Source organism: Mesocricetus auratus, unplaced genomic scaffold (assembly GCF_017639785.1).
Source record: "Mesocricetus auratus isolate SY011 unplaced genomic scaffold, BCM_Maur_2.0 Super-Scaffold_100025, whole genome shotgun sequence".
Lineage (NCBI taxonomy): Eukaryota > Metazoa > Chordata > Mammalia > Rodentia > Cricetidae > Mesocricetus > Mesocricetus auratus.
Window position 1 is genome coordinate 26,004,365 of NW_024429206.1, and position 572,736 is coordinate 26,577,100.

Below are 572,736 nucleotides of genomic sequence, written 5' to 3' on the forward strand. Positions count from 1 at the left end.
TCCAGCGCCTAGGAGGTAGAGGCAAGAGGATGAGGAGTCCAAGTCACATAGGGGGAGTTGAAGGCCAGCCTGGGATGGATGAGGCGCTGTCTGTAAAAACAAAAAGAATATCTTCATCCCTGCCAGTACAGTTACTCACAAAGGGATAGAGAGAGCCAGATGTGGTGTCACAGGCCACTAGTCCCAGCACTTGACAGTCAGTGTCAGAGAGATCTCTGAGTTCAAGGCCGGCCAGGTCTACATAGCAAGTTCCAGGACAGTCAGGGCTACATAGCAAGACCTTGTCTCAGGAAACAAAATAAACAAACACAGATGGGCAGAAAGAGAGAGGGAGGAGCCAGCTGTAAAGTTGTTTCTGTGTTACACTTGACTTATTTATGTTGAGTGTGGCACGTGTGCACCACAGCACACACTGGGGGGGGGGAGTCAGGTGACAACCTTCGGAGTCTGTTCTCTCCTTCAACCACGTGGGACCCAGAGGTCGAACTCAGGTCCTCAGGCTTGGTAGCAAGGTCTTCCGCCCACAGAGCCATCTCGCTGGCCCACAGGTGCTCTTTGACACACCCCCCTCAACTAGTAATAACTTTAGCTCTTGTAGAGCAAGCTGGTCTCAAACTCACAGAGATCCGCCTGCCTCTGCCTCCCGAGTGCTGGGATTAAAGGCATGCGCCACCACCTCCCAGCAATAATAACTTTAAAGGGTGTTATCTAAACCCCACTGTGGTTTTTAGAGCTTCAAGCCATTGCACAGGGAGCTGGGAACTGTCATCTTCTCAATGCCCCATGTCAGTTTGGTCCCTGGGGCCCACATGAAAGTGGTCCCCAGAGTTAGGGCCCCCACCGACCCTTCTCTCCCATTTCCTCTCTCCCGATCTCCCAAAGCTGCTGGAGGATGCCTATGTCCCGCCCACAGGAGCAAGTTCCCATGAGACGATATCACACCCACCACATGGACAGCCCTCGAGCAGAGCGGAGTTCCTGAGAGGTTCCAAGGGTTTTCTGCAGGGGCCAAGTGGCTGAGCCTGAGCTGGGGCCTGCCTGGAACCTTCTGGAACCGTAGCGGGAAAATGCTTTCAGCCCAAAACTTGGACTAGCCAGTCCCTGTCGGAAATAAATTTCCCTGATATCTTTGAATTTATCTCACGTATACCTGGGTTCATCTCCTCACCCCTGCCATTCTATTCTTTGTGCGTGTGTGTGCGTGCACACACGTGTGCACGTGTATGTGTGTATGCAGAAGCCTATCTCTCTCTCTCCACTTTTTGAACCAGGATCTGGGATTACAGGCATGTGCCACGACCGGCCCACTCCCTTTGACGCAGGGTCTCACTATATAACCCAGGCTGGCCTAGAACTCACGACCTCCTGCCTTGATGTCCTGAGTGCCAGCATTATGTGTTGTGCTGCCACACCTGTGGTAGTTTGAATGAAAATGGCCCCCACAGACTCACAGGGAGTGACATTGTTGGAGTGGGTGTGGCCTTGTAGGGGGAAGTGTCACCAGGGGGCGGGCTTTAAGGTTTCTGAAGCTCAAGCCAGGCCTAGTGGCCCCGGCTCTTCCTGCTGCCTGCCAGTCTGCATGTAGAACTCAGAGCTACCTCTCTGTCATGCACCATGTCTGCCTGCAACTTGCCATGATGACAATGGACTGAACCTCTGAACTGTAAGCCAGCCCCAATTAAATGTCTTCCTCTATAAGAGCGGCCATGCTCATTGTGTCTATTTGCAGCAATGAAACGTTAACTAAGACATCACCTGAGCAGTCTTTCTGTCCCTTTGTCCTAGCTCCTCTGGGAGAAGTTCTCAAAGTAAGATGTTAAGACTCAGGTTTTGCCAGGAGGTGGTGACTCACGTCTCTATTCCCAGCCGGCAGAGCTCAAGGCCGCCTTGGTCTACATGTAAGCTCTGGGCATCAGGGGTACATGTTGGCTGGAGAGGTGATTCAGCAGTTAAGAGCACCTGCTGCTCTTGCAGAGGACCTGGATGTCCCAAAGGTACCCGCACACATAATGCCCACAGAGACAAGAAGGTGTGCACACCTGTACCCACATACACACAAAATAAAATAAATGCAGCCGGGCATTGGTGGCACACGCCTTTAATCCCAGCACTTGGGAGGCAGAGGCAGGCGGATCTCTGTGAGTTCGGGGCCAGCCTGGTCTACAGATGGAGTCCCAGGACAGTCAGGTCTGTGTAGAGAGACCCTGTTTCAAAACAAAAGCCCAACAAAGTGAAAATCTAGAAAAAGAAGTAGTGGTGTTGCTCAGAACTGCACTTGGTGCAACCCCCACTTCTAGCTAGAGAAGCCCAGACAGGGCTGGGGGCTGGGGGCTGGGGGCTGGGGGCTGGGGGCTGGAGGCTGGGGGCTGGGGGCTGGGGGCTGGGGGCTGGGGGCTGGGGGCTGGGGGCTGGGGGCTGGGGGCTGGGGGCTGGGTACACACAAACCTGTGGTTCCCCAAACCAGTATCAACTCCAGACCCCAGCCTCCAGCCTACTCCAGGCCACACAGGACGCATCATCAAAGTGCTACACCTCGGTACCCAGGCAAGGCTCTGCCCTCACGATCTCCCTGGCTGCCAAGGGTGGGGGCGCCAAGGGTGGGGGCGCCAAGGGTGGGGGCGCCAAGGGTGGGGGCGCCAAGGGTGGGGGCGCCGGGAGCCATGCACTCAGCTGTTGGACAGACCCACAGCGGGGGCTTCCTGAATCGATGTGGCCTTGGTGGTGGAGCAGGACACCTGTGCCAGGTGGACAAGGGCAGGTGCCCAGCAACAACATGTTTCTGGGCAGGCAGTTTGGGGACAACATGACCTGAGGTGATAGCTGGTATCATATGTAGGGCCTCACCCTGGGAGGCAGGAAGTCAGGCAAGATACCGCTGGCTGGGTTCCCCCTGCCTGCAAACAGCCCTAAGTAGTTTATGATCCTGAGCAGATAGATAAGGCTACTGAATGGAGGAAACTCTAAAGACAGAGTAGTCATTTGGCTGGGAGAAGCAGGAAGGCTTAGAACAAACAGGATCCCACCCTGGGGCTCTTGAGAGCTTTTTTTTTTTTTTTTTTTTGAGACAAAATCTTCATGTAGCCCAGGCTTGTCTCCAAGTCATTATGTAGCTAAAGATAACCTGAACTAATTCTCCTGTGTCCACCTCCCAAGATGTAGAATTACAGCCATGCCCTATGGTGCCCACCTAGCATTCTGTCTGTCTGTCTGTCTGTCTGTCTGTCTGTCTTTTTATTATTTAAAGATTTATTATGTGTACAATGTTCTGTCTGTATGTGTACATGCAGGCCAGAAGAGGGCACCAGATCTCATTACAGATGGTTGTGAGCCACCATGTGGTTGCTGGATTTGAACTCAGGACCTCAGGACCTCAGTGCTCTTAACCTCTGAGCCGTCTCTCCAGCCCTATGTATTTATTTTATGTGTATACTTATTTTGTCTGCATGCATGTGTGTGTATGTCTAATGCCTTCAGAGACCAGAAGAGGGCATGGGATCCGCTGGAACTGGAGTTACAGGCGGTTGTGAGCCACCATGTGGGTGCTGGGAACCAAGCCCGGGCCCTGTGCGGGAGCAGTCAGCACTCTTCTCTGAGCCAGTCTCTCCAGTCGGGCTCATCCCCGACAGTCCACTTCCTCAGTGTAGACCCAGGTCAAAAGCTAGGGTTGACGCTGCTTGTGGCAACACACACCTGCAATCCTAGGAATGGGAGGTAATGGGGGGGGTCAGACGCTCAAGGTCAGCTTCAGCTGCGTGGGGAGTTCAAGGCCAGCTTCAGCTGCGTGGGGAGTTCAAGGCCAGCTTCAGCTGCGTGGGGAGTTCAAGGCCAGCTGGGGCCCCAGGAGACCCTGTCTCTAAAAGTGCTCGGGGAGGGGCACAGGACGGGCCTCTGCTGGCAGAACGCTGTGAGTCACACCTGCATCCTGGGCTCCGTTGCCAGCACCGTGTAATCTTGATGTAACGGTCGGGGCATGCCTGTGATTTGAGGCCAGCCTGGGCTACATGAAACCCAGCCTGGGCTACATGAGACCCTGTCTTGGAAACAAACAGAGGCAAAGCAGCAACAACAAAAATCAGAAGGGAAGAAAAGGCCAAGGTTGAATGAACCAAGTGACCTTAGAGCCCTCTGTTTGGAAGGGCTTAGTCTGCGCCCGGAATGGGCTGGGCCACGGCAGGAAGCAGATGGTAGCTTGTCCTGGAGAGCAATTGAGAGTGTTTACAGAGAGGAGGGGTGTGGGCGGCCTAGGGCTAGCAGGAACCCCTGAGCCCCAAGAATGATGGGTATACGTAGCAGTCACGGGAAGGGCCAGGACCTGTCTGGAAGGTGGAGGGACAAAACCCCAGAAAGAGCCAAAGGGATACAATGTCCACTCTGTCATCCTGCCCTGGGCTATGCCTAACCAGAAGCCAAGCTCCTGGACACACAGAGGACAAGGGTGGGACTTTAATTTTTTTGAGTTTTTGAGGCAGGAAGGGCCTCATGTAGCCCAGGCTGTCCTCAAACTCCTTATGTAGCTGAGATGACCTTGAACTTCTGATCTCCTGCCTCTACCTCTTAAGTGCTAAGATCACAGGGTGTGTCATCGTGCAGTTTGTGGGATGTTGGGGATGGGACCGGGGGTGTTGGGGATGGGACCCACGGCTCCCTGCATGCTAGGCGGGCGCTCTATCCTTGCTTTTCATTTTAAATTACATTTAGTTATTTATTTTTCCTGAGTGCTGGCTTGCAGGCACAAACCTTCAGGACAGACTTTCAGAACTGTGTTTCTGGAGACAGTCCCCGGCCTCTGCTGTGTCTTTTTGCTGTTAATGGTCCCCATCTTCTCCCTAGCTGCCCTGTGAGTTCTTGGCTCCCTCTCCACTCTGCTACACAGCCCCAAGGTCCCGCGAGTCCACCCATTGAACCGAGATCTGTGGCATCATGTTCCTTCCCCATTCTGAGGTCCTCTGGTCCTTACATCAAACCCTGGACAGGTCCAGGCCAACTCAGGTCCTTCCACAGACACAGCCCTGCCGTAGAGACGCAATCCTCTTCCTTTCGTCCTAGCCAGGAGCTGAGGCCAGAGTCTACCTCAGCCACACGGGGAGAGCCCAGCACAGTGTGGCTGCCAGCGTGTGCGTGCGTGTAGCACATGTGCATACACGCCATGGCATGCCTGTGGAGGTCAGAGGGAATGACTCTCTCCTTCACTGTGTAGGTCTCAGGATTGGACTCGTGCTCAGTCTCGACAGGAAAAGCCTTCACCCACTGAGCTATCTTACTGACCCAGTGCCCATGTTGTCTGCTTTTCTGTTTCTCTCCCACACCGGGCGAAGTGAGACAGAAAACAGCTTGTTTATGGGAAGTCGAGTGTATTGGGACAGCCAGGTCTGAGGCAGCTCGGAGAGCGTCCTCCTGGGAAGTGGCTTCAGCTTCCACGTCAGGGTTAAAAATAGACGTGACACTGAGATGGGGGGGCGCCCCACAGACGGGAGGGAAGGAGGCCACAAGGCAGGCTCTTCCCTCCATCCGCTGTTGGGAACACACGGTTCCTTGGTCATCGTTTCTCCATTTAAAGCCATCATGTCCAGGTGGGGCAGGAGGCACCGGTCTATCATCCTGCTAGATACTCAGGAGGGTGAAGCAGAAGGCCTGGGTGGCCTGTAGCATGAGTTCAAAGCGGAGTCAGGAAACGTAGTGAGAGCCCTGTCTCAGAAAGTAGAAAACAGGGCTGGGGCATGGCTCTGCGGTGGGGGTTTGCCTAGAATCCCCCAGTGAGGGGCTGGGGGTGTGGCTCAAACACAACTCATTTGCCTGGCATGCATGATGCCCTGGGTTCCAATCACACACACACACACACACACACACACACACACACACACACACACACACACACCACTGTTCCCAAATCTATGTTGCCAAGTATGTATCTTTGAAATTGGGGAAAACAAAGACGCATGCTGTTGTAGTCTCAGCTTGTGGTGGGCGGGAGGAAGCCACTGCCCCTCACCAACCCTGCACATCCTGTAGAGATGCCCAGATGAGTAGCAGAGGCACCGTGTCTTCCCTGGGAAGCCGGGTCTCAGGCTCCAAAGCCAAGGCCGTGCTCTGGCAGCGGCCCCCAGCCTGCAGGGCGTGTCCCTCCCTCTTTGCAGGTCCCCTTGTCATCTCTGTGTATGCTCAGTTGCCCCGGAGGCAGGCTGGGCTTCATGGGCCAGGAGTGCTTGTCTAGCGGATGGGGGGGGGACAGGACAACACACCATCACCACAGTGACACACGGCTAAAGTCTCTGACAGCCTGCTGAATGTCGGAGGGCAGGAGGAAAGGGATGCTGAGATGGAGAAGGACACACCACATACATGCACACACATGCACACCACACGTGTACATGCACACACACTATACATACATACACACCACACACTATACATACACATACACACTACACATGCACATATACACACATACACATACACACCTCATACATGCACACCACACATGTACATGCACACTATACACACATACACACCACACACACTATACATACACATACACACTACACATGCACATATACGCACATACACACCTCATACATGCACACATATGCACACCACACATGTACATGTACACACATACACACTATACATGTACATACACACACACATACACCACACACACTACACATATACTACACACACATATACATACACCTATGCACACACATATACACCCCCTTTTTGGCACAGGACCTGAGGCTAAGAACCCTGGCTTATCCAAGGAGTCTGTGGGTCCTAGGACACAGAGAGTGGAAGTCAGGCGGAGAAATGAAGACAGAGTCCGAGAAGGAGGGGTCAGTGGACCCAGTGTTGGGGGTCAGGATGCTTCCTGCTCTGACCCCACAGAGTAAAGTCGAGGGGGCTGTTTTCACCTTGGCCACACAAAGTGACAGGGCAGACATTCTGAGGGTGAGATCTGTCTAGCTCTCCGCCACCCTACTGTGGGTACCTCCCAGGAAGCATGGCGCCGGCTGGGGGTGGCAGGGGGTTCTCCTTGGGAATCCTAGCGATGTGTAGGGATTCGGGTACTCAGGGCGTCAGAGATCATGCTTTTCTCGAGAGGAAAAGTCTGCTCGAGGGAAAGTCTGCGCTGCCCAGAGTCACATCTGAGCTTCACGGGTCACCAGGATGGCGGCTCCTGGCTCACACACACTCTTGCCCAGTTCATCTTCTGGTTCCGGCACCCACCTGCCGCCCCTGCCGTCGGAACCCCAACCCCTCTCAGCTCATAAATTGCCTTCTGTTGGCTGTCCACGATCTGTCCACCCCCAGCCGTTTGTCCTCTGAATACAAGCTCCACGTGCTGGAACCCAGAGGCTCCTCGGGCATCCGTGGAGTGAAAGGATGGAGGGAGGCAGCAGAAAACAGAGTGGATGCTTGGAAAACCCTTGTCAGCCATTGTCCAGCATTTCAGCCTGACCCAGAGGTCCCGCTGAACAGCGACAAGGGCAGTCAAACTGGATATTCGGGCCCTGGTGCTTGCTTCTGGCTTGGGACAGGATGGGATAGTTCACAGGGGAACCCGGAGTCACTGGGGCAATCCTATGGCTGGTATTATTCTACGAATGAGGAAGAGGTGTGGTCTACACCAGGGAAAGGGAAGCATGTGACAGAATGGGGACCGAGCAGAGGTGTGGCGGTAAGGGACCCACACTGAGCTACGTAGTTTGAGACCCTGTCTTGGAACAAGAATAGAGGTCCGCCGGGCGTTGGTGGCGCATGCCTTTAATCCCAGCACTCGGGAGGCAGAGGCAGGCGGATCTCTGTGAGTTCGAGACCAGCCTGGTCTACAGAGAGAGTTCCAGGACAGCCTCCAAAGCCACAGAGAAACCCTGTCTCGAAAAACAAAACAAAAAAAAAAAAAAAAAAAAAAAAAAAAAGAATAGAGGTCCAGATCAGTGTTTAAGATCACTTACTGCTCTTGCAGACGACCAGGTTCCGTCCCCACCACACCCTGGGTGACTCACAGCCACCTGTAACTCTAGTTTAAGGAGACCTGGCGCCCTCTCCTGGCCTTTGCAGGCACCTGCATGGGTATGGCTCACACATAGGTACACACTGTGATGGTCTGAATGAGAACGGTCCCCGTAGGCTCATGAATTTGAATGCTCAGTGCCCCCTCTTCCCTCCATCGTTGAGGATTAAGAGGTGTGGCCTTGTTGGAGTGGGTGTGGCCTGGAGTAGGAGTGGGTGGGCTTTGAGGTTTCAAACGCCCAAGACAGGTCCAGAGTGTCAGATCTCTCTCTCTCTCTCTCTCTCTCTCTCTCTCTCTCTCTCTCTCTCTCTCTTTCTTTTTTTCTTTCCCTCCCTCCCTCCCTCCCTCCCTCTCTCTCTCTCTCTGTCTCTGTGTGTGTCTCTCTCTATTTGTCTTTCTCTCTCTGTCTCTCTCTCTCTCCCTCTCTCTCTCTCTCTGCCTACTGCCTGTGGATTGGGCTCTCAACCACAGTCCCTATACCATACCATCCCAGCCTGCTTCTCACCAGGATGGTAAAGGACTAACCCCTAAGACCGTACGTGAGCTTCCAATTACATTCTTTCTTTAGTAGGAGTTGCCTTGACGGTGGTGGTGGCGCACGCCTTTAATCCCAGCACTCGGGAGCCAGAGGCAGACGGACCTCTGTGTGTTCAAGGCCAGTCTGGTTTACACAGAGTTCCAGGCCAGTCAGGGCTACACAGAGAAACTCTATCTCAAATATAAAAAGGTGAAGATAATGGGGAGGAAGGAGGAAGAAGGAGATGGGGGCCTAGAGAGATGGCTCAGAGGTTAAGAGCTCTGACTGCTCTTCCAGAGGTCCTGAGTTCAGTTCCCAGCAACCACAGGTGGCTCACAACCATCCATAATGAGATCTGGCGCCCTCTCCTGGCTTGGAGTTGTACATGCAGACAGGACACTATAATAAATGAATCTTTAAAAAAACAGAGAGAGAAAGGAAGAGACAGGAAGGAGGAGGGAGAGGAGGATGGAGTCACAACCGAGGTGCTGGGTCTGTACTGGTGTCCAGTGCATGGCAATGGATGGGAGCCTGGAGGAATCTTCGTGGCAGGCCTGTTGTTTTGAAACAGGGTTTCTCTGTATAACCCTGGCTCTCCTGGAACTCATGCTGTAGACCAGGATGGCCTTGAACTCACAGAGATCTGCCTGTCTCTGCTTCCTGAGTGCTGGGTTTAAAGGTGTGCGTCATCACTGTCCAACTGAGAAACCCTTTGGGTTTCTGAATCAGACTGGCAGAGCCGCAGGGGCACGAGGGGCGTAGGGGCACAGGGGCGTAGGGGCACAGGGGCATAGGGGCCAGCTGCTGGTGGAGTGTGGGACTGACGGGCCCTTGGTGGGAGGCAGGGACAGTGGCTTTCCCACCCTCCTAGGAAAGCCCTCTGCTGGACAGTTGGCCCCCAGCCCCGGGTGCCTCCTTACTCTCCCCCTCCACTCCCACCTTCCACAGAAGAAGAATGAGCGGGCCGGGCGTCGCCATCCCCTTCCTGTAAGGTTCAGGAGGTTAAGGAGGACCCAGCACGCAAGGCCACTCAGGGGATGCAGTTCTGGGAAGAGAGGAACCTGAGTCTGGGCTGAAGGCCAAGGGTGGGGGGGGAGGACAGCACCCTGTGTCACTCAGCCTGTCCGCTGGGGCCTCAGGGCTACCTCTCAGCCCCGTTGGCCAGCCACTGGGTCCCGGGAGAGTTCCTGAGAAAGTTAGATGGCTCTCTCTGCCTCCTGTTGGCCGATGTAAGCCCTCACATCAGCAGCCTGCTTGCCCTCACTCTGGCGAGCTCATCTCTCCTGTTGCTGAGGTGTTCATTGTCTGTGTTAGAACCTGCTTCTTAGGATTCCAGCACAGACTGAGGACCAGCAGCTCTCCAGGAGTCCTTCAGGCTTCCGCACCAGATTGGGAATTTCTGAGACATCCCACTTTCTGGACTGAAAAACTACTGGATTTTTGACATTTCTGTGGTGGGGCAGTCATTGTTGGCTGCCCAGGCCTATAAATGCCATATATGGATCTATCTATCTATATTTATTTATTTATTCATTCATTCTATCCTTTAGAGAATGCTCACTAATACACTCAACCTAAGAGAGAGCTTGTCTGTTGTACTTGAGGCCCTGGTTTCAATCCCAGTGCTCACCAGTGATCCCAGCAGCCAGGAGGATCTAGAATTCAAGGTTGTCCTTGGCTATATAGCAAGTTTTAGGCCAGCCTGGGTTCCATGAGACCTTACCTCAAATTAAAAAAAAAAAAGGAAGCTAAGCAAGCTGGGCCTTGGTGGGCCACGAACACCTTTAATCCCAGCACTGGAGAGGCAGAGGTAGGAGGGTCTCTGTGAGTTCGAGACCAGCCTGGTCTACAGAGAGAGTTCCAGGACAGCCTCCAAAACAATACAGAGAAACCCTGTCTCGAAAAAACAAAAAAGAAAAAAAAGCAAGCTAAGCAGGCTGATCTCTGTGAGTTCAAGACCAACTTGGTCTACATCGGGAACTCCAGACCAGCCAGCCCTACACAGTAGGACCCTGTCTCAAAAGCAAAACTACAACAAAATAAACAAAACTCAAGGCAGCAGAACCAACTCTGAGGGCTGAAAAGTGAAAACTCATTGTCTCCAACTAAAAAAAAAAAAAAAGCATTGGAATGTTTCCGGAGTGTAACACCCTGTCAGGGTTATCCATTGTTAAATTTAGCATTTCAAAATGCCTCGCAGAACAAGAAAACAACTTGTAAGCCACATTTTCTCCCTTTGGAATAAACTCCAAGCTTCCCAGGAACGCATGATGCGTGTGAAGAAACCCAGTCCAGCCACAAGCCAAGGCAGGAAGCTTCAAAAACTGAGTGGGAAACCTGCACCCCCAGCACCCCAGAGGCAGCATCAGGAAGATTGGCCCATATAGCTGGAGGGCTATCCTGGTCTACATTAAGAGTTCAAGGCCAGTGATAGCAACAGAGAAACCCTGCCTCAAAATAATTTTTTTAACATTTTTTTTGGTGTGTACCTGTCTTTCTGTCTGTCAGTGTCTGTATGTCACAAGGTTAGAGGACAGCTTTCGGGTGTCAGCTCTCTCCCCTCACCACTATCTGTGTCCTGAGGACAGAACTCAGGTCATCAGGCTGGTGACAGTCGTCTCTACCCATTGAGCCACCTTGCCAGCCCAATAATAGTGTTTTCATAGCCTCAAATGAGTGTGCAAAGTTGGATGCACTACTTTACCGTGGTTGAAGACAAACATTCGACGGTCCAGCTCCCTGGGTGAGTGTGCTTACCGCCACACGTGGATCTATACGCAAACCCGGAGACTAACAAGATAGAAGGAGAGAACTACTCCCTAAGGCCCGTGTGGCAAGCATGCTACCCTACTTAATAAACAGATAGTAGGATCGCGGAGTGTAAAACTCACTGTCTTAGCCACTCATGGGGGCACACACACTGCTGCCCAAGAGATCTCCAGAACTTTGTCACCCTGATAAGCTGAAACCCTAAACTCATTAAACAAACCCTTTCCCCTAGCTCCAGCCTCTGCTAACCAAGTTCCGCTTCCTGTTTTCTGTAAATTTAACCTTGATGTGAAATTATGGGAGTGTGTGGCCCATGTATGCCTGTAATTCCAGTTCTCGGGAGGCTGAGGCAGGAGGATCAAGGGGCCAGGGAAAGTATAAGGAAAGAAAAAAAGGGGGTGGGGGAGGGGCAACGGAGATAGGAGGGGGAGGGAGACTCTGGGGTGTAGGAGCAATGTGTGTGGGAGAGGCCGCCCCAGCAGGGGAAGCTTCTTATCCTAGGATGAGGCAGAGGGTACAAGGACAGCTGCCTTTCACAGTGTAGCCGTGAATCTATGAACGGGCTGGACGGCTCCTGGGCACTCATCAGCCACCACAAGTCACTGTAGGGATATCTTTCTTGCACCAATAAAGCCTGTCTGGGGGTCAGAGAATGGAGCTACCCACTAGCTAAACTTAGAGGTCTGGAGGTCTGTACAGACGGACAGGAAGTGGCGTAGCTGTGCAGAAGCAGGATATAGGCAGGGAGAAACGGGAAATCGCTCTCCTCTCTGCTGAGATGCTTAGGAGGTAAGGTGTGCTGTGGCCTGCTCCTTCTCTCTGATTCCCCAGACAGGCTTTATTTATGCAAGAAAGATATCACCACAGGCACTAACTCTCAGACACCGTTAGTCTAGGGCTTTAAAAAATGCTTTTATTTATCTATGTGGTGCTGGAGATTAGGCCTAGGGCCTGGTGCTTCCTAGGAAAGTGCTATACTTCTGTCTTAGTCAGGGTTTCTACTGCTGTGAAGAGACACATTTAATTGGGGCTGGCTGAGAGTTCAGAGGTTTAGTTATTACCACCATGGCCATACATGGCGACCTGCAGGCAGACGCGGTGCTGGAGGAGCTGCTACATTTGATCCCCAGGGCAACGGGAAATGAACTGAGACAACATATGAGATCTGGAAGCCCACCTCCGCAGTGACACACTTCCTCCAACCAGGCCACACCTCCTAATAACGCATTCCCTATGAGCTTTTGGGAGCCAATCACATTCAAATACCACACTCCACCCCCTGGCCTTCGTAAACTTGTAACAGTATCTTAACACAAAATTGGTTTAGAACAACTTCAAGAGTCCCCATAGTCTATCACAGTCTCAATAGTGTTTAAAAGTCCAAAGTTCAAAGTCTCTTCTGAAATTCAGGCCATCTCTTAACTATAATCCCCCCTACAATGAAAAAAATAAAAAAGCAACCACATACTTCTAATTTAATGGCACAGGATATACATTACCCTTCCAAAAGGTAGGGAAGGGAGCATAGTGAGGACCAAAATAAGACCGAAGGCCAGCTGGGCAAACACCAAACTCTGTGTCTCCATGTCTAACATCAAAATGCTCTTCAGATCTCCAACTCCTTTCAGCTGTTGGCTGCAACATGCTTCTCTCTTGGGCTGGGTCCTCTCCCTGCAGCTCTCCTCAGCAAGTATCCCATGACTCCGGCATCTGAAACATCTCAGGGTCCTCAAGGCAATCCGGCTTCTGTCACAGCTTCACACAGTGGCCTCTCTGGGCCTCCATTCAGGACCACCCCTGACATGCCTGACCTCATCAGCTTCCCTTAGTTGTGGAGGAATAACTCCTGTCTTCTGGCCTTGACTCTAAAGCCAGAACCATGTGGCTGAAGCTACTGGGGCTGAAACACGGCCCCCTCACTCAATTACATCTTCACCAGCTCTGTTTTGATTTCCGTCACTGCCTAAACTTGGCTGTCCTGGAACTCACTTTATAGACCAGGCTGGCCTTGAACTCACAGAGATCCGCCTGCCTCTGCTTCCCGAGTGCTGGGATTAAAGGCATGAGCCATCATGCCCAGCTAGAATGTAATAAAATTTTAAAAAGAGAAATAAAATAGTCAAAAGTATGCCCTAGGGAATCATTGTCTTGTATATGTCACTTAAAGATTGTAAGATCAGTGAGAGGCGATCTGTCGGGGTCATGGGGCAGTTGGCAACCTTCCTGTCTGCTGGTGGCTTTGTCCCTGGGAGAGGGTCTCATGTAGCCTGGGCTGTCCTGGAGCTCATTACAGGCAGACTCGGCCTTGAACTCCTGATTGTCCTGATTTTGCTTTCCAAGTGCTGGAATTACAGGTATGTACCACCATGCATGGCTTTAAATATGGCAAAGAGGGTGTGGTTCATGTATGAATAGGAAAAGAGGAATTTCAGGTCAGCATCCCACACAGAAACTCACACATCTGTTTGAAACAGTCAAAATGTGAAAGTGGCCTAGCTGTCCCGTCAACAGGGCAATTAATAAAAAATGCATGAACAGCCGGGCGTTGGTGGCGCACGCCTTTAATCCCAGCACTCGGGAGGCAGAGGCAGGCGGATCTCTGTGAGTTCGAGGCCGGGCTGGACCGACAGCCTCCAAAACAATACAGAGAAACCCTGTCTCGTAAAACCAAAAAAAAGAAAAAAGAAAAAAATTTGAAACAGGGCCTTGTGTAGCCCATAGCTGGCCCTGGACTTACTAGGTAGCCAAGAATGACTTTGAACTCTTGATCGGCCCACCATGGGCTGGGATCGTAGACATCTGAGACCATGCTCCGCTTTTGTGGAGTAATTTTAAAAGGGGGGGTGGGTAGGACTGTGAAGTAATTCATCATGCCAACGCTCCTGCTTCAGAACCTCCTTACCAGAGTTCAGTCCCCAGAACCCACCGAGAAAGGAGCAAACGGACTCCTCAGAGCTGTCATCCACTCCCAGCGAGAGCTCAATGCGGCATGTATGCACACAAATGATAAGTATTTAGCTTAAATTAGGAAGCTAGAGTCTTACAGAAATGAGAATCTGTGCTCTACGCCCCTTCCTACGATCTTCTCCTCATCCGTGACAGGTCAGCTCTTTGCGAGGGGGCTCAAGCCTGCAGCTAGACTTGGAGGGATGCTGCTTGGCATGGAGGAGACCCATCCTGTGGACTCGGAGCTCTGGCCATTGGATTGGGGAAGGAGTCACAGAAACGGGCCATCCCAGGAAGGTGGCTCTGAGTGTCGGTGGGGGAAGGACCATGGTAGGTGAGAACACTCCTAGGGTCACCTGGTGCCAGGGGACACCAAGTGTGGCCCCGCCTGGGGCAGCCTGCGTGAGCTCCTGAGGTGTCCTTCTCAGGAGCAGAGCTCTCGCCTAGTAAACTCAAGGACCTGTATGGGTGGGATGAAGGGCGGGAGTCCAGATCTTGGGCTAGGGAGATGGTTCAATTGGTAAATGGCTTTGAAAGCAAAAGGATTTAAGTTCAGTTTCCAGAACCGAAGGACAGCTGGCCATGGTGTCACACACACTCTTGTGTCCTGTATCCACGCAGGTGGATACTTGGATCTCAACGGCCGGCCAGCCTAGACTACAGGGTAAATTTCAAGCCAGTGAGAGACCTTGTCTCACGAGGTGGGGCAGGGGAGATGACTCAGTGGGTAGAGGCCACTGCGCCAAGCCTGACGACCCGAGTTTGATCCCTGAGACCCACGAAGTGGAAGGCAAAAAGAGATTCCTGCGGGTAGGTTGCTCTGTGATCTCCACTTGGGACCACGGTACTCAATCCACACCCCCACAGCCAACCAACCAATGCAAAACAGTCTTTTTAAAGGTGGACATATCTTGAGGAATATCAGAGGCTGACCTCTGGCCTCTACAAACACACACGCGTGTGCACCTGTATGCACGAAAGCACACCACAAAACACCCCCACACCACCACCCAAACAGCCCTGTTTTCCAGACTCGGTGTCGCCAAACTTCTCAGCTGCCCAGGTCTTCGCCACATCTTTCCTGGCCTGTCACAAACACTGCCTTGGCAGAGCGCATTCATTCATGGATTTGCAGCTAACTCTGCACATCCCCACGCAGACTCCGGTGCCCAGGGCGACCCCGATCTCCATTTTGCACGGCTGCACAAATTGCGCGTTACCTGAACACACGCTCAGGTCCCTCCGCTCGCTTGGGCCCTCGCTCTGGGATCGCGCGCCCCCCAGGGGACTCAGGTGGCGGAGGAGTCCCCGGTGCCAGGGTGCTACGCCTCCCCTCAGGCCCCGCCCCTCCTCGCTCCGGGCGGCCGACGACGGGAGGGGGCGTGCCGCGTAGGCCACGCCCGCTGCGTGCAGCCAGCCCGCTGATTGGTCCTCCCCCGCGGCCCGCTCCCGCCCTCCGCACGAGGCACGGGGAGGGGTGAATGGCGGGGAGGAGCGCTCTGCGCCCCGGCGCTCCCCTCCCTGTCCTGGCACCGGCTTGCCAGCCGCGCCGCCGCTCGCGCTGCCCCCGGGAGGGGACCCGAGGCGCGCGGATCCCTCCCCGCCAGGCCTCCCACGTCGCCGACCCGCGATGGCCAAGCGCAGCTCGTTGTCCATCCGAATCGTAGAAGGGAAAAACCTGCCTGCCAAGGACCTGTGAGTAGCGGGGCAGGGGTGCTACCCCAACTTGGCCGGGCTTCTCTTTCATGCACCTGCCTGACCTTCGCGGGGGTCCCCACGGGGAGAGCGGCGGAGAGGGTGTGGCGCGTGCAGACACGGAGCGGGACTGGCTAGGGAGCTGGGGAAACCGGCCGTGGGTGCCCGACTGGGATGGAGGGGAGGCTGGAGACGGCAGGGAGTTGTCTGGATTCGGGAGAGGCGGTAAGCCGAGGTGCATACGGGCCCAGGGGTGGCTGGAAGGGGCGGGATGCCCCCCTTGAAAACCAGGGCCGTTTCCCGGTAGTTCGGGGGCCCGTAATAACCCCGAGTTGTCCGCCGGGCTTGCTTGCAGGGGAAGCAGGGAAGTGGGGGAGTCAGTCGGGGGGCCAGAGAGACAGGGTTTAGAATCGCCCTGGACTTTGCGGGAACCCATCCCTTCAGTTGCTCCCTGCAAGGCATTTCTCTTCGGTCCATTTTACAGAATAGAAAAAGCGAGGCCCGCAGACACGAAACGGTAGCTGAAGGTGTGGCAAAACAAGGTCTTGAATCTGGGGCTCCTAACCTGCCTTGCCGTGATTTATAAAGCGTCCTCTAGTCGCTGGCCAGATTTGGGGGGCTGCAGACACCCCTCTATCACACTGTTTCTCATGGGTTCCCGAGATCAACTGCAGGGCGCCTAGAATGTGCTTCGTGGCTTTCTTACGGGCAGCCTTAGACGATTCCTTGTTTGTTTGCAAAGCCTCAGTTTCCCTTTCTGAAATCCTAGTATCGGGGAGAAGTGGAAATCATAAAACTAAAGAGAGGGACGCGGCGGCAGAGGCCTAGGGTTCAAAGTCGGCCCCGGGTCCCCAGTGGGTTCCCGGCTGCAGAAAACAGAAGCCAGGAGCGGCGGAGGCGGGAGGGCATCCCTCCCGGGCGGGCAGACTCTCCCAGCACTCTCAGCGCCAGGAGCGGTTCCAGTTCAAGGCCCCCCTGGGCCTGAAGAGGCCAGCTCAGCAGTTGCCATGGCAATGGGGAGGGAGGCGGTGGCCGTCTCCAGGTGGGTTTCTGTGCGCGGAGGGAGGAGGGGCGCCAGTGGGAATTGGGTTTCTAGGATGGGGGATAGATGTTCTTCTGCAAAGGGCTCCACCCCCGGCCCCCCCGGTCCCCCGCCCCCCCCATGCCCTCCCCGCCCCCAGGCCCCCTCCCTTCCTTGGGCCCTGGTAAACCAGGTCATCTTGGCTTCCTCCGGCTGCTGGCGGCTGGGAGGGGCAGCCCCTTCCGTCTGTCACCTCCTCCCCATCCCTGCCAGCCGCTGGCTCTGGGGCCTGGCTCCAGCAGCTCTTGGGCTGTGCCTACCTGGGCCTCACCTCTCTGGGACTCTGGGGCAGGGTCTCCACCCCCAGGAGAGGGGCTACCCAGGCCTAGGGGTCCTAACTCTGGGATCTCTTTCCAGACCCGGCTTCCCAGCCTGCCCCACTCACCTCCCTAACACCCCTGGTCACCATTCCCCTGCTTGCTCCTGGTGGCTGGCTGAGTGCGCAGCTGTGACCTGAAAATCACCTCTGAGCTATCGCATAAATGCCAGCCCCACGTTTGTTCTCTTGATCAATTCTGCTTTTAAATGTTAGGGACACTCCGACATTCCTTTCCGGAAGACCCTCCCTTCCCAGAAAACTCCTATTCATCCTACAGTGCCTTTCTCAAACTTCCTATCTGAGGCTTTCCCTAGTGCCTTTGGGAAGGGTTCTTAGATCCTGCTCTTGCCCTTGGACATTTTGGTCACTGAGTAGAGGAGTCCAGAGGTTGCCAGTCCCTGACAGGTGTGAGGGCAGAGACTCTGTCTGTCTCTCTGTCTCTGCATTCCCTGTACCATGGGGACATGCATACCTCAGCACGTATCTCAGGCTGGTCTCAAACTCACCATCCTGCCTCTGCTTCCCAAGGCACGTGACAGCCTATGAGTGCCACCACACCTGCCACCCCTCTGTGAGTGGGTCTAGAGTGGGTCTAGTCTTCAGCTGCCATGGTGAGGAGGGCTCTGATCCTCTCTCTCTCTCTCTCTCTCTCTCTCTCTCTCTCTCTCTCTCTCTCTCTGCCTGCCCGTCCCCTACTACCTTCCATTCCTGGGCACCTGGGTCAGGGGGCAAAAAGCTGAGTCCTGTGTGGAACAGTGCCTACACCCTGTGGCCCTGGGGACAAGCCTCCGGCTATTTCAGGGTTTGCCCCCTCCTTCCTCTTCCACGGTCTCGAAACTGCCAAGGCCCTAAATATAGAGGCCTACAGGTCGCCAGGCTGGGCCAGTGGCCACTGGCCTGGGGAAGGAATGGTGGAAGAAGACGGCCCTTCCACAGGCTCACGAGGATGGGGAGTACTGTCAGGCCACAGGTGCCTGCTCCTCAAAGACGGCTTCACGTTGGATGTCCATTCACTCTTGACACTGCCTCCTTCTGGTCCATTCTCCAGTGGTCACCGCTGTAGGTTTGCCTGCCGTTGTTCCAGCCTATAAACATCCATCCATCCATCCATCCATTCATTCATTCATTCATTCATTCAGGTATTCACCCATTCATTCAGCTAAGCAGCACTGGGGTTGCAGCAAAACACTAAGCAACTCGTGAACTAGGAAGCACCAGCAGGGCAGAGGGAACCCTCCGGTGGGCCCAGAAAGAAGCTGGGCTCTCTCTGTGGCTGGTGCCTGTTACCCAGGTGCTCAGGAGGCTGAGGCAGGAGGATCAAGAGCCTGAGACCAGGCCGGGTTACAGAGCCAGAAGCAGTCTCAAAAAATAAAACAATAAAAAGACAGCCCCAGGGTTTAGAATGCTACTCTCTTACAGAGGACCTGAGTTCGGCGCCCAGCACCCATCTGGGGCGTGTAACTCCAGCTCCAGGGACCCAGCATCCTCTTCTGGATTCCACTGGCACTTGTACTCATGTGTGCACAGACACCCCCCACACACACATTAAAAAAACACCATGTCACCTTCGTGGGCACTGATCTTCATGCACTTAGGACCTGATTGCTTGAGACCTGGAATCCTACAGCTTTGGGAATCAGGGTGCTGGAGGGTAGACTCACTGGAGGAGAGAGTACTTGTGTGATCTCAGGGACCACCAGTGAAGTGCCACCAATATCTATGGCCTTGTGTGCACCAGCCTTATGATGTCTCAGACTCAGGGAAGCTAACCCGTGAGAGTTGATGCCACACTTCCCATTTTCCAGAAGCCAAACAGTCTGAGCAGATGCTTCCTGTTTTGTTTTGGGGTTTTGGTTTCTTTGGGGGGCTTTCGGCCCCAGTGGCATTCCCTGCCTGAAGGGCACCTGTAGACAGCTGGGAAGTTGTGATTGGGAATATAGCTTAGAGCTCGAAGGCAGGCCTAGAATGCCCCAGTGAGGGTCTCTGAGGAGGTGGCTCATCAGTAAGGCCCTGGCCTAGAATGCCCCAGCGAGGGGCTGAGGGCGTGGCTGAGCAGCAAGATTAGAATCTCCAATGACAGACAGCCATAGAGTCCTCGCCTCACATTCAGGAGAGCCTGGCTTCATCCCCAGTATCTGAAAATAAACAAATAAAATAAATTGGGAAGTAGAATTGCATTTCCCCCAGCTTCTACTAGGGGAATGCACTTCCACTAAGTGCATGTAAGTGTACTTCCTTTTTATGAACGACAAACCCCAGGGGTGCGCTGCACACACCGCCTGTCTGCCCACCACCCTCATAGTCTCATGAGCTCCACAGTATAGATACGCACAACCCTGGGTTAGCCTTCTCCAGCCCCCTCGCTGAGGGCCACTCACTCCTCACTCACTGCTCACTGCTCATTCACGCACTCCTTATACACACTCCTCACTCACACATTCACACACTCACTCACACACTCACTCACTCCTCACTCACTGCTCACTGCTCATTCACGCACTCCTTACACACACTCCTCACTCACACATTCACACACTCACTCACACACTCACTCCTCACTCACTCACTCACTCAGTGAATAAACACTTGGCCCCTGTCTTGTCCTGTGCTGAGCAACATCGCGATGCTCGCCCACACTAGCTCGCAGCCCTGTAGGGAGGCAGGTGACGGAAAGGTGCACTCTTGCCCGGCTGGGGTGGGGAAGATGGAAGTGTAGTAGGAGCCAGATCCCGGAGGACCCCCTATTGCGTCTCCGGGGCGGGAGAGGGTTTTACCGGAGGAGGCTGCCTCGTGCAGCAGGGTCAGCCCTTGGTGTGGCGGTGGGAGGTGCTGAGAGATGCCTTTGTTGCTAAGACTGTGTTGGCGCTTAGCCGAGGCGTGGGGAAGGAGCAGTGCGTGGCCGCCCCATCGTGGACCGGGAAGCCCTTGGGTCCCTCCTCATCCCCTTCCCAGGTCTCCAGTGCCTTCTCGGGATGCAGAAGGAGGGGCGCTGCCTGGGAGAAGCCCTTGCCCATCTTCCCCACCCCCGCCGCCCACTCCCCTCCCCGAAATAAGCTTCCAGAGCCAAAGCTGCCTAAGCCCCGCCCCTAGAAAGTTTCCCACAGGCCCCGCCCCCAGCAGGCCTCCCACCAGCCCCACCCGCGGAAAGCTTCCCTCTTTGGGTCCTGCTTAGAAGCTCTCCCTAAGTCCCACCGCCTACGTCCTCACAAGCCCCGCCCAGGTCCTAGATTTTCACAAAGCCCCGCCCCTATCCCCGCCCCCGCGGTGGTTCCTCATTCACCGGGCTCGTCCCCCTCAGCCCCTCCTCCAGGCCTCTCGTCAGCCCCGCCCTCCAGCCCTCCAGCCCTCCCTCCAGCCAGGGTTCCATCCCAGTGCTCTGTCCCCAGCACCTTCTCTGCCCCCACCCCAGGCCCCTCCCGAACTTGTTCCAGCCCCGCCCATAAGCCCCGCCTCCGGCAACTTTTCCGCCCTAGGCCCCACCCCGTCAGTGTCCCTAGCCCCGCCCCCAGGCAAGGGTCCCGCCCTAGTCCTCCCCCACCCCCAGGCCTCCCAGCCAACCCGGCCCCTTGCCCTTCTGTCTTGCAGCTCAGGCAGCAGCGACCCCTACTGCATCGTGAAGGTGGACAATGAGCCCATCATCAGGTACTCCTTGAACCCAGGGTGGCTGACCGCCCTCCGCCAGCCACCTGCTCCTCCCGGAGGACAGGGGTGAAGGTTGGGAGGCCCTAATCCCTCTGGGACTCCTTCCTGTACTGCCTCTGAGCGGAGAAAGGCCCGCCTGTGACTCAAAGGCTGTCCGTATCGGCTGCCCCGTGGGCAAGCAACTGCCGTCTGCCCGGCTCCATCTTTGCAAACCCATAGTGATGACAGCCCTGTCTCCGCTGTCTCCTCGCTAACCCTTCATCAGCCCTGGGAAATCGTTACGATGGATAGTGTGTCGTTGCTCCCCACAAGGCTCGGGCTAGGCAGCTTGCCCGGGGCCTCACACCCGAGGATCTGGGAAGTCAAGTCTGGCTTACCCCAGAACTTTGTTGTACTCTCCTCGAGAGACTCTCTCACAAGATCATTCCTAATAAATCCGTTCTTCAGCCCAGAAGGGTCCCTTCTTCTGGGTGCCCTCCCCACCCTGATTTGTTTTTAAACGTTGACATTCACTCATTTATTGTTTCTTTTTTTGTTTTTTCGAGACAGGGTTTCTCTGTATTGTTTTGGAGGCTGTCCTGGAACTCGCTTTGTAGACCAGGCTGGCCTCGAACTCACAGAGATCCACCTGCCTCTGCCTCCCAAGTGCTGGGATTAAAGGCGTGCGCCACCAACGCCCGGCTCCATTTATTGTTTCTTTATTTATCGATGAGGGGAGAATGCACCACGGCTTGTCGTTGGAGGTCACAGAGCAATTTGCGGCTCTCTTTCCACCATGTGTGTCCCAGGCTGTCAGGCTGGGCAGCAGGCTCTGTCACCCAATGAGCTAGCTCTCTGACTGCAACACCATGGACTGGTGTTTGCTGTCCTGTCCTGTCCCCCACCCAGACGCCAGCCTCTAGCGTCCGTGACCAGAGCTACGGGGTTGCAAGGCACACCTGGACAGGTGCAGCCATTGCTGACGCCTTGTCCCAGTTGGCAAGCTAAGCCTAAACTCTGGCTTCCTTTAAACCGTGGGCAGCACACAGGGGAAGGGACTTGGCGGTTCTAATTGTCCCCTACAGACAGAGAAGCAAACAGCATGGTGTCCCCATGACCTACCTGAGAAGCAGTTGGGAAGGGGCTTCCCCTTGAGCATCTACCTGGGCCACTGGTGACCTCAGCTCCATGTGCCCTATTGAACCCCAAGGGTTGACTGACGGGGATGGCTGCGCCACCCCTGCCCTACTACTCAGGACCAGCTGCGGTCAACTGCGGGGTCAGTCTCCCACATTACAGCAATAGCTCACACCCCATCCAGGGTGGACCGGAAGCCACAACCAGACAGGCAGGAAACATCCCACGCCCAGCCAGTGTGATTACCGGGTACCAGATGCCATGAAGGTGGGGGGGGGGGGCGGGTCGGATGTTGAGCGGTTTTCTCCTGTAGGACGGCCACTGTGTGGAAGACCCTGTGCCCCTTCTGGGGTGAGGAGTACCAGGTGCATTTACCCCCCACGTTCCATGCGGTGGCCTTCTATGTCATGGATGAGGACGCTCTCAGGTGAGTCCGCCCTGCTCTGCAGCTGGACCAGGGTCTTTGAATCCTCTTTGCACCGGGGTGTCCAGAGGGCAGGGTTGAGCGTGCATGGACTCGCCGCACACGTATGCACGTGCACTGTGACGTGAGCCATGATGTGAGCTCCCAGATGGCGTGAGCTTGTTGTGTTTTAGGTCTCATGTGCAGAAACACCATGTACCACGGGGTTACCCACAGAGAGCCTGCACAGGGGTCCTGTGTCCTGCAGTGGCCTCCTGGAGGGTGGGAGCTGAGCTTGGAGGGCTGGGTTTGCTGGGCTCCAGGCAAGCTGGTTCCCTAGCTCAACCCTGACTCTCTGTCCACTCCCAGTCGGGACGATGTTATTGGGAAGGTCTGCCTCACGAGGGACACGCTAGCCTCTCACCCGAAAGGTAAGATGCCCCACATGTCCAGTGGTCTACTTAACACCTGGTTCCTGCCATGCAGGGTAACTCCTGTTCTCCACTGAGTCCCAAACCGCAAGGGGATTGGCCTGACGCCGGTCCAGACTCAGGGCCCCTTGGATTATTTCTGGAGTGCACACCGTTTTTGGAGGTTTCGACCCTGCCCTGGTCTCGCTGTGTAACCTCAGACACATCTTGGCCTCTCTGGGCTTTTCAGAGGGCTGAGCCCAGGAGCTCTCGGTGTTCGAATTCTGCCAGCTGAGCCTCTGACTTGTCTCATGGCTTCCTGGGGCACACACCTGTTCCTGTCTGTGAGGCTGGGGGTGGGGATGCGGGGGCGGCAGGCTCTGCTGACTCACGGAGCCTCCTGGCGCGGCTAGCCCAGGCCAGAGGCCTCTCTCCAGGCAGCCTCGGCTGGCCAGGTGCTCCTGGGGCGTTTCCTTGCTATTGGGTCCCTTGTAGCTCCCGCAGGTTATCACTCCAGCAGCCTGGAGGGAGCCACTGTTCCCGTGTTTTAAGGTGGGGAAGCTGAGGATAGGGTGGACAGTTCCACAACCAGTGGGGGGTCGGGAGCCTCTAACCAAAGCCCAGACTGATAGGGGCCGCTGACTTAAATTCCCATCTCAAAAATGAGTGTGGCGGGTGTGTGCCTGTAACCCTGGCGTTGGGGAGGCGGAGGCAGGAGCATCAGGAGTGTGAGGTCACCCTCAGATACAAAGTGTGAGTGAGACCAGCCTAGGCTGCATGGGACCCTGCTTCATAATGAAAACGTGGAGGACCAGGAGTTGGCTTAGTGAGGAAGAGCATTTGCTGGGAAAGCAGGAGGACCTGAGTTCAAATCCTCAGGAACCAAGTAAAAACCAGGCATGGCTGCTTGCGCCTGAAACCCCAGCGTTGTCAGGGGAAGACCCAAGAGTACACAGGCCGGCCAGCCCAGCGGAAATGGGGGGCTTCAGGCTGAGTAGGGGGCTCTGTCTCCGAGCATGAGATAGAGGGAGATACCCAACATTCACCCCTGGCCCCTCGTGCTCAGAAAAGCACAGCCCCACACAACACCTATAAGTAAACATTGCCCTACTTCCGACCACCGCTCAGCTCCTGGGCCTCAGTTTCTCCATCTGCCGGGAATATTCAGAGGACTTAGAGGGGTAATGGAGGAGCTTGGGGTGTCAGGTGGGGTGGAGGGGTGGACCCCGTCCTTGGCTGACATGCAACCCTGCAGGATTCAGCGGCTGGGCCCCCCTGACTGAAGTGGACCCCAATGAGGAGGTGCAGGGCGAGATCCACCTGCGCCTGGAGGTGGCGCCAGGGACCCATGGCAAGCGGTTGCGCTGCTCCGTGCTTGAGGCCAGGTGAGACGGGCTGAGGGCGGGGTGTGGGCGGAGATTGTGGTTGTAGAAGCCCAGCCTCCTCTGCCTCCTCCCACCGAAGCCTGCGCTCAGGGGAGAGATGGCCTGATTGTCCAGCAGGGGTCACAGGTTGTCCGCACCCTTGTGTGCTCAGACACGAGTGTCCCAGTGCTAGGCCTGGGCTTCTGTATCCAACCCAGGTGTAAACGGTGTGTGTTCATATGTGTGTGTGCGTGCGTGGTGTGTGTGGCGTGTCTCTGTGTGTGTGGTATGTGTGTGTGTGGTGGTGTGTGTGTGTGTGGTGTGTGTGTTCATATGTGTGTGTGCAGTGTGTGTGGCGTGTCTCTGTGTGCGTGGTATGTGTGTGTGTGTGGTGGTGTGTGTGTGTGTGGTGTGTGTGTTCATATGTGTGTGTGTGGTGTGTGTGGTGTGTGTGTGTGGCGTGTCTGTGTGTGTGTGTGTGTTCATGGTCTGTCATGGGGCACAAGGGAAAAACTTGGTATGTCCAGACAGGGTGTGGCGATGGGACAATGGCTTGAATGGCTGTGTGAGCCTGAGTCACCTGTGACAGGGCTAACCCCCAGCCCTAGGGTATTTTTAACTTCTGTCCCCACTCCTGTCTGGGCCTGGCTGTGACTCACCTCACGGACACTCCAGGAGAAGTGCCTTCCCTACTGTCCCTTCTGGCTCCAGCTTCCTCCTTGTTGCTCGTGTGTGTGAGTGTGTGTGTGTGAGAGAGAGAGAGTGTGTGTGTGAAAGAGTGTGTGTGAGAGAGTGTGTGTGAGAGTGTGTGTGTGAGAGTGTGTGTGTGAGAGAGAGTGTGTGTGTGTGAGAGTGTGTGTGAGAGAGAGGGTGTGTGTGTGAAAGAGAGAGTGTGTGGGTGAAAGTGTGTGTGAGAGTGTGTGTGAGAGAGTGTGTGTGAGAGAGTGTGTGTGAGAGTGTGTGAGAGAGTGTGTGTGAGAGAGTGTGTGTGAGAGAGTGTGTGTGAGAGTGTGTGTGAGAGAGTGTGTGTGAGAGAGTGTGTGTGTGTGAGAGAGTGTGTGTGTGAAAGAGAGTGTGTGTGAGAGAGTGTGTGTGAGAGAGTGTGTGTGAGAGAGAGAGTGTGTGTGTGAGAGTGTGTGTGAGAGAGAGGGTGTGTGTGTGAAAGAGAGAGTGTGTGGGTGAAAGTGTGTGTGAGAGTGTGTGTGAGAGAGTGTGTGTGTGAGAGAGTGTGTGTGAGAGTGTGTGTGAGAGAGTGTGTGTGAGAGAGTGTGTGAGAGAGTGTGTGTGAGAGAGTGTGTGTGAGAGAGTGTGTGTGAGAGAGTGTGTGTGAGAGAGTGTGTGTGTGTGTGAGAGAGTGTGTGTGAGAGAGTGTGTGTGTGTGAGTGTGTGTGTGTGTGAGAGAGTGTGTGTGAGAGAATGTGTGTGTGTGTGAGAGAGTGTGTGTGAGAGAGAGCAGTAATCCCGTGTCCCCATCTCACCCCCAGGGACCTAGCCCCAAAGGATCGGAATGGTGCATCTGACCCTTTTGTCCGAGTGCACTACAATGGCCGGACACGGGAGACCTCGGTGAGGACACTAGGGGTGGGCGGTGACTGAAGGGGAGGAGTGGGGCACGTGGAAACTCTGGAACAGCTTCCCGGTCTAGATTTCCGGAGTTCTGTGAGCATCATCATGGAGGTGGCAGCCTAAGGGATCCTGCCCAGAGCTGGGCTCTCCGCGAAGTCTCTGATTTGTCATGTGACTTTAGACAGTCCACGTCCACTCTGGACCTCAGTTTCCCCCTTGGTGGAGTGTGTGGTGTCTTATGAAGTAGTTCTTCAATCCAGGGGACTGAATCCTAGACTCACATACTAGGCAGATGCTCTTCTACTGAGCCACACCCCAGCCCTTTCTTCATAAGGTGGGGCACCTTAGCGGGGACTCAAACATTGGTCTCACATTAGCAGTGAGGACGGGGATGTCACCTGCAATTGCTATTTTCCTTATTCATAAATTTAAGGCATTCATTTTTTTTTTTTTTTTGGTTTTTCGAGACAGGGTTTCTCTGTGGCTTTGGAGGCTGTCCTGGAACTAGCTCTTGTAGACCAGGCTGGCCTTGAACTCACAGAGATCCGCCTGCCTCTGCCTCCCAAGTGCTGGGATTAAAGGCCTGCGCCACCAATGCCCAGCTCATTTTTATTTTTATTTTATTTATTTATTTTTTTATTTTTTATTTTTTTGGTTTTTCGAGACAGGGTTTCTCTGTGGCTTTGGAGGCTGTCCTGGAACTCGCTTGGTAGTCCAGGCTGGTCTCGAACTCACAGAGATCCGCCTGCGTCTGCCTCCCGAGTGCTGGGATTAAAGGCGTGCGCCACCAACGCCCGGCTATTTTTATTTTATATTTTGTTTTTTTTTTTCCGAAACAGGGTTTCCCTGTGTAGCTTTCGAGTCTACCCTGGAACTCACTGGTCTCAAACTCACAGAGATCCTTCTGCCTCTGCCTCCCAAGTGCTGGGATTAAAGGTGTGTGCCACCACTGCCTGGCATCATTTTTGTTTTTGAAGCAAGAGCCTCACTAAGTTGCCCAGGCTGGCCTTGGACTTTCTGTCTTCTTGCCTCCTGAGTAGCTGGAGTGCCTGACAGGATTGCTCCGCCACTCCTGGTTGGGCCTGGAAGCATTTACCAGCCCAGAGCCAGGGGAGGTGTGTAGGGCAGGGCTACCTGCTCTGGGGAGCCCTGTGAACCGAGTCCACTGTCCCTTTCGGAGCAGGTGGTGAAGAAATCCTGCTACCCACGCTGGAACGAGACATTTGAATTTGATCTGGAGGAGGAAGCTGCAGAAGCGCTGTCCGTGGAGGCCTGGGACTGGGACCTTGTTAGCAGGAATGACTTTCTAGGCAAAGTAAGCACCACCCCACTCCCCCCTGCCCAGGTCACGCCCCTACCTGTCCAGGCCACACCCACTACCTGCCCAGGCCACACCCCACCTGCCCAGGCTACACTCTCCCACCTGCCCAGAATATACTCCCCCACCTGCCTAGGCCACACCCACTACCTGCCCAGGCCACACCCCACCTGCCCAGGCTACACTCTCCTACCTGCCCAGAATATACTCCCCCACCTGCCTAGGCCACACCCCTACCTGTCCAGGCCACACCCCTACCTGTCCAGGCCACACCCCACCTGCCCTGGCCGCACACACCCACCTTCCCCAGGTTACTCCCCCAACCTGCAACATTGGGTGTCCATTCCTGCCATGCCACCTGCTGTCGTAGGCTATAAACTTGGGATCCTCCAAGCCGGCAGCTCTGGTGCTCTGGGACCCTTTCAAGGTGCCCCTCTGCCCTAGAAGAACGGTGCTTGAAGCCAGGTCTAGCGATGCAAGCCTGCCATCCCAGGGATTTGAGAGGCTGGGACAAGACCTTCATTTCAAGGCCCCCCTGATCTCCAGAGTGAACTCAAGGCCAGCCTGGGCTACTTAGCCAGACCTGTCTCAAAATGAAAAGTAATTCCGGCATAGCAGCACTCCCAGCACTTGGGATTCTGAGGCAGGAGGAGTGCTGCAAATGGAAGCTACCCTGAGCTACATAGCAGGATGCAGTATGGAAAAAAATGAAATAACAAGCCAAGCTTGGTGGCCCATATCTGCAGTTCTACACTTGGGTGGTGTGGACAGGAGAATCAGCTAGTCGTTTTTTATTTTGTTTTGTTTTGTTTTGACCCTATCTAAAAAAAAAAAAAGAAAAGAAAAAAATGAGCCAGGTGTGGTAGCACACTCCTTTAATCCCAGCACGCAGGCGGCAGAGGTGGGCAGATCTCTGAGTTCGAGACCAGCCTGGTCTACAGAGTGAGTTCTAGGACAGCCAGGGCTACACAGAGAAACCTCTTTTTTTTTTTTTCTTCAAGATTTTTTTTTATTATAGACACAGCGTTCTGTCTGCTTGTATGCCTGAAGGTCAGAAGAAGGCACAGGTCTCATTACGGATGGTTGTGAGCCACCATGTGGTTGCTGGGAATTGAACTCAGGACCTCTGGAAGAGCAGTCAGTGCTCTTAACCTCTGAGCCATCTCTCCAGCCCGAGAAACCTCTCTTGAAAAATAAAAAACTAACCAAAAACAAAAGTAGATCTTCCCACTTCAAATTAAGCAGAAATCCCTTACAGATGTCACCTCTATTTTTGGGTTTTACTTAATTCCAGATGTAGTCAGGTTTACAACCAAGAATAGTCATGACAACAGTTATTGTTGGCTGATGGCATCGCCCAGTGGTAGAGCACCTGCCTAGAATCCTCTAGTGAGGGGGGTGTGGCTCAGGGGGAGAGCACGTCCCTGAGGCCTTGGGTTCTATCCCCAACTCCCTAAAAAGAAAAGAACAAAGATCCGTACGTGGCCAGGAGGTGACCTGAGCGTCCCAGCCCCGATCTGCCCTTTCCCCAGGTGGTGGTCAATGTCCAGAGACTGTGTTCAGCCCAGCAGGAAGAAGGCTGGTTCCGACTGCAGCCTGACCAGTCCAGAAGCCGGCGAGGCGAGTGAGTGCCACTCTGGGGCCTGGGGGGTGCGCTGAGACAGAGTGCCTGCAGGTGGTTGGCAGCTCGGGGTCCAAGAGGGCAGAGCTCAAGTGTGCTTCAGCGTCACCCATGACAGCCCCTTCCTCAGCCTCCTTGACTTCTGAGCGAGCGGTTAGGCACGGATCCCCTGTTTAGTATGTCCTGGCGCTTGCTATAAAAAGTCCTCAGACCCGTCTCCTTTAAAGGGCTCTCTTTCAGATCTCCAGTCCCTAGAGAGCCGTGGCTCTGAGCCCTCATCCCCCAAGAGTCTCTAAAAATACTTGTCACATGAAATGCAAGGCAGGGTTGGGGACGTACCAGTTGTGGAGTGCCTGCCCTGTAGGCACAAGGCTGTAGGTTTAACTTCCAGTACCACAAAGATAGAAAACAAACACCAGATCACCCTGTGCTGTCATGATGGCGAGCAGCGATCCCCTGACCCCCAAACATGCGTTGGGGCACGTGCAAGTGTGCAGACAAACGAGGTGCCTCGAGACAAGCAGAGCGACACACACTTGTAACCCCAGTGTTAGAGCTGGAGGACAGTTGGGTTCATAGAGCAAGGGCCCTATCTCAAAACTAAGTTTTTCTGAGAGAGGGTCTCATGTGGCCGGCCCTCTCTCTGTGAGTTCGAGGCCAGCCTGGTCTACAGAGCGAGTTCCAGGACAGCCAGAGCTACATAGTGAGACCCTGTGGAAAGAAAGGAAGGGAGGGAGAGAGGGAGGAGGGAGAGAGAGAAAAGAACAATGCAAACAAGGTATTCGCACTTAGGAAGCTGAGGCAGGAGGATGCAGAGTTCCAGGCTAGCCCGTATATACAAGGTCTGACCTTGTCTCAAAGGAGAAAGAAGATCAGGCAGTATTCAAGCCATACTGATACTAAAAATTCACTACTTTCACTTGGTGTCTTGTGTTTTTAATCTGTTCCGTCCTGTGGCCCATCTAGAAAATTCTTTGGCTTGTTTTTGTCTTGCTCACACCGATTTGGCTTGCCCAGCTTTGGATCCCTGAAGGAGGTCCCATATCCCTCATCTGTACCCATCTCAGGGCATGGGCAGATGGCCAGGGGTTGTCCAACAGAGGCATTTGCCTAGAAGCAGTCTAAGACAGTCTTGACGGCTGCACAGTGTGGCCTCCTCGGTGTCTAAGACAGTCTTGACAGCTGCACAGTGTGGCCTCCTCGGTGTCTAAGACAGTCTTGACGGCTGCACAGTGTGGCCTCCTCGGTGTACCTTACGGGGAGGGAGCGGGAGCCATGAAGAACATCAAGCCTTAGTCGGTGCCCTCTGCACGAAGAAGAGTCACAGAGTGAAATCTTGGTGGCTAGATTTACAGCGATGTGTTGCCTGAGTCTGAGTCTGTCTGGTAGGCTAAGCACTCGCGTCCTGGGTAAAGCGTACAGGTGACGTTGGTGGTGTTTAGGAGTTGATAGATTTGGAATATGAGCTTGGTCTACCCAAGTGGACTCCCATGGTCCACCGGAGTCAGGAGGCATGAAAGGACTAGGCTTTGAAGATGGATGGGTAATCAGACAAAAAAGTGTCTTCCAGACAGGGACAGAGAAAGGCAAAGCTGGAGGGGGGGCTTGCAGAGCAGCTGATGGGCATGGGCAAAGAGAATGCAAAGCTAATCTCAAAGGGAAAAAGCCTGAGCCTCCGCGAGTGGGTGTGGCCCAGGGAAACTGGGTCCCTGGTGGAGAGATCACAGACTGCCCATTCCAGGGGCAACCTGGGCTCCTTGCAGTTGGAGGTGCGGCTGCGGGATGAGACCGTGTTGCCTTCTGTCTGCTACCAGCCTCTCGTCCAACTGCTGTGCCAGGAGGTGAAGCCGGACAACCAGGTGAGGAGGCCCCAAGGGAAATGGAGCTTTAGTTGAACCCATTCTGCAGAACAACAATCTTTCCATGATTCTCTGGGGATCCCTGGTGGATTTGAACACTGCCTTTCTCCTGCTTTCTGCAGGGCCCAGGGCACCTGATTCCTGTCATCGAGGAGACAACTAGTGCCGAGTGTCGCCAGGAAGTGGCCACCACCCTGCTCAAGCTCTTCCTGGGGCAGGGGCTCGCCAAGGACTTTCTGGACCTGCTCTTCCGGCTGGAGCTGGGCCGAACCAGTGAGGCCTGAGAGGGTTTGCCCCAGGCAGGGTGGAGGAGGACTTGCCCCCTCCCTAAAAGGAACAGATAGTCCAGGTGGTGCAGGGGGGATTGCTGAGCAGTCCATTCACTGCGGGACCACTTAGAGACCCCGCCCCAGGGCTCACCCTCCCGCCCCCAAGGCCTTGTCCCAGCTCCATGCCCATGAGAACGTGTGCTTGCAGGTGAGGCCAACACCCTCTTCCGGAGCAATTCCCTGGCCTCCAAATCCATGGAGTCTTTTCTGAAGGTGAGGATGCACGGTCATTTTAGAGAATGAAGACCCTCAGGTCCACAGAGGGCAGTTCTGTCTGTGGCTAGGGCCCTTGAAGGCCAGAAATTCCCATCATCCATCTATCCATTCATCTTTACATGCGCTTGTTCATGCCTGCGTGAGGTACACGAGTCACTCTAAGTGCAAGGCTGAATCGGTACTGCTGTCAGACAGTACACAGGATGGTTAACTAGCGTGGCTTATGGTTGCCCCCAGGTGGCAGGGATGCGCTATCTGCATGGCATCCTGGGCCCCGTCATTGACAGGGTGTTCGAGGAGAAGAAGTACGTGGAGCTGGACCCCAGCAAAGTGGAAGTTAAGGATGTAGGGTGAGGCGGGGCAACCGCTGGGTGCATAATTGTGTGCAAGTGTTTATTGCCCCTTCTGTCTGGGTGCACCTGTCCTTTCTCTGTCCGACGTCCGAGGGAGCCCCTGCTACCACGTTTTCACAAGTGCTGACCAAGATCCCTCTATTGGTCAATTCCTGCCCATACAGGTGCTCTGGGCTGCACCGCCCACAGACGGAGGCTGAGGTGTTGGAGCAGAGCGCGCAGACGCTGCGTGCCCACGTGGTGGCGCTGCTGAGCGCCATATGCCGCTCAGTTCGAGCCTGTCCAGTAGTGGTTCGCGCCACTTTCCGGCAATTGTTCCGGCGTGTGCAGGAGCGCTTCCCGAGCGCCCAGTACCAGGTGCGACCCCTGTCTGCAGAGCCGAAGGCCGAGAGAGAAAGGGACTCCTGCACGATGTAGGCCTTGGAAGACAGACCAGTCTTCTAGACCAGTCTCTACTCTCTGCGCCCTTCCAGAATGTGCCATTCATCGCTGTCACTAGCTTCCTGTGCCTGCGCTTCTTCTCTCCTGCCATCATGTCGCCCAAGCTCTTCCATCTGCGAGAGCGGCATGCAGATGCCCGCACCAGCCGCACGCTGCTTCTACTGGCCAAGGTGTGGACGGGCACACTGGGGCGGGAAGGCCAGTTCGGTTGCAAAGCCCGTGCCGCACCAGTTGGCCGGTACCCGGTGGCACTGGAGTTCACAGTTGACAAAGCTTTCCCATGACCACCTCTTGAGAGCCCCATCCATACGTAAGGAGAGCCTACCTAGAGGAGCGGTATCTTCCAACGCAGGTTTTATCCCCGGGCGGGCCTGCATGTCTGCCCGCACCACAGCGTTCTGAAATTAGTATGGAACTTGCAGGGCCAGCATGATGGCTCAGTAGGTAAGGAGCTCGCTGCAGGCCTGATGTCCTGAGTTCCGTCCTTGGAGCTCACATGATGGAGGCAGAGAAGCAACTTCCACGAGTCATCAGCTGACTCCCCACATGCCCAGGCACTCCCAACAAACGCACAATGATAATAAAGCTAAGCAGATTTCCAGACGAAAGCAGAAAGGTTGGTTCCAAGGTACCAGGTGCCCAAGGTCTCAAAATGCCGTGGCCCATGCACCCATCATTCCCCCACAGGACCGTGGTAAGGCCCCTGCCTCCTCGGCTTCCACTTCCGCCGCTGGGTTGGACGAGCCGTTGTGTCTGTCTCCCCAAAGCTCTGTCGTTCTTGCCGTCACCCCTAGGTGGTGCAGAATGTAAGCAATATGGACGCGCCGATCTCCAGGGCCAAAGAGGCGTGGATGGAACCACTGCAGCCCACTGTGCGCCGGGGTGTCGTGCAGCTGAAGGACTTCATCACCAAGCTCGTGGACGTAGAAGAGAAGGAAGGCAAGGACTTACCCCAGTACTGCGCGCCCGGCCTGTGTGCAAGCTTCTCACTCGACCCCGCCCACTGCCCTGCCCTCCGGAACTGAGCCGTTCTCTCTTCCCACCCCGCCTTTTTGTTGGCCTCAAATCCACTGCCAACGGTAACCTTAAACCTATGATCCTCTTGCCTCTACCTCCCAAGCCGGGTGGTGCTGGGCATAGAACCCAGGGCCTTGACCAAGCCACGCCAACCCTCCCTGAATGGAGTTTTATCCCCAGCCCTTTTACCCATGGCCCCGCCCACTGCTAGTCACAGCCTCCGGTTTGCCTTTGCTCCTCCCCCAGTCCAGTCGGCCTTAACTCCTCCTCTAGCCCGCTCCTCGCCCCTCCCACTGTTTTGCCTGCTTTCAGAGCTGGATCTGCAGCGAGCGTGCAACTCGCAGGCGCCGCCTGTGAAGGAGGGGCCGCTGTTCATCCACAGGACCAAAGGCAAAGGTCCCCTTGCGTCCTCCTCGTTCAAGAAACTCTACTTCTCCCTCACCACTGAAGCCCTCAGTTTCGCCAAGACATCCAGCTCCAAGGTGGGAGAGGAGGGAGGCTGTCTAGGATGGTGCATGGTCGGAATCCCAGCAAGTGGGGGTGGATGCAGGGAGATCGGGAGTTCAAGATAAGCAAGCCCGGGCTACAGGACCCTGTCTTAAAGCAAGCAAGCAGGCCTGTAGTTCATTGGACAGAGTGCTTACAGGTAGGGTATTTTAGCATACCGCCCACTCTGCAGTCTTCGTGGATGCAAACCCTAAAAGCGGGTTTAACCTCCACACATGGGCCTTTGTCACCCAGAGAAGGGGGTGTCTCCACCCTTCTCGCAGCACCCCTTCCACTCCCGGTGCCCTCCTCCCAGGGCCTTGGCTCTAGCTGGGATCCTGGGGACGGGAGCCATCCAGAGTTGTTCAGATCCCTCCCTGTAAGCCCTAATGTCTCCTGCTGAAGGGGGTGTGGAGGGCAGAGAAGAAAGTAGAATACCCTTGCCTCGTCGGGTCCCCCCAGCCTCCTTTTTCTGGCTGCCCCAGAAAAGCGCCTTCATCAAGCTCGCCAGCATCCGGGCCGCGGAGAAGGTGGAGGAGAAGAGCTTTGGCAGCTCCCACGTCATGCAGGTCATCTATGCAGATGATGTCGGCCGGGCGCAGACTGTCTACCTGCAGTGCAAGGTGCAGCCTGTGGAGGGCGCTCTGGGGAGGGGATGGGTATGGGATGCGGACTAAGTCCCCGGCTCCCCCTGACGGCCACGTTAGGTACTACAGGCTGTGTGTATGTTGTCCTGGGGTCTCATGCCCATATGCACAGTCCATGTTTGCCTAAGGGCCTCCATATGTATGTGTGCGGCTACATGGATAGATAGCCAGGTCCCTGTGGCTCAGAGCTTGCTTTTTCCTTTTCTGGCCTGGATTTTTTTTTCTTTAATTTAAGACTTTCACTGTAGCTGGGCGTTGGTGGCGCATGCCTTTAATCCCAGCACTCGGGAGGCGGAGGCAGGCAGATCTCTGTGAGTTCGAGGCCAGCCTGGTCTACAAGAGCTAGTTCCAGGACAGCCTCCAAAGCCACAGAGGAACCCTGTCTCGAAAAACCAAAAAAAAAAAAAAAAAAAAAAAAAAAAAAAAGACTTTCACTGTAGGTCAGGCAAACCTGGAACTCCACGCCTTGGTTCCCAAGAGTTAATATTAATGTCAAGTGATATTCTGGGGGAATGGTTTGAGCAATAGATCACCCGCCTAGAGTCCCACATCAGCCATCAGTTGCAGGCTCCCCCCAGGCTCCCCGCAGGTTAATCTGTCGAGGCAGGCCCTCTGTGGCTTCCTAGTCCCAGACTGCTCTAGTTTGTATGCACCCAGTAGGGTGCCTGTAAGGGGCTAGGGAGGCGGCTGCCTGTGGGGAAGACGGCAGACTGCCCAGCCTGTCCCTGCAGTGTGTGAATGAGCTGAACCAGTGGCTGTCTGCGCTGCGTAAAGTGAGCACCAACAACCCTGGCCTCCTGGGATCGTACCACCCTGGCATCTTCCGCGGGGACAGATGGAGCTGCTGCCACCAGAAGGACAAGACAGGTGGGAGGGCTGGTCCCACGCAGGTCGTGGGCTGGGAGAGGGTTTCTCGAGACTCTCTGTGCCAGCCTGGCTGGAAAGTCACATGCCTTCCTAAGGCAAAGCTGCCCAGGGGAGGGAAGCCAGCCCTGAAGATGCTTTGGACACAGAAAGATCTGTGGCCGGGTAGTCTGGTAAGTGTTATGCAAAAGGTGTGGTGCATGGGAGTGAGTTTACTGGCTATTCTGACAAGGCCTGAAGAGATTCATAGTTTTTAATTAAGAATGTGTGTGTGTGTGTGTGTGTGTGTGTGTGTGTGTGTGTGTGTGAGTGCCACCTGTGTGAGAACGTCCCTGTAAGAGATCTGGAGAGTTTGTTGGGTCTCCTAGAACTGGAGTTATAGATGGTTGTGAGCCACCATGTGGTGTTGGGAATCAAACCCTGATTTCTCTGGAAGAGCAGCTCTTAACTGTGGAGCCATTGTCTCTCCAGCCCTCCTGAGTTGTGGTATAGTCATGTGACATGATGTCCATCAACTCTGGAAATTTCAAGACCTTCCCCACTCACAGAGTTAGTGGAAAACTTGGACCTTCTGTCCTCCAGGCCTCAGGCCCCAGACCTGGCATAGGAAAAGCCGTCCACACGAACACACTGGCTACACCCTGGCTTTGGATTGATGGCTCTTGTGGCCATCGAAGCCGTTCCCTCATTAAAGCTGATGTGGGGCTCCCTGTGGTTCCTGGGACAGCCAGAGACCCCACTTTACAGGGAAGGACCTGTGACTTAGAGTGTGTGGCAGGCATATGGGGTGTGTGTGTGTGTGCGTGTGTGTGTGCGTGTGTACACGGAACTCAGGCCCACATACGTGCTAGGTAAGCATTCTACCACCGAGCCACACCCCAGTCCTTCACTTGGGGGTTCTAGGCAACAGCTAAGTCCCGCCCACCGTCTACAAGTGAGGCTTACAGTCGCAGGTGAGCGGGCAAAGGTGGCGGCCGGCAAGGAGCAGGGTCAGTTCATCCGAATGCAGGAAGCAGCTCAGCCCCACCCTACCATGACCATGGAGTCCAGGGCAGCCTCCAGACAGACCTTCCAGAAAGCCACCAGCTCGCCTGACCTGAATGCCACAAAACACTCACATCCCGTAGTATATACCCCGTGGCCCAGCTGTTGAAGCCAGGATGGTCTGCCACAACCTTAAAAGTGGCTAGTGACAGGCAGGACAAGAGCCATTTTACCACCCCTAGGGACCCCTTCATCAATCCTTCTCTCCCTTCCAGCCTCAACGTTCCCCTTTCTGTGCTATCAGGAAGATGGGTATAGAATTTCCATTGTAACTCTGCCCTGTCTGTGCCCCCAGATCTGGGCTGTGACAAGACCCACTCTCGAGTGACCCTGCAGGAATGGAGTGACCCACTGGACCATGACCTCGAAGCTCAGCTCATCTACAGGCACCTGCTAGGTGTGGAGGCTGCACTTCGGTGAGGAGGCTCGTGGAGGGGAAGCTGCTTAGTCCAGGGAGTGTGGGGGCTGGAGGGCTGCAACCGGAGGAGCGCTAAGTAACTGCCTGTGCTTTGTTTCTCTTTTGCTTTGCTTGCCTTTGAGTCTGTGTTTCTTGTTCTGTGTGGGTGGGCGGGCACATGTGTGCAGGGGTCAAATGACAACCTTGGGCGTCATTCCTCAAGTGCTGTTCACTTTCTCATGTTCTTTTCTTTTAATTTTAATTTCTTTTGTTGTGTGTGCATTCTTTTTTTTGTTTTTTGTTTTTTGTTTTTTTTGGTTTTACGAGACAGGATATCTCTGTATTGTTTTGGAGGCTGTCAGTCCAGCCTGGCCTCGAACTCACAGAGATCCGCCTGCCTCTGCCTCCCGAGTGCTGGGATTAAAGGCGTGCGCCACCACCACCCGGCTTAATTTCTTTTAAGATATACTTTTATCCAAGTATGGCATGCATGCCTTTAATCCCAGCACTCGGGAGGCAGAGGCAGGAGGATTTCTATGAGTTGGAGGTCAACTTGGTCTTCATATCAAATTCTAGGCCAGCCAAGGCTTCACAGTGAGAACTTGTCTCAAACAAACAAAAAATATTTACTTTCATTTTCATGTGTGTATATCTCTGTATGTGCACATGTGTGCAGATTCCTGTGGAGGCCAGAAGAGGGCACCAGATCCCCTGGAGCTGGAGTTTCAGGTGATTCACCTGATAAGGGTGCTGGGAATACAACTCCGGCCCTCTGTAAGAGAAGTTCATGCTTATAACCACCGAGACTTCTCCCCTCCTGTGTTTGTAATGTTGTGAAGCTTCTCTGAATAGTCTTGAGCTCGCTGCTTAGACAAAATTGCCTCCCCAGCTCTGGAATTACAAGCATGCACTACCATGCCTGACTCTTTTACATGGATCAGACTAGGGTCCTTATGCTTGCAAGGCAAACATTTACAGAGCTATCTCCCTGGTCCTCAGGATCGATTTGAACTTGTGATCCTCTGTCTGGGTCTCTCAAGTAGCTGAAGTGACAGGCCTGTGTGATAACGTGTCCAGCTTCTGCATCATACACAGGGAGTTAGGACAGCTTTGTGGAGTCAGTTCTCACCTTCACTTTTTTTTGTTTGTTTGTTTTTTGTTTCTCGAGACAGGGTTTCTCTGTGGCTTTGGAGGCTGTCCTGGAACTCACTCTGTAGACCAGGCTGGCCTCGAACTCACAGAGATCCGCCTGCCTCTGCCTCCCGAGTGCTGGGTCGCCTTCCACTTTTATGTGGGTCTCGGATTGAACTTGGGTCCTTGGGCTTGTGCAGCAAGCTCCTTTTGTACCAGACTTTTCTTCTGGGCCACCTTTAGTTTTGAATGCTCTGCCTAGCTCAGGCATGTTTCTGGTTAGCTCTTTTGACTTAAGTTAATGTTTCTCTTTATGCCCCTTTTGCCCTGGGGCTTGTTACTCTCTTACTTCTGTATATCTTACTTTTACTGCTTCTCTTTGTCTGGCCGGCATCTTGTCCTGGGCATGTCCCTTGTTCTCTCCTCTTTCTCTCATTCTTCCCTTTTCTTTCCCAGCCTAGATTTCTCTTCCTACTCATCCTTTCTCTGCCTAGCTATTGGCTATTCAGCTCTTTATTAGACCAATCAGGTGCCTTAGGCAGACAAGGTGAAACAGATGCAACACATCTTTACATAGTCAAACACACATCCTTACATAAACAAATGCAGCATTGACAAATGTAACACACCTTTACACAGTTAAAGTAATGTTCCACATCATAAACATTGTAACACACCTTTACATGGTTAAAGTAATGTTCCACAGCGTAAACAAGGTAACACACGTTTACACAGTTAAAGTAATGTTCGGCAGCATAAATAATGTAACACACCTTTACACAGTTAAAGTAATGTTCCACAGCGTAAACAAGGTAACACACGTTTACACAGTTAAAGTAATGTTCGGCAGCATCCTCTACTTGCTGAGCTGTCTTGCTGGCCCTGCATTACTTTCTTGATGAGGCCAGGCATCCACCGCTGCCCCTCTGCATCATGAGTCATCTCCTATTAGGGTGCTAGGGGTCATGGCCACAACTGCTTCCTGTGCTAATTTGACCCCATCTCCCCATTTGCCTAGCCTTCTGGAGATGGCATCAGAACATTGGCCTTGCCTTCAGCTAGTCTGTGAGTTCCTGGGGTAGCTTGCTAACTAAGGTTTTTAGACTTGACTCTGAACCTTAGAAAATGCCAGGCTGCATGCTATGTAGGCTTTTGTTTTTGTTTTCCAAGACAGGCTTTCTCTGTGTAGCCCTGGCTGTCCTGGCACTTGCTCTATAGACCAGGATGGCCTCGAACTCAGAGATCCACCTGCTTCTGGGTGTGTGCCACCATGGCCAGGCTCCATGATGCTTTCTAAAACAACTTAGCAAAACAGGAAGTGTGGGCCCCCTCAGCTCTGAACCCCTGGGTGGGACAGTGAGGCCATCTTGGCTTCCTAGAGCCTTTTCCTGGGCCACACAAAAGGGGCTGCTTGTCTACAGCATACAGCATTCTGGACTCCAGGCAGGGAATTAAAAGATCCTTCTTGGTACTCCCTCAGAAACCTGGGCAGGGGCCGGGCGTTGGTGGCGCACACCTTTAATCCCAGCACTCGGGAGGCAGAGACGGCGGATCTTTGTGAGTTCGAGACCAGCCTGGTCTATAAGAGCTAGTTCCAGGACAGCCTCCAAAGCCACAGAGAAACCCTGTCTCGAAAAACCAAAAAAAAAAAAAAAAAAAAAAAAAAAAAAGAAACCTGGGCAGGGGAGAAGGCTCACCAGTTAAGTGTAGCGACCCGATGACTCTCAGCTGTCTGTGACTCCAGTCCCAGGAGGATATGACACTCTCTCCTGGCCTCTGAGGGTTCCCAGCATGCGTGTGGCACACAAACATGCACGTGCACGCAGACACTATACGCATATTTTATTTTTCTTTTAAGTTTTTGAGATTTTTTTTGTTGTTTTTTTTTTCGAGACAGGGTTTCTCTGTGGCTTTGGAAGCTGTCCTGGAACTAACTCTTGTAGACCAGGCTGGTCTTGAACTCACAAAGATCCGCCTGCCTCTGCCTCCCGAGTGCTGGGATTAAAGGCATGTGCCACCAACGCCCAGCTAAGTTTTTGAGATTTTATAAAAAACTGGGCATGGGCCGGGCAGAGCACACTTTTAATCCCAGCACTCTGTGACTTCAAGGCCAGCCTGGTCTACAGAGCGAGTGCCAGGACAGGCTCCAAAGCTACACGGAGAAACCCTATCTCGAAAAAACAAAAAAACAAAACAAAAAACTGGGCATGACGATGCTCGCCTCTAATCCCAGCATTTGGGAGGCAAAGACGTGTGGATCTTCAAGTTTAAGGTCAGCCTGGTTCTACAGAGCCAGTTCCAAGACAGCCAGAGCTACACAGAGAAACCTGTCTCAAAAACAAAACGAAACAAACAAAAAAGTCCTGAGCTGGGTACGGTGCTCATGCCTGTAATCCCAGAGGTGGAGGCAGGAGGGTGAGAAGTTCAGGGTTTTTCTCTGTTTATAGTGAGTTTAAGACCAGCCTGGGCCTCATAAGACTCTGTTTCAGAAACCAGAACAGCTACATGTGGTGGGTGGCACACGCTTTTCATCCCAGAACTCGACAGGTAGAGGGCATTCAAGTATGGTCTGCATAGTGAGACGCCGTATCAAAAGCGAAACCCACAAGAAACAAGGACAATGCAAAAACAGAAACATCAAAAAGACAAGGGAGTGTGGCGCCGAATGACAAGACTGGGCTCTGCCTTTGCAGCCCCACCCCTAGATTCCTCCCGCCACCTGCTGGCCCTGCAACGCCAGAGGGACATAGTTTGGCTTGGTTTGCCACTGGCCTTCTGGCCAGGCATGGTTCTCACACCTGGAGGCTGAGGCAGGAGGATGGCAATTTCAAGGTCAGGCTTGGCGGTATGGTGAGAGCAGCGTTGAAAGTGGGGGGAGTGGGGACTCTGGTGTTTGAGCGGTGGGATGACGGCTGGAAGGGGAAGCGTGGACCGAAAGCATCTGTCTGGATCCCGAGCGCCACCTCCAGGTCAGGGAGCACACGTGTCGTCTCTAGCCTTCCCAGCAGGTAAGTGTGGCTGCTGGCCCTCACTCCGCCTTCCTCTGCAGGGAGAAGCACCGGCTACTGAGTGGGGAAAGAGCAGCCGACGTCTCACCCACAGGCAGTGGTGGAGGTAGGTCCCTCCTATCTGCGACTCGAGTTTGGTGGCCTCAGCTGCCTCCAGGGGACACATGGGCGGAGGCTATCAGCCGTTGAAGCCCCTCCCTGGATGTCCCTGCATCTAGCTCCAGAGGACTCCCTGGCCCAGTTGCTTCTTGTGCTGCAAGACCTCCAAGAAGCCCACAGCTCCAGCCTGGCTGGCCCACCGCCCAGAGAGCCCCATCACCTGCTGGAGCTCCAGACGTGAGGTGTACACCGGACCCCTGACAGGCGTTTGGAGATCCCTGACACGGCGTCACAGTCACCTCTTCTGGGGAGGGCCATGGTCTTCTCCGTGTCTGAGGGACAATGGCAGCACCTGCTTCTCTGGGAGACCCAAGTGCTCATGTCGTCCCGCAGCCCAGGTTCTTCACCCAGGACAGACCCAACCCTAGGAAGCTTGCACCTGGAGACCCAGGTTGTCCACCATGCACTGCCTCCCTCCTGGCCCTCACGTCAGCCCTGCCGCTGCCTTACCCTCCGTGCCGGGTGTCATGGTGCTCTGCTGTCATTAATAAACCTGTGGTGAATCCAGGCGACCCTCGATGGGGCTGGGGGTTTGACCATGGACTGGGGCCACCAGCATGGCCTCTCTGCAGTCCGTCCTTCCCTTGTTTTGTGTTCCCTATTACATTTAGTCCCAGAACTGCTCTCCACACTCCTGCATTCTGTAAGCTCGGAGCAGCCACCGCACAGAGCCCCTGTGCTGGGACGTCCTTCCAGACTGCACAGCAGGGCGGGGCTACCATGTCCCTTTCCATCTTTATGGTGGGGGGAGCAAATTACCCATGACCCTGCTCAGCGTTGGAGAGGGGTGTGGGGCTGTGATTATGGGGCGTCAGATTGGGAATGGGGCTACTGGGATGTGAGTGGGTGGCCCTCCTGTCACTTCCTCTCCTCGTGACACCCAGGTCTTTCCATGGCTGGATCTCAGGTGTCGCATGGGCAGGGCCTTCACGCTTTTGAAGAAAGAAGCCTAGGAGGTATTCACCTAGACTAGCAGTTCTCAAACTATGGGTGGAGACCCTTTTAGGGGTTGAATGACACCTTCACAGGGATCCCTAAGACCATCAGAAATATCAGATATTTACTGTGGTACCTGGGAAATGAAAGACAGGGCGTCCAGCCGTTTGTGCTAAGAGAATGTGTCTGCCGCCTTTATTGCAAGTTCAGAGAGAGAGGGGAGGAGGGAGGAGAGAGCAGGCTTATATGCAGACTTACAGCACAGTGGAGAAACCCCAGGTGTAAGAGCTTGTGATCTCCTCGTGCTAGATGTTGATGTCAGGTGGGCAAGGCAGCGGCTGTAGGCCAGGACTAGAGAGCAGGATGCATCTGTGACTATCAGCTGACAAACAATGCACAGAAATCAGAGGGGGCTGGGATCCAACACATTAGGAGTCATAATAGAAAATTACAGTTATGAAATAGCAATGAAAATAATTTGATGGTTGGGGGTCACGGCAGCATGAGGGACTGTGTTAAAGGGTCACAGCACCTGGGAAGGTGGTTTAGAACCACTGGTCTGGACAGACTCAACCAATGTCTTCCCCCTAGGATGTCCCTAAATGAAACTCCTCTCCACATCAGCGTCCCCTGGCTGCATTCTGCTCTTGCCACCTAGGGAAGAATAGAGGGTATTCAGCTCCCAATTCAAGCTGTGTGCTATTCATACTTTTTTTCGGAAGAGTTAATACAGGATTTGTCATATGGCCAGGATAGCCTCAAACTGGTTATATAGCCAAGGATGACCTTGAACTCCTGATCTTCCTGCGTCCACCTCCAAGTGCTGGGATTACGATTACGGGTGTGAGTTTGTGAAGACCTGGGCATTAAACCTAGGGCTCAGCGAGCACTCTTGCAATAGAGCCCCATCTCTAGCCCCTTTATTTCTGAGACAGGTCTCATGTGGTCCAGGCTGGCCTCAAACTCGACGTCCACCTGAGGGTGGTCGTGAACCTCTGGTCCTCCTGACTCCATCCCCACAGTGCGGACTTTACAGGTCTGAGCCGCCACACTTAAATTCAAAGCATATGCTCAGAGTCGCACCCGGGCTGGCGGTGCGGTAGGACACTTGCCTGGCAAACATACGACCCTGCATCATAAACGGTTCAACCAACACAAACAATAATTAGGTGATACCTACCGGTCAAGACGTGGTCTGATTTCTCATTGTCTCAGGTCTGGTTTGAAGAGTCAGTCTCCTTCCCATGAGATAACTACTCCTCCTCATGGGGCAATCTGTTCTAGCACTGAAGGTGACGACAAGCTTTGGACTCTGACTGGAGAACCTTGGATGACTTCCTGCTTCTCTCTCCTCCTCCTCCTCCTCACAGGAGTGAGCCTTTGGAGTAACGGCTCACACCTGTTACTCCAAAGACTGGGAGACTGAGCCTGTGTTAGTTACTGTTCTGTTGCTGTGTCTTCAGACCCGACAGAAAGCACCCTTAGGAAGGGTACCTACCGTTCGTGGTGGTGGGATGTCATAGCAACAGGAGCGCCACCTGCATCCAGGAAGATGATTTTCTTTCTTTCTTTATTCAGTCTGAGGGCTTAGCCTCTAAGATGGCGCCATGCACGTTAATGGTGAGTCCTTCTTTCTTCAGTTAAGCCTGTCTAGAATCTCGAGGACACACTCAGAAGGTTTTTTGTTTTTGAATTATACACTGTGTACACAGGGAGTCAGAGAAGTTGGTTCTCAACTTCTACCACATGGTCCTGGGGACTGAACTCAGGGAGTCAGGCTTGGTGATGTTCCCTTCACCCTAGCCCTGTCTTGCTGGCCCCACGAGAGGTCTGTTTCCACAGTGACACTAAGTCTCATCAGGTTGACAAAATGAACCGTCGTGGAGGCTGGAGAAACAGCTCAGCAGTTAAAGCCTGACTACTCTTCCAGAGGACTAGAGTTCGGTTCCCAGCACCTGCTTTGGGTGCTTCACGCCCACCTGTAACTGCAGCTCCAAGGGATCCAACCCTCTTCCGGTCTCCGAAGGCACCTGCATATATGTGCCGCACAGACACACATATGGAGAGGTGCCAGGCTGTCATTGTTTTTGGTTACCTGTGTGCCCAAGAGAGGATCCGCAGGCACCCACTGCTTTTATACACCTCCCCGTTCCCCGTCCATCTGGGGTCCTGCAGCAGCGGACCGTACAGGCGACTTTACACACACAGCTCGGATTGCAGCTCAGTGCAGGTGGTCCAGCCCCCCCCCCCGCTGGAACCGGCGCTGGTCAAAGCCACTTTTTTTTTCTTTTTGTTTTTTTTTTGGGTTTTTTCTTTTTGCTTGTTTTCAAGACAGGGATTCTCTGTGTAGCTTTGGAGGCTGCCCTGGCACTCGCTCTGTAGACCAGGCTGGCCTCGCTCCGGAAGGCTGGGTTAGAGTGCTCCCACCCGGCTGGGACAGGATTTCTAACCTCACTCCGCCTCGCCTGCGTGTGCCTGCGGAAGTCCTCCCGTCCACCAGGGGGCGCGGGGCCAGGGGCTTACTTTGATTGGCTGCGTCTGCGTGACCCGGAAGTGGTCGCTATTCGGAGCTCAGTATTGTACCGGCTGCTGCGGGTTGCAGTCTAGGAGCCTGAAGGCGTCTCTAGGATGAACGCTCCTCCGGCCTTCGAGTCGTTCTTGCTCTTCGAGGGCGAGAAGAAGTGAGTGGAGGCCGGCAGAGACGGGGACGTGGGTCGCGGAGGCTGGCCGTCAGCCGTTAGCGCCGGCGGGCGCGCTGCTCCTGCCCAGGCTCGGTGCGCGTCTGCGCGTCTGCCGAGCCTCAGGCTGCGGTGCGCGGCCCGGGCGAGTACACCCATGTCTCAGTGGGAAAACCGAGGCTCGGGCACGTGGGGTCCGCCCGGGACTGTGCTGGAACCCAGAATGTCAGGCTCCAGAGCCCTTTCCCTTTACGCTGGTCTGCAACACCATCCTCCGTGCACGCGGTGTTGGCTTTGGAGCTCACACCCCACTGCATACGGTGGCGAACGCCTGCGATCCAGCACTTGGCGACTGAGGCAGGAGGATAACGATGGCAGCGGTGAAGGGACGGAGACACAGCTACCCCCCCCCCCCCCCGCAGCCTGAGGATTTCCTCTAGATTTTCAGGGGTCTCGGCCAAACTCGGGTTCGTGGCTTCCACACTAAAAAGAATTTCAGGACTCGACGGTTTAATGAAGCATTCAGGAGGCAGAGGCAGGTGGATCTCTGAGTTCAAGGCCACCCTGGTCTACAGAGAGAGTTCCGGGACAGCCAGGGCTACACAGAGAAACCCTGTTCTGAAAAAGAAAAAAGGAGCAATCCTGTGTGGGTTAGGGTCCTTGGTGTATAGACAAGGTGCCATCATGGAGTAGAGAAGGTTCCTTGTTTTTGTTTTTTCTTTTGTCTGTCTTTTTTTTGGTCATACTGTTGACTGGACCCAGACCCTGGCCCATGCTAGGTCACTGCTCTATCTATCGCTAAGCTATACTCTGGCTTTTTTTGTTTGTTTTTTTGTATTTTTCTTTTGCGCTCGATCTCTCTCCCTCTCGCCCCTCCTCTCTCCGAGATAGGGTTTCTCTGTGTGGCCCTGGCTGTCCTGGAACTTGCTCTGTAGATGAGGTTAGCCATAGATCCATCTGCCTCTGCTCCCCAAGTGCTGGAGTTAAAGGTGTGTGCCACCATTGCCAGCTGTTTGTCTTTTAGGAAAGAATTTAGTCAAGAGTTAGTTGAAGACAACCAATTTGTATGAGGGGAAGAGCTGCGTGTTTGTTTCTGGGGTAGTGGGAACAGCCCAACTGTAGTTTCAAGGGTGTTGGGTCACAAAGGGGGCGCTGACTCCCAGGGATAGTGATTTGAGAGTCACACAGGCTGGATGTGGGCTAGGTGATCACCCACAGCGTTTCCTGTCTCTGCAGAATCACCATTAACAAGGACACAAAGGTGCCCAATGCTTGCCTGTTCACCATCAACAAAGAAGACCACACGCTGGGGAACATCATCAAATCGTAAGTCCCAGGCCAGAGGCCCCGGGTGTCGCCAGAGCTCTGTAGGCTGAGCACATGCCCTGGGACGGTTCCTTCTGTCTCCGCAGCTTGCTGTGATGCGGGTGATCTAACCTGGCACTGACAGGTCTGTTCACACGTGGCTTATTTTGTTGGCTTTTTGACATAGGGTTTCACATAGTGTAGGCGGTTCTCAGACTGACTCACTACATAATGACGGGGACTCCTGATCCTCACCTATGCCACAATTGCCAAGATCCTGACTGTATAACACATCAGCTTCCTGTTGGCGTATTCATGTAGTATAAGAGTCTGCAGTTGCCGGGCGTTGGTGGCGCACGCCTTTAATCCCAGCACTTGGGAGGCAGAGGCAGGCGGATCTCTGTGAGTTCGAGGCCAGCCTGGTTTACAGAGCTAGTTCCATGACAGTCTCCAAAACAATACAGAGAAACCCTGTCTCAAAAAAACCAAAAAAAAAGAGTCTGCAGTTGCCTCTTGGTCTTTTGGGGGGGACTCCAGCAAAGCAGGTTTTCATTTTAGTGGGCATCAAGATGCTAAGACACGATGGTGTAGTGGTACACACCTATAATCCCAGCACTTGGGAGGCTGAGGCAGTTAGTCAGCATCTCAAAAAGACAAAGCAAAAAGGGTCAGCAGATTACCAAGTTTTTGTTGCTGGGTGATTGCCAGTGCCTTCAGAGCTGGTATGACGGATGCTTCCCACCTGACATGGGTGTTGGGAACCTCTCAACACACCCAGTTCTCCAGCCCAAGCTGCAGTGTGTGCTGGGTGAGGGTGGTGCCCGCCTGTAGCCCAGCGGGCAGATCTCTAAGTTCCAGGCCAGCTTGGCCTATATTGAGTTTCAGGACAGCAAGGACTGTTGCAGAAACCCTATCTGGGAAAACCACAAAATATATCGTGAGTGTAGTAGGCTAGAAGAGGGTGTCGGATCCCTGGAACTGGAGTTGTGAAGTGCCTGATGGAGGCTCTGGGAACCAAACACAGAACCTCCTCGAGAGCTCCGCCACTGTGCTGTTTCTCCTGTATGGGCGTGTCTTTCTGCAAATGTGGGGCCTTTGCATGCCATCAGGGGGTGTTGGAGACTCCCAGGACTGGAGTTGTGAGCCACCAAGTGGGTGCTGGGAATTGAATCAAGGTCCTCTGGAAAAGCAGCCATCCCTCCAATCACCCATCCTGCAACTCTTCAGTTACGTAAAGCAGGGGCCAGTTAGAGCCCACGACCTTAGGCTTTGTGGGTAGGGGCTGTGTGCATGAGCAGCCACCTGGGGGCTGTCAGAGCCTGGCCCTGCTGCTCCTCCCTCCCACTGCCATAGCTTTTCAACTATGATGAAAGATGCCACCCCAGCCAGGGTCCTTGGTCTTGTAGTCAGTAGGGTTCCTTCCCATATGGTCTTCGGCCCTTAACTTGGTTTCCCCCCCCTAGTGCTGGGAGGGAGCCTCTAGCCTCATGCATGCAGGCAGACACTCTAAGCTTTCTTTTAAGAGAGCCTCACTAAGTTGGGTGGGCTGACTTTGAACTTAGTCCTCCTGAGCAGTCGGGCTGCCAGGCCTGGCCTCCCTCACAGTGCACCTGTTTCTCAGCCAGCTGTTGAAGGACCCACAGGTACTGTTTGCGGGCTACAAAGTCCCTCACCCGTTGGAGCACAAGATCATCATTCGTGTGCAGACCACCCCAGACTACAGTCCTCAGGAGGCCTTCACCAATGCCATCACAGACCTCATCAGTGAGCTCTCCCTGCTGGAGGAACGATTCCGGGTAAGCAGCTGGGTAACCCTGTGAGTTGTGTTGATTGAGTGGCAGAGCTGGCCCCTGGCACAACTAGCATCCCCCACTGAGAGTCTGGGGATAACTTAGTGCTACAGTGTTTGCCTAGCACAATCAAACCTTAGGGTACCATCCACAGCATCAAAACCTCCCCTTTGCCGCTGGCTCTTCTAGCACAATCAAGCCTTAGGGTACCATCCACAGCATCAAAACCTCCCCTTTGCCGCTGGCTCTTCTAGCACAATCAAGCCTTAGGGTACCATCCACAGCATCAAAACCTCCCCTTTGCCGCTGGCTCTTCTAGCACAATCAAGCCTTAGGGTACCATCCACAGCCTCAAAACCTCCCCTTTGCCGCTGGCTCTTCTAGCACAATCAAGCCTTAGGGTACCATCCACAGCACCAAAACCTCCCCTTTGCCGCTGGCTCTTCTGGCTCATGAGGCCTCTGAGACTCCTGAGGGAGTCTTCATCTCAGAGTGGGAGTCATTGATTAGTCAGGGGTCCTCAGCGTAAGATAAGCCACACCTTTTCATGTCCCACTTGGCTCCAACCCCAGCCCTCAGCAAGCAGGTGCCTTGGAGCAGGGTAGGTGGAGCCTGCGGGGCACCCTGGAGCCTTTGGGGACTGCTCTGCCTTTGTGATATTCTCTGGAGTACTATATCTGGAAGGACCCAAGTGCCAGGTGCTTGGTGCCACACAAGCTGGGGATACTGGGGTCATTCCGTTGTCCTTCCTCTTCAGGTGGCCATCAAGGACAAGCAAGAAGGAATCGAGTAGCAGCTAAAAGGAGCATTGCTTAATGGGCAAAATGCTGGTGCATACAGCTTTGGGGCCCTTTGAGCATCCTCGATGACCACAGCGCCCTCCACTCTCTGTAGCTCAATGTTGCCCTGCTCTGTACATAGACTGATATTTTCCTAATAAAGTATAGCAGGAAAAGACCCATATGCAGCAGGACATCAGCGTGTGGGTCACTTGTGCACGGCAGGTGACCTGTCACATAAGACGCCCTAACCACAGACTAAGGCAGAACCTGGGGCTGCTGGGGAGGCAGGTCCTCTGCTCTGTTAACAAGCCTCAGCTTCCGCTGGCCTTAGTCCACAAGAGAGAATTTAATAAAAACACTCGCTGGTACAGATCTCTACCACTAGCCCCAAGCTACTGAGCCGAGTCCTCGGTACCCTGCCTGTGCACACTAGCAACTCCTCCAGATGGACACGATGTTGGAGTCCGTCAGAGCAGACAGGTAGGTGAAAGCTGCATTGGCCACAACTGTGTTCACCATGGTCTTGGTCACTGGTTGGCCCTGTGCTACTGGCTGAGGCCACTTCAGGATCTGAGGGGGGAAAAAGATTGTGGTAGGCTACTGCCTACCAAAGAAAGAGCCCAAGGACCTCAGGACGGAGCCACAGGGGCCCATGCGGCAGCAGTACCTGTGTCGGGGCCTGCGGAGCCTTTGCCAGTGCAGGTGGCCGCTTTAGTAGGTGCTCAACATCATAGATCCACACGCTGCCTTCTTCATCCCCACACAGCACGAGGTTTTTGTCTGCCAGGACAGATGGGGTCTAAGACAGGGCCAGGGTGGGGGTGGGAAGGGGCCGCGATGGGGTGGGCGGGCTCACCAGGACAGGTGCTGAGTGAGAAGTAAGCCAGGTTGGTGGGTGACCACTGCAGCCGGGCCAGGATGACCACGGGCAACACTGACCGGCTGTCCCGGCCTGCCCACGTCTGGCTCCAGCTCCACAGGTAGATAATGCCTTGTCCACTCCCTTTGGAGGCTGCAGGGAGAGAGATGAGCCCAGGCTGGCTGTCGCCGCAACCTCCCTGATCCACAATAGTTGCCTCAGTACCCTTAGAGCTAAGTCCAGCCCAGGCTGTCCCAGCTGGGCTTACTCACCCACAACGTCGTCACTCACAAATGCCAGCCCGTCCACTCTCTGTCCTGATGTCTCGGAATCCTCAGAGAAGATTAATTCCACTTCACACACCCTGCAGAAGACATTATCCTTGGTCATGCACAGACTGCCATGCCCACTGAGGGCAGGAACCCCATGCTGAGCAGTCTCGGGGCTTTCTACATGGGCAGAAGAGCCACAAAAGGTCATCAAAGCTGCTTCCCTGGGTACACCCTACCTCCACCTGCCACGAGCTCTGGGCTACACCTCATTGCCCCTTCCTCACAGATGTGGACACATGCTAGCGCAGGGGTGTCCCACTGCTAGGAGACAGGACGAGGGCTCAGGCAGTAGTTTGCAGTGTGGTGATAAAAAGTGAAGACTCGGTCCCTGGACAGGGCTCCCGAGCCAGCCCCGCATCCTTACCTTTGCTTCTGGGGCTGGTCTAGCCGCACATCCCAGCAGCAGCAGCCTCCCTCACAGCCAGCTAGCAGGAAGTCATCAGGGCAGGAGGCGACAGGACAGAGGCGCAGGGGGACGGAGCTGCAGCTGAGTATGAGTAGCTGGCTGCCAACACGGGTGTGGGAGACCATGAGCTGTGGGCCACGAACATCACCCTTAGCAGTCCGCCCCTCTCCAGTCTGGCCCACAGCCTCACCTAGCCTGGAACTGGTATTCATGGTTGGGCACCCCAATGTCCCAGAGGATGATCCGTTTGTCGTAAGAGGCAGCTGTGGGGTGTTGGGGCGGGGGATGGAGGAAAGAGGTAGCCCTGAGAAGATCCCGCCCCTCTTGCAGGTTGAGTGTGTGAGTTGGGTCCCTCAACCAGCTTATCAGAGGCAGGAAGGGCAGGCAGACTGTGGCTAGGACAAGAACTCGGGGCACAACCCCCAGTCGTGTCTGAACCCAGTGTGCACAGCACCTAGCCATCTTTGTGGCACCTCTGCTGAGCTTACCACACCCAAGGGACAGGGTTATCTCCCCTGGCCCCAGGCAGAGAAGCAGAGGAGCACAAGTTGCTAGGAAACTTCAAGGCTGCATAGCATGCTGGAATGGAGATCCTGATTGGTCAAGAAGCTACCTCACTTCTGACCAAAGCCATCTGGGCTCAGCATCCTGGGAGCCTTGTTACCCCAGAAGAGCCCAGGCCATAGGGCAGAAAGACTACGGCACTAAGAAAGCTCAGAGGCGAGGGTCTTACTCAAGAGGTGGGTCTCGTGGATGGGACTGAAGCAGAGGGTGGCGATGGCCTTCTTATGGGCTCGGATGGCACTGCAGCAGAACCCTGCACGCACATGGAGCAGCCGGACCATGCCCCGCAGGCCCGCAGCCGCCAGCATGTTCCAGCGCTTCTTGTGGCCGGCCTGGGTGACCACCGTCAGGGTTGTCCAGGCCACTGAGAAGAACTCCTGACCAGGGTGGGAAGGAGGGAATGGCCATGAGCAGGGAACAAGTGGCAGTCTGCTTGGAGGGCTAGCCTGGGACAGTGAGGCACAACGAAGAAAAGCTCCCAGGAGGGCCCCGGGTGGCTGAGGCCGGAGGAAGGGCTCGGAGGCAGAGCACTCTTAGTGGGGGTTCCATCCCCACCAAAATAAAAGTCGCAGGAAACAGAGAGCTTAGCTTGGACCTCCAACCTCAGGGCTCTTGTCCCAGGACCAAGCAGTGTTCAGGAGGAGGGCCCTGGCACTCACCTCGCCTGGTACCTTGTATTTATGGAGAACGATGCCTGTCTGGCAGTCTATCACGCAAACAGCCTCTCCACCACATGTGGCCACAGTCTGTGACGTGGCCCCCGCGTGTCCTGTTTTATGGTATCAGCCACATCAACATCTCTGTAAAGCTCTTCCCAAAGCCCCTCTTCCTAGCTCCACAACATTTATTAATAGCAACATTATTATTTGTACAGGGGATAGAACCTAGGGCCTCACACACTGTAGTACTTTACCCTTAAAAAAAAATAATGCACTGTGTATTGGTGGCTCACGCCTTTAATCCCAGCACTCGGGAGGCAGAGGCAGGCGGATCTCTGTGAGTTCCGAGACCAGCCTGGTCTACACAGCGAGTTCCATGACAGCCTCCAAAGCCACAGAGAAACCCTGGCTCAAAACCCCCCTCCCCAAAAAGCATGGTTATGTGCCGTGTCACGTGAGGGTATGTGCACATAACTGCAAGTACCCATAGAGACCGGAAGAGGGCATTAAATTCCCGGGAGCTGGCGTTACTGGCAATTGTGAGCTGCCCACGGTAGATGCTAATAACCAAACTTCAGTCCTCTACAAAACCAGCAAGTACTCTTAGTCAACTGTCTCTCCAGCCCTTGTTTTTTTTGTTTTCTCTTTTTGAGACAAGGATTCTCTGTGGAGCCTTTGGGTGTCCTGGAACTTGCTCTGTAGCCCAGGTTGGCCTTGAACTCACAGAGATCCTCCTGCCTCTGCCTCCCGAGTGCTGGGATTAAAGGCGTGTGCCACCAGTGCCCGGCTCCATCCCTTTCCTTCTGCCCTAAAACCACCCTTTCTGAATTTCTCAGCTCTCAATCTGGCGGCCACTGAGCACCACTGTGACCCAGGCCTCCCACTGCCCGAGGCCCAGCATGTACCCTCCTCCCTGGCAGGCTCAAAGGCACAGGCCCACAGCTGGGTCTCCAGGTCCTTAGGGCTGTTGTTTCTGCTATGACACTGCAGGAAGTGCAGGGGCTCCAAGTGTAGGGCAGCCTGTGGGGGCACAGGTGGTTATAATTGCCCCTTGGCCTGCCCCCTCTCCGGCACTCTCCCCCTGCCATCTGGGAAACTTACCTGTCCTCCATTGGAGTCCATAGGCCTGTCCTCTTTCTGGGCTGCTGGGAAGGGACACAGCCGCTTGATGGAAGGGAGATCGGGTGGGACATTCTCAGGCCGTTTTGAGGCCGCCATTCTGGGCTGTGGAAGGAGGGGACTTGTGTCCATGCCCTAGAGGTTTCATCCCCTGGCTACAGACTTAACTATATGGAAAGCAAGAACTGAGCTACTGTCACAGAGGGAACTTGGTCTGTGTTAGGGCTGGACACTTAAAATGTTCTCCAAGGGCCCAAAGTTTGAAGGGCTGGGTCACCAGTCCATGGGGCTGCTCAGAAGTACAGTGTAGGTGAAGGGGCTTAGGTCACTGGGAGGCTTCCCTTTGAAGGGGACCCTGGGATACAAGCTACCACGAGATTCACAGACATCCTTGCTGTGTGAGCTCACAACACGTGATAGCCTCGGTCCAAGCAACTATGGACTGAAACCACAAACCCAAACTAACCTTTCCTTCCTGTAGGCCAGTTAGTTATTCTGAGTATTTTGTCACAGCAAGGGCAGGTTGACTACCAAACTTGGGCATCACCTAAGTTCATGTGGAAGCCCCCTCTCTGGTCTAGCTCAGAAAGCCCGTGACCCTCACAGCCACGTGGAAACACACTCACCCTGAGCTTGGAGTCAGATGCAGTCTGGGGAGGCCCCTTTGGTATGTCAGCTTCCTGGGCCTGGGCCCCACCTGAGGCCACCAGTTTCTCGGCGATCATCCGCACCTGGATGGGGTCAGGCCTTCAGCAGGCTGAGCACAGTCTCAGGTGCCCTTAGCCTCTCCCCAGACACCTTGTCACCAGGAGCTTGTGCCTCTCAAAAAGGGATTCCCTAGGCACAAGCAAGGGTCACCATTCCCTGACCCATCCCACTCACCATTGTCCCCAATCCATCAGAGCCAGGGAAGCCAACTCCCAGCACAAGTGTCCCTCAGTGACATACCCGCCACTGGGTGAACTCGATGAGAGACTCAGGGCCATAACGCACATTCCTGACCGCAGACGTCACAAAGTCAGCCCGGAATTTGTCAGCTTTCTCTTCAGGGCTCTTGGTGGCCATGAACTTCTCCCAGTGAGCTGTGACCTGGCAAAAAGGGACCAGATCCAGGCCCAGCCCAGCCCGGGTCTCCTGGCCATACACGGTACTTCCACCCTGTGTCCTTGAGCACAAGGTATATTAACTCTATGAGCTTCTGGAAGCTTCTGCAAACACAGCCTCCTATTCTCTACTAGCATAACCTAAGTCACATGAATTGAAACCAGCCTGATTCACCTAGGCAGAATGGTAATCCCAACACTTGGGAGGCTGACGCAAAGTTTCCCAGGCCATCTGGGTTATATAAGACCCTGTCTCAAAACACCAGTTCATGGGCTGCAGAGATGGCTCAGCGGTTTAAGAGCACTGTCTGCTCTTCTAGAGGACCCGGGTTTAAATCCCAGCACCCACATGGCAGCTCACCAACTGTCTAACTTCAAGATCTGACATCCTCACATAGACACTCATGCAGGAAAAACACTGATGCACATAAGATATTAAAAATAAGTAAATTGGCCGGGCGTTGGTGGCGCACGCCTTTAATCCCAGCACTCGGGAGGCAGAGGCAGGCGGATGTCTGTGAGTTCCAGGGCAGCCTCCAAAACAATACAAAGAAACCCTGCCTCGAAAAACAAAAAACAAACAAAAATAAGTAAATTATCAAAACAAAAACCATAAACAGCTCACTGCAGAGTTGTAGCCTCCCTGCTGTACACCTCGGAGACACGCCCTCCAAACAGGGGAAGCAACAAAAAAAAAAAAACCCACTCAAGAACACAGACTCAAGACTGTCAGAGCAACACTTCCCCCGAAAATCCACTTCTTCCCCCCTCCATACCTTGCTGACGTGACCAAGGACCCCCTCCATCAACTCCCATCATCCTTACCCTGTTGGTCAGCTCCCGATCGAGGTTCCCCACCTGTGAGCAGGCGGAGGCCGTGTCCTTGCCATTGACCCTACGTAGCTTGGGCAGGAGAAAGGAGACTTTCAGGTTGTCATTGACCTAAAGGATGGAGAAATAACGAAAGCCAGGAATAGTGGTGAATGCCTGTAATCCCAGTATTTGGGGAGAGTATGGTGGGGATGTCAAGTTTGATGTCAGTCTGGGATTCACAGTGAGGTGGAGGCCAGTCTGAGTTACAAAGCAAGACTTGGCCTCAACTAGCAACACAACAAAAACCCAGTCGAGAGATTGCTTTCTTAGCGCTCGTAAAGCCCCTAGTCTGATCCCCAGTACCGCACAAACCAGGCTTGGTGCAGCATGACTCAGGTCAGAGGCAGGAGGATCAGAAAGAAGCTCAAGGCCATCCTTGGCTACACAGCTAATCTGAAACCAGCCTGGGCTACTCGAGACCCCATCTCAAAGAAAGCAAAACCGGAAAGAAATAGTGAACCCGGAGTCTGCCCAGAGCATCGAGCTGGAGGGACCTCCTCCCTCTCACCGTCAGGAAGGGGTTCCCTTCCAGGCTGAGCTCCTCCAGGTTGGGAAATTGGCGCAAAGCAGTGACATCGCACAGCTGGTTGTTGGCGCAGCGAAGGATGAGCAGATGGGACAGGCCCAGGTTGGCAGGCAGCGTCTCCAGCAGGTTGTCAGAGAGGTCAAGTTCCTTCAGCTGCTTCAGACGCCCCAGGAGATTGGGGTCCAAGTGCTCTGACCGCAGCTCTAGCCCCGAGAGACTGGGGTGAGGGCAGAGATCAAGAAAGCTCAGGAGACTGGACAGACCCTTTCACTCACCAAGTCCCCTCCCCGCCCCCATCTGCCCCAGAGGAATTTGCACCAAGCAATTTCTCGTGGTGAAGAACAAGGACTTGTTTATTTTTTTAGACTGGCTAGCCTGGAACTCGCTACACAGACTAGGCTGGCCTCAGAACTCAAAGATCCAATACACACCTCGCTGTGTAGTCTAGGATAGCTCTGTGTTCTCCTGCCTCTACCTTTGTTGGGATGACAGGCATGTGCCACCACTAGGGAGCAGTTCCGATGGCCACGGTGATGGAACCCTATGTAAACTCCGGCTGTGTGCACGACATACAGGCACTCTACCCACTTTTAAAATTAATTTTCATTTATGACAGTGTCTGTGCATGTGTGGTGTGTGTGGCTAAGGCGTGTGGCTTAGAGAGCTGGCTCTCTCCTTCAACAGTGGGGCCAATGGAATGAGCTCAGGCCTGGTGACAGTCACCTTTACCCGAGGGGCCATTCCTCTGGTCGCACTTCCCTCCTTTAAAGAACTTTTGTTATCGGCCATGATGGCGCACGCCTTTAATCCCAGCACTTAGCACTTGGGAGGCAGAGGCAGGCGGATGGCTGTGCATTCGGGGCCAGTTTGATCTACAAAGCGAGTTCCTGAACAGGAGAACCTGTTTCGAATGTTAAAAAGTTTTCTTTTTTGAGACAGGGTCTCAAACCGAAGCTCAGACTGGCTTCCGAGGCAAAACATTCGCCTTGCACCGGGCCCTCGAGTGCTAGATCTCTTAACAACTTGGGAACCTAAGGCCTGCAAGTTCCCGCTTGAATGCTTTCCCTCGTTCCTGCAGCCGCGCGACCTCCGGCTTCCTCAGTACCCCAGTTGGTGCTCAACAGCCCGTCCACCCTCCGGCAATGCTTGTCTACCTGACTCCGGGCTGGGGCTGCCAATTAACTCCCGCCATCTCCGAGAGGCGGGAGATGCGGGCTCGACGGGGCCCGAGCCCCCGCTAACAGAGTAGCTTGGGCGCGCGGGGGACGGGCAGGGGTCTGGGACTTGCACCCCTGCCCACCGGGAGGGGAAAGGACCCCGCCAGCTCTTACTCCAGACTCCGGATCTTTCCCAGGCTGTTGGTCTTGGGTCGCCCGCGTTGAAAGAGCAGCCGCTGCGTGAGGGGAGCCATGGGTGTCCGAGGGCTCAGCCAAACCCGCGCCTCCACCAACTCCGGGCACTAGCGCAATCAGGCGCGGAGCCCAGGAGATGGCGCACAGCAAAACCCTCCAAGGATCCGTGTGACCGGAAGGAAACAGAACGCCGGCCCGCGCCCCGCCTCCCGCCTCCGCGAGCGAGGACCACAACTCCCAGCGGCCCCTGCGCCTTGCGCCTGCGCTGTGACTGCTTGGAGGGCGCTATGGCGGCTGCGACGGCCGTTGCCGGGGCGGCTGAAGCTGCTCATCTGCAGGCTTGCGGCTGCAAGGGCATCCGGTCCTGTCTTATTTGCGAGAGACTGCGCCAAGGGCCTCCTCCCTGGCAGATCTCCACTCAGGTACGGGCTGGGAAGAGAGTCAAACCCAGAAAAACCTATCCCCTCTTAACGGGAAGCGGAGGCCCAAGCTTGCCTGTGAAACGGGAGCTGCTTGGAGCGCTCGTAGCTTTGTTATTCACGGTGACCCAAAAGTGGACGCTCCCTAAGTGCCGTCATCTGAAAATGAATGGGAGAGCGGGAAGCGCTGGTGTGGCCAGATTCCTGCATTAGAAAGGCAGAGAGGCAGGGGACCAACCTCGGCCGCCTCAAGTCCGCAAGTCCGAGAAGTAGGGAAGCGGCTGTGGCTTTAAGTGGCACCAAACTCGGGTTTTTTTCGAGACAGGGTTTCTCTGTATGGTTTTGAAGTCTGTCCTGGAACTCGCTGTGTAGACCAAGGTGATCTTGAACTCACAGAGATCCGCCTGCCTCTGCCTTCCGAGTGCTGGGATTAAATGCGTGTGCCACCAACGTCCGGCTTAATATCGTTTTTTTTTTTTTTTGGTTTTGTTTTGTTTTGTTTTGTTTTTTTTTTTTTGGTTTTTCGAGACAGGGTTTCTCTGTATTGTTTTGGAGGCTGTCCTGGAACTCGCTCTGTAGACCAGGCTGGCCTCGAACTCGCAGAGATCCACCTGTCACTGCCTCCGGAGTGCTGGGATTAAAGGCGTGCGCCACCAACGCCGGGCTAATATCGGGTTTTAAAAGAACTTTAAATTCAAGTTTTAGAAGGATCCTTGGGTGAGGAGGCTGGAAAGCCAGTGAGCAGTCTCTGTTGGTGCTAAAATGCCCAGCACTTTGTTGGTGGGCAGCGCCTCATTAATAGACTGATCATGTGATCCACCATGTTCCTGGGTCAACATGCAAAAGAAAGTTTGTTTTGTTTTGTTTAGTTCCTTACTCCCCTTCCAAACGCTAAGATTACAGGCATGGGTCACCGTGTTTGGCTCACGGCAGTCTTCACAGTAATCACAGGGTGGATGCTACCCAAGTGTTTAGTGACTTGAAGAGTGGGCGGTGGTGGGGCTGGCCTGTGATCTCAGAGCTGGGAGCTGGAAGCAGGAGGTTTGGGAGTTCATACATAGCTGCAGCCACATAGCAAGCTTAAAACCAGACCAAGCTAAATGAGACTGTGTCTCCAAAGAGCAAAGGGAAGACAGAAACACAATAAACTGATCAATGGACAAGTAAATCTGGGATATATATACAGTAGGTTGTTTCATAACCTTGGAAAGGAAGGAAATTCTGACATAGTTACACATGGATTAACCTTGAGGACACAATACTCAATGAAAGAAGCTAATCACTTGCTGGGGGTGTGGCTCAGTGGTAGAGTCCCTGCCTAGAATCCCCCAGTGAGGGGGTGGTGTGTGGCTCAGTGATAGAATGCTTGCCTAATGTGCTAGGCCCTGGGTTCTATCTCCAGTGCACACACATGTTCATCATAGCTGGACAGATATTGTGTGATCTCTCTTATAAGGTATATAAAGTAGTTAGAATCCTAGACACAGAAAGTAGAATCATGGGAGAAGAAAATGGGGACTTAATGTTTAATAGCTGTCTGGTTTCAGTTTTGCAAAAAAAAAAAAAAGAGAGAGAGAGAGTTCTAGAAGTGGATATATACCAGTGTCCATGTACTGAACTCCCTGAACTGGACAGGGAGCATGGTTGAGACACTGAATGTGGTGTGTATCCTGTAAGTTAGGCGGTGGGTACTGGGGACCCTCTAGCCCTCGTTTACCATATAGTGAAGGATGGCCATGAACTCCTGATCACCCTAACCTGTACACAGAATTACATGTACTCGCAGTGCTGGGCTTTCACGAATGCTAGGCAGGGACTCTACTATCTGAGCTATAGCCTCTAATATCAGCTACCCCCCTTTTTAAATAATTTATTTTATTTTAGAGGCATTGATGTTATGATAAAGCTTGTGGGGGACCTTGGCGGATTCCATTGGGGGGGCACGGGACAGGACAGGACGGGACACACAAATGCGCCAGGCAGACAGAGCTTAAGTGAGAAGTTTTATTGGAAAGGGAGGGGGAGGGGAAGGAAAGAGAAAAGAGGTAAAGAGACACAGAGACAGAGAGGATGGAAGAGAAGAGGGAGACAGGAAAGTCCTGTCTGCCCCAGGGAACATCGGGAAGGAGAGTGTAAGGGGGAGGGTCTTTCTTTTAAAGGGGTCCTTTGTACCTGGTGCAGACTATGCAACCATGGAACCCTGGGCTGACCAGGGCACTGCCTGAGTGCATTCTGCCGGGTGACAGGCAGGCCAGTGTAATGCCGGAATCCCTTGTTTGTCTTCATGAGGGTCTCGGATCCCTTGGAACTGGAGTTACAGACAGGTGTGAGCTGCCATGTGGGTGCTGGGAATTGAACTCAGGTTCTCTGGAAGAGCATCCAGTGCTCTTAACCCCTGCGCCATCCCCCTAGCCCCTAAGCTGGCCCTTTTTGAATGAGTTTCTACCGTTATACCTCTGAGTCTCAGAGGAGGCAGGAGCTGGGCTGAGGAAATGTGAATCTGTGGCTCCCAACAAGCATTGCCCAACCCCTGGCCACCCAGACCACAGGTTCAGGGTCAGCCTTCTCAGACCCCTGTACAGCCTTCTACCCTTTGCCCCGGTGACCCTAAGGGGTCAGGTGACAGCCACAATGCCAAAGGAGAATGCCCACATCCCAGCCTAGGGCCAGTTCCTTAGAGAGCAAAGAATGAATTCGAGGTGAGAGTTCACGTTTGCTTCAGAGGGCCATAGGGCTGGGCTCCATTCTGTCTGCGTCACCCCAGGGCCTCCAGACACCTCTCCACACGGCTTCATCCCAAGAAGAGCATCGGAACCTAGAGGCCAGAAGCTCCTGGGGGCCTAGGGCACATGTGGGTCTTTGGGTTCTGGGGTGCTTCTGTTTTGGGGTGTGCAGGTACATATGTACACATGGAGGCCAGACAACCTCAGACACCCAGCGTGCTTTCTGAACCAGGGTCTCACTGGCCTAGAGCGTGCCCGCGAGGCCAGGCTAGCTTGTCCTTGATCTCTCCGCCTCTGCCTCCCAGCTCTGCATGCATGACCACACCTGGCTTTTTGTTGTTGTTGTTGTTGTTGGTTTTGTTTTGTTTTGTTTTATGAGACAGGGTTTCTCTGTATTGTTTTTGAGGCTGTCGGACCAGCCTGGCCTCGAACTCACGCAGCTGGCTTTTTTCATGTGGGTTTTGGGGGATTGAACTCAGGTCCTTGTGCTTGCAAGGTAAGCACTTCACCAACTGAGTCATCACACCATCCCATCTCTGTCCTTTACAGAAAAAATACCATTTCCTTTACTGCCCAGACTCAGGCTGCGCCGTGGGGCCTGAGGACTCTGACTTTAAGGGTTGGGCCTTCCCCTTCCCGGGAGTGACACTGATAAAAGACTTTGTGACCCCAGAGGAAGAGGCTGAGATGGTGCATCTGATGGACAGTGACCCCTGGAAGCTCTCTCAGTCTGGGCGGAGGAAACAGGTATGGTCCCTTTGCCAGAGGCCCCTGGCTGTCTCCTGTGGCCACACCCTAGGGACCTTTGGTAGTCACAGGGGTGGGTGTGGGCTTCCTCACCAAGCAGGGCTGCCACAGTCTCTGTGCTGCTGTCTCATTGTTTGGGAAATGACTGCGTTCTAGATAAGGATCTCCATCCTGCACGGCTGATAAGGATCTCCATCCTGCACGGCTGCAGGCGGCTTACCTCTCCCCCTCCCTCGTCCTGTGTCAGGGCTCCTGCTATGCTCCTAGGGACCATGGTACCTTCCTCACCAGCCCCCTCCCCCAACTTCACGATTTAAGCAGTTCCTATAGCAGCTTCACCCTTGGTTCCTGGCACCTCAGTGTTTGGTTAAATCGGCAGTAGGAGCTCCCTTCAAGTTTCTCCCTGTGCTGGGACCACCCCCGCCACCCACTCTGCCCTGACCCTCAGGACAGGCTGTGGCCCCCGTGGGCTCCCTGTCTCATCCACTCCCACCTTGGACCCCTGTCCCTTCCCCCTCCAGGAAGCCCCCCCCACAACATGCTCTCACTGGACCACTCTGTTCTTAGACTTGCTGTGTAGGTGAGCTTCCTGTCCTCCTGCCTCCCCTTCACAAATGCTGGGACTGTAGGCAGTACGACGCTGGCATTTTCCCCCTTCTCCATCAAGATAAGTCCTGTACTCCAGCTGGCCTTGGACTTTAGCCAGTTACCCTCCCTGAGCTTCCCGGGTGCTGGGGTCCCATGCGCACACCAGCCGAACCCAGTTCGTAGTTGGCATTTCTTAAGCTGAGCCCCTTCTCCATTCCTTCCTATCTCCACTCCAGGACTATGGCCCAAAAGTCAATTTTCGGAAGCAGAAACTGAAGATGGCTGGCTTCCAGGGTCTCCCCAGCTTCAGCCAGAAGGTGGTCCAGAGAATGGGCCTCTACCCGGGGCTGGAGGACTTCCAGCCTGTGGAACAGTGTAATCTGGACTACAGTCCAGAGCGGGGCTCAGCCATCGACCCCCACCTGGATGACGCCTGGCTGTGGGGCGAGCGGCTGGTGAGCCTCAACCTCCTATCGGCCACCGTGGTGTCCATGTCCTGCGAGGCCCCCGGCAGCCTGCTGCTCAGCGAGGCCCCCTCCGTGGGACCTGACGCTTCTGATGGCAGCGTCGTGGCCCCTAGCAGGTCTGTCCCTTGCCAGGAGGTGGAGGTAGCCATCTCTGTACCCTGCCGCTCCCTGCTGGTGCTCACAGGGGCTGCACGGCACCAGTGGGCACATGCCATCCACCGCAGACACATCAATGCCCGGCGTGTGTGCGCCACCTTCAGAGAGCTGTCCAGTGAGTTCCTGCCTGGGGGGAAGCAACAGACATTGGGGCGGGAGCTGCTGCAGGCTGCCCTCTCCTTCCGAGGGAGGCCCGTATGAGCACAGCCCTGGGCATGAGAGCTGTCACTGGCCTGGAACACGGAGGTCTCCACAAATCACTGCATTCATCTGATTTCTCTTTCTTTTTCTTAAGACAAGGTCTCATGGTAGCCTAGGCTGCCTTCAAGTGTATTCTGTAGTTGACGATGACTTTGAACTCTTGATTCTTCAGCCTCCATTTCCCAGGGCTGGAATTACAGGTGTACACATCAGGCCTGGCTTTATCAAGGTTGTTTTGTTTCTCTTCTGGCCTAGACTGGCTTTCAGCTGGCTATACAGCCAAGGATGACTTTGAACTCCTGATCCTCCTGCCTCTACCTCCTGAATGCTGGATAGCCAGTGTGTAGCACAACGGTCTTTTTTTTTTTTTTCTTTTTTCGTACTGGGATGGAACCCAGGGCTTCCTGCTTGCTAAGCAAGTGCTCTTCCAACTAAGCTATTACTTTACCATGTTGGGATTTTTGAGACAAGGTCTCGTATGGACCATACTGGCCTGGAACTCACCATGTAGCCTGGCTTTGAACTCGCGTTCCTCCTTCCTCAGCCTCCCAAGTGCTGGGATGACAGCACACTGGTTAGGTTTCCCGAGGAGCGTGTGACCCTGATGTCGTAGACATCACATATCCTGCCTGGAGCTGGTTCTGATGGGCCTGGCTCTCGGCTGCTCCCTGGGTTATTTAATTTGTCACAGTTTGGAGGAATTCAGTCTTTAGAAACCTTATTATTTGGGAGGAGCAAGATGGCTCAGTGGGTAAAGGTGCTTGCCATCGAGTCTGACTACATGAGCTGAGTCTTTGGAACCAACTCTTGTCCTCCACACATGCAGTGCCTCTGATAAAATTTATAATAAAAGAAAAACCTTGTTCCCACGTGAAACCGTTTTCTCTTTTCCCCATCTCTGTGTGAAGGAGTTGTAATTTTGTTTTTAAGGCAGGGTCTCGCCAGGCGGTGGTGGCGCTCGCCTTTAATCCCAGCACTTGGGAAGCAGAGGCAGGCGGATCTCTGTGAGTTTGAGGCCAGCCTGGTTTTCAAAGAGAGTTCCAGGACAGCCTCCAACCCTACAGAGAAACCCTGTCTCGAAAAACAAACAACAACAAAAAAGACAGGGTCTCACTGTGTAGCCTTAGCTGGCTTGGGACTTTGTAGGCCAGGCTGGCCATAAACTCACAAGGATTCTTCTGCCTCTGCTTCTGAGTGAGTGGCGGAGGTGTGGCTCAGTGGTAGAGCACCTGCCTAGAATCCCCCAGTGAGGGGCTGGGGAGTGGCTCAGTGGTAGAGCACCTGCCTAGAATCCCCCAGTGAGGGGCTGGGGTATAGCTGAGCTCTAAAAGATTGCTTGTCTTGTAAGTGGTTGGGCCCTGAGGTGAGAGGCTTGAATGAGTTATCATCTGTGTGGTCCCTCCCTGCAAATGTAATTAAACAGTCCTTGCCAGCCCAGCCTGATGCTTACCAGCACTGGGTAGGTCCCCTTCTGGCAACGACACAACTTACCTTAAGAACACTGCTACAGACAGTGACACAGAGACGTTCCAGAGGCGGGAGGATCACACGTCGTGGGCTAATCTGGGCTAAGCATTGCTGACTTCCACCTCACAGCTCCAGCATGGCTGCTCACCTCAGCATTAGGCTGCAGAGCACAGATGGCCCAGGGTCCTATCTGGTCTCCGCCAGCCACCACAGAAGTGTGACAGCATGCTTGTGCTTCCTGGTGCCTAAAACCATGTCCACGAGTCAGTCCCTTCAAGATTTCTCAAGCTGTCCTGTGGCCTGTCACCTGTTCTCGCCCTCTGCATCAGCCTTGAAAAGGAGAGTCTGAGTGTGCAGGCTGCACTCACTGGGAAGCTCTGCTCCACGGCGGCTCCCTGTTCAGAGGAAGAGGGACTGGCTGTCTGGGTGGAGACACGCATGTGATCCCGGCACTTGGGAGGCAGAAGCAGGGAGACTGACCTCAAGTCAGCCTGGGCTACATGTCAAATTCAAGGCCAGTCTAAGTGACAGTGAGACTGTCTCAAGAAAAGAAAAAGAAAAGAAAAAGAAACCGGGCTTCCATTTTAGGCACTGACCACTGACCTGCTCAGGGCTGGCAAACCGTGTCTTGGCTGGCTGTGTGCTGAGCCCAGTTCCTGTTGGCTGCCCCTTGGCCTGTGGAGCTATCCCCATATGTCAGTGCTCTGTACACCAGACTCCCAGGATCCTCTGGGCTGAGGGTCTAAAGGGCGGAAACCATCCCTAGGACTCAGGACACATATTGTGTTCCCACATTGGTGGTACACATGCTTGTTGTAGCACTGAGGAGGCAGGCACAGGGAGATACCTGGGCTTCCCTGGACACACAAGCTAGCCCAACTGGCGAGTTCCCAGTCAAGTGAGATACTGTGTCTCAACTAAAGATGATGTCTGAGGAATGGTACCTGAAACTGACCTCTGCCTTCCACCACAGGTTTGTGTGTGTGTGTGTGTGTGTGCACGCACGCGCGTGCGCCTACACACACACACACACACACACACACACACACACGCATGCACACACTCCAAGAAAAAATCTCTCCTGGGAGGGACCCCCACGTCTGGGCAGCTTCTCCAAACAGTGTCCTGGGTGTCTTGTTTGTTGGTGGCCCCAGTGGGTGACCTGGGTAGTGGTTCCAGAGCGCAGGGATCAGAGGGATCAACACCTCAGGGCTCCTCTTGTGGAAGCCTGAGAAATCTAGCTGGCCTTGTCCCGATGGTTTCTGGGTCACCCACATCGGGCCTGCCTTTTCCCTTCCCTGTCTTCAGAAAGGTTGTGGGGAGCTGCCTGCTGCCGAGTGCAAGGCTCTCTCTGGTCCAGTCACAGGGACCTCACCCAACGCATGCCTGGTCCCAGCTGCCTGCCTGCCTGTCCTAGGAGGAGCAGTGACCAGCAATACGGGCGAAGCATAGACTCCAGGTAAAGAGCTCTCATGCCAGGACTGAGGGTCAGCAGTGTAGCAGGCCCTGGGGTGGAGCCCTGAGCCATGGCTTACACTTCCCAAAAGCAAGAGTCTCCAAAGCTTTATCAGTGTATTCAGTTCAATCCAGGGTCCTGGAGAAATAGTGGCACAGACGGTCTTGAGCCCTCTGGGCTCTTGTAGTTTGTTCTCGTAGACCTCCCTGGAAGACGCTAATCACGCTCTGCCTCTAGTTTCTTTAGTAGAGATGCTTGCATCTGGAGCCTTTGTGGTCAAGGGTACAGGGAGGCTGTATACCATGTTGGGAAGGGCCCTGCTGTATCGGAGGACACTGGTCCCTTGAGCACTAGGAACGGCTGCATCTTGGATAGATGAAATTAGGGCAAGCCTGTTCAGGCCCCGGGGGTAGGGGCACTGTGGTTTGAGCCACGTGGCTGTGGTTAGGACGAGACGTAAAATCAGGTTATGTCTCCAGAAAGCAAACTTGCAGCCTTCAGCCTGCTCTGCTGGCGCCTGCCACTGTTCACAGTGAAGGCTTCTCCTCCAGCTCCTGGCAAAGCTCTGGGAGGGCCCCGGGACTTCTGCCCGCCAGGGGTCTCGTGGGCAAGCCCGTTTACACACGATGGCTGTCCCATGGAAGACTAGAAGGGAGAGCGTGGAGAATGACAGGAGTTACACACCATTAAGTGCCAGGCACGCCAAGAGCTGGAGCACCAAATGGTCTCAGAAAATGGGCGGAAGCAATGGGTTCAATGTCCAACAGGAGCTCCCTCTCTCCTGTATGTGTATATATGTACAAGTGTAGGTGCCTGCAGGGGCCAGGAGAGGGCACTGGATCCTCTGAGCTAGAGTTGTGAGCTGCCCCGTGTGGGTGCTGGGAACTGAACTCCGGCTTCAGTTAGGTGCTCCTAACCGCTGAACCATCTGCAGGCTGGCCCTGAATTCACTATGACCTTGAACTCCTGATCCTCCAGCCTCCACCACCTGGATGCTGGGATTGCAGATGCATCCCACCCTGTTTGGTTTACGCGGTGCAGACGTCACACCCAGGGCTTCATGCGTGCTGGGCAAACACGCTGCCCACTGAGCTACATCCTCGCCCTTCAACATGGTGTTTCAGGAGGTGAGCAGCAGGGGGAGCTGCCCACTCCAGAAGGTCATCATCCTGTCTGTTCCCTGCTAGGACACAGGTGCCATCTTACAATGTAACAACATTCAATCAGCTTTCTTACTGTATTTATTTTCATGTAGGTCAGAGGATGGGGATTGAACTCAGGTCTCCAGGCTTGGTGGCAAATGCCCTTACCCACTGAGCCATCTTGCCCATCCATGATTCTAGCATCCGTCAGCAAAACAAATCAAACTAAGCTGACTTCCCAAAGACCCCAGGAAAGCACAGAGGTCTAAGACCTCAAGGGGTCTCAAGACAGATGTCTTCAGGGGTGAAGGGGTGTTGAAGGACACACCTTCGAAAAACAGGGCAATTTCCTGGGTTCACAGGACACCATGTCCTAGTTCCCCAAGATGTCACAGTTTACAAGGAAGATTATTCACAAGGTTCCCCGGGGCCCTCTGTGGTAAGAAACAGAAGTGGCACTTGCAGGAGCCCAGTGACCAATTATATAGAGTAAGAGGTCAAAGTCCTGTCTGGTGGGGCTGCAGAAATGGGTGAACACAGTGTCCCATGCAACACCAGCTGGGTGGCCAGATGCCCGCAGCACGAAGCTGAACTCATGCACAGCTGTGCAAACATGGGGGCGGGGCCTGCACTGAGTCCTGGCAGGGCCGGCACAGGGCAGAGGTCCCCTCTTCTCTGCAGCTGACTGGGCTTGTCTTGACGAGTACCTGCCTATGGGCCAGACCAGGCTGATGGCTGTGCTAAAACAGGAAGTTCCTCCAGCTTACCCTCAACATCTGGGGGCCACAGGCATCAGGGAGCTGAGCTGGCTGGTCTGAGATGGTGCCCCTGCCTGTGCTGGCACAGTCCACAGGGGTGGCCGCCTCAGGCTCATTTAATGGCTAAGAGGTGAACACCTCTGCACGGGAGTCTGCTGTGTGTGGTGTGTGTGTCCGTCTCTGACCTCAGTGAGCCCATGGTGGAGGGCTCTGGGGCATTTCTCCTTAACCCTGCCAAGCCTCCCACACAGGGTCATCTCTTTAGGACCAGGCAACTCTGATTCCAACAATGGTATCGGTTACCCATGTTGAACTGCTGTGTGCCCCTGGATCCTCCAGAGTAGGAGGGAGCACCAGGCTGAACGACTGATCAGTCACCACGTCTCTGTGTGTCATTGTTAGCCATGTCACCTTGTGCAGGCGCTGGGCTCATCTCTGCCCTCTCCAGCACCCTAGTCTAGTCTTCATGTGTGTGTGTGTGTGCTCACATGCATGCGTGCGCATGTCTTTGACAGTGTCTCATGTAGCCTCAAACTCACCATGTAGCAGAGGGCGACTTCGAACTCCTGATCCTTCCTCCACCTCCCTAGAACTGCGATGACCACACCTGGTTTTAGTGCTGAGGTTCAAACCCAGGGCTTCCTGCACACTAGGCAAGCTACTGAGCCCCAGCCCTTCAGCCGGCCTTGGGAATTCAGCCCTGCCCTGCCAGTCACAAGGCCCAGATGTCTGAGATCTACCGTGGCCTCTGGTGTGCTGGGACCCCTTCCCAGGGCAAGGTGTTTTCAGCTTGTCCCTGATCCAGGAAGTCCCCAGGGCCATGTGAACACGTTTCCTCCTCTGGCCTCTGATAAAGTGGTGTTCTCACTCCTTTAGACCCGTGTTCATCCGAGGAGTACGGACACATGGGCAGCATCAGTGCAGTCTGCTTAGCAATCCCCACTGCACCTCTTGTGACGCAGTCGTGGCTCCCATGAGGCTAGGGTTGGTCCGACAGCCCCTTAGCTACTCCTGCCAGCGGCGTGGTGGCGAGCACCGCCTGAGGGTCGCTCTCCTGCCGGCTGTCCCAAACCGCACAGGCCTCACACCACCTGCAGGCTTCTCTCGTGCCCGTCCAGCTGCACCTTGAGCTTATGCAGCTCCTCGATCTCGCGGTTGTGGCGCTCGGTCTTATGCCGCACCAGGGAGCGGTAGAAGTGGACAGTGAAGACCACGAAGATGAGGCCCACGGGCACCATGATGATGGTGGACACCAGCGCGGCCTGCCAGCCCGTGTGCCTGTGGGAGCCCGGCTGGCCCCTGGCGTCCACTGGGAGGAACTTGATCCAGCAGAGCAGCACCACCTCGGCCAGGAAGAGCAGGATGCCCAGCACGGTTGAGAAGCCCCAGGCAAGCTCGATGTAGGGGTGCATGCGCTCGTGCGGGGACTCGCTGATGGAGTTGAGGTTGTGGATGTTGCTCACGGCTTCCACGTTGGGCAGGATGCACGTGCTGATGAGCAGGGCAAACAGGTGCACCGCCACCAGCACCGTGGTGCAGGCGCTGAAGGCGATGAGCAGGGGCTGTGGGTACTGGTACTGTGTCTCCAGCTGCACCTCTACCATGGCTACCTGTGGGCACAGCAGGGCGGGGTCAGCTGGGCAGGGGTGCGGCCGCCATGACCGTCAGTGGGCGTGGTGGGGTGGGCTGTACTGCAGAGACACGCCTCCAGCCTTAGTCATCAGTTTCCCCCAGCTGCCCCAAAGGTAAGTCTGAGTTACAGCCTGACTTACTGGTGGTAGACTAAGGAAATCCACTAAGCCCACAGCCCACTTTGGGTTGTCTTTCTCCTTTTAAAAAGTTTTTGTTTTAATTGTGTGTGTGCATGTGTGCACATATGCACGTTCCCGTGCTTAAGCACACGTGTGCCACACCAGGCATGCAGAGGTCAGAGGAAACCTTGCACAGGTTGCTTCTCTTCCTTCTACAATGTGAGTTCCAAGGACCAAACTCAGGCCATCGAGCTTGGCAGCAAACAGCTTTGCCTAGTGACCCTGACTCTGCTCTGTAACAGTGCACTAGAGGAAACTTCCAGAAGAGATGCAAAGGGCACCAGGAAACTTCTTAAATGTATCTCCAAATTGCTTCTACAAGTATCTACAAACAAATAAATAAATAAATAAATAAAACAGCTGAGAGTTGGTGGTACACGCCTTTAATCCCAGCACTTAAGGGGCAGGGGCAAGCGGATCTCTGTGAGTTCAATGCCAGCCTGGTCTACAGAGTGAGTTCCAGGACAGCCAGGGCTACACAGAGAAACCCTGTGTTGAAAAACAAACAAACAAACAAACAAATGTATCTACCAGGACTGGAGGATTGCACAAACACGGCAGAAATGAGTTACTACTTTAAGCATGGCCGCCATAGCCAAGCTGAGGTCACATGGTATCTGGGCCATCAGGATGACCTCCTCTCCAGGCCTGTCAGTGTACTCAAGACTGCCATGGGGCTGGAGAGATGGCTCAGAGCTTAAGAGCACTGACTGCCCTTCCAGAGGTCCTGAGTTCAATTCCCAGCAACCACATGGTGGCTCACAACCATCTACAATTCAGTCTGGTGCCCTCTTCTGGCATGTACGCAGAACACTGTATATGTAATAAATAATTTTTTTTTTTTGGTTTTTTGAGACAGGGTTTCTCTGTGGCTTTGGAGGCTGTCCTGGGACTCACAGAGATCCGCCTGCCTCTGCCTCCCGAGTGCTGGGATTAAAGGTGTGCGCCACCAACGCCCGGCTGTAATAAATAAATTAATTTAAAAAAAAAGACTGCCATGAAGTCTAGAGTACCCTCCTGTCTCCAGAATGCATACTGCATGTCTGATCACTCTCAGAACCTGTCTGGAAATCTCACAAGTGGCTTAAGCTTTCCTTTGGGTGAGTGTATTGTTGGGTGAGATGCTATAAATTCTTCCAAAGTTTGGGAAGCCAAATGGTCTTAAGGCCTGGGTCCAAAACTGACAGCTGCTGATGGAGTGAGTTCCAAGCCTGTACTGCACAGAGAAAGGGAGCCATCTGTCTGGGGGGCGGCGTGGCTTGGGATGCAGACAAGGCTCTGAGCTCCATCCTCAGCAACACACACACACACATACACACACACACTCTCATACACATATATACACACACATGCACTCATACACACATGCACACACACGTACTCATACACATATACACACACATGCACACACACACAGGTGCACACACACACACACTAGGGAGGAAGAGGATCTGAGCAGCTGGAGGTCAGCATGGTCTACACAGTGAGTTCAAGGACAGCGTGTCTACACAGTGAGTTCAAGGACAGCCTGTCTACACAGTGAGTTCAAGGACAGCCTGTCTACACAGTGAGGCTCTGTCTGAAAATAAAAAAGGAAAGGAAATAAGTGCATTATATTAAAGTCCTGTAAATGTCTCAACTTTCCATCCACAACTAAAACAGACAAAAGGCAGGGTAGAAAATGAGTTCTGCACAACTCTGGCCGTGAGAATAAGTCCCAGCTGTAACGGCAAAATCTGATTGTCACACACTTCTTTCAAGTGAGCTTGAAAGTCAAGTCTGGCCTGGCGGTGGTGGCGCACGTCTTTAATCCCAGCACTGGGGAGGCAGAGGCAGGCGGATCTCTGTGGGTTCGAGTCAGTCTGGTCTACACACAGTTCCAAGATAGTCAGGGCCTTGAACTCTCAGCCCTGCTGCTCCTGCCTGGCTAGTGCTGCGATGACAGGTGTGTGACAGCATACCTGTGCATGCTGGGCAGCACTCTACCACAGGGCCCCTCCCCGCACTGCCAACCCCTGGCCCTTTCTGACTGTGACAGTTCGAGGGGTCAGTGGGCGGGCGCTGTCTGTCAAACTCTGACTGCTAGTCACACAAATTTTGATTCATCCTGAGTATCAGGAGAGAGGTGGATCCAACTTACAGCTTGGCCATGGCAGTGCCTAACGTCGCATGCCTGTCCCTCCTCTTTTGCGGAGGGTCCCTCGTTCTGTCAGAGACCAAAGCCTCCTCTGGATCCCACGTCTCTACATGAACTGCACCCAGTAGGCCCTGGGGAAGACTAAATGATCTTTGAAGCCGGGCATGGTGGTGTAGACGTTTTAACTGCAGCAATCAGGAGGCTGAGGCAGGAGGATCATGAATTTGAGGCTACACGTTGACACCACACTTGACAGTAGCTGCCTCCCCCCAGGCACGGTCTGATGGCAGGTCAAACTAGCCCTGAACTTACTATGTGACTGAGGGTGACTCCGAACTCCGGATCCTCCAAGTGATGGAGACACTCCGATGCCCTTTTCTGGCCTCCTGGTGCATGCATTCACACACACAGACACATACACACAAATAAATATTCTTAAAAGGTCCTAAGGCCTTTTAATGATTGCCCAGGAAGCTTGAGAGTTAGAGTTCGGATTCCCAGAACCCATGTAAACGCTGGGTGGTGTGTGACTCACCTGTAATGCCCGGGAAGGGGAGACAGGATCTGCAGCGGGGTAGAAAGACTAACTGCATCGGTGGGCCCTGGGGTTGATTGGAAGACCCTGCCCTGCCTGGGCACTGGAGTGATAACTCAGAGGTTAGAGCAGCGTCTGATCTTCCAAAGGATCCAGGTTCAACTGCCAGCAACCACATGGTGGCTCACGACCACCTGTCACTCTGCTTTCAGGGATCGGAAGTCCTCTCAGCCTCCTGGAGCACCAGGCACACGTGTGTGCACAGACACATACAAGCAAAACACTCACACAAAAAGAGACGGAGAGAGACTCTGCCTCATAAGATGGTAGAGAACATGGGGTAATTCTCAGTTCCTGTCTTGGACCTCTGTGTGCACATGCTCATACATACATGTGCATCCACACACAAGCAAAACATGTGCACGAGTGCACATGCGCGCACACACATGCACATACACACACGCGCGCATGTGCAATCATAGACACAAAAAGGGAAAAATCAAAATGAAAAAGGCCCTAGAGAACAACAAAACGAAGGAAATTGAAAATAAAACGGTCTCGATCCAATCTCCAGTAACAAACAACACAGAAAAAGAGAAAAGAAGAAAAAGGCCCAAGTATTGCTAAGAGGTGGGTGGCGTCTGCCCACCCTGTGTGGTCTAGTCGTCTGTGTAGGAGGGTGTAACTCTCCAACTGTGGCCACTCACAGTCCAGAATGTTCCCCTGCCACAGTGCTTCCCATGCAGGATGTTTACTTTATATGGCTCTGCCAGTTTGATAGCAGAGGCTGTGGGAACAAACTATTACTTGACTTAAAGGAATAAGTCACTTCCTCCCCAGTGGTACCCAGCACAGAGCAGCGAGGGAGTGCTGAACCCTGACAGCCTGTCCTCTGGCCAGTTCCCTGCGGGGTGTGGGGCAGACTTAACTGACTCTTGTCCTGGGGTGACTCAGAGTGATGGCAGCAGCCAGGAGCCAGGCTAGAAGCATCGGCCACATTGTCACCAAGGGAAAGCCACATTTGGACAGCATCTACCGCTCCAGCTGGGCTGGCCATCTGCCATAGTTCCCCGAGTCCCTGCTCAAGTTCCTCAGATTCCCAAACTCGTGGGTGATGGTTGAGACGAGGCAAACAAGACACAAAGTTTTCCAGTAAACCCTACTCACTGAAGCTGTTTTGTTTACTTATTTTTTCAGGCTGAGTTTCTCAGGGTAGCTCTGGCTGTCAGGGAACTCACTCTGTAGACCAGGCTGGCCTCAAACTCACAGAGATCCTCCTGCCTCCGCCTCCCGAGAGCTGGGGTTAAAGGCGTGCGCCACCACCGGACTGTGTTTGCCTCTTGAGTGTTGGTTATTTTATTTGCTTGTTCATTTTGTGTGTGTTCCTGTGTGAGTATGCACAAGTGTGCTCATGTGTGTGTTCCTGTGTGAGTATGCACAAGTGTGCTCATGTGTGTGTTCCTGTGTGAGTATGCACAAGTGTGCTCATGTGTGTGTTCCTGTGTGAGTATGCACAAGTGTGCTCATGTGTGTGTTCCTGTGTGAGTATGCACAAGTGTGCTCATGTGTGTGTTCCTGTGTGAGTATGCACAAGTGTGCTCATGTGTGTGCTCATGTGTGAGTATGCACAAGTGTGCTCATGTGTGTGTTCCTGTGTGAGTATGCACAAGTGTGCTCATGTGTGTGCTCATGTGGAGGTCTCAGGTGTGTGTAAGAGTGCACATGTGTGTGGTGTATGTGAGTTATGCATGTTTATGTTTTCACACATGAATGTGTGTGCATGCATGTTTGTGTTTGCACACATGTATATTCAAGTTTGCACACAGCTGTGAGTGTATGCATGTTTGTGTTTGCACACATGTGAGTATATGTATGTTCATGTTTGCACACATGCATGTGTGTGCACGCATGTTTATATTTGCACACAAGTATGTGTGTGCATGTTTGTGTTTGCACACATGTATGTGAGTTATGCATGTTCATGTTTGCACACATGTATGTGTGTGCATGCATGAAGAGGCATGAGGTTGATGTCAGGGATCATCCTCAACCACTCTTCCAAATTGTTCATTGAGGCCAGGGCTCCCAGTCAAACCCAGAGCTCACCAACATGGCTAGTCCTGCTAGCCAGTTTGCTCAGAGGATCTCCTCTGTCTCGGCCTCCTAAGACTGGAATTACAGACAGCCACCATGCTTGCACACATTTACATAGGTTTCTGAGATCTGAATCCCAGTCCTCAAGCTTGTTCTACAAATGCTGTAGCTATTGAGGCACCTCCCGGCTCTCTGCTTTTTAATTTAGTGTGTGTGTGTGTGTGTGTGTGTGTGTGTGTGTAAGTGCAGGCACACACTTTCAACTCTGACCTCTCCTTCTTCTGTGAATTCTAGGGACTGAACTCAGGCCCTCATGTTGGTGGGGTTAGTACCACTAAGCTGTCTATAGTCAGGGTTTGGAGAAGTGCTCCCTGGAGCACTGCAGGCCTCAGTAGACTCATTTGCTGGGACCACGCTTGCCCAGTCCCCCACCCTCGCACTCACCATGGCGAAGCCGGAGAGCAGGGCAGAGGTCCGGCTGGAGGCTTTCAGCTTGGCCCTGCTCAGGTACAGCTTTCTCCAGGACAGTGCCTGCACTGAATGGTGGTTGGAGGTGACCAGTTCCAGGTAGCTGCGTCGGACCCAGTCTCGGTAATCCATGCCCTTGTGTCCAGGCTCAGGGCAGGCAGGGGTGGAGGGGTCCATGGGCACATTGAGCTCTGCACTCATGGTGGGAACCAGGCTGGGGGAGGGAGAGACACGACATGTTGGAGCATCTTAAATGGTTCTTGTGCAAAAACCAGAGTCTGAGGCCTTTTGTGGTCTTTTTGAATATACATTACCATGCTTTATCTATGTGTGTGCCTGTGGAGTGCACGTGCATGTGTGTGGGTACATGTGTCTGTACACGTGTGGGGGCCAGAAGAGGGCATGGGGTGTCTTTATCACTCTGCCTAGTCTTTGGAGGGTCTCTTTTTGAACTCAGGGTTCACCTTCTGCTAAGCTGGAGTCCAGCAAGTGCCAGTGTTCCTTCTGCTTCTGCCCTCCTCAGAGCTGCAGTCACAGACAGACACAGGGTCCCAGCTTGTTAGGTCGGTAATGGGATCTGAACTCCATTCCTCATGATTGAGCAGCAAGCATTCTTAATGGCTGGGACCTCGCCCCAGCCCCATGCTCTGTTTTTAATCTACCTTTTTAAGGGGAAAATATTTCTTTGTTAGCTGGGTGTTAGTGGCACACACCTTTACTCCCAGCACTCAGGAGGCAGAGGCAGGAGGATCACAGAGTTCGAGGCCAGCCTGGTCTACAGAGCGAGTTCCAGAATAGCCAGGGCTACACAGAGAAATCTGTCTCAAAAAACCAAACAAAACCTAAAACAGCAAACCTATAAGCGTGTGCATATGTGCTTGTGTATTTGTTAGTGTGTGTACCAGTGAATGAGTGTGGTACATGCATACAAAAGCCAGCATTGACACTGGGTGTCTTCAATCACTCTTAATTTTTTTTGGGGGGGGGAGGCCACTTACTGTCTCTAGAGTTCACCAATGTGGCTAACGTGGCTGTCCCCTGCCTCCGCCTCCCCAGCACAGGGATTACAGTGCATGCTGCCTTACACAGCTTTACGTGGGTGAACTGGACTCAGGCACCCGTGCTTACACGGCAAGCGCTTCATGACTGAGCCGTGTCCCAGCCCTGCGCTCTACTTTGAGATAAGGACTCACTCTCATGGTCCTGTCTCAGCGCCTTGAGTGCTGGAATCCTAGGCCTAAACCACCATGCTTGGCTTTCAAGTCCAAATGTGGAGGCACGGGGTCTAAAGGTAGCTTGGGTGTGAGGTCCTGGTCTCTAAGGCAGTTTGCAAGACAGAACAGAGGGCTCTCTGCAGGAGACCAGGGTCAGCATGCAATGGCCACACTGTTGCTCTGGAAAGTGGGTCCACCTCCCTCCTGATACTCAGGACAGTGCCTATTTGTGTGACTTGAGTTCAGAGTCTGACAGAGACTCCCCCTGACTGGCACTGTCTTCAAGGAACTGGGAATTGTCACAGTCAGAAAGAGCTAGGGGTGGTGGTGGAAAAGGGGCTCTGCAGTAGAGTGCAGCCTAGAATCCACATTGACTATTGGCAGACCCTAAACAAGTGCTCTACCCCTAAGCTATGCCTCAGCCCTCATTGGGGGATTCTAGGCAAGCATGAGTTATATTGTCTACTCAAACTCCCCTCTCTTTCTTTCTTTCTTTTTTTTAAAGATTTATTTATGGGGCTGGAGAGATGGTTCAGCGGTTAAGAGCACTGACTGTTCTTCCAGAGGTCCTGAGTTCAATTCCCAGCAACCACATGGTGGCTCACAACCACCTTGAATGAAATCTGGTACCCTCTGCTGGCCTGTAGGCAGAAGGCTGTATATACAATAAATAAATAAAATATTAAAAAAAGATTTATTTATTACATATACACCAGATTGAATTGTAGATGGTTGTGAGCCACCATGTGGTTGCTGGGAATTGAACTCAGGACCTCTGGAAGAGCAGTCAGTGCTCTTAACCGGTGAGCCATCTCTCCAGCCCCCCTTAAATCTAATATTAAACACTGTAAGTCACCTCCAAACCTATACTTTCTAAATTGAGCCACACCCAGGCTGCAATGGGAACCTTTAGCAAAAGGAAAACTCAGAGTGGGATGAGGCAGGAGGACATAGCGTTGACAGCTATGCTATGCTGAGATGTGGTTGTGTGTGTATGTGTATGCACGTGTGTGTGTGTGTGTGTGTGTGTGTGTGTGCGCGCGCATGTGTATATGCACATGTGTATGTGTGATACAAGGTGTCTTCCTCTATTGTTTTCACCTTAAATTCTGAGATAGATAGGCTCTCGAGTTCCTAGGGTTCTCCTGTCTCTGCTCCACATAGCTGCGGTTACTGGCAGGTGCTCATGTTCGACTTTTAAAAGGCCCTGGGGATTTGAACACAGGTCCTCTTGCTTTTGCCGCAAGTGCTCTTATTAACTGAACCATCTCTTAGCTCCTGAACTGGGCTGTATGGGAAACCCTGTATCAAAGTGACAGAGTGAGGGCCAAATCGTCTGCTCTGCAGCCTTGCCACCAAGCCCGATGACCGGAGTTTGATCCCTGGAATCTACACTGTGGAAGCTGAGAACAGACTCCCACAAGTTGTCCTCTGACCTCCGCATATGCACTATGGAATGTGCATTTTTGCACCTCCACAAAGAAAGAAGTGTAAAAGAACTGTGTTTTAAGAGGAGCCCGGCCAGGGTTATATAGAGAGACCCTGTCTCAGAATAAAAAGTGGAGGGGAAGGGGTGGGCAGAAGAAGGGGGTGGAAGAAAGAGAGGGAGAATCCATCAGCTAACGTGAGCACGCTTTATTTTGAGACAGGGTCTCTTACAATCCCAGCTGTCCTGGAACTCACTATGTAGCCCAGGCTAGCAAGCTCCAAACCCACAGGGAAAGCTGCCTGCCTGTCTCCTGAATGCTGGGATTAAAGGTGTGCACCACCACACCCTGCATTTATAGAGAGACACACAGATCAAAGATCTCCGGGCTCCCTCCTAGACGACTCTGGGTCTGGCGATGGCGTGGAATGAAGCCCAGGTGTGATCTCTTAAGACGTATGACAGGCCGGAGAGATGGCGCAGTGGTTAAGAGCACACACCGCTCTTCCGGAGGACCTGCGTTTGGCCCCTAGCATCCACACCAGGCATCCCATGACTACTTGTAAGCCCAGGGGGATCTGGCCTCTGTGGGCACCTGCATCCATGTGCATACCCCCCAACAGATACATAACTAAACTAATAAATCCTTTTAAAAAGATGCATGATTCTAACCTCAGATCCCCACTAATTCTAAGTTGAGTGTTGGCAGTCTAGTCTCTCTCACTCAGGGTAGCCTATGGCAGCACGCTCCAGGTGGTTAATCTCTTCAGGACAAACTTGAAGGGCAAAGGCACCACCAGGCCCACAAAAAGCCTACCTAAGGCTGTAGAGCACAGTCAGGCAGGTTGTGGTACAGGCTTGTCATCCCAGCACTGTGGAGACTGAGTCAGGAACAGTGAGAGTTTCAGGTCAGTGTGGACTGCAGAGTGAGACTGTGTGTGTGTGAGTGTGAGTGAGTGTGAGTGAGTGTGTGTGAGTGTGTGCGTGTGTGTGAGTGTGTGTGTGGTGTATGGTATGTGTGTGTGTGGTGTGTGTGTGTGGTGTGTGTGTATGTGTGTGTGTATGTGTGTGTGTATGTGTGTGTGGAGAGAGAGAGACAGAGGGGAGGAAAGAGAGAGAGATGAGGGGGAGGGAAAGAGAAAGAATACACACGGGTGATAAGGCTCAGTGGGGAGAGGTGCTTGCCACCAACCCAGGCACCAGAGTTGGATCCCTGGGGCCCACACAGTGGAAGGAGAGAACTGACTCCTGTAATTGTCCTTGGAGTCTGACAGGGATGCTATGGCATAAACCAAAATAAATAAAATATGTTTTAAAAGAGAGAAGACAGTGAAAGAGAGGCCAAGAGACAGAGAGTAAGAAACAACACATCAGGACAGGAGCCTGTGGTCCCATGAGATAGATGCTGGGTGTCTGTGAGGATTGGCAGAGAAGGAAGTGCCCCCCACCATGTCAGCACCTAAGGGGGCCAAAAGGGAAGAGAGTAGTTGGTAAGGGTCCCTTTGTCTTGCCTTCCTGCTTGTTCTTAGGCAAGCCGTAGAGCCTCAGTTATCATTGGTCAACCAATAATGACAGGCTGGTGCCACCACGCCTGGCTTCTGGGCCTGTTTATAGGAATGACAACTTGAGGACTAGGATCACATGTCACCTACACCTGCAGCTAGCAGAATTGTGGCCAATTTCCTCCTCAAGGGATGTCTCCTCTTTTGGAGGAAATTCAGATAAATACTTCTGACCACTCACTCCATGGGTTAGCTCCAAATGACCGAACATGTCACAATTTGGAAATGAGCTCCCCTCCCCCACCCCAATACAACACAGAATGAAGCCTGAAGTCTGGGGGAAATAATACAGACAGTTGTGGGAAGCAACCCTTTCTTCCAGTACCCATAGATGCTCACACAACTGTTCTTATGCATCAGAGATGAAGGAAGGCCTGGTATGTGGCTTGGTAGTAGAGCAGCTGTCTAGAATCTCCTAGTGAGGGGCTGGGGTATGGTTCAGTGGTAGAGCACCTGCCTAGAATCCCCCAGTGAGGGGCTGGGGTGTGACTCAGTGGTAGAGCTCTTGCCTAGAATCCCCCAGTGAGGGGCTGGTGTGTAGCTCAGTGGTAGAGCCCCTGCCTAGCATCCTCCAGTGTGGCCCAGAGGTAAAAGGTTTACCTCCCCTTAGGTTGGATTCCCAGCATGGTGTAAAACTGGGTGGAATGATGCACACCTGAAATCCCAGCACTGGGAAGATGGAGGCAGGGAGATTAGGAGTTGAAGACCATCTTCTGCTATAACTTCAAGCTCAGCCTGGGCTGTAGGAGGTTCTGTCTCAAAATTAAAACAAAAGCAAAACAAAACTCAAACAAACAAAAAATTATAGGGATCCAAGGAAGCCTTGAGTGAAGAGGTAAGAAGTTGATGAAGTCCTGGGTGAACACATTTTATTGACAGGGGCCAAGGCCTTAGAGCCGTGGGAATTGGCAAAGCCTTCCTCCAGGTGAAGCTCGGAGGTGTGGCAACGCCTTTCTCTGGTCCAGTAGAGTGTTTATAAATGGTTGACTAGTGTGCAAAAAACTGGCAACGACAGCTTCCTCCTCCAGGGTGATTGGGAGGTGGCCAAGTGACCCCAACCCCTTACACCCTTGGTAGGACGCAGTGTCAGAGGACTCAGAGGCTGGGGCTGCCAGTCACTTCCCAGGTCCTGCAGCTTCAGGAACTTCCTAAGGTAGGGGACAGAGATACATGTGGTTGCAGCCCTACAGAGACTCTCTACTGAGACTAACCCTCTCCTTGTACTGCACACAATAAACTCACTGAGGTTTCAGGTTGTTGAGTAGCTGGCACTGCCTTGTCAGAGTGAGCACGGCCCGCCTGATCCCAGATTTTCTGTACCTGTATCTGTGTGGCTGTTCTTTATTCCCATGGTGCGCTAGTCAGGGTTCCAGGACCAACCCGTGTAGGATGAGGTGAAAACCAAGCCAAACAGAAACCCCACAAAAGAATGAATCTCTACCTTCAAAGATTCAAAGAACTCACTGCCCAGTAGGGGAGCCAGACAAACAGGAAACACTCTTACAGAGTTAGCTACCTGTTTCAGTGGCTGGGGGGGGGGGAGGCAGAAGGACGGGCTGCCTGTCACATGCAGACCACATTAGAGCATGCAGACATGGGTAGAAAAGGCAATGTGGTGTAGACAGAACCTCTGGGCACTGGAGAGATGGCTTAGGGCATAAAAGCATACACTGCTCTTGCAGAGGACCAGAGATAGCTTTCCAGCCCTCTGAATTAGACAGCTTACAACTACCTATAAATCTAGCCTCAGGAGATTTGATGCCCTCTAGTGGCCTCCACAAAACCTGCACTCATGTGCACATGCCCCTACACAGACATATAAGCAAACATAAAATAAAATCTCAAGCAAACAAACAAAACCAAAACCAAACCCTGTGCTCAAGACAAGGTGCTGCCCACATGGAGGGCTCTGAGAGGCAGGAAGATGAAGCCATGGCTAGGAAGAGTACCACACTCCAGAGAGTGGAACAGGAAGGCTGGTTGCTTGAAGGACAAGGAGACTGAAGACTCTTGAGGTCTGGGGCACCACAGGGCTAGTTGCAGACACACAGTAGGACTATAGTGGACTTTCTCCAGCAATGTGAGGGCATGGGGGTGTGGTGGGAGACGGGGATGGGAATAGTCACTGTCTACAGTCACTGCTAAGTGTCTCCAGGACAGACTACCTTTCATCCAGCAAAACGGCTTGTGGAGGGGCTGGAGAGACGGCTCAGCTGTTGAGAGCACCAGCTGCTCTTCCAGAGGACCAGGGTTCCATTCCCAGCTCCTACGTGGTAGCTCATAACCGTCTGAGACTCCAGTCTCAGGGAATCCAAGGATGGGAAGGATTCACAAGGGAGGACAGCTGCCTGGGGACTGCAAATGAGGAAGGCCCCTGGGCACCAGTCTGGGTGTGGCTGACCAGGGTATGACACAGCCCCAGAGTGGTTAGGGGCCTGAAGAGCTGCCTGCCTCCGGCTGAGTCTTGAGACACACCTGCAGGTCCTAGGAGGAGACAGGCCATCCCCACTGTAATTAGCCCAGGAGGTTCAAATCCATTTTCTTTTTCTTTCTTTTTTTTTTTTTTTTGAGATAGGGTCTTATGTAGCCCAGGTTGGTCTCCAACCCAAAATGTAACCAAGGATAGCCTTGAACTCTGGATGCTCCTGTCTCTGCCTCCACATGCTACAATTACATGCTCGGCTTACATGGTGCTGGGGATTGAACCAGGGCTTCCTGCATGCTAGGCAAATGTTCGCTAACTGAGCTACATCTGCAGCCCCCAGCGGCCGCTTTCTGCTGTGGGTTTTCTTTTGAGGCAAGGTCTTGCTGTGTAGTCCAGGCTGTCTTGGAACTCGGGACTGTCCTGCCTCATCTCCTAAGTACTGGGGTCACAGGCATGTACCATCGCCCCCACCTCAAACACATTCCTCATACTCCTAGGGCCTATCTTGGTCCCCCATGGGGAGGAGCAGAGTCTGGCCTACACACTCCGAGCTCAGGCCGGATGGGGAGAGGTGAGGCGAGATGGAGCCCACATTAAGAATTGCTAGGTAGACTGAAGCTTGCTTATTATAATTATTTTTTAATAAAGAGCAGAAGAAAATCATGTCCTGCAGAAAACCGGTGAGAGGGACAGCTCACGTCAGTTCTGAGCAGCTCATGGGCAGGTGATGGAGTCTGCCTGTTTTAACTTCCTCTAAACATCTGGGGCACGGGGAATGTCTCTTGTCACTCACGCATGAGAGGTGCAGCGGCCTGCCAGAATCAGCCACCTGCACCCCTGTCCCTTACTCTAGGGAAGTCCCTCCTACTGCAGGACCTGAGAATCGGCTGGCAGCCCCAAGCTCCGAGTCCTCTGACACTGCGCCCTAAAGGTGGCGTGGGATTGGGGTCACCGGGCCACCCCTCGGTCATCCTGTCCCTTCCTCTCCATCCCACACTACCCACGAAGAAGCTGAGTCCCTCCCCGTTCAGTATCCCTGATCCAATTTCTTCGCGCCCCCTAGCTGGGAGGGGACCCTCTCCTGTCCCGAGACAAGAGAAGGATGAACGCGTTCCCCCCCACCCCAAGCACTCACCCTGGCTCCCAAGCCCTCAGTGCTTGGCTCCGGCTCCCGCTCCCGCTCGTGGCTGGCGTCTATGTCGAGGCCGGGTGGCCCGGCGGCCGGGCCAGGGCGGAGGACCGGCTCCCTCCCTCTTTCCGCCCGCAGCCGCTGCCTAGGCAACGTCGTGCCGCCGTCACGTGACCCACCCCTGGGTCCCGCCGCGGACCACGTGACCTGAAGAGCTGGGTGGGGACCTACCTCTCCTCCAAGATCTAGGTGGTCTTTGCCCTAGCAAAGTGCTGTCATCCCCGTGGGACCCAGGTGGGTGGGCCAGAGCGTGGGAGAGCGCCGCTCCTAGCAGAGTAGCCCCAGGGGATGCCCAGCATCTGTCGCAGGCAGCTTGGAGAGGTGGGGACAGGGCGAGAGCACCGCAGAGTGGGAAGAGGGGTGCAACGAAGGCTCAGCTTGGCTACATCCTGGTTTACCCAGGTTGTGCAGTGACACCACGCACAACTGTAGTCACCCAGGTGGCGCTTGGTTCCAGCAAGAGCGTGAAAACCCATTAGTGTAAGGGGCACGCGCTTTGCTAAGCTCTGGCTGGGTCTTTTGGACGCGGGCACGCCCTTCCACTCCCTGCTGCAGGGCACCCCCCACCCCACCCCCGCTCTTGCTGGTGAAGTCTGGGGTTTTACAACCGAGAAACTCAAACAGGAACGGTCTTAACAGGAAGTGCACACCAGGTAACTCAAAAACAAGAAGGGATCGCATCGGCACCCCGGTGGATGCCTCGTGGCCCCTCAGAGTGCTTCCTATTAGCCTAGTAGGCTGCTCCCGCGCTCTATATAGGATTTTTCCATTTGTCACAACAGTATTGGACTGTGACACATTTACCCAAAGGAAGGAAAAATTCCATTCGTGTCCAAGTTTCCTGACAACTGGGAGAGTAGAGATGTTTGGACTGGAGTCTCCGAGCCCATTCATGTAGGACAGGTGAAACCCTCTCTCCAGGCGGGCAGCACGGGCCCTCACAGGACCTGCTACTGCCCCAGATCCACATGCTTTCTCAAGGAAACTACCAGGCGACTTGCCGACCCAAAGTTTGAGCAAATGAAAACAGGAAGGAGACATTTGGTAAACTCCAGCCGTTGCATCACGGATGACATTCTTTCGACAGGGGTTTTTGCTTATTGCGGTTATTAGGAACCCTGGCTTTGGAGTAGGACGTTCCAGTGCCAGGCAGCAAGCCTCCTCCACCACCAGCACAATTATCTGGCATGTCTGGACAAAAATGAAATGCCAACTGTAATTACCAGTCCTCCCAGGAGTCATTTTGCTAACCAAACACAGGCAACAGCACTTGGTGCTGTTTGGTTTACTCTGTCCCTAGGATGGAGGGAGCCAGCCATGGTGTCAGCTGAAGGGAGGGCCCTGGCAGTTGGAGGGTCCCCCATTTCAGGGCCCCAGGGAGCTGATGAGGGTTACACAGAAGGAAGGAGGTTCAGGGTGCAGGGTCTCTTCTTGGGGCACTGCAGCATTATCTGGGCAGTCTGCCTGAAGTTGGTTAGTCTTGGCAAGTTACTTCCTTTACTTAAAAAAATTTAATTACATTTATTTAGCGGGGTGGTGCTGTGTGGGGGTCAGTTCTCTCCTTCCACCGTGTGGACTGAACTCAGGTATGCGGCTTGCCAGCAAGCTGTTTAGTCAGAGCCAATTAGCTGGCCCCTGTACTCCCTTTCCTGTCTTTGAACACCAGTTCTTGGACACACAATGAAAGTATACACCATATGCTCACTCAATCAATGAATCCTGTTCCTTGCTGTCCTCCGAATCCCAGTCTTATCATACAGAATCATCTCACAGTTTGTGTGGCTAGCGTGGCCAGCCCACTGGCTCTTCACCGTGCCCCTGTGGCTCATGGCCTACCTGGTGTGCTCCCCTGACACAGTCTACTGTAGAAACTTACTAGCAGACATCCCAAGTCGCTCGCTGGTCAGACCTCTGCAGTTTAACAGGATGCTTGAGGCTATGTAACAAAGACAAGAAGCTTATTTCGACTTGAATCTACGGAGACAGACGTTCTAGCATTGTGGTGGGAGCCCCCCTGGACTGCCTCACTCATCATGCTGCTGTGGTCTCTCTCTTCCTTAGAAAGCCACCAGGCTTTCAATTGCAGTGGCCGCACCCTAGTGACCTAATCACTTTGCAAAGGCCCCACCCCTGAGCACATAGGTAGATTACATCCCCACCCTCGTAATGCTATTATTTAAAATCTGGGGAATAAACTGCCTGTGGGAGGGGGGCAGCAAGTCACAGAGTTTACCCTGACGTTTCTTGTTCACTGCATAGCCCCACCCACCCTCTCCCTGGGTCCTGCCGAGACCCAGCCCCTTTCTCTTCCACCTCCTCTCCTCCTGGCTGGAGAGGTTTCTGTGTGCATCAGTCCTGCGGCCTGCAGACCAGGCTGGCCTCTAACTTGAGATCCCACCTGTCTCTGCCTCCTGATGTTGGGGTTAAGGGGGTGGGCCGCCACCACCTGGCCCAGCTATCTTCTTAATTTCCTAGTAGAGCTGGCACCCTTCCCCCCACCCTCAGCAGTCCACCAGAAGGCTGTCCAAATTGAGGAGGTATCTCAGTGATGTCATGCAGCTTCTGTGATTTGAGACAGGTTCTCTCCTGGAGCTCAGGCTAGCCTCAAACTTGCTATGTAATTAAAGGATGGCTTTGAATTCCTGACCTTCATCTTCTCAAGCGCCAGGTTTTATAGGCATGCCCTGCCATGGCTGGTTTGTTTGGTGCTGGGATCCAACCGGGGCTTCATGCAGGTAAGCACACTACCAAATAAATCACACCCTCAGACCCTTTGTTGTCCCCCCCCACACACACACAGGGTTTCTCTGTGCAGCCCTAGCTGTCCTGGAACCCGCTCTGTAGACCAGGCTGGCCCTGAACTCACAGAGATCCTCCTGCCTCTGCCTCCTGAGTGCACCATCACTGCCCAGCTTTTTTTTTTTTTTTTTACCAGACAGGGTTTCTCTGTATTGTTTTGGAGGCTGTCGGTCCAGCCCAGCCTCGAACTCACAGAGATCCGCCTGCCTCTGCCTCCCGAGTGCTGGGATTAAAGGCGTGCGCCACCACTGCCCAGCTTTTTAAAAAGATTTTCAAATGTGTGTGCTTGTGCAATCTCTCTCTCTCATGTGTGTGTGTGTGTGTGTGTGAGGAAGTTAGATCCCCTAGAGCTGGAGTTACAGGAGGTTGGTTGTGAGCCATCTGGTCCTGTCACGACAAGGACAACAATGTCTCATGGCCACTGAGCCACCTCCAGCCCCTCCAGCCCATCTCATGTCATTCTGGGCTCTTGCCCTCCCTGGCCAGCCCAGCCCTGCTGTCTTCAATGTCCCTCAGTCAGGGTGCTGACCCCTCTGAGGGCATCTCTGCCATGGCCTTCCTCCTAACTCCCTCTAGTTTGCACACCACAGTAACAGATCTCCTTGACAGGCCCTCGGGGGCCAGCATCCGGTCTCCACCATACCCCAGCCTCTGGCTGAGCACGGCTTTCAGTAAACATTTACTACGTTCTACGGAATGAGGAAGCTGAAAAGGGCCTCTCTGGACTCCCTCCAGGTTGATTTCTAAGAGTGTTCTCTTTATGGAAATCCATGCTAATATATGGTAATTACAGCTCACTTCAGTGGAGGACGCCAGAGAGTAAACAGAAATTAAGCTCCAAAGGGGAGAAGGAGGGAAGGCAGTTTCTACAGAACCTCCTGTGCTGCCTTGGGAAGCAGCCAAGGCCCTGGTCCTGCAAAGCCAGGCCTGACTCTCCAAGTCCCAGAAGTGCCACTCCTCGTCATGGTTCATTTCAATTGTTAGGGCTGGAGAGATGGCTCAGTGGCTAAGAGCAATGGCTGCTCTTCCAGAGGTCCTGACCCGAGCTCTGTTCCCAACACCCACATGGTGGCTCACAACCAACTTAACTCCAGTTCCTGGGGTCCCAAGGCCCTCTTAGTGCTCCGTGGGTACCGGGGTATATGGCACACATACATACATGCAGATAAAACATACACACACATAAAAAAAAGCCTGTCAAAAAGTCTGGGGGCTGGAGAGATGGCTCAACAGTTAAAGGCACGGACTGCTCTTCCAGAGGACCCCGGTTCAATTCCCAGCACCCAGATGGGAGCTAACAACTGTAACTGCAAGATCTGACAGTCTCAGATCTTGTTGGCAAAGCACCAATACACATTTAAAAAAAATCTTGTCAACTTGACACAATTTAGAATCACCAGGGAGCCGGGCGTTGGTGGCACACGCCTTTAATCCCAGCACTCGGGAGGCAGAGGCAGGCGGATCTCTGAGTTTGAGGCCAGCCTGGTCTACAGAGAGAGTTCCAGGACAGCCTCCAAAGCTACAGAGAAACCCTGTCTCGAAAAACCAAAAAAAAAAAAAAAAAAAAAGAATCACCAGGGAAGTCTCAATGAGGGCCTGTCTACTTTGGTTTGGCTCATGGTCACATATGTGGGAAGCTGTCTCTCTCTCTCTGTCTTTATCTCTCTCTCTCTTTCTAAAGCCCTGGCTGTCCTAGAACTCACTCTGTAAACCAGGCTAGCCTCGAATTCACAATGATCCCCCTGCCTCTGCCACCAGAGTGCTTGGATTAAAGGTGTCCAAGGCAACTTATAAAAGTACACATTTGTTGGGCGGTGGTGGCACACGCCTTTAGTCCCAGCACTCGGGAGGCAGAGGCAGGTGTGAGTCTGGTCTACAAAACTACAGAGAAACCCTGTCTCCAAAAATCAAAAAAACAAATCATAGTTATCAGAAATAAAACTAAAATACTCATTTAAATCAATTTGACAATGTATCTAAAAGATTAAGGTTGTAAACAAATTTAAAATACTCATGGTTCTTTGTGGGGTAGGCAGAGGCAGGTGGATTTCTGTGAGTTTGAGGCCAGCTTGGTGTACACAGTGAGTTCTAGGTCAGCCAGGACCACACAGTGAGACCTTGTGGTGGTGTGAATGAAAACAGTCCCCCACAGGCTCACAGGGAGTGGCACTATTAGGAGGCGTGGCCTTGTTGGAGGAAGTGTGTCACTGGGGGCGAGCTTTGAGGTTTCAGAGGCTCAGTCCAGGCCCAGTGTCTCACTCTCTTCCTGCTGCCTGCTGATCCAGACGTAGACCTCTCAGCTCCTCTCCAGCACCGTGTCTGCCTGCGTGTCCCATGCTTCCCACCATGACGATAAAGGACTAGTTCTCTGAACTTAAGCTAGTCCCCATTAACTGCTTTCCTTTAGAAGAGTTGCCGTGGAGGCCGGGCGTTGGTGGTGCACATCTTTAATCCTAGCACTTGGGAGGCAGAGGCAGGCAGATCTCTGTGAGTTAAAGGCCAGCCTGGACTACAGAGTGAGTTCCAAGACAGGCTTAAAAAAAGAAGAGTTGCCGTGGCCATGGTGTCTTTTCACTGCAGCAGAAACCCTAATACAGATCCTGTCTCAAAAAAACAAAACAAACAAAAAAACCTTGTTTCAATTTGGCATTTCTCTAGGCGGTGGGAAGAACAGAATCACCTAAGATTCCTACTCAGATGTCTTCTCTGGCCAGTCCAGTTCTCCTGATTATTGGACTCTCTCCAATCCCCCTGCCCTCATCATCAGAACTATAACGAGTCAAAAACTCGAGGTTATCACTAGGAGTCTGAATACTTACTGGCTTTTCTAAAACAAGCCCCTGATCTCCCTCCTCTACCTCCCAAGTGCTGGATTACAAGGTGGTCACCTTCCTGAGCGTGCATTCTGGGGGTCAAACCCAGGTCATGAGGTCTGGCAGCAGGCACCTCCCATGGCTGTGCGTATGTGTTTCGACTGCCTGGCAGTTTCCTGACACATTAGTCTGTCAGGCTTGAAGAAGGTCCCTTTGGCTGTCAGTCTCTGGTTTCCTTAATCATTTCCCAGATACTGACTCTCACGTCCTGAACTTGGTGCTGGCACCAGGGAGGGTTTGAGACTGAGGGAAGCCAGTGGGGACTGAGCAAGTGAGACTGTGGTTTCTGACGGGGACTGGCAGGCTATGGTGATCAAAGGCCACACCAGCCCATCAGGCAGACACCAGAGTATGTATGGGGACATGAGGCATAGGTTTGGGACCACGCAACCCTGCTCTCCCCAAGTTAGTGTGTGCATGCTGGCGCAGCTTCCTTCCATGGCAAGAACATGCCTAAGCTGCTTCCTTTTCTCTTACAGTAGGCTTTGGATATGTCATACACCCCTGGGACACCATTAAGTGACCCTGGAACATGTGTGAGGATCTTAATGGGGAAGAGACCTCAGACTCAGAATGTACCAGGTAACTTGACACTCTTGGGACCTGGTGTGGACAGAGCAGGGCAGGGTCACCTAACTCGCAGGGGCTGAGCAGGGAAGACCGCAGTGGCCAGTGGCGTGGGTGAGGTGAAGGGGCAGCTCCTCGCTTCCCTGCTGTGACTAACCCTGACCAAAAGCACACAGGGAAGGAAGGCTTTATTTGACTCACAGCTCACAGCCCGTCATCACCAAGGGAGCCGAGGCAGAGACCACAGGGACGCTGCTCACTGGCTCATCCAGCTTCTTTCTTCACACAGCCCAGGCACATTCGCCAGGGACGGCACTGCCACGGTGGACCAGGCGCTCCACAGATCCGTCCCCGGGCCAACCAGATGGAGGCGATTCTCCGCTCCAGCTCCTCCTTCCCGGTGTGCCATTTGTGTCAGGGAGAGAGCCACCCTGGCTCTAAGGGACACTGCTCAGCATCCTAGCACAACACTTGCGGAGACCGTTTCAACAGCAATGCCGCCAAGAGAGCCAAAGGCACACAACCCTGGCCGTTAGACAGAGGGTTATATGAGCTGAAACAACGGGTGGGGTTGCTTCTTACAGCCGCATCTGGACACGCGTTGCCGGGCACGGCAGGTATGGGTTTGTGGGCTACAGAGGTTAGTGAACAGGCGACTCACAATAGGGAACCATGAATAGTGAGGGCCAGCTCCGCTCAAATCTACTCTTTAACTGTTTTAGATTTCATGTATTTTATCTGCCTACATGTATGTATGTGCACCCATGCATGCCTAGAAGAGGGCACAGGTCCTCAAGAACTGGAGCTAATGGCTGGTTGCAGGCTGCCGTGTGGGTGCTGGGAACCAAACCCAGGTCCTCTGCAGGAGCAGCAGGTGCTGTTAACTGCTGAGCATCTCTCCAGCCCTTTACTCAATTCTATTTTATGAGAGCTGAGGAGATGGCTCAGTGAGTAAGAGTGCTTGCTGTGCAAGCCTGAGGACATGAGTTCAAATCCCCACACACACTAAAAAGCCAGGTGTGTGTGCTGTAACCCGGTGCTGCGGAGGTCAGAGAAGAGGACTGCTGGGGCCTGCCAACCCCAGCCTCGCAGACCCTGTCTCCGGGAGCAGTGTCGCCCAACAGCGATGCTCTCTGGGCTCTGGAGGGCCGCACCCTTCCCTGCTGAAGTGACGCCACCAGACAAGTCTCCCCAGGACAGCACATCCCCAGTGTTCCTAGTCACACTGGCTGGCCCAACCCGGTCCCACCATTTGCAACAGGAGAACCCTTATTTGGGAAATTCCATGAGAAAGCTAATGGAAGGGCAAAGAACATTCTACTCCAAGGCTGTCACACAAAGTGCTTAGCACCTATCTGCCAAGAGAATGAATGAAAAAGGCCTACCTTGTAGGTAAATCGGGATCTTCAGAGGTAAAACTTGCTCCTCCTGAGGAGACCAGGAAGTGTGCTTAGCTTCCGAGGGGAGACTAAGTGTTTGGGGTCAGACGGCCACACTCACCAGGCTTTCTGAGACAGTTGTGCTGTATATGATATGGCCTGGGGTTCGTTGCCAGGATTCTCTCCACCCGTGAACCCTCAATAAGCACATAATGGCACTATCCTCCTCTTTGTGGCTTTGGGGAGGCTGGCAGTTATTAGCCACCCGCCTCAGTGACGCCACCTAACTGCTCCAGTTCCCCAAACAAATAACAGTCTGAAGATAGACCGAGAGTCAGCGAACCTAGAGACCGATAACCCCTTAACCAGGAACGTCTCGTCTCCCCAGATGCTTCCTCCCGGAATCCTTTTGTTTAATCATTCCCAAGCTGCCGGACACATGTGCTGAGTGAGGTTCTAGGTAGGCCAGGCAAACTGGCAGAGGCAGGAAGGGACTTGTCCTGGCTCTGAGGCAGCAGAGGGAAAGGCTTTCAGGCCCCACCCTCCTCCTCAGCAGCCCTCTCCCAGCAGAGCAAAAGCCCATGAGGTCTAGGCTGCAGGTTCAAAGCAAAAGCCTTGCCACAGATGGGTAAAGGGAGAATTAAAAGCAAATGACAAAACCACAGTCTAGTCCTAACTCACACAAAGATCTTATGTGACTCAAACGGCTACAGGGGCGGGTTATCAGAGATGTCACATGGCTCAGAGTGGGACCAGGGAATCTGCTACAGAAGTAAAAAGAAGGGGGAGGGAGTCATTTCCTTCCGTGGCAGTCACTGGGGAGGCGACCCTAACGGAAGTCAGCATGCCATGCCAAAACAAGACCTGAGAGCAGGTGTGCTGGGCTAAGAGAATGGAGGAAGCGTACGAAGTGCATCACACACATGTACGAGCTGTCAGACAGCAGCTAAACATCGAAATGTAGAAGACACTCTCAGCTCCCTTCACTCAGACGCCCAGACAGAGCCAGGGCTCCAAACTGCCCGTCGTCCCCCTGGCACGGTGCTGGTGCACTCTGAACCACAGTCGCTAAGGACACTCAGCGGGAGGGAGGACTGCTCTCTCCAAATCCTGGTGACAGGAGGGTTTCCCACCCTCTCCAGTCCTCCTCCGCTCAGACCTCTGACTTAAAGATGGGAGGAAGGCTTTTGGCCGGCACCTGCCTCTCTCCCTCATCTCTCTGGTCACTCCCTGCTTTCTTCCATCACCTGTTGTTTTCCTGGGGCCTCTCTTCTGCCCAGCCTCCTACCGAGGGCCCTGGTTGGCTCACACACACTCTGGGGGCTGCTGGGCAGGCACAGCTCTTCAGTGCTGGAGTTTGCTGCTCCACAAAGGGACAGGGCCGGGCACCCAGAGTGCAGGCCTCTCCCAGGGCCAAGACCATGTGTCTGGGTAGCTCTGGAAGGAGGTCTGCAAAAGCGGGCCTGCCAAATCTCAAGACCCAGTCTCTACGTCACCTCATGGGTTTTCTGAGGCTTTGGTAATTAACATCTCGCATGTGTGGACAAAACCTATAGGTTTTCTGCTCTTTACTAGATAAATACTCCCATCACAGAAACTAGCCCAGAGGTCATCACTGTTCAAGCAAAAGGGAACAGGCACTGGGGGAGGGTGAGGCATTCCCCTTTGGCAAGAGCAGTAAGGCAGGACACAGTTGGCAATCTGCAAATGTCTAGGGGACGGTCCCTCTGTTCCCTAGGCAAGCAGGGATACAGGAGTCAGTCTGGCAGCTGGGCCTCAGGTTGGTCAAAAAATGAGCTGGGCTCACGTCCTCATCGCCCCAGGATGACACTGGACTCCTCTTCCTCCTCCTCTGTCCCAGATGTCTCCTCAGAACTGCTGGCATGCTGTTCTTGGCTCTGATTTGGTTCTGTAACCACAAAATATTCAAATAATAATCAGATAGATTTGATAGAGAGACAAGGGGGTTTAAATAAGGAAGAGAGTCTAGGTATAGAAACTGTACTTAAAATCCCAGGACTTTAGAAAGGGAGGCAGATGATAACAAGTTCAAGGGTATCCTCAGCTACATAGTGAGTTTGAGGTTAGCCTGGGCAGCAAACCCTGTCTCAAAAAGAGGAAGAAAGCCAAGGGTATTCTTATTCCTAGGCAGAAACAGTTGGGAGCCAGAGGTAGCCATTGTGACCACCAGCGCCCAATCCCACAAAAGCAATCTGCATTGCTCTGAGAGGGGCATCTCAGCCTCACCAAAAAGATCTGGCTATATACATCAGAACCCAATACCACGAGCCAGGCCTGCTGAGTATATGGTCCACATCACCACTTACATGGGCACCATGAAAGATGCCCAGGCGCTCCACAGCTTCCACTGGGCTGCAACTCCCTGCCTGAGCCTCAGGTTCTTGATGTGGGTGGCAAGAGGAAACTCAGGACCTGGCTTTCCCCAAGCACAGCCCAGGGACCCTCTTCCCTTACTCTACGGGCAGCTCTTAAGTTTCTAGCATATCCTAATACTGCTGCTAGCGCCGTGGTACAGCTAAGCTGGCCCAGAAAACAGCACAGAGACAACTTGTCCCCAGCCCCTCCTCCTGTCCTGAGAGCAGGGGAGTGGGCGGGAGCTGGCTGGAAAGAGGCGGGGGAGGTCCTCAGCACAGGGGCCCAGCTGACGCAGCAGGGACTTTTCAGGGCAGCGGAACACTTCGTATATCCCCCGTGGACTCACAGTGCTGTACACTGGACAAAGTGAGGCTGGAACGAGGCTGGAGACGGTGAGTTAGAGCACTGGATGCTGCTGCAGAGAACCAGGTCGGGCTCCCAGCACCACATGGTGGGTCACAACCACCTGGAACTCTAGTTCCAGGGGACCTGACACACTCTTTGGACCTCTGCGATGCACATATATACACACAGGCAAGACACTTACACATAAAACTCAAAAATCTTACAAAGAAAATAACAAATCCACTGGATCTGATGCCCTCCCCTGGCCTTCTCAGGGTCTACATATACTTAGATATGCGTAAGTGCAGACATACATAAATTTTAAAAAGTACATCTTTAAAGTCACTTTGGCCAGGGATTAGGATGGAATGCAGAGTCCAACTGACCTGCACATGCGTCTCTGGGAAGGGGGGGTGGTGCTGACAGGCGGTGTTGGAAACCAGGGGCCTACAGCTACAGGCAAAGAGCCTCTGTGCCATGGTGTAAATGCTGCTTCCCACAGGGGAGCAGAAACTCACCAGTATAACACGTGCTGGGAGTGAACAGCGTGATGGACGCCGGGCAGTAAGGTGGACAGAGCTAGAGTGACCCACTGATGATGCGCGAAAGCTGGAGGCGTCAACACTCGGGATTAACGTACGGTGGACAGGTGGGCGTGTCCAGTCACTGCTCAGGACACCCGCTCCACAGGCTGCACAGACTACACTGTATGATGGTGGGCCCACCAGATGACATCACCTAGCAATGTCACAGCCACCAGTGATGGGCACACAGCTCAGGACGTTTGCAGAACAAAACTGCCTACCACCACTTTCCCCACCAGAAAAGATGAACGACTCCTTCCACCCCCACCCCATGATCTTTTTTTTTTTTGGTTTTTGGTTTTTCGAGACAGGGTTTCTCTGTGGCTTTGGAGGCTGTCCTGGAACTCGCTTGGTAGTCCAGGCTGGCCTCGAACTCACAGAGATCCGCCTGCCTCTGCCTCCCGAGTGCTGGAATCAAAGGTGTGCGCCACCACTGCCCAGCTTTTTTGGGGGGGTGTTTCGAGACAGGGTTTCTCTGTGATTTGGAGTCTGTCCTTTTGTGGGTACTCGCCCTAACCCTTTACATAGTCCCAACTGACGAATGATGATGCATTCAGATGTAGGAGCCTATGTGCTCCACCTTCACTCAGATGGCCACAGACCACCCCGCCTGAAAATCCTCCCACATAACACAAAGACAGAGTGGAGGAGGGCATTTTGACGTTTGGGATTTGTTTATTGGAGACAGGATCTTTTAATATCTACACTCTCCTCAAACTTCCTGAGTGCTGGAATTCCAGCACCAAACTTGGCCTGACTTATTTCCTTTTTAATTATATCCTTCCATTGCTTTTTGTTTGTTTTTCAAGACCGGGTTTCTCTGTATTGTTTTGGAGGCTGTCCTGGAACTCTCTCTGTAGACCAGGCTGGTCTCGAACTCACAGAGATCCACCTGCCTCTGCATGTGCTGGGACTAAAGGTGTGAGTCACCGCCTATATCACTGGGTGCAACTGAAGATGACGGGGTTTTGAATTTTGTTTTTCCCCAAATGAATTAGACAGGATAAAGAAAAAAAGAAAAAAGCCAACAAAGAAACCTACCCCAAGCCCTAGTACTAAGGAATTGCTAGGTCATGGGAAACTGCCTATGATACAGAATTCCCACTGCTAACATGGATAAGGCACAGCATAAAAAACTGAAAGCAAGAACAAGCATGTATGCTATTATTTTTAGTAAGGATTACAGTCACTATTATTTTCCACTTTGTCCTCGTCACTGTACCCTAAAGGTTCCCGAGCAGGGAGTCCAGCGGCTTCATGGTCAAAGAACACAAAGGCAGGGCAGCCCCCAGTCCACTACACTGAAGTCTGTGGCTCTGAACATTGGTCCAGAGCAGACACGAGGTGCCATCTGGACCGAGCGCCTCCATGACTATCTCTAACTCAAAAGGAATTAACTCTGTGCCCTTCTGATTAGGGACATCTAGCAGTGCCAGGAGACACAAGAGGAAGCAGCTGCTTCTGATGACTAGACAGTGGCTGATCCCACAAGGAGAAGAACCCTGCCCGAGCTGTAGGCAGAACTGAGGCTGGGAACGAGCTCTAGCTGTGTCCACTATGATGTGTCAGAGAAGGGAAACCGTCATGAGGGCACCACTGGGAGCGCAGGGACTCAGAAGGATCCAAAATGGCTCATGGCCAACCCAGTGCTGTCACTCAGACACAAGCCCCACGCTGCAGGGGTGACTGAGTTACTACACAGCACAGAACGTGGCCTTAGAACCAAAGACTGTCCGGAATAGGGCCAACCCCGTAGGAGCCTCATGGTGCACTGGGGCCACCTTGTGGCAACCCTGAAACACTACATTGAATTCTATTCATTTCGCCCAAGCAACCAGAAACGCTTCTCTTCACAAGACGGAAAACAAGGAAATAATGGGAAACGGCAGGGAGAAAGGCATGTAAGTCACTGCTGAAGACCCCCAGACTCATTTCTGCTCTGGTCAACACACAGCGCATACAGCCAGCTCGGATATGCACAGGCGATCCAACACACTGCACCAGTGACAGACTTTATTCAGCGCAGCCCTGAATGACCTTGAATGTCTGAGCCTCCAGCTTCCACATGGCGAGGGCGGGATTGGATGCCCATAGCCAAGCCTGGTTTTGTGCAGTGCAGGAATGGAGGCCAGGTAAGCACTAACCAACGGAGCACATCCTCAGCCCAAGCGTGGCTTTTTTTTCCTGACAACGTCTTCTAGGTAGCTCTAGCTGCCCAGAGATTTGTTGGCCCCCCCCCCCTCCACCCCTGTTCTTCAGGTGCTAGGAATAAAGGCATGTGACATCATGGCCAGCCCAAGTTTTATGTATTTACTCTTTTTTCTTCTTGAGGTAAGGTCTCACTGTGTACCTCTGGCTGACCTGAAACTTACTATGTAGACCAGGCTGGCCTTGAGCTCACAGAGGTGGGTTTCCCTTTGCCTCCTGAGTGCTGAGATTAGTGGTAAGTACACCATGTCTTGCCTAAGTAATTGCTTAATACTGTCTACTCCCATCACAACCATGTCCAGCCTTTTGAAAGCTGTCCTCTGACCACCGTGTGGAGCCTGTGAATATACGTGCACACACACGTATACACCTGCACACACACACACACACACACCTGCACACGCATGTACACATGTGCACATACATGCACACACACACATGCACACACGCCAGAATAAATAAAAACAAAGTAGCCACGTGCTATACAGTTCAGGCCCACTAGGTTCAGAGCAAGACCCTGACTAGCACACACATACAGCAGCAGCAGCAACAAAATATCATCATCACCACCACCACCACAACTACAACAGCCAATCTTATATTTCCCTGGCACTTCACAGTTCTACTGAAAGGATAGACCTTAGTATGCATGCTCTACCACGACAGCAGTTTTAACATGAGGTCCTTTATACTAGCTACTGAACTAAAAAAACAAAAAACAAAAAACAAAAAACCTAACCTAGATTGGCCACTGGGTGGCACTCTTGAGTCATACCTGGAGAGCACAGTGTCTTGGAGGCAGAATCACAAACCACAAGGAGGGCCAGAACCTATTCGCTGAACACAGCCAACTTAATGACCTACTAGAAAAAGAAACAAGACCAAAGCCTTGAGAGTTGCCAATCGAAAAGCCCAGGATACACTAGAAAATGACTTGGCTTCTGAAGAGCCAAAAAGCTCAACTGGTGTAAGAAAACAACAAAAGACAAGACCTTCGCAAACTAGGGACCAAAGCCCAGACAGACCAGTGTCATCCTGGGCAGGTGGTCCTGATGTATAAGAAAGCAGGCTGAGCAAGCCACAGACAGCAAGTCAGTAAGATACACTCCTCCATGACCTCTGCATCAGCTCCTGCTTAGTTCCAATTCTGGTTCCCTTCGTGATGGAGTACAACTGACTGTAAATGAAATAAACCAAGCTGCTTTTGACCATGGTGTTTTATCACAGCTACAGGAAGCAAACTAAGACAGCACCTGGAACTTTTTCCGGGATGTAGGAGTGGCCCAGTCTTGAAAGAAATGGAAGGCAACCATGGATGGTCGGGCTGGCACACTCCTTTAACCATGGATGGTCGGGCTGGCACACTCCTTTAACCCTAGCACTCAGTGGATCTCTGTGAGCTCAAAGCCAGCCCGGTCTGTGAGTTCCAGGAAAGCCAGGGCTACATAGAGAGACCTCGTCTCAAAGTAAGAAAACAAAAATAAAAAAACATTAAAACGAATGGGAGGGTAAAGGTGCAGCAAAGAGATGGAAAGCATGAATCGGAACCTCACGGAAGCGCTTAGAACTTCCTTATCACTGTCACCGAAACAAGCTCACAAGATGGCTCAGCCACAGGAGACGTCAGAGAGGACAGCCTAAGGGGGCATGGCTAGGAACTATCCAAATGAACAGAGGATTAGCAAGAGTCAAGGGGCATCTAGGCTGGGATGCTCCCACTTCTCATGTAAGGTGCTAGGTATAAAGCAGACCATGAAAGCAGCCTGTACAGGAATCCCTACAACAGCAGCTTGAAGGGACACAGAGAATTAAAACACACACACTGCACGTAACAGAGCAGCTCTGTAATCAGAGCTTGGGAGGCAGAGGTGAGGAGGGGCAAAGTGCGAGGCCAGCGTGAGCTACGAGACTCACCTCAAGCAAAACCAACAACAAATAGTCAAACAAAACCAAAACCACAACTGACAGAGCTGGCTCAGTTGCTGTCCTGCTGGACGACCTCAGTCTGATCCCCGAACTCAACAGTAGAGGGGAGAACCAACCCTGCACCTAGGGGGTGGAGCCAGGAGTGTCGGGTCCCGTGAGATGAGCCAGGCTGCCACCTGGACCCTGTCTCAAAGCTAACAAACAAGAGGGTCAGAAGATGGGGCATTCAGTACAAGTGCTTGCCTTAAGAGCATGAGGACCCGAGTCTGGACCCTGGCGCCAATGGAAAGAGTAGGCATGGCAGCTCTGGAGAGAGAGAAAGGAGGGTCCCTGAGGCTTGTCAGCAAGCTTTAGTGAGACTGCCACAACAAATCAGGTGGAGAGCGATCCAACAGGAACCTGACACTGGCTTCTGGCTTCCACGGGCACACATGTACAAACACACGTGAATATATGTTTGCATACATAACCACAAAGCAAAAGGCTTCAATGCTGAGACACTACTTCAATCCTTCCTCCTGGGAAAGAAAAGGAGGCTCGGTGGGGAACAACTGGAGGGCAGTTGGGCACTTGAAGACCACAGGCAGTGTGAGGACAGGCACAGAGGGGATGACACGGGTAACCAGGAGCCCTTCTCCTTTCTGCTCAAGCCGGTCATGCTGCCTTTTTTTTTTTTTTTTTGAGACAGGGTCTCACTATGTAGACCAGGCTGGTCTCAAACTCACAGAGACCCGCCTCTGCCTCCGCCTCCCCAGTGCTGGGTTAAAGGTGTGTGTCGCCATGCCTGGCTCAGTCATGTGGCTTTCTGACATGACATACACAGTTAACAATGAGTCTTTGCTACCACAGGCTAGCTGCCACTGTCACCTCAGCAATGGCGACTGGCACTGAGAAATGTGGTCACCACTCACCTTCCTTCTGTTTCTTCTGTTCACGCTTCATCTTCTTTGCCAGTAACTTCTTCTCTTTTAACTTCTGGCTACACGGAAACATACATAGTGGTTAACCTAGTGGGTGTTTTGGAATAACACTGATTTGTGCTGCCTTTGTAACCGGGTGGGCTGGAGAGACAGCTCAGCACTTACAGGACTTGAGTTTAGCTCCCAGCATCTGAGTCAGGCAACTCATAACCGCCTGCAACTCTCTTCCCGCCCCATGAGCACTCGTGTTCACACGCACAGACCCACACACACTTAAAAAGCGATTCTGCTGGTCTGTCACTATCAACCACTTTCACTTAAGTAAGTCAGGATCAAACTCCTCTGAGGAGTAGGCTGAGAGTGGTGGCTTATATCTGTATTCCCAGAATTTGGTGGGGCTAAGCAGAAAAATCAAGAGTTCAAGGCCAGCCTGGGATGCATAGCAAAACCCTGTCTCCAAAAAAAGGTCACATGCAAAGTTTGGTTACAAGAGTCTCAAAAATACAATGTTCTATTGCAGAAAGGAAACTGAGGCATAGGGAAGAGTGTTGAAGGCCAGCCTAAGCTACACAGCAAGACTATCTCAGAAAGCAAACAAAAACAAAATGCGGAAATGATGGGAGACATGGAATCCCACAGAGTCGAAGTTCAGCTTGCCCTTTGATCTGAAACAGGATGAAGGGCTGTGAGGGATGTGGGGCTTCAAGGTAATGCAGGAAATCGTTCCTCAGTGCTGCTCATCTTAGGACACTCCTACCCAGACCCCCGCAGAGTACACAAGTGAACTTTTTCTTACGTTTTGAGGGTTTCTTTTTTTTCTTTTTTCTTTTGATTTTTTGAGACAGGGTTTCTGTGTATTGTTTTGGAGGCTGTTCTGGAACTTGTTCTGTAGACCAGGCTGGCCTCAAAGTCACAGATCCGCCTGCCTCTGCCTCCCAAGTGCTGGGATTAAACGCGTGCGCCACCACCACCCAACTGAGGGTTTCTTTTTTTTTCTTTTTCTTTTCTTTGGTTTCTGGAGATAGGATTTCTCTGTATATCCCTAGCCACTCTGTAGACCAGGCTGGCTTCGAACTCAGAGATCCACCCATCTCTGCCTTCTGAGCACTGGGATTAAAGGCGTGCATCAACACTGCCTGGCGAGGGTTTATTTTTTTAAAGATTCATTTTATTGTGTGTATATGAGTGTGGGTATGTACACTTCAGTTCAGTGTCCATGGAGGCCACCACACCCAGCTATGTCTGTGGAGTGTTATGCATGATGTGTGTGTGACTGGCACATGTATGGAGGTCAGAAGACAACTTTTTAAATTTTTAGTGCCCCCAACTTCTCTGTCTTGGCTGTCCTGGAACTTGCTCTGAGAACCAGTCTGGTCTTGAACTCACAGAGATCTGCCTGCCTCTGGAGCTGAAGTGCAGGGATTAGAGGCGTGCGCCACCAACGCCCAGCGCGAGGACAACTTTTGAGAGCCTCCATGCAGGCTCTAGGGTTGGATGTCAGGCTGCGAGCGTCTCGGCCTGCTGAGCCGTCACCAGTCCTGCTTTCAATGGGGTCTTGCCATTTGGCTCAGGCTGGTCTTGAGCTCTTGGCTCAAACAATTCTTGTGCCTTGGCCTACCTAGTGACTGGGACACGCTGTCACACTAGCACCGGCTGCTATGAACTCTGGCCCAGAAGGACTTGGCTCACTACCCACCATGCCCTTCCCCACCTGCAGGCTGCAGGCCACAGAGCACAGAAGCTCTTACCGCTTTTTCCGGCGCTTTGCGGTCTGCTCCTCTGCCACAATTTTATTCTTTTCCAGTCTCTTCTGAAACTCTGCATCCAGTTTTTGCTGAAAAAACAAAACAAATCATCACCCAGACCTACCTTGGACTGCACAGACTTAGAGTTTAAGCCCCACAAGCACACCATGAAGAGTGCCACAGGCAGCACCCAGTCTCCGGGGCCAAGTCCACCTTAAAAGATCTCCCAGGAGCCGGGCGTTGGTGGCACACGCCTTTAATCCCAGCACTCAGGAGGCAGAGGCAGGCGGATCTCTGTGAGTTCAAGGCCACCCTGGTCTACCGAGCGAGTTCCAGGACAGCCTCCAAAACAATGCAGAGAAACCCTGTCTCGAAAAAACCAAAAAAAAAAAAAAAAAAAAAAAAAAAACAAAAGATCTCCCAGGAGGGACAGGCACCCAATACACAACTCTCTGATGGCAAAATAACAGTGTTTACAGCGACACCACGTGTGTAAGATAAACCCTGCAAGAGAAATTAGGGAGGGAACGGGTGTGGGTGCACACCATGAATGGGCTGGAGGGGGAAGGGAGAAGTACAGAGGGGAAAGGAGGAGACAGGGCAGGGAGAGGGAAGGGGAGGAGGGGAGGGAGACGGAGAGAGGGAGACAGAGAGGGGGGGGGAGAGAGAGAGGGAGAGGGAGACTATGAATGAACGAGAATGAGTCAGGAGACTCTTTGAGGAAAGGGTAGCTCCGATGGCCTGCACTTGCGCTCAGCAGAAGGGAGAGTAGAGGACCGAGCCCAGCAGCAAGTCCTATCGTGCTAGGCAGAGTTATTAAGGGTTAACTCTACAGCAGTACAATAAAGACAGGGGGTTCCACGTGACTCTGCCTCCTAAGTGCTGGGATTAAAGGCCTAAAGCAATTCTTTTTTTTTTTTTTCTGAGACAAGGTTTCTCTGTATTGTTTTGGAGACTGTCCTGGAACTTGCACTGTAGACCAGGCTGGCCTCGAGCTAAAGCAATTCTTAAACTCTTATTAAAATTCATGAGGAAATATAAGTACCAAGAAAACTAAAATCCCCGAGAACCAGGCACTGAACACACACTACTATCCACACCAACCACAGCGAACTGCATGAGACAGCCCAACAGAGAGAAGAGAGGAGCAACCCCAGTGGTGTAGAAGCCCCCACTCGCTGTCCCATCCCATGACAAATGGCCTGGGGAAGGGAGGAGGGACTCTGTGGTGCCCTTTCATATACATGGAAGACTCCTACACAGCCTCTTCTAGTGTGAACAGCTCGAATCGCCAAGTCTGACCGAGTACAGGGTTCTACGGCTCACGAACCTTCTCAGCCATGGCATCCATGTAGTCCTGCCGCTGGTACTCTCTCCGCCGGAGGTGCCTATACACGTGGAACTCTCCACTGCCGGCTCCCGCACTGGAACCTAGAGCAGAACAGTCCAGAATTCTAGATGAAACTCGGCTGTCAGGCCTAATGATAGAACACTAGCAGAGCATCTGCCTGGCAGGCGCAGGTCCCGATTTAATCTCCAGGACTACAAAATGGGGAGGGAGAAAAGGAGAGAAGGGATCCATTTACCACCAGAAGCGGCATTAACCCCTGAGACTAGACACAAGAACTCAAGCTCAAGGTACTGTGTGCACTGGGTCTTTCTACTTGTAACTCAGCAAGGACAGCACGCAGCACGCTGTAGTACTAGCAAATGCCTTGTATGAATACTGACTGTGAAGTCGCAGGAAATCCCACTCCAACCAAGCAGTAGTACTACAAGCCATAATCCCAGTGCGCTGAGGCAGGAGGACTGAGAGTTCAGGACCAACTTAGTCTACACAGCAAACCCTCGGCTCAAAACAAAACCACATTCCCATGTGACAGCAAGAGGAGGATCAGACTGTGGTCTAACAACCAGCCCTCTAGAGAAGACTCAGCTTCCTCCACAGTTTCACAAGTGACAGGCCAGATTCCTCACAGTTGAAAAAAATATGTCTGATACTGCAAGTGAAAGGAAGTGGGTTACAAAAACATAAATGGCCGGGCGTTGGTGGCGCACGCCTTTAATCCCAGCACTCGGGAGGCAGAGGCAGGCAGATCTCTGTGAGTTCGAGGCCAGCCTGGTCTACAAAGTGAGTTCCAGGACAGCTTCCAAAGCTACAGAGAAACCCTGTCTCGAAAAACAAAAAGAAAAAAAAAAAAAACCCCAAAACATAAATGACCACATAGAAACAGTTTATCCTAAACATAGCACGAGGGACAAAGGAAGACAAATAAGTCAATGAGGGAAGGGGAGCCGCATCTTGTCTGTCTGGGTAAGCTGCCACTTGAATATCAGACTCAGGCGGAGAACTGACTGACCATGTCTGGTCAGCCTTGAGGTAAACTGAGGCATAGGGAGGGAGGGAGCACTCGCAAGTCAGGGACAAAGCTGAGAAGAAGCCAAGCCTCTTCTCCACCTGGCTCCACGAAGTCCTTTTGTTTATGTGTAATGTAGGTGTCTGTGGGTGCATGTGTGTGCCGGGAGACGCCAGAAGAGGGTTGATCATTGTGCTGGCGAGTTTTACATCAGCCCAACACGAGCTGGAGTCATCTGAGAGGAGGGAGCCTCACTTGAGAAAATGCCTCCATAAGATCTGGCTGTGGTCTCCAAAGCCACAAAGAAACCCTGTCTCAAAAAAACAAAAAACAAAACAACAAAACAAAAACAAAAACAAAAAAACTGGCTGTGGGGCATTTTCTTAATTAGTGATTGAAGGGGACTGGAGAGTTGGTTCACAACCATCTGTAATGAGATCTGGCGCCCTCTCCTGGCCTGCAGGCAGAACACTGAATACATAATGAATAAATAAATCTTTAAAAAAATTAGTGATTGATGGAGGGCCCAGCCCTTTGTGGGTGGTGCCAACTCTGGGATGGAAGTCTTGGGTTCTATAAAAAAGCAGGGTGGGCAAACCATAATCTTCAAGCCAGTGAGCAGCTCCCTCCCTGGCCTCTGCATCAGCTCCTGTCTCCAGGTTCCAGCCCTGCTTGAGTTCCTGTCCTGACCTCCTTCGGTGATGGGCAGCAATGTGGAAAGTGCAAGCCGAGTAAACTCTTTCTTCCCTAGCTTAAGCACTATGAGTTCAAGTATAGCCTGGGCTACATAGTAAGCCTCTATCTCAGAAAATAAATCAATACCTTTAGCTAAAGGAAGCCTGGGAGACCTTCCCTGACTAGCTTGTCTGATCAGGTGGACCTCTGCAGTCTATACCAACCTTTTAAGGCCTCTGAATAAAATGAAAGAAACAAAACTACCTAAGAATAACTGGGCAACCATTACCTAGTGCCAAACCACAAACACAGCACTCCTCCACTGTAAAGACAAAATTTTTCCTATCAAAAATTTAGTTGACAAGTATCAACAATAGTGTTTCATATTTCCCCTTAAAAAGTATGGTCGTACCGGGCAGTGGTGGTGCATGCCTTTAATCCCAGCACTCAGGAGGCAGAGGCAGGCGGATCTCTGTGAGTTCGAGGCCAGGCTGGACTGACAGCCTCCAAAACAATACAGAGAAACACTGTCTCGTAAAACCAAAAAAAAAAAAAAAAGACAGAAGACAGTACCCATGACATCTCGGACAAATTCTGGAGGAGGCCGAGGAGCCCATTCGCTCATCTTGTCTGGAATTGGAACTGCTTTGTCCTGCAACAGTTAAACAGAAAAGCACTTGTAAGCGCACACCTGCTGAGGACAATATGGCTCTTGCGACCAAACACAAATGAGCAGGCTCCTCCAACCGGCTGACTGAATGTTCATCCTCCACCCTGTGCTTGCTTCATCCTGTAAGCCACGGGGTCTAACACGGGCTACCACTTTCCCACCGTACACAAGTCTGGAATCTAAGTCACTGAGGGGAGAGCCAACCTCTTCTTGGCAAAGATATGAGACTTTCTCAGGTGTTTATACGAAGCCGGATTGGGAGTTAAAGAGTGATGTGCTCCAAATTTGTTGGCCAACGCCTCTTTAATAATGGGCGCCCTTCAGAGGAGCTGAGCAATTCCCTAAGGCATAGATTGTTTTTTTGTTGGTTTTTGAGATAGGTCTCACCGTGTCGCTGGCCTGAAACTCAGTACGCAGACCAGGCTTGCCTGGAATTTGCACACTCTTCCGTGTCAGCCACCAGAGTGCTGGGATTATACAGGTGTGCACCATCACGCCCAGCTTCGACCGCTCTTATGCTTATTAGAATTAAAACCAGCAAGGGCTGTGATACAACCTAGAATAGCGGTGTGGGGCTAGTTGGGGACCTAAGGCGGGAGGACCCAAAGTTTGAGGGCTGCCTACACCGCAGAGCCGATTCAGCGCCGCAGAGAGAAAACTAAGAAGCAGCAGGGGCTGGACCAGCATCCTTCCCGCAGCGGCGCTGCGGGGCAAGGGCGGCCTTCTCCGCCCCAGGCGTTCCCGAGTCCGGAGGGGCCTCACCGGGTTCTTCATGAGCCGCTCCAGCTTGAGCTTCTGCTCCTCGGCTGCATTCTTGGGGATGACGAGCGTCTGCGGCTCCTTCTTGGGCCTGGGCGGCCTCACAGAGGCGGCAACAGGACTCGCCATAGCAGCTTTCTGACTTCCTCCGGCGGCCGCCCGTCCTGATGACGACAGAAGACCGCGCCAGCCGCGCACGCGCACTCCCTGGACCGGGCGGCTCTCCCGCGGGCGCGGGCGCGGGCGCGCACTCTCGGCAGCCGGGGGAGGAGGCGGCGGCGTCAGGAGGCCTCGCCGGCTTCCTGAATATTCATGAGCGCGAGGCCGGTGCGGCTTAAGTCTGGTCGCGGCCGCGTAATTTCATTTCTCGTTTCAAAACAAATCAGGGCGTAATTTCATTTCTCGTTTCAAAACAGATCAGGGCTGCCCGACCCTCATGCCCAGGGGAAGCAGCGGCCTTTCGTGATGAGTGACCCGGCCCCAGGCGACCTCTCAGATCCCCAAGGGCTCTGCGCAGCTTGTGTGGTCCTCAGCGCTTCCCTCCTGGGTTTGCCTGCCCCTGGGCTCTGTCTTGGAGAGCTATTTGACTTAGCGGGCTCTCCCTCCCTCCGTTTCCTCTCCCTCTCTCTCCTCCTGATAATCCTTGCCTCTGTAGGGGCCAGTATAGGACACCCCAAGACCAAGTTCTCAGCACCGATGGGACGTATTTGCCCCAGAGGGCAGGGAATAAGAGACAAAGATAGGGTATAGAGGAAAGGGAGAAGGGGGAAGGGATATTTGGGGACCGCGACAATGACAAAGGACTGTCTCCGGATAGAGAGGAGAGAGATGTGGCCCATAGGCATATGGTGGTTTATAAAGGAAAAGGGGGAACCCCCGCGTTAGGATGAGCTATTTAGCTTTAATTGAGCATGTTATTTAGGGCAGCCAAAGGGGGCATCTGATTGCCGAACTTCAATACTTTGGTAGCTGGGCCTTGGTAGTCAGCCTCAGGAGGAGGAAGAGGCCAGATAAGGTAGTAAGCCCTTGGTGGCAGCCTTAGGGATGCAATCTAAAGGTTTTTAACAAGACAGAGGGCATGGGGGGAAGGGCAAGTCCTACCAGAGCTGTGTTTGCCATGTTTACCTCCAAAATTCTGGGATTAGAGGTGTTAGCCTCTGTGTCTAACCTCACACCCCATTCCTTATACCACAGCACAAACACATACCTGAACTCCTGAGACAAGCCCGATTGTCTTGGCCACTCTGAAGACTCAGGGCCACCAGTCAAGGCTGAGTATGTGAGTATGTGAGCCTTTCTGAGAATGAAGAAAACGGCCACTCCAGTCTAGGAGCTGGTCAGGAACTCACTCCAAGGCTTTCAGGGGAAGGTGGCCGTACAGCTGGGGCTGTCCAGGGACAGAATGTTCTTTGGAGCATATGTGAGGTGCTGTGTTAGCTCCAGATAATAAAAGATGCGCTGATAACGACACTAGTTTGTAGTTAAGGAATCTAAAACCAGTCCTTTCAAGAGGCTTATTATAAGGAAAGGGCCTCGAAGCTGACTGGGCCTGCAGAAGGGAGGGAGAGCATTAGACAGAGATAATATGGTACATGGAGTTCTGAACACCATGGCGTCTTAAGGGTGCCCTCTGGAGCCTGGAGAGGAGCATCATTAAAACTGGGAATAAGAGAAAGATGGGAACAGGGAAGGAGGTCATGAGGAGGGATAGCGTGTGTGTGTACATTCAAGTGTGTGTGTGTGTTCATGTATGTATGTGTGTGTGTGTGTTCATGTGTGTATGTGTGTGCATTTAGAAGCCTCTTTAGAAAATAGCATTCAGAATAATCTTTCCCAGCAAATCCTCCTGCCCCCAGGAGTGACCAAATTCCTAGAACCAAGGAAGGATCTTTTTTTTTTTTAAAGATTTATTTATTACATATACAGTGTTCTACCAGAAGAGGGTACCAGATTGAATTGTAGATGGTTGTAAGCCACCATGTGGTTGCTGGGAATTGAACTCAGGACCTCTGGAAGAGCAGTCAGTGCTCTTAACCTCTGAGCCATCTCTCCAGCCCAGGAAGGATCTTTTTTATAACCTTTTTTTTAATTATACCAGACAGGATTTCTCTATATTGTTTTGGAGGCTGTCGGTCCAGCCTGGCCTCGAACTCACAGAGATCCGCCTGCCTCTGCCTCCTGAGTGCTGGGATTAAAGGCGTGCGCCACCACCGCCCAGCTCTTTTTTATAACCTTTTAGGGGCAGCAGAAAGGTTAGTGCCATGTGACTTAGTTCAGCACAGAGGAGCATGGTACCATAAACTGGGAGCTGCCAAGTCACTGATTTTGAACCCCGCTCCAGAGAGAACTGCTGAGGCATGCCTTACTCAGGCTATGGGGTATTGTCTAAAGGCACAGGCTGATCCTCTAAACTCCCCAAACAAAAATACGGCAGTACATGCCATAATCTTAGTCTTGAGGAAGCAGAGGCAGGAGGATAGAAAATTCAAGGCCAGCTAGGGCTGCATAGCAAAACTCTGTCTCAAAAAAGTAAGGACAAGCCGGGTGTTGGTGGCACACGCCTTTAATCCCAGCACTAGGGAGGTGGAAGCAGGCGGATTTCTGTGAGTTCGAGGCCAGCCTGGTCTACAAAGCAAGTTCTAGGACAGCCGCCAAAACAATACAGAGAAGCCCTGTCTTGAAAAACCAAAAAAAAAAAAAAAAAAAAATTAAGGACATCGGTCATAATGGCAGACACCTTTAATCCAAGCACTCAGGTGGCAGAGTCAGGTGGGTCTTTGTGAGTTCAAGGCCAGCTTGATCTACAGAGCAAGTTCCATATCAACCCGTGTTCAAAGTGAGCCATCTCTAAACACCAAGCTCAGTGGTAGAGCACTTGCCTAGAAGCCACTTGTGGGGCTGGGGGCGTCACTTATAGCAAGCATGCTTGCCTAGCATGCACAAGTCGTAGGGTCCAATTCCTGTACTGTAACAATATTATTCAAAAATGTAATCAGCGCTGGGTGGTGGTGACGCATGCCTTTAATCCCAGCACTCTGGAGGCAGAGGCAGGAGGATCTCTGTGAGTTCGAGGCCAGCCTGGTCTACAGAGCCAGTTCCAAGACAGCCAGGGCTGTTACACAGAGAAACTCTGTCTTGAGGAAAAAAATGTAATCATCGAATCAACCCCACTCCCTAATAACATCTGGTCCTAAGAAAAGCACCCTCACTTAAGCCTTCCCCCAAGTCACTGTCCAGAAGCTTAAACCCCGGAACAATCCTTCCCTTGATCTTTGAGGGCCTGAGCCTTGATGGGAGTCATGGCGGATGGGATGAAATCCTGGTAGGGCTGTTTGCATAGTGTCTTCTCAAGGCTGAAGCCCGCCTTTTTTTCACCTCTGGAGTCTCCTCCTCACAGGTGGACCTAGAGTACTACACACTGCCACCAGAGGGCAGCAAAGTGCCACCAGACCCCATTGGAAATCCATCCACAATGCTGCTTTTTTTTCCGGGCTGGAAACTGAGACCTGGATCCCAGAGAGCAAGGTCTAAACGCCAGGAGACAGAAGCCTGTTGATACACACTTGTAATCCCAGCACTTGGGAAGAACAGGCAGAGGAATCAGGCATTCAAGCCAACCTCAGCTACAAAGTTAGCTTCAGGCCAGAATGGACTACAAGAGACCCTGTCTCATGGGGCTTGAGAGATGGCTCAGTGGTTGAGAACACTGGCTGGGCTGCTCTTCCAAAGGATCCAGGTTTAATTCCCAGCACCCACACGGCAGCTCACAACTGTCTGTAACTCCAAGATCTGACACACTTACACAGATGTAAATGCAGGGAAGGTAACAATGCACATTACAACAATAAGCTGGGGGTTGGTGGTGCACACCTTTAATCCCAGCACTCGGGAGGCAGAGGCAGGCGGATCTCTGTGAGTTCGAGACCAGCCTGGTCTACAAGAGCTAGTTCCAGGACAGCCTCCAAAGCCACAGAGAAACCCTGCCTTGAAAAAACATTTTGGATATGTTTGACTGCAAGGCTTGCATGCCTCCAGGCTCTCCCTTCCAGTGTTTTCCACTCGGATGCCTGCCAGCTGTGAAGGGTTCCTTCATCAAGAAGAATCAATGGCACCTGTTATTCAGTAGGGACTATGCCACCTCGAGAAGACCTGAGATCTTCGCTGCAGATCAAACCTGGAGGAGGTAGCTTTGGAGCAATCAATGGAAAGAGTTGTGTTTTGTTGTTGTTGTTGTTGTTGTTTGTTTGTTTGTTTTTTGCTTCTGTGTTTTTGAGACACAGTTTCTCTATGTAACCCTGGCTGTCCTAGAACTCACTCTGTAGACCAGGTTGGCCTGGAACTCAGAGATCTGACTACCTCTGCCTCTGCTAGGATTGAAGGCATAAGCCACCGCTATCTGTCAGGAAAAAGTTTTTTTGTTTGTTTATTTGAGGCAAGGTTTCTCTATATAACAGTCCTGGCTGTCCCGAAACTCGCTCTGTAGGCCAAGCCTGCCTCTGCTTCCCGAGTGTTGGACTAAAGGTGTATGCCACCATGGTGCACGCAGCAGGAGAAAATGTTTAAAACTGACCATATACGGGCTGTAGAGATGCATGGTGGCTAAGATCACGTTTCTCAGCACCACCCGGCAGCTCACAACTGTAGTTCCATTTCCAAGGGTCTGGTTCTCCCCTTGTAGGTGATCTGATTCCTTTGAAAAAATTATTTAGCTGGGCAGTGGTGGCACACGCCTTTGATCCCAGCACTTGGGAGAGGCAGGCCGATCTCTGTGAGTTCTAGGCCAGTCTGGTCTACAAGAGCTAGATCCAGGACAGACTCCAAGGCTACACAGAGAAACCCTGTCTCAAAAAACCCAAAATAAAATAAAATAAAATAAAAAGATTATTTAAAAATGTGTGTGAATGTTGTTCACACATATGATGATGTGAATAGAGGTCGGAAGAGGGTGTCGGCAGCCTTGGAACTGGAGTTGCAGATGTTTGTGAGCCATCGTGTGGGTGCTGGGAATTGAACCCAGGTCCTCTGGAACAATGCTCTAAGCTGCGGAGACATCTTTCCAGCCCCCTTTCCTGGCCTTGGAAGGTACAATGCATGTACATGGTATACATATGTACATGTATGCAGACAAAAACATCTGTATACATTTAAAATTGCTCTCTGCACCAGCAAGAAGATGTAGAGAGTAAAGGTGCTTGCCACCAAGCCTGAGGGCCTGAGATCAAGTTCTGGAACTTCCATAAATTGGCCTCTGGCCGTCACATGTGGCGTCTTTTTTAGCCACTTCTTTTTTTTTCAAAAAGGGTTTTTTTTTTTTTTATTTTCAGACACAAGGGCCTATGCAGCTCAAGCCAGTCTGGAACACCCTATGTAGCTAAGGGTGGATTTGAACTCTGGATCCTGTTGCCTTCTGCCTCCAAAGCGCTGGGATGACAGGTGTGAGCTACCAGCCTGGTTTGTGCCTCCTTATGGCTGCACAGGGCTCTGTCCCTGCCAGGAAAATTCTCTGCTAGCTGGGCTGTAGTGCCTTGTCCAACCTCACCAGCCCTTTCCAAATGGCAGACATCTCTGGGAGCAGTAAAAAAAATGTAATACCAACCAAAACATTAAAAAGGAACATAGAGGAGGACTTGGTGGTTCAGACCTATAATATCTGCTACTTTGGAGGCTGAGGCAGGAGGATCATGAGTTTGAGACCTGTGTTGGGAATGTAATTCAGTCACAGATCACTTAGCATGTGTCAAGTTCTAACTTTGATCTCAGGCAACACACTCAAGCACACACACACACACACACACACACACACACACACACACACTCTCACACCTCTAGTTCCAGGGGATCGACACCCTTTTCTGACCCGTTAACATGTATGCAGGCAAAGCATCTATACACATAAAACTTTAAATATATACATTTATTATTCTCATTATTAATTATGTGTCTGTCTGTCTGTGTGGGTATGTACACATTAGTGCGGGTGCCACTGGGGGCCACAGGTGTCGGCTCGCCTGGAGCTGGAGTTTCAGGCAGGGGTGAGCACCCTCACCTGGGTGTTTGTTTTTTGTTTTGTTTTTTTGTTGTTGTTGTTAAAATTACAGCAAAAATAGTCGAGTTTTTTTTGTTTTTGTTTTGTTTTTGTTTTTGTTTTTGTTGTTAAAAATACAGCAAAAATAGTCGAGGTTTTTTTTTTTGTTTGTTTGTTTTTGTTTTTTGGACCTGGGTGTTTGGAACCGGACATGGGCCTCCCCGAGTGCAGCCCAGGAGCGTTTCTGCCAGGTGATCTCTAGTCCCCTGCTCTTAGTTCTTAGCCCCTGTGTTCTAATAGTCCTAGATAGTCCCGTGTCTTTCCTAATCGTCATGCCTGGCTTCAATGGCCCCCCTGTGGCTGCCTTCAAGTCTCATTTCTCAGTGTCCTGGGGCAAACACAAGCCATTTGTGAGTCTTTGCTTCTGTCATTCAGCTTCGTGCAGGTCTCTCCCCAGGGACAGTTCTGCAGAAAGCAGAAGTTTACCTTGGTAGGAGCTCTGTGAGATGGGGCCAGGGTGGGGCATCTTCTCTGCTCTATTGTTGGAGCTGTGTGTGTGTGTGTGTGTGTGTGTGTGTGTGTGAGAGAGAGAGAGAGAGAGAGAGAGAGAGAGAGAGAGAGAGAGAGAGAGAGAGAGAGAGAGAGAGAGAGAGAGAGAGAGAGAGAGAGAGAGAGAGAGAGAGAGAGGGCCTGAAGAAGCACAGACTGATCTGACCTCACTGTGTATCTGGGATGACCTTGAACTCCTGAGCTTTTGGCGTCTGCCTCCCCAGGCCTGGTCCCTCGAGCATGTTCTCCTCTCTTCCTGTTCACCCTCCTGTTTCAGATCTTACTTCTGCCCTTATGTAAATAACAAACAGCCTGAATCTAAAAAGAGCTGTTTATCTCATCGCCAGGCAAATCTGTGGGTCTTGCTGGAGACTCTTGAATGACTCCTGAGTCACAAGTGGGTGTACCCACGTAAACTCCAGCATTTAGGAGGCTGAGACAATAGGGTCATGAGTTCCAGACCAGCCTGAGCTACATTTGAAAAAAATAAGACCAAGGACACACATTCCCTGTCACTTGTGACACTGTGTCGACCGTGGGGCACAGTCGACATGAAGGCCATCACCAGTTGGGGTCTTTAGACCTCCCGACCCTCAACCATGCAGTCAAATGAACCTTTCTTTCTGCTCCTATCCTCTCTCTCTCTGATGTAGGGCGTCGTGTGGATTGCCTTCAACTTCCTATGTAGCATAAGTATCTTAAAGTACTGATCCTCCTGCCTCTACATCCCAAGTGCTGGATTACAGCTTACAGCTGCATGCCACCATGTCTGGGGGATCAAACCCAGGAACATATGCATACTAGACCATTATGAACCAACTGAGCTGTCTCCAGCCTCTTATTTATTTGGCTGGGTGTTTGTTTATTTGGCTGTGTAATTTTTGAGTTTGTTTTTTTGTTTTGATTTTCAGAGACAGGGTTTCTCTGTATTGCTTTGGAGGCAGGGTGATCTTGAATTCACAGAGATCCACCTGCCTCTGCCTCCCAAGTGCCACCTGGCTGTTTCTGCTTTTTTAAAAGACAAGGTCTCACTATGTGCCCTTAGTTATCCTGGAACTCACAGAGTGGGTGGCCTTAAACTCACAGAGCTATGCCTACTTCTGCCTCTTCAGTGATGGGATTAAAAATATTTGTCATGCCACCACACCCAGTTGGCTTGATTTTGAGAGGAGGTTTTACATAGCCAAGGGTGGTTTTGAACTCCTGACCTTCCTGTTTTGATCTTCCCAGTGCCACCATTTCCCACACTGTTTTTCATTTTTAAATTTAATTTTAAAAATTACATCTATCAAACATGCACATACATGAGTGTGTGCGAGTGTGTGCGTGTGTGTATGTGTGAGTGAATGTATGTGTGTGTGTGCATGTGTGTGCGTGTGTGTATGTGTGAGTGAATGTATGCGTGTGTGTGCATGTGCGTGTGTGAGTGTGTGTGTGTGTGTGTGTGTGTGTGACTGCAAACAGAAGATCGCCTGTAGAAGATGTCAGGTCTCTCCTCCCATAGAGTAGAGCCTGGGGATGGAACTCAGTTGGATAGTCTTGGCAGCAAGTCCTTTAACCCATTAAGCCATCTTGCTGGCTCCTCTTTTTTGTTTTGTTTTGTTTGTTTGTTTGTTTTTTAGCTGTTTTTTGTTGTTGGTTTGGTTTTCTCTGTGTAACCTTGGTTGTCCAAGAACTCGCTCTGTAGACCAGGGTGGCTTCAAACTTGCCTCTGCCCCCGAGTGTTGGGATTAAAGGCGTGCGCCAGCACCACTCAGCTTTTCCGTTTGTTTTCTAAGGGCGGTAGTGTGTTTGAAAGACTCCTACCAGCCAAAGCTGCAACAATCTGAACTCAAATGGAATAATGACAGCAATAAATGAAAACATCAAATGTACTACAGTCTAATGAAAAGAAAGCTGTCAGACATACCCTAGGGATATACTGCAAAACTCCAGACCAGCATTCCTCAGTGCTGTCCAAGGCATCGCAATCAAAGAGAGGCTGAGAAGCCATCACAGCCAAGACGACCTAAAGCTATGGCACTGAACTGTCAGGCGGTACCCTGATGTCACATCTGATCAGCAGGTGCCTGCCAGAGTGACCTAGAATAGAGGGCACATGGGGTGGTTTGTCCACTGTGGTCCACATATAAACTCTATGACTTGGATCTTTAGAATGTATTGGGGTCTGTTTTGCCCATTTTCCTCCTTTTTTTTTTTTTTTTTTTTTTTGCAGTGCTGGACCTTACAATGTGGTACACAAACACTCTGCCTCTGAGCCACGCCCCAGCCCCTCTCTGGGACTCTAGGCAGGTGCTCTACCACTGAGCCACGCCCAGCCCCTCACTGGGGGATTCTAGGCAGGGACTCTACCATTGAGCCACACCCCAGCCCCTCACTGGGGGATTCTAGGCAGGTGCTCTACCTCTGAGCCACGCCCCAGCCCCTCCCTGGGGATTCTAGGCAGGTGCTGTACTGCTGAAATACACGCCTAGCATTTGCCTTCTTTCCCTCTTTTATGTACAGAAAGCAAGCTGGGTGAATGCTGGGGATGCCACATCAGCCTAGAGCCGTCTTGGTGAAGTCCCGCACTTACTGACTTGGCTCTGTAACTTGTCATTGTAAAGTGTTCTCCTCTATTTCCCTCCCTTCCTTCATTGAGACGAGATCTTGATAGCCACCAGTCTAGCCTAGAGTACGGATTGGGCCAGTGTGTGCATTTTCAGCTGTCTTCTTGACTGCGTCACTTAGAATGAAAAAACATCCTTTGTCTCCCTATTCTTTATTCCCAACTAATACTTCATTGTTCGCTTATTTGAGAGCAGTTCTCATCAAGTCCAGGCTGGTCTCAAACGCTCTACGCAGCTGAGGATGACCCTAACTCCTTTCAAACCCCAAAGTGCTGGATTTCCTGCCTCAGCCTTTCCATAGGAGCTGGGGCTGCAGTGTAAAACAGTTCCTAGGTTCCACTTTAGTCACTGAAAAGTGTGCAGTAGAGATGACTCAAGGGTTAAGCTCTCTTGCTGCTCAGTCATGAGGCCCTGAGTTCAGATCCTACCGAGAACATCAGATGACTCACAAATTCGTATAACTCTAGCTCCAAGGGATCTGTCACGCCACCCTCTTCTGGCCTCTGCCATCATCTGCAGGCACTTAAAGACATACACTTACACAGACACATGCACACACACATAGATAAAATGAAATCATGGAAAAGAGAGTTGAGCCAGTCCTTTAAACCCAGCATTTGAAAGGCAGAGGCAGGTGAATCTCTATGAGTTCAAGGCCACCCTGGTCTCAGAGAGAGAATGAGAGAGAGACAGAGACAGAATAACTATTTTTTTTTTGGTCTTTCGAGACAGGGTTTCTCTGTGGCTTTGGAGGCTGTTCTGGAACTCACTCTATAGACCAGGCTGACCTCAAACTCACAGAGATCCACCTGCCTCTGCCTCCTGAGTGCTGGGATTAAAGGAGTAGGCCACCACTGCCTGTCGAGAATGACTTTTATTATAGCAATATACTATTTTACTATTAACCACTACTAGTCTTTTATTATGCCTAGTTAAATTTCTATTACATTTAATTTATTTAGTTTGTGGGCCTCTTCCTGAGAGTGAAGGGTGCCCTTATGGCACAGGAAACCTGTAAAGGGCAGAGGATAGCAGGAGTCTTTTCTCCCCTTCCACTATGTGGGTCCCGGGGATAGAACTCAGGTCGCTGGGTTTGGCAGCAAGCACCTTTACCCGCTGAACCATCTTGTCAGCCCTCATTACTCACAATTTGTGAGTTAAACTTTATCACACGCATGTATGTATCCATAGGAAATACGTGCTGTTCAGGAGGTTTTCAGGCACGTGTCCCCAGAGACAAAGAGGACAGTACAGTCAGTGACATTAATGACATTCATGATGTTGTGTAACAGTCCCCACTGGCCATTTCAAAACCCTTTCATCACCCCAGGCAGAAGCCCAGTTAAGTAATAGCTGCCTTCCCGAGAGCCTCATAACCTCTCACCAATTTCCTTTCTCATTTGTTTGTTTTATGTATAAAAATCACTTTACTATAAAGAACTTGCAAATAAAAAATATCATGCAGCTTGGTTAACGCAGCCGCTCAAACAGGCTCTGGCCTAGACCCAAAGTTGACAAACCTCGTTGAACTTCTGTGCAGTTAGAACAGACTTTCTGCTCTGAGCATAGGGGCGCCTGCCTCTCATCAGAGCATGGAGGCAGAGGCAGGCAGAGCTCTGTGAGTTCCGGGCCAGCCGGAGCTACACAGTGAGATTCTGCTTCAAGAAAAAACAAAAGAGCCATTCTGAAGGTGTGGGGGTTCACACTGGGCACTTTCACCATTAATTTCAGTTAATGCCTTTATCCAGCACGCACACAAAACCAAACCATCCATGACAGGGTTAAAACCAGAAGGGCAATTAGCTTTCTGCCCTCTCTCATGACCCGCAAGTCCCCCCTGTAACCCATGCACTTCAGTACCTGGCACCACCCTCTTGTTCTCCTGGCCGTTGCTCTACTGACACGTGGGCTGGTTCACACGGATCCATTACAGGCTGGGACCCGTGTATGAGGGAGGACACGCGTGTCTTTGTTCCCTGTCTGTTCTTGGGTGCTCTCACTTTATATTATACATTTTAAATCCACTCATTTTCCTTTAGAGATGAATAGTATTCCCAGTCTCTGTATGCATCAGGCTGCATTATCTAGTCTCCTGTTGACGGACAGCTGGCTGGTGCCAGCTCTGTGCTATAGAGAACGGGGGGGGTCTGCAGGCGTCTCTGGTAGGCTCTGGGGTCCTCTGGGGACGTGCCCAGGAGTGAAATAACTAGGTCAGATGGTAGTTCCATTATTAATTTTTTGAGGCGTCTCCAAACTGATTTCCACATGGCTGTATTAATTTTCACCCCCCCCCAGCAGTGAGTAAGGGTCCCTCTCCACACCCTCTCAACATTTGCTCTCAGATTTTCGATGGCAGCCATTCTGACTGGAGGGAGTTAGTATCTCAAACTAGTTTGAATTTGCATTTTAAAATAGTTAATCGGCCGGGTGTTGGTGGCACTCGCCTTAATCCCAGCACTGAAGAGGCAGAGGCAGGTGGATCTCTGTGAGTTTGTGGCCAGCCTAGTCTACAGGGTGAGTGCCAGGACAGCCAGGGCTACACATAGAGAAATCCTTCTCCAAAAACCAAAATATATATATATATATATATATATATATATATATATATATATATATGTCATTTGTGTTTCTTTTTTTGCAGGAACCGGTTCTCTTGCCTTGATTGTTTGTTTGTCCCAGGCTGCTCTCCAAGCGCTGTGTGGCCAAGCATGACTTTGAACCTCTGATCCTTTTGCCTCCACATCCCACCCAAGTGCTGGGATCTCTGCTAAAAATATTTATTTTTTGTGTATTTTGCCTGCATCTGTGTCTGTCTGCCGTGTGCATGCAGTGCCCGAGGCGGCCAGAAGAGGGCACCGGATCCTCTGTAAACTGTAATTACACATGGTTGTGCGTTGCCATGGGGGCTGCTGGGAATCAGACCTGGGTCCTCTGGGAAAGCAACCAGTGCTCTTAAGCACTTGACATCTCTCAAGAAACCTCCCTCTTTTTGAGATAGCGTCTAGGTAAGTAGCTCAGGTTGGCCTTGAAACTGAGATCTTTTTGACCCCTGAGCGTTCCAATATATACATGCCTGACTTATCTTCCCTCCCTCCCTTCCTCTTTCTCTTCTCTCTCTCTCTCTCCCTCCCTCCCTCTTCCCCCTCTCTCTCCCTCTCTCACTTGCTTGCTCAGTCTCCCCTTTCTGCAATATATCTAAGGTAGCCCAGGCTGGCCTCAAACTCACCATGTAGCTAAGGCTAACCCTGGACTTCTGATCTTCCTGCCTCCGGTTCCAAGTGCTAAGATTACAGGCATTTGCCACCACATCGAGTGTACATGGTGCCGTGGGTGGAACCCAAGGCTTTGCGTGTGGCAGACAAAGCCCTCTACCAACTAAACTGCGTCCCTCGACATCAGCTCCCATTTCTAATTGGCACAGACACTCTGACTGCCTTCTCTTTCAAACCAAACCCTCTGGCCTGGCGTTCAGGGCTCTCTCCACCTGCTGCCCCTTGAACTCCCAGCCCCCACCTCCCCGCCCCAGTACCATTAGGCAGAGCACATTGGGTCCCAGGGCTCAGCCTCGCCCTCTGTGGTTGACCACCACGCTGCAATGGCTTGGTCTGGCTGTCTGCCCAGCGGTCCCACGAGCCTTGCGTGGCACACAGCCAGGATCTGAAATGCTCATTGAGGGACAAACCAAGACACCTTAGAGATGCTACTGCCAGCTGTGCCACCACTGTGGTCCCAGAGAGCAGCACGGTGAGTGACAGGCGTGAGGAGCACGGTGAGTGACAGGCGTGGGGGTCTGTTTTGCCTTGGGGTCACACTATATTAGAGTCCTTTACTGCTCGTACTGTTCCTGTTGTGACCTTTGGGAGAGCAGAGGAACACCATATTACCTCTCACACATGGACTCCTGGATCCAGTTTAACCTAAGAACATCACAGGGGGCTGCAGAGATGGAGAGAGAGAGAGAGAGAGAGAGAGAGAGAGAGAGAGAGAGAGAGAGAGAGAGAGAGAGAGAGAGAGAGAGAGAGAGAGAGAGAGAGAGAGAGAGAGAGAGAGAGTTTCCAGCTCTTGAGGAGGATCTGAGTTCAGTTTCCAGCACAGAGGATTTGACGCCATTTTTTGGTCCTGCACATATGAACATACCCTCCTCCACATACACTCAAATAAAAATACATCTCAGAGAAAAAAAAGCCAAAAGAAAAGGGCCCAACTTGTCCTCTCATCATTCTCTTCTTTTTGTTGGGCTGGGGTACATGGTAGTGCCCTATTGAGCCACACCCTCAGCCCCTCACTGGGGGATTCTAGGCAGGGGCTCTACCACTGAGCCACACCCCCAGCCCCTCACTGGGGGATTCTAGGCAGGGGTTCTAACACTGAGCCAGCCCCTCACTGGGGAATTCTAGGCAGGTGCTCTACCACTGAACTATATTCCTAGCCCTTTACGGTAGGTACCCTCTCTCACTCTCTTATATTCTTGGTCCCAATTCTGAAAAGATGACAGTTTTCCATACATTTGCTCCAGACCCCTTCTTCTTTCAAGGAAGATGGAGACTTACAATGGACTTAGCACTACAGGGCTCCAGCCACAACCAAATGTGGCTCTGAAAGCTGACTTAGCATTGTGCTGCATTACCCTCGTCTGTGCTTAGCTGTGCTCTGTCATTTCCTGGCAGCTGCGCCAGCAAAACCCTTGGAGCCACCCCAGGGTACTCAGGCACCCCTTACGGGGAAGCAGCTGTGGGCGCTGTTAGCTGTTTGAGATCTGTGAGGTACACTCATTGCTGGCCTGCAAGGTCTGTGGGTCCGGCTGGGGAAGGAGAGATAAGCCGTGGCTCTGTAGGACACTGGTCTTTCTCAGAGGTGACTATGTGAGCAAGCTGGGGACGTGTCATCTGTGGCTCTGCTTGTAGGTAGACCCAGGAGGTCACTCCAGGTCATTTCTCAATCATCTGCATCGGAGCCGGGACACCCAGTATCTCCTATTGCTCAATCACCCAACAGGCTAGGGTGGGAAATCCCTGCCCCAGCACGCAGTTCACCCTGGAAGGCCTTTGAGGACCTGTCCAATGACATCCTTACTGTCCTTACCAGGACCCGACTCCTCACCACCAACTCCTCACCTTGGCATTCGAGTCATCCATTGCTGCTGCTGTGGGTGTCTTGTCCCTCTCCTTGCCCTTCATTTTTGAGACAGGGACTCGTGTAACCCAGGCCGGCCCCGTTTGCTAGTCAGCTGAGGACGGCCTTGAACTTCTGACCCTTCTACTTCTACCTTGGAAGTACGGGAATTACAGGCATGCACTACCACATCCTGTTTATGGGGTGCCGGGGCCGGAACCCAGGAAGCCCTGCACGCTAGCCTCGACTCACTGAGCCCCCTCTCCAGTCCACGCCCTGCCCCCGGCCGACCCGGAGCTCCGCTCTTCATTCCAGCTGCTTCTCCTAAGAGCTACCTGAGCAGAGTGGCCGAGTGGCCATTCCAGACCGTGAGAGGCCACTCCCTTCCCCGTGATGATGACGGCACAGCAAAGAGACGACAGGACAGCGGGGTGTAGTCCCTAAAACAGGCTCTTTAATAATGTTGTCTTCACTGAAGAGCTTGGCTTTCCCCCCAGCATTGGGCTGGGGCTGGTGGGCGTGGCTGGCGGCCCAGGGCTGGGGAACCACCCGCGGGCCTGGCTTGATGGGAGTGGCTGGCCATCGCTGACCAGTCAGGCTGATGGTGCAAGTGGCCCAACTCCGGTCGGCTGGGCCTGAGGTCGTCAGGAATCAAGTAGGCCTTCATGGGCGAGGCAGGCTGTCAGTGGTTGCCACCGTGGGAGTGACCGCCGTCTGTGCCCAGGGCCTGAAGTCACCAAATGTGGCCAGTTGTCGGTGAGCTGCCTGCCGCGTTTGCCCAGCCTTATAGACACATCCGTGGTGGACGTGGGCAACCACCAGTGGGAGGAGCTTGAAATCCTGGGTTTGATGGACCGTGGATAGCCTTGGCCTGCCACAGACGGTCTTAGTGGGCCCCTTGGAGCGGAAGTTGCTAGCCGTGGCTAGCCGGCCAGCTGTCTTGGGCTTGACCGACCGTGGACAGTTGTCTCCAGCCACTGTTAGGTGTTGGCGACCATCATGGGCTGGCCAGGCTGTTGGTGGGCGGGGCAGACCACAGGTGTTCTTGGCCCGCTGTGATGGGCATGGCGCCCGTGGGCAATAGGCGTGGCTGCTAGTAGAAGGAGTACTGGTTCTCCACTGCGCGAGCGCGGCCCAGCGTGGCCTCCGTGGGCTCTTCGGTGGCTCCAGACGCGGCCTCCAGCAGGTGCTCTGCGCTGCTGCTGCGGCTGCGCGCACTGAGTGGCCCCTCGGGTGGGCGCGGGGGCAGGGACGTGGCCGAGGATGATGAGCCGGACGACGACGCTGCTCCGGCGCCATTGGAGGGTGAGGTGGGTGGGCAGGTGGCCGTGGCCAGGCTGGAGAAGTAGTGCTGGCCAGCCGGCTCGGCCCAGCAGGAGGGGACCGGGGCCACCGTGCTGGGCGCTGGTCCTGGGTCTGTAATGAGAGGCCATGCTGGTCAGCATTCAGCCCTGGGCACCTGAGCTTCATCCTCCAGAGCCAACCAGTGCCAGACAGATGAGGGGAACCCAGGAGACAGCATGTAGGCACACGTGCCTTTCCCGCCTAGGCTAGGCACCCCACTGGGTGCTGAGCTCTAACCTTACAGGGCTTCCGGCACCCACCCCAGGTGTGTCCAGGTGAAGGGTTCTGAGTCTGGGTCTAACATATCCAGCGGCCTTTAAATCACCATGTTGCAGAGAATGGCCTTGAACCCCTGATCCTCCTGCCTTCGCCTCCAGAGGGCTGAGATTACAGGACTGCACCCCCATACCCGGTTTATGAGGTGCTGGTGGGGATCAAACCCAGGTCTCCAGCATACGAGGCAAACCTTCTATATAGGAGCCACACATCAAGCTCCAGGTGGTGGCATCTTACCAGGAAGCGGGCCTTGGGCACGCACGTAGCTTCTTAGGGTGATGTCGGCGGACCCGCCTGACTCCAGGGGGATGGGGTGGGTGTGGAAGTGGCGGAGCATGTCAAACACAGACTGGAACCACAAATGCTGCACGTGGCACTGGCCGTGGCCGTTCAGAGACAGGCGAAGGTGCTGTGGGCACAGACGGGAGGGAATGAGCAGTGGTGGGGCCCCGGGCTGGCTACCTGCTTACCAAGTTGTCACACCGAGGCCATATGGTACTGTGTGGTGTTGGGGGTCCTCACCCTGAGTCCTATCTGGGGGTAGGTCACTCCTGTGGTAGGTACAGGAGATGATCAGCATAACTAGGCTGGGGCTGAGGGCCGCAGACATCTGTCCTCACCCTGGAATCAGTCTGTCTTTTTGAATATTTGTCTTGGAGAGAGGATCTCAGGTGACCCAGCAGTGTGGAATGATGGCACGTGACTCTTAGCGATGACTGGTCCTCTCTGGGAATCCTGAGTTTACGTGAGGCTCAGTGTAAAGAGCCATGGACCACAGCCTTTAGGAGTGGACCACAGGTCTCCCGTGTCAGGCCTGCTCTGCCCACTTTGAGACAATTGCAGCCCAGCTAGGAGAGTCCGGGTTAAAGGCCATCTCATGCCTGCCCTGCTTACCCTCCATGGGCCCCGGTGAACAGGGCATCATCCTGTCTCAGTTTGACAGCAGTCCCTCTAGGGTTAGTAGTGCTGGCCCAGATGTCAGTCACCAGCCACCAGGAGTGACATTAAGTGCCTGGTTGTCGGAGGAATCGACAAGGTAGTGCCCCTAGGGAGACCCAGCCTCCTCCACACGCACACACACAGCTGGCCAGCACTGCCAAGAGTAGGCATGAGGGCTGCTGGAGGTCCAGTCAGAAGTGAGGGTGGCCATGACTTTCAGCTGCAGGCCAGGGGCAGGAAACTTGGGGTGCTATGGGGATGCTGGGAAATGATACCCTGGAAGGATCGGAGGCTGGGTCTATTTCCTTACTGGAAACCCGGGGTGAGTGTGAGGGCACAGTGACTCCCGCCACACTGTCATGCCCCAAGCTGCTTGACTCTTGTCCTCCTTTTCACTTTTATTGGTTTAAAAAAACCTCATCTATCATGTATGTATGTACAAATGTATGCATGCACGTATGTATGTATGTATGCATTATGCACGTATCGTCTATTGGTCTGTCACATCTTTATGTGTACATATGTGCAAATGTCACATGGCATTTTGGAGGTCAGAGGTCAGCTTACAAGAGTCAGTTCTCTCCTTTTCCATCGAGTGGGTCCTGGGGATCAAACTCAGGCAGTGACACTTGGCTGCACGTGAGCCTTCCTGCTGGCCCTTTCCTTCTTTCTTTCTTTACTAGTTTATTTATGGAGACAGTCTCGTGAGCACAGGCTGGCCTTGAATCCAATATGTAGCCAAGGATGACTCCTGACTGTCCTGCCTCTACTACCTGGGTGCTGGGGTTCCAGATGTGCACCACCGAGTCCCGACGTGTGGATTTGCTGCATTACAGATGATCCCCACTGGCTGTAAGCGTCAGGGTTAGGAGAAAATGGCGCCTCAGAGCCAGGTAAGACAGACAGCGCGTGCAGGCGCAGGCTGCTGCTCACGGCAGGGTTCTGAGACAGGGCCTTGCTTTGCTTGCTATGTAGCCCAAGCTGGCTTCTCACTCCTGACAATCCTCCTGCCTCAGCTTCTGAAGTGCTGGGACTATAGGCATGTTAATCTGGCTGCGAAGCTAATTTCTCAGAGAGACTGGCTTTTTGAGTGGTCTTGGTCATCAGCTGGGATGAGCCTTAGGACCTGGGTCACCTCAGGCTATCTCCCCAGAACAGGCTGCTCCCCGTCACCCGCCAGACCACGAACACTTGCCTTGGCCTTGCCCTGGAAGTTGAAGGTCAGCACACACTCCCCAGGTCGCGTCTCGCTTTGGCGGATCACAAAGAGGCCATGGTTCCGGGGTCCCCCGGCCAGCACCAGCTGAGCAGCCTTCACTCGGGACAACGTCCCATGGAACCAGGGGTAGTCGGAGAGTTCCAGCTCAGCCTCCGTTTCAGTGTCTAGCTCAGCTCCTTCATCCCCTGGGTTGGTTGTGACAGCACGAGGGACAAAGGAAGACAAATAAGTCAACAGGGAAGGGGAGCCGCATCTTGTCTGTCTGGGTAAGCTGCCACTTGAGTATTAGACTCAGGTGGAGAACTGACTGACCATGTCTAGTCAGCCTTGAGGTAAACTGAGGCATAGGGAGGGAGGGAGCACTCGCAAGCCAGGGACAAAGCTGAGAAGAAGCCAAGCCTCTTCTCCACCTGGCTCCAGGAAGTCCTTTTGTTTATGTGTAATGTAGGTGTCTGTGGGTGCATGTGTGTGCCGGGAGACGCCAGAAGAGGGCATCAGATCCCCTGGAGCTGGAGTGACAGACAGGTGTGAGCGGCCCCACATGGGTGCTGGGAACCAAACTCAGGTATGTAACAGGTTTCAAACTCAGGTATGTAACAGGCTTCAAACTCAGGTATGTAACAGGCTTTCTCTTGGCTGCCAACCAGCTCCAAATCATGACATGGAGACTTATTAGTTACAAAGGCTCTGCCTTGGCATAGGCTTGTTTCTTCCTTTCTTTCTTTCTTTCTTTCTTTCTTTCTTTCTTTCTTTCTTTCTTTCCTTCTTCTTCTTCTTCTTCTTCTTCCTCCTCCTCCTCCTCCTCCTCCTCCTCCTCCTCCTCCTCCTCCTCCTCCTCCTCCTCCTCCTCCTCCTCCTCCTCCTCCTCCTCCTCCTCCTCCTCCTCCTCCTCCTCCTCCTCCTCCTCCTCCTCCTCCTCCTCCTCCTCCTCCTCCTCCTCCTCCTTCTTCTTCTTCGTTTTTCGAGACAGCATTTCTCTGTCCTGGGACTCGCTCTGTAGGCCAGGCTGGCCTCGAACTCACAGAGATCCACCTGCCTCTGTCTCCTGAGTGCTGGGATTAAAGGTGTGTGCCACCACCGCCCGGCTAGCTCTTATAACTTATACTAACCTATCTCTCTTCATCTGCCCTTTGCCTCAGGCTTTTTACTTTTCTTTCAGTCTCTGTGTCTGTCTGTCTGTCTGTCTGTCTGTCTGTCTTGCAGCTGCCTAGCTGGCTTGTCCCAGGTGTCCCCCTCTTTCTCCCTTGTTCTCTTCCACTTATCCTCTCTGCCCATCCCTCCCCTGCCTAGCTATTGGCCATCCAGCTTTTATTAGACCAATCAGATAGATGCCTTAGGCAGGCCAGGTGAAACAGCAAAACATCTTTACATAATTACACAAATGCAACATAAACAAATGTAACACTCCTTTACATAGTTAAAGTAATGTTCCACTACGTGGGTTCTCTGGAAGAGCAGCGATCACTATTAACCAGCGAACCGCCTCTCCAGACATTCAGCTCTGACCTCTACAGCCCGAGTACTGGGTTACAGGCTTGTGCCACCAAAACTTCCTTTTGAGCGGGCGTTGGTGGCGCAGCCTTTAATCCCAGCACTCGGGAGGCAGAGGCAGGCGGATCTCTGTGAGTTCGAGGCTAGGCTGGACCGACAGCCTCCAAAACAATACAGAGAAACCCTGTCTCGAAAAACCAAAACCAACCAAACAAATAAAAAACCCCTGCCTTTTGTGCCTCTATCTGTATGAACAACTTACCTCCCTCCCTTTGTCTGTCTGTCTGTCTGTCTCTTTCTTCTTCCTTTTGCTGGGTCTCACTATGTAGCCCAGGCTAGCCTAGCCTGGAACCTACGCAGATCTCTTTGCTTCAGCATTCTGGGATTACAGGCATGCGCCCCACCCCCGTGTCTGTGAGACTATAAAACCAGTCACAGCAGGGAAGGCCAGGTGTCCATACTGGCTTGCAAAGGTCAGACCCACTGCAGACACAATTGGCTGAAATGTCATCACTTCTGGGGACCCACATGGTCCCTGTAGAGGGGGCGGGGACCCCAGGGGTACCTGTGTTATTGCCGTCACTGACACCACCTCCTGAAGACTCCAGGGTTTGAAGGAAGGTCTCCAGGGGGACATGGGCCAGGGAGTCTCCCACAGTGTCTCGAGCTCTGCTGTGTGGGGCTGTCACCACGGTGCCCACCGCTGTCGTCGTCTCTGGGGGCCGGGACATGTCTGCTGCAGGGGACACATGGGGTGAAACACACCTCTCATCTGCCCTCCAACACCGTCCCCACCCCACCAGGTCCGCCCCCACCTACCTTCTGTCAGGAACTCACAGCTGCAGGATGCCACACGGCTGGCCAGACAGCCTCCCCGGGCACAGGACAGCCCTGTGTCTTCCTCACTGTCCCTGTGCAGTGGAGAAGGCACAGCGCATCTCACCACGGGCCTGGGCGGGGCCTGGGCGGGGCCCCAGGGCTGCTTACAGAGCATGGAGTTCTTCCCACGCCCTCACCCTCTGTGGCCACTGTGTGAGCGACCCGCCGCCCAGGCCACCGTGAGCATGGTGCTCCCGCTTGTGCTCATTCCTGGGATCCCAGGGACACCCTCCAGTGGGGGATGGCGTGGTGATCAGTGGAGCCTGGGCAGCCCCGTGAGGCCATCCTAGCTCTAAAAAGGGTGTGACCCCAGGGGAAGTCTTTGGAGCAGATGGCCATTATATGAGCACGCACCTTGGGGATGAGGCTGTGAGGCACTCAGGACTCTAATTGAGCTTTATTTAAATGAATCTGTTAATTAGAAAGCAGCCCCCTCTCATCCTATTAGCCAGAGAAACCGCTGCCAAGTACTCAGCTGGGTGACACCGCCAACCCGCCCCGTCCCGCCCAGGGTGACTTCTGGACAGGGGAGTCATCCTCTTTCTGTACAAAACTGACCAGATGTGCCAGCCACGCCACCAACCACGACTCCAGTGACCTCAGCCTACCAGCTTGCTCATCAAAATCCAACTTGTCTGTAAAATGATGTGTGTGCGTGTGCTCACGGGTGGGTAGGTGTGTGTGGATGTAGGTGCCGGACGTGGCCTGAGGCCGCCGATCTGCTGGAGCCGGAATTACAGGCCATTATGAACTGCGTGACGCGGGTGCTGGGGACCGAACCCATCCCCTGGAAGAGCAGTACTGCTGTGCCTTCTCTCCAGCCCCAAGCCCTACTTGTGATGAGGGGTGTGGCTGGCAGAGCACATGGGTAGCATGCACGAGCCTGGGCTAGACCCACAGAGGCCTTGATGTCCTCCACCTGTCTGGCTCTGGCCTAACCATTTTGTTGTTTATTGGAGGTTTTGCTTGCTTGGTTTTTTTTTTTTTCTTGTTTGTTTGTTTTTGTTTTTTGTTTTGAGATGGGGCTCATGTAGCCCAGGATAGCCCTAGCTAGCTATGTAGCAGAGGATGACCCCCAGGCTCCTGATCCTCCTGCCCATCTTGGGAATAACTGATGCTGGCTCTAGGTTAGTACTTGCTGTCTGGGAGCTGGGTCACTGGGGAGGAGGGGACGAGACACACCTCCACCTGGCCACCCCCCCATCCTCGGGGCCAGAGTACTCACCCAGGATCCACACAGCCCTGGATGTCAGCCACCCACGAGTGCTTCTGCAGCGAGTCTATCGTCTCCAGAATGTACTCTGCTCCGTTCTCCACCTGGGTAGGAGTCGACCAGCTAAAGCCTCCTCCACTGCAGGGTGGGGGCGGAGCACCCCAGGACCAATGAGCAAAGGGTTCAGATGGCTTCGCTCACCCCTGAGTTAGGCCCCAAGGGCATGAACAGAAAGGAGGACAGTGGGATCACCCACGTCAGGGGCAGGGCTGCATGTAGCCCGAGTCCACACGGACGGAGGCGCCAGCCCCTGGCACTTATTATAGTCAAGAAGCCTCGTGTTCGGAGAGCAGCCACTTGCTCAAAGGTTCCGCAGCAGCCAGCAGCAGCTGAGACCTGGACACAGCCCCGATGCCCAGTCTTCCTGTTCTGGTCCCCTGCGCATCCTGTCACCCTGAGAGAGCCTCGACAGCCTTCCTTTCCCCGTGGGGAAACGGGCTCACAGCGGGCTGGCAGGGGAGGGGCTCACAGCGGGGCTGGCAGGGGAGTCCTTCTGCCTCAGGGGTGCCCGAGGACCACCCAGCAGCTGAGAATACCAGATGGACAGTGCCTGTGTCCCCAGCTACCAGTCTTGAGGGGACAGCTCAGGACATAGAGTTGGCACACATTTACCCAATGAATAAAAGAATCTGTGGCTTGTATAAACACAAGCTCAATAAGAGTTTGCCGGGGGGGGGTGACCGTGCACAGCTCCAAGAGGGAGGAACGGCCTCCTGGAGGGACTCGGCTTCACAGTCAGGTTCCTTCCAGGAAGCCCTGACCACAACCCAGCAGCCTGGACTCATGTCCTCAGCAGCCCCGCAGGCCATCCCAGTCCTGTGGACCTGGAGGAGAGGGGGCTCCAAGGCCCACTGGGGGCCTCCCACACACCCGCATGTCTTTGTTCCCTCTGCAGGGACCAGGCTGGTTCCCACACTCCCACTTCCCGGTGCCTGTGGACATCTGCGTAACCTCAACAAGCTGGTCACCAGCAGCTGTGAGGTGGGTGTGTCTGGCTGCAGAGGGGGGACAGGAAGGGAGCTCTAAAGACCTTCCTGGGACCCAGGAAGAGATGGGGAACAGGGCTGGTGAGACAGGTGAGTGGACGGCGGCGTTTGCTGCCGGGCTTGATTTCCAGGGGAGGAACCCACCGGTAGGCGGGGAAGAGTTCTCTCAGTTGACCCCTGAAAGTTACCCTCTGACCTTCATGGCCACACTGTGGCAAGCACACGCACGTACACACCAGGCAGATAAAGGTAGCCAGGTGGTGCTGCGCTCCTTTAACCCCAGCACTGAGGAGGCGGGGGCAGGCGGAGCTCCAGGAGTTCAAGCCCAGACTGGTCTACAGAGTGAGTTCCAGGACAGCCAAAGACACACAGAGACAAACTCTGTCTCGAAAAACTAATAATAATAAATGTAATTAAAAAAATAAGAAAAGGGCTGGGCGTTGGTGGCGCACGCCTTTAATCCCAGCACTTGGGAGGCAGAGGCAGGCGGATCTCTGTGAGTTCGAGGCCAGCCTGGTCTACAAGAGCTAGTTCCAGGACAGCCTCCAGAGCCACAGAGAAACCCTGTCTCGAAAAACAAAAACAAAAACAAAAACAAAAACAAAAGAAAAAAAGAAAAAAAGGAAAAAAAAAAGAAAAGGAAGGAGATCCAGGTGGCCAACCATGTCGGGATGCATGACTCTAGAACGCAAACCAGATCCAAGTCCTACCTAGTGATGGACCTGCTGTGGGGTTCTATCACCCCCTTTGATGGTCTAACCTGCCCCCTGTAATGAGCTGTGTAGCCCACTAGGGCTGCGGCCCCAGGCAGACACAGACCTGGGGGCTGCAGGGGGCTCTTACCTTGAGCACGAACGTGTTGTCCTTCTCAGGCATTTCCAGGGGCATGGTGGTTCGGACCTCAATGATGGCGGACAGGGGGATGCTGACCTTGGGTCTGGAAGCCTGGGAGGGCAGAGGGAGGGACAGTGGGAGGAGCCCCTCGGAGGCTTTAGGAGACCCTCTCCGCACCTCCCACCCCACTTTAGAGATGGGGACATCGAGAGAGACAGCAAGGACTCTCCTGTGGTCACGGCAAGCTAGAGACTGGCTGGTACCTGAACCCCAACCCCGTGAGCTGTGAGTGCCCGCTGGCCCATCCTCCACCCCCCCCACCCCCCCCCACCCCCGGCACCTATTTTATACGCTGTTCTCCCTTCTCTTCTCGCCCTCCTTCATTGTCTCTCTTTCCTTCCTCATTTTGGTACTGGAAATTTTGCCCAGAGCAAGCTCTCTATGACAGAGATCCTCACTGGGGGATTCTAGGCAGGCGCTCTGACACTGAGCCAAACCCCAAGCCCTTGGTTTTTGGAAATAGGATCTCAATCTATAGTACCGGCTGACCTAGAACCCACCAGGGAACCCTGGTTGGCTTGAGCTTGGGCAGTCCTTCCTGAGTTTACTGAGTTATGGGATTGTACAGGTGGAGCATTGCATTAAAATTTATTTATTTAATTTTCTTTTTCAGGCAGGATCTCACTATATATCTCTGACTGGCTTGGAATTCACTATATAAATCATAGCACAGAAGCCTACACAGTGATGCCGGGCGCTGGTGGTGCACGCCTTTAATTCCAGCACTCGGGAGGCAGAGACAGGAGGATTTTTGTGAGTTCAAGGCCAGCCTGGTCTACAAGAGCAAGTTCCAGGACAGGCTCCAAAGCCACAGAGAAACCCTGTCTCAAGAAACAAAAAACAAAACAAAAAAACAAAACAAAAAACAAGAAAGAAAGAAACCTACACAGTGAATCCAGGTCAGTTTGGGCTATGTGACATACTGTATCAAATGACCTCCAGTGAAGAGCTGGGGTGTGGCTCAATGGTAGAGCACCTGCCTAGAATTCTCCAGTGAGGGGTTGGGGTGTGGCTCAATGGTAGAGCACCTGCCTAGAATCCCCCAGTAAGTGGCTGGGGTGTGGTTCAGTGGTAGAGCACCTGCCTAGAATCCCCCAGTGAGGGGCTGGGGTGTGGTTCAGTGGTAGAGCACCTGCCTAGAATCCCCCAGTGAGGGGTTAGAGGTGGGGTGGGCATGGCTCCCAGAATAAGGTGCTTCCTGCTTTGGATGAGATGTTCTGGAGCACAGCTCTCATCTCAGAACGGAGCTCTGGAGCTGGGCATGGCCTGTCTCCAGGCACGGGGCAAAGGGAACTAGCATGCCAATGCTGCCCTCACAGGGTTAAGCCAGGGCAGTTAGCAGGGCTCCTGAGGAGGGTGGCTCTGTGCAGGCCCCTCTATGCTCTGCTCGACAGCTCCGGCCTGTGCCCCTGCGCCTCCCTGGACTGGCCCGAGGCCCACATTCCCGGCAGGGCTTGGGCTCTGGGACAGGGACTTTCTGAAGAGGAAAGGGAAGGACCTCATATCTGGTGGATGGGAATTCTTGGCCACTCTGGACACTGTCCAGCGGGCCCTGGGCTGGGCTTACAACAGTGACGGATGGGCCTAGCTAATCACATCTTCACACCAGCCTATGGCTGGGGTTGGCCACCTGGGGCAGAGAGCACGGGAAGGTTTATAATGGTGCCTTCAGCTGGGCACCCATTGGCTGGAGATGCTGTGTTCCTGGGTCCCTTCTCTCAGCCTGATGTCCGAGGCCATCTGTCTTGATGTAGTTGTAGTTGCCCCTTGCCCCCAGTGCTGGGGTAGAATCTAGGACCTCATGCTTACTAGGCAAGGACTCTAACACTGAGTTATATACGTGCCCCTCACTGGGGGATTCTAGGCAGGGGCTCTACCACTGAGCCACACCCCAGCCCCTCACTGGGACTCTAGGCAGGGGCTCTACCACTGAGCCACACTCCAGTTTTACCTGCTTCTCCCTATTTTTTTGTTTGTTGTTTTCTTTTCTTTTTTTCCTTCAGTTTTGTTTTGTATGTTTTTTGTTTTTGTTTGTTTGTTTGTTTTTTTCAAGACAGGGTTTCTCTGTGGCTTTGGGATCTGTCCTGGAACTCGCTCTGTAGACCAGGCTGGTCTCAAACTCACAGAGTATCTGTCTCCTGAGTTGATCCCCAAGACCCACATGGTAAAAGGAAGGAACTGGCTGCCTCTGGCTGTCTGCTGACCTCCACATGTGCACCCCCTGCTCAATAAATAAATGTTTAAAAAATTTTTAAAGCTGGTGGACCCTTTAAGAGGCAGGGCCTAGTGGAAGATGGTTGGTCCCTGGAGCTGCTAAGTTGGGAGGAGATGAATGAAGTTCTCAAGGAACCTGGCTAGTTATGTAGTTATTTAACCAGAATGAGTTAATGTAAGGCAAGGTCACTCTATGCCTGACCTTTTCTACAAATGGCTATTTTCTCCTCCTCCTCCTGTCTGCCCTACTGTGAGAGGCTGTGAAGACCTTCCTAGAGGTAGATGGGGCTTCCTGACCTTGCCTTGGACCTCTCTCTCTCTCTCTCTCTCTCTCTCTCTCCTTTTTGTTTGAGATAAGATAAGGTATCATGCCGGGCGTTGGTGGCGCACGCCTTTAATCCTAGCACTCGGGAGGCAGACGCAGGCGGATCTCTGTGAGTTCGAGGCCAGCATGGTCTACAAGAGCTAGTTCCAGGACAGCCTCCAAAGCCACAGAGAAACCCTGTCTCGAAAAAACCAAAAAAAAAAAAAAAAAAAAAAAGATAAGGTATCATGGAGCTCAGACAGGTCTTGAACTTGCTATGTAGCCAAGGATGACATTGAACCTCTGAGCCTCCTGTTGCTACCTCCCCAAAGCTTGGATATAGGTAGTTACCATGCCCAGTTTCTTCCTTCCTTCCTTCCTTCCTTCCTTCCTTCCTTCCTTCCTTCCTTCCTTCCTTCCTTTCTTTCTTTCTTCCTTTCTTTCTTCACAATCTAGCCTCTGGGACTTTGTTATAGAGACAGAAGATGGACTAATACACTCTAGAGTGATCCACAAGTCCATGGATCACTCCCAAGTATTCTACTTTGCTCCGATATCCTGAGAGCCTGAAGCAAGATCAGGGGCTAGGAACCTGTTTGTCGTCATTGAGCTGAGGAAGGAAGGGCTCAATGATCCCTCAGGAACACTCTCTTCTGCCAGCAGTGAAGTTGGAGGGCTCTGCAGGGATCAATGGAAAGACGGGAGGGCACCAGCTGCTGTGTCCTCTCCCCAGGGCGACGGGGACAGCTATTTAGAGAGCAGCAGCTGGGACTGCCACTCACAGCAGGAGACAGCGAAACCTCGGGCCTCTGCCCCTGCCCTCTGGGTGGCCCTGGGCAAGCCACCCATCACCAGGCTTTGGTCTCTCTCCGTGTCTGTAGATTCGAGTTTAGTGGCATTTTTCTCAGGGGCTGAAGGCGGGGTGTGGGTAAGACCCCCTTGGGGAGTCTGGGGGCACTGGGAGTTGGGGTGAGCGCTCTTCACCAGTGTGTGCTGGGAGTCCTCACAGCGTCTTGCTTCGGGAAGCTCTTACTCCGGCACCTTGAGGGGAGGCTGGGGGGACGCTGACTCAAGGTGTCCGGGAGGGTACTGGGGAGACTGAGCCCCGGGGTGGTCGGGTCTTGGGGTGTTACCAGCTGCCATGCCAATACTCAAAGGACTTCCCTGCATTCTGGCGACCATCTGAGTGGTGCTATAACCAGCCTGCTTCTGCCACCGCGATGACTGCAGGCAAGCCACGCCCCTCCTCTCAGTGCTAACTTTGTTCCCTTCCTCCCAGATAGCCTCATGCAGGTCAGGCTGGCTTCCAACTTGCTATGTAGCCAAGGATAACCTTCAACTTCTGATCCTCCTGCTTCCAAGTGCGCTACCACTCAGGGATTATGGGGTGCTGGGGCTCTGGGCTTCCCGAGGGCTAGGTAAGCACTCTACCAAGTGGGCTACTCCCCCAGCACCCCTACTTTTCAAGCACGTTACATTTGCTCCCCTGAAGCAGACCCCACACTTCCCTGTCCCCTAGCACGGGAGGGCTTTGGTGACCGATGGGCCCGGGGCCCGTGGACTCAAAGTGGCATGAAAATGATAGTAGCAGACAAAGACCCTGTCTTCCTCCTGATGGGAAGGAAGTGGCCGCCCGGTAGGGCTCAGCTGGAGCCTGGCAGGGGCAGCAGATGTGTGACTGCCTTGGACCAGGACGCAGGCCTCTCGGAAACATGTCTGAATGTACCGTGTTACTTCCTGCCTTCACATGCTACATTTCGTCTCTGGGGCGTGCCGCCTGTCCCAAACCTGTGCCAATCAGACGAGGCCACACAGTCCCCAGATCAGTCCCAGGCACCCACCTGTCACCGACCTGCAGATCCCTTAGTCTGTGACGGCGACATGCACCGAGATACGAACCTTGGGTGGCACGAAGAACTCCAGGCGGAAGCGCTCCCCAGCCACGGCCCTTCTCAGAAGCAGGCGACACTTCTGCCACTGCGCAGTGCCCCCAGGGCCCGAGGCTGCATCGTCTGCCACCATGAAGCGCAGTGCGCCCTCACGCTGGATGTCCACTAACTCCACCTTCGCCGCCAGTGTCCGGGCCAGCCTCAGGCGTCGCGTCCATTTGTCTCGAGGCTCGGATGCAGGCTCGGCGGTCTTGGGGGTGGCTCCAGCATCGGGTTCTGGGGACGAGCGCCGGTGCCACAGGTCGCGTACTCCGTCCACCACGCACAGGCTCATGTTTCGTAGTGAGAAGCCCTTGCGCACACGGGCCTTGGTGGCGGCGTGGGCAGACACGTCCTCGGAGCTGCGGGAGTGGCCATAAGCTGCAGCCTTGAGCGCTGATGTCACGGCAGGCTCGGGCTCCATGGCTGCCGTCCCCAGCACTCGGCGCACCTCCTCGCTGAAGACTGCCAAGAAATTGGCTGCAAAGTGGCGGGAGAATGAGGTCCCTGCGTCAGGCGTGTCGTAGGTCGGGTTGTCGCGAAGGAAGCGGCAGAACTTGTGAGCAAAGTCCACAGCAGCCACCTGTGCGTGCAGCTCGCAGAACTGCCGCCAGTCAGGGACTGGGGCGGGGGCGGCCGAGCCGGGGGTGGCACCATTCATGGCTTTGGTCCCATGGCAGCCTCAGGCTGAGGGGGGAAAAGAGGTGAGTGTTTCTTTTTTGTTTTCTCCTCCTTTTCTTCCTCCCTCCCCCCTTCCGAGGAGAGTCTCATGTAGCACAGGCTAGCCTCAGACTCCCTATGTAGCAGAGGATGACCTTGAGTTTCTGATCCCAGTGGCCCATCCACAGCCCTCCCTGGGGATCTATGGCATCATCCGGGCTTTATTTGAGCCGCTCCACCCACTGAAGCTAGAGGTGCAGGCTGCTACCCAAAGAGTGCATGTGACAGATAGGGAGGTAGGTTCTAGAGGTGGGGGTGTCTCAAATAGCACTCTTGGGGATCCCCAGGGTCATTCTTTCCGGGGACTGGTCAAGGAGGCTGAGGGGACAGACACTTTCAAATGGTGCTCCGTGATTTTGGGTGACCTTATGATCTCCCGTAACCTCTCCAATGTCTCCCGAGGAAGAGCCACCTCTGCAGCCCCTGTGGACTCCGCCTTAGCCTCTGTCTCCTCCTTCATTTTGGCCACCACGACCTGAGCTGTCTCGTCCCTTCCCTCCCTTCCGGCATGCTCTGCCTGAGTCAAGGCACTAAGGAGCCAGCCAACCATAGCCTTCAACTTCTGGAGCAGGGCCCTCCCTCCCTACGATGCTCCTGGGTACCTATCTGTTATAGTGACAGCAGCTTGCACTCAGTCTCAGGGTCTTTAACTAGCTCTCTGGTCCTGGGACTTTGGGGGCTATCTTCCTATATGGCCCAAAGATGACCCTTTTCATTATTGGCACCGAGGCCCAGCCTCCTTAGGATCACCCCGTCACGGTAGTGTGCCTGTTGTTCCTTCCAGAGCTCCCATCCCCACTGGACCAATCTAGAAATCCCAGCTGTCTCCTCATTCCAGCTTCTTCCACTTTGTTGCTAGGCAACTCCATCTTTTACCACTTAGGATGGGTAAACTGCAGAGTGCATGTCAGGTAGTCATCTAGGGGACTTGCTTCCTGTCCCCTGTTGTGGTAAACCTTCCTGGGAACACAAACCCAGCCATGTTCTGCCTCCCTCATCTATTTTATCTCTTAGATTGTACCCAGTACCTCCTTCCTGCAGATTACTCAATGACTCTACCACTGAGCCACCCCCAACCCCTCACTGGGGGATTCTAGGCAGGTGTTCTACCACTGAGTCACACTCAAGCCCCTCACTGGGGGATTCTAGGCAGGTGCTCTACCACTGAGCCACACCCCAGCCCCTCACTGGGGGATTCTAGGCAGGTGCTTTACCACTGAGCCACACCCCAGCCCCTCACTGGGGATTCTAGGCAGGGGCTCTACCTCTGAGCAACAACCCCAGCCATTCCATCCATTTTCCTTTGGTAACTTTGACCTTAAGTTAGTGGGGGGAAAAACAAACTAAAACCCAAACCCAAGGAGATTAAGTAGAGAAACTCAGGTCTCCCCTGGCAGCCCCCACAGGAGAGGTCAGTTTAGTGTGGATTGTTGAGGGGCAGCACCCGTCCTTCTGAGGCACTGATGTGGAGACTCATGCTCTTACCTGTCCTCCCAGGATCCCCGTGGCGCTGGGCCTGCCCCTCCCCCACAGCCCTTGGGAACCCCATCTCAGATCTCCCCGTTGTCTAAGCCCTATAATTAAACGCTAGGTAAAAATAGCTGTTGGACTTTTCAGCAGCATCCTCGGGGCCTCCGGGCCAGAGGGCAGTCATTAAGTACAGGTCACCCAGGGCAAAAGTGCTTGGGACAGGCTTCGTGAAGCCTTCGCCAGGCCTCACACCTACAGACGGCACCACAGGACTTATCAGGGCTTTTGGAAATCAGAGGGTGGTGTGCAAAGCCCATGGAGGTGGAGAGAGATGGGTGCCGGGTCCTCGTGTGCGTAACTCAGGCCAGCCCCTTACTATATTTTTCTTGCCAACTCCTATTCACCCTTCCATGATAAGTCCTCTTCTTCCAGGAAGCCTTCCTTGACCTCCTCTGCCCTGGCTGGCACAAGTGTTCCCTCTTGAGTGTACTTCTTGCACTGTGTTGTGCGCATGATTGTAAGTCTATCTCCCCAGCTGGCATTAGGCATTCCTTGTGGGCAGAGGCTAACGGCACCCACCAGGCCACCACCACCACAGCCTCCAAGGATAGAGCCACTGCTAACCCCACGAGGCCTGCTCCAAGTCCATTCACTTATCCAGCAAGTCATCTCCTGCTCTGTCCACATGGCATGGGTGAACATGGGTGGAAGACAGGGTGTGTGGAGGCTGCCAGGACGTCAGCCCCAGAACTCACTCACTCCTCTCTCTCTCTCTCTCTCTCTCTCTCTCTCTCTCTGTCTCAAGACAGGGTTTCTCTGTGTAGCCCTGGCTGTCCTGGAACTCACTCTGTAGACCAAATTGGCCTTAAACTCAGAGCTCCGCCTGCCTCTGCCTCTCTAGTGCTGGGATTAGAGGCGTGCGCCACCACCGCCAGGTGGTTTTCCGGCTTCTGTCTTTGTCCGGTTCAGCTTGTTGAGAATGCCTATGAAAGTAGAGTCACGGGGACCAGGACCTAGTAGGGTCCCACCTAAGCCAGATGGAAACTGGGCAGGTTTGGGCAGGTATGCTGTGTTCTAAGGAGGAAGCTGGTTAGCTCTTTCCTGATCTCCGGGACCCACCCATCGGGCAGGCCAGCAGCGTATGGGTCCAGGCCTCAGTACAGATGCCTGTGTTCCAGGATATACAAAACAGGGGCAGAGGGTGTGGTGGCATGTGCCTGTAATCCTAGAATTGGGAAGCTGAGGCAGGAGGATTAGAAGTTTTAGTTTACTCTGAGCTACATAGAAAATTCCAGGCCAGTTTGGGCTATATAGCAAGATTTTTTTTTATCTCAAAATAAAAATGAAGAAGCAAATGTAATCAAGAGAGGCCAGCATGCACCTTACACCTCATTGAGGTAGAGACCCAGGACTCACAGGTGCGAAAGACAGAGGGGAGGCCGGACGCCACAGACCAATGGACCCAGCCAAGGAAGTGCTGTTCCCAACAGCCCCTGGGGCCGGATCTGGAGAGGAAGTGAAGTCCTTGACCTTGGCTGACCTTCCTGAATTCTGAGCATCACTTGGGGAATGGCTTCCCTCCCTGGAAGGACAGACAGGCCAGGAAGTGGGTTCCATAGTCAGGGCTGGGCCTTGCTCTGTCCACCTCCGGGTAGAGACCAGCCAGTGTGTGACAATCAATTACCGTGCAGGTGACTGTGGGTTCAGATAGTGGGACAGCAGTGTCAGAGAGCAACCCCTGAGGTGCCAGAAGCGGGGTGGGCTGTGTCAATCTGTCCCACCATCTGGGCTGGTTAGGTTTATGAAAGCCCTGGTCTCCACCCCTTCTCCTCCTGTCTCTGTCTGGGCCGCCTTCCTTCTTGGCCTTTAGGTGCACAGAGCCTTCCCCTTTATTTTGACATTTATCTGTGGGTGGATCCTGGGGATTGGAACTCAGTTCTCATGCTTTCAAAGCAAGTGCTCTCAGCCATCTCCCCAGCCGCCAGCCCTCTCTTTTCCTGGAAGTTTCTCTCTATGCTAGACAGGAATTCACATATCCTTATGGCCCTTGAGCCTCTGGTGCCTGTGGTTGTGTCACAACTTTCCTCATGCGGCCCCGGGTGCTAGAAGTGGCCTAGTGCCTCAGCCCTGGAAAGAGTGTGCTCTGTCCTGACCCAGCACGCTAGTCCCTGCAGGCCCGTTCTCTATCAGTAGAAAAGAGGGCTGGGGCAGGGGGCCAATTAAGACACCCAAGTATGGTCCCTGGAGACTGGGGACCAGCTGCCACACCCTACTAGGACTAGGGACAGGTAAAGGGTGCCCTGTATTTTCACAAGCACCCCGAGGCCTTTGGGCAGAGATAAAGACAAAGCCTTCTAGCCAAGGGTTAAGAGGTGGTGGGTCCCCAGGTACTGGGTAGGCCCACCATCCTCCACACTTCACTACAATGGGATCTGTCGGGGCTTAGCTGCCCTACCTAGCGTCTCAGCCTGGAAAAACGCTGGCTTTTATTGTTTTTGAAATAGTCTCTTTAGCACTCGGGAGGCAGAGGCAGGCGGATCTCTGTGAGTTCGAGACCAGCCTGGTCTACAAGGACAGCCTCCAAAGCCACAGAAAAACCCTGTCTCAAAAAACAAATCAAAACAAACAAAACAACAACAACAACAAAACAAAAAACAAAAAAAAAAAAGGAAAAGAAAAAAAGAAATAGTCTCTTATGTAGTTGAGGACTCACTATTTTGCCAAGAATGATCTTAATTGCTTCATCTTCAGGCTCGGGATTACAGGTGTGCACCATCTAGTTTATTGGCGGCCCGGGTTGGGGGGCACCCAGATCTTCATGGAATGCTAGGTAGGTACCCCACCGACTCAGCTAATTGCCTCAGAGCCTGTTTTTTGGCTTTGTTGTTCTTAAGTGGATGGGGCAGCAGAAGGGTGGGGGAGGGCAGGGCCGGGCAGAGGTAGCTTGACCGAGTCCACCCTGCTCATGGCCTTGCAAAGCCACCGCCTTGATCAACCCCAAGGCCAGACACCCAGACCGAATCACCGCGCAGACAGGGGCAGCAGAGGGGGCGGACGGCTTTCCGGTAGTAAAAATAGCGCTGACAATCGGAAAGAGGATTTTTTTTAAAAAGCCCGTCTTCAACCCTCGCCAGCGGCGAGCATTTCCGGACCCCGAGGCCTGGTCATTCCTTAAAATATTGATGAGGCCGCCTCGCCGCTGCGCGCTAATGGGCAGAGCACTAATCGATCCAGCGCTCGGTGGGCGGGGAGATGCGAAGGCCCCGCCCCCTGCCCAGGAGGCTCAGGGTTTTTTTTTTTTTCTGGGAAACCCTTGCTGTGGTGACAACATCTTCCCTTAAGTACCCCTCCTGCTCAGCAGTCTACAGATGCCCCCACCCCCGGGAGGGGGAAGGTGGGGAGTCTGAGGTCCCTCAGGGTGCAATCTACCTGCTACCCAGGGTGCCCGCGTGTGATGTGCGGCTTGACCAGGCTGCATTGGGCAAGATGCCCCCTTCTGCTGCTGCTTAGCTTGTAAGGGACCACCAAGCACATGAGAGGATGGTCAGAATGAAGAGTCATCTGTTTCAGGCGAGACAGTGCTCTCCTTCAATGAGCCATTCACTATTGGGAAACTGAGGGCTCCCCCGCCTCCACCTAACCCCCCCCCCCCCCTCCACCGCAACACAAGAACAGTCTGCTACAGGACTTTCCTGGAAGCTGGTCCCGGCCATGACTGCTCATGCGGCTCCCTTGGCCGGTGCCACGCAGCTCGCACTGACAGCAGACGCTCCTGTGGTTTCCAGCTGCATCTAGTACCGAATCTCTCCCCACGCAGCCCCAACCCGCATTCCTTCAGCCCCGCGTGGCCCTCGTCAGCGATGTTAGGTGCCTGGGCATTGCTTCTCACCGCTCTGAACCAGCCCCGCATGCCAGAGGGAGGACGTGGCTGGTACTCCCCATCCTTGCCCACCCCATGATGCTGGCATCGGGTAGCAGTCAGCATGACTTCTGCTCTCCACATTCTTGAGCCTGCTGGGACTACAGGTAGATTGAGAATCTATGGCCGGTAGAGTGCTTGCCTGCTGAACACTCGCAAAGCTCTGCATATACGGGCACTCCGGCAAACAACTGTCGTCCCAGCACTCAGAAGGCGGGGACAGAAGGATCAGTATAGCAAGCTGGAGGCTACCCTGGGCTACTCGAGTTTGAGCCACCTTGTCTCAAAACAACAACGCTTGGGGTAGCGTTTGCCTAGCATTCAGAAACTTTGTGTTCTGTCTCAGCATCACGCCTGTAACCCCAGCCCGTGGAAGGCAGAGGCAGAAAGATCAGGACTTCGAGGCTGTACTTGGCTACAGGAGACCCTCCTTTACCTCAAAAGATTGAAAAAAAAAAAAAACATTGGTTCTGTGGCTTTACAAGTGTGTGTGTGTGTGGGGGGTCTCTGGGAGTCTTGGCTTTTCTGATGCCAGGCTTCCCGCTGAGCACCCAGAGATCTCTTCCTAGACCATGGCCTGCCTGGAAAAGCGTGTTTGGAATGCATCTGTTAGAACAGTCTAGAACACTCCTTCGCCCCTCAGAGCTAAGCCAAAGCATTTCCCTCCATCCATTTGGGACAGTGGCGAGGCAAAGGGACTAGGTCTGACTCCCAGCTTCTCTGCTTCTTAGCCCTCACATTCGCTGGGGCCTCGGTTTCCCCATCTATGAAGGGCCTGAGCATACTAACTTCACGGTTTGTAGCCAAGCGTGATGGTGCATGCCTGTAATCCCAGAAGGCAGAAGTAGGAGGGCCATGAGTTCAAGGCCATCGCTGGCAACATAACAAGTTGAAGGCCAGCTTGGTTTACATGACAGTGTCTCAAAAATAAACAGGGCCTGTGAGATGGCTCAGTAGGTAGAGTCACTTGCTGACAACCTGAGTTTGGGACCCAAATGGAAGAAAAGGAAAACGGATTCTAAGTTATCTTCTGACTGCCACAACTGCCAGGTAGTACAACACATGCATGCAGACGGAACCAGACAACGTGAATGTAAGAACTGAGACGTAATACGGACGGAGAGGTAGTTTAGAAATCAAAGTTCTCCCTGCTTCTGTTTCCTAAATGTTTTTTTCTAAGTTCCCTCTTTTGCCTGAGCTCTCTGGTACCTGGATACAGTGACCTTTTCCCTACTCTCCCTGTTTCCTGCCCCCCCCCCCCGCTCAAGTCCTTATAAATGGAGGCCCACACTGGCCCGGGTGAGTTTTAGAAGCATATCTGACTGGACCACCTGTCTCCTACAGCATCTCCCCTGTAACGAAGGCCCTCCCACCAGCCTAGACAGAGAAATGGGGTTTTGGCAAGGGAGGGGCCCAGACTCTCCAAATGTGTGTCGACCCAGTGTTCAAGATGAGCCAAGTCCCAGGCCTGTCCCTTCCTGTAGTTCTCATTCCTACAGGATCCCTTCAAGGGCGCGGAAGTGGGGACCCGGGACCTGCTTTTGGGGACCCGCAGCTGGGACCTGCAGGAATAGGAGTCAGAGGACAGGGACTGGGACCGCACCCAAAGCTGGGTGGGTTGTCTAAAATGGCCACTCCACGCTTTCTCAGAGCACCCGGTGCTGGACAGCTCCCCAACGTCAGGCTGGCTCCAGACACACAGGCCCTGCTCTCACCGCCTTCACTTTGGGGTGCAGAGCGGAAGCAGCCGCTCTCCAGCAGTCTCCCCCCTTTCCAGTGTTGTATGCTCCACTTGGGTCCTGACCCAGACCCTCCAAACCTGCAAGGTGTTCCCTCTACCCGCCATTCCGTTTATTTTTGTGGGTGCGCTCGTAGGTGTGTGTATGTGTGCTCATGTGTGTGTGTGTGTGTGTGTGTGTGTGTGTGCACCTGTGTGTACCTATGTGAATCAGAAGTTGACATCAGACGTCTTCCTCAGTCTACTTTATTTTTGTAGATTTGGCCTGGCTTATTGTCCAGCAAGTTTTAGGGATTATCCTGTCTGCCCTTTCCCAGATCTGGGATTACAGGCATGTATAGCCCAGCATGGGTTCTGGGGTGGATGTGACTCGGCTCCTCATACGTGTGACAAGCACTCTAACACCTGAGCCATCTCCCTAGCTGTTCTACATATGATATGAGTGATTCCTGAGACCTCTCTCCTGTGACCCCCAGTTGAGCAAAACAGAACTCTGGGTGCTGCTGGTGCCAATTAAGGTGACCTAGGCTTTACTCTGATCTCCTCTGACACTGGGCACACAGCCTGGCATCATCCCTTCCACCCCACTCTGTCCCAGCAGCTGGTAAGCCTGTGGCCTCGATGGAACCAGAGAGCCCCCTCTTCTCCTGGGCTGCCTCTACCCTTGCCCTGTTATAACACCTGTGGTTTGTGACCTGTTTCTTCCAGCAGACTGTGACTTCAGAGGACTTGTCCCCTGTCCTCAGAGGGTTACAAGTATCTGCAGGGTGCAACTCCAACCTGCTTCACCCAGAGGAAGAAAACAGTGTCCTCCCACATACCAGGCCCTGCTCACCGTGCCCAAAGAGGTGTGGGCTTGAATTCATGTCGAGGGCACAGATACTGTCCCTGGGGACAGAGCACGGCCATAAAAAGACTCAGCTAGGTGAGAGTGAAAGAGACTTTACTAGAAGCAGGGACTGTGGCCGCCCCTTGTGACCCCACATGGACAGTCAAAGATAGACAATGGGGCAGGCTCTCAGACTAACCAAGTCCCATGGGGACTGCAGTCTGGAGGCTCAGAGCACCTGAAAACCCTCCCTCATTCTTTACCAGGGTGCAGGGGACAGTGCAAGAAATAAGATTCAGGCTTGGGCATGCAGTGCAGTGCACGCCAGTGATCCCAGAACTTAGGAGTTGGAGGCAAGAGGATCAGGAGTTCAAGGCCAGCCTTGGTAAGACAGTGAGACGGAGGCCGTCCTGGGTTGCATGAGACAAAACAAGGGCACCAGGTGGTGGTGGCTCACGCCTTTCATCCCAACACCGAGGAGGCGGAAGCAGGCTATTCTCTGAGTTCGAGGCCAGCATGGTCTTCAGAGTGAGTCCTAGGGCAGCTAGCGCTGTTACACAGAGAAACCCTATCTCAAAACAAAAACCAAAACAAAAAAAAAAAAAACCAAGAGCTACCAAAATGACTTGGTAGGTAAAGGTGCTTGCCACCAAACTTGGTGACCAGGTTATTCCCAGAACCCACATGGCAGGATGAGAGAGCTGACTCCCGGCATCTTCTGTATCCCAACAGATTCCCCCAAATAAGTGCAGGAAAAATGTAAAAACAAGAAATCAAAGCCAAGCTCTTGCCAGAGAGAAGTGGCTTGGAGGTCTCTGTCTTGTGGGTTGGGTGACTTTGGACAAATCATTTCACTTCCTCTAAATTTGCTTTGTGACAATGCTCAGAGCCTGGCGTGGGTCAGCTGAGACCAAACGCTTAGCCCGGGGAGGCCCAGTCTCCACTGGCTGGATGTTCCCGCCTTCAGTGCAGGGGTGGGGGCGGGGGTGTCCTATGTGCATGTTCCAAATCCTCCTTGGGGACTCCTAGTAAGTAGGTAAGAGGGACCTTGGAGAGTCATTTTTGTTTTTCACAATTGGGGGAGGGAGGAAAAGTGTGTGTGTTAACTCTCTGTTCCCCAATTATCAAGTGCTCACAGGCCTCACCACCAACATCCACGGCTTCCAGGGTAGGTGTGTAGGCTGCTTACAGGGGCTAAGAGGGGGAGGGGTAGGAGCAAGCAGCAGGTAGGAAACTCTACCCCTGAGCTCCTGCCCTCATCAAACCAACCCTGCCTCAAAAAACCCACACAAAGGTGGGAGTCCCAAGTTGACAGGGCACACCACACTCAAACAACAATAATACATACAATTAAAGAATCAGCTATTTAAGGCAGCTCTCTGCGAGTTCAAGGCCAACCTGGTCTACATAGAGCGTTGCAGGCCAGCCAGGGCTACATAGTGAGACTGTCTCAAACAGCAAACACCCTGATACCTCACACTAACTTAATGGGAGTTTGTAAGACTTTTTCTTTTTTTTTTAAGATCTTGAAAGCCAAAAGAGATATACTGAAGATTCAGATCCCCCCCCCCCCCACACACACACCATAGCCTTCTGGGGAAACCACTTATCCTGGCTGCTGCCCAGGTAGGAGGGCTGCTCCCTGCATGGGTCAATCCCAGCAGCCCCCCCAGCAGAAATACCATTTTGTTGGTCACACAGATCAGGTTGACGAGATGGCTCAGTGGGTTAGGGCACTTGCTGCCAAGCCTAAGGGCTGAGTTTGGTCCCTAGAACCCATATGGTGTAAAGAAAGAACCGACTCTCACAAGTTGTCCTCTGATGTGCGTACACACACACACACACACACACACACACACACACACACTTTAAACAGTTTACAAAGGGGCAGAAATGCAGTTCAACACGCCCTGACAGCCCACCCCCCTGCATCACCTCGGGTGAACCAGACTCAGGCTGATTCACGTTCACAGCCTCTTTGGGGGCGACCGCGACGCTCTCCTGCAGGCTTCTCACCCTGAGAGCCTCGCTGAGGGGGCCACGTGAGAGAGGATGGGTAGGAAAGCCCTGGCGGGTCGCAGCCCCTGCCTGTCTTCGGCCCCGCAGCAGCCGCCGTGGCGCGGTTCCTATGCGCGCTGCTCTCAGGTTCCTCAATGGCCTAGGCCGAAGGGGCTGAATGGAGGGCGCTTACCCGCCCCTTCTTAAAGGCGCCGGCCTGTCACCCTCGGCGATCCTCCTCTCAAACCCGGGGCTGCTCCCGAGTGGGCGGGTCACGCATGGTGGCCGTGGGAAAGGAGCCCTGGGCCGGCCAGAAGGAGGGCTTCCTCATGGGGTGACTGTGGCCCCGATGGAGTCCCCCCAAACCCCAGCCGTCAACCCCATTCAGGGCTGATCCACCTCCTCCCAGACCCGGGAAGAGACCTTAACGCCCCCTCCCCCAGCCTCAGATCCCTTCCTGTAGGGGACCAGCTGCGCTCGTCCCCCCCAGCCGGCCCGTGTTCGAGAGGAGGGGACCGGGGCTCAGCTGCTCCGGAGGTAGCTGCTCCCCCCCGACCCCCGCCCCAGCTTCCCGTCACTGTCCACCTCGCCTGGGCTTCGGGTCCCGATCCGATCCCAGCGGGGCTCATCCCTCTGTCGCGCGTCGTCCTCCCTCCCACCGGTGCACACAAAGACGGCAGCGCTCGGACCCGGGCGCGTGCGGCCCCGGGGTGGCGGTGAGCACATAGCACACAGCACGCAGCACACACGCCCGCCCTCAGGGACAGCCGGGCGCCCGGGTGGCGTAAAGCAGCGTGGGGACAGGGAGCTAAGGGCAAGCAGGCCGTACCTACAGGCGCGCAGCTTCGGCCGCGCGGGCCCGGGGCGCCCGAGGAGCGCTGCCCCGACCGCGGCCGGGATCCCGGGACCCGGCGGCGCATCGCCCTCCGGACAGGAGTTCGGCCTTCGGTGGCCCGCGGTGACGGCGGCGGCACCCGCTCCTCCGGCCTGCGGTCTGCCAGGCTCGTGCGCTCTTGGCGGTCCCGGCGCAGCCCCCTGGAGGCTCTCTCCGGTTTCGGGCTCCCGAGCGCCGCGCGCTCTGCGCCCGGGCTCACGCGCCGCGCGCCCCTGCGGCTCCCTCCGCGCCCCCGGTCCTCCCCTTCCCCCCTCCCCCAGCCCCGGCAGCGCGCGCTCCGGGCCCCGCCCCACCACTAGCCCCGCCCCAGCACGCCCACCCTCCCCGCTCGGGTCCCGCCCTCGCCGCGCCCCCGCCCGCCCGCGGGGCGCGAGCCTCTGGACACGCCCCCGGCTCCCCCTCTCCGCCCCCGCGCCCTCCCCGGAGCCCCGGTGGCGCCGGCCGAGCGCTCGCTCTTCCTCCGGGCCCGGGTGCCCGGGCCTCCCTCGCCGGGGCGTCTCCCAGAGCCTGGGGGTGGTGGGTCCCCCCCCAGGGCAGGGTAGGAAGGTGTTTTGCGTGGCGGGCCACTCGGGCCGCGGACACCCTGGAGACGTCCCTGGGTTAGGAGAGTCAGACGGGGCGGGCGCTGTAGGCAGACCCTCCGCCGCGAGGACAATGGGAGCCTCGAGGAGGTCCAGATGTCGCAACCGAGGAAATGTCTGTCTGGGTCTCGGGAACCCCGAGGTCGAGAGCCACGCCCCCTGCCTCCCTCGGGCCCTCCGGGTGCGGGAAATCGCCCGGGACTTCACGGCCGGGAAGAGCTCCTTCCACACAGGTCCTCGCTTCCCAACTTTACTCTGGGGGGGGGGGCTGGCCCCACCAGGTGACGTGTCTGAGGTCGCTGGGACGCCGAGAAATTCTCGCTGTGGGTTGACTAAGAACTAGGACTAAGCATCACTGGTCTGACTCCTGTGGCGGCGCTCTGGAGCCTTCAGGGCTAGGAGGCCCGAGAACAGGCTCGGAAGGAGCCAGATGGGTCGACATATGCTTATAATCCCAGCGCTGGGGAAGGCGAGGCAGGAGGGAGTTCCAGTTCGAGGCCAGCCTGGGCTACACAGACCCTGTCTCAAACAGCCCAAGTCAAAAGCAAAAGCTCCCAGGTGTGTTAGGGTGCTCAGAGATGAGACGTGAGGTTTACTTATGCAGTGCACACGGTCTGCTCCCTCCTGTTCTGCGCTCCAGCATGACTGGTTAGCTCCCCGTGTTGACATCTGACCTGCCTGCGGTGCCTCCGTCTGCTGCCCCCCCCTCGCCGTGGCCTCTGACCTTTGTAAAGCTCTTTCCCTCACAGGAAATCAGATTCACCGATGACTTCCCTACAAGAATCAGGGTGACGCTGGAGAGGTGGGGTGTGCTGAGAACGTGGAAACTGACTTGCTTGGAGCCTTGGTGCTGTCCTCCACGGGAATGGGGTCACACACACCAGCCAGACCTCCGTTGAGGCCCGGGTACCTGTCCCTTGGCTGCTACACACGGGCCAGCAGCGGCTCTCTCCCTAGACCTGGCCAGCAAATACTCAATGAGAGCATAGGCTGCAGTCCAGCCATTGATCGGACGTGCGCGCGGGTGCAGTTGCCTGGCTGGGAACCCGGACACCTATGAATGAAGTCAGGAAGGGTGGGAGGGGGTGGGGAGAACTTGTGTCCCTGGTGGTCTGGCTGTGGAACCCCGTCCGGGGAGAGGGGGTGCTGGAGCACGAAGGAGGACTCACCTGGTTCTAAGTCGTGGCTGGAGAGGATTCTGGGAAACAAGACGGCGGTTCTGATGCCCCAGAGGAGGAAGTGAGGAGTGAGTAGGACCCACATGAGGAACCGGCAGGAGACATGGGGGGGGGGGCTTAGCAGTGATTAGCTGAGAGCAGCTGGCCCGGGGATTGGAGTGAGGGTCAGGGGGGACAGGTGCATCCTGGCTCCCCGAGGGCTTTGAGGATCAGATGGGACAGATGAAAAGGGGTGCTGGTGGGGGCCCGAAGGAGGGGCCTCCTGGATGCAGAGGCGCGGAGAGCTCAGGGGCACGGCTTTGTGAGCGGGACTGCGGTGAGGGCTGGCTCTCGGAGCCCTTGGAGGGCGATGGCTTTGGGGCACTTGGCAAGCAGGGGCCCAAGAGGAAGAGGCTTCAAACATGGCTCCGGGGCACACAGAAATAGAAGCAGGAACTCTCCAGGGGCTGACAGGGAGGTGACATGAGCCCACTGGGACATGTCAGGCCCTCGGCATGGGTGGTCTCACTGAGTACTCCGTGACGTGTGGTTTTATGAGACACTGTTGCTGTTGCAGCTCAGCTTGACCATGGAGTAATAAGGTTTCTCTGACTCCAGCATCCTGTCTGCTGGGAATATGTATGTGTGTATGTATGTTTGTATGTATGTATGTATGTGTGCATGTATGTATATATGTATGTGTATGTACGTGTATGCATGCGTGTATCAGGCATCATTTGTCTTTTGGGGTGGGGATTGAACTCAGGGCCTTGTGCATGCTACCTAACACTCTACCACTGAGCCACACCCCCAGCCCCTCCCTGGGGGATTCTAGGCAGGGGCTCTACCACTGAGCCACACCCCCAGCCCCTCACTGGGGATTCTAGGCAGGGGCTCTACCACTGAGCTACACCCCCAGCCCCTCCCTGGGGGATTCTAGGCAGGGGCTCTACCACTGAGCCACACCCCCAGCCCCTCACTGGGGATTCTAGGCAGGTGCTCTACCACTGAGCCACACCCCAGCCCCTCCCTGGGGGATTCTAGGCAGGGGCTCTACCACTGAGCCACACCCCAGCCCCTCCCTGGGGAATTCTAGGCAGGTGCTCTACCATTGAGCCACACCCCAGCCCCTCACTGGGGGATTCTAGGCAGGGGCTCTATCACTGAGCCACACCCCAGCCCCTCCCTGGGGGATTCTAGGCAGGGGCTCTACCACTGAGCCACACCCCCAGCCCCTCACTGGGGATTCTAGGCAGACTGTAACACTGCGTTAGAACCAACAGGTTGTTTGGGAATAAAAGAATAGATGTCTAGTTTGGGTAGGGCTATATATTCAACAGACTCAGACACTCTGGTCTGGGCTCCAACAAAACTCTGGGCACATTCATAGCATTCTTGGGGACAGGAAGAATGGGAGAGATCCTGGCTCACGCCAGGTAAGCTCCAGGGGATGGGGCTGCCGGCACCCACCAGCTTCTCGACACCCAGTGTCTAGCCAAGGAGTCACAGAATACAAGGCCCCACCCACTGTGGCTGCGATGAGTCTTTATTTCAAACATGCAAAGCTGAAGAAAAAGATCAAACCCAGCTGAGGAAGATGGCCTGGGGCCCTGCTATCATGGCCCAGGACTAACTTTGCTGGGGCCCCTTAGACTGTGGTCTCAAGTGCCTGAGGCACAGGGGCCCCGTTGGAGAGACTTCCTCTTCTAGAAACCAGAGTAATTGGCTAAAGAAGCAAGCAGAACTCAAATCATGGGTTGGTGCAGGGAAGGGGTAGTGGAAACCATCCTGCCCTCTGTGGGGCTCCCTGTCTTGGGGTTGGCAGTGAGGCTGTGCCAACCCTGTGCCCATCTGGAGAGGGAACAGGGCAGGTGAAAGGCCTGCGGGTCTACAGGAGTTTCCCACCTGTGGGTGTGGGTGTGGGTGTGGTCCTATGGGAGCCTATAGGATGCCAGAATGGGTGGTGACAGTCTATAACACAGTCAGGAAGCTCTGCCACCAGGGCTAGAGGTTCTGATGTGGGTGGAGCCTCGGTCTGGTGGCTAGACTGAGGGCAGAGCCTAGCTGGGTGCCGGTGGTTGTCTGGACCTGGGGCTCCAATGGGGCTGTGATACCCTTTGAAGGGGCGCCGGGGGGGGCATCTGGCAGCGGTTGGCTGAGGACAGAGACAGTTTCGGGGGCATTTGGGAGGGGAGGCTATGTCATTAGAAGCAGCTGATCAGGCAGGGGTGGGGGATGCAGCCCACGCTTCTGGGGTGAGCCTGGGTGTCACTGCCATAGGTCGCCGGCTGCTGCCCCGTTGTCACTCTCGTGGAATTTGTGCAGGTGATCGGCAAACCTGAGGGGACAGGAACCAAGCTGAGAATGGGGTACGGAAGATGGGTGAGCACAGGGCTAGGGACGCTGGGGGGAGCTGTGCTGGCGGGGTAGCAAATCATGGAGCTTGGAGCTAGCGAGGGGGCTATGGGGAGGACCAGGGGACATCCTTACTTCTTGGCGCAGGTGGCAGCACAGTCTCTCTCCACGCTTTCACTCCACGCCAGCTTGTACAGCACCTGGTCAGGTAGAAGCACCATGAGCTATCTGCCCTGCCTCTCGACATTCCCATCGATGCCTACAGCTGTTAGGTCTGGTGTGCCGGGCAGAAAGGTTCCCATGGCCCAGGTCCTCTGGTGGTGGCCTTGGAGGTACTCCTGAGCCAACGTATTTTATACATGTTTAGAGAGAAGCAGGCAGACTTATTCGAGTTATTGTCCTACCACTGAGGGCAAATTCAGTAAGAGCACCAGACTTGGAACCCAGGCTAGCCCTGGGGCTATCTTCTACTATGCATAGTAGGGGGCTGTGGTTCCTGATGCTGGAGCCTTCAATACATGCAGTCCACACCTATTCTCCCTCTGTCTGGTGGATGGAGGCATCACTCAGCCCACTGACTATAAACTGTCTCTGTACCTGGGCAGACAGCGGCACATGGGCCTCCCCCTCTGTGCAGCCAGTGTCTGTCTCCTGGGAGTCTAGTTAGGCCTGCTCTTTCCCTGCCTTAACCTCCCACCAATGCTGGGAATAGAGCCCAGGGCCTCTCACATGCTAAGCAGGTACTCTATCTCTGAGCTATGCCTCCAGCCACTCACTGGGGGATTCTAGGCAGGGGCTCTACCAAAGAGCCACACCCCAGCCCCTCACTGGGGGATTCTAGGCAGGAGTCCTACTGCTAAACTATACACCAGTCCTCTTTTTACTTTTTGAGAGATGGTCCCATTAAGTTGTCCAGACTGTCCTTGAACATGCTATGTAGCCTAGGTGGGGCTTGAACTTATGATCTTCCTGCTGCAGCCTCCCGAGTAGCTGGGATGACAGGCCTTCATCTGCGTGTCTAGGACTGGGTCCCTGACCTCCTCTCCAAAGTGGCTCAGCTGTGCTGCAGCCAAGGGGCCTGATGTTGGGGTGTTCCTTACTTCTAAAATGAGTTGAAGTCCTTGGAGTTGGGGAGGGGACAGGAGTGACAGACCAGAGCTGAGGGTGTGGCACTGGGGAGGCTCTGGATGTCCTCCATACAGTATCAGCATCCTGCTGGCCAGGACAGTTTGGAGACACCCCTGGCCAACGTGTGTGTGCTCACCAGAAAGACCAGGCAGTGCAGGAACAAGGTGTAGAAGAAGCCGATGGTGCGAGCCATCTTGTTGGAAAGAATCAGACGCCCCTGCAGGCAAACAAGGGGGTAGGTGGGGCGGAGTCGCTCTGTGCTCCTTCCCTCAGAATTTGCAGGCCGGGGAAGGGATGGTGGTGGTGGGGGGTAACAGGGACCCTCTTGCCTCCTGTGACAAATGGGGTACTTAGGCTACAGTGGTAATTTCTTTGTGTGTGTGTGTGTGTGTGTTTGCGTGCACACACCTGTGGAAGCCAGAAATAGACTTGGCCTTAATCACAGAGACCACCTGCGTCTGCCTCCCAAGGGCTGCCACTATGCCTGGATCAACTGTTTTTTTAATTCAGGGTCTCTCCGAGAACCTGGAGCACAGATTTGGCTAGGTTGGCCAGCCAGTAAGCCCCGCATTTCCACCACAACCCGAGTACTGGGGTTCAGATGCTCGCCACGGCACCAGATACTTTCACTTGGGGACTGTGACTCAAATCCAGGTCCTGTCTGCTCAGTAAACACATTATCTGCAGAGCCACTGACACCCAGCCCTGGATACAGAGTTTCGGGTGAATGGTGCCTCTTGCAGACCCACCCCAGGAACCTGCGGAGCTGTCCCAGAGGTCATGGCCTAGAGGCGGCTCACATAAGAGGGTCTGTGTGATGCGGGGGCTTCTTCAGAAGGGACCAAAGGCCGAGGACACAGCTATATCACAGGTGAACACAGGGGTGTGGACTCACCATGCCAAGCGTGGCCTTGTCCCAGGGGCTCAGGCCCAGGTACTTCCTCTGCCGCTCCTGAAGACAGAGACAGAGAGACGGGTGCCTGTTTGTGCAACACTGCCTGAATATTACTTTACAACCCCAGGAGCTGCTGGGGATTCCCTGGGTGTCTACTCTGGTGTCACACTCAACTTGACAGCCTAGGACCCAGTCTAGCAGCTCCTACCTACAGGGAGGTTCTTCTGGGCACGGGGGGAGGGAGCCTGGGGTGGCTCCTGTCACCTGCCTCAGGGAGTTGTGACCCTTTGCTGCTCTGCTTGTCGCTGGGTCAGCATGTTCACCTGTGGTTCTCAACTTTGTGGGTCACACTCTTCTGGGGTGGAATGACCCTTTCCCAGAGGATGTCTAAGACCATCCTGCGTATTAGACATTTACATTTGTGATTTGTAACAGTAGCAAAATGACAGTTATGAAGTGGCAAGGAGAATAATTTTGTGGTCGAGGGCCAGCACAGCATGAGGAACCGTATCAAAGGGTCGCAGCGTTAGGAAGGTTGAGAACCTCTGCTATTCACTGACACACACTTTAGATGACCGCCTGGGCCTTGCATGGAGGTTCCGCCTGGAATGGGCAGAGGCGGCTCAGGAGGTCCGGGCTGGGGGAGGGGTGGCGTGCTGGAGTAGATGGCGCATGGAGCAGAGGGTGCTGTCTGCGGATGGGACCCAGGGCCTGGCCCCAGCAGACGAGGGCTCTGCAGCTGAGCCACGTGACGCCTGCAGACCTCACTGGAGGACTCTACCCCTGAGCTACATCCCCAGCCCCAGAGTCCCTACTCACGAACCCTTTTGCTGAAGGAGGAGAATGGGTCCAGGCGTTCTTCATACTGGGAGGAGTACCGCAGCTCAGTGTCGTCACTGCCACTGCCCTGCACGGGGGAGGGGCGACAAACCCAGTCACCCACCCCGTTTGGGAATCTGGGCTCCAGGAAAGGGAGGGTTAGGGATGGGAGACCGTGCCCGCGTGCCAGTGCTAATGTGGCCAGCGGCTTGCATGTTATGGCGTGGCTGGGGGTCTTGAGTTCTCTCCCGTCACTTCCCAGCCCCAAGCCTGGGGTCACAGAACTTATGGGGAGTTCCCAGTGCGCGCGTGCGTGTGAGTGAGTGTGCGTGTGTGCGTGCGTGTCTGTGTTTTGAAGAACCTTGAACTTCTGGCCTCAAGTGATCCTCCTGTCTCAGCCTCCCAACAGGTGCGTGCCACTGAGCTGGATGAGTGGCACCGGGCTTACGGGAGGTTACCGGGAGCCAAAGGAGCAGCCAGTGCCCTGGAGAAGAGGCACGCACATTGATTTGCAGAGCCTGGGTGCCCCCTAGTGGCTTAGAGAGGGTTCTTGCTTTGATTGGGTGGGAATGGTGCTGTTGGGAGTCTTAGGACCAGGGATGTCTCAGCTTCTTCCCTCCCTCCCTCCCTCTATTTTTTTTTTTAATTTCACGTCTCTGTATGTGCACACATGGAGGCCCTGAGGTCAGGTGAGAGGCAGGATCTCTCACTTGAAGTACAGCTTGTCGATATGGCTGGTCTAGCCTGAGCTTGCCTCTCTGCCTGCTGGATTCTGGAATTACAGGTAGGCTGCCACACCTGTGGTCCTCCTTACATGGGAGTTGGGGATCTGAGCTCTAGTCCACAGTGCAAACACACTGAACATCTCTGTCCTTCCTGAGCTACTGAAAGGGTTTCTGCACACATGGCGAACCCTGCCAGGGAGGCCTGGGGGCTGGGAAGCCACTACAACAAACAGATTTCTAGTCTTTTCTGTTGGTTGTCTTTGGGGTGCACACTATGGGTGATCTACTTACTTTTTGTTTTTCTAAACTTTACTTTTTATGTATATGAGTGGCTTGCTTACATGTATGTGTGCTTACCACATGTGTGCAGTGTCCACAGAGGTCAGAAAAGGGTGTCTCCCCTTCTAGACAGTCTCACTAGGTAGTCTAGTCCTCAAACTGGTGGGCCCCTTGCATCAGCCTTCCACCATTGCCAGGCACTACTATGCTTGGTCCAAAAAAAAAATGTGAGCCAGGTGTGGTGGTGCACGCCTTTAATCCCAGCAATTAGGAGGCGGAGGCAGGTGGATCTCTGAGTTTGAGGCCAATGTGGTCTACAAAGTGAATTCCAGGACAACCAGGGCTACACAGAGAAATCCTGTCTCAATTCTTACCCCCCAAAAAGTTGTGAGGGAGCTGGAGAGGTGGCTCAGTGGTTAAGAGAACCAGCTACTCTTCCAGAGGACCTGAGTTCAATTCCCAACACCTCCACAGAGGCTCACAAACGTCTGTAACTCCAGTTCCAGGGGATCCAATGCCCTCTTCTGGTTTCCTTGGGCACCAGATGCACACGTAATATACAGACATACATGGAAGCAAGACACCCATAAACATAAAATACAAAAAAAAAAAAAAAAAACCCTTAAGCCAGGCATGGTGACACATGCATGTGATCCCAGCACTTGGCAGGTGGAGGCGGGAGGCTTGAAGTTCAGGGCCAGCTTCAGTTACATAGTAACTGTGAGGCCAGCCTGAGACGCATGTAACCCTGTCTCAGAAACAGTGTCCCCTCACACCCCCAGCCCCAGGGCCTGTCTTACATGCTTAGCGCACAGGTGGGCTGGCAGCCATCCCCGTATCACAGAGGGGCGGCTGGAGCCAGTGGGGCCTTGGTGAGGACCTTGGACTTGTGCCCTGACTTGGGCGGTAGCTTGCCACCTCCTGGCTGCTTCTGAATGAACCTCTATAGGGTTTCTCTCCGGTGGCTTGTTCCACACACAGAGTGGCTCTCTGACAGGTGTGTGTGGCGGGGTGGGGGTGGAGTGGGAGGGGGAGGGCAGGGGGTGTGCTGACCATCCAGTGGACCACCATCCAACCCTCCCCAATCCCACCTCAAGTGCTCCAACAGCCCCACCCCCCCTCCTGGCCTCTCTGGGGCTATCAGGGGCTTACCCGGCCAGGGTAACTCTGCAAGAACTTGATCTTCTCGAAAAGTTTGATGTTGTCAGCGCGTAGACTGTCCAGCTCGCTCTGCAGGGCCTGGATGGTGTGCTGGGCCATGCGACTCTCCTGTGAATGGGGCCAGGGCAGGGTGGGCGAGGGAGAGAGATGAGGTCTCCATCTGTCTGGGGTCCCCTCTGAGCCACGGCCTTGGTGTACATGTATTTGTGGTATAGCATGTACGTGTGTGTGTGTCTGTGTACAAGTGTGTGTGTGTGAGTGTGTGTGTGAGTGTGTGTGTGTGTGTGTCTGTGCATGCATGCCTGTGGAGGCCAGAGTGGGCTCTGGGGATTGAACTCAGGTCCTCACGTTTGCACACTGAGCATGTGACCCATTGAGCATCTCCCCAGCTGCCCATGATCTTGAGGTGACTCTGCTCACAGACCCTGTCCCCACCCCGCCCACCCCCCTGAGAAAGTCCCTTCACAGAAAGGACAGTTTCTTTGTATTTGATTTTGCTATTTGTTATGGTTTGGATTTTTTTTAAAATAAGAATTTAAAAAGATTTACTTTCATTTTATGTGCATGAGTGTTTTGTTGGCATGTATGCACGTGCTCCCTAAGCCATGTGCATGCCTGGTGCACACGGAGGCCAGAACAGGGCGCCGGATCCCCTGGAGCTAGAGTTACAGATAGTGGTGAGCTGCTATGCTGGTGCTGGGAACCAAACCTGGGTCCTCTGCAGGAACAAAAGTGCTCTTAACCGGAGCTGCCTCTGCAGCCCTGTGGTTGGATCTCACGGCCTTCAAAGATCACGTGCAGAAGGAGGCTCAGTCTCTAGCCTTGGACACTATTCAGAGGTGGAGAACCTTGAGAAGGTGGGGCCTTATGGGAGCAAGCTATGCCATTGGAGGTGTGGCCCTGGAGAGAATACTGAGACTCGGGTCCTTCCTATTTCTTTACTTCCTGGCAGCTATGAAGTAAGTGGCTTGCCTTGGCCATGTACTTCCCCATAATGCCAGGCCACGGGTCCAAGGCAAGAGTGCCAAGCCATCACAGACTGAAAGGTCTGAAACCATGGGCCCCAGCCTGCCGTCCTTAATCCCTACCTCCTTTCTTTTGCTTGCAGTCCTGGGGATAGAACCTAGGGCCTGTTTATTCCAAGCAAGTGTTCTGCTCTTGAGCCACAGCTCACTGGGGGATTCTAGGCAGGGGCTCTACCACTGAGCCACACCCCAGCCCCTCACTGGGGGACTCTAGGCAGGTGCTCTACTGCTGAGTCATACCCCTACCTCTACTACTGACTTATATCTTCAACCCCCCCTTTTTTTTCTTGAAACAGGGTCTTGCTAAATTCCTCAGGCTGGCTCTGAATTTAAGACATCCTCCTGTCCCAGCATCATTAGAAAATGAGATTATAGACCTGTGCCACCAGTCCTGGCATACGGTTAATTTTTATGGGGGTCAGCCCTACTCTTTTCCATCCATTCTGCTTCCCATTCTCCACTGTGCTGTAGCTTTCCCCCTGAGTGACCGTGTGCCCTCCCTCCACTCTGCAGTGCCTCACCCCTGCTCAAGGCCTTTGAGGGTGCTCCAGCCAGGCAGTCTGGTGCCTGCCTCTGTGTCTTATGTCCTAAGTCTCTTTCCTCCAACCCTGGGAAAGCCCCTCATGCTCTTAACTTTGAGCTCCTTCTCTAGGAAGTCTCAACTGCACAGACCGCATCTAAGCTTGCTGCTAAGTACTGGTTGTTTTCCCCAAGCCCATGTCTTCCCACATGTGTGCCCTCAGATCTGAGGCCTCTGAGGGACCGGAAGTAGGATGGGACTCACAGCCTCCAGCTCTTGGTTCCGGGTGCGGAAACGTTCCCTCTGGCTGGAGATGATGGAAAGCAGGGAGTCCACCTGACCTTCTGGAAGGGTCCCACTGGCTGGCACTGAGGGTCCTAGGAGGAATCAGAAAATGGCCCTGCTCACCGTCTGCAGGTCAGAGGGCCAGGTCCCAGTGTTGCCTGCCCAGTGACTCCTGTGCTGGGAAAGGCGAACCTGGCACCCCTCAGACAAGGTGAGGTGGGGTGCTCCAGCTTTGGAACTGACCCCAGATCTTTGTGGCGCCCTCCTACAACAGGCTGCAAATGCAACCCTGGAGATGGTGACAGCGCTGGGGGTGTCACTAAAGTATGGGACTGTTGAGGAACTGGGGGACAGGGGCAGCCACACCACTGGTTGGCCAGGAAGCCGTGGGTTCCGGCCTGGACGCTGCAGAAGGCGGCTTCCCCGTGTGGCTGGAAACTTTCCCGCTGTATCTCTTCTCTGAGGCCACTGGCAAGCCATGGAGATGGTGGAGACTGTTGGGATGGCCCCCTTCTTTTTTTGAGGGGAAACATACACTTTGGGGATCTGAGTTCTCAACATGCTCCAAGTGCTATCCCTGGCTCCTAACTCCTTGGGTGGGTGTTAGTCCTTCCTCACCATAGAACAGGGCTGTGGCCTCCTTGATGGGTTCTGGAATCTTCTCTAGGCCTTGCTCAGAAGCTCCCTGTAGGACAAAAAGGGAAAGATGAGATTTACTGGCCATATTGTGGGATTTTCAAGGACGGGCAAACCAATTATGGGGCTTGGAGCATGCGAGTCAGGCTGCCTGGCTGCAGGGAGGCCTGCTTCAGACACTGGGTGTGGGTCAGGACCCAGCCGCCCCGGCAGCCAGAGTCCAGCAGCCTAGCTCCCACCTGGCCACAGACTGTGCCCTGGTGTGTACCAGGGGCCTGCGGACCCTGGCCTGCAGCCTACTATTGTGACCTGGGGTCTCCCAGCTTTTCTCTCTAGCATGGCTTTTCATCCCTGAAATGACAGGGCCAGCAAGGAGACTCAGCCAGGCCAGCTAGTCTCTGGTCTGAGTTCAGTCTCCAGAGTTACATTGTGGAAAGACACAGTCTGCAAGTTGTCTTCTGGTCTCTACAGACACCCTGTGACAGGCTCTCTCTCTCTCTCTCTCTCTCTCTCTCCTTCCCTCCCTCCCTCCCTCCCTCTCTCTTACACACACACATGAATGAATAATAAATAAATACATTTAATAAAAATTAAGCTGGGCAGTGGTGGTGCATGCCTTTAATCCCAGCACTCGGGAGGCAGAGGCAGGCAGATCTCTGTGAGTTCGAGGCCGGGCTGGACCGACAGCCTCCAAAACAATACAGAGAAACCCTGACTCGTAAAGCCAAAAAAATATAAATAAATAAAAATTAAAATGGGGGGGGCTGAAGAGATGGTTCAGAAGTTAGGGGCATTGGCTCCTCTTCCAGAGGACCCAGATTAGACTCTCAGCACCCACAAGGCAGCTCACAACTGTCTGAACTCTAGTTCCAGGGGAATCTATCGCCCTCCTCTGGACACAGCAGGTACTGCATGCACATGCGGCACAGACATCCGAACAGGCAGAACACCCATGCACATAAAATAAAAATAAATCTCAAAAACTTAAAGTGACAGGCGGCCGCTTTGGGTGTCAGTGTCCGCCAAGACCTGGAGCCATCAGCTGTGCAGTGGTCCACGTGACCTTGCTTTGCCTTTGACTGGAGCTCTTGGTGCCTGGACACAAGCCAGCCCCAGGCCTGGGGTGGGAATGAGGGTGTCTGTGGGGCAGTGAAACCCCATGGGAGGCCTGAGAGGCGGCTGCTGACGTGGGAAGCCAGTGAGCAGGGCAGACAGAGGCTCACCTCGGCGTCAGGTCGGTGGATGGACTGGATGGTGCTGAGGTCCTGCTCCAGGCGGGCGATCAGCTCCTTCTGCTCAGCGGCCTTGGCCGTGGCCTCGGTAAGGCGGATCTGTAGCTCCGCACAGCGCCCTGTGGTGAAGGGAAGATGCGGCCATCAGAGAAGTCAGGGATCCTTGGTGCCTTCCAGACAACCCTCAGACGGACAGCGCGAATGCCTGAGGGCTCCAGGTGCCTTCTCCACACCTGCACCGACCCACAGGCAGAGCCCAGGGACGCTTGAGGTGGGAGGGAGTAAGTGGGGTACGCAGGGAGCGGCCCCATTCAGGCACTGACCAAAGGCGTGGTGTAGTTTCCACGGCATTAGGCTTCAGAGGTAAAGGTGGAGACAGACATAGTGGGGTGACCACTCAGTGTCCCCTGACCTGTAACCCCATTCTTTTCCTATCCAAGAGCTAGGGGTTTCAGCAAGAAGGCAAACCCAGTGATTTTTAACCCCACCCCTGGGCCTTTCGAGGCTAAAAATAGAACCCAAGGCCTTGAACATTTAAATATGATAGAAAAGCTCTCTGCTTCTGAGTCATGCCTTCAATGCCTCATGGGGGATTCTAGGCAGGGGCTCCACCACTGAGCCACACCCCCAGCCCCTCACTGGGGGATTCTAGGCAGGGGCTCTATCACTGAACCACATCCCAGCCCCTCACCGGGGGATTCTAGGCAGGTGCTCTACCCCTGAGCCACACCCCAGCCCCTCACTGAGGAATTCTAGACAGGGGCTCTGTCACTGAGTGTTCCCTGTACCTCAATTTTTGGTAGAGGAATCACCCTTTCTGTCATTCATTTGCAAAGCCTGTTACAGTAGGGGGCAGAGGGATGGCCCAGCCTTTAAGAGTTCTTGCAGATGGCTTAGGTTCTGTTCCCACCATCTACACGATGGCATCTGTAACTCCAGTTCCAGGGAATCCAACACCCTCATCTGACCTTCACAGCCACTAGCCACACACGTGGTCCACATATGCACAAGCAGGTAAAAGTTTAAACACATGGGAGGAAGGAGGAAGGAGGGAGGAGGAAGGAAGAAGGAAGGAGGAAGGAGGGAGGAGGAAGGAAGGAAGGAAAGAGGAAGGAAGGAAGCTGTGATAATAAACTTCACTTAAAGTCCTTTCCGTGGCCACTAGGGGACACTGTGGCCTCAGAAGTCCAGAGGCTCCCATGAGCCCTGACAGGAAAATGGCTCAAGTACTGGCCGGTCTCAGTGCCTGTTAATTGACAGTCGGGCAAGCCGTGTCTGAGCAGGAGAGCCGGGCTCTGAGCCGTGGGCTGGGGGAGCGTCCTCTGCACTTCAATGTTCTGAGCAGCCGGGGAGACACGGCACAGGACACTCTTGGCCTGTCCCCGCAGCACTCCATGCTGCTCAGTCTGTCCCCACACACTCGTCTCTGCTCAGACTGCCGATGGCTGCCATTCATTTGAACCACACGGGTAGGTGGTCTCAATGGAAATAAGATGATAAGACAGAGGGTAGACCCCAGGGCAAGACCAGGCCTTGGAGGGACAGCTGTGGATGGCTAAGCCCTGGCGACGCCCATGGGGGAGAGGGTGCAATGTCCTGGCCTGCTGACCCTGGGTCTACAGAACTTATTCCTCGCCGCACAATGCAAACTCGGGAGAGTGAGTAGACAGGAGCATTGAGACAGAGGAAAGAGACCCCAGGGAGCTGCCAGGGCTCTGGGTATCATTTACAGAGGCAAAAGGCAGTCGGGTGCCAGGAAAAGGATTGGTCCAACTCTGAACAGCTGCAAACTGGACCCTGCCCACGAGTGGTGCCATATCAAAAGACCCATGCCATGGGCTGGAGGGGCAGGGCTGAGGGGAACCTGTGGCCAAGCAACTGCCTCCATCCCTAGAACCTGAATCCCTAGAAGTGTGCAGATCTTCACAGGGACTCACCAGAGAGCCAGAGAACCCTGCTGTGCCATTGCTTGGGGCTTGGACCAGGTACCCTGGCCCTCTTGTGCTATCTGTCCTCGGTGTGCGGCCCTTTCATCGTGGGAGCAACCTGAGGCTCCCAGAGCTGCCCATGGACGCAGAGAAGGTGTGGGGTGAGCAGCGGCTTACTGGGAGTGGCAAGAAGCTCGTCCTTGCCTGTGCACACCAGCACCAGTGTCACTGTGGGCATATGTGACATGCTCTGAGTGCAGATCCTCAGGCCAGGTCTGCTGGAGGCACAGTCAGATCATCCGTGGACAGGGTTCAAATGGCTGGAGACCCTGTCACCGCGGCAGTAAATGCTCTCAGACACTGCAGCAGCAGGGAGGGGATCTGGGCTGGGGCTGAGGGTCTGTGGAGGCTGCCTCTGAAGACATGGCTTTGGGGATGCCGAGTGGCCCCTGGGAATGTGCTGTTGACCCTGGGCACAGAGGAGAGGCTGGCAGAAGCTTGGCAGGGAGGCCTTGGGGTGAGACGGGTCTGGGACACTGTGCTGGAACCTATAACTTCACACTGGATGAGAAGCCTGAAGTCTGTCACGGTTAATAGCAATTGTCAACTAGATCTGGAAGCATCTAGCAAACCTCTGGGTGTGTCTGAGTGAGTTTCTAGACTGCTGACCGAAGAAAGGGAAGATTCACTCTGAACGCGAGCAGTGCCATCCCGTGGCCTGGTGTCTGGGACTGCATAAAAAGGGGAAAGTGAGCTGAGCACCAGCATCCATCTCTCTCTGCTTCCTGACTGTGGTTGCCACGCAACCAGCCACCCCATGCTCCTACTGCCACGCATTCTCTGCTACGAAGGACTGAGCTCTCAGAGTCTGCGCTCAAATGAAGCCTTCCTCCCTTAAGTTCTTTTTGTCTGGCATTTTGTTGTAGCAACGAGAGAAGTAACTGATATGATACCCTGCTGGAGGGGCCTCAGTTACAGATCTCATGTACAGAGAATGCTGGCCATGGCTGCCTTGTTGGTTGGAGGTAGGGACACGCATACCAACATGTTTTGGTCAAGTTTCTAGAGGGCCATGTGGTAAGAAGGGAAAGCCCTGAGCTGGAATGTTCCAGAACTGAGCCTGAATTCTAGGCCTGCTTTTTAGGGAGTTCATGGTGTTGGGCAAGCTATCTGACGGGGGGCTCAGGAAGACTTTGGGATGGCAGTAGGAGGGGGAGGTGTAAGTTAAGGACCCTGTTGGAACCAGGAGAGGAGGTATGAGCCGGGATATGGAACCATCAATGGGGGAGGGGTGGGCAGCAGCCTGGTGTGGCTATTTATTTACTTGTTATATATACAGTGTTCTGCCTGCATGTTGTGAGCCACCATGTGGTTGCTGGGAATTGAACTCAGGACCTCTGGAAGAACCTGGAGTGCGCTTAACCCCTGAGCCATCTCTCCAGCTCCTGATGTAGCTCTTGAAGTATGGAGATGTAAATGGTTAGGGTACCTGGATCTGAGATTGGACATGGGGGCTGGAGAGACCCCAGTCTAGGAATGGCTGAAGGCAGGGGTCGGGGAAAGGCCAAGGCGCTGGGCAATGAGAGCTGAGGTGTGGACCCTTGGGGGAAGTGACGGAGGGACCAAGAGACAGCGGGACAGCCCACAAGTGAGGAGCGGCATGGTGACGGGAGCTGAAGGCTGAGATCTGCTGGCATGGGCACGTCCCATCTCACACAAGGGAAGCCCAGAGCAGCCAGAATATGGGGGAAAGTCTTGGGCATCTGCAGGGGCAGGGGAGACACGGTGAACGGTGGTGGGGCATCTGTGTGAGGAGGAGGGGATGGGAAGCAAGGCCCACATTGGATGGGGTGTGATGGGGTCGCATGAGTGCCAGAGGGCCTAAGACTTCTTCATCCCCCTACAAAGGTTCGTGGAGCCTCAGTCTCCTGGAAGAATCTGGAAGGGCTTCCTAAGAAGGTGCATTTCACAGAGGTAAAGAAGTAAGAATACCATGGAAGCCAGGATCTGAGGCTAGACTAACTCTTAGACATAGAGAGTTGAGTGTGGAATCTCGCATTTGCAACCCTGGTGTAGTGGGATTGTGGGTTGCAGGCCAGCCCAGGACACAAAGTGAGACTCTGTCTCAAACAACACAAGGCAGGTAAAGAGTAAGGGGGAGCATGGCTCAGTGTTCACCTGGAAGCCTCCTCCCAGCCCCAAGCCACCGAGGAACTGGGGACATATCTCATGGGTACGATTGTTTGCCGGAACACCCCCGTGAGGGGTGTGGGTTCCGGAGGTGTGCCTCAGCTACAGGACACCTGTGCAGAATCCCTCAGTGAGGGCCTGGGCAATCACCTGCGCAGCATGCCCAAGGCTCTGGTGCCACAAAAAATAAAAATGACAAATAGAGTCAAGGCACGAAGAGACTGAGATTGGCCAGGGGAAACTTATCCCGGTAGGAGCCAGAGAGGCCTAGGGTGCTGTAGCCAGCGGCTTTTCTGATGGCAGGGAACCCTGCTGTATTGAATGAGCTTCTTGCGGGCCAGGGAGGGATTGAGGGCTAGTTAGTCAGTGCACACTGTGTCACCTCAGGGTCTACAAGGCCCCACAGACACGAAGAAATGCCTACCGAGTTGTTTTGCCTGCAGATGCCCAGTGCGCCCATGTGGGTGTCCTTAACAAGTTGCCCCTCTGTGTCCCACTGAAGAATGCGCCTGCTCTCTAGCGCCTGACTCCTTAGGACCATCCGTTGGGCTCTGCGGTCCACTATGCCAACCGGATTTGTCCAGGTCACCCACAACCTCCGCGTATTGCTAAGTCCGGAATTTAGCATCAGCAGTGAGCACCAGGCACCAGCCTGCCAGCACCCTTCAGTCGGCTGCTTTACTCCTCTCCGCTAAATTCTGAGTGCTGCTTGGGCCCAGGGTCCCACACACTCCTTTCTTATCAGAGCGGGCCACCTTAGACATTATCTATATGCCCGGGACTCTGCTGTGTCTCCCTTGTCTGTTCGTTTGTCTCTCTGAGACAAGGGTCTCTCTGACCTCAAACTCATAGCAGGCTTCTAGCCTCAACTTCCTCGATACTGGGTTGATAGGTACGCACCACCGCGCCTCTCAAACTAACTGTGTTTGGTATCTAATATTCACAGTGGCTTTAGAGGATCCGAGTTTAAACTTGCTTCTCCTGCCTCCAGTGATCTGCTTTCCCCAGCAGCACCCACTGCTCCCTGGCCCTGAGTGTCCCGGCCAGCTCTTTGTAGATGCTGAGTTAGCCGGCAATGGCCCAGACTAAGCTTTAGTCATTGTTGCTGTCTTCTATTACACCTTAGGTTGGGAATTGAATGCAGGGCCTCACATACTCTAGACAAGAATTCAGCCACTGACACACCCCAGCACCTCACTGGGGGATTCTAGGCAGGTGCTCTACCACTGAGCCACACTCCAGCCCCTCACTGGGGGATTCTAGGCAAGTGCTCTGCTGCTGAGCTACAGCTGCAGTCCCCCCATGTGTGGCACTGCATATTCTTAGAATGTTCTAGCAGGGCCAGATACTGCTCTCTATCACTTTATGGGACCACGGTGAGCAAAAGAGACTAACGTGCTTTGTTCTCCGACCAATACTGGCCAGCCACTGAGATGTCCCATGAGCACAGGCAGCTCTCTGGTTCCAATGTACTGTCCAATCCCACCCTGTGATTCTCTAACTGCACTCTCTCCGGGCATCTTATTTGACTGGCTCTCAGCCTTCCTAATGCTGTGAGCCTTTTTAATACAGTCCATGCGAGGTGACCCCCAATCATAACATTTTTTGTTGCTACTTTGCAACTTTAATATTGCTAGTTATGAATCATGATATAAATATCTGATGTGCAGGAGATCTGAGGTTATGATTCCAAAGGGATGGAGGTCCACAGGTTGAGAGCCTGTATTAAGGTCTCTAACTGATTTATACCTACTTATCCTTAGGGAAGGCACTACAGCCTATTCCTGGAGGTTGGCAATGTGCCTACAGTGTGTGAGTCTCCCAGCTGTAGCCTGAAACCTTTCTATCCGTTTTTGCCTCCCAAGTTGGCAGTTTATAAAACAGCTCTGCAAAACCACATGCAAAGCTGGGTGTCGTGGCACAGGCCAGGAGACAGGAGTCCTGTGAGGTGCAGGCAGGAGGATCAGTAGTTTGGGGCCATCCTCATCTATATAGCAAGTTCCATACTAGCCTGGGCTATATAAGGCTACTGTATGCTAGCCTTAAAGCAAACAAACAAAAGGTAGTACTCAGTTGGTAAAGCACTTGCTGTACTTAGAACCCACATTAAAAAAAAAAAGCCAGGCATGGGGAATGGAGCAATAGCTCAGTGGTTAATACCACCGGTTGCTCTTCCAGAGGACCCAGGTTCAATTCCCAGCACCCACATGGTGACTCCCCACCATCCATAACTCCAGTTCCAATGCCCTCTTTTGGCCTTGCGGACACCTAGCATGCACACAGTGCTCAGGCACATATATGCAGGCAACATGCTTATATATTAAAAAGACACTTATGTAAAAAAGTAAAAAAATAGCAGCTTGTGAGCCAATCCCTGAGGCTCCCTGGCCAGCCAGTTTAGCTTCAGGCCAGTTATAGATTACTTTAAAAGCACTTGGGGAGGCTTTCTAGGTAAAAGAGATTCTGTGTTGTGTGTTGTATAATTCAATTCAGTTAATAGATGCTTTTGTTCTCAGACAGAATCTTACAGACATGGTTGGTCTTGTACTATACAGTCAAAGGTGGCGTTAAACTCTTGACCCTCCTGCCCTAGCCTTTCAAGTGTGGGATTTCAGGCATGTGCTGCCTCCATGGCTTTGGATAACATATCTTTAGAAAGTGGGAAGCTGGGGCTAGAGAGACGGCTCAGCAGTTAAGAACACTGGCTACCTTTGAGACGATCTTTCAGTTTGCACCCACGTGGTAGCTCACAACCATTGGTAACTCCAGTTCCAGGAAACCCGATACACTTTTCTATTTTCCTCAGGCACCAGGCACACATCCTAAACACATCCCTAAACTCAGAAATAGATAAGCTAGTCCTGAGTGTTTCCAATGCCACCTTGTAGGGCTCTGGAGGTTTCACAATGTTTTCAAAGGGAGGGGGCTGGTGTTTGGAGACAATGATAGTGATAACTGTGTTCTCCGAGTGTCTGAATGAATCTTGGGAGCTCCTGGGGGAGGGGAGGAGAACCCAGAGAGCTGGAGGGTACACAGATATACACATAGGCAAAACTTACACATAAGGAAATCTTAATGAATTTCAATACTGTTGTGGAGTATTTAACTATGTAAAGGTGTGTTACATTTGTCTATGCTTCCTTTGTTTAACTAGGTAAAGATGTGTTGCTGTTCCACCTTGCCCAACTAAGGCACCTGACTGGTGTAATAAAAAGCTTAACGGCCAATAGCTGGGCAGCAGAGGGACAGGCAGGGCTGGAGAGCAGAGACGGTAAGTAGTAGGAGGAGTCTAGGCTTGGAAGAGAATGAGGGAGAATGAGAGGCAGATGCCAGGCAGGCAAGCTGACAGCCAGCCAGACACCAGCCAGACACAGAGCAGGGCATACAGAATGAAAGAAAGGTAAAAAGCCCTAAGGCAAAAACACAGATGAAGAGAAAGAGGTTAAATCAAGTAGTAAGAGCTAGTGGGACACGCCTAACATAAGGCCGAGCATCCATAAGTCTCCACGTCATGATTTGGGGGCTGGAAGGCATCTCAGAAAGTCTGCTACACAATACAATTAACATTAGCTGTGAAGGCACCCAGTATGGAGATAATATTCCTTTTGTATGTACGTACTTTATGGTAAAACCACAGGTTTAAGGCTGTGTATGACCTTGGGTAAGTCTTGACTCTTCTCCCAGACAGGACCAGTCACTTTGACTAAAGATAACCCACCTCCCTGTAGAGTTCTCCTCCCAACCCCATCAGGAGCCTCGCAGGAAGTACCCTGTGACGTCATTCAAATCCCCTAGCACCCCCTGAAAGATGATGCCTTCAGCACTCACAACTCCCATATGCGGCTATTACAAAGCTGAAAAGACTGGCGGTCTTAAAGCAGCCCACCCCACGCTCCGTCTTCCCAGGCAACTCTTCCGACCTTTGTGCTTAAAACTTGAACTGGCGATGCTGGTGCCAGCAGGGTGGCTCGGCGGGAAAAGGAGCTCGCCACCAAGCCTGGCGACCAGAGTTTGACCCGGGGATGGGAGGGGAGGAATGACTCCCATACGGTGTCCCACCTTTCATAGGTGACACCCATGCGCCCTCATACATCCATACACATACATACATACACATTAAATACAAATAAAATAGCTATTTAATACCCAGCCTTGCTCATACTGTCATACCCTGCATCCCTTTCTGCAGGAAAGCCAGGGTCTGGTTTTACCTGAGCTGAGGTCCCTAAAGAAAACAGAGCTCTTTAGGCTAATAAGGGTGACAATTGTCTCTCTGTCCTTATCACCCTTGACAGTACCCTGAAGTGAGGGCCACAGCAGCAGCAGCAGCTGCAGAGGCCAGTGGCCCTCATAACATGCCTGCAGGACAGGTCACGGTGTCCCCTCAGTAATGGACAAGGAGGCGGAAACCAGACAAGGTGGCACGGGGGAGGGAGTGGCGCAGGCAGGCAGCGGGCCTCCTGGGTGCTCTTGCTGGGCACAGGAACCTGCCAGCACCCACATCCCCCATATCCTAGGCTCCTGACGGCACTCTCTGGGAAGCATGTGACAACAGGCTATGCAGGAAGCCAATGGCGACTCTCAGGTTGCCCACTGGACCTGTGTCTAAGAGTCTGCCGCCATTCCTGGGGTCGGAGAAACTTTCAATAAAAACAGTACACACGCATTTGTGTTTGTATAAAAGATATTTACTTCAATTATCACACCTAGGGTGCTAGTGAATAATAATACATGGTGTGAGCTTCGGTGATATTGCTTCTCCGTATCATAATAGGGACCGTTGGACAGTGCAGAGAACAGACATTTCATATGGCTAACCAAAGACGAGAAGGACGACGCTGAGGGGCCGACGGGTGCCTCCCCCACCCCCACGCCAGCCGGAACCAACTCTTAAGTGTAGAAAACAAATCGCAAGAAAAATCAAGATGTGATAGGAGATGGTCACAGCAGCACAAGGCTTCTCAAAACTACTTGTACAAAAAAAAAAAAAAAAAAGAGAGAGAGAGAGACACACACACATCTTTTACAATTGTTTTCTTCCTCTCGCTTCTTTTTGGTCAATTGGGTCTTGGCAAGGATTAAAATTAAAAAAGAATCTGTGATTGTATTAACACACAAGCTCTATAGACATCTAGGACTTAGTGCCTGACAGAAAAAGTAAATACTGCTACAATGTAACACGCGACGGGGGGCTGAGGAAGGGCTGACCGGTGTCTTGTGCTGTGCATTAGTAGTCTAGAGGAGGGAGGGGGTGCTACCCGCTCCCCTAGCAAGTAGTTATTGCACAAACGCAAAGAGCTAGGTTTCCTGTTCTGTGGGAGGGGCTTAGGGAAACCCATCAAGTTGATTCTCCTCATTGTCAGCTTATCACAAGCTAGTCTCAAAAAGCTTGAAGGCTTTTTTTTTCAAATGCATTCTCATGTTTCTAAAATGTCCGGCATTTTTCTGAGGCGGGGGGGGGGGTGTCTCAGAGGGTGGGGTGGTGGGGGGAGAGAACTAGAGAGATGGACAGAGAGAAACGCATAGACTAAGAAAAACTAAAAACCTTTGGGGGGTTGGGCCAATTTTATTGGAGGACTTTTACCCCCAAAGAGATGAGCGAGGCTCCTCTCCCCCCCCCCAGTTTCAGAGAATGGGAAAGACACTGTACACAGAGAAATGTGGACTTGAGGCTCAGTGGACTGTTTGGGGGTAAAGGCAGGTATCCGGCCCTGCCTAGGGGGTGAGCAGATCCCTAGCCTCTTCCTGGGGTGAGTCTCTAAGTTCATCCCATCCCAGGGGGAGGTAAGTCTCACATATCTCCACCCTCTGCTGAGCAAACAATGGGGCTTCTAGCTGGCTCTATTTGCAGCCACAGAAAATCCTTTCTCCACTTTTCATGACATGGAAGGGTGTGGGCCCTCTTGTCACCTCCAGTGCTAGGAAATACCTGTTGCCTTGAAAGATGCCTTTGACTGACTTTGAATGCAAGGAAAGACAGCTGACAATGAAAATCTAAGATGCGGCAACCTGTGGGGACCATGAGAGATCACTTTCCAGCCCAGGGTGACGGCCTTGGCTAGACTGCCCGCCTCTCCCCTGATCCAGGCTTGCCGAACCTTCATGAACCCAGAAGTCTTAACAGAGGCTCTAGGAGGCTTTGGGGAGCTTGAACTTGGCTCTTGTTTCCTACTGCAGAGCAGCGCCTCTGGGGGCAGTTATCCCACCCAGAGACGCCCGCATTGGGTGACTTTGTTCATTAACTCAGTTAAACAGCTACGTATGTAGAGACCGCCAGTTTTTGAGTGGCCACTAGGGAGACAGGTGTCTGATTGTGCTGGAGGACTCCCTTCTGTCCCTCACTCCTCCACGGCAGTCCCCCAGACCTTCTCAGGCTCTGGGTGGGGAGAAGAGATGTGGGGAGTAAGGGACAGTAACCACTGGAGTGACAGCAAAAGCATTCGCAACAACAACACAAAATGACAACACACTCCTGATAAGTACTTAAATGATTAACCTAATAATAAATTAGAAGAGGATAGATAGAAATATTTTTTCTTTCTTAAAGAAACATCCTTTTATAATCACCCTCAAGTACGCTGACAGATCAGTAGCAGTCGGTCTATCTCCACAAAGAGAGGGTTAAGTGCTTCAAGGGTCGACTGTGGGGTCAGGCATTTGGGAAGGTTCCCCAGCTGCTGGAACCCAGGCAGCCATGACCCAGGGCTCAGGCTGAGCCTCAGTGGCCAAGGTAGGCCAGCTTGCCCGTCGGTTCATGAACACACAGAACTACAGTGAACATACTCATCCACGACCTGAATCGATCCTGGTTCTAAAGCTTACTTAGGAGTTCATTTGGTGTGCAATAACGCTCTTTTTCAAAAAGAAAACAAAACAAAATCCCCCCCCAAACAAAAGCAACATGATTTCCATTGCACAGAGCTTTGACACAGAGCCATCTATTAAGTGCTTCCTGTTTAAAGCAAACTATAAAAAAATAAAACAAAACAAACAACAAACAAAAGATAATTATGGGTTGGGAAAAAAAAAGAATTACCAAACAAAAGCAGCCCCGTGCCACTTGGATGTGTCTTGCTGAATGGTGTCCTATTTGCCAAGGAAGTCCCAACGCTTCCTGGCACTGTGCTTCTGATACATTTTCCATAGGGATAGAGGCGTGGTATTGGGATTTAAGGCACCTTTCCTTTCTGATCACAGAAAGCTTAGTACATAGCATATTTGTGGTAGAAATTAAAGCCAGAATACTACAAAAATTACAGTAACAGACTCTAGTTAACATGAGCAAACTAAATCCATCTATGAAAAGCAACTCAAAGGCATTTGAAATTTGAAAAACCGAGGGATGGGGCGTGCACATTCATGCATAATCTAACGTCTTTCTCTCATTAGCCCCTCCCCCTCTTCTTGGCAATAATGCTGAACTTTTCAAGTCAGCATTTCAAAGGAGACCAGGAGCTTTGGAAATGTCTTGTTAAAGCTAAATGTCACTTCGTCCAAAAAAGAAAACTCGATATGCCACTAAAGATGTGGCCATGGGATCTTTGGAGGGAGGTGGCAGGAGAGGGGCAGGGGTGGGCATGGGTGTGAAGAGGAAGCAGGTCCTCGGGAGAACACTGGGGGACCCTGGCTTTTCTTTTGCTGTTCCTGATCCCTTCTTGCACTGGTTGAGTCTGAGGTCTTGGGGTTGTATGCCTTTGACAAAGAGCTTGCCCCTACCCTCACTTCCCTGGTAGTTCCTATCTATAAGACATTGGCAGAAGTGATGAGAATGACATTTGCTCAAATCAGTCCATTCACTTAGCATGCAGGTTTACTGGTCGGCCTGGCAGACAGCACCTCTGGGAGCTGGGACCAAGCCACTGAAAGAGTCTCAGCCACCTGGGACAAGCATTGCCACAGTGGCCACAAATCTACCCCTGAATTGGTCAAGCTCCAGAGAAACTGCAGCGGCAGCTGCGCCTGGTGAATTTGACATTCATGATGGGGACAACAAAACAAATTCCCTATGTCCTACTGGGACACTTCGGCCACTCGAGCAGGTATGCCTCAGATCCCCCAGCTGTCCTGGCATGTTCTTTTGGGAAGTAAAGACCAGATATTGCATGGTAGGGGAGAAAGCTTATGTATGACCATTCCTGTCCTGGAGATACTCGTGTTTGTAAAGCAGAGCTCCTGGTAAGGTCCCAGGGCTAGAGACAGGAGATATGGACAGTCACAGCTCCTGGGGATGTGTGCATGTCCTTTAGAGATAACCAAAGGATGGCTGTGATGGGACCTGACAGCTATGTGGGAAGGCAGAGCAAAAGACAAAAGAGTTTCTGAGGCCAGAGACTGCCCCTGCCTACAGACCCAACAGCTGCCGGAGTTTCAAGAACAGCTGAAAGCCAAGAGAAAAATCCCTGTGCTTAGCAGACTCCAGACACCACTTCAGAGCGTGCTCAAGAAAGGAGGCAAAAAGCCCACCTGCCAAGACGAGATGATCTGTCAAGCCTGCAGCCTCTTGAGTCCTCCTCCCCCCCAGGCCACTTGGCTCACAGTTCTGAGCGATGTCAGGCGATGAGGCAGAAGAGGATGGATGAGGGAGGACCCTGAAGAAGGGACAGGACAGGAGTGACTCGGCCAAGAGCCTTCAGCTCCCTCCTTCTACTCTTCTCTGCAAGGCCAGCAGTCCCAGAGGGCTGGCCTAGGGTGACTACAGGTACCTACCCGCGGGCAGTGCACGGCGAGCACAAGCTTGTGATGGGGGCCAAACGATGGATTGCACAGAGTGCCCAGAGCCCTGCCTCGAAAGGAGACACGGCTCTGGAGGGCAAAGATACAGTCTTGCTGTGGCAGGGAGGGCACTTGAGATGCTGGTTATCGGCACTCTGGCTCCCCGATGCTTCGCCGATGCCTAGAGTGCTCCCTGGAGTGCCCCCTTGCCATTGGATACAAGCTGCTCCCTTCCTGGCTTGCTCATGAGCCCCACAACTGAACTTGGCTTGGCTGTGGAGGCAGATGAGCCATGTGGGTAGTAGTGGGCAAGGACTCTCTTGGCCACAAGAGCCCAGAGGAATACTCAGCTCCCAACCCGGCTATATTCTGGGCCGTCTGCCAGATGTGGCTTTAAACAGGGACAGAAGGGAGACACTGACGAGAGGAAAGCTCGCCTGGGAGCCACCTGAACTTTGCAAACACAAGTATCTGTCCCGAGAAGGGTGACAACTGTCTTCCTTTGCCTCATTTTCAGAGTGGTGTGACTGGATTCCTAATACTATACCCAGAGTCTGAACTGAGTCTAACCCAGGATACAGTCATAAGCCCCGTGTGATATTTTTTTAGAGTGGCTAGCTAAGAAAATAGTCAACTTCAGCTAAGTGCCTATATATTTTTTCCTTTTTAAAGAGAAGTCTACTAGACAGAGATCAGACAGGAGGTGACTGGGAGCTGGGTCAGAGTGGAAGTGAGTGGCAGGAGTCTAGGAGCCCACATGCCTGCCACTTTGGATGCCTCAAGGGGTTTTGGGCATGAATGAAGAGGTGTCAAGGGGCCTGATGTGAACACTGACTTCATGGTGGGCTCCCATTTAGCCAGCTGGGTAATGGCACGATACCTAGTTAGGACTGCCCCTCTAATGAAAAAGAAAGGCATTTAAATGAGCAGTGGCTTGTGATGAAGTGTTAGTGTTTTCTATGGACCCGTTCTCCCCTGCAGGAGAAGCACTCAGCTTTTCAGGCTGAGAGACTGTAAAGAGAATGCCTGTGGGAGCTATTACTTGGATCTCCAGCCAGCGGAAGGTCACCCCACCGCACGAGGGAGCGCTGTTCAAGGCACTTGAATATTGCTTTTCAAGATGAAAGATGAAAGATGAACCCTTGGACTCAAACTGGGAAGGGAGGGAGGAGCTGATGAGGAGAGATGTAAACCCCGCAGGTTTCTGTGTTGTCTACTGGCAACTCTTAGAAATACTATAGACAGTGCTAGCTTAACCCCAAACACCATCAAGTTGGGATCTCAATTAAAATAATAATAATAACAGTAATAAATAAGAGAAAATACAAATGCAGAACTCAAGCAAAACCCTAACCAAGTGATTGTATCAAGCGCCCAGATGGAGGGCTGGCACAAGAGACAGGGCGGGGCCAACAAGAGCCTAGACCAGAAAGCAAAGAAACAAAAACGACTGACTTGCTTGGAAGAGCCAAAGGCTGTCTTAGACCTCTACTGTGTGGCTACCAGGATGAAACATCTTGACTTCCATTTCCTCAGATTTAACACTGTGGTTAAGTAACAGTCATGCCTTTAAAAGGAACACACTGCCCTCTTCAGTCCTGTTGACTCTGCTTCCCATCCTAGTGAAAACCAGGTGTTTAAGATGCATCCCCCATGATGACAGAGTTCCCTAAGGTTTCTGTGGAGGGGACCATGATCCCACAGTGACACTGCTCCTCCATGTCCCTAATGGATCCCTGGTGTGAATGAGCTCTTCCTCACTCAGTGTCCCTGCACAGAGCTAGGTGAACTCCGTTTTCTCCTTCTGTCCCTCCACTGTGAATTCTCTTATCACTGAACCAGATCTCAAGTGCAGAAGAAATGCGACCATCCAAAGACAGAGCAAGGGGCCTGCCTCCCAGCCTCCTAGAGCCTCCTGGAAACTTCTCATTCATGAAAAGGCATTGTCTTTAGTGTCGTGACTCTTACAGTTTGTGAAAACTCCAGCTAAGGGCTTGCAGCTGCAGGTTGAAAGACTGTGAATGAAAATACATAAGCTCCAAACATCATGCAAGAAATGTGGTTTCACATCTGACAGTCAAAGCCTACAAGCTAAGGAATAACAAGCACACTGAGGTGTCATAGCGGGAGATACCTTTAAAATTAGAACTCCCTCCCACCCTCCCAAATAAAAAAAAGTACTATTAATTAATTAAACTTAAGAAATAATGAATGCACCATTAAAATGTCATCCAAAGATGTTGACCTAAGACAAAAGTTTCAATGATACACAATACGGTCAAAAATTTTCAATCAGTAATATACAGTATGACAGCTACATCTTGTAAATTATACCCAATACTGCCGGCAGTCTATCCCTCTAAAGAATATTTGCCCCTTTCATCCCTTCCTAACAATCAGATAATAAAATACAGCACCTATAAATAAGCAAAAAAAAATATATATATATACCGAAATCATCTATTGTTAGTTTAAAGATATGGCAATAAGGAGTCTAAATTAGCAAAACCTGTAGAAGCCATGACTGATAAACCAGCTTATTGAAAAAGGTGGCAGTAATGCACTCTATGTGTGCACAGGTACTTAAGAAAATACACAGACGTATAAAATTGCACACGCACACGCACGCACACTTTCATCCACCTCTATACTCACGCATATACACATAGACAACGGGAGGAATCAAGAGACAAGTTAGACTTTTGATTTGTACTTAGACTGCCCTAAACTGTGCATAAAAAAACCTTGTGAGAGGAGAAATGAATGAAGGCCAATGGTCTGGTCTGGAATTGAAGAGCGTCACCGTTTTGGTGAGTTTGGGCCATCTCTACAGGGATGGGAACAGAGCTCAGACCGGCATTCTCTCTTCTGCAGGGAAGGAAGCTTCCCACGAGTGGATAGGGATATCAGTGCTTGTGGTGGGAAGGGGGCGGGGAGAAGACAGGAAGAGAGAGTGCGCATGGGCGCGCCAGCCCCGCCCAAGCCCAGGGAGCATCTTCCCCTGGGGCTCAATCCTGGAGCCCCTGGAGAGTAGCGTGAGGTGAGGTGCCTTCTGTGCCAAGGAGAGGAGCAGACCGTTGCCTGCTCAGGAGGGACTAACTGCTGGGCCTCTGGGCCTCCTTTTCCCTTCCCTTCGACGCTTGCACAGGAGCGGGTGTGCCAACACGGACGTAGATACCATGAAACAGAATGAACCGGTACATGCTACAGTTCTAACTTGTCTCCTAAACCTCCGAGATATGAGGTCTGATCAGCGTGCTCTGCGGTTAGAGGTTAAAAAGCAGATTATAAAATACCTAGATTCGGATCTTTCTTTTTGTCCTGATTTGGCCTAGAATGGAGTGTATTAAACAAACTCTGGTCAGCAAAAGCCCAGAGTCAGTTAAAGCTATGGATCAATGTGCACTACATGTCAGGATTCTATTTACGTACAAGAAAACACTACATCAGCGACCACAAAATCAGATACTTTTCCTGATGTGACTTTTCTTTTTTTTTTCCTTTTTGTTAAAAAATATGTGGAGTAAATGTGTTTTATTTTAATTCAAAGTTTCAAACGAGAAGTTTCTTTTCTTGAAAATATTTAGGAATCCAAACTAGTGTGTTTAGAGTCGGTTTGACTGTGCAATCTCTTAGTGGCAACTGAACAGCTACAAAAACTTTCTTTTTTAATTTTTTCTGAAAAATCCCCCCCTTCCTGGTTTAAGAAGATAATAGTGTATTATCGCTCTGAAGCCATTAGATGGCAGATAAAAAGCCCCCTTTTAATATGTGGGTTTGATTTTTTTTTAAGCCCACACGAAAGAGGAGGGCACAAGGCAAAAGCTGTAAAGAGTTATTCCAGAACCTGTGGAAATCACTTAGGGCAATAAAAAAAAAAAAACACTTCAGGGTACAAAAAAGCTCGACTACACATTTCCGTTTTCTTCCTTGAAAACACGACATAGATTGGGCTTAATGCTCCTTTGTTTTCTATATGCACCTTGGCCTATGGCGATTTTGCCCTGTGGCCCGCAGGGCGCTAAGTGCGCAACACGTCCAGGCCTCGGTCGGCCCTGCCCTCCACGAGCGCACGCACCCGCCCGCCCGCCCGCCCGCCCGCGGCTCGCCGGTGCTGCCCGCCCGGCTGGGACCGCTAGGCGCAAGAAGGCCCGGCTGTGCCCGGCGGGCCCTGCTGTCAGGCCCAGCGGCCGGCGCCCTCAGAACTCCCATTCGATGGGCTCCTCCCGGCTGGCGGCCTTCTCCAGGCGGTGGATGATGCTGTTCAGGTTCGCGGCCTTCTTCTTCCGCACCGGGTTGTCCCGGGCGCCCGCCGCCTCGGGCAGGCCAAAGAGGCTCTGCAGCGAGCTGGGCCTTCGCGCGGGCGCAGTGGCGGGCGCGCTGGTGCTTGGCAACGCAGAACTCCTCTCCGCCGGGCCCGCCCTGGCCGCGCCACGGGCCTCGGGGGCCGTCGCAGTGGCTGAGGTAGCGGCGTCCTCTCCGGGCGCGGGCGCGGCGAGGTTTGGCACAGGCGCCGGGGTGTCGGCGGGGCCCTCGGGCGGTGGCCTGGGCCGGCCCGCGTCGTCTCCGTCGTCCTGTCCCGGGGTCGCCGAGGAGAGTGGCTGTGCCTTCGCCTTCTCGGCAGGCTGCGCGGCCTCTTCCCGGTCGGCCGGGGCTGCGGCCACCTCTGCGGGCCCTCCCTGAGACTTGGTGGCCACTGTGGTGCCACCTGGCTCCTCGACGTCGGCGGCCTCCACGCCGTCACAGCTGTCGCCTTCGGAGCTGGGTGCGGCGCGGCCACTGCGGGCCGAAGGTGAGTCGCTGGCGCCGGCCTGGCCCTGGCTCCCGGCTTGGATCTCCTCAATGAACAGTTCTCTGCGGATCCGAGACCTGCAAGACACAAGCGGAGGCCCGTGAGCGCCCTGCGCCCGTGCCCGCCACGGTTGCCGTCTGCCTCCCTCGCCCGCCCGAACTCTGCCAGGTCTCCACCACAGGCTTCGTTCTGAGATGAGACCGCCCATCCCTGGGAACTTGCTAATCAGCCAAGAGTGACCTAGCACTCCCAGCCCCTGCTTTATCTTTTGAGACCGGGTCTTGCTATGTAACACCAGCTCAGGATAGGCTTGAGCTTGTCACGTGACGCACTTGGCCTGGCCTTGACCGCAGGAGCTCCCTGTTCAACTCCATCCACCCCACGGTACTGACAGCTGCTTCCACTCTGCTGCGGTAACACTCACTGACCAGTGAATGGCGCTTCACTGGAGAGCCAATTATTGCTTGCGGCCACGGAGGGAATCTTGTAATTTCAGAGGGTCGGGGGCTTTTTATCAGGCCTCCACCCACTGGTGTATTTTCAACTGATTGCCGCTTGGAAGGCAGTGGACTCAGTGGGGAAGAGCCCGCTGGTAAGTAGGAAGGAGACTGGATACATGCTTTCAGGATACCAGGCCAAAAAAGAAAGAGTGAAAGGTGCCTCGCCTGCATGTATCTCTGTGCACCACACGTGGGCCTGGTCCCTGGGAGGTCAGAAAGAGCTTGGCTCTCCTGCAACTGGAGTTAGTGAGCGGCTATAGGGGTGCTGGGAATCAAACATGTCCTCTGGAAGAGCATCGAGTGCTCTTAACTGCCAAGCCGTATCACTCCAACCACACAACCGAATGTACATACATAGAGACAGGGTTCCTCTGTGTAACAGCCCTGGCTATCCTCAAACTCAGAGCTCTACCTGCCTCTGGGACTAAAGGTATGCACCACCACTGCCTGGCTTCAGGTGGGAATGGGCTCAGGTAACTTGTTGAGACAATGAATGCCAGGACAGCTTGCTTCCTCCATAAAGGTCCTGAAGCCATCTCGTCTGCCAACTCCTTTAACCTTCCCCATCACTAGGCTCCGTCAGCCAACTTTCTAGGTGTGTCTTTCTAGTCAGCCAGCATAATATGCAAAAAACGCCCACTGTTAGAAATGCACCAGTTCCAGTATACTGCAGAAAGAGGGCCTCCATAAAAACCCCAGGGCTGGACATGGCTCAGACTTTTTTCTCTTCGTTCTACTACTGAACTAAGGGCTGTAAGCTTGCTAAGCAAACAGTACTGGCTGAGCCACGCCTCTAACACCTGGCTGGCTGATTTTGAGCCAAGTGCAATATGTATCTCCCAGCACTTGGTGAACTTTTAAGTTTTAAGACATGGTCTTTCTAAGTTTCCCTTGAACTTACCCTGTAGCCCAGGCTGGCCTTAAACTTTAAATCTTTTCATCAGCTTCCCGAATAACTGAGGTTATAGGCCTGTCCTACCTCAGGTTAGTTGTTTACCTGGTCCATACTTACTTGTTTTTGCTACAGTGAAATAAGAATCACACCCTAAAGGTTTGTTTGTTTATCTGTTTTTGAGACTGGGCCTCTCTACCCAGCATTGCTATCCTGGAACTTACTATGTAGACTAGGCTGGTCTTGAACTCATAAGGATCCACCTACCTCTGCCTCCCCAGTGTTGGGATTAAAGGCGTGCGCCACTATGCCCAGCTTTTTAAATTGTATTTCCTTATTTTGTATGAGTGTTTTGCCTGCATGTGTATGTATATATATATATATTATATATATGTGCACCACATGAATGCCTGGTGCCCATGCTGGCCAGAAGAGTGTTAGATTCCCAGGGAACTGGAGTTACAGATGGCTATGAACCACCATGTGGGTGCTGGGATCTGAACCTGGGTCCTCTGGAACAGCAGCCAATGCTCTTAACTGCTGAACCATCTCTCCAGCCTGTTTCACGAAGATTTTAAAGCTGTGATTCAGAAAGGTGAGATTCTGATAGGTCCCCAGAAATACCCAGGTATAACAGCTTTCCTAGGGTAGCTTCAGGAACTTGGAAACTGGAGGACCAGTCCCTGGTGCTGTGATGGGAAGTTGGTCGGCTCATAATCTGTTTTCAAGCCTCGGGGCAGCAAGGAGGCCATTGAGGTGAGTACCCATTTCTGCTCTGCCCAGTCAGGAGATGACAGGCTAGGTGGGCAGCTAAGCTAAATCTTACAAATGGGATTCAAACATGCTGGGTTTGAAGTTGGTCTCTGCTGTTTACTAGCTATACAACTTAGATAAATAAACATGGACTTTTGAGTTACTTGTTCTCAAGATTCCTTTCTAAGACAGGGCCTTAGAATGGGCTGGAACGACCTACCTCAGCGCCCCAAGTGCTAGGTTTATAGGTCTGCACTGCTATGTCAACTCTTACAGGGCTTCTGGAGTGAGTGAAGGCCTGCCCTGATTGTTACGCAGAGGTGAATGGGCTGGAGGTGGCCAAAGGGTAGCACGGGATCTGCCTTACACACCAGCTTCTTGTAAACCAGAACTAGTGACCCTGTGTTTGAGTACTAGTTGGAGGGCATACATTTTTTTATGTACTTCTGGAGATAGGGTCTTACTCTGTAGCCCAGGCTAGACTCAAATTTCCCATCCCTCTGTCTTCTAGATACTGGCATTAAAGGTGTACAGTACTATGCCTGGCATTATCTTCTAAATTGTAACTTATTTTCTTGAATGCCTTGTACTCAGCTCTACTTCTGAGCTCCACGGCTGTAGCCCCAGATTTGATACCTAGAAAACCTGTACAGAAAAGGATGCTTGGGGGACGTGGGAGTTTAAGCAAGGTCTTGTCCATGGTAGGCAAGAACTGTACCACGGTGCCACTCCCCAGCTCCTCACTGGACTCTAGACAAGAGCTCTATTGACAAGCCACATTTGAACGGAGGCCAATTCTGAATTATCTTGTTCTTGGCTTATTTTAATTTTCTTTTTGCATGTGTGTGTGGTAGGTGTGGTGAAGCCACATGCCATGGCATGTGTGTGGAAGTCCGAACAACTTGCAGGAGTCAGTTCTTTCTTTCCACGTGTGGGGTCAGGGATCAAGTTTAGGTAGTCAGGCTTGGTGGCAGGTACCTTTACCTGCTGGGATATCCTACCAGTCCCCAGCTGTCTTTTAAAAAAGACCCTCATGGCTGGATGTGGTGGTGCAGGCTTTTAACTCCGGTTCTTGGGAGGTAGAGGTAGGCAGATCTCTGGGTTTGAGGCCATTCTGGTCTACATAGCAAGACCACATAATGAGACACTCTCTAAAATGATGATGGTGATGCCACTGTCAAGGTGGCCAGCAGACAGAGCGCTCTGCGTACAGATCTGACAAACTGAGCTCCAACCCAGAATCCCATAAGGTGGCTGGAGAGGATGAACCCTGAGAGTTGTCCTCTGACTTCCACATAACTCGGGCATGCAATGCACGCTCACACATCAAATAATACAAGTCTCCTCAGCTCCTGGAGGAGGCCAGCCATGTGGGGCAGCAGCTTTCTTACACAGCTGTTCACATCATACAACAATGTTTTGGCCTTGGGTCTACCTTCAGGGACCAAGGGCCACACTGTGCTCTGTTGGGTGGGTTCTCACGGGTCTAGGCTTTGGAGCTCTTGACAGGTCTCTACCTGTAATTATGGAACCAGTTGATGACGGTGCTGGTCTTCAGGTTGAGTTGTGTGGCAAGCTCCTCGATCGTTTTTGGTGACGGGTATGGCTTCTGCTGGTACGCTCGCTTCAGCGCTTCCTTCTCCTCTGGGGCCAGCACCACGCGAGGTTTCTTCAGCTGCTGTTGTGGCTGGGGGCTGGCGCCTTGGCTATAGTCAATGCCCACAGAGGGGGGCTCACAGGGCTGAGTGTCACTGACAGAGCTGTGTCGCCGCTTCATGTAGGCTGCAGGGAGAGAGAGGGGGGGCAGGTGAACTCAGGGACAACTAGGAAACCAGCTCAAAGCTCAGCTCTGGGACCAGAGCAGGGTGATGGAAAACATATAGGCTGGGTGTGGTGGGGCACATATGTAATCCCAGCAGTGAGGAAGCTGAGGCAGGAGGATCATGAGCTTGAAACCAGTCTGGGCTACAGTTCAGTGGTAGAGTGCTTGTCTAGCATATCTAATACCCTGTGTTTAAGCGCGAGCACTCAAAACTAAACAAAATACCCACTCCTAATAAAACCCTGCAGCGGAACCATACTGTCTGTCCTCAGCATATACTGCGGCCCACTCTGATGTCAAGTGGGTTCCAAGCTATCCCGTCCCAACTTGACAGTAGAAAGATCCAGCTTGATGAATATACTGGTGGCAGGGACACTTGGGGCACCTGAGGGGCACTAATGGAGGTCACTGGACAGAACTTGGAAAGGGCTGAGAGACTTTCCAAAGAGAGGGTATTCTAAGGCCGTCTTGAAGGGTGATGCTGATCAACTAGAAAGTGTAGGCTCTGGCATAGAAGACAGCAGGAGACTGTTTAGGAAATGGAAACCTGAGCCAAGGTGGTGAGTGCTTACAGTCCCAGCAGTTGAGAGGTGGAGGCAGGAGGAATCGGTGTTCAGGGTCATTTGGCTACATAGATAGTTTTGGCCAGCCTGGACTATATGAGACCCTGTCAAGAGAAAAAGAGTGGGGAGAAGAGGAAAGGAAGGAAGGAAGGAAGGAGAGAGAGGAGGGAAGGGGAAGGAAGGCAACAATGACTGAAGTCAACCATCAAGACAAGAGTTACATCAGCAGACCAGCAGGGACATTCCCAAGGAGAAGCCAAGAAGGGCCCAGCGGGACATGCGGACAGCCAGGGGCTAATGATGTCATAGAAAGGGTTAGAGCATCTTGAGGGGATGGATAGTCAACAGCATCTAGCACCATAGGGAGGAACGTTAGGAAGGGCCAGGCTGGACTTAGACTTGGTAATATGGGGAAAAATAAAGCCCAGAGAATAAGAGAGGATCCGTGGAGTTGGGCAGCAAAGGCCCAGTGGCTGGCGGGAAGAGAGAAGCAAGGGTGGCCAGCAAGGTTGCTATGTTGGGAGACTAAACTAAAAACACAGGAATTGCTCTGGGGAGACTGAGGCAGGAGTGTTGTCAGTTCAGGATTATGCCAGGCTACACAGTAAGACCTAGTCTTAAAAACAAGGCAGGGAGAGAGGAAGGGAGGGAGGGAGGGAGGGAGGGAGGGAGGGAGGGAAGGGTGAAAGGAAGAAATGAAAAGCAAGACATGTGGCTTCCTTCCAGAGGGTAAGTCCAGGGTTAGGAGTGGCTTTTTCATGAGTGACTTGCGTGGGTGTGGCTCTGGTAGAAATGAGTTTGCTGCACACTGTCCCTAGGTTTGGTCCCAAACCATTCCCCACAATGATAAGGAACAAGCTCTAAGCTGAGGAGAGACTATGGAGAAAGCACTGGGGACGAACCCTCAGGGTCCTGCGCCTGGAGGAGGAAGGACAGATGGAAACAGGTGGGAACGTGGGACAGAGGTAGTCTACTGTGTGTCTGTGGGAAGCAGGGGCTGGGGGAAGGCAGGGCATGGGAGGAAATATAAGAAGGGGATGGGGAGGCCCATCAGGACTGTGGAGTGAAACTGGGGACCACAGAGGTGTGTCAGAGATGGTCTAGGCCCAGTCAAGACTCCAGAGGACTCAGCAGCCTAGGGGGAGGAGAGGACTGTGGCTGGGGCACAGCACTAGCAGGAGCACTCAGGGCTGGGGGAGTGGGAAGACATTGGGCGAGAAGAGCACCATGGCCAGGGAAGAAGGTGATACCAGAAATCTAGGGGCCACCCTAGGAAGGCAGAACAAAGAGAGAAAGGTGCAGGATATAAGATGGCTGGGGAATCAGGAGTCTGAGTTTAGGATCTGGACAGTGGAAGAATTTGGGTTGGTAACAAGGTCAGGCCAAAGTTGAGGAGGTGTCAAAGAATTTGACACCCGGGTGCAACTAAAAAGGAAGGTTGACGCAGGGCAAAGTCATGGAAGAAGGCCAATGGCTTGAGAAAATGTAAAGTGATTGACAGATGCTAGAGACAGGAGTTTTTCACTCACGGAGGCAGGGGAGAGGGTCCCGAGGACGAGATCTTGCTTAGGGTATATCCTCAGTGAACATGTAGGTATAGGGGGATAGGCAGTGGTGGGATTGAGGCTCTGGGGTGCTGTGTGGCTCTCTGTTGTGGAGCCACAAATGACTGTAATTGCCTTAGCAAGGAATTAGCCACACTAGCCATTTCCTCCTGCCTTGTATGTGTGTGTGCATGCCCTGTGTACAGGGTGCATGCTGAGGCCAGAGGACAGCCTCCAGTGATGTTCCTGGGGTGCTATCCACCCTATCCTCTTTTTAAACTGTGTGTGTGTGTGTGTGTGTGCACAGCAGGGCGGGGCAGTGTGCGCAGTGAGTATAGTGCAAGAGATGCCAGATTCCTTAGGTCCTGGGTTCCATGCATCAGTCACAAGGGTGCTGGGAACCCAGTGAGATCCTTTTCAAGAACAGCAAGTACTCTTAAGCACTGAGTTGCTTCTCCAGCCCTTCCTTTTAGTTTTTTTTTTTTTTTTTTTTTTTTTTTTGGTTTTTCGAGACAGGGTTTCTCTGTATTGTTTTGGAGGCTGTCGGACCAGCCCGGCCTCAAACTCACAGAGATCCGCCTGCCTCTGCCTCCCGAGTGCTGGGATTAAAGGTGTGCGCCACCACTGCCTGACTCCTTTTAGTTTTGAGGCAGGGTCTCTCACTGGTCTGGCATCCAGGGAGCCTGTCTTTCTGTCTCCCTTGTGTTGGGATCACAAGTACATGCCTGCCTTTTTTGGGGGGACACGATCTTTCTAGACAGCCCCGGTTGTCCTGGAATTTACTATGTTGCTATGTAGAGCAGGCTGGCCTTAATCTGCAGAGATCCACCTGCTTCTGCCTGCCTGTTGGGAATAAAGGTGTGTACTATCACACTCCACTTCTTTTTTATATTTATTTATTTACTTATTGGTTTTTTGAGACAGGGTTTCTCTGTATTGTCTTGGAGGCTGTTCTGGAACTCGCTCAGTAGACCAGGCTGGCCTCAAACTCACAGAGATCCGCCTGCCTCTGCCTCCCGAGTGCTGGGATTAAAGGCGTGCGCCACCAACGCCCGCCTTATTTTTATTTTTTAAAGTGTGTTCTGGGGCTGAAACTCAGGTCCTCTTGCTTGCAAGGTAAGCACTTTACTGACTGAGTCCTGGTTAAGCATGGCACTTACTCTGAAGCCTAGGGTAGTCTGGAACTCATGGTCCTCTTGGATCAGTTTATGGAGTGTTGGGATTATAGATATGTGTCTCCATACCTGACACTGTTTTAAAGGAATACAAATTAATAATTCTCACTTAATGCACAACTACCTGACTACTTGTACTGTTTCTGACTCTTGCCCTCTGGAGAGGTTGGTATTTTCATCATCTTTGGTTGCAAGGAGAACACTTTATGCTGGGCAGTAACTGAACTCTACTCTTTTATTACCAACAACACTACTGTGAAGGTACATCCTGGGGGTTGAGCTGTGGCTCAGTGAGGACTCCATTCCCAGCACTGCATAAACGTGGTGGTAGGTGCCTCTAATCCCAACACTCCAAAGTCTGAGGCAGGATCACTAGGAATCCAGGACAGCCTGGTGCATAATGAATTGGAGATGGAGAGAGGAAGGTCAGGAGTTCAAGGTCACATTTGGTTACAATAGACTGCTATATATATGAGAGAGAGATGGAAAGAGGGCAGAGGCGGGTGGTGAGGCGAGGAAAGCCAACCTCCAGATCAGCAGTTCTTAACCTGTGGGTCACAACCTCCAGATCAGCAGTTCTTAACCTGTGGGTCACAACCTCTTTGGGGGTTGAAAGATCGTTTCACCCAAGGATCACCCAAGACCATCAGAAAACACAGATATTTATATTCCAGTTCTTAACAGTAGCAAAATTACAGTTATAAAGTAGCAACAAAAATAATGTTATGGTTGGGAGTCACAACATGAGGAACTGTATTAAGGAGTCGCAGCGTTCGGAAGGTTGAGAACCACTGGTCTAGATGCTCAGGATGTGACAGTTGTAACAGGCACCAAGAGGAGGAGACCCAAGCAATGGCACCTGCTGTGTCACTGACAGTAGTAGCCCTAGTAAATGACTTAGCAGTCATTCTAGGGACCTGGGATGCCCTAGGTGTGAGCTTCATGGAGACAGTAACAGTTTGTGACACAAGATGGCACCAGAGCCCATGTGGAAGGAAGGTGGAGGCCTGAAAGCCTGGAGCAAATAATTTGGGGTGGGGAAAGGGAAGAGGACATCTGAAGGGACAGGGTTGCAGGTGGCCTGGTATCACTCCTGTGGTGGCTAGTCTTGGCTTCGACAGGAAGTGGGACACTTTACTGTGATCTGGGTAAGTATGTAAACTGCTGAAACGCAGCAGCAGTGTGTACTAGCTTCTTTCGCTTGTTTTCTTCTTGAGCTAGGGTGTCACTAAGTTGCTCAGTCTGATCCACTCACTCTGTAGCCCAGGCAGGCCGTGGACTATCCTCTTCCCTTCTCTCTAAGATTTCCTCAGACTCACTATGTAGCAAAGATGACTTTGAACTTCTGATCCTCCTGTCTCCACTTCCTGAATGCTGGGATTAAAGATAGGTACCACTTCCTTGGTTTATGTGGTGCTGGGGATGGAGCCCAGGGCTGTGTGCACACTAAGAACTGAGCTATAGCTTATCCTCCTGTCAGCCTCCCAAGTAATGGCTTTAAAGACCCATACCCTATTCCTGGCTTGTCTATTGGTTCTTCATATCATTCTTTGCATGTTTTTTTTTTTTTTTTGCTTGAAATTTAACATAGTAAGTTAAATTGGGAAGATACTAGGCTTTTCAAGTATGTGGTGTTGCCTGGAGCTGCCCTGGAGGCTGTGGCCTGGGCCACACCTTAGGATGGAATTGAAGTGGCCCTTGATGGGTGGAGAGCACATTGTTGATAGGCAGAGGCATCGTGAGGTCCCAGTGTGGCCTACCTCTGGCATAATGGTACCAACAATCACAGCTCTCCTCCTAGCTTCCAAGGACCAGGGATAGAACCCAGGACTTGATACATGCTAGGACAGTACTCTACCACCCAGGCTATAGCACCAGCCTCCTCTTTACGGGTATGTAGTATCATGTGTGGTTCAAAAGGCATGTCTTCTTGTATTTCCCTCAGTACTGGTGGTCGAACCCACGTCTTATACCTGCCAAGCAAGCACTCTACAAGCTAGCTATAATCTCAGCCCATCACTTATGAGCTCTTCAGTATCTTCACAGGCCTTTAGCATGAGTACACACAGAGTAGATGATGTAACATGTAATAAATGAGCTAAAAGGCAGCCAGCAAATGTGCCATTACCACAGACTATGATGTGCCCAAGGGTCACAAGGTCTTTATTTATTGACTCTTGGTCCCAAAGAGGGACAAGTCTCGCTTGTCCTTTTAGCCACTCATTAGCTGATACTTGTCTAAGCTATGGTAAGGGACGAGGGCTTGTGCGAGAGTGAGATGGTGCCGGGGTGGCGGGTACCTTTCTTCTCCATCCGCTTCATGTCCATCAGCTTCTCCACATTGTTGGGGTCGTTCAGCCACAGCTGCATGCGGACAAAGGGCTCTCGTCCTTTTAGACTGAGCTTATGCCAGGGCTTTGGGCGGGCAAGGAGGTCGGAGACAGAGCCCTGGGTGAGCCCCAGGATGGTCTCTCCAAATAGGCGCTGACCTGGAGAGCAGATGTGAGATGGTCACTGACTGGAGGGCAGGCAGGAGCCAGAAACTGCACTGAGACACGTCCAGGGCCCAGTGTGGCCTGCCGAGGTCTGCCTACAGCAACACTGTGGGAATAGTTCTCTTTAGTTTTTACTGGATTTTTACTGGGATGGCACCTAAGGCTCTGTGCATGTTAGTAGTCTACCACTGAGCCACACCCCGTCTCTCAGGGGACTCTAGGCAGGTGCTCCACCTCCGACCTACAACTTCAGTACTGAACCATGTCCTTCATTGGTCTTCTAACAACTCCATTGGCAAGGGATTAGAATATACTGCGCAAGCCCAGAAGGTAGAGTGCCAGCTGCCCAGCTCCCACAGGCCTCTAACCAGAGGCCAACCAGGCGTCTTTTATCATTAGCAAGGTCAAGGGTCCTGCTGAGGGAACACACGCTAGAGCCCTGCAGGAGGGAGAAGGGGTCTGTACTGCGTCTGCAGTCTAAGCTGCCTTTGCTCAGTGTGGTCCAGAGGCGAGCAGACTTTCCCTGAGGCCCTGTCTTCTCTCAGGCAGTATAAGCAGCCTCCTGAGGCTGATGACAGGGCAGGTGGCTGTGGAGAGCGCAAGTTTCCAAGGTGGCACTGTGTCCCAGCTTAAAAGAAGGGCTTGAAGACTGGAAGAGATGGCTTACCGAGCACAAGCACGAGGACCTGAGTTAGATACCTAGCACTCATGTAAACAGCTGGGCACAGTGCTGTGTGCCTGCAATCCGTGCCTGGGGAGGGGGGAAGGCAGGAACATCCCTGCAATTCAATGGTCAGCCAGTCCAACCCTAACAGTGTGCTCCAGGGGCACTGAAAGATCTTGTCCCAAAAGCTGAGGTAGAAAGAGTCTGAGGAAACAGTCCACATGACTTCTGACCTCCATGTGTATGCATGCACGCGTGCGTACACACACACACACGCACGCACGCACGCACGCACGCACGCACGCACGCACACACACACAAGGGTTTGCTTCCTCATGAAAGTCTTTCCTCTGTGTGGTGGGAAGAGGGCTGCCATTCTTAAAGCTGTACATCAGAATCTATTAGGATCCGCGTGGACCTATGGGAAAAGCTTTAAATGAACAGAAGCTGCTGGGTGGAAGTGGAGATTGGGATCAGAAAAGCCACCATGTGGCCCAACCCAACATCTGGGACACAGGACGCTAGGCAGGGTGTGCCAAGTCCACACTGCAGCTACAGACTGTGGAGGCTGCCTTGTGTGCTATCTGTGGAATGCCTTCAGCTATGAACTGAGAACACTATACAACACCCGGAGAAAATGATGTGGCGCTATATACTATAAGCATGGTAGGCTATGTAGCCAAATTTAGTTTAGGGGCTACCTCCCATTTTAACTTAAATTTACTAGGTTAAGGGTGTGGATCAGCAGTAGAGCATTTTCCTAGACAACCCCCCCATGAGGGGCTAGGAGTGTGACTTAGTGGTAGAGTGTTTGAACATGCCAGGATCCAAGGTTAAGTTGGGAGTGCATCTGAATCTTGACCAGGGATCATCTGTTTCCTGATGCAGGTTGACACTGGCCACTCTGTCCCCACAACCACATTCAGGGTCTTGTGGGAAGGCAGATAACTTTCCCCACAAGCCTTAAAACCAGTTAGAACCACCAAGGGGATTCTGACTGCTAAGCCGAGGTGACGGCTACAGACTCTTTTGGAAGTTTTTCTAGTTAATAACTAGAAAGTTCTGTAGGCCAGCAGGGTACTGTTCTAGCTGCATGTTATATGCCAACTACCTCTCTGGTAGGAATGGGAGCTGCTGAGTGACGCCAAGGAGGAGCTCCAGTGTTTGGCATTTCCAAACTGCGATCTTACAAGTTGGTGGTTTGAAAGGAGGTTTTTCTTCTGCTTTTCTCAATGTTTACACGGAAGGATGCTTTCTACTGGGAGTGGGTAGCAGGAGTAATCGGCCTGCTTCCTTGGACTCGTGACAAGTCTGTGAAGAAGGGGATGACTCAAGTGTAGGAATCCTTCCACATTTCAATAACCGATGAACATATGGGCTTTGGGCTGTTCTCAAATCAGCAGCTAAATTTTCATCTTTTTATGAATGAGCGGTTACAGTTATTCTCAGTGGATGGTCCTTTTTATTGTGCTCTGTTTTGGACAATACATTGCACAAATGGGATGCAGGGGACTCAAGATGATGATTGGGCCTGACTCCAGATTGTAAGTCACTGACAGACTTCACTGAAACTCAGTAGCAACTTGTGGTGTGTATGTGTGCGAGCCAGAGGACAATTTTGGCTGTCATTCCTTATGCATAGTCCACCTTAATTTTACTTTTTTGTTTTATATTTATTTAGGTGTGTGTGTATGCACGAGCCACAGGATAACTTGGAAGAGTAGGTTCTCTCTGTATACTCTATGGGTTTCAGGAATTGAACCTGGGTCATTAGGTTTGGCAGCAAGTGCCTTTACCCCTGAGCCATTTTTCTGACTCTCACCCTGTACTTTTATGACAGCTCTTTTACTGGCCTGGACTTCAGCTAGGTTGGCTGGCTGGCTAGTGAACCTCAAGGATCCTGCTGTTCTCCCCCACATAAGGATTATAAACATGCCACCATGCTTGGCAATTTTTTGTTTGCTTATTTGTTTGTGTTTTTGAGACAAGGTTTCTCTATATAACCACCCAAAACTCACTCTGTAGACCAGGCTGGCCTCAAACTCACAGAGATCTGCCTGCCTCTGCCTCCCCAGTGCTGGGATTAAGGGTGGCATGCTAACATTGCCTGGCTCAATGCTTTGGGGATTGAAGTCCTACTGCATGGCAAGCACTTTACAGACTGAGCTGTCTCTCCACCCTCAGCCACAGTTGTTCCTCTTGTGTCACTGGATCACGGGAAAGGTGAGACGTGCAGCCGTCCTGTGGGGCTGTCTCAGTGGGCTCCCTTCACTGACATTTTCACTGGGGATCATGAGGACACATGGCCTGCAGAGAAGCTGCACTTTTTCTTGCCATGCCTGCCCTGGGGGCCTGACTGATGAATACAACTCTGAGGGGTCAGGATGATGTAACAATGGCATGATGCCCTGATATTCTTGGGGCCCTAGCAGCTCCTGTCCAGGAGCAACAGAGAGCCAGATAAAACAACTTCAGGAAGAGCCCAGGTTAGCTACAGAGCATGTAAGGCATATGACCAACTCAGTACTGCAAAGGAGCAGAAATAATAGCAGCAGTATTAGGTGGCTTCAAGCTGCCAGGGAGGGGCCTTAGAGCATCACTGAGGGCTGGCTTATAGGGCACACATGGCTTGCCCCACAGCAGGCACAGTTAAGGAGGTCAGCAGTGGACCTTGTTTTTGATGTCCATGAAGTTTTGATCTGCATCCTGATGGTGCAGGATTGAGCTGATCCGCTGTGGTACCCACTATAGATTTAGGCTCTACAGGGCACGTCCTAATACAGGAGGCCTCTGTGGGCCACCCGAATTGCTCTGGTTTACAGGCTGTCTTCTAAGGTATGTTGGGAAGGGGCTGGGATTGATGTCTATGGTTGTTGAACTCTAGTGAGCGGGCTAGTATTCACACTGTAAGATATTTCATGGCTTTTGTTGTTGTTGTTTTGTTTTGATGGAACCCAGGGTCTCATGTATTCTGGGCAGGTGCTCTACCACTGAGCCACATCCCCCAGGTCCCTTATTGGATGATTCTAGGCATATCCTTTGCCAGGCTCTTTAAAGTACACATCCACACATGTCTAACATGTAGTGCAACAGTTATCACTGTAGCCCAGTACAACATCAAACTTTAAATATTGAGATGTCTATTTCTTTTATGAACTTTGTGTATAGCAACTGTGTGTGGCAAAGTAAAAACATGTATGTATGGAGAGTTTAGAGCCTTTGGCTGGCTCAGCCTGCAGCCCCTTCCCTAACCCTTTCAAGGCTTCAGACAGGAAAAGACTGGATGACTGGCGACCTGGCAGTGGGGACCTACCGAGGTTGTTGTCCGTCAGCACCTCTTTGACCCTCTTGGTTATGCCGTAGGTGTCCAGCTCGGGAGACATGGCTACTAGTTCTTGGATGCTGAGGGCCGAGTGTCCAGAGAGAGGCAGCGGTGTTGTGGGTTGGGAGTCTGAGGCGGGTGGGTCGCTGGGTTCTGGTGGTTTGCCTTCTTTACTGGTCTCAATGGCGGGACAGGGCTGCTGGACCAGCTCGGTGAGACTCTTCACGGATTCGCTGGAACTCATTGGGGACTCAGGGGCAGGGCTGCAGCTGGCAGAGGTCTTTGGAGTGCTTTCTAGAATTAAACACAGCAAGAATGACTGCTGAAAACAGTCATCTCTCACCACATGAACTGACTTTGCTTCCTTAGGAAGTGTTAATTGAATCCCCTGTTCTCGAAGGGTAACGTGTGGTAGCCCTTGTCTTGTCTGTTATTTCGTAGTTTTTTCATTAAGTGTAACCTCTAATTTTCTGCATTAAAGGAATAAAAATAACACCAACAAAGACAAAAAAATCAACTAAAGGTTCAAATAAAAGGTTTCTGAAGGCTTAATATCAGGGCATTTTTTGCTAAAAACAAAACATGTCATTATGACTGCTATGATTTGTCCTAATCAAACCCCATGGTTCTGGTAATTCAGAGGGACTGAGGGTAGAGTCTAATATATGTGGTTATTCTATATTTTCCAGAACAAAAAATATGGACATGAGGTGGAGAGAGAGCGCAGTAGGGAAGAGCTTGCCTTGCAAGCATGGGGAACCTGAGCTCCATCCCTAGAACCCATGCTAAAAAGCCAGGCGTGGTAGTCATAGTTGTAATCCCAGCACTTCGGGAGCAGAGCCAGGCTGACACTTAGGGCTCACTGGTCAGTCATCTTCTTGAACTTTGGGTTAGTGAGAGACTGTCTCAAAAAACAAGGTGGATGGTGCCTGTGAGCTGAGAGCCAAGGGTGTCCTGTGGCTTCTACATGTATACACAAGCATGGACACATCACTTTAGGCCAGGGTGCTTAGGAGGCTAGATGGCTGGTCACTGGTCGGTTACAAAGACCCTTGAGCCCAGCGCTTTAGCTGTTGGTCTCTGTGGTGGTCCAGAGGTGCTGAAGACGGGTACCAAAGAAGGGTGGCATGCCAGCTCCGCACCACCCCAGGGCTCGGGGGTCCTGCTTATTCTAGAAAAGCATGCTGTTCACTCATCTACACACCAGAAAGGGGCTGGTGTGGACACCATCGGGCATCGCACGGTCCTTGCTTTACAACTGTCTGTGCCTTGATGGGGTCACTGATGGTGCCCAGGGGGAGGTGCTACGCCTGCCTTCTGGCTGAGTGTGATGGTTAGTATGGCCATTGTGAGGGACACCATTGTGAGGGACGCCATTGTGACGGATGACATTGTGACAGATGACATTGTGAGGGGTGCCATTGTGAGGGACAACATTGTGATGGGTGACATTGTGAGGGATGACATTGTGAGGGGTGCCATTGTGAGGGGTGCCATTGTGAGGGGTGCCATTGTGAGGGGTGCCATTGTGAGGGGTGCCATTGTGAGGGGTGACATTGTGAGGGGTGACATTGTGAGGAGATGACATTGTGAGGGGTGACATTGTGAGGGGTGCCATTGTGAGGGGTGACATTGTGAGGGGTGCCATTGTGAGGGGTGACATTGTGAGGGGTGACATTGTGACGGATGACATTGTGAGGGGTGACATTGTGAGGGATGACATTGTGAGGGATGACATTGTGAGGAGATGACATTGTGACGGATGACATTGTGAGGAGATGACATTGTGAGGGATGACATTGTGAGGGATGACATTGTGACAGATGATATTGTGAGGGGTGACATTGTGAGGGATGACATTGTGAGGGATGACATTGTGACAGATGATATTGTGAGGGGTGACATTGTGAGGGATGACATTGTGACAGATGATATTGTGAGGGGTGACATTGTGAGGAGGTGACATTGTGAGGGGTGACATTGTGACGGATGACATTGTGAGGGGTGACATTGTGAGGGGTGACATTGTGAGGGGTGACATTGTGAGGGACGCCATTGTGATGGGTGCCATTGTGAGGGGTGACATTGTGAGGGGTGACATTGTGAGGGGTGCCATTGTGAGGGGTGACATTGTGAGGGGTGACATTGTGACGGATGACATTGTGAGGGGTGACATTGTGAGGGGTGACATTGTGAGGGACGCCATTGTGAGGGGTGACATTGTGAGGGATGACATTGTGAGGGGTGCCATTGTGAGGGGTGCCATTGTGAGGGGTGCCATTGTGAGGGGTGCCATTGTGAGGGGTGACATTGTGAGGGGTGACATTGTGAGATGACATTGTGAGGGATGACATTGTGAGGGATGACATTGTGAGGAGATGACATTGTGACGGATGATATTGTGAGGGGTGACATTGTGAGGGATGACATTGTGAGGAGATGACATTGTGAGGAGATGACATTGTGAGGGATGACATTGTGACGGATGACATTGTGAGGGGTGACATTGTGAGGGATGACATTGTGACGGATGATATTGTGAGGGGTGACATTGTGAGGGGTGACATTGTGACAGATGATATTGTGAGGGGTGACATTGTGAGGAGGTGACATTGTGAGGGGTGACATTGTGAGGGGTGACATTGTGAGGGGTGACATTGTGACGGATGACATTGTGAGGGGTGACATTGTGAGGGGTGACATTGTGACGGATGACATTGTGAGGGGTGACATTGTGAGGGGTGACATTGTGACGGATGATATTGTGAGGGGTGACATTGTGAGGGATGACATTGTGAGGAGATGACATTGTGAGGGATGACATTGTGAGGAGATGACATTGTGAGGGATGACATTGTGACGGATGATATTGTGACGGATGACATTGTGACGGATGACATTGTGAGGAGATGACATTGTGACGGATGACATTGTGAGGAGATGACATTGTGAGGGATGACATTGTGACGGATGATATTGTGAGGGGTGACATTGTGAGGGATGACATTGTGAGGAGATGACATTGTGAGGGATGACATTGTGAGGAGATGACATTGTGAGGGATGACATTGTGACGGATGATATTGTGACGGATGACATTGTGAGGAGATGACATTGTGAGGAGATGACATTGTGAGGGATGACATTGTGACGGATGACATTGTGAGGGGTGACATTGTGAGGGATGACATTGTGACGGATGATATTGTGAGGGGTGACATTGTGAGGGGTGACATTGTGACAGATGATATTGTGAGGGGTGACATTGTGAGGAGGTGACATTGTGAGGGGTGACATTGTGAGGGGTGACATTGTGAGGGGTGACATTGTGACGGATGACATTGTGAGGGGTGACATTGTGAGGGGTGACATTGTGAGGGGTGACATTGTGAGGGATGACATTGTGAGGGGTGACATTGTGAGGGGTGACATTGTGAGGGGTGACATTGTGAGGGGTGACATTGTGACGGATGACATTGTGAGGGGTGACATTGTGAGGGACGCCATTGTGATGGATGACATTGTGAGGGGTGACATTGTGAGGGGTGACATTGTGAGGGACGCAGAGTCACTGAAGGGACCAGTCTTGGACATGCCTGTGAGGGGTTTCTAGGCGGGGACATTGCTGTGGGAAGACCTACTCTGCATGTGGACAGCTCCATCCCACGGGCTGTGGTCTCAGACTGAATAGAAAGGAGAAAGTGAACTGAGCCTCAGCATCCATCTCTCTCTGGTTCCTGACTGCAGATACCGTGTGACCAGCCACTCACGCTCCTGCTGCCATAACTGCCCCTCCTCTCAGTCCAGGAGCCAGAGCAGCCTTCTCTCCTTAAGTCGCTTCTGTCAGGCATCTTGTCACAGCAACAAGAAAACTAATACAGTGAGCAACTCTGCCCCACCTCTGCCTCTCTTCAGTAGCGTTACCTATAAAACCTGGCACACTGCCTTGAGCCTGGTTTGGGGGTACCTAGAATAAAGACTGGTCATATCCTAATTTCCAGTGACACAGAGAGCATGGAGAAGGGAAGTGTGAATGACTCAATCTGCCTTTGGCTCTATTCTGTGTTTGGCACACCTTCTCATTTCCACTGAGGCTGACATATCCTAGGGCCACATAGGAGGGGTCAGTGCCTGAGTGTGAGAGTCACATTGGAATGTACTTTTTTCTAAGAAGGGCTGTATTCAACATAAAGCTCTAACTTATAGGTACCCCCAGTGGCTAACAGATGGCTGACTGGCGACGCCTCTGTGTCTTCTCTTGTTTGCTGCTCCTTCAAGCTGTAACCAGTCCCCAGTAACAGTGTCAGCACAGCTGCAGGAGGTCTGGGCACTGTCCCTGAGCTTGTGGCATAGCGGCAAAGCACCTGCACCTCAGATTACATTTATGGCTATGCAAACAAACCAAACCAAACAAGAACCCCACCAATGAATGCCCAGGGTTAGGCATGAAAAAGAAAGCACGGCTATCTGGCTAAAGCATAACAGGGAGGCCTGTTTTCAGCCTATGGCAATACATATGTATATATGTACATACGAATATTGGTTTAGTATGTGTGATCCAGGCATGTGTATGTGCAGATGTATATGCCCATACAGCGGCCAGAGGAGGATGTCAGATGTCCTGCTCTATAACCCTTTACCTCATTCCCTTCAGACAGGGTTTTTTATGGAGGCCAGGAGGTCCAGTGATCCTCCTTTATCACCCCCCTGAGCACAGGGCTATGGTAGGCATGTAGTAACACCTGGCTTTCTACATGGGTGCTGAAGGGTTGAACTCAGGTCCCCATCCTTACGTAGCAAATGCTTTTGCCACTAAGCCATCCCCCCATAGAATTTTTTTCTAGATATTTGGAATAACAACCTCTCCTGTATCCAGGAAGTGGGATATACATTAAGAACACAAATATTTCATAAGAGCACCTAGGAAGACCAAAGCCTGAAACGGAACTGCAATTGAACCCAATAAGCCTGTGTAATGCCCTCAATTGGTACAAAGCCCCACTATCTCATAAAGTTGTGTGCTCAGCATGGGAAAAATCGGGTTAAGAAAGCAACTGAACTGCTTTGTGAGACATGTAAAAGAGATGAGTGTGGCGGCAGAAATGGCCTGAATCCATCTTTAAGGCAGTACGGATCCTGTAAATCAGATTTCTTCTCTCCACTCACCCTTGGGTCACCAGACAACAGGGTCTAAACCTGGCAAATGCTGTTTGTGTGTCGGAAGCAGCAAAGGAATTGCACTGTAAATTCGCCCTGATTCACCCATGCGAGGGGGCCCATTTGGCAGATCATCCATCTTATTCACTGACTACTGTCAAGGAGACCATGCATCCCAAGCATGATAAACCGATTTCTCCTAGGTGTGTGTCCTTTAACCCACAGCAAGGTCAAAATCATGGCAGCCCACGCCTGCCCAATAGACAGCACAGGGCTGGCGGCTGTCTGGGAGGCAGGTCTCACCAAACAGCTCCAGCTGCCGCCAGCCCTTCTCCCGGTTGTGTCCTCAACAGCCTCCTGCATGCGTGCAGGCTATGCAAGGCCTGCAAATGCTACAGGTGCACACTTAGCGCACACGAATAGCGTCCCTTTGTACTTCCCACTACCGACAAAAGGGAAAGCCCCTGCTGAAGAAGTGACACACTGTTGCAAGTTGCTGAGGCCGGCTAGCGTCTGAGTGTGCTTGGTGGGAGGGGCTTATTCAGAGACACTTATGTGCTGTAGTCTTACGTCACAGAAAGCTGAACAGCCCTGCTTTAATTTGTTGCTGGCCTTGAGCTCACTGCTTATCTGGGAACTACAGACATGGCCTACCACACCTGCTTCATTCAGCGCCAGGCACTGAAATGAGGGCTCTCTTGGCTACATGGTGTTGCCGTGCCCTTGTAAGAGCTGGGAGCAGGAAGCTGGAAGGCGGGATGGAGATGCCTGGAGGGTTCAAAGATGTGGTAGGAGGGCCTGGAGTCCCTTGCATTTAGAGGGGGCTGCTGTGGGATCCAGTGGACACACGCCTCCCCTGGCTTACGTGTGGTAGTGGTCACCTGCAACCCTAGTACTAGGGAGGCTGACACGGGAGGATATTGAATTTCATGCCTTTAGGGATATATATGGAGAATCCATGTTAAAGCACCTGGAATGAAAATCAGGGCAGGAGATGGCTCAGTTGGTACAGTGCCTGCCATGAAAGTATGAAGACCTCACACCATTGCCCGAGAAGGCATGCTGAGGGCCAGCGAGGTGGCCTTTCTGGCAGGGGAAAGCACTTGCCATCAGGTTGGATGGCCTGTGTTTGATCCCTGGGACCCAGGGGGAGAGAACTGGTATCTGAGGATTGTTCTCTAACCTCTGCATGCACAGTGTGACACACATGCACCAACACATGTCAGACACATGAAAACAAATAAATACAAATTAGGAAAGCCACCCTCCAAACCTCACATAAACAAGCAAATACCAAAAGGCTACCAGGCCTGGGGAGGCAGATCCCTAGGACTCCCAGGGAGCCAGCTAGCTGAGTTGCCAAGCCCCAGCTTCATGAAGTGAGAAAGCCTGTCCCCAAAAATAAGGTGGAGAGACAGGGCAAGACATGTCACTGACCTCTGGCCTCCGCATGTAGCATGCACATGCGAACCCCATATGAACATGTACATGTGTGCACATGCACAGAAACAAACAAGGAAAAACAAGCAAAAGGAAACACTACTGTGTGACCATTTGTCACACCAGTCACCATGGAAGTGACACTGACCAGGCTTTCTGTGTACAGGTGCCAGGTGATACTCATGGAAGGGGATTTATGCACTCAATCCTCATGACCGTCTTCCGGTGCACAGCAGAGGTGACCTGGACACACTCAGATGTCTCGTCCTACAGAGCCACCTGCACAGCTGCTTGGCGTTCACCTGTGCTGAGTGTCTGCTCAAGGCCTGTCTTTCTGGACAGGGATTCCACAACACTGTGTTAGCAGCAGGGTCTCAGTGACGAGTCACTGGAAGCATGGCAAGGGTCAGGGAAGGGCTCAGGGCACACTTTTTTTAACCTCATATGCATGAGGCTGTGTGCTGGGAACCTTGGCCGGTGTCTTGCTCCAATCTCCTAATAACTCTAGTTGGACACATGCCCACACTCCAGGCTGGAGAACCAGCTGGCTCCATCTGGTCAGATATCCTTGGATGGAACAAGGATGGGAGCCAGAGCAAGATGGAAAAACTGTGTTTCTACCTATAATGTCTTCTGTCAACCCGACAACGTTTCTGCCCTATCCACCCACCCACCCACCATCCATCCATCCAGACCCTCACTCACCCATTCCCCATCATCTTTGTTGTTCATCTATCCATTTTTGGTGAGGGCAGACAACAAGGTCTTGCTATGTACCCCTGGCTGGCCTTGAACTCATTGAGTAAACCAGGCTGACCTCAAATTCATAAGATGATCCTTTTACCTCTTCCTCCAGAGTACTGACATTAAAGCTATGTGACACCATGCTGACTCTCCATCCATGTTAAACATTTTTAAGGTTTTATTTCTTTTAAAATTATCTCTATCTATTTGTTTGGGTGCACATACTATGACACATGTGTGGATTTCTCCTACCATGTGGGTCCTGCATATCAAACTCAGTTTCTTGGTCTTAGGAGGAGGTGTCTTTATCTGCTGAGCCATCTTGATGGCCCTTTCTCCCACATTTTAAATCACCTACTTTGTGTCATGTACTCTGCTAGGCTTGGGAAGAAATTAGACAGACCTCAAGAGCAACACCATCCCCCCAACAGTGTAAGCAGCCCTAGGCTTTTGCTAATTAATAGGGGTAATCTGCATATGTTAAAAGTCCAGTGGGTGTTGGGGACATGGCTCAGTGGTAAGGGCTGGCCTAGCATGCTACAGACCTGGGCTTGCATGTACTGGGCTTTGGGTTCTAACAGCAAAGGAAGGCAGGTGTGACACTCAGAAGTGGTCTGTCAGGATTCACTTTACTGTGTGTGAACCTTGGATCTGTAGGAGGAGTCTGGCTGTGAAGCACAGAGGGCAGGGACAGTGACTCAGGGCCTGCAAAGATACACAAGGTGTTTGGGAGCCATAAAAGGATTATGAAAGATATTATATTCCCCAAACAGCAGGCTAAACAACAGCTGCTTTAAGCTTTCAATAGAAGCCAATAGAAAACACACATCCGCCCCAATTTTCCAAGACAAATCGCTCTGCAGTTTATCCGATCCGCTGCTGCAATTTCCACGCCCAGCCCTTCTCTAGCTCAGTAATAACCCAAATTCCATTTAGTGCTCATTTGAGCAGTCAGGATGAAGTCATTTTTGATTATCTCCCCACTGTGTAAAAAACAGCTTGAAGGTAGGAAGTCAGCAAGCATTTCCTCCAAAAAGTAATTATTGCAAGTGACATTTTTACTGCTGGCATGCCATACGGCGAACTGCGCGTTCAGAAGGACAAGTTGCTGAAACAAAATGACAGGGTACTCTGTGACATTCTGACAAGAACCCAAACATTATTTAACTGGCGGCTGGTCTGATGCACCGCTTTTCATTATGTCCAGAGTTTAGACTTTGAGTCAGTGCCAGGTCAGGCCACTCCAAGTGACTCTCATGACAGATGAGGAAGATAAGATGGAGAATTCAGGGAGCAGCTTACAGGAGAAGAGAGAGGTATGGCCTGGCTAGAGTCTGACTAAACCAGAGGGGACATGAGCCTCAGTAGCTGTGGGTGGCAGTGCGGCGGGTTGTAGGGAGCTCAGTGTGGACATCCCAAGTGCGGCAGGCACCCTGGCAGCCCTGGAGAGCTCTGAGGACCTTCCCAGCCTACAGCCACCGACAGCTTTGGCAGCCCTGGAGAGCTCTGAGGACCTTCCCAGCCTACAGCCACCGACAGCTTTGGCAGCCCTGGAGAGCTCTGAGGACCTTCCCAGCCTACAGCCACCGACAGCTTTGGAGCCCTGGAGAGCTCTGAGGACCTTCCCAGCCTACAGCCACTGACAGCTTTGGCAGCCCTGGAGAGCTCTGAGGACCTTCCCAGCCTACAGCCATCGACAGCTTTGGAAGTCATAAGGGGTGGCCACCTGTCTGCAGTGCTTCCCACCCTAGCTCAGACAAGTGGACAGTGCTGTGGACAACCAAGGAGATGTGGGTGTTCGGTGCACCCTGAGAGCACCTGGTCTCCAGGACAGACAATATGAGAAGCACATTCTCCTCAGACCCTATGGTTCACAGGGCAACGCATGGACCACGTGGTAATGTGAGCTCGGCACTGCTGCATACATCTGTGCCTAGGCCTGGTGCTGATTCTCCAAGAACTCCTGGCATCTCCCCAAAAGTCCTATAGTCACACATCTCAAGGTGTCTTCTTAATCCCAGCCCTTGGAAGCAGAGGCAGAAAGCCCAGCTCAAAATGCAAGGTGTCTTCTTTTCAACATGAGTGTTGTTTTGACCAAAATATAGGCTACTCTGCTCCATGTCCCAGCTTGCTATGCCCACCCTTTTCCTTGTGTCTTGGCAACACCTCCTCACTAAAAAACAACAAGAACCAAAGAAAAAGTAACCAACCGAGTCAGAGATGACCCACAGCCTTCTACCCATGAAAAATGTCCTAACTTGTGCTGTCACCAGCCAGTCCCCAAGGAGTCCTGGGCAGACTGCTTCCTTTGTGGAATGCAGGCAAACAGATGGCAGCGGCAGGTCTCAAGCAGGTCCCCCTCCCTGTTCATCATTGCCGTGCCGGTTTTCTGTGGTCTGGACTGGAACCCAGAGTCTCGAATGTGCTCTGCCAAATGAGCTGCACCCTCAGCCCCCGTGTGTTTTTTGAGCAGAGCTTGGGGCCCTTCAGTCACAATCACTATTGGAGTTACAGTTCAGGCCTAGAAGGGAAGTCACTGGTTGATATAACTGTGGGAGTGACACTGGGTGACACAGTTGGCCTTGTTTCAGGGACAATGGGCTTGCCTTGCTACAGACCATATCCATTTAGAAATAAGGCTTTCAAGTTACCTCTGATAACCTTATTACTGAGCCAGTTGTGTCTATGAACACTTATCAGTGAATTCTTGTTTGTGAAGAAAAATGCACGTCACACAAATAGTCTAAATATATATTACTACAGGGTAAAAAACAAATACTCTAGTTTCTAGTTAAATTGCTTTGTTGTAATTAAAGATTACAATATACGCGCACGTGTGTGTGTGTGTGTGTGTGTGTGTGTGTGTGAGCGAGTGAAAGTCAGAGAATCATCTCTGGTGTCATTCCTTAGGCACCTTTCTCCTAGGCTCTGTGTGGTACTAGGAACTACACTTGTGGTCTTTTATGTGCTAGGCAAGCGCTTTGCCTCTCAGCTGTATTCCCAGTAGGAGCTTGATTTTTGAGACGGGGTCTCTCTGGCATGGAACTGGCCAAGAAGGCTGGATCATATATCTGCCTGTGTCAGTCTCCAATGCTGGGTTACAAGTGTGTGCCACTGGGCCTGGCACCCTCACTCACCCTCAGTTGTGGGTTCTACGGATCAAACTTGGGTTCCCAGCCCAAGGCTAGTCCTTTTTGGAGGAGGACTATAGTCCAGGCTGGTAATGAACTTTTGATACCCTGGCTTTAGCCTCCCAAAGCTAGACAACAGATAAGCATCTCTACAATCCATCTTTAAATGTGGTCTTAAATATTCTTTCCTCCTCAGGCCTTCTGGGTCTGCAGCTCTAAAACTCTTCCCCCTGGCACACCATGGGCAATGAGCTTTGGGCCCACCTGTGCAGGGAGAGGCACCTGCCCCAAGCAGCCTGTCTCTATTCAATAACAAAGCCACTTAGCCAGCATGCAGGTAATGAGTCTGGGCTAAACTGGCAAGGCTGTTCTGTGGCTAAATGAAGCCAGTGGCACGCATGGGTGTGGCTTGCTACTTCCTGTTTTTTAATGACCACTCAGATAAGCGAACGACTTTTGGCTCAGTGAGGAACCAGGTGACATTTTCCTTATAGACATCTTTGTTTGAAAAGCTATTAAGGTACATTATTTTACACATCCTCCTAATTTTGCCACACTGCTTTCCTTAATTTGTGATGAGATTGTTGGGAAAGAGTACTTAATGTAGGACAGTCAGTGAAAGTAATTTATCATTTCCCCGCTTCAGTGCGCCTGTTATCAGCGGGCTCATTTTCTGCATTCATCATGCAATCAGCCTATTATTTGCATATTAATCAGGCAGTGGACCATGAAGGAACCGCATCCCCGCCAAATGCTGCACTATCTCAGGAGAAACACTCAGTAATTATCATACATCAGTGTTATGATGTGGTAATTGATTATAACATCTTCCTGAAGCCCCTGGGGAGTCCCTCTACTAACTCAGCTCCAGGGACGCTGGGTGGACCTTTTCTTTTCTTGCAAAAACCTGAGTGACTATTGCTGTTCTTCCCCAGTGTTATTTCAAGGGAGTAATTGATTATTGTTATTTTTACATTTCATTATTTCTTATTTACTTCATGTGTGCACATGCCAGTGTGCACAGCTGGAGGTCAGAGGACAAATTGCAGGACTCCTTCCCCTGTGTGGGTCACAGGGATTGAACTCAGGTTGTCAGCACCTTTACCCACTGGGCCATCTTATTTTTTACTGATTTTATGAAATGTTCTCATTTGAGACCACACAGACCTTAACTCAGGGATGAGAAGGTAGGGCTGAGGCTGCAGTTTAGTAGGTGGATTGCCTGCATATCATGCATGAAATCCTAGGCTCTGTCTCCAGCACTTTGTGAATCAGGCGAGGCAGAGCACACCTGTGATTCCAGGAGTACATGGGAGATGGAGGCAGGAGGGTTAAGAGGTAAAGGTCAGCCAGGTGGTGGTGGCGCACGCCTTTAATCCCAGCACTCGGGAGGCAGAGGCAGGCGGATCTCTGTGAGTTCGAGGCCAGCCTGGTCTACAGAGTGAGTGCAGGACAGCCGCCAAAACAATACAGAGAAACCCTGTCTCGAAAAACAAAAACAACAACAACAACAACAACAAAAAAAAAAAACAACAAAAAAAGCTAAGTAAAGAGTTGTAGGCCAGCCTGGGACACATGAGACTATTCCTAAGCAAGCAAGCAAGCAAACAAACAAACATATAAATCAATAATAGAGTAAGAAGGCTGACCAAGGGGCACTCTTACTGCCCAGTCTTGTGGTTTTCAAGTCTGTTACCCATCACCACAGGAGCTTCTTACCCAATAAAATGTGCTACCATTCCAGCCTCTCCTAATTGCGAAGCTGGTACGAAGGCAGTCTGCCTGCTTTATTTAGGTGCCAAGTGACAGGCTAATTTTGGCCCTTATGTAAAGCATGAACCCCACATCTGCCAATTCAGACATGGGCTATATTTAGGATCCTAGTTCCTAAGGGAAGAACAAACAATCCAAGATGAAGCCCGTGATGGATACCTCTGGGTTGCCTCCTGACATGACCTGTCCTGGAGAGTGCCAGTGGGCATTTCCCTCTTTACTCATGGGGGGTTCTGCGTGTGCTCACCACATGTGCTGGGAGTGCATACACATACCTGTTTTGTTTTTCCCCTTAACATGGGTTAAGGACAGATTTTAGGTCTTCATGTTTACAAGGCAAGCCATTTGATTGACTGATGGTCAACCTTTCCTTTGTCCTAGGAGACTGGATCCCCTGGTCTCTAGGGCTGGGTCCTATAGATACCTACCTCAGTGGCAGCAAGGCCACTGGCCTCAGGACCATATGGCTACCTGCTGGGTGGTCAGCAAATTCCTTTTTTCCTTTCTTTCCCACCTCCCTTCCTCCCTCCCTTTTCTTTTTGAGACAGGGTCTCACTGTGTAGCCCTGGCTGTTCTGGAACTCACTCTGTAGACCAGGCTGGCCTCAAACCTGGAGATCCACCTGTTTCTGCCTCCTGAGTACTGGAATTAAAGGAATGCACCACCACCACATGGCTAATCTGAAATTTTCTTTAGCAGAAATCTCCACAAGGGGAAGTTGTGTTTACTAAAGATATCAGAAGAGTTTGTGGCCCATGGAAGACACAGTGTGAGACTCATCTTATTCCCACGGTCTCTCTAAAATTACCTGACCAGTCTCCTGCATCCAGCTTCTCATTTTATCCCTGAACGGGAGCATTAGAGACCCAAGTCCTCGTATGCTCATGTGACCTACTTCTCTCTCTTGTACCGAAGGCGTGGACACTGTAAACTCTGTTTCCCAAAGTGCACAGAGGGAGGAGAGGTGGCCGAGGCTGTGCCTGGGTCAGATGGGATTCTATAAAGTAAGGCCAGGCAGTGCCAGGCCCCGGAAGCAAACGAGCCTGGGGGGCTGGGTTGCTGCTCACCCTTGACGGCAATACTGTTTCCAGACTCCTTTGCCCAACACTGAATGCTGACCCCTGACTATATTCTTTTGAAGCTCAATAGGTTGCAGTGGTGACTGAAGAAAAGCATTCATTCATTTACTTGTGCTTGGGATGGAATCTAGAGACTCTTGTATGCTAAGCAAGTATTCTACCACTGAGCTACACTCCCTACCTGGAAAGCCAACACATAAATAGCACTTAATTCTATGTTCTAGAAGCATTCAGGCCTCCCCACTGTCTAGGAGGTAGGGCCGAAGAAACAGGACAGAAAGGCTGAGTTGTTTTGCCCCAGGCCACATAGGCACCAAGAACCAGAGGCAGGTGAGTCAAGCACTGGCTGGAAGCCCAGGGCACCATCCTGCTTGCTCTCCACTAGGCCAAGGGAGGTCACTGTTTAGAGACCAATATGAATTTCTTTCAAGGGCTTGGGGTGTGGCTCAGTGGTAGAGCCCCTGCCTAGAATCCCCCAGTGAGGGGCTGGGGTGTGGCTCAGTGGTAGAGCCCCTGCCTAGAATCCCCCAGTAAGGGGCTGGGGTGTGGCTCAGTGGTAGAGCACCTGCCTAGAATTCCCCAGTGAGGGGCTGAGGTGTGGCTCAGTGGTAGAGCACCTGCCTAGAATCCCCCAGTAAGGGGCTGGGGTGTGGCTCAATCCCTAATACAACATACATATACAAATAAAGAAACCTATGAGCAACTCAATGGGTGGTACCCTCCAGTGACACATGCCCCTTGAGTGTTAAAGGAGCAACAGCAGCAGTGCTCTACAGGAAGAAAAGACATCATGCTTCGGTCACCTACTTTCCTCCTGTTGTCTAAGGAGAAGGCTTCTGAGCGAGTGGTTTCTCATGTATTCAGGGTTGTTCCCTACTTGAAACATGTGGTTGTCTGATTCCACCACCTTTCACGGCCCAGTTGCAGCTCCAGGGACCTCATGGCAACCCTTTACCTACATAATAGTCCAAATTCAGAAATTCCTACTTTGGCCTCAGAATGGAGAATCCCTATAATATGCTACATCTAATAAATTAAAAACAACCCAAGTCAGGCTGCCAGCAAGAAGGAGAAATGAATGGGTCACCATGTTGATGGTCATGACAGGCTAACATTTCAGGCATGAGGCAGTGGTCATTCATGGAATTTCAGGTCTTTTTCTTTGTGGGTGGATATGTCACATGTATGCACATGTATGTGCAGAACCAGAGGACAAACATGGGCACTGCTTTTCACCTGCTTTTTGTTTTGTTTTGTTATGAGACAGAGTCCCTCACTGACCTGAAACTCAGGGACTCTCCTATCTCTGCCCTCCCAGCCCTGGGATTCACAAGCCTACACACACCTGACTTTTGCTCCTGTGCTCTGGGGATTGCATTCTGGCCCTCGTCTTTACATGGCTGAACTATCTCATGGCCCCTGAGCTTTTCTTTTCTGTTTGATCTGCTACATGAGGCTGTGTGTAAATGGTTATACACAAACCTCAGTTACAGGAATGCAGCCAGCATCCTTCTGTCTGGATAGAACCAGTTTCTCTCCTGACATTCTTGGAGAAAAGAGAAGGAAAAATGTAACTTGAGTCTAGCACATTCACAAAGAATTCTGCTCACTCTATTTAGTCCCATATTTTCTGAGACTGCCACCAACCCTCTCTGTCACCTCTTTCGTGCCAGCCAAATGCCAAGAACTGACTGCTTAGTCAAGGACAGAATGCAGGAGAACCCTGCTGTTGGGCTAGAGACAAGAAGCCCCTTGAACAGGGCTTCCCAGCAGCTCATGCATCAGGATGCACGCCGTAAAGGCGTACGGGCTACCGCACTCTGAGGAATAGCTGCAGGTCACCTACATGGCTGTGGGTGTCTCAGCAGGGTGCAGGGAACTGGACTTCTCCTGCCAGAGCCAGCCTGCAGCAGCTGTCCCCTCTAAGGGACAGCTGATACTCTGTTGATGGACAGTGGGCCATGGAGCTGCATGACTCCTTATGGGCAGACATGACTTGGAAGCTGCTCTTCCTGACCACCCAGAGCGCTGGGAAGAAGCTGAGTGTTTTGTGCCTAATGTACGGAAAGAGGGGCTGCCACTTCCCTTGTACACTTTGACGAGATCCTCCAGAAGCTAGCGTGAGAGGTGGAGGCAGAACGAACACCTTGTTAGCTACAGTCATGAAAAGCTCCCGTACCAACAAGTTCCCAAGCTGAGGGCACAGGCAGCTTTTGCACAAGCCCTCCAGGATGCCACAGTTTCTGTCACCACAGGAGGGTCTCTTCCTTCCCTTCAGAGCTATCTCTCAACTCTCTCTTTCTCTAGGGCTGTAAGATGAACCAGCGAGCAACTGTAGAAGTTAGTTTCAGGAAGTGAAAAGGAAATATTACACAAGGTTAGCAGATACTATCTAGTATGTGTGCTTTCTTAACCCTGAGGACCCATGTAAAAGTGTTGAGTGCCATGATACATGCTGTAACCCTAGAAATGAGAACCTGGGGTCTCTGGCCAGCTAGGCCAGCCCGGTTGGTGAGCCCCAGATTCTGCTGAGAGATCCTGCCTGAAAAACAAGATTGACAGCTCCAAGGGAATGACATCCAAAGTTGACCTCAGACCTCTGTACCCACTCCACACACACAGAGGTCACCATGGAGCAACACTGGTATTTGAAAATGACATTAAGTTTCCTTTTGTGCCTCAAGGTTGAGATTATCAGAGGACACAAAGGCCACACCCAGTTGGAATGTGGCCTCTCGTCATCAGGGGTTGTGTGGGAGTCACTAAGGACTAGAGGGATGAGAACTGACTCTGTCTCTAGCTCCCAAGTGTTTCATGAGGTGCTGGGGATGGAGCCCAGGCCACATGCATGCTAGGCAGGGTTTCTACCAGCTGAGCCTCATCTCCAGCTCCCAGGTAGGAACTGGCAAGAAGGTCCCTAGCCAGCACTTTGCCCTTTGCCAAGGAGGGCTCGACTGCCATGACAACCAAGCACAGGGAGCTCTGTTTAGGCCCTTGAGCTCTGCAATGACTGGGGAAACCTCTCTGAAGGTACAACTGACCAAGTGGACAGAAGGCAGGTCCTCCAAAGTTCCTATACCCTGGGGAGAGAAGTGAGCCCCGCTACTGTCCAGGAACTGACCAGGCCATGCTGTGCACCTCCAGGTACAGCTGTCAGTGATATGTGAGGGGCAGAGTATCTTTTGATGGACCTCTGGTATGGGTTCCATAGTAGCCATGGCAAAAGAGGTAATCAGAATTTTATGGGATTCTCTGAACCAGAGAGTTCTTTTGGAGGAAACAATGGTAAAAGCTGTCAGACAGAATTTTCTAGAGATATTTATCACAAGGATTTATCAATACTACCATTACAAAACAATTTCAGTTTTGGGGGATGTACCTCAGTTGATAGAGCACTTGCCTAGCATGCTGAAAGCCCTGGGTTCAATCTCCAGCAATGCATAAAGTGGGTGTGGTGGTGCACACCTGTAATCCAAGCACCCAAGAGGTGGGGGCAGAAGGAGAAGAAATCCAAGGTCACCTTTGGCTACACAGTGAGTTTGAGGCTAGCTGGGGTTTTATGAGACCCTATTTTGGTGGAGGTGGGGAGAAGAGAGGGGTCGATAAGATGGTTCAGTTGGTAAAAATACTTTCCACTAAACTTGATGACCTGAGTTCAAACCCTGGAACCCACAGTGTGGAAATAAAAGTTCTACAAGTTGTCCTCTGATTTTGATACACATGCTGTTACACACACACACACACACACACACACACACACAACCTGTTAAAAACAAACCCCTTTGAGATATATGGGAAAGGTTTTGGTCAGGATTCTAAGAGATGTGGTGCTGAGGGACACTTAGCATTGTATGTAGGAGTGAATGGGTTTCATCCATAAAACACCAGCTCCACCATAACAAGCTTGGTCCAGCCTGGGATGGGCAGCGACTCAAGGAGAGCTGACTTCTCACTGGAATAGGAGGCTGGGCCACTTTACCACACAAACATCCACCCAAGGGCAGTGCAACCAACTCGGCCACATCCCTCCTACAGTCTGCTTGAGCTGGAGAGAAAGAGTGCTGGGATTTCCCAGTGAATCTGTCTAGTCTGTATGCTCAATGTGGACCAAACCAAACCAGAACACCTAAAACCCGTGAAATCTTTAGTGAAATCTTTAGGGGAGAGATTTGAGGTACCCTGACTCACTCACTCACTCACTCACTCACTCACTCACTCACTCACTCACTCACTGTGTGTGTGTGTGTGTGTGTGTGTGTGTGTGTGTTGGGGGAGTGTGTGTGGGACCTTGCAGCAGCAGCAGCAGCTACCGCTAAAGCTGCCCAGCTGTTCCCCTCTATGCACATGTGTCCCCTCATAAGCCTTCTGGCAAGCTGACAGGCTTTGCTCACTCCTCACTTAGCTTTGTTTGTGTTTTCAATGAATCAATGGGATGCGGAGACTAATCAACATGTTTAGAAAAATAGAGAAAAGAAGAAGAAGAGCTCACACTGCTGGCTGTTCCTGGGAGCTAGGAGAGAAAGCTGGGCTGACTGCAGCTCAGTGCAGGCAAGCTGTGGTGAGAGCCTGGGAGCAATGGCCATGGTCAGGGCATGCGTGCATCTGGGCACTGTGGCCAGGGTCCTCGGGGCATAGACAACAAATCTGTCAGGTGCCTCTGAGACCTTTCCAGTCTTTGGGATCAGTAAGAAGTAGCCTGAGCGTCATGGACTCTCCCCACTTGCTCCCATCCTTTACTTTCAGTCCTGGGGTAACTTTCCCTGGGGCTCCAGTCTCCCCAGTTCCCTTGTTCAAAGGGTCTCCAGGTCTTCCAGATGGAAGAGATGTCTTTTCCCATGACTCTTGAGTCAGAGATGTGTGTGCCTTGTCTCTCTTGCTAGACTGAAACCCCCTGACCAGGAAACTTGCCTCCATTAGACCCAGCCTCAAACACAGAGCTTCACACTTACAAAACAATAAAGGGATCCAGTAAAGGCATGAATTTTATCACTATCGCTCCTTAGCTGCCAACTCTCTGGACTGCCACCGGAAAGCAAGTCCAGAGTTTGCAAGCAGGACACTGTATTCTCTTTTTACTGCCGTGCCAACTCTATGTATAATGGCCACAATCTAGAGACAGCTTTAATGCAGTATAGACTTTGGTATAACCATACCATAGGATACTACCCAGGCTGGAAAAGAAATGACTATTGCTACATATCAGGTGAATGGATCTCAAGGACACTGCCTAGTTAGCAGAAGCTAATTTAAGCTTTTAAGAAAGTCATTTCTTGTGTAGTTCTACTTACACAATGGCCTCAGACTACAGCAGGGCAGAGAGGGAGATACAGCTGTTTGCTATGGTTAGGAATAGGACACTTATTCCCAGGTTCCAGATTTCTAGAGCAGAGGAGTTAGTAAATAAACATGAATGGCTAGTTACCTGAGCTCACACAGCCCTGCTGGAGGGGATCCTGCAGAGATGTCACCGAGTGGAGGACTGTGGGAGAAAAAGGCACCATTACATAGGAAACAGGTCTTGGAGCTTCCCAACTGCACAAAAGATACTAGGAGAGTCATCGGAGTCCAGAGGAAGGGAGGCTTCCCAGTCTCAAGTGAGCACCAAGATGCGGAGGGGATGAGGGTTGCTGGAGCCTGTAAAGTGCCAGAAACCCCACCCCAAGGCAGCAGAATCCACTGCTTATGACACCTTTCACTTCTGAAGTTACTCTGGCTGGATCTCCTTCTCAGTTCCCCAGAGGAGGTACTTGACTTTTACCTGTATTTACATATAAACAGCATTTTCTTAATTGGTAACTAATTTTCTGCTGCTTATAAAATTAGCCAGACTCAGCCTTTTTACTCCTGAAACTTAAAGATGGAGACAGGTATTGGGGCACACGTCTGTCTTTCCATCATTTGGGAGACTAAGGCAGGAGGATCGTGGGCTTAAGGTCTGCTTTGGCTACATAGTGAATCTGAGGCTAGTCTGGGCTACATAGTGAGTCTGAGGTCAGTCTCAAAAATATAAACAGATCCTCTCTCACTACTCCTCTTGCCCCAATAAAAACTAACAAAAGAACCAAAATGAAAGCCAAGCGCACGGGTGGGGGCCGTCCTTGCCAGGCTCTTACAGAGGGTGGCTGGCTGTTCTCACCTGGCCCTTGCTGCTGCCCTTGCACAGGCAGAACACCCTGGCCTAGCTCTCCATTCAGCCAGAGCTGCATCCGGATGAAGGGTTCTCGACCTTTCTGGGTCAGTTTGCTCCATGGCTTTGGCCTGGAGAGCATGTCACTGACGCTGCCCTGGGACAGGCCCAGCACCTGGAGAAGCAAACAAAGGAAAGCAACTGTCAGCTTCCAGAAATCAGTTTGATGCTACAAGGTGCCTTAGAGACAAACACGTGGCCCTGTGGTGCCTGGGGGAGGTGAAGCCACATACGAAGTGCGTTGGAACACAGAACCACAGCCTAGTGCACTGTGACCATTTGCAGGGATAAGTTTATTGATTACTGTAGGATAAAGCCTTGAGACAGGGCAGGGGCTCTGGGCAGAAAGCAATTATTATAATCACAGCTTCTATTGGGAGTGTGGCTCAGCAGCAGGATACCTGCCTAGAACCTCCCATTGAGAGGCTAGGGGTGTGGCCCAGCGGTGGAGCGCAGACCTGAAGCCTGCCAGGGACAGGCTTGGGATCAGAAACAAAAGAGGAAGTGTAGCCACAGCTCTCATTGGGAAAGGGTGTAAAAGGAAGGAGGGGTCAGCACCCTGTAGTGGCTACAAGGCTCTTTAAAACAAGGGGCAGACATTGCAGAGCATCTTGCCCTTTGCCTGGGGTTATCAGGACAGGCTGGGGTACTGGACTCAGACCCCACAGGCATACAAAGTGTGGATGCAGGGCCAAAGGGAATTTACAAAGGGTCACTCTCTCTGACTGCACCCTGCTCGTGGGCTGACCAGAGGAGAGCTGGTAGGGACAGGGAGCCAGAGTGGGGGCAACACTGAGCAGCAGGCGACTGACAACTCGCCTGCAGGCACTCGGGCTGCTGCCTCTCACATATGGCCATACATATGTATGGGCACAAACACCCCCAGGGCACAGATGTAGCCAGAGATATTTAGGGCCTCATCCCATCACTCTGCAAAGTCTTCCAGTCCCAGAATAAGCAGCACGCATGGGCCAAACAAATCCAACACTATTAAGTCTGCTAAATTGAAGGTGGGAGCACAAAATGCCTATTTAAATGTTCACAAAGCTTATTTTTACAATGCTGAACTCAGAATTCTCCAGGGACTTTCAACTCACATCCTCATGTCTATGTACCTCCATCACTTACTGCAAAACTGGGACAAGGAGGTCATAAACAGACCAGAGTTCAAGGCCAGCATGCAGATGAGACAAACAGGGGCTTGGTTGGGAGGAATGGGCATCTAACAGGTCTGTGAGGGCCAGTGATGACCCACTTCCTGTGTCATTTCAGGAATGGAGGACTTCTCTTTATATTCAGCAACTCATGGCTTAATCTCTAATGATGTAGGTTATTGTGTTTATTTCAGATTTTACAGGCATCCTGTTACTCTGAATCTGCCACCAGATAGGTCCAGAAGCTCATCCATAAATGATTACACTTTCATGAGGCAGGAAGAGATGATGTGTGAAGCTCTGTATGGTCGTCGTAGTGTAGAGAAAGGAACAACTAGGAGCCAGGCAGTGCCCATGCCTGTGATTGTAGCATGGGACACAGGCAGGAGGATTCCTGCTAGGGTGAAGCCAGCCTGGGCTATACAATGAGTTCTATGTGGGCAGGACTAAATAGGAAGACCCTATCTCAAAAAGTAATAAACTAAAAGATAGCCCCACACCAAAAAACAGTGAAATGAAACAAACATAAGAAAGAAAATTCCAACAAAATAACCAAGGAGCCATTACGTTCTGCGTGCTTTTTACTCCCATGTGTGGGTCAGTTCTCGGAAGGCTGGTCATCCACTGTGTGATCTGATCATAGGGCCAGAATGGCTTGCAGAGGTATCTCTCTGCTGCACGGGGCCTCAGAAGCAGGGAGGTACAGGGTCACCCGCCAGCATGCTGCATGCAGACACTACTGAGCCAGGCCTCCCTCATCTGCTGTGTGTCAACTTTGCCAGTTACTAAGCAGGGCACAAAGTGGGTGGCCTCTAGAATTTTGGGAGTTGGTGACACCTATATTCCTGCGATGGTCATGCTGTGCAGGGCAGGCACTTTGTCCTCAGGCCTAAGAAGAGACAGGAAGCCATGCCTGACCCTCAACAGTGATGTCCTTACCTTCTCCCCGAAGATCCTCTGGCAAATGCCATTCTTGGCCAGCTTCTCTTTGACCTGCCGGGTGAGCTCAATGGTGTCCACTTCCTGATACATGTAGACCTCATACTGCTCAGGAGTCAGCGGGGGCACGGAGGGCTTTGCCGGCTTTGCCATGGGCACGATTGGGGAGGAGGGCAGAGGGCTATTCTGAGGTGTCTCGCTGCGGCTGGCTCCAGTGAGGCTCAGCTCTGAACTCTGGGAGTATGGCGACTCAGCACTGGGCCACTCCTTCCAGTACTCTGCTGAGGACGAGGGTCCCTGGAGCTGGCTGCGCTCAGCCCGAGGTTGGCTGCTGCTTGCCTTTTCTTTCCCACTTGCAGATGCTTCATCAGCCTTGGTCTCTTCACAAGAGGTGAGATTTCTTCTTTCAGGCTGGACAGGGCTCCACCAGGGGTCCTTCCAGGTGCTGCCACGGACCAGCTCACTCTTCACCTGCCTCAGTACCCCTTGGGCAGCATCGGTTGATCCCGCTGGGTCCAGCCCCGGTGCGTCCTGAGCCTCTTTTTTGAGGGCTGGGGCACTGGGCAAGGCCGAGGCAGTGGCCTCAGGTGCTGCGGGGGTTTTCTTCAGGGGGATGGCAAGAGGGGGGTAAGAGGGTACAGTAGGCATGGGCGAGGCAGACAGGAGCTTGGGGGTGAGTACGGCGAGCTCAGGCTGGGACAGTGGTGCTGGCTTTAAGGTAGGGTCAAGGGCGGCCTGCTGGGCCTCCATTTCCCGGCGGGCCTGCTGTAGAATGGAGCGGATGGCATCGTCAGAATTCCCGCTGCTGGATGCAGAAGACGGCTGGGCGGGCTCGGCTGTGAGGAATAGACACAGGGTGAAGTTGTGACAGGGCTTCATCCCAGCCTGACTAGTGGATGAGGGCTATCTGGGGGGGTCACTTCACTGCGCTATTCCCCTAATATCTCATCATCAATGAAACATGGAGACACCTACACACCTTGTTAGACAGGGGAACAGAGGACTGACACACCTGCTCAATGGCCTAACAGTCTTTGTCACATGGCAGCTGGCTTTCCAACCGTGGCCCGTGCTTTCGTTTTTACATTAAAAATTATGTTTATTTATTTTATGTGTGTGCTGTGGTGCATGGTAGAAGTCAGAGGACGAACTGCAGGGGTCAGCTCTCTTCTTCTACTGCGTGGACGCCAGACCAACTCAGGCTGACGTCTTGGTGACAAGGGCCTTCGCTTGCTAAGCCATCTTACTATACTTCCCTCTTCCTGCTCGCCTGCCTGCCCACCTGCCTTCCTGCCTGCCTGCCCGCCCTCCTTCCTTCCTCCCTCCCTCCTTCCTTCCTCCCTCCATCCTTCCCTCCCTCCTTCCTTCCTCCCTCCATCCTTCCCTCCCTCCCTCCTTTCTTCCTTCCCTCCCTCCCTCCTTCCTTCCTTCCCTCCCTCCTTCCTTCTTCCATCCCTCCCTCCATTCTTCCTTCCTTCCTCCCTCCCTCCCTCCTTCCCTCCCTGCCGTGTATGCGCATGCGCATGGCATGCAACGCTGCAGAGCTGCCGTGGGGGTTAGAGGACAACCATGGGTGTTGGCCCTTGTCTTTCCAATTTGTTTGATATGGAGTTGCTGTTGTTGCATTAACTGGCTTGTCTGGCCTGTAAGACTCTGGAGAGTCTCCTGTCTCTACCTGGATCCCTGAGGGGGAGGGGGACAGGGTTACAGATGCTTCTGCTACTCTGGTTGTTAATGTAGTTCTAGGGATCCAGACTTAGCTCTTCAAACTGTTTTACTCAATGACCCATCTCCCTTGATCCACTCTGGCTTTGTTTCCTGGAGAATTTTAAGCTAAATGCTGACTCTCATGAACCACAAACCCACACTTCTCTAGGTTTTGCCAAACTCAGGAAGCACGATTTCTGTTACCATCTACCAGAAGCCAGAGTCTCTGGCGGATCATGGGCAGTCTCTTCTAATAGAGTTAGCAGTGGAGAGGTGGCAGGGACAGGAGGGTCATGAGTTCAAGCTATTAGCAGACCCTATCTTAAGTTCAAAAACTAAAACTGCCCTGCTCTCTCCAAAAGAGGAAACAAATCTAGATCATACTTCCCTCTGTATATGCTTAATGTATGAAAACAAACTCAGTATTAGTTTAAAAAGAAAAAACAAGACAAAGAGTATAATTACTGTTGACCAGAGCACTTGGGACAATTAGGTCTGAAGGCTGTGCTTGAGGAAGCAGGAGCCTACCGGTTTTCTGCACTTGGAGCTCCCTCTTGGCTTGCTCCAGGATGGACTTGATTGCTTCATCAGAACCAGTCTCAGACGCTCGGATTCGGGTAGTGATGTTACCTGCAGGGAGAAATCCCAGTGATGACATCGAAGCCAGATTTCAGTGGAAAGTAAGCGCTGCACCAAGACACTCTGACACAGGACCCCAGGTGCAGCACGGTCTCCCACTCAACCCTAACTGCTGCAAGTGTGAGCGCATGGCATGGGCGTGGGACACGCCTGGCAGGGGTTTCCTGCTGAACCTGTCTCAAGGTCAATGCCACTCTGTTGGCAGAACAGGCTTTCTTATCACTTGAGCCAGACTTTGCCCATGGGTTAATACAGAGGGGTACAATATAGGAAAAGAAGGTAAATTGAGAGGCAGTGTTTTTTTTTTTATGACCTTTCATTGAAACACTTTGGCTTGGGACTACATTCAGGCTCTGTACATTTGTTTTTCCTAAACATAAACATGGAAGGAAGGCAAAAGGTAAAAGGTTGAGCCTGAACACTCCCGTGTGTGTGTGTGTGTGTGTGTGTGTGTGTGTGTGTGTGTGAGACTGGGGACTGAATTCAAGGCCTTAGGTATACTAGGTAATTAACTCTATTGCTGAGCCATACCACAGGCCTTTACTGGGAGATTCTAGGTAAGCACTTTAAGACATGTCCCCAGCTCCTCACTGGGGGATTCTAGGCAAGTGCTCTGGAATTGAGCCACACCCCCAGCCCCTCAATGGCGATTATAGACAGGTGCTCCACCACTGAGCAATGTCCCTGGCCCTTCACTAGGAGATTTTAGATACATGCTCTACCATTGAGACTAGGCTATAGCCCTATCCCTGGGTGAGACCAGTCCTGGATCACTCATGAAGGTGAAGAGGGATGAGGGTGAGCATCAACTCTTCTAGATTTATAACTACATACTGTGTTTTGAAATTTACCAAGAACAAGGAGAAAAACCTGTTGAGGGCCCTAAGGACACAAACGCATTCTTCTGGTCACATGGTGGTACTCTGCATAGCAGACACATGTGCAAATGCTCTGAAGGTACTAGGACTCACGGGCTGGGCCCAGTTCTTTCTGGAAGCCATCCCGACATCGTAATTGCTCACTACCTTTCTCAGTAGACATGTCACATTAAACCATTTAATAACGAGACACCGTGGGGGAAGGAGCCACTTAAAGGAGCATGGTAAAGGTTGGCTCACCAATGTCTGTGGAATAACCAGTTTTGTTTGGAATCTGAACACACCACGCGATTTGACATATGCCAGAATTAAAAATTTGAGGAAGCAGCAATATCTGGTTTGATACGGCCACCTGATTTTCTCAGAGCACAGGTGTTCTGTCACCTGCTTCTGAGACAACAGGCATGGTGTCCCTGGAATCAAGCCTAGGATTGATGCTGAGGGGACTGACCTTGGGTATGACTTGTCTAGCTTTGGCAGCTCAACAGGAAAGGGGCTAGGCGCCTTTGAACCCGTGCTTTGTTTTATACTTACTAGCTGTTTTTCCATCAGGTTCCAGGCCAGAATTACAATGCACAGTTTTAACCCAAATACACAGCTAAGGACATGCTGCTTCCTAGGTTACTGACTGCAAAGAGAAACACCTGCCTGAGACATACCTTCAGACCCATTTCTTCGTTTCGGTACTTCCTGAAAGAGTCTGTTCAGGCTCTGGCCTGGATTCTCTGTTGAAAAACAAGTGCGGTAAGAACAAAACAATCAGGGGGATGGTGGCGTCGACGACATGGTCTGTGTGACATGAGAGCTGAGCCGCCTGCCTCTACAGAAAGGGCTCAGGCTTCCTGTGTACCATGGGAGCTCCTAGAATCTTCCTATAGGCAGTGAGTGGGTCTACTGCAGGAGGAGAACTGTCAGTAATCACTAGGAAGGGCAAAGGGAGGGAGGGGTGCTTGCCCGCCAGTCAACGACAGAGCTCACATTAATCATCCAAAGACATCCAATTTCAGTTAACATTACAAAAAATGCGCTGCGTTCTTATTTGTTCATCATCTCCGTTCTGAGTTTTAGTCTAAATTTCAGGGTGCTTCAAATGTGGCTGAAAACAATGTCCTTCTATGTCATTGTTGACTCTGCCCAGGGATCCCTGTTCTTAGGAGGGAGGGGTTATTTACACTGGGGGAGTGTCTGACTGTCTATCATCTTATGAAGGGTGTGGTGGGAAGGGGTTTCGAATGAAACTTTCATGTGATTTATTGTAGGCAGGCAATGCTTTGTTTGTGGCAATAAAAAAAATATCACTAATTGGACATAAACAATGCAAGATGTTCAAGGGACCTGCTCTCTTCTGAAGTGAAGGAGACAGAGGCCAGGTATGATAGGCTCTCCCCACAGAGCCAGTGCCTTGTGAGGACTACAGCTGTTTGTGCTGTTGGGACAGAGTTGGATGGCACCGCAGGAGCTGCTCCTGGAGGGAAGCCAGCACCTGGTGCCAAGTGGACCCAGGGATGTCAAACCTGTCAGGTGATAGGCATGACCTAACTTTCTCTAATTAAATACAGAGCAGTGAAATCTTGAGTTTACTGAGCGCTAGGTACTGGCCACACTCTCCAAGGTCAGAGTTCCCAAATCTAATGGTGCTAGCTCCTGCTGGCTGACCCTTGAACTCTAGAGAGGGTAGTACTGAAGAGCACTTTACCTGAGGTGATGTACAAATGTTTTATCACAGCAAGGTGCGCGAGTGCACGCACACACACACACACACACACACACACACACACACGCACGCACACACACGCACGCGCGCGCGCACACACACACACACACACACACAGCACTGCGTCAGGCACACATGGACATGTCTCACCTCTCTGTCTGCCTTGGATGCTACGAAGTGCCAAGATATTCTGCTCATCAGACAAGAACTGCTTCATTTTGTGGAATGGCTCCTTGCCACGAACAGTCAGCTTATTCCAGGGCTTCGGCCGGGCCAGAATCTCACTCACAGACCCCTGCGACAGTCCCAAGACGTAATGTCCAAAAATGCGCTGTCCAATGTTGTGCTTGATCAGTTGCTCTTTGACCTGCCGGGCGATTTCTGCTGTATCAATTTCCTCACCCTCTGAGACGCTCCCAGCACTTTCTGATTGGCTGGGAGATGGGGCCATGCCATTTACATCTGGGCTTTGTTGTAATGGACTTGGGGAAGATATGGAGTTTGTGCTGTAAGGACCTGTTGAAAAAATCGTGCTTGTGCTTCCGGCTTCCTGCATGGCCTTGGAGTAGAAGGACTGCATTAGCTGTCGCTGAAGAAGAGAGTTTAGTGCAAACTTTCCTGTAGAAGCCAGGGGTAGGCTGGGGCTGGCCATGTTTGAGCTGAAAAAGTCTTGACTTAACCCCGCTGGTGAGAAGTGGTGTGTACCGTTAGTATTGGAAACCTGTTCCCCCGTGTTGCGGGGCAACTGAGGAGGAGGGGAGGCCGGCAAGGGTCCCGGGCGCCGACTCTCAGGCTGGTCTCTCCCTTTTCTCCTGGCTGACCCTACAAGGAAGGGCAAACAGAATGCATTATGGGGGATTCAAAAGGGAAAAAAAACCAAGACCAGAATGCAAAGTGTGCCCCACAAAAAAACTGCAGATTTTTCTTTTCAAAAAATTTTTTAAAACAAGGGCCAAAGTGGTGTGTTGGTTTGTTTTTCGATTGAATTTGTGAATCAGCCAAATGAGGCCCCCCAAAACAAGCCACATGCATTCGTGTTTGCACCTTTCTTGTACGTTGCAGCCGGGAGAATCCCCTTGACAAAGGTTCCGGTAACACACATGGGAAAGAGGTGACAGGTCTTGGGCGTTTAGCATCGCAGTTACCCCCAAAGGCTCTGCCTGAGGACCAGCAAACACCGACACTTGGGGACCCATGGGGTCGCTCACACCACATGCTCTGAGGCAGATGCACCCATTGAGTTCCCTCGATCGAAGTCGCGCGCATTTTAAAAACTGCAATGTCACTGGAGTCCAGACAACAGTTACATACTTTGACCAGCTGCTAAATCCAAAAGCAGTCAGTGACTCCACCATTTTAGGATGAGCGAATAAGAGGCTAAGGATGAGGATTGTGTCCCCAAAGAAAACCTCCAAGAGAAAGAAAAGTACCACTGGAGGGCCGGCGACCTCTCAGAGCACACCCTAGAGAGTCCCCAGAGGGAGGCCGTGCTTGCTCTTACCCCTGACCTGTTTCTAGAACAACTAGGAGAAGATCAGAAAGCCGCATGCTCAGGAGGGCCCTCCTGGGCCTTTCCAGAAGGCCCTTAGCTGACCCGGCGCACACACATCTCGCTGCAGGATGGAGTGGGGCACAGCAGTGAGGGCGTGGGATACCAAACACTCAGGTTAGTCCAGCGACTCTCTGGTCACCAAGCGGCGCTCCCATCATGCACACACAAACCCAGACGAAAGGTTCACCCTCCTTGTCCTTGACCCCTGGAAGCGAACCAAGCACAGTATGTGTGTGATGCCCATCCACCTACCGCTCAGGTCACTGTTGGAGATGCGCAGCGTGGCATTCTCAGACTGCAGAGAGCGGTTCTTCTCCAGGAGTAAAACCTCCAGGGGCTTGGTAGAGTCCTGCACAGGGCAGAGCAGGGATCACCATGGGGCCATTTTGAGCCCATCCACTCCCCAATTCAGCTCCCATGGCCCTGCAGCATGCATCACTGACTTGACAACTTCCACAAGGGAAAAAAACTCAAGGTTCTTGCCAAAAGGACTTAGTTGAGATGATTTTTGTCTTTAGACAAAGATATCCTTTCCCCATTTTTTTTTGTGTGTATGCGTGTGCGGACACATATGTACACCTGCATGTGGACACACATGCATGTGGAGGTCCCAGGCACCATCCTCAATCACTTACCTTATTCACCGAGGCAGGGTGTCTCAATCAAACTCAGAGCTGGCTGATGTGCTTAGCCTCACCAGCCAGTTTGCTTTGGTGAGTCCCCTGTCTCTTGCTTCCGAGACTGGAGTTAGAGGTGGGCCATCCCGCCCACCCAGCATTTACATGGTGGTTTCTGGGATCTGAATTCCTGGCCTCAGTAAGGACAAGTGCTTCTTCCTAGCTGACAATTATTTTCTATGCTATTCCCAAATTCTTGCAGTCTAAACTTGACAATAAGATAAGCTACTGACCTTGTCAGAAAGCAACGAGGAACCTGTTTTTGTCTTATTTTTGTACATCATGAAGATGCCAGCTGCCTTCTGGATAACAGGAGCAAGACTATACTTGTGAAGTAGGTTTTATATATTTTAGGAAACTTTTCTTTTACTTTGTTGCCTAGGCTAACCTCAGAGTACTGGGCTCAAGTGATCTTCCTGCCTCAGCCTTCCAATACTCGGGACTATGGGTACACGGCCACTTCTGGTGTCATGATATATTTAACATATTGTGTGCATATGAAACATGGTCTCACATAGTCTTGCACTTGCTATGTACCCCAGGTTGGTCCTGAATTCCACATCTTTCAACCTCTATTCCTGAGTGCTGGTATTACAGGTATGTGTCATCATGCATGGCTGGAGATTAAGTTTTAATTGGCTGCCAGATAACAGGATACCACTGTCACCTGTCCCCTGAGTTAATGCCTCTGAGGCAGTACACAATATTTTTTGGTTGTTCTTTAACACAACATCAAATATTTGCTGATGATATTGGTGCTGGGACTGAACCCAAGCTTCATACATACTGAACATGCATGTTACCACAGAATTGCAACCCAGTCCCTCAAATTATCATTGTTATTACTTTTCAGACAGGCTCCCATTATATAGTTCTGGCTGGCCTACAACTCACAGAGATCTGCTTGCCTCTGCCTCCCAGGTACTGGATTAACGGTGTCACCATATCCAGCCTGAAATTAGTTTTCAGCTGTGTTTTTAGTATGTGCCCATAAAGTCACAGCATTCCCAGAGCCAACTGAGGAGCCTGGCAAACACTAGCCTCCCTCTTTACTCAAGACGACTTACTTTCACTTGGCCAAGTCTTGTTATTACGTTTAAAGATCGTCTCATGGACCCAAGCCTAGCCTCAAACTCACTAAGTAGTCAAGGTTGATTGTGAACGCTTGGCCACCTGTCTCTACAAAGTCTGGGATTACAGTCTATGCACTTGTGCCCCATTTATTGTCAGTGCTGGAAACGGCACCAGGGCTTCATGATACTAGGTACACACTCTAGCCGGCCGGCTGAGTCTCAGGCCCAACAAGGACGGATCCATCGTTTCGCCGCTTTTCTGTTTTCTTTTTATTGTCGAGACAGTATCTCATGGACTAGCTGAAGCTGCCTAGACTCCTGATCTGTCTTCCCTTCCCAAGTGCTAGCATTACAGGTGTGCTACAGGCTCAGCTGGTGAAACGCTTTCGAGGAAGGGCTTGACAGCTGTAAGCGAGGCCCCTCTTATCAATGTGGAGATGGGGAGGAGAGCCCCAGGGGCCAGCAGTGACCATCAGCTGCTGCCACCACCCGGAGAACAAAGTGAGCTTGTGTACCTGTGTCCCTGCTCCTTCCGCTGGTGCAAACTCCATGGACTTCAGGGTGCTGGAAAAGGTAAGACACGTGGTTACTTTCAACTACTTCCTTTACTAGTGGCCTCTCAATAGCCATTAAGGCCCTGGCCCCTGCTCTGCAGACACTAAGGAGCTGACAACGTAACAACTCCCCTGGCAGAAACTGAATTGGACAGTGCCTCTAGAGGATCCAGTCTTCAACTAGCAGGTGATTAGCAAGTTTGTTTGTTTTTTTTTGCCCAGCATGTAAATCAGTCCATATGAAGTTACACCAGACTCATTTTACAGTGTAAAACAGACATTACATTGTTGCAAGCAGAATGGATTTGTACTTATAGGAAATGGGAAGTCTATGAGAGGAGGGCAAAAGGAGACGTATCACCTATGGCCACTGCTCATGCGCTCTCTGGGAACTGGTGCTTGCTTAGGAATGAGGAAAGAGATAGGGGTGGCTCAGAACCAGGAGGGCAGACCTCTGCAGCCCCAGATGTGGTGAGGGGCCAAAGTATTGCTTCATTGTCTCCTTTGCAATCAATACAGGCTATGTCTAGATCACTGGGGCTCTGGACTGTCTGAACAAGCAGGAGCTACAAGCAGATCAGGCTCATGGGTCTGATGTTCTTATGCTCTCACTGTGTGTGTGTGAGAGAGAGAGACATGTGTGTTCACATGTGTGTGCACACATGCAATGTGGAGGCAAAGGTTGACATTGAGCATCTCCTCTAGCCTGGTTGGTCAGTGAGCCTCACAAGAGCTGCAGCCCAAGACCTGACAGGATCTACAGTCACCTAGGAGGGACTCCCTAGACTGGGGTGACTGAGGTGGAAGACCATTGTGAGTATGGATGGCACTATCCCTGGGTCTGGGAACCTGAACTAAGTAAAAGAAGAAGGCGAGCTGGGCACCAGCATCCACCCCTCTCTGCTTCCTGACTGTGGATGCTCCTCTACCACGCCTTCCCTGACACCATGGACTGTACCCTCTGACCATGAGTCAAGATAAACCCTTCCCTCCTTCCTAAAGTTACTTTTGTTTTGTTAGGGATTTTGTCATAGCAACAAGAAAAGGAACTCATGCGGAGGGATGCCAAGCCGAGCGAAAGGAGTAAGGCATCTGTGTGGTTCAGCTGGGGTGGGGGATGGAGAGGTCAAGAAGGTACCACCTCGACTATGAGCCATGGTGTAAAGCCAAGGGGTAGCTTGAGATAGACAAGTAGGGGTAAAGGGGGGCTCTGCGCACTGCACATGGGGGTGCAGGGCAGGGTTCAAGGACTGGGGATGCCATGGACTAAGGGATAGAGGGACAGGACAGGGTTTGGGAGCTCAGGCTCAGGAGGAGGAGTCAGAGGTAGAAGGGGCCAGAAGGGACCATTTAAGCTTTCAAATACAGGCAACAGCACAGAGGAAGTCTGGCTTCTGGCAGGGAACGGCATTTGGAAGAAGACAGGTGGGTCTAAGTATAGGAGGTCCTATGGTATGAGGCCCTGCGTTTATTGAAAATGTTTTCTTCCTTATTTCTGCTTGGGGGATTACACTTAAGAAATAAGCTCAGACTGTACAACTGCTGTAGGTACAGCATCTGCTGACTTCATGCATGCTGGAGAACTTGAAATGCAGTCCCATAAAGTCCACAGAAGGATGGGAATGTGACACAGTTGGGAGGCTGCTTTTCCAGCATCCACAAGGCTTTGGGTTCCAGCCCTAGCACAGCACAAGCCAGGTGTGGAGGTACACCTGTAATCCCAGCACTTGAGAGCTGGAGGCAGGAGGATCAGGAGTGCAAGACCATCTTGACTATATATGGAGTTTCGGGCCAGTCTAGGCTACAGGAGACCCAATCACAAAACAGCCAACCACCAACCACCCAGCCACCCAACAGAACCCTGGAAGAGGTTTGAATGAGAACAGCCAAAGAGCTTGGTGGCTCTGGGTTGGATGGGTGCCACTTTGCACCCATGGGTAGACGTGGAAGCCCACGCTTCTCCATACGTACTTCAGCTCTTTCTTCACCTCCTCGTAGTCAGCCTGGCCTCTGAGCTTTTCTTCCAGTTGCTGGAAATAGAAGGGTTTTTATTAGTAGCCATGTCCTAAAGAAGCTGCCAGACTTCAGTGATGACAATCCCTATGAACCACCCTGTATTCAGAGAGCCAACAATATGGGTGCCAACTTTTCTCTTCTCTTCCTGCGACCTGATGTGAGTATACATGTGTGTGCGTACACACACACACACACACACACACACACAGAGGTTTTAGTGTGAAACTCAGTGACAGTAGAAGGGAAAAGCCTCACGAAGGCAGAAATATCCCACTGTGTATAAATGCCAGTCAAATGACTAACATTTCAACGGTATCATGTGGTTTTGTACAAATGTGTTTGCCTGCCTGGGGAGCACAGGTAAACTTCCAGTTTTGGTGGAACCAGCCCTCAACTGTTCAGTGGAGGGCTAAACAGGCACTGGGAAGAAAGCATGTTCACTCTGGGAGACTTAGACACTAGGACCTAGGGAACAGAGGCCAGTTCTGGAAACCAGCTTCATTCTTGTGGGAATGGCTCTGACAATGACTGGCCTTACTGCCTTTAGTGTATTTCCAGAGTGATGATATGCTTAAGTGTTCCAGAATGTTCTGTAAACTTGTAGGATATGTTCATGGCTGACTGTCTTTACACCGACAGGCTTCCCTGGGGTCATGTGGAAAGTCTTTGAAGCCTTGGGGAGGTGGGGCCACTCCAGGGAAACCATGAGTCTGCAGGGCAGAGTCCTGGTGTGAGTCATCATGTTTCCAAGTTTGAACCGAAAAAATTCCAGGGTCTCAGCAGTTAGCACCTTGCTTACTACATTTATGGAGCCCCTAGGTTCTGGCTGAGGCCAATGGAGACTATTCTAGAACCCGGGCAGGAAAGGCTTACTGGGCCCGTCTGACGCAGGGCTCACTCAGAGTTGAGCAGACTGCTGCTTTCTTTTACCCACATCCGTTCAGCTCATTTCTTCCATTGCCTCTCTCACAGAGCTCTCGTGTATTTGCCATTGCATAAAATCGCTCTACCTCGTTCCCTTTTAAATATCTCTTGCTAACTTTATAAATTATAATGGTTTTCTCAGGGATAATCAAATGGAGGGTGGTAGGCACTCATTTTCCCATAAAAGACTCTCAGAAGGTGTTCTGAAAGAAGTGATTATTTCATTCCTCTCCCTACAGTCAAATAACAGGAAGCAGTAATGCACCGCCTACCCTTGAGCAGTGCTATCTGCGGCGGTTCAGGGAGCCAGACATATCAAGTCACCTCCAGAGAATGGCAGACAGCAGGGGGGAAGGCAGGGAGAGGGACAGAGACAGCTGTGTCAGCCTAACTGTGGGCCTTTCTCTTACAAGACAGGCACCTTTGGGACAGCTGGTATGCTTTTCCTCCATGACCCAGGAGTAGCACAAGGACTCCAAGTGTCTCATGAGGAAAGACCTCCCGGGGCTGACAACCTTGTCACTGCCAAGTGTGTCACACACATGGCTGGTTACCTGTGTTGGGGCTGATCGAAAGGTGGGCTGGAAGAGCAGCTCCGTTGGCAGAGTGCACGAAACCCTGGGCTCCATCCCCTGCAGCACACAAACTGGACATGGGCACACACCTGTGACCCAGGAAGCAGAGACCAAGGCCCTTCTCAGTTACATAACCAGTTTGAGGCTAGTGCTGGCTACATGTGATGTTGCTTCAGAGAAAAAAGCTGCCGTGACTAGAATCTGTGTTTTATTATTGTTGTGTGTATGTTTATTTGTGTGCATGACTTACGTGTGGGGCCCATGTGCCTTAGTGTGATGTGGGGGTCAAAGGGAAATGTTTATGGAGTCTGTTCTTTTCTTCCGTCTTCATGTGGACCCCGGGGATTGAATTTAGGTTGCCAGGTTTGTATGGACAGTACCATCTCCAGCTGAGCCCTCTCAGCAGCCTGGAAGTCGTATGCACTTGGCCTTTAGTCCCAGCACTCGGGAGGCAGAGGCAGCCTGGTCTACAAAATAAGTTCCAGGACAGCCTTGGAAAACACAAACAAACCCAAAAACAAACAAACAAACAAACCCCCCAAATTTAAAAATAAATAGAAATAAAATAAAAATTTACTACTGCTACTATTACTATGTATCCGTGTATGGGTGGTTCATTGTGTGTGTGGCCAGAGTACAATGTTTGTGAGTTGGTTCTTTCACTTTTGTGTGGATCCCAGTGTTGAACTCAAGTTGCCAGGTTTGCATTCAAGTGCCTTTACCCACCAAGCCACATGGCCAGTGTGTTTTAGTTAGGTATAGCAGTGCCCACCAAGAACTAAACAGCTTCCACTGAAATTTCATGTCTTACCTGTACAGTTTTACAGAGAAGACCCCACTATTTTGTAAATTTCAGTGACACTTTTCATCTTGGAGACAAAGTTGCTAGGAGCTTGGCAGAGGGTGCCTGTCAAAGCTTGTTTCCACCTTCAGAGTGAGTGCCTTTGGCCTGGCCCTGACCCCAGAGTCCAATGCAGTCTCCTTAGACAGGAGTGGCTTCAGTTGCTCCATGCAACTGGATCAAACGCAGGCTGCCTGGTAGGTCCTCTAACCATTGAGCCACCTTGCTGGCCTGTGATAGTATCCTTATAAATTGAATACCTAATTAAGTCTTAGCTCAGATCTCTTTGTTTTGAGACAGGGTCTCATGTAGCCCTGCTGGCCTTGAGCTTGTTTTATACCTAAGGATGACCTTGAACTTCTGATCTTCCTACCTCTGCCCCTAGAGTGCTGAGATTTAGGAATGCACTAGTAACCCACTTTATGCAGTGCTGGAGATGGAACCCAGCTACACAACCACTCAATCAACTGAGCTACATCTAAACCCGAGACTAGCAAGCCTTTCCCATAAACTACTCATTTTTAACTGAAGGTACTAGTGACATTATTTTCCATGTCACAGTGAGGACAATGCAGGTAACTGGATAATTGTACTACTCCATGAAGAGTGCTGGGACAAAGCCATGGAACAGTTATCAAAAGTAGCTGCCTGTGGTGGCAGCTGGTTTACTGCATTAATTATGAATTTGGAATCATCCGCCACAATGGCACAGGGCTGCTGCGCACTTGTCAGACTAGGCAGGAAGAAACAGTTCTCACTCACAGGCGGTTTCCACACCCGTTTAAAGGTGAGAAGACATAGATAGTGACGAGCTAACCGTGACATTTGTATGAAAGAGTGGAACCTTGGCCAAGAGAAACTAGTAAACATGAACCTCGTGGTGGAGGAAGGACGGGACAGTTTCCACAAGCCGGAGCATGAGAAGCAATTAATGAGATACCTGGGTGTCCAATTACAGACAGCACCAGGAAAACACACTGGTAAAAATCACCAGTGTCAGGATTCAGATTCTGCCCATGGACTGGGGTGTGGCCCAGTAGGTAGGATGCTTACATAGCATGCATGGAGGCCTGGGTTCCGTGCCCACACCAAAGCATCACCATGATCAGGGCACCATGTGGCGTGCCTGTCATCTTGGCACGCCACAGCTGGAGGCGGATGGTCAAGGCATAGTTGAGACCACCCGGGGACACACGAGACCTTGTCCTCAACACAAAGCCCTCAACTGTGTATGACGTGCTCTCTCAAAATGACTGTGCTTTCAGACTTTGAACTCTGTTTCAAAGACTAAGGATGAACTGTATAGTAGCAGTTCCAAGGCTTCAAGTCGGCTGGAAACTAAAGTGTCCTTCCTAGGCTGCACCCTGATTCCAGTCCCTCAACACATCTTTGGGAATGCCCCCAAAGCCAGAAAAAAATATGGTTCAAGAAAAAAAAAACCAAAAAACAAAAAACCAACAAACAGCAATAAGAGCAAATGGGTGAAGGAGAGGGAGACAGTGGGAAGGAAGACAGATTCCATAGTGAGCGGTGTGGTAACCCACACCTGCAGTCCTAGCACTTGAGAGGCTAAGGCACAAGGACGAGAAAATCAAGGCCAGTCTTGGCTACACAGTGAATTTCAGGTCAAATTGGTACATGAGACCCTGTCTCAAAACAAACAAAGAAGCCCTGGCTGAGCATAATGGCACACACCTTTAATCCCAGCATTAGGAGGCAGAAGTAGGCAGCAATCTGATGTCAAGGCCAGCCACGACTATATAGTGAAATCCTGTCTTAAATACACACACTCCCTCCTCAAGTCAGAAGATATCTAATCACTCTAACCCCTGTGGGGTATAGGAGGGGGATTGGCTCATCTGGTGCCCTCTGAGACCTTCTGTGTGTGGCTTTGATATGTATGGGAGCCATCTTTGCTCCTGGCAACAAGGGGTTAAGATAATTAAAATCAGAAGTCTCGTTACTAGAGGATATGTTTTGATTATTAGATCAGATGGAGGGGAGGGAAGGATGATTTTGGAAAGAAGCACCAGTGGATTGTTTCATTAACTACGCAGTATTAAAGAAGTCCCTCAAGACACGATAAGAACATTAATTTGTACAACTCTGTTTCATTTTGTGTGTGTGTGAAGGCAAACATTACGGCCCTAACTGATTTAGACAAAATTGCTCTGTGTGAAAACTGGAGGGTTGACAGCTTGCAGCGTGGCCAGGGAGCCACGGGCAGGATGCCTTTGAGTCAGGCTCTTATTGGGACAGAGGAGACACAGACAAATGATCGAATGATGATGCCACCACCAGACCAGAAGTGATGACAATGCCCTAAGTCAGACTGGGCCAAGACCTCAAACTGGAGTTCTCACACCCACCAGCCGGCAAGCTGAGAGGAGGAAATGCTGAGCTTTGAGTCATCTACCCAAGTCCAGGCCCTCCTCCTCAGGGACGCTGGCCCAACCACTTTCTGAGCAAGCAGAACACCCCCCCCCCAAAGAAGCAGAGGAGAAACTAGCCTGGCACAGCTGTGGGTGCTGCTGGCATCAGGCACAAACCCAAGCAAAACTGCGCTCCAAGTTTAAGTTGGTCATGTATCCAAACAAAGCAAAGCAAAAAACCAAACCAAACCAAACGAAACCCTGAAGGAAAAAGGTCTGGGGAAGCGGCAGTTGGTAAAGTGCTTGTTGTATGGGCAAGGACTCGGGTTCTACCCCAGAGCTGCATGAGAAAGTGGGGCATGGAGCCGGGTAGAGATGGGCATATACCAGGGACTTGCTGGCCAGTCAGCCGAGCCTACTCCTTGTGCCCTAGGTCCCAGTAAGAGGGCTGTCTCAAAAGACAAGGTGGAATTTGCTCTGTAGCCCAGGTTGGCCTAGAACTCACAGGCTATTCTCCTGTCCCTGTCTTCTGCGAGCTGGGATTATAGGCATGCACCATCACACTAAGCTACAATAACTTCCTGTAAGAATAAAAATCTGGGGCTGGAGAGGTGGTTCTGGGGTTAAGAGCACTCGCTGCTATTCCAGAGGTCATGAGTTCAATTCCCAGCAACCACATGATGGCTCACAACCATCCATGGTGAGATCTGGTGCCCTCTTCTGGCCAGCAGGTGTACATGCAGACAGAACACTGTATACATAATAAATAAATAAATCTTTAAAAAATAAATAAAAAGCCGGGCGGTGGTGGTGCACGCCTTTAATCCCAGCACTCGGGAGGCAGAGGCAGGTGGATCTCTGTGAGTTCGAGGCTGGGCTGGACCGACAGCCTGGAAAACAATACAGAGAAACCCTGTCTCGTAAAAACCAATAAATAAATAAATAAATAGAAATCTGTTCTTCTGTCCTTTCTTCTTCTCTCTTTTCACATTTTGAGACCAGGTCTTACACTAATGCTCAAGGGTGGCCTGAAACTTCTAGGCTTAATGATCTTCCTGCCACCTCAGCCTCCTGAATAGCTGGGAGTACAGGTTCATGCTTTAGTGTGTGTGTGTGTGTGTGTGTGTGTGTGTGTGTGTGTGTGTGTGTGTGTGTGTGAAGTATGTACATGTGTACAGATGGAAGGAGGACACTGGATGTCCTGTTCTTCATTCTCTGCTGTATCCCCCTGAGACAGTCTTTCACCAAAACTGAAGCTAGACTTATGGCCATTAAGTCCCAATGATCTCTGTCTGAGCTCCCCACAGCAATGGGGTTACAGGCATGTACCTAAGCATGCCAGGGGTTTTACATGGGTACTGGGGATTTGAATTCAGGTTTTCATGCTTACATAACAAGTGTTCTTTACCTCTGAGCCATCTCAATCCAGCTTTTTCCACTTTTCACAATTAGCTAGATTTGCTTCATTTACTGAACAGCAAGTGCTTGCCACAGGCAGTCACTCATGGATGAATGAGGAGACACCCAGCAAAGACAGGCCAGCCTTGGGTGAGAGCCCTGGGTCAGGAGCAGGAGGCCCTCCAGCCTGGCCACAGCCCTGGGTGGTGCTGGTCTCGCCTCCTTGTCTGCCAAACTTACCCTCCAGGAGTCCCTCCCGGCCCTAACACCCAGCAATCTAGGATTCCAGAACTGTCTTCAAATTCTACCTGATTTGACTGGCTGCAAATGCTTTGAAGTATAATGACTATTATTTAGTGTATGTAAAAGCTTCTGGACTCTGCGTTAGGGACGAGGTCTTAGGAGAAAGACTTAGAAGCCAGTTTCTACTCCGTTGTCTGGAAGTCGGTTTGGGACAGAAGGGATAGCATACGGCTCTATGAGTTGATTCAACAGTGTTCCAGGCCACTGGGCTTCAGTACATATTGGAGAGACAAAGAAGTGACTGTCAGCTTGCGGGGAGGCTCAGACAGGACTTCTGTGGACCCCTGGGCTCTTGTGTACTTTTAGAGAGACCAGAGTTTTTCGAACTGGGTCCTTGCACAGGAGAAAAATGGATGCCCAACAGGGCTCCATTAAAGCACAGAAGCCTACAGAGATGGCCTTCACTGTGACATTTGACTTCCAAGCCCTGCACAAGGAGTGCCCAGCAGTGCTGCGTGGTGTGCAGTCTTGGGAGGCCCAGGTGGTGAAGCAGTGCAGTGGGCAGACAGGAGCAGGCAGGTGTCTGCCAAAGTTTAGGGGAGTGGTACACCGAGGGGGGATGCCAGGGGTGGCAGTGAGGTCAGACTCAGTGTCCCTCTCCCAGGGATCTAGGACTTTTTAGAATTGACATGAGTTCGAGGTCGCTCAGCTCACTGTGTGGGCCAACATGGTCATGAGAGCTCATCCAGGCTAACCCGCGTGTGCATGCTCGCACCCCCTTGCACGCCCTTACTTTGAGTGTGCTATTCTTGGCGCTCAGCTGCTGCTCCAGCTGTGAGATCTGGCTGGCGGAATTCTCACGCAGTTTGGTGAGGCTGGCCTGGAGTCGCTGCACATCTTCTACCAGCTGGGCAATCTCCCGCTCTTTGGCAGCCAACTCTACTTCCAGGCTGGATCGGGTCAGCACCTCTATGGCCTGCTCCTAGGAAGAAGAAAGCAATGACGAAACAGCACGGGCTCTAGGGTAGGGAGCTTGGGGACCCGCCCACCTGCAACAAGTCACATAGTCACACAGATATGAGGGTGCGCCCAGCAGGCGGCTGTCACCTGGATCTGTTATTTGGGCAAATGCTGTCTTAGCATCTACCTTGTACTGGGTGTGGGACCACCGAGCCGAAGCACAGCAGCCTGTCTTTTCCAAGATCAGCTCAGACACACAAGTACTCTGGAAGCAGGGCAGGTATGAGAGCTAAAGTCAGAGAGGTTCTCTATTCAGTGGTGGGGTTTTACCATGGAGGCCTCGGCTAGCCTGGAACCCAGTGAAAGCTGCCCCTCTCTGCTGTTAGCTGGGCTTAAGGATGTGCATTGAAAGGCACGGTTAGTAGTTTCTCTCTGTGTAGTCCTGGCTGTCCTGGAACTCGCTCTACAGACCAGGCTGGTCTCAAACTCACAGAGATCCGCCTGCCTCTGTTTCCTAAGTACTGGGGTTAAAGGCGTGTGTGTGCCACCAGCACACCGCCTGCAAAAAGGCTCTGACTTTAAAGTAGATTGTCTCACTGAGGTGGAGGCATGTGAGCAGAGACCTGAAGGGTGAGGTGATGTCTGGTGGAGAAAGTTCTCAGCCAGAGGCACAGCAATGGGGAAGCTCAGGTGATCATACTTAGAACTGTGTGGAAACAGCCGTTTTGGTTTTGTTTTTAAACCCTGTAGTGGGATCCAGTGTCCTCTTATCTACAACAAGCATGTTATTTGACAAACTGACTCCCAGCATTTTTCTTTTTCTTTTTGGTTTAACAAGGATGGTTCTCATGCACCTCAGGCTGGACTTGCTATGTAGGGAGGCTGGCTTTGAACTCCTAATCATCCTGCATTCATCTCCCAAGTGCTGGGATTATAGGTGGTCAACACCACTCCAGACTAGCATAAAGAGATTAAAGACAAGAAAAATACACACTGGTGATTCCTCTGCTTAGAAATGGTTATGATAAATGAGTGGTTTCATTTATTCATTCTCTCTCTCTCTCTCTCTCTCTCTCTCTCTCTCTCTCTCTCTCTCTCTCTCTCTCTCACACACACACACACACACACACATCTATCTCTCTGTATATGTCAGAGGACAACTTGTAGGACTTTGTTCTCAAATTGCCAGACGTAGTAGCAAGAGCCTCTACCTGTTGAACCAAGGCTCTGGCCCCTGAGTATTTGTTAAAAAAAAAAAAAAGGCTCAGATGCCGGAGAGATGGATCAGTAGTAGTGAGCACCTGGCTGCTCTTCCAGAGGACCCAGGTTCTTTTCCCAGCACCCACTGTATGTAAAGTCCGCGCCCTGCTCTGGTCCAGGTAGTTACTGCACGTACATGGTGTACAAACACACACGCAGGCAAGGCATCCATACACATAAAATAAGAAATAAAATGCCAAGGCATATTAAAAGGGGTCAGAGAGGGGACTCAGTGGCTAGGAGCATTAGCTGCTCTTCCAGAGGACCCAGGCTTGACTCCTAGGGCTTACATAATGGCTCACAACCATCTGAACTTCAGCTCTAGGGATCCAATGCCCTCTTCTGGCCTCCAGTGACACCAAGGTCTCACACAGTGCACAGACATACATGCAGACAAAGTACCCATACACATAAAATAATTTAAAACTAAACAACAACAACAACAGAAACCTATCCATCACCCCCTAAAACCCTATGTGGAAAACACACAAATCAGAAAGGTACTTAAAAACGAGCAAGTTCAATCTATAATTTGGTTTTTCAAAGACTCAGCAGTGTTTTCACCATGTGTGTGTGGTGCACACATGTCATCTCAGCACCTGGGAGGCAGAGTCAGGAGAATGGAGAGCTCACCAGCCTGCGATACACAGTGACTCCTTGTACCCAAACACCAAAGAAAATACATTTTTTAAAGTAATCATGGCTCTTGGATAATGCTGGAAGCTTTTCTGCAGAGTAGACACATTTGAGTATGAATGATGTGGATTATTGGGACTGGAGTGTGGCCTCCACAGAATAAAACAGTGTACACACACACACACTCACACACACACTCACACACAAGTTCCTTAATCTTGGTCTTGTCTAGTCTGTGTCCAAGGTGCTTGTCCCAGGGCACATGGCACATGTGGGGATAGGCAGTTACTGAGGAAAGTGAGTTTTCATGGTTCTGTACTTAGAGATTGAGGCTTTTTTTTTTTAATTAAACTTCATGAAGATCTGTGTGTCAAGCAGACCCTCTTCTGGTTCTTTGATTTGTATGATGTGATGTTATATTTCCTGTAAAATAGGTCATTCATTCCTCCGACCTGGGCCCCTAAGCATCCCCTGCTGGCTTGTCCCCAGCACAGTCTCACACCACCCTGTCCACCATGTATCCTACAAATTCCTCGTTCAAGTCGATTGAAAGCTTTGTTGTCGTACAAACGTCAACTGAGATATGAACGTATAACCCAAACTGCCTGTTCCTTGGCCCGCATCTGTCTCCTACATGCAGAAGCTCCTGCCGGTTCCACAATGGGACACAATGAGAGGAAAGAAATGGAGACGGCAGGGCTGAGGTAGAGGGAAGTGTAACCCTGGGAAGTAACGCTGGGAACTGTTACTTTAGAGGCTCAGAATGGAGAGATAGGCATAAGGAGAAGGGGACGGGATGGGATAGGTCTGCTGGCCTTTCAGCTTCCTCCTCACACCCAGAGTAGGGTTTAGTCCTGCTTCTCTTTCACACTGTGTGCACCTCAGTTCCGGCTCTACTTGGAAAGCCAGGCTAGCTGGGTGGACCAGAGATGTTTGCCACAGACAGACTTGCTTCCCAATATTCCATTTCCACTAGGCTCCAAAGGATGCCAGGTGTGCTGCAACTGCTCCTTGAACTAACATTGTCTGTAGGCATTTCACAAGAGCTCTTCTGAGCACCCGTCTTGCTCAGTGCCCATGAAAGAGTGGCAGGTAGGTGAATGAACTACTTGGCACTTGTGCGGGTGCCTCATGCTTATGTGAGACATCCAGTGCACTGTTTCTGGCTTTGCTATAGCTATGGGTTCTACTCTTTCCCAGTTGAGTTCAGCCAGCCAAGCCCAACAGACCATTTTTTTTCTGCTGGCTCTGCGTCTCCATGGGAAGGCACAGAGAGGGAAGCCCCCCTCACAGCGACTGGGGACTAGAGCCAGGACGGGGCAATGCTGCACTCAGCCCATGATGAAGTGTGGGAGCCACCCCTGGCCCCACAACTGACTGGACCTACAAAAACATTCATTTCTTTCTGGAATGTTTGGGTTTGCTGTGGCCCAGTAAGGTGCCAGGATTCTTTGTAATCCAAACATTTAGCTCAGAAGCCCTGTTAGACATGTTAGGATGAATGGCTTCCTCCTGACCAAGGGCAGCCACAGAAGCTGGGAAGCTACTGGCCCTGGCTCTAGGGCCTGGCTATACCCTGGTGCTGTCCCCAGGGCATTTACATTTGGGTAAGGAAAAGTAAAGGGGTCATTTCAGAGAAAAAGAAGTGATTGTGTTCCTGAAGTGTGAAGGAAGTAACGGCCCCTTGCACGAGAACCTTTCTACCACACCCTGAAATGCTCAGGGCACTGTGTATTTAATATTATTACTTCTGAGATGGGGTCTTGTTGCTATGTAGTCCAGCCTGGCCAGTCCTCTTGCCTCAGCTTCCTTGGGTTTTTTGGTGGTGATTGTTTTGAGATGGGGTTTCATATAGCTCAGGCTGGTCTTGAACTTGCTATGTAACTGAAAAAGACCTTGAATTCCACATCCTCCTGGTTTTGTTCCCAGGAGCTGGGATTACATGTGTTTGACACTATGTCCAGCTATTCCCTCTTTTTACAGACACACAGAGTCAGGAAGCTAGGTCTACAGATCAGAGACTTCAGAGCTTGGGTCTGCACTAAGCACCGTAGCTAGTGTGACGCTCTGTCACCAGTTCAGTTACTTAAGGCCACCAAAGGCACCTGGGACCTGTTCCTTCAGGGTTACTCTGACAAAACCTTGATAGTCCTGTTAACCTGAGGAAAGTCCCATGGGACTGGGCATGTTACTGCATTCCTGTAATTCCAGGACTCAGGAGGCTGAGGCAGGAGGATTACCAATTGGAGGTTAGCTTGAATCAATGTAGTGAGGCTTTGTCTCAAAAAATGAAAACAAAACAGAAGAGAGAGAGGGGGGGGGAAGCAGGGCTGGTGAGATGGCTCAGTGCTTCCTGTGTGAGCCTGGTGACCTGAGTTCAGTCCTCAGAACCCGCACAGTGGAGGAAGAAAACAGACCCCTGTAAGTTGTCCTCTGGCCCTCATATATGCACAGCTACCCCTACACCCCACCCACAAAATAAATAAATGAAAGGAGGGAGGGAAAGAGGGAGAGAGGAGGAGGGGGAGGTGGAGAGGGAAAGGGAGGGGGAGAGGAAGGGGGAGGGGGAGAGGGAGGGGGAGAGGGAAAGGGAGGGACAGGGAGAGAGGGAGAGAAGACAACAGTCTGGACCTTTGGGTCCCACTCTTCCTGGATGTTTGCTTCTTAGGTGAGATCCCAACCACTGTATAAATTCAGGGCCAGCTGCTATTCATGTCCCATTGAGAGGACAGCCTCTATTTCCTTGTGAAGTTCTGAGGCACTCTTTTTCATATCTGGTCAGTCCTGGTCTCTACCTGGCACAGGACATGTACATACACACTGGGGTCACTCCACAGCAACCATGAGGTCACCTATGTCAGCTTGTGAGGATCTGGAGTCACCTGTGCATCACACAAGGAGCTTTGAGAGCCACTCTGACTGGGGACAGCAGCCAAGCCTGGGGTCTTGGAGTTGACAAACAGGAGAGAGGCAGCTGAGCAGCAGCACTGGCCTCTGTATCGTGACTGCACATGTGAACAGCTGCAGTTCCTCCTGGGTCATGATGGACTGCACCCTTGAACCTCGAGCTAAAATAAACCCTGGCTTCCATCCTTGAAGTTTCTTTGTCAGGTGTTTCCTTGTAGCAATGAGAAATGTAACCAATTCACCCACCAAACAACCATTCCTGCCTTCAACTGTTACTCCAAAGGGAGAGTTGAGACAGGAGTGACAGGGGTGTGGTGGGGAGAGCAGGGCCAGGGTTACCCACCACGTCCGGAGCCTTCTGGATCTGTGAGGCCAGCTGGAGAGAGTGGTTGGCTGATGAGAGCTGTTCCCTTAAAGTCTCTGCCTCTCTCTGTGCCACCTCTGCCCTCTGAGGGAAACGAAAAGGGGTGGAGAGAAGAAAGTACATTTGGTTTAACAGCTGACAATTATTACAAGAACATTCATCAATTCATGCCTGACTGACTGTAATTGATTTTCCTAAACACTCAACCTAATAAATGCTATGGAAAACACACACACACACACACACACACACACACACACACACACACACACCCTAGAATGTGATGGATTTTTATTTTAAACAGTACAAGGAAGAAATAATTGAGCGATTATGACAGTAATTTAACGCTAGGAGCGAGGAATCCCCTGCTGGTATTAATGCTCCGGCCCATTGCATTTCCCAGACTGAATAAATACTGCTGGAAATAGAGTCTTCTGATTCAATTTCTTTCTATTCTCATGGACCGGAGAGACTTTATCACAGGATTACTCCTGGGAGTCATTCTCATGGGTAAACCCTGAATTAAAGACACTCTGGCCATTCTCCCTACCACACACAATGTTGTGGTTGTTTCCACCCATGCTGCATCTTCATGAGTGGCCTGGAGAACTCTGGCTTCTTGTGTGAGGGATGGGCTGGGTTCTGCAGTTAACCCTTCATTGGGGACCATGTGCAAATATTGGCATATGCAGCTAGCCAGGCAGCTTTGGGCCAGCAGTGAGTGGGCAGCCCAAGCTGGTGCTGGGAGCTTTTTGTAGTATGTCTAAGACCTTGGATAAGGAAGCCGTGGCTGCTGCAAACACATACTTGCCATTGGACAAAGAGGAGAGCTACTCTAGTGCCTATCACTCAAGAGGCCAACTGTGAAGAGAGGCAGGAGAACAGCTACCTATGCTCCTGGGGCCTCTACATACTCATCTGTAGAATGGGAATGTTGTACTCACTCAAACACCTGGCTTGGGCTCCATGCCTACAGAGGTTTGCGATGGGAGTAGTTTTTCACTGGGCTTATCTAGGTCTTATTATTAAGACAAACTAAGACAGGTGGGCAATGGCAGCTAATAACATTAAGACTCGGACTGAGAGTGACATGGCACTTCTGCATGCCCTCAGCAAGTTATAGTCTGTTATCATAAAAAGTTAATGAGGAAGGCAGGACAGGCAGGTTCTCAGGTGAGGACAGTGTGGGCTACACGGGGTTTTAAACAAGCCTGGGCAACACAGTGAGTTGAATGTCACCTGAGTTCTACAGTGATTTCAAAGCCAGCTTGGGCTAAGCGAGAAGTTCAAGGCTAGTCTGAATTACACTGGGAAATCTTGTCTCAAAAACCAAAACAAAAAGTTACCTACAGAATAAAACAAGAAAGGTTAATGAAGAAAGCTGGCTGAGCAAGCCTTCCCATCAATTACTAAGAGCGAAGTCACAAAGAAAAGCCTCTGCTGTCCGATGGCGGGGCGGGGCGGCTGGAGCGCCTTGGTGGTGGCAGCAGTGGGCACACACACAGGAAGCTAGAATGGAGGGCGGTTTGTCTGCCCAGGGTGGGGCTGCTCGCCAACTGCCCTGCTGCTTGGAGCTTTGAATCTGCCACATGCATGCCCAAGTGTTTCTCCACATATCTTTGCCCCAGACAAAATGGAGAGCCAACATGAATCTAGAGTCAAAGGGCCTGCAGAACCACCTGTCGGGCAAAAGTTTTAGTATTATGACAAGCGTGGAGAGAGAAACGTCTGCTTCATGCTAACTATCCAGTGAGTCCCGTTCCCAGCCTTTCGCTGGGGAATTCTGGGCAGGTGCTCTGCCGCCATCATGGAGAACAGCTACTCTCAGCAAATCAGCTGGGGGCCAGTGAGCTTGTAGAAGTCAATGGTGGCTGTGCATACTACAGTGACTGTGCCAAATTAGTAAGACCATCTCTGGAGTGATGGGGATGTCCTTCTGCATATATGTTTCTGTTATTGGTTGATGAATAAAACAGGTAGGATGATAGGTGGGACTAGGAGACGAGGAGAATTCTGGGAAAGGTAGGCAGAGAGAGCCCACCAAAGACAGTCGCCATGTAGTTGACAAAGGAGTAGAAGGTCCAGACATTCTCCAGTAAACCAAGACCTCGTGGAAACACATACATTTGTAGACATGGGTTAATAATGAAGACAGAGCTAGCCAGTAAGAAGCCCTAGCCATCGGCCAGTAAGTTTATAATTAATATAGCATCTGTGGGACTGAAGCAGTGGGACCTAGCAGGACAAGTAACTCCAACAACACTGGGGCCACTACATGCTCCTCATCTAAGATAGACTTTGGTTTCTGGGACAGGGGCTTATGTAGTCCAGGTTTGCCCTAAACTGACTAAGTAGCTGAAGATGACCTTGAACTCCTGATCTGTCTGCCTGGTTTATATTGTTCCAGGACGCAACACAGAGCTTTGAGCTACATCCCCTGTCCATTTTCTCCTTTCTTTTTTTTTTTCTTTTTTGTTGGAGACAGGGTCCCATGTAGAGAGCTGAGGCTGCTCCTCAACTCCTGACCCACCTCCCAAGTGCTGAGATTACTGGTGTGAGCCACCATATGTGGCTACTTCCCTTGGTTTATATGGTGGTGGTGGTGGGACTTCAACCTAATCATGCCCCCTTTGGCCCCGTATTATTTGCTTATATTTTCTCTGTATCTGTGGCCATTACAACACAGATATGGGGAACCCAAGATGGGGAAATCCCTACAGCAGCAAAGTGGCCTAGTGTTTGAACTGGTAATGGCTGGCATGTGGCCGGAGAAATGGGACACCAGAAGTGACCCCGTCAGTGGTCCTTCAGGAACCTGAAGAAGGCTATAGGCAAGAGATGAGACACTTGTCACCCCATGTGCCAAGCAGGGCCCCCTTCAGAGTCACCACTTGTGCCGTTGGCCACCGCAGGCCGGGGTGAGTCTGATGAGCAAAGCGCCTACTGCTCCACGTCTGACTGCCACCAAGGCGCTCCCTGTGTGTCCTGGGGCGAGTAAGATAGGGCCAAGCCAAGGAATGCCAAACCCAGTCGGGCACGTGCCTGGCTCCATGGGGAGGGCCAGATCTTGGCCCAGGAAGCCAGCATGACACCCCCATCAAAGCCTGCTGAGAGCAGGGTACAAGGGCCAGTTGAATGAATGGGAGCATGATTTTGGCCAGGATGTTTTTCTCAGAATAGAAAGCAAACTAACACAAGGAGGTGTATGCTCAGTCAGTGAGGGCAACAAGTGTCAAATCTGGAATTTTGACTTGGGTGCTCTGACTCCAAAGCCAAGTACCCTGCCCCATTAACACATAAAGCCCCGGCAGAAGAGTGCCATGCGCTGGGGCCTTTCCACCCAGGATCTCATCTCTCTCAGCACCTGACGCCTTCTCCTTGGGGAAGCGAAGCTCTGTTTTCCAGGCTTGGAGATGCACCTCAGTTGCTAGAGGCCTGCCTAGCAGCATGAAAACCTGGAATTTGATCCCCAGCACCCGGTAGGTGGAGGCAGGACTATCAGGAGCTCAAAGTTATCCTTAGATGTAGAGTGAATTTGGCCAGCCTGGGCTATGAGAATCCTTCTTAAAAACAAACAAACAAACAAATACAAACAAGCAAACAAGCAAGCTCTATCCCCAGCCCAAGGGGTCTTTCCTGACTGTCTTGTTCTGTAAACATCAGCAGGTAATAGGAGGAGAACAATTTGGCTTAAATGGCTTCCTCTAGGCCCTCCTCCTGTGGCTTTGTGTCAGGAAATCAGAGCTGCTCTGGAAGGGGAACAGGGAGAGGTATAGCTGGCAGCCAGTCATAAAGGGAAAAGAAGAAATGGTTCCTCCATGCTCTTTGAAGTGTCACGCTAAGGTTTATCAAGAAATTCTGGGAGTTCAGAATCTTTCCTTTGAATAGCAGTGAAGAAGAAAACTATTAAGTGAGTGCTGGAAGTTGACCAAACGTGTGTCAAGGAAACACCCCTGCTTCACTAATAGCTACTGCCCACTTTTCTGGTTCCCCGGGGCAGATATAGTCCCTGAGCAATGAAACAGCACTCTGGGTTTCGGCAGAGTGTCTGGAATAAACCCGGGCAAAACCAACCCTAAACATCAATGACCTAGGAAGCTGTTCCTTCTGGGTGGGTCCTGTAGTCCAGATGTGTGTGGCTCCTGTGGCGCTCTGTGGCTGTGTGCAGCCCTGCTCCTGCTCAGCCGACTTGTGCCTTGTTCGCTGGGCACCACCTCCGGTCCACCCCGCAGGCCCCACTGATCTCTCACCAGAGCAGCTCACTGCTCCCGGGCTTCTGGGTTTCCACCCACTCCTTACTGCAGGGTTATCTACAGTGGTTCCTTTACTTCTTTTTAGTGATTTTTAAAAAGATTTATTTTATCTGGGCACGGTGCTAAGGAGGCAGAGGCAGGTGGGATCTCTGTTGAATTTGAGGCCAGCTTGGTCTATAAATGGAGTTTCAGGACACCAAGCGCTGTTACACAGAGAAACTCTGTCTGGAAAAGCAAAGCAAAACAAAACAAAACCAAGGTGTGTATGTGTGTGTGTGTGTGTGTGTGTGTGTGTGTGTGTGTGTAAGTATGAGTGTGGGTGCTCCAAGAGTTCAGAAGTGGCTTTCTGATCCTCAGGAACTGTCGAGTATAGGTGCTAAGAACCAAACTTGGGTCCTCTAAACGTGCGTTATGTGCTCTTAAAGGTTGAATTATATCTCTCCTTTTAATTGAATACAAATCCAGGAGCTCCATCCTGGTCCCTGGTCCCAGGATAAAGCCCCTCTCTCCCTAACCTGCCAGGCCTTCACATCAGGCCACTCTCTAGCTGCTGCCCACACAGTCTAGCTTTCCTCCAATGCCAACTCCAGGGTTTGCCCTGCAGACTTTCATTTCTTCTCCCTCCCTCCCTCCCTCCCTCCCTCCCTCCCTCCCTCCCTCCCTCCCTCCCTCCCTCCCTCCCTCCCTCCCTCCCTCTCTAGACAGGGTTTCTCTCAGTAGCTCTGGCTGTCTTGCAATAACTCTGTAGATCAGGCAGAGTGTTGACATTAAAGACATTTCTTTTTCTCCTATCCCCTGCCACTCCCCCAGAATCAGCTAGGCAACCTTCGGGCTACCATATTCCCTTCTTAGATGCTGTGCCAAGGGCACCCACCCTTTTTAATATTGCAACACAATGTTGTTATCTGCAGAGCTTACACTAGTCAGACAAAACAAAAGCAAAGCAATGCACCTTAAAACAAACAAACAATAAAAAAACGTAACTTCCCCAAACAAATGAGAAACAAACCACCACCCCCCCCAATGCGCCAAGACAACCTTAAGTTAGACTTCTGGGTTTCTTGTCCCAGCTCAGTGATGGACCAGGCACTGACTGAATTTTCCTGTTTATAAAATAATAATCCTACCCATGTGGATCTCAGTGGGGAGGCTGGGCAGGTGAGGAGATAAGGTCCTAGCAATGAGCTTAGATAGACTGCATATAGAACATTCCAGAATGGACAACCATTCTGACTAGTACTAGGGTGGGCTAAGACTACCCAGGAAACCTCAGTGACCAGTGTCACACTCTCCACAGAAAGCCAGACCCAGGACCTTAGGAAAGGCCTAAGCACCAGCCACTGCCCCCACCCAGGTCTCCTCAGGGAGTAGCAGAGCCACACTTCATCATTCCCTCCTACGCAGGTTTCCTGGTTAGTTTTATCGGGGAAGAAATGGACAGTACTTTTTCCCGAATGCTGGTAAAGGATGAGAGACCAGTGCCTGTGGAAGACAGGTGCTCAGTGAGCGCCTGAGGGGGCAAGGAGCGGCTGCAGGGATTCTGGGAGGCTTTTCATTTCACAGAGAGGCTTGAACTCACTGGGTGGGGTGACCCAATGCAAGATTCAAAACTTTCCAGTGCCTATGGCTACCCAGCTGTAAAATTGAGTGGGCAGAGGCCACAGGCCACATCCTTCTGGGCTGAGAAACTTAATTTCTGCTTTAACTGCTTCTTCCCCCAGTGAAGAACCCGTGGTGACCGGCCTGGAGTACAGCTTAGTTAGCTGGCAGAGTGCTTGCCTAGCGTTTATGAAAGCCTGGCTTGATCTCCAGCAGGGCATTAACCACTGGTGGAGGTGCTCACTTGTCTTTCTAGCGTGGGGAAGTAGAAACACGAGAACTGGAAGTTCAAGGTCTTTCTCACTTCTATAGCTAGTTCGAGGCCAGCAGACCCACTGTAGGACCCGTGGGGGGAAAACGGTTTATGGATATCTGAGTGCTAGCTTGGAACTATCTGATACTATGTGGCTGTTCTATATGTGATACTGTGCAGTGTATTTCCTGAAAAGCGTGTTTGCTAACTGGGTATCAGCAGAGAGGAGCTGTCCACTAGGAGCACCACGAGAGCAAGCAGTTAGAACCAATTAGGAGATGACAGTTAATTCTATGGCATAATGGGAGCCTGGGGACAAGGAACCAGACATGCTCAACCTTCTGACTCTGGGACATTTTCATCTTCAATGTGAAGTCACACTTGAGAACTGCACAGCTGCAAATCAATCAATTATTCAATCTCACGTTTTAATAAACTTACACGTTTGTGTTGGACCTCATTTATAGCTATTCTGGGGTTCATGTGGCCTGTGGGCCATGGATTGGACACTCCTGGAATTTATGCACCAGAGACAGGGGACCAGAAAAAGAACGAGTACCCTTATGCATGTGAGTCTCAGACACTGGGGTTGAACCAGAGAATCTGCAAAGGGATATTGCTGCGGATATATTTCTAACTCCTCGTGACACTGGAGTGATCCACAATGATCACCCCCATCTTGGAGTGAGGCCTCTCCCAAGATAACGTAATGGGAGAGCTATGGTGCTTACACTGAAGGTCTGAACAGCTTACCTGGTTGGCTCGTTCAAGGTCAGTCATGATCATCTCCATCTCATCGGCTCTGGGAAGGCAAGAGGGAGAAGGTTAGTCACCACTGAGTCAGGTGCAGTGAAGTGACCAAGGGACAGGCTCTCTGGCTCAGCCTGAAGCAGAATGGCCCCCGTAGTATCCACACAAGGTAAAGCAGAGGCTCTGGTATTAGAGGGGGGAAGACCAGATCAGACCTGTCAGGGGTTACAGTGGCCAATGGAACAAGGAAGCCGTACGCCACAGGCAGCATACCTGATAGTTTTACTCACTATTTACTTATTATTACTGTGTGTGTATCCCCCTGTCGTAGCGCCAAGGACAACTTACAGGAGTTGGTCCTCCTCTACTGAGGGCTCTAAGGATCAGACTGAGGCCCTCCAGCGTAAACAAAGCCAAGCTTACCCACTAGCACTTCATCAGACCGTGGTTAATTAGCTAGCTTATCCTGAGACAGGGTCTCCAGTCGCCAAGGTTGACACTAAAATGTAGTCAAGGATGACTGTGAGCTACTGCCCCTACCTCACGTGTCAGGGTTAAAGGCATCTGCCTCCCACATTGTTTCTCGAGGCAGGTTCTCTCACTGGTCCAGAGCTGGCCATGTAGGCCAGGCTGACCAGCCAGAGACTGCAGAATAGTTTCTGCCTCCCCAATGCCGGGTTCTTAGTGCATCCCACCACACCTGGTGTTTTAAGTGGGCTCCAGGGATTGAACTCGGGTCTTTATGCCCGCACCTCAAGTACTTGGTGACTGCTGTCTTCTCAGCCCCTCATCGTCCTCCAGCTCTGCTCAACCTCCTTCACTCCAGCACTCTTCCACTCTGACTGGCAATGGGCCAGCACGCCCACCCCAGTCTTCTGCATCACCCAACTGTTCCTTTGTAGTTTGCTCTAATACTCCTTTAAAAATAGTTTTTATTTTATACTTATTTTGTGTGTGTGTGTGTGTGTGTGTGTGTGTGTGTGTGTTGGGTGGGAACATGTCCCATGGTGGCATATGTGGAGGTTAGAGGACAATTTTAAAGAATCAAGACTTTCAGCATGTGGGTCCTAGGGACTGAACTCTGGCAAACACTTTTAAATGCACACACACATAAATAAATAAATGTGAAGCAATTTTGAAAAAAACAAAATAAAATGCTACCCAGTTCCACTTAAACAGGAAGGTGCTTTTCCTGCTGTTTGAAGTAATCCCTGGAAGTAAATTTCAAGTTTTCTATTGGTGGGTCAGTTTAACTTTGGTTGCCAAGCAACCACAGAACTGAGCAAAATAACGACTGTGATAATGGCAGCTGTGCATTTCACTGTGAGAACACGCATGGCTTTCTTGGACTCTTAGAGGAGATTGAAAACACTGTTCTGCTGTGGGAGGGCAGAGTTACTCAAACCTGAAGATTGTGGTGACAGCGAGGGAAAAAGGCTTGTCCCAAAGTGTACATCATCATCATTAATCTATTTTTTGAGGCAGGGTTTCTCTGTGTAACAGCTCTGGCTGTCCTGGAACTACCTTAGTAGACCAGGCTGGCCCCCGAGATCCTCCTGCCTCTGCCTCTTGAGTGTTGGGATTACAGGCGTGCACCACTGCCTTGTAGACCAGGCTGGCCCCCGAGATCCTCCTGCCTCTGCCTCTTGAGTATTGGGATTACAGGCGTGCACCACTGCCTTGCCTATCATCATTTTAGATGATTTGTTTAGTTTGCCTGCATGTGTGTCTGTGTGAGGGTCAGGGCTCCTGGAACTGGAGTTACAAATAGTTGTGAGCTGTCACGTGGGTGCTGGGAATCGAATCCCGGTCCTCTGGAAGAACAGCCAGTGCTCTTAACCTCTGAGCCTTCTCTCCATCCTATTATTATTATAATATTACATTTCTGTTACAGGATCTGATATATCCCAGTCTGGCCTCAAACTTACTATGTAGCGGAACATAACCTTGAACCTCCAATCCTCCTGCCTCCACTTCCTGTGTGCTGAAATCACAAGAATGTGCCATAATTCAGTTTACGAAGTGCCGGGAGTGGAGGCCAGTGTTTGGTGCTATGCTGGGCAAGCGCACAAACGAGCTACAATGTCTAAGCCAGCAGCCCCTCCTCAGAGATTACTTTCTCTTAGCTTTTTAGGAGAAAGTCTCCCACCCGCTTCTCCACTAGTTACAACTAACTGCTTTAGGCAGGTCCCCCTCTTGGATGGCAGGCATACTGCCCCATGCTGTGCACCACTAGCTAGTGATTTCAATGCAACCTTGAGCTCTGGAAGATGTGAAGCACAGCCTGGACCACTGGACCACCGTGGTGGGTCCTACCTTGAAGCATGGCTCCCTAGGTTTTGGTGACCCACGTTGTGCTGGTTAGTTCTTGTCAACTAGACACAAACTGAGAAGGAACCTCAGCTGAGGAATTGCCTTCATCTGATTGGCCTATACAGGCAAGCTTGTAGAGCTTGGTTAACATTTAATAGCTTCAATTATTTTAATAATAATAAAATTAATATTTTTCTTGATTAATAATTGATATAGGAGGATCCAGCCCACTGTGGGTGGTGTTCCCCCAGGTGATCCTGGGTTGTATAAGGAAGCTGGCTGAGTTCCTTTCATGTTCTCTTTTTCAGTTTCTGCCTTGATGTCCCTCAATAATGGATTGTGATGTGGAAATGAAATTAACCCTTTCCTCTCCGATTTGCTTTTGGGTAGTGAGTGTTTCATTACCGCACTAGAGAAGCAAACCAGGACACACCCTCTCAAGTGTAGTGCTGCACCTCACTTGCCAACAAAAGCAAGCCCGACAGATCACCTGTCCTTAGTAAGTACAATGGAAATTTCCAGGAGCCAATAGTCACATGTGCTACTTTACCAGGCCAGGGAAGACCTGCATGAGTGTCAGAGCATGACAGTTACTCTCCGAGAGGGTTTGTTCTCCTTCTCTCTCCCCCACCCCTTTAAAAAGATGAGTATTGCACCGGTCATTGGTGGCGCATGCCTTTAATCCCAGCACTCGGGAGGCAGAGGCAGGTGGATCTCTGTGAGTTCGAGGCCAGCCTGGTCTACAGAGCGAGTTCCAGGACAGCCTCCAAAGCCACAGAAAAACCCTGTCTTGAAAAACCAAAAAAAAAAAAAAAAAAATGAGTATTGCATCGTAACCCTTCTTGGCCTATCATTATGTAGTCCCCGGTTTGCAGGAATCCTTCTGCCTCAGCCTCTGAGATTACAAGTGTGCATCACAGCTGTAAATAATACTCATTTTTTCATTTGTTTTGAGACAGGGTCTCGAGGCCCAAGAGACTACAATTCCCCTGACTCTGCATCCTGAGTGCTGGGAGTATATGTGTATGTCACCATGCCTGGCCATTCTTTCCATTTCAAAGTTCCTGAAGATTGTGAGACTGAGGTTTGTCTAAAATCTTTTATATCTCAAAGTCTGTAATGCTGAAGACTGTTTGCTCAGCACAATTTATTATAAAAGTCTCATCCTCTCACCTTTTCCTGAACTGACAACACAGCATCCACTGTCTATTAACCTGCACTGTTTTATGCTCTTCCCTGACTTGGAGCACGGGGTCATTTCATCAGGGTCTAGAATATATATAGTTCATTCAGCTGTTTCCCTGCACATCATTTCAGGGCATTCTCTGGGCTAACATACCATTTTTATGACAAACTTCAAAGGACACGGTCAAGGTTGATGGAAAGGAAATTATACCCATGCTAGACACCATGCATTTCCTTTCACACAAACCTCCTGAGTGCTAGCAACATCCGGCCCAGCGCCAGGATGCTACATATTTCATCGTCTTAGCCATCAGTGACACCAGAAAACAGTGTGCTCACTCCTCCGTGTCCTCAGGGCCCACTTTCACAGATTTGGCAAACTGCTGCTCAGATGTTCCATGTCTTTATCAAGCTCAAGTGGATCTCAGGTTTGGTCCTCATTTGATAAGCAATACAGTGCAAAAACTATTTATAAAGCATGCATCACATTATCTATTAAGTCATGAATGGTGACTTAGAAAACGTTATATGCAAATGCCACAGAATTTTTACTTTAATTATTATTTATATGTTTATTTTTATATGTATGTATGTATGTATGTATGTATGTATGTATGTATGTATGTGTGGACGTGTATGGGTGTGCATGCCAAAATCAAACGACAAATTGCAGGGTTCTGTTCTCTCACCATGTGGGTCCCAAGGATCAAACTCAGGTCATGAGACTTGGCAGCAAGCTCCTTTACATGCTGAGCCATCTCACCTGCCCCTAATTATTATCACCATCATTCTGTCATTTAAAAAAAAAATTGAGACATGCAAGATAGGCAGGCCAGGGCTTGAGACCAAGTTCAGAAAGAACAGGCTGGTCAGGGGTGGATGGAGTCTGACTCTGAGGAAAGGTGCTCTGTGAAAGGCTTCAAAAGCCCACACTAGGACCAGTCTCCTCCCTCCCACGCACGAGGGGAGAACTGCAACATTCCATACAGGATGCTGGCTAATGTTATTTTAATTTAAAGTACAGTCATCCGAGGGGAGGGAGCCTCAATTGAGATATTACCTCTGTAAGATCAGCTATAAACAAGTCTGAATGGCATTTTCTTTGTTAGTGCCATATGTGTGTGTGTGGCAGGGGGAGTAATCCATTGTGGTGGTGCCATCCTTGACGGGTGGTCCTGGGTGCATATAGCACCCAGGACTGAGCAAACCACCAGGAACAACCCAGTAAGCAGGTCTCCTCCACTGCCTCTGCGTCAGCTCCCGCCTGGGCTTCCCTCAACGGACTGGTGAGAGAACAGAACCCTGCAATTTGTTGTTTGACTTTGACATGCACACCCATACACGTCCACACATACATACATATAAAAATAAACATATAAATAATATATAATATAAATGTAAAGTCTTTCCTCCCCAAGCTGCTTTTGGTCAAGGCATATCATCACATCAACAGTAACCTAACTAAGACAATTATGGGGAATCCTTGCCTGGTGTGAATTTCAAGTGTTAACTCTTTGACTATTTCACAAGTCACCATATTGCTGTTTTTGGGGGGGGGGCTTTAAATATATACTTTTAGATTTTGTTAATGAAATACCCATCTCTTACTTTATTATGACTCTTAAATAAAACATAGGTATTGATTCCTTTAAGTACCTCTTAAGCATTTATGTAGCTAATGAAATGGATTTTCTCCTCTGACCTGCTAATATGGTAAATTATACCACCTGTCACTTGTTCCCCACTTGGCTGTGGTATATCAGGCATTTAATGGGCTCTCAGGTCTGTTTGCTAATACTTTATTTAGTAATTTTACATAAATATTTATACACAGGCATGGCCTTTGGTTTCTTTTGTCATCTTGAGTTGATGAAGTTATAAAAACATTTTTTTTTCAGGACTGGAGAGCTGGCTCAGCACATGCTGCCAACTTTGACAACCTGAGTTCCATACCTAGGACCCACATTGTGGAAAGAGAGACCCAACTCTCAAATGGTGTCCTCTGACCTCTCACACACACTTAGGAGGGTGTGTAGGACAGACATGAAATGAACAAAAACATAAATAATATTTTCCCCATCTTATTGGGCTAGGCACAGCCACATTCACAGGTACCTGCTTACACTATTGTCCAGAGCCTGGCTCCCTGGCAGCTTCTCACTTTGTGGCCTCTCCTATTTCATCAAAGCTGTGTCCCTTCTCACTGTAAGTTATCTCAGCCTGCCAGCTACCGTCAGCTGACTGTGAGTCTCCAGCTCTGGAGTCCAAGGTCTGAGATGCTTAGATTCTGCAGTAGGGCTGGATCAACGGCTACGGAATGCCTCAGAAACACGTGTGCTCCTTTTCCGACATTGTTTTCACTTTCCCAACAGTTTTTATTTACGTTTTATCTTTAGGCAACAGGGTCTCAGGTATCATAGGTTGGCCTTGACCTTGGCCTTGACAGCCTGGTTGTCCTGCCTCCACTCTCTAAGTGCTGTGATTAGAGGGATTAGAGGCATGTACTACCATGCCCAGAAACCTACAATCAAAACTTTGAAAAGATCCCTTCAATATGCATCACTTAATATGCATCATACAATCTTTTTGCTTGGGTAAGCTTTCCTAGCAGAGGGTCGTTGCGAGCTCAGTCAAGCCCTCTTACTGTGCCGTTTGTAGTTGCTCATGAAGTACTGTCTTTTTTTTTCCTCCCCTAAGACAGAGTGTCTTTATGTAGCATTGGCTGTCCTAGAACTCCCTCTGTAGGTCAGGCTGACCTCAAACTCACAGAGATCCACCTGCCTCTGCCTCCTGAGTGCATGTGCCACAGTCTGGCTTTTGTTTTTAATGTGTGGCACTAACTGGTGGGTCAGCAGGGGTAGGCCAAGCTCATGAGAGAATTCCTGTGGCTGCTGGTCTGGTACCTCCTCCTTCCTGAGCATTCTCTGCACTGCACAGGCAGTCTACTTTGGTCTATAAACAGGTGAGGGAACAGGCCTGGGGCAGAGCAGTGACACCCAGACGAGGGCACAGGGAGCCACAGGGTCTATGAACACTGCTCTTATTCCACGATGCAAGGCCCCTCTAATTACCTCCTTCTCTAAGTAGCAGGCTGGCAGGAGCTGTTAGGAACAGGGTGGGTGGCAGAAGCTAAGAACAAACAAAACTACAACAACAACAACAACAAAACTGGCTGTGATCCTCAGGCCCCTGCTACCCTGTCCTGACCCCACACCTCAGCCCAAGTCCACTTCTTGGCTGCTTCTCACAGCCTCCTCCATGTGAGTCTAAAACATTCCATACTTGGTTCACCTGGGGCTTGGTTTCCTCCATGGCTCCCACACTGTTCATGGCCCTGCACTTCAGTTATAAGATGGTGTTCTTCACGCCTAGGTGTAGGGCTGGGAAATGAAACTGCACAAGCCAGTCTGGAAGGCTGCAGAATATTTGTAGGAAAAGACAAATCTTTCCTCTAGCTGGCACCAAAAGTCTGCATTGGGCACCGCATAAGTGGCTTTTTTAGGGTAAGTTAAAAATGAATAATTCAGAGGTTCCCATTCTACTTGTGAAGTGTCAGACAAACAGTTTGGCTGGGGCCAGACTTGCTGGCCCCACACAGACCATTCTTTCCCTTCATTGTGACCTCATCGGATTTGGCCTCACATCTTTAAGGATGCCCTCCATCCTGTCTAATCGCTAAAATACCACAGAGGAAGTCCACAGTACTCCGATGGAAGGAAAAAAAATAGAAAGGTTAATTGCAATATAAAGTTTTCCCTTGGAGTCAAGCAAACAGTAAATCAGGGCATTATAGCAATTCTGTGCTTGTAAAAACACCCAAACAATGAAGTATCAAGTGGAGGGAAATGGCCTGGCCGTCAGGGTGTTAAATGATGGAGCTTTCTGTACAAACCCAAGACTTAAAAAGTCATCTCCCCCTTTTATTCAGACTCCAACGAGCTTTATTGTTACAGGGTCTTTTCTTACAACTACTTTAAATATATTGTGGAAGTAGGCGTGATGAGAATGGTAGGTGAGACAATACAACTTCCCAGTTTGGTTACAATTTTTGGAAGGTGTGTGTGTGTGTGTGTGTGTGTGTGTGTGTGTGTGTGTAATGACATGTGCGTGTACTGATGCCTATAACCTTATTCCTTTTTCAAAGGAAGCAAAGTTTTTTTTTTTTTGGTTTTTACGAGACAGGGTTTTTCTGTATTGTTTTGGAGGCTATCGGTCCAGCCCAGCCTCGAACTCACAGAGATCCGCCTGCCTCTGCCTCCCGAGTGCTGGGATTAAAGGCGTGCGACACTACCGCCCGGTGGAAGCAAAGTTTTAATTGTCATTTACTACAGCGTGTGCGCACGTGCATGCCATGCCACACCATTGCATGTGGAGGTCAGAAGACAGTGTTCAGGAGACAGCTTTCTCCTTCACCTTTACCTAGGTTCTGGGGATTGAATGCAGGCTGGAAGTGCTTTTAACTGCTGAGTCATCTCATCAGCCCTCTCCTTAAAGTTTATTATTATGAACACGAACACACACACACACACACACACACACACACACACACACACACACACACAGAGGCACGCATGAACACACGGGTATTTCTACAGACAGGGTTTCTCTGTATAGCCCTGGCTGTCCTGGAACTTGCTTGTAGACCAGGCAGGCCTTCAGAGATCTGCCTCCTGTGCCTCCCAAGTGCTGGGACTAAAGGCGTGTGCCACCACACCTAGCCTTTATGGAGTCTTTTTTTTTTTTTTTTTTTTTTTTTTTTATATTAATATTTTTTATTTTCCATTTTAAATTTAGATAAGAAACAAGGTTGCTTCACAAGTCAGTACGAGGTCCCTCTCCCTTTCCCTCCCCTCCTCCCGTGCCCTCCCCCCATCCCCCCCCGTTATCCCCTCATTCCCCCAGGGAGGGTGAGGCCCTCCATGGGGGTGTCCATAGTCTGTCATTTCATATAGGGCAGGGCCTAGACCCTTCCCCAAGAGTTGCCTTTATGGAGTCTTAATGGGTAAGTCATATGTCCCTGTTCTCCTTCATGGCTGAATAACTTTGGTTGATAAAATCTCTTCACTGGGACAGGATCAAGGTCAAACCATTGATCTGATAGCCTATTTTTTTTTGTTTTAACTTTTTATTTTATAACGGCTGTTACATTATGTGTATGTGTGAGACTGTAGTATGTATGTGGAGGTCAGAGGAGCATTCTGGAGAGTTGATTCTCTCCTTCTACCTTACATGTTCTGGGGATCGAACTCAGATAATCAGGCTTGAGAGCAGGCACCTTTACCTGCTGAGCCTTTTCGCAGCTCCTGGCTTATGCTTTGATCATCACTGTACAATGTCACTGTTGTTCTGGACAGGAAATTGAATCCAGTGATTTTTTTTTATAAAGACAGTTAAGGAGGATCCTGGATACTCAGATGACAGATTTTTCCAGTTTTTCTGAAGGAGGTGTGGGGGGAAGCAGTGTTTTAAAAATAATATAATGACAAGAGCAACAGTCAGTGTAGGTCACCTCCTGGGATCTACTACCCACATTTCATGCAAAGGTGGTGATTTTTCTGCTACACAGAAGAAAATTGTTGGAAATGGCCTTGTGTGGTGGGGCACACCTATAATCCCAGCATTAAGGCACTGAAGGCAGGCAGACCTGTGTTCAAGGCCAGCATCCACTACATAGCTTGCTGGAGTCTGGCCTGAACTAAACAATGCCCTTTCTCAAAACCAAACCAAACCAAACCAAACAAAACAATCCCTACCCCAGAAGAAACGTAGAAAATCAAAATAACTTGTGAGAACTTATTGGTAGGAATCCAAAGGTCCAGAACAAATGTTCTGGAAAAGGTGAGTCTCGCTGCAGAGGGAGGGCTAAGGTAATGTAGTATAATTTGCTGCTATTTGGACGTGGTCCATGATTACAATGCTGTATGGAATGGTAGAACACCAAAACACACCACTTTTAAAAGGTCTCAGAAGGGCTCACTGCAGGTGAGCCTCAGTAAGAGAAAACCTGAAGACTCAGTGCTGAGTTAATGCACTAACTCTTTGTGAAATACAAAAGTTATCAGGAGTCAGACATCAAGGTGATTCTCAGCTACATAGCAAGTTAGAGGCCACCTGGGCTACAGGTGAACCTGTGTCAAAACAAACATCTCCTGTTCCCATTGTCATAAAAGGGTTGAAAAAGTCATTACCTATGGGTAATATGGTTGCCAAGCAATTCAGTTTCGCAATCAGGTGGTTAGACATGAGGTCAGCAAAGCGTCATGATTTGTTTTGTAAAGAAAAGAAAATAAACTCTCTTATGGCAATTGTAAATACCTGGAAAATGAAAGAAATTATCTACAATAGGGATATAATTATTAAACATGGGGGAATTAAAACATTGAGGCATATTCTCTATTTACAAAAGTCAAATTACAAAATGCTAGTACACAGAAAGAATAATGACATTCTATATTTGCAGGTGTATTAAATATAAATAAGGGTAAATTTACTGCCAGAGTTAAATTATGAAACCTGATAAAATGGCAAGAGGCATACTGTAAAAATTAGGTGAGCAAAAAGAAAAAGGCATAAAAAGCACCACCACCACCACCACCGATGGAGACAGTGAGACAGGGAATAGACATGAAAATTAAAGACTGCATGCAACTTATCAGGGTAAAGATTTAGGCAGACAGATAGTAGCCAGAGACATGTAATTATTCCTCTACTTTTTTCTCCCCTTTTTCTTTTTTGATTTTTTTGTTTTTGTTTTTTTGGAAACAGGATTTCTCTGTATAACAGCCCTGGATGTCCTGGAACCTATTTTGCAGACCAGGCTGGCCTTGAACTCACAGAGATTCACCTGCCTCTGCCTCCTGAGAACTGGGAACAAAGGTGTGCCCCACCAATGCCTGGCTTGTGACATGTAATTTTTTATGTCTGATTTGTACCATGCAAAATATTTGACAAATTAGATCCTAATGTGGTGAGTTGGGTTTGGTGCTACATATCTGTAACTACAGGCCTTGAGCTAACACGTGCAATGCCACATTTCATTCAAACAAGACTTTTAAAAGTTAGTTCAAAGACGGTCTCATGTAGGCTAGGCTAACTTGTTACGGAGGCAAGGATGACCTTGAACTCTGAGTGCTAGAATTAAATGCATGCACTACACGTCCAATTTATACGACAGTGGGATTTGAATCAAGGGCTCCATACATGCTACAGCCCCAGCCCTAGAATGTCTTGAGTACCAGCAACAATTACTTCCAATAACAGCTAATATAATTATTATATTGTAGACCCTCTTAGCAGATCCTTGGAAGGGAGATTCACCCGAGGAGAGCATGGCAGCCGAGAGGCAAGCTGATGTGCAGAGAAGCGGTGCTGAGCGGGAGGAGCGCAGAGCACGGTGGTGACGGTGCGCTAAGAAGCAAGGTGAAGGCAGCTGTGGAGGAGGACTGATGCAGATTAGACAGTCGAGAAGGACGGGGCTCTGAAGGAAGGAAAAGCAACGCATCTCTAGTGGGAGGTGACACAAACCACAAACAGAGGGGCAGCAGCCTGCAGGGAAGAGGGAAGTCGTGGAGGCGGTGTGAGACGGCTGTGGTACTAATATCTACCTAGCAGAAAGCAGGAAAGGCTTTCTCTTTGGGAATTACACATTTTGCTATTGCTTTGCAAGGTGTATCCATTGTAAATGTTCTTATCTATCCATTAGCTCTCATCCATCAATGCAACTGCATTGGTCCTGCATTCGCCTCTTCCACCATTCACCTGCCATCTACTCAACTCATTCATCTTGTTTACACCCACCCACCCCTCATCTATCCATCCAGTTTGGCCCCTATAGGTTTTTGTTATCGTTTTGTAAGAAACATATGCTAACCCTTTGTCTTTCTTATAAACTGCAAATAGCTTACCCATGTCTATCCACCTTCCATGTCACGTGTTCATGCCCCCACCCACTCATCTCATCCATCTGCCCATCATCCCTTCCTCCCATCTGAGCATCCACTTTGCTGACCTCTAACATTTGTTATGGCTTTATAAGAAGTACATACTAACCATTTTCCTACTTACACACTGTCAATGTTTTATCCATTCTCATATCACCCATCCAATCCACCACATGCCTCTATAAATCTTTGAATATCCCCTAGGTTTTCTACTTTTGGCATCAAGTTTTAAAAAGGTCTCTTCCACTCCCTTATTATATAAATCCCCACCTAAACTCTCTTAGTGTTTTCATGGTTTCTTTTACATGTATATATTTAAGACATCTAGGCTTTAATTGGCATAGACCGCAGCCCTAGCTTATTATCTACTGCTTGGAAGATTTCACCCTCCTCCAACTTATTTAAGCGTGAAAAATTTTTATATACAACTTGTTCTTCTTAATTTTGAAAACTTCAAAAATATAGAAAGCTACCGAGGGGGAAAAATAACAATCAACCATATGGTCCAAACCAGAATTAGCCACTGAATACGAATGGTCTCCTTTCCATTGTTAGCGACCAACTCTGGACTTCTGATTCCATTTGCGCTTTTCATAGAAACTGGAGAGTCTCCAGTCTTATGTATATTCTGTAAACTTGCAGATCGTAAAGCTTTTTTAAGGGTGGAAAGATCACAGAAATACATCCAAGTAAGAACAGTCACAGTTAAAAAAAGTGAAAAGGTAAAAATACACACTATCTGATAAAATTATGGGACCATGCCCTGCTTCGTGCTCCAGGCTGTTTGGAGAACATTCCAAACACTACAGAGTTTTAATTGTCCCTTCCAACTCCTTAGGGCTAGCTTTCTGGAGATAAGAGGGCGCTAGTGTGGTTGTTGGGGGGTTAATTCTCAGTGTGTTGAGTGCCCCCAAGTCCTCACTCTGCTCATCCGAGCATTAAATCTGTAGGCTCAGGAGAGCAATGCGGCTGGCTGCAAGAGCGATGCCATAACGTTCAGCATTAAAAATTCATTCTGCAGGCTCGCTTCAGAAGCAGCGGTGTGGCAGGGGAAATATGAGACACCCCACTGTCTTTCTGGCAAATGGAGACATTCCTCAACACCCAGCACCTGAGGAGGAGAATGAAAGGGCGAACAAGCCGTGAAGGAAAACAATGAGCTCAATTATCTGGCTCTGCTCTGACTTTCCTATAGGAAACATTTCATTCTGCTTCCTAAGTTTAAGTGAGAGCCGGAGATGGCACGGTCAGATAAGCACAAGGACCTGAGTTTGGTGGCATGTGAACGCTGGGGAGATGGAGACAGGTGGATTCCTAGGGCTTTCTGGCGAGTTCCAGGTTCCTAAGAATGAACTGCGGCTGCCCTCCACTTCAACGTGTGTGAGCACACATGCATGCGTCTACAAAGCTTCTTACAAGCTATCTTACGATGAGGGCCCTTCTTGTCCTTGGTGGGTATCCAAGTGTCCAGTATCTCTCTTGATTTGATGTAACCAGTCCAAAAGTCCCAAGTTCTCCAAGACAGATGCATTTGGAGCTCGCCTGGATGCTACTGGGTGTTTACCACCGCAGAGTCAGTCATGGTAAAGTAGGAAGGGCCCATACTTTGAATGAACTGTTCACACTTCCAAACATGGGTCCTTCACAAATGTGGCATTTCTACACTAAAGTACAGTTACCATGGGGTCACTGACTGTATTCATTTGCTTCTCTTTGATAAATACTATGACCAAGAGAAACTTGGCAAGGAAAGGGTTTATTTCATCTCTCACAGTCCATTATGAAGGGAAGCCAGGACAGGAACTTAAGGTGGGAAGCTGGCGGCAGGACTGAAGCAGGAACCACCGAGGAACACTGCTCACTGGCTTGCTTAGCCTGCTTTCTCATACAGCTACCTGCCCAAGGGTGACACCATTCACAGTAGGCTGGCCTTCCCGCATCAGTCATTAATGAAGTAAATGGTTTTAGAGACAGGGTCTCTCTATGTAGCCCTGGCTATTCTAGAACTCACTATATAGACCAAACTGGCCATGAACTCACAGAGATCCATCCTGTATCTCCAGAGTGCTGAAATTGAAGGTATGCACCACCTGGTTTCCACGGCTGATTTGAAGGGACATGCTTATTAAGGTTTAACAGCTCTGGGATGGTTTGAACTTGAAACTTTTGGTCCTCAGAGTACCAGCAAAATGTAGAGTTCAAGGGCTGGGGAGATGGCTCTGTTGGTAAAGGGTTTGTTGTTCAACTGTGAGGTACTAAGTTCAATACCCAGAGCCCATGATAAGAAAAAGCTGGGTGTGGTGGTGCACACTCATATTCCTAGCAGCGGGAGGCAGACAGACGCTGATCCCATAGGCTTGCCGGCCAGACAGTCCAGCTTGCTTGGTGAGTTCCAGGAAAACAGAGGCTGGGGGGAGCCTGGGAAAAGACAGGCAAGGTTGCTTCCTAACCTCTACATGCACTCATGTATGAGCACACTGGCACATGGTTTTTTTTTTTTTTTCCAAGACAGGGTTCTCTGTGAGGCTGTGGAGCCTATCTTGGTACTCATTCTGTAGATCAGGCTGGCCTCATACTTACAGAGATCCGCCTGCCTCTGCCTCCTGAGTGCTGGGATTAAAGGCGTGCGCCACCAGTGCCTGGCTTTGGTGCAGGCTTATCTACACACACAGAAATAAACAAGTGTTGACTGGGTTTGGACATAGGAAGCCAACCTCTTTGCTCCAGTCCCACTCCAAAAGACTAATGCAGGAAAGTCGCTGGAGACTCACCCGACACTGAGTTTAGATGTGAAGCAGAGCCCTTCACAGGATGGAAAATGCCAGGAACTCAGCTGCACCCGCTAATGCGTCTGGAAATAAGATACTGGGGGAAGCTGGCAGGTTGCTCCAGGTCTGACTAAACTACTGAAGTCCGTATAGGTACCCTCAAAATCATGCAGAATTTGCTTCTCTGTTTTTAGGGAAATTAATCCAACCAGGATAATTACAGCAACTCACACTGGAAACTGATGATGGAAAACAATTACATTCTTGAAGTGACAGGGGAGAGAATGCAACTGAGGTTTCAGAATAGCTCTCTTTGCTCTTTCCCAATTTATTGGGACACATATATAAGGAGGGTCATGGCTAGCCTTGGCTACATAGAGTCCAGAATTTAGGGCCAGCATGGGCTACAGAATGAGATGCCCCACCCCCAGCTGGACGTGTGGTACATGTTATATCTTTAATTCAAGAGGCAGAGGCAGTGGCAGGGGGATCTTCATGCATTCAAGACCTGGTCTACACTGTGAGTTCCAGGCTAGCCAAAGCTACTCAGTGAGACCCTGTCTCAAAGCACCACTGATAAACAAATAAAAGGGAGATGCAGCAGCTGGAGAGGTGGCTCAGGAGTTAAAAGCACTTGTTGCTCTTCCAGAGGAGCCAGGCTGGATTCCCAGTACATATGGCAGCTAACCCTGGCTGTAACTCTAGCTGTTGAGGGCTGACGTCCTCCATGGGCACCAGGCTTGCATGTGGTATAGACATTCATCAGGGAGAACACCACAAGGAAGCAACGTTTGTTTAACATGACAGATGATAATGGCAGTGTGATTCCTGGGTGTGGTCAAATGGTCTGGCCCAGCCTAATTCCCAGAGCCATTCATGCAGAAATAGAAAGAAAATGACAGCAAGACCAGAAACAATAGGCTTTTCCAGGAAGACCCTGAGCGTTTCACAGAGCCCTCACACAGGTTAACAAGACCATTACAGAGGCAGCCTCAGAAAGGTGCTGAGGATGAGACCAAGGTCTCGTGCATGGTAGGCAAGCACTCTCTCACAGAGCTGTGCCCTGAGCCCCGCACTGGAGACTCTAGACAAGTGCTTCACACTGGAGGCACAGCCATGCTCCAGAGAACTGTGAGGTCTTGTGCAAAACAGCGCTTCACTTCAGCTGAATGGAGGAGGCAGGAGCCTGGTTGGGTACTGCGGACCATGCCTCATTCAGGCAGTTAACATAGTATGGGCTTTCTCAATGATTGCCACAAACAACAAGTGTGGTGAAATTTGAGAATCCACTGTGTAATAGTCCAGAAACATCTGCTCACCAGCATGCCAGTCATACTTCTCATGGGACAGTCATGCTGGGAACCCCTGGCTTCCTCTTTCAGTTTCTGCCTCCTTGTCCTCTGCAGGAGTACATAGGTCCCCACACCTGCACATCAGAGTTCGGGTTCTCTGAGCAATTAACTGAACTGACTGAACAGGAAGTCTTGTCTTTCCCAGAGCGCTGCAGGGTTTGATACAAGGCGGTCACACATGGTACAAAGAACATACTTTGAAATGAGGCCAAGCATTTCTTCATCAATGCTGCTTTTGTAATGTACTATGAAGTATTTGCATATGAAATGCCTTTTCTCGAAAACAAGCATAGGCGAGGAATACAACAAGCAGAAGCTTAAGGAAAGTTTGGGAGAAACTTAAGTAACCTTAGCTATAGAAAGAGTATGTTTACCTTAGAATTTGTTGTCTCCCTCTTCTCTCCCCAGCATGAGAGGGAATTGAACCCAGAGCCTTAAACATATGGGGCAAGCACTCTTTACTGAACTACACCCATCTTTCTTAAAAGATTGATTTTTGTTTTTTAGTTTTCTGAGACTGACTTTCACGTAGTCCAAGCTGGCCTCAAAGCTGCTAGCTAAAAGTTCAGGGTGACTCTTAACTTGTGACCTTGTCTTACCTCCTGAGTGCTGGTGATCAAACCCAGGGCTTTGCCCATGCTAGCTCCGCACATCCCCAGCCTCTAACCTAGCTAGAAGGAATGTAGCGTTTCATCACAACCTAATCTTGCCTTTCACTGGACTCTGTCCTGGTGGTCTGGAAGGTGTTCCACGGCCCTCCTTGTCCACCTAGGTTCACTGCAGAGGAAAACCGAAATAAGAAGCCTGAGGCTAGGTAGAGAGCTTGGCAGATAAAAGTGCTTTTCTCCCAAGCCTGGTGACCTGAGATCCATCCCCCAGACTCAGAATGGTGGGAGAGAATGGGAGAACAGGCTCCTACAAGCTGTCCTCTGACCTCCACTTGTGCACCATAATACAGTGTACACACACACACACACACACACACACACACACACACACACACACACACACACACACACACTTCCCCCTCTTTCCTCTTGGCCTCTGTCTCTCTCCCCCTCCCAGCCTCTCTAGGTTAAAACACACAAATACAAATGATAGTGGGATTCTTGCACTCATTACATGGAGTCTTAGACCCAGGGGAAGTGAACAGCCATGCAGCACATGTGGAGGGGTGTGGCCAGCAGTATGTACTGTGCAGGCCCCTCTCAGGGTGACAGCCATTGCTTGCTTAAGGCAGTCCCCAGGAACAGTGAGCATGATAAAACTCATGCTGACAGACTTTAGAAGATGCAACTTTCAGGTCCTTAAGGTGCTGGATATGCATTTGCTATGGGGAGAATGGGACTAGGGGTAACCATTTGAGGAGGAGGTACATAAAAAAAAAGCAGAAATAACCCATTTATTTAACCCAGCGATGGTTATAATATGAGGGCCTGCAATCCGCTCACACAACAACTGTTTGGCAAGCCCCCCTGTGTTCCAACAAATACTAAACTGTGCTTGCCATTTGTCTGCGGAATCTTGCATTAATAAACATGAAGAAGAACACTTTACCTCCCACTCTCAGCGATGGGACGAAACAAAGACCAGCTGTACTCATCAATGGGGCCTTGTTCTGTGCATAAAGGCTAATTACATTTTGCTTCAAGCCTACACATGGAAAACTTTACTGCCACTGTCCCTATCACAGCCAGCCGAGCAGTCCCAGCTGACGTACAGCTGAAAGGACTGCAAAGGCAGCAGTTAGGAATGGGGGTGGAGGGCTCCAAGTGGCCTTGTTGCCGTTGACCTGCATCCCCAAGGGCCTTGTGTAGCCGAATTGTCCTAACAGTATAGCCGAAGCTGACCCGTAACTCCTCATCTTCCTGGCGTCGCCTTCCAAGTACTGGAGTAGAGGCATGTGCTACCGCACCTGCTTCTCGTGGCATCGAGGACTAACCCTCAGGCCCCGTGGCTTCTTTTTAACTGGGGAGGACAGTGGTCTGAATGACTGACAAGCAGATGTCAGACTAACACTCTCCAGAAACATGACGAGACTCTGCTGTGAGCACTCCCAGTCCTTGCAGTCATCACTCTCCACAGCTACTCAGTAAGCCTACTTTCTTCGGTCTTGCACCTCCCTTCCTAGGTTCTCTGTCAACATATGTGGAAGCATTCTACTTTTTTTTTTTAAGAGATGCTTAAAACCATCCCAGGTGTGTGTGCATGTGCATGAGTGTGAGTGCCAGCGATGTCAACCTTGCTGGTTGGTCCTCTGGAGCCATACAACTTCTTTTGGTGACAGAATCTCTGATTGGGTCCTGAGGATCATAGTCAAGAGAAGCTTGCTGTCCAGGGCCCCCAGGGATCTGCCTGTCTCTGCCTCCCCAGTGCTAGGATAGCAAGTGAACTTTAACAAGCCCAGCTTTTTATCTGGATGCTGGGCATCAATTCGGGTTTTTGTGCTCGCACAGCGGGCACTCCCCAGTCTGAGTCACCTTCCTAGCCCCACCAGTCCTTTCCCTTCTAATCAAGGAAGTACATTTTCAGCCCAGCCTACCTGAAGCTCAGCCTTTCCAGACCCATCACCCACTGTACCTGTGGGTACAATTTTCAGAACTGTGGCTGGTCTTCCAAGGGACCTACGTGGCCTGGCTTTCACAACCCTCTTATATCTAGACATCACTCAAGTCTCACACACTTGCCAGCTATGGCAGCACACCTACAGTCCCCGGCACTTCAGAAGCTGATGCAGGGAGATCTCTTGAACCTAGGAGTTTGAGATCAGCCTCAGTAGCTCAGTGAAACCCCCTCTTAAAAAAGAATGAAGAGGAGGACTCGGAATGTGTCTCAGTGCGTAAAGCACTTGCCACACAAGCAGAAGGACTGCTGTTCAGAGCCCCAGGACCCATTAACTTCTGTAGTGGCATAGTGGGCTGCCTGAGTCCAGCACCAGGGAGGCAAAGACGGGAGTTCTGGGTTCAATGAGAGCCAGATTCAATACATCTAAGGTAAAGAGAACTGTTGAGGAAAACACCGGACATAAACCTCTGACTTCCACATCCAGGTGCACACATGTGCATGTGGACACACACACACACACACACACACACAGGTATACATTTACAACCCCTCCCCCAACGAGCCAATGAGAGCGAGCGCACACACACACACACACACACACACACACACACACACACACACGCATTTGTGCACACTTCAAAAGCTCTCAAAAGAAAACAATGCTAAATCCAAATCCATGATCCTGACACCCAAGGTCTCTGACCTGCAAAGGTGTGCTATTGCAAGCACACATAAAGGAGCACATACAGGAATAATGAAAAGTAGTGACAGGAACAACTATATTTCCAAACTCACTAGGACTCAGGCCAACCAAGCAGTGATGTGGAGTGGAAGGAGGAGCTCGTACTGACTGCCATGCTGTTTGTGTGTCAGGACAGCCAGGGCTATGTAGAGACCCAGTCTCAAACAAAGACCAAAGAAAACAAGAAAAAAATCCAGTTATTAAGAAAAATGATCTATTTAGTAGGAGAAAGTCCAAGCATCAATGATCATATGGCATGAAGATAAAACGTTGACAGAAAAGGGGACAGGAACACTGGTCCAGGAGTTTCACCATGGTAGCTGATATGGTTTCTGCTGTGGGAATGTGTTGTGGGTGAGGCAGTCTATGGGCTTTCAAAGGGCAGCATGTGTCTACCAGTTGGATGATGGCAGCTCTCAGATGGCTCTGGGATGGTAGGAGGTAAGCCCAAAGCCACAGAATTTTACAAGGAAATTTAACCAGTATTCCCTTAGACCAAGATCATGCAGTGCTCTTCAAGTCCAACTGTAGAGCATGGAGGAGGAGGAGGAGGAGGAGGAGGAGGAGGAGGAGGAGGAGGAGGAGGAGGAGGAGGAGGAGGAGGAGGAGGAGGAGGAGGATGGCCTGAAGGTCTCCGTGAGGTTTAGATATGTCATCAGGTCAGCCAGCTAGGAAGACTGATGGGGACATTGGGGTCTCTGTGGGTAAGTTCTCTGTTTTCTAATCAAGTCTGACTGCAGGGCTGGGGAACTAACAGGGCCCTTAAAGCTCAGTCAGTGAAGGGCTTGCTGTGTCAGAATGAGAGCCTGAGTTCAGATCCCTAGCACCCATGTACAAAGCCTATCCTTAGATGGATCCCTAGAGCTCTCTGGCCGACGGCCTAACTCCCGTGTATTGAGATACCCAGCTTTAGAAAAGTAGGTGGCGGGCTGGAAGTGACTCAGGGTTAACAGCATTGGCTGTTCTTCTGGACAATCTGAGTTGGATTCCCAGCATCCACACGGTGGCTCATAACCAGCTGATAACTCCAATTCCAGGGGCTCTGCTGCTATCTTCTGGCCTCTGGGAACACCAGGCATGTACATGGTGCAGTCATACATGTAGGCAAAACATCCATATACATAAACAATAAAGTAAATTTAAAAATGAGGTAGAGGGTGATTGAGGGAAATAACCGACATCTGGCTTCCATGGGAACACACACTCAAGTGCATACATGACCTCGTATGTCACACGAAGGACAAGGATTGCTGGGGTAAGGGATGTAATCCTGTCTCTCACTACAACAGGGTGGGAATAACTCAGACCTGACCCTACTGATAACAACTGGAGCAACATGTGAGAAACCAAGGCCTGTGTTCCCAGAGGCCGGAGGCAGCGCTGCTGGTGAGTACATGGACTGTTTTGTGGAAGGTCAGAAGAGCCTTCTCCAGAGAGGAAAAGCTGTGAAAACTTGAGCCTCACTTAGCCATAGCTAACAGCCTGTGACCTTCTCACAACTCAGGGCAATATCAGTTCCTTCTCTCGGTTCAGCTGCAAGGGGAGGTCTCGTAGGAAGTACTCCTGTCACAGGTCACTCTGATGTCTGATATCATCCCTATGTATCCCCACACAGGGAGCCCTGCACAGAGCTGGAAGGCTCAGTGACAAGCTACCTTTATGGGCTGTGCTTATTCTTCCTAAGGCACTCTGTTCCAGAAAAAAAGGTGACACAATTCCCCCAGACTGTACTTCCACAGAAGTGCCCCATCAGTCATATCTCTTGTCAGTTCACCCTTTCCCAACATAGGAAAAAAGATGCAGAGCACATGGGCTGGAATGGATAAGCAGGTAAGTAAAGGTGCTTGCTGTGTATGATGATGGGAGTTTGACTTCTAGAACACGAATCAAAAAGCCCAAGTTCAATTCCTAGCACCTACATGGTGGCTTACAATCACCTGCAACTCCAGCCTTTAAAGGATCGGATGCCTTTTTGACTGGCACAGGCACTGCACACACAATACACAAGACTTACAGGCAGGCAAACTCATAAAATAAAATAAAACGTAAGGGGGTTAAAGAGATGGCTCAGAGGTTAAGAGCACTGCTGGCTCTTCCAGAGGTCCTGAGTTCAATTCCCAGCAACCACATGGTGGTTCACAACCGTCTGTAATGAGACCTGGTGCCCTCTTCTGGTGTTTAGGTAGACATGCAGGCAGAACACTGTATACATAATAAATAAATAAATCTTAAAAATAAATAAATAAAAAATAAAAAGCCAGAGGCGGTGCATATCTGTAACCCCAGCACTCCTACAGTACAATAAGAGGTGGAGACAGGAGGCTCACCTACAGGCTTTCAGACCAGCTAGCCTCGAGCGCACAGCAGGCAGAAACAAGAGGAGAGACCCTGGGTCCGCAAGGACTGACTCAAAGGGGTCCTGTAACTTCTACATGTGTACTGTGGTACACACTCATACACACACTAAACAAAGCAAAGACTGGACTTCTCTGTGACCAGGGAAGGCATTTCAGTGAGGATGGACGTGACACAGGGACTTATTGGACTGATACTATCTTGGCAGCATGACAGGAGGTTGAGTACCTTCTTAAGTCCGTCTTCTGTAGGTTAGTGACAGCAGAGACACCCTGACCAAATGCAAAGAAAGGAAGAGGACGATGTCACCCAGACACTTACTTTGCAGTAGTTTCTTCATCATATTTGGTTTTCAGGTCAAATAATTCTGTTCGGGTTTTTTCCAGGGCTAAAAGGAAGGATAGAAAACACAATGTAAGACCAATTTTGTTTAAGACAGGGTCTATGTAGCCCAGGCTATCTTTGAACTCATTATATAGCCAAAGATAACATATAACATCTGACCCACCCGCCTCTACCTACCCAGAGCTCAGATTACAGGTATGAGCCAACCCCTAGGCCTGCTTTTCTAGGTACTGGGAATCAAATTCAGGGATTTTTGAGTCCTGGACAAGCCCTCTGCTGATGGAACTATATTTCCACCTCTTTAGGTTGCTTTCAAAGATGGGGCTTCATGTAGACTAGTCTGGCCCCGAATTCTGGATCTTCCTAGGTACAATTTGCCAGTGATGGGATTACAGGTGTGGGCCATCAAGCCCAGCTAAGGTATTAATTGCTTAAAGTGAAAAGAGGAAAGTACACACAGATGAGAGACATACCAAGGACGGAGAACGGAGAAGAAAACTTTCCCTCACCCCCTGCATCTCTCTGAAGTACCTCCTTCAACACAGAACCACTGTCCAGAGACATCCAGCTTTTAAATGCTTTATCATCAAAAAACCCATTTCTATACACAGCTGCAAATACAGCTGCATACTTCCTTTCAGTGTTTATCACAGACCAAGTATATGATGGAGGTCACGTATAGTCACGGTGGAGCTGGAAAATTCCTATCACCTAGGGGCAACATGGCCACCCTATCATCTCAGCACAACTATGGTGATGCTGGTGTTCTACCAGCTGGGTAAAAGTATGCATATGGTAGCTGACCACGACTATAAATAATTCTGCTACCACTTTACATATTTCCTATATAACACTTCAAAAGGTTGTGTGCATGTACACACTCACATTCCTGTGTGCACATGTGTATGTGTATGTGTATTTGGAGTCCAAAAGACAAACTTGAGTGTTGTTCTTCTGATGCCATCTACCTTGTTTTTTGAAGCAGGAGTTCTCATTGGCCTGGAAATTACCACATGGGAGAGGCTGGCAGGCCAGGGAGCCCCAGGGACCTACCTGTCCCCACTTCCTCAGGTCTGGGGCTCTAAGCATGCTCTGCCACACATGGCTTTTTCCATGGGCTCTAAAGGTTGAATTCAGATCCTATTATACTCTCAATCACTATCTTGGGTTACCTCTACTTATTAAAAAGTTTATGATGGACTGGAGAAATGGTTCAGAGGGTAAGCTCTTGCAGAGGACTCAAGTTTGGCTCCCAGCACCCATGTTGTGCAACTCATAACTGTCTAACTCCAAAGGGTTCTGATGCCTTTGCAGCAAGCTGCACTCATGTGTATGTACACACACACACACACACTCACTCAAAAGTTTATTTTAAAATAGTGTGCTCTGTGGGACTGTCACCTTCATTTTCTAGCTGAAAGCAAGGCACATGGTACATGCCTGTTGTCATCTCAGCACTGAGGAGGCCGAAGCAGGGGGATCATGAGGTCCAGGCTAGCCTGGGCTATACGATGAGATCTTAATAGGTCCATAAATGGGACGTAAGAGTATTTTCTGAGGCTTATCTGTTCCCTTCGTGGTCTAGGATGGAAGTCTCTTCATGTCAGGTCACAGGCAGAACAATTAGCCTTACTTCTAACATACTGGGCAAAGAACTGAACATGCCCGCCCCTAAACCACACAGCCAGCCTCCAGAGGAAAATCCCATTCTTATCCACACAGTGTCTGTGATCATGCTCCTGCACCCTCAGCAACAATGGCATTGTCTGTTTTAAAACAGCTGACAGAATGATAGGCAAAACCATCTTTCACTGATTGATCTGCAAACCTCTGATTGTTAAAAACTGTTAGCTCTCTCCTTTATGATGTACAAGGCTCCTTCACTTACTTGTCTACTGGGCTGATTCTTCATTTTCTTCCTTTTTTTAAAAAGATTTATCTATTATGTATACAGTGTTCTGTCTGCATGTAGCCCTGCAGGCCACAAGAGGGCACCAGATCTCATTACAAATGGTTGTGAACCACCATGTGGCTGCTGGGAATTGAACTCAGGACCTCTGGAAGAGAAGCCAGTGCTCTTAACCTCTGAGTCTTCTTTCCAGCCCTGATTCTTCATTTTCTAGAATTCATAAGTGGTATTTATAGCATGTGTGTAGACATATATATATATATACATACATGGTGAAGACTGAACCGAAGGTTTTGCCCATGCTGGTCAGGTGTTCTACAACTGATTCACACTTGAAACCCCTCACTGGGGCATTCTAGGCAGGTGTTCTACCACTGAGCCACACCCCAGCCCCTCACTGGGGCATTCTAGGCAGGTGCTCTACCACTGAGCCACACCCCAGCCCCTCACTGGGGGATTCTAAACAAATGCTCCTTTGCAGAGCTGCATTGGTAGCTTGGTGTTTGCAGTTTTTGGACAGTTATTCATTTGACTGTTAAACTGGCTATGACTATTTTTTGCCCCTCTAACATTTTTGTTCTAAGTTGGATCATGATGTCTTCTTATTTTTCTCCCCACATTTAAAGATACCATGCTGCTTCCTTCTCAGAAAAGGAAACCAAAAAAGAAAGGCAAACTTTGGTATAACCTTTTTTGGTATCTTTTAGAATTTAAAGGTTCTGTTATTACAGTTTTTAACTTCATTTCGGGTAGAACTAAGTCCCCCCACCCCCATTATTGTTGCAAATGAGATGTCAGTTCTTGACAGTTTGGTGATTTAGAAGTGTTTGTTGGAAAGAAGAACAGGAAGGATGGCTGGGGCAGGGAGGGAGAAGGCAGGAGAGCCACCCACGGCCACATTAGCAACTCAATGCAGTGACTAATGCAGTCAGGTAGAGCAGCCTGAGACTCAGGCTTCAGTTGTGTGGGCTTAAGGCTCCTAACTGCAGGATGCTCAGGAGCAACAAGTAGCAGAGGGGCCAGGAAAAGGCCAGGAGACTGCCCATCTTGCCAAGCCCACTTCCAGCTTCCCCATGTGGCTTCAAATAGGGCGGAGAGCATCCAACCTGTTTGCAGCGTCTGGAGTTTGTGCTCAGCTTCTTCCAGCTTTGAGGTGGTGGACATCTGGGTCTCTTGCAGCTTTCTGGGGGAATAAAGAAGGAGAGAGAGAGAGAGAGAGAGAGAGAGAGAGAGAGAGAGAGAGAGAGAGGGAGGGAGGGAGGGAGGGAGGGAGGGAGGGAGGGAGGGAGGGAGGGAGGGAGGGAGGGAGGGAGGGAGAGAGAGAGAGAGAGAGAGAGAGAGAGAGAGAGAGAGGGAGAGAGGCCAAATTGGTCATTTTGTTTTGATTGTTGATAGGCTGTGTGCCCAGCTGGAGACAGACGACAGACCTCTAAGTACAGCTCAAATCTCTGCACCTCACCTTTGTGAGTGCATTTTATACAACATGGGGTGTGCACCCATCAGGACCTGACATGTGTGGCAATCAATGAGGAAGGTTCTCCTATATCGGATTTGCTCCGAGACGGCAGATATTAAAAAGAAATGAAACAGCATCATCACACACTCATTGTTTTCTGAAGTTGGGGAGAAGAACGATACATTTACATTCTGCTGACACAGAAAAGGAATCTGCTGGCATAAAGGATGTCCTAAACAGATGTGACAGCTGTCCTTTCCTCTGAAGTGGCGCAAATGCTACCACAGCGGGTGGGGGTGGGGGGCTATGAATATCTGAAAGCAGTTTACTATTCTCATGGTCTCCAAATGCTGTCTCCAGCCAAGAAGTAACATGCTTTCCTCTGTGTCTGCAGAAAAAAAAATCTAAAAATAACTTCATTATTTTTTATATCATATGAATTTAACATATATGCTCAATACAATAAACCTGGGGGGTTCAAAAAAAGGAGAAATGACAGCTTAAAAAATAAATCAGGTAAATTTCTGTCACCTCTAGAAAAGCTCTGCTAATTTTTTTCATGTGTGTCTAACATTATAAATGATAAAATTGCAGAGGACCAGACTTCATTTTCCTGTATCCACATCAGATGGCTAGCAACTGCATGTACAAATGCCCTCTTCTGGCATCTGCAGGAAATATGCACACACTGAATACCCACACAGCCACACATTCATACACATACACATAATTAAAAACAAATCTTAAGAAAATCTCATTTTAAAAATTGTAATGATCATGTATGTGTATGTATGTGTGTGCATGCAACAAACATGCATTGGACTGGAAGCTAGAGGCCAATGTCTGTATCTCCTTCAACTGTCTCTTCACTGGACCCTGAGCTCTCTGATTTGGTTAGATTGGCTGGGCAGAATTCCTTAGCAAGCGATGCGCCTGCTTTCACTCCTCAGTTGCGGAATTACAGTTGTGTAGCAGCACGTGGCGTTTTTACACGGGCACTGGAGATGTGAACAAGCTTTTTAATAAGCATTTTACCAACTGAGCCACCTCTCCAGGACTCAAAGCTTTGGTTTTTGTTTTGCTTTCTGTTTGTTTTTCTTTTGTTTTGTACTTTGAGACAGAGTCTTTCTAAATAGCCCTGGTTGTCCTGGAACTTACTCTGTAGACTAACCTCTAAATTGCAAAGATCAACCTTCCTCTGCCTCCTGAATGCTGGGATTAAAGGAGGCACCCCAAACTGTTTTAAAAAAATTGCAAGAGGATAGGAAGTACAGTCCTTTTTAATTTTTCCACTCATCAGGGCTCCTTTACACCTTTTCCAATGCACACAGTGGACATAAGTAACTACAGGGCATACTAACTACTATGTGACATACAAGGTACACAACGGACTGACAAGAATTGTGTTGCAGGGTAACATGTAACATACAGTAATGTGTAACAGTACAAAGTAAAGTAACACGTAATAGAATGTATGGATTAAGTTAAACTATAACAACCTATGGCGTACTATAAATCCCCCTTTGGGGAGAGAAGAGCTGAGATGGGGGCTCCCTTTAGCCCAGGCTGGCCTCCAACCGTAGCTCTCCCACCCCAGTGTCTGTATATTGGGCACTGGGACAGGAAGCCCTGCCGTCACCCTTTCTTGGCTTCTGCATGCATGCTTTGGCGCTTGCCTTTCCCTCCTCCACCACGCTGGAAGTGCTCTGCTCCGGCATACATTGCTACCCCTCCTTCACAGGACCAGTCTGAACCAAAAAGCCACAGACACCTAAGGCAGCTTAGTTTCTTCCTGTTAAACATTTTGTTAACTATGATTTTTGGATAATTTGGAGAGTGAATCTGTTGGATGAAATTCTAACAGAGTAATTTCACAGGCTATATGTAATTGTTTTTCTTTTTAGATAGATATTGAGGACCTTCCCAATTAAAAGTCCTTTAATTTAAACTCCTGCCAATGTGTTTTTGTAAAGCCTGCCAACACTGGATAAAATCAAACTCAATTATTTATTGCTGTCTCTTTGCATGCTCAAATATTGGACTCTGCCTACTTTCAGAAGGTTTTGTTACTAGTTTTTGTTTGTTTGTTTGTTTATTAAGATTGAGTCTCATGTAGCCAAGGCTGGTCATGAACCCCCATCTTCCTGCCTACACTCCCGAGTGACGGGATTATTGGCATGTACCATCATGTATGACAAACAGAACTGGTCATTTCTTTTCATTAATCTGTAAGAGCTCTGTGCACATACAGAAGACTCACCGCTGGGGCCAAGAGCTCTTGCTACTCTTAAAAAGACCAGAATGGTAACAAAAGCAAAGCTTTATTTTTATTTCTTTCCCTAAACATTATTCTCTTTTAATATAATTTGAATTCAAACTAATAGTACTGGATTCCCAATCAGTTTGTCTCCACACTTTCATAATGTATAAGGCTGAAGGGGGTGTATGTTGTTAATCACACTACACATAGCCTTTTACTTTCTTTCTTTATGGGGGGGGGATGGGTCTCATGTAGCCCAGGCTGGCCCCAAACTCATTATGGAACTGAGGATAACCTTGAATTCCTGATTATTACCTCCCAAGTGTTGGGAGTAAAACTAGTGTCAACATACTTGAGTAAGTGGTGCTGGAGATGGAATCTGGAACATTCTGCCAGTGAATATATGGAACTTTAAATCTTGTGGTTTTCAATCTTACCTTGCTGTATTGTTTGTTCATGTTGTTATGAATTTTACTGAATTATAATTTCCATGAATAGGAAGAATTGTGTTTAGAGATGGCCCATATCCCTGTTTCCAGTTTTCATGGTGGGAAGTCTGGGGTTTAGACTGCTGTATTTTTCTGCACAATCAGCAATGCAGCATGCTTTCTTTGTATGTTTCTTTTTGAGAAATAATTTCACTGTAGCTCAACCATACTTGGAACTCATGCTGTAGCCCAGGTTGGCCTCTAAATGTGGGTCAGTCTCCTATTTCCACCTCCACACTGCTGGGATTAGTGTGCACCATCCTACTGGTCATTTCCTTCTTTATTTGGTTCTCTTTTTCCATTTTCATGTGGGTTCCACTGATCAAACTCAGATCACCAGGCTTGTGCAGCAAGTACATTTACACCCACTGAGCCATCTTATATGCTCATTTTCCTTTTTTTGTTTTTTGTTTGGACAGGACCTCACCATGTAGCCCTGGCTGGCCTGTAATCCATTATGTAGACCAGACTGGCCTCAAATTCACATAAATCTGCCTACCTCTGTCTCCTGAAAGCTGAGATTAAAGGCATGTGCCACCATGCTTGACCCTATTTTCCTTATACTTGTTTATTTTCATTTGTTTTTGTTTGAATCACTGTCTAACTATGTAGCCATCACTGGTCCGGAACTGGCCACAAAGACCATGCTGGCCCCTGACTCACAGAGGTCTGAGATCTGGATGCCTGTGTCCCAGGTTCTGAGATTAAAAGCATGTACTGCCACACCTAGCCTTTCCTTCTCTATAAATGGAGCCAATGAAGTTGGCGTCACGGTATCCCTGAAGCTTTTGTGAGAAACGGGAGGTGTCCTGGTTAGATTTAATTGTCAACTTGACACAGCCTAGAGTCATCTGAGAGGAAAATCTTGATTGAGAAATTGACTAGATCAGATTGGCGGGTAGGCATGTCAGGGGTGGGGAGTGTCTTAATTATTAATTAATGCGAGAGGGCCTAGTCTACTACAGGCAGCACCATCCGTGGGCAGGTACTTCCGGGATGTGTAAGAAAGCAGTATTTCTGTATTGTTTCTGCTCCATGTTCTTGCCCTGAGTCCACACAATGATGAATTGTGACCTAAAAGACAAAAGGAACTCCTTCTTCCTCGAGTTGCTTTTGGTCATAGTATTTTATCACAGAAGCAGAGAAATAACTAGAGTGAGTTTGTTCTTTCAGGTGTTGGTGTTGGAGATGGAACTGGGACACCACGCAGCTTAGCACGGGCTCCGTCAGGGGCACCGCTTCAGCTTAGCTTTGATACCTGGCAGCTTTCACTTTTGCTTTGCTTTTCTTTTGTACATGAGGTCTTGCTATGTAGCCTCATGATCTGCCAGGTGGGGTGTACATGTCTTTAACTCTAGCATTTGCAGGCAGGCAAATCCCTGTGAGTTTGAAGCCATTCTGGTCTACATACTGAGCTCTCTGCTAGCCAGGGCTACACAGTAAGACTTCATCACAAAACACAAACAAATATTAAAGGAACTCATGGTTCTCCTACCAGAGACTCATGAGTACTGGAATCTAAGTGTGCGCCACCACACCTGGATCCTGGGATCTTTCTGAAGCCACCCCATAGAACTCTGGTGAAACTGACCATGAAGTCAGTGGTCACTGTAAATAAAATACCATGCTGAGGCTGGAGAGAGAGATGGTTAAGAGGGTTAACTGTTTCCAAACAAGCTTGAGAACCTGACCAAACAATGGTCCAGCGGAACGGGAAAGCTCCAGGTTCAGTGAGAGTGATAGAGGAAGACACCACACCTGACACACCACACATACACACACAGACATGCATGCATGCACACACCACACATACACACACCACACACCATGCCCCTTGTGAGCAAACCCAGCCACTTACTTGAGACTATAATCTAGTTAGTGCATTTCCCCATGCTAGTGCTAAGATTTAACATCCTAATTTAACTAAAGAGTTTCTAAAATCTGACTAACACAGTTGGAACAAACAAGCTCAGGCGTCCTCATAGCTTTTACAAGAAATCTGATTTTCATTAAATTGTTCCATTAGCAGAAAGCTACTCATTTATGGAGAAAGTCTGGGATAAAGTAAGCCATTAGAAAGCTGTGACTGCCATTAGTCAGGTACAGCATTGGTGCACTGTACAGGTCCTGGCTGAGGGCCCTCATCCGAAATGCCTGGGCCCCAACTGTGACAGACTTTTAGAGATTTTTGAATTCTGGAATATCCATATAGATGGCACTGGGTGAAAGTGTCGAGCCTGGAGTGCTCTAAAAAGCCTACCATTTTGTTCCTTTTGGTGCTGGGATGAAAACCACAACCTTGCACATGCTAAACATGGATTCTGAGGGACCTCAGCACTGGGCAGGCTTAACTTTTTCAGTATTTACAGTTTTACATGTCAAGAGTATTTCAGCTTTTTGGATTAGGGATCTCAATTCCTTGCTTTATGAGGTACTGTGGCAATAGAAAGAAGCAGAAGAAAAGAAAACAAAAAATGTTTTGTATGTGACACATAAATGTCAAATTCAATGAAGGTAGATAGAGTTTGAGGCTTTTTTGGCAGAGGACACCTGTTGGGGGAACCTGTCCTCTGTTGCCTCAGCTCAAGTACAGCTGTCATTTATCAACTTACACAAGCCTTTTTCTCACTCTGCAGGGTTGAAACACTTGTGTTCCGGCTGCCTGTCACCATTGCCACCAGGAGAAAAGTGACACATTGTGCTCAAGGGATTTTATAATGAAGAAGCAAGGATCACTGTCATTTTTCAACAAAACTGTCCGGTGGTGTTGAGGGCGGAACTTAAGACCTCACTCACAGGGATTACAAGCAGGTGCTCTACCATGAGCTACATCTGAGCCCTTCCAGCCAGACTGCCTAGGAGCTTTGGGACTTCTGTCAACAATCTGGCTTCACGCGTGCATTTTTCAAGTGTCATGTGACACCAGGGTTGGAGGTGAGGTGTTTATGGGTGTCATGGGGCGATGGGAGGTGTGAGGCTGCACTCACCTCTCCTTCTCCGCAAAATCATTTTGCAACTTCTGTTCCTTCTCCAGAGCAATTGTCTCAGCCTGGCTCTTCAGAGTCTGCTCGTATTCTCGGATTTTCTCCTTAAGTGCTTTTATCGTAACCTCTGTAGAATGAAAGACCAAAACCCAACAGTAAGGGAAGTGGTTCCTCATAGCTGGGTGAACCAGGCTTCTGTAACCTGCCCGGATTGCTGTATTTTAAACTCGAGCTTGTCCACACTGACACAAAATCAATCGTTATGAGTCCCTGTGGGGACCTTTTACTCCCTCAATGTGAAATTGAACTTGTAGTATTCAAGTTGGGGAGGATCAATAGGCTCTGCCAGGAAGGATTGTGGTGGTCCCTCCAGCACACTTAGAAAGGGGGGAAATCGATGGTAAAACATAATATTGTCTTACTGATGCATCTTAAGTTGGTCCTCTACAGAGGGGAGACTAATAAAGTTTGGGTGTGGGTTTAGAGACTTCACCACATGGAAAGGGTGAAAACATTTTGGAAGGAGTCAGACACAGCCACCAAGGCAGATTTGCTATTGTGGGATGGAAAAGGCCAGGCACTGTGGCTGAGTGTCACTTACTGAGCAGGGGAAGGGAAAACTACCACAGAGGTTAGGTGTTGGTGCACACTCTGCCCTGGCCACCTGCTTTGGTGGATGAGGGCACCATTCACTGAGCTGATGCTGTGGGATGTGGGAAGAGGACACTCAGGTGTTTGGAAGGGCCTAGAAGTGCCCGGTGGCAAAGGATGCCTGAGGAGGGGTCACCTGCAGGGCCAGGAGTGTGTCAGCAGGGCCAAGGCAGCTCTTACAAGAGTCTTCCCACCCACGAAACTGATGGTAGTCACTTCAGGTGTTTGAGTTGAGGACATCCAAGCAGACCTTTCCATTTTAAAAGTCATCCTTGTGGGACTCTGAGCATTGTGATACCAGCCACAAGCAGTGGAGCCTACAAGGCATGCTTGAGTTTCTTTGTATTCCCAGCAGCTGGTCCAGGTAGTGGAGGTAATGAGTGAAGAAGCAGATACTGGCTTGAAGCCCTTACTTTGCATAGCCCTTACTTTCCATCTGCGAGGCAATGCGTACTTTGTGTGTTCCTATGGACACTCACTGAAAACAAGTTAGGACTGGAGTTGTGGCATGTGCCTGTGACGCTAGCATTTGTGGGAAGAGAATTATTAGTTGAAGGCTATTCCGATCTTCATGGTAAGTTTGAGGACAGACTCAAATACACAGTGAGTTTGATGCCAGCATAGGTTATATGGTGAGTCTGAAGGTAGCCTGAGTTACAGAATGAATCTGAGGTTAGCCAAGGCTATTTACAGTGAGTCTAATATCAGACTGGACAATACACTGAGTTTGAGGCCAGTCTAAGCTACATGATAACTTTGAAGTTAATCTGAGCTAGGTAAAACCCGTCTCAGAGGTAGCAGAAAGGGCATGCCACTGGAGCTATTGGTAAAAAGAACTAGGAGATTTTCTCTAAGTACAAATCGGTGTGACAAACTGGATGTGCACATATTTATCTGTCACCCAGGCATTGGGCATTTTGAAATAAACAAATCCTATTGGCAACTGCTGCAGAGGTTTGCTGGGGGAGAGAAAAGTCTTGAAGGATTCCAGCTTCATGAATCTAACAACTCTCTTCCAAGCAGGACAATGATATTCCCTGTGATCCCAAAGGCCATCATATTCTCAGTAGAATCAAACTCAACTGGGATCTGATCCCAAATTTTCTGCATCCCACCATAGATCCAAGCTCTAGTCAGTGTACGATCCTGGGCCCCTGAGAAGAGTCAGGGGCCTGCTGCCTCACACTCCAGGCCTGTCTGTCTTAGAGGTCTTCTTACGTCATTCCAGCTTCTTTCTGGATCTTCCCACAGACAGTGCCCACTTAAGTCTGTCTCAAACATTTTCTAAGGCAAAAAGGATGCTCTTCACAATTCTAGTTATTTAGCTTTTGATTAGTTTCTTAAAAGCCCACTAAATAGCAGGGCAGGCAGAAGAGCCAGCCAGGCTGATGCCCCTCCCTTCCACCTAAGTCTCACCTAAGTCTAAAACAAAACCATGATGACACATAGACACACAAGAAACTTGGAGTTGCTTTATAAACCTGTGACTGTTGAATCTTTTTTTCAATACAAGGAAGCCAGGAGGCACTGGGCTTTTAGTATTGTTTGCTTTTCATCTATCTATCTATCTATCTATCTATCTATCTATCTATCTATCTATCTATCTATCTTTTTGGATTTTCGAGACAGGGTTTCTCTGTATTGTTTTGGAGGCTGTAGACCAGAGATCCGCCTGCCTCTGCCTCTCGAGTGCTGGGAATAATTAATGAAGAGATAACCCTGGGGCCTTGACGATGCAAGGCCAGGCAAACAACCACTGAACCCCAGCCCAGTCCTCACTGGGAGATTTCCAACTGAGCTACATGTCCTCAGCTCTCCTTTTGCTTTTTATTTGACGTAAATTCTCACTAAATTGCTTAGAGTAACCTTGAACTCAGCCTGTAATCTAGGCAGGCCTTGAACTTTGGATCCTCCTACTTTGGCCTCTGAAGTAGCTGGATTTGCAGCTTACACCAGGCTAGGACAAGGTTCTAGGATTTTGAACAACCTGGCTTTTAGGTATAGGACAAATTCCTTTATGTTTGTTCCCATTAGGAAAAACCTTTGCCTCCCCTGCCCTGTGATGCAAGGTAGCTCTGCCAAGAGCCTGTTTTTTTGTTTTTTCCCATGAGATCTATAATGAATAGATGAGGTCGACATGGGAGGAATGGTGTGTAAGCCTGCAGCTTGCAAGGGTTGAGTCTTGTCTGAAGCCTTAATGGATCGGTAGCAATTACTAAATGACTTACTGTGTATGACCCTTTGATCAGGGGCTGTCTGTCTGACAGGTGTCGCCCAGAGGCGACACATCAGTCTTTGAAAAGACAGATCCTATCACAAGATGATACAGGAGGAATTTTCAAAGAATCCTGATCCGGTCCAGACCAAGAGCAATAAAAATCCTATGTAGTTATTGCGGGAGGAAAAGTTTAGCTGTGGCACAGTCAGGCAGTGTCATTATCTTTGTTTAAGAGACTCGGCTGCTTGCCCCACCCTGGCTTCATGAGGAGGGTAACAATTACAGCCAGTCCCAACAGAATGAAGAAGGCAATTAAGAGGGGGGGGGGCAGAAAGCAAAGCCAGGCAGGCATTTGCCACTGACCTTGATTTTTCACTTCAGCAAACTCCTTGTTGTATTCTTCTAGTGTTTCCCTAAGTTTCTGGTTCTCTGTTTCAATGTCGTGTAGACGCTGCACTTTGATTTCCAGCTGTTGCCCGAGGTCCAGGGCTGGCGCAGGATCTACACAATGAGAGAACACAGGTCAGCATACTACCCCAGACCCTCATCCAGGAAACACTCCACCACCAAGCCATGCTCTCGCCCCTCGATGGTGGACTCTAGGCGATCCTCTTCTGCTGACACACCCCCATCTCCTTACTGGGAGTGTCTAAGGAGGGTTGTACCTCTGAGCCACACCATCTCCTTACTGGCAATTCTAGGCCAGCATTCAGAAGTCATCTCCTTTGGCCACTGGCTAGGTGAGTAGTTTGATAAAGAAGGAACTGAGCCCAAGATCCTCAACATGTGAAAATGTGGTGACAACAGGACTCACTGGATTTGCCAACTCCGGTGGGTGTGGTTCTATAAGGATTTTCATCCATTGGTCAGATAGAGAGAGAGCAGAGGTGTTGCAGGGAAGCCTATCTTATCTGCATCCCTCCCTGGAGGATACTAGTGCATGGAAAGATGTGTCCATGTAAACATGTCTAGGAAGTTCGTGGATCCAGAGTGAAGGGAGAAGCAAAGGCCGTAGAGCACTTGTATGGGCAGGATATTTTCTTGCAAGAGTCTCACAGTGGCACAGTACAGAAGTCGCATTGAAGTTCAGTACAGAGGAAGGGCTGGCCTGAGTTTATCTGATTGGCCCAGGGAAAGCTGACCTAAGCCTGCTGACTCCAGGTGATGATCACTATTCTACACATGAAAACTCTTGGAGAGAGGAAAGCACCCTTGGGCTCTGTAATGACATGGTCCTTTATTTTATTTCGTTTTACTTTTTGAGGTAGAGGCTCATATGTACCACACTGGCCTTGAAGTTCTGATCTGCCCAATTCCATTTCTCCAGTGCTAGGATTAGAGGCACATGATACCACACTTATGATACCACACTCAGATCACGTGCTGCTGGGTGTCTGGTCCAGCACTTATGCATCAGTACTTTGTCTGTTGAAATGTGTGTGTGCTCTATCCTCTGAGTGACATCTACAGCATGACGTGGTCTTTTTTCTTTCTTTCTTTTCTTAAACTGCCATCCTCCTTTACTGATGATGGGTGTTAAGAACAGTCAAAGGGCAGGACGGTGGTGGTGTACACCTTTAGTCCCAGCACTCGGGAGGCAGAGGCAGGCGGAACTCTGTGAGTTCGAGGCTGGGCTGGTCCGACAGCCTCCAAAACAATACAGAGAAACCCTGTCTCGTAAAACAAAACAAAACAAAACAGAGATTGGAGATCCCTATAAAAGCACAACTGGGGGTGACCCAGCATTACCCCCGCACAGGCCTATGGCCAGCCAGCTAGGAAGCCATCAAATACCCCATTAGAATACAGAGAGCAGAAGAATATCTGGACCAGTCCTGTGAGACGTCCTGTGAGATGCTGTGGACAAAAGAACATGATGTCTGGGGCTGGGGAGACGGCTTAGTCAGTAAAGAGCTTGGTGTGCAAGCATAAATAGACGTCCTGTGAGATGCTGTGGACACAAGAACATGATGGCTGGGGCTGGGGAGATGGCTTAGTCAGTAAAGAGCTTGGTGTGCAAGCATAAATAGCTGAAGCTGAGTCCCCAGCACCCGCATAAAAAGCCAAGTGTGGCACTAGTAATCCCAATAGTGGGGGAGACAGAGGGGTCTCTCTAGCTCACTGCAGCTAACCTTGAAGAACTCTGAGTTCCAGGCCAGCAAGGGACACGGGCTCCTGAGGAATAACACCTGAAGTTGACCTCTGGCTTCATTCACACTCACACACACACTGCCCCTCCCCCAAAAGAATGGTGTCTGCCATCCATCAGATCCACTCAGGGTCACATCTTAGTCTACAGTTGGATAATGCAGACATGCAGTTTATAGGACTGGGTTGGTCTCTGGCTTTCCCATGAATTCTCAGCAGAAGACAGACAGACACTAAATGCACTGGGTCAACTTGATCGTCATTTTCCTTCTGTCTAGGAGGCAATTACAACCCACCTGCTGGGCCTCAGGGGAACACACCCTTTGGAATTCTGAGAGTAGAAGAATACCAAGTCACAGGGCTTAGAAAGATTACTGAATCTATTTCTGGCAGGGGCGCCAGCCTAGCCTGGGAATGGCTGTGGAGATTTAGTCTCCTCTCAAGGAATGCTAAACACCACACATGGCAAATACGTGAGGGTATATATTCAAGAGCTCACTTAATTTTCCAATGCCAGAGTCATTAATTTTTCAGACCACCCTTGGTTCCTGGAAGTAAGGGCTGGCCCACCATGGCTCTGTGAATGCGGCTTCACCAGAGCCTGGAATTCTCTGCGATGTCTATGTGCTCACAGAGTTTACTCCACCCGTCACTAGGATGTGTGGAGCTGAAATCTGCAGCCCCAAGGGAGCCCAACACTGGGGCTTAACACCAACACTGTACATCATGAGAATGTGAGGCCTACTGGGCACTTATGTGGCCTATATATACAGTCCCTGCCTGTCTCCCTTTCTCATTCATGGCTTTTCATTACTATTTCAATCGGCATTAAAATATTTATGTTATGTTAGATCGCTAGAGCTATTTTGGGACATAGTTCTTCTAAGCAGGAGTGGCAATAACAAGAAAAATGGAATTCTCAAAGCACCCCAGGTACTTTTTTTTTAATTGCAGTATCTTCCGAGGAAACCTGGATCCCACTTTGGCCTCTATGCCTTCAGGCTGGAAAAACGGCTTGAGAGAAATGAGTGCTATGTCTATATAAAGGAAACTGAGGACAATTTTAATTTGATCCAGCTTAGGGATGGAGAGGGGAAGGTGCTGCACTTGGAGAAAACTCTATGAATGTTCACTGATACTGTCTTTTCTAGCACAACTGCTAGCACCAATTTGACTTTTCAAGAACTAAGGTTGCACTTCAAGCACAAGTGCGTGTACATGTGGACAAGGTATTAATGACAGGATCTTCCTCAATCTTTTTCTGCATTGTTGAGATGGTGCCTTTCATTTGGCTTGGGGTAATTTGATCTTCAATTTCCTTCCTTTCCCTCCATCCCTCCCTCCCTCGCTCCCTCGCTCCCTCGCTCCCTCGCTCCCTCCCTCCCCAGGCTAAACTACCTGGCCAGCAACTCCCAGGAACTGTTTCTACATCCCCAGCTCTGGAAATTACAAACTCACAGGAGCCTTTTACATGGGTACTGGGGATGGAACTTGGATGCTCATGCTTGCCAAGCACTTTCCTGACTGAGCCATCTCCCCAGGCTCCTCCAGGCCATTCCTATTTAAAGGCCAGGACCCAGTGAGTCTGTCTCTGATGAAAAAATAGCTTCCATCTTGCCATTCAGCAGGAACCCAGTAACATATGAAGAGAACACACATGTTATGAAGCAAATAGTAACCAACTAAGCCTTTAGACAAATTCTCAGCATGCCCTGCTGTAAATGGAAGTTCTGGCACTCTTGTAATTATTCATTATGGCATCTATATTTAATTTAACAGTATTAAAGTTAATGTCAAAGTAGCAAAACTGGCTACAGAATGGGAAAGGAACTCAATGTTCAAACAGTTTGGTGCATTAAACTCCCAACTTTACGATGGTACATTGCATGACTAAAGGTCTACAGCTCTGGAATATTGTTTCGGGATATGTAAAAGCCATTGGTAAAGTCCCTCTTAGGCTTAATTTTTATTATGTGTATTAAAGGAACGGCTAATTACCACAGGATGGTATAATAGTCCCAGCATGTTTGAGCTGGGACCAAAACAATGGACTTCAGCAGGCCAAACCCCAACCTGCATGTTAAGCTGGGGAAATCATAGCTTTCTGTCTCGTTAACGATTTCCAATGCCATTTTACACTCCACACAAGCATTGTTAGGTCTCAGGCTGTACGTCACGAGCCTCTGATTTCAGCAGTTCAATTACGGAATTGTCTGAGGGAGGAGACAGAACACACCCATACACAGAAGAATAACGTGCTGAGTTCTGTAAGCCCCTGCCCAGCCTCCAACCCAACATTGCCACTGTCCCCATCCACTCACCATGACAGACTCAGAAAACATTTTATGATCATCTGATAAGTTAATTCCTGAAGCACGCTCAGAGGTAATGTGCAGTTCGTTATGCAACTCAGGACTTAAACAGCATAATTACATAACAAACAACCCTATCACCTGGATTTATTCAGCACATTTTGCTAAGCGCAGTAACATTAGCTCATTAATTAATTCTAGTCATCCCTACAGAAGCTGGGGGAGGGCATGCTGTGATGTGTCAGGCGCTGGCATCTCCCCCAGGGACAGGGATGGGAAGGGAAGCTGGCCAGGCCAACAGGTATGCAAAATGCTAATTAAGAATGCTACTTCCTGAGCCAGCAGCCACTCCAATTATACTGTCTCTTCTACACTAATTTAACAAGGGTTTCCTAAGTGGCTACATGATCTGGGAAAGGCCAGGGTTGGGTACTGCAAGGGACACCGAGCCAAGTCAGCAGGAACCATCCTCTCTAGAGAGGTAGCCTAGGTACATCAGAAATCAAGAGTAAAATAAAGCAAAAAACCTGGCCACACTACAGATCGGATGAGTGGAAGATGGGTGTCATATGAATGGGCAAAGAGGGGCTTTTGTTAGTAAGAGGAGACAGAGATACTGGAGTAGGTACCTTAACCGAGACATGGGGAGTCAGGAGCACAGTGCCAGCATGAATAAAACCAACCAGCAAAAGTAACTGATAATGTTAATGAGAATGATAACACCTGGCTCTCAAAGGTTTGCCAAAGGGACTGGAGGTATAGACCCCGAAATACACTCATGAAAAACTGTCAGGACAGGAGAAAAAGAAAAATAATCCATAATAATGGTCACAGATTTGAATTCTTCATTCACATTTATTAGTAACGTAAACAGATATAAAAGATTTCCCCCTGTGGTGCTGGGGAAGGAACCCAGAGCTTGAGAACAAGGCTCTACCACTGAGGCATGCTCCCAGCTCTTCCCAGTGGGGATTCTAGGCAGACAGATGCTCTTCCACTAAGAAACCAGGTAAGAAGTCAGTATGGATGCAAACGCCTGAAGAACACAAGCCCATCAACCTTGGTGGTCCCTCACAGCTGCGTAGCAAGTGCTCCTCTCATATGCACAGGGAACACCCATCAACAGCAGGCAGAACAGCAAACAGGTCCTGATAAATCCAAAAGAACAAATGCCACCCGGCACACGGGCCGACCACAAGGGAGGGAAACATGCCCTGGACCTCCTCTTAAGAACATAGAAAAGGAGCAAATCAAACGCTAAGTAAGCAGAAGTGAGCAGAGGAGATGGGGGAGCAATAAAACTAAAAAGGTGAAAAGGAAAAAAAAATCAATGCAAACAAAGGCAGGTTCTTAAGGGAAAAAAATCATTGAAATTGATTAGCTTCTAGCCAGACTGATCTAAAAAAAAAAAAAAACCAAAAAACAAAAAACCGTTGAATTTACAAACCTCAAGATCAGAAAATGAAAGAATGGATGTTAATATACATGTGCTCGCTCGCTCTCTGTCTCTCTGTCTCTCTCTCTCTCTCTCTGAGACAGGGTCTCACTATACAGTCCTGGCTGGAATGGAAATCAGTATGTAAACCAGGCTGACCTCTAAGGCACAGAGACCCGACTGCCTGTGCCTCCTGACCTGCTGGGATTAGAGGCGTGCACCACCACCACTGGCCCATCCTATAGATTCTAAAAATGGCAGAGTACGCCATTGACAGGCAGAGGCAGGTGGATCTCTGTGAATGAGTTTGAGGTTAGCCTGGCCTACATATTGAGTTCTAAGCCAGCCAGATATATATATATATATATATATATATATATATATATATATATATGTATGTATGTATGTATATATATAGTAAGACTCTTTAAAAAAATAGATGATAGACATACTATAATTATCATCAAACCAATAAATTTGGTAATTTAGATGAAGTGGATCATTCTTTAAAAGTTTCCCAAAGCCAGGTGTGGTGGTGCATGCCTGCAATCCCAGCAGTCTGGAAGGCACAGATAGGCAGATCTATGTAAGATGAAATAATGGCAGTTTTGAAGAGGGAACACTTCCCAGCTCATGAAGTGAGCTCAGAGCCTGAGTGTGGTCAATAATGACAATAATATAAAAACTATATTCTGGATTCCTTACAAATTCAAAGACAAAAATTCTTATCTAATGGATTGATCCAGCCAGTTAGGTATATATGACTGTATGTGTGTGTGTGTGTGTGGTGTGTGTGTGTGTGTGTGTGTGTGTGTGTGCATGTATTTGCTCATTAGGTAGTACTGGGGATTGAACCCCAGGACCTTGTGTATGTTAGGTAAGTACTATACTACTGAACTACATACAGGCCCAGACCAAGTGAGGTTTATCCTAGAAATACAAGATTGATTTAACACTTGAAAACCAACTTTTTAAAAAACAAAACAAAACCATGTTTTGAGAATAAGAAAAAAGTTATATAGTAGTAGAAAAACAAAAACAAAAAGCTGACAAGGTTCAATGCTCCCTCACGATGGAGCTCCCTCACTTTATAAAGGTTCAATGCTCCCTCACGATGGAGCTCCCTCACTTTATAAAGGTTCAATGCTCCCTCACGATGGAGCTCCCTCACTTTATAAAGGTTCAATGCTCCCTCACGATGGAGTTCCCTCACTTTATAAAGGTTCAATACTCACTCACGATGGAGTTCCCTCACTTTATAAAAGGTAGCTACAGGCAGGCGCAAATATCAGCACTTGGGAGAGTGGGCAGGAGGATGTCGAATTTCAGTTTAGCTAGAGATCCTATCTCAAAAAAACAAGCAAAGGAAAGATAGGGAGGGCAGAAGGAGGGCAATAGATTGATGTTATCAAGTTCAGTGACCTAACAAGAATATTTGCCTTTAAAAACAAAAATCAAGTCGGCTGCCGGGTGTTGGAGGCACACGCCTTTAATCCCAGCACTCGGAAGGCAGAGGCAGGCGGTCTCTGTGAGTTCGAGACCAAGCCTGGTCTACCGAGCAAGTTCCAGGACAGGCTCCAAAACAATATAGAGAAACCCTGTCTCAGGGGGGAAAAAAAAAAAGCCCTCAAACAAAACAACCTGTCCAGGTGACAATGGGTTATTCACAGAGATCACAGATTGGAAGCAACTCAAGTGCCCATCAAGAGGTGAATTATTGCACATGTGTTCCATGGGACACCAGCAGCAGCAACATGGATGAGGGCTAAGGAGGCACTGGGTTGCCTTGTAAGCATGAGGATCTGAATTTGAGCACCAGAACACATGTAAAGAGCTGGATACTTGTAAGCCCAGAGACAGGAGGATCTTTGGAGCTTGCTAGTCAGCCAGCTCAGCCTAACTGGCAAGCACCAGCTCCCAGTGACAGACTGTCTCAAACAAACAAACAAACAAACAAACAAACACACACACACACACAAGCAAGCAACAAAAAACCCAAGACCCGCAGCTCCTGAGGAACAACACCTAAGGTTGATCTCTGGTCTCTACATGCACACACACATGTACCCACATCTATGCAAACATGCCAAATGGAACTTCAGTGGACATGGGTACAGCTCAGTCCTAAAATGCTTGCTTTGAACATGCAAGGCTCAGAATTCAATGCCTAACACTACTAGTAAACAGTGTGTGTGTGTGTAATTTTTAATGCTTTTCATAAAATTTTTAATTCTTTTTTACTCTTCACTACCACTGCATGCGGCCCTGGGGACTGAATGCATGCTAGGCGAGCTCTCTACCACTGAGCTACAGCCTCAGTTGCTGTTTACTTCTCATTTTGACATAGGGTCTCATTAAGTTGCCCTGCATGTACTTGAACTCACTTTGTAGCCCAGGTTATCTTTGAACTTGTAATCTCCTGCACTTGGCTTCCAAAGAGCCGGGAACTGTAGATATCTACCATACCTGGCTGCAGCTTTTTATTCTACTTTTAGAATGTGATGTAGACTTTTTAAAAATACACTACTAAAATTGTCCTTGCATACTATACACATAAAATAAGAACATCTTGGGGATATGAATCTCAAATTTTTACTCTTGAGATAAATGGCTATATCTCAGTTGGTAGAGTACCTGCCTAGCATACATAAGGTTCTGGGTTTGATCCCTAGCTTCACACAAACCAGGCCCAGAGCCACAGACCTGTACTCAGGAGGCAGAGGCAGGAAGATGAGAAATTCAAGACCATCCTTAGCCATAACACGAGTCTCTGAGATACAATCTCTGGCCAGTGCTCTGGACTGAGGGATGCAGTAGGCAGGGTGAGCAGGGTACGAGGGGCTCAAAGGCGGGCCAGCTTCCGGATGTACACTTGTTAGGTGTGAGGACAGAGAAGAATCCAGGCAACAACCGCCAAGAAGGCCAGTGCCAAGTTTCACAAGTCACCCAGGACAGTGTGTTTATGCTGAGAAGGAAGCCCATGCAGAGGAACAATCACGACACTGCTGTGACCAGGTAGAGTGGTGACTCAACAGGGGTGGCCACCTCTCAGGAAGTCTGCTTCTGTGAGGAAGGAGGCACATCGTTGGGGCCAGCCTGCGGCCATTTATCCACTCTGGTCAAGCCACTTGCACAGGACTTTGATATAAACATTTTGTTGGGAGTCTCTAACCACTACCCAAGAAGCTGGCATGCCCTTATAAGGTGAAATAGTGTCAAACAGAGGTCCCAGAATTACTGAGGGCACACTGATGGGCTTCATTGATGCTACCAGGATGACAAGCCAGCTTCAGATCTAGCTGGGACTGTTTATGCCAGGGAAGACTTTGGGATGGCAGTTGGGTTTGTGGCAAACAGATCCATTCCATACTGTGAGGGCTTAGAAGCCCCATCTTAAACCCTGGGCCCACGTTTGCACAGATAGCTCTGTAGGTAACACAGGGCTGTCCCTGCTACCAGTTCCAGGATGAATGTGTTCCTTGTGAGCGCCATCCCAGCGATGACATCACACAGAGACAGACTCTACTTTTTGCCAGGACACTCTGGGCTAATGTAATCATACGATTACATAATTAACCCAGCTGTCTCATTAAGAAAATCAACTGGAATTCAGGGCATAATTAGTTATATGACAATTAGCATGCTGATGAGCAACTGATGAAAAGCTGTCTAGATACCCAGCATGCCAGGACCACCCCAGTCATGGCTGGGCTGGGGAAGGGACTGGTGGGATGAGGCCATGCACCCCTGTACGCAAGCACACCCAGGATTCCCTGGGTCAGCTCAGGGGTTTTCAACGCACCAGTACAGCCAAGGGCTTGGGGTAGGCAGGACCAAGAAAAAGAACAGCATGCCGAAGTTGCTGGCACAGACACAGTCATCCACTTTGTAACTTTTACTTCTTGAAAGTGTTTATGGCTAGGTGTTGGGGATAGGGCTCTGTGGGAGAGCCCTTGCTTAGCACGCACGAAGTCTTGAATTCCAAGCCCAATCACACATAAGCAGGATATGATGCACCCGCAGGTGCAATCCTTGAACTCAGAATGTGGAAGGCAGAGGAGTGGGCTATTCTTGGTACACAGTGATGCAGAGGTCAGCATGGACCCCGTGAGACTATCTCAAAACAAAACCAAGAGTTTGTAGTTGGCTGACCACTGTAAAGAGCATGCAACAAGGCACTGAGGTAAAAGATGTGCGAAGTTTGTCTGGTGTCCTTCCTAGTCATGGAGGGTGGAGAAAAGCTGTCCCCTGTCCAGTTTCCAATTCCTCCAGTGTGAAGCGTAACTTTAGGACCAGCTCCAGGCCAAGGAGTTCCAGGCAGCTGAGTGTCTGCCTGTAACCTAAGCTGCACTGTTCCTCAGAAGTTCCTTTTCCCTTTTTGTCTTGGTTTGGTACCTGCTGTTGTTTCTTAGTAACATGAATGGAAATGCCCTCAGAGGACAGACAGGACACCTTTGAGGGGGATCTTATAGGCACTATGCCACTAAAGTCACTCTGCAAGGGTCAAGAGGCACTGGCTTAATTTGCTAACATCAGGAGACCTGGGACACTTGAACTAGACTAGCCCTCTGGAATCAGACTAGAGGCAGCCATGTTTTTCCAGCCTTGAAGGCTAGCACACCAGTGACATGATGGTGTGAAAACCAAGAGGCAGTTCTAACTGACACATCAGACCCTGCCAGCTTTCCCTAGGAATCATATGGCCAACAGGAAAAAAGGAGGAATGGAAAGAACGCTTTTAATTTTATCTGTGGCATGTCCTCACCTAAATGGCCATTTCACCCTTGTGGAGGACCATTAAAAAGGAGACCTCAAGCTTATAGCGTTTGCCTAACATGCTTTGCATTCTGGATTCGATCCCCAGCCTAGCAGCACATAAATAGGTCATGGTGGTGTACACCTGTAATAGAGTAACCCACAAATGAGCTCTTTCTAGGAAGATCTCATTCATGGCTCCAGAAAACCTATGCCATATTGTGATGGTTAATCGTCACTGTCAGTTTAACTGGACTTAGAATCACCATGAAAATACACCTCTGGATTTGACTATGAAGGTATTTCTAGAAAGATTTAACTGAGGACCAGCATCCATCTCTCTCTGCTTCCTGATTGTGGATGTAACGGGACCAGCTGCCTCACACTCTTGCCACATGTCTCTCCTAAAACTGTGAGCCCAAAACAGACCCTTTCTCCCTTAAGTTGCTTTTGTACAGCAACCAGAACAGTAGCCACCACACATGTGCTTTCCAAGACTGCAGGCCAGTTTCCTAGGGCAATCAGGGGAGCTGAGGCAGTTCTTACAGTGTGGGCTGGAGCCCTGTCTCACAAGGCGATGGACAGTTTGTAGTGCTGGTAATGTGCTTCCTAAGGCTTCAACCTTAAATGCTCCCAGACACTGTCTTTGAGTTTAAAGGGCCTCATGGGTAGGAAGTACACTGCCACTGAGTCAGGAGTAAAATATGATGCTTGCATGGAACTCCTAGAAGCCAGGAGAAAATGGGCAGCTTGCAAAGAGATTTTCCCAGGGAGCTTTGTGGCTAAGGCCAAGTTCTGTAGCAGCAGCAGCAATAAACAAGTGGTGGTAGTTTCACCAACTAAGTGTCTTTGTCTCATGTCTAAGGACTTTTTTGTGCCTATGTAGTGTAAGCGTGTAGTAGTCATGTGTGTATGTGTATGTGAGGACACTGGAGGCTGATATCAGACACTTTACTCCTTTGTTCTCTGTGTTGTTTCTTGAGACAAGGTCTCACTGAACCTAGAGCTCACTTGCCTGTTTGTTCAAAAAGTAGAAGAATTATACGCCCACAGCACCACACCTGGATTTTTGAGTGGGTGTTGGAGACCCAAATTCAGGTCCTCCTGTTTGAGTGGCCAGCACTTTACCAACTATGCCATCTCTCCAGTACAAGTCTAAGGATTTGCTTGTTTGTTTTTGGAGACATGGTTTCTCTCTGTAGCCCTGGCTGTTCTGGGATTTGCTCTGTAGACCGGGCTAGCTTTGAACTCACAGAGATCTGCCTGTCTTTGCCTCCCAAGTGTTGGGATGAAAGGCGTGTGCCACTATCCCAAAACCTAGTACTTGGGAGGCTTGGACAGGATTCAGAGTTTCAGGACAGCCTGGGCTATGTAGTGAGTGTGGGGACTCACTACACTTTCAGACTTCATTTCAACACATATTCTTGCACACACATCTCCCCAAAACTACTGCATCAAGAACATTCCAGAACAGATATCCAATCATGTTTTAGCTTTATGAGAACTTTGTAAGTAGGCAGGTAACTGCTCTTCTATGACGCACTGGTAAGTGCAGCTGTCTTACTTAGTCAGGGTGACTATCACTGAGATGAAACACCATGACCAAAGCAACTCAGGGAGAAAGGGTTTAATAGCTTATATGTCCATGCCACTGTTAATCAATTAAGGAAGTCAGGACAAGAACTCAAACAGAGTATGAACTTGGAGGCAGGAGCTGATGCAGAGGCCATGGAGGGTGCTGCTTACTGATTTGTTCTCCATGCTTTCTCAGTCTGCATTCTTAGAGGACCCAGGACCACCAGCCCAGGAGTAGCCCCACCCACAATGGGCTGGATCTGCCCCCCATCAATCACTAATTAAGGAAATGCCCCACAGGCTTGCCTACAGCTCAATTTTAAGGGGACTTTCTCCCAGTTGGAACCCCCTCCTCTAATGACTCTAGCTTGTGTCAGGTTGACATAAAACTAGCCAGTACAGCGACTAAGAAAGTTAGACTGCAAGTGACTACTCTGCTGATTTATGTAGGTCGCCCCCACCCACCCATGCAAACAAATACATTCTCACAGAATGAAAATCTGAAAATCTGAAGTAAGTCACCCACTCAAGGTTAATGACTGGCAGATTATGCATGCCATCAGGAAAATTCCTGCTATGCAGAGCCTTCAAAAGGAGGTCATTCCATAATATCCCAGTTATGGGAGAGGGCCACCCTTTAAAAGCAGAGACATTTGTTTTACTCAAACTGTAGTCACGAAGTATTTTCTCTACTAACCAAAGTGAGTGCAGTGCTGGGGGAGGGGAAGGAAGGGAAGAGTCCCTGTGAGTCCAGGCTTCTACGTGGCGGGCAGCAGGAGGAGCTGGCAGAGGTGAAGTGTCTTGAGTAGCATGTCTTAGACTGTGCCCTTGCCCACAGACATGGACCCAAATACAGAGAGACGACAGCCTGCCTCAAGAGTAGGGAGGCTGAAGCAGAGGGAAGCCCCACCAGGGATCCTCTCAGGTCACAACGCTGGTGAATGGCTGTGACCCTTGCACTCACGAAGTGAAGTGTTAGGAGAACGGATATAAGTCTCAAGGAGAAGTGCAGTGAATTTTAAAAAGACTTCGCCAGGCAAGGCGAGGCCCACTCAAGAGCCTCAGCACTCGCTAAGGCTGGCACATCAGACATGTAAGGCCAGTGCTGCCTGCATGGCAGGTGCTAGGCTATCCTGGGCTACATTAAACCCGGTTTTAAAAAAATAACGAATGGGGACAAGCATGACAGTTCAGCAGGTAAGTGTATTTGCTGACAAGTCTGAGGACCAGAGGTTGACTCCCAAGACTCACATAGTGGGAAGAGAAAAATCAGCTTCTATAGGTTCTAATTTCCATACATGTGATATGGTATTTGTATGGAAGCATGTACACCTAATAAAAACTTTACAAAACAATGAGCGGATAACTAAAAATTAAACTGGCCCCACGGGTGTGACTCTGAGTAAAGTGCCTTCTTGTAGGAAGCCCAAGGCTCTGACTTCTGCAGGAGCTGCCTGCTGGCAGCAGACACCTAACCCAGCACTGAAGCGACTAAGGCTGGGTGGTCATGAGTGCCAGGAGCGTCTCAGTGACAGAGCCAGAACCGGACTCAAGCTGCACCCGGTGGCTCATGCTTTTAACCTCAGGTAGGTAGAGGCAGGTAGATCTTAAAAGAAAAATGAAAACAAAACAAAAACCTCTCAGCCATTGAGGAAATACTAGGGCATATTATTGTAACTGCTGGGATAATGACTAATAATGGCTCAGGGTTATTTTGCAATAAAGGTCTAGTCAGTATATTTAACATGCTGGGATTTTGTTTGATAGTTGATTGTTTTTGCTTTTTGGCGACAGGGTCTGCGCTGGCTGGTTTTATGTCAATTTGACACAAACTAGCATCATCAGAGAGAAGGAGCCCCAATTGAGAAAAATGCCTCCATGAGATCCAGCTGTAAGGCATTTTCTCAATTAGTGATCAATGGGGGAGGACCCAGCCCATTGTGCATGGGGCCATCCCTGGGCTGGTAGTCCTAGTTTTATAAGAAAGCAGGTCATGAGAGCAAGCCAGAGCAGTACTCTCCTTGGCCTCTGGATCAGCTCCTGACTCCAGGTTCCAGCCCTGTTTGAGCTCCTGTCCTGACTTCCTCTGGTAATAATAGAGATGTAGAAGTTTCAACCAATAAACCCTTTCCTCCCCACCTTGCTTTTTGGTCATGGTGATTTGCTGCAGGGTCTCTTTAGAATTCTTTTGATTAGTTTGTGCATGCCTACCTATGGTAGCCAGAAAGAGGCATCTGATTCCTGGAGCTGGAGTTACAGACAGGTGTGCGCCACCTAATGAGGATACTAGGAGCCCAGATGCAGCAAGAGCTGGCATGGAAGGTGTGTACCACCACACTTTTGTTTGGGAGGGGTGGGGGTGAGGGGTGAAAGAGGGTCAAAGCTGGCACAGCCTTTGTCCTCCACTCCTGGTTCAAGAAGCAGCTGGGGTCAGAGGCAGGTGAACACGTAGGGTTAGGGAGATCCCGGCTGGGATGAAGGCAGGACAGCTGTCCAACCAAATGCAGATGCCAAGCATCAAAGTCATAGGACAGGAAACCTGCCAAGCACATGCCCTGGACCCCAAATGGAAGGGCTGTGTCAATGTGTTTGCAGCCATGAAAATCTTTATAGACTGACATAAAAGCTAAATGAAAATTCAGAGAGCTATTAAACCATTCCATGGCAGTGGAAGACAATCTGTTCTGGAGCAGTGGATGCTGTCTGATACTTTAGGGAGTTCATTCCTACGGGAGGTGTCAATCATAGGAGCAAGGTAGAAATTTGACTGAAGAAAGCTACAGACCAGGGAAACCCTGAGAACATACTGTGTTTGGTTTCATGTAATTCACATGCCCTATGGTGAAACTGCTACAGAGGCTTAAACTCTGAGCCTCCTGCCTCCACAATCCTAGTGCTGGGATTACAGAACCACTCATCTGGCTTCAGACAGCACTTTGAAGAAATGATTTGATGCTCATTTGTACATTCTCTGGGCAAAAGTTTACCAAATTTCTACTACACGGCAGACACTGGAGTAGATGCCTGGGAAATGATTAGGGACAAGGCCACATTGTTTGAGTACAGTGTACGAGCAGAGTTACAATAGCAGTGAGACTGCCTGTCTAGCATGCATAGGATCCTGGATTCAATCCCAGCACTTCACAACCCAGACATGCTGGTATATACCTTTAATCCCAGCACTCACTTCACAACCAGACATGCTGGTATATACCTTTAATCCCAGCACTCACTTCACAACCAGACATGCTGGTATATACCTTTAATCCCAGCACTCAGGTTGGGGAGGTAGGAGGGTCAGAAGCTTAAAGTTATCCTCAACTACATATCAAGTTTGAGGGTAGCCCTGAGAGACATGAGACCCTATCTCAAAAGAGAAGGGGGGGTTTGGTTCACAAGAGGCTGAGGTAGGAAGATGGTGAATCCTAAGTCCACCTGGACTACACAGACCTAGACTGTGAGCTTGGAGCAAGTGTCAAGACAAGGTAGACCACTTTAGGATGCAGGGTCCTTCTATAAACGAATCTGCAGGTCTAGGAGAGGTGAACTGAGCTGTGCTTGGGGCACCTGCAATGCGAAGAAGGGAGGTAGGAGTCAGGAGAGAGACATATCCTACAGGTAAATGGCTAGGAGGGTTAGGAGACCACATGGTCCTTGGGTGAGCAGATGGGTGAGAGAAAGTGTCACCCAAAAGAAGCAGGGCCCCAGGGAGAGAACAGTGTCCCTGAGTGGGAACAGGGCCATTAGCCACCCCAGCAGACAGTTCAGGAGACAGCTGGCCATGCAGGCTTTCACTGGGGAATGAGAGCTGGACAGAGATGAAACTGTCACTTTGGTGGCTGCTGAAGACCATTCGGGTCCCTGGTGGGTTCTGTTAACTGCCTACCTAGCTCATGCTTTCTGTGTGCCTGTTGGTGGGCACAGAGCAAGAGAAAAAAAATTGGCCATAAAGCACTTTCCTTTCAGCAGATCCCACAAACAAATAGCAAGAAGAAACAGGGAAGCACAGCTCCAGGTGGCATGGCGGCTGGTGCTGCCTCAGGACCCAGCTCTTCCTGGGGCTGGCAGCACTGCTCTGCCTGAGCTCCTGGCACTGAGCCACAGGGGCACGTAGCCGGCATACCTGTCCGTCTCCCCAAGCTTCCTGTTAACATGAATTCTGTCTCTCTGGAGTAGAACTCAACATGTCCACAAGTCCTGTATCCACTAGACTGAAGCCTAAAGCCCACAGACAGGGAGGGCTCCTGGACCCCTGCCTGGCTGGGTGGCTGTCAATAAATGAGGCGCTATTGACCAGGCCTTTCCTGGAAGCCTCAGCCTCAGGATTACCTCATCTAAGCGATCGCCAGACTGCATGGCCCAGGTGGAGCAGCCCAGCCCCGCTCCCTAGGTAACTCACAGCATGTGTAGCACACTGAGGGCGGTGGTCTCACTGGGGTGCAGGCATGCTCTTTGACATAGAAAACTTCTTTGAGACAGACTCTTCCGGAGACCATGCAGCCCTGAACTTGATGTGCAGACAAGAGCGACCTTAAAAAATCCTGACCTTCCTAACTCCCCCCCCCCCAGCCCAGTGCTGGGGTTACAGGTCTTTACTGCAGTGTCTGGACCCAAACCCAGGGCTTCGTGCAGGCCAGACAGGCACTCTGTCAACTAAACTACATTCTCAACTCCAAAACAGGAAATTTTATTTAGTCCGTCTTCATGGTGAGCCGTGAGCTTTAATTCTCTAGCTCAGCGGTTCTCAACCTTCCTAACGCTGTGATCCTTTAACACAGTTCCTCATGTTGTGGTGACTCCCAACCATAACATTATTTTTGTTACTACTTCATAACTTTAGTTCTGTTACTGTTGTTAGCTGTAATGCAAGTATCTGATATTCAGGACATCTGATATGCTACCCCCACAGGGGCCATGACCCACAGGTTGAGAGCTGCTGACAGCTCAAGCTTGGCGTTGTGGTACACACCTCTATCTCTAATGATTGGGAAACTGAGACGGGAGGATTGTGGTGAGCTAGAGATCAACTTGAACTATGCCGAATTTGAAGACACTCTTAGATAAAGAGTACAACCCAGCCTCAAAAAACAAGCATGGGCCCTTGAGATGACTCAGTGAATAAAGGTGCTTGCGGGACCCAAGTGTGATCCCAGGATCCACCCTATAGAAGTGGAGAACAGACAAGCTGTTCTGACGGACACGCGTGCTCTGTGGTACACACACATGCGCACATGCACACAACAAATAAATGTAGAAGTAAACAGAATTTTCCAGCCCCAAATGATAACTATGAAAACATGAAATATATAAGTTCTTTATATATTACTTTAGTGAGAAAAAATCTACTTGTGTTCTATGAGAAACTAAGGCAGAAAATAATTTCAGATAAAGAATTCAATAACCTGTTAAGTGATTATTACTTAGCTGGGAAACTTCACTAGGGGGAAATCCTGGTAGGAACTTGACTCTTCCCAGAATATGGTTTAGTTTGAGAATGGCAGCTGAGGTCTAAATGAAAGTAGATCTCTGGTGTACACAAAACAATAATTCTCCAGTTTGACAGGCCCCAGGTCTCGTCTGGAACACCCTTCCCTGTGGAAACCTGTAATGATGGCAGCAGCAGGAGGGACCAAGACAACACTTGGAGAATGAATGGAATGGAAATGGTGGTACTTTTCCTATAAACCCTGCACCCTGGGAGTCAGTGTGGACATCACAAGGTTGAGAGAAAACATTCTCAGATGCCTTACACGTCAGAGAAGCAAGTTGTTAATATGTACAAGGTCCTGGGGAGTTCAATCCCTAACACTGAAAAGTAAAATAAAGGGGAAAAAAAGAAAATTTAAGAGGTGCCCATCAAATTGGCGACACTGGAGGAACAGTGTGCTGGTTAGTTTTTGCCAACAGGATACAACTTAGAGTAACCACGGGAAGACAACTTGCCCCTGTGGGCAACTGTATGGGGTATTTCTTGATTAGTGATGAATTTGGGAGAGTCCAGCCCACTGTGAGTAGTGTCACCCGTGGACAGGTGGCCTGGGTTGTACAAGAAGGCAGGCAGATCGAGCCATGGAGAATGAGCCAATAGGCAGTTTTTCTCCATGGTCTCTGTTTTGGTTCCTGTTTCTAGGTTCTCCTCCTAAATCCTCTCACTGATGTACTGTGATCAGGACATATAAGTCAAATAAATTGTTTCCTGCCCCAAATTGATTTGGTCACAGTTCTACTACAGCAACGGAGAAGCAAACTAGGACATGCAGTGTACTCTGGGTACCAAATAACCCATTTATAATACAGAAGCCTTCTTGTGGGTCTTGGCAACAGTTTTCAGAAAAAATAATCACGTACAAACTCTTACAGAAAATCATAAGGTCGGAATTTAGAACTCAGAGCATGATAAATAACTAAAGCAATAAAAAGTGTACCGTGGGAAAGCATTCTCCACTACTATGTCATTCCCCATTTTAGAGAAGAGAAAACTGACTAGCAATGGCCTGACTTACCTGGAACATCAATCAGTCTCTTGTACACAGTCAGGAAGGCTGCCTCTGCTTCTTTGCTTCTTTTACTCAGTGCATCAATCTGAAAGGAAAGTAGACAAGAGATAATTCAAAATGCGTTGAGGTAACCTAGAACTCCCAATGCTCCTGCTGCAGCCTCTTACCGCACATATTTGCTTATGTTCTAGTGTGGAACCAAAGTTAAGATCTCATGGATAAGGCTATTGCAAGTCAGGGACTCGGGAGCAGTCAGCAAAGGTCTTAGGAAGAAAGCTCAGATATACACACATGGCACTCCTTGGCTATGACTCTGGATGAGTAAGTGGGGTCAGAATCTAAGAGGCCATCCGTGTACACGAAGGAGGATAACATCTGTAAACACCACAGTACACACTACTGTATATACCACAGTAGCAGATACCCAGGAAGAGGCTGGGAAAGGTAGACCATTTGAATCTTTCTGTCCTCATTCCAGAGGACAAGTGAAAGGCATTTTCCAATGGGAAAACCTGGAGCATGCTGAGTCAGTATGAGGCACAGAACAAGGTAAATAAAGGACATTGCTGGGGTTTCCAGTAGGCACTGGGGGAGCGGGGGAGGCTCTATGTCTGTTGTATGTCTTACGACCTGACCCAGCTGAGCTCATTTCCCTCAGCCAATGTCTACATATCACAGAAAGGTGAACTAGGAAACCCCAAGCAGACCGGACACTCATCCAAGGAGCTTCATATTTACCTCCAGCACACAGCTGCCAAGCCAACAGCCGGCTTTCGCTCCTGAAGCAGCAAGACTTCACACGCACTAAATTCATAGCAGTTCAGGAAGAGGACCTGGAATTACAGTTTCCTGCTGGCCTTGCTCAGGATCACTCTCTCTCCCCCATGTTATTAAGAGGCAAAAGATGGGTCTTAATTATAGGGCCTCTCGCCTGGGTCAGGCAACAGTCTGTTACGGGCTGAGAGTAATCTGAGAAAGGAGGGTGAATGCTGAGGAGTGGGGTACACAGGCTCCTAGGTCTCAGGAGATCTAACACAGGACAGGCAGAGACACTGCAAACAGCAGCAGCTTCTAACAGGCCACACTCCAAAGTCAACATCTCAAGTCACCTGTTTAAAATTCAGACCCTTTCTCCCTTCATAAAACAAAATTGTAATTTGGTGTGTGTGTGTGGGGGTGTCCCAAAATAATCCACAGGGCAAACACTCCTTTTCTTTCCTGTCTGTCCAGGGTCCCCTGTAGTCCATGCTGGCCTCGAACTTACAATGTAGCTATAAATGAAATTGAACTCTACCTCTACCACAAGTGCTGAGAAAGGCATCCAACACCATGATTGGCTTGCCCTAGAATGGAATACTTCTTACACACCTAGCTGCCTTTGTGCCTTGATTCCCACACTGGCTCCAGAAACCATTTCCCAAGTGCTCTTACTAAGGGCTACTAAAGTGGCATCCCCTCTAGTCTCTGTGGAAGTTGTTTACATGACTATGTGGGGTGTGAATTATATCTCTGGAACCACCTAAGAGTCCTAACCCCTGTTGAGCACGCATGCCTTTAATCCCAGCACTCTGGAGGCAGAGGCAGGCAGATCTCTGTGAGTTTGAGGCCAGCTTGATCTACAGGGAGAGTTCCAGGACAGCCAGGGCTGTTAAACAGAGAAACCCTGTCTTGAAAAAGACCCCCCCCCCGCAAAAAAAAAAGAAAAAGTAAAACAAAAATGACTCCTAACCCCTCACAGCCATGCAATGGTCAGGTTCTGAGGTGATAAAGAAAAAAAATCCCTGAACCTAACAGGACGTTATAAAAGGGTAACTTGGGGGCTGGGCAGATGGCTAGGATGGCAAATTTGCAAGCACAGGACTTGAGTTTGATTCCCAAATACCCGTGTAAGTAAGTGGGGCACCATGCTGAAGGCTTGTATTTCCCGTGCTGGAGAGGCGGAGACAGGAGGATTCCTGGGGCTTACTGGCTAGCCAGCCTTGCCTGCTTGTTGAGTACCAGGTCAGCCAGAGACCAAGTGGGAATCTTAAAAGGAAAGGGTAGATGGGGGTCTAAGAAACAACTCTCAGGATTACCCTCTGGCTTCCACATACTGCACAATACACAACACATATAAACACACCCTCCCCCAAGCATGAGTCAGTGATCGAGCCAGTGCGCGCGCGCGCACACACACACACGCACAGTAAAAAGGAGGGGGACACAGACATGCTGTCACCAATAAAATGACACAAAAAACACCACCTGTTTTAGAATAAAAACTAAGCAAACTTTCCTGTGCCATGAGTTTACAGCTTGGTTTTGGTCATGACCCACACTTTTTATAAAAAGAAATTGCCTTGCCGGGTAACTTTCACCTTGTTCATGTGTTTCTTTGTACAACGCTGGAATATTTTGTTTTGTTTTGTTTTTTCCTGACAGACACAGGAAGCCAGAGGCTGGGGTGCTGCTTCTACACACCAGGGACATCGTCTGCCACTGCCTTGTTCTCCAAAAGGAAGCAGTCCTGGTCAGACTCTGACCCTGTCCTTTAGTCTCAGGACTGTGAGGCAACCATTTCTGTGTCTAAGCCACTCTGGCAGCTCTAGGACACCAACTCCGAGTCTGTGGTTCTAAGTGCACCTTCCTTTGACTCTAACACAAATGCAGTAAATTCAAATCCAGTCCCAAAACAACAAGGGTAGGCAGTGGGTTTAAACCATCCATGAAGAAAGTAGGTGTGGCATGTTTTTTCCTTTCTCTTCTTCCAGGACAAGGTCTCACGTAGTTCAGGCTCCTCTTGAATTCACTATATAGCTGGGGAAGACCTTGAACCTCTTGATCCTCTTGCCTCCACAGGAATGCTTCCATGTCCGGTTTATTCAGAGCTGGGGGTCGTACCCATGACTTCACGTATGCTTGGTGAAAGTTCTAACAGCTGAGTTCCTAGCTGAGGCTGCCAGTTCCCTGGTAAGCCTTCCAAACAATCTTGACTAATCAGGGCATTCTGAGAACTCTGGCAGCCTTTCTGTGCTCCCCTTCTTCTGCCTCCTCCCCATGGCTGCTGTCCCCAGCTCGTCTTTCCTGGGTGGCTGCTCTTGGTGGCTGTTCACAGCCAGGGCTGCACACTTCAGCACTTTCTGTTCCCAGGGTTTCACCTGAGCCTTCTTGCACATTTCCAGGCAAAACAGAAGAATACCCACGCCCAAGCCCACTTCCTCTAGTTTCAGTCCAGACTTCCCTGTGGCTGGCAGAGTTCCAGGGAAGAGCAGTTCCAGGGAGGAAGTGGTAGAACTTTGGGGCTGACTGACTGACCAGAACTGCCTGGGGCTAGAGGTGACAAACCCCACCTGCCAGGGCTGAGCAAGGAAGTGACCTAACTCTGTCCAACACAGAGAAGGACCAAGTGACGTTGACTTTGCTCCCTGGAAGAGCAAGCCTGCAGGTGTCTGTGAAGCGAATTTACCCGATCCCATCCCATCCTCATGTGTCACTATGTTCCCCGGGTGGTGACACACAGGCACGGCGGCTCTGGGAGTGAGCTTTAGCAGAGTGTGGAATCAGGTTCCCAGGTTATACCTTCGGGCTCCTTGTGTACTCATGGGCCTGAGGTGGTAATTCTATCTACTGTTCCCACCCTGTAACAGCAAAATGAGCAAGAGGGAAAGACAGTGACGGCCGTGAGGACCAGACTAGGTTGGATCGTGAGATCACACAGGCCTTGCCTGGTCACCTGTAAAAACTGTCCTGTTCCACGAGCTTCCTGTTCTGTTTGGGGCTCGCCTCCTGCCACGCCTCCCCCTTCAGTCACACCCAGTCACTCCCTGTTCTTGGGAGTACCGAGCAATTTCCACTCAGCCTAGAAGGCGCCTCACTGGAATGTTCTACTGATCCCTGAGGCTGGGCTCACATCCACCTATAAATTGAGGCCACTCCCACTATCATAGAGGATCAGACCGTCCAGAGAGCCAGGGCTACAGACCAGACTCCCCACCTCCAGGAGATCCCCGAAAGGACATCCTTGCTGCTCTTTCTCAGAGTGGAAACTCACACGCAGTGAGCAACTGTTTCACCCGCAGGAGACAGCTGATGGTCTGGGACTTGTCTTCATGGCATTCTGAAGTCGGTTCATGTGAAAAGGGCTGTTTGTGGCATAAGCAAAAGCACCTGTTTTTTTGGGACACAGTCACTGAAAACATAGTTTCCCACCACACACATCTGGGCATTGTTCTACAAATGAGACAACCCACCCCCAGCAACATGACCAGAGGCTTCCACTATACATTTCTTCCTTTAGTCTAACGTTGACTCATGGATAAACGTAGCCCAGAATGGCCTTGAATTTGACATGTAGCCAAAATATGATACTGGATTTTGTTTTATTTTGTTTTTATGACACAGGGTTCCTCTGTGTAGCACAGCTGTCCTGGAACTAGATTTGTAGGCCAGGCTGACCTCGAACTTACAGAGATCTGCCTCCCTCCCTCCTGAGCGCTGGGATTAAAGGTATGTGCCACCATTGCCTGTCTGATACTGGATCTTTGATCCTCCTGCCTCCTTTACAGGAGTGATAAGTTCATAGTGTGCGACTCCATACCCAGTTTATGCAGTGCCAGTAATGGATTCCAGTGCGAGGCAAGCACTCTACCAACCAAGCTAGAGGTCTAGTTTGTTCCACTGTACTTGACAGCTACGAGTCTGTATTGAAGACTGTAACGCTGTGTTACGCTAGTTCAAACAGGAGAGTAATATAATGTTCCCAGAGTTATCAGGCTGTTTATTCCTGTATGATGCCTTAGGAAGCTATGATTCTTTTATTCCAAAGTTGACAGTATAGCTGAAGTTCCAAGAATAATATATAGACAGCAAATCAATTTTGTACATGAAAGATCTATAACAATCAGTGGCAGAAACAACCTTTTCCATGGTCCTGGGCATCGTGGCACAACCCCTCTGCCCCAGCACCTGGGAGGTAGAGGCAGAAGGAACAAGACCATTCTTGTCTACATGCTGAAATAAAAGCCAGTCTGGGCTACAAGAGAAAAAGTCTCTCTTTCTCTAAAAGCCAGAAGAACTTCTTTTTAACATAGAGGCCAGGGAATATTGTGTAGGAGTTAGCTCTCTCCCTCCATCATGTGGATTCTGGGGATAAAATTCAGGTCATTAGGCTTGCTGGCAAGTGAGTGCCACTACTCTCTGAGCCATCTTGCTAGCCCAAGTTGCCTGTCTATTTTTGGATGAGGAAAGTGTGTTTTAGCAAAAATCTGAAAAAAGATGTTGCCATCAATATTGAAACGGGTAAGAGTGAGAGTCACAGCAGAGGTGTGCAGACAATCAGACTGGTAATTAGCTGTGCTGTTTGCAGGGCCCTGACTCAGCACCGACACTCCATTTCAGCATCAGCTGTGAGGCTGGAGGATTGCTGCCTGCCGTCTCCCAAAAGCTCAACCAGAACTGGAAGGTAAGCTGCAGAGGACTGACCACAACACCAGCGGCAGGATGTGATCAGACTGCCTGCCTCACTCACTAGTTCCTTCATTCCTTCATTCCCACCATGACAACAGTGAGGGGGTTCACAGTCCCCACCTCGCAGAGGACTTTTACTTTAGAAAAACCAGGGGATAGATATGTAAAAGTATTCTCAGAGAGCAAAACAGTTGGTGGTCCAGCATGCACAAACCCAGGGTTCTATCCCTAGTACCTGATAAACTGGCCATGGTAGTAGACGCCTGTAATCTTAGCACTAGGAAGGTGGAGGCAAGAGCATCAGAAGTGTATGGTCACCTTTGGCTACATAGTGAGTTAGAGGCTTGCTTAGGACATATGATACCCTATGTCAAAGAGACAATAAACACAATGTTAAGCAAGATTTCACAATGTAAGAACAATATACAAAAATCCTTCCTTTTCTGCAATTTTGAGGTAAGATCTCACTATACAGCCTAAGCTGCTCTCTAAACTCACAGTCCTCTTGCCTTTACCCCTCTGAGTGAGGCTAGGATTACACATGTGCAGTGCCATGCACAGACCAAAGTCACTTCTCTCTAACACTAACAGTAAGCATCTGAAAGTGACATTAAGAAAAACAATTCCGGCTGGGCGTTGGTGGCGCACGCCTTTAATCCCAGCACTGGGGAGGCAGAGACAGGCGGATCTCTGTGAGTTCGAGGCCAGCCTGGTCTACAGAGTGAGTTCCAGGACAGCCTCCAAAGCCAAAGAGAAACCTTGTCTCACAAAAAAAAAAAAAAAAATTCCAATTGGGCAGTAGTGGTCCATGCTTTAATTCCAGCACTGGGGAGGCAGAGACAGGAGGATCTCTTTAAGTTTGAGACCAGTCTAGTTTACAGAGTGAGTTCCAGGACAGCTATGGCTACATAGAGAAACCCTGGCTCGAAAAACAAAACAAAGAAACCAACAACTCCTGGGGCTGGAGAGACAATGCTAATGCCAGACATGGAAGATCTCCCTATAAGTTGCTGGTGGGGGAGACACCTCCCTATACACAACAAACTATACAGGCTATATCCATTGCTCTTAGTTGTCCACCAGAGTCACACGGTATGACCCTATAGAGGAAGACACACCAGTTTTAGTTGCAAGACATAGAGCTTCCTCCCTGCTGGGTGGCTATCAAAGTGTCAAAGATGTTCTGCAGACTCCTGGTGGAGAAAACCCATCGATGGACTCTCTGCAAGCTACACTACGAATGTGCTACACAGTGTGTGCCTACTGGTGTAAGAATTGCATGGCAGTTCTCTGGTTAGATTTGAGGCCTGCTCCATAGGAAGGAATTCATGCTGGCACTGTAGAGCTGTTCAAAAGCTCATGGCTTGGAAGGTCACAGACCCTAATGGGTTACCGACCACTGTTGTTGCCTTTTAAATATTTAAATTTATAAATATTTATATTTATACCCATAGATTGGTGCCATCCTAGACTTGTCAGAAACGCTTCTTTCTGCATAGGCAGCAGTCAACCACTGCGGAGGTTCACACCTGGTTAGCATGCTGAGAATACTGACTGCTGAGTGCTTAGCCCCAAAGAAGACAATCTGATGAGCCCCTCCAAGGCTCCATCTCTGGGAGGTGGAGTCAGAAAAAAATGCAAGAGCAAGAGGAGGTGTGCTGTGAAGAGTCTTCCAGATATTACTTAGGAACCCACAGCAGTTATGGTTGCCACATAAGACCAAGCCAGGCAACACTCCAGCATGTGTGGGGAGGAGCTCATAGCTCTCCGCCCCTAGCTGAAGAGCTATTGGCACTTGATGGCTTCTGGGGGAGGGAGCTCAGTAACTCTGGGGCAGGGCTAGTTGGGAGGTTGCCCAGGTTCCACTGCATGGCCCCATGCACACTCAGATGGCACTTATTGGGTTCAGTGGATATTAACAGCAAAACGAGGACATTTCAGAGGGAAAGGAAGGCACTGAGGGTTTGAGGAAGAGTGGGAAGGGCAGACTTGGGACAGATATGATCAAGATACATGGCAAAGCTCGGCATAGTGCCACATGCCTTTAATCCCAGCACTAGGAGGCAGAGGCAAGCTGATCTCTGTGAATTGTACATTGAGTTCTAGGCCAGGCAGAGTTATATGGTAAGAGGAAGTCAAAAAAAAAAAAAAAAAAGAAAGAAAGAAAAAGAAAAAGAGGAAGGAGAAGAAGAAAATTACATTGTAAACATGTATGAAATTGTAAAAGAATTTCTTTAAAAAGTATGAAATTTTCTCCGGAAACGATGAAACATTGCAAAAAGACACTACATTAAATGGAGGTCTCTGCTGAACTGAAGACTTAATACTCTGACAATGGCAATAGGCACAAAGCTGAGTTTCCGAGTCAACTGCACTCCAAAATCCCAACTGGCTTCATTGCTGAAAATGAAATCATGAAATCTGTGTGGAAATGCAAGGGCCTCAAACACACAAAATATCTCGAAACTGGAAAAAGTTGGAAGACTTACATTTTACAGTTGACAAATTACCAAAAACCACATTAACCAAAATTGAGGTATTGGCATAAGGAAAACCATATAGATCAATGAAGGGTGAGCAGAGCCAGCAAGAAATATTTACATCATGATGAGCTACTTAGTTTGATAATGAGATCATCCAATGGCAGAAAAAGGGCTTTAGTTTTGGAAGTGCTAGGGATTGAACTCATGACTTCACACATACTAGGCAGGGGCTCTACCCCTGAGTCACACTCCAGCCCCTCACTGGGAGATTCTAGGCAGGGGCTCTACCACTGAGCCACACCCCAGCCCCTCACTGGGGGATTCTAGGCAGGTGCTCTACCACTGAGCCACACCCCAGCCCCTCACTGGGGGATTCTAGGCAGGTGCTCTACCACTGAGCCACACCCCAGCCCCTCACTGGGGGATTCTAGGCAGGTGCTCTACCACTGAGTCACACCATACCCCAAGCAGCTTATCATGTTTTCAAGTGATCTGTGATCAAGTTCACTCTGGGAACCTGACCTTTGGCCATTTAATCCTTGGTGTCAGTCTCATTCATAGAATGAGTTGATGGGACATTGGGGAAACCTAAAGAACATGCAGATGTAGTTTTACCAAAGGAAGATCTGTAGAGAATCTGGCATGCTACTCATTGAAATTTGACCATGTTTAACCAAATCTATGTGACTAGTATTAATTTTAACTAATTAAATATAAAGCCAAGCAATTTTAGGCTTGTAAGGGAAGCGGTATTAGTTTATTCTTATATCCAAATACTGTTTCCTTTCCTTTTTTCCTTTATTCCCACACTGCCTTCTCCTCCCCTTTCCCCTTGAAACATGGTTTCTTATAGCCTAGGCCAGCCTGGAACTCTCTAGGTAGTTGAGGATGTCCTTGGACTTCTGATCCTCTTGGTGCTGGGATCATGTGCTGCCACCAAGCCAGGTTTATAAGTACTGTTTCTAATTGTCATCTAAATCTATTCCATTAAGCACTCATGTTCATCATTTGAGGTGGCAGAGGCATTGAGAGGTCAGCTGATTTGGCCAAGGTCAAAGTCAGGGGCACTGGCCTTAAACTGTCTAACTTTAGGCCTAGTACTCTTATCCTGATACCCATGAGCTGCATTAAGTGCAGAAGCTGACAGAAGATAAAGCCTTTTTACTGACAGGGGATGTTTTTAATGTATACAGTAGACGTGTAACTTCCATCCTGGTAGATGTCCGTCTTTCCATCCATCTGTCCTAGCCATCTGTCTGTCAACTTGACATAAGCTAGAATCATCTATGAAGAGGAACCTCAATTGAGAAAACACCTCTATAAGACAGGCTTGGAGACAAGACTGTGGGGCATGTTATTGATTGATGATTAATGTGGTGTTGCCACCGCTCGACAGGTGGCCCTGGGTTCAATAATTCAGGCTGAAAAAGACACAGAGAGCAAGATAGTAAGCAGCACTCCTCCATGGTTTCTGCCTACAGGTTCCTTCCTTTGAGTTCCTGTCCTGGCTTCCCTTTATGATAGACAGCAGGCTGTAAGATAAACCCTTCTACAATAATACATAAAATAGAACACCATTTTTCTGTTTGATCCGTGCACCCTTGCCAATTCCAATCCATTCAGTTACCCATCTATCCATCCCATTTCATGAACCTTCTCTACACACCCACGTAATCCATCCAACCTCTTAACCACCCAGCTAGAACCCTCCCTCTGCTTATCACTCATCTTATTCATTCCCCTTTATCCACTCGTCATAGACACCCAACCACTTCTTTCATGAACTCTTCCGAACCCACCTACCCATTCAGTTATCCGTCTGTCCATCCATCCCTCCATCCACCCTATTCACCAATATCTATCTATCAGTCCATCTACTCTCTTCCATATCCATCCATCCATGGCCTTCATCTACCTTTACCAACAACCATTCATTCATCCCACCATCTACCCATCCATCCTCACTCATATAAACCCATCTGTCCACTCCAAAGAGCATCCCTCTACCTCATTTACCAATGCATCCGACTAACCCACCCATCTGTCTTCACCTAACCACAACCATCCCTCCCTCCCTTCCTCACTCCCTCCCCCTCCCTTTTCCTTGCATTCTTTATTTAATGAGGGTCTACTATGCACAAGGACTGTGTAACATGGGACCACACTGCCATTAAACTTTATGAAGACAGTATCTACATGAATCTTTCTGCCATTGCATATCAAGGTCTACTTCAGGTATGGCTTGGCACACAGATATCACTGATTTAAAGAAAGGATATGCAAACCTTGTCTTTGAGAACTCAAAGTCTAGACAGAAGACTGACTTTGAGAGTTGTGACTTGGTGAGGCAGGATTACAAATCCACCATGAATCAAACAGCGGTGGGGCTGGGGTGAGCCTTGCTTTGCTGTCAGAATCACCAAGTAATAAAGAATCTGATTCCCACATGATCAAGTAAAACAGACATGTCCCAACGTGCCAAGTCTGCCTTGGTTCCCCTGGGTGCTGGATCACACGGGTCTCTGGATCACACGGGATCTGGCTTTCTTGTCTCAGGACACCAATCTCTGTTACCTGAGGTTCTCTGTGAACACTACCAATATTACACCCCCCTCACTCATGCTTTCGAAGCTCTCTTTTTGTCTGTTTCCAACAGTTCAGGCCGATTCAACAAAACTTCTCAACTATCTTCCATGAGCTTGGCTCTGGGAGACATCAGAGTCCCTGAACACCCTCATGGAGGAGCAGGGCTGGTCCTCACTTAACTTTAGGCATACGGAGACTGCCAGGTGCCTGTTAGGCAGCTGGGAGCCAGATTCACAGCAGTTTCCCAGCTCAGAGGCCAAATGACAGCTGGGTAGAGCACACCCCACTTGGATACCCACTGTAAACATCCAAGAAATCTAGTGATGGCTACCGAGAGGACGTTAAAAATAATTACCCTCTGAAAATATTAGATTTGCTCTGGATTGTTCATTACACACAATGGTTTAATAGGACTTTTATTGAATAGCTGCAGAGCTCTGGGCCGAAATCAATTTGCCGTACACGTGGAATTTTGATGTGTGCTGTTGACTTCCCCAACACGGAGCAATTTGTAATAGCTTTGGCTCGCTGTTGTTTTCAAAGCTCCCTGCTACATCACAAGCATTTATTTCTGACCACAAAATTACATTTATTCAACAGAAAGCAGCTCCGGGTCTTTAAGAGGTTAACTTCTGGAGTGCTTGGCTGCTCTCCAGCGCTGAGGAGGAGCGCGGGCGCAGTGGCCCCCTGTATACAGGGGCGGCAGCGCCAGGCGGGCGGCCGTGATTAATTGAGTGCTGAGTGCGCGCCTTTCCACATGCGAGCTGCTCAGGCCCCGGCTCCCATAGATCATGGACTCGGCCTCAACATATCTGACTAAAATTGAATTTGGCTTCTCTCTCAACCGTTCATTTCCTATGTTATGCAAGGTTATATCCTTTTCTGCTTGAGCAGAGCTAAACCAGCTGCAGCTTCGGAGGGGAAAATGTGCTTTCAATTACAGAACTGGCCTACTTGCCCAGCACAGTCCCGCGCCTCTAATTGAGCCATCACCCAGCCAACCTCCAGGAGGACCCTGTGCTGGTCGGGCCTTGGGGTTTTCCTCTAAGATCGTTAAAATGCACCATTCCCATTGCCGCCTTAACCACAGTGGTCCGCTTCACTAGTGGAGAAGGAGGCTGGGCTGGAGAAGAAAGAGGTCCCTGGTTCAGGGCCGGGGCAGAAGGCCACATCGGAGAAGGTGTTCCTATGTCATGTGCCTAGAGTTAGTCAGTCTGTTCTGTCCTCAAGGTTCCTGGAGCTCTCTCTCTCCAGGCTCTTGGACGTCTCTAATCCTTAAAAAAATTAGTTTTTATGACAGGGTTCCATGTACCTAATCTAAACCTAAATTGGCTTTGTACCCAAGGATGGCCTTGGACTTCTGATCCTCCTGTTTCTACCTCCCAAGTGCTAGGATTGAGGGCTATGTAGCCAGTTAGCACAGGGTACATGTGATCCTATATAAAAAAATTAAAATAATTTATAATATACGCTGGCCTTGAACTCTCATCGTCCTGTGCCAGCTCTGGTCTTTGCTTCTGAAGGCAAGTGTTCACTAAGTGTGCACCCCTCCTCTTACTCATCTGTCTTTTGTTACAGGGCGGGGAAAGGGGTCACTTCTTCTCCCCTGCCTGATCCCACGAGGAATTTCAATGGGGCCTAGAATGTGATCACCCTTGCCCTCCTGGCCAGCACGTCTAACTCTATAGCTCTACCTGAGCACCTGACTTGCCCTGGCAAGCGAAAACTGACGCTGGAGCCTGGGATGAGCTCAGCGAGGAGGACACCTGCCTAGCATGCGAGAGTTCCATCTACCATTGGAAAGCGGAGGAAAGGGGCAACAGAATTCAAGGTACATGAGACCCTGTCCAAACAAACCAAGTATACAAAAAGCCACACAGTTTTTGCTATGTAATCAGAAATATGATTATTTGTTCTGAAACAAATATTGCAAATATATAATACAAATATACAAAAAGACAGAGTCACACCAAACTCTCACTAAGGGAAGTCACATGCTGTCTCCTACAAGTTCAGGGTTGTGAGGGCTGTCACAGAACGTGGCAGCAATCTTTGGGCCATGGACCCCAACTATGCAACAACTTAGGTTGCTATCCTTTGATTTATTATTTTCAAATTTTGGAATTTGTCTTCAAGTTAGGTTTAACTTTAATTATTTACTATTTGTCTTGTTGGTGCCGGGGATCAAATCCAGAGTGTTATACATCCCATCAAAGTGCTCCAACTGAGTCATAACCCTGCCCCACTCTGCCCCTCACCAGGGACTCTAGACAAGTACTGAGCCACATTCCTAGTTCTTGGTTGTAAAGAAGTTGTTTTTAACACAAGTAGGTTTGATGAGTGTTGGAGTCCATAGGCAATTTTTTGCAAGGTTAAAAAGGGTTCTTTCTATTTATAGCTTGTTAGTAGTTTTTGTTTAATCATTTAAAAATTAAAGGTATTTATTTTATCCATGCATATGTGTGCTTGAGACTATGTCTGTACACCACATGTATGCCCAGTGCTTGTGTAGGGAGAAGAAAATTCTGGATCCCCTGGAACTGGAAGACAGGTGGTTACAACCTGTCACATAGATGCTAGGTATTAACTCAGTCCTTTGTAAGAGCTGCTTTTAACTAGCCCTCATGAGGAGATTTTTATCAAAATATTTTTGTATAGTTAATGAAATGGTAGTTCTCCATTCATATGGCCATGTTATAAAGTAACATTAATCTTCTACTATTAAGTAAAACAGCATTTTAGGGATATGTCAAGTCTAGTTACCTTTCTTGGGGCTTCCCCCCCCCCCCCAACAGGGTTTCTCTGTATTGTTTTGGAGGCTGTCCTGGAACTCACTTTGTAGACCAGGCTGGCCTCGAACTCACAGAGATCCACCTGCCTCTGCCTCCCGAGTGCTGGGATTAAAGTCGTGTGCCACCAACACCCGGCTTCTTGGAGCTTTTTAATTATCAATTTATAACTAAATAAGAATGACTTTTTTTTGTCTGATTCTGACATCAAGGTTATAGAAGCCTCAGAAGAGAAGTTAGGACTTGTTCCTTTTCTAGTTTCTAATGGAGTTTTCTGTCTATCCCATGAATGGCTGACAGAACTCTGCTAGAGAGAACTATGTGCATTCTGTGTTGTACAGTGCTTTGCTCCTAGAATCACTGCCATTATTTACATCAGAGCAGCCCCAACAACTTGCAAGTGACCCTCAAGATTGAGCTCAAAAACTGGTATTCTGTCACAGAAGGAGTTTTGGGAAACATTGTACCCTCGGTCACTCCCTCTTGTGTTTCCCGGATGTCTGTATACAATTCTGTTCCAATTCCGCGTGGCCTTGTGTTTTCGGGAGTCACGGGAGTACAAAGACTGCGGAAGTTGGACATTGTTATCCACTTGGGGTGAGACTCTGTGGGGTTGTGGTGCTCTGGGGTCACCCAGGCTTCTTGTCTATACTTTGTATGTAAGCCCAAGAAGTTTACAGGTTTCCCAAGTGGGACTTTGGTGGCCTCATCCTTGGTGATCCCTTGGCTAAGCAATATACTTCCTTGTCTCCTCTGATAAAGGTGTGGCCTGGAAGGTGTGGGCCAGGCAGCTACTGGCTTAGGCAGCACTAGTGTGGAGCCTGGGGGGAAATCTTAGGTAAAAGTTCAAAAAAGTGTGGAAAATTTTAGTTAAGCAGCAACTTTAAAAAGTACAAAAGTATAGTTCACATGGCAATAGTAGACATAATTAGTTATAATTCGAAATAAATCAAAGAACAAAACAGAAATGACAAAAAAGCACCCAAAGAAACACATTCAAGGATTCAAGGTTGGTTCTTTAAAAAAAAAAAAAAAAAAAAAACACACACACAAGCTGGGCGGTGGTGGCACACGCCTTTAAACACTCAGAAGGCAGAGGCATGAGGATCTCTGTGAGTTTGAGGCCAGCCTGGGCTACAGAGCAAGTTCCAGAACAGGCTCCAAAGCTACAGAGAAACTCTATGTCAACTCTCCCTCCATCCCCCCACCAAAAAAGCACACAGTTGATAAACCATTTTACTACTAAAAAATTAAGACAATGAAAAGAATGAAAGTGGAGAACTATATCATAGCGTCAGAAGATTAAAAAGATTAAAGGCTCAGGTTGCTCTTGTAGAGGACCTGAGTTCCATTCTAGGTACCCCCGTGGTGGCTCACACCCATGTATCACTCCAGTTCCAGGGGATCTGACCTCTGTATGTTTGTTTGTATGTAGACAAGGTCTTGCCATATAGCATAGGCTGAACCGGAATGCACTGTGGAGCTGAGAGGTAGATGAAAATCCTCCTGGGTGGATTACAAGAGTGCTCCACCAGGCCTGGCTGTGAGGAATTGTTTAAGTCACTGTTGGAGTAGACATGCTTCAAGTTAGATTGAACGACGAGGTTAACTCCCCGCTCCCAATTAATTGTCTGGGCTTGTGAAACAGAAAATTAAGTACAGCAATCAATCAATCTAATTTCAACATGAGTTAAATTTGATGACTTTGCCATAATAATTACATGTAATCGTTATGATTATAAAATTTCAAACTTTTCAATCAAAGGCAACAGTTCTTATTGGCTTCTTCTAAAGGTATTGCTGATCTAATTTCATCTGAACAGCCTTTCTGTTGGGGGGAGTGAGGTGTCCCTTGAGACCTCAGGGAAAGTGGAGGGTTGAAGGGTGTTCCAGGGGTTTCAAGCCATGAGTGACATTAAGCCCCATGTCCACAGCTTCTCACCTGGCCCGAATAAAGAGAAGAAAGTGAGCTGCACCAGCATTCATTTGTCTGCTTCCCGAGTGAGGGTGGAACCACGTAGTCTTACGCTGCTGTCACCCCTCCCACCACGATGAACTGTGAGCCGCATCAACACCCCTCCCTCCCTCCCTCCCTCCCTCCCTCCCTCCCTTAAGCTGCTTCTGCCAGGTGTTTTGTCACAGTAATAAAAGTGACTAACACAGGCTGGAGAGATGGTTCAGCAGGTAAGAACACTGGTTGTTCTTTAAGAGGACCCAGGTTCAATTCCCAGCACCCACATGGCGCTCATAGCTGTTGTAACTGAAGTTCCAGGGGGACCTGACTCCTTCATACAGACATACATGCAGGCAAAACACCAACAGAAATAAAAATAAATCTTTAAGCCGGGTGCTGGTGGTACACAACTTTGAGCCCAGCACTTGGGAGGCAGAGGCAGGCATATCTCTGAGTTCGAGGCCAGCCTGGTCTACAGAGCGAGAGCCAGGACAGGCTCAAGCTACCCAGAGAAACCCTGTCTCAAACAAACAACAAACAAAAGGGAATTAACACAAAAACAGAAGGTAGCTTGAGTACAGGGTGAACAGAAAGTTTACTTACCTCCCCTTGGAAGCTCTTGAGCAGTGGTGCTACCTGTTTGCGCAAATCCTGAGTGGAGAGGAGATCAGGAAACAGTCATGGGAAGAAAGAGAAAAGGAAGAACATGGTTAGGATTCCTATGAAAGCTCTGTGCAGGTTACCACCACAGGAAATCATAAAGCAAGACGGTGTCCTAAGACAAAACGGAACAAAGCAGTGTAGACCTGATGTGTGCTTGTTCATGTGACCGGTGCATGTGTCCTCGTGGAGGCCAGGGCCCGAGCATCTCCCTCACTTGTTCCCTGCTTGTTTTTTGAGGCAGGGTCTCTCACTGGCCTGGAGCTGACTCAGCTAGGCTGCCTGACCAGTGAGGCTCCAGGTCTTCCAGCACCAGGATTCAAGCACATGGCCGGACATACCTGACTTTCATGTGGGTTCTGGGGATCAAAACTGGGTCCTCATGTTCATATGGCAAGCCACTTTATCCACAAGCCACCTCCCTTACCCACACTTTCCTAAGGGCTGCATTCAACCTTTACTTCTTTGGAGAAATCAAGTTTTTGATCCTCCACTGGATGATTTCTGTATTTCTACACTAAGTCCAATGAAAAAAACCAATGAGATGCATTCATAGCCCTTTCTCTCTCTCTCTCTCTCTCTCTCTCTCTCTCTCTCTCTCTCTCTCTCTCTCTCTCTCTCTCTCTCTCTCTCTCCCCCTCTCTTTCTTTTACACCTTTTACACACACATTGCTACCTGTGGAGACTAATGGCCCCCAAAGATATCTTGAGACCTGTGAATACATGAGTTTACACAGAAAAGTGACAGTGCAGCTCTACTTATGTTAACAATCATGAGTCAGTGAGAGAACCCTGGGCCATCTTAGGTGGGACTAATGTCATTAGAGTGCCCAAGAGAAACACAGGAGTCCTTCCGAGAGGTAGTCAGGAGGGAACTCAGACACAGAAGCCAAGAGTGGGAGGACAGGAAGATGTGGGGTCCTGGCCAGATGACAAGCATAGCCTGGCAGAGCTGGCGCAGGCTGGAACGAGACCTCCCCAAAGCCTCTGGAAGGAATGCAGCTTTTGCTGGCACCTCTGTGTCCACCTCGTAAATCCTGTTCTGGGTTCCCATCCTCCAGCCGTGTCGGATGATGTATGCCTGTTGTTATAAGCAGATGGCAGCAACAGGGAATAAAACACTGTTCTGTTCAACCCACCACCCATTCCAGAAAGACAGGACAAAAATCTAACAGTGAAGGGCAGAGGGAGATTAAAACAAAGGATGATAGGAGAAAGATTTGTGCTTCTTGGGTTTTGTTTGGTGTTTGAGACAAGGTCTCATGTAACCCAGGCTGGCCAGGAACTCATTATGTAGCCCAGGATAAACTTGAATCCTATCTCCCAAGTACTACAGCTCTACTTATAAAAAAATGTCAATTTTATTCATTTATCCTTTTGGGTATATCTTTGCACCTGCATGCAGGTGCCCACAGGTCAGAAGAGTGTGCTGGATCTCTGGAACTAGAGTTACGGGTAGCTGTAAGCCACCTGTGAACAGAAACCTCTGCAGAAGCAGCAAGCACTTTTAACCACTGAGTCATTTCTAGCCCTGAGATCTACTTTTAACAAAGTCATAAATGAGGACTGGACGTAGCAGAGCACACTTCTAATTCCAGCACTTGGTCTGTGTGTGTGTGTGTGTGTGTGTGTGTGTGTGTGTGTGTGTGTAGAGAGAGAGAGAGAGAGAGACAGAGAGAGAGAGAGAGAGAGAGAGAGAGAGAGAGAGAGAGAGAGAGAGAGAGAGAGATTTTACAGTCACTTTATTATTAAGTCTTAGTATAATGGATATTTGCTACATGTCTCAGTTGGGAGGAGACACAGGGTGCGGCGGCATGTCCTTTGCCACAGGTGGTTGGCCACCTCTATCATGGGCAGATACATTTACAAATTAGTTCTCTCCTGTGAGGGGGTCAGTGGGCGAGCTAAAGAGCCTGAGAAGAGCTCTAAGGGAGGTAGGAGATGCAGAGCTAAACAGAGGCATTCCCAAGAGGAGGGACAGAGCTCAGGACCAAGGAGAGACGGGAGGTAGCAGCTGGGAGGCTCCAGGGAACAGAGAGCAGCTGGAGAGTTTGGAAGCTGCCACAGCAAACGTGCAGAACGTTTAGTTAAAGCACCAGGGGAAAGGACAGGGATGAACAGGCCAGGCCGGAGAGTGCTAGTGGAATGTCCAATCTGTGCTGGGCACCGGCAGTCCTTAACCTTTGCCCAGTGATCCCATCCACACCACGGCCTGGCACATTGAACAGAAGGATGTCCACAGCTTAGAGTGGGAAGGAAACTTGTCTAAGGTCACAGAGCTGGACTAGTTAGGATTTGAACTCAGTCTGTCTCTATCTCTCTGTGTCTGTTAAAATATTTATTTATTTTTATGTGTATTTTGCCTGCATGTGTGTCTGTGTGTATGCCGTATGCATGCAGTGCCCAAGGAGCTAGAAGAGGGCACGCTTTTGCTATTAAGCCCGATGCACACCTGTGTGCACACAGGTACATGTGCAACGTTTACCCCTCCCAATGGCTGATGGGAAGAAGAAATGACTACACATTCACATGTCACACAAACTGACACAGCCACCAGCTAAAAGTCAGCCATTCTAATTTTATTTCTTGGCAGTTTGAGAAATGCCTTATCTCAATCTGCTGCCTGCAAATATTATCTGGTTTGTTACTAAACTAAGGAGAGAGACTCAAAGCTGCTCAATTCTGGCCCTTGGGACTCTGTCACCATCAGTTAACATGGACAGGAAATTATTTATCCTCTTTTTGGAGCATGGTACCCTTTGTATTCTAGACAGCCACTGAAACCACAGTCTCTGCCGCTTCTGGTCTTAGGTCACCAGTGTTGCAACCCTTCGTGACAATTGCCACCTGAAGAAAGGTGGGGTTCAGGGTGATTAAAACCACATTTTAGAACAAGTGATAAATTGGTAACTGGCACCTGTTTTAAAGTCCCAACAACAGAGCTGAACACTTAATTGAGCTATGGGTTTTTCAGGGTTGTCAATTTTGTTCCACCTTGTACCACTCACTGAACAAAAAGCAAAACCGGTCTTGACCACAGAAAGTGATGCTCTTGTGTATGGGGAGATGGTTCAGTCAGCTAGCTACTTGCTGTGCAATCATTAGGACCTGAGTTTCATCCCTAGCGCCCTGGTAAAAGACTGGGCACAGAGGATCCCTGGGCGTACTGGGGCTAGTTAGTTAGTCAAGCCAACTCATTGAGCCCAAAGCTAGTTAGAGACCATGTCTCAAAAAGATGCAAAATTCCTGTGGAATGACATGAGGTTGACCTCTGACCTCTACACACTTGATTACCTATAATCACAACAAATATTCACACACAGATATGTACATTAAATACATTTTTTAATTAGGAGAAAGTAATGTCTTTGAAGGGATTACTATCAGATGTCTGTTGGAAAAGGCCACAATGATTTGTTTGGCCTTCTCTTCTGAGTATATAGCAAAAAGGGTGGGTGACATTACTAGTGAAACTTCTATGTAGAAACAATTTTCATTATTTTGGGCTGGAGAGCTGGCTCAGCAGTTAAGAGTACACGTTGCTCTTAAGTCTAATGCTCTCCCAACTGAGCTGTTTCAGTGGCTCATGTTGCTTACAGATGACCTGGGTTTTATTCCCAGTATCCACATGGTGGCTCATAATCATCTGTAGTAACTCTAGTCCCAGATCTGAAGCCCTTTACTGGTCTCTGTAGGCATCAGGCATACATGCAGAAAAAAACCACTCACATATATAAATAAAAGATTAAATCTTTTTTAAAAGTTGGTAGAGATAGTTACTCTGGCTTAAAAGACAGATACAAAATACAAAGACTGGTCTGATTATGTTTGTAGTCCTGCATTTAGGAGGTGTGTGTGGGCTCAGTTTATCTGAGGCTGAAAGTAGTCACTGGAAGGCTCTGTCCCCTCTTTGGGGTCTTGAATTACTAATCCCTTGTGACATCTCTCCTGCTCCCATCCCACCATGCCTCCTGCTTAAGTGTCACCTCTAGATCCAGATTTACCTTGCTCAGGATGGGGGCTGGCCTTACTTTGTTCCTTAATCTCAGCTCACATTTTCTTCCTGTGTCTGTGTGTTGAAAAGCTGGGGTGTGGCTTAACCCAGGTAAAAACTGAAGACAGACTTGCACAAAGGACCCTCAGAAGTGTTCGGGGTGAGGTGACATGTCACATAGCCACACAAGACTGGAAAACATAATTTCCTTATGACTTTATGAAGCCTTCACTTTGCCTTCATTATCCAAACCTCAAAGCAAGAAAATTCTGAGTCAGGCATGGTGGTGTGGACTTGTGGTCCCAACACTGGGGCGGCACAGACAGGCAGATTCCTGGGGGCTGCTGGTCAGCCAGCCTAGCCTACTTGGAGATCTCTGGGCTTGGAGGAGACCTAGTATCAAAAAATAAGGTGGATAGCTCCTGGGGAATGACACCCGGCCTTCACACGAATGGATAACCCCCAACACACACCTCACAAAGGAAATTTTGGCTGAAAATGTCTTACCAGGAGATGGCTTGGCAGGTAAATGGGCTTGCTAACAAGCCTAGTGACCCGAGTTCAACTCCAGAGTCTGTATGAGGGAAGGAAAGAACTAACCTCCTGCAAATTCTGACCTTCACACAGACACAGACACACATAGACACTAAATGCATAACTTTTTTTAAAAGGAAAATGTCTTAAGTATGTGTTCAAAGTACATTTAAAATTTTTATTTTTATACTTATGCATGTGGGTGTTTTGACTGCATGTTGTCTGTGCACCATGTGTGCCTTGCTTGTATCTGAGGAAGCCAGAAGAGGGCATCAGATGCCTTGAAACTAAGTTCCATACAACTGTGAGCTGCCATGTGGGAGCTAGGACTTGAACCCAGATCCTTTGGAAAAGCAGCCATTACTCTTAAATGCTGTTATCTCTCCGGCCCCCAAAGCACACATTTATATAGCATACTGTGTTAAAACTGATACCACCAAATGCAAGACACACCATTATTTTAAACTGCAGGACAAGAAACAGTGCCTTTATATTTGAGTGGTCATTATTATATTTACCTTGATTCTGAAATAGACAAAACACATAAAAATCTAAGTATTACAGCTGACAAAATACAATTTACTCCAAAATGAAATGAAGTACAAATAATAGGCCCCAAGTCATTGTTTTAAAACAAACAAAACTATAGTAGCTCCTATTTTAGAGACTATTATGATACTGATTCTCTAAGGAAGTTCCTGGTCCTCTGAGATGCATGCTGAAGTGTGCGTGATTGATTACGGGGAGGAGTGAATGGTGAGAACAGGAGGAGAGAGGGGTGGTGGCTGTCAGTGTGTGGCGAGTCTCAAGGGGGGAGTGTTACTCTGCCTTATGAATATCTGAAATACATCGATTATCTCTGAGATGCTAAGTCTGCTGAGCAATCACAGAACTGGTAGAGAGAGTTAGGAGGGTGAGGCCAGGGCTGCCCTTTGAAGCCACAGCCTTTGAACCAGTCAGTGGAAATTGCCAGTTGTCAGGTTCACCTGGGAATGTCAGAGTCAGACCACCTGTCCTGCCTGTCACTAGGGAACTCAGGACTCCACCAAGCTGAGAAAGTGCTGGGATTGGGTAGAAACCTCTCTGGTGAAGAGTGGCCATAACACTGCTGATTAATAATAACTGGTGAACATTTCACTTAGTTGGTTTGCAACTGCATGCCTGTAATCCCAGGACTAGGGAAGCTGAGGCAGGAGGGCTGAGAGTCAAAAGTTTGAGGTCAGCCTAGTGTACATGATGAAACTGTATCTTTAAATAAAGATTTTTAAATACAAAAGGGAAGTTTGATTGTCTGGCTGGGGATACAGCTCATTTGGTGCAATGCTTGTCTACCATGCACATAGCTCTGGGTTTGCTTCCCAGCACACTTCATCTGTGGTGCACACCTGCAAACCCAGCACTCAGGAAGTGGAGGCAGGAGGACCAGGTTAGGACCATCCTAAATAGGATGTACTTAAGCCCATCTTGGGCTATAGGAGACTCTGTCTTTAAAAAAGAAAGAGGGAAGAGAGTAGAGGGCCAACGGGGGAAGAGACGGGGAAGGGAATTGGCAGCTGCTTACTTTACTGGGAGTGTCTGCTTCAGTGAGACATCAAGTCTATGGCTCCCCAGACCCCCAGCTCTAGGAGAACAATGTGAACCTCAGAAGAGGAGGTAGGAATGGCTGAGCTTCTTCCTCCACGGCCTGTCCTCTCAAAGTGGCTGCTCTGCGGGTGTAGGCCGTGTTCTCTTGGCCCTCCTCTCAGTGCCTGACACACGGTCTCCAGGCTCCTTCCTCTGTCCTGGATAAGGCACTTCTGGCTAAGTCCCTGTTTTGTGAGTCACACTGCACAGGGATTGTCAAAAGGAACTACTGGAGTGCCTCTCCAGAAAAGTAGGCAGGACTGGGGTTCTAGTACTTGCCACAGTGGACAGTGCGCCTATTGAATCCCACAGCTCTTTACAAATATAGAAAGCATGGCTAGCGATGGAGCTCAGTTGGCAGAATGCCTGTCTAGCATGCGTGAAGCCCTGTTTCATCCCTAACATAGCCAGGTGTGATGGTGCGTGGCTATAAACCTAGCACTTGTGAGGGGGAGGCAGGAGGACCAGGTGTTTGTAGTGAGCTCCAAACCAGTCTGGGAACACAAAACTGTCTTGAAAGAAAGAAGGAAGGGGAAGGGGAAGGGGAAAGGGAAAGAGAGGGGGAAGGGAAGGGGAGGGAAGGGAAGGAGAGGGAAGGGGAAGGGAAGGGGAGGGAAGGGAAGGAGAGGGAAGGGAAGGGGAAGGGAAGGGGAGGGAAGGGAAGGAGAGGGAAGGGAAGGAGAGGGAAGGGAAGGGGAAGGGAAGGGGAGGGAAGGGAAGGAGAGGGAAGGGAAGGAGAGGGAAGGGAAGGGGAGGGAAGGGAGGTAAAAAACTCAGATTCCAGAACATCCAGGTGCTAGAAGCAATTTAAACAGAATGAATTCTTTAAAAACCTAGTCATTTCTATGTACAGATTCATCTAAAAAATCTGAATTCAGTATTTTTAAGTACAAGAAAGCAGAACACATACAAAGTTAATACAGCCCTTAAACAATAGCTTCTTTAAAAAAAAGTAGCAAGTCAACCTCCTTCCTAAAAAGTAACAACAAAACTGCCCCCCACAGCCCCCATTTTCCTATCTTTCTTTCTTCCTTCTTTTCTTGTGTGTGTGTGTGTGTGTGCGCGCGCGCGCACGCACGTGTGACGGGGGGGCACGACAGGACCCTATTATGTAGCTCATGCTGGCCCCCAACTTATGACTCTCTTTCTTCCTTCCATCTGAGTGCCGAGGTTACAGGCTTAGACTGCTAAACAAAAATAAGCGACCTGCTGTCTGTCTTAAGTGAGCCATCAGCCTCCACGAACATTTGCCCAGTTCATGAAGATGCAGAGCATCACGGTTCCCTGTGAAGGGAACTTAGCTCCAAGCACTTATTCCTGGTGTCATTTATGACCCCCGTGATTCCCCTTTATCGACATAGCCAAGAACCCAGACAGGCGTGAAGCTTGTGAGTGGAGGCGGGAGGTTGATGTTGAGTGTTCCTCGATCACTCTCCACCTTATCTTTTGAGGCAGGGCTTCTTGCTGAACTGGGAGCTTACAGATTCAGCTGGACTGGCTGCCAGCAAACTCCAGGGATCCTCCTAGGTATGCATCCTCAGTTCCGGGGTGCAGGTCTGAGCCACCACAGGCAACTTTTACCCTGGGTTCTGGAGATGAAAGCAGGTCCTCAGGTTTGCATGGCAAGCACTCTACCAACTGAGCCGTCTCCTCAGCCCAGGTCTGAGGTTCTTAAAGCAAGACATTCTCTATGATCCTTCAATTGCAGAGTTCACTTTAAAGAGAGTTTGGTGAAAGTGAAGTTTCCCTTTGTCCCAGGATGCAGGAGCCTTCATGTCTCATCCCTTCATCTGAAAGTGAATGCACTGCGTGCTATTGATGGACTTTAGATGAGCGCACACCCTTTCCAGTCTCTGTGAGGTGGAGGAGGGGTTTAAATGGCATTTAAACTGGGGTGTTAAATAAACATCTCTCTGTACAACAGCATCCAGTATGGCCTGGCAGCATCTCAGAGAATTTAGTTCACAGATTTTGGAAAATTCCATTAGCTTTAATTATTTATCAGCAGTCGAGTTAGATTACAGTTCTTGACCTATTTTCACAGTGGATGGGCCACCCAGCAATGGAATAGATGAATAGTCTTTTTCCTAAACCGGAATAATAGAACCTACTTTAAAGAAAGAATGAAACCCCAAACATGTAATTACCACGATGCAGACCCTGCCACATTGCCTTTGTCTCGGGATAAAATGTACATCTTTGTGAGGTTTTGGTTATTAAATAAGATTATCTTGAAAAGGAGAAGCTCACTCATGCTATAATTTCTTCCCATTTAAATTTCTTTGCTCCATTTAAAGCATTCCGTGTTCTGGTAGAGAGTCTCAAGTGTGACGGATATGTGTTTAGCACTGTCCTGATAGCATTGGTGAGGGGAGGACCAGCTTCCTAGAGCCAGAGAGTGACGGGAGACGGTGTGGAGCTCCAGGGGCTACATGGTGAGAGCCAGTCAGTGAGGGACATGAAGGACAGAGATGCTGTGAGTTCCCAAGCAATAGCAGCTCTGCCAGGCTCTCTGGCTGAAGACTCAGGGTCATTGATGCCCAACTCATAATGTCAGATCTGAACAGAAACAAGCCAAGGACAAGGGAATGGTCTAGACGGGCATGGGTCACACTGTGACAGAGTGACTGGTGGGTGCATGGCAACTGCCTGAACTACCCAAGTGTTGGGAAGAAAGGGTTTGTTTAGCTAGTGTCTGGGGGAATACAGGCATCCTCAAGACCCTGTAGCAAGTCCATTAGGATAAAACTACTTACTATTTTGTCATTTCTGTACATCTCTCCCTCCCTCCCACAGAATCTTGATATGGCTCATGCTGGCCTCAAACACACTAGATAGCTGAAGATGACCTGGAACTCTGATCCTGCTATCTCCTCCTCCTGAATGTTGAGATTACAGGTGTGTACCACCATGCCTGATTATGGAAGTCCGTGCACTATAATACATACTAGGAACCCACTCTACCAACTGAGCCACATCTGTATCCCCTATTGCTCTCAATTTAAAGATGCTGAGAAATGGCTATTTCATCTGAGAACAAATGGCTGTTGGGAGGTCAAGACCATCTTTCCACTCTGAGGGCCTATATGCAACCTATATGCAATACTGACAAGAAGTCAGATGTTTAAAAGCATCTGTAGTCTAGCATTCCTCCTTGGGAGGGTGTGAAAACACTGGCCTGTCTCTGCCCAACTCCCAAACCCTTGGGTCCAAGAGTAGGCATATGTTGCAGATGGCTTGGTAGACAGAGAGTAGGATGGGAAAGAAGAGGAAGCCACCTGGGATCCCTGTGACTAGATCTCCAAATGAGTCTCCTTTGCAATTCAGTTGATTCCAATGTCCTTCGGCTCTCTCTTTCTTTTCTTCTTTCAGTGTGTAATGTGTATTGTGTGTTTGTAGGTGTAGGTACCCAGTGAATGTGTGGGAGGTTAGCTGCCATTATTTAGAAGCCATTTATCTTGTTTTTTGAGACAGGGTCTCTTACCTGCATGGAGTTTACCAATTAGGCTAGGCTGGCTGTTCAGTGAGCCCCAAGGACCCACCGATGTCATCTCGTCAGTGCTGGGATTGTACATGTACATCACCATACCTGTTTTTTGTTTGTCTGTTTTTTAATGTAGGTATGGAGATCAAACCAAGGTTCTTGTTTTGTGCACGGGAAGCACTTCACAAAAGGGACCACTTCTCCAGACTTCCTCTGGGCCACTTTCCAAATAGATGGTCATATCTAAACTTCTACTTGTATTTCAGAATTATAAAAATAGTGCTGTGAGTTTATCAAAGGCAGGGTTCACACGTTCCTTACATTTTCTTCAGAGACCATTTGAGTGTTCACTATGAGCACTGATTAAGAGTCTGGGTCCCTTCCCCTCAAACACCTCATATCTTGGTAAGAATGAAGCCCAGATTAAGGTGCCTGACAGACTTCAGGGCTCTTTGCTGATGGAGTTCAAGGAATATGCTGGGTGAATGAGCAAAGATGCTCTTCCCAGACTGGCTGCAAAGTAGACCCATGTGCTAGTCAAGGGACAGGTTCTAAAGCAGACATTTTACAAGGGTTGTCACAGGAATCAATCAGGAGGGGTGACTTCTCCTCTCACCAGACATACTCACTGTGTAATTTATTTAGGACCCTGGGTACTGCTAACATAAAATAAAAAAATTATTTAAAGATTATTTAAAGGTTAGAATGCAGATTAATCCCTGGCTTAGCTTTTTTTTTTTTTTTTTGCTTCTAGGAATCTATACCTAAGAGTGACTCCAGAAGTAAGAATAATTTATGCACAAGAATGGTTAAGCAATGTTTAGGGCAGGGAAAAACTAGAAACAGTTTAGATTCTACAGTGGAACCACTTACTGAAGATAAACTAGTTTTGCAGTATAGTGGCATATTTGGAAATTGATAAAATTATTTTTCAACAAACTGCAAATAATGTTGAATCAAGTGATTGGTTTACGTTTCTTTTTGTTTTTGAGACAGGGTCTCTTGTAGGCCAGCTGGCTTCAAACACACTATGTAGCCAAGAAGGTCCTTGAATTTCTGATTGTTTCCATCTCCTGAACTCTGGGGCTATGGCATGTGCCACCAAACTTTGTTTCCACAGTGCCAGGGATAGAACCCAGGCTTTGTGTGTGCTAGGCAAAGGGGCACTAGGAAATAGGCCGAGCACCGATTTCTCTTTCTTCAACAGACATCTGCTGGAGAGCCTAATGCTTGCAGCCAGGAATAGTAGTGCCTGCCTGTAATCCCAGCATTCAGGAGACAGAAGCAGGAAGCAGGAATAGTAGTGCCTGCCTGTAATCCCAGCATTCAGGAGACAGAAGCAGGAAGATAGGAAGCTCAAAGTCAGTCTTAGTTATATAACCAGTTTCAGAAAAGCTTGGGGCATGTGAGACAGCAACAAACAAAAGCCTAGTGAGTTCCTGTGCCTCCTACACAGCATAATCCCAAGTGTTTGTTTAATTTTTATTTATGCTTACATGTGGGATTACTTTCCCGTTCCTGCGATAAGACACTATGACAAGTGCAACTTATAGAATATTTAACTGGTTTACGGCTCCAGAGGGTTAGAGCCCTTTATGGTATAGTGAAAGCATGGCAACCAAAACAGCTGAGAGCTCATATCTTAGAACTGCAAGCCAGAGGCAGAGAGCACACTGGGAACGGCAGCAGTCTTCTGGAATCTCAAAGCCTGTTCCTACTGACAGATCTCCTCCAATAAGGCCACCCTCCCTAATCCTTCCCCAACAGTTCCACTAACAAGGGACCAAGTATTCAAACAGATGAGCCTGTGTGGGCCATTCTTATTCAAACTACCACATGTATGTTTGTGCACATGTGTGCAGGGTCCCTGAGGCTAGCAGATGTTGAATTCCCTGGAGCTGGAGTTACTGGCTGTTACATGGATGCTGCTAACCAAACTCGAGTCCTCTGGAAGAACACCAAGTGTCTAAACCATCCTTCAGTCCCCTAATTGCTTAAAAATAAGTAGTAATCATGAATATAATGACAGTGAAGATAAGAAACCATGCCCAACAACTATGAACCCAATGCAAAAAATCATACGTTTACTTAAAACATTTGTTATTTATCATTTCACGACTCATTTTCAAGGTGTGACTTCTGTAGATTATGATGTCACAGAAGGTTACACAGTCCTGAAAGCCACATCTAATTTTAGGGTATAGCTGGCTTAATTCTCTCTTCTTTATGCTGTATGCATATTTCTGCAATAAGGACACCCACTTTTATAATCAGAGGAACAAGTCTCAGGAGACAGTGTAGAAGATTTGAAACACCACAAAGATGGTCCACACTGCTCTAGCTCGAACAGACAGAGGGTATCAATATTCAGCAGACAAACCTCAAAACAAGGACAGGACATGTGTGTGAGAGAGAGAGAGAGAGAGAGAGAGAGAGAGAGAGAGAGAGAGAGAGAGAGAGAGAGAGAGAGAGAGAGAGAGAGACTGAGACTTAAAGGTAGACTGAGGCATAGCTCAGCAGTAGAACATTTGCCTAGAATTCCCCAGTAAGGAGCTGCAGACAGGGCTCAGCCTAAGAACTGTTTTGTAGTACTGCCAGAGCCTTGGGTTCAACCCCTAATAATCACAAAAACAAATAAATGAACATTTATATAACTTAAAGTCATATCTCAAACATACTCCTTCCAGATCTGGTCTCCATTCCCATTACTTCCTCATCTGAAAGCCTGGCCTCAATTTTATCCACCATTCACGTGTGCATCACTTTATAAGTGAAAGATACATGGGGAGGGGTTCCTTTGTCTCAGCTTAATCATGAACACATACTGTTTATTAATATTTAGTAGCTTCACAGAGCTGCTCAGGAGTAATTAATAATAAACGATGAGCAAATCTCCTTGCAGACAATGCTTACTGCACACAATCAAAAAAGGGCTGGATCCTAACTAGGCGCCCATTGGCCCATGTGCAACCAGCAAGTCTGCAGAGATGGAATCTAAACGAGGTCTGTTTGCACATAACTTTCCCCCTTTCCCCTTCTATTCTCACTTCTTAACACAGAGCCGGCCAATGGCACAGGAAACGTAGACAATAGTTTCTTAATTTCTAGATGGGCTTCCTTATGCCACATGGAAGGCCTACACAATGTCTGATGAAGCAGGCAACAAAGGACCAGAAATATCTGAAAGCAGCTTTTGGAACTATTTGCGGATGATCAGAAGCATGTCAAAGGATGCCTACACCTAGCATGGGAGGGAAGACAAGGTCTTCAAGGCAGGAGGATGAAACATCTTGATCCCAGTCCTCACACAGGGCTGCGTGCTGCTAAGAAGGGAAGGAATTCACTTTCATTTTATCCAAGGGGATCCCTTCTGGGACCTCTAAGAATCTGCTGCTCGGTTCCATCCAGTGGTATCCAATAGGTAACCCCAGAGCGCCCCCAGACTGGGAAGCTGAGGTTTACCATGGGAGGTAAGGGTGGAGAGAAAAGGCATACTCCAGAGAACATTCTCATTTCAATCTCCAAAAAGCTTGTGATCTACTGACTTTTTGCTGTTCACTAGTCTGCAGTGCTCAAAGAGGACAGCTGCCTCTCATTACCCACAGGGGATTGGCTTCAACCCTGCACCCACCTGGCACAACACCGGTGGATGCTGAAGTTCCTTACAGAAAATGACACCCTACTTACCGAGAGCCAGCTTGTACATATCCACCCAGTGTACTCGCTGGTTTGCTGAGGATTTGGGGATGGAACTCAGGGACTTACTTGAGCTAGACAAGTTCTCTATCACTGAGCCACACTCTCAGCCTTTCATTGAGAGATCCTAGGCCAGTGTTATACAGCTGTACAGCAGCCCCAGCCCTGAATGATCTCTAGATGACTTGCAATACTTGTCATAGTAACAATGCTATGTTTCTAGCTGTTATATTGTATCATTTTGGGAACAATCACAGCAAACTACAAAAACAAAACAGCTTTTGCACATTCAATAGAGATGAGAATTTCCCTCAATATTTTTAATTCATATCCGATTATATATGTATACAGAACTCAAAGGCATGAAGGTGTCAACTACATAAAGAGCCATTTAAAAGTGTAAAGAAAAAGTGTAATACTCAACAGAGAAAATGGCTTTAAAGGCAGGGTGTGGTGGTGTACGCCTATAATCCTATAACTTGGGAGGTTAGATCAGGAGGATGGTGACTATAGGAAGCCTGGACTACCTAGAGAAGCTTCCCAAAGTGTGTGTGTGGGGGGGAACACAATTAAAGAAGAAAAATCAAATACTTTAGGAATCCCTCTTACCACCTCTCTCCAGGCAGTCTTGAGATTCTCTCTTGACTACTCAGCCTGGCGTCTGTACAGTGAATTAGTTTAGCAAAGAAACTCAGTGGAAGGCTTCAGTCTGCTGTCCAGAGCCGCCTGACTGGCTGGATGAGTCATACATAAGTTCATAGATGTCAAAAGCAGCTGCCCAGACTTTTCTTTTATTACCATATACGGCTAATATAGATCCACTTATCTCTAACCATAATTCCGTGGAGCTTCAGCAATTTCCATACCTTATCGCCTCTCTTCAGAATTTCTCCATCCACAACTCCGGCATATATAAGACTGTGCACCCAGCCACAGTACCTAAAACCACCACCTTAGGCTGCAAAATGTGTGCATGGCTAAGTGTTTGAATAAGGTCAGAGTACAGGGCTAAGTGTTTACATTCCATCGACATCAAAAGAGAATAGCACAGGGCAGTAAGGATACAAAAACAATTTCACCTGAGAAGTGCACCCACATACACTGCACACTGAGTTTGCATCACATACTCAGGAATAGTCTGAAAAATTGTGGTTGGTAGGCATTATTTTTTAACCTATTCCCTACTTAAATGACAAAGGTATTTTCAGTTTCCTACAAGCTGCAGAACTATAGTTCAGTTGGTGGAGTGCTTGCCTAACATGATGAAGCCTTGTGTCCAATTTGTAGCATTACGTAACCCTAACATGGGGCAAACACCTATAATCCCAGCACTGGGAAGGTAGAGGCAGGAGGACTGAGAGTTCAAGATCACCCTCTGCTACACAGTAGAAGCCAGACTGTGATGCTGGAGACCCTGTCTGAGCAAAAAAACAAGAACTCAACCAATCAACCTAAATTTTGTACTTGGTTCACAAAGACAGAATAAAGATATGCGTGTAGATGGAAGATAAGGAGACCCAAACAAACAAACAAACCCAAAATGAAAGTGTGGGGCAGATTATAATCCAGGAGAGGGATGGGAATGGAGCTAGGGAAGGTTTGTTGCTGTTGTTTTGTTTTTCGAGATAGGGTTTCTCTATAGCTTTGGAACCTGTCCCGGAACTTGATCTATAGACTGAGACTAGCCTCAAACTCACAGAGATCTGCCTGCCTCTGCTTCTGCCTCCTGAGTGCTGGGGTTAAAGGTGTGCACCACCATCACTGCCCAGGCTGGAGCCAGGGAACGTTTGGACACAGAGAGGGAGAGAATCTAGTAAGAGGACCCCAAAAAGAGGCAAGCTGAGGTACACATAAGAAAAAAAGCAGCTTGACAGTGATGGCGCACGCCTTAAATCCCAACTTTGCAGAAGGTAGAGGCAGGAGGATCTCTGTGAGTTTGAGGCCAGCTTGATCTATAGAGTGAGTTCCAGGACAACCTCCAAAGGATACACAGAGAAACCCTGTCTTGAAACCCCAATAAGGGGGGGGGGGGAGGGAGGGAAGGGGGAGGGAAAAGCAAGGCAATAAATTGGCTCAACAGGTAAAGGTGACTGCTGACAAGCTTGACCACCTGAGTGGGATTCAAGGGACCCTACAGAGTGGAAAGGTGGAAACAACTCCTTCCTGTGTCCTCTGATCTCCACACAGCTCAGCATCCACACCCACACATGTTCACACACATACACACTAAATGAATGATCCAACTGTTGAGCTGGCCTGAGAGAACACTGCTCAAAGAACCCAGGCATGGGCTAAGTGATAATGAACCCTCACTAAACTGGCTCCAGGTAGGTGAGACCCTGTCCAAAGCCTGTTACAAGATCATGACTCTGGCCAGAAGCATGCATGGCAAGCAGGCTTGAGGCCCCAGAGTCAATACACACACAACACACAGGTAGTGCAGCCATGTTTGGAAGTCAGAACAATGGTGGTTCAAAGAGAATCAGAGGGTGATTGTGAGACACAAGTATGGCAATTTTCAGGAATACTCTTCTGACTCTGTTGAGCACGAACGTGCCTGTGACAAGGTTTAAGTCCACAGACTCAAAGGTGCTCTGCTTAGAAGCCCCCAGCAGCAAAGGGAAGGATTTGGGGGAGGGAGATCAGATCTGCAGAACTATGCTCGTAGCTAGCAGGAGACGGTCCATCCTGGGTCGGCAAGCTCCAGCTAGCCAGCTAAATCCAGCTGGCTCCTGGTATTTTTATGGTCCATGAGCTAAGAATGGTTTTTACACTTTTAAATGGTTACATTTAAAATGGTTATGTAAGTGACTACATAATATCCTGATTTTGCCTTTTGCCCAGCCAGGTCTAAAATATTTAATGCCATACCCTTCAAGAAAAAGTTTGTGGTCAGGCCTGTGGTACTGGGCCTGTCATCCCAGCTACTTGGAGACAGAGACAGAAAGATGAGATGTTCAAGGCCAGCTGGGCAGCTTGAAGAGACCCTGCCTTTAAAAAAAGAAAATAACTAAATAAAGAAGGCTTAAGAAGCAGCTCAGAGCCAGGCGGTGGTGGTGCACGCTTTTAATCCCAGCACTCGGGAGGCAGAGGCAGGCGAAAAACCAAAAACCAACCAACAAAACAAACAAACAAACAAACAAACAAACAAGTAGCTCAGAGTTGAGCGCTTGCCCAGAATCCCCAGTGAGGAGAACACCTGCCTAGTGTGTGTCAGGTTCAATCTCTGGCACCACAGTCACACACAGGTTTTGTGGACCTCTGACCTGTCCCTCTCTGTTTGCCCCACCCTCCCCCACCAGGTAAATTTGTGAGAAGGATTTGCCTTTAGCCGTGTAGAATGAGCCAGGCTTTGGAATCCAGGCACATGTGTGTCCGTTGAATGCCTGAAGCACACTATGATCTTGTGTAAACTGAAAAGGCTCGACCCCCGACCTCAGAGAGTCCCCACTCCCAGACTCCCCAGACTGTGAGACTGTTACGAACATGGGACCTGGAACACGAATATGTCTGTGTGAGCTCACAGTGCTTCTGGAATAAAAATTTATTCCTGGTCGTTTATGAGCCTGTTTATCACCAGCATCTACTCTCTCTTCTCATAAATGTTTCAACTCGACATGCTATCTCAGTCCAAGACATATAGCACATGGGGTGGTAGGGCAGGAATCTGCCAAACTGCCAAAGATGTGATCTGGGCGTCCTGCTCAGTGCCCCGTGACCCTGTCTCATCAGCAGGTCAGGGGCACCTCTGTTAAGCCAGTGATAGTTGTACTTCACTAAACCCATCTGCACGGTAGAGGAAGATGTCAAACTCAGGCTGGAAAGGAGTCTGTGGAAACCTGCACTTCAGTCTGTATTCCACTTGGAAAAACTATCCCAACTACATCCAGACATGGGAGTAAACATGGGTGAAGACGTGGGAGTAAGCTGTGTATTTTGCGGGAGACCCAAAATGCTCAACAACGCATGGATGCTGAAACTCAATGTATTCTTTTTTCTTGCGGGGAGGAGGTTTTCAAGACAGGGTTTCTCTGTATTGTAGACCAGGCTGGCCTCAAACTCAGAGATCCTCCTGACTTTGCCTCCCAAGTGCTGGGATTAAAGGCGTGTGCCAACGACACCCGGCTTGAAACTCAAAGTATTCTAAAGAGAGGGCATGCTGAATGTAACTTACTCTAAGGAGGGGCTGCAAGTCCACTTTCATGAAAGCATCACTTTGTTGTCCTTGCAGCCCCAGGGTCCTGGTCACCCACACTAGTGTGACCCATACCCATGCTGCATGGAGGCCAACAGGCCAGAGGGATCTGAGGAAGCTGCCAGGCTGCCACCAGAACTTAAGTCTACCAACCCAAGGAGGATCCGGGCTCTGACCCAAGTGTAAAATCCCCTTTCCTCTGTGAGCTCGGGCTATGTTAGGACACCCTGATTCCAAGTAGCTTTCTTGCCTTCTCTCTGTGTGTATGTGTGTCTGGGTACATGTGTGTGAAAGCCAGAGCTCCACAAGGTGATGTTTCTAAGTGCTATACACTTTATTTTTTGAGGCAGGATCTCGTTGGCCTGGAACTTTCAGATTCAGCTGTCTTGGCTGGTCAGTGAGCCCCAGAAATCCACCTGCTGCCATCTCCTCCTCGATGCTGTGATTACAAGCACATTATCCAATGATACACCTAGAGTTGGAATCGTGGGTCTCAAGTCTCACTACCATTCCAGTGCAAGTGGCTAATTAGTAAGGAAACAATCTGGACCAGGGTGAGTCTTGCTGCTTTGAGTAAACCTGAGTGTCAGGAATGCATTTGTAAGTATCTGCTGTGTGCCTTGCATGCACACAGACAAGAAGTTATGTAAACCTCAGCCCCCATTCTCCCGTTTTTTTTTTCTGAAACAGGGTCTTGTTACACAGGCAGGCTAGCGTCAAACTTAACAACCCTCCTGCTTTAGGCTCTGTGTGCTGGAATTGCAGGTGTGCGACCTCCCCTGGCTTTCCTGGTCTCTTGAAGGCCAAGTCTGCAGCATGGACAAGGCACAGAGACAGCACAGCGAGGCCATTTCTGGAGCCCTGCAAGGCAGGTGCAACAGACACCGGGGCTCCCAGGCTACCCCTTGCATGAAGCCAATCCCTCCTCGAGGAAGAAGAAACTTTCTCTTGGAATTCCAGAGCACCCAACACAACTGCTTGACAGGACAGAGAAGCCCAGCGAGGCCAGGCCACTCTCAGGTTGGTATTCCTAGGGCTTACAGGACTCACTTGGAAGTGTTTGTTGAGAGAGCTAAAGGGTGGAGAGCCATCACTTCCTCTCCAACCCTGGCCCCTCACTCACAGCTAAATAAACCACAGTGACCCAGTTAAAAGGCAAGGACACAAACATTAAACATGATTGTGTTCAAGAGGGAGAGGGAGGCCAGACAGCCTGGGGGTTAACTAAAGCTTGGGCAGGGGCCAAGTTGAAGGTCACTGCCAGCTCCCAGGTCTAGACTGTGGGTGGGTATCTTAATCATTTTCAGAAGACTTGAAGATACCTGGTGATGTTAAGGGATGGTGAGTCTAGGCATGAGAAAATTGTGCCTAGTCATCTGTGATTTATATATAAAATCCAGCACCCAGGAGGCTGCTACCTCAGTGCCATCCTGGGCTACAGTGATGAAATGCTGGGGGTGTGGCTGAGCTGTAGAGCACCTGCCTAGCATGCACAAGACCCTGGGTTCCATCACCAGCCCAGCAAATAGAATAAATTAGAGAAGAAAGAAGGCACTCTCCGTCAAAGGCACAGACTGGGGAAACACTTGGAAGTGCTTTTGCTGACAAGCTGCCCGGGAGAGCCACTGCCGACAGAGGCCGGTTTCTATTTTAGTGCTAACATCGGGAAACAAGCTGAAGACACATGCATCTCAATTCAGGGCAGCTGCTTTCCCAAACAGCTCAAAATAGGAACTCTACAACACACGTGCACTGGCACGCACACGCGTGCGTCCACCACTCACAACCAGCAGGCCCAGAGTTGGCACAAAGGATTTCATTTTCTTACAGAGCCTGAAAACTCCAAAATCCATATACTTTAAAACCAGACCAATTCCATACAGTTGAAGCAGGTTTCCTGTCACTCTTCATGGTGCTGTGTGGGTCACCCGGGGAAAGTTTAATCTTGGAGGCAACTGGACCACAAGTGGCCCTGCTGCCGATGAAAATGTCATAGCCTGTCAATTTGTCACCAGTTTTAGCACAGCAGAAAACCTGTTCCCACACCTTGTTGGTGGGGTGCCCTGTCTGGAGTAGTGATAATTTTGCTCCCCAGATGTGGCTGAAGAGAGAGAGAGGTATGCTTGCCAGGCAGGGAACCGGGATTGCAGGCAAGCTCTCGGCACTGGCAGTCTAGTTAAAGGACCATGCTTCTGCCTAGCAGGGGACTGGGGCAAAGACAAGTCCTGATGCAGGAGAAAGCATGTCGGGGTGCTTTCTTTTTGAGAGCCCTCGCCACCAGAGCGCCTGGCCCTGTGCTGGGGTAAGGCCAGCAGATGCTCAGACCAGGGGCGCAGGGTGAGGCTGGATTCCGTAGCCGGTGGAGGCTCACAGATTTTTCCGGGCATCTCTCAGGGGTGAGGCCTGGAGCCCCAGAGGAAGCACACTTCAAAGCCCAGCCGTGAGCCTGGGAGGCAGCAGCTCCGCTCTGTCTGTCTATCTGTCTGTCTGTCTGTCTGTCTGTCTGTCTATCTGTCTGTCTGTCTCTGTCTGTCTGTCTCTGTCTCTCTCTCTCTGTCTCTCTCTCTCTGTCTCTCTCTCTCTGTCTCTCTCTCTCTCTGTCTCTCTCTCTCTCTCTCTCTCTCTCTCTCTCTCTCTCTCTCTCTCTCTCTCTCTCTCTCTCTCTCTCTCTCTCTCTCGTCCTTGACAAAAGTTTGCACTGTGGAAGAGTCAGCAGGAAGAAATGGCTTCCTGACTGCTCCCTGGTGTCCCTTGTGCCCAGTCCACACTTGGTGGGGCGTGAAAGGCTGAAGCTACTGTCCTGGTTCCAAAGAACCCATCTTTTGTGCCAACTTCATGAGGCCAAAGTCTCCCTTTTCCTCCTTCCAGAAGCCCTGTGAAGCCCAGGGGTGGAAACGGGAGATGAGGATGACAGGTGCTTTTCACGAAATCCTGGCAAAGCCATGACTGGGAGTGTGACTTGTGCTGGGGAAGATACCTTGAGCTTTGTATGGTCTCCCCAGCTCCCTATCTTGGGGAATATATCATGTGTGCTTTTTAACAGGCAGTCCCCCGGGGTTATGTAAAGAGGTCTGTATGGAGTCCGTGTGGCAGGGATAAGCAAGCCATGAGGAAATGGAGGAGAGTGCTGCAAGGCTGAGGAGTGACTCAAGCTAGCTAGGCAAACTGACCAGAGCAGAGTGGGAAGGCCACAGACCCCAGCAATCCCCACAGCCATCCACAGCTGACTCCACGTTCTCAAATGCCGTCTATAAGTGAAGGCAAGGCCTAAAAACAACACAAACAAAACAACCAACCAACCAAACCAAAAAAAACAAAAACTTACTTGGAAGAGAGGTCTCAAGTAGGTTCCTGAAGGCAGCAACAGAGAGAACCCAAGCCTTCAGGCCAGTCCAAACACAGGTGCCTGGCAGAGAAACTGGCTTGTCCTGGTTACCAGCGATGTGTACAAAGATGACCAAGAAAACAATGTGGGGGGCGAGCAGGAGGAGGAGGAGGAGGAGGAGGAGGAGGAGGAGGAGGAGGAGGAGGAGGAGGAGGAGGAGGAGGAGGAGGAGGAGGAGGAGGAGGAGGAGGAGGAGGAGGAGGAGGAGGAGGAGGAGGAGGAGGAGGAGGAGGAGGAGGAGGAGGAGGAGGAGGAGGAGGAGGAGAAAGAGGAAGAGGAGGAGAGGCTCGGGGGCTGCACTCACAGGAGTACTGTCATGTGGGGAAGAAGGAGGGGATAACAGATGCCCAGAAAGGACTGGCTTCTTGCACGAAGCATGTGATTCAAGGGTTAGCTTGAGGGTGACTAACCCTTCACAGCCAGACACAGTGGTGGCTGAGGCCAGGTGGAAAGGAGTGGGAGTGGGCCAGAGTAAGAGCAACAGGTAGTCCTGTCCAAACCGCTTAGAGAGGGATGAATCTAGTGTGGGCGCACGACTGGGGAGGGAGGAGGGGCTGCTGCTGTGCCGGGCGCTGGTCTAAGACTGTAAGGATGCTCTACGAAGCTCTGAATTCTAGCAAAACTTGGTCAACCAGATACTTGCTGAGATTCTTTGAGGCCTAGGTGCCTGCTCTGAGCCTGGCTTTTCTAAGTACAACATTCTAGTTGATATTCTAGAACACTTCAACAAAGCAAGTGAGTAGGCAGAACCCATAAACGTCTTTTGCTTCATTGCTACTATTTTATTTAACTTGTGTGAGCATGTGGGCACGTGCATGTATATGTTTGTGTAAGTGCAAGCACGCCATGCCACAGCATGCACATGGGTGGGAAGGTGACCTCACACGTCGGCCCTCGCCTACCTCCTTTGACATGGGGTCTCTTTCTTGTTTACTACTGCATAGCCAGGCTGGCTGGCCCTCCCTGATACTTCCAATGATTCTCCTATCCTGCCTCTCATCTCCCTGGGGAAGGGCTAGGATTACAAACATCTGCAATGCTGCATCCATTTGTGTGTGGGGTCTGGGGATTTGAAACAGGGTCCTTATGCTTGCCTGGCAAACCCTTTAACCACTGCTGTGTCTCCCAGGTACCGAATAGCTTGCTTCAAACAAGCAAATATTTTCACAGCCCTTCCTTCCTTCCCTCCCTCCCTCCCTCCCTCCCTCCCTCCCTCCTTCCTTCCTTCCCTCTTTCCTTCCTTCCTTCCTTCCTTCCTTCCTTCCTTCCTTCCTTCCTTCCTTCCTTCCTTCCTTCCTTCCTTCCTTCCTTCCTGTACAGTGTCATGATAATGTAAAACCCATACCTCAAGGGTCAAATGAAGGAAATGCTTCCCCTTCTGTCCTGGGGGCAGTGCAGGGATCAGTGCTACCTCACCTGCACCTGGCGTCTGACAAGCCACTTGCACGGTGGAGTGTTACGGTTCACGTCTCAGCAGAGGGTTACACAGCACACGATTTAAAAATGCATGTCGGAGAAGAGAATTGCAGTGTGCTCACACAAGAAGCCTTCATCATGTAAAACTGCACCTTACTCAGACCCGAGAGTACTTTGCCTCTGGTTCAGAGATGCAGGATGGCTGCAGGAGAATACAGCAAGTGGTCCTCACTAACCACAGGAGGGAAAGCAGGGCTCCTGGGCTCTTGATCCATTTGGTCTAAGGCAATCAGGACAAGGACCCCCAACAGTCTCTAATCCTCTCTCGTTCTCTATCTCTGGAGTCTCACGTTAACTAGCTTAGGCCTCAAATTAACTATGTAGCTAAGGATGACCTTGAACTACGAATCTTTCTGCTTTCACCTCCCAAATGCTGGGACTAGAAGTGTGTGCCGCCTGCATGGTTTATGTGGCACTGGAGATGGAACCCAGGGCTTTGTGGCAGTGACTCTACCAGTGGAGCTATAGTCTCAACTCCTGAATTTGTTCATAATTATCTTTGAAACCTGATTCTAATCTGCAACAGATTTCAAACAAACCTTATTCTTGTTTTATTGCTCCCTATACTGTCCACTGAAGAATCTGATTGTCACTATTGCCCATAAAATTGTGTTCACAAAATGTTTTCACTCTGTTGCCACAGTTAGGTCAAAAGAGCGTTTTTCAGGCCACCATCAGCAACCTCAACAAGCTCTTCTACTTATGTGACACAGACTCACTCCTTGCTGAGTACGAGTTTGGATGTACCTGTCCCCGTTGTCACCACCGGTCTCTGTATCCCATAAAGGCATGTCACTTGGGTGGGAGAGAGCCAGAGTTCTGCACTGCAGTGGTGGAGGCACAGAACAGAAGATGTATGCAGAGCCCAGACTTGGACTTGTGACTGTGGAGGCCAGTGAGCCACAGCACAGGCTGCTGCCATGCTGCCCTGGCTCCTGCAAAGAGCGGAGACCGAGGGCTGTGCTGGGGATCAGAGAATGCACACGCTAGTTCAGCAGCCTCAGTTACCATGGGAAAGGCTCCAGAAAGTCTCCACTCGAGTACAGTCCAGAGTTAACATACGTTCTTATGTCAACTTGGTGACCCTCTAGGCAGCTTCCTCTCAACTCCAATCAGTAACAACTGGGAGCTATGCTAGAGGCAGAAGCCATGTTTTCTGGCCCTGTAGGGGAGGCTGGGCTCAGAGCTTATCCTCAGGTCCCTACTGAAACCACTGGAGCGCAGTGAGGGCGGAGCCTGGGGTTGCTAAAGATGGCTTCAGCAGGCCTGGACAAGGGCCCTTGCCCCTCATCTTCTTGGGAGGAGTCAGGGGAAGGAGAGGAATTGCTGCTTGCTCTTTTAGGTGAGTCATGCGGTGGATAGCTTTTTATTTTACTTACTAACCGAGTACTTTGACAATATTCTTATTTAGTCTCCTCTACTAAGTGCCTCAAGAACAAACTATTAGATTAAACTCTCTCTTTCCCTCTTCATCTCCAGTGTCTTATGTGTCCTAGCTAACTTCAAACTCCCTATGTCAGCTGGGCTAGAACTCCTGATCCTCCTGCATCCACCTCCTGAATGCTGGTCTTACAGGTGTGCACTAACAAGCACGTCTGATTTGGTTTATGCAGTGCTGGGGGCTCAAACCCAGTGCTTGCTGCAGGCTCTACCAAATGGATCACGTCCCCAGCCTGTGCAGTTTCAGCTATTCCTTCCAAACACTAACTGGCCCAGTACCTGGCTCCAAATTATCTGGTGGGGAATATCTCAATTGTTTGTCATAATAAGGAGGGCATCTCTGATATCTAAACTTATGGGCCCAGAAACTGAGGCAAGTGTGTTCAGGAAATCACCCAAAGGTTGCTTCCCCAGTCACTGGGATCCAGGGCTCACAAGTTGCCCACTACAGCTCACCTGAAAAGTTTAACAGCGTGTACCGGTGTTGTGTTGTGTTTTTCTGCCTGTCCTTAAGGATGCAGAGTCTCAGGTGGGTGGAATCTTTGAGCCCCACCCATCTCACACTGGGTACCATGACCTTGAACAGAATGTGGCTCCTGACAGCGCCTGCTGGCAGATACAAGCTGTATTTAGGCAAATGCTGACAGACACATACCCTGCCTCCACTTCTGACTGTAACCTTAATCTTGGTGGGGCCCCTAGGGTCTGGCTGCATCGCCCCTCTCCCCCCAGGCCAGACCTTTTCCTGGAGGAGCTGTGTGTCTCACCATCTTGCAGAAGCAGGTCAGCTTAGGACTGAAGGTGAATGTATCTGAAAGCCATGGCTATAGACTGTATACACATAGCAATTTGTTACTGTGAAAAACCATCTGTTTCGTGGTATTACAATCCTCAGAGGGCAAATTATAGCTAGCGTTCAACATAAAACATCAATTTAAACCATCAACTATTCATAATTTCAATTCTTTATTGGAAACCAAGGACATAAATGTCAGGGAATAAAGCAATATTTCTTTTATTAACTGTTCCATTCATCTGGCTATTAAATAAAACCAGGGCCCCAATAAATGGCAGGAATCCTTGCCTGACAGCCATGCCAAATAGCTCTATAATTCTCAGATGCTCTAAAACAACGAAAATGGTGTTATTTGAAAAGTTCGAAACTTTAATATATAATAAAATTAAGATGGATGTGATCTTGATACATTGGGAGGCTATGTGCAGTGTCCTCATATTCAAATAGATTTCATCTTGTGTGTTTTTATTTTCTCTGGGGTTCATTTTGTACCTAGAACACACTGCTTTTATGAGCAGGCTTGGCAGGCACCAACAACTAGCTGCAGCATTTTCAACTGACATCTAGCTTTCCCAGGCTCAAACCACCTCATTGCTCGTCTGAACCTGTGTGATAGGGTGGCATCAGAGACGTGCGTTTCAGGGCCTGGTCTTGTGGGTCTCTCTTAAGCTATTATGTAAATAACAGCAGGATAAAAAGCTCAAAGCAGTTCTTGATGGAAGTGGCCTACCGTGTGTGTGTGTGTGTGTGTGTGTGTGTGTGTGTGTGTGTGTGTTGGACAGAGGTCAGTATGTACCACCTTCTGTTCCTTCTGTTACTGTCTACCTTATTTTTGGAGACAAAATAACTGAACTCGGAGCTCTGGGATTCAGGCAGACTGACTAGCCACAAACCTCAGGGGTCCTCCTGTCCCACCTCCCCAGTTCTGGGTTACAGGCACATACAGCAATGTTCAGCTTTTGATTTTTTAATTGCCTTCTAGATTATTTTTATTTTTTATAATTAGAAATTTTTGAGATAACAATGATATCATTTTCCTCCTTCCCTTTCCTCTCTCTAACACCGTCCCATGTACCCTGTTCCTTGCTCTCATTCAAATTCATGACCTCTTTTTAATTAACGTCTTTCACACACACATACACCACTACATACATAAACTGTACATGATCAGTCAGTCTGTACAATGTTACTTGTATATGTCTTCAGGGCTGACCATTTGGCGTTTTTACATTGGTGCTAGAGTCAGAACTTAGGTCCTCATGCTTCCTTTGGTGGCAAGCACTTTACCCCCTCAGCCATTTCTCCAACCCCCACCTTTTTCTTTCATAGTACGCAGCATGAGTGTATGACAAGGAAATGCAGGAACCTTCAAAGAGTACTTAGAGAGCCCTTTGTGTACCAGGACCAAATGGGGACTTTCAATGTACTGTCACACCTCGTGGGCAGTACATTTAGCAGGCGAGGAGGCAGGCTGGGGAGGAGGACCACTCACTTGTCCTGTCCACAAAGGTACACCTACGTGTCTGCTGACAAGGACTTCAAGAAGGCCACTGGTCAGCGCCTAACAATGTGGTGGCCATGGCTGTATCAAGCAGAAGCAGCAGGACCGGGTCACTAAGGAGTGGGAGGCACAGCGGAGGCTGGCAAATGGGGTGACAGGGAACCTTGGGAGGGGGCAATGCACCTTGGCTGAGTGTCTTACTATCTTTTGTTTTGAGACTGGGTCTTACTCTGTAGCCCTGGCTGGCTTTGAACATGGTGTAATCCTCCTCCCTCTGCCTCCTGGGTGCTGGAATTACAGACCTGGTCCCCAGCTTGATGCTCTTGGGGAGTGGCAGGAACTGTCTAATGGAATAACTGGGATGGCTTTAGGACATGGGGTGGGGGAGGAAGATGCCTTGGAGAGGATGATAGGATGCTGACTCTTGACTCTTGGTCAACCATGTCTCATTGTACTACAATGAGTAGTAGTACAGTAACAAAGCAATCTCTGAGGCCAAAGTATACCTTTTCTCTTTGTGTGTTCAGTATCCTGGGTGTTTGTTATAGCGATAGTCTTTACTACCAACATTCTCTTTCTTCCCTTTCTCTTTTAAAGCTTAATTTCCAAGACATGGTCCCCCTGTGAATCGCTATTTAAAGAAGAACATTTCAGGGCTGGGGGGGCATGGATCAGTGGTGGAGAGCTCTCCTAGAATCCCTCAGTGAGGTGCTGGGGCGTGGTACGGTGGTAGAGTATTTGCCTAGAATCCCCCAGTGGAACTGTAAGTCAGGCAAGTTCAGGAAATGAATGGTGTTAGGGCTGGGACTCTGAAATTCAGCATATGGTGGCAAATGGAGCCTGGGACGTGAATGCGTCAGGAGGTACGGGGGGGGGGGGAGGGAGGGAGGACTGTAAGAACTGAGTTTCACTACTAAAAGTTAGCTGTGCTATAGGATGAGCACATGAGCGTGGCATGAATTATGACAGTAACAGCAATGTAGTGGCACATAATATTAGAAGGCTACTGGGAAGAAACCAGGCCACATAAGACCTTAACCTTGAGTGGCTTGTGGTGGTGACTTCATTTCCTGGAGGACCAAGCTAGTGGCAGGGAAAGAAGTAGAGAGATCATATTTCTTTTTTTAAGTCCTATGAAGTTTGAGGTGTGTGTCTCTTCAAGTACAGATGTAGAACACAGCAGGCAGTGGAACACCGGGGCTAATATCAGTACAGATGTGGGTGGTGTTCAAAACTAACAGGCACTGGCTGTGATAGCAAACACCTGTAATCCCAGAATTTGGGAGATGTGGAGACAGGAAAATTGAAGGCCAGTCATAGCCACATAGAAAGTTGGATGTCTTCATGAGCCTGGTTCACAAAAGCTAAATAAATAAATATGAAATGGGTAGGGAAAAGTTGGGTTGGCGACGCTGAAGAGCAGGACCCTAGATGCTTGGACACGGAGACTCACAAGAGCGGCAAGAGTGAGGGCTGGGCAGGCCCAGCACTGACAAGGGTCAGCAAGAAAAACAGGTCCTAGGGAGGAGGAGGTGGCAGAGACAAGGCGCTGACTAGGATCTTATCAGTTGGCTCTTTATGACTTTCACACTCGCCATGTGCAATGAGGTTAGACAGGTCAGGTTTCAACGTGACATCTTAGTCATTAGCCCCTACAGAGAAAGGAAGGGGGTGTGTGTGTTTCTTGTTTTTTAGATTTTCTGAAACAGGATCTCAAGTAGTAAGGATGGTCTCAAACTCACTATGTACCCGAGGATGACCTTGAAGTGTGTTTCTGTGCACAAGTATATATGTGTGGTTATGTGTGTAGGTGCATGGGTGTGTATAGTCATGGAGTCCGAGAGAAACCTGTGTGTAGTTCTTCAATTGCTGTTCACTTCTGTTGTTTTTGACACAGGATCTCTCTCTGGCTTGGAAATTGCCCATTAGGCTAGGCTAGCTGGCCAGTGAACTCAAGGGATCCTCCTGTGTTCACTAAGCTGGCACTGGGAATACAAGCATGCTTCTACCACATCTGGTTGGGTTTTGGGAATTGAACTGTGGTCTCCACGCTTGTGCAGCAATCATTTTATTCACTGAAATATCTCCTGAGTCTTGAGCTAAAGTAAATGTAGAGCGCCCCAATATGTACAGTTATGTCACCATTTTAAATGTAGAGCTCCCCAATATGTACAGTTGTGTCACCATTTTAAATGTAGAGCTCCCCAATATGTACAGTTGTGTCACCATTTTAAATGTAGAGCACCCCAATATGTAGTTATGTCACCATTTTAAATGCCAAAATTCTTCTGTGATCCCTCTGAAACTTTAAAACCTGCTCCAAAAAATTAAGGAAAGGAGCCTGGACAGAAGGCTTAGTGGTTAAGAGCACATCCAACATACACATAGGGAAGTTCACAACTGCCTGTAACCTTAGCTCCAGGGAATCTAACTCCAGGCTTTGACTGGTACTTGCACTCACAGACAGACAGAGAAAAACACACACAGACACACACACTTATAACTAAGAAAAATAAATCTTTCAAAAGTCATGGAAAGAAAGGGATGGTCTACAGTACAAACTCAATTACAGCTGAAAGCCCATGGGCTATCATGTCTTTAAATGTCAGCTCTGAGGGAGCAAATCATTTCAAAATCCTTTCTGAATGTTTAAACAATAGTATGCATAGTGCACATTTCCAACCTTTTAAAAACATTTTAAAGAATCTCTTATTAAGAGGAGTTGGTTTATTTCTGTGGAACTGGGAACTGAACTCAAGGTATGTGTGTGTTATAGTGAGGGCTCTACCACAGGTCTTTGACATTAGTTAGAATGTTGAAAAGAATGCTATGTTGGGTTGGAGTAGTACTGCTCCAACTGTAAAACTTACTATAAAACTTAGGGAAATACAGCCCAGGCTCCATCCCTGTTAGCTGTCACTGCCATAAGTTTCTTCCCTCTCTATAACACAAAGGCACTCCTTAGAGTCTGTAACACTGTGCTTGGTGGAAAAGGCCAACATGTAATATATCTCCATCTATATTTAGGTTATAGAATTAGACCCCAATTTAGCAGACTTTCGTATTTTAACATGAGATGTTTCCCAAGGCCGACTGAACTGGAGTTCCTACTCAGTCTCCTGCAAGCTACTATTCAAAGCCCTTACTTCCAAGCGTCTTGCTGCTTTCATCATTTCTCAACACTTTAGATTTCATCAGTAGTTTTGGGAATTCAAGGTGGGATTTCATTTCCTAGCAATCTGTAAAGATGGGAACAAAATGAAACTTAGTAATGTGGTTTAGATGACAGCTTCCTGAATTGAGACTTTCATGGACAGAGCCCTGGCCAAGTCTCTTGTCCTTTGTGGGTCTGATGTCTAACTTTTGAAATGAGGATTTCAACTGATAGGTCTGTGCCATCATGCCTGGCTGGGTCGGTGGCACTGAGAGCTGAGGGCTAAGAGACCAATTCAAGATACAAAAAGAACCCAAAGTGGTGTGTCCTCCACCAGGGAAAGTGTGCCTAACATGGCCAAACTACACTGAAGGGTGAGGGCCAAGGGGCAGACTTGCTGCTTCTCTCCTAAAATGTAGCCGAATGCATAACTGGCGACTTCAGTTGCTTGAAAAATAATCCCCAGAACCCAAGCATCACTGAGTCAAAGGAAAGAAGTCCAAAATAAAAGGCAGAGCTTTGTATCTTAGCATCATATTAGGATTAGAGTGTGGTTCAGTGGCAGAGCCCCTGTCTGGAATCTCCCAGTGAGGGGCTGGTGGGTGTGGCTCAGAAGTACAGCACATACACAAAACTGGGTTGGATTCCTAAGACCCATGAAAAAACAAAAACCTGGTGGGGCAGTGGTGCTGGTCATGCTTCCTTGGCAGGCAATGGTGGTATCCCTGAAGGTGAAGACAGAGCTGTGAGACAGCTACTACACAACAGTCCCCTGAGACTCCTCCTTACACCCACTGATACCTCTCTAGATAGTGTCTACATGACTGGTTTCATGGGACTAACCCATGGGTAAAGCTGGCTGGGTAAAGCACTGGAACCAGACTTAAGGTTTGAGGAGTGAGGAGGTGTTCTCTCTCTTGACCGAACCAAATATGGGAATACATTGGACAGAGATGATGAAGGTTCACTGGGACATCACAAACAAGAGCAGCCACTCCCAGAGTCAAGGTATTCAATGGCTTCGGGCCCTGATAGATACCTGCTCCCTCCCAGAAATCCCTTCAAGACAGCTGACCTAGGAAATTCTTAAGGCCACCTTGCTATAAATAACATGTACCCCGAAGAAAGAAGCAAGCAGATATATGAAGGCTAGGGAGTTGTGCTTTGCCTGCTGTCTTTGCTCTAATTCTGAAGTCAGAAGTCACCCTACTGAAGAATACAGAGCCTATGGGATTCTCTTCCTCTTCTTGCAGATAAATGGCAAGGTATTTCTATTAACTGCAAGACACATACACACATGGCAAGCAGCGTTGAGTGCATGCCCCGCCCCTTCATGGGTGTCTTGGGAGTAAGGTTTCTCCACACCACAGCAGCCATCCTTCACCTCTGCTCCCACCGGTTCTCACTCATCAACGGTGAGTCTCATCTACTTGGCTTTTGGGAAGCTTATGGTCAAATCCATGACTCATCTTTATCAAGGGTATAAGGCCAGGGGTGTACTTTGAGGTCTGCTTGTTGGTTCTTCTTCTTCTTCCTCCTCCTCCCTCCTCCTCCTCCTCCTCTTCCTCTTCCTCTTCTTCTTCAGACAGGATTTCTCTGAGTAGCCTTGGCTGTCCTAAAACTCACTCTGTAGACCAGGCTAACTTTGAACTCAAAGAGATTCGTTGCCTACCTCTGCCTCCAGAGTACTGGGATTAAAGGTGTGTGCCACCACCATTTGGCTAGTTAGTTCTTGATTTTACTTCCTTTTTTTTTTTTTTTTGCCCGCCAGTGCTAGCCTTACTTGTCATCCTGAGTCAACTCTCCCTACACAAGCATTAGAAAGTGCAGAACTGAGTAAAACATAGACAGCTGAAGGACAGCCATGGCATGATGACAAGAGAGTGATGCTTGGGGTCAGTGAACTCAGACTCAGTATTAGGGTTGTCACACACTTGTGCACAATAGTGACTGTCTGACTTCAGTTTCCTCAGATACATAATGGAGAAGTTTCTCGTCCAGGCAATCACTGACATCAACTTAGCTGACATCCTTAGCAGGAACCAGTTGTATATAAAGTAGGTGCCTAGGACAAATTGCTCATTTCACTTCCCTTTGACTGTAGGCAAAATTGGCAGAAATCCCACCCAAGGTCTCCAAGCCCAGACAACCCAGGCACTTCTACACTCCAAGGAACTCAGCTGACCAAGTGGTTGATCCTGACCAGAACTGACAAACCCAAGATGACAGACTGGAATCTGTCTACTCTTGGAGGCTGATTCTGACGCCCCTGGGGGGCATGGACCCTTGCTGTCACCTAAGGCCCCCTTTTGGGCTCTGAGCAGCCTACATGAGACACCTAGCATGAAGCTCTGTCTGAACCAAGCGTCTGTCAGGGAAGTATTGAAAGTCAAGTCTGCCGACTTCTCTGAGAATGGTCTGTCTGAGTTTTCTACCTCAGGCTGCCTGCCCCACATCACTCAGTAAGATTCTGGGCCACTTTCTGCAACTGTCACTCAATTCTGGCTCCAGATTGAAACCTCATTTGAATGTTAACAAGCACAGCAATTAGGAAGGCCGATCTGTTGCGTACACATCACAGAACACATTTGAAACCCAAATACAAATATTTCAGTCTGCCCTGGGTAGGAATAAGTGTTCTGAGCTATATGACTTGCAAACTGAATGCTCTCAAACATGTCATTTCATGTTGGGTCTCAAAGATGGCACCACTAGGGGAAGGGGGGAAGATAGGCTTAAAGAACATTATATGATTACAAGAAAATGTTCTTTAAAAGCACAGTACTAGGCGGGGGATGGATCAGTAGGTAAGAGCACTTGCTGCAAAGTCTGAGGGCCTGAGTTCAGATCCCTAGCCCCCATGTAAACAGCCAGGTGTGGCTTTGTCCTCATCTGCAGCTCAGACACAGAAGGTCACTGGGCTTGCTGGCTACCAGCCTCGCTCTAGGGAGTAAAGAATAGAGCAGAGCGCCTGACACTCTTCCCTGGCCTTGTACACGCATTCATGCACAGCCATGGTGGGTGGGCACAGACACACGTACGGAAGGGAGGTGCTATTTTAAAAAGGAAACCCTGTCCTAGTACAGTGATGATACATGAATTTAAAGTATTAAAGAAACAGCTAGGAGATCGGTACCTCTCTGTAATTCAGAAGGGGAAGGTAGAAGGCTCCATTTCTCCTGTGGAATCCTGAGTGCTGCTGAGGACAGGTCAAGGCTGAAGAATTGGTTACTACTGCAGCCAAACACCTCCTTTTTCCAGGTAGGTGCTAACTTCTCTGGATACAGTTAAGTACATTCCAAAAGCACACACTGCACACCATTTCAACTAAAGATAGAAACTATGCTTTTAAAGCTAATTTGGTATTTTTAGAAGTTTGGGTTTCTTTGATCTGGCCAAAAGAGGCTTAAAATTCAAGCTTCCAACTATTTCAGGCTGCACTCCACAGTGCTGGAAGGACTGGGAAGTCTTCAGCCCTTCAGCTATTGAAAGGTATGGGTTCTCTTAACCCCATGCTGAAGAAGTGAACATGCCGGGCGGCACTTGCAGGGAAGGGCTCTTCACAGGGAGCATTCCAGTTTCTTAAACAGACGGGAATTCCAGAAGTGTGACTTGACCTCGTAAACTCAAGGTGCCTCTGTCTCTGCCCTCCCCCCCTTAACAGTGCTGCATATAGTCTAGGCTGGCCTCAGGTTTTCTGTTGCCAAGAATGACTCTGAACTGATCCTGCTGTCGCCGCCTCCTAAGTTTACAGCTATTCCTTACCACACCTAGTTTATGTGGTGCTCGGGGTAGAACCCAGGGCTTTGTGCATGCTACACAAGCACTCTGCACCTGGGGTCACAGCACCTGTCCAGTTTGTGTAGGTTTTGAGAAAGGGCCCCACTACATAGCCCAGGTTGGTCTGGAACTCATGATCCACCTGTCTTGACCTCACAAGCACGAGAATTACAGACCGTGTGCCCACTAGGGGCTGTTTCTTTAAGTTTTCTTTGAGATCAGCTCTCAGTCTGGGTAGGTCATTGGCTATAATAGACCAGCTCCCTCACTCCTTAGGAAGGAGAAGTAGGAGCTGAGTACCCAACCCAAAGGAAGTTACAGATCCAAGGTCAATCTCTGAAGTATCTCTTCAGAGTATCTCTCCCTTGTGCACAGGTCAGTGTTTGCCTAGAACTAGAACACACATGGCCATGGGTTCCATGACAGCACCATAAACACCAACAACAAAGACAGCAAGCAATAGAGACGTTGGACTTACCAGACTGACCAAGAAGCCCAAAGAGCGTTAGATCTCCTGGTGCTCACCTTTTGATTGCACTAAATATGGAGCTACTGTCCTTATTTGATGTGTTTGTCTATTTAGCACTGGAGATGGAACTGGGGACTTGTGCATGCTAAGTAGGTGCTCTACCCCTGAGCCACACCCAGCCTGGCACCGGGAGACTCCAGACAGGTGCTGCACTTCTGAGTTACACACAGTCTTCTTGCTCCTTAGTTTTATATGAAGACAGACAAAACAAAGGATAAAACCCCAATGCATTCTGATTACTTCAAGTTGCAGACACCCTTAAGGATTTTGGGGTGTCCCAGCCCCTGCAGTTTCCTGGTCCATATAAGGAAAGGTGTCTGGAGAGAGGAAACAGCTAGTCTAGGATAAATCCTGATTGTGTGTTTCTGGGGACTCTTTACAGATCTCAGAGACTGTGGGACACAAATCGCCCTTTCATGAAACAGGGATCATTTTAGGGAAGTGGTTTAATTAAACTCAGCTCACAGAACCTGTGTTTGTGCTTTTTCAGCTACAAGCAGGCTGAGCAAGCCATTTGTTTCCTTAGAGCCATTGCCATGCCATTATTTGAGAAAGAATTTGTGTTCAATGAGCATTATATAAGCAAGATGCTTTTTAAAAGCTTTGAAACCTGCAGTTTTGAATCTTTCCCAGCAGAGACACAATCCAGGTTCTCAGTCCATCTTGGGGCTGGCAAGGTAGAGGCTGTTAGGGCTTTATTAGTCATTGGAGGAGATACCTAACTAAGTCACAAACGTGTTAAATGGAGAAAGACTCCAAATAACCTCTTTCCAAAGGTCGCTAGGGCTGGGGTTACACAGCAGGGCCAGTGTGGATGTGACAGATCCTTTTCATGTGAAGACTCTGGAAGTCACTGACTAAACTCTCACTGGTACCTTTAAAATAACCCCAACCTAGGTTTTTGTTGTTTTGAGGCAGGGTCTCATTATCCCAGACTGGTCTGGAACTCTCTATGTAGCAGAGGATAACTGAACTTTCCTGCCTCCACACCCGGTTTATTCACTGATGGGATGGACCCGGGGCCTCGTGCAGATTATACAAGCCTCTACCAGCTGAGCTCCATCTCTAGACCTCAGGTAGGTTTTTGAGAGTTTCTGCAGCCTCGGTCTTTTGTCATCATCGGACTCCATAGCTCAAGTCCCAACATGGAGAGTGAGTGCACTTCATCACACTGCAGAAATCAGCCTCAACTGCGTCTACTTCTAACCCTGCCTTTCTGAAAAGAGTGACAGGAGAAACAACTAACCTCCAGACACAGGGCTCCTGTGCCAACCATGTGTCAGTCTAGCAGGCACACCACGCCCCAAGCCAGGACCAGGAGGGGCTGCTGGCTGAGGAACAGGCCTAGGCCCCAAGGAGCTGAGCCTGCTGGCACCCACAGAACCAAGGCAGCCTTGGAGAGCTAAGCGTGCCTTCCATTCTCGACTGTGCTTCAGTGAGGACTTGGGAACAAGGACAAGGGCTGGAGCCCACTAGTGACACTGAGGGATGCCAGGGCCATGGCACCAGCTGTGTGATAGCCAGCAAGCCTGTCATATTTGGCTGATCATGTCTACCTGCCCTTGTATGAACTGGGGAAGCAGGAACACAAATGTGACCATGCACAGCATGAGAGTGAGCTTAGCACCATTCCAGCTGTGCTCATGTTGCTTGGTCCCTGAAAACACCAATGACAATGGTACATTTGACACATTGAGACCAGGTGTCTCCTGTATGCAGAAAAATCACGGTAACAACTGTGAGGATGACATTCAGGGCCAGGCACTGATGAGTCTCCTCTCCTCTTTCATTCTGGTTTCTTCCAAGGAGACAAACTGCCTCACAATGTGACCCACCTGGGCAGAGGCCTTGGTACACACAGGGGAGGGTGGGGCCTTGCTTAAACACAAACCCCTTCCCTCTGCATGCCCTTTCACACTCTCCTCTTCCTTCGATGCAGAAATCAAAGTGTGTTTAATATGTGTTGCTTCAAGTTCTGCATGCCCCAGAAGCACAGCAATGCAAACTGGCTGTCCTCTCCTAAGACCTTCACTTTCTCCAGTGTCCCCACTTAAAGGACACAGTAGATGATACAAAAGAGCCCAAAACAACAGGTAGCTTCATTTTTCCCTTCTAAGAATAAAAAGAAGCAACTCATAGGCCACTAAACCACCTGGGGTCACAGCCTCCATGGGTGGCTGAAAGATCTCAGAAGTCCAGCAGGCCAGCTGTGGTGAGTCAGGGAACAGCTGTGGGCAGGAATGGGAAGAAACTGACCATAATGAGCCTATGCCTTGTAGTGCGGGGGTGGCTGTTAGAGAGGTGATTTTGCCTCTAGGATACTAGCTATGTGATCCTTAGGGCATCTTTGTTCCTGGCTTACCACGTACCCAATATCCTGTATAGACAAGAGGCTGGCACAGAGGCTTCTGAGGAGCAACAGGCTAAGGAAAGCTACCTGGCTGTGCCCACTAAGACTTACAAGCTCCAGATCAATCAGTGGGAAAACTCTGCTTAGTATTTCACAGACATCCCCTTCACCAGGTGGAACTCCACTCAAAGGGGCAGCTCAACAACCCAGGAGATTCTAACAGCTAAGACTTATCAAACACCGTCTTTTCAGGGATGTATTTTCAGGTCTCCAGGATAAGATGTGATAATGGGACTCAGGGTTAGACTCCCATTCTGCTCTAGTCATACAATAGTAACATTTATTTGCACTAGACTCGAATAAACACAGTGGCAGAGTCCTTTTTTTAAAAGCAGGCACCTGCTTGCAAACCTGCCCCAGTTATACACCAGAACACCACGAGACCCAAAGCACCTGGCATATGGCTCAAACACAGAACTGCCTTCCAGGGTACTTAGTTTGTTCCCCAACCATGATGGCAGCGGAGGTATCCCAGACCTCTACTTCCTGTAGGTGTCCAGAACTGTCCACTTGACAAGCTCATAGCATATAGCTCCCCACTGCTGATCCATCTACACTCTGGACCAGGCTGCTCTAAATCTCCCAATGAGGTAGTCATCTAACTGCTTTTTGGATGACAGCACCTAGATGCGCTGTCAAGATGGTTCCATGGGTAAAAGAGAAAAGTAACTCTACTTGTAAATTGTCCTCGACTATACACACCTATGGCATATACTCAGCACTGAATAAACAATGCAGTGGTACACACCTCTAATCAGAACCCTTGGGAGATGGTGGCTGCAGGATCAGGATCCTTGGCTACTGAGGGGTTTGAGAGCAGTCTAGGATACATAAGACTGACTAAAAAGAAATCCAATATTTTATTAATTCTTTGAGAATTTCATGAATGAATTTTAAACATACCCTCCCCCAATCCTCCCAGATCCACCTATTTCCTCCCCACTTCATGTCCTCTTTTCTTCTTCTTTTTAACTAACTAACCCATGAATTTGTGTTGACTATATACTCCTAGGTGTGGAGCCATCGTAGCATAGAGAACCTACCAGAGGCCACACCCTTAAAAAGCCTGTTTCTCTCTTCCCCAGAAGCCATCAACTACTGTTCACTCTTCCTCGGGGGTGGGGCTTACAGGCCTTCCCCTCCTCCCGTGTTAGATGCTGACTAGCTTGGTCTTGTGCCAGCACCTAAAAAAGGTGCTTTTGTTTTTTGAAACAGGGTCTCACTATTCAGTTTTGGCTGGCCTAGAACTTGCTATGCAGATGAGGCAGGGCTTGTACTCACAGAGATCTGCCAGTCACTGCTTCCAGAATGCTGGAATTTAAAAAAAAAAAAGAAAAGAAAAGAAAAAAGCACCTAGCATACCTAGAAGATACCAAAGAGGCAAAAACAAGTAGAGTCTCTGGAACATTGCAGGAAAATATTTTTTAAAATGTCTTTCCAGTTCTCTTGACAGCCAATTCCTTGCTGGAGGAAGGGGGGTGCTCTGTTGGGAGTGTTTATGTCTTATCAGTTGTGTATAGAGTATGTAATGCGTGCCCAAGTGCAATATATGTGTGTGTGTGCAGAGGCCAGATGTTTATGTCGGGTATCTCTCTACTTATTTACTGATTCAGCTAGTTTAGCTAGCAAGCTTGCTCCAGGAATCCCATCCCTACATGTAGCCCACCTGACACTTACTGGGTGCTGGAGGTCCAAACTCCCATCCTCACGCTTCCACAGCAAGCAGTTTAATCACTGACCATCTCCCCAGCCCCATGGCTGCTCACTCTGCTCCTGGTGAGCGATGGCAGTGTTTAAAGTGGCAGACACAGCAGTAGAGAACTGACCCTGCCCCTCAGGGCCTAGCTGGTGTCCTGCCACAGCTTCTCCCAGGCGTCTCAGCCCATTTCTTCTGAGATCCAGATAGTGCTCTTATGCACTTCCTAAGTTGTTTTCTCCCCTCCTTATCCTGCTGCCTGCTCTACAGACTTGCCACCAGCGTGATTTTTTAATGATTGCGCAACACTTCAAAGTGTGGCTAGCGTGGCTGCTTTTTAAAATATACGGCTTCCGTTGTTCTAATAACAGTTGATCTGGGGCTAAAGAAACAAACAGATGATCCTTTCTGTACACTGTGAATTTCCATGTGGGGCTGTCACAGACCTCACCTCCCAAATGGTTGTGTAAATAATGTTTTCACCTAAGACTAATGATGAGAATGATAGCTAATACAGCTGGTTCAAAGCTGACAAATGTCTTTGTGGGTTGGTGAGATACCTCAGAGGTTAAAAGCACTGGCTACTCTTCTAGAGGATCTAGGTTCAATTCCCAGTACCACATGGTGACTCACAATCATCTGTAACTCTAGTTCCAGGGAATCTGATGCCCTCTTTTGACCCCAAACATATAAAAATGAATTTAAACAAATTTATGTATATTGAGCTGGGTCCTCACAGCAACCTTGCATGGTCCATTAAAAGACACAGAATGGAAAGCTAAACTCTCCATAATCCATGGAAAGAGGTAACAAAGGGCGCATGGATGGCACCTGTTTCTGGTTGGTGCATCCCTTATCTACACCCTGATTCACATCCTTATCCTTGGGGGCTGGCATGTCACCTGGATAGCTCTGCTTGGATGCCCCACTATATTCTCAAATTATCCAAATGTCAATTGTATTCCTCACTGGCACCCCCCCAAAGCCTAATCCCTTGTGAATTCCTGTTATCCATACAGCCCCAGTCAGAGGGCTGAGCCTCCCCCATGGGCACCGCAGGTCTCTCTCCCTACTACACTGCCATGCCTTGCTCAAGTTCTCTGTTTAAACTGGGCAACCACAAAGGAACATTTACAAAGAGGGAGGAAGAAGGGGTCACCAGACAAAATAGTCAAAAGCTGTAAAAAAAATGTTCAGGGAAAGAACATCTTCTAGTCCACCAGATTCTCTTTATATGACCAGGTTCCTTAGGCCAGGCACGGTAGCACTTACTTGTATTCCCAGTACTCGGGATGCTGGGGTAAGGAGGACAATTGAGTTTGAGGCTAACCTGGGCTACATACTGAAATTGCCTTAAAATACACCCCCACTCACACAGACAGACAGACAGACAGACAGACAGACACACACACACACACACACACACACACACACACACACACAAACAGAAGGGGGTGGGGAAGGGCAGGAAGAGAAACTATATTAAGGGGCTCTTTGTAAGGTTTCTCCAAAGCCACACAGCTCTTTGGTAAGAAAAGGGTCCCCACAATTAGTCATGTAATTTAGTTTCAGTCCCTTCACATGTAATTTTCCTTAGCAAATCCTAGACCATGGCAGGATGAACACAGGGAGGTTCACTACAAAAAAAACAGTTCCCAGAGAAAATATAATATAGAGATATTGAAAGAGACCTTCAGGTACACAGGGAGTGACGTCAGTCTAGGGTAGAGGTAGCCTGCTACAAAACATTCCCCAAAATGCACTTTAAGGGGCCATGTGCCTGTGAAGCTGCTGTGCCAACCGGGGCATCTCAGTGGCAGTGAAGAAATCTTACTAAAACAGCCAAAGAACAATGCTATCCTGAAAAGAGTTGCAAAATAAATCTAGTTATTGCCCTATAAAGAAGTAAGCATAACTAGGCTGAAAAGAGTTCACACGCTGTACCATGTTCAAACAGAAAGCATGTCCACAGCGAGATCCTAAAGAGAACATGTTCCCATTAATTAAACAATGAAAACAGCAGCCTCCCCAATCAAGCAGGAACAAACACGACAGGAAAGAATATACTTCTTGTACAGGGGAAAGAGACATGCACACAAAGAGTGAAGCTGTGCACTCCACCCTCAATATCATCAGCTTCAACAGAAATAATTAGAGGCTTGACGCCAACTTCCTTCCCCGCCTGACTCACAGCCCCCAGAAAAGCAGAAGGGCCTTGGCTGGTACTGAGGAGGGGAGATCCAGGGCTCTGTGCTCAAACTACACAGACACCCACATTAGGGAGAGTGCTCTCCCATGGGCAAATGACCAGAAAGACAAATCATTTGGAGAATAGAATATTTTTAAAAGTCTACTAAGGTATGAGGTGACAAGGGAATTCAGAACCAGGTGTATACAGAACAGATGAGGGAATAAAAGGAAGGGCAATTCAGAAACCATGTGAGCCACACTTCCTATTATACTCTTTTACACACACACACACACACACACACACACACACACACACACACACTAGCCCATGTCACACACCATTCGATATTCACTTATGCTAGTTATGTGTACATGCATTTGTGTGGTCCATACAATTAGGTTGAGAAAACACTTGCAATTCTTGTATTAGTCATATCATATTTTGCATGTCATCTTTCCGGGGTCAGTGGCTGTTGAGGCGTGGTCTTGCTACATATATACAGCCTAGCTCCTCCCATAGCAGCCTCTCTCAAGTCCTGTAATTACAGGTGTATACCACCCTGTTTGGCATTTTTTCTTGCTTTAATAAACATTCTTGAGAAATAATACCACTTACATAATTTCAATGAATTAATCTGCCATAAAAACATACTTCTTGGAACATTACGTTTTCCTCTTTTTTGAATCCATTATTCTTTGGCAATTCCATACATGTATATATGCATGTTGACATTTTCACCTCCCTTTATCACCTCACTCTTACAAAATCATTTTTTAGTGCTGGGAATAGCACAGGATGCACATTCTTGTTCAGATGACACCAAGCTCATGCTGAACTCCCTCCCCTGCAACGCTGATTCTTAATTGACAGGTCACAGGAATCTAAAGTTCATCAAGTGTCCGTTTTCAAGAGGGACTCAAGCAAACATCCTGTGGTACCACTCCACCCTTTTAAAAGATCTCTGAGAGAAAAGTTGATTGGAAACCCATTTGATTTTTTAAAACCTGACCTATTTGAACTAAACATGCAATGAGTCAGATCCTAATCTGCATGTCCAGTGTCATTCCCCAACAAGTTAGTTGGCACCAAATATAAGCAGTCTGCTCCTGCACAAGCTGAGCCTAACATAGACAGGGAAGTGACCTCAGCTGGCATCGGTGGACCAGTGTTACAAAGGCCCCATCCACTGCCTGCAGACAAGATGGGTGTGCTCACTGTGGCTCTATGAGCCTGAAGATAGCCCTCATTCAAAGGGTACCATGCTTTTTGTGGTAAGGGACGAGGAGGTGATGACATTGATGTCTACCCACCATATTGGCTCTATTTCTCTCTCTACATTTGTTTCAGGATTGACATGGAGACTGAACTCGGGCTGCTTGCATGCCAGCCTGGCTTTCTACCAGTGACCACATTCCCAGGCCCTCACTATAGGATTCTAGACAGGCCTCTACTGTGTCACACCTTCAACTTCTCACTGGAGGATTCTAGGCAAGGCACCTGGAAACCTTAACATCTTCTAAGTCCAAGTATTTCTGTGCAATTCACCTTCCATTTGGTGAGACTCCAGTCCACAGCATCATGGGAGACAGTGAAGCATGTAGCTTGTTGCTTGTCATTGTCGGGCAGGTTAAAAATGGATAGATCCAAGTGTGCGCCATCTGTAAACAGCTTTGTGGCCAGATTCTGGAAATAGCTCTTCCACAGTGTCCTTCCAATAACAATGGAGACAAAATAGGACCAGTGTGCACCATGAGTCTTCTATATACAGTAAAGGCTGGGGGTGTGGCTCAGTGGTGGAGCACCTGCCTAGAATTCCCCAGTGAGGGGCTGGGGGCATAGCTTAATGATAGAGAGCCTGTTTAGACTCCAGCAAATAGTACAAACCCCAGTGAAGAGGCCCTTCTTGTGCCACATTGGCTATTGAGCCTGGCAAGTAGCAAGGACAGGAGTAATAAAATAATTCCAATCATCACCATTTATTGAACCCTCATTTTGGGTCACGATTTGAAATAAGTTACCCACAATCAAGAATCTAAAACACTTAGACCACACTGAACATAGACAGCATGAAATGGTAGATGTAAAATGTTCCTCAGGTATTCCAATACTACAGTGATATGAGAATTTTGTGTGTGTGTGTGTGTGTGTGTGTGTGTGTGTGTCCCTGTCTTTGAACATGTGCCAAGGAAAGAAGCTAAGTGTTCTGCTCTAATCATGCTCTGCCTTATTCCTTTGAGACAGGGACGGTCTCACTTAACCTGGAGCTCGGTTACCACCAGCACACCCCTGAGACCCTCCTATCTCCTCCACCCCCCATAGCACTGAGGTAAGCATGTCTACACTCTGATTTTACGAGAGTGATCCAAACTTAGGTCTTGTTGCTTACACAGCTACAGCTCTTATGCACTGAGCTATCTCCTTAGACCCCAGAAGGTCTAAGCAAAAGCTGGGCATTCACTTGACTACTGGATGTCGTGAGACAAGACAAGAGACCCATAGGCGCCGGCACCCTGGCGCCAGCCTGAGCCTCAGCCTACAGTCCAGATAGTCTGTATTTGGTTCATGATGTAACCCGGAACATCGTACTCTTTCACATTTAGTGCGCCGGTTTAAACCACCGTTACTTACCACTTGGAAACTCAGGTGATGCGGCCCACTCCCACATCTCTTACTAAAGGAGAAAGCAGACTAGCTTCACTTGGATGGATAAAATTCCCCAGAGATCTTCCCCAAGCAGGTATAAACTCACAGAGCAACTCCGCAATTTTACTAAGAAGGCTAACAAAAACAGAGAAGTTTTCTTCGGGTATCTTTCTGCAAGAAGTGTCTGACTATGAAAACCAGCCTTGTACTTGAAGCTTCCCCACTGCACCAAATGTGATCTCAGCTGCCTTTATTTATTACCTATTTGAAGGGGAGCGGGGCAGGGGGAAGAAAATTTCCTGTTCCTTCCCTAACAAGATGAGTCACAATTTCCAAACATCAATCAATCCCTGAGTCAGAGTGGAGTAAGAAGAGGAAACAGTTGCAAGGCCTCCCACCATGAGCAGTTCTCAGAACCATGGAAAATCAGGAACCCCCGAGCTGCTGACTCCACTTCCCCACTCCTCGTCACATAGGGACACACAGCATGTGGACCACAGACCACAACCAGGCACAAGAGCTCACAACTCAGTTGTTCTGCTTCCTCAAGTACTAACAGTATTAATATTATTATTCATATTCAGCATGCACTTTGGTGGTTGCAAAAACACAAATTTGGGTGCAATGCCCAACTGCAGAGCCCACATGCAAAGAGGAAAGAAAGTGGGTAGGTAGTAGAACACTCAGGACAAGTGCCCTAGTCAGGTATGCACAGATGGCTGCGGCGTGTAGACATGGAAATTAACAGACCAGGACAGGTGGCTAGGGCTCCATGCATACTGGTGGGTTGACACCTCCACAGCAGCAGGGACTCAACAACCCATACAATAACTGCTAGGGGAGAAACATTCCAGGGTACCAAAGCCAGACTCAACACAGAGGCTGGTAAGGTGCTAACAGGTCTGGCCTGGCCCCTACAGTCTCTGAGACTTGAGGATATCCATTTCTAACAAGGTAAAGAGCACACTTTGTGAATCACTGTTCCTTACACAGCCCGGGGGCCAAACCTATCAGTATGCCACTTGCTCGTTTTAAATAATGTTTTATCAAAACACAGACATCCTCACCACTTATGTATGGTATTGGGCAGGCTTACAGCAAAGTTGAGAAGGTACAAGAGGCTGGATGGCCTGATAAGCTTGTAGTATTTGACTATCGTTTACCATTTGAGTTTGCCATCCCTCATTTACGGATATGAGCAGACAAAGACAAAAACCATGTTATGGTCAGTGGGTTTTCAAGGTCTCAGAGTAATCCACATTGAGTTCTTTCCTGCGGAACTTATCAGAGCCTTGAACTTCCGGGACCAGACTTCCCAGGAGCGTGCATACGTAGGGTGCTGTGAGTAGACTGTCATCACAGGAAGCAGCTGAGGAAGACTGGGAAAGACAAAACACACCGGAAAGGAGACAAACTAAAGGCACATGGTTGCTCTGGCAACTGCCTAAGTACGGATGAGTGTGTACACCAAGGAAGGACCAGAGCAAATGTTTCCTGGGGGTCAGACAGTAAGCTGTGTTGGTCACAAGGCATCTGTGGTAAAGAAGCATCAGGGGACTATCAGGAGGCAAATGAACATAAGTGTATTCCAATAAAACTTTCATTTTTGTTTGTTTCTTGAGACAAGGTCTCACTGTGCAGGCCTTGCTGACCTACAGCTCAGAGATGCTCCTGCCTCTGTCTCCCTATGTTTATTAACACACATGTAGTGTGGGGTGAGGAACAAATATGACAGATGATAGATGGCAGCCCTGCATCACACTTGAACCCACACAGAAACACATACATCAACGTGGTAAAGCAGACCTGTGGCTCTCACTCCACATCTGGGGTATGTAATGGTGCGCAGAGCCCAGGAATTTATGCAAGCTAGACAAATACTCTACCCACTCAATCCCAGCCTCAGCCCACACCCTAGGAGTTCTAGGTAGGAAGCTTATAGAATATGGGAGTCTTTTTAAAAAGATGGTATCAGGTAGAGGCAGCTCACAACTGCCTAACACGTGGTTTATATTTACACAAATGTGTACATACATGCAAATAATAAGTAAAGACAGGCTCCATCCCATTTTGACCCTCCTGCCTCCAATTCTAGAGTACTGGGATTACAGGCTGTGAGCACTATGCCCATTTTAGGCAGAACTGGGGAGTCGGGGGAGGCAAATGAGTGGGGAGGGTGCAGGAGTGGAAGCAAAATGTAGAAGAAAGGCCGAGGCCCAGAGAGGAGCCTGCGTGGCTGTTAGGTCTTGTAGGGCTGTGGTCAGCCCACCCAAGGTCACCATTAGGACAGGACAGACCTACTTCCCAACCCTAAGGTCCAGGACACAGCCCAGGAGAGTCCCAGCTTCTTGGAAGGGCCTCTCTGCCTCTAGAGGCATCCATCTGGCTACTTCTGCTCCTTCTCCTCTCAGAAGCCCCACCCCCAATGGCTATGCTGGCAGACCACTGTCAGGGAGAAAAAGAACGCCCTTTCTTTCCTTACCCCCCCAATTATTTTCATTATGATGTGTGGTGTGCATGCCTGGAGATCACTGCTCAGCCAATCTGCCAGCCTTTCTGTAAGCCTCAGGCTTGTGGACACTCTGCCTCACAGTACAAGGTGGACAGCACCTGAGCACCAACACTGGGGTTGACTTGCAGCCTCCACAGGTATGCACACACAGACACAGCACCTGAGCACCAACACTGGGGTTGACTTGCAGCCTCCACAGGTATGCACACACAGACACAGACACCTGGGTACACTTGTATCGCTCTCATATGCCCACACACACTCCAAATATTACCATGAAACTCAAACAGAGAATGGGGTTAAATAACATAATGACCAATATTTCCCAGATAATCTGTTTGGGAAAGGACACTAGGGATTTGTTGGTTTGGTTTGGTTTGGCTTTGCTTTTGAGGTGTAGAGATGAACTCAGTGCTTCTCGCACACGTAGTGTGTGGAACATGGACCTGAAGCTAGGACTCCATGTGTCTGTGAAGCACTCTAAACTGAGCCTTAGCCCCCTCCACTTAAATGCTCACTTTTGCAAATGCTTTACTACTGAACTACACCCCAGCCGTTATCCAGATGGATGTTTAATTTTCAAGCCACTTGCACTGAGATTTTTATAAAATATAATGAAAATGCCATTTGGATGTCACTGGAATGTCACATTGCTATAAACGTTTCTCTACACCTCCTCCAGTTTCCACATACATCTCAAAGCACCAAGGCTACTGTCCTTTGATTGTGCCCTGACATCCTGACAGGAGTGTTGTGAAGGCCTCCTGAAGTTTCTCTCCTGTCAAGGGACCAAAAACCATAGCACCCAATCTGACCAGCAAGTGCATCAAGCAGGAAGACTTAGCAGGTGGCTCCAGTGAACCAGAACAGCTGGAGGGTCAATGATCGTCACCTGGGGCCACAGATCTGAAGTCCCTGGGGATTTGGATGGCGCAAAGGAACTGACAAAGTGGCAAGGAAAGTCTCCGTTTTCATAAAGGAAGCAGAAACTTTAGTACTGAAAAGATACCCAAAGATGCTGAGGAGACGGCTCAGTACAGAAGAGTGGCCGTGACACAAGAATAAGGACTTGAGCTCAACCCTGGCATCCAGGTAAAAGTCAGGTGTTGGCGGCACATGCGCCTGTGATGTCAAGTCTACAGAAGACAGAGATAGGGACGTGTGGGGCAGATTGATAGAGCAGGACCTGGCACCCTCCTCTGGATTCTACATGTGCACATACTCCAGACTGGCCTTGCATTTGCTATATAGTCACGCATGCATGGCCTTTGACCATCATCGCGCTGCCTCCAATTGCTGGGGTCAGTTATGAACCATTAACCTGGTTTTTGTGGCACTGAAGATGGAACCCAGGTCACATACAAGTCAGTCAAGCACTCTACAGACGACCTGCATCCCTACCCTGCAACCTTTAACTTAAATGTTCGCTTTTATTGCAGAACCCCAAGGCACCGAGCTCTCTATGAAAACCTGACTCCTGATGAATATGGGCACCAAGGCAAATGTGTTGCTCACTCCATCGGAGCAGACTTGAGTTTGCCTCTTAAGAGATGTAATTGCAAATCATTTCAGAAAGTGCACAACAACTAATTGTTGTTATAATACCAAGTTTACACAGCCCAAATAATGGACAAATATCACCATGTAATAGAACGGTACAAAAATGGTAATTTGACTATGGAAAGTTGGAACTTGCCATTTCAAATTAGCAGAAGCTGTGAAGTGGGCATTACTGACAATGTGAATATAGTAATTGGGGCTGATTTCTTGGCGCCTGGCCGAATCTGGCTGCCTGGCGTCCTGTGAGTTAATTATAGCTCTGTTAGCAGAGCAGGAACAGGGAACACTTGCAGTGACGGAGATAAACCCAGCGCAGGTCTCTGCACACCGGACTAGAAATGAGGACGCTGGCTAAAGACTAGGAACCACACGAGCAGCTCCCACCTTAAAAAAGCCAGACACGTGTATGGTTTGGAGTAACAATGTCCAAACCTCCAGAAGCCCTTGCTAAGGAACTATATGTATTGCCAGCAGCAGGACACTGCTGTGAGGTGACTAAGGGAGTCGTTTCAGGCCACATCTAAAGATACTTTGCCTGTGGCTTTAAAGTTTCCTTTAAAAACAGCCCAGAAATCAAAATAGGTGATCCCATCCAAATTAGTTCTCTGTTCAGATGGAGCCAATTATTTCACCAAGGGTTTCTGAATAATCAGGCTGGTTAGAATGCTTCGTGCCTATAAACTGCTAGAACTTGGGAGGCTGAAGCAAGAGGATAGCCACAAATTTAAGGTCACCTGAGGCAACAGAATAAGACCTGTTTCAAAAGAACAAAAGGAAGGGAGCTGGGGGTGTGGCTCAGTCAATAGAGTCTTCCCTAGCAAGCACAAAGCCTCGGGTTCGGTCTCCAGCACCACAGAGACAAAACATGCTTAGGGGTGAAGACAGGAGGGTCAGAAGTTCAAGTTCATCCTCTATTACATAGCAGGTTCAATGCTAGCACAGGACATAAGGCATTGTCTCAAAAATGGGAGGGAGAGAGGCAAGAAGAGGGTGGGAGGAAGGGAAGGGGGAGGGAGAGGACCTTTCCTTTGACTACTCTGAGGGGTCTTGACTGTGTACCTGGGGCTCTGAAAAAGCACTCTTTGCATTCCCGAGTCTGTCACCTCCAACACGCTTCCACACTCCTAAGGCTTTTTCCAAAAAGAAGTCAGTGCCTCCTGGCCTGCTCTCCATCCATGTAGAGCCTGGGACATGTTCATAACTTTGAGCAAGGCTCAGCAGCCTAGAATGGGACATATTATCCCAGCCTATAACCCTGAGTTCAGACCTGTGCATTCTGTCCCTTTCCTACCCTCCGGATGCAGCATCTTGGGTAAGTCAGGCTCCCTGGACATCCATCCTGCCAGGGATTATTCCACTCTTACTCAGAACCTATCCCCAGTGCCTAGCACAGATTCTGGCAGAGGGATTTCCTGTTCAACCACGGTTTCCCAAAGTCTTTGTGTAGCTATAAGTAATCAGGAAGGAACTCCTAAGCGTAACTGACAAACGCAAAGAACAGGGAATTCAGGGGCAACTGAAATACATGTATCAGTAACTGTTTCCCTTCCTGGCAATAAACCATGAACTGGGCTCGGCAGTACTGGGTTTGGACCAGGCAATGGTGTCTTCTCTTCTTGTCTAGGCATCTGGTCTCAGCTCTGAGCATCATAAACAGTAAGTTATGGCCAAGGCTTCCTCAGCCCAGGATCAGCTCCAAGAAGCAGACAGTGATCAAATACCTTGAGACCCTAGGCCTTTAAAGGAGAGCAGTGGGCTTTTCCAGTAGCAAACTAGGCACCCCATATGTCCTCTGGGAAACCTGCAGATTCTATACTGGGTTGGTGGATCCTAAAGACAGAGTCACCTCCCCGCCCCCCAAAAAACCAAACCAAACAACAACAACAACAAAAGCAGGAGCTAGGGTGTAGCTCAGTGGTGGAGTGCTTGCCTTCTAAGCAAATGCTCTACCACTGAGCCATACTCCCAGCCCTGCACTCGCAGACTCTCAGCAAGTAGTCTACTACTGGGTTACATCCCCAGCCTTCTTTAACTTTTATTTGTAATAGGCTCTTACTAAGGTGTCCTTGAACTATCAATCCTCCGTCCTCAGTCTTCTGAGTAGTTGGAATTATATGTTGGTATCATCTGTCTTAAAAAAAAAAACTGGGGCACCAGTTCATACCTGTAACCTCAGTAACCTCAGCACTTGCAAGGTAAAGGCAGGAGGATCAAGAGATCAGGGTTAGCCTTGCCTACACAGAGAGTTCAAGGCTGAGAACTTGTCTTCAAAAAAAAAAAAACACAGAGTAAATTACATTCAGCACTTAGCAAACAATCAATGCCACTGCATAATCAAAACCTCACGAGAAAGGACACTGTATAGACTTCTGGCAAGATTCTTCCTCTTGCTCTGAGTGAGGTTGAGCCTAAGTCTTGCTGTGTCCCCTGCTTATGACACCTGACACTGAAAAGCACTCACCTGAGAGAAAGCATGAAGGCTGGTCCAGTGGGTGCCCATGGAAGGCTGGGCAGCCACATAAGCACAGAGAAATACTACTGTTGGCTTAGTTAGACATGACTAGTTTACCTTCCTTCCTTCCTTACTGTGAGCCTTTATCAAGATGAGGAGAGAGGGCCTCCACCAGGTCTCTTTATTCATCATGATCAGTTGTAGGAAGAGCAGATTCCCGGCTGAGCTGAATGAGGCGTGGAAAAGCTAAGGTAATCTACCAGCAGCCAGTGAAGCAAGCTGTGTCCCCCTAGAGCTGCCCCCTCTGCACCAGGAGCTAAGGGCTGGAAGAGCATGCAATTGGGAGCAGGGGCATCAAGCCATCAGCTGCTTTGGACTTGAGGGGAAGGTGGTACTGTCCCATGCTGGTTCGGTTCTACAAGAGGTTCTGGACACAGAACTGCTGGCTGGCCAAGGAGAAAGGAGAACAAGGAGGGGAATCCCCAAGCAAAAGACAGGGGACTAGCAGGGGATGGGGTCAGCAGAATGTCTCCTTTCTGTAGCCAGCTATTTGGGGTGGGAGTGGGGTGGAGCTACCGTTGACGTACACCTCGTCTGAAATAACACCGAGGGTGAGGTGTCAGCGAAACACACACCTGCAGAAACTGGGCCTCTCAGGATGAGAAGTCAAAAAAACTTTTGTTCCGTTTCACTTGTTCTGTGAAAGCAAGTCTATGCCCCTGTGTCTCCACATTACAGACAGCCGGTCTCCCCGCTGGGAGTGTTACTGCGCTGGCCCTGACACTCCACCCTGCGTGCTTTGGGAGTAGTCTTTTTCTCCCTGAGTCATACTTTTCTGGACACCTTCCAGCCCTCAAGCTAAACCTGTAATACCCTAAAAAGGTAGGTGAGCAGTGCTTCTAGGATTTAAGTCTTTCTCCACCTACTGGAACAGAAGTTGGGAATGTTTCTACCCTAATGCAAAAACAGACCCAGGAGACAATGTACTGGCATGTTTGATAATTTTGCAGTAAAAACAGTATGTGTTGGGGGTTGGGGTGGGGATAGGAAGAGTAGGAAAGAACCCTTTCCCTTGTTTATGGTTTAACAAGCCATTCCTAGTGTTTTCTGTTCTTTTAAGGCTTGCAAGCAGCTCTGGTTCTTAGCCATGCAAATACCCTTCAGAACCCATAGATATATCTGCAAACTTCAGAGGGGCAATTTAAAACATAGAATCTGGGCTAGCAAGCTGACTCAACCTGTAAAGGCGCTTTGCACAAAGTCTGATGATCTGAGTTTATCCTCGGCCACACACGGTAGCACAACAGGAGAGAACTTGCTCCCAAGTTGTTGTCTGAAAACCACACGCACACACACACAGCAGCAAGTACCTACACACACACACACACACACACACACACACACACACACACACGCAATGTTTCTTCTGTCCCATCTCTAATATGTCTCCAGAAACTGTAAGAGAAACCCTATACTCTCCAAAAACCCACCCATCTCTGAGCAGGGCTCCACAGGTGTGTCCCAGGACAGAAAGGAAGGCAAACATGGCACTACAAACTCGCTTGTTCTTTCGGGTTAAACTGCTACAATAGGAGTGGGAAGAGACAGGCTCCGGGGAGCATTTGGGCCTCCTTCCCATGAGCAGAGAGAGGGCCAGTCCTAGAGCCTGTCAGGGGCTGAGGCTTCACTGGGCCCCAGGCTGATAGGAACAAGCTGCCCTGCTGGCTGCTTCCGTGGAAACAAGGTCAGGCTGGCAACAACAAGGCCCAGCTTTAAAAGAGCCACCTGCCTCCAGGAAGCTGGGCACACTGCCCTTCCCCTTCTGACTTTTCACATCTGCAGTGTGAAAACCAAACAGGGGGAGCTGGAGACCACGAGAGATACTGGACCCTTCCAGTTGGGTCCTGGCCCACTAGCAAGGTGTCAATGACTGTGTGGCTTCTGAGCAAGCCATTACCCTACTCCTGAGTACAAGTCTGCTCTTGAAGAACAGGACAAGGTGGGTTACTCATACTGAGACAGCTGTGACAGCTTCATCTATTCAGGAGCACTCTTGGACCAAGGAGGGGCTGGATCAATCCAGAAATACATGGTTAGCGGCCTACAGCAAGCGCCAAGTGCACATGGAGCATCAACGTGCTGAATCACGGACTTGGGGGATCGGCGCTGTCTGGACCTTCCCAGAGCTCAGAAGCTTAAGAGAAAACACACACGGAGCCTTGGTGGATGGAGGAGTTCAGTGGAGATTACGGACATTTGAGTGAAGCTGCAAAGGCCCAAGGACACAGCAAGAAAAGCCTGGTTTCATAGCAGCTATGGTCCTCTTCTGCCCTGTCCCCACAGGAGCAGGGACAGCACCTGGGCTATCACGGGTGCACTTCTCTGGACAATAGTACGGAAACCATCTGCCCCTCATGACACAGAAACAAGTCACCCCTCATGAAAACAGTTCACATTCAAGTAAGTATACTTGGGTCATGTGACCAGAGGAGCTGGCGCACCATTAGTGCACCAGGTCACTAAGCAAGGGGGGATGTGTGACTTCTATCAGGATGGGGGATGGGAAATGGAGGATGGTGAATCTGAGAGAAGTACAATTTGACTCATCATTCCCTGGCAAGTGAGATGTCTCAGTGGGTATAGGCAGTTGCCACCAAGCCTGAAGACCTAAGTTTGATACTCAGAATCTACATGGTAGAAGGAGTGTGCTAATTCTAAAAATTTGTCCTCTGGCACATGTGTGCTCCCCTCCAATACACTCAAACAAACAAAAATTTAAAATGTAAAAGATCACTCCCCATGGCTGGGCATGATGGTGGACACACACCTATAACTGAAGCACTCAAGAAGCTGAGGCAGGAGGATGGTAATTCCAGGCCGGTTTGGCTTACACACTGGAAATTCACAAAGTGCTATACTGCTGAACCATTCCCTCAGCCCCTCACTGCCAGATTCTAGGCAAGTGCTGCATCATTAAACTATATCCCTGCCCTTATGGCTCACTCCACCCATTTTCCTGTGGGTACCAGCAGCAGCAGCCAGAACACTGATTAGGGGATGCACTCTAGTGCAGCAGGACTTCCTGCATCCATGCACCTTCATCTCTAGGCCCATGGTAGTGATTCACTGCCACTTAGATGTCCTTACCACTGTACTTGGCTAGCCTGTCTCTGTCTGTCTGTCTGTCTGTCTGTCTGCCCCCCCACACACACACCCTCTTTCCTCTCCCAGAGCAATGCTGATGTTTGCTCATCTCCTTGTAAAAAACACATAGCAAATCCTGCTGTACTTTGGCCATGGCTGACTTGAAGAAAACCACCAGTTTGCTTTGGAAAAGAAATAGTAGAGAAAGCTGGAAGGAGTCTTTGGGTCGATAAACACCTCCAGCCTCCCTTCTCCAGTCTCTGGCACAGCACTTTCCCCTGCTGGAAGCACTTTCCAGGGCTTGACTCTGAGTTTCAAGAACAGGGAACCAGGGGCCTGGGGGGACAGAGATTAGGGAATGACCAGAAGATGCACTAGCAGTAGGAAGAAAATGTCATGAAATGTGTTTCCTATCCACGGAGTCAAGCAGCATGCTGCTTCAGGTTCTGGGCAGCACAGGCACAGCGCTGACACAGACTGGGAAACCCTGCACCGTGCCAAGGAATAAATAATAAATACCATCCCCCAAAGCTTCTAAGAAGACCTGTTTTGAATTCAAATGAATGTTTTCCAAGCAGTGCAGCCAGAATAAACACCTCTGTTGATGAAATGACAAGGAAAACCAAGCACTTTAAGAAAAAAATCAACACCAGGAAGCTGAGGCAGGAGCATGGCAAGTCAAAAGCTACATGGGAAAGACCCTGTCTTAGAAAAACAAAGCAACCGTGCAGGGGAGACAGTTTAGTGGGCAGAGAGCGCTACAGAAGCTTGAGGACCTGAGTTCAGTCCAGAACTCACATAAAGCAGGGTGTGGCAGCACACATCTGTAATCCCAACATCGCTACAGCAAGATGGGACAGGGAGATGGGGGAAAGTCCAGGAATTCTGGGACCAGCCTGTTATATTCAGGGCTAAATAACAAGAAACCCCATTTAACACCTGAGGTGGTCCTCTAAACTCTATACTTAAACATGAGTGTTCAGACCCACACACATGAGTGTGTATGTGTACACACACACTCTTCAGGGAGGTGTGATGACATATGCTTATAATTCCAGCCCTAGAATAGCAGGAAGATGAAGGACTCAGGACAGCCTGGACCACATAGCAAGGTTAAGGCCATCCTGAGCTGCATGCTGAGACCCTGAGTATCAATAAGAGGGAAAAAAAAGTCAGCACACACAAGATCTTAATTCAACCCTCAGGATTGCTAAACAAACCAAAACAATCCACAAAGCAAAAAAATCAAATAAATTATCTAACAAGACTGTCAGTGTTTTTTAATGCCTAACTTTGGTGGGAGGCAGTCAGACATTTTCCCATTTGTAACTATCCTATTATGCGATCTGACTTGTAGGTGGGTCAGAGGGAGAGGGTAATTCTGAATGTGCCTGATACAGGTCCATTATTGGTTTGGCGTTTTTGTTTTGTTTCCTTGAGACAGGGTTTTACCTGGGCTAACCTACAGTTCTCCATCCTGCTGTCTCAATCTTTCAAGTGCTGGGATGGCAAGTGTGCCCCCACTGAGCCAAGCTAGAACAATCTAGGGGACAATTGAGTACATTTGTTCATAGTGAAGTCACCATGATTATAGGAATGCTTCTTAGGAAAGAGCTTAAGCAGGAATGATGGTGCTCTCAATGGCCCCAGTGATCTCCATGGCTGAGAGGCAGGCTAGATCTGAAAACATCATTAACCAGCCAGGGAGTGGGGGACAACAGGGACAATAGCCAAACAAAGCACACTTCCTCCACAAGTCATAAGTGGCTTTTAATGACCCTTAAGTTATATTACAGTTTTTTACACAAGAAAAGCAGGGACTTTATTAGTATTCTTATCAGTATTCGTATTCAAAGCAGTGAAAGTCTAACGTGTTTCTAAGGTAGTGTTAGAAGGCATGATGTTTTGGGATTTGGTTTTGTTTTCCAGCGCTAGGGAAGGAACCTGGGACAAAGCAGGTATCTAATGTGGAACCCTTCAACCCTCACTGGGGGTTTCTAAGGCAAATGTTCTGCTGAGCTGTGTCCTTAGCCCACAATGATTGTTTTCCAATGCTTGGTTAAAGACACAAAGTCTCAGCGGGAGTCGGACTGCACCTGCCTACAATCTCAGCACTCAGGAGGCAGAGGCAGAAGGACTGAGAATTCAAGACTATCTTTGCTTCCTTAGGAATTTGAGTCCAGACTAGCCTCTGTGAGGCACAGTGAGGGAGGAAGAAAAAACAGGAAGAAAACAAAAGAGAGAGGAAGGAAGGAAGGAAGGAAGGAAGGAAGGAAGGGAGGGAGGGAGGGAGGGAGGGAGGGAGGGAGGGAGGGAGGGAGGGAGGGAGGGAGGGAGGGAGGGAGGGAGGGAGGGAGGGAGGGAGGGAGGGGAGGGGGAGAGAGGGAGGGAAGGAGGGAGAGAGGGAGAGAAAGAAAAGAAAGGGGGGAACATTAAATGTTTTGAAGGAAAACTACAACTATAAGAACAAATCTTGACTTTTTATTTCTGTTTAAAGCACACATATGTGTGCCCATACACACCAGTGAATGGGTATATTCACCTTCAATTTGTGACTGAAGTTGTTGCCAACAGATAAAAAGTTTTAAGACTGTTAAGTGAGAATAGAGAAATCCTTTCTTTAAAAAATGCACACATGCCATGGTGTGCACATGTGGAGATGAGAAGAGTTCTCTCCTTTGTGCGTGCACACACACACACATACACATGCACGCGCGCGCACGCACACACACACACACACAGCTCCTGCCCAGTGGTAGAGAGGTGCACTCCTTTAGTCCCAACAGAGCAAGTTTCAAGACAGCCAGGACTACACAAGGAAACATGTCTCAAAAAAATAAATAAATTTTTAAAAAGCGCTGAAGGAGAAACTTCTTTTTTTCTCTTTCTTATGGGTACTGAGGGTGACACTTGGAGTCTCACCAAGGCCAGTGCTCTGCCATGCAGTTGAGCTGTGCCCCAGCCCTTCTTTAAAGAATGACACCATAATTGGCCTGACTGAATTCTCCAGTCCAGTCTTCAAACTGTGATCTCCTACCTCAATACCCCGAGTAGCTTCATGGACCATCATGCCTAAGGACAGATTTTTCTTAAAATTTATTTATTAACTGGGAGAGGGGAGGTACATGCCACAGGAAAAGTGTGGTGGTCCACTATGGGTTCTGGTGTTGAATTTAATTCATTAGGGTTACACAGTAAATACTTTTACCTGCCCAACCATCCTCCTGGCCCCGATTTCTAGTCTTCTATTCAAAGAGAAGCATATTGAAAGTTATATTATTAGTAAAATCTTAATGTCAGAATCATTCTCTTTCACCAACTCTAACTTTAAAAGAAAGAAACCATAAAGTCCATTAAGAAGTTCCTAGCAGCTCTTTCCGCCGTTCCTCTGAAGAGGCAGACAGGTCTCTGTCTCTCTATTCCTCCCCCTCCTCCTTCTCTTTCCTTACTCCCTTCCCTTCCCACATTAAAAAAGGAAGCTCATAACATAATCCACAGTGAAGAAAAAGAAACAATCTCAGAAAATTTGTCTTTTGACCCCACATGCACACTGTGGCATGTGTGCTCACAAAAATAATACATTAAATTATACAAACACCCAGCTCATTACTAAAGCAAGCAACCAAACAAATAACTAAACTAAAATGTCCACTTAGGCATAAATACAAAGGCTCTGTATTTTTTCAGTGCCCCCAGAACCTCTAGAACAACGCCTGCCAACTAAAACACCTACTATGAATTTAGTAATGGGTTACGCAAACATAAATTACAAGGCCAGACGTTTTAAAAGGGAAAAAAGGTGATTTATTGACGCGCTGGAGACACGGCAGGATAGAAGCACTATTTCAATTTTCCACACAGCCCTCAATGCTGCAGATGTGCTAATGCAAAAAGAATTTCAGAGTGAAATGGCTCTCGGCTCCCTGGTTCCTTCCATATCAATTCCTTTACTTAAAAAGGCTGGCTGGCATTCCCACACTTGCATTCAAGACAATGAATACATGCTCAGGCGCTTCTATCTGGCTATAAGCACAAATGCATTTGCTCAAACGGGAGGAAGAGTGGGGAGGGCGGAAGATGGGGGGATTACTTTTCAAAATCTTTCGGTAAAAAGCAAGTATGGCTGTTGCTCCCGGTTGTCATCAGCTGCGAAGAGTGACCCCACAGGCTCTAGTCTTCACTTGTCTCTCTGACATACCTGATCATGTTTTTGCTTCTACTCTGGATCCTTACTTACATATTCACTGCTCACTTCTTCTGGCTTCATATCATTATAAGAAACAATATTTTTCTTTTCCAAAGCAATCATTTAAAACATAAGCAAAGAGCAAGGGAGAGATGGTTCACTGGGTATAGGTGTTTGCTGACAAGCCTGTCTACCTATGTTCCATCCCTGGGACCTACAGGGTGGAAGACCTGATTCTTACAAGTTATCCTCTGACCTCCACACAAATGCCACGGTGTGCAATGGTGTACATGCATGCATGTATGTACACAGAGAAACTTTAAAATGTTAAAAAAAAAAGTAAATGGTATTTGAAATGCTGTTTGTGGAATGTTTATATACAAATGAAATAATATTCTTGAAAACAGCATACACACATCTGAGACCTGGTCACGGGAACAGTCAGGGCCGCGTGCATATCACACACACTAGAGATCTTTGTTTTTCGTTGTGTTGCCATAGCGGAGAGCGTCACGAATGGCTGTCTTGCAAGGCCCAAAGCCCTAACTAACTAAGCTTCTCCCCAGGAGCTAGAAAATATCACATAACGAAGTGTGTTTAAGATGCAGAAGGGCTTCTCTGCACAGCTGCCACATGGATTCGTGCATATAAGTATGTGCTGTATAGCTCCCAGATCTTTGATTATGTGAACACACCTGACCTCGGGAAGCAGGCTTCGCCCAGCCTCATATTTCACACAAACCAAACAGCCAATAGACAGTAATGGCTCTCAGCTACTGATGACCTGGACCAAAGATGAAGAGACACTCCATCTTCCTCAGGGAACTGTCAGTGGTAGGAGGCTCAGAGCTGACCTTTGGCCCCGTCTTAATCACAGCCACCTATGATAACAGAGTAGGGTTTATTTTTATGCTCGGCTCCAGATGAAAATGATCAATCCTTCAATTCTGACTACTTTGTATCCACACACTGAGTTGTGGAAGTGAAGGTCCTGTAAGTTTTCATGAGTCCCCTGAGCCCTACGTGGAATTACATTCACCTAAGAATATGATCTGCAGCAACACTATCAAAACTCGGAACACTGCATTGAGTATGTCCAAAAGTAAATGAAATCCCAATAAAAATCCATTTAAATTTTCATTTCAAAAGTAGGAATTTTCGGCCGGGCGGTGGTGGCGCACGCCTTTAATCCCAGCACTCGGGAGGCAGAAGCAGGCGGATCTCTGTGAGGTCGAGGCCAGGCTGGACGGACAGCCTCCAAAATACAGAGAAACCCTGTCTCGTAAAAACAAAAAAACAAAACAAAACAAAAAAAAAGTAGGATTTTTCAGAGCCAATTACTGTGGCCCCACAGACCTATCATTTCAGGTACTTGAGAGGCTGAGGCAGGAGGGTTGCAAGTTTAAAGTCAGTCAGGCTACAGGATGAGTTCAGAACAATACTAGCTTTTGCAACTTAGTGAGAAGTAATAAAAGACAGACTACTTAGCAAGTCTACATGTGTTCAGCCCTGGGAGCAGGGGAGAACACAGAACTGGTGGCAGTGGGGCTGCGGGCTTGGCTCAGGGGCAGAGCACCAGAAAGAAAACAAACAAGACTTTTCAAAGTGAAACTGGGGGAAAGACTCTGTAAGCTGCACAGCAGAAGCAGAAGATCTGGACAGTGCACATGGCTCTGAAGAATGGTGGACACAGGACTTACCAATGACATGACATTGCAAGGATCAAAACAGTACACGGATGGGACAGTCCAGGGACATCCGTGAGGAATGTGGTGGCTGGTAAAGCATAAAGAAGGCAGAGATTACCCCTGGGGCAGGTAAATTGGATGGCTGGTCACTGGTTATGGGAAGGGCAAAGGGCTCTAGCAGAAAAGGGGAAACTGAGACCCTACCTACCACCAACCACAGGAGAATACCACTGCCTGAGAAAGAAAGCAAAAGCCAGCATTACAGAAAGAGCCCAGGAGGTGCCCTGCTGACATCTGCACAGGGGCGGGTTCCAAAATAAGATCCAGAACAGCCGGGGTGTAGCTCAGCTGATAGGGCGCTTACCTAAGGAAGTGCTGGCTTCCACTCCCTGACCCACAGAAACCAGTGTGGCGGTGTATGGCTGTAATATCAACACTGAGGAGCATCCTTGGCTACAAAATAAGTTCAAGGCCAGCCTTAACTTAGTGAGACCTTGTCTCAAAAACAAATGAACAAACATAGTAAGATTCGGAATGGAAAAAAAGTTGGTGTAGAAAAGAAAATGGAGGTCAGGGTAGGGTGGGAATCTCCACTTGTCTGAAAACAATTCAGTTCTTCCACACCATAGACGATACAGTGAGCAAGGGGACAATACACATCTTGGTCTGGGAGATGTCCTTAAGGCAAACTCTCACGAGAATTCAGATTGGAAACATCACATGGCAATAAATTGTCCAATAGGGAAAATGAGCAAAAGGTGTCAGCAGGGAAGGCAGGAGAGGGAACGGTGAACAGGCCACTCACAGCAGAAAGCAGTTTGCCAGTCCAGAGAAAGAGGAGCTAGAAGAACACAAGCTCACACTCATCTAATGAGCACAGCTCAGTTAATGGAGAAAACCAGCAAGGTACTATTAGATGAAAAGGCTTTCGGAGCAGGAATGCACCCTGTACCTTAGACATGTAGTGCTTCCAAAGCATAACACGGAAGCTATCAAGGGAAGAACTGACCCCACCCGCCCCAAAGCTGGGTCTCCTTGCAATAGATGAGTTATCAAAGCAGAGGCACTATCCAAGCACACTTGGTGCTAGCAGATACTCTTTACAGCATCCTGCATGCAGTCAGCACAAGATTACAGAGGGGCTCCAAAGGGCCTGATAGGGGCAGTGGCGGTGCTTACCTTGAACCCTAGCACTCAGGGAGCAGAGGCAGGCAGATCTCCTTGAATTTGAGGCCAGCCTGGTCTATAGGGCCTTGTCTCACGCTCCTCCCCACCCCCAACCCGTCCAGCACCACCACCAAAAAAAGAAGTATGAGCCAAAGGGCCTGATGAGCTAATTCAGGTACCACCCAATGTGAAGTGGGGAGCAAAAGGATGGGCAGATAAGGCCATAAGAAGTAGTTTCAACTCTCCCCTGAGTGCACAGAAACGTTTATGTGCTAAGAAGCAGGCGGGGTGTGTGTGTGTGTGGCGTGGGTCCAGGCAGCCTCGGCAGCAGGAGGCAGCTCTGGAGATCCATCCCACAAGGCAGCTGGCTCTGTGCACCCGGAAGGTGGCTGTGGGCTGCAAGACTGTGGAAGCACTCCCCAGGGACCCACGCTGGCGCAGACCTACAGAAGGCTTGCCGAGATGTGCATCTCCTGCCAGCTTTGCTGATTTGAGTAGGACACACAAAGCAAGTTAATGTCTTTTCTGGGTCTCAATTTTTCTCTGCCTGAGTCAAATACTGTACTTACTGCACAGGCATACACTTAAGAGTGGATGCAGACTGGGTGGTGCACATCGGTAATCTCAGCACCTGCGAATTCAAGGTCATCCTTTGCTACATAATGAGTTTGAGGCCAGCCTGGGCTACATAAGACTCTGCCTCTAAAAAGAAAAGTATTTGGAAAAGAGCTATATGAACAGATAGCCTTTAACAAATGTCAACTGCTATTATAAGTTGTCCCTGTCATGTCCCTCAAGTTACCAGGAACCAGAAAGTAAACTCTTCCTAGTGAAAGGCTTCTCACACATAACAGGGACTCTGCAAAGAACTCTGAACCCATGCACGATTACAGAAAAGGAAAGGCCCAAAGGGACCTTGCCCTGAACGTTATGGGAAAGACAGACAGGGACAGAAGGGGCCTGCAGAGGACAGGCAACAGAAGCTGCTGTGTTGCTCAGCATGCTCTGAGCAGCTGGTAGAGCTGACCCTTTTAAAGCTGTCAGACAAAAGGTGATGGGGCTTGATCAGGTTGCAAACCAAGTCAGAAGCAGCAGAGCTAGAACAAAGCCCCAAGTATTCTGATTCTCGTCTAAAGACTACTTCAGGAACATCAACTAGACCATGGTTACTAATCACCAGCCTATGAATTAAATTAGTCTGTCAATCAGGCCTGGACTGTCCCTTACAGGGTCTATTTTTATGCAACTCATGTTTGCAAGTTAAAATCAAAAGTCAATATTGGCCAACAGCAGTGATCCAAACATATACTATTACTCCACACATCCATAGGTGGCACAGACCTATGATCTTAGTTACTTGGAATGCTGAGGCGAGGGGTTGCAGGTTCAATGCCAGCCTAAGCTATATTGCAAGACCTTACCTCAGAATGAAAATTTTAAAGAAGGGATGTACCTCAGAGGTAGAACACTTGCTTAGACTTTCCCAGCAAGGAGATGGGGGTGTGGCTCATGAGTACAATACTTGCCTAGAACCCTCCAGTGAGAGACTGGGGCCGTGACTTAGTGGTTTGCCTGGCATCTAGGAAGCCCTAGGTTTCATCTCTAGCACTCAAAATAAATAAAATAAAACAGAATCTACTCCTGAACTCAACATCTTCTCTCAAAGCAATGTTCATCACAAGCTCACAGCTTCAATTACTTTGTCATATTACTCTGGGCATGGTTCAATCTAGCATCTGGACCATCAGTCCCATTTCTCCATGAGAACATGGAGGCTCAGAGGTCACCATCAAAACTCCAGCCCACGTAAATCTCTTTACAATCCTTCCCTTTTCACAGCTGTTAAATGCTTGGATAATTTGTCCATGATGCTTAAAATAGCCCACTAGAAATGCCAGACACATGGAGGAAGCGACACCCAGCTCAGGAAGGAAGAGGCTGCCGGTTCTGAGGGCTCTTCAGTGAGAGCCGGGGCCCGCACTGTTGTTCACATTAGGAGTGGATGGCATGGTGGGATCATGGGTGGCCCTGCTGTCTGAAGGCAGGCACAAGAGACACTGAGAGATTAACTCTTCACAGGTCACCTAAGAATTCTTCCAATGCCAGCAGTGAGGAAGTAGAATTTTCTAAAATCTACATTCAGTAGCAGCCCTGAGCTTCTCAAAGATGGGATCTGATTATGTCTCTCTGCTCAACACAATTAGGCCTTTGCTTAAAGTTCAAGGGCACCACTGATAAACCAGACACACAAATTCACCAACAGTGGTCAGATTCTACTGATGCTGTGTGTTTGTTTGGAGTTAGGGATGCTGCAAAAGGGTGCTTTCATTCTTAGATTGAAAAAACAAAAAAAAAACAAAAAAAGACCACCGCCTCAGTTCCTCCAATGTCCTCATTCACCCACCTGTGAATATTATCCTGCGTTTTTGTTTGCTTGTTTTTGTTTTCCTAGGCAGGTACTTTACCACTAATGAATATCCCTAGCCCAGTTTATCCCTGAAACAGGTTCTCACCAGGTTGCCCAGGCTACTTTTGAAGTCCCTAATTCTCTTTCCTCAACATCCTAAGTGACTGGGATAAAGGCCTGAGCTACAAGGCCATGCTGTTTCAGTGTGCATACTACCTGAAGTTATCTTGTGCATCATTTGTTTAGTTGGTCATTACCTGCCTGCTCCTGCTGTTAGCTGGAACTTCTCTATACTTTCTAGCTCCAGAAATAACTCAGGGCTATTTGTAGAGAGAGGATGAGGGACTTACTACATGTTTTTTATATACTCAATCACTTCACCCTCCAACAACTGGGTGTCAGAGGCAGAGCACCCCTGATCCAAACATCTGAAGCATCAACTCCTCCAGCATGCTCCAAACATGGGTGTTGGAGACCTGTGGGTTTTAGATTAGGAATGAAGGTCTATAGAAATATTCCCAAATCTGAAACACTTCCACCCCATCCACAAAGGGTGAACTTGAACTGTTCAACCTGTACCAATCAGATTGTGAGAAAGGGATACAAAACCTGGAACAGCGAGGAACCTTGCTCGGAGTCAAAAGCTTGGACATCTGCAACACGTGGTCTGGGAACAGCCATTTATCTTCCAAGACCCCGGGAAACAAGCCAGGACTAGTTCTGCAGATAAAAGCTCCCTGCAGCAGAGGCCACTTATGCGTGGGAGGGAAAGACTGGACTAGCAGTGCTCACCCAGGCTTGTTCACAACCCAAGGACCTCTGTTCTTCAGGACTGCCTCAGACCCTCCCAAACCTCCTGCAGGCTCTTTCTGGAACATGGAAGAATACTATGGCTTGAGCTGCACCAGGTCCTTGGGGGCAACTTTTCCCCTGGGATCTCCTCAGAACTAAGAAAACTACTTAAATTTTTTGTACTGATTGAACGTGTTTAACTGGTAACAGTTTAAGCTCCCATTTAATTTTTAAGCTTTTTCTAGTTAAAACCTTATTGTATTGTAACTTTATGGTAGATGATTCTAGAATGATTAAACACCCAGGTTGATTACTCAAGCTTTATAATTCTGCCAGATACTAGAGTGACCTCTTGACAATGAAGCAAAAATGTGCACAGTGGCTTTGGAAGAGGAGAAAACACTGAATTAAAAGGATTGCTTGCAGGTTTCCCACAGCCCCACAAAAAGAAGAATTGATTTAAGATAATAATAACGGCACTCTGGGTAACTCAGTGAAACCCTATCTCAAAATAAGAAGCAGGCTTCAGAGAGTTAAGATGGTAAAGTGCTTGCTGTGCAAGCATGAGGACTGAAGCTCCAACCCTGAGGACCCACGCACAACCCCAGGTGCACCTGTGATCCCAGCGTTGGGGAATCAAACATAGAGGGAACTACAGACTCATCGAGCGGTGTGGACAAGTCCCCAAATCCCCACAACGGGCTCATGCTGGTGGCTGGGTTGCTCATGTCCCTAGCATGCGACTAACTTTTGAGTCCTTTGCTGGCAGGCCTGTCTGGCCTACCTTCCCCCTAAAAGCCACAGTCTATGACATCAGGTGACTGAATGTGTTCAGTGTGGAACACAAACCCCAGCTGGTATGTTTGCTTGACTGAATGGAGAGGCTCTGGACTTAAGGGAGGCTGAAACAAAAGTGAAAGTGGGCATACACCCTGAGTCCCAGCAGGGGCAAGTAGACCTCTGAGCTCCAGGCCAGCCTGGTCTGCAGAGTGAGTTCCAGGACAGCCAGGCTACACAGAGAAGCCCTGTCTTTGGGAAGGGGTGCAGTAGGAGTGTGTGAGTGTGTGAAACCTGTCAGTCACAGCAGACTTCTAGGTCAGGCAATGCAATGAAAGTAAGAGAAGTGCTGAGTGCACACACAAATCATACAAATGTGTTCTCTCTCTCTCTCTCTCTCTCTCTCTCTCTCTCTCTCTCTCTCTCTCTCTCTCTCTCTCTCTCTCTCTCACACACACACACACACACTGAACTGAAAGTTCAGGGTCACACGTGGCCATCCTGAATGGCACCTGGTGATTGTGACACCTTACCTGAGCACCACGCCTCTTCCAGACCCCCTACAGGCCAAGGTGCCCCACAAGGCTCCAGCCAGCTGGCTGCACAGGAACAAGATGTGCAGCCCTGGAGTGGCTACTTTATTTTAAGTGACTCTCTTTTTCCAGGCTGAGTCATTCCTGCATGGCTATAAAAGGCAGTCGAGCAGTGACTAAATGCATTTGGGCCCAGCCACAGTTAAGTACTACTACCCTTTACTCCTTCCTTCTTATTTGCCTGACACAGGGGTCTTACTTCACCCCAGGCTGGCCTTTACCTCACAGCAAGCCTCCTACCTCAGCCACCATAGTACAGGGATTACAGATATAAACCACAGTCCCAGTTTCATCTTCCTTCTGACTCCACTTCCTGTTCCTCACATCCACAAAAGGTTGAGAGGCAAAGATGTGGGCCATTGTTTCACCCACAACCCTGAAAACTCTTCCTCCCAACAGACAAAAAGCAGAGGTCTTTCCCCACATCCTACAAGCACAGAAATCATCAATAAATCCAGTCTCCTTCTGTCACGGTGCTGGAGTTCCTTCCACATCCTAAGAGACCTGCCCCAAACTAGCATTTTGAAACTCTTGCCCAAGAAAGCAAACATCTGCTGGGTGTGAAGGTATACACTTGCAATTCTAGAACTCAGGAAGTAGAAGCTGAAAATAGGAGTTCCAGGAAAGCCTTGACTACATGCTGAGTTCAAGACTAACTGGGCTTATAAAGACCCTGAAAAAGACTAAAAGGCAGGCTAGGGATATATATAGCTTGGTTGATAGAATGCTTGCCTGCCATGTACTCTCATCCCCATATCTCCATTCCCAGACCTCGTAAACCAGTCAGGTGCATGTAATCCCAGCACTGAGGGAAAGATGGAGACAAGAGGTCCAGCAGTTCATTACCAGCCTTGGCTACAAAGGAAGTTGGAAGCCAGCCTAGGCTACATGAAAACTTGGAGAGAGAGGGAGGGAGAGAGGAAGGGACTGAATCAAAAGAGTACAGGCCTCAAGTGACAAGGGTAAGTGAGGATTCTGATCCCTGGAAAATGAAAGCCAAGTAACAACTGCTATGTTATATAGTAGGCACAGAGATATTCCCTGTCACAAAATAGGCATGCCAAATCACACACCAGAGCTCCTGCCTTGGTGGGGGCAATAAAGATGGATGAGGGACCCCCGTGGTCAGGGTTAGGGTTGAGCTCTTCTCCTGAAGACAGGAGCTGGGGAAGGCCACATGAAAACAAAACCACACTATGAGCACAGTGGGCTCAGCACCCTTAGGAAGCATGTTCCAGTGCACAAGGAATACCAAGATAAAACGCACTGTGCGAGGTAGGAGATGGCTCAAGGGCAAAGCACTTGCCACACCAGCATGAGGACCTGAGCTTGGATCCCTAGAACCACAAAAAGCTGGATATAGCCATACACATTTGTAATCCCATTGATCCTATGCTGACACAAGAGGCAGAGAGAAACAAAATGCTTGGAAGCTTACAGGACAGCTACCCTCTTATAGGCAGCACAAAACAAAAGACACTTCTCACACAAGATGGAAGGCGAGGACCACCAACATAGGTTGCCCATACTCATGCCATGAGGTTATGGAAAGTGTGCGCCTTTATGCTCTATATATGCAGGAATGGATGAACACGTGTACACACGTGTACACATGCGCGCGCACACACACACACACGCACGCACACACACACACTTTCTCCCCTTCTTTTTTATTCAGATAGAGAAAAAACACACTGGAGTGAGAAAAGACAATCAAGGAGTGGTCTGAAGGGCAGCCCAGCTTTCAGTACAAAAGCTGTTAGGTCCAAACACGCATGAGACAGTTTTACAATGGCAGTGCTACCCCCTGGGAATATGGCTCTCCTTTTTAATTGTCCCACTGAAAATGGCTGATGAAGTGCAAAGCTCAACAAGAAAACCAGAGTGCTTCTAGAATCACACCAGGCATTGAAGATACTAATCTAGTCTTTGAAATCACAATCACACTCAACCATCAAAGACCTGAAGCAAAGCAAGGCCTGAGTCACAAGACAGTCAGTGGCATGGCTTCTCTAAGAATGTGTAGGGCTGATGTGTGGGGCTGTGGTCCCATTCAAAGCACGGGGAAAAACAAAAACAAACAAACACACAAATAAACCAACCAATGAGAGAGAGAGAGAGAGAGAGAGAGAGAGAGAGAGAGAGAGAGAGAGAGAGAGAGAGAGAGAGAGAGAGAGAGGTTCAAAAAGGCAGAAGTGTTTGTCTACACGGAAGGCTACTGAACCATCTGTGGCTCATACAGAGAATACTGTCACATGGATGTGTGTATGGTGCGAGGAAAGACTTCAGTAGAAGATGCCAGCTATGGGATCCTGGCACTCAGCTTGCCACATGGCCATGGTCTACTGCCTGGTGGAAGAGATAAGAAACTCTGAAGAACCAGGATAGGATTTCCTCCCCAGGACCCACTGTCTGGCAAATGGAAGGCATTCCATAAATATCTGCAAAATGATTAACTGTCAGCACAAACCACCTTGGGGAGTATTTTAAACTGGTAACAATTAAATTAGGTTTCTTTTCTTTTTTCTTAAGTACCCTAAGCTAGCTTTATGAAGCAAAGATCCATTGGACCTAAAGCATTCTATAGTTGTTTATTTTATTTTATATTAGGTGGAACTGAGCCCAGGGCCTTGTGTGTGCTAGGCAAGCATTTTATTCCTGAGTAATGCCCCAGTCCCCTTACTGAGGAATTCTAAGCAAACACTCTGATGCTGAACCCTCAGCCCTATTTTTACTACTGTTTTAAGATAGGGTCTCACCAAGGTCCTTGGATTGGTCTTGAACTCACTCTATATACTACAGGATGGTTAGAACAAAAGATCCTACTGCCTCAGTTTCCTTCAATGGCTGGATGGCAAGTATGTGTCACAAGACTAGGCTTTTAAGTTAACACAAAACACACCACGGGTAGCAGATGCCAGGTATTCAGGTAACTTTTCACAAGAGCATACAAGCATTCCCTTATTATATACATGTGTGCACATGCACAAGAAGCTCTTTTTTGAGTAGTAGATAGTGATATTAGAACTCTGGATCTATATATCAAGTCTCCTGTAGCAAAAAACAGAGAAAGCCATTGTCTATGGCTGGGGAGATGACTCAACACTTGTTGCTTTTGCAGAGGACCAGGGAGCACCCACATGCCAGGTGATAACCACCTACACCTCTTGCAGGGCATCCCGAGCTCTTCTGGTCTCCTCAGACACCAGACACTCATGTGGTGCACAGACATCCATAAAGGCAAAACACCCACACATATAACACAGTAATTTCATTTTTCATAGCTGTCATTTATTTTGGTTTTTCGAGACAGGGTTTCTCTGTGTAACAGCCTTGGATGTCCTAGAACTCACTCTGTAGCCCAGGCTGATCTCACACTCACAGAGATCCTCCTGCCTCTGCCCCCCCCAAGTGCTAGGATTAAAAGCATACATCACTACCACCCATTAACATAGTAAAAGTTAAAAGTGGAAGTTTATGATTAAAAAATGTTTTTTAAAAACATGATCTGTTCTACTCAAAGAGCAGCTGTTACTGCCACATGGAGGATGGGGTATGGGGCTAAGATGGCTGAGCACTTGCCGTGCATGAAGCCTTAGGTTCAGACCCCAGGGTCAGGTAAACTGGTGTAGCAGTCAGTGTATGCCTATAATCTCAGCACACTTGAGAGCTGGAGGCTGGAGGATCACAAGTTCAACAACATTCTTAGCTACACAGTGAGATTTGGGCCAGCCTGGGCTCATGAGATCCTGTCTCCAAAATTAAGTAGTTTTTTTAAAAAAAAAAACCCATGAAGCTTTCTTGAGAAACCTTACTTGCAAAGAAATTGTAATCTACTTCACATTAACCACAATTTTTAGATTAAAACAATATAGTCAATGCTGTTAAGTGCTTATGAATTTATTGATCTACTGGAAATGATCAATGTCACAAGGATACTTAGATGCAACCCTAAGTCAATGGCCAAGGACGGCTGCCAGACCCAAGCCTGAGATGCCACACATATGGCTACAGCCCCTCCCCCACCATCAGACTGATCAGTGTACCATCAGGCACCCATACCACAGAGGACACTAACTGAACCCCCATCTCCACTCCCATGTCTAACAGAAGATGCATGTTTAAGTGAGCTGTGGTGATGAACTTAGGAGGCTGAGGCAGGGGGACTCTAGGGTCTAAGACACAGCCTAGGCTATATAGGGAGACCCTGTCTCAATAAAACAAAACAAAAACAACTAGAAAGATCGGGGTGATAGAGATTCACCCCAGCTGGCAGAACACTTGCCTAGCATGAGTGAAGTTCATGGGTTCCATCCCCAGCATCACATAAACTTAGGATGATAGTTCACACCTATAATCCCTACACTTGAAATGTGGAGGAAGGACCAGACTGCATAAAAAGGGAAAATCTCTGTTTCCTGACTACAGATACAATGGGCCAGACACCCCAAGCTCCTGATGTCAAGCCTTCTCCACCACAGTGGACTGTACTCTCAAATTGTAAGTCTCAGTAAAGCCTTTCTTCAGTTGCTTTTGTCATGAAAATGAAAGTCACAACACATTCATAAAAGAAAAGCCCAGACTCTAGAGTCATGCCCACTGCCCCTTACAACCTGTGTCAAGAAACATAGAGGTACATCAAAGTCCACAGCAGAGGAAATGAGGTTTTACCAGAAATATTGGTGCAATGCATTTTTGAACACACTGCTACCTACCATCCTGGAAACCGGCATGAAGCTCACTGCCCCACAATGGTCCTGGAAAGACTTTAGTTAACACCATCCTGACATACCAGAGGCTAGAACTGCAGGTGGGTCTCACACTGCTCACGTGTCCAGCCTATGCAATGTCTATACTTGGTACCAACAACTTGTCCGCTGCCACATTCCCATGGCTTGGGTGAGGCATACATTCTGCCAGGGTGGGGTTGGAGGCATCTGAATAAAGAAACAGGTATCTTGCCATGCAATTTTTTGGAGAACTAAGAAATGCCTCAATAAGCGTTCTAAATTTGCCCAGGGGTCATGAGACCCCTTCTGAAGACCGTGACACAGTCCCAGCTCACCTCTGGAGTGTTCTTCTTGAACTCTCTGCTCTGCTCAATGAGCCGCTTTCTGGACTGTTCGCTCTCATCTTGCCTGTTTGCCAATACTGTTGCGGTGGCATCAAGTTCTCTCTGTGGGGAGATCAAGAAGGGAAAAGCAAGATTATAATCTGCAGTTTCTACCAGGAGGGATCAAGTGTATCTTGGTGGGGTAGGGAGTAAGGCTCAAGGACAACGTTAAGGACCATAATGATAATACATTCACACAACACAAGTCCCATAGACACTAGCCGGAGGGAGAGAGCAAGTCTGCTCAGCATGCTGTGCAGCGCAGTGACTCCCTCCTATGGTAACACACATAGGACAGTTTCCCTGCTAAGCCAGTGGACCAATGCCCCCACATCTCTGTAGGCCATTTTCTTGAGTTCTGGTCCCCATGCCTAACAGTTTTTCCTCCAAATAAACTCTACATGGCTGGTCTTCTACAGTGTGGACCTGAAACTTCAGGGAACAACAGCTAGTTTAGTTTACTCCCACTTAACAAATACTTCTTGAAAACTTACTCTAGGCCAGGCATCCCAGTTGGAACCATAACCTACCAGTTTGCAAGAGGGTCCGTTAAACAGCAAATCCCACATTCACTATTACCCCGTTATCCTGTGAGCTTTGCAGAGGTACTATCCACCAGGCATCCCACATGCCCTGGAGTCAGGACTCTGCTCTGGACAGTGATGAGTCCTACACAGTGTCAGAGAGCCTGGGCCCCAGCCCTGAAGACTCTGGGAGAATCTGCCATGAGGAGCTGCCAGAGCAGCCCACGGCAGATGGGCCCCGGATGGAGCTCCGAGCTCACAGCAGGTACGCATGCCATGTGGCTGCCCACCGAATGGCCTGATGTCTCATATGCTAAGTCAAGTAGATTCGGTTACTGAACACACAGAGTACAACATTCTATGTGGCATACAAATGACTCCACCCTGGTTCTGAGAGAACTAAAAAGTTCAGGAAGGCCACCAGGGTCCACCCACCTCCTGAAGGATGTATGAGTGAGTGAGTGAGTGTGTGTGTGTGTGTGTGTGTGTGTGTGTGTGTGTGTGTGTGTGTGTGTGTGTGTTTATATTTGAGACAGGGTCTCATGTACCACAGGCTGGCCTCAGACTCATTATACAGCTAAGGGTGACCTTGAATTCCTGATCCTACTGCCTTTGCCTTCCTCCCAAATGTTGGGATTATAAGCATGTATAGGGACAGAATCCAGGACTTCATGAACGCTGGGCAAGCCTCCTATCTACTGAGCCAAATCCCTAATCTCCCAGAAACTCTACAAGTCTTACAAGGAGCTGTGCAGAGCATTTCCCCAGTCCTGGGGACACTCACATAAGAACATAGAGGGGTGCATGTAAGAGAACTGGTAGCCAAGATAGGGTGCCCATCGCTCAAAGACATTCCCAGCTGCCACCTGAGTGAGGCTGTAGAACTTTTCAGAAGTAGGGAGTAGGTACCCCTGCTGAGGATGACCTTGAGTTTCTGGTCCTCCCACTTCCTCCTTTGTAGTGCTGGGGTCACAGGCACGTGCCACTACAACGAGGGCTTACTGAATACTAGGCACTCCATGGACTGAGCAGCACTCTCAGCCCCTGCTTCCTTTAGAGTGCAAACAACCCAGAAAGCCATCCTGGGTGACACTTCCCTGGTACCATGATGGTATGGCCCGTGGCCAGACAAAGTGACAGAGAGCTGGAGCAACCAGCATGCTGTCAACTTAGAAATCTCAAGACAGTTTAAATGTGGAAAGGGGAACTGTGATGTGGGGAGAGGCCCTCATGCCACACTGTTCCCTTTAGTATTTCTGGCATTCAAACAAATCCTGGGTGAGCAAATCCAAAGGAATACTGTGGGCTAGCATTCAAGAACAGATGTCAAAGCTACTGCAGAAAAGAGGGAAACACTGGGCGTTTTGATAGACCACATTTGAAAGTCATCCCAGAGAAGAGGAGGCAGGGAAAAAGAGCAACCGCCACCAACGTGGGGAAGTGGGCTGCAGAGAGAGGCAAGCAAGCAGTCACAGATAACGCAGAAGGCTTGCAAAAATATAAACAATCTGGCAAGGAGGAGGACTTAGACGGCTATATTTAAGCAGCAGAAGAAGTTATAATGGGAGATTTGGAGAAGGGCGGAAAAAAGCCAATATTGAAATATGACAGGAACGGGAGAAGTTGGTGTTTCCTTACACACACACACACACACACACACACACACACACACACACACACACACACACACACACACACACACACGGAGAAACAGAAAACCAGTGCTGGCTGTCTTTTTCAACAGGGATCCTACTGCCTGTCGTTGAGAAGCCTGGGTCCTAGCCATAGGACAAGTGGCATCTTTTGGCTTCTTTAAGTCAGTGGGGGTATTGGATGTTAGCGAGTACATTTTGGGGGATAAAGTTAGAGCACAGGGTTGCTAGGCATGGTGGTGTATTCTTGTAATTCCAGCACTCTAGAAGTGGAGGCAGGAAGATAAGAAGTTCAAAGTCATCTTCAGTTTCATATCAAGTTTGAGACCAGTCTGACCTTCCTAAGACTGGCTCAAAAACTAAACAAAGAGCCAGTGATAAAGGTTCAGTGTAGAGTTCTTTCTTAACATGAAGAGGCTCTGGGTTCAAACCACAGCACCAAAAATCAATAAATAAGGCTAGAAAGGAAGCTTAGTTGCTTATTGACTAGTAAGCACAGGACCTGAGATAGATCTTAACATTCAGATACAAAGTTACATGTGAGGCCACTGTTAGACAAGGGGGATGGGAGGGGTGTCCCTGGGGCTTACTGGCCGTCCAGCCTACAAAACAACTCCCAGTGAGAAACAAGACGGATGGCACCTGAGGGATGAAGCAGAGGCCGCCTTCTGTCACCCACAGACAGTGTACAGAGAGGGGTAGTGGGGTACGGGTGGCACACACCATGACACAAACAGAAAAAGGACACAGGGCAGCCCTCTGGTTCTGAGGTCTCTCCCAAGAGACAGCTTGAGTGACCAGGAGCTCCCTCCCACATCACACTGCAAAGGCCGGCACAGCTGGCCGCTTGCTGTGAGCAGTCGGGGCTCGCTGGCGCTCACTTCGCTCCTTTTGCCAACCTTGCAGACATACGTGAGCCGACATGAGGAGCCATGTCCCAGACCACATTCGGAGACCATGACAGGGAAACAGACTGACATAGTGAGTAGGAGACTGAGCCTTCCACCAACATGTGGAACCTCCACTGTTCCAGATAGGGCTGCTCAATTTTCAAGGCTCTGTCTTTAACTGAATTGCTTAATTAAAAAAAATGTAAAATACCACTAAATCTTGGGGCGAGAGGAGGGGGTCCTGTTCACATATGGAGGCCAGAGACTGAGGGCAGGAATTTTCCTCAATCAATCTCACCTCATTTTTTGAGACAGGTTCCCCCTCACTAAGCCTGAATACACAGACTCATTGACACTGGGTAGCTACGAGCTCCAGGGACTCATCCACTTGTGTCCACTCCCCAGTGCTGGGGTTGCAGACACACACTGTCATACCTGGCGTCTAACATGGGTGCTGGAGCTTCAAATCCGGGTTCTGAGGTTTGACTGAGGTTCGGCTGGGCCCTGTTGAAGGAGACCTGCACTCTCAAGCCCCAGGGACAACACAGAGGGAGCAGACAGCTACAAAGCACAAGGCCAACGCCATTTTATCATCTCCTGAGTCTGTCCAGTCTCAGTGTCAAACACAATGACGCACTAATAAGAGAATCTAATGTGTTGAGAGAGGGGGAGATGGGGGGGCCAAAATACAGAATCATCAGCCATGAGTCACAGGTCACATGGAAACAGCAGCACAGAGAGTCCCCACATCTGAAAGGCACTGAGATGCAGAAAAGGGAACACTGGAGCAACTTAACTGCCTTGAACAGCGTTATTTGGCATGGCCACTGACCAATGATTCGCTGGTGGTTTTAAAACCAGAAAACAAACAAACAAACAAACAAACAAACAAACAAAAACATTTTACATGAACTCAAAAGTCAAAAATCAGCAGACCATCAAACAGTGCTTACACCGTAAAAAAGACCATCTCTCCACATGCTAGCCAGACTCTGGCGATTTGCAGAAAGAAGCAGAGAAAACCTGAACTGTGTTTGCTCTCAGGAGTGACGAGTGAGGAACGGGCTTACTGTGAGGTGTGTACTCTTTGGTTGTTTCTTGGAAAAATGGGAAGGTACTAATTTTTAAAATCCTGCCACCCAGGCTCAATAGCACAAGCCTTTAGTTCCAGCAACTTACTTGGCAGGCTAAGGCAAGAGGATCATTCAGTTCAGAAGCAAGCTCAAGGCCAGCTCCAGCAAATAGCAAAACTCATTCTGGAAGTGTAGCCTACCATTAGAATCTTTGGCTAATCAGCAGTATCTCATACAGTGGCGATAGGAAGAGGGGAAGAGAAGGAGGCAGCCATGGCAGCTACAGCCATTCACAAGAATACACCAGTCCACCCAGACACTCCCACCAGGGAAGGACAGGAGAACCCTAGGTCCCTGTTACTCAGGGTGGAAGTATACACATGAACTCAGAACCTGACATATCCAACAAGGTGGAATGCACTGGAAATGTCACTGAGAAGAGTCTGAGCAACATGGGCGGGCACCTCATACAGAAACTGCTTTCTGTTTTAAAGGGGGCTCCTCCCTGGATGGCTGGATGACAGGGTCCAAGGTAAAACTCTGGCTTTTGAACCACATGGCCCCTGAGCAGCATGTGGTTTCTACGGCACCTCTTGGTGCCCTGTGGCCAACTATGTATGACAAGCCAGGAAGGGAAGCGAGTGAATGTTCTCTTCATCCCTATCCCTCAAGGCTTTACCACTGGCTAGGCCCAGAGGCCCCTGCCATTCCTCAGAAGAGCTTCCAAGGACATGGTCAAGGCTCAGGGTCATCAGGGAGAACAGATGGCTGCTGGTATACCCCTTGTGAGAGCTCACACACATATAGGCCTTCCTTGTCATGGGAGACAGGTATGGCTATTTGCCTCAGGGATTCTGAACTCTCGTATATTTTATCTGTTTCCAACAGGTCCTCAAGAGGTTCCTAATGGTTCCAAGATCCTCTCTGTGGGGACTTCAGACTCCTGACCAAGTGAAGATGCATTTAAAAGAATACAAACCAGACTACCATGTAATTCCTAGCCTGTCTCAAAGCACCTGGAGCTGGGCATGGTAGTGTATGTCTGTCATTCCAGCACTTTGAAGCCTTAGGCAAGAGGATTGAGGGTTGGAGCCAGCCAGGGCTAAATAAGAAGCCTATCTCAAAAAACAAACAAACAAAAATAAACAAAGAAACAAAACACAGGAGAGGATATTTAAAATAAGTCTTTGTTTTGTTTTTTCAAGACAAGATTTCTGTGTCCCTTTGGAGGCTGTCCTGGAACTCAGTCTGTAGACCAAACTGACCTCAAACTCACAGAGATTCGCCTGCCTCTGCCTCCTGAGTACTGGGCTTAATGGTTGCTGAGATGGCTAAGCAGGTAAAGGCATTTGCAGCCAAGGCTGATAATCTAAGTTTGATCTCAAAGACCCACATAGTGTAAAGACCAACTCCTCCAAGTTGTCCTTAGACCTCCACACACGCCATGGTGCATGTGTGTGAGTGCACAGGAGCACACACACAGAGTGAGAATGTAATAGAAAAATTTTAAATGAGTCTTCAGACCACCAATGATGACTTTGAAATTGTTCACCCTAAGAGCATTTCTCTGACTCTGTCTCTCTGCTATAATAAGAATGTGCCTGCAGCCCACTCCACTTCTGCTGAGGCTCACTCTTTCTCAAGACCCCAGAGAGGGCCTTTCCACTGGGTGGGTCTCCTTTAGACCTGCAAAAGAGTCTCCACTACCAGGGCATCCTCTTGGCAAATCAGAATCACTGCCCTGAACTGGTACGTCAGCAACGCAGGCAAAATGTTTTTAGTTGTGCATGTGTAGGTCAGAGAACAATTTTCCAGGTTGGTTCTGTCCTTCTACCATGTGGACTGAACCCAGGTCATTAGTCTTGGTTGTAAGCACCTTTACCCACTGAGCACCTTGCTGACTCAAACTCTACCTTTAATCTGAGAACTGATTTCAGATTATGTCAAGCCCAGCAGAACAGCTACAGCCCACAGAGGAACTTCCAGAGCTTCTGTGTATACAGAGGTGGACCTCCATGATTACTACACAGACAGTTCTCCCATACTCAAGCTCCCACGTTTGTCTGGACTGATAGGAGGTATTCCAGTTATAAAGGACTGAAGACTCAGGGCTCAGACACCTACCAAAACCCTGTAACCTCTCCTAGCCTGCACTCAAAATATTTGGCTGGGGATAGAAGTGTGACCCAGCATTAGAGCATTTCCAGTAAGGGGTCGAAGACATAGCAACAGCCTCTCTAGATCCCCCAGTCAGGGCCTGAGAGCTCTGGCCTAGAATTCCCCAGGGAGGGGCTGGGAGCATGGCTTAAGCTCCTAGAGGAGCTAGGAGGTGTGGCTAAGCAGTAGAATGCTTGTCCAGCAGTGTGAGGCCCTGGGTTCCATCTCCAGGGCTGAAAAATGGATGGATGGATGGATGGATGGATGGATGGATGGATGGATGGATGGATGGATGGATGAATGAATGAATGAATGGAGTGAGTGAGTGAGTGAGTGAGTGAGTGAGTGAGTGAGTGAGTGAGTGAGTGAATGAGAAGTCCTTCAAGAAGTGACACAGGGAAACCCCGGACAGGAACTAGTACTCCTCCATCCCACAGTCTGTGGTAGTTGTGGTCAGCTGGTGTCCCCTCTCTGGAGATTAATTAAGATAATGCATTTCAAGTTCAGGGCACAGTTACCATTACATCAAGGTTAATTTCTCTTTACTAGTGAAGCCGCACACTTGGCCTCAGCCCTGAATTCATTCTGCCACCAACATCCTAGACCAGGGTGGGAGCTCTGGAGACTGCCAGATCAACCAGGAGCCATGCAGCTGAGGGAACTGCAGTCTAGCAGGGCAAGGAGGCAGGAAAGACGGACAAGACAGAAGGAAATATGCTGGTGGGGAAGGGCGGGAAATGTCGGGGAAGAAACCCTTCTGAAAGGAAGGCATCTAAGGTTCTATGAAGAGCCTCTATCTTCACTGGGGCTGGGGCACAGGTGGGCTGTGTTCATTCGCTCTGGGCTTACCAAGAACTGTGCTCCACGTGACAAAACAGACAACTTCGGAAACATTGGGAACCCTGTAACAGCCACCCAGGGCCAGCTGTGGACAAGAAAGTACCATCTGGAGAGCAGCAGCCAGCCAGGCTTCCATGTAGAGGGGTCAAAGGGCTTGGAGGGGCAGGCAAAGGTCAGGCAGCAGCAGGTGTATGTGTCTCTATCTAATCAATGAGAAGTACAAAAATGACCTCTGTAAATATGTACATCCGCAGGAATCAAGCTATCCATTGTAAACACACACACACACACACACACACACACACACACACACACACACAGCTGCTTACACAGGTTCAGGATTTCTACAGACAGCTTTATAGGCGTAAAACCTCTTGCAACAGAGAAAGAAATGGAGCAACACTTTTGAGGGTTAGGGAGTCCCTCCAGGACCATGCTGCTTGTTGCACACTTGAGTTGTGTGCATGTGAAAGTCTAACGACAACCCAGGTAGTCTTCTTCAGGTACTGGCCCCCCTTTTGAGCAGGCTCTCTTAGTGGCCCAGAATTCACCAATTAGGCTAGACCGGCTGGCCAATGAACCTTGGAATACTCCTCTACCTGTCCAAAATAATGAGTGTTTCACCACAACCAGCCTTTTTGACATGGACTCTGATGATCACACTGGAACCCTTAACAATTTAATGACTAGCCCTGTACCTATACATTTTTAACTAACATTTTAAAATCAAACATTTGTGTATTAAAAAGTACACTTTGCCCCCATACTACGGCCTGGGCTTGAAAGCATTGACAAGGACCTAGGAGTGCCTCACTCATAGCATGGTGTTGGTCCCCAGTAAAGGAGACCATGGCAATCTTCATGGAGCATAGGCAGATGGTAGCCTCCATTTTAGGCAGAACCATTCAGGAAACCCCACGTAAATATTAACATTCCCACCTACTTTGTATGACTTTAATTCAAGAAACAGGTATGACCTATTTCCAAATGTTTTCTGGGGCACGGACCTTTTGTTATTGGGTTCCTCAACACAGACTTTTGGCCCACTGTCATAGCTCTAGTCTCCTATTCTGTGACGTCAGACACAGGTCAGAGTGGACACCCCTATGTGGAAGCCACAGGGCTACAGGCTGACTGCCAATGGACCGTAAGGGCATCTGGTAGTGGTAAAGACAGTGTAGTTGGAAAGAGAGAACCACACCAGAACAGCTTTCCCAATATCCACCTGTCCAGGATCCCTTGGATTCTACAGCTGATAGGGCCTTTGCTGGTAATCAGCATGGAGCAATGGAGGAAAGGGGACAAAGGACTGAAAGGCAGGGCGCCTGGGGGGACCACAGAGCTGGGGGTCTAGGCCCACATACAGAGTTTCGAGGGCAGACCAGGCCATACAGAAAAACCGTCACATAAAGAGAGGGATGGGTGCAGAGGTAGCTGAGCAGCTCTTGCTGCTCTTCCAGACAACCTGAATTGGATTCCCAGGACCCTCATCAGATGGCTCACAACTGCCTCTAACTCCAGCTCCAAGGAATCCAACATCCTCTCCCATCTCCACGGGTACCCACCACCCACTCACCCACCCACAGGGAGGGGGCAGAGAGATATACAGAAATAAAAATTAAAACTTTTAAGAAGAGGAAAAAATACACTGCTTTCCAACTATGGGAACAAAAAAAAAAAAAAAAAAAGGGCAAAGTGAGCATGTGCACAAGAAAGTCCTTGCTAGTATATGACCTTCCCAGGGACCTGGGGAGTAACAAGAACTCTATGTTCAAGCTTTGTTGAGCATCTTTGTGTATAACAGTTGGCCACCTTCATCCCCCTTTAAAATTAAGGTAAAACAAGGAAAACTTCACTTGGAGCCTGCTGTGGTGGTGCACGCCTTTAATCCCATCACTCAGGAGGCTGAGGCAAGAGGATCTCTGTGAATTCATGGCCAGCCCGGTCCACAAAGAGAGTTCCAGACCAGCCAGGATTATTACACAGAGAAACCCTGTGGGGGGGATGAAGGGATGTAAAAGCAAAAACAAAACAAAACAAAAACAACACAAGAAACTTCCTCATATGATCTGACAGCACAGTTGCTGGTTTTATGCATTGTTAACTTTATATCAAGGACACACCCTGCTCCTCAGCAAACCCACAGTAAGGAAGAAAAGACAATGTAGGCTGTCTAGATGCCTCAGTGGGTAAAGGCACTTGCTGTCAAGCATGATGACCTGATCTTGATCTCCAGGTCTTACAATAGAGAACCAACTCCACAAGTTGTCCTTGAACCTCTAAATGTATGCCATGGAACACAAACAGACATACACAGAGCACTAACACAATAGGTAAATGTAGAAAATGGAATTTTTTTTAACTTCAGGAAGGGTAATTTGTCGACTCCAAGTGCCTTGTAAGCAAGGGCACTCAACTTCAGCTTCAAAAGCAGTCTGAATGCAGACACCTTGCACCTGCTGGTGGCCACCTTACCTACAGGAGCACAGTGCCCTGAAGCTCCTCCAAGAGAAGAGTGGAAAGGTCTAGCCAGACACTCATAGCCCAAGAGGTGTTCCATGTGGCTGTCACACCTACTCCCCAGGGTCCCACAGATATTTGCAGAGCAGCAACAAACTCCAAACTTGTATGCTTGAGGCCTGGAGAGAGTTCAGTTGGTTAAGTGTTAGCTGCATGTGACCATTAGTACTAACTGTCAACTTGACAAAAATCTAAACTTGCCCAGGAGATGGGCCTCTCAGTATGCTTGTGTGGGACATCTTGATTGCATTAACTGTGTTGGAGGAGCCAGCACTCTCCCTGGCTGGGAGCCTGGACTGGACAAATGCAGAAAGAGCTGAGCACACATGCAGTCGTCAAGCTCTGGTTCTCGCTATGGATGCGATGAGGCTGCTGCTTCAAGTTCCTGTTGTCTCCACTTCCAGTGATAAAGGAGTATACCTGGGACTGTGAGCTAAACCAAACCTCCCTTTAAGTTGTTTTTACAGGGGCATCTTATCACAGCAATAGAAAAAGAAACTAGGACACTGTGAAAGCATAAGTCCTTGGATTTGCTCCCCAGTAGACCCACACACTGGCAAGACAGTGTGTAGAAGACCCCTGGGCTAGCCAGCCTAGCCTAGCCTACTCTGGCCATACAAGCCTTTCTGTGAATTCCTGGAGACTGAGAAATTTCAGCAGAGACCCAGGTTTGGAAGGTTTTAGTTTTGCTTTTCACCACATCACAACCCCCACCCAGTGCAAAACTAAAAACTGCATGTGCATCTGACAAGCCTTGCACCACACACAATACCTGCCAGACTCTCAGACAGCGAGACGTGAAAGACAGCATCGAGGGCGAATAATGAAATATACAGAACATCAGACAGCAGGCGCTCTAAGAATCAGCATGGGGGGGCAGCCTTTCAATCTGCACAGAAGGGAGGGGCACTGCCTTACAGGTCAATTGGACAGCATGGATTGCCTGGTACAGGACAGTTTCTGAAATGTCCATTTCATACACTGTGTTCTCTGAGTTCTGTCTGCACAGACTTTAGGCTCCAAACAGGGGCCACCTTCCTCTTCTCTTAGCTGCCCACAGGACCCCTCCTGCCCCTCACCATGCCTCCCAAGGTTGGATCTTGTTGTCTGATGATCTCTGTCTTAAGATCAGTTGGTTACTCCCTGGGAAATGTCCCCCTCACCTCTGGCCGGGTCTAGTTGTATTTTGCTTCCTGTGTCCCCCAGATCACAACACTCCCCGGCACCCCAGCAGGGCCCAACCTAGGAAACATGGTCTTGTGGACACTGCCACACCCGTGGACCTCGGGGGAAAAGCAGCCACAAGAGCTTCATTCCTTTGGTCTCGGATAAGGAAACAGATCCCATGCACATCCAACCAGTTACTGCTAACAACTGCCTGGGAGATGCTTCCTCCAGGCTCCCTCCACTTGGACCATTCAAAGTTCTTTTTATACTCAGAATACATTCTGAGACAAATTCATTCAGTGCACTTCAGTGTACTTTAAAGGGCCAATGGAGGGCTAAGGGTGTAGCTCAGTTGGTAGAGTGCCTGCCTACCATGTCTCCAGCCCTGCATAAAATGGGCATGGTGGTACACAGCTGTATCTCAGCACTGAGGAGACTAAAGCAGGAGGAAAAGTGGTTAGATGCCAGGCTGGGCTACATAGCGAGAGACTTGTTTTGTTTTTTAAATAAGAGGGCCAGGGGGATAGCTGATCTAACATGGGTGTCGCCTGCAGGGCCTGAGAACCTGCATTCAAACCCCAGGATCCACCAGGTGGAAGAAGAGAATCGATTCCATATGAATGAGCTCACTCAGTCAGCCTGTCCAGTGCTCCAGGCAAAGCAAAGATGTAGACCCAAACTTCTGCAGAATAGAGACAGGCCTGAGAGCTCTTCAGAAGGCTGACCCAACAACATATTAACTGGATTCAAGGAATGAAACTGAGCAAGGCAGGCGGCTTTACTATCGAAACTGCAGCTCCCAACAGGTGCACAGCTAGAAATTAGATCAACACCTCAGTTTATATGGGCTGGGGATGTAGCTTAGTTGGTAGAGTAACTGCCTAATAAGCCTCCAGTACTACACAAAATGAGCAGGGGAGGATCAGAAGTTCAAGGTCATCTTCAGCTATATAAGGAGTTTGATGCTAGCCTGGGATCTATGGGGCCCTGTCTCAAAAATAACACAACACTGTTTTGTCCTTTTAGTCACAATAACCACATATTAAGGATCAGAAGTCATACATGAGAAGGGTAACACAGAGACTGTTGGTTCTGTCAGTCTAGAAAATTCTGTGGACAGTGTTGGGTTTCTGGCCTTCCAGGTTCTGAGGATCATGATAGAACCTGGTACAGTGCCTGTCTAGCATATATGAAGCCCTAGGCTCAGTCCCCAGCACTGGAAATGGTGGTATGTAACTATAATCCTAGCACACACAGGTGCCCATTTTGTGGGCAGGAAACTGAGGGCCAGATGGGTGTGTAGCTTTGTCCAGATGCCACCAGGAGGGAAGGACTGGATATGTTTGTTGCCTAATATGTGTCTGTGGAAAACCGCCCTGCCTCTTCTCCATGCTCAGATCCAGTACACCTCCCCTTATCCAGGAAACAAGGACGGGTGAGCAGGTCATCTTTGAGAAAATGAGGCAGGCAGAGGGAAGCCATTGTGTTTTAATCTCAAAATAATCACACCACTGCCAAGAGGAATAACCCTGATCTCATCTAGGCTGGTAGAAATGTTTTCCTCCTAAAGTATTTGTTTCAGAAATAAGCCTTTAATTTGAACACTTTGGGAGCCAACATTTCTGTCTGTTGAAAATATTTATCTCCATTGTTTGGCAGGAATCAATTTGTTAGGGCATCAGCCACTCTGGCAAAGGTTCCCTGCTACTTCCCTGGGAAAGCGCTGGCGGCTAAGCTGCCTTGCAGTCAGTTCTCTCTCTCTCTCTCTCTCTCTCTCTCTCTCTCTCTCTCTCTCTCTCTCTCTCTCTCTCTCTCTCTCTCTCTCTCTCTCTCTCTCTCTCTCTCTCTCTCTCTCTCTCTCTCTCTCTCTCTCTCTCTCTCTCTGCCCCCCCTCATGCCAGGACAGACAGGTTTCAGGTCTCTGGAACAAGCTGAGCAACTGGCAGCTGATCATTTTCAGGCTCTGAACAGGCTGTATTCCTTATTCTTCAAGCAGCAGAACACTTGGGAGTCTGTCTCCTCACACAGCCCCACTTTCTTAAAATAAAATCGTATGCCCTAAGTCCATGGGTACATAGGTGTGCTTGTGCTGTGGAAGGAAGCCTGAGTGTAGGCCTTCACTGTAGTCAAGGAGCTGTCCACTGTGTTTCTGAGACAGGGTCTCTCAGTGGCCTAGAGTCCCTCCAGTAGGACAGGCTGGCTGGCTGGCCAGTGCACCCCAAGGATCTGCCTGTTCCTGTAGCCCTAGGATTACAAGTGCATATCATCATGCCCAGCTTCTTTAAAAAACAAAACAAAATATGGATTATGGATGTTAAACTGGGGTCCTCATGCTTTTTCCTCTCCCCAACCCGCACAGCCTCATCTCTTGGGAAGCTAGACAGGACCCACACAGGCATTAGTGAAGTACACAAAGTAACCGAGTGTCTTGGGCTCAAGGCAGCCCAGGCGCCATCCTGGAGCTGCTTCCTCCTTTGGATGAGAATTTAGGCATTTCCCTGAGACCCCTAAGCTTCAGTTTTCTCTCCTGTGAAAATACACAACTGAATGGACCCCACAGAGTGGCTAGAAAACTATATGACACAAAAAGAAGACAAACCTTGCATTACGGTACACATTTGTCATCCTAGCACTTGGAAAGCTGAGGCAGGGGGATCAAAGCAAGTCCAAGGCCAGCCTGGACTAGGGTACCAAATGCCAAGCCATTCAGGTCTACACAAAGAGCAAGATTTTATCTAAAAAAAAAATCAATATGATGACTGCAATCCCAACACTCAGGAGACTGAAGCAAGAGGGTTGGCAGCTCTAGGCCAGGCCTGACATAGAAACTTCAGGACACCCAGGGCTCCACAGCAAGACTCTGTGTCACAAAACAAAAGGCAGGCAGGAGAATTGTGACTCCAAAGCAGCCTGCACACAACAGCAGAGACTAGAAGGGGAGGGTGCAGTGAGAGTTTAGTAACTGAGTAACTTGCTGTATGCTCACAAGGTCCTGGTTTTGCTCTCCAGCACTGCAAAGAAAGCAAAAGGAGAAAAAGTCAAAAGAGTGCACACAGGGGAGCCGGGTGCTTAAGAGGCGGCTGTGAAAGTTAAGAGCCATCGCAGTTACAGGTGAAGTGCTAATAACTTCATTTTGAAACTGTTGGATTGTGTGTGTGTGTGTGTGTGTGTGTGTGTGTGTGTGTTTTAAATCACAGCTGTGCCTTGCACCACAACCCTACCTGTAGCTCTGTTCCCTTTTCACATTTTAATTAGCAAATAAGAACTCTGAAAGGCTCTCAAGATATTTCTTCCTGGAGCTAAAAGTCAAAGTGAAAAACGACAAGCGGCTCCCAGGAAAAGCCAGACTTGAGAAGACATCTATCAACCAATCGCCGCGTTCATGGGGAGCTTAAGAGTCAGCCAAGATGTGCCACCTCTGGACCACCTTGGCTTTGATTCTTGTGGTTAATTTTCAAGATTTTCTGGACTACATTTAGCAAGCAACCTTATCCTGCCCTTGGGTGAGAGCTCCTGTCAGTCAGGTGGCCCCAAGAGCAGCTCACACAAAGCTGGGTCACAAGTGACTCCTGCCAACAGGATGCTGGCTGCTTGTCATGCAGCCTGGGTGTTGGGAACCAATAGGTTAGGCTATATAGTATAGGCCCTGGTGCCTAGAGCAGAGAAGTAGGCTTACGGGGCCGTTTTAATCCTCAGTGAGAATCTCTGAAAAGCCAAGTTAAACACGTGCCTGGAAGTCCTGCTGCCCATCTACCCACAATAGTCCCCCAGCACACAACTCTGTTTATCAGCTGCACCCCAGCTTGTCCAAAAGTTGGAGGGCCTAGTTACAACCACACAAAGCTAGCTAATGAGCCACTGCCACTGTCTGAACTTGATTAAAGGACGGAGACAGCAATTAACAAGCACAATTACTACCCACTCTTGCTGCCACGTTGAGGGTGGGGGCTGTTCTGACACTGATTCAGTCATAGCCAGTGCTACTCCCATCAGAGGTGACCCCACATCCTGGGTGTCTCTTCTGTAGCCCATTACCAAACAAAGCTCCTTGAGACAGGAATCATATTCACTGCAATTTCTCTTGGATTAGGGATGTGGCTCAGATGGTAATGTTTGTGTGAAACCCTGAGTGCATGTCTAGGACTTCATAACCAGGTGTGGTGGTGCACACCTCAATCACCACACTGGGGAAGTGGAAACAGGAGGATCAGGAGCTAAGACATCCTCAGCTACACGGTGAGTGACTAGAGGCCAGCCTCTGCTACGTGACACATGTTTGCCTTGAAACAAACAACAACAACAAATCCCCAAAAGCCTTTCAGCAGAAGCTACCTGCCAGGTTTGCTCCTAGCAGACCCCACTTATAAGAGAGGTGTGTCTGCTAACAGGTCTCTCCCTAAAATTCATGCACACCTGAATAACACTTAGAGCATGCAATTACCAACAGCAATATCTTGGTCTGTCCTGTAGGAAGGTCTGAATTCGGGGTGCCTAATGGGATTGTCAAGGGCCCATCTGAACCCTACATCCAGGAAAAGGTTGTGTTGGTTTCAGAGGCGGCTGCATCAAGTTTACAAAGACATGGATGTGAAAAGGGGATTGCAGAGTTCAGAGCATCACCATGGAAGGACAGCCCATGACAGTAGGCCTTACTCTATTCCTACCTAGCTCATGAGCTGACCTATTTGCACGCTGGAGTCCCTACAGGGAATAAAGGGCCCTCACGGCACTCAAAATGCCTACAGGGCTTGGACATCTCTTAGGAAGAAAGGTACCGTAGTACCAGCTGAGAGTGAGGTGGACAGAGGACTTCCACTAAGAGTGGAGTGGAGAAAATATTTCCCACTGAAGATCAGAGAAGATAGGAAAATAGCAAAGGAAACCAAGTGGCTAGCTGCAGCCCTAAGAACGGGAAAGAGGGAAGATTCCAGAAGGCAGGGATAATAAAAATAGCTGCTATGTCAGTTTACTGACTCATCTTTTACGTCCCTTGTGGTTTTTAATCCCCGTGACAACCAAACACAGTGCCGTCTGCCTGCTCTGCCACTGGGCAAGCTGACATTCACAGGTACAGGCAGCTCACAGGAGCACAGCAAGACTTACACAGAGAAGAGAGGCCACCACTTCCACTGTCTTGACCCTCTTGGACTGCCAGTGGGTCCCAGGTTGCATGGGCCTACCATTTTAAGGTCCTGGGGCTGGATCTGTCCTGTGACATTGGTGAGGTCTGTCTGTGTCCCCCAGCTTTCTCTGTGTTTCCTCCTTTTCCCTCCCACCAGGGGGACCACCATAGCCAGGTCTGCTTTCCATTTGTTTTTTCAAATGTAAAAAGTTCTCCAATTTATTCACAAAATATGCTTAGAATTATTTATCATTATCCATTCATATATATCCATCTTACCAGGCTTGCTTTTAAACAAGAAGGCGCTGGGATCTCTGGTACTTTTTTGATAATGAATATTGGGTCACACTGAGAAAGGCAGGAGGTAGACACCCCTGTGGCCCCAAAGCTTAGGAGGCAGAGGCTAGATTGTGAATTCATGATCAGCCTAGGTTACAAAGAAAGACCTTGTCTCAAGAAACTAAAGATAAAGAGCTAGATATGGTGGGGCACAGCTGTAATTCCAGAACTTTAGAGGTGGAGGCAGATAGGCCAGGTACACTGAGTTCAAGGCCAGCCTGGGCTATGAGACCACGTTTCAAAAACAAATAAGAATGGCTTAAAAAATAAAGCCAGCAAACAACAACAAAACCCACAATAACATAAAACAGAGGGGAAGCTGCAGCTTTAAACTCTGAGTGTGTGTGTGTGTGTGCATGTGAGTGTGTGTGTGTGCACGTGTGCGCGTGCATGTGTGTGTGCACGTATGTACGCGCGTGTGAGTGTGTCCATGTGTGTGCACGTGCATACTATTCTATAACTTGACACCATATCAGTCATTTATTTATTTTTAAGTTATTTATTTTATGTGCATATGTATGTGTGGAGCATGTATGGGACATGCCCAAGAAAGTCAGAAAGCTACTTTCAAGAGTTTGGTTTTTGCCTTTCTACCATGTGAGCCCCGGGGAGTGAACTCAGGTCATCTAGCTTGGCAATGGCCTTGTAAGCCTTCCACCTTGCTTTGTGAGCTAGGCCTCTCATTGGACCTAGAGCTCATGAACTGGCTAGGTTGGCTACCTGCATCTACCTCCCCTGGTGCTGTAATCCCATGCCCAGCATGGGATCCAAACATTTGGGTTTTTATTTATGCTGCTTCTACTGCAAACACTTTACTAACTGAAACAGCCTTCCCTCTTAATCTTGATGAGCAGGCAGCAGCCATGAAGTACAACTCACAGTGACGTCAGGCCCCAGGAAGGAGAAGAACCAAGCACAGTTTCTAGCAGAATCTTGAATCAGCTTCAGGGAATAAAGTTAATACAGGAAGCAGCCCCCAGACGAACAAATAGGATACAGTGAAATGGAATTATGAGCCTGGAACCAAACAGTGGTGGGAACTTCCCATCCCTTTGACTGCCAGCTTTCGTTCTGGTCTCTTCCTTGCCTTAAATGTTCCTGGGGCTCCCAGAGCCAGTCGGCAGCTGACCTGTCAAATCTGACTTCTGGAATAAAAATGAGAAGGCCAAGTGGCAGCCGTAACATGGAATTTCCTTGTTTTTATTAGTTTAAGACTCTTAAAGAGTAACTTTTACATTGGGGAAAACTTCTCAAATATGTACTACTTGAAACTCAGCTCTGGTTACCTCTCACATGTTTCCAATAACTCCCCTTGCCAAGTCCACTAGTTATCAAAACACATTTGTGGTTGAGAGCAGGGGTGCTCCCCCCACTAGTAGTGCATCTGCTTCTCCTGCTGTGACCTCGTTCCCTGGATCCCTGACCCCGAGGGGCTGCCAGAGAGGCCTTAGCCATTGAACAGAGTGAGCTACTGTTCCTCCCAGGGGGGGCATGACAGACAAGGGAGGGCTCATGATTCACCTCGATACTCTTGTCACAGCACACCTAGGTAGTAAGGATCTGAGACTCTTTAAAAAGATAGATAAATAGAAACTATTGATAGAGTCAGGCACGGTAGAAAATAGATGTAATCACAGCACTTGAGAAGTGGAAGCAGAAAGATCACAAGTTCAAGGACAACCTGAGAAAGTCAGTGTGATCTTAATGACAAAGAAAGGGTCAGAGGAACAGCTCAGTGACAAGAGTACCTGCCTAGCATGTGGGAGCACCTGGGCCCAGAACTTAAGGGCTAGGATGATGGCTTAGCTGGGTTAGCATTTACCTTCCAAGTTTGAGGATCTGAGTTCAGATCTGCAACCATGTAAAATGCCAGGCACTATAGTAGCACACACCCAATGCTAAGAGATGGGAGGCAAAGACAGGTGGATCTTTGAAAGTTCCTGGCCCAGCTGGTGAAAGTCCAGGGCAATGAAACACTCTAGTCAAACAAAAGGTGGAAGGGTCCTCAGGAACAACACCTAAGGTGTATGCATTTGCTCTCACAGGAGTGCACAGGCGTGCGCGCTGGCTGCCTTTGAGACATGACTGTGCTGCTCAGTGGAGCTCAGGGCTAATGAACTATGAGCTGTAAAAGGTATGGATTATGCTGAGTGTTCTAGGTTGAGAAACAGGGCTTATTAAGTTTCTGGTTCATACCAGAATTTGCATTTTCCCCATCAAGACAAAAATAGTACACATATCCTCTAAAAACAAATAAGAAAACTTCAAATTGAGTTTGTTAGGGATAGACAGACTCCAAATTTCCCAGAAGGAGAAAAAAATATTTTTAATCAAGCTGATTTTTTCACTTGAAACCTGTTAATTCCATGACTGAGAATTCATCAAGTTTCAGACTAGAATTAATTTTAGCAACTGCTTTATACCAAAAATACTAGTAGCTGTGGATGTGTAGTTGGCCTTGCTTCACACACTGTCACAGTGACATCTGAGTGTGTTGTCCCTCCAGACATATAGATAGAGCTGACAAAGACATTTCTGAAGAGGCTTCCGGTCCCAAGAAATGGAGCTGTCAGAAATGAAAGCCACAGCAACAATGTTTCCAGACACTCTTGCACCCCTCCCCTCCTAGGACAAGCCTCATCCCGTCCCACCACTGGCCCTGCATTATGCATGGTGGTGGAGGGCTTACTGTGTGAGGAAACTGTTCTCCCTGTGTCTGGTGCCTCCTTATTCCCACACCTTGCATCTCAGACTCCACCCACAAGGAAAATTCCACCTACTGCCTGAGAGCTCACAGTCTGTGACTCGAACTCAACTTGGTTAGTCTGATGATAAGAAAATTCAACCTCCACTCATTAGTCTGTCCCCTCATGCTCTGCACATCAGTTTCTGGCCTCCACATACGTGTGCCCACACATCCATGCACACCCACACTGACACAAACACATACATCCACTACCCCAACCATCACCCACACACATACAAAATGACTAGCATTAAAGAAAGCTCCCGGGAATCTGAGGGAACAGCAAAAGTTTGAACAGTTTTTGTGTTTGATTCTGCATTGCTCAGGCACTCCGTTCATTAAAACCTAGACATGTCTACAGATTTGAATGAAATTCTCATCACGCCTTGCCTAGCTTTCTAAGGAATTACAATAGTGCTATAATTGTGAAGTAATTAAAAACAAACCCACAGGTACAACTGCACATCAGCACATCCTATCTGGTGGCCCTTTTGGGTGCTAGAGTCACTGCTGTGGTACTACAACAGCATGGGCTACAGAGCACGGAGTTTGACATTTATTTACAAAATCTCCAAAGCATTCCTGACCCTAACTCTGAATATATATTTCGCACAGTACCAAAACTTTTAAATATCTACAAGAAGACTTCGTTTTTATAGGCAATAAACATTAAATCTAAAGGACTGGAACATAAAAAGTGCTTTAATACCATATAAATCACCTTTCCTGAGACAGACTAAATCTCTGAAGGTTTTAAGGACTGCTATATAAATTTTTATGGCAAATTATCTACATAGAAATTATCTGCATGGGATGCACTTTCCCTTCCCCTGCTCATTTGCATATTGCTGACAATCTTTGCCATCGAGATGGCCACTGCAGTCTGAGAGATTCGGGAGACAGAAAAGGCCAGAGTCTACTTTGAATGCGTGCTTTCTGCCCATCAGACACAAGCTGGGTCCCATGTCCCCCTACAAGTTCTTGGCACAGAGGAGTGGCTAGTGGCTCAGAGGATGAAAAGGACGGTCACCTTGGCCAAGTGATGTAGAATAGTTGACGGAGTGCTTCCCTGTGTGCGCAAGGCCCTGACTCCCCTCTCCAACACGGCACAGAAGGGGCCTGGTGGCACAGGCCTATAATCCCAGCACTTGGCTGGTGGAAGCAGAAGAACAAAAAAGTTCAAGGTAATCTCCTAGTGTATAAGGAGTTCAGAGCCAGCTTGGGCTACTTGGGATCCTGTCTCAAAAACAAAAACCAAGAAGGAAGGAAGGAAGAGAGGGGGGGAGGGAGGGAGGGAGGGAGGGAGGGAGGGAGGGAGGGAGGGAGGGAGGGAGGGAGGGAGGGAGAGTTCTGAAAGATGGGGTGACAGACCAGACCCCAAACATGCCTCTCACTGAGTTTTTCTTGGCCTGCTGGTCTTCTAGCCTAATTGTGAAGCCCAGGGATGAATGTTTCCAGAACTTTCTATCTGTACAACTCTAGAACTGGTACATCCAGAGCTTTCCTGTGCACCAGGCAAATATTTCACATGAATATCCCAGTGAGAGCATAAACTAGGATAGTTCTATAGAAGGCAAGTGTGACGTTTATTAGCATTTTATGGTATTAGCAAATTATAAAATTTACAGCCTGTCTGAAGAATACAAGGAGAGAAGCATTTTCTTAGTTCCCTATTCAAGCCATTTTCTAGTCACAGAACAAGGGAAACTAGCAAGCATGTCCGCTCTCAGGCCTGCAATTAATCTTCGCCAACTGTGAGAGGCAGGGGACGGGAGGGGTCTGGGAAAGCTCTCCCCACTGGTTTTTATTCACATAATAAATATTAAAGTTAATTTTTGTGTCTTTCATCTCAGGATCACTTTAGGCCTTTTAATGGTCTAAAATTTAAATACAGCTCTCCTTCATTTTTGTGCAGGGCGTAATTAAACAAAAATAGATTTAGCATCAAAAAATTCTGCACAGAAACATAAGAAAAGGGAGACATATTTTGGCAAAGGAGCGCCGATTTTAAGTGACTGTAGTTTGGGTATCTGATCATTAACAACAGGCTGGTGGGAAGGGAAAGTGCATTTTAACAACATTTTTCAATTAAATAGTCACGCTCTTCAAAAAAATCCATAGATTTGTTATAGTGATGAGCCCATGGCCTCTGGCTCATTACAAAATTTTCTTGTTGAAGTGGCAATTTCTGTCCTGGACATCTAAATGAGGGCAGTTAGAAGCCCACAGTCAGTTCTGGAAAACGGAGCAACCAGAAGAGTGGGGTGGGGCACCAGAGACACTCTGTTTTGCAAATGAAGGAGGTAACATTTTCTCTCCAGATTAAAAGACACTTGATGCCAACTAACAGCAGCTTGTGTAATTTTATTTAAAATGTGCTAAAGCATTACACCACTTCGCCAAATGGGAGGGAACAGAGCGATACCAAGCCTAAAATTAAAAGAACCAGGCCAGCAAAGCTCATTTAGATCCCTCCCTTTCTTCCTTCCTCCCTTCCTTCCTTTTCTTTCTTTCTTTCTTTCTTTCTTTCTTTCTTTCTTTCTTTCTTTCTTTCTTTCTTTCTTTTCTTCCCTCCCTCCCTCCCTCCCCCTCTCTCTCTTTCTCCCTTTCTTTATTCCTTTGATTTTTCAGAGACAATGATCCAATGTAGCCCAGCCTGGCTTCACTGTGTAGCTGAGGATGACCTTGAACCTCTGATCTTCCTGCTTCCCCTCCAGAATGCTGGGATCACAACTGAGCACCACTATGCATGGCTACCAACTGTTTTTAAAGGAACTTTATTTCTTTGGATTTAGGAGAAATAGAGGACTATTCCCAAATTTGTATTTTACTCCTACAACTCTAAATTTGGGATTCCAATGTTAACATCTCCATGAAGATCTCCCTGCTCTCCCAATCATCCTTAGCTTGCAATGTCACACCCTGGTACCTCTGAGTGGATTACTAGTGTGTCCTAAGACCAGTATGGACACATCTATGTGAGGGTAAGGAATGTCTTATTTAGCTTTGGACTCCCCTCTGCACCTGGTACAGGTATGAAGAATATTGTTGTTGCAGAGGAAAATCCAGGGCCAGACTTCAAATGGCTGACTTCTTTAGACTAGATAGAGTTCCAGATGCAGTGACGGAGGGCTAAGGTGTAACTCAGCAGTATAATCCTTGGAATGCCCATCGAGGGACTTGGGGGGTAGCTTAGTGTTAGGACACTGTCATGTCCAAGCCCCTAAAATTAATCCTGAGTACCAGAAAGGGGTGAAGGGAGAATCAAAACTACCAGGCACAATGATTAAAGAAAACATTTTTTGGTGTTCATATATCTAGTGATAAAACATCTCTGAAGACAAAATTATAGGATTGATATGACTCTGAAAGATTCCATCAGAGACAAGTGTTTTGAATGTGATACAATAATCATATTCCCCTCTCAAAAATAAAATTCTGCCAAATGATCTAACACTAAATAAGAAATAAGACATCTTACTTAGGTGACAAAAGAAGAGTTAAAAATAAGAATCAAGCAACAGCCTAAACAATGTCACTTCAGAAATAAAAGAGCTCATGTGAGCACATCGAGTGAGAGGCGGGCGCTAAAAGCCACCTCCACAAAAGGGTTCAAGGTTAACCTGGACAATAGGTTAAGTAACCAAAGAGTAAATAACAGAGTAAACACAACTCAGAAAACTCAAGATAGGTCTGTATCCCAGCAGTGAATGGAAATCCTCATGTTAGAAATGAACTATTTATAAGCCAACCTCTACGTACATTTTATAAAAAAGAGGGTCACACCACTGGGTCTAAAGCCAACTCCTGAAAACAGTATCTAAAACAGTAAGTCAAAGCTCCCAAGGCTGGGCATGGGAAACATCCATTTGAGTTGTTGGTCAAGGGAGTCCAAACAAAAAATTAAGGTATGCCTTTTGTTCTGACCCCAGGAGCAATGCAGGGATAGGGTCCTGGCCAGTGGCTAACACCTACCAGAAAAGTGGGAGGGAAGGGGGAGTGGGAGGCGAGGAGAATCCTTTCTGAGGATGAGCTCTGCCCCGTGCTCTCAAAGCTAGGCTCTCTATATCCTGGGAACAGAACCCTGCATCCTGACTGGGACAGTCTTGTTTCTCGGGCAGGCACAGGGTTAAGGTTGCTGTGTTGAGTTGACAGGCTCCCATGTCCCCACTCTTGGGATAGGTGGACACTGAACTTTTGAGTTACCCACCAAAGCACTTTCTAGGACATCCATCCCAGTGGCCCTACTCAGTTTCTAGCCGCTGGCCTTCTCTCTGTGTCTTCGGGGACAGCGAGCCTCACACCAGCAGCAAAATTCAGGACACTCACACATCTCTGCTACAAAGTCTGCAGCCCTCCGAGTCAAGCATAAGATAGACACACCCAGAGTTCCACAATACACCAAGAAAAGAGCACCTCTGCAGCTTATAGGCAGCCAGCCAGGCCAGATTTGCAAGCCCCCAGTTCTTGCTTTTGCTTTTTCCTGAGAAATAACTGCTGGTACAATCCAGATGTGCTGGGTGTGCTAGGAAAAGGCACTACTTCACTCTCCTCGGTGTGCCTTGGGTGCCTTTCAATGCATGTTCCACTATGATGCTGTGACACAATGCTGCCATCTGCACATTGCCATCCCCATCTGATTTTTGTTTTGTTTTATTTTTCACGCACCCTTGGTTAGTCTAGAACTAACTCATCCACCTGCTTCTGCTTCCCAAGTGCTGGAATTAAAGACATGTACCACCAAGCCTGGGTTCTCATGATGTTTCAAGTTATGATTCTGTGTTGGGACCCATTCACATCTATTCTGACTGCATGTGGCTATGGGCTAGATTTAAAGTTCAAAGCTTAACAGAACTAAAAGCTGAAGGATAAGGGTAGGGCAATATAACCCCGCCCATATCCTGCAGACAACATACCCTTGCCCATATCCACCAGGCCAGGGCTCTGACCTTGTCCCACAGAACTTACGTTCTAGGGCCCAGCTGTATTGTCTGACCCATCTTGGGACAATGGTGTCTGTTCTACATGCTGAATAGACATGGCAAGATGGGAACTACACTGTGGCTAAGAGAGGAGACAATTCTATCTTTTACCATGAAGCATTTGTCCATCATCAAGAGTCCAGTTTAAATCCGAGCACAGAAAATGTGGCCAACTCTCAAGTACCTCTATATCACAGTGAAGCCAATGTGCTCCCAGCCAATGGGAGGCAGACAGCAGGTGGTTGGTCACAGATGCCTCCTCTGAAGTCCAGGGCCACTGATCCTCTCTGCAACTGTGACAACAGATGGAGGCAGGGAGACCCACTCCAGCTATACTGCCATCAACTCCAAAGGTTGTCTGGGTCTCCGGTGGGTCTGCCATGACCCACAAGTCACACTCATCTTGGCTGGAACGCAACAGAGGGGACATCTGAGTACTCGTCTCGCTGTACTCTAGAAGGGGATCTTTTCAGTCTTCACTGAGACATCCTTGCCTGGAAGTTTCCAAAGTTCTTAGTGAACTTGAAGATCCTCCAGGCCCCCAGCCAAAGGCAATAGCCTTCAATACGCAGGCCACACGGAAGGCTGGCATGCAAAACTAACTCATTGAGGCTGAGGAGACTGCTCAGAAAGCAAGGTGCTTATGACACAAATGTAAGGTGCTGAGCTCAAATTCCCCAGAAGTCATGTAAATGCCAGGCATGTGTGGTGGCCCACCTGTAATCCTAGCATGTGGGAGACAGAGAAAGCTGGCTAGGTAGAGAAAGACCCTGTTTCCATACACGGTGGAGTGGAAAGCAATCTAGGAAGACATCTGGCATTGACCTCTAGCACACATGAATGCCAAAAAGAAGCAAAACAAAAACAAAAACCCTGATTCAGGGCAAGTCATCCCACTGCATGAGACTCACAACAGCTGGTACTGCTGGAGAACCACAGGAAGTAGGGGTAGGAGAGGGGCAGACTGGGGCAGGCCTGTCAGCCTTGCTGAAGGCAAGCAGCACCAAAACCCACACCACTCACTGCAGCCTGGGACTCCAGCAGGCCAGGGGGAAATGACTTCTACTCACTGAAGAACATATTAAAGCAAATCCCCTGTTTATGCAACATCTGTGCTGTCACTGTGTAAATAACCATTAAGGTGCCAAATCAAGAATTAAGCACTTTCTATACTGCAGTCAACATTCTAGAAAACACAGGACTTTGAAGAAAGGGGGAAAAAGATGAGTACAAGAGAGGCAAACAATGTGTCTAAAAAAACATGAAGCCATTCAGATGAGGTCTCACCTAAAAACTAATGCCGCATTCCTCATTATCTGCAGTTTCAGTTACAGTCCACCAAAATCTGAAAATATCCAATGAAGAATTCCAGAAATAAGTAATTCATAAGTCTTAAATTGCACACCATGCAGAGTAGCACAACAAAAATCTTGCATCATCCTACTTTGTCAAGTTTGGGGTGTAGATCATCTCTTGGTCCAGCATATCTACACTGCATGTACAACAATCATTGTTCAGGGTATACACACTGTATATACTATTCTCCAATTAGTCACTAAATAGTTTTCTCAATTATCAGATCAATTATAGTCCATCATATCCATCCTGTATATATTTCCCTATCATTATTCACTTAGTAGTGCCAGTCAATCATCATGATACCCAATACTTTAATTTTATTATTGGTCATTGTGTTAATCCCTTACCATGCTTCATTTATAAATTAAACTTTATCATAGAGTTGGATCTATAGTTTTAAAACAATAACAACATAGGTTCTATAAGGCTTGGCACTAACCTTGGTTCCAGGAATCTGTTGGAGGTCTTAGAACGTATACCTGACAGATATAAGGGACTTACTATACTGTAGCAATTACTAGGAAGAAAATCACCTATCTAATTCTAGAATGCAGTATTTCTAGGACCCTATTAGGAAGACTCTAAAATAACTACAGATAAAAGATTGCAAGGGGTTGAGTGTGAAAATATACAGCTGCCATCCCAGAATTCGGGAGGTGGTAGCAGAGACCCGTCACTTAAGGCTATCTTCAGCTATACAACAAGTTCAAGGTTAAGCCTGGCTGCACAAGACCATGCCTCAAAGAACAACAGAAACACACTTGCTACGAAGCCTGATAACTTGAGTTTGGTCCCTGAGACCTACATAGTAGAAGAAAACTGATTCCCCACAAGTTGTCCTCTGACCTCCCCCTCAACACCATGGTATGCAAACAGCTACACACAAATACATATAATTAGTTAGTTAATTTGTTAAAATGTAATAAAAAAACATTTAAAGAACAATACTGGGGCATGAGAGGTAGTTAAGAGTATATACTGTTCTTGTAGAGGATCTGAGTTCAGTTTCCAGCATGCATGTCAGGTGCCTCAACCACCTGTAACTCAAGCTCCAGGGAGATCAGATGTCTTCTTCTGGCCTCTGCGGGCCCCTGCATTCACCTGCACATACCCACAGAGGCCAAGAATTAAAATTAAATCTTAAAATTAAGAAAAAGAAAGCCGGGCGTTGGTGGCGCACGCCTTTAATCCCAGCACTTGGGAGGCAGAGGCAGGTGGATCTCTGTGAGTTCGCAGCCAGCCTGGTCTACAAGAGCTAGTTCCAGGACAGCCTCCAAAGCCACAGAGAAACTCTGTCTCGAAAAACCAAAAAAAAAAAGAGAGAGAGAGAGAGAGAAATAACCAGACCATGGTGGTGCATGCCTTTAATCCCAGCACTTGGGAGGCAGAGGCAGGAGGATCTCTGTGAGTTCAAGGTCAGCCTGGTCTACAGAGCGAGTTCCAGGACAGCCACAGTTACATGAAGAAACTGTCTCAAAAATAAAACAAAAGGAGAAAAATTAAAACAAACAAACAAAAAACAGGTAATGAGGGACTTTGCCCCTCCTGTCCATTTCTTAATAGCCCCTGCATGCTATGGAAACCCAGTAACAGTAGCTAAGAAAAGCACAGTGAGTTAAAAGTGTTCATGAACTGCAGCCAGCTTTTGTCTGTATGTACATATTATAAAGATCTCAGGCAGGCTGGCGTTTTGCATCTTCTGCAAACTTAATCCCGATAACCACTTCCACAGTCCTACTGTAAACAGAAATTACTGGCAGGAGTCTGATTCAAAGGGTGGCAACGTTCCGCAACCAGACTGTGTGACAGACTCGCCCATGTTATAAATAACTTGATGCTAGGAAAGTGGGAGGGGGTGGGGGCACAGAGGAATGAGTACCACTCCTCCATATGAAGAAATTATCTGCAGTTCTTGGTGAGATACTAAGACAACCACTGAGCAACCATCCTTTCCCGAATCTCCAATTTTAAGACTCAGCCGAGCACGAGGACCGGAGCTCCATCCTTGGATGGAAAGAGCAGTCAGTGCATGCTAGTGATCCCAGCGATGGGGAAGCAGAGAGGTGGCCCCTTACCTTTGACGACCAGCCTGCCCAGCCTACTTGAGAAGCCCCAGACAGTGAGAGATCCTGTCTACAACAGAGGCAGGTAGAGTGTATCTAGGAATTGATGGCTGGGGTTGTGCACCCCTATACACATGAACGAACACACACACACACACACACACACACACACACACACACACACACACACACCCCTGAGCCAAAATGTTAGGGTTTAAAGCCAGTAACTGGTCTGGACCGTATAGACAGTTTCCAGTCACTCAGGGCTCTGCATCAATTAAACAACAAAGGTGACATACTGCACAGAGATGTTGTTACTTAGTCCATGTAGCACCAGCAGGATCACAAGCACTCAGAAGCCATTTTGTCCCTGATTTTCTAATCTTAGAACATCTAAGGCAGAATAAAGACACAATGTCGGGGTCTCCAGGGACAGCCCCTCCCCCCAGGTCACTGCTCACCAAGAGATTCTATCCTATGCAACAGAGTAGATCTGGATGATGCAGAGATGTGCATGGTGGAGTCCTGCACTAGACACCCTCCATCAGGTGCACTAACAGTGACCATTCAGGCCACATTACCAGCATTTGATAGCCCCATAAACTTTCATTTCATTTTAATTCCAAGAAAGTGGGTCTCTGAAGAGTCTGGTAGCCGACTGGGTAATTCCAGCTGTCCTCTGCCTAGGGATAGCCAGTACTTAGGAAGGGGAACACTTGGTGACTTTTCTACAACTAAGGCACCATCATTAGTGAATTTCTTGTGTCTACTTATTTATTTACCACTCAGATCCACCTCTTTCTACTAGGAAACATAGGGGTGGGGAGTTCCTGGCTAAGGACACAGCTCAGTTGGTAGAGTGATTCCTTACATAAACTATACATGGTGGTGCACACCTGTAATCCCAGCACTTCAGAGACAGAGGCAGAAGGAGCAGAAATCCAAGGTCATTTTCTGCTACACAGTGCATTTGAGGTCAGTCTGGGATACCTGAAACCCTCTGCCCCAAGAAAGGCCCTCAAGACAACTACTTGTCTTGACAACCTGGCCTCACCTGATAGTGCCCTTTCATGAGTCTGCAGCAGGTTCAGAGATGCTAAGGACTGTGCCTGAGGAGCCACACCAGCAGGTTCTAGAAGCAGAACAGAGCCCAACCCTATCAGGCTCAGAGCCAATCCCTCCCCACCTTCCTCTCTAGAGGGCAGAGAGTACAGGGCTGCTGTAGAGGATGTAGAGATTTGTGCCACTCAACCTCCCTCAGACCTCTGTTCTGGTTTGAGAGCAAGGTTCATGTACACACACACACACACACACACACACACACACACACACACACACCTTATGGTATACAGTCTTACCCCAACCTAGCACAAGGCCTGTACCAAGCAGGTACAGAGTAGAAGGAGCTGGGCAAGGACATCAGGGCACCATGAAAGCTGTGGCTCAACAGGTCCACAGCTCAGGAGACATAGGTCCTAGGTCCCTTGGAACTGAATTTCAACATTAGATTCAGACTATGATTCTATTTTTTTTTAAGGTGGCATATATATCATATATATGCATGTGGGAGGATGCATGTCCATGGAAATTGTGTATGTGTGTGTGTGCACGTACACATACACACACTAATGTGTATGGAGGCCAGAGGACAATCTCAGCTTTCTTGCTTAGGTATCACCCACGTTGTTTTTTGAGAGAGTGTCTTTTTACCTGGAAGTGACCCACTCAGCTAGACTAGTCAGCTGATGAGCCCCTGGGACCCTCCTGTGTCTACCTACCCAGTACTGAGACTACAAACATCACTTTAACCCCTAGGTTTCTGAAGTGTTTCTTATGGATACTGAACATGGGTCCTCATTATTGCACAGACAGCACTCCCTAGCCCAGAATTCTGTTTGAATAAGACAAAAAGGATCAGTTGTTCTGTAAACATGCTAGAACAAATGTGTACCATGTCTGATCCATCCCTAAAACTCTCCACCTGAAAGGGCTGTGGCCACTCAAGTGACAAGGAGCCGCCGGCTCCCTTTTGTTGGTAGGTTAAATAACCAACCATCAGGGTCTCGGGCCCAACAGGTCCCGTCAAATCCTTCAATAGGCAGGAAGAATTCTTGATAAACCTACAGAGTCAGAAAATCAATCCCCAAATGCCATGTAATTCACTGACAAGCCCACTGGGGCATTTGTATCAAATAGGAACAGAATTCACACTCCCCCCAAAAAAGGGCCAAGATACTAGCAAGAGCATATTTGATTTCTATGTTCAGACCTGAGCCAGGGAATCAGGAGCAAGGAGAGGGAGGCGGCGCACAGCCCGGGCCTGGCAGGGACGGAGATGAAGGGAAGGTAGTGCTGGAAATGCTCCAGCACAAACTGGTCTGTACATGGGAACACCGTGTCAGACTAAGACAGAATCAGCTTGTCTGACTTGTGGTTTTCTTGACAGCATTCATCTCCTCTTGGCCTGATACAGGGCAATTAGTGCTTGTCGGCTGAATCATGTGTTATTAAGATCATTCAGGCATTTTTTAATTACGGTGAGTGAGACAGACAGTAATAAGATCCCCAGCAACTTGAACTTTCCACTTCCTTTTCAGATAAACTATAGGCTGCCTTTGTCTTTCTCTCTTCCTCTTCTTCCTCCCTCTCTCCCCCCCTCCTCTCTTCTCTCCCCAACCCTTTCTTTACAGATGTTTCAAAGGAATTGCTTATTCCTGCAGGTAGGTACTTGTAACTCATCCCCTAGGGCTCCATCTCCATGCAACTGTTGGGGAGCTACCTGTAAATCAATCAAAGACACTTTTTTTTAAACGGGAGCGGGAAGGGGGTGTGCTGGGCTGGAGAGATGGCTCAGCAGTTAAGAGTGCTGGCTGCTCTTCCAGAGGACCTGGGTTTGACTTCCAGTCCCCTACATGGCGGCTAATAACCTTGTTTAACTCCAGTTCCAGGGGATTGGACTCCCTCTGCTGGCCTCCATAGGCACCAAGCATGCACATGGTGCACAGACATACACACATGCAGGTAAACAGACATCCACATAAAATAAAACAATGATTTTCAAAAAGTTGAATGGGAGGCAGTGCATAAACAGGTGTGTGCGGATGTCAGAGGACACCTTGGGTCTCATCCTCAGGAATACTACCTCCTGTGGGGCAATCTCTCATTGGGCCGGGCCTCACCAATTAGGCTATACTCGTTGGCCCCAGGGCTCCTGCAGTCTCTGCTTCCCCAGAGCTGGAGTAGTAAATGTGCATCACTCACACCAGGCGTTTTCATCCCCCGCTCTGAGGTAAGTCTTTTACTGACAGAGCTACTCCCCAGCCAAAAGGCACCTTTTTTTGTAAACATCTGATCTCTCCAGGCATACGTGGGACCTCCAAAGTGTGCTGTAAACCCTGCTCTGAAAAGGCCTGGAGTGTGGCTTGGTGCCGCGCTGAGGTGGCAAGCAGTACCTGCCTGTCGTGCCAGCAGGAGAGGCAGAAGCACTGCGGTTTCAGCAAGTGCACAAACTGCCGTGAGAATCCCACATGGAGGCTTCCCCAACCCACACAACTCCTAATCCAGGTCCCTGGCTGCTACCAGCAAGTGTTGCCCTCTTCTAAAACCAAGGCTTTCTTCTGTTCTCTCTCCCTATCAAATGGCACCAAAATCCAGGAAGCATAAAAATGATTTAGTCACTTTCACAGTCTATATTTCATCCTACTTGCATTTCAGTGGACAAGTCTCCAAAAGGCTATGGTACAGTCTCTGGTTCAACCTGAATCTGAGTTCGCAATTTCTGTCTTCTTTAACCTCCCCTTGCATCGACATTTCATTGAAGGAACAGTTTTCCTTTCCTGGGAGATTCAAAACGTTTATGGTGTGGGTCCTTTCTCTTTATATAGCCAGGAGCCAGTATGATATCTCCAGTATGCCATCTGCTTCTTTATGAGGCCAGTGTGAAGGATCTAGGAGAACTTCAGCAGAAAGGAAAAGGCCCCCTCAGTCCTTTCTTGCCAAGGACACAGGTACGAAATCCTCCTAAACGGCTGTGAGCCTCCAGCCCTTCCCAAAGAACAGAGACATTCCTACTATGTATCAGATTATCAGATTACAGTCAGAAACACACACACACACACACACACACACACACACACACACACACACCTACCTCTCTCCTCCCTTCCCCTTCCCTCTCCTCCTGTCCCCTCCCTCCAGGGTTTTATGTAGCCTAAACTCACCATGTAGCCAAAAAACAAAAATGTAAAGCACCTAATCACCCTGTCTTTGCTCCCCAGCTAAAATTACAGGTATGCACCACCATGTCTCTACCTTACGCAGGGCTGGTGATGGAACTCAGGCTTCATGCGTGCTAGACAAGCACTCTACCAACTGAGCCACACCCCTGACTACTTTCTCCTTTCGTTTTTAAAGACAGGGTCTCTCTAGGTAGCCCACATTGACCTAAAACTTGTGATCATCCTGCCTCAGTTGTCTCCAAGCCAGCATGCCCAGTTTTGAATAGAATTTTCTGAAGGCACCTCCTTCTGTCTACTGAACTTCCTAGAAGTATTAGGCAAGTGATTTTTTTTTAATTATGGTTTTTCAAGACAGTGTTTCTCTGTGTGGCCCTGACTGTCCTGGAACCAGCTCTGTAGCCCAGGCTGGCCCTGAACTCTGAGATCTGCCTGCCTCCGCCTCCCGAGCTGGATTACAGGAGTGATTTTAAACAATACTTTCCCTAAGGTTGCTCGTGTGCAGCACATCTTGCAGTTAGCTGCGTTTTCAGCTTTGCACAGCCTCGTTGCCTTTTAAAGCCAGCCCCTTCCTATAGGTTTTGTACCTCATGAGGTGCACACGATCCTTGCCCACATAAGCTCTTGCACTTGCGCTACAGATGAGGACTATATGTCACCACCAAGTGGGGGAAGGGATGGGAGACAAATCAGAGAGGCCTATAGTCCCCATTCTCTTCATAAGGAAGCAGCTGTCCCTTGCTGAGGAATATGCAGCCACCTGTCACCACGGGCAGGAGCTGACCTACAATCAACTCCATGTCTACACTTGGAACTCACTAATGGCTCCCTCAGAAGGCAAGCAGGATGAGACACAGTGGAGACCTGACCACACCAGGTCTCTGGAGATGGAAAATCACCCTGGGGCTGACTATGAGCTTAGACAAAGGTCAAGAGGCTGAGGGCAACAAGTCCAGACAGGAGCCAGAAACCAGCTCACAGCTCTACACAAGAAACTCTCAAGGTAGTTAGAAAGTTTCACTTAGAAAAAGCAAGCAAAAATTTCCCAGTGTTTTAAAAGACTAGAAACTAGAAATAGGGTTGAGAACCTTGGCTTGCCTTGTATGCAGGACCACATAAGACTAGCATGGTGGCACAAGCATCTAACCAAGAATTTTGGAAGTGGAGACAAGAGAATCGGAAGTTCAAGATCAGCCTTAGTTACACAGCAAATTTGAGGTAAGTCTGGACCACATAAGACTCTGTCCTATCTTAAAGGGATGGAGAGAAGAGGGGGAGGAGGAGAAAAATAAAGGAAAGAGGGAGGGAGGGAGGGGCGGGGAGGGGAAGGGGAGGGAGGAGAACTAAGAGGAGGACTCACCTTGTTTCAAACTTTCAGCACAGACGGTGCAGGCAGCACATCTACTGACTGACAAGGGGTAGGGGCTCCAATGTCAAAGCTATCTAAAGGATGCAGGGCAAGAGGCAAGGGATCAAAGTTGACTAAAGGCACAGAATTCCTGCCACCCATCCCCACAGGCAGCTGAGGGGGGCCTCCTAGGCTCAGCCTAAGGGCTTGGGTCAGCAGAGAGCAGACACTAATCCCCAAAACCAGTATGAAAAGCTTTCAGACTTTGCAACTACAGATCTTTAAGCTTGCTGCAAAGAATGGAAAGAGCCAGAGCCGCATGGCTCCCAGGCAAGCCTCCTACCCATGCAGAATTCTGGAAGAAAAGTTTCTTCCACTTAAGGAACTCAAAGGCCTGCCTCTGTCTCTCTCACATTGTCTCTCTTTATGTCTGTTTCAGTCTGTTCTTCCCTCCCTCTCAGGCCACACTGGCCTTTGCCACATAGTTGATCCCCTGCCTCCACCTCTGGAGTGTTGGGTTACTGGTGTGCCACACCACTTTGTATTTACAAAGGATGGAATTCAGAGTTTTGTGCTGCTAGGAAAACTACCAACTGGGTCACAAGTCCCCAGTTCTCTACTATTCTCATTAACATCTTTTACATTTCTATGTGTTTGTTTGTGTGCGTTCCTGAGCGTGCTACAATGTATGTATGGTCAGGGGACAACTTCCAAGAATCAGCTCTCTCCACCTGCCATGTGGGTTTCCAGGGATGTAACTCAGGTTCATCAGGCTTGCTGGCAAGTGCCTTTACCTACTGAATCATCTTCTTCTCACCTTTTAAACATATATTTAATGAAAAGGACCCTTTTTATGTTGTCTTCTCTGAAAAAAAAATTGAAACAAAACTACTTTAGGTGAGTTTCTCTAAGGCCCCTAAATCCTAGCAGCTACGGGGGGGGGACTGCAGGTTTGAGCAGCCATGGTGGCTGAGGTAGCAGCAACTTTTTTGTTTAGCCCCTCCGACTTGCTGCCAGTCTTGGTGGTGAGGACTTCAGTTCCTAACCTTTTCATTGTCAGAACAATTACTCCCAATGCCCCGTGATGAAGCTGTGCTTGCCTGCTGGCCTACTGTGGGGTCAGTTGCTCAAAGGACCTGCTGCCTCTTTAGGTACAAAACCTGAAGTCATGCTTATTCAGTGGGAAAGTGGCTTTGTTTCAGATTGATAAGGAGTGAGTGGGGAGAGTGCCAAAGGATTTCAGGATCCTTTCTGGTTTTGTTTTCCTGTTTGTTTGAGACAGCCTGTGTAACCTGGGCTGGCCTCCAAAACAGTATGGAAGCAAAGATGACCTAGAACCCCTGATTCCTTCTCTGGGATTACAGAGGTGTAACACAACACTGGACTTTCAGACTGCATCATCACATTTGGCTTACGTGGTGCCAGGTACAGAATGCAGGGCTGTTCGTGCTCGCCAAGCATTCTATCAACCCAGTCTCCATGACCTCTGGCTTTGATGTATATTTCCACAGCAGCCTGCAAAGCAAAGAAGGCTTTTCTGGTTTGCTTTGTTTTCTTACATTCCTTATGTGCTATTATGTGTTATTTGCATAGCTAGAATGGTGGTGAAGAAATTGGAATTTGGACCCTGGAGAACAAGACTATCTCCCATCGTGCTAGTGTGTTAAGGGTAGCACAGGCACAATTACAATCACAAATGCCCCAGTCCACGGCCCCAACACTCTCCTACTGACCATGCAGAAACACCTGCCTGTTGTGTCCTCCTTAAGCATACACATCATTTCCCAAGGGTGTGTTGGATACAAAAGCAATGACAGGAAGTACTTCAATAAACTCTCCAAGGGGAAATGAGCCCATAAAACATGATCATCTGTGCCACCAAACAAGAGACGGCTTTTACATGCATGGAGGGCTTTAAGCTTTCAAGTAGTGATTTGGAATGGCTAAGAAATAGTTAATTGGGCTGAGGACATAACTTGTTGGATGAAAACTTTGCCTCACAAGCTGAAGACTCAAAGTGGATTCCAGAACCTACATTAAAAGGCTTGGTTTGGGGGCTGGAGACATGGCTCAGCAGTTACCAACACTGGCTGCTCTTTCAGAGGACTTGGGTTCAATTCCCAGCACCCACATGGTGGCTTGCAACCAACCACCTGCAACTCTAGCCTCACAGGCACTAGGCATGTAAGTGGTGCAGACATGCATGCAATCAAAACACCCTTACACGTGAAACACAGAGGAAGAGACAGGGAGGGAGGGAGGGAGGGAGGGAGGGAGGGAGGGAGGGAGGGAGGGAGGGAGGGAGGGAGGGAGGGAGGGAGGGAGGGAGGAAATGATGGAAGTGATGGGTGATGGCTTGGAATATTTGCTGCTCAGCCAGCCTAGACTATGACAAGAGCTCCCAGCAAGTGAAAGACCTGTCTCATTAAAAAACATGGTAGGTAGGTCCAGAAGAACAAAATCTAGGATTGTCTTCTGGCCTCCACAGGCATGCACACAGCTGCATCGGCACTCATATGCTATGTGCACACACATAAATACACAAATCAAAACTCAAGTTAATTTTAAAGTGTAGAGGTAAGGTCCAGGAGAATGTGCACAGCAGACTGTACAGGAAGATGAGGGGAGATAATGCTTAGATGTAGGGAACTCAGGCAGACAGAAAATTTCTCTTTCTATTTCTTTTTGATCTACAAAATTGTATTTTCTCAGAAACAAGCAATACAAGAAATTAGCATAGTTGCTGAATTGCTCTGGCTTTTCTACAATGTGATGTCATCACGTGTACCAAAAATCTTTCAAATGTTCACCTTCAGTGCATCATAAGGAAGCAGACAATTAAAACAGTTATGAAGAGATGCCTGGACATACAAGAATACCTCAGGACTGACCCTGAAACCATCTTCATCACCACATGAACACTGAGTTACTAGTATATACCACACACATAGCCACACAACCATAATAATAAATAAAATTTATTAAAAACTTTCAAAAACGCAGAGTAGAATCTTATGGAACACAGCACCTCAATACAATTTGTATTCATTTCTATTTTGGGGGATTTGGGAGGAGTTGTTTTTGAGACAGGGTCTCTCTGTGTTGCCCTGACTGTCCTGGAACTCACTCTGTAGACCAGGCTGGCCTCGAACTTGGAAATCCACCTGACTCTGCCTCCTGAGTGCTGGGATTAAAGGCATGTGCTATCACAGCCTGGCATATTTATTTTTTAATTAACATTGGGAGATTGTTTTCTTTGATAGGGTTGCATATAGCCCAAGCTAGCCTCCAACTTGCTATGTAGTTGAGGACATGACGGAATTGCTGACACTCCTGCATCTACCTCCCAGGTATGGGGACTATGAGCTTCCATGTCCCGCTCATGTGGTACTGGGGATGAAACCCAGGGCCTCCCAGTGTGCTAGACAAGGGCTCCAGTAAGTACACTCCATATCTATCACAGAAAACATCTTTAATAGCTTGGTAAACTCTGCACTAGGAAACAAATTGCTACAGAACAGGACTGGTTAGGTACTTGAGAGGTTTGTTGTTGACACCATCATTGAAAGAATCTATAAGATCGCTAAGACTGAAATTGCCACAGTCACAGGAATTGTGGTTAATTTTTATTCCTTTCCCTGTGCATTTTGAGTAGCTTCTTAATTTCTTACTTTTAAAAACTTAGATGAGGTCATAGGATAGCTCAAATGAGAAGGTTCTTAGCATACAAGCCTGGTGACCAGAATTCAATCTTCAGAAATCACATAAATAAAGGTGGAAGGAAAGAACTAACTCCAGAAAGTTGTTCTCAGACATCTTCATACACACACTGGCATGCCTACCCCCCACACACACAAACACACATACACAAGCTTGATATGGTAGATCGTGCTTAGAATCTTAGCAGTCCAGAGGTTGAGTTAGGATTGCCATTAATTTGAGGCCATCCCATTTTACATAATAACACACTATCAAAAAGAATAAAAATAAGGCCTTTTAAACATACACCTTTTCTCAGCTTACTAGTCCACTCACATTCTTAAGAGTTCCTTTATCTTTTTCATAAACTGCCTCTATTTCTACTACCTCAAAAAACAATAAGTAAATAAAGTCAGAGAATCGGTCCTTTCCATTTTGGAAAAAAGAGAAAGAAGAATACTAAGTAAATGGCTGCTTTCCTCTAAGAACATGTAAAATCAACACAGCAGTAAATAAACCAGGAACACAAGCAGAGGCACCTGCCTAGAATCTCCCAGTGAGGGGCTGGGGTGTGGCTCAGTGTCAGAGCACCTGCCTAGAATCCCCCAGTGAGGGGCAAGACTGTGGCTGATTGACTAAGGAGGGCTATGGCTCAGGGGTAGAGGTCTTACCCTGCAGCGTGGAGTGAGTTACGTACAAGTACACGGTATGTTGAACAATCTTCCACTCCCCAAGAGCCCTTCACAGCCAGTAGCCAGGTGTCCTTCTTCTAACAGACAGACATGGCAAATAGAAATTAGATCCAAAATAACAAGCTGAACCCCCAAGATGGGCTGGGTTGGGGAGTAGTGAGGCTTTCATCCTCCCTTCCCATCCCTTCCGTGTTTGGCACAAACATTTCTCTGGGTTATTAGAGGGCAGTGTGACAAAAATATATATTCTAGCAGCAATCAAACACCAAGTCTAACAGCCAAGTGTTTTCAGTTAATACAGAGCTCAGCTTGAGATAACAAAAGTCACTATCTAACACAAAGAAGCTGAGGCCAAGCCTGTGTCCCTACTGCTCACCAGTGATTGACAGTAGTTTTCAAACAATCCTCACAAAAAGAAAAATGGTACCAGGAAGACTCTGTGCTGTGATCAGCAGAGTCTGGATGTGAATCCTAGCTCTCTCTGTCCCTCCTTGAAAACGGGCCTGGGGGCAGGATGCAGCTCAACAGTAAAGCATTTGTCTAGTACAAATTCAAAAGAAAAAGGAAAGAGGTCCCAATCAACCTTCCCTGCCATCAACCAAAATAAGACAAAGTACAGTAGCCCCATCTCAGTGCTGAAATGGAACCTATCAATAGACCCACGAGAGAGAATGTGTCCTTGAGGCACTGGGGCCACCAGCCCTGCCCCTGAGTGGGAGTTCAAGTGCTCCACGACTCAATGCTATCAAACTGTGTCATTTTAGGTAGAAAATGTTTCTAGTGGTATCAGTCAGGTGGTGTCCATCACAAGGGACTGTGATTTTGCTTCAGCTGCAACAGTCGCTGTCTGTGTGTTCCTGGCTGGAAGGACAGGCTGGGCAAAAGGCAGAGCAGAGCCTTAGGGTCAGCACGGAAACGAGACAGGCCCTTGACCCTGACCTGCTTGGACCAGTGAGACGATGCCTACATGAAACCCCATGCTACCACCATCACCTCACACCTGTTCCAAGAATTTAGAGATTGCTAGGAGTTTCCAGCCGTGCCTGGCACTGCAGGTGACACCCCATAAATCTTTCCTGCCTCTTTGCCACCAACAGCTTGCCACTCAGCTACAAGGGGAAGAGTTTGGAGAAAAGCTCTTGGGCCTCCAGGGATCTTACTTGGAGCCACGTGTGTGTCCAGGACTCCTTTTCAGAAAAACGGAGCTCAGATCAGGATGTTGTGAGGATTCATTGAAAGGGGAATAATAAGCTCTGATTTCCTTGGAGAGACAGGCAGTAAGCAGGGGATATCACTCCATCACCCGCCTACTTAGACATCATCCCCCACCACTGGCACGAAAGGAATGTGTGGGCACTCCCACCCTGTCTGCCATAATCCCAGTTCAATTAAGCTCTTTCCTAGAGTAGCCTTTTCCTGCAGGACAGTGGAGACCAGGCTTAGACTCACAGAAAGTGTGTGGGCTCCAGAAGAAGAAAAAGTACAGGTTCTGTGGGTCTCCTGGATGCAGCCATCTTTTGTTTTGTTTTGTTTTGTTTTGTTTTTTGGTGGGGCAAGGGCCGGGGGCGCTTTCTCTGTGGAGATTTCTCTGATGCTTCATGGAAACGGAGACAGAAGGAATTACCCAGAGGAGAACACACACCTTAAAGCTAACTTCTTTCAGTGGTTGCTTTGGTGTTTCGTTTTTTGCTTGTTTGCTATTGTTTTGGTTTTTCGAGACAGGGTTTCTCTGTGTAGCCCTGGCTGTCCTGGAAGCTCTGTAGACCAAGTTGGCCTTGAACTCACAGAGCTCAGCTCTCCCCAGTGCTGAGACTATTGCACCACCAGCATCGGTGGTGTTTTGTTTTTGAGATGAAGGTAACATTGTGTAGCCCAGGCTGGATCTGAAATTAGGATCCTCCAACCTGACCCTCTGGAGTGCTAGAACCACAAGCCTGTGCTGCCACACCCAGATTGTCTTTAAACAAAGTATTTTACCTACATTTTGATAGATTAAAAAAAATAAGAGAATGCCAAAGTTCTTCAAGAAAGAACAAAAAAAGAGGCTGGGGGCCATCTTCCAGATGGCTCAGCACAGAAAGGTACTAGCTTCCAAGTCAAATGATGTGAGTTTAATCTCGAGAACTTACATGGAACTGGCTCCTACAGATTGTCTCTGACCATCAAATATGTGCAATGGTCACACACATTCGTACACACACAGATAAGTGTTAAAAAAGGGCTGGGATATAGTTCAGTGACAGAGCCTATGTGAAGATCTGGATTCAATTCCCAGTAACACACACACACACACACACACACACACACACACACACACACACACACACACACACATACACACACTAAATATAATAAAAAATATAAATTAAGCAATTAAAGTCAGCATAACTCTAACATCGTATAAAGTAACAGAGGTGAAACATCTTGAAATCAAAGGTGGACACCAGGCTAAGCCTGCTTACTCTCAATACACCAGTGTGCATGTGGTACCTGCTGCCTCATCTCGCATAACAAAGTATCTCAAACCACAAGGAAAAGCAAATCCTTTCACAGCCACCACCCAATCTAAACAAAGTTTAACATGTCGCCAGAATTACTTTTGTTTGTTTTGACTGCATCTCCTGTAGCCCAGGCTGGCCTTGAATTAGCTATGTAGCCAGGGATGGCCTTCAACTACTGACCCTCCAGCTTCCACCTCCCAAATGCTGGGATTACAGGTGTGTCATCACGGAAGCCATATTTGCTATTTTTAAAGGGATAAAACATTATAATTAAAGTCCCTTCCTCCCCTTTAAACCTCTATTGGTTCATTTCTCCCTTCTTCCTCTAAAGTAAACTTTTAAGAATTAGGTATTTATGTTTCATCCCAAAATCCTCCTATATTCAATAGATTTCTGTGGTTCTATTAGGGACATAACACTGATCTGCATATTTCCCTCTGTGTTAAAGATCCTACTGCCTGTGCCCTCCAGTTGCCCTTTTCTGCTGTGTTGCCAGGCTGTGTGCATAGGTGCATGGGTGCATGGGCCACAGACCATTGCTTCTATGGGGATTCCACCCAACACTAGTCATCCTTGTAGTCTGTGGTCAGGAGATCAAGGTCATCCTCAGCTACATAGCTTGAGGCCAGCCAAGGACCTAATGAGACACTGACTCAAAACAATAATAACAAAAAAAAATAGATTTTAAAAATAATTCAAGGTGTTTATTCTTTAAGTCTATCATGGAACTGAAATTCTCACCAGTGTCTTCCCTGTGTCAACAAAGCAATGCCTGTGCTGCCGACAGGCTCTATGTTCCAAAACATTGGGAGCAAGTAAGGGGAATGCAGGAACAGTGACAACAGCATCTACCGCAGAGATGTGAGGGTCAGCCCAGCCTCCACATCCACTTGGGAATCCCACCATGTCACATGGAAGGTTTGGGAGAAAGAACAAGCATCTGCACAGGACAGGACAACCACTGTGTCCATGCCACGGCTCCCTCAAACAACCCAGTATCTGTCTGAATTGGGTACTGTGCCTTGTCCAGAGAGGTCTGACCATGCAGAGGATGGGAGCTGGGAGATGGCTTTGCAAGAAGTGACACAGACACAGAACGAGTCAGACACACAGAATGGGATAGAGATAAAAACCACGTGGTAGAATGCAGATTAATAAAAATATGAGTTAATTTAAGTTATGAGAGCTAGTTAGGAACAAGCCTAAGCTATCAGCCAAATTTTCATAATTAATAAAACATCTCCATGTGGTTATTTGGGAGCTGGCAGGAGGGACAGAAAAAGTCAGACTACACAGGAAGATCTCTGAGTTCAAGGCCAGCCTCCAAACAAACAAAAAACTAAAGGATATGGTGGAGAAGACTCTCAACATAAAACTCTGGGCTCTATATGCATGTATATCCATACTTGTAGATACATACCACCCATACATGTACACATAAGTCATCATGCAAAGAGTCCTCCCAATACGCAGGTGGCTGCAACCACACTGGAAGACACTCAAGAGCAACAAACATTTCCTCCTTTGCTGTTGACACTCCTCCTCTTTGTAAAATCAACCATGTGTTAGAAGCATGATATAGTAGCACAATAATTATCAGCATGGAAAATCAAGCCACCAGGAGAATATAAACTGTCGCTAAGCTTTCAGACCTTTCTATGCAGGTGTGAGCACAGCCATTTATCAGAAGTTCTCTTCCATGCCTTCCTTGCCAACTCTGAAGTCAACCCACAGCTCAGAGGGAAAGCAGAATCATCTTCAACACCATGTTTCATGATTATGTATGTCAGACTGCCCAGGTAGGAAATTCTCCTAATTTCATTTGTTATCAACAAGTTAATGATTTGTTTGTTTCATCAACCAACCAACACTGCTTGTTCATTTATCTACTCCGGTTTAATTTGAGTCCTTGTAAATGTTCATGCCTGCAATAAAGGACTTACTGGGGGGATTCTTCTTGCCTAGAGACTGTTTTATAAACATTCTACAAATGGATCTCTTCACTGATAGTCAAGGTCACCTACCTGCCTGTCTGCCTGCCTGCCTGCCTGCCTGCCAGCCTGCCTGCCTGCCTGCCAAGATCTCCCAGAAGCAAGCCTGCCCCCTTTGAGTCACCTGAAATGCTGGTCCCTAAGGGTGGGTGCATTTTTGAGCCCTCATTCCAGTATGTAACATGGTTCCAGGTTCTTACTGAACAAACAATAGAATATTAGTTTCAGGGGCTTCTTTAGTGCTAGCTCACTCAGTTGGTAAAGTCAATCAAGTATGAGGACCCAAGTTCGGATTCTCTAGCACATGCATGAAAGTCAAGTATAGCAGCTGCGTATGTTATAATCCTAGAGCTGGAGAGGCAGAGACAGCAGCAACCCTAAAGCTTGCTGGCCAGCTAGTCTAGCTGAATCTGCAAGCTCAAGGCAATGAGAGACTCTGTCTCAAAAAAAGGTGGAGAGTGACTTCAGAGAACACATTGGCTTTTGGCCTCTACACAAAAGTGCACACACATGCATAGAAACCTGAACCCACATGTGCATACACCAACATGAACATGTACACTTACCACACATACAACACAAAAAGCCAGGCTTGCTGGTGCCTACTTGTGATCCCAGTAGTGGGAAGATGGAGACAGGCAGATCCCTGAGGATTGCTGGTTTTGTAGCATAGCCTACTTGGTGAGTTCTAGGCCAGTGAGGCCCTGTCTTAAAAAAAAAAAAAAAAAAAAAAAAAAAAAAGCAAATAGCACTAGAGGAATGACATTTAAGATTAATCTCTGGTCTCTACATGTACCCACACATATGTGCATGTTGTGCACTTGTAAACAGTCACATTACAGACACATACATACTAGCTTCATGAATATGCAAATGAGCCATCCATCAGGGCTGTTGGAATAGCACTTCTCTCGTGTGCACATGTTTCTGCATGTATGAACATCATATGAAGAGACTACATGCAAACCTGTTAGTGGGAGCTGGCTGCCCCTTGCGGCCAGGCACATGATACTTGACTGCTATGCACCAAGGACCTCTTTTTTATCATCTACAAATAATACACTAACCTACAGAAAATTACCAATGTGCATGTAATAGGACCAAAGAAACAATTAGTTCTGCAAAGCAAGATTGTTAAAGGGACAGTCAGGCCATGTCAGGCTGAAAAATGAAGCATTAACTTGGCTAATCTGCATGAACACCAGGGCCTCCACGGATGTGTCCTGTAAAGGCCATGTGCACAGACGTGCACCGCAGAGAATGGAAACAGTTGTCCTGGGTTTCCAGACCAACAAGAATCCCCACTGTATGGCAAGAGCAACTGCTGTGGGCATCTGCAGCCAGACACAGGCCCTTTACACCTGGCCTCACTGAGGACTCTGGAGGGGTGGTGTCAGCCAGGCAGAAGGAGCTACGCCCCAGCCTCCTCTTGCAGACTTACACAGTAAAAGCCACAGGCAAAGCCTCTGGGGGTTTTGTTTGCTTCTTGATTAACTAAGAGTTGGTCCAAGTTTGGCAATTCTACAAAAAATTTTGAAAATTCACATCTGCAGTACAGTGTGGGAAATTCTATCTTTCTTGTCTTTTTAAAAGAAAATGAACTGAGGTGAAGAACTGAGCTAGGTCAGGAGTAGATTGCCTGCTCAGGGCCTTGAGTTCCAATGAAGGGAAGAAAGGAAGGAGGGGAGGGGAGGGGAGGAGAAAGGAAGGGAGAAGAGGAAAAGGGTAATGATGGAGAAAGGAAGGAAAGTAAAGAAGGATTAAGGTAGCTTATAAAATACATTCCTCACCTACAAATACTCTAGTTGAAACATAGTGTTTAAATGAGTTATTAACAGAAGTTTTGAGTTTGAAGGACAGCAAGGGGATGCATGGGAGGGATTAGAGGAATGAAATAGAAAGGGAGAAATGATGAAATTATAATTTCAAGAATTAACAAATTATCAACATTTTAAAAATAATATTTTTATTTTATGTGCATTGGTGTTTTGCCTGCATGTGTATCTGTGTGAGGGGTCAGAAGCCCTGGAACTGGAGTTACAGACAGCGTGAGCTGCCAGGTGGGTGCTGGGAACGGAACAATGAACTGTACACAACCAAAACATATCTAATGATACCAGGATTAATTAAGCCAGGTTTAGGTGAATAAATAATGAAGCTGGTAGTGAGCACATAAGAACTTACTACACTCTGCTGCTCAGGTGTGGATTTAAAATTTCATAATTAGAAATATAAGACAAGATGCTAGGGCATGGCTCTGTGTCAAAACCCTTGCTTAGCATGTGCAAGGTTTTCATCCCCAGCTAAAAAAAAATTAGAAAAAAGTAAAAATTGCTGTTGTGAGAAAATAAACCAGAGAGAGAGAAAGATGTGGATCCATGCTGTCCCAATGTACCATGCCTTTCTTTACTCCTCCGACCCTCTAAGCTTCAGATGTGAAACTTCTAGACATACATGGAAAGCTCAGAATCATAGAGAAATCTACATGGTGTCTTCCCTCCAGCCTGGTGACAGAGTGGTTTCAAACAATATGTGAGTAGTCCTCACAGCAGGATCAACCCTGGCCTCTCATGTAAATCGGGTCACTGTAAGCACTCAGACAGAGGAAAACCTCTCACAGGCCAGTGCAAAGACGGAAAGGAGCTGCTCTGAGGTTATGAGGCTGTGCTCTGCCTTCTCCAGAACCTTCTGGACCTGTGGCAAGCCTGGGCCTGAGTAGATAGCATTGCATGGGCAGGATGCCCGGCTGAAGGGCAATTGGTGGCTGAAAGGGCAGGCAGATGACCCCACACACAGCCTGGTCTCAAGAGCACAGAGAACTCAACAGAACACATACTTCATCCACAGCAGGACTTGATTCATCCATAACCCTTCTAGAACCTGGGGTTGGGGAGACAGTTCAGTGTGAGCACAAGGACCTAAGATTGACTGCCCAGAACCCACATTAAAGTGGGGGGGGGGGGAGTCAGGTGTGGTGGCACATGCTTGTAATCAGAGACAGAAGAATGGCTGGGGCTCAAAGTATTCCATGTTACGGGAGCCAGGTGTGGTAAAGCATGCCTTTTATCTCAGCATTAAAGAGACAATGACAGGCGAATCTCTACATAGTGAATTCCAAGATAGTCAAGGCTACACAGTAAGACTCTGTTGGGGGTGGGGGGGAATAAGAGACCCTGTCTCAAAAAGCGAAGTAGAGAATAACTGTGGAGACACCTAAGATACCTCTGGCCTCCCACGCATGGGAATATCCACATGCACAGAATTTAAGCAGTGAGAGCAAGGACTATCCTGATTGTCCCTATCATATACCTCGAACCCAAGAAAGTCGGCTAGCATGTGGCCAAGAGCTCCACAGCCATCTTAGAAAGTCCTGACTATATGAGCAGCTAGTATGAATCCAGAATTAGAGAAGTCCCAAGGAAATGAATCACACTGGTAACGGCGATTACTGCCCTGGTGACTGACACAAGCCACCAGCCTTCCACTCACCCTAGCCAGGCTGGGGTCAAGGCCTTGGTAACGATGTTCTACTCTGCCACACAGGGAACTTCAGGGACACAGCTGAGTATGCCTGGCGGTTTATCACACTCAAGTGAGTACAGTTCAGTTCCACAAGTATGGGATGGCAATGGGTTGGGAACACAATCCCTGCTACTGGCTCTTCACAGCTCGGCTGCTAAATATGAAACAGACCTTCCCCTCTCAGACTGTGTCAGAAGTGACCGTCACGCAGCACTGTATCAAATGAGCAGCATGAGCCACAAAGAGATGACCAGGAGCACACGTCATAACTAAGGTGGCAAACTGGGGTGTGGCTCAGCTAGTAAGGAGCCTCCTAACAGGTACAAGCCCCGGACTCTAACCCAGCATCTCATAAACTGCTCTGAGGGTACATGCCTGTAATTCCAGACCTGGGAGGTGGAGGCAGGAAAATCAGAAGCTGGAGGGCATCCTTAGCTACATAGCAAATTCAAGGACAGCCTGGGCTACATGAGACCCTGTCTCTAAAACAAACAATGAAGGTGGTCACTGCCAACGAAAAACATCCCAAGCCTCACCCAGCATGGATGGGTAGACACAGTAGACACCATCACCTGCCTCTTCTATGCATTAGGTCAGGTAACTATGCCCAGAATTAACACCAGTTAGAGCCTCATTCAGTCTAAGACACAAGTTGCCCAGGACCAAGAGTCCTTGCAATTCCCCAGGCTCTCAGAGAAAGACACTGACTCTGCCAACAAAGCAGAAAATGCCCAAGTCCTCAGGATCCGGTTGTGTTTACATATGATAAGTGTTTCCTTTCTCCTTATTTTGTTGAGACAGGGTCTCTTTGCATAGCTCTGGCTATCCTGGAACTCACTATGTAGACCAGAATGGCCTCAGATTTACAGACATGTGCTTGCCTCTGCTGCTTAAGGGCTGGGTTAAAGGCCTGTACCACAAGACCTGGCCTAACAATGTTGTTTTCAGAGAGACATTACCTACCGATACATATTATAGGTTAGGGGTGTGGTTCAGTGGTAGAGCAGTACCTACCTACTACGTACAAGAAACATTCCATCCCCCATCAGGACAGCAACAGAAGATATATATTTAGATATTTATGGATACTGTGATGCTGTTTTCAAAATCCAGGATTGGAGATAGAAATGTGACTAAATCAGCACGAGGTGATAAAGACTATCACTGGGATTCACTGTTCTAATTTTGCATATATTTGAAAAATTTCCAAGGAAATTTTTCTGAATTATCTTCTAAAATACCAATCACAATGCTGTCTGCCTTCAGGAGAGTCTTTGTTACTAGTCTAGTCTAGACCTTCACAAAAAAGTGGAGAGGGGTTTTGTAATACACATCTGTAATCTAAGCACTCGGGAGGCAGAGGCAGGAAGATCTCCAAGTTCAGAGCCATCCTGATCTACATATATACTGAGTTCCAGACCAGCAAGGGCTACACAGTAACACCCTGTCAAAAGACCAAAAATAAACACATACGAGTAAGTGAAAAGAAGTGTCAAACACTGTCCATAAAATCTACGGCTGGAAAAAGAAACAGACAGACAGATCTGTGGCTCAGTGCAAAGCGCTCATTCAACAAGTTATCAAGTCAGCAGAGAAAACAAGCCGTGTCAGTATGAGACCATTAAATCAGCCTTCTGGCAGAAACCAACATTTCCAAACGTTCTGATGACAGCTGGATCAAACCCGCCAATATTTGACAGTAATAAATACAGTTATTTGGGAAGAAAAAAACAAGGAGTGACCTTCCAGTCCACTGAAATATGCCAAATAAGGCAAGCTGCAAGCAGGAGGAATGGAAAAGAACAGCTAATATTTGGCAAGCTTCCCTTATGATCAACAAATTAAAATGTGAAGGAAGCAATTTGTTGAGAAAAGATATTTTTAAAAGGAGCTGAATCATCCAGGTTTGGCCCCGGATATGGTCAATTGGTGATTCTAAGTCTTATTTTTTTTTTAAGTTAATGTTTACAGCCTCTAGAAATGGCATTTAAGACATGGTGCAGTTAATCATAAACCTGTCTTGCTGCCATCTCTCAGGTGGAGAGGTGGGTGAAGGGAAGGCCGCCTGCAGCCTCCCCAGTCAGCCTGCAGCTCCGGCTCTCCAGGCAGCAAGAGTTAAAGGAAAACACAGCCCACAGTAGGAGTCCACTCTACCCCAATCAGCAGCATCTATCTAACCTGGTTAGAAGGATCAGAAACGCTGACTCTCACCTGCACAAAGTCCAAGTGCAGTGGTAGGATGGCCAGGGCATGTGGACAGGAGACTATTCTGATTAAAACATCCCCAGGCCTGGTGCAGGGGACATGCCTACAATCCCAGCAGGGGGCAGAGGCAAGAGTGAGTCTAAACCCAGCCTGGGCTACAAAGTAAGAGCCATAGGGGGGGGAGAGAGAGAGAGAGAGAGAGAGAGAGAGAGAGAGAGAGAGAGAGAGAGAGAGAGAGAGAGAGAGAGCCATAATAAGAGTCTGTCTCTTTATTTTATAAGGTGTGTGTGTATGTCAGACAGACAGACAGACAGACAGAGAAAGGGGGGGGGGGAGAGAGAGCCATAGTAAGAGTCTGTCTATTTTATAAGAGGTGAGAGAGAGAAAGACAGACAGAGAGAGAGAGAGAGAGAGAGAGAGCCATAGTAAGAGTCTGTCTCTATAAGGTGAGAGAGAGAGAGAGAGAGAGAGAGAGAGAGAGAGAGAGAGAGAGAGAGAGAGAGAGAGAGAGAGAGAGAGAGAGAGAGCACTAGCTGGTCTTCCAGAGGACCCAAGTTCAGTTCCCAGCACCTACCCACACAGCTGCTCACAGCAGTCTATAACCTCAGTCCCAGAAGATCTGATGCCTCCTCCTAACTTCTGTAAGCACCAGGCATGCATGTAATGCACACACATACATTCAAGGAAAACACCTACACACGAACTAAGGATGGTGGCACATGCCTTTAATTCCAGGTCTTAGGAAGGAAAGGTAAGTGAGCTAGCCTGGTCCACATAGTAAACTTCAGGTCAGGCAAGACTACATAGTAAGACCTTGTCTAAAAATAAATAAATACAAATGAAAAATGAGAGCAAGAGAAAATGGCTTGCTGTGCAAGCATGAGGACCTGAGACCAGATCCCCAGCTCCCATGTACAATTGGGCGTGACAGTGCATGCCTATAATTCCGGAGCTCAGGGGGAGAGACAAATGGAACTATGAAACTATCCACTAATTGGCAAGTGCCAAGTTCAGAGAGAGAACCTGTTTGAAAAAATAAGGTAGAGTGGCTGGCCAGGTGGCTCAGTGGCTAAGAGCACTGGCTGCTCTTCCAGAAGTCCTGAGTTCAATTCCCAGCAACCACATGGCAGCTCACAAGTGTCTATAGCTCCAGTTCCAGGGGATCTCACATCAATGCACATAAAATAAAGTTAAAATAAATTATTAAAAAAAAAGAAGGTAGAGTGACCAAGGAAAACATTGGATTCTGAGACTTCCACACATGCATACCTATACACGTAAACACACTTGAAGAGGTATACAGACATAAACCACACATACACAAAAAGCAAAAATGCCACTCTCGTTCTAAGAACCAAAGTTTATCCTTGCCAAGGCTATGCTGCTCACAACCAAGTATGCACTTGTAAGCACCTGCTGGGCTGAGAACAAAGTCCTGATCTGCAGGGGAGGGTGAGGAGAGTGTCATGTGTTGGGGGAGGAAGGGGAACAGGCAGGTTTCATAAATGCGAGGACATGTGATGGTGATGATGATAAGACATGAAAGAGAAAGGGAAGGGGAGAAGGGAACCAGGAGAGGTGTGACTGGGGATGTGCTCTGGAGAGAAATCTAAGCAGAGACCTGAAAGAAGGAAAAACGGCCAGCACAGACAGAAGTCGCCCTCTCACTCAGAATCCCCACCACTGCCCTGGAACCCAGAAAACAAACGCCTGTGGTCATGTGCTCGTGGTTGGCTGCACCAGCTTCCTTGCTCAGAGACAGACACTGCACTTCTCAGGCAGGCTCCCTGGTGCGTGTCCCTCCTCAGTAACAGCTGAAAGGGTTCTCTCCCTCAAGCAAATGCAGGCGCTTCACCTGTTCTCAGATTTGGTATGCCCATCTGAGGCCCTCCATGCATGCTGTGACTCACACAGGGTGGCGGCTTCTGGGCCATCCAGAAGGTACCCCGTGGTGGCTCTAATGTGAGCTTTCAGCTCCTTCAAAATCTGCTGGCACAGAGTGTCCACCTGCCCATGGAAGAAAACTGGGTGTGAAGGGGTCATGTTCTCCAAAGAAAACAATCCAGTTCAACTGTATTTCAGCCCCTTTAAAACTAGACACTGGCCAAAAGTAAGGATGGCCCTGTCTGGCCCCCAGCCCCTGTAGGAGATTGGTACTTTATTAACAGGCCCAGGAAAGTCACAACTGCTACCTTAAGAGTCAAAATTTGGGCGGCCTCAGAGAAAGAGGTCCACAGTGAGTCTTGCAATGACTTGGTGAATTTACTACCTGTTTGTTTACATCAGTCTGTTGTCACCTCACTAGCTGTCTATACAAAGCTGAGAGCTCCAGGAGACAGGGCACCTAAATCACATAAGATGTGGTTGAGCAGTAAATGCAGCAGGCATGCACAGTCTACTAGACTGGCTTGCATTCTGGGCAGAGGTGCCACCAGCTCTGGCAGTCACACGAGGAGAGGAGGAGGAGGAGGAGAGAGAGAGAGAGAGAGAGAGAGAGAGAGAGAGAGAGAGAGAGAGAGAGAGAGAGAGAGAGAGAGAGAGAGAGAGAGAGAGAGAGAGAGTAAAGCTGATTTCCAAAAACCACCAGGAAGAAGCCATAAGAAAGGGGGGGAACCCCTCTTTTCATTTATGCAAAGCAATAAGACTAAGTCATTCAGCTAAATTCACCCAATTGGAAGTAACAACCTCACCCCAGTCAGACAGGTTCTGTCCTTCCTTCCCTGCCTAATTTATGAAAAGATAACTAATCCAAGTTGCTGTCTGAGGTACAATGGGGATAGGGTCTCACTATGTACCCAGGCTGGCCTGGAATCCTCAAGCCCCCAACTGGAGATTCCAGTCTCAAGGGTTAAACTCTATCCTCCGGCTCTGCCTGCTGCAAGCCTCCCTGTGCTGATGTCAGAGGCAAGCCACTCTCGTTTTTCATGCCAGCCCCCATCATTTCCAAAGTTATGGAAGAGCAATGAAAGGCCTTTCTGTGCTGAAACATCTCTTTGAGGTTAAAAATCCATGAAAGTATGCATTAGTCCCTGAAGAAAAAAAAAGTGATTCCCCCTTTTGACTTCTATACAACTCCAAGAATATGGCCATTTTATGGAATGCTGCCTCATGAAGTATCTTAGATAGGGTTTCTATTGCTGCAACAAAACGCCATGACCAAAATGCAAGGTGGGGAGGAAAGGAATTGTTTGGCTTTCACTTCAGCATTGTTGTTCATCACTGAAGGGAGTCAGGACAGGAACTCAAACAGGGCTGGAACCTGGAGGCAGGAGCCCATGCAGAGGCCATGGAGGGGAGCTGCTCACTGGCTGCTCCTCATGGCTTCCTCAGCTGCTTTCTTATAGAACCCAGGACCTCCAGCTAAATGAGGAAATTCCTTACGGCTGGATCTCAAGGAGGCATTTACTCAACTGAGGCTCCTTCCTCTGATGACTCTAGCTTGTGTCAAGTTGACACACAAAACCAGCCAGTCCAGGGTAAATGGGCTCTAGTTAGACACAGCCCACATTCAGATAAAGCAGTCACATGACAAAGAGGAGCAAAAGCAGGGTCAGGTGAGTATGATTCTAGGTTGAAACATACAGGGAAGGATTACTACAGAAGATTATTACAGAAGACAAAACCTGGGCCCAAGGGCTGGCAGGGACGGCTCAGTTGGTACAGTGTCTGCTGTGCAAGCATGAAAACCTGAGTTCCATCCTTAGAACCTACATAAAAAGCCAGCACCTATAACCCCAGCACAAAGGTGTGGGGAATGAAACAGTGGCTAGCCAATCTGAACAAATTAATGAGCTCCATATTCAGTAAGAGATCCTGTCTCAGAAAAAAATATAATAATAATAATAATTATTATTAATGTGGAGAAGTAATTAAGAAAGGCATCCAACATCAGTCTCTGGTCTTCATGTGCATGTTCTTACATACATGTATGCACACACACTCCCGACCCAGGGGCTCAGAGGCCTGAATCCATCTGCTCTATGATTCAAACAGCTTCATCCAAACAGAAATGGACTTTGAGGTGGGCAGGGCTTCAGAGACTGAAAAATGATGGCGTAAGGGTGCTCCAGGGGCTGGACAGAGAAGCTGAGGTCACATCTAGGAGACTCCGTAAGACCTGCATGTGGCAAAGTGTGGAGGGGCAGCGAGCAATAGAAGAGCAGAAGAACTTGAAGGGGTGGGGGAAGCGACCGAAGAAGCCAAGAAGACAGCTGCTTAAGGGTGCTCAGAGACTCAGAGTGAGACAGAAGTCTAAAGCACCCTGGGAGGCTGCGGGGGCTTCGGTACAGTGGTGGAGCACCAGAATCAGAGGACCAGATGACCTTAGCCCAAAGGGACGTGTCCAAGGTCACTACCCAGGGGAGAAAGCCCTCCCTCCTGGGCTGCAGGAAACAGATTGGCTGCTGTCTGTCCCCACTGGAAGTCTATACCCTGACAGTCTCTCAGTTATAGGGATGAAATTCTTCCTCTGGACATTGTCCTGAAAAAGCTTTCTTACTTTTCACACCCACCAGACTTTGGGATAGAAACTTTCAAGCCCTGAGTTCACAGGTTAATATCAAGGTTGGAGCTACAGCTCTGTTGGTCGAGTAGCATACATAATGCTCTGAGTTCAGTCTCCTGCACCAAACAAACTAGACAGACATCCCAACACTTGGGAGGTGGAAGCAGGGGATGTGAAGTTCTGAGTTGTCATCCTGAACAACAGGGATATGGTGCTAAGGGAGAAGGCTAAGCAGGTAAGAGCACATTCTGCTTTTGCAGAGATGTAAGTTCAAGTCCTAGCACCCACTCAGGCAGCTCACAACCACCTGAGACTCCAGCTCCAGGGAGAACTAATGCCTCTGGCTCCCACAGGCAGGCGCGTGCGCACGCGCGCGCGCGTACACACACACACACACACACACACACACACACACACACACACACACACACAGAATAAACCTTGAGATATATATATTTTTAAATTCTTGCTGCTAGAAGAAGGTTTGGGCCTAACTGGGGAAACACACACATTTAAGAGGTTGGATCTTGAAGTTGGGAGGGAGACTGGTGAGATGCTTTTGTTCCTTGAGCCATTCCAGCTGTGGTGACTATAGGGACCACATGGGGAAGTATTAATTCTACCTTCTGTTTGGCTATAAGGTCCCTCTTACCTGGAACCAACTTTCTCTCATCTACACCTGGGTAACTTCATTTGGGCTACAAATGACAGGCTCCAGACCATAGACCTCCAGTAAACTGCCTGGTGCTGCTGGACCAAAAGTCCAGCCAGGAAGTCCAGGCACAGCCTAGCACCCACTCTTATACCACGGGGAACTGCTGAGCCCATTCTGGGGAAGAACTGAGTTCTTTTCCCTGGAAGCAACACACTGAGCTTTCTCACTTGGCTTCTGAAATCCTCAATCCTCGCTGACCCAAAGTCTGCACAGGTACCTGCCATTTCCTCCAATTTCCTGTGTATGCTCAATGCAAATCAGCATGTGTTTTGGATGAATTCTCTGTGCTGCAAACCAGGCCAGGAGGCCATTTTGTTTGAAATTAGAGGACACTGGGACTGGAGAGATAATCAGTTAGAAAGTGCCTGCTGAAGAAGCATGAGGACCTGAGTTCAAAGCTCAGGACCCACGTAAAGAGAAGCTGCCACAGGAGCACATGTCTGCAACCCCAGTGCTGGGAGGGAGACTAGAGAATACCTAGGGTTTACCAGCCAGACAGTCTAGCTGATTGGTGAGCTTCAGGCTCAGTGAAAGATCCTGTCTCAAAAAACAAGGTGGAGAGGGACAGAGGAAGACACCCAACACTGACCTGAGGCCTACACACACACACACACACACACACACTGGTAGTCACATATATGAACACACACATACACCCCCATACACAGGATGGTGAATGATTGAAGAAACACCCTTGTTGACCTTTGGCAGCCATACACATACACATAAACCATGACACAGAAAGAAATCCTGTCCCCTCTCCCAGGGTCCCTAGGGAAAGGACTAGAAAGAACTAGCTAACTACAGAACAGCACAATCTTGCTACCAAATACAAAACACCTAGGAAAACAACACTCAGAGTGGAATAAGCAAATCACATGTCTCTGGAGTTTTACTGTGACCCTGGCTGTCAGTTACCACTGACAAAGTCAACGCTGTGCTCAAAGGCAGTCAGGGGAAGTGCCCTGCAGGTATCTTGGCCCACTACACACTCGTTGGTCCACTCTTGCTTGTGCAAAACTCCTGACAATTGACCTTATCTTTCCATTGAGGCACTTCCTTCCATAAATGGGAGTCTTGCTCCACACAAAAGAGACAAACTCCAAGCTAAATCCAGCCTCAAAAAGGTCTAGATCAAGTAAATAAGAATGATTATGAGTCCAAAGTCACAGTAAGAACCAAGATTCCTGTCTAAGGACATCTTTCACCATTCAAATCCAAGAGCACATCCGCTTTGAAACTCCCTCTTCTGGGAAGGAAGAGCTCACCTCCAAATATTTAAAGCCACAAGGCGCTGACTCACACTGACTTGCCCACTGAGCCATGGAGGTAGAAGCAGCTCACACTCAGGATGCTGGCTTAGACCTTTCAGGTACATTCTGCCATGCTGGACACAGAAAACACCTCAGACTAGGTCACCACAGCACCTCCTCTATTATTGCTGAGATCACTGTTTTGATGAGACAGAGCCTTGCTGTGATTTAGCCCATGCTAGCTTGAAATTTACCATCCTCCTGCCTCAGCTTGAGTGCTGGGAATACAAGTCTGTGACCATTGACACTATTCTTTTTTTAAATAATCATAAGACCACTCTGCTGGCAAGTTCCAAGCCCACAGCATGTGGTGATATACTGTTATGATCTAATAAAGCTTGCCTGGGGATCAGAATGCAAAGCTAGTCGTAAGAGGCCAGGCAGTGGTGGCACACACCTTTAATCCCAGCACTCAGGAGGCAGAGGTGGGTTAATACTTGAGTTCAAGGCCAGCCTAGTTACAGAGAGAGTTCCAGAACTGACAAGGCTACACAGAGAACTCTGTCTCAAAGAAAAGGGGAGGTTCTATAGTAGAAACCCCATAGACCACCTAGTCCAGTTTCAGCCAGGCTTGAAGGAAAGCAGCTAAAGGCAAGCGCTTTTGAAAACTACATGTTCCCAATCACTAGCACTGTAAACTATCAGTTCCAGGTGACAACTTATCACTGTGCAGACAATCATAGGAGGGGTTCTTCTGAAATCATTTTCCAAACAAGTATTTGTCTTTTGGTCTTGGCCTGGCCTTGACCTTGCTTCAGCCCTAGTGAGGACAAGACACCTAGTACTCACCAAGACACACTGATGCGCAGGATACAAAACTTCACTGGCCTCCTACAATCAACAGCCTGCAGTGTAGCCAAGTCTGGCCTGGTGTACATACTTTGGAGCTGTCTTGTCTGGTCTCTTCCTGCAGCCAGGTAGACGCTTTGGTCCTAACTACTCCTAACCTGGAGCTGCACTAACACCTCCATGACATGTGCCTTAGGAAGCAAAGCCTGAATCCTATAAGAACTGCATGCAGGGAAAAAAAAAAAAAGCAGGCCTGGGACAGAGCTTGGGAACCTCCCCAGAGGGCACCACGATCCCAGGCCACTCCCTATAGCTCAACCTCCACTCTGGATCAACTTACAAGATAAGGGAGGAGCCACTCTATTGAATACAGCCAACCATTCCTGGTAAAGGATCTGGTCCAGGGCTTATCAAACTCTAGTGTACATGAATCACCTGCTAATCTCACTTAAAAAAAAATGAAAATGTGACTCAGTGGGTTGGGTAGGGCTCCAGAACCTGAATTTTTAACAATCTCCCAGCCCATATTGCTGGTTTACAGACTACTCTTGGTGGCAGAAATTCAGATTAGGACAATGCTGTCCCAGAGAACTACTGCATCGTTGGAGGCTGGAGAGAAGACCCTGTGGCTAGCAGAGCACACTGTTCTTCCCAGTGCACACAGCAGGCTCCAGAGAATTTAATGCGCCTTTGGCCTCCATGGGTACCTGCATTATTATGTACCCACACCCACACACACACACACACACACACACACACACACACACACACACACACACACACACACCTCAAGATTAAGGAAATCTTTAAAAAATAAAATAAGAGAAACACAATATGGCCAGAGATGTCGCCTTCAGTGTTATGGCAGTCAGCCTCTAGGCCTATCTAGTTAGCCCCTCCCATCCCCTCCACCTTGACCAGCAGGTCTCAGCCAAGAGGGAGCTCTGGCTGCTCTTAGTATCACCATCAGGTAAAAACAGATTATGGGTTAGGGATGTAGCTCAGTTAGTAGAGCACTGCCTAGGGGCATCAAGTTCTGGGTTCCATCCCAAGAACTGCATAAACTGGGTATGATACACACAGTTGGGCTGGGTGGGCTACATGAAACTCTGTCTCAAAAAGAAAAGATAATTTAAACACACGCACACAGAGAGATTATTGGTCCCACTTTTACTTGGAGTTTCTGGTACCCGGAAATCGTGGTACTGTTTGCCATGGACTGCCTTTCTGGGTGGTATCACTATTCCAGAAAAAGCAATTGGATAGGAAGGATATGGAACAAATTAAAAATTAAATTCAACTCCATTCTAACAGGGAAAGGAGGACAGTATAGGTCAGTAGTAGGATGAATGAAAATCAATAAAGTCAAGAATAATCTAGATTCTGAATTCCAGAATAAAACGGGCTGTGTACTGTTAAAATCCAAGATGGGAAAATTCAACTCTAATATCCTTACAAGAAAAGATCAAAAAGGGATGGTAAACAGGAGCCGCAGAGTAGGAGGCCAGAGCCCTAACGACTGCAGAGACACAAATGTGCACCAGTTTACAGGCACCGAGAAGACAGTCTTACGCCAGGTGTGGATAAAACCCAGAACTTCACAGAAGCATTCAAAGCCAAAGCACATTGGAGGACTGAAAACAATGGAAGAGAAAAGGCCAGAGCAACAGAAACTGAAAGTAAAGAAAGAAATAGGGTAATTCTAACACTAACCCAAATAGAATTTACAATCAAATTTCATCGTCAAAGGTGAAGGAGTCTCACACACATCAGACACAGAAACAATAAGACAAAAAGGACTCCAATCCTGCATGCCTTTAACAATACTATCATAGCACTCTATTATGGGGCCAGTGAGACAGCTCAGTAGACAAAGGTGTTAACTGCCAGGTCTATTGACCTGAGTTTGATGCTTGACGCTTACAGTAGAAAGGAGACAACTGGCCAGGTGTGGTGGTGGCGCACGCCTTTAATCCCAGCACAGAGGCAGGAGGATCTCTGTGAGTTCCAGGTCAGCCTGGTCTACAAAGTGAGCTTCAGAACAGCTAGGGTTGTTACACAGAGAAACCCAGTCTTGAAAGAAAAAAAGAAAAAAAAAGGAGAGAATAGACTCCCATAAGTAGTCCTCTGACCAACACACATGTACACCATGGCACTCCGTATGGCACAGTGTGCACATACACACACGCAAAATAAATAGTAAAGTTTAAAATATATGTGTATGTATGTAACATACCAACATTTTACATTAAAATGTGCATTAAAATATAGAAATATATGTATATATAATTTATATATAATTAAATAATAAAACTACATGAATAAAATTATTCAAGACATGAGCATGAATCTACTGAATAAACTACATGTATCAGGAAAGTGTGATTTCACATGTGAGTGTATATGCAAAGTTTTTTCTATTCCGATCAAAAACACATCTTTTTAAGTGTACATAATAATCAAAGCAGTCTCAAATAGGCTAGGGACACGCAATAAAAATATTCATCAAGAACACAAGAGAAACCATTAAGAAAAAATGTGAAAAATCTAGATCATATACACTATTAAGTAACCCATTCTTTAACCAAAGAAGAATGATGGAAAAAACCACAAAATGAATTATTAAATTTAAAAATTAAAGTGTTACATGTCAAAATTTATGGACATGGCTAAAGTAACATTAGAGGAGATGTTATGGCTTTGAACAGATTTATCTGAAAATAAGAATTCAAACGTAAAACTTTGTGCCCTCAAAATAATATAAGGAAAAGAGAATGAATTAAAAGAGACAAGAGTGAAATGAAGGTGAAAACTTGGCCACACAAACACAAAACGGAAGACTAACAAGACCAAAAGCTACTTGTTCAAGATTAGTAAGAGAAGCAGGAAGCTGGAGAGATGGCTGGATTGGTAAAGTGTTTGCCATGCAAGGATGAAATGGGTTCACCCAATACCCACGTTCAAAGCTGGGCTCTGAAGAAGGAGGGATGGAGACAGGTCAATCCCAGGGGTTCCCTGGCCAACCATTCTATCGAAAACAGAGCTCCAGGTTCAGTGAGATACACTGCCTCAAAAATAAGGCAGAAAGCAATTGAAGAAGACAACTGAGGGCAACCTCTGGGTGAGCACACCTACATGCACACACACACACAGATACACACATCACACACATCACACACTCACACACATCACACACACACTCACACACAGATACACACTCATACACACATCACACACATCACACACTCACACTCACACACACAGATACACTCACACACATCACACACACTCACACACACAGAGGAAACATGCACATAAACCACAAACCATAAATGAACAGATAGATAGAATTAGCAAACGTTCTATGCATGAGGGAAAATAAAAGGTTGTAAGAAAATTCCAAAAGACAATATAGGAAATAGTTACAGCTAAAAAGAGTTACAAAAAATAAAAACAATACTATGAACAAATACATTAATTTTTACGGCCTAGATGAGATGGATAGTTTCTTTTAAATTATATAAAGTATCAAAACAGAAATAACAGGAAACCTGAACTGATTAGGAAAGTTAGCTGTTACACTTTAGGCCAACACTGATGGTCCTGCTGGTAAACTCTACCCAGTCTAAGAACACACAGTGCTTTGTATTTAAACCCTCCCAAAGCAGTTTAAGCCATTTTTTGAGATCACTGTAATCTCACACCTAACTGAGTAGGAACAGGAAGATACCAGTCAACTTAAGCTTTCAAAAACTGCCACTGAAGTCCAACAGTACTTTAAAAATGCAAAAGGAAAAGAGTCTATCCTAGGAAGTAAAACCAAGTAATGTTCATGGACTAAGGCAAAAAAAAAAAAAAAAGCCAACTGACATGAAAAAATTTGCCATGGGTCAATATCCATTTATGCTAATAACTCTCTGAAACTGGGAGAGAGAGGGTGAGAGCTGTTCCCTTGCAAGGTTAAAACTGCCAAATTCTGCACATTCTATTACCCCCTGAAAAAGGTAACGGGATCAAGTTATCTAGTGAAAATAGTAAAGCCATCTTGTCTCACTCAGAATCAGTGAGCAAAACCAACCGTTTTCCTTGACCCTGCGATAACCACTTTGAAAACTGTGAAGAACCAGCAGCAGTTAATGTAGTCTGACCCCAAGCCAGCGAAGTGTGAGGCTGTGGGGCTTTTAAGGGGTGGAGTCTAGTGGGGAATCTTTAGGAGGCACTGGGGACCTTTTCCTGGGGGGGAGGGGACTAAGCACTTCTCTGGGGCCTTGCTTAATTAGTTCCAGAAGGGGAAACCCAGCCCCTGGCCACCCTATGGTGTCCTATGTCACTATGCCTACCTTTATGTCATCTATCAGTTGACAGTCATCTAGGGCCCTTTCCAGAACCAACACCGCATTATTTAGACTTTCTGTCTCTAAAACTGTAAACTAAATAAACCTTTATTCTTAATAAAGTAACCAGCCTCTGGTATTTCATGATAGTGAGAGAAAAATGGACTAATATATACACTCATAAGGACTTAGAATACAACATAGCAGAGCCCCAAATCAAGAGAAGAGATGAGTAAGAAATGAATGTCAACCTAGATCTGTACAGACGCACGGCTGGGAAGATGGCATAGGAGGTAAAGTGCCTGCTGCACAAGGAGGAGGACTGAGTTTGGATTTCAAGCATTTGTGCTAAAAAAAAAAAAAAAAAAAAAAAAGGCATGGCTAGGTGTGATGGCACAAACCTTTGACCCTTTTCATCAGAAGAGGCAGGCAGATGGCCCTTGTTTGAGGCCAGCCTGGTCTACAGAGAGTTCTAGGACAGGCAAGGCTACACAGAGACCTTGTGTCAACCACCTCCTACCTCCCTCCAAAAAAGAAACCCTGTCATGGCAGTGCATGTCTGCACCCTATGCCTGGGAGGTAAACACAGGAGCCCAGGAGCCAGGCTGACTGTCTCAGGCTCAGCCAGAGACCCTGACTCATAAGGTAGACAGCAAAAGACGAAGACAATTAGTGTCAATCAATGTGCTGGACTGGACACACACCACACACACCACACACACACACACACACACCACACACACACACACACACATACACACATACCATACACACACACCACACCACACACACACACCATACACACACCATACACACACACCACACATATACATACCACACACACACACACACACACACGATACACACACCATACACATACACCACACACACCATACATATACATACCACACACACACACCATACACACACAACACACATACCATACACATACCACACACACACAACATACACATACACACACACTACACACACTACACACACCATACACACACACCATACACATACACACACACCACACACATACAACATACACACACCATACACACACACCATACACATACACACACCACACCACACACACACCATACACATACACACACACCATACACATACACACCATACATATACACACACCATACACACACCACACACACACCATACACACACACCACATACACCACACCATACACACACACCACACACACACCATACATATACATACCACACACACCATACACACACACCACACACACACCACACCATACACACACACACCACACATACCACACCATACACATACATACCACACACACAATCTGTGCAGAAATATAACTTCTTGGTGATCTTGAATAAAAAAAAACCATTTCTCAGGCAATTTTTTAGTCAAAATACCACACAACACACACAGAACAGCCAGAAGGCAGGCAGACAATAGGGACCTGGTCTCGCATGCCCACAATTGCAGTCTGACTTAGGGATTTTTAAGAAAACAGAGTTCAAAATGGTCCTGAGACCTTTCCAAATGACATGGAGTTGAGCTGCTCAGGGCCCTAGTTTCTGTCCCTGCTTAAGGTAAGAGTGAAAGACTGAGAGTCACAGCCACACATTCCTAACTAAAGCAGCCTTGCTATTTCACTGCAACTTACAGAACCTGCCAATTTCATTCACAATTTACACCAGCATCTAATTATACTGAACTGAATATTAACTGTTCTAATTGCTTAATGTTGTATTGGCTGGAGCTAAAGTATGGAAGGACAGCTGGCATGGCAAATGGGATTCTGTTTGACACTAGAAATGAGAGCTGGGGGCACAGTCTCTCCCAACTCATCTGCCACCCTGAGGACAGCATGTCTCCAGGGCCCTCCTCTGGGCCCATGCCAAGCCAAGGCCACCAGGAAAATCCTCCCAGGAGTTGGATTTTAATTATGACATCTTGTTTCAGAGTGCTTTTTCCAGCCAGACACAGTGGCACACACTGTAATACCAGCACTCTGGAGACAGAAGCAAGAGGACTGAGCTAGTTCGAAGCCAGCCTGATATACATAATGAAACCCTGTCTCAAAAACAAACTACAAAAAGCTGGATATGGTAGTGTACACCGATACACCGAGCACTTGCAAGGCGGAGAGGCAGGATTCCTGAAAGCTCGAGGTTATACTAAAATTATCAAGTTCTCCAGATCAGAGACTTCATTGTGAGACCCTGTCTCAAAACAAAACAAAACAAAATTAAAAAAAAAAAAACCACAGCATGTTTTTCCAGGAGTTAGGAACTTAGTTCAATGGTGCAGCACTTGCATGCAAGGTCTTCAGCGTCAAGAAAATACCAGGCATGGTGGCCCGTGACTTTAGTCCCAGTATTCAGAAGGCAGAATCAGGTGTATTTTCATGAGTTCAAGGCCATCGTGGTCTCCATGGCAAGTTCTAGGCCAGCCAAGGTTACATAGTGAGAGACCCTATCTTAAAAAAAAAAAAAAAAAAAAAAAAGAGGAAGAATGCTTTCTCCAGCTGCAGGAAATGAACACTCTAACAGGAATGGTGAGGAAATGTTTTTCCTAACACAGGTGACTATAGCAGTGGATTTTTAAGTACCTCAGAGCCACCAAGGACACAAGCTCCTCCCACTGTTCTACTCTGTGACTGTCATTCTGGCTTGAAGCCCTCAAAACTGGGATAGTGACAGTATATTTGGGCAGCCTTTTCTCATAAGGCAAATCCAGAGGCACGGAGCAACTACAACCCCACAGTCCCTGACTGGGTATCAAGTCAAAACCAAAGCAGCAGCCATACAAGGGCCAGCCCTGCAAGGCTCACACTTGGTCTAGCGTGGCTCTCAACCTCTTTCAAAGGGGTCACCTAAGACCATTAGAAAATTCAAGATATTTATATTATGATTCATAACAGTAGTAAAATCCGTTATAAAGTAGTAACAAAAATAACTTTATGGTGGGGGGTCACAACAGGAGGAACTGTAGGAAGGCCGAGAGCCACTGCTTCAGAGGGTAATGGGTATATGGGATGTGGGGTCCACTGGTGGGGTGCAGGGCAGATGTGCAGGAAAGGGAGGAATATGCTCTCATTCCAAACCCTTGCCCAGCTGTTCCCACAAAGTCAACTTGCCAGCAGTGGCAGTTGAGGTTGGGGAGGGGTTGCAGGAGGAAAAGTTGTAAGGAGGAAAACCAGGCCAGGATAGGGGAACAGAGAGCAGGCCAGGTGTTAAAATATGCACCATGGGAAGAAGAGTCACCCAAGAGGCCCAAAAGCCACAGACTCTGAGTTAAACATGTTTGTCACAGCAGACTTCAACAACTCCACTCCTCAGAATATACCTAAGAAGTGTAAATACATACATTCCCACAAACACTTCCACATGGGGGCTAAGAAGAGAGCTGTCAGTAAAGCGTGTGTAAGTGTGAGGGCCAGAGTTCAAAGTACCACAGTAAAAGCTGGACTTGGAGGCACAAGGCCTTAAACCCAGTGCTAGGGAGGTGGAGAAGAACCCTGAGGCTCACTGGCCTGCAGTAGAGTCACATCTATAATCCCAGCACTTAAGACGGAGGTATAAGGATCCCAAGCACCAGGCAATCAATCCTTGGTTACATAGTGAGTTTGAGATGAGAGGCCAGTCTTTACACCAAGCAAACAATGCAGAAAAAGAAAACTTTCAAAATTTCTTCAGGCCATACTTCCAAAAGATAGTTTCTTATAGTTTTTTTTTTAACAATTCACAGAAGGCTTTTTATATTTTCTTATTAACTCTTAACAATGATGGAGGTGAAAACTAAGGGCCTCTTGAATGTTCTGAGAGTGCTCTACCATCAAGCAGCTTCGCCCAGCCCAGTGTAACTTTTTCAAAGTAGCTGTGCACTCCTTATGTGTTCAAGTACCACTCTCTCCTCAGTAACCAAAACCATGGGATGCATCCGGGCAGCTTGCTGGGTCTAACTGGAACTTCTCTCTCAGCCAGAGTTTGGAGATGGACAGGGCTCTTTCATGTGGAATGGGGTCCACAGCAGGACACTTTGGCTACAGTACCTAGAACACAGTCTAGTGCCATCTTTTGAGATGCCCTTAAGCAAGGGCCACCTAGGTGCTGTATACACAATCTACATCCAGACACTTCCTGGAAGAAGGTGGTGGCAGGTCATTCATCAAGCAATCAACTGAGGTCTTCCACAAATAATACATCAGGCCCCTTTAGGGACAGTTCAGCACCTCCCATCAGAAGGACATGCCAAGTGCCTGGCTTCTGCAGAGATAACCAATTGATGAGAAGGGATTCTTAGCAAGAAACCCTCCCTCTCTCTCTCTCTCTGTCTCTGTCTCTGTCTCTGTCTCTGTCTCTCTCTCTCTGTCTCTGTCTCTGTCTCTCTCTCTCTGTCTCTCTCTCTCTGTCTCTCTCTCTCTCTCTGTCTCTGTCTCTGTCTCTCTCTGTCTCTCTCTGGTTGGCTTCAAGCTCACTCACTATATAGACACAAATAACCTTGGCCTTCTGATGCTCCTGCTTCCACCTCCCTAGAGCTAGGTTTATAGGCATGCACTATCACACCGGTTTATGCAGTGCTGGGGGTGGAACCTAGGGTTTTGTGAATGCTAGGCAATCACTTAACCCATGAGCTACATCTCCAGCCAGCAAAAGGCGTTTTCTAAAGTCTGCAAACTCAGAGCTGTGTTTTGGGGTCCAACAGTTCCATTTCCATGTCCTAGATCCCTGCCCCTTGTCCTGCAAACAAGGCCACAGGGACATTTTTTATGCTTGACTTCTGTCTTCTTTCCCTTGTGTGAGGTAATTTTCATGCTATCTCCTTCCTCCTTTAGTTGCCTTCCCAATTCTGGAATCAAGCACACTTGCATGTACCCACCCTTTTTTCCCAGGCAAGCAGAATCCCAGAACGTCACCTTGGCTTCCTGGGTCTCCTGCCACTTGCTTTTGAGCTATAGTCCTTTATACCAACCTCATGCTAAAACAGACTTTCCTTCTTGCCTGTCATCGACCTTCTCTGCATGCCCAACAGTGCAGCTATCCCAAGGTGGGCACCCAAGAAGCCATAGCCAACTAGGCAGCCCTGCTTGCCTGGCAGCAAGTGTCTGTCCTGATACCTGGCAGGCAAAAACCCCCCACCAGTACGTACCTGACTTGCCACCAGGTATCATTATAATTAGTCACTGTAATTGAAGCTGAACACTATTAATTACATAATTTTTGAAGTGTTCAAGTTTAATTCCATTAGAATTACATCATGAAGCCAGGGAATTACACAGGACTATCAACAAAAAGCAAATAGGGATGAATGAAAGGAACTCCAGGCTGACTCCCTGCGTGTCTGGCTCACATCCAAGGCTGAAGCTCAGAGCCATCACCACACCTGTTCCGAACAAGCTTGTGGCGCCCAGCTAGTTGGGTGTTATAAGGACCTGCCTCTGAAAGAGCCCATGACCTGTACCCCAAACACGGGACCCTGGCCTGCTGGGTGCTCAATGACAGACAGAGTGGCACGAGGACAATTCTGTCTGAGGAAGGATGGTCTCTCTCACTGCTGCCATTCCCCAACCTCAGCTTTTTAGGCCCAAATGGAATCCTAGCAAAGGCCACCCATGTGTCCCATTTCTGTCGTGGCCTCACCCAGAATGGCAAGCATGGGTACATTCAGTCTGGGAGGGGCACTAGTGTGGGCCTTTTTCCTGTCCCCACCCCCCGTGTCTCCTGGGGACTATGGCACCAGCACATAGCCCTCCCAGTTCAGCTCTTCACTGCCTGTCCTTTCTTGTCTTCATATGGAGCTCCTGGAAGGTATCTGCAATGCAAACCTAAGCCTTCAACTATCTGTCTTCAATTTAGAAACCGTTGTTCCTCCAGGTCTTGGAAAACAGAAATGCCTCCAAGGGGCTGTGCTAGCGCCCTGCTCCCTTTGTTTCCAGCGTCCTAGGTGCCTACACAGCATCAACCACTTCTTTGCCTGTTTTCTGTCTCACCTACAAGAAAGTAGGTTCCTGAGTGGCAAGAATTCCTTGTGGTTCTAGAACATAGCCCAGCCTAGTACAAACACACAGGATGTTCTGAATATTGACTAACCATGTGGTTGGGGAAGGAGGCAGAACCTATTCTTCAGAATCACCTGACCCTCACAGCCTGGTGCACACGGATACTCTGCCTTGAGACCTCTCACCAGCAGAACAGGTGCTGCTGGTCATGTCAAAAAAAGATGAGGCAGTCAAGCATCACCAGATATGCTTAAGTGAGTGAAGGGCTGGGCAAATGGATCAGCCGGGACAGTGTTTACTGTACAAGCATGAGAGCCCAAGTCTGACCCAGGACTTACATAAAAAGTCAGGTGTGGTGAAGCACTTCTGTAATCTGGGTGCTGGAGAGGTGGAGACAAGAGGGCCCTGAAGTCACTCAGGCCAGCAGCCCAGCCTACTTGGTGAACTCCAACCAGTAAGAGACCCTGTCTCAAAAAGAAGGTGCACAGCCAGGTGTGGTGGCGCACACCTTTAATCCCAGCACTCAGGAGGCAGAGGCAGGCGGATAGAGCTCTGTGATAGAGAAAGTTCCAGGATAGCCAGAGCTGCACAGAGAAACCCTGTCTCTAAATAAAAAAAAAAAAAAAAACAAGATATATGGCATCAAGAAATGATAGCTAAGGTTGCAATTTAGTCTACACACACACACACACACACACACACACACACACACACACACGAGTGCAGGAACAGTCTGAGCAGCCTGTGGAAAATACAAGTTGATCCACAAACAAAACAACAAATTATCTTACTCAAACATACTATGTTATTTCCAAAACCAACACACATTTTTGCATATTTTCTCTTTATTTTTTATGCTATATTACTTCTTTAGTTTTAACATTTCATAACAAACCATTGTGTCTGTGTGTCCCCCACCCTCCACCCCTAGGTCCCCCCTCCCACCCTGTCTCCATCAGGGTCAGTGAAGATGTTTACCGCCCAGCAAGACCACCACAGTTTTAATCCCTGGAACCCACATAATAGAACAAAAGAACCAACTTCCAAAAGTTGTCCTCTTATCTCTACACATATGCTATACACATGTGTCTCCTATATACATGCACATTAAAACAAACAAGTGTAGAAATTTCCAAGAACATCAGGCATGCAAAATAGTATTAATAATTTTCTGAGTCCAGATTCATCAAAAAAGAGAAAAATAATATGTGCAGAGTGTCACTGTGACCAGGATGCTTCCCTGAGGACAGATGGCCACCCACACAGCTCTCAGAAAGTCAGTCACTGAACATCCACTCCACACCACCTTCCCTCTCTGCAAGCTAAGACCAGGTCTCTTGTAGGGTGCTGTCCTGAGGGCACCGAGGACTTGAGTGGCTTTGGCAGCACACATGGCACGAACTACATCATCTTGACTTCCAGGGTCTGGGAAAGAGGCAGCTCTAGCCACAGCCACCACAAGGTTAAATACTAGCACAACAGTACAAACAGCAACTCCCTTCCCAGCACCCAGATGCATGGCAGGGCAGGTCTCTCCCAAATGGTTCCCCAAAACTCATGCAGCACAGCCGTGCTGTGCACGTTCTGCACAGATGCACTGGCCAAGGACTAGGGACAGGTGAACTGGGAAGGAGTGCGCCTTCCAGTCCCACAAGCGTGATGAAGTTTGCAGGAAAGGGTGCAGTATCTTAGGGAGTGCTTCTTTCTGTCAGCTAACGAAGAGGCAGAGAAAGCACGCAGGCTAGGACGGGCCCAGCAACAATAAGTCTACCTGAGATTGGGACTCAAGTCTCAGGCCAAGGGAAGGCCAGGTCCCACAAGGCACTCCCTGTGGGGCAACCCAACCAGGCTCCGTTTCATTCTCCAGCCACTTGGACAGCCAGAACACTTTGTAGGCAGCCTTTCTGAGTCCCCAAGACTTCATCTACGAGCTGACCTCCTTACACAGCTGAATTTGTATAGCCTCCAGAGTTGTGTATAGATAGGATGCAATAAACTAAGGGCCCAGGCCGCCACCCACTAGTACTCAGTGCCCAGGAAATAAGAGCTGGCAATGGGGAAAAAATAAACTCCTCTGCCCTATCACCAGCAGACATAAGCTGACGACAGTTTATGAAGTCCGTGCTGTGAGCAGTCTGTCCCTTCCCTTCTTATTCCTTTTACCTGACACTGGAATCCTCTAGATCCAGAGCTGGGAAAGTTAAAGTGAGGGGCACAGAGGTATACTAAGTTCAAACTAAACCTTGGATTCAATCCCTAGCACTTCAAAAATATGATCTACAAGTAAAGAAACCTTTGCCCACTCTATGACCAACAAAGACAGACAGGTCTCTCTCCTGCTCTCTCTCCCTCCCTCCCTCCCTCCTTCCCTCCCTTTTTCTGTCTCTCTGTCCTTGGTACTGGGGACTGAACCCCAGATCTCCTCCTACATGCTAGGCAAGCACTCTGGTGCTGAACTACATCCCTAGTCCACATTCTACAGAATTCTCAAGTGTTAATCAAGGCTCCCGAAAATCTCCTGTCGGTTTCAACCCATCTCCCTACTCAGCACCAACCTTTTGCCTGGACATTCAACACGGGAGCCCCCAAAGCCCTGAAACCCCAGAAGAAACAAAGCCTCTTCCCCTTGCTGGCCCACTCCTTCCTCCCTGCCCCTAAAGCAGCAGGCCACACCCCTACTAGGCCATCCTGCTCCTCTCAGACCCCACCTGCCACCCTTGCTACCCCAGATCCATGCAAATGTTTGCTTGTACAGCCAGACAATGATGTCACCACCACAGAAATATCCTAGGTAGTGAATGAAAAAACACAAAGTGTGGGCTATGAGGACTGCTGCGCTGTGCCAGGCCCACGAGAGAGCTTCTGGGGAATGGACTGGCGCAACACATTTCTCTGACCCAGACATCCAAACCTGAGCACTTCTGGCTCTGGGCTTGCTCTGACATTGGCTGGGTTCTGACAGTAAGTGCCTTCCCTGCTCAGTGGGGGATGTATCCTCCCTGTCAGGCTACAAGTAGACTTGACAACGAGTCTCCAGCATAAAACTGTTCTGTCCAAATCTGTTTTTTTAAGTGGATTTTTAGGGAGCTGGGGACATGGTTCAGTTGGTAGTGCTTACCTACATTCATAAGGGCATGGATTCTATCCCCAGCATTGGGGGTGGGGGGGGTACAAAAAAAACAACCCTATATAGATTTGAACCAACATGTACAAAGAAGGAATTTAATAAATGGGAATTCAAATCAAGCATATTCCCTTGGGTTTCCAAGTATAACCATTTTAATAGACCTGTCCTACCTTCCATGATATTAAGAACCAGATCTCAGTTGGAATGTAGTTCAGTGGTAGAGTGTTTGCCTAGCATGGGCAAGGCCCAGGGTTCAATCCCCGGCATCAAATGGGGGAGGGGGGAATCAACTCTGTATCCTAAATTTAACCAGTTAAGAGTCCCCAGCAAAGCACAGAAGAGCCAACCCCTGAGAGAGGCCACAGGCCTCAGGCAGCACTTTCCAACTGTGTACAGTCCTAGGAGAGAGTATAACACACAGTACATGCAGAACATAAAGTGGACAGCAGGTGCCTGAGAGGTCAGGACAGTTGGACGCTGCCCCAGGGGCCATGTGAGCCATTAGAGAAACTGAAGGAGGAAGTCAGCAATTGGAAGGGAGCCCAGAACCCCCAGCCACCCCATAACTGTTTTCCTGGGAAGCTCCCATCCCCTACACTTGTCCTTCCTTGTCCATTCCCCACCATTAAATTTCCGTGACCTTCCAGCTGCCCCAAGCACACTGTCAAAACCTCCTCCTTGTCATTCAGTCTGCTTCCTCCCAGAGAGAGCCTGCCACTCCTCCAGGCAGGAAGGAATGCATGCAATCAGGCTGAACCCTCAGATGGATGTCCAGAGGGAGCTTCACTGGAGAATGTCCACAAACAAGCAAGATTCTGGGTTTGCTTCTGCTGGAATGAAAGGTCTGGATGCACTGGAGACAGACATCCATCAGAAGTTCTGTCTGCCAGCTTGGGGAATATGGTCTCCATTCCATGCCAGAGTAAGCTGTTGTGGGTGTTTATGGACAGGCACAATATGATGAGATCAATGGTTTGAGGAGGTTTCATCTGGCAGACCCGTCTGTCATGGATTTCAACCTGCTCCAAATGGACAATTTTGAAACAAGCAAAGATTGTGAACTAAGGTAGTATGCAGCGTTAGAAAAGACAAGATCTCATTGGTAATAAACAACCCCACACTGACTGTGTGCGCACGCACGCACACAGATTTCATCAGCCAACTGTGGATGACAGCATAATTACATACCAACATGAAGCCATATAAAACAATTGCAAACCACTTCTAACTCCCCTGACTTTCAACCATAACTGGTAATATCCTTCCTTTCCATATTCCACATTGTGCTGGCAAACTATGGCACCAGGGTCAGGCACAAGGGTAGACAATGGAGGCAATCGTTCCTTCAGGTAACACTGTACCACAGATGATGCCACAGGTCCCCTGTGCTCAATGCAAAGGCTGTGGCAGACCTCGTCACCTGGAGAGGCATCTTACAGCAGCCAGGCTTCCTGCCTGGCTCTAGGATTCCCACACTTGCCTACCGAGCAGAAACATGATCCCAACTTGAACCTGTCTCCTACTTGGCTGGAAGATATGCGAGCACGGGTTATTGAGAAAGCAAGAAATTGAGGGAGAGCTGAAATAAGCAAGTGAGCACTTTGATACTGGTTTCCAAAGGCTCCCACAGTTGTCACACCGAATGGAACTATAGATCTGTTCAGAACTTAAGGTCTGGGATGCATAGTTGTCTGTCCACCCCCGCTTTAGAAAGGTCTGAGCACCATGGGCTGCTCTTGGTGAAGGCAGTCCAGAGCAATATAATAAGGAATCACACAGGTTCAAGTTCTAGGCCAACTAGCATAGGAGAAAACAGAAAAGAAGAGAGCACAGCCTGGAGCTGAAGTACTCCCTATAATCACAGCCCTTGGGAAGTAGGAGCAATACGATCAGGAGTCCAAAGGCATTCTTGGCTATATAGCCAGTTTCAGGACAGCCTGAAATCCTGCCCCCAAATATAAAATGGCTGGTTGTGACAGCACATTCTCGTGATATAATGCTAAAGAGGCAGCGATGGGAGCATCAAAACACACATGAAGAATAGACTGGGCCAGCAAGACACTTAACAGGTAAAAAAGCACTTGTCAGGCAAGTCTAAAGACCTGAGTGTGATTCCCAGAACCCATAGCTAAAAAGAAAACTGACACCAAAATGTTGTCCTCTAACATAGACACCATGACACACACTTCACACAGTAATAAGAAACAAAATTTTAAAAAACAAAAAATTTTAAGACTATTTTTATTTTACCATTATCTGTCATGCTTCATGGAATGATGCAAGAAAATGACAATCATAGCAAAAGAACGTAGCTGTGTCCAAGTGGGAAAAAAATCCTTTCCAAACTTCATCAATTAAAAAAACAAAATTGTAATGTCCAATTCCCTCAAGTAATCACGTAAATTTTCATTTACATCTTCTAAGAATCTCAAAATGAAGTTCCACAAATACTCATTTAAAAAAAAAAGAAAACAAAAAACAAAACAGTTGTCATAACCCTAAAGATGACAGGCCCGGCATGGCAGGAGCAGGGCAAGAAATGACAGCGGTCACAGAGCTCAGGGCTGCCTGTCTAGGCTAAGGGCGGCTCTACGGTAGCCCTTCCTTACCCAGCAGTCCCAGGCCTTGCTGAGGTTCGCAGCTCCAACCCTGACCACCTACGTTCTTATCTCTGGGAGCCACAAGGTGGAAAGAAAGAATTCATCCCCAAGTTGTCCTCTGACCTCACCTCTTACACACACACACACACACACACACACACACACACACACACACCATATAAGTAAATGTAATTTTTAAAATAATAGTTTACCCTCTGTGTCATTTACTAACTTTTAAAAATCTGTCTCTGTCTCTGTCTGTCTGTCTCTGTCTCTCTCTGTGTCTCTGTCTCTCTCTCTCTCTGGGGGTGGGGATGTTAGGAATAAAGAATAATGGGTTGGGACTGCAGGTGTTGGGTCCCTGGTCCCACATTGGGACCTCAAGGATCACATCCTGGGGCAATTGAGGAACAGCGGGCGGATGGGGAGGATGGGGAAAGAGACCTGTAGACGTGACTCGTGTTCAAAACTTTATTGAGGGGAGGTAAGAAAATAAGGTAAAGAGACACAGAGACAGAGAGGACAGAAGAGAAGAGGGAGACAGGAAAAGTCCTGCCTGCCCCAGGAAACAACAGGAAAGACAGTCTACGTGTGGGGGGGGGGTGGAAGGTCTGTCTTTTAAAGGGGTCCTTTGCACCTGCGTGCAGACTACTCAGACATGGAACCCCAGGCTGACCAGCACAATGCCTGAGTCCTTACAGGGGGTGTATGAGCACCTGTGTATGCAGGTGCACTAATCCAGATGTCAAAGCGAGGGGGCGGGGTAAACAGGTGTCTTCTCCCCATCTTATTTAGTGAGACAGGTCCCTCACTGAACCTGAAACTCATCTTCTAGGCTGGGCTGACTAGAGAGCTCTGAGGATCAGCCAGTCTCCTCCCCCATCCCCATACCCTATTTTTACGTAGTTGCTAAGGGTTCAAACTGGTTCCTTCTGTCTTTACAGCAAATGCTCTTACTCACTGAACCATCTCTCCAGCCCCATTTTACTAACTTTCATCAAATCATTTTTAACAGAGTAAACAGGCAGGAGGGAACATGGCAATAAACTAAAGTACTCAGAGGTCCAAAGAACAATCTAGTAATGGCACTTAAAATGAGTTCACGTGCTTTTGAGTCTTTAAAACGTCAAACTATGTTAGAAAATTCATTTAGAACGACCCAATTGAAAGAACGCCACCTTGTTTACAGGAGGAGGGCAAGAGGAAAGAAGCTCTTACACTGTGGGTTTGGTATATCTTTTATTTTTCAGACAGGGCCTCACTTAGCCCAGGCTGCTCTCAAACTCTTATGTATTCGAGGATGACCCTGAACGTCTGATCGCCCCTCCCCAGTACTGGAATGCATAGGTGTGCACCATCTTACTGGTGTGGAACCTAAAGCCTGGTCCATGCTAGCAGGGCATTCTACAACTGCGCTACATCCTCAGTCCTGATTTATTTTCTTCATATGCTGGGTGGACAGAATCTGAGAGTCTCTGTCGTCTTAAAAAAAAAAAAAGGCTGTCAACACCCAAATACATTTTAATGAGAGTATGAACAGCATTCCGCTGCTTGACATTTTGTAATATTCATTTCAGAAAGGGCTAATTTATCCATTTGTTTCTCCCTTAACCAAACTTGGGATGGCTTACAAGAAACCATAGACAACTTTTTACAATGTTAACTGCATTTCCTTATTGAGCAAGTACAGCCGGACAAAACGACTCTGCAGCGTCATTCAAGGTAATATGAAAACAGAACCAACCAGCTACTTGGCAGTTCAGAGTTTAAGGTCTGGTAATTTCCTCCAGCATTAACTGCATAAATCAAACACTGAGAGCATCCTCGATTTCAAATAAGGGTGATGGAGGCAGCCCAGGCTGCAGGTTTCAGTGTCTTAGAAAGGTATGGCCTGCTTTCCAGGCCGGCTCTGCTTCATGGAGGCTTTAATGGAAGGAAGCAGGACCTAGGCAGTTTGACTAAAAGTGAGTCTCCTGCATGGCTACTGCTTCCTTGTTCTGCAGTACCTTCCCTGGGGCCTTCTGTCTGATTACCTTTCCTCTCATAGAAAGACACCCCTTCTAACCCCACATCCTCTTACCCCACTTCCCATGGCCCAGGGCTCTATTAAACACAAACTCCTGCCAAATACCTTTGGCCTCCAACAATAAGGGGGAAAATATTCAGATGAAAATAAAGAAATTGACATACTTTTTTTTTTTTTTTTTTTTTTTGGTTTTTCCAGACAGAGTTTTTCTATGTAGTTTTGGAGACCAGGCTGGCCTGGAACTCACAGAGATACGCCTGCCTCTGCTTCCCGAGTGTGCCACCACCACCTGGCTGACATACTTTCTTTACTGTAACTTTTTTCCAGAGATAGAAATATAAGCTTTTGATTCTCATATGCTAGGCAATCCATCTACCTGACAGATATCCTACAATTCTTTTGTTTTCTGTCTGTCTTTCAGACAGGGTCTCCTCATAAAGTCCTGGGCTCCCTGTGTAGACTAGGCTGTGGCCACAAACTCAGAGATCCGCCAGCTTCAGCCTACAGACTGCTGGATTGGATTAAAGGTGTGTGCCACCGTGTCAGCATAACCCTAAAAATCTTAAACAGGTTTACAACAAACTAGACATCAAAAGAACCATGCTCACCCTCAGATTTTTGCAAAGCAGCCCTAAGACCAATAACATGGGTTCTCTTGATCCCCAGATCCCTTCCTGCAAGGACACTCCCTTCCCTGCCAAGCAATGCTCTTCTCACCAACTTTCTCAGAACCCAATTTAAAAAGAGACAGGGCTTACTGGGTGGTGTTGGCACATGCCTTTAAGGCCAGCACTTGGAAGGCAGAGGTGGGTGGGTGGATGGATCTCCATAAGTTCGAGGCCAGCCTGGTCTACAGAGCTAGTTCCAGGACAGGCTCCAAAGTCACAGAGAAACCCTGGGGGTGGGGGACTGAGCACAGTGGTTCATATCTGTAATCTTAGCATGAGTGTGTGTCGGGGGAGGGGAAACAAGGCAGGAGGACTGCTGTCAGTTTGAGGCCATCTTGCACTATAGAGATCCTACCAATAAATTAATTTACAAGGTGGGACACAAAGCAACTCAGGAAACATGAGCAAGACCAACAACTCCAAATGATCATTAGAAAATTCCAGTACACACACTCACACACACACACACACACTCACACACACACACTCACACTCACACACACTCACACACACTCACGCACTCACACACACACACATACACACACTCACACACACTCACACACACACACTCACACACACACACACATACACTCACACACACACTCACACACACACACTCACACACTCACACACACACTCACACACACACTCACACACACACTCACACACACACTCACTCACACACACACACTCACACACACAGAGAGACACACACACTCACACACACACACTCACACACACACACTCACACACACACACACACACACACACACACACACACACCCCAAAACCTAATTTGGAACAGACAGAAAGTCAAGCCACCAAGTGGCTTTCAGGATCGCACCCTCAAAACCTGAAACAGGTAAACAGCAACCAGTTCCGGGGACTGTGGCACTGATATGTTAGTGAAATACACCCCACACTCAGTTAAATTATTTTTGGGGGGGAGGGTTTCAGAGACCAGGTTTCTCTGTAGCTTTGAAGGATGTCCTGGAACTCACGCTGTAGATCAGGCTGGTCTCGAACTTACAGAGATCCACCTGCCTCTGCCTCCTGAGTGCTGGGATTAAAGGTGTGCACCACCACTGCCCAGCATTAAATTTGTAAGGCTTTCAATGGAAGAATATTTCATTATGTCCCTAAACTCAAATCACCATCAGGCTATCATAAAATGTAAATCTATACTCAGGTCATAGATGAGCCAAGAGTATTGATGGGCAAGCTGAGGCAGGTGGGTCTCTGAGTTCAGGACAGCCTGGTCTACATAGTGAGCTCCAGGGCAGTCAGGGCTATGTAGAGAGACCCTGTCTCTAAAAACAACAACCAAAAAAAAAAAAAAAAAAAAAAGACAAAACCCAAAAACACCGCTCTTCCAATTACTGCGTCTGAGACCTTTCTTCTCTCAGGCATGACGAAGATGTCCAGGCAAAGAGAGGCTGTGGGCCCCTCTTCAAATAGCACCAACACAATGAATAAACCACCAGCAGTAAGTGTCCCTCCACTTGGCTATGGTCAGACTCCCACGAAAGAGTCCAAGAGTCCCACCTGTTTCCAATCAGATACCAGAATTGCTGGAGTGTTTAAACTACATTTGCTTGCTACTTACACAAAACAAGTCTTCCAGGTTTTTTGGATGGTTAAAATAAGATTAAGGGTCTGGTTTAAACAATCAGAGGCAGGGGAATTTCAACTGAAACCAAAACTATCTCTCGGCGGCAGCAATAACCCAGAGCTTCAGACAAAACAAAAAGACAACGTAGACACATTTCTGCCGCTGACAATGACTAATAAAAAAATCAGACTGTTCTTGGGAAAGGCATTTATGCTTTAAAGCTACGTATTAAATTTCAAATAAATTTCATGCAATTCCTATAGTCACTTACGATTCTATATAGCAGAATAACTTACTACAATAACTTGACAGGGAATTCATGTTATGGCCCAGCAAAATTCGTGAAATTTTCGGAAACTATAAAAGGAAACGAGGGCAAGTATGAGATTTCCCCTTCGGTAAAATTTCTCCTAAAGCAATATACAGATTCCCTAACAGATCTGTCCTTCCTTCATCTCTTTATGGAATGGAGATGCAGGACTTCTCTCTGGCCTTGTTTTTTCTACAAACTCAGGAAAAGCCTTGGCCATCAATGGAAAACTCCCACACACACTGATAGTTTTCTCTTCCTATCAACAGAGAAAGGACTTTTAAACTATTAAACGTCTTGAACTCAGTGGGGTTGAGCAGAAGGCAGATTCTCTCCCGACTTAGACCTGAGTATTGATAGAAGACACAGGCCAAAGACTTCAGTGTACCCAAGTGCATCGAGAGCTACTGCATTATTTTATTAGGTCATCCTTACACCAACGTGTGCCTTTCAAAGGGGGGGTCATCCAGACAAAAGCTTTAAGCAACTGATAATAACCCTTCCCGCATCCAGACACCTATATTAAAAGAACCAAGGTAGAAAAAAACAGGAGTTCCCTGCATCATTTGTTCATTCGTTACCCTATCAAAGGCACTAAGTGGAGTATCTTGAATTGAAATTATGTACTTATTACAAGGAGCAGTGGTGAGCTGCTGGAAACACAACACATACAAATTCGAGCACATCCATAAGAGGGGAAAACAAAAGCAACCAAATGGACCTGCGGCAAAAACTGAATTGGTTTTCTAATTCGGGAGAGAACAGTTTGAGAGTTCACTTTTGCAGGGAAGTCTCAAAAGGGAACAGATCACACTACAGTGAAAACACCCCAGACTGATGAAGCCACAGGCAGGCCCCATCCCCAAGAATATTCAGAGTTCCACTAATTCGAAAACAAGTTACAAGAGTTAAATATACCTCTTTTCAAACATGTATTTAAAAGATAAATTTATGCAATGATGTTTTTCTTAGTTAAAAAAGTTTGGTTTTTACAAGTCTGGGACAGGATCAAAACTTGCTCAACTAGTCTTAGCAACACTAGAGCAGTCACTTAGTACAGTACAAGCCGTGGTTGGGATGAGAAAGGAAACGGGCCAGTTTTCAGACCTCTCTTCAGGGGCAGACATCCACTCCAAGTTGCAAGGTGGTCTTAAGACCCAAGAAGCAGGGGCATAAGAGCACAAGCCTCCAGGACGCTAAGGGAGTGCGGGTCCTGCTGCATATTACCAAGACCTAAATCCAAACAGCTAAGACTCAACCGAGACCTACACTAAGTTTTCGGTCAATTGGATCTCAGTGTCACCTAAAGAATTCTCACCAAAATCTCCAGCTTCCCATCAGTGAGAACAGAAGGCCCTCAACCAGAGGGCCCTCAAAACCCCTGAACCTAAGTTCCCAGCTAAAGGAGCAGCTCAGAGTCATACTTGACCTTTGGCATTCCAAGTTCAAGAAAGGCTTTCAAACTTGCCATCCAGAGACACAGTTGAAACCACCTAAGGCCAAATCGTTATCTACCAAAAGGCTCTGTAACAAGAACAGTGCTTAACAAAGGGTTTTGTTTGTTGTTTTAACATAAAGTTCACTCAAGGCAGCCACGAGGGGAACTTTCAATGAAGCCATGTGGTTAAAGACCTCAAGACCCCCAGCAAAGCTGATCAGTTCATGGGGTGGGGGCTGTAAGAGCACACACCAAGTTCATAAAATCTCAAGAAACCAAATTATTTTTCCGGCCTTCTTCGGGAGTGCTTATTACTGATCTTAAACTAGAATGTCACAAGGGGTGGTGGAGAAAATTAAGGTTTGTTTCTTAAAACTCCACAACGGGTTTTACAGTAAGCACAGGAATTAAATTATGGTAAAAAGGGAGCTGTTTTTACTAAAATAGGGTAGACCAATTAATCAAAAAATGCCATCCGGCTATGTTCGTTACATTCAGGAATCTAATTTACACAATAGACACTATGGTGTAATACATTTTAGTCAATAAATACTCGAACTTTTTAAAGTTTTAATCTTATCAGAAATACATATTTCACATAGTCTTCTTTAGTTAAGAGACAAACGAGAGGAAATTTCATAACGAGTATGCGTCTGCCTTATCGTCCTCACGTAGGCAAGGGCAGAAAAAGCAAGCATAATTAAAGTTGTTTCACTCCACTTATATATGTTTTAATCCAATCGGCTTCGTTTCCTGCAGGCCTACATATGGAGTTCGTTTCTTTCAGACTCCTAAGGGTGCTATGAGTAGGTTAGGAAAAAGTTCACTCAAGTTCACCTTCAAGCACACTTTAGAGTTGGGAGCACAGGCGGTTCCCTAGAGATGTTAATGGACCATCACACACACACACACACAACACGCGAGTGCAAGGCTGCTGCTCTGGGCCACAAGACTGCCCCTGTCCCCACTCTCCAGTGTCCCCAATGACCAAAGTTCTGCGGGCTCCTTCGCCGCTCACCTTCAACTTGGCTCCGGCTACGCACAACATCCACCTGGCAGATTCCCGGGGTGGTCCAGGAGCCGCGAACGCGGAGCTAGCGCTAGCAGGGAGGACCCCGAGGGCGAGCAGCTGGTTCAGATGAGGGGTGGCAGGCAGGACACCATCCTCTGGGCGCGCAGGCAGCTCCGCCGCGGAATGGGAAGCCCCGGTACCATCCCCTCGAGGAGACGGGGAACCACAGTCAGTCTCCGCACAGTCCAGCGGGGCCCCGGGGGCTTTGCTTTCGAGAACCGGGCTGGAGAAGGTAGCTCGCAGCGGACCTGCCGCGCGCTCCATAGCTCCTGGGGGCCCCTTAGCAGAGGGGACTGAACACACCCCTCCGCGAAAGAGAGTGAGGGGCTGGAGTGAAGCGAGCGACGGGTCACCGAGAGGGGAGCCCTGAAGTCCCTGAGACGCGCAGCTGAGTCTGTCTGCACCGATCAGTGATGCGGGGGCCGGGGGGCAGAGAAAGCGCCCCGAGACCGGGTCACGCAGGGCCCTGCGCTCGGTGGAAAGTTGCAGCCTTCCTCCCGCACCTTCCCCCTCCTCCGGGGCGATCTCACACTCCGCGCGACCCACCGGCGTCGCCCCCCCCCCGCCGCCGCACGCCAAGTTTTCCCCTTCCGAAGCTTCCCCCACAACCCCTTCCCAGGGAAGTCCCCGGGCGCAAATAATAATAATAATCAGGGGGACAAACCCAGCTCCGTAGTCACTTTCACGCAGCAGACACACAAAAGAGCGCGGGGCTTGCGGGGTTGGCCCCGGGACGTAAACAAACGGGGTGGGGGAGGGACCCGCCACCCCGGGGAAGCCGGGTCCCCTGTCCCGGCCGACACCGGTTGACAACAATCCCTGACGGGGGCAGTGGAAAGGGGAACGGTGGCGGTGGGGCCCAAGGGGACCGGTTCGGGCAGCAGCCAGGAGTTCCAAGCCGCCTGCCGGTCTCCACGACGAGGGGCCACCCGCCAGCCTGGCCGTCGCCGCCGCCAGCCGCCAGCCGCCGGTGGCCGATCTGACCCTCCCCCGGAGCCGGCGGCACCACAGCGCCACCAGCTCCAGCTCCGCCGCGCCGGCGGGGCAGTGGCGGCGGCGGTCCGCGACTCTGTCCTCCCGGAGAAGGCAGCGGAGAGAGAGAGAGAGAGACAGCGCTTCTCCCCCCACCAGCAACTCCCCACAAACTTTCCCCGGGAATACGCCGGGGCTCAGCCGGCCGGGAGGGGGGGAGGAAGGACGTGACTGGCGGGAGGGCGACGAGCGCGGGCCCCGCAGCTCCCCTTCCTGGCAACCCCGCCACCCTCCGGAGTCACCCCGCGCGGCGCGTCCCCCTCGTTAGCGCGCGCGGGTCCCGCTGAGCCCCCCGGGGCGGAGGGGGGGGACGCCGCCGCCGCTCCCCGTCCCTGCCGCCGGGGTCCCGCGACAGCGACAGCGCGCGGGGTCGGCGGCGGCGGCGACGGCGACGGCGATGACGGCGGGGAGGAAGACACCCTCCGGGGTTGAAGGGGGCAGACACCGGGGGGCAAAGATGTTGGTGGCGGCTGGCGGCTCCGGCGCCATCTTGGGCTGATCGATGAATTGAACAAAGAGGATCAATTTCTGATCAGGCCGGGTGATCAATGGGAGCCGGGGAGCCCGAGGGACCCGCGGCCGACTCGGCCCCGCTCTTCCCCCGGCACCCCCCTCCCGCTCTCCCCCGTCGCCTCAGCACCCCCGCCAGGGCCTGGCAGCCCGGAGTGTCAGCCCCCCCTTCCTGAGGGAGGCCGCGGCCGCCCGCAGCCCTCACCCCCCGGGCGCGAGGCCGAGCGCGGAGGAGCCTGACCTGCAGCTGCTGTAAATCAAAGCGCTTCCAATATTGAAACATCGATCCCACATTGGCCGCCATCTTGAGACATATTGAGACGGAGTGAGAGGCTGATAGAGAGGGGGCTGGAGTTCAGGAGCCGCCAGGAGGCAGCAGGCGGGCGGGCGCCAAAACCCGGCCTGGAGCCGGCCGCCGCCTCAGCCACCGCGGACGCGGACTCCTTCCTCACGGCGCCGCCGCCGCCGCCGCCGCCGCCGCCGCCACTGCGGCCGCCTCAGCCGTGGAGTCAGGAGCCTGAGGGAAGCGCGGCGGCGGCGGCAGCGGCGGCGGCCTGGGCGCGCGCGCCGCGCACACACACACAGACACACTCACACACACAGGCACACCACACACACTCACACACACAGGCACACCACACACACACACACACACACACTCACACACCACACACACAGTCTCTCCACAGCCCGAGCGCGGGCATCCGGGGCCCTCGCGACCCCTCACCCTTTTTCCCGCGCGCCCCGTCACGAGCCCCCCGCCCCGGCCGCGCGGCGACCCTGCAGCGGCCCGGCCTCGAGGGGGCGCTACGGGGGTCCTCCGAGGCCCGGCCGCTCACCTAAAGGGTGACCCTCCCCCCACGCCACCCTGGGGGGAAAAAGGTCGCGCGATCGCCGGTGGGCGCCGCTCGGGCATGGAGTCCCCCGGCTCTCTCAGGCGGGGACGCCGCGCTGCTGCGGCCGTGTGCGGGCGCCGCGCTCTTTTGCACGGAGCGTGCGGTGACCACCTGCAGAAGCCCGCGCGCGCGCGTGTGCGGGCCGTGACCCCACTCCGGTCCCCCCCGTGCGTTCGCGCGGCGGCGTGGGGGGAGGACCTCCACGTGGGCCACAGTGTTTCACGTTCGAGCAAGTGCGACTGTGCGGCGGTGAAGCGGGCTTGACCGCCGCCAGCCTTGGGCCGCTGCACACGTTCAGGTCCCGTGCCCGGTGCGATTCCCCCACATCGCCCCGGGACACACCCGCAAGGGGCAGCAGGATCCCCCACCCTCCAGAGCCGCTCCGGCTTCGGCCAGGACTGGGGAAGCCTCGGAGCCTGACTCTCTGTCCTCAGCCGCGCTTCTGCGACACAACCCAAGAAACTCCCTGCGTGGTTCACACAGCTCCGCGCCCCTGTCCTAGCACACACAAAGTTTGAAAGCGTGCAACGCACTCAAAACGGAGCGCGAGTTTGCAAAAAACAACGCTCGCGTTTAAAGCGGGAGCCGTGGGAGGGGGAGTCCCCTTACTTTCCCTCCGGCCCCAGAGCACGCGTTTCAGGCTCGTCATCTTTGATGGATTTGCTCACACCGGCGCGTTTGCGTTTGCAGTAGGGATACAGGGTTTTCGCTCTTCCGCGCGTCGCTGAACGTGTAATTAGTTAAGACAAATCCCCCCAAATTCCTTAATCTTTAAAATTATATGTAAATAACGTGTGTGTGTGTGGAACACAAAACATGACAGTAGAAAATAATTGCTCTCCGAGCCAAGTTTGAAGGCTTAGCGCTAATCGGTTGGGGGGGGGGGGGAGATCGATATTTTTTTCAGAGAAAGGGGTTGGAAGTGCAAGTTCCCCCCGAGACTGAAAGAACACAAGCGTCCCCAGCCTGTCTGTCACGAAGCGGTCAGGACCGGGTCGCACTCGGCCTCTGAGTGGCAGGAGCGACACGAAGCAGGTGCGTGGAAGCGCGCGGGCGTCAGGGGGCGCAGAGCCAGCCTCCAGTCTGCAGGCCGTGACGCGGCGCCAGGGGGACCCTGCGGATCCCGGGCGGCCACGGGCTTGCCTGGGTGTTAGGGGCCGGAGCCGGAACGCGCGGGCCGCTGCTCTGCAGCTCCGATCGCACCGCCCGGTAGAGGGCAGCGGCTCCCCGACACTCGGGTCCTCGGGGTCGTCCCCCACTCCATCCCACTCGCCCACCCGGGCTCCGCGCACTGGGCCACGCCCTGTCCGGGATGCAAGAGTGAGAGGCAACTACCTCGCCACCGTGAGCCACTTAGATCTTATCCTTCTTTTCCCCCTGTCTTGCACTTTGGAGACCGTCTGTCCTTGTGCAGTGGCCCAAAGGTAGCTAAACAAATAGAATGTGCGGGAGCATTGAAGCAAGCAAATTCCCTTTCGTGGGGAACGATCGGGGAAATGGTATGGATTTACCGCAGATGTTCTCAATCTAATTATCCTGTCGATCCCCTGGGTTTGAACTTTAAAAACTGAAATATATACGACCTGTGTAGCAGTCGGGAAATACATCTGGTTGGAATTCAGAGTTCTGAATCCATAGCAATATTTTAGATACAAGTTTGACGGGTATTAAAGACAACGGTTCCGTTTCTAGTTATGTTCATATTTTTGCATGTTAACCTGGCTTACAATGGGTGGCCCAGAGCTTAAACATTATTTAAGTAAAATTTAGATTTCTCCTAACAGAGTTTTTGGGTTATACAAACTTTATCGCCCTCAGCCACGGAGAGGAAAAAGAAAAAAGATGGCATGAAAATGTTCTCATTTCAGAAGGCAAATCACTAATAAAAATTATCTTGGGTGAATGAAGCCGCAAAGACTTGTGAAAGGACTTAGAAGACTGCATTTCAAATGTTTAGAACAAGAGTAGACATAAAAGGACAAGTTAGATCTAGATGGTGGGGTGTCTCCGCGGGTAAAGCACTCCCAGACTCCTCAAACTGTCCCCCTGACCCCCCAGCTGCCGCATGGGTGCCATTGCATGCATCATACACACACATAATCGTATCCATAATTAATAAGTGTAACTTAATAAAGAACACAACTATAAGTACTTCAAAAGACTTTGTTTCCTGGCAAGTTGATGTTCAGCCAAAGTATTGTAAAACGTGGACAACCACTGGCGTCTAAGCTGCATAAAATATTTCAAAAATGGAAGGGCTTAAGGACTTCATTCTCCATCGCCACCCACAAAGATAGCACAATGAGTGATCAGATCCTTTCGGAACCCAGTGAGAAAGGATGGCTCTGGTCCAGAGCAACAACAACCCTTGACATGTAATTGATGTGACTTTGAGTGAAGCATAAGAAAAACAATCCAGAGGCATTGAGTCATTTGTGTGTGTGTGTGTTTAGCTTCTCCCTTTAGGGGAAGAGAACTCACAGTTCCCAAGTGAGTGACTAATTGCCACCCCAAACCTAAGCCCACTGTCTTCAAACGAGAGAACTGATCAAAATGGTATCAGTTCCTGGCACCCTTAAGCTCAGCTTCGAACCAGAGAAGAGAACTACCTAAGTAATGCAGGAACCCAGTTCCCAGTTTCTCCTGTGGCTGCTTTATTGTTACCCAAAACAATAAAATAAAATAGGGTTGGCCAACATAGTGGTGCACACCTGTCATCCCAATGGGAGGTAAAAGCAGGAAGACCAGAAGTCAAATTTATATATAGGGAATTTGGGGCCAGCCTTGTTAATGAGATCCTGTCTCAAAAGGCCAACGACAATAGCAAATGATAATAATAGATAGTGATAGCAAGACTCCATTGGGTGTGGTAACACTAAGGAATGTTAAAGAAAATTTTACCTTGGGGATTTTTCTCTTCCCTACTCTCCTTGCTTTGTAGACTCACTCTCCTCTTAGTGGCATCCGTGTTTAGTTTATAAAACTCCCTAAGGTGCAAGTTGGTGACTTTCTCAAACTACCATAAAGAGTAATACCTACTAAACTGACCCTCTCTGGGTAATCCCAAGAACTGCAATTGCATGGCATTGGTCTCTAAAGAGCACAGTCACTGTTCCTATAGACTGAACCTTGAAAGAAATAGCCATCAGGTGGGCTTGGCAGGTGCGGGGAGACTATCACAAATTCAAGGACATTTGAACTACATATTGAGGTCTAGACTAGGCAGAGTTACAAAATGAGACCCTTTCTAAAAGAAATATTTTCTTCTAAAGTGAAAAATGTCTTACATTGAAGGGCATTGTTTAAAGCAAGAAAAACATACTCTGGTTTCTCTTCAGATCTTATAAATCTTTCGCCTTTTAAAACAAGACAAAACAAGGCAAAGCCTCCCACAAATACTAAGTTTTTTTCTTCTTTCCTTTTTCTTTCTTTCTTTCTTTCTTCTTCTTCTTCTTCTTCTTCTTCTTCTTCTTCTTCTTTTTTTTTTGTAAACAGGGTTTCTCTGAAGAGCTCTGGCTGTCTTGGAACTCACTCTATATAGATCAGGTTGGCCTCGAACTCAGAGAACCTCCTGCCTCTGAAGTGCTAAAATCAAAGGCATGTGCCAGCACTGCCCAACTCCCACAAATAATCTTAATCTCTCTGGGGGGGGTCTTTATGCTCTGATTTCTTATTTGTTCCCCTAGAAATTTTCTCCCCAAGAAACAACGAATAAGCTTTACCAAACTAAAATCCTCATAACAATCCCCAGATCTTCTAAACCATGTGTTTCAAAGGCTAAACGTGGAGACACTCATTCTAAAGCCTTAATTCTTCTTCTTAGTTTTTTTTTTTTTTTTTTTTTTTTTTGGTTTTTCGAGACAGGGTGTCTCTGTGGCTTTGGAGGCTGTCCTGGATCTAGCTCTTGTAGACCAGGCTGGCCTCGAACTCACAGAGATCCGCCTGCCTCTGCCTCCCAAGTGCTGGGATTAAAGGCGTGCGCCACCACGCTCTTCTTAGTATTTTTACATCCAAATTATAACTGGTTTCAAATAGTTGTTAACAAGAAACATTCCAGAGTCTAGGCGATAACTCAGTGGGTAATTTTATCTGTTGGGGAATATTATTTTCAGGTGTGTGGCTTTGTGTGTGTGTGTGTGTGTGTGTGTGTGTGTTGTGTTTGTTTAACTCTGTGAAGCCGTGATGCTTTGCCTGTCTAGAAAACTTGATGGTCTCATGAAGAGCTGAGCGGCCAATAGCGAGGCAGCAGCAAGGATGGGCGGGGCTGCCAGGCAGAGAGGATAAACAGAAGGAGAACCGGGGAAGAAGAGAGCAAGAGAACACGAGGAGGAGGAAGTCAGGGGCCACCCAGCCAAGGAGTGAGAAGGAAAGTAAGATGTACGGAGTAAGAAAGATAAAAGCCCAGAGGGCAAAGTTAGATGAGATAAATTAAGAAAAACTAGCAAACAGCAAGCCAAGCTAAGGCCAGGCATTCCTAAATAATAATAAGACTCCGTGTGTGATTTACCTGGGAGCTGGGTGGCGGGACCCCCCCCCCAAAAAAAGCCAAAAGAGTAAAAACCATTTGGCACAATAGCACTTGCTCTAAATGTCTGACAGCGTGTGCTGGAGTCCCGAAACCCACAGGCAGACAGAGCAAGCTACCTCTGAAGAGGGTCTTTTGCCATCACATACATACTACGGCATATGTGCACACGCACATACATGCACATGAGTAATAAAGAAGTGGACGTTATTCACATAACCATAAGCAATACACAAGTCTGAAAACTACACCACAGGGGCCGGAGAGATGGCTCAGTGGTTAAGAGCACTTGCTCTTCTCGAAGAGGACCTGAGTTCAATTGCCAGCACCCATGCCAGGTAGCTCACAACCAGCTATCACTCCTATTCCAGAGGATTCCATGCCTCTAACCTCCACAGGCACCTGAACTCTTATTCACATACCCATACACACAGACACACACATGCACATAATTAAAAATAAAATATTCTCTGCCATAAAAACACGGCTGTCCGTGATAGAAAAAATCCCTATTCATAGTAAGTCATATGGAAAAATCTGAATTTTACAATATAGAAGTTCAGCTGGGTGGTGGTGGTGGTGGTGGCGGCAGCGGCCTTTAATCCCAGCACTCTGGAGGAAAAGGCAGGTGAATCTCTGAGTTCCAGGCCAGCCTGATCTACATAGTGAGTTCCAGGATGGCCAGGGCTACACAGAGAAACCCCGTCTCAAATAAATAAACAAACAAACAAGCAAACAAATGTGTGTGTGTGTCCAAATTAACTGAAAGCATTCATTCAAAGAATTCGTCAAGGTCTTCAATTTACAAGTATCTAAAAACCACAGACGGTTTGAAACACTTCAGATTTGTAAAGGCCTTTTCTTTAAATCAAAACATTATGAATAACAGAGGTGTGTGTATCTGTGTGTGTGTGTCTGTGTGTGTGAGCACATGCACACTCGCACACGTATATGTGTGTTGACTGCCTTCCAGAGCAATTTGGCACCAAGTGCTAAGAGGAATGAGAGAAGATTCCAGATCTATCACCCCGCCTTCAAGAGAGCCAAACTACTTTTAATTGTTTTGTTTTTAAAATTAATGCTTTATGTTAATTATTTCTAAGTACACTATTCACGGCGCAATGTAAGCACCCACCAAATAAAAGTGCACATTTTGCTACATGTAATTACACGCACAGTACCTCATTCATCTCTACATGCCAACTGTATGTGGAGTTATATAATTGTACCAAGAACCTGTCAGACTTGTAAGAACCAAGACTAAATGGGAGACGGTCCTGTTCGCCACCCTCCCTGCCTGTCTCAGGGGAGAGTCTGTCTTCATCTCTAAGACCCTTTGTAAAACCATCAAAGGCTTCATTTCTGGCCTACCTTTAAGCCAACCGTGCACTTCAGATCAGCAATAAACTGATGATACTTGCAGTGGGGATCTTTCCGCACCTTTAATGATTCCGCTCTGTTCTCTCCCACTTGTCTTGAGACAAGTTTGCAGTTTGAGCTTTCTGATAGAAGCAGCCTACTTTTTGAACATGGGTCTAGAATAGCATTGTGGGGGCCGGGGATGTGGCTCAGTGGTAAAACTCTCCCTTGCCTGCACGGAGCCTTGTTCCGATCCCCAGCAAGGCAAGCAGAGGAAGAGATTATTGTTACACATCTAAGATCACAGATTTGACCTCTTGTGACTTTGGGACATCCAAGTAAGTAGGAGAGGACCTGGAATTTCTTATTGCCACTTAGGCTTCCAACCCTCACCTCACCAGCCACAAGTTCACTGCCTCTAGTCTCACTTTAACCAAAACCCGTGCTTTCTGTGTTTTTAAGGTTTTGGTAAGAGTGTATAGTGTGTGCAGGCACACACACCTGGGGAGGGGTGCATGAGCGGAAGTCAGAAGACGAGCTCCCGTACAAGTCCTCACCTTCCACCTTGTTTGAAGACCTCTGGTTGTTTGCTGCTGTGTACACCAGGCTAGCCCAGAACTCTCCTGTCTCCACGATCCATCTTGCTAAAGGAGTAGTGGGATTTCAGACATGGCTACTAAGTTTGGCTTTTTTGATTGTTTTTTTTTTTAATTTGGCATTTTTTAAGTTCTTTTTACTTTTATTTTATTTCTCCTGTGTGTGTGTGTGTGTGTGTGTGTGTGTGTGTGTGTGTGTGTGTGTGCACTCAATGTGAGTTCAGGTCCCATTGGAGGCCAGAAGAGGGCATTGGATCCCTGGAGCTACAGGGGCTTTTGAGCTGTGGGATGTGGGTACAAGAACTGAACACAAGGAGCATCAAGAACAACTGGCCATTGCTCCAGCCCCTGACACCTATTTTTTGTGTGTTTGTTTACTTGGGGTACTATTGCTTCTGGGCATCAGAACTCAAGTCTTCATGCTTGTGTACCCACTGAATCATCTTCCCAGCCCCTATATTATACATTTTCTTAGTACTTAGAGTGCATTAGAAATCCACATTTGCTTTTATTTTTAATCTTCCTTTCCTCTTTGTGAGATGTCCACATGTGTCATACTGTATAATTCTACCCTCGAGGACGCCCACTGATGTCATTGCTGAATCAACAGAAATTCACAGTGTACCTAGTCAGTAGCTTGAAAGGACTTGAAATAAGTAAGGTGCTGCCTAAATATTATTATTATTATTAGCATTATTATCATCTTCTTTAATGTACAAAGACAGAGTTTGTGCTGTTAATTCCTTTTCTTAACTCCTGAATGGGTAGACGGTGTGTGTGCTGTTAGCATTTTCATCTCATTACTAATATTGCTTCGTTCTGTTTTGTGACTTTAGAAAGGGTAGCTCTATGTGGCCCTGGTTGGCCTTAAACTCCTGATCCTCCCCTGCAGAATCCTTACTGCTGAGATTACACGTGTGAGCCACCACTCTTGGTGGAGTCATATAATCAACACTTTGGAGATGGAAGCAGGTGGATCCAAAGTTCAGCATCATCGTGGCTACGGAGGAGACTCTATCTCAAAATGTACGTATGCGCACGGACGGGTACACAAACACTCGTGTGTGTGTGTGTGTGTGTGTGTGTGTGTGTGTGTGTGTGTGTGTTGGGACTGGAGAGGCTCAGAGAGTAAAGTTGGTCAAACAAGAGGGACCTGAGTTCAAGTCCCCACCACCCATGTAAATTCCGAGTAGGCATGGTAGTCCACCTGTTGTTCCCATGTAGAAGGCAGGGAAAGGGGATCCCCAGAGCAAGCTAGATAACTAGACTGTTCACTGTCTTGATGGTTACTGATTGAGAAAAAGCCCTGAAGCCATCCTTGGCCACCTACATGTATACACACTCACACACACCGTAAACATGCAGCCATGTGCAAATATATATACATATATGTATGTACTTATGTATGTATGTATACATGATGATTTTTTTTTTGGTTTTTCGAGACAGGGTTTCTCTGTGGCTTTGGAGGCTGTCCTGGAACTCGCTCTGTAGACCAGGCTGGCCTCGAACTCACAGAGATCCGCCTGCCTCTGCCTCCCGAGTGCTGGGATTAAAGGCGTGCGCCACCAACGCCCGGCATACATGATGATTTTTTAAAGTTGTTTCAACATACAAAGTGAAGTATTGTTCTATTCTGCATACTCCTTGTTTTATTTTTAATGACCTGTATAGGTTTCTAAGTGTAGGCATATGCATAAGTGCACAGGCTCCTACAGGAGCCAGAAGAGAGCGTCAGATACCCCAGAGCTGAGCTCACACCTAACATGGGTGCTATGAACAGAGGTCAGGGCCCTTTGGAAGAGCAGCACTCGTGACCACTGAGCCATCTTACCAGCCCCGAGTTTCTTATGACACACCCCTGCAGTTCTACAGCTCGAGTCAAGTGAAGATTTGTTTCTGTGAACTGTAATTGGATTTTCGTTGTCATGGGGCTGTCAAGTTGTATATTATTTTTGTCCTGGGTAAGTGTGGTTTGTAAGCTTCTAAAGGCTTGCTCCAGCAGAGAACTGGAAAGCTGATCTCCCTCATAGGGGGTTGAAAACTTTTTTTTAATTCCCTCAAGCTCTATTCAGATTAGATGTTTGATCTACTGTCAGTTTTTGGAAGTCTGTATTATGTCTTTAGAGCTTTAAGTAGCTAGATATAATAAAGCCAGACTCTCAAAAGATGTCAAAACTGTGGTTGGTTTTTTGTTTGTTTTTGGAGACAAGGATATATATATATATATATATATATATATATATATATATATATATCCTAGGCTAACTTTACATTCACTATATAGCCAAGGATGAACTTAATCTTCCCATCCTTCTGCCTCCTCCTCCCAGAAAGCTATGGCTACAGGTATGTGCTCCTGTGCCTGGGACGTGTTGGGGATTAAACCCAGGGCTTTGTACATGCCAGGCAAAAATTCTACCAAGCGAGGTACTCCTCTAGCTCCTGCCTGACATGTCATTTCTTAGACAGTAATTTAACTCTGACACAGCAAAGGAGTGCATGATCCCATCATTATGGGAGGCAATTGCAAACTGCAAGGGAAAATCACATCCTAATTTTGCCACTGAGTCACCACCTCACTTGGCCTCCAGTTTCCTGTCTGTAAAATGGGAATAATTAATACTTTCTTGTAAAATTCTCCTGAGCCTCCGAGGAAAGATCCAACAAAAGGCACCCAGTGAGGTTCTATTAGCACTAATTGAAGTGAATGTGAAATACAACAGTCTCTGGGCGAAATGGAAACTCTCAAGGTCCAGGCAGGAAAGGCACAAGTGTCACTCAATTGTCTAATGGTGATTCTGCAGAACCCAGGGTGGATTATTTTTTTGGTTTGTTTGTTTGAAGCATTTTTGTTTTTGTTTTTCGAGACAGGGTTTCTCTGCATTGCTTTGGAGGTTTATCCTGGAACTCACTCTGTAGACCAGGCTGACCTTGAACTCACAGAGATCTACCTGCCTCTGTCTGCCTAGCGATGGGATTAAAGGTGTGGGCCACCATCCCCCGGCTTGAAGCATTTTTGGTGTGTGTGTGTGTGTGTGTGTGTGTGTGTGTGTGTGTGTGTGTGTTTGCCCAAAAAGTCTCCAGAAGAGGGCACTGTCTCCCCCTGGAGCTGGCATTATAGGAGGTTGTCAGCTACTTAATGTAGGTTCTGGGAATCAACCTCAGGTCCTAGGCAGCTCTTGATCCCCTCCCATTTTCTTTAAAAAAGGTATTCGGGGGACAGACAGGTATGTCACTAATCATTCTGGAAAAACCCATCCCCTAATCATCCAGCACCACCTCTGGGGAAGAATGTTATGTCAATCACTACAAAGAGACATACTAGGTCTCTGCCCTTAGAGTTCAACAGTTTAGAGTCTAATGATGTGTCTTGAAGCCCATCGTGGACTCAGTCAGCTGGAAGCCACCTGGGCTACATGAGACACTGATGTGTGCCTTAGTGTTAGTGCTGATATGAGCAAGTAGCTAAGACCTATTCATTTTTTTTTAAAAGAAAATCTTTATTTTATTTTATTTATTTATTATGTGTATATAGTGTTCTGTCTGCATGCATGCCTGCAGGTCAGAAGAGGGCACCAGATCTCATGACTGGAGCCACCATGTGGTTGCTGGGAATTGAACTCAGGACCTCTGGATGAACAGTCAGTGCTCTTAACCTCTGAGCCATCTCTCCAGCCCAGACCTATTCATTTTTTATTTGTTTATTTTTGTGCATTGGTGTTTTGCCTGCATATATGTCTCTATGGGGGTGTCAGGTCCCCTGGAACTGGAGTTACAGACAGTTGTGAACTGCAATGTAGTGCTGGGAATTGAACCTGGGTCTTCTAGAAGAGCAGTTAGGGCTCTTAACTGTTAAGCAATCTTTCTAGCCCCATGATTCATTGTTTTACATTTCCATTTAGTTATTTGTTTGTTTGGGGCACTTGGGATTGAACCCAGAACCTTGCATATGTTGGCAGGTGCTCTACCACTGAGCCATATCCCAGCTCCTCACTGGGGGATTCTAAGTGGGTTTCTTACAGCTGAGCCACATCCCTGGACCCTAACTGGGGAATTGTAGGCAGTCTCTTTATCACTAAACCATACCCCCAACTTTGAAGCTCATTCTGGCTTTGGGTGAGCAAAAGAATTTGAAAATAATGGGTTCTTGAGTAGGGCAGGATTTGAGGGCGGAGGACGGACAGGTGGAAGATATTTGGCATCAGAAAAAGCATGCTCAGTGCGTCACGACTAAATCTCCTAATACAAGGAAGGAAAACACACAGGCTGCTAAAGTAGGAGCCAACGTAGTGGGACATGGATTGGAATCTCGAGATGTCAGCGAGGTGGGGACATGCTCGAGATGCATCTCTTGAGAATCATTGGGGACCTTGTCATTTTGGACAAGATGCCACCATGCTGCAGGTCATGCAGGTCCTACCAAGTGCCCATTTCCTACATTGGAACAAGCCTTTACCTCATCTCTCCAGTCAGCAAAGTGGAGGCAGCTGGCTAGTAACACAACTTGTACACCACCACACAGGCAAATGCTAGCCATTCATACAGTTAGTGGCCAGCAGGAAAAAAAGGGGGGGCTGGAAAGATGGCTCAGTGATTAAGAACACAGTTTGATCTTGCAGAGGACCCAAGTTCCAGTCCCAACACCCACAACTGCTGCTACTCCAGCTCCAGGGAGAGCTCATGCCTGGTTGGGTGTGGTAGCCCACGCCTTTAGCCACAGCCCTCAGGAGGCAAAGACAGGGGGTTCCGGGCTGGCCAGAACTACATAGTGAGAAAGACAAGCAAAACCCCCAACTTAGGCAAGGGCTGTAAAAGAGGCTCAGTAAGTAAAGGTATTGGTGAACTTGCTGCCAAGCCTAATGACCCAAGTTCAATCCCTAGAACCCATAGGAGGGGGAGGGGAGAATTGACACTAGCAAGTTGTCCTCTGCCCTCCATGAATACCCTGTGGTGAGTGTCCAGTAGGGCCCACATGCACACACACACACATGCACACACACATTAAACACGTAAACAAACAGCAGCAGGAACTATTTAAACCTTATATAGCTGCAGTACACTCAACCATTCCTTATTTTGTCTTTCTTCCCATCCATTGATACTTGAATGCCTTTTCTAGACTAGAGATGGAGACCCAGAGTATTGCAAACAAGTGGAGATCTTACTTCTCAGCCAGGGTCTCAAGGGGCTTGCTTGTGTGTGTGTTCATATGGACACAGGTGCGCATGTGTGTTCACACGCATGCGCACAGGGGTGTGCATTCGTGGAGATAGAAAAGACCCTCGCATGCCTCTTTTGTTGAGCATCGTGCAACTGTTTCTCTTTATTAGGGGTCTCTCTCTGGCCTGGAATTCTCTAAATAGGCTAGTCCTGCTGGCCAGGGAGCCCCAAGAATCCACCTTTCCCCACCCTGGCAGTGTAAGGATTCCAAGCCAGTGCCACCACACCCAGAGGCTTTTTTCATGGGTTCTGGGGATGAGACTCGAGCCCGAATGTTTGCAAGGCAAGCACTTTGATGACTGAACCGTCTCCCAGCCCAGTTTTCCAGCCGTCTTTTATTGACATGATGTCAACCACCCTCCCCCAAGGTAGCTTTCTCAAGCAGCTGATGTATTTATTTATGACTTATCCTTCCCACCAGTAGTTATTGAGGGCCTACTTTGTGCTAGGTCGGTAGTCAGAACCAGTGTGTGATCCTGATCTCTCTGTCCCTAAGCATCATCCAGGGAAGAAATTACAAAGGGAGAATGGGCTTTCCTGCCTCCTACCCCACCCTGGCCCTTTGGCTTGTCTTTGCTGGTTAGTAAATGCCTTTACTTCCCCAACATGCATTCTTCAAGCCACAGAGCATTGTAATCCTCTATTCTTTTGGCAACATAACCACTTATTACCAGTTCGAGATGTGTTTTGGGTAGGTCTGACTTTGGCAAGGGGCTAGCCTCATATCCAACTTAAAGCCATGTTTCACTGGGACTTTTTATTTGAGAAACCAGGGCCAAGACCACAACCACATACAGAGAAGCAAAATTTCCTGCCTTTTTTGAATGCAATGTGAAATAAAGTAGACTCGTATCTCCAATTACTATTGAGGGCTGGTCAAGCAGACAGCAATGGTGTGTGTGTGTGTGTGTGTGTGTGTGTGTGTGTGTGTGTGTGTGTGTGTGTGTGTGTGTACTCGTGCTTTCTGGGGAGGTAGCTGGGAACACAATAACTTCTGCACTGAAGAGAGTTATAATGTCCCTGGGGGCAGGGCAGCAAGATGGCTCAGTGGGCAAAGGCGCTTGCCGCGAAGCCTGATGAATTGAGTTCAGTCTCCCGCCACCAGGTGTCCACACACATGCTGTAGTCTCTCTCTCTCTCTCTCTCTCTCTCTCTCTCTCTCTCTCTCTCTCTCTCTCTCTCTCTCTCTCTCTCTCTCTCTCACACACACACACACAATCTCTAAGTGTAATTTTTAAAATGCTTTTAATTTCCCCACGGAGATGATTCAGTCGTCTAAGTGCTTGCCACACAAGCATCAGGAGCCGAGTGCAATGCCCAAGGCTCAGGTAAGAAAAGCGAGGTCAGGAGGCACAGGGCACCCACAACCCCAGCACTTGGGAGGCAGGCGCAGGAGGATCCATCCCTAGGACTTGCTAACCAGCTAGGCTAGCTGAATCAGAGAGCTCCAAGTTCTAGGAGGACCTCCTGCCTCCACACACACACACACACACAAACACACACACACACACCAAAAACAAAACCAAACCATTTTTTTAATTTCCCTGGGGAAAAATCAGCTATGTTTGAGGTTATATGACATACACGGGAAAATAATGCCTGACAGAGGCAAATGTCCCACAGAGAGTAACCCCGCAAAGGTGCGTCGCTATGGCTAGCAGACAAACCCTGTTGGGATTTCAAGGGAGTGGAACACTCGGTGTCTCTCTTCTACTCCCTTCCCCTTGGGAACTTCTGAGCCTCCCCCATCCCCCCCAAGAAAACATTTGTAGGAACTCTCAGCAGAGGGTTAGGAACAGAGCCACGGGAGATATCCTGAGGTGGGAAGTCACACTTTTGGAAGAGTCCTCACTCTGCCTATAAAAACACCTAATCTCTGTCTTGATTAGACACTAGGTTTTTCAACAAATTTGTCTCTAGGCCTTGTAAGCACGTTTTCTAGGCAGGAAGAAGGGTGAAGTCTTTGCCTCTTTTACAGGGGTGAAGACTGAGGTCCAGGGAGACCTTGCAGAGTTGGGGATGAATCCCAGAGCCTGATGTCTAGTAGGTGAGCACCTATCGTGGAGACACATCCTCCAACCCCCATGCCGGGGTTCGCTCTACCACCCAGGCCTAATACTCCCTGTCCGGGTGTCTGACCCCCTCTCTACCGGTCAGAACCTACAAGGTGTCCAAAAGATAGTCTCTCTCCCACCCTGCAGGTGAGCCCAGGCATTGCTGGCCCAGGAAGATAGTCTCTCTCCCACCCTGCAGGTGAGCCCAGGCATTGCTGGCCCAGGAAGATAGTCTCTCTCCCACCCTGCAGGTAAGCCCAGGCATTGCTGACCCAGGAAGATAGTCTCTCTCCCACCCTGCAGGTAAGCCCAGGTATTGCTGGCCCAGGAAAGATCTTTGGTCTTACCTTGCAGCAGCCAACTTGCCAGCAATCCTTGGCAGTGGAATTCTTGTCTGCAGACATCTTCCTCTGGTGGTGGAGGCTCCAGACACCCTGGTCCAGGGCATCTATCATAAAAAGGGATAACTTGACCTTGATCTTGAATGAATCATTGATTGCAGAGACGATGAGGAGAGTCAAAAGTCCCCCTTAAGTACAGCAGGGCTTGTAGTTTGGCAATCTAAGCGGCTGGGAGTGGGTGTGTTTCCCTAGTCACCATCGGGAATCTACTTAATAGTTGCTCAGGCTCTTACTTCTTCACTGGAGGGGAGTCTGATTTAATGGACTGTCTGGGGCGGGGGAAGTATCCGATTAACTAGCCTACTCTGGCTTCCACATTGGGAAGGGAGGGGTCGCAGATACGCTATGAGAGTCTAAGGCGGGTAGTTTAGGGAACCAATTGGAACTAATTTCAAACCAGTATCTCAGCTTTTCTCATTCCTAGGTTTAATACCAGCTCATGAGTGGGAGGCAGGATCAGTTTACACAAGCTACGGCTGATCAGATCACAAGTTTTATTACCAACAGAGTCAGGCCAGGAGGCAAGGTTTCATTCTATTTACTTTTGGAATCACTCTGTGTTTTACTCTGAGCTCCCTGCCCCCCAAGTTGTATGATCTTTTTCTATTAAAAAAAGAAAAGAGCTTCCTAAGGTAAAAGAAAGGGGCGGGGCGGGTGATCTCATTTCCCCTCCTTGTCATCTGTTGTAGCCTGATTTATTTAAGATCCATTTGTTTCAAACAAATCCTGTCCCAGTTTCTCCTAAGGTCACCTCTTCCCCTGATGTCCTCAGCTCGGTGCTGCGTTTGACACCAGCTCAAGAATCTTGTAGCTTCTCGCCTTTCCGCTCCCAGAGGAATCTGTTATTCAGCACATCAAAGCCCAGGGCTTGTTTTCACCTCTTGTTTCAAACAATAGGCCAAATTTCCTGTCGCTGCCTCTCTTCAAAATCCGCCTACTCCGTGCTCCCTGGAACAACCCAGGCTGGCGGCTGCCTCAGAAGAAGCAGAAGAACTCTTCCAGTCTGTGTCTCAGAGGCCTGGGAGGGTCAAAGGGACAGGCAACGGCTAGGCATACGACTTTGTAAGCCATACTCTCTGTATTCACCGGGCAACTTTGAGTCGGCCACTTAACCTGTGCGACCCACTGTGCCCTCGGTAGGGACAGAGCACACTCGCTCTTCCCATGGTGACGTTGGTGTTGAGGATGAGGAAACAGTGAGTGTCTAAGAACAGCTTCCTGGGATGGAGAGGTGGCTCAGTGGTTAAGAGTACTTGATCTTCTTCCAGAGAGCCCTGTTTCAATTCCCAGTGCCCATACTGGTGACTTACAAAGGTCTGTAACTCCAGTCCCAGGGGAATCCTAGCCTTCAAGGGACACTACACAAATGTGGTGAATAGACATATATATGCAGGCAAAATGCCCATATACAGGAGGATTTCGTTTTTGAGAAAAGGTCTCCACTATTAAGCTCTGACTGGCCTGGAACTAGCTGTGTAGACCAGGTTGGCCTTGAACTCACAGCCTGCCTCTGCCTCACATTGCTATGATTCAATACATGTACCATCACACCTGGGGAAATATATACTATATATATACAAATATATATGTATATTTGTATGTGCAATGCCCCAGGTTTAATTCTCAGCACTGGGGTGAAAGGAAAGGTGAGGGTGCTAAGGTTGTGGCTTATTGGCAGAGTTGCTTACCTGGCAAGCACAGACTCCTTGGGCTCCATTTACAACATAACCTAGCATTCCGGTAATCCCAGCACCTAGAGGTACGGATGCTCCAGAGCTCGAGACTAGTGGTGGTGCATGCCTTTAATCCCAGCACTCGGGAGGCAGAGGCAGGTGGATCTCTGAGTTCAAGGCCAGCCTGGTCTACAGAGTGAGTTCTAGGGCAGCCAGGGCTGTACATTAAGACTCTGTTTAAAAAAAAAAAAAGGGTTTGGGGAAAAGAGTTCAAGGTTGGGAGCTGAAGAGATAGATGACTCAGCAGTTAAGCTCACTCACTCAGGCAGAGGATCTGAGTTCGGTTCCCAATGCCCCTGGGAGACTGTGCACAATAACCTATACTTCAGCTCCTGGGGATCCAACACTCTCTTCTGGCCTTCACAGGAACCTACTTATAAACATACATGCATGCACAGAATTTAAAAGTCAATTTTAAAAAGAGTTTGAGGTTATCCTTCTTTATTTAGAGAGTTTAAAACCAGCCTGGATTACCTGAGACCCTGCCCAAAAAAAGAGACCCAGTATTCATTCATTCATTCATTCATTCAACCCCCCACTACATCATTTTGTTCTATGTTCTGTTCACAGTGCTCAGACTCTGTACTTCTGCTTCCTTATGGTTATCTAAAGGACCGGGTGGGAACTTAGTTAGAATTGACTGGGTTACCACCCTGAAAGCTGACCTTGAGCTCACTACATAGCTGAGGAAGACCCAGAAACCCTGGCCCTCCTGCCCCCACCTCTTGAACGCTGAGATTGCAAATGCCACCACACGGGCTCTCAGCCAGGTTTGGTTTCGCTTGTTCTAATTCCTCGTTCCAGAAGGGATCTTTGACCACACCCTTCCTTCAATACTTCTGCTCACTAATTGTCTCAGATTCTTCTCATAGCATTAACTCATTTGGTTCTCTAGGCCAGATGTGCCCTATAATGGTCATAACTCATACTTTTGTTTTGTTTGAAACAAGGTCTTGTGACAGATAGCCCAGACTGGTCTAGAGCTCTCCATTTGACTGCCTAGAATCCCCCAGTGAGGGGCTTGGGGTATAGCTGGGAGAAGAACATGTGTGAGGCCCTGGGTTCCATCCTGCAGAACACCAGAAGACAAAACAAAGTGTTGCCGCCCAGGAAAAGCAAGGCTCTTGCCCTCCCGGCCTCTCCCAACCCACTCACAAATGAGGCCCCGTGGCCCTGAAGTGGCCACACATACCTGCCTTCATGAACCATGTGAAATCACATCAACCCTGCAGGCTTCTTCAAGGGGATTTGCTGGTGAGCCAGTTTTGCCACCAGCCTCATGAAAAAGCATTCTCGGGTAGGTCACAGGTAATTTTCAGTCTGTCCAGAGGACTCTGAGTCAGGGTCTCTTCAATGTCCTGTAAGTTACGAGTAAACCACGTTGCTTCGGGTGGACCTCCCGGACAGCCTCACTTCCTTGTTTGTGAATTAGCAGAGCAGGAGAAATATCTGTCATGACTCACCCTCATCCACACACACATATACCCTTTGGAGCACTGGGCTAAACTGTAACCATGGCAATGGACTTGTCTTTCCCAGATTCCTAAGCCTGTGGACTCATCTCTCATCTCCCCAACTTGCTAGAGATGGTGGTCAAGTGACACACCATGGAGGCTTCTCTAAGAGCAAAGGCCCCCAAACCCATCCCACATCCCACGAGGCAACTCAGATCTTGTCTTGTGTCCCGAGGCCAAGATGGCAACAGCCATCCAGGAAAAGGCAACCAGCCTCAACAGGACAACAAAAACACAGTCGAAATCAGGGACAGCAGCCCACCTCATCCAGTCCAGCTATCCAGCCAACAGGCTCTTGCCTGGGAGGTTCAGTTTCCCTGGCATGTCATCCATTCATACAACATAAAGTCAGTCCCGATGGTGAGGTCTTGTCATTTCACATGTTCACCAGACTAAGAGAAGATTCGCATTCTCAAGGCCAGCCTGGGCCTTGAGAAAGAGTAAATTCAAAGACAGCCTAGAAAACTTCATGAAACCCTCGTACTGAAATGCAAAATTCAAAGGGACTTGGGGGCACGGTTCAGCAGTACAGCCTCTGCTAAGAATCCCCCAGGAGGTGACTGAGGAGCGCCTCGGCAGGAGAGGGTCTGCTGGAATCTTACATGGAAGGGCTGGAGGAACCACATCTGCCTAGAATCCCCCATGGCTCACAGCAGGTCCTAAAATTGCTAATGACCCAATAGCAACCAGATCATGCCTGTAAAGTGTGATGCTAGCAACAACATTGGAAATTATGAGAAACGGTTGTTATAAATTGCCACAGCAACAAGATTAATGGGAAAGGATCCAAATGATAAGGAAAAATATGTGGCTTCTGACAGACTGATTTACTAAGTCTCTTTTTTCCCCCAACTGTAAAATGGGACCAATCACATTTGCCTTATGCACTTGGACTGGATAATTAAGAAAGTGTGTGTCCTCCACGGCAGTGGTGGCACTTGCCTTTAATCCAGCACTCAGGCAGGAGACAGAGGCAGGCGGATCTCTTGAGTTCAAGGACTGCCTGGCCTACAGAGCGAATTCCAGGACAGCCAGGACTGTTACACAGAGAAATCCTATTTCAAAAAAAACAAAGAAAAAGAAAATGTATGTCCAACACCTGTGAGGTAGTCAGTGCGTGGAAAAACTGGTTTTCTTCATTCAGATACAGATCTCACTTTGCTTGTTTGTTTATCGGTGAGTTTGTGTTTAGAGGTGGAGTCTCACTGTTAGCTGAAGCTGGCTTTCAATTCTTTTTTTTTCCTTAATTATTATTTCTAAATTTTTGTTTGTTTTTCAAGACAGGGTTTCTCTGTAGAACAGTGTTGGCTGTCTTGGAACTCACTCTATAGACCAGGTTGGCCTCGAACTCACAGAGATCCACCTGCCTCTGCCTCCCGAGTGGTGGGATTAAAGGCGTGCGCCATCACCTCCGCCGCCACCACCACACTTTAAATTGTTTTGATTCTTTTTATTGATTGATTGACTGATTGATTGTCTATTTATTTATTTATTTATTTATTTATTTATTTATTTAGTGAATGGATGTGTGTTTGTGCCACAGTGGGTATTTGGAGGTCAGAGGACAACTTGTGGGCAGTGTCTTCGTAAGGATCAAACCCAGGATATCAGGGTTGTGAGCAAGCACCTTTACCCTCTGAGGGCAAGGTCTCACACTGTATATAGCGTAGGCCAACCTGAAACTCACTCTGTAGCCCTTACTGGCCTCAAACTGGAGTTCCCCTGCCTCAGCTCCCACAGTGCTGGGATCACAAGCCTGCATTACCACACCTGGCTCGTTGGTGACTGTTTATCAGCAGTAAATCTTTAGAACTTGCCTGAGCTTAAGAAGATGCTGTATAAGAAAAATGAAACCATAAAACAACACACGGGTGTCATCACTTCTGTCTGACTGCATGTCTCTTAGCTTCTGATGTAAATAATTTAGAGCGTTAAGGATGAGTTAACAGCAGGTCTTTGAGGGACAGGAGAACATTCGAGAATGAGGGATTGTCTTCATAATGAAGTAGTGGTGAACAGAAGAGAATTTTGCATCAAGACAAGCATCTTTCCCGTAGTTATTAATCCGGTTGGATGGAAGTTTTTAATAATTAAATGGAATGACTACCATGTAAGTGATGTTTTATGAAGTCAAATGAAATGTACGTTTAGGAATTTAATTTGAAACAATGCCTGCTTGGTTATTGTATCTTTCATAATTGTGGATGTTTTGGAAACCGAGTTTCCCCTCTTCTGTATGGCATTTTCTGTGTGTGGGCACTTGAAAAATCCATTTGTTTTATTTATGGAATGTAAGTCATGTTTTCATAAAATTGATAGGTGACTAATATTCTTTTTAACGCCTATGTATTTATGTGTGGGGATAGTCGGCAAGTGCTTCCACAGAGTGTGTGTGGAGGCAAGGGGACAACTAGAGAGTTAGCTCTCTCTTTCCACGGAGTGGGGCCTGGGGATCAGGGCAGGTTGTTAGGCCTTTGCCAGCTGAGCCATCTCCCGGCCCCCCACAGAAGCATGTTTAATGCTAAGTTCCTAAGCTAGTGTCAAAAGCTACGGACTGGGCCGGGCATTGGTGGCGCACGCCTTTAATCCCACCACTCGGGAGGCAGAGGCAGGCGGATCTCTGTGAGTTCGAGGCCAGCCTGGTCTACAGAGCGAGTTCCAGGACAGCCTCCAAAGTCACAGAGAAACCTTGTCTCGAAAAACCAAAAAAAAAAAAAAAAAAAAAAAAAAAGCTACGGACTGATCCCCAGTTGAAAACAACCACAACAAAACACAATGGACAGGGAAGAACGCCCGAGAGGCAGGAGACCACCTTTCCGTCAGAACTTTGTTTCACAAATGTCTCCGCCCGCGTTTGTTTGAGTTTCTGAATTTTTCCTTGTCATTTCCAAAATCAATACAAAATACAGCTAAACACCAGACTTCACTGTTCTCCTCCAGACAAAATAAAGATTGAAAGCTCCGCTATCACCAGCTGTCCATGGCAGAAGATCGCGTTGCTTAATGCAATCATTTTCCTTTCTTCCTCTCTTTATTTTTTTAACGTTACTCAGTCCCGAGATCCCTCGCTCGGCCCCAGATGCACACACATTATGTCAGTGAGCACATGGCATGAAAGAGAGGGACAGCTGGCGGCCGTCAGTCTGGGTGATCAATACAGACAGCGTTGTATAGGGTACCAAGCTACCGTCACCACCCCTCCCTCCCATCCCTACCAGCAGCACACCTCCTGCTCCTGTTTGGGGTGCAAGCCATTTATTTTGGCTACCTAAGAGGGATAGATTAAAAGCTACTCCTTTTTCTTCTACAAAAAGACAGTTTTTAAAGGTTTTTTATTTATTTACTTATTCTTATTTGCTTTCTTGTTTGTTTGGTTTCGTTTCTTTTGGTTTTTTGAGACAGGATTTCTTTGTGTATCCCTGGCTGGCCTGCAACTCACTCTGTAGACCAGGCTGGCCTCGAACTCACAGAGATCCGCCTGCCTCTGCCTCCCAAGTGCTGGTTGCTGTGATTAAAGAAACAGCTATTTCTGGCTTATTTTAATTATTAAGGACATGTGGGGGGGGGTGCTGTGCGTATGAAAGCAGGTGCCCTTAGAGGCCAGAAGAGGGCTTTGGGTCTCCTGGGGTTGAAGATATAAGTGTTTGGGAGCCACCTGACAAGGGTGCTGGAAACTGATCTGCGGGCCTCGACAAGGACAGCAAGTACTCTTTTTAAAAATTATTTATTTTTATTTTTTAACAGGTGTTTTGCCTGTATGTATGTCTGTGTGAGAGTGTTGGATCCTGGACTTGTAGACAGTTGGAGCTGCCATGTGGGGTGCTGGGAATTGAACCCAGGTCCTCTGGAAGAGCAGTCAGTGCTCTAAGCTACTGAGCCATCTCTCCAGCCCACAGTTAGTACTCTTAACCCCTGAGCCGTCGTGGCAGCAGTTCCCTCTCTCCTTTAACTTTGGTGAGCCCAGACTGGCCTTGAGTGCTCTACGTAACTGACGATGACCTTGAACTCCTGATTCCCCTGCTTGCCTCTCCAGAGTGCTGGGGTTGCAGACTTAAGCAGTGCTGGCAGTGGTGAACCCTGGCTCCACTCACACTTGTGTGCCCATTTAAAGCTTTAGATTCGTGCTTCAGAATTGCCACTGACTTTGAGAACTGAACGATGTGCTCATTTCAGATCTGTGGTGGGAGTAAGTGCTGTATCACCTGCAGGGTTTGAGGGTCCCGTGTAGCAGATATTCATTTGGGGGAAACCTAGGGCTTAGCCTTGATGTCAGCAGCTCCCCATGGTTGTATGAAGGCCACCCCAAGTCCTCTGGACAGACTCCAAAGAGGCCAGGCTCCAGGGCTCCCCCCTGGAGAAGGTGGTCCTACATGGTGTTGGATTCCTCAACCTGGGCTGGGTTCATGGAACAGGGTCTCCCTGACCTCCCTGTAGGGAGAGCTGCTAGAAAGGGCACAGAATGAAACAACACAGGCCTGCAATCCCTGCGCCAAGGAGACTGAGGCAGGAGGATCAACAGTCCCAGGCAAGCCTGGACCACAGAGTAAAACTTTCAAAATGAAGAAACGAGCAGCAAAGACCTGGGTAAGATGGACAGCGCCAGATAAGAGTGCCGCTTGCGGGGGCTGGAGAGATGGCTCAGAGGTTAAGAGCACCGACTGCTCTTCCAGAGGTCCTGGGTTCAATTCCCAGCAACCACATGGAGGCTCACAACCATCTGTAATGAGATCTGGTGCCCTCTTCTGGTGTGCAGACATACATGGAGGCAGGGTGTTGTATTCATAATAAATAAATAAATAAGAACTGCTTGCAGAGGACTCAAGTTCCAGCCACAGCATCCCTGTCAGGCGGTTCACATCCAGTGGCTCTTCTGGCCTCATCCAGCACCCGCACCACACATTTAAAAGTAAAAACAGGGGCTGGAGAGATGGCTCCATGGTTAAGAGCACTGGCTGCTCTCATAGAGGACCTGGGTTCAATTCCCAGCACCCACATGGCGGCTCACAACTGCTTATAACTCCAGTTCCAGGATATCTGACGCCTTCACACGGACATACACGCAGGCAAAACACGAATGCACATGAAATAAAAATGAATAAAAAATTTTAAAGTAAAAATAGGGGCTGGAGACATGGCTCAGCAGATAAGAGCACTGGCTGCTCTTCCAGAGGACCTGGGTTAGGCTCCCAGCACTCACATGGTGGTTCACAATTGTCTGTAATTCCAGTTCCAGGCCTCCAGTTGGAACTCAAACGCCCTCTTCTGGCCTCCTCAGGTACCAGCATGCATATGGTGCATAGACACACATGCAGATGAAACAACTACACACATAAAACAAGTAATATTTAAAATGTCTTAACTGGCCAGGCGTTGGTGGCGCACGCCTTTAATCCCAGCACTCGGGAGGCAGAGGCAGGCGGATCTCTGTGAGTTCGAGGCCAGCCTGGTCTACAGAGCGAGTTCCAGGACAGCCTCCAAAGCCACAGAGAAACCCTGTCTCGAAAAACCAAAAAAAAAAAAAAAAAAAAAATGTCTTAACTGGGGATACAGCTCAGCAGTCGAATGACTTCCTAGAATCCCCAAGTGAGGGGCTGGGGTTGTAAATCGGAAGAAAAGCATGGAGCAGCATGGGAAGGTTCTGGGTTAGATTCCTGGTGTCTCCAAAATAAAGACCGGAGAAGAATGGACTCAAGGCCACATGGCTTTATTCATTTGTGCCCTTTGTGGCTTATAAAAGTCTTGAATAGTGGCATCATCATGGAAATGGGTTGGCCTTGAATGTACAATTGTCTAGGCTCTCTGCCTTCCTTCCCCTTTCCCTTATTCCTCCAATCTGGAGTCCTGTGTTCTCAAGGTCACTCACTGGACATGGTGTCATGGTCAAGATACTTGGAATGGCTGCCTGGGTCAGGGTCCTGAAATGTTCCCAAAGCCGCTGACCTGGTAATCTCTAGGCCATTCCCCATTCCCCATGCGGTTCAGTTCTCAGCCCCCTCTGCCCCTCTGCCTCAGATCTCCATGCACCCTGCCTCGGATCTCCTGCCCACTCCCAAACCTGCACTGCACATTGGCCAGGATCTACCCTGACTCCTCAGGCCTGTCTAGTCTGCCTTCAGAATACTCTATTCCTTTTCTTTTGAAACACAGTCTCCCTACAGAGACCAGGCTGGCCTCCAACTCATAGAGACCTACCTGCCTCTGCTCCCAGAGTGCTGGCTTTAAAGGCGTGTGTCATCAAAACAATGGGGAGTTTTGCTGTTTTGATGACAGGCTTTCTCTGTGTAACCCTGGCTGCCCTGGAGCTCACTCTGGAGACCAGGCTGGTCTAGAAATCAGAGATCTGCCTGTCTCTGCCTTCCCAGTCCATCATCTCCCTCCCTCCCTCCCTCTCACTTTCCTTCCATTCCCTCTTCCCTCTCTTCCTCTCTGCTCCCTTTTCTTCCCCTCTCCTCTTCCCTCCTTTTTCCTTCTTTCCTCCCTCCCTTTCCTCCTTTTTCCCTCTGCTCCCCTCAATCTCCTCCTCTTTCCCTCTGTCTCAATCTCCTCCTCTATTCCCACCCTTTTTGCTAGGACTTGAACCAGGGCTTTCTGCATTTCAGACAAGTTCTCAGTCACTGAGATTCCCAACCTAAGGGCTCTTTCTTTATAATTACAACTAAGGCAAACTGTGCATGATAGAGCACACCCATTAGGAGGCTGGCAGATCTCTGTGAGTTCCAGGCCGGCCTGGTCTACTGAGTGAGTTCCAGGACAGCCAGGTCTACTGAGTGAGTTCCAGGACAGCCAGGGCTACATAGTGAGACCCTTTTTTGAAGGAAAAAAAAAGATTAATACAGTATATGGCCAGGTATAGCATCTGCCTGGAGGATCTCAAGTTCAAAGTTAGCCTGGGCTACAGAGTGAGCTCATTCATGGGCATCCTGGGTTACATAGCAAGAGGCTGTCTCAAGGGAGGAAAAAGAAAGAAAAATTGAAGAGCAGCACAGTCCATCTCTAATTGTGGTCTCAAGTGACCAGCCAAGCTTTGGCTTTCCACTACTTCCAGAATATTTCCCAAACATCTGGCACTGGGAAAAGCCGGGCAAGGCCTGGAGCCAGCATCAAGCAGCAGCCTAGAGCTGGGAACCTGACAGAATCCCAACAGTCCTGAAGCCAAGCTGGACCAGGCGTGAGCTCATCGGATACCTGAGCCACTTGCAGAGACTTGTCCACAGCCTTCCCTGCTGATGTTTTCATAATTCGTGATTCACAGATTTTTTTTCAACAACGAAAACATTCAGATTACATTTTTATGGGAGATGTTTTTTACTCCTTATACAAGCGTTATCAACTACTTCAATCACAAAATAAACTCTGCCCACCTCCGTAATTATTTGCGGATTTCTTTCCCCGCTTGTTTTTCTGCCTAATGTGATCAGAGATAAGAAAGGCTGGGTTCTGGGAGGTGGCAGTTACTCTGGGGCTTATCAGGTGACGGAGCCAATTCGATGATTCAGTTTGCTTTGCTCAGTGGAACGATCAACACAAAAATCCATTTATTTATTTATGTGCTTATGGCGGGGGAGGAGGGGGGTGAGTACACAGTGGCGGCCATGGAAGTCACGGGACAACATGCAGGAGTTATTTCTCTCCTTCTACCACGTGGGTCCTGGGGATCGAACCCCATGTGGTTAGACTTGGCAGCAAGCACCTTTACATACTGAACCGTCTCGCCTGCCCAAGATTCCGCTTACCTATGTATTGTGTCTGTGTTTGTGTGGGTGGGTCTAATAGGCAAGTTATCGAATATATATAGAGGTCAGGGGATAACTTTTTGGAAGTCTGTTCTCTCCTTCCGCCATGTGGGTCCTGGGGGCAGAACTTGGGTCTTCGTCCATGGCGGTAATTACCTTCAGCTGCTGAGCCTTTTTGGCCGGCTCAGAATATGATCTCTTGGTTGTTGCTATTCTGGGTTTTAATTTTTGTTTGTTCCCTTGCTTTCCCCCTTCCCTGTATACGTGGCTGATAAGTGGACGAGTGTTGTGTGTGTTTGTATGAGTGTGGGCACAGGCACCACAGCACAGCATTCAGAGGTCGGAGGACAACCTTGGGTGTTGATCCTTGCCTCCCACTGTTTGAGGCAGGGTTATCTGATGCTGGCCCATGAACTTCTGGGGACTCTTCTGTCTTCACCTCTCACCTCTCCTTAGGACTAATTGCATGATAGACATGCAAAATACTGTGTCTGGCTTTATGTGAGTTCTGGAGATCCAAACTCAGGTCCTCCCTTTACACCATTAAGTGGATAAAGATCCACTAAACTGTCTTCCCAGACCATTTGCTTTTTTCAGACAGGATCTCTTCTATCCCAGGATAGCCTTGAACTTTTTATACAGCCTTTACGTTGTTAAGTGCTGAACCATCTCTCCAGCCCATTGCTTTCTTTCAGATAGGGGCTCTTTTAGCCCAGGATAGCCTTGAACTCTCTATATAGCCAAAGATAACATCAGCTTCCTGCCTCTGCCTCCCAAGTCCTTGGGATTACAGGAGTGTGCTAGGACGTTGTTTATGTAGTGCTGGGCCTGGAACCCAGGACCTCCTGTGTACTAGTCAAGCACTGTGTCAACTGAGCTACATCCTCAGCCCTCGGGACATCGTGCATATACTTTTTAAAGTTTCAGCAATCCTCAAAGTCCATTTCTCCTCTTTTTTCTGTTGAAGGAATATCCAAAGGGTTAACCCATGCCCTTTAAAAACCTGTACATGCATCCCTGTCTGTGCCTTATGTACATAGTCAATAAAGGATGTTCTGAGAGCCATGTGGCAAATCGCCTTAAATAGAGTGACTTCACCCCCACAACAAGCAGCCATGTAGCTCGCTGTTGACATTATTCTTGCTATGTTAAAGTCATCACTGATCTTTATTTCTGTAGTGTCTGAGTTTGCGCTACTTCAACTCATATATTCAAATATCTTCAAGTGGCAAAAGGACAGGGGAACCTATTCAAGGAAGAAGGATGGAGGCGCCAGCAAGATGACTTAGGGCAACCGTTCTCAACCTGTGGGTCTCAACCACGTCGGCAAACCTTTGTCTCCAAAAGTATTTATATTGTGACTCATAACAGTAACAAAGTTACAGTTATGTAGCAGCAATGAAAATAATTTTGAGGTTTGGGGGTCACCACAACAGGAGGAATTGTATTAAAGGGTCGCAACATTAGGAAGGTTGCCAATCCCAGCATTGAGAAGGCTGGGGCAGGAGAGTCGCCTCAAGTTGGCACTTAACCAACTGCACTGCCTCCCCAGCCTTTTTTATGACCTCATTGCAGCTTTTACCGTTCCCCACTGCTGGTGGCTGCTCCCTTACTTGCACAGATGCATTGGCTGAACCGGATGCATGATCAGATCCCATTAAGGCGATCTGATCTGTCTCTTGAAACTGTCTCAGAGTTGCTTCCGGGAGTACCTGATGTAATAGCAGGAGGAAGGAGGAAGGGGCCAGTGCTGCAGGTCAAAGGTAGAACACAGATAAGGCAATAATTGAGAGTCATCTCCTAGCCCGGCGGTGGTGGTGCACGCCTTTAATCCCAGCACTTGGGAGGCAGAGGCAGGCGGATCTCTGTGAGCTCAAGGCCAGCCTGTGGTCTACAGAGCAAGTTCCAGGACAGGCTCCAAAACAATACAGAGAAACCCTGTCTCGAAAAACAAAAACAAACAAACAAAAAGAGTCATCTCCTCCTCCTTTTCTTTATTTAGCCCCCCTTTCCCATCTCTCTCCTTCCTCCTCTCCCCTCCCCTCCCTTTCCCCTCCCCTCCCTTCCCCTTTTGGACCTCTTGCAAAGACTGAGACAAACCCTGTAAATAAGGATTAGGATATGGCTCAATGGGTAGGTAAAGCAGTTATGTGAGGAACTGAGTTCAAATCCTCACACCCATGTAGAGCCAGACCTGTTAGAATATGCCTGGAGTTCCAGTACTCCTAACTCAGGATGGGAGGAGAGAGAAATCCCAGGAAGTTCGAGGGCCATGGGGTATGCGGTGGTGTCTCAGACAAAGTGGAGGACAACGACTCACACTTGAGGTTGTCCTTTGACCTCCACACACACATCATACTCCACGCACAGCCTCACTCACATACAAAAAACAAAAAACAAAAAAACCCCCACCCTTATAAACATGAGAAGAGAGAGAGGATCATGGGGCTACATAAGATTAAATTGACATTATATACATTGATGAAATTGTCAATTAGTGAACAGGTTTTTTGTTTTGTTTTGTTTTGTTTTTTTGGTTTTTCGAGACAGGGTTTCTCTGTGGCTTTTGGAGGCTATCCTGGAACTTGCTTGGTAGCCCAGGCTGGTCTCGAACTCACAGAGATCCGCCTGCCTCTGCCCCCCGAGTGCTGGGATTAAAGGTGTGCGCCACCAACGCCCGGCTCGTGAACAGGTTTTTTTTAAAAATCTACATATGCCACATATGCTTGGCCTCCCTGCATAAGGACTGTTAGAAGTGAATACACAGGTATATAACTGTTACATGAATGCTCTGTGAAATAAATACCTTTATTCCTGTGTAGCTACAGTAAGAAGAATGCACAGAGGCCTGGGGAACTGTGGGTAAAGCACTATTGCACAAGCGTGAGGACTTGAGTTTGATCTCCAGCACCCATGTAAATGAACCAGGAAACGTGTGTATCCTTGCGCCTTGGCAGGGGTGAGGCAGAGATAGGAGGGTCCCTGAGGCTGGCTGGCTAGCCAGCCTTGCTGAATCAGTGATGCATAGGTTCAGTGCGAGACCCTGTCTCAAAATACAAAGTCAGGGCAGGCACAATGGTTCATTGGGCAAAGGTACTTGCACCCAACCCTGATGATGACCTGAGTTTGATCCCTGGAACCCACATGGTAGAAGGAAAGAACCACCTCCCAAAAGTTATCCTCTGATGTCTACAGCCAAGTACACACACACACACACACACACACACACTCTCTCTCTCTCTCTCTCTCTCTCTCTCTCTCTCTCTCACACACACACACACACACACACACACACTCACACACCACCAAGACTAATGTGCCAGTCAAAGGTGACTGAGCTTGAATTAGAACCAAGACCCTTGGCCTCTGGCTAGTAGGGATAGAGCTGGAAGCCACTTGTTAACTGTTAGCCCAGACTCATTCCCAAATTGAGCAGTCAGTGGCCCTCTTGCAAGCCAGGTTTCAATCAACTCCAAGCTCCGTGCGAGTTTTCACAACTGTACGCGGAGCGGGCTGTGTCTCCAGCACACTTCCCCTGCAAGAAACAAGAAACGCAACACATTTCATCACGGAGATTTACATAGTTCTTTATGCATGAAATTATGAACAGCTGTTATTTTGTTGCATTCACAAGAACTGAGAAGGCAGAGAGGGAGAGAGCAGACACGTTAGGCAAACTGCCTCTGGCTCCCCTGTCTAACACTTTTCTTTCCCCGAAGAATAGCAGACAATGGGTTTACCAGATGTCATTGCCTGCCTGGGAAGGAGCCAGCAATGCCTGTGACTGGCAGTCAGTGTAGATGACACCTTTCTCTAGGCAAATGTTCTTGCTAAGCCATAGCTCCAGCCTTTTGGCCTTTTTAATACAAATTTTTTTTTACTTAAGAATTTTAAATTATATTTATTTAGTGTGTGTGTTTGTGTGTGTGTGTGTATACACATGTGTGCCAGCACACATGCATGTTGAGTTCAGAGAACAGCTTTCAGAAGTCAATTCTCTCCTACCATGTGGGGCCCAGGAATCGAACTCAGATCATCCGGCAGGATTGACAGCAAGCATCTTTCCCACTGAGCTCGCTCTCCTGTGCCTTCTTTTATTTTCCTTGCAGCATAATGAACATAATGGTCTCTGTCCACATCCAGAGCTATCTTGACATAATGGCTCATCCTCGTGGAATGCACAAGGTGGTGGATTCTCTAAGAGATGTCATTCTACCCGAGACCATCTTGCATATGCCCTGGCTTTCTCTTTACTTACTGAGAGGGCTTCATGATGCACAAGGTTTCTGGGGTCAGTCATCATACATCGGCCTTATAAGGACTCTGGGGTAGGGTCTGCTATCAGTTCTTTTTTTTTTTTTTTTTTTGGTTTTTCGAGACAGGGTTTCTCTGTAGCTTTGGAAGCTGTCCTGGAACTCACTTTGTAGACCAGGCTGGCCTCGAACTCACAGAGATCCGCCTGCTTCTGCCTCCCGAGTGCTGGGATTAAAGGCGTGCGCCACCAACGCCTGGCCTGCTATCAGTTCTTACCATGAGGCAGGAGACATGTCAGAGACCCAAAGAAGAGAAGTATCAGGTGTGTGTGTGTGTGGTGTGTGGTGTGGTGTGTGTGTGTGTGTGTGTGTGTGTGGTTTTAGAGTAGTTTGCCTGTCCACACCTTGAGGCTGAAGTCAACACAGGAGGAGCACATCCTGAAAGGTGACACAGGCAGATCAGTTACCCCACTCTTGCTAACACAAGCTACACCACCACCTCCAGATGACAGAATACCAAGATGGTGACAAAACAGGCTCTTCTTATCTTCTTTCAGGTTGTTTGCGTTCCTTGATTTTTTTCTTTTTTGTACTTCTGGGAATGGAACCCAGGAACCACACATGCTAGACAAACCCTGTAGCCAAGTCTTCATCCCCTCATTGGGGGATTCTAGACAGGTGCTCTACCACTGAGCCATACCCCAGCCCTTCACTGGGGGATTCTAGGCAGGGGCTCTACCACTGAGCCACACCCCAGCCCCTCACTGGGACTCTAGGCAGGGGCTCTACCACTGAGCCACACCCCAGCCCCTCACTGGGGGATTCTAGGCAGGGGCTCTACCACTGAGCCACACCCCAGCCCTTCACTGGGAGATTCTAGGTAGGTGCTCTACCCCTGAGCCACACCCCAGCCCCTCACTGGGGGATTCTAGGCAGGTGCTTTACCACTGAGCCATACTCCAGCACCTCACTGGGGGATTCTAGACAGGTGCTCTACCACTGAGCCTCAGCTAAGCCTCCCCTTCTCACTTTTTATTTTGAAAACAGGCAGGTCTTGAACTTGCAACACAAGTGCTGGGAAATGGGTTTGAGCCATCAATCCAGGTTTTGTTTGGTTTGGTTTTAAACATGGACAGAAAAGAAAGAGTAAACTAAGAAGGTCAGCTTGGCTAGAAGACCTCCCCACCCAAACCTCTGGGGTTTGAACAACAGGATGCTGGGCATTTGGGGCGGGGAAGCCGTTAGATCCTTGATTTCACCTTTAGGGCTTTGATTATTATCAAAGCAAGCAAAGAAAGTCAGACATTCTTATCTCAGTGTCAGCTCCTAATGGTTAAGGAGATGAGTTGTCAGGCAATTAGGTGACTGGGCTAGGTCACTTTCCTGTAGGGTTAGTAAGCACCCACGTACCACCCACTGGGCAAGGAAAGAGGTGAGATCCTTCCCTGCTTTTGACAAGACAGTCAAGACTTTCTGAGGAGGTGTGCAAGCCAGGAATCCCAGTACTGAATGGGAGGGCCTGGAATTTGAGAGCAGCCTGGGCTACCTGGCAGTTTCAAGCCCATCTAAGCTACACAGAGAGACACTGTTGGAGAAAAAAAAGAAGGGGTTGGTGGATTTGAAAATGCAGAGTCAGTTGTTAGACTGCTTGTCTAGCCTGCATAAAGAGCTCCGACGTCTCTCCCCAGTTCCCCATAAACCAGGTGCGGTGGCACTCCGTAACCACAGCATGCGGTAGATAGAGGCAAGAGGAGTTCAAAGTCATTCTTGGCTACATTTCAAGTTCAAGGCTAGCCTCGGCTCTGTGAGACTGAGCTTCAAAGACAGAAAGAAGGAAGGCAGGGCCGAGAGAGGGAGGAGAAGGGCGGAATGAAGGGGGGAGAAAGGGAGAAAGAGGAAGGGAAGAAGAGAGGGGAGGGGAGGGAAGATGCCTTGGTGGGGACAGGAAGGAAAAGAGGGGCCCAGGGGCCAGGGGTTTGGGCAGTTTGAGTTTGGCCTTTATCTGTCACTCACCAGTACCCTTAGGCTATTTGCTTCAATTTTCCAACCTTCATTTGGAAGGTGACAGCCAAGGCACCTCCTCATGAGTAGGAGGTCAGTAGCTTAATTTCCTCCTTTTCCTATGAAGCTGGGACTCTATGTCATCCTTTGATAGGCACAGCAAGGTGTCTGGCCATCAGTCTGCACTTTATCTGATGCTATCAACTGAAAAACAGGATACAAGGATGGAGTAAGTCATCTGTGCGGTGTTGGAATGCTGCCATAGGTCAGAATCGATGCATGTTCCTAGCTCTAGATTGGCTTGATTACCCCTGGCTGATACCCCAGGCTATGATCTTGTCACCCAAGAGAGAGAGAGGCATGTTCAGGCTTGGACAAGAGAACCCAAGATTGCACAGACAACTTTATTGAAAGGGACCTTTTAATTAATTTATTTTTTATTTTTTTGCTTTTCAAGACAGGGGTTCTTTGTGCAGTCCTGGCTGTCTTAGAACTAGCTCTGTAGACCAGGCTGACCTCAAATCCACAGAGATCCACCTGCCTCTGCTTCCAGAGTGAGGAGATTAAAGGAGTACACCACCACTGACAGGCACATTTTACATTTCTTATTGTTGCATTGTATGTCTGGAATCCAGGAACTCCTGCATGCTAGGTGGGTGCTCTACCATTGAGCCACACTTCAGTCCCTTACCAGGGGATTCTAGATTTTCCAGATTCAGCTATTCTTGGCAGGTAACATGTGGGAAAGGCTGTCCTTCAGCTTCCCTTTAACCACTAGGCACCCAAATTAGTAGAGACCCCAATCTGATGTTGAGAGGACAGCTCCAAGCCTGAGTCTGGAAGCATTGAGGTTCTGAGTCTCTCTGAAGGTGCTTGGAAGTAGAGCATCTGCTAGAATCTTCCAGTGAGGGGCTGGGGGCATGGCTCAGTGGTAGAGCACCTTCCTAGAATCCCCTAGTGAGGGGCTGGGGGTGTGACTCAGTGGTAGAGCACCTGCCTAGAATCCCCTAGTGAGGGGCTGTTGTGTGGCTCAGTGGTAGAGCTCCTGCCTAGAATCCCCCAGTGAGGGGCTATCGTGTGGCTCAGTGGTAGAGCTCCTGCTTAATATTCTCCCATGGGGATGGGTTGTGGCTCAGTGGCAGAGTGTTTGTCTAATTCAGTAGTTCTCAACCTTCCTAATGCTGTGGCCCTTTAATATAGTTCCTCATATTGTGGTGACCACCAACCACAAAATTCTTTCTGTTGAAACTTCATAACTGTAAGGTTTCTACTGTTATGAATCGTAATGTAAATATCTGTGTTCCCCTGGAGTCTTAGGTGACCCCTGTGAAAGGGTCATTTGACCCTCAAAGGGGTTATAAGCCACAGGTTGAGAACCACTGGCCTAGATAAATCAATCAATATGCTGATTAGGTTAGTGCTCTCATCCCTCATCCCTCCGCATCTCAAGTATTGGATCCTCTAGCTGAAAACCAAGACTTCAACCCGTGAGCCTTTGGGAAGACACTTTGTGTCCATGGCCCTTTCTCAAAGATACATTGTATCAAAGTAATTCAAAGCTCCTTTCTTGTCTATCCAAAACACAGTGGTTCTTAGCCAGTGGCTATTTACAAGGTTGCCTTTTTTTTCAAAGCCATGTGGTGTGATTAGCTATTGCTGCCCAGAGCTCCAAACCATTCACTTGTCTAGAGTCCCTACCAGATCTAAGGGTTCCTGGTCACTAAATCAAACCTTGTCATAAACAGCACTCAGGGACCAAGGAGTGATCTAGGTGTAAGGGCTGCCTTAGGGTTTCTGCTCCTGTGGTAAAACACCATGACTAAGGCAGCTCCAGGAGGGAAGGGGGTGTATTTCACCTTACAGCTTGCAGTCTACCATGAAGAGAAGTCGGGTCAGGAACTCAAAGCAGCAACAAGAAAGCAGGAATTGAAGCAGAGGCCATCGAGGGGTGCTGCTTACTGGCTTGCTCCCAATGGCTTGCTCAGTCTGCTGTCTTAGATACACCAGGACCACCTGCCCAGGGATGGGACCTGCCTCATATTAATCATCAATCAAGAAAATGCCCTACAAACTTGCCCATGGGCTTGTCCTATGGAGACATTTTCTCAATTAGGATTCTTTCTGTCTTTAATCCCAGCACTTAGAAGGCAGAGGCAGGCAGATCTCTGAGTTTGAGGCCAGCCTGGTCTATAGAGAGAGTTTCAGGACAGCCACTGCGGTTACACAGAGAAATCCAGTATGGGGATTTGGGGTTCTTTCTTCCCAGATGACTCTAGCTTGTGTTAGGTTGACATAAAAACTAGCCAACACAAGGGCCTTGGTATTCCTTTTAAAAACATTTTAAAATATTTGTTTATGTATTTATTTTTACTGAATGTGTGTGAGTGTTTTACCTGCATATGTACATGTATGTGTATGAGTGTTTTACCTGCATATGTACATGTATGTGTATGCTAGGAGAGGGTGTCGGATCCCCTGGACCTGGAGCCATGGACGACCCTGAGCCACAATGTGGGTGCTGGGAACTGGATCCAGGTCCTCTTCAAGAGACTGAGTGTTCTTAACCACTGAGCCATTTTCCTGTCCTAAAATTGTATTTATTATTATTGCTGGGGGGATAAGGAAATTTGGACAGGTGGAGATAAAAGGAAGTGAAAGAGAAACAAATCCCCCTTCTTAGGGTGGGTAGCTTTGTGGGGCTCACCCCTACAGACTGCGCTCTGGGATCTTTAGCAAAGATGGATAGTGAGCTGGGTAAAGTGGAACATTCCTGAAATCTTAACACTTTGGAGGGAGAGACAGGAGGATCCGGAGTTCAAGGCCATCTTCAGCTACATAGTGAGTCTGAGATTGATCTGGGCTACATGAGACCTTGTCTCAAAGAAATAAAATTAAAAGCTTGATCAGGGCCAGTCCCATGGCTCGCTCAGTAGGTAAACATTCCTGCCACCAAGCCTGAAAGCTTGAGTTTATTCTTCAGCACCCGCATGGTGTAAGAAGAGAACCAGCCCCCACAAGTTGTCCTCTGACCTCCACATGTGGATCACGGTACCCACCAACTGACCCCTGGAAATAGGTAAACGTAATTAAAATAAAATTTACATAATTGGTTGGTGGGCTGTGGGGAGCTGGATGAAGGAATGAACGGTGCCCCTGGGGCCTGAGAGCTGGATAAGAATGCTCACTTTCTTTAGCCTGTCCTATCTTTGAGTTTGGAGGGAGGAGAGGGAAGACAGAGGAAGGAGCAGGATTGCTCCAGAGGGTGCGTGCCTGCATACGTGCATGCATGTGCGTGTGCCTGTGTGTGTGTGCGCGCTCGCGTGCATGTGTGCGCGTGTGTGTGCGTGCGTGCGTGTGCGTGCGTGTGCACGTGTGTTTGCGAGTGTGTGTGCGTGCATGTGTGTGCGTGTGCGTGTGTGTGTGTGCGTGCGTGTGTGTGTGTGTGTGTGTGTGTGTGTGTGTGTGTGTGTCCTATTCCTGCCCTTGGGAACGCATGCTGTGCCTCTTGCTGAAGCCACCCAGCCCTCATCCTAGGACTTCCTGCAGCTAAGCCAAGCAAGCCAGCCTGGGACAGCCCGCTCTTCACTCAGCTCTTCTATTTTTTTCCCCAAAGCTTTCCATTCAGACGTTCTGAGCGCAGATGCCTGGTGCATCCGTCCAACGCTAAAAAGACACAGCGAGTGATATTCGCGCCATATGTCAATACACATGTTTGAGTCTCCACAAATGTTCGCTGTGGTTTTTATGGTACTCAGAACGGTGGTGTTTATACCATTTTGAGGGGACTTGGAACTCAAATGTGCAAATGATTTTTTTTTTACAAGATGTGATTCAAGGACGAGCTGCAGTTGGGGTCGCCTGCCAACCAGATGGTGGAGGCTTGCGGCTGCTTTGAGCTTGCCACTTGGGAGTCTGAGCAAAGCCTTTCTGTCCCCAGCATCTTCTTCCACTTCCTGTTCTTGGTACTCGAGGACAAGGCTGGTAGTGGGTCAGGACACGGTTGTCTGGGATCAGGGTGGACATACCCTCAGGTGAGCCGTCTGGGATGTTACCTGCTAAATAAGACCAAGGACTGGGAGGGAGGAGGTATCAGGAGGGGAGGGGTGTGGGGCAGGAAGAGGAGGGAGGGCCAGGCAAGTGTTAGGAGGTGTTTGGGGTGCAAGGGGTCCAGGTTGGATGAATGCAGGGTCATAAGAGCAAAGGTGGGTTAGGGAATGGCCCTCCTTATCTCAAGTTGCCCCCACAATCCTCAGCTGGAACACTCCCCAGCTGGCAGAGTTCCCAACTGTCTCACATCCCAAACCATCCATCCCTTCTGCTCTTCCCTGATCTTTGAGATACCAGCTCTTATGACAAAGCAGACAAGGGTGACTGCGGAGACAAACACCCCAGGCAGACAGAGCTTAGTGAGAAGTTTTATTAGAAAGGGGAAGGGGGGGGGGAGAGACACAGAGACAGAGAGGACAGAAGAGAAGAGGGAGACAGGAAAAGCCCTGTCTGCCCCAGGGGAACAGCAGGAAGGAGAGTGGGTGGGGGTCTGTCTTTTAAAAACCTGTGCGCAGATTAGTAGTCATGGAACCTGGCCTGGCCAGGGCACTGTCTGAGTGCATTCTGTCAGGTGACAGGGGCAGGTCAGCGTAATGACTGAATCCTTACACCAGCTTATGTAGGTTAGAGTGATCTTATATGCATGTAGCCAAGGATGTCTTGGAACTCCTAATCCTCCTGCCTCTACTCCCAGAGTGCTGGGATTACAGATGTGCATCACCATGCCCTGTTGTATGCGGTGCTGAGGATCAAACTCAGGGCTTTGTGCATACTAGGCAAGCACTCTACCAAGTGACTACATTCTCAGTCCTCTTCATGCCTTGATTAAAGTCATTTCTGGGCTGGTACCTTCCAGTCACCTACCCAAGAAGTTCCTGGTGACCCCTCCCCATCCCATAACTGCCTTTTCTAACCAACCTCTGAAGTCTGGCTTGTTGCTCTAAAGCCTCATCGATTTAAAGTCATCTTCCTTGGGTACTAGGCTATTCTCTCTGAGCTCCAGAGAAAGAGGCTTCTCCTTTGAAAGTCTGATCTCCTAAGCCAGAGAAGTTCAAGTACGGAAGGGAGGAACCAAGTCCCTATCAGGAAGTGAAGGGAGGACCTTTATACTCTCCCGTCCAGGCCCAAGAGAGTTCAGAAGCAACTGAATTTGATCACAGGGACCTGGAAGCTCAACACTCTATCTCAGCCAGGCCCAAAGGCATCTGCAAGATGATGCAAGATATGGATGTCCCTGCATTGCAGCAGCACCCGAGGAGTGGCTTCAGGACATGAGGACATCTTTGGGAATAACAACGCACACACACAGACACACAGACACAGACACACACACAGACACAGATACACACATAGACACACACAGAGACACACACACAGACACACACAGACACACACACAGACACACAGACACACACAAGACACACACACACAGACACAGACACACAGACACACACACAAGACACACACACAGACACACAGACACACACACAAGACACACAGACACACACAGACACAGACACACAGACACACACACAAGACACACACACAGACACACAGACACACACAAGACACACAGACACACACAGACACAGACACACAGACACACACACACACAAGACACACACAGACACACAGACACACACACAGACACACACACACAGACACACACAGACACACACAAGACACACAGACACACACAGACACAGACACACAGACACACACAGACACAGATACACACACAGATACACACACACACACACAGACACACACACAGACACACAGACACACACAAGACACACACACAGACACAGACACACAGACACACACACAAGACACACACACAGACACACAGACACACACAAGACACACAGACACACACAGACACAGACACACAGACACACACACAAGACACACACACAGACACACAGACACACACAAGACACACAGACACACACAGACACAGACACACAGACACACACACACACAAGACACACACAGACACACAGACACACACACAGACACACAGACACACACACACACAAGACACACAGACACACACAGACACAGACACACAGACACACACACAGATACACACACAGATACACACACACACACACACACACACACACACACACACACACACGAAGGGAGACAGCTTCCAGCCATGCCTGGCTCTAGGACCCTTCTAGACACTCCGCCAGGGGTCTGAGACCCAGCGTGGCTCTACTGTCAGTCTCACTTGTAGACTTTTGCCCTCACTTGTTCAAATTTGTTCTTGCCAATGTCTCAGGCTTTGTGGGTGCCGTGGGGTACACCGTTCTACCCTGGGGGAGCCCAGGGGTGTGGATACAAGAGGATAGAAGGGGGCTGTCTCTGTTGTTTTAAGCAAGCGTCTGTGATATTTGGAAATCAGTAACCTCCCCTCTCGCAATAGGCCCTCTTTCCCAAGGGACTGAGGGGAGAGAGGGGACGTAATCTTGGAGCCTCGATCTCCTTCAGGGGGGTTGGCATATAAGTTGCCTGTAATTACAGCTCGATAATGATATAATTTATAGTATGTATATCATCATTTGTGAGTGACTGGACAAGCTGGCAGGCGAGCAGGTTAGAGCCGTGTCATAAGCTTGTAAAAAGGTAATTATATTTCTTTCTGATCTACCTTTCGCCTACCCGGTCAGATCAGGCTGTTGTGAAATATGTGCAGAGGAATGAGTGCCAGGATTGTTGGAGCTTCTATAGACAAGGGAAGCCTGCCACGGGGGCCCTGCAGATTTCTGTTTGGGGGGTCTAGACACGACTTGGGCATCATAGCTGAAACAACCAAAAGCATCCACTCCACCACCTCAAAATCTGGGGAGGACTTAATTGACATGTAGATGAATCTGTAGGTACCTCTAGAACCACCACTTTGGGAAGAGGATCAGGCTGGTGATGCGGTTCTGTGGGTACAGTGCTTGCCTAACATAAAGAAGCCCTGGGCCCTATCCTCAAATGAACCTGGAATGGTGGTATGTGCCTATTAGACCCAGAAATTGGGAGGTGGAGACAGGAGGATCAGGAGTTCAAAGTTATCCTTGGCTACATAGGGAGTTCAAGTTTGAAGCCTGACAGGGCTATACAAGACCTTCTTCCCCAAAAAACCAACATACACCCACCCACTAAGAAAAAAGCAAAAACAAATAAACAACAAAAACTACAGAGATCAGAAGTGAGTCTTTCTCATTATTTCCCTTACCCACCCCTGTGGAAGATCCTGGGGCTGGAGACACTTGTATCATGTCTTCCAAGCCTGATAGAATCTTCCAGAATGGAGATGGAGATGGGCTTAGAGTTTTGAGTGATGGTTGGGAGAGATTAGGTTTATCAGCCTCCCATCGCCCATTCCCAGTAATAAGAGAAGCTGCAGAAAGCCCTTGGCCTGCGATATAATGGTGTCATGTAATTACTGTAATAATACTTTGTACTTCTGCGTTGCCTTTCATCTGTGGTGCTCCACGGCCTTTATAAACATTAATTAATTCCCATAACTGGGCGATGAGGTAGGTAAGTATCGTCATTCCCATTTCACAGATGAGAACAGCCAGCACCCAGGAGGGTGGGCCACCGGCTCTCAGTTTCTTGGCAGAGCCCCCTGACATAGCTAGCACCCGCTGGGGGTGGTGACCACCTAACCCTGACAGTTCCCAGGCTGCCAGGCCTGTCTCTTACTGAGCAAGGTAAGTATTGTCATTCCCATTTCACAGATGAGAACAGCCAACACCCAGGAGGGTAGGCCACCGGCTCTCAGTTTCATGGCAGAGTCCCCTGACGTAGCATAAGCCTCAAGGGTCCCCTACATAAACTCGGGGACAAGCAGTACCCCCACTGTCTCCCCTCCCATGGCATACCCACACCAAGACCTAGGCAGGGGCGGTCTGAGGTGCCCTCTGGATCCCTCCACTGGAGAGGTAGGGGAATCAAGGTCCTGGAAGAGACACTGAGATCAAGTTTGAGCCTCTCACCCTGTCGGACAAGTCAAGCCTTGTTCTGACTTCCTCTCCATGGGGTCCCCCTGAGTGATGCTGGCCTAGTCCCCTCTTGCTGACATCTATATCCCATCCCAGACCACAGTCAATTGACAAGCTCTGTCATTCATATTAACTCTCATTAGTGCTTTCAGTCTAACCCGGGACATGCATCAAACCAAAGCCACATTTGACTACTTACATGATTTCTTTTTTAGTATTGAGGATTAAACTTAGAGTCTTACACACCATAGACAATTGTTCAATTACTGAGCCATAACCACCCCCAGCCCCTCACGGGGGATTCTAGGCAGGGGTTCTACCACTGAGCCACACCCCAGCCCCTCACTGGGGGATTCTAGGCAGGGGTTCTACCCCTGAGCCACACCCCAGCCCCTCACTGGGGGATTCTAGGCAGAAGCTCTACCAGTGAGCTAAATGTCAGTCCTTTTTGTACTTACATTTTTTAAAATTACATGCATTTACTTATTGTGTATGGGGAGGATGGTAGACGTGGGTGTATTTGCAGAAGCCAGTTCTATGCTATCATGTGAGTTTTCAGGGTGGAACTCAGGCCAGCCGGCCTGACAGCAGATACTTTTACTCACCTTACCTGCCCCAATATTTTGGGGGGGGGGGTAGGTGCAGGGGTTTCAAGACAGAGTTTCTCTGTGTAGCCTTGGCTGTTCTGGAACTTGCTCTGTAGACCAGGCTGGCCTTGAACTCACACTGATCCACTTGTCTCTGCCTCCTGAGTGCTGAGATTAAGGCATGAGCCACCATCACAGGCCCGCCCCAGTTTTTAACTTTTTAAAATTTTGATATAGGATTTCACTAAGTTGCCTGAACTGGCCTTGAGCATATCATACTTCAGCCTTCTGATTTGGGATTACAGATGTGCATCCCTGGGCCCAGCCATGCATGAATATAATAAATAAAGTCAGGTGCAACGGGACAAGCTTGGCGATCCTAGCGCTGGGGAGCTGGAGGCAGGAGGAGCCTGGAGCTCCCTGGAGCCTGACTGCGAGCTGCAGCTTCAGTGAACGACAGTGACTGACGATGACTGTGGGCTGGAGAGATGGTTCAGCAGCCAAAAGCACACACTGCTCCTTCAGAGAGCCGGAGTGCAGTTTTCAACACCATGTTGGCAAGTCACAATTACCGACAACTCCATCCAGCTCCCAGGGGCTCTGACATTTCTGACCTCTGTGGGCACCTGTACTCACATGGACATACCCCTACATGCCTACACACACACACACACACACACACACACACACACACACACACACACACACACACACGCACACGCTGATTGCTGCCACCGTGAATAGTAACTGCTGCAGGTAAACGGAGAACACACCTGTCATGGTGCTGGGGCCTTGCCTGGAACATCTGAGCCCTTGGCTTGAGTGGACCCTCGAAGCCTGGAGCCAGTCCGGCGTAAAGCATCTGCAATACGGACTTGGTCCCCCAGCCCTTGAGCCGGACCCAACCAGACTAAGCCTATCAGAAGGGTGTGCACGGTGGTGCCCAGACTCCTGCTGGGATCTGTGGGGCTGTCACACTCCTGGGTGGGAGTTTTAAAACAAGGAACCAAAGAGAGTGAAGTTGTCTGACCAGTCCAACTACATTCCGAAAGAACAGACTTCTGAAGCTCCTTAGGGATCGGAGGACTTACTGAACTGCCAAAGTGTGGCAGGCACTTCCTCTTTAAACCAGGTAGAACCTAGACTACAGAACTCCAGGCCTGGAGGAGGCTGGGGTTTGAATGTCTGCATGGCCTGAGGGGAAGTTACTTAACCTTTCCGAGGCCTTAGGGTTCAGAGTGCTAATTGTGTCTGCCTCAGTGGGTGGTTAGGAGGATTAAACATTTAAAGAGACAGAATTGCTGAAGTGTTTGCAGGTTACACCTGGGAGGTAGGAAATATCTGCCTGTTGTTCAAGAGACACAGTTAGGGCTAAGGCGGAGCTCGGCTGGCCAGGGGCTCACCCAGCATACGTGAATGGGTTCCCATCTCCAGCATCACATAATTCAACCCCAGCACTGTGTACCTGTTCCTCCTGTCTGCAGGAACAAACAGGAGGACCAATCATTCCTCTTGCTTCAGCCTCCTGGGTACTGGGATTTTAAGCCGGTGGGGGTCTAGCAAGATGGTTCAGCAGGTAAAGGCTTTCACCACCAAGCCTGATGCCACCACTGAGAAAATATGACATTAATAGGTGACGGGTGTGCCGGCAGGGTGAAGAGCAGGCGCAAAGGCCCTGCACCTGTGTTCGTGCACACAGACTCACACCACGGGAAGGAGAGCTGTGGCTGTCAAGCGGCCTCTGCTAGCAGATTGCTGTGTGTCAAAGGCAATTTTCCCTCCCTCTCTGGGCTCTTTTTACTTTGTGAAGTGGAAGCTGACCTGGGCCGCCAGTGTACAATGAGAAGTGCGGGGTGTGGGAGCAGCTTCCACTGAGGCCAGAAACAGACCTTGGGTGGGCGGTGACAGCAGAGAGATAGCCACAGTGGTCCCTGCTACCAGCTGCTAAGGAGCCAACCCAGAAAGCCAGCCTGGATGGCTGAGGCCAAGCTCCCCCTAGCTCCTGGACTGATGCACCTGGCTTGCTTGGATCCATACCTGGAAGGCTTCTCATGGTGTGGGTGTTCAGGGCGCTGAGATGCTGTTCCTGGAAATTAAGCTGGTTGAGCAAGGCCTGCTAGCAAGCCACAATGTGTCCTCGGGAGGCATCAAGCCATGACTCCCTTCTAAAACTAGTGAAGACCGTCCACCCCCTACTCTCTATGGCCCACAGATGTCTTGGTTTTGATAGTGGTGGTGCTGGGATTGAATTCTGGGCCTTGGACATGCTAGGCAAGAGCCTGCTCGCTGAACTACATCCCCAGCCCTGGATAGGATCCCTTTGTATGTGTGTGCTCATGTGTTCACGTGGGGGGGGGGCATGCACGCATGTGTGGGTCAGAGGTCAATGCGGATGTCATTCTTTACCTTATTATTTGGAGGCAGGGTCCCTCACTGACCTGAGACTCACCGATCTGCCTAGACAGTGCGAGGGATTGTCAAGGGTTTGACTCCGCAGCTCTAGGTGGTTGCTGTCTCGATTCTCTCCATCTTTTTGTTGTTGTTGTTGGTTCTAAAGATTGCACTCCGGTCTTAACGTTTGCACAGGAAGTGCTCTTATCTAATGAGCTATCTCCCTAGCCCCCCAAAAGGTCCTGGGTTAAATCTCTAGCACCACAATCAATCAATCAACCAACCAACCAAATTTAGCTTATTCTCTATGGATTTCTCTATGGTACGGTCGCTCATGGCAACAGCACACTGTCTTCTAGGTCTACATCAGCAACGTTTAAGTGCGAACTAAATATTATTCAATAGTATGACCAAAGGAGTCAAGACCATGATGGGGAAACCCACAGAATCAGCTGACCCGAGCTAGTGAGAGACTCAGGTCTGACAACTGGGGAACCTGCATAAGATAGACCTAGACTCCCTTAATACAGGTGACAGTGGTGTGACTGGGATAATATATGAGGCCACTGGCAGTGGGTCCAAGATCTAATTCTAATGTACAAAATGACTTAGTGGAGCCCATTCTATATGGAGAGATGCCTTGCCCAGCCTAGACAAAGGGGTGGGGGGGGTGAGGTGCCTTGGTCCTGCCTCAACGAGATGATGGGACAGACTTAGTAGACTTCCTAGGGAGGCCTCACCCTCTCTGAGGAGCAGAAGGGGGGGTAGGAGTGGGAGGAGAGGAGGGAGGGGGAACTGGGATTGGAATGTAAAAAATAAATTAATAAAAAGCATCATTGGTATTGGGATTTCTTGTAGCCTAGGGCTAGCCTTGTGGCCAAGAATGATCTTGGACTTCTGATCCCTTTGCCCGATCCTCAGGAATGCTGGAATTCCAGGCATGTACCGCCATGGCCATGAAGGGTTTATTCAGTACTGGGGACGGCACTCAAGGCTTTGTGTATATAAGGCAAGCTCTCTACCCACTGAGCAACACCTCCAGGCCGGCAGATTACTTAGTAGTGATAAGGAATACTTTATACCTGGGGGCTCTCTCTTTTTACTCCATCATTAAAATGTGAGGAGCTCAGCAACCAGGTCTGCTGCTGCACCTGACCACCTGAGTCCCAGGACCAGCATGGTGGAGGGGGAGAGCCAAGGCTTGCACACGTGGGGGTGGGTCATAGCTCTCACCCCCCCACACACACACAAGATGAAGAGCAGGAAATATGTAGGTAACCCTGTGGGGGCTATGGGGTGTAGCTCAGTTGTTTAGTGTGCACAAGGCCTTGGATTGCCCCCTCAGCCTCAAAAGGAATGAGTCTTATCATCTGCTCACAAGGAACTCATGCCTGCAATCTCAGCTTTTGGGAGGCTGAGGCAGGAGGATCTCTAGGAGTGTGAGGCTAATGTGGACCACATAGCACGTTCCATACCAGCCTAGGGCACAGCTTGAGACTCTGTCTCGAAAGAAAAAGGGCTTGGGCCAGTGGGTAAAGGCAGGACCACCGAGTCTGACCTGAGTTCAGTCCTGGGAGCCCATATAGTAGAGAGAGAGAAATGGCTCCTGCAAGCTGTCCCCTGACCTCCACAGGTGCCACGGCATGCGTATGTGTGCACACACAGAATAAACAAATAATAATTAAATGCAGTTTAAAACAACAGTCAAAAAGCTTAGTGTGTGTGTGTGTGTGTGTGTGTGTGTGCCCTAAGAGCCCAGAAGAGGGGGTTAGATCCTTTGGAGTTGGAGTTACAGGCATTTGTGAGCTACTCATTGTGGTGTTAGGATCTGAACCCAGGTCCTCTGATGGAGCAATAAGCACTCTTAATCATTGAGCCTCAAATAAATGTAGTTTCAAAATGAAAAACTGCCTCCCTGAGTGGTGTTTTCTAAGTGTTAGACCATAAGGGGCAGACTGCTCTGTAACTCAAAGCCCTTGCAACACTGCCATCGAACACATATTTATTTATTTAGACTCAGGGCCTCACACTGTGTATTCCTGGCTGGCTGGAACGCATAGCCATCTGCTCGCCTCTGCTTCTGGGGTGCTGGGATTAAAGGCGTGCACTCCGCACCCAGCCTCCACACAGGTGAGTTTAGCTCTGCCTGGAGGAAGTCTGAATGCAGACTCTGTTTTGCTCTTATTATTTATTGATTGGTTGATTTTATGTGTATGCTTGTGCTCTTCTGAATTTATGTGCACTGTGTGTGTGCAGGTGCCCAAAGGAGCCAGCTCCCCGGAGCTGGAGACAGATGTGCACCACCTGACGTGGGTGCTGGGGACGGAAGCTGGGTCCTCTGACAGAGCAGCAGGCTCTCTCTGGCGCTGAATACAGACTTCGACTTTCACATATTTTTCCAATAATCACACTTACTCAGAAAGCTGACCGTGACCATCACATATGATCATTAAAGACAAGGAAGACATTTGTCTGACCACCAGCGCCAATGCGCGCAATGTCAGCATGCATGGGTAGCTTAGCTGGGTGAGCGCAGCGCTGATGGATTCGCTTCTGTTTTTCTCCCACCACAGTATAAGGAGAGGCACGAGTTGCCCATCATGTCTGTGCTGCTAATTCCATGTCTTCTGTGGTGGTTGCTGCTACTTGTGTCTCATGTTGTTGTTGGTGTGTGTGTGTGTGTGTGTGTGTGTGTGTCTGCATACATGCCATAGCACCTGCACAGAGGTCAGAGGACAACTCGTGGTAGCAGGTCCTCTCCTTCCGTCACAGGGATCAGACTCACGTCATCATTTTTGACAGTCAGCGCTTTTATGTGTTGGAACCGTTTCAGCCGCCCTGTCGGCCAGTTTGTTTCTGTGAGAATCTCACTCCGTTGTCCAGACTGGCCCTGAACTTCTGAGCTTAAGTGATCTTTCTACCTCAGTCCCCGCTGTATGTGGGACTTCAAGGACGTACCACAGTGCGTGGGACACACCTTTTTCATTTTGAGTGGACGAGGTGGAACCCGGAGCCTGGTGCACTGGGCAAGCTCTCCACCACCGAACCACATCCTTTTTTTTTCTTTTTTTTCTTTTTTTGAGACAGTCTTGATAAGTTGCCCAGGACTTCAGCTCATCTATAGTCCAGGCAGGCCTTGAACTTTGGATCTACCACATCAGGTGGCCCCCCCAAGCTCCCAAACTCTGACTCCCTCTTGTGGTCTCCACAGGTACACACGCACATACATAAGCACACTCACATATGCACACACACATACATATGCATACACACACATGCACACACACAGCTAAAAATAAAAATAAACTAGACTAAGTGTTCTCTATGGTTCCCTTTGGCACAGGAGGCCCATTTGATGAATCAATAAATGAACTTTCAGAAAGGTGATAGTAGGGTACAGTTACATCTTTTTATCTTTGGGAATAAACATTGGGAACACCGTTATAAAGAATTAATCAGGTCAGCAAGATGTCTTAGCAGGCAAAGGTGAGCCTGACAAACATGACGACCTGAATTCAATCCCTAGGACCCACACGGCAGAAAGAAGGAACCAACTCCTATAAGTGGTCCTCTGACCGTCATATACACGCCCCCCCCAGTAATTAATAAAACGTAATAGAAAATAAACCTGATTTGTCTGTGTGAAATCTTTCTTCCAGCCATAAAAGATGATTAGCATTTAAAAAAAGAAGAACATTTGAACTGAATAAAAGGTGGGACTTTTTTTTATATATCAGAGAGATAATAAAATAGAAACCTTTTTTGTTTAATTAGTCATTATGATCAGGTATCTATGGAAACAACTGGTGATCGAGCTCAAAATAGGCAATTATGTATCTGGGTAACAATGCACAATCAACAGGGACCTCATGGAGACTGACAAGCAGCAACGCTCATTCCTTCCACGGTGCCTCTTGGCCATCAGTTACTGCACTGCTCCGAGATCAAGATGCAGCCTCTGCCTTCCCAGGAACTGCAGGTCCTCTGGCAAGCTCACACACCTGTGGTCAAAGGCATGCTGGCGCTCCAGCCAGAGGAGATGAGCTGCAAAAAGTTAAGGCGTGAGGTCAAGTCCTGGAGAGGTCGCATGGGGGATGGAGACATCAACAGTACTTTGGGAGGGAATAGAAATTTCTAGAATTTTAACAGTATGGTGGGGCAACACTAGGGGCCAAGGAGGCATGCAATGAGTTGGAGGCTGGCTTGAGATAGCAAGACCTTCTCTCATAAAACAAAACAGAAATACCCACAATTAAAAAAAAAACAAATGAAAGTTCTAGAATTCAATAGCCAAAGGGTGATGGCTCCTTTACTGCAGTCTTAGCACTCAGGAGGCTGAGGTAGGAGGATATAAGATTGAGGCCAATCGGAGCTTCACAGAGAGAGAACCCATCTTAACAAAATGTACAGGGGCTAACACGATGGCTGCTGACCTGGGTTAGACTCTGCAACTCACACGATAGAAGCAGAAAACCAGCTTCTGAAAGTTGTCTTCTCACCTACACAAGAGCCTGCCCTCCGCTGATCGGGCCGTCCTTCTGTATATATGTCTCTCTTACTGGCTGATGAATAAAAAACACTGATTGACCAGGTCCAGGCAGGAGGATTGGTGGGGCTACCAGACCAGGAGAAGGCACCGGGGAGAGGAAGGCAGAGAGAGGCCACGAAGAGACGCCACGCTGCCCAAGGAGTAACTAACATGACGGATTATGGGTAAGCCACAGCCTCGTGGCAACACATAGATTAATAGAACTGGGTTAATAATTAAGACAGATTCAGCCAGTAAGAAGCCCTAGCCATCGGCTAAACATATATACTTAATATATCTCTGTGTGTTTATATGGGGCTAAAGGGTGGCGGGACCTAGAGGGACAGAAACCACCATCTTCATTCCACCAAATAAATAGTTTACACATTTTTCTGGTGGGCATGGTGGCACACGCCGTTAATCCCAGCACTGGGGAGGCAGAGGCAGGTGAATGTCTGTGAGTTTGAGGCCAGCCTGGTCTACAGAGTGAGTTCCAGAACAGGCTCCAAAGCTACACAGAGAAACTCTTGTCTCAAAAATAAGTAAATATATAAATAAATAGCAAACAAACAAAACAACACCTCCCAGTACATCTGAAAATATTGAGGTATCTTGGTGTTAAATTTGCAGGGGTTGGGAGAAGTGTGACTTGGAAAAATCAGTCTCAGGTTGGGTTGAGGGCTATCAGCTGAGTGCCCTTGTAGAGAATCCAGGCTTATATCCCCACCCCACCACCTCCACAACTGACAGCCTTCTATAACTTCCATTCTAGGGAATCTGACGCCCTCTTCTGGCCTCCTCAAGTACCTACACTCAAGTGCATACCCACATAACCAAAAATAAGCCTTAAGCAATAAAAAAGAATTATCCATCTAACATAAGAAGTTTCTGTTTTGTAATGGAAAAGAAGGAAGGGAGGAAGGGAGAGAGGGAAGGAAGGAGGGGAGAGAGAGATAGAGATAGAGAGAGAGAGTTCTGAAAACACAAAAGACGTAAAAATGCATCTGAGATTCTTGCAGTTGGGGGAGAATATTGATTTCCTGGTGGAGCTGTCATTACCAATTATTATCTGATCACTCTGAACAGCTTGAGGAAATGAGAACATACCTGAAATTCACGGTTCAACATTGTATTTCTTTGAAAACAGTGTTTATCATTAAGGAGTCATGACAAGTGTATTTCAGCTGTGAATGAAGGCAATTTGGAAGGAGTTACAGAGACACAAAGTAGAGCTGATTCTGATGCATAAATCTGCTCATGCCTAGAGAAGTTAACAAAGCCAGAATGAGACTACTAAGACTTGGGGCAACAGCTCCAGAATGGTACCTACTAGATGCCCCAATGAGGAGCTGGGGGGTGTGGCTGAATGGAATAGTACTTGCTTAGCACAGGCAAAGTCTTGGGTACTGTACACTGTACACAACACTACAAAAAATAATGATAACACAAAGAACAAAAAACTCAATACACCGGCTGGAGAGATGGTTCAGCGATTAAGAGCACTGGCTGCTCTTCCAGAGGACGTGAGTTCAATTCCCAGCACCCACATGGTGGCTCACAACCATCTATGGGGGAATCTGATTCTCTCTTCTGGTGTGCATGAAGACAGAGCACATGCATATATAAAATAAATAAATATTTAAAAAGTCAATATGCAAAAACTATAAATATCTCAATTGCTAGTTCAGCTATAGAGGTTCTTGGATTTTGCTGTTTTGAAAAAAAATGATTAAAGCCAGTTTATATATGGTCATAAAAACCTAACTGGGGCTGTCAAGATGGCTCAGTGGGTAAAGGCACTTGCAGCCAAGTCTGATGACCTGACGGGAAGGAGAGAGAGCCAAACCCTAAAAGTTGTCCTCTTCCGACTACCATGGCACAGCTGCTCATGCTCCCCTCCCCATGATATAAATAAACATGATTTTGAAAATGCAAAACAAAGAGACTCAAAACAAAACAGAACATGGGCTGGGGCCCTATTTAGTCGAGTATGCATGAGGGCGTGAGTTTGATCCCCAGACCATACACACACCCACACACACACATACATACACACACCTAAGAAGTAAACATGATGTAGTGTCCCAGCGTTTGAGAGGTGTGACAGAAGTGGAAGGAGGAGGGTCTCAAACTCAAGGTCATTCCTCCGCTAGTTCAAGGCAAGTTCAAGGCCAGCCGGTGTTACATGTAGCGGGGAGGGGGTGGGGGAGGGGTGGGGGAGGGGGTGGGGGAGGGGGAGGAATTGTGATGAGCTTCCTTGCTTTTGTTTCTTTGTTCCACATTATCCATTCATCTGTGGAAAGGTTGGCCATTTCCCAAAACACATATTAGGAGCGGGGGAGCACCAGGGAAGACTCTGGGGCGATTGCTCAAAGCGTGCTGAGCCTGGCGTCACTGGGTTTTTATCAGCCCAGGCTGAGCGCCTTCCAGCCCCTGTTGAAACGTTGGAAGCGGATCACCAGACGCACAGGTGCCATTTATCCAGAATTCTTTCTCTCTCTGTCTCTCTGTCTCTCTGTCTCTCTGTCTCTCTGTCTCTGTCTCTCTGTCTCTGTCTCTGTCTCTCTCTCTCCCTCTCCTTCCCGATGTGCTTCAAAGCGGAACCATAGACGTGTCTTCGACGCTTTGAGAAGTACAAGCTGTCTTTCAAGCCGTCCTTTCGCCGCTCGCTGTCTCTGAGAAATGATGACTGTGTCATAAACCGCTGGGTATGATGCAAAGGAACCCAAGCCAACGACTCCTGCGCCTCGAGGAGGGTTCAAAGCCAAAACAGAACAATAACAACAAAAGGAACCGTCTGACTTCAGGGCAGGATGTGGATTGCGGAGGGGGAAGGGGCATGTAGAGGGAGGAGATTTTAGAGCATGTACTTTCCCTCCACGTTCTTCAGAAAATTATATGACAACATGCAATCCGTGGAGGCTTGGTTAAATGTGCATTTGCTTTCCTTTCTCTCCTTCCCTCCCTCCCCTTCCCCTCCCCTTCTTTTCCTCCCTCCCCCTTCCCTCTTCCCGGTTTCCCTTCAGCTTGGGACACTTCCATGTGCACACACCCACACATATGAATCAAATAAACATATGTAAACACACAACTGTTTAGCAGTGAGTAGCGGCTCATACCTATAATCCTAGCACTCCACCGATGGATGCAGGGGGCTGACAAGTTTGAGGCTAGCCCGGGCTACATATAGAGACAGACACACTATGCTTGCAGACATCCATTTGCAAGCCTTTTCCCGGGAGTGGTGGTGGTGGTGGTGCTGCTGTCTACAATTTACACTAAAACGTATTCAGAAAAAAATAAAGTGGATTTAGGCTTGCAGGGTGGGTGGAGAAATGATAACACACCATAAAAGGTAGAACTTAGGAAGGACACTACACTTGGTCATTTAGCCATTGGTTCAAGTCAGCTGTGTGTTTCCGAATTTTCGCAAAATGTTGGAATAAGTTTCTGCTATTTAAAAACTCTATCCAGTCACAGGAATTTTGGACAATAGGGAACAGTGTAGCTGTAAATCTCTTGCATCCTGCAGTCCAGTCATATTTCTTCCTTCCTTTCCTTCTCTCCCTCCCTTTCTCCCCCCCCCCCCTTCTTTTTTGCTTTTTTTCAGGCAGAATCTTAATACATAGCCCAGGCTGGCTGTGTATTTACGCTTGTGGGGTAGTCTCCACCTCCTGAATTCTGGGATTATAGACCTGCACCACAACCGGGTCCCTCCCTCCCTCCCTCCCTCCCTCCCTCCCTCCCTCCCTCCCTCCCTCCCTCCCTCTCTGTCTCTGTCTGTCTCTGTCCGTCCGTCCGTCTGTCTGTCTGCTTCTCTCTCTCTCTCTCTCTCTGGCCTCATACAAGCTAGGATAGTGATGTCCTACTGAACTACAGTCCCCATTCCCCAAATCTGTTCTTATAATTAAATGTACCACTGAATTTCTGTTTCTGCTCACCAGGATCACCGCTTCCCAATATTTAGGAGAAACTTCCACTTTGTTCTTCTGTCTCTAGTCTGAAGTCTCCCATGCCAGGGGCCCTCAGAACAAGAGTGGGAATCTGAGCCTTGCCAACTATTCGCCCTGTTCTCCCAGAGTGGTGGCGAAGCTCTAGGCACCTAGGTTGGATCCCCAATTTTGCAGGTATTCTGGGGAGACCTTGGGTAGATCCATAAACCACTTGCGAGCCTCAGTTTCCCCATCTGTAGAGCAAACACGGTGTCTTCTATTTCCCTGGGGTGGCTGTGGGTGGCGAGACAGGACCCACCAGGGTGGTGCCCCGGACCCAGGCCCTTCAAGTGGGAACGGCGCTAGCCTGCCCTCGCCCCAGTCTCCTCACGGAGGTCGCCTGGACTCGCAGACTTGGCCCAGTTCCATCGCCGTACAACTCTCTTCCCTGGAGCCTGGCTGGAATGTTTTTTCTTCCCTCCTCCTCCTTTTCCTGTGACCGTGTCTGCAGGACTCCTCTGCTGTCCTGGGCTCCCCCGAGAGCAGCCCTAACCCTCTCTCCCTGTCTGTCTCCCCACCCTGCAGCCCACCGGGCTGTTTCCAATTTGGAATCCATACATCTTGTCCCTCAGATCGTAGCCGCCTCTTAGATGGGGCTAATGAGGATTTAAGGGCCCGGGGCCCTGGACCTCCCCAAACTGAGATAAATCCTGCCTCTGTTCAGACAAGGGGCCTCCAGCCAGGCATGCAATCCCCTCCTCCAGGCTGGCCCCGGAGGCGCCTGGGGAGCCCCCTTCTGGCAGTCAGAGAGGGCCTCCGAGCTTTTCACGGAGACAGGAAGAGACCGTTTCTCAAAGGCCCACAACTCGGTAGCAGAGGGGGCAGACCTGTGGGGAAAGGCTGATTGTTGTGTTTTTAAGCTGTTTACTTACATTTATGTGTTTGTGCACATGTGTGGGGGTGTTCTTTGTGCATGTGGGGCCAGAGTTCAGCATGCAGGGTCTTTAGTGTGTCTCCGTAGCTTTTTCTCCTTTATTTGCTTGTTTTTATTATTTATTTATTTATTTATTTATTTATTTATTTATTTATTTAGTTTGTTTGTTTTTCAAGGCATGGCTTTTCTGTGAAACAGCCCTGACTGTGGCCTCGAACTCACAGAGATCCGCTCTGCCATCCATTGCTTTTGAGAAACGGTCTCTAACTGAACCTGGAGTTGGCCGTTTCTCTGTGCAGCGCAGGCTGGCCTCATATGCAGAGACCCGGCTGACTCTGCCCTCCGAGAGTGGAGTCAGAGGCAAGGGCCCCAGTGTCAATTGTTTGCAGAACCCCCAGAACTGCTTAGCTTTCTCCCCTGAAGTCCCTGACGCTGGCTGCCCAAATCCCACTCCCTGTACGTACAAACTTACAATTCGTTCAGACTTAGCAGAGGAACTTTCTGGACTGTCGAGGGGAAGCAACCGAGCTGAGGTTGAGACCCTTTCGCCTCCAGCAAAGGGCTCCCCCTTCAGCCACTGGAAATGTCTATCAGATACGCATACAAGATGGCTCAGTGGGTAAAGGAGCTTGCCTCCAAGCCTGAGGACGTGAGTTGGGTCCTTGGAACCCATGCAGTTGAAGGAAAGAAAAGACTCCTAGAGTTTGTCCTCTGACCTCCACAGGCCGGCTTTGGCATATGTTCTCCCTGCCCTTACTCCCACAAAATAACTAACTAACTAACCAACTAACTAAATGTAAAACTCTCCAAACAGAAAAGAAACAATATTAAACAGAGTAAAACAACAGCAAACCCACGAGCCTGGTCTCCTGCACACAATTAGGCTGTGACAGAAGGGTCGGTCACAGGTTCGAGGTCAGCCTGGGCTACACATCGACACCTGGCCTCAGACAGGTAGATGGAAAGTCCTGTGTGGGGAGATGGGAGTTCACCTGGGCTGTTACTAGATGGTTCCTCTCTTGTCTCAGGGACTCTAGACACTCTGCCGCCTGCTTGCCTTGGTTCAGAGACCCCAGCAGCTGGGCCTGGACCTACCCAGATGCACCTTGGTGGTCTCGCTCTCTCTTTTGTAAGGACGTTTTCATCCAGGCAGGCCATGGTCCTTTAGGAAGGGGTCTTGGGCGTCAAGGAGTAAGAGCAGTTGCTTTCTGAGTGTTTCTCTCCAGTGGAAATGCCTTGTCACCTTGTATTCTTTCCGGGTGAGGGTGGTGGCCCCGAGTCTCTCCCGAACCAGGATCCCCAAAGGCAGGGGCAGTTCTGGATTGTTTTTGGAGTCAGTTCATTGCTCGGGACTTGGGAATACCTTAGGTGCTCAATCAATGTTCCAAGGATCGGATTCCACAGGACTCCATGCCTGTGGCACCCTTTCAACTGAGATAACCACAAGTCTGGAGTAGCAGGCTTTGGGAGAGGTGGCCTGGTTCCAGGAGGGTACCGGGTACAAAGAAAAACATCGTGGGGGGCCGCTTGGGGTCGTCCCGGGGCGCTTAACTTTGGCTTTCTGCACTGCCTGGGCTGTGGCTCCTCACTCCAGGGCCCCGGGCTGCACGCCCGGGAAAAGGAGGAGGCGTCTACTGTCTGCACCCATCACCTGAGCTGCACCGGGCGGGGAGGATAACAATTATTGGGAGAGGTTAAAAAAAAAATCATTATCAAATAACTACAGCTTGCAAAAGTTGGAGGGTGGAAAGGAAAACGCGGGCCGGATCGCTGCAGGATCGCGCGGCCGCTTGAGCTGCGCCGCGCCGCGCCGCGGTAGCCGCTCAGGAAGAAGAGACATCTGCAACGCATTTGTGCGAGCCTCACCTTTGAGACCTCGCGGCTGGATGGAGGCGCTGAGTTCGCGCGAAAAGAAAATCGCTTTAAGAAGGCTTTCCTTGGGGGACCCTGTCCGGCGCAGTCTGCCGAGGCCAGGGAGCCGGGGAAGAGCGCCCCCTGCCAGGTGCACGAAGAACCTTGATGACCCGAAAGGGAAGCCACCTCCTCAGCCTCAGTTTCCCAATCTCTCTCTCTTTCCTCTCTCTCTCTGTCTCTCTCTCTCTCTGTCTCTGTCTCTCTCTGTCTCTCTCTCTCTCCTATCTCCCGGCTTCACCCACCCCTCTCTTGTAACCCAGGATGATCTATAACTAGAAACCACTGTATAGACAAGGATGATCTGAATTTCGATCCGCCGGGTCCCACCTCCTGTCACCATGCCTGCTTAGTTTTGGTTTGGCTCTGGGAACCAAACCCAGGACAGAGCTTGCTGGGCAAGCTTAAGCGCTCTATCAGTCGCGTTATATCTCCAGCCCCTTGTTTTGTTTATGTGAGACAGGAGCTCATGTAGCCCATACTTTCTATGTAGCTGAGCTGGGCCTTGAACTCCTGACCTTGGTTCTTTAACCTGCCAAGTGCTGGGATTACAATTCTGGTTTTTAAGACGTATCTTTAACGGCAAATGAATGGAAATTAATGTTAAATTCATCCATCAGTTCATGTGATGAATTATGATAACTCTTGTTAAAAATTTTAAAATACTGCATGTCAAAAGAAAAAGAAAGGGAAATTCTATTTTTTTACTTTTCTGAGAAAATAGGAGCCGCTCTTCTGAATGAAGACCGCATCATAAAATGCATTGTGACCAATCTTCCACTCCCTGTTCATCCCTCCAATACTCAACAAACCTTTCCAGCTCCCCCTCCTCCTGCCCCCGTCAGTGTTGTTGTTTTGTCTGTCTGTCTGTCTGTCTGTCTGTCTGTCTGTCTGTCTGCCTTTACCATCACCCCGGTGCCCCATGCAAGCACTGCCAGCTGCCGTGTGCCCATGATTGGAAGGGCCGTGTCCTGTCCAGGCGACAAAGCTGCACCACAGACTTCACCACCTTCCTCTCCCTGCATTCCTTCCATCTCTGGGCCTTGGGCGTGGTGACACCATTTGGGACGACTGAGCACTGAGCAGGCTCAGCGCTGTGGCCGGCTAGGAGTCCCCTCCACAGCCACTGCCCATGACAGCAAGCCTCCTCTGGTCAAGGCTGCGAGCTTCTACACAGAAGTGCTTAGGGCTGTCCAGACGGCTCAAAGGCACCTGCAGCTGCGCCTGAAGACATGAGCTGGAGCTCTAGGACCCACCTGCCAGGGGGAGAGTCAGCTCCTTCGAGTTGTCCCCTGGCATTCACAACTTGTGCTGTGGGTGTGCTCGCACACAAAATAAGCAAATAAACGAAATTAAAAAAATAGTAGACGGTTTATGGGCCATTTGACACATCAGTAAGAGTTGGCCTGACGCGCCCCCCCCCAGGCTCTTCACTAGTCAACCAAGCATCCCTTTCCCCGGGGCAGGCCTCAAATTCATTCCTAAAGGCAGGATCCTATTTGTAGCTCAGGCTGGCCTTGAACTATCCAAAATCCCGTTGTCTACCTCCTGACTATCAGGATCACAGGTAAGTGCCCAGGCTAGCTTCACACACATTGTGTGGCCAGGGATGACCCTGAGCTTCTGATCCTTTGGCCTCCACCTGAGAGCTGGTATTACAGGCGTGCACCGTTGCTTTCAGTTTTGGCGAATACCCTAGAGTTCCTAGGAGAGGGGAAGCTCGGCTGATAGAGCACTTGCTTCGCATTCAGGAAGCCCCGGGTTCCACTCCAGATCTGCATAGACCAAGGCCATTCTCACAGAAAGTTTGAAGCCAGCTTGGGCTACACGATTCTCTCCCGCCCCTTTTCTAGAGTCAGAGTTTCTTTCTTTCTTTCTTTCCTTTTATTTCAACGCACACCTGTGTTTTGCCTGCATATATGTCTGTGTGAGGGAGTCAGATCTCCTGAAACTGGACTTACAGACAGTTGTGAGCTGCCATGTGGGGGCTGGGAATTGAACCCGGGTCTTCTGGAAGAGCAGCCAGTGCTCTTAACTACTGAGTCATCTCTCCAGTCCTTAAGCCCACAGTTTCTAGTTCAGGGACCAGGGCAAGCCCCTCACCCATGAGGGTGACCCACATGGAGCCTCGCAGCAGCTCACTGCCTGTTCCCATGGTGAGAGAGGAATCTAGCAGAGCCAATGAATTTTCCGTGGCTGGAATAGTCCTGGTTCGGAATATCAAGGCTGACATAGGCTGGACAGCTGTATGTGACTTTGGTCACTCACTGTCCAGTCTGAGGATAACAGAGGGCCACTGTGCAGGAATCATGTGGCCAACTTAAGGACCTCCATCGGGAGTGGCGTGGGGACAGAGACCCTGAGGTCATACAGACTCAGAGCTGCCTCCCACCCTGGTTTTGCTATTTATTTTCTGTTCTCCTCAAAGGCTCCGTGTTGGCACCAACTGTCACCAAATGGCAATTGGCCCAGCCCCCAAAGCCCCCAAGAACCTAAAGATAAGAGATGTACGTCCTCACAGAGGGAAGGGAGATGCAAACCTCACAGGAAGCCAAGCGGGCAAACCGTCGCTTGTGCTGAAGTGAAAACTGCCTTTCTCTTTTCCAGCCAAGGGTGACTCTGGTTCCCCTAGAGGTCAGGTGGGGTCACAGAGGGCAGAACTCTGTGTGCCTTGTGACTGTGGGAAGAGCTGAGAACAGTGACCAAGTCTTCACTCTTCCGGAGAAGTTGGGGGGCCTGGGGATGTAGCTTAGTGGTCGCGTGCTTGCCTTGTGTGTTCAAGCCTCAACACCCCCAAATAACACACAAAAACTGCTGCTGGCATCTGGTGGCACAAGTCTATTGTCCCAACTGCTTGGACTGATGAGACAGGCAGATTCACGAGTTCAAAGCCAGGCGAGGCAACATAGGGAGTGCAAGGCCAGCTTGGGTAAGTTAGTAAGACCCTGTCTCAAAATAAAAGCTAAAGGGAGGGCTGGATATAGCTTTGTGGTGCATGCATACAGTTGTCGGGTGTGTGTGGCTCAGTGGTAAGTGCTTGCCCAGAATCCCCCAGTGAAGGGCTGGGGGTGGGGCATGGCTCAGGGGTAGAGCATAGGTGGATCTTCACCTGTTGTTTTGGTTTTTCAAGACAGTGCACATTGTCTTGAAAAGGAAGGTTCTAGCATACCCATGTTCTCTGTGTAACAGTCCTGGATGCACTGGTACTCGTGTTGCAGACCAGGCTGGCCTCGAACTCACTGAGATCCGCCTGCCTCTACCTCCCGTGTGGCACCACCAACGGGAGCTTCATCTTATTTTTCAGACAGAGTCTCTCACTGAACCTAGAGCCGATGTGGGTAGAAAAGTTGGCTCCTAAGCCCCCAAGGATCTGCCGGAGCACCAGGGTTTTTAAATGTCAATTCTGGAGATTGAATTTAGGACGTCACGCTTTCGTGGGGAGCACTTCGCCAACCAAGTCATCTCCCCAGCCTTCCCAGGAACTCTGACAAGCTGTCCCAAGCAGGGCTCAGCCCCAGCGTGTGGACGGTCCATCCTGGAACTGTCATTGACTCTGTATCCACCTTGGAGAGCTCAGTGAATGCAGGAAGCTGGACCTGGAGGGAAAAGGGGCAGCTAGCCAGAGCCGTCCCTTCTCGGCCTCTGGGTGTCTCCTCTGCAAAGCCACCCCCAGCTCTGCTTTGGCCATTCTGGCTGTGGCTGCCTCTGATTTATTAGCTGTGGGATTGTCAGAAGGCAAAAGGAAGGTTCTAGCATGCCCAGGAGGTTGCAGGAATTCGTTTCACACTTGACTATTTTTTCTAACACCTACTAAAGTCCTTCACATTGGCCACAAAGTCGCCTGGCTTCTCTGCTCTTACACTCTGTTTGGGGATGGGTGGAAGCCCAGAGTGTGGAAAATCCTCAACAGTGGCCAGCTGTGGGCCTGCAGGCAGGTGCAAACATCTGGGGGCCTAAGAGGAACCAGAGCGAGGAATGGAGTAGTGGGAGGTAGGATCCCAGTTTTCACCCAGAACAACCATGGGCTGCAAGACAGAGCTTGGTTCTGTTATCACAGCATGGCTGTCCTCTGTGACAGCTCACTGTCTGTGGAATGGGTGTGGTTAGCCCTCGGCACAGGTTATGGCCAAGGCACAATGATTGATGGCTGGGTGCTAACTGCCTGAGACATTGCTGGACGGGCGCAGCAGAATCTGTGTTTGATCCCCAGGAGGAAACTGGCCCAGAAGACATTTTTCTGGGCCAAGGTTTTCCTGCCCACTTGGCTGGTGTTCTCTTCCCTTGTGTTTCTGTTGAAATACTAGTTTCTAAGGATTTCCATTGAAGCAGGACCCAGTTGGATCTGTTTTGACATCAGGCCACCATCCCGTCTAGTCTCTCTGCTGTCATTGCTCCTCCTCTGTAGCAGTCTAAGGGGTGTGGGTGGGGGAACAAAGCATATGGAACAAACAGGCTGCTTCCAGAAAAGCCAACTGCAAGACTCCTCCCTCTGCGCCAGCCCTGAACGGCCCAACAGCTGGCTCACACTGGCTGTGGCCCAGTTGACAGATCTGAGAGAATGATCTCTCAGGAGAGGGGCAACAGGTGCAGGCTACAGGCAAAAAGATGGCGATTGGTCCAAAGAGGTAGTCACGGGACATTGCTTGGGCCTATCACAGGAACAGCCAGGAGAGACTGTCCCGGAATGTTCCGGGCCTCTTCCTGATTGGCCTTTGTTGTGGTTTCAGTGTCTCCTCCACTGGGTTTACTGCTGCTACACAGATGGGCCTGCTGTTTGGGGAGATGATGCCGTCTGAGAACGTACGTGTGTGTGTGTGTGTGTGTGTGTGTGTGTGTGTGTGGTGTGTAGACAGAGTTTCTCTGTGTAACAGCCCTGGCTGTCCTGGAACTCACTCTGTAGACCAGGCTGGCCTCAAACTCAGAGATCTACCTGCCTCTGCCTCCTGAGTTTGGGGATTAAAGACGTGCACCACCACCACCCAGCTCAGATCTGATTCTTTAGAGAACCCTCCAGCCAGGCTTTCTTTAGGCCCCCCACCAGCTCCGGAGTCATGACATGAGACTTATCACTAGTTATAGATGTCTGGCCTTGGCTTAGGCTCCTTTCCTGCTAGCCCTTCTGACTTAGCTGTTTCTCTTCATCTACACTTTGCCCCGGGGCTTTTTACCTTTCTTTCATTCTGTATGTCCTACTCTGTCTGTCTGTCTGGCCCCAGGTGTCTCCCTTCCTTTCTCCTGCATTCTGTTTCTTCTTTCCCAAGCCTAGATTCCTCCTCTTACTTATTCTCTCTGCCCGCCAGCCCCGCCTATCCCTCTCCTGCTTAGCTATTGGCCATTCAGCTTCTTATTAGACCAATCAGGTGCCTTAGGCTGGCAAGGCAAAACAAATGCACTACATCTTTACATAGTTAAACAAATGCAGCACAAACAAATATAACACCTCTTTGCCTAGTTAGACAAATGCAACATAAACAAATGCAACACACCTTTACTCAGTTAAAGGATTATTCTGCAACATAAACAGATGTAACACATCTTTACATAAAGTAATATTCCACAGCATACTCCAACTGATACATTTCCCCACTGTGCCGGCGTGAAACTGTGAGCCAAAATAAATACTTTCTCATTTAAGTTACTTCTGTTAGGCATTTTGTCACAGCAAGAAGAAAAGCACAAGGACTTGGGGCACTAGAGAAGGTTCCCAGAGACATGGCATTAAAAATTTTTTTTTCTGCCGGGCGTTGGTGGTGCACGCCTTTAATCCAAGCACTTGGGAGGCAGAGGCAGGCGGATCTCTGTGAGTTCGAGGCCAGCCTGGTCTACAAGAGCTAGTTCCAGGACAGCCTCCAAAGCCATAGAGAAACCCTGTCTCGAAAAAAGCAAACAATTTTTTTCTTAGCTTGTTGTTAAGAAACAGCAAGAGTTGGCACCATGACTCAGTCACTAGTCTCAATTCAGAAACCCTGGTGAACCAAATCTATTGACCTGAGTTAGAGCCCTGAGACCCACATGATGGAAGGAGAGAATGACTTGTAGGTGGAGTTTTCCTGTCCTGCAGCTGCTCTCAAATAAACACACAGAGGCTTATATTTTTAATTAGAAATGTTGGGCCAGTAAATCAGGCTTGTTACTAACTAACTCTTATATTTTGAATTAACTCATTTTTTATTTATGTTTCACCGTGTGGCTCATGGCTGGTTAACCTCATTTTCTGTATGTCTGTCTTGCTCAATGGCTGTTGTCTCCAGATTCTGTCCTTCTTCCTCCCAGCATTCTCACTCTGGCTTTCCCACCTAACTTTATCCTGTTCAGCTATCGGCCGGTCAGCTTGCTTATGACACCAATCACAGCGTCGTATATTCACGTGGTGTACCAAGACAGCACTCCCCACCCTTTTAGGAATAACTGTTGTAGTTAAGAAAAGTGGTGCCTGAGAGGAAGATCCCACGAGACAGGGTTCAAGCAGAGGGTGCAAACACACACACACACACACACACACACACACACGCACGCAAACATACATACAAACACTTATACATGCTTATACACATGTGCACACACAAAGGAAGAAAGGAAGGAAGGAAGAAAGGGAAAGGGCAGGGAGGGGAAGGGAAGGGAAGGGAAGGGAAGGGAAGGGAAGGGAACCCCTCCAGAGGCTTCAGCATGGGCTGGACTAACTCATCAGAAATTCCGGTCAGCCAAGTGAGGAGTCAGACTTCCTGGATAGAGGTAGAGCCTGAGGGCTGTGGGAAAGGTGCGCCCAAGGCAGTGAGTGGCTAGCTGGGGGTTTAACCCAGTCACATGCCAGAGCACAGTGGCACCAGGGCACTGCCCAGCCCTGTAGCATGAAGGCACCCAGGCCTGTGAGCTGTTCCATCCGCACTCATGGTGACCACAGACTTTGGTCTTGATAAGTAGATGGTATTGACTCATGGCTTTAGCCTTCAAGTCACAAAACCACAGTCTGGCTCAGGACGTCATTTCACTGGAGAAGAGAGAGATGGCTGGTGAATGGACAGTTAAGAATCTTCTTGGCCCAAGCACAGCAGACCATGGGTTTGCCTGGCTGGGGTGGGGGTGGCTGGGGGAGAGCTATCGTTATGGTTGGCTGCAGCCTCTCCCAGGAACCCAGGGGAGGTGGAATGAGAAGACGGGCCTGCCACTGCTGCAGAACTCAAGAAAGGCCAGCCTGCCTGCCTGTCTGCTTCCCTCCCTCCCTCCCTTCCTCCCTCCCTCCTTTCCTCTCTCCCTCTCATATCCCCTTTCTTTCCCTTTCCCTGCCTCCTTTTCCTTCTCTCCCTCCTTCTCTGCCTGTATTGGTGATTGAACCAGGGCCTGACATATAATCTACAGGTGTCCTACCTTTGGGTTCCTCCTTCCTAGCCCCTTACTGGGGGATTCTAGGCAGGGACTCTAACACTGAGCCACACCCCAGCCCCTCACTGGGGTGTTCTAGGCAGGTGCTCTATCCCTGAGCCACACCCCAGCCCCTCACTGGGGATTTCTAGGCAGGGACTCTACCCCTGAGCCACACCCCTAGCCCCTCACTGGGATATTCTAGGCAGGGACTCTAACACTGAGCCACACCCCAGCCCTCTGTTCACTTTCTTTTCTTTTCTTTTGAGATAGGGCCTCACTAAGTTGCCTGTGCTAGCTTTGAACCCACTGTGTCTCCCAAGCAGGATTTGAACTCTTGCCTGAGTCTCCTGAGTAGCTGCAATAAAAGGCCTGCACCAATAGGCTCAGTTCCCTCTAATTATATTTTTGGAGCCTAAAATATTTCGAGGCTGGATATATGAGAGTCTGGAGTTGCCTGAAGCTGCTGAGGTAGATGAAGCCATTCAGATAGAAATGTGACACAATGAGGATCCAGTTCCAGGTATTAATGCCACAGGGACCCTGAGTGCATTTGCTGGGGATCCACGTTAGTAGTATTTTCAGTCCTGACTTAATGAGAAAACCACCTGGAAATGTGCTAGAATTCCAGTGCCTACCTAGAACCCTTAGTGAAGGCCTTAGGGGTGTGCATCAGCAGTAGATCACCTGCCCAGAATCCTCCAGTGAGGGACTAGGGCCATAAGTCAACAGTATAGTGCTTGCCTAGAATCCCCCAGCGAGGGGCTGGGGTGTGGCTCAGGGGTAGAGTCCCTGCCTAGAAACCCCCAGTGAGGGGCTGGGGTGTGGCTCAGGGGTAGAGTCCCTGCCTAGAAACCCCCAGTGAGGGGCTGGGGTGTGGCTCAGGGATAGAGCACCTGCCTAGAATCCCCCAGTGAGGGGCTGGGGTGTGGCTCAGTGGTAGAGCACCTGCCTAGAATCCCCCAGTGAGGGGCTGGGGTGTGGCTCAGTGATAGAGTCCCTGCCTAGAATCCCCAGTGAGGGGCTGGGGTGTGGCTTAATGGTAGAATGTTATTTTATGCTACAGGTTTTGGTCTCCATACTTTATACTTTGTGGTGGTATGTTTGGGTTAAATTCTGATGCCGGGGTTCCCCCTCCACTCAAGCAACTAAGCACCCTTTCAAGAGTCTAGCATTTTAATAACCCTCCCAGTAATCCTTAGCTGCATCCCATGTGAACAGGAGTCAGCCAGTTGCTGCTCTGCTTGAAGGCACCCTGTGGGCCTAGTATAGGCCCTGGGGAGGGGAGAGAAGCTTGTGTGAGGCCCTTGTCTATGCTCCAGGACTCTGTGCAGGTGAGGGATCCCACAGGCCTGAAAGAGTAATTAGAGGACAATGCGAGACAGCCTGTAATTAATTGTTAGCTGCTTGCTGCCCACTCGTGCTGCTTTGAGAGCCCTAGGAACAGGGAGATGGAGGGGACAGAAAACCCACTGATTAGCAGTAATCCCGCACAGCGTGCAGTGCCTAGGGGTCTAGACAGTGTCTCCCAGTCCTAGTGTCTCCCAGCCACCCTCTTCCTCCATCCTGTAGCGCCGTGGGTAGAGCACTGAGCCTCAGTCCTGAGTGTGCAAATGTCAGCCCAATAGCATTGAGGTCTTTGCCGTGCCCACATCCCGGTTTGTGTTGGAGCCTAGGGCTTGCCATGAGAATCTGAGTGGGTCAGATACCCAGGGAACCTGGACTATTAGTACAGCTCCTGTTCTACTCCTCTTCCTCCCCCCTCTTTCCTCCCTCTACCTCACCCCTCCTTTACATATCTATATCTACATATGAAATATATAAACACACATGTCTATATATCCATGTGGAATCACATACATATGAAAAATATATAATTTTTTGACAGCCTTATAAAAAGTAGCCCAAGGTAGCCCTGAATTCAATCCTCCTGCCTCAGCCTCCAGAGTGCTAGGATTATAGGTATATCCACTTTCGGGGGCTGCAGGTGTCTAGGATCTCACTGCATAGCCCTGGCTGTCTTGGAACTTACTTTGTAGACCAGGCTGTGCTTGAACTCACAGAGATCTGCTGCTGTGCCTCCCGAGTGCTGGAACTGAAGGCTAGAACTGTCATGCCCAGGCTGTATCTGCTTCTTGGCTTTCAGCTTTTCTTCCTTTGCTCATCTGAGACAGGGTCACATGTAGCCCAGGCCAGCCCTTCAACTTTCCGTGTAGCGGAAAATGACCTTTATTTTTATTTTACTTTTTTGAGATATGGTTTCCCTGACCTCAAACTCAATGGTCCACCTGCCGCGGCCTCCTGAGTTTGGGATTAAAGATGTGAGCCCCCATGGCCAGCTGACCTTCAACTCTTGATCATCTTGTCTCTGCCTCCTGAATGCTGGGGTTATGGGTAGGAGCCATGAAGCCTAGTTTATGCTGTGCCGACCTAGACCCCAGGGCTTCCTGTGTGCTAGATAAACACTCCACCTACTAGGTAGGCTACATCCCCAGTCTGGTTTCCTCCGGCCTTGGATTCCTTTAGGCTTGATTTTCTGAGATGCTCTGTTCTGGAGTTACAAAATGTTCATGACCTGTGACTCTGCCCCAGAGCAGTGGGCCTTGTGGTGGCTCATGGCCAAGTGTGGGAGTTCAGGCCAGTAAGAGCCACACTTGGGAGGTGGAGGATCAGTAGCTCAGCCTGGGTTACATAGCTGGGTCAACCTGGCTACACAGTGAGTTCAAGGCCAGGCTGGGGTGCTTTTGATTCTGTCTCAATTAACCAAAATTCAGTCAAAATTATGTTTTCCAGATCCGGTATCAAACTTTGCTTAGAAGTAAATTGTCCTTGTTTATGAAAAAATCGATGTGGCTGGTAGGGAAAGGAGGCAGGTACACCACGGCTGGGCTCTTCTGCTTTGTCAGAAGGGAGGATTCGAGGGGCAGGAGAAGGAGGAGGGGGCGGGGAGGCACCAGGGTAGAGGCAGGAGAGCTATCCAAGAGAGGTTTTAATGAGTCCTGTAATTACTGCACAAAAGCAGATCCTGTCTTTCTACGTGTCAGGAAACCTACCCACACACTTGCCTTGTGTGAGTGGGTTTAGGGATGGAAACGAAGAAATTAGATTTTTACATCTGCTGGCCATTCTGGAACTATACTAGGAAGCAGAGACCCACAGGTTAGGAAAATAACCCAGGGGTCAAGGTATCTCTGTCATACAAGTGTGAGGACTGGCGTTCTGATACCCAGAATCCACCTAAATGCCAAGTGGGCATGAGGGCTTCCCTCTAACCCCAGATTCTAAGGACAGATACGGGATCTCCAGAGCAAGCTGGCTAGCAGGACTAGCCATATCGGTGAGCTCTGGGTTTGACTGAGAGGCCTTGCCGATTCTCAACGTCAGTCTTTTGCCTCTACAGGCTCATACACACACATCTGTAAAGATTCACACATGTGCATGGGTATCACATATAGATGCATGGAAACAGAAAAAGAAAACAAACGGAAACTGCTGCAGCCAGAGACTATCCTAAGAGTAAAATCCCAGAAAGACAGTGCTTAGACACCCATGGGGGAGGGATCCCCTCTGCCTCCATGCCAGCAAGAGTCAGACTTCTTGGGACGACAGACTGTAGTCTGCCACCATCCATAGTCTGCGGTCTAGCTCCCCAGGGTCAGGAGGACTGTACCAACCCCTGTTTGCATCATTAGGGTTATGGGTCTTGGTTGGTTTCTGCCCAAAGCCTCACAGAGCTTGGCTTGACCTCTGGTGTTGACTGCAGCTATTGGGTTGGTGACTTGGAGCAGACTTCCTCCAAAGGGATCCTCAGAAACGCCCCTCCATCTGTCCATATCAAGGGACAGTGTACTCCATGGGGACTCACCTGACTTCCCCCCCAAGCTGCTCAGAGAATGGCTGTTGCGGCCCTTCTCCCTGGAATGTGCTAGACACAGTTCCTGACTTAAGGATAAAGACTGGAGGCTTCCAAGTACAGATAATTAGTGACAACACTGACAGGACGCTGCAGCTTTGGTGTCCCAGCTATGGAAGAAGCTCAGGCAGGAGGACTGCAGGTGAAATGTGAGCCTGGCCTACAGAGGGAGCTTGAGGCAAGCAGGGATGTACATCTTAAAATAAGAAGGAAACCGAGGATGCGGCTCCACGGCAGAGCGCTGCCTAGAATCCTACGCTGAGGCGTGGAGGTGTGGCTCCACAATTGAGGGTTTGCACAGCATGCATGATTCCCTGGGCTCATCCCCCTGCAACACACACACACACACACACACACACACACACACAGGGAGAGAGGGGGGGGAAGAGAGAGAGAGAGAGAGAGAGAGAGAGAGAGAGAGAGAGAGAGAGAGAGAGAGAGAGAGAGAGAGAGAGAGAGAGAGAGAGAGAGAGAGAGAGAGAGAGAGAGAGAGAGAGAGAGAGCGAGCGCAATAGTGCAATAGTTACATAAAGTCTCCATTGAAGCAAGTCGGCTACTGCAGATTTATGGCTTGGGAGATATTTTCCCACTAACTTAGCTCATAACTCAAACTCCAGCCCTAACTGTAACCCAAATCCTAACCTTAAACCATATGCAAGACACAAGTTGAGCCGTTTGTCGATGGCTGGAGGCGGTGGTGCAGGTGGAGATGAGCGCTGTCCATCAAGCCAGGGGCCACTTGGCGTTGGCTCCTCCCTCTCTTCATCTCCTTGAGCTAAAAGACTTCCCGCCGGGCAGAGTGCTCATTCACACACACAGACACCTCAGCTGCTTCCTGGGTGACCACTTCCCACCCTGAGTCTGGGAAATGCATTGACCGGTGAAGTTCAGGTTCAAACCATAAGCCCCCAGCTGCAAGGGAGTTGGGAAAGATGCATGCAATTTATGTGAAGGGGAATTCCTCAGTCACGTGAGAACTGCTCAGTGGCCGCTGGGAAGGCCGAAGGAACGCACCCTACGCCATCTGGTGGGAGGCGAGGGTTCTATTAGCCCCGCCCCCTAACTCACGGTCCCTTTTCTGACTGCACTTTCACTTCAGTCACCAGCATGGGGCTTCCCCTGAGTGGCCCTGGCCCTGCCTCGCTAGTGTCGAGGGATCAGAGCTGGGAAGGTATTTTGAGTTACCCAGTGTGCACTCCTGCTTTAGCTGGGGGCTTCTTTCTCTTTTTCTTGGTTTCTATGGAGACGGGGGTTGACTTGCCTGGTCAGGTACTGCTTGTGTACCTGAAGTTGGGGGCTGGTAGAGAGGGTGAGCGGGGGCCACAGAGAAAGACAGCAGGGAAGGCATTCCATATTCATCTCTGGGGAGGTGTAGGCCTAAGCCCTTAATCCCGGCGCTGGGGAAGCAGAGGCAGGTGGATCTCTGCGAGCTCCAGGACAGCCTGGTCTACAGAGCAGAGTTCCAGGACAGCCAGGGATGCACGAGAAACCCTGTCTCAAAAACAAACAACAATAAAAAAAAATCATATTCATCTCTGTGCCCATTCTACCTATCTTCTGTCATCTGATGTTCCCAGAAGGAAGGAGGGAAGGACAGAGGGAGGAAAACGGGGAAGGAAGGAAGGAGAGAGGAGGAAGGAAGTTACTGACTCACCTATGCCCCCTCCCCGCCCGCTTCCTGTGATTTCTGCACTTCCATCCCAGGAGCCACAGGGGAAGATGACACCGCTGAGGGCAGTATCCTGGCTCTCAGGGGAAGATGGCACCGCTGAGGGCAGTATCCTGGCTCTCAGGGGAAGATGGCACCGCTGAGGGCAGTATCCTGGCTCTCAGGGGAAGATGGCACCGCTGAGGGCAGTATCCTGGCTCTCAGGAAGGCCCTCTGTGCCCTCAGTAGCTGTGTGCTCTGGAAGAGTCCCTCTCATCTTTGGGTGCCTCGGTTATTCCTCTGTACAGTGAAGATGGAGACACACAACCCCTTCCCGTCAGGGCTGCGGGGTAAGGAAGGACATGACAGCTGAGCTCAAGGGAGACTGGAAGACATGGAGAGGACTGGAGTTCTGAGTCACCAGCTCGTGAGAAGCTCTGAATGAGACCCTTATCAAAGTTGTTAGGGCCAGAGCCTGGGCCCCTGGCAGTCCCAACAAGCCAGCTTCTGCTGTCCATCCTCGCTGGGCCAAGAGGACAGGTCACACTGAAAGGTAGAGGGAGATGTCACATTCCATGTGGTCACATTCCATGTGGTCACTCTGGGAAGACGATCAGAGGCCAGCAAGTCCATCTTTGGTTTCCTGACCTAAAGTGTAGGTTTAAATAGAGGAAGAGAGGTGTTCTTAGCCAAGCAGTCCAAGTCAAGGTGTGGTCATTTCTGATGACATGCTCGAGCCTGACCGTCACTGCCTGGGCTCCAGTTTGTCCTACAAGGTGAACCGACAAGTTGTCAGAACCGTGCAGAGCCTCTTCCCGGAGACAAGTGGCTCCTCTGGCTACGCCAGGCTCCAGCCTCCTCCTTCGCCCAGCGTGAGACTCCTGGGGAGTTCCAGTTCTCCTGGAGTTGCAATTCTCTGATAGTCAAAGGGCAGGCTTCCCTAGCCGGTCTCCATTCCTGTTAGGTCAGCTAGATGGTCCCCACACTCCTCCACTATGGGAGCCCTGGGACACCTTCCCCAGGGACTGGAGCTGGGCTCCGCTGTTCTCAGCCCCTCAATAGAGCAGCAGCCATTCCGCCTGCCAGAAATGAGGGGCTGAGGAGAAGACTCTGAACCAAAATAGCTCTTTTCCATAAACAAAGCTGCTTTTCATTGGAGAAAATGTAAACAGGCAGATGCGTTAGGAGACCATGCCATCCGGCTGCGCTGCGGGGGAGGTGACAACTAGGAGGCCCTGAGCCTGAGCAGCCAGGCTGTCTGAGCCAAGCGGGAGGCTGGGCAGTCAGGGAGCCAGGGTCAGCTGGGAGGCAGACAGACAGCTCTGCCAGGGAGTTGGGGTGTTCAACTGCCAGGAATTGAGAACGGGATCCTGGGGGTCACAGAATAGTGACTTGGGGCCTCCCTGGTGCCCAGTGGGTGGCCCAGCATCTGAAGGAATGCTGTCCTTCTGGTTGGTCCAGCTCTCAGGTAGGGTCTGCTTCCTGTCTGGTTTTGCTTATAAATAAGCCAGGGTTTCACTAAGTAGTCCACTTGGACTTGAACTCATGATCCTTATGCCTCAGCCTCTCAGGTAGTTAAGACTGGAGGCCTGTGTCACCAGGCCAAACTCCAGGCTTATGGTCTTGAGAGAGGGTCTTATGTAACCTAGGCTGAACTTGAACTCCAGTGTAAATGAAGATGACCTTGAACTTCTGATCTCCCTGTCCCCACCCCCTGAGTGCTGGCATTGCAAGAGCTCTCCGCCATGTGCCTAGTTTAACAGCCCATCATTTTTATCTCCTCTCCTCCAGGACCCAACCCCACCACCACCACCTGTGTCTCCCACCCTTGCCAGCCATCTGTTTCTTCAGTTTGCCCTCCCTACCTCATTCAGGGTCTTTCAAAGCCCCCTCTGGCACACCCCCTCTTACAACCTGCCCCTTTCCCCCATTGTTCTTTCCACAGCTGGACCCCTCCTTCGGCCTCCTTCTGCCAAGGCCCCACAGCCTGGCATAGGGAGTCCCGACCAACCCATCCCCTCAGCTGGAGGCTGTTTGCCAAAGCCTTGTTGTTTGGAGAGGTGGGAGTGGGCAGAGTCTCTTGTATTCCAGGCTGGTCCTGAACTCACTGTGTAGCCAAGGATGACCTTGAAGTTCTGATCCTCCCGTCTTTACCTCCTGAGTGCTGGGATGACATACATGCATCACCTCACCTGAGTTATGCAGTGCTGGAGATGGGACCCAGGGCTTCGTGGGCAAGTCGTCTGTCCGCTGAGCTCCTCCCTCAGCTCCAAGGGTGTCTTTACAGTAATACCTCACCACCTTCAAACAAGAAAGGCCTGGCCAGTGGTCTGTAGATGTGCGGAGGCTTAATAGGGGATACTTTCTTATGACTCATGCCTAGGTTTCCCTTATAAATGTTTTTATTTTTAAAATTAATGTATTATTTTCTTAGTATGTATGTGTGTGTGTGTATAATAAGTACAGGTGCACACTTGCCATGGGCTCTGGTGGAGGTCGGGGAGGCAACTTTTTGAAAATTGTTTTTTTCTTTCTACTTTTTAAAGACTTTTCCTCCTATGTGTATGTGTATGTGTATGTGTATGTATTTGTGTGTGTGTGTGTGTGAGAGAGAGAGAGAGAGAGGGAGAGGGAGAGGGAGAGGGAGAGAGGGAGGGAGGGGAAAGGGAGGAGTATGTGCATGCATGTTTGCATGTATGTGGCTGCATGTTTGCATGTATGTGGCTGCATGTTTGCATGTATGTGGCTGCATGTTTGCATGTATGTGCATGCATGTGCAGAGGCCTGAGGCTGGTGTCAGGAACTGTCTTCCATCACTGTTCTTCCTTATTCATGGAGGCAGGGTCTCTCAATCGAACCCAGAGCCCTCAGATATGACAAGTCATCTCCCGGTGCAGATGCCTGCCTCTGCCTTTGAAGGCTGTGGTATAGGTGGGCTGCTACCTGACCCAGCACTTGAAGTCAGATCCTCACTCCTAGACTGCAGCGTTAACCACTTACCCATCTCCCCAGCCCACTCACCTTTTTCTTCCTTTCCTCTTCGGAGGCAGAATCTCTCTCGTTCCCACCGCTGCTGTGCTGTCTAGAGCTGTGCTGTGTACTCCAGGCTAGCTGGCGTGTGAGCTTCCAGCCGAGTCTAACATCTCTGCCTCCCATCTCACCGCAGGAGTGCTAAGATTACAGATGCGTGCAGCTGGCACACCTGGCTTTTATGTGGGTTCCCAGGATGCAACTTGGGTCATCAGGCCTTCTCTGCAAGCTCTTCCATGGGCTGAACCATCTCCATGGCCCTATCATTTATTTACTTTTGGGCAGGGTTTTGTTAATTTGCCCAGGCCAGCCTTGAAGTCACCGTGCAGCAGCGCAGGTCTTGAACTTTAGCTCCTCCTGCTGCAGCCTCTGCCGCCATCAGACAGCAAGCCTGCCACCCTGCCCAGCTCCCGCACCTTTCCCCTCTGCCGCTGAATCGGTGCTAAGTGTCTCACGATGCTTTACACTGGAAGAGACTTCTTTGGAGGCAAAGAACACTGGTGGTGGCGTTCATGGGACAGAGGCCGGGCGTCCTTCTTGGAGTGACTGTTGCTGTGATGGGACACCACAAAGTGACTTGGGGAGGAGAGGGTTTATGTGGCTCCCACTTCCACATCGCTGTTCATCACTGTAGGAGGTCAGGACAGGAGCTCAAGCAGGGCTGGAACCTGGAGGCAGGAGCTGATGCGGAGGCCGTGGAGGGAGCTGCTCACTGGCTGCTCCCACGACTTGCTCAGTCTGCTTCCTTATAGAGCCCAAGACCAGCAGCCAGGGATGGAGCCACGCAATATGGGCTGGCCCTCTGCCGTCAATCACTAATAAAGAAAATGCCTTTCAGGCTGTAGGCCTGCCTGTAGGATTAGGCTCCCTCCTCTCAGATGACTTTAGCTTGTGTCGAGTTGACATAAAGCGATCCAACACACCGGGTAGTGGCAAGCAACTGAGTGCAGTTACCATGTCACCTTGTGTGAGCTGGCCTGCTCCCACGCCAGGCCTCAAGGCTTGTGGTGCCTCGTGGACGGTGACCCAGTTGAGCTGCTGTGTAAACCTCTTGCCTTAGCAGCTCTCTGGGGGGCACCCTGAAGAATGGACTCATTTTTGAGTTTACAGTTTGACCCTACTGAGACTAAAAATGGAATCTGGGATCTTCCAAGAAGGGAAGGAAGCTCATCCTATAGCTGACGTGCTATGCTCTGGGAAGAGGTCTGCAAAGGATCCATAGAAGGTTCTAGAACAAGATGAGACTTCGTCTCTCGTACCGATGCCACAGAATGTTTGTGCTGCACTTGTCCTGGGCTACGTCTTAAAGTGATGCTTTCACGTCAGGGTTGAAGATGAGCAACAGAGGCCCAGGAAGTTCACTCCAAGACAGTGCTATGACCTAACCAGCATCTATCACACCAAGACATCAGTTCTTGACCAGAAAACGTGAGACCCTGGACTCCTTTTACCAGGGAAACAGTCAGAAAAACAGTAATGTGAATTGGAGATATAGCGGTAGAACCCTTGCCTAGAATCCCTCAGTGAGGGGCAGGGGTGTGGCTCAGTGGTAGAGCACCTGCCTAGAATTCCCCAATGAGGGCCTTGGGGTGTGGCTCAATGGTAGAGCACCTGTCTAGAATCCCCCAGTGAAGGTATATGGGCTTTGGTCAATGGCAGTGTGTTTGTCTATCATCCACAGGGTTCACACACACACACACACACACACACACCAGAATGATTAGTATTGTTCCACCCAATGGAAGCTGTCCCAACTTTCTCTTGGCTTCACTCCCAGCTTCAGTGAAGTGATTCCCCCACCCTCCACCTTCCAGTTAGCCCCTAACGGGAGGTTTAAACCAAATCTTGTATCACAGCTGGGCTAAATGGATAATTCTGAGTCCAACCATGGCTTCCTGGAAGATGTTGCAGAGTTCTTAGAGCCTCCTCCAATAATCAGCTTGTAATATCCACCAAGATGCAGTGGTAGCTAGCTCCTGGCACAAAGATACCCCAGAAGGGACCCGCATGCCTGCTCCCTTCCAGGGAGGTGGGACCAGGTCTGAGCCGTGATTCACAACCTCTGCCCCCATGAGGTCACTGGTGACCTCCTCCCCTCCAGGGCTGGTGAAATGATGGGACAAGCTGGCCTTCCTCCCCCTGGCAGGCAAAGAGGTGGAGTCTGCTATCTGCCCCTCATCTAACTCCCCCAGAGGTAATTGCTCTGACACCCTGAGATTTGTCTCCAGGGCTGTGCACGGGCCGAGCCCAACTCACCCCAAGGAGCAGGAGCCCGGAGACAGCTTGATTGCTAAATCCGGACAGTTTCCCTGTATCCCGCCACGACGTGCCCAAGCCTTGAGACAGTGTGAGTTTATGACGCGTCCCATTATGTCTCTTGCACAAACACAGAATGTTGAAATACCCGACGGATGAGGACACTGTTGAAATAACCTGTCGTCTCAGCACTTTCTCTGTCATTAACCAGTTGTTCCAACCCTCGGAGCTTTTGCAGCAGGGAGGGGGCTGCACCAGGCGCTTAAGAGGATGGGGCAGGGGAGAGACTTGGTATGTCCAGAGCAACAGGCCGGGGTGTAGTCTAGAGTTGGAGGATGCTGTCAGATGTGGTGGCTCAACCGTGCCATCCCAGTAACTCTAGAGGCTAAGGCAGGAGGGCTAGTAAACCCTTTGTCAAATTAAGAAGTATGGTGGGTTGGGCTGGTGAGTTGGCTCAGAGGTTAACAACACTGGCTGCTCTTCCAGAGAACCTGGGTTCAATTCCCAGCATCCACATGACAGCCCACAACTGTCTGTAACTCCTGTTCTAGGGGATCTGACACCTTCACATCAACGTACGTAAAATAAATTAAAGAAATAAATCTAAATCTTAAAAGAAGTATGGTGTGTGCCGGGGATGATGGAGTGTTTGCCTGGATTCTGTTGGTTGGGTGCTGGGGGCTCAGTTCTGTGGTAGCATACCTGCCTGCAGTCTCCAAGGGAGGGGCTATGGCTGCGACTGCTGCTCAGAGTTCCCTAGCAGGGGCTGCAGGCATGGCTCAGCAGTATCCTACTTGCCAGGCGCACACAAGGCCCCAGACACGATCCTTAGTGCCTCCAGGTGGGCTCGGTCTCTGGCACTTCCAGGTACTGGGGATTGAGCCCAAGGCCCTGTGCATTCTGGGTAAGTGCTGAACTGCCGAGCCAAAGGCCCTCAGCCTCTGTTTACTTTCTTGAGATAGAGACTTTCAAAGTCGCACAGGCAGCTTTTGAACCTGTGAACCCTCCTGCCTCAGCCTCCCAACTGTGAGGATTACAGAAGTGTCTCACCTTACTCAGACACCACCAGCATTTCTTTCTTGTCCACGATACATATCGGCTTACTGAAAACCAAGAAAACAACAATCCTTCTGCACCCCACTTCCCGCTTTCAAAGAGAACACACAACTATGCTGCAATTATCACACGCAGGAAGGTGACCCTGGGAGAATCCCATTAAGCTGAGAGCTCTGGGCATTTTATTTATTTTATTTGCTATCGTCTTTGGGTCCCAGTATTTGGAATATGGCCTAGGGAGGCTTTGGATATTCTCTATCTCAGTATTTTTTTGTGAGTTTGTAGTGCTCAAATTTTATTTATTTGATTTTAAGACTTATTTTTAGTCAGACAGTGGTGGCACACACCTTTAACCCCAGCACTCAGGAGGCAGAGGCAGGCAGATCTCTGAGTTCGAGGCCAGCCTGGTCTATAGATAGAGTTCCAGGACAGTCAGGGCCACACAGAGAAACCCTGTCTCAAACCCCCACCCACCACCACCACCACCAGCAACAACAAGAAAGAAAAGACTTGTTTTAATTGTGCATGGGATGGGAGGGAAAGGCGTAAATGCACATGAGTGAAGTTATCCTCAGAGGCCTCCCCGGGCATCAGATCCCATGCAGCTGGAATTCCAGGCCCCATGGATGCTGGGAACTGAACTCAGATCCTCTTCAAGAGCACCATGTGCTCCTAAACACTGAGCCATCTCTCAAGCCCAGGGTTTGTTTTTAATTACAGGTGTATGTGTGAGTGTGTGTGTGTCTGTATATGTGCACACGAATGCAGGTGCCCGTGAAGCTAGAAGAGTGGGCATCAGATCCCCTGCAGCTGGAATTAGGTGGCTGTGAACACCCATTGTGGGTGCTGGGAACTGAACTCAGGTCCGATGCAAGGGCCATGAGTCCAGCCCAGTGTTTACTTTTTGTTTTTTGAGATAATCATAGCTATACAGCCCACGCTGGACTTGAACTTTGATCCTCTGGCCTTAGCCTCCTGTTACTAGGATAGCAAGTCTGAGCCACCACACCTGACTCGAAGTAGAAAAATTTCAACCATTCCATCAGACTGCTTGTTATGTCTTTGGAGGTGCTTCATAAGCTGCTGCTAAATGTGTGTGTTATGCTGCTTATTTATTTCGGAAACAGAATTACGTGGCCTGGAGTCCAGGATCCTCCCTATTTGATATTTCTTCATTTTATTTCCCTTAAGAACATTCGTTACCTTGTGTGTCTGTAAGGGCACCACGGCAAGTGAGTGGAGGCCAGAGCTCAGCTGTGCGGAGTTGGTTCTTTCATCCGCCAGGTGAGCTCTGGCACGTGAACTCGGGTCACCAGCAAAGGCCTTCAGGTGCTGAGCCATCCCGCCAGCACCCTGATTTTCCTTTAAAAAATTGGTTTTAGACAAATGTGGTGACTTTTGTCTGTAATCCCAGCACTTGGAAAGGGAAGACAGGAGGATTGCTGTAAGTTCAAAGCCAGCTTGGGCTTCATATTGAGACTGTATTTCAGAAAAATCGTCCCTCACCCAGGTGTGAGGGCAGAGCCCTACAATCCTAGAACTTGATAGTGGTAGAGGCAGGACAGGGGTTTGAGACCAGCCTTTGAATATGTGAAACCCCATCTCAAAAGAACAAAATAACTGGGCCAGCCAGGTGGCTCCTCAGCTAAAGGTGTTTGCTGCGCAAGTTTAGGAGAGCCAAGTCTACAAAGCCATCCTTCATCCTGCACAAATGTACTGAGCAACACACACACACACGCACTCACTCTCACACACACATGCACGCACGCACGCACGCGCTCACACTATCTCTCTCTCTCTCTCTCACACACACACATACACACACACGATTGCATGCACACTAAACAAAACGCAGGATCGATCCCCGGGAGGTGAGCTTTCTAAAGCTCAGGGCCAGGCCTGCCCCCAGCAGGGATCCTGCCCCGCCCTCTTCGTGCTGTCTCTGTGGGTATTCACTACCACACCCTACCCCTCGGTGACACTGCCACCACTGCTGGTGTCACCCGCAGCCTGTCTCATCCCATGTCTGTTTAATGGGACCTTTTATTTCTTCCTTCCCTTCCAGGACTATTTATTTAATGTAGCTTTAAAAATTTATTAACTTCATTTTGGGCTTTTCTGAGTCAGAGTCTCAAGTAGCCCAGGCTGACCTTGAACTTGATAGTTGAATTTGGCCTCCTAATTCTTGGGATTCTGGGTGTGCACCACCATGCCTAGCTTTCTTAGGAGTATGAAATGAAGTTTTAGCATATGGAAGAGGTATCTTCATTTCTCCATTTATTACGTGTTTGATTAATCATTAAAGTCATTTTAAATTTTTATTTATTTAACATACATGGATGCTTAGTCTGTATGTACGTCTGTGTGCTACACATGTGTCTGGTACCCAAGGAGGCTAGAAGGAGTCAGATCCCCTGGGACAGGAGTCACAGGCAGTTGTGAGCTGCCATGTGGGTGCTGGGAACCAAACTTGGGTCCTCTGGCAGAGCAGCCAGTGCTCTTAGCCGCCGAGGCGTCTCTCCAGCTGCACTCAGTTTTTTAAAAAAGATTTATTTATCTTTATTATTTTAATGATGTGGGGGTATGTCTGCATGTATGAAGGTTTATGCAGATAAGGACAGTGGTTCTCGGAGGCCAGAGGTATTGAATCTCCTGGAGCTGGGGTTACGGGTGGTTACGGGTGGTTATGGGCTTCCAAGTGTGTTTCTGGGAACAGAACTCAGAGCAGTGTGTGCCCTTAGCTGCTGAACCGATGCTCCAGCCCTTTCATTTGCTTATTTTTGTCTCTATACTATAGTCTCCCCTTTTAAGCCCTATTAGCTGTTTTATTTTATTTTCAGTGCTGGAGATAAAACCAGGACCTTGTGCATAGTAGGCAGGTGCCCTACCACTGAGCCACACCCCAGCCCCTCACTGGGGGATTCTAGGCAGGTGCTCTACCACTGAGCCACACCCAGCCCCTCTCACTGGGGGATTCTAGGCAGATGCTCTACCACAGAGCCACACCCCAGCCCTCACTGGGGGATTCTAGGCAGGAGCTCTACCACTGAGTCACACCCAAGCCCCTTACTGGGGGATTCTAGGCAGGTGCTCTACCACTGAGCCACACCCCAGCCCCTCACTGGGGGATTCTAGGCAGGTGCTCTACCACTGAGCCACACCCCAGCCCCTCACTGGGGGATTCTAGGCAGGAGCTCTACCACTGAGTCACACCCCAGCCCCTCACTGGGGGATTCTAAGCAGGTGCTCTACCACTGAGCCACACCCCCAGTCCCACTCCATGCCTCTGTATTAAGCTGGAACCCACAACAGCGAAGCTTCTCTAGGAACTGGCTCTGGTCCATCCATGTCAGTGTCCCCTTAACCGTCCCCTCTGTGTCTCATCGCCAGCCTTTCCCAGAATGCCTTTTCTGGAGACACTGTCCCTCCTCCCCAGCTTACTCCTCCCTTCCACAGATCCCACACTCAGGGAGTCCATTCACACTCTAACGATCATTTCTTGTACCCTAAGGCCGATCTGAAGTGTGCTGGGGAGAGGGCACGCCCTGTGGATCTTTCTTGACGTGGGTAACTTGTCACCCATCTCTGGTGACTTGTGATAGCTCCGGGTCTGTCTGCCACACATGACTTGTGAACCGCTCCAGGACAGGGAGCCCATCGCTGCATCTCTCAAACCTAGCACACAGTAGGTCAATATTTATGGACTGAATGAAGAGTTACTTCCCAGTTCCATGAGTTTCTGCTACCCAATATACCTACTGTGTGCACAACTGTGTGCCAGTATTTGAGGAGCTGATTGGAAGTGGGAAGGAAGACAAGTCCATGTTGGGGCTTGATATCGACCTAGGTTACTAAGCATCGGGTGCTTCCTACCGTACCTCAGTCTTCAGACCTTGGCATCATTCTATTCTATAGTTAAGAAGGAGGAATTCTCAGAGAGAGAAGGTAATTTTCCCAGGTCACATAGCTGCTGTTCCCAGAGCTGAAATTTATACTCCAGCCTGTGGAATGCCTTTGTTCATTCACCAGTCAGTGCCCTGCTCCATCTTCCGTATATCCAGCCGAGAGGTGGGTTCCAACAAACACCCAGGGCTTCCTCAGGCTCCCAGATCCCGGCGGCTTTGCGTGACTTTTCATTGAGCTGCTCACAGCACTGCTCCCAGACCCAGCCTCTTTGGGTGTTTCTCTTCCAACTAAAAGAGCAATAAAAGACTCCGTAATTGGAAGACAAAGGCGTCTGCCTGCCCAGCCCGCCCTAAGGAGCGGACTGCCGGTAACTTGGGTGTGATCTCACCAGGTGATTCAGACTACAAAATTACAGCCTTCCGTGCACAGGTGTGTGCAAGCCGCCAGGCGGGTGGAGAGTGAGCCGACACACATTTAACACGGGCAGTAAAAGCCAGGCCTGTGGCGGGAAGTCTCAGTCACACACAATCCCCTCCTGCCCAGCCTGCCCACCCCAGGGAGACATTGCTGGAATGCACAGTGCTCTACAGTCTGCGTCTTGGTGGCACGCCCTGTAGACTTTACTCCATTTAGTAACAGCTCCAGGTCTCTGTCTGTCACCCAGAACTGTGAACCCCTCCAGGACAGGGAGCCAATCTCTGCACCTCTCAAACCTAGCACACAGTAGGTCAGTATTTATGGAATTCCTGTGGCATGCTAGGCTTGGGGAAGGTGTCAGACTTCTCGCTTCCATCCGGAGGCCGCATGTGATAGCTGGACGAGGGTCCTACCTTGAGGTCAGCAGAACAGGTCACGGCCCAGGATAGAAGGCCTTAGAGGTGTCTGGCCATCTTGTGGGTGTCAGGAGGCCTTCTTGAATGAGGCAGGATACAGACTGGTGACTTTTGGCTGAAGGGTTACTTGTAGTCTTTTTAGTCATGTGCACGTGTGTGTCTGTGTGTGGTGTGTGCCTCTGATGCTCAGGAGCTGCAGTTAACAGATGTGGAGCTGCCAGATGTGGGTGCTGGGAACTGAACTCTCGGTTTTTGCAAGAGCAGTGTGGTTCCTAACAGCTAAGCCGTCTCTCCAGCCTCTGGATGCACCCCTTTGACTCCATCTGTCCCATCTGAGTTGTTGCTGAGGGTGAGTGCAGGGACAGTCACTAGATCCCCACAGAAAGCCAGAGCTGTCCCAATTGTGTGTGTGTGTGTGTGTGTGTGTGTGTGGTCTCAGTCACTGGCCAAGATATCGACTAGGGCACGCTTGGCCTTGGGAAACAGCTCTGGCAGCTTGAGCTGAGCCTTCTTTCATGGCCTGTCTCCACCCCACACCATGTCCAAGTGTCTTCTCCTTAGGCAGCAGTGAGAAAGAAGCTCAGGATTGAATCTGAAAATGTTTGAGGCCCTGAGCTCTCAAGAGATTTAACGTTGACCCAAGACTGTGACCATGACCCTCCCTAACCCGCAGGTGCCCACTGGGTCCCCAAGCCCTGGCCCCAGACTGTGGATTTTCTGTTTTTCTTCTTCAGTGAGTTACCCGTTTTCATAGCTCCCTGTTGGGCTTTGCCCCTAAGTTCCCATGAACTTATACCCCTGTAGAAGCTTGAATGTGCAATATGCTTCCATGGGCAGAGTCCTCATCGCCGTGAACACACAGACGCATCCACTGAAATCCCATTTCTGCCCGTCCACAGCTCCCTAGAGAAACAGTTTCTCCTGTTTTCTTTCCAGGATTTTGTTATGCAAATCAGTAAAGCAAGATCTATTTGCATACATGGCTATTGTTTTGTTCCTTCTACCAAATGCTGTATCCGGGAAACCATTGGGCATTGATACCAACACAGGTCCCTCTTCCCCTTTTCTGTCTTCCTCCCCTCCCTCCTCCTCCTCTCCTCCTGCCCCCTCCCCTTCTTCCCCTCTCCTCCTCTCCCTCACTCCCTCCTTCCCTTCACCCTCCTCCTCCTGTCTCCCTTCTCCTCCCCTTCCTCCTCCCCTCTCCTCCTTCTTCCTCTCTTCTTCTTCCTTCCCCTCTCCCTCCTCCCCCTCCCCCTCTCCCTCCTCCTCTCCTCATCCTGGATAGCTGCGTACTATTCCACAAAGCAGCTGGACCACACTCTAGTCTGACCCTTTCACAAACAGGATTTTTGTTGGCATGACTCACAGCTCAATGAATAAGCTTGTTCACACGTCACTTCTCACACACTCGGGATGTCTTTGGAGCAGATCCCCAGCAGTGGGATCACCAGGTCGTGGAGTGAACACGACTGTAGCTCTGATAAGAATTACCAAATCATTTTCCATCCAGGACTGTTGTACTGTTTTGCGTTCCACCAGCAACATGGGAGAGTGTCTCTTTCCCTATGCCACAGCCTGTGTTGTCATGTTCTTTTTGAATTTATGCCTATCTGATAGCTAAGAAATGGTTTTTTGAGATACTTTTAGTTCATCTTTCACTCTCTTAGGGTTTAATTTGTTTGCTTGCTTAGGACTTTGTGCCTGTGAGGCAGGTTCTCAACCACTGAGCAACACCCCAGTCCTTCACTGGGGGATCCTAGGCAGGTGCTCTACCACTGAGCCACACCCCCAGCCCCCTCACTGGGGGATTCTAGGCAGGTGCTCTACCACTGAGCCACGCCCCTAGCCCCCTCACTGGGGGATTCTAGGCAGGTGCTCTACCACTGAGTCACACCCCAGCCCCTCACTGGGGGATTCTAGGCAGGTGCTCTACCACTGAGCCACGCCCCAGCCCCTCATCTTTCTGTCAGTGTGAGCTTGAGTAGTCACATATTTAGTCCCTGCCTATGTTTCTTTTCCTTGGAATGTCATAGTCAAACTTTTGTCCACCCATGTTTCTTTTCTTCTTCCTTCTTTTCTTCCTTTCTTTTTTGAGATAGGGTTTCTCTGTGTAGCCCTGGCTGTCCTGAAACTAGCTCTGTAGATCAGGCTAGCCTCAAACTTACTGAGATCCTTCTGCCTCTGCCCACCGAGTGCTGGTATTAAAAGGGTGTGCCACCACTGCCTGGCATTCACCTAGTGCTCTTTTTAAAAAGTAAATTTATTGTGTGTGTGTGTGTGTGTGTGTGTGTCCATGCCCTTGGAGGCCAGAAGAGGGTGTCAGATCCCCTAAAACTGGAGTAACTCACAGTTAAAAGCTTCCTGGGATGGATGCTGGGAACAGAGCTATGATCCTAAAAAGGGTATCAGCATTCTTAACTACTAACCATCCCTCCAGCTGTGTCTTAGGTAGAGCTTCTTTTACTTCAATAAGCACCACTACTAAAATCAACTTGAGGAGGAAAGTCTATCCCTGAGGGAACTTGAGGCAGAAATCTGGGGGCAGGAGCTCATGCAGAAGTCACAAAGGGATGTTGCTTACTGGATTGTTCCCTATGGTTCACTCAGCTGCGTTCTTACAAACTCAGGACCACCTACCCGGGGTGGCTCCACCTCCAGTGAGCTGGGCCCACCCATATCAGTGATCAACCAACAATGCCCCATAGACATGTCCTCAGGCCAATCTGGTGGCAGCCCTTCTCTCAACTGAGGTACCTTCTTACCAAATGCCTCTAACTTGGGTCAAATTGATACAACTAGCCAGCACACACTCACGGTCTTTTCTTCTTCTCCTCCAGAAACTCTTTATATATGAGAGAGATGAGATTTGACTGTGACGTGAGTTGTGAAGATCTTGTCTCCTGACTCTGCTTACAGCGTTCTTTGTCACATAAAAGATTTACTGTTGTTATTACCCTCATTATCTTAATTGCTCATCTCTTCTGGCTTGTAAGTTCTGAATCTTCATTGGACGACTCTTCCTGTGCTGTGTTATAAAGAGATTCATTCATGTTTTCTTTTCATTCTTCTATGGTTTTAACTTTCACCTCTGAATCATAGATTCAGTTGCAATTTATTCCAATTTTTTTTTGGTGAAGAACCAGCATAGCTTCTCTGGTTTTTTGTTTTGTTTCGTTTCGTTTTAGTTTTGACACAGGATCTCACTCTGTAGCTCATGTTTACCTCAAACTCAAGGCAATCCTCCTGCCTTAGCTTCCTGAGTGGTAGGAGTGAATAATAAATTTTAAAAACACTCTGTGTTTTTGGGTATGTGTGTGCGCGTGCGTGCGTGCGTGTGTGTGTGTGTGTGTGTGTGTGCGTGCGTGTGCGTGCGTGCGTGCGTGTGCGTGTGCGTGTGTGTGTGTGTGTGTACATGAGTATGAGTATGTGCTTACTATGACATACACGTGGAGATCAGAGAGCTCTTTTGTCTTGTTTGAGACAAGTGTTCATTTACACAAGCTAGAGTCACTGGGACCAGGGAATGGGAAACTCATTTGAGGAATTGCCTCTGTCAGATTTGCTGTGGGCAAGCCTGTGGAGTGTTTTCACGATTGAGGGTAATGTGGGAAGGCCTAGCTCAGGACAGCGCTGCCTGTGGAATGTTTTCACGATTGAGGGTAATGTGGGAAGACCTAGCTCAGGACAGCGCTGCCTCTGGCAGGTGGTCCTTAGTTTAATAAAGCCGGCTGAGGGCCAGAGAGATGGCTCAGTGGCCAAGAACACTGACTGACCTTCCAGAGGACCAGGGTTCCGCTCCCAATACCCACTTGGCAGCTCAACTGTGTGTAGCTCCAAGATCTGACACCCTCACACAGATGTGCATGCAGGCAAAACACCCATGTACATAAAATAAGAATAAATAAACTGTTTTAAAGAGTATGTTCAGCAAGCCCATAAGCAGCATTGCCCGTGGGTTTCTGTTTCAGTTCCTGCCCTGACTTCCCTCCATGACGGGTTGTGAACTTCTAAACGGGAATACACCCTTTCCTCCCCAAGTTGTTTTTGGCCATGGTGCTTTATCACAGTAACAGAGCCTAACAGGACAGGCAGAGTCTCTTGCTCGTGATGCATAGAGCAGGCTCGCCTGGGCCCCGCCTTCAGGATCCCCCTGTCTCTACCTTCGATCTCCCATGGAAAACTGGGATTCCAGACGACATTGCTGCCTTGTCCATCTTTACCCGGGTCCTGGAGACTCAATTCAGGTCTTCATGCGTGTTCAGCCAGCACTTGGCCCACGGAGCTGTCTCTTTAGCGCCATCTTTTCTGTTTTGCTTGTTTGGCTGGAGAGCTTGGTACGTGGTCCAGGCTAGCCTCAAATGTAAAACCGTCCTACTTCAGCGTCTGGAGTGCTGGAACCACAGGCGCGCAGGATCGTGTGGAGATAAACGCAAAGGTGTTCAGAGTCTCTGAAACTGTACCAGACTCAGCCTCTCAGCAGCCCACCTCTCCCCAGGCAACAGTCGCCGGGTCACCAGGTTGGTTGCAAGCCAAACATCACTAATGGGTAGTGAGCGAGTTGTCCCCTCCTCTGGGAAGCCTTCCGGGACCTCTCCTTCCCCTCCGGGCAGAACTGATAACTTGTTCAGCAGGCAGTCATTAGAGTTACAGAACTTCGTCATCCCTGGTGACTGTCTTGGGGTTGGCCCTGCCTCCTCATGAATCAGTCAACACACTTCTTACTCATTTATAGGGCAGTAATCTGACTACAGCCGGAGGTGCCGTGTGAGAAGCGTTTGATTCTTGTAAAGTGTCAATCAATCAATCTGTGGATATGTTCTGGGTGTGCGAGTGTGCTTGTGCATGTTTACGTGTGAGCAAGTGTATGTGTGTATGGTGTGTGTGTGGTGTGGGTGTGTGGTATGTATGTGTGGTGTGTGTGCATGCTGTGTGTGGTGTATGTGTGGTGTGTATGCATGCTGTGTGTGGTGTATGTGTGGTATGTATGTGTGTGGTGTATGTGGTGTGTGTGTGGTGTGTGTGTGTGGTGTATGTGGTATATGTGTGGTGAGTGTGTGTATGTGGTGTGTGTGTGATGTATGTGGTGTATGTGTGGTGTGTGTGGTGTATGTGGTGTATGTGTGGTGTGTGTGTGTGTATGTGGTGTATGTGTGGTGTGTGTGTGTGGTGTGTGTGTGTGGTGTGTGTGTATGTGGTGTATGTGTGGTTTGTATGTGTGGTGTGTGTGTGTATGCTGTGTGTGGTGTATGTGTGTGTGCGGTATGTGTGTCTGTGATGTTGTTTGTCAGGACAATGTGCACTCTGTTTTGAGAGAGGGTCTCTTACTAGCCTGGAACTCACCTGTTAGTCTGAGCTGGCTGGCCAACCAGCTCCAGAGATTGACCTGTCCCCATCCCTCCAGCATTAGAATTACATGCACGCACCACAATGCCCATCTTAAAAAATCATGTGGGTTCTGGGAAAGGAACTCAGGCTCTTATACCTTCAAGGCAAGCTGTCTCACACCCTTTTCATTTTTAATTTTTTTAGGGAGAGAGGGTATGGTGTAGCCAAGGGTGACCTTGAACCCCTGGTCTTCCTGTGTCCGCCCACCTAGAGTGCTGGGATTACAGCACCAGTGTGTGTGGCGCTGGGCTGGAGCCACAGCATCTTACAAGGAGTCAAGCACTCACAGCTGAGCCACATCCCCAGCGCTCCGTGGGCGTTTTCTGAGTTGCTTTGTGGAACTCGGCTTAGGGTCCCCTCTCCTCTCTGTTACCCCTCTTCTTTGGGCATTGGAGATGTGGGACTGCAAGCCAGGCCTGCCCACCCATCGCGTCTCACAGGACTGAGTTCTGAGACTGAGTGTATCTGCGGAGCAGAGGCATCTGTCCTCAGACCCGATGGAGTTGCTCTGGGAGGGAAGACGCTCTCTGCAGACCTCACGGGGACATTGCAAGCCCAGAAGCAATGACTAGACAGGAAGGCCAGGATGGCAGGGGCAGAATCCGGTTAATGTGTGGTCACGCCTGTGAGGAGGTGGGTTAAGCGGTCCTGAGGGGTAATGAGCTCCCTGTCACAGGAGGGGTGTGCAAGGCTCAGATGTGAGCGTCTGTCCTTGAAGGAATCTGAGTATTGATTATTTCCTCCTCCTCTCCCTTTTTCTGTCATTCCCCCCCCTCCATCCCATTTTTGAGACAGTGTCTCAAGCATCCCAGGCTGGCCCAGAACGACTTTGAACTCATGACCTTCCTAGCTCTGGCTCTCTAGTACTGGGGTTGCAGACTGTTCCACCATGGTCAGCTCTTACTTTGGAACCAGAGTCTCTTTGTGTAGCCCAGGCTGACCTCCGGTTCATTGAAGTCCTCCTGCTTCTGCCTCTCTGGTGCTGGAATTACGGGTCTGTGCCCTCGCACCTGCTTCTGTTACCTTCTTTGCCCTTGGAGAGCTTGGGGCAGAGCTGGGGGTCAGACCGGAGGGGTCTGACTCGGGTGTGTAACAGATTAAAGGTGCAGATGCTGGAACCCTTGGGATCTGAGTTTGCCTCCTGGTTCTGCTGCAGGAACGAGCTTTGTGTCCTTGGGCAAGTTACTCAGCCTCTCTGAGTCGAGGCCCATCTGCGCCGCCCTTACCAGCTTGTGGCTGAAATTAAATGAGGTGATGGGTGTAAAGACTGGTATCTGGCCTGCGGTAGGCGCTCAATTAACGGAGCTGCTGCTGGTGCCGGAACTGACACCCAGCGGTCGACCCACTCAGGGTTCTTTCTTCGTGTGTGTGTGTGTGTGTGTGTGTGTGTTTGCCTGTGTAAGCACCTGTGTGTAGGGATAGGCGCATATGCTGTATGTGTGGGGGCATGCATGTACCCTGTGTAGGATACACGCAAGCACGTGCCTGTGTAGGTCAGCGGACAACCTGGGCTGTTGTTCCTCGGCTGGAAGAACACTTTCTGTTTGAAACAAAGCCTTTCAGTAGCCTTAAACTTAACCAAGTGGGCTGGGTTAGCTGGCCAGTGTGTTGCAGAGATGCCCCTGTCTTCCCAATCCCCCATCACTGGGCTGCAAGCATACACTACTGCACCTGTTTGTCTCTCTCTCTCCCTTCCTTCCTTCCTCCTTCCTTCCTTCCTCCTTCTTTCCTCCTTCCCTCCTTCCTCCTTCCTTCCTTCCTTTCTTCCTCCTTCCTTCCTTCCTTCCTTCCTCCTTCCTTCCTTCCTTTTATTTTTATTTTTGGCTGGTTTCTGGGGATCCAAACTCAGGCCCTCACGCTTGGGGCGCAGTGCCTTACCCTGAGCCGTTTCCCCAGCTCTGACTTCCTTGTCTCCCTTCAGGGGCATAACTATTCCTCTCTCTCCATGTCTCCGGCCCCTACTCCATTAGAGCCAGACTGTAAAATCTCTTGGGGAGGGAAGCCAGTGACATCTTTAGTGGCAACATTTGGGTGAAAAATTCATGACAATCAGTTACTCGAGGAAGACGGTGGAGAAATGAGCCATTAGCGAGGCTCACGAACGAGGCTGTGTCTGGCTGCGAGTCCACAAATCTATTTTATGGGACCAGATCTATAGGCTAATAGGAGCTTATCGCAGACTCAAGAGAAAGGATGCAATAACATGACGCTCTTTTCCCACCTCTCGGCCCCACCAGGCGCCTTGCTGGAGCACGACTACCATGTTATATTAGTGTCCAGGAGCCGGAGACAGCAGGATGGCTGAGGGTGAGAACTGGGTAATTCAGAGCCAGGCTGGTGGTACAGGCCTGTAATCCCAGCATTCGGGAGGCCAAGGGTTGCAAGCTCAAAGCTAGCCTGGGTACATAATGATACTCTGTCTCACTCACTTCCAAATATGTACATATAGACACAGACACATATGTAAGTGTTCACATATCCATGCAAGCATACATATATGCGTTCATCTACCCACCCATATGTGTGTATATACATGTATGTATGAATGGGTATATGAGCACATGTATGAATGTATATGTGTGTGCTCAACAGGCCCATCCAGAACCTGGGGCTTGGCCGTTGGTGGCGCACGCCTTTAATCCCAGCACTCGGGAAGCAGAGGCAACTGGATCTCTGTGAGTTTGAAACCAGCCTGGTCTACAGAGCAAGTTCCAGAACAGACTCCAAAGCAATACAGAGAAACCCTGTCTTGAAAAACCACAACCCCCCCCAAAACACAACCTAGGGCTTAAAAATCCATAAGGTAGTTGTATGTATTAGTTTTCTTTCTCTTTCTTTCTTTTTTTTTGAGACAGTGTCTCTCTGTGCAACAGCCCTGGCTGTCCTGGAACTCGCTCTGTAGACCAGGCTGGTGTCGAACTCATGTAGACCCACCTGCCTTTTCCTCTCAAGTGCTGAGACTAAAGGCGTTCACCCCCATGCCAGGCTCCTGTATGAGTTACTTTTAAGTCACTGTGGCCATACACCTGACAGAAACCACTGACAGCTGTGTTCTCCTTCGTTCTGATAAAACACTCTTGTGGGATATTCGTACACTGTGTGAAACTGTATTGCTGTAATTGGTATAATAAAAACCTGCACTCGGGAGGCAGAGGCAACTGGGTCTCTGTGATTTCAAGGCCAGCCTGGTCTACAGAACAAATTCCAGGATAGCCAAGGCTGTGCAAAGAAAGCCTGTCTGAAACACGCGCACACACACACACACACACACACACACACACACACACACGAGGGGGGGCAGTCAGCTCCTTTAGTTGTCAGTGTCTGCAGAGACCACGCACAAGTGCCTCTGTGCCAATGACCACACTGATGTGGGGTGCATCTTGGGACAAAGTGCCAGCTTAAGATCTGCTCTTTTTTTTCTTCTGTATGTCTGCAGGCCTGGAGATGCAGACCCCTGAGATCAAACACTCCTCCCGACTGTCCTCTCTAACCATTTTAGACTTTTGGAGACTGTGTAGGTTTGTTAAGGGATCATTTTGGTTTTGCCTTGTTGACATTTCTCATTTAACTTGGGTACCATCTAGAACACTGTCCTCCTCTGCCCTAGTGCCTGTCCAGATGCCCCAAAGGCCTCTTTCCCTGAACTAAGTCCCTGGAAACTGTCAGCTTACTTCCTCAGCCACAACATGGCCCCCTCATGAATCCTTAGGTACAAAAGACCTTCTTTGCTTTGCCTACTAGGAGCTCAGACATCCAATTATCAGGCAAGCAGCCCTGGGGCCACACAATTATGAGGGGCTATTATTTATGGAGCTCACCCCATCCATCAGTGTTGATTGCTGTTCCGGGAAATGAACCCGCCAGGCTCAGGGGAGCCAGCACCACCTCTCCAGAAGGGGGCGCTGTTGGGGGTGGGTGAAATCCGAGGCCTGTAGCTTGGCTCTGCTTCCTGCAGTTTTCCATGGCCCTGTCCCACCTAGACATGAGCAGGTTTCTTCTTGCTGCCGCCACCATCCTTTTCCCCAGCAATGGCGGCCTCCTTTCAAAACAGGAACCAAACATTAGTGCTGGCTAATTTTCTTTTGTCTGCTCGACACAAGCTAAGGTCGTCTTGGAAGAGACCTGAAATGAGAAAATGCCTCCATCACATTGGCCTGTGAGCTATCTATGGGCGTTTTCTTTTTATTTTTGTTGTTCTTGTTTGTTTGTTTGCTTTTGTTTTTCATGACAGGGTCTCTCTGTGTAGTCCTGGCTGCCCTACAACTCGTTCTGTAGACCAGGCTGGCCTTGAACTCACAGAGATCCGCCTGCCTCAACCTCCAAAGCGCTGGGATTAAAGGCGTGCACCGCCACTGCCCTGCCGACTGTCCCTCTATTTGCTCTAGGCCACCAGCATGAGCTTCCTGCAGCCCCTCTCCAGCCTCACTAGTCATGACCATCCGCCCCCTTTCTCTCTGCACGCTAACTCTACCCTAGTGGGACCCCATCTCCCAAGAACCCATTTCTTCTGGCTAACTCTGCCCTAGCGGGACCCCATCTCCCAAGAATCCATTTCTTCTGGCTAACTCTGCCCTAGCAGGACCCCCATCTCCCAAGAACCCATTTCTTCTGGCTAACTCTGCCCTAGCGGGACCCCATCTCCCAAGAAGAATCCATTTCTTCTGGCTAACTCTCCGGGTAACAGTTCCGAGACCTTTTGTCCCTTAGCCTTTGCTGGCCTCTGGTTGAGTCAGACTCTCTCCGTGCGACCCAAAACATCCTTCCTGCCCTCGGGGATACTATGTCGCTCTGGGCTACAACGGCCCAGGTTCTTGCCTGCACTCGCGTAGCATGGCTTACGGGTCAGTAGCCTTGTTGACTTAGACTCCAACATGCTTCTGGGGTGCTGTGTGGTGCCTGTTACCTGGGCATTGTTTTGTTTGTTTGTAGTTTTTAGTGGCACCCACGGAAACCAAGAGAGGACATCAGATCTCCTGGATCTGGAATTACAGGTGGTTGTGAGCCCACTTGATGTGGGTGATAGGAACCACACTCAGGTCCTCTGAAAGAGAGGTCCTGCTCTTAACCACTGACTTATCTCTCCATCCCCGACCTGGGCATTGTTGAATGAATGAAGAGGGAGGGATTTTTCCTCTCGTAAGTGTTCACACATGGCAATTACCAGACTGAATTTGGCACATCAAAGGTCTTAGGAGCAGCAGGGTCTTCAATAAGCTTTGGCTTTCATGATGGCTAGCTTTAATTGTCAGTTGGATATCATACAGAATCACCTGGGGAAGACTCTCAATGAACGGTTGTCTCCCTTGGGTTGGGATGACCCGCAAGGGTGTCTGTGAGGGGTTATCTTAATTACAATCATCAGTGTGGACACCGTGGGTGGCACCATTCCCTCCACACCTCCTGAACTGCACAAGAGCACAGAAATTCAGCTGAGCGTGAGCAAGCAGGAGAGCGATGGAGCACACGTTCACTCCTCTCTGGACTGTGGATGGGATGTGACCAGCTAGCTGTTTGAAGTCCCCTGACTTCCCCACCGGGATGGACTGTAACCTAGAACTGCAAACCAAAATAATCCCTTCCTCCACTCAGTTGCTCTTAGTTAGGGTAGTTTATCAGAGCAACCGAAAGGAACACAGGATAACCTCTCTGCCCCTGGATTGGCAGGTACGGTAACCCCAACACCAACGACAGAGCAGCATGAACAGGGGGGTGGTGGGAAGGATAGATTCTTCTCTCTGCGTACCCCAAGTGGCTGGGACTCCCACAGAACAAGCATAGGTGAATTGCAGATGGGCTGGAGCCGAAGAAGTACTGTTTGGGTTGATCTTAGTTTCTAGACTTCCTTTTTAGTAAAAAAAGTGTGTGTGTGTGTGTGTGTGTGTGTGTGTATCCATGAGTACACCCATGTGGCAGATGTCAAGGGGCTGGGGGCCAGGACTGGCACATTCTCCAGACTTCTGGAAGGAAAAGAAGAACAAGGGGAAGCATGGTCAGCTCTCCTGTACTCACTGGGTAACCTGGCAGCGGAGGGCAGGGCCTCAGGCCCTGGACTGCTTCGTGGCCACTCTGGCTGGTGGGGTGAGCAAGAAGATGTTGCCAAGAAAGGAGAGAGAAGGGGGTGAGGGAGGGAGGCATGGCGGGAGGAGGGAACTGGAGGGCATCCCTGGAGGGTCCTCTCAGTGGGAAGATGCCCTCTCTTTGTATTTCTTCACCTCCTTCCCCACCCTGCTGCTCAGCCGGCCCATCCTTGTGTGAACGAAGCTCTAGGCAGGACCAGAGCCACCAACGGGCACAGACACAGGCTCCCAACCCCAGTGCCTAACTCACTCCTGCCTCCGTGTCTTCCCACGATTCTGTTCTGGGTCTCCTCTGTGCCCCAGGACTCTCAGCCCAAGACTCGTGGGCATCTGCAGTCCTGCAGGGCCTGGGCATTAGGGAGGCTGCATGAGTGGACCCAGCCTGACCCAGCCTGACCCAGTGTGACCCTCACACACGAAGGGGACATTCATCACTGGTGCCATTGTCCCAGTGACTGCAAGGCAATGCTGTCTGTCACTTACGGCAGGGTGACAGATAGGGGCCTATCCCCAGGGGTGAGTCTTGCGGAAAGAGGTAGCATTTGATACACGCTGAGGGTGGCATCCGGAATGTTCTAAGGAGCGCATTGTGTGCGCACACACACGTGCACACATGCATTTCCTCAGTTTTAGGCTCCTCGCCCCCCTCCATTTCTCTCTTTACACCTCACGCTGTGTGCAGTTTCTGCTGTGGGATGCTGTGTCAGTCCCCTGACCCCTCCCTCCGGGCCTCAGTTTCATCACCTGCCCTCAAGGCCTTTCTAGTCTCACCTCTGTCAATCGAATGTGTGTGACACATCACAGGCTTCCGCAAGTTCCAGGAGCAGGGTTCTGACTTTGTCCCAGAGCCTGTCACCGACAGCTGGCCAAGCCCACAATGCACCTAAGCCAAGGGACCTTCCGGGGACCTCGTACCATGGAGGGTCCAACTGAGGCCTCCTCTTAGGAGTCAGTCATGAGAAATTTCCTGGAGGAAGGGATGTTGGAAGGCTCCTGGGGTGAGGGGGAAAATTAAAGCTTAATCCCCACACTCAGGAGGCAGAGGCAAGCGGATCTTTGAGTTTGAGGCCAACCTGCTCTACAGAGTGAGTTCCAGGGCAGTCAGGGCTACACAGAGAAACCCTGTCTCTTAAAAAAATTATTAAAGCTGCTCCCTTTGGGTAGGGCTAGCATAGTGGGGATCTGTACCTCTTGACCCTTTAGTTTCGGCATGATAGCCTTACCTTGCTATGCTGTGGGTCAGGGGTCTCCTCTCTAATCTATCATCTATCTATCTATCATCCATCCATCCATCATCCATCTATCTATCCATCTATCATCTATCTATCTATCTATCGAGTCAGGCTCTCATGCAATCCAGAACTCACCACGTAGCTCAGGCTGCCCTTGAAGTCCATTTCCTCCTCGCTTCAGCCTCCTGCTAGGATTGTAGTGCCGCACCAATCCCACTTTTAACTTAATTAACTTAGTACTTTCCAGCGCTGGAGATAGGATCCAGGGTTTTGCAGGGGCTGTGCAGGAGCTGTGCTGCCGAGCCAGGCTACCATCCCCTCACTGGGTAACTGCAAGTAGCAGCTTTATCAGCGAGGCCGGTCTGCCTCTGCCTCTGTTCCGCTCTGAAGATAAGCTAAGGGGCGGAGAGGGTAAGAACGATTAGGTGGGAGCGACCCTAACCTAACCTTGTCCGTCTTCCATTTATCCATCTCTGTCGAGGCAGGCGGCTCAGGCCTTAGATGGAAGCTGAGGCTGGGACACGTGCGTGCGGATTGAGGACCTGGGGCGCTGTGACTTGGATGGAGCATTGCTTTGGCCTGGCTGAGCTGACCGAGCAGTCCATTCGGATCCTCGTTAGCGGAGCGCCACCTCGTGGTGCTTGTGGGAACTGGTCTGACTTCCAGTTTCTTGGTCGCAAGGTAGAGGAGCAGCAGGGAGAGCTGAGAGTGGGGTATCCCTCCCCTGGGCTGTGAATCCTGACACCTAGGGGCCGGAGTAAGGAGGAAGAGAGCGGCTGGGAGGGCAGAAGTTGACTTTGGCCTTAGTCCGGCCTTAGTCTTAACCTTGCCTTGGACCCCACCTTGACTTTAGTGTCCTGTGGTCTGTTCTGTTCTTAACTTCCTACTGCAGAAGTCTCCTTTGAAACAAACCGCGGTGCAGCTAGGCAGGCAGTGCATATTTGTAATCCCAACACCCAGGAGGCAGAGGCAGGAGAATCAGAAGTTCAACGTCATCCTTGGCTATATAACTGCGGATAGCCTGGGCTGACTTTTAAAAAGAGCACTGATGCAAGGGAGTGTCTGTGTGCATGAATTGGGTATTAGTGAATGCTCGGATGTCTGGGTGTCAGCATGTATGTCTCTGTGTCTATCTGTTGTGTGTGACTGTGTTTCCCTGTGTGTATGCGAGCACACGTCTGTGTGGATGAAGGCTGCTCTTTGAGTATTTACGCATGGATCTCTGTTCATAAGATGTAAGAGAGAGAGTGTGGATCGCTGTCTGTGTGTATGAGTGTGTGGTTTGTGTGAGTGTCTGTGTGCGTGGGGGTGTGTCTGTGCATAAGTGTGTGTCTGTGTGATGTGTCTATGTGTGTTTGTGTGAGTGTGTGTGTGACTGGCTATGTGTGTGAGTGTGCAGCTATCTTTGTGTGTGTTTGTGAGTGTCTGTGTGTGTGGTGTGTATCTGTGAATGTGTGTTTGTCTGTGTGTGTGTGCGTGTGACTGGCTATGCGTGTGAGTGTATGACTGTCTCTGTGTGAGTGTGTGTTTGTGTGAGTGAGTATCTGTGTATGTGGGGTGTATCTGTGTGTGTTTGTGTGTGATGCGTCTGTGTGTGAGTGTGTGTTTGTGTGAGTGTCTGTGTGTGTGGTGTGTATCTGTGAGTGTGTTTGTGTGTGATGTGTCTATGTGTGAGTGTCTGTGTATGTGTTGTGTATCTGTGTGTATTTGTCTGTGTGTGATGTATCTATGTGTGAGTATGTGTTTGTGTGAGTCTGTCTCTGTGTGAGTGTTTGTGTGAGTATTTGTGTTTGTGGTGTGTATCTGTGTTTGTCTGTGTGTAATGTGTCTATGTGTGAGTGTCTGTGTGTGAATGTGTGTTTGTGTGAGTGTCTATGTGTGTGTGGCTGGCTATGCGTGTGAGTGTGTGGCTGTCTTTGTGTGAGTGTCTGTGTTTGTAGCGTGTATCTGCGTGTAAAGTATCTATGTGTGAGTGTCTGTGTGTCTGTGTGTGAGTGTCTGTGTGTGTGACTGTCTCTGTGTGTACTTGTGGATCTTTGTTTACTATGTACCTGTGAGTGTAAACACATGTCACACACAGGTGTGCCTCTGCATGTGACTGCATCCCCCAGTGCCTGCAGATTTTGGGGATATCCACCTCTCGTGCCTGGAGTCCCTTTTTGGGCTCACAGGTGCCTGGTTGGATCCAAGAAAGGGCTGCAAACTTCTTCTAGTGCCCCCTCTGATGGAGGGCTTGGAGGCCCTGCTTTGTGGCGGGTCTGGAAGTGGACTTGAGGCCCTGCTTTGTGACGGGTCTGGAAGTGTGAGGTACTGGGTGGGAGGGTCCTGGAGATGATGCTGTGCAACCTCCATTCAGCATGGCTTTAACTTTTTAAAAGATTTGTTATATAAATTTAATTTCTTAGTACTTACTTTAGTGTGTATGAGTGTTTTCCTGGATGTATGTCTGGGCACCACCGTGGATTTTGTGTATGTGCTTGTGTGGTGCGTGTGTATGGAGGTGCACACATGTGTGCTTGTGTGGAGGCCAGAGGTCAACTCAGATGTTGTTATTCATAGTGCAGTCTATCTTACTTTTGAGCAGGATGTCTCACTGTCCTGTAACCCATGGATCTGTCTGGGCTGGCCAGCCAGAGTGTGTTAGGGAGGCACCTGCCTCCTGGGGCTGGGGTGAGTAGTGTGCGCCACAACACCTGGCTTTTTATGTGGGTTCTGGGGTCAAGGCCCGGCAATGAGTTACTTACAGATTCCTCCAGCATCGGTCTGCAGAGGTAACCACTGAGCCATCTCCCCCTTGCTGTCTGCGGGAGCACAGATGTGAAGCACATCTCTGTGTGTGTAAGCATGCACATGTGTGGCCATGTGCGTGCTTTGTGTATGCCAATGCATGACAATACGTGTGCTTGTGTGTGCACGCTCTGGGTGTGTGCACGGATGTGTGGGACAGGCTTTGAGTGTGTGTACACACAGGAGTGCATTCATGAAAGCATACAGATTTTTTGTGCATATCTCATGAGTGCATGCTTCGGGTATGTACACTTTGGAAGTTTGCACTCACATGTGCAGGCATGAGGGCACATGTGCCCATGTTTGTGTGCTTTGGATGCGTGCAAATGTGAGAATATGCATTTGTGAGTTTATGTATGCTTGTGTGTGTACACTTGTAGTGTGCGCATGAGTGCGTTTGTATTTGAGTGTCTGCCTGTTCTGACCATGTGCATTTGAAATTGTGCACACGCATGGGTAGTATGGGTGTGTGCATGTGTGGACTTGTGCACACTTTGATTGTCTGCTTGGGTGTATGCATGCTCTGAGTATGCCCATGCATGAGTGTGTTTGTGAGCTTGCATTTGTTTGGGTGTGTGCACTATGTGCTTGTCTGTGCATGCAGGTGTATCTATCTGTGCGAGCCTGCGTGTGCATGCAGGTGTATCTATCTGTGCGAGCCTGCGTGTGCATGCAGGTGTATCTATCTGTGCGAGCCTGCGTGTGCATGCAGGTGTATCTATCTGTGCGAGCCTGCGTGTGCATGCAGGTGTATCTATCTGTGCGAGCCTGCGTGTGCATGCGCGTGCATGCCAACATTTTCATTGCAGCACATGAATGCTGCTCTAACAGCAGTTCCCCACCTCCTCACCCCACCTCCAGTTCCCACACGGAGGGGACAGTGGCCTGCACAGGGCAGGGCAGCCACCAGCTGGCCCTGGGAGGAGCCCTGCGTGCGTGTGTGTGTGTGTGTGTGTGTGTGTGTGTGTGTGTGTGTGTGTGTGTGTGTGTGTTGGGACTGGCAGCCTGGCACAAGTCACCGGCCAAATTAACTCAAGTTTCCTTTGGGGAAATGCCATCAGCTATTTCATTTGGGTCCATTTTAGCAAATTAAGTTGTCTAGTATTTCCTTCTTACTTGTTTCATTGGGCGAGGAGGGGGATGTGAAAACAGGAGGGACTCAGCGGGGAGCAGAGCCCAACCCGGGCAGCTGCAGGGAGAAGCTTCCCCCTGGGGTGTGTGGCGGAGAGGGGCTGTGGAGGAAAACGGGTCCTGGCAGCAGGTGGGGGCCGATGGGACCTTGGGTCTGCTTGGGACCCGGGGTGGAGCCTACACTAGAGAGGGGACTTCAACAGTCATGTGTTACCCACTTGGAGAGCAACCCTAAGTTCTGATGAGGCCTCCTGAGAAACGTCAACTCCCGGCCAGAAGAAATTAGTTCAGAAGATTCCACCGGGGCCACTCTGTGTGTGCGACCTCACTGCAGTCTCCACCACAGGCACTGAGGGGCTCAGGCCTGCCTTCCACAGCCCCTACCCTCCCCCACCTCCCTCCTCATTCAGTTCAGAGACAGGGTCTCAGTGCATCCCGGCCAACCGACCTCCAACTCGCCGCACTCAGGTGATCCTGTGATCCTCCTGCCTCCACCTCCCGACTGAGGAGGACATGAGCATGTTTGCCATGCTGGGGATGGAAGTCAGGGCTTCAGGCACGCCCCACAAGCATGGTACCCACTGAGGTACAGCCCCAGACTGCTCTTCCTCTCTCCTCCCTCCTCCCCTCCTCTCTGTCTCCCCCTTTCCTCTCCCTGTCTCCCCCTTTCCCCTCTCTCTCCCCCTCCTCTCTCTGTCTCCCCCTCCTCTCCCTGTCTCCCCCTTTCCTCTCCCTGTCTCCCCCTTTCCTCTCCCTGTCTCCCCCTTTCCTCTCTCTGTCTCCCCCTCCTCTCTCTGTCTCCCCCTTTCCTCTCTCTGTCTCCCCCTCCTCTCTCTGTCTCCCCCTTTCCTCTCCCTGTCTCCCCCTTTCCTCTCCCTGTCTCCCCCTTTCCTCTCTCTGTCTCCCCCTCCTCTCTCTGTCTCCCCCTCCTCTCTCTGTCTCCCCCTTTCCTCTCCCTGTCTCCCCCTTTCCTCTCCCTGTCTCCCCCTTTCCTCTCTCTGTCTCCCCCTTTCCTCTCCCTGTCTCCACCTTTCCTCTCCCTGTCTCCCCCTTTCCTCTCCCTGTCTCCCCCTTTCCTCTCTCTGTCTCCCCCTCCTCTCTCTGTCTCCCCCTTTCCTCTCTCTGTCTCCCCCTCCTCTCTCTGTCTCCCCCTTTCCTCTCTCTGTCTCCCCCTCCTCTCCCTGTCTCCCCCTTTCCTCTCCCTGTCTCCCCCTTTCCTCTCTCTGTCTCCCCCTCCTCTCCCTGTCTCCCCCTTTCCTCTCCCTGTCTCCCCCTTTTCTCTCCCTGTCTCCCCCTTTCCTCTCCCTGTCTCCCCCTTTCCTCTCCCTGTCTCCCCCTTTCCTCTCTCTGTCTCCCCCTCCTCTCTTTGTCTCCCCCTTTCCTCTCCCTGTCTCCCCCTCCTCTCTCTGTCTCCCCCTCCTCTCTCTGTCTCCCCCTTTCCTCTCCCTGTCTCCCCCTTTCCTCTCCCTGTCTCCCCCTCCTCTCCCTGTCTCCCCCTTTCCTCTCCCTGTCTCCCCCTTTCCTCTCTCTGTCTCCCCCTCCTCTCTCTGTCTCCCCCTTTCCTCTCTCTGTCTCCCCCTTTCCTCTCCCTGTCTCCCCCTTTCCTCTCCCTGTCTCCCCCTTTCCTCTCTCTGTCTCCCCCTCCTCTCTCTGTCTCCCCCTTTCCTCTCCCTGTCTCCCCCTCCTCTCTCTGTCTCCCCCTTTCCTCTCCCTGTCTCCCCCTTTCCTCTCCCTGTCTCCCCCTTTCCTCTCTCTGTCTCCCCCTTTCCTCTCCCTGTCTCCCCCTTTCCTCTCTCTGTCTCCCCCTTTCCTCTCCCTGTCTCCCCCTTTCCTCTCCCTGTCTCCCCCTTTCCTCTCCCTGTCTCCCCCTTTCCTCTCCCTGTCTCCCCCTCCTCTCCCTGTCTCCCCCTTTCCTCTCCCTGTCTCCCCCTTTCCTCTCCCTGTCTCCCCCTTTCCCCTCTGTCTCCCCCTCCTCTCCCTGTCTCCCCTTTCCTCTCCCTGTCTCCCCCTCCTCTCTCTGTCTCCCCCTTTCCTCTCTCTGTCTCCCCCTTTCCTCTCCCTGTCTCCCCCTTTCCTCTCCCTGTCTCCCCCTCCTCTCCCTGTCTCCCCCTTTCCTCTCCCTGTCTCCCCCTTTCCTCTCCCTGTCTCCCCCTTTCCCCTCTGTCTCCCCCTCCTCTCTCTGTCTCCCCCTCCTCTCCCTGTCTCCCCCTTTCCTCTCCCTGTCTCCCCCTTTCCTCTCTCCCCTTTCTTGTTTCTTTCCTCCTACCCTCCCTCCCATTTCCTCTTTCTCCCCTTTTCTTTCTCTTCTTCCTCCCCCTCCCCCTGTTCTTCCCTTTTCTGTGTTTTGTGTCTCAGGCTGGCCTTGAACTCCTGACCCTCACACATCACCACCAGCTGAGATTACAGGTTCACACCACCACAGGCATTAGCTGTGGATGCCAACGGCTTACGTGACTCTCAAGTCTTATTCCTGGACAGGAAGCAACAGAAACATCACAGAGCATGTGTGCTAGCTGGCCGTGGAGTGTGATGAGCGAACACCCTCCGTCCATTTCACAGATAGGAATGTGGAGTCTGAGCACGTAGGTCCCTGTTGACCCCCTCCTATTTCCACACTCCCTCTTGTGTGTGTTGGGACTGGCAGCCTGGCAACAAGTCACCGGCCAAATTAACTCAAGTTTCCTTTGGGGAAAAATGTCATCAGCTGTTTCATTTGGGTCTATTTTAGCATATTAACTCAGCCAGTATTTTCTCCTTATTTGTTTTAGTGGGTGGAGGGCGGAGTGTGGAAATAGGAGGCTCACGCAATGGCCTTGGGGGCAGCCTTCCCTCATCTCTGTCAGGAACTTGGAGGAAATACTTCTTTTCTTGGGCTATGGGGATATAAGCGGGGTTGGTTGCATTAAAGCATGAGGACCTGAGTTCAAGTCCTGGGCACCCATGCAAAAGCCAGGCACGGCAGTACAAGCCTGTGACTCCGGTGTGGGGTGAAGAGAGGCCGGACAATTCGTGGGTTCCCTGGCCAGCCAGGCCAGGCAACCGGTGAGCTCGGGCCCAGGGAGAGACGTGTCTCACAGAATAAGGTGGAGGGGCGGGGAGACGGCTCAGCAGGTAAACTCGCTGGTGACAGGGGTTTAATCCCCAGGATGAAATTGGTGAAGAGACAGAGCTGGCCTCCACATGGTGTGCTTTGGCACGAGGGTGAAATAAATAAAAAGGCAATAGAAGTAATATAAAATAATAATGGGGAGAGTTATTAAGGGAAACACCAGCGTTGACCTCTGGTTCCTGCGCACACCCACACACGCAAGATTCCTTGCTCTCTCCGGTTGAAGTGTGTGTTGGGAACTCACAGCGTGCTAAGAAGCTGGCAGGATCCTGGTTGTTTGGCCTGACTCTGTGCTGCCGACCAGGTCCTCCTAGGCAGCCTCCTTTGGACCAAGCAGGAGCCAGGGGGTGTGGCCAGATGACCTCCTGTGACCTTGTGCGGCTCAGGCCCGTTCGGCTCCCCTCCCATCTCCCATTGAATCTGACTCGAGACTGTCTATTTCTTCGCCCACTACCTTTCAACTCAAGTTATGGTTTTATAAATAATATATACTGCAAGCCGGGCTCGGGAAGGACGTTCACTCTGCCCTGAAATATTTATAGCCCAGAGCGTCTGCTTTCTTTGCCTCAGAGTCATCTTTTAGAGTGGCAGGCTGCGAGCGCGCTGGGCACATCGTTGGCGGCAGTGCCTGGAGGAGAGTCCTCACAGTCCAGCTCCGGGCCGATCCATCCTGTGGCTGCAGAAAGGACACAGCGGCTGTGCCCGGGGACAGTTCCCTAGCCCAGGCCCCTTAAATCATCTCAGACGGCTCAGCGCTGTGACAGACTTAGCACCGCCGTCCTGGGGATGGACGGGGCTTTCTAACGTGTGCCTGGAATAATAACACAGTGGATCAGGATCTGGGATCTGTCTGGAATCCTCAGTCCTACCCTGGAAGTTCTTTACCAGTGGGGTAACTGAGGTGGAGACAGGAAAGAAACGCAGAGGCAGATCTGCATGGTTTCTGCTGTTTGTTTCCTCTCTCGTGGGGTCACTAGAGTGTGACTGCACACATACAGGGCCCTGATGGAACCTTTTTTTTTCTTCAGTTCTAGAGATTGAATCTAAGGCCTCCTCATGCTACACCATCGAACCATGCCCCTAGCCCCTCACTGGGGGATTCTAGGCCAAGTGCTCTACCACTGACTCACACCCCAGCCCCTCACTGGGGAATTCTAGGAAGGACATGGAAGCTGAAGAAGCCCTAAAGATCAGTGGTCAGGAAGGCACTGTGGGCCTCTCAACTCTGTTGCCTACTGCTGGTGTCCCTGAAATAATTTACTCTGGGCAGGGTGACACAGCTGTAGTCCCAGAATGTGGGAGACTGAGGCAGGGGGATCTTGAGGAAGAAAAGATGGAGAAGAAAAGGTAGGAGGAAGTGCAGGAGAAAGGAGAGGAATGAAGGTTTTGTTTTTGTTTATTCAAGACAGGGTCTCTCTGTGCAGCTGTGGCTGCCCTGGAACTAGCTCAGGCTGGCCTCGAACTCACAGAGATCAGCCTACCTTTGCCTCCCAAGTGCTGGGATTAAAGGCGTGTGCCACCACTGCAGGCTGTTTTATTCCACTGATGGGGACCCAGGCGGCCCCCTTTCTGGCAGACAGACCCTGGCTCAGCCCTGCATTCCTTCTCAGGTGCCTTGGAGTCACTCTTCCTCGCTGAGTCTAGGGAGAGATGCAGGTCCCACCCACACACCTCCAAATCCAGTCACATCCAAATAAACAGGAACGGAAATGGAGAAGCAGAACCACTGAGTTCCCGGAGCAGGCATCTGATGGAATCCACAGGCAGGACCACTTTAAACACTGTGTGTGTGTGTGTGTGTGTGTGTGTGTGTGTGTCCTCTTTGGAGAAGGAACGAAATCACAGGAGAACCGAATACGAGTGTGTTTCCACCAAGGTGCAGCAGCTTACACAGTGCTTGAATACATATGTGGGCTTCTCAGATCAACAGAGTAATTAGTTAATCTGAAGCTGGAGACAGTGGCTTCCAGGAGGACATGATGTCTGTCTCTCTCTCCCCCATTTCAGCCCTCTCTCTCACCTCCATCCCTCCTTCTTTCTCTCCCCTCCTTCCATGTCCCTCTGCATGTTTGTGTATGCGTGTCCAGCGTGTCCAGTGTATGCACGTGCTCTCATGAGTATATGCACATGGGGGCCAGAGGTCTAGTACTCTCCGAATTATTTTTTGAGACAGGGTCTCTCACCAAACCTTCAGCTCACCAATTCAGCTAGGGCGGAGCTGCAGGGATTTGCTGGCCTCTGCCTCATCTGGAGTTATAAACGTGTTCCTCCATGCACAGCTTTTTACACGGGGCTGGGGGATTCAAACTCAGACCCTCAAGCTTGTGCGGTAAGTACCTTAACGTCTGAGCCATCACTCCAGCTGGACGCACAGCAGGTTTCAAGGCATCTAATACTGTCCTGGTTCTTTGGTGGAGGGATGAGGGCTTGGGAGTCAAGTTGATGGCCACTGTATAAACAGGACCTGCATGCTTCACGCTCTGTATAGATTCAGTCAAATGATTTCATCAAACGCCTCAGACACGGAAGCAGGAGGGTGGCCCAGTCTGTGGGAATAATGGGTTTCTCTCTAAACGGATAGATCAGGGTGGCGCCCAAATCACTGTGGTTCATTACTAGGAAAGATGAATGGGCCCTTTCGAATTTGGGCTTTCCCCCCATGGCATTCACTGCTGCAGACTGTCCAGGCAACGTCTCAGTCTCTCATTTGCTGCACATAAGGGCTTCATTTCATTTTAAAAGTGCCCTTGGGCTAGGTGTGGTTGCAAACTCCTATGTCACCATGGCAGGATCGGGAGATGGCCCCAGGGTATGGAGGTGGTGGCACCTCCTCCAATCCCAGCACTCGGGAAGCAGAGGCAGGCAGATCTCTGTGATTCTGAGGCCAGCCTGGTCTACAGAGAGAGTTCCAGGACAGGCAGGGGCTACCCAGAGAGACCTTGTCTCGACTCAGCCTCCTAAAAGCTTTATTTTCCTCTTGAGCTGCTGTCTCACTCTTTGGTTCCTATGTTTTGGCCACAGGTCCCACTTTTTTTGTTTTGTTTTTTTATTTTCCTCTCCATCCCATTGCTCTTAGCCCTTATCCTACCCTTTTGGTTTTTTTTTTAGGATGGGGGAGTTCCTTATCTGATGCTGGGTCCCTGCAAGCCCGCAGCTCCTGGGTGAGAATACGGCCAATCACACACCTCCTGCGGAACTCACTCCTCTCTGGACGGCTTCCTTGTTCGAACGTCTTCCCCAAAGCCATCTGCCCTCTTCTTCGACAGATGTTTGCAGACAACAGCTGGACCCTCCTAAGCTCCCTCCTTACAGGAAAATGACTTTAGTATCTCACATCGTGTTACTGCTCTTCACTCCAAAGCTAGCTTGCCTCCCTCCCGTCTCGGCATCAGCGTCAGGACTTTGAAAAGCTGGGGAAACGTATGGATGGGAATTTGGGTGAGCAGATAGGGGCTGGGGGGGGGCAGCTCGGGAAGCGGTGTGTAACGTGCTTTTCTTATGAAGAACTATATTTCATCCCACAGTTCACATTAAAAAAAAAAGGCCAGGTGTGATGGTTTCACTTGCGGCCTCAGAAACTGTAGACAAGTAGAACCCTGGAACTCACTGGCCATCCAGCATGGCCAAATTGATGAGTTCAAGGCCGGCAAGGATGAAGAGTGCTTGTCTAACACGCACAAGGTCCTGGGTTCAATCCCCAGCACCCTATAGATTAGTTATGGTGATTCAGTCCACTAACCCCAGCTCTTGGGAGATGCAGGCAGAAGGGTCAGCCGTTCTAGGTCATTCCTAGCTACAAAGTGAATTTGAGGCCAGCCTGGGCTACATGAGACTGTCTTAACAAAACAAGGGGGGGGGGGGGGGAACAGCATCAAAGGAATGACATCCAAGGGTATCCTCTGGCCTTCAACCACACGCACACGTGTGTGTACTTGCACACACATAAACAGGTGTGCACAGACAGACAGAGAGACAAAGACAGAGAGAGTGAGATGTTGGAGGGGCAAGAATTGGGCCTGGATATCTGGGGACCCTGAGACAATGGGTAAAGCAGAGGGTGGTTCCCTGGCTTTGCAGGCTACTGGGAGGCGGTGGAGCTACAGAGGATGGGACTAGAGGAAGTGGGTCATTAACGGTGGGTCTTCAAAACACTTGTCCGTCCTTCGCCACTTCCTGTCTTCCACGAAGGGTGCAGCTCCCTCGAGGGGGCTCGGCCTTGCCTCAGACCCAAGACGATGGACTGAATCCGTTTCAGGGGTTTGTGTCGGGTGCTCCGTCACCACAGCAAAGGTCTAATGCCGGGTGTGCAGTTACTGTGGGCGTAACTCGCGTTCCCCTTCCTGTCTCCCTTCCGAAACAGCCGTTTCCTTAAAAGACGGACTTAAGTTTATGGGTTTGAGCGCGCGGAAAGAGAGGTCTCACCGTGGGTCCGAGGGTCCGCTGCAGCTGCCTGATGCGGGCGCAGTGGAACTGCATCCCGGTCCTCTGGACGGTCACCAGCAGGCACTCCTTTTTCTTTTCTTCTTCTTGTTTCTTTTTGAGACAGGTTTCTTTGTGAAACAGTCCTGGCTGCCCCGGTGCTCGCTCTGTAGACCAGGCTGGCTGGTCTCCGCCTGCCTCCGCCTCCCGAGTGAGCTCGCACTGGGATTAAAGGCGAGCAGCCCGCATCTGTCTCCTCTCTTCCCCCTTTCCCCTTGCTCCTTTTCCCTTCTCCATCATCCTCTGTCTCCTGTCTTTGTCTCTCATTCCATGCTCTATGTCTCTCTAGGGCAAATAAATCTTTGTGCTGAGAACTTGGTCTTGGTGTGTCTTGTGCCAATTCTCTTCCTGTTGTCTCTCCCTCCTGTTCTTGATTCTGTGGCAGGTTCTAAATGTTGTTCTTTTGCTTCCACTTACTGCCTCCTAAGCTGTTCTGAAGTTCAGGGAAAGCTGTCAGATCCATGGAGCTCCCCATTCTCCACGAACTCTTTCTCACTGTTGTTTGCTCCTACACGTCCTCTTTGTTAATCTGGATTCTGTCATCCAGGGTACTCTTTGTTATTCCCCTGGCCTGGGTCACTCTTGTGTGCATCCCATTTCTTCCTCTTTCCTGAATTATTTACACTTTCCCTCCTCTGGGAGGAACTGACAGGTATTTCCAAAGCCTGCAAGTCTCAAAAACCACCTGTGGTGTTGGCTAATTTAATTGGGTATAGAATTCAGGGTTTCTGGCTAGTTCAGCTGGGTATAGAACAGGCATAGGCTACCATGCCCCATGACTCTTCCTCTCTCCTTCCAGGTGATCCATGTACCCGAGCACTTGTTGGAGCCCAGGAGACTCTGATGTGGAGGGTCTCCAACCAACCATCAGGTCATTGTACCTTGTTAGTACATGGCTTTCACACACCTTTAATCCCAGCACTTAGGAGACAGAGCAGATGGGTCTCTGTGAGTTCGAAACCAGACTGATCTACAGAATGAGTTCCAGGATAGCCAGGACTACACAGAGAAATTTTGTCTTGAAAATAACCCCTCCCCTCCAAACCAACTAAAAAAACTAAAAAGAGTTGACTGTGGTGGGGCTCACTTATAATCCCAGAACTTGGGGCAATGAAGTCAGTTGGGATCCCTGGGGCTTGGAAACTAGCCACCTAGGCTACTTGGCAAGTTCCGAGAAAGCTTGCCTCAAAATAAATAAATAAATAAATAAATATGGTGGGTGGTGTCTGAGGAAAAATAATACCCAAGGCTGTCCAATGGCTTACACACACACACACACACACACACACACACACTGTTGTTCAATGGATAGGAAGCATGGGAAGCCACGGATACTCCCTGGGAGCCCAGGCACCCTGGGGTGTGGGGAGGGTGGTCAGAGTTCCGCCCTGGTGCAGCAGGTGGGAGGAAGCAGATCCTAGATCACATGACTCAGGGCTGTCATGTGGGTATTTATCGGAACAAACAGGTTTTGTGTGCATTTCACGATCTTAGCATCTTTAATTTGTTGCACAACAAATTGGAGAAGATTTAGCATGTATTTAATTAATTTGACGAAAATAGTTCAACAACTGTAAACAAGGCTGAGCAGAGACACTTGCTTGTTCTCCGGAAGGCAGAACCTTTGCTCCTCCGGAGAGCAGAGAAGGTGGGGTCCTGAGGCTGCCTTGCTGTGCAAGTAGGCTCTCTGAAGCCCAGGGAGGGGGCACAGCCTCAGCACCAGCAGGGTTGGAGAGACAGGCAGGAGGCTTAGGTAAGTCTTGATGGCAGGCCTCCTGATGAGGAAGAGAGATCCCACCCCACCCCAGACTCCCAGCACTTCCTGGAGTCAGTAGCTGGAAATCCCTAGAGTCCATTGACCTCCTGTTTGTCCTCCAAGGCTAAGCCTCCCCCCAAATATTCTCTGTTCATTGAGGATTGTGTTCAGGGGCAGGGGAGATGGCTGTTATAAAGTGTCTGCCAGACAAGCATGAGGACCTGAGTTTGAACCCCAGAACATAAAGAATTGAGCATGGTGGTATACTCTTGTGATCCCAGTGCTGGGAGTGTAGAGACAGGATCCTGGGGCTCACTGGCCAGTCAGCTGAGCTGAACTGCCGAGCTCCTGGTCTCAGTGAGAGACCCGACTTCAAAGGCCATGTTGGGGCTTAGAGAGCTGGCTCAGCGGTTAAAATGCCTATTGCACAAATGTGAGGACCTTAGCTCAGTTCTAGCACCCCTGTAAACAGCTGGGCGTGTGGCATGTGCCTATGACCTCAGTGGTGAGAGGCAGGAATTGGAGGACCCCTGGGACCTGCTGGCTAGACATTCTAGGGTACTTGGGTGACCTCCCAGTTCAATGAGAGACACTGAAAAAAAAACACCTACAGTAGGGCTGGAGGGATGGCTCAGTGGTTAAGGACCTCTTGTTCTGAACTCAGGTTCGGTTCTCAGCATCCACATGGTGACTCACAACCATCCACAAATCCAGTTTTGGAAAATCTGATGCCCGCTTCCGACCTCTGTAGGCGACAGGCACACACGAGGTGCACAAACACATAGGCAGGCAACTACACATAAATGTAAAATACCTATAACCAAAATTTAAAAATGTGATAAAGCAGAGATCAATAGAGGAGATACCTCTGCCTTCCCATATGCCCACTTGGGCGAGCACCTCTCCCCACAGAAAATGCGAGCAAAACATTAAACGATTGTGTTTGATTATGAGTAGCAGAACAACCCAAGAGGGAGAACTTAGCATATAAGAAGTCCTGAGATAGATTTCTATACGTATGTGTGTGTGTGTGCATATGTACATATGTGTGTGTGTGTGTTTCTATGATGGCCTCAGTGTCCCCGTTTTGTTTTGTTTTGTTTTTTTCCTCTTCACCACCTTTGGGCACTTGCCTTGTATCTTTAAAGTCCCCCCTGGCCCCAAGACAGCTGCTACAGCTCCAGGCATGACACCCACATCTCAATGCAAGCTATCTAAGACCCTTGGCTTTCTAGGAACTGCAAGCACTGTCTTTTAACATGACTTAGGCAATGGCTTAATCACCTTGTCTCCATCATCCTGGAAGGGGAGGGCCTTTGGTGCTCACCAGTTGCCCAGGATGACCTTGAACTCACTCAGGTCTGGAATTCGGTCTGTAGCTCAGGCTGTCTTGAGCTCCTCCTGCCTCAGGCTCCTGAATAGGTGGGACAAAAGGCTTGTGTGCAAGACTGTCTCAAAATAAAAAGCAAAGGAGGGCTGGGGGCTGGCTTGGCGGTGGCCAGCTAGGGCTGGGTGAGTGTCACTCCTACTTTTTCTCTCATGCTGAGGGAGGAGTCAGTACCTGGGAGAGGAGTCTCACCTATGGGTGCGAAGGGGCTGGGTGGCTGGCCGCACCCCAGGGCCAGCTCAGGGTGTAGGCTTCCCCGTACCTGGCAGCTTGGCTAGTCGCTCTGTCAGGAGGGCGGATGTGGCTCGATATAATTATAGTTTGTTCAGTTCATTGGCTGTCAGCTGGGGGCCCCAGGGGAGGGTGGGAGGAGGCTTTGGGCTGCTTAAAGCTCCCATTAGTACAGCAAATTGGGCCCGTTTGGCAGTCTGTAGGCCTTGGGGAGGCCTCACTCAGGCTCTGCCTGAGCTGCCCTGTGTGCGGGATCTGCAGGCAAGGATTGAGGTCCTGGGTTGTATGGGCAGGTTTGGTCTCCACTAAACACTGTGGTCCCTTGAATGCACCGCCTGTGTTCCAGGCCTCAGTTTCCCCAGCTGAGGAATGAGGTCTACCTGTCTCTTGGGGAAGAGGAAGTGAACCAAGATCTGCTTTTGGCAGTACATGTCTGCCCTCTTGGCATTCGGGAGGACGAGGCAGGAGGACTGTGAATTCTGGGGGATTCTGGGCTGTACAGCATGAGTTTCAGGACAACCTGAGCTACATAATGAGGCTCTGTCTCAAAAGTCCCAAAACTCAAGTCTAGGGAGATGCTGGCTCAGTTGGTACAGTGTTTGCCTCCAAGCGCGGGGGTAGGGGAGGTTGGATCCCTAGCACCCACATACATAAGCCGGGCATGGTGAGAAGGCAGAGATGGGGTGTGGGTCAGGAACCCCTGGGGATCCCTGGGGTTTGTTCCAGCCAGCCTTGGCAAATGGGAAAACTCCAGGCTAATACAAGGTGGACAGTCTCCTGGGGGAATGACACCTAAGGTAGCCTTTTGACATTCCCATGCATGTGTGTTCATGCACACACACACATGCACACGCGTGAGTTAGAGGGCAGACTGATCTACATGAGGAGTCCTAGGACAGCAAGGGCTACATAATGAGACCTTGTTTCATTCATAAATAAATATCTTGAAAAAAGAGAGAAAAGAAAGGAGACAAGCTCTCATGTAACCCAAGTCACCGTGTAGGAGGAGATGAATTTCTGAGCCTTCTGACCCCACCTCCCAAGTGCTGGAACTACAGGGGTGAAACCATGATGTTGGGTTTACCTGGCACTAGGGATTACACCCAGAGTTCTGTGCATGCGAGGCAAACACTACCCACTGAGCCACATCCCCAGGCCTACTGGCCTGAAGCCCCTGCTCGCAGGAGGCAGAAGCAGGAGGATTATAAGTTCAAGAGCAGCCTGGGTTACACAGTGGATTGATAGAAGCCTGCCATTAGTGAGATTCTGTCTCACAAATCAAAAACAAAACTAAAAATTTAAATCAGAACAGGACTAGACCCTTCCTCCCCTCTCTGGTCCCTTTCTAAGCACAACCTTTCTTGGCTGTAGAGAATGCCATTGCCATCGCACTGTCCCACAAGTGGTAGTTTCCTGTCCTTTCTGGGTTGGCTTGGCCATGGGTAGGTCCTGAAGAAAGTCCGAGTATGAATTTCTACTCTACCACCTGCTGGATACGTGATCCTGCATCTATCTATCTATCTATCTATCTATCTATCTATCTATCTATCTATCTATCCATCTATCCATCGTCTGTCTGTCTGTCTGTCTGTCTGTCTGTCTCTGGGTTCCTGACTCGAGTTCCTGTCCTGGCCTTCCTTGATGATGGGCTGTGACCTGAAAGTATAAGATGAAACAAACCCTTTCCTTCTTTCCCAAACTGCTTTTATCAGCATGTTTTTATCAGAGCAACAGAAAGGAAACTAGCGCAAACCTCTCTCCCCAGCTCTGAGCTTCAGACCTGTCGTGCATTCAGGGGGGACATCTCCAGTATTCCCGTGGTCGCATCTGGGAAACCACCTGGGCTCCTGATAGGAGAGAACTTGACTAGGAGCCAAAGACTAGGTCTGACCAGGAGCTTTCAACAGTTTGTAATCCAGGCAGAGCTCCGACTTGCAGCCTAGTGGTCTCTTACTCTCCCAACCTTCCTCTCATCCCAAAGGAAATGGCTACGCCCCTCGGTCAGCTCTTTAGCAGGCAATGGTGGGGATCTTTTGAGGACAATTGGAGGGTGCTTGGCTTTTCCCCAAAGTCCCCGGTGTCCCCTTCATTCCAGCTGCCCTCCCCCCACCCCCAGCAAGGAGCTTCCTCTCATTAGAATAGGCAAGCCAGCCTTTAAAACCAGAAGAATGTCTCCCACAATGCCTCGTGCCTGCTTTATAGCAGTGTGGACCAAGACAGGGTATACATACATACCGCAGAAACACGCGAGCGGGGTCTGCCCAAAGGACCAGTGGCTTCAGACATCCTGCTGTAAAAATAGCTGAGGGTTGATGGCTTCTCGGAGAAAGGGGCAGCAGGCTCAGCCTATCCCTCCTGTGAGGACGCTGGCATTACGCTGGCCTGCCACTGTCACCTGGCAGAAGGCACTCAGGCGGTACCCTGGTCAGCACGCAGGTGCAAAGGACCCCATTAAAAAAAGACCCGCCACCCGCTTATGCTCTCTTTCCTGCTCTCTCTTCCTTGCTGTTCCCTGGGGCAGACGGGACTTTTCCTGGCTCCCTCTTCTCTTCCGTCCTCTCTGTCTCTGTGTCTCTTTGCTGTCTCCTTCCCCCCCCCTTTCTAATAAAACTTCTCACTTAAGCTCTGTCTGCCTGGCGTGTTTATTTCTGCCTCGGACACCCTCGCCTGCCATGGAATCCGTCAGGGTTCCCCTCAGCCTTCATCATAGCACCGCTGAGCTCTTGAGGTAGTCTAAACCAAGAGATAGAGCTTGATACTGGGAACTCTTCTCTGGGTTCTTTGTGGGATGGTGCGTGTATGTGTGTGTGCGTGTGTGTGCGCGCGTATATGTGTGTGTGCATGCGTGTATGTGTGTGTGCGTGCGTGTGTGTGTGTGTGTGTGTGTGCGCGCGCGCGCGCGCGTGTGTAGAGGTCAGACGTAGACCTTGGGTGCTTTCCTCAGTCACTCTGCATTGTGTTTTTTGAGACAGGGTCTCTCTCTTGGCCTGTAGCTTGCTGATCCAACCTGGCTGCCTGACCAGCAAGTCCCGGGCTCTCCCTGTCCCTGTCTTCCCAGCTGGAGTTGGAAGACTGCTCCCATATGCCTGGTTAGTTTATGTTGGGATCAAACAGACTGAGTTATCTCCCCCAGCCATGTGTTTATTGCTGTGGTTTGGTTTTTTTGAGGCAGGGTCTTGCTATGTAACCTAGGCTGGCTTTGAACTCCTGATCCTCCTGCTTCAGCTTCCTGGGTGCTAATCCAGGTAAACCACCACACCCAACTTTCCATGGGCCCTGGAGGCTACTCTTTCATTGTCTATGTCTCCCTGTTTGACCGTGACCTCTCATGCCCTCGATATTTTAGGCCCAATGTGGGGGCACCCACCCACAGAGGCAAGCTGCTCTGGATGGGTGGTGAAGCTCTTGGGTTCTGTTACTCCTAGAACCACACTGATATTACTCAGCACAGGGCATGGCATCTCAGAAAGACCTCAACAAATAATATTTAGTGCTCAAATAAACTGCACTGTCTAACTAGGTCACTAAATTGTTCCCAACCTCGGGGGTCATGGGTCCTGCATCCTCCATCGCGGTATCACGGTAGCAGATGCTGGTCTGAACTGCCTTGAAGACGAGCTCCGGAAGTGAGCTCCCTGTCACAGGGGTGAGACAGGAAAGTGGCAAAGGGTGCTGCCAGTTGCTTTTCTAATCAGGGTGACGCAGCTTGGGAAAGATGTCTCATGCCTCCGCGATTGGGGGGTGTAGGTCCATCAGGGCAGGAAGGTGGTGTGGGATTGGCCCTGTTCTTGTTGGGATCCCCTCGCGTGGCACCAGACAGGAGTCAGAGAGCAATCCTAGCACTCAGGAGCTGGAGGCAGGAGGATTAGGAGGTCAAGCAGGTTCACAGACAGCCTGAGCTACATCGGAGTTTGGCTCCCGGGACTGTTCTGGTTTCCTTTCTGTTTCTGCGATAAAGCACCCCAACCAGCATCAACTCGGGAAGCAAAGGGGTTGTTTGGCTTACACTTCCAGGTCACAGTTCATCAGTGAGGGGAAGTCAAGGCAGCAAGCTGAAGCAGACGCCACGGAGGAACGACGCTCGCTGGCTAGCTCACAGGTTCATGTCCAGCTGGCTTTCTCTTATATCCCAGGTTCACCTACAGGAAACAGCACCATCGGCCCTGGGCTGGACCCTCCTACATCATTTCATAATCAAAACAACTCCCTGTAGACGTGCTCACACACCAATCTGATCTACGCAGTTCCTCAACTAAGACTCGAGGATGTGTCAAGTTGGCGTTTAGGACACAAACTATGCAAGCAAACAACAACAAAAAGACAGCTGGGGGCGTGGCTCAGTGGTAGAGCACCTGCCTAGAATCCCCCAGTGAGGAGCTGGGGCCATGGATCAGTGGAAGTGAGATATCTTAAGTGTTAACATTTTCCTTCCCTTCTGTCCTCAACACATATAGTTACCTCCAGCAGCCAACCTCCATATCCCAGTGTGTCCACAACCTTCCAAACAGCTTTACCAGCTGGCAAAATTTCACACACTGAGGCCCTGACAATGGCAGACTCAGACGGGTTCCTTAGGCTCCTTACAGAGCAGACAGTCTGTCAGACAACTGACACATGGAAGGTCATGTGTGAATAATGTCCCGGGAGCCTAGCATGCTGCCACAGAGCTGTATCCCCGGCCCTTTTTCTTCTCCTCATTCTCTCCCCTCCCTTCTTCCTCCTTTTCTTTTTTCTCTTCACTTGAAGACATCTCACTAACTTGCTGGGCCTGGCATGGAACTCACTATGCAGTCTAAGCTGGTCTTGAACTCATGGTGTTCCTGCCCCAGTCTCTAAATAGCTGGGATAACAAGCCTGTGCCACCGTGCATGGCAGGGAGAAGACATTGAGGAACAGTGTGTGTCAGCACAGGGGGGCTGGTCGAGGTTGAGGGTAGGGAGACTAGGGTAGCTTGCTGACCTTGGGGAGTAATAAGTACGAATTTAGCAGGAGTTTAGTGCTTGCCATGGAAGCATGAGACTTCAGTTCAATCCCCAGCACCTATATGAAGAAGCAGGCACGGTAACACGGTTGTAATCCCATGGCAGGGGGAGAAGACAGGAGGCTCCCTGAGGCTCATTGGCCGTCTTGCCTAGTCCAGTTGGCCAGTCCAAGGCCAGTGGGAGACTCTGCTTCAAAAATAATAGGTGGGCCACTCCTGAGAACTCTTGCAGTTGATCTCTGATACACACAGACACACACACACACACACACACACACACACACACACACACGCAGGGCGGGGCAGGCAGGGAGCGAGGGAGAGTTGAAAGGTGGAATCGCCTACTCCAGTTGGCTTGGGTGTGGTCTGAGAACACCTGTCACTCTGGGCAGACGCTCCCCAGACACCGTGCTGTACTCTGGCTTTTGCATGGCTCCAGCTAGGATGGAGGTTCACTGTTATCCTAGTGGCACTCCCCCAGGCAGGCTGTGAGCACTCTGCTTGCCCAGAGCTGTCCTGGCTTTTCAGAGTTAGAGGCCAGATGCTGTCATTGTCCTCCCTCGCTGAGCCCAGAGCCCAGAGGAGCCAGGGTTAGGCTTATGGCCTGGCAGGGAATGCCCGCAACTGGCACAGACAGCAGCCACCTGTGCCACACATGCACTCAAAGGGGGCCAGCACCTGCTACAGTCACACGGCCTGTCTACCCACCCCGCAGTCTATCCTGGGCCTCGCCAGGGTCACCTTCAGTGGGCGGAGCCTACTGAATGCCTGTGGAGTATGTGATGGCTCTTCTGGGGTTCTCTGAAGGTGACATGGAAGGACCTGGCCCCCAGTATGAGTGAAAGTCCAATGAGGAGTTAGGGATGTGACTCAGTGTTAGAGCACTTGCTTAGAATCCCCAGCCAGGGGAGAGGGCGTGAGTCAGTAGTGGATGGCGGGTCTACATTTCCCCAGCAAAGGGATGGAAGTGTGGCTCAGTGGTAGAGCTCCTGCCTAGAATCCCCCAGTGAGGGGCTGGGGTGTGGCTCAGTGGTAGAGCACCTGCCTAGAATCCCCCAGTGAGGGGCTGGGGTGTGGCTCAGTGGTAGGGCACCTGCCTAGAATCCCCCAGTGAGGGGCTGGGGGTGTGGCTCAGTGGTAGAGCTCCTGCCTAGAATCCCCCAGTGAGGGGCTGGGGTGTGGCTCAGTGGTAGAGCACCTGCCTAGAATCCCCCAGTGAGGCGCTGGAGGTGAGGAAGGCCAGAGAAAGCAGACAGGGTCAGCTTTCATCCCAGATTAAGACACATTTATGAGGAGTGGGTTGTTTATATGAATAGAATCTTCTAGAAGCTTCTTTATGAACCCACTTGAAAGGGCTGCTCTCCTTAGCTCTACCTCTTCTTACCAGCCACACCAGTTGTGAGGGTGTGTATATGTGACTTAGCCAACTGGTCCCTCAATTTCCTCACCTGGACAGTGGGTTAAAATTCGTCTCCGGTGGGGTACGGTAGCACATACCTTTAATCCTAGCACTTGGGAGACAGAGGCAGGCAGTTGGTGCTCTGGGAATTCAAGGCTAGCCTGGTCTACACAGTGGGTTTCTGGCTACACAAGAGATGCTGTGGAAAGAAAGGAAAGATAAACTCTGTCTCCAAAGACCTGTTTTAGAGCCTGGTGTGACCTTCTGGTTTATAAATATCGGCCACTCTTCATTCGACTAGTATCATATTCTGTCTTCTCGAGGCAGGGATCAGCCGTACCAGGGCCTGCGGGCTTGAGGCCAGCTCTGGGGACAGCTAAGCTCTCTAGCTCCTGGGAACCCGCAGCCCCACGGCCTGAGCCAAGCCCTCTGGCCCTGGCAGACAATCACACGTGGTTTCCCATGCAGCAGCCAACTCGGCTAGATGGAGCGGGACTGCCTTTGAGACTGAATTGTGACCACCAGGCCACAGGACACCTGAGGAGGTCGCGGGCAGCAGGTGTGGGCTCTGTTTGGCTCAGCAGAGCTCTTGGATGGATCCTCATCCAGGAGACGGGTGTGTGTGTGCGTGTGTGTGTGTGTGTGAATAAAGTCTTCGTAATGCACCCTCATGGGTCAACTATGCATTTCTCTTGTTCTCTCTGCTTCCTCAACACTGTTCTGTGCATTTTCTCTTGCGCCCCATCCCCTATGTGTGCGTGCCTGCGTGCATGTGTGCGTGCATGTGCGAGTTGTACTGAGGATTGAATCTAGGGCCTGGTGCATGCTAAGTAAGACTTCTATCACTGAGCCATACCCCTAGCCCCTCACTGGGGAACTCTAGGAAGAGTTCTACTGCTGAACCACACCCCCAGACTCTCCCTGGGGGATTCTGTGCAAGTGCTGTACTAACCAAGTACATTTCTAGTTGCCCTTTTCATTGTTTTGAGACAGGATCTCATGTAGCCCAGACTGGCCTTGGATTTGCCATATAGCCCTGACAGCCTTAAACTCCTGACTTTTCTGCCATCGCCTTCCGAGTGCTCACATTGCAGAGATGCACCAGCCCTAGTGGCTTCACTTTGTGCATTTTCAAGTTCTGAAGAGGGACCTGGGCTGGATAAGGATAGCCCTCCAACCACAGAGCAATACGTAGCCACAGTTTCTGCATGCGCAGATTCAACCAAATGTGCTTAAAAAGTACTAGGCAAGGATAGAAGGTGTGACGGCAGGAAAACCCTTACCTGCAACTGAAGCTTGTGACTTCCGTCCCCAGCAATCAGTCAATCACACAGAAGTACCCAGGCTCTAGGCTAATACCACCTCCTCTGTGTAAAGGACTTGAGTGTCTGTAGATTTGGGGGGTATATGTCATAATCCAGGCAAACCTGGCTCTGCGTATCACCCCTATGCACATGGCCAGCAGTACCACGGCTCTGTATGAAGGTGTGGAGATCCTTGTAAGAGGCAAGCTCCGCCCACTTCCACTGTTCCTTTTCCGCCATTTCTCTGAGGAGGCAGACAGATCTCTGTCTGTCTCTCTGTCTCTTTTCTTTCTCTCCCTCTCTCTCTCTCTCTGTCTTTCCCTTTCTTTCTTCTCTCTCCCCTAGCTGTCCCTTCCCCAACTTTCTTCCCTTCCCTATAAAACTTCTTTCCCATGTAAGTTCTGCCTGATGACATGTTTGTCCCCTGCCATGGGATCCCCCTATTCCTAACAGCATGAGGTCCTAGAATTCCAAGGGCTGACTGCAGTCAAGTGACCCTGTGGGGCCAGACCAAAGCATATGACAGCTAGCAACATTGTCCCCAAGAGAGGGCTGAGTATCCCAGAGGATGGTGTCCCACACAGAACCCTGACACTCAAGAGGCGTGGCCATCTTTACTCTGGGTGTCTAGAACCAGCTGGTATGGTACCTATGCTTCCTGATGCCTAAGAGGCGTGGCCATCTTTACTCTGGGTGTCCGGAACCAGCTGGTATGGTACCTATGCTTCCTGATGCCTAAGAGGTGTGGCAATCTTTACTCTGAGTGTCTGGAACCAGCTGGTATAGTCCCTATGCTTTCAGAAGCTCCTCTGACCCCTCTGGATCCAACCAGTGATTGGCATTGGCTTACTCTGCATGTCCTTGGCCACTTGCTCCCTTCCTGGTCCGTGGTCCCTTGGCTAGAGAGAAAACAGTCGGCTTAGGGATGTCGGAGATCCCCATGGCTTAGACAGTCTGGACATTGGTGGCCTTTGCCACCCACTCCCCACAGCCTCAGGGAGATGCCTGGCTTGAATGCCCCTCATCCTGTCCTTGGTCACCTTCCAACCTGTTGTCTAGGCCTGGAATGGTGCCTGGCTTGGAGGGGCTCTATTTAAAGAGCCACTCTGAGCTGTCCCCAGACCTGTTGCAGCACTGGAAAGCACGCCAGACCATGGTAGGCTGGGGCCACCTTCCCTGCACCCCACGGCCCCCATGCAGCTTAGCATCCCAGCTTTGGTTCCCTGCCTGCTCCCCTCCCAGCTCCAACCTCAGTCCTGACCTCCTCGCTCAACTCTGGTCTCGTCTTCAGGACCTCGCTGCCTGTGTGATTCTGGACTTTCCCTTCTCAACTCTGACCTTGCTCCTTTCACTGTCCCTCAACTGGCCGCTATGGGCCGTCCGACTGTGTGTTGATACTTGAACTTGGTCAATCCTGCGTTGCCTCTGCCGGGTACCCAGCCTCAGAGGTGTCCAGTCTCATCCATGCGGCTTCTTTTTGTTTGTGGCGTGTGTTTGCATGTGTTCCCAAGTTTTCTGTTTTGTTTTTGAGACAGGACCTTTTACTGTTAGCTGGGGATTACCCATCGGGCTAGAAAGGCTGCCCCACGAGGCCCAAGGACCCTGTTCTGTCGTCCCTAGCACTTAGATGGTAGGTGCCCGCTACCAACATCCGGCTGCCCTTTCACATGGGTCTGGCTCTCGGGCAAGCAAGACCATCGCTCTGCAGACCGAGCTTCCCCAGCCTCTCGTCCACGTGGGTTCTGGTTTGATGGTCATTGATTCCGCAAAGGCAGAAGTTGGGGGAGGGACAGTGACCTGGCCTTACTGGCATCATAGAACAGGGCAATGTTCCCACTGGGAGGGTGCGGTTCCTGCTGCCTGCTGGGCAGCGGCTGAGATTGCAGCATGCTGGAGGTGAGGGTCTCTCTCAGGCCCTGCAGCTGTCCCCTGCCCTGTGACTCAGCACCTGACCTTCCTTTTACCACCTTGTATTAACAGCCCATCTCCTGCAGGCCTATAAGCTCTTTGGAGACAAGGAGGGGGACTGATTCCTCTCAGGGTCCTAGGGACTAGACCCAGGCTTTGACTGGAGGCCGTAGATGTCTTGTCATCATTCTGAGGACTTGACGTTGTTCCTGGGTTTATAAGTGAAGACGGTCTGGGGCGTGGCTTAGTCAGGTGAACCCTTGCTCAGCATCCATGAGCTTTGCATTCCATCCTCAGCACCACACACACTGGGCCTGGTGACACACGCCCGCCATCCCAGCACTTGGAAGGTGGAGACACAGGGGTCAGAAATTCAAGGTCTTTCTTTGCTACACAATGAGTTTGAAGCTAGCCTGGGCTATGTGAGACTCTGGGGGGGGGAAGGTAATATAAGCAGGGCAATGGAGACTCAAAGACTGCGAGTGCCTTTTGTTGTGTGTGTGTGACCTGTGTACATGTCACAGGGAAGCGTATCTGCTCTGTCCCTCTCCACCACATTCCCTTGAGACAGGGTCTCTCACTGCATCTGGGATTGGTCTTGTCTCCATTCACCCTCGAGTTAGAGTTACAAGTGTGTGGGCAAATGCACCCGGATTTCCGTGTGGGTTCTGAGAATTTGAACTCTGGTCTTCCTGTGTCTCCCGGAAGCACTCTTACCCACTTGCCCGTTTCCCCAGTCAGGATATCTGCCTTTCTTATCATCACAAAAGCCAGGATGAAAACTGTGGTCTGGAAGACCCCCTTCTTCCTTGGAATGTTCACTTCGGGCAAATTTACCTTTCAGAGGGGCAGTGTGAACTTAAACTTCCAAACCAGATAAAAGACGGCCCCTTCATGCCTTACAGAGATCTAGACCCTAGGAAGGCCTGTGACCAGGTGAACTTGAAAGTCCAGGGTGGAGACGGCATACAGAGGTGTGTGTGTGTGTGTGTGTGTGTGTGTGTGTGTGTGTGTGTGTGTGTGTGTGTGTGAGAGAGAGAGAGAGAGAGAGACAGACAGACAGAAAGACAGAGAGACAGAGAGAGACTGTGTGTGTGTGTGTGTGAGAGAGAGAGAGACAGAGAGACAGAGAGAGACTGTGTGTGTGTGTGAGAGAGAGAGAGAGACAGAGAGACAGAGAGAAAGACTGTGTGTGTGTGTGTGTGTGTGTGTGTGTGAGAGAGAGAGAGAGAGAGAGGGAGGGAGGGAGGAAGGGAGAGGAGCACAGTCCCGAGAATGGGTAGGTATCCTGCCCGCAGAAGTGATCATTTTTTATTAATCAGAGGGAAATGTATATGTAATTATGTGAGATGAACTCAGCTTGGCAGGGACTTCTTTTCTTTATGGTATCTGAAGGGATTTATAAACATTTCCTAGGCTCACAGAATCCCATGTGTGGCCTCTTTGCCAGGCACCCCCTTTCAAAGGATTATTCAAGATT

General features: G+C 49.6%; 9 protein-coding genes and 1 long non-coding RNA gene across 29 annotated transcripts in view; 5 read left to right on the forward strand and 5 right to left on the reverse strand.

Moving 5' to 3' along the window:
- LOC101824637 (uroplakin-3b-like protein 1) overlaps positions 1 to 1,134 on the forward strand; it is a 7,390-nt gene extending 6,256 nt beyond the window's left edge. Inside the window, exon 6 of the mRNA XM_005080380.2 lies at positions 883 to 1,134. Within this exon, the coding sequence (XP_005080437.2) occupies positions 883 to 982 (100 nt within the window). The 3' untranslated portion in view covers positions 983 to 1,134. The remainder of the gene's footprint in view (positions 1 to 882) is intronic.
- Positions 1,135 to 15,752: 14,618 nt separating this feature from the next.
- Rasa4b (RAS p21 protein activator 4B) lies at positions 15,753 to 41,236 on the forward strand. 3 transcript variants are annotated; one of them, XM_040731239.1, is made up of 21 exons: positions 15,753 to 15,938; positions 20,924 to 20,980; positions 22,410 to 22,523; positions 22,869 to 22,930; positions 24,165 to 24,294; positions 25,758 to 25,839; positions 27,023 to 27,154; positions 28,690 to 28,781; positions 30,520 to 30,637; positions 30,760 to 30,910; positions 31,115 to 31,179; positions 31,420 to 31,532; positions 31,700 to 31,892; positions 32,009 to 32,146; positions 32,771 to 32,915; positions 33,306 to 33,475; positions 33,965 to 34,102; positions 34,858 to 34,993; positions 36,330 to 36,450; positions 40,612 to 40,676; positions 40,789 to 41,236. In XM_040731239.1, exons 1-21 carry the CDS (start codon positions 15,874 to 15,876, stop codon positions 40,908 to 40,910), a joined length of 2,409 nt encoding a protein of 802 aa, XP_040587173.1. In that variant the 5' UTR covers positions 15,753 to 15,873; the 3' UTR covers positions 40,911 to 41,236. The 3 variants fall into 3 exon arrangements, with proteins under 3 accessions (XP_040587173.1, XP_040587172.1, XP_040587171.1); XM_040731238.1 differs by lacking the exon at positions 15,753 to 15,938 and adding an exon at positions 18,245 to 18,397 and having other exon boundaries at positions 31,420 to 31,487; XM_040731237.1 differs by lacking the exon at positions 15,753 to 15,938 and adding an exon at positions 18,247 to 18,397.
- Positions 41,237 to 44,188: 2,952 nt separating this feature from the next.
- Positions 44,189 to 48,395, forward strand: Polr2j (RNA polymerase II subunit J). Its single transcript, XM_005080381.4, has 4 exons — positions 44,189 to 44,346; positions 45,580 to 45,669; positions 47,270 to 47,444; positions 48,196 to 48,395. The coding sequence occupies exons 1-4, from the start codon at positions 44,294 to 44,296 to the stop codon at positions 48,229 to 48,231; spliced, it is 354 nt and encodes a 117-aa protein (XP_005080438.1). The 5' UTR covers positions 44,189 to 44,293; the 3' UTR covers positions 48,232 to 48,395.
- A 152-nt stretch (positions 48,396 to 48,547) lies between these two features.
- Positions 48,548 to 56,191, reverse strand: Lrwd1 (leucine rich repeats and WD repeat domain containing 1). Its single transcript, XM_005080382.4, has 15 exons — positions 55,993 to 56,191; positions 54,644 to 54,878; positions 54,088 to 54,204; positions 53,108 to 53,248; positions 52,786 to 52,890; positions 52,142 to 52,264; positions 51,946 to 52,060; positions 51,041 to 51,150; positions 50,551 to 50,758; positions 50,008 to 50,080; positions 49,776 to 49,916; positions 49,352 to 49,443; positions 49,077 to 49,232; positions 48,888 to 49,000; positions 48,548 to 48,790 (listed from the first exon to the last, which is right to left on the reverse strand). Exons 1-15 carry the CDS (start codon positions 56,070 to 56,072, stop codon positions 48,650 to 48,652), a joined length of 1,950 nt encoding a protein of 649 aa, XP_005080439.1. The 5' UTR covers positions 56,073 to 56,191; the 3' UTR covers positions 48,548 to 48,649.
- A 75-nt stretch (positions 56,192 to 56,266) lies between these two features.
- Alkbh4 (alkB homolog 4, lysine demethylase) lies at positions 56,267 to 62,190 on the forward strand. 2 transcript variants are annotated; one of them, XM_021233130.2, is made up of 3 exons: positions 56,267 to 56,435; positions 59,705 to 59,902; positions 60,727 to 62,190. In XM_021233130.2, the coding sequence occupies exons 1-3, from the start codon at positions 56,301 to 56,303 to the stop codon at positions 61,312 to 61,314; spliced, it is 921 nt and encodes a 306-aa protein (XP_021088789.1). In that variant the 5' UTR covers positions 56,267 to 56,300; the 3' UTR covers positions 61,315 to 62,190. The 2 variants fall into 2 exon arrangements, with proteins under 2 accessions (XP_021088789.1, XP_012976194.1); XM_013120740.3 differs by having other exon boundaries at positions 56,304 to 56,435; positions 59,829 to 59,902.
- Positions 62,191 to 65,460: 3,270 nt separating this feature from the next.
- Orai2 (ORAI calcium release-activated calcium modulator 2) lies at positions 65,461 to 90,029 on the reverse strand. Of its 5 annotated transcripts, none has more exons than XM_021233170.2 (4): positions 80,945 to 81,096; positions 78,040 to 78,136; positions 73,159 to 73,396; positions 65,461 to 67,747 (listed from the first exon to the last, which is right to left on the reverse strand). In XM_021233170.2, the coding sequence occupies exons 3-4, from the start codon at positions 73,381 to 73,383 to the stop codon at positions 67,220 to 67,222; spliced, it is 753 nt and encodes a 250-aa protein (XP_021088829.1). In that variant the 5' UTR covers positions 73,384 to 73,396; positions 78,040 to 78,136; positions 80,945 to 81,096; the 3' UTR covers positions 65,461 to 67,219. The 5 variants fall into 5 exon arrangements, with proteins under 5 accessions (XP_021088829.1, XP_021088828.1, XP_040587114.1 ...); XM_021233169.2 differs by lacking the exon at positions 78,040 to 78,136 and adding an exon at positions 79,550 to 79,868; XM_040731180.1 differs by lacking the exons at positions 78,040 to 78,136; positions 80,945 to 81,096 and adding an exon at positions 88,623 to 90,029.
- Positions 90,030 to 90,169: 140 nt separating this feature from the next.
- On the reverse strand, positions 90,170 to 103,361 carry Prkrip1 (PRKR interacting protein 1). The gene is made up of 6 exons (XM_005080385.4): positions 103,185 to 103,361; positions 102,326 to 102,404; positions 100,051 to 100,151; positions 98,724 to 98,809; positions 96,967 to 97,034; positions 90,170 to 90,525 (listed from the first exon to the last, which is right to left on the reverse strand). Exons 1-6 carry the CDS (start codon positions 103,308 to 103,310, stop codon positions 90,428 to 90,430), a joined length of 558 nt encoding a protein of 185 aa, XP_005080442.1. The 5' UTR covers positions 103,311 to 103,361; the 3' UTR covers positions 90,170 to 90,427.
- Positions 103,362 to 117,908: 14,547 nt separating this feature from the next.
- Sh2b2 (SH2B adaptor protein 2) lies at positions 117,909 to 143,015 on the reverse strand. 3 transcript variants are annotated; one of them, XM_013120735.3, is made up of 9 exons: positions 142,727 to 143,015; positions 131,195 to 131,910; positions 126,727 to 126,828; positions 124,850 to 124,941; positions 123,565 to 123,656; positions 123,311 to 123,478; positions 121,231 to 121,439; positions 119,334 to 119,505; positions 117,909 to 118,892 (listed from the first exon to the last, which is right to left on the reverse strand). In XM_013120735.3, the coding sequence occupies exons 2-9, from the start codon at positions 131,882 to 131,884 to the stop codon at positions 118,570 to 118,572; spliced, it is 1,848 nt and encodes a 615-aa protein (XP_012976189.2). In that variant the 5' UTR covers positions 131,885 to 131,910; positions 142,727 to 143,015; the 3' UTR covers positions 117,909 to 118,569. The 3 variants fall into 3 exon arrangements, with proteins under 3 accessions (XP_012976189.2, XP_005080443.2, XP_040587382.1); XM_005080386.4 differs by having other exon boundaries at positions 123,311 to 123,481; XM_040731448.1 differs by lacking the exon at positions 142,727 to 143,015 and adding an exon at positions 141,835 to 142,221 and having other exon boundaries at positions 123,311 to 123,481.
- LOC121133981 lies at positions 125,651 to 127,588 on the forward strand. The gene is made up of 3 exons (XR_005870990.1): positions 125,651 to 125,878; positions 126,912 to 127,002; positions 127,391 to 127,588. It is a non-coding gene; the product is annotated as an uncharacterized LOC121133981 (long non-coding RNA).
- Positions 143,016 to 146,058: 3,043 nt separating the features above from the next.
- Positions 146,059 to 473,640, reverse strand: Cux1 (cut like homeobox 1). Of its 11 annotated transcripts, XM_040731282.1 has the most exons (25): positions 473,441 to 473,640; positions 470,462 to 470,562; positions 375,732 to 375,842; positions 306,805 to 306,852; positions 290,951 to 291,029; positions 272,586 to 272,723; positions 269,357 to 269,480; positions 263,272 to 263,348; positions 260,233 to 260,299; positions 238,695 to 238,743; positions 231,816 to 231,920; positions 226,503 to 226,691; positions 219,312 to 219,370; positions 217,302 to 217,350; positions 215,289 to 215,385; positions 213,635 to 214,306; positions 212,430 to 212,495; positions 210,782 to 210,883; positions 208,547 to 209,382; positions 206,403 to 206,568; positions 205,689 to 205,745; positions 186,934 to 187,236; positions 182,762 to 182,950; positions 176,875 to 177,139; positions 172,527 to 173,289 (listed from the first exon to the last, which is right to left on the reverse strand). In XM_040731282.1, the coding sequence occupies exons 1-25, from the start codon at positions 473,448 to 473,450 to the stop codon at positions 172,620 to 172,622; spliced, it is 4,629 nt and encodes a 1,542-aa protein (XP_040587216.1). In that variant the 5' UTR covers positions 473,451 to 473,640; the 3' UTR covers positions 172,527 to 172,619. The 11 variants fall into 11 exon arrangements, with proteins under 11 accessions (XP_005080449.1, XP_005080450.1, XP_040587218.1 ...); XM_040731278.1 differs by lacking the exons at positions 470,462 to 470,562; positions 473,441 to 473,640 and adding an exon at positions 453,866 to 454,425 and having other exon boundaries at positions 172,526 to 173,289; XM_040731279.1 differs by lacking the exons at positions 470,462 to 470,562; positions 473,441 to 473,640 and adding an exon at positions 453,866 to 454,423 and having other exon boundaries at positions 226,503 to 226,685.
- Between the last annotated feature and the right edge of the window lie 99,096 nt (positions 473,641 to 572,736).

Bases quoted from the DNA above. Each gene is read 5' to 3' on its own strand.
- Sh2b2 (XM_005080386.4), bottom strand. From the start codon at position 131,884: ATGAATGGTGCCACCCCCGGCTCGGCCGCCCCCGCCCCAGTCCCTGAC. The intron at 126,829-131,194 runs GTTCGTATCTCG...CTGCCCTCCCAG, and splicing joins AGTTCTTCGTGCCACCCAAG to GCTTCCAGACCCAAGGTCAG. The intron at 123,657-124,849 runs GTGAGTACTCTG...TCCACTGCACAG, and splicing joins CAGGGCTGTGTGGATCCTGG to GGACAGTGAGGAAGACACAG.
- Prkrip1 (XM_005080385.4), bottom strand. From the start codon at position 103,310: ATGGCGAGTCCTGTTGCCGCCTCTGTGAGGCCGCCCAGGCCCAAGAAG. The intron at 97,035-98,723 runs GTAAGAGCTTCT...GTTTCCGTGTAG, and splicing joins GCAAAGCGCCGGAAAAAGCG to CCAGAAGTTAAAAGAGAAGA. The intron at 90,526-96,966 runs GTGAGTGGTGAC...TTGTGGTTACAG, and splicing joins ACAGAAGAAACAGAAGGAAG to AACCAAATCAGAGCCAAGAA.
- Cux1 (XM_040731278.1), bottom strand. From the start codon at position 454,183: ATGGAGCGCGCGGCAGGTCCGCTGCGAGCTACCTTCTCCAGCCCGGTT. The intron at 238,744-260,232 runs GTAAGTGTCTGG...TTGCCTTCCCAG, and splicing joins GATGAAGAAACTACTGCAAA to AGCCGATGAGATGGAGATGA. The intron at 212,496-213,634 runs GTGAGACATGTC...GTTTTTCAACAG, and splicing joins CATCCAAGGCAGACAGAGAG to AGAATCCAGGCCAGAGCCTG.
- Polr2j (XM_005080381.4), top strand. From the start codon at position 44,294: ATGAACGCTCCTCCGGCCTTCGAGTCGTTCTTGCTCTTCGAGGGCGAG. The intron at 45,670-47,269 runs GTAAGTCCCAGG...CCTGTTTCTCAG, and splicing joins CTGGGGAACATCATCAAATC to CCAGCTGTTGAAGGACCCAC. The intron at 47,445-48,195 runs GTAAGCAGCTGG...CTTCCTCTTCAG, and splicing joins TGCTGGAGGAACGATTCCGG to GTGGCCATCAAGGACAAGCA.
- Orai2 (XM_040731180.1), bottom strand. From the start codon at position 73,383: ATGAGTGCAGAGCTCAATGTGCCCATGGACCCCTCCACCCCTGCCTGC. The intron at 67,748-73,158 runs GTGAGTGCGAGG...CTGTGCCCACAG, and splicing joins TGCTCTCCGGCTTCGCCATG to GTAGCCATGGTAGAGGTGCA.
- Lrwd1 (XM_005080382.4), bottom strand. From the start codon at position 56,072: ATGGCTCCCCTCACGCAGCGGCTGCTCTTTCAACGCGGGCGACCCAAG. The intron at 54,879-55,992 runs GTAAGAGCTGGC...CCCTCACCCCAG, and splicing joins GGAAAGATCCGGAGTCTGGA to TCTCTCGGGGCTAGAGCTGC. The intron at 49,444-49,775 runs GTAAGGATGCGG...TGTCTTCTGCAG, and splicing joins GACCAGCCCCAGAAGCAAAG to GGTGTGTGAAGTGGAATTAA.
- Alkbh4 (XM_021233130.2), top strand. From the start codon at position 56,301: ATGGCGGCTGCGACGGCCGTTGCCGGGGCGGCTGAAGCTGCTCATCTG. The intron at 56,436-59,704 runs GTACGGGCTGGG...TGTCCTTTACAG, and splicing joins CCTGGCAGATCTCCACTCAG to AAAAAATACCATTTCCTTTA. The intron at 59,903-60,726 runs GTATGGTCCCTT...TCTCCACTCCAG, and splicing joins AGTCTGGGCGGAGGAAACAG to GACTATGGCCCAAAAGTCAA.
- Rasa4b (XM_040731237.1), top strand. From the start codon at position 18,285: ATGGGGAGTACTGTCAGGCCACAGGTGCCTGCTCCTCAAAGACGGCTT. The intron at 22,524-22,868 runs GTGAGTCCGCCC...GTCCACTCCCAG, and splicing joins ATGGATGAGGACGCTCTCAG to TCGGGACGATGTTATTGGGA. The intron at 34,994-36,329 runs GTGGGAGGGCTG...CTGTGCCCCCAG, and splicing joins CCACCAGAAGGACAAGACAG to ATCTGGGCTGTGACAAGACC.